The sequence below is a fragment of the Lissotriton helveticus genome, chromosome 8 (assembly GCF_964261635.1).
Source record: "Lissotriton helveticus chromosome 8, aLisHel1.1, whole genome shotgun sequence".
NCBI lineage: Eukaryota > Metazoa > Chordata > Amphibia > Caudata > Salamandridae > Lissotriton > Lissotriton helveticus.
This window is the reverse complement of record NC_136069.1, coordinates 1,112,768,237-1,113,344,952: the sequence shown is the minus strand read 5'-3', so window position 1 is coordinate 1,113,344,952 and position 576,716 is coordinate 1,112,768,237.

The following is a 576,716-nucleotide window of genomic DNA, read 5'->3' as shown; positions in this document are numbered from 1 at the left end:
CCTCCTAGCAGTGGCTTGTCTTGTAACTTTTGAATTTTCAGTACCATTTTTGACATTGCTGAAGGTTCAAGTACACTAGAAGAATTAAGGAAGGAATGGGCTCAATGTGTCCTGCGAGCTGCCAACATCTCTAACATCCGCACCATACTGGTTTAACTGCGTGACAGGCCTGCCCGCATGCCGCATGCCTATGCACCTGTGCACTTACCTATCCTCCTTTTGTCCTTTGTGGGGATCACACTCGTTGGTGCTTGATTGGCGGCGGCAGTAGCAGGGACTCCTGGTGCCAGTTTTGTTTCTTTGACGGTCATTTCGGGCAGCGGGTTTTGCTCACGATTTTTTCTCTTCTGCCTGCAGTCCAGTTCTTTGGGGGTACGGCCTGATGTGTGTAGGCCCTGCGGTCTTCAGGGCGGTAGGAGCATTTGGGGAGTCACGAGCTATGCTCCGCATCTACTGCCACCCCAGTGTGATCAGTTTTGGTTCTGGGTTCAGTTGGGGCAGCATCAGCACATGCGATTCCATGAGGGAGCTGTAGAGAATCAAGAGAGCTGAGAGGGAGACGGCTCCAACAAACAGAGAGTGGACACTGCAGACAAAGATATGCAATAAGGTAAATCAGGGACATGGCTTGAGCACACGGTGCATGAATACTTTTTACCCTCTTCTAATGAATGTAAAACCAACGGGTAAAGGGGGTGAGCTAGAGAGTGAGCCTGCAAGTCTATCTGAGGGGAAAGACCCAGTGGAAGGAAAAGTGGAAAGTACAGGTAGAGAAGTGATTCTGGGAAGAAGATAGAAGCTATGATCCAGTAAATGTCTTGGTAAAGTAGCAGTTTCTAAGTTGGAGTCACAAACAGGACAGCCGTTAGTCCTTCCATCGGGTAAAAACAAGAACATAAACCCCTCTGCTAAGACTGGGAAGAGCACGTCTGTAAGAGAAAGAAAGAAGAGACCAGTCTCACTAACCCCCAGTGTGACCCCTTCACTAAGGTCCTACTTCAAGTTAAACCCACAGGCTAATCTACAGTGTAATATGGAATCTCCTACTCCTACAGAGGCACATGCAGAGGTTTGTGATACAAAACACTTCACCTGCACAATCAGCCAGCATATCAGCTAGTATATCAGCCACTTCGGTCACAAATAGGTACTCATCCCTGAGTGAATCCAGCACCTCTTCTAACTTGGAATCTGGGGGATCACAAAATGCTAGAAAGGACCGACCAGACCTTTGATACACTGGCTAAAGAGGGTGCTAAAGATATCTCAGGTTTAGAAAAGGTGAAGGGCCTACTGAGCCTACTCTCCCTAGAGATTAAAGATCACTTCGCTACCTCAGAAGGCACCCAGAAACAAATCCAAGATACATGTAGCAGTTTGGAGGAGAACCTATCAGTATTAACAAAGATGTACAAAATCCCTCCCAGGAACTGGATAGGCTCAAGTCAAGGGATAACGATTTATCGGACAGACTAGAAAGGATGGAACAATATCTGGATTCTTGATATAAAGGAGGGTGCAGAGGGGGAGAATGGTAAAGCCTTTGTGGTAGAGATCCTGTCTAAATCCTTCCCTCAAGTTGCCTCTGCCTCAGTTTGGGATACGGAAATCCAGGGAGTGCATGGGGACTCTTCTAGCTATAATCCTGGTCATAAGTAACCTAGGAAAATCCTGGTGTACATACAATTGTATTCCCTCAAAGAAAAACTTTTAGGGGCAGCCTTAAACTAACAACTATTCAGGTTCAGGATATCTCATTAAATAAGATCAGATATATCTAGAGTCACTGAAGATAGAAGGTGGGAGCTGGGCAAGAGGATGGACCCCGTGAGACAACTAGGTGCCCAAGTTCAGCTAAGGCTTCCAACATACCTTAAAGTGATGAGGGCCAATGAAATGTACAACTTTCAATCCCCTGAGGCGGTCGATGAATATTTGTTAAGATGTAAGGCAAGTAGTTAGCTGAGCAAAGTCACAAGAAACAAAACAGATTAAGATGACTAGATGCGGAAAGGTTAGTGCTCACCATGGTTATAATGAAGGCTGGTGTTGGTTTGCGGTTCGAATTGGCGTTAGTCAATAAGTAGGGGAGGAGGGGGTTGGACGGGGGGCACCTGGGTGGTGGTGGGGAGCATGGTGGGGAGCATGGGGATAAAAAGAAAAAAATGGAAAAAGCGTCCTCTTTTGATATAGCCGATATCACTGAAAGCTGAAGAAGTAGAAAGATTGAAGATGGGGAATAGGAAAACGGCTGTAGGACGTGAGCGTCTGGGCATACTATGTTGGAATGTAAATAAATGGAGAGTTAAAAGGAGACAGCGATTGGTTTTAGAATATTTGAAAAATACCTCCACTAATGTTCTTACGTTCCAGGAGACTCATCTTTTGAAGTCTGAGTGTCTAGCATTATTTAATAAACAGAAATGGGTAAATAAGGTGATAGCTACAGACCAGCAATGTTGTTCTAAAGAAGTTGCAATAGTTGAATTGAACTGGGTAACACGCAGGTGGATACCAAAGGGCGCTGGGTGGTCGCAGAAATAAAAACCCACGCTAGCACCTATACGCTGGCTAGCTATTATGGTCCAAATGAGGACGAGGTTAGTTTCTTCAACAGTCATTGCTCCTCATTGCTTGAGTTTGAGGCCCCATTGATAATTAGTGGGGATTTCAATTTATTAATGAATAATAAGTTGGATAGATCCTCACCTCGCACTCAAATCAATGCGCCTCGAGTTAGAGCTTGTCTTTTCACTATGCTAGATAATCTAAATGTATGCGATGTATGGCGAAAGATAAAGGGAGATGTAAGGGACTATTCCTTTTTTAGTAAAAAGAATGGTCACTACTCTAGGATTGATTATGTATTTATGGATCGTTTAGAAGTAGATAAGGTCAAGACAATTTAGTATTCGCCCATTCATATATCAGATCACGGGGCAATAGAACTAAGCCTGGAATTCCCCTCTATTCCATCAGTCAGAAGGTGGACACTGAATAGAAGACTGCTCTCACAAACTGTAGTTATGGAGAAAATTAAACTAGACTCCGCTGTCTTTTTTAACCAAAACTTAGAGTCTGCGCCCATTCATTTGGGTTGGGACTCCTTCAAAGCCTGGTTGAGAGGGATGCTGAAGGGGGTGGCAGCAGGCTGGGTTAGATTGGAGAAGGAGAAGATAGACTAATTGGAGGAGTGGCTGAGACAGTCCGAAGCTAGTATAAAGCTTGGTTAAGCCCAGGGGGAGGAAAAAGATAAACTGATGGGTAACGTGGAGGACTTGCAACGTGAATACCGGCTGACACTGGAAGGAATCATGTTACAGAAGTGGGAAGTGAGTAGAATAAGAGAGTTCGGTCAGGGGGAGGATTGAGGAAAACTTCTTGCAATAAAGAGTATAATGGATAGGTCTCAAAACTTCATCAGAAGGATCAGATTAGTTAGTGGAGGCGAGCCTTCTGCTCAGTTCTCCGACAACAAGGGTGAGATCGAGAGGGAGTTTTGTACATTTTTTAAAGAGGATCTAGAAGTAGATAAGTCAGCCTTAGATCAATGGCTTGTTCAAAAACAGCTTCCTAAGTTGAGCTCTGAAAGTTTAACACTACTTAACCAAGATATAACAGGGAGTGAAATTGTGGAAGCTCTTAAGAAAATCAAGAAAGGCAAAGCTGCAGGTCCAGATCTGATCCCTAATGAGATCTATACCATACTAATGGATGAAGTTATCCCCATATGGCTAAAATTATTTAACAACATTTTGAGAGGGCTTTCTCCACTGCCAGATTCCTGGAAAGAGGCAGTTATTACACTGATTTTAATACCTGGAAAAGATCCCACACAATGTCAGTCCAACCACCCGATATCTTTGTTGAACTGCGATTATAAAACCTTTAACGGAATTATGAACGCTCAGTTAAGTAAAATCTCAGGGCCTATAATACATGAAGACCAGAAGGGTTTCTTCCCTGGGCGTCAGATGAAGGATCTTGTTATCTCCTTAATTGGCGCAATAGATTTAGCAACAGTGGGTAGAGTTCCCTTAACAATTATAATGTTAGATGCCGCAAAAGCCTTCGACAGTGTTAATTGGTGTTATCTTTCTAGTGTGTTGGAGGCTTTTGGGTTTGACTGCATCTTTAAAGACCTGCTTGGAAAAATCTATAGTGAACCGAGAGCCCGCATCTTAGTAAATGGGAACCTTTCAGCTCCAATTGCAATAGAGCGAGGTACTAGACAGGGCTGTCCGTTGTCCCCTATTCTTTTTGATTTATATATAGAGCCTCTTGCTCAAAGTTTAAGGCTAAATAAAGAAATACACTCCTTCTTAACGAATGGTCTCTCAAGGAAAATATCTCTGTATGCTGACGATTTGATACTTTTAACGTCTAATGTTAATCAAGCTCTACCAAGCTTATTCAGGGAAGTGCAATTCTTAGGAAAAATGTCAGGGTATGTGTTGGAAATATAGAAGTACTGAGACACAGGACACAGCTGAAGCAGTACAACTGGTTTAATGGTTATCCACTCTCCTCACTGGAGAACACTTGAACATTCTATAGTAAGCTTCACAGTGGGAGAACCCAACAGGGGTCAGGGGAAAGGGGTGGATGGAATGTACCAACCCAGGTTCTAACACATCTCCCTTCCTTACAAAGAGTTCTCACTAGACATGCCCCAAAAGGATGCTGATGCACATGAACAGGCTAACAGGCTTCCCAAGGGGAGTAACAGTGATTCCTGAAGGGAAGGGTTATGGCTGCACTTTCACAATGTTGTCGCAACTCCACCATTGACCATTTTCAAACTGAACAACATTTTTTAACACTTTGACAATTCTGCTGGGAGAATAGAACTTGCTGACGTCAGTCCCCAATTTACCGTTCCTTCTGGCTTGCGCCATGTCCCCCACTTCCCACCTTTGAAACTTCACACCATGCTTCTTGTCATACCATTGTTTGTATACATTTTGGTGCTGTTTGACCTTCTCTCCTGCCTCCTCCCTGTCCACTTTCCTGACATCTCCTCCATTTAACCAACAGGGGTTGAACTTGGTACTAGGCTCCCTCCCGCGCAGGGACACAAAAGGAGAGACCCCAGTTATTCTATTGGGCGACGTGTGGTATGCCCACAAGCATTCCCTCAGACAATCCTCAACATCGTGTCCATTTATGGTGGCCAGCTGGATATTCTCTTTGATTACTCTATTTGCCCTTTCTACCATTCCATTGGCTTTTGGGCAATAAAGCGCTGTGGTCTCATGTCTGATGCCCGACATTTCCAGAAAATTCTGCATTTCTTCGGAGGTGAATTGTACCCCATTGTCGGTAACTAGAATGGAGGGGATGCCCTCTTCACAAAACACCTCCTTTAGGAAATGGATCACTGCTCTGGTGTTGATGTTATGTACAAATTTTCTCTTCACCCAGTGGGAGGTGTAATCTATCAGAACTAACATGAATCTCTTTTGTACTCCAAGGTTTTGCATGGGTCCGATGATGTCTAACGCAAGCTTGTTCCATGGCTTGGTTGGAACTTCCACTGGGGACAAAGGTGACTTGTGTACTACTCTAGTCTTGTCGCTTTTAGCACATGCTCCACACTCTTTTACAGTTTCTTCCGTCATGTTGTCCATCTTGGGAAACCAAAAGTTCGTTCTTATTCTTCCTTTTGTTGCGCTTCGCCCAAGGTGACCTTCGTGTGCCAGGTCTATCACTCTCTTCCGTAATCCCTTAGGTGGAATTACTCTGTTGTTACGGTAGACTTTCCCTTCAATGACACACAGTTCATTACGTACTTCCCAGAACCCTTCTAGTTCTGCTGCAACATCTCTTTTGTTTTTCGGCCATCCTTTCTTTATCTGCTCCACAAGTACCCTAAATTCACTGTCTTCCTTCGTACTCTCTTCCCACTCTTTCTCTGTGATGGCCGGGAAATCCATCATCATTATGGGACTGTCCAGTGCTTCCTCTGGTCCCTCTTCCTCCGGTAGCGGTGACCTCGACAGGAAATCGGCGATGATATTTTCCTTGCCCGGCACATGCTCGATCTTGAAATTATAATGTTCTAATCCCAGGATCCACCTGCTAATGCGCGGGGTGCAGTTCTCTAAACCTTTCACAGAGAACACATATATGAGGGGCTTGTGATCCGTCCGTATCGTGAACCCCACTCCCCATAGAAAAAACTTGAAGTGCCTGACCGCCCAAAAACACGCCAGGGCTTCTCGTTCTATTACAGAGTAGTTTTTCTCTGGTGGGGAAAGGCTCCTGGACGCATAGGCAATCACTTTTTCTTCACTTCCATCCTTCTGTACTAGGGTGGCCCCCAAACCGTAGTTCGATGCATCTGTTGCCAGGATGGTTCTTTTGGTAGGATCGAAAGTACCTAGAGCAGGTGAGTTGATTAGATCTTCCTTCAAGGTGTTGGCAACAGCTTCCTGCTCCTCACTCCACACAAATTCTTTGTCCTTCTTCAACATTTCTCTCATGGGCTCACACTTAGTTGCAAAATTTTCCACGTACTTAGACATGTACTCCATGAGTCCCAAAAAGGATTTAAGTTCTTCTTTGTTGCGCGGACTAGGCGCTTCCTTTACTGCGCGGATCAAACTACCTTTTGGTCTGAACCCTTGCTCTGTGATGGAATGGCCCAGGTACTCGACTTGCTTCACCTTAATTCTGCACTTTTCTTTTTTTTACCGTCAGGCCTGCATCCATGAGTTTTTTGAAAACTTGCCTTAGTACCTTGTCGTGTTCCTCTGAGTCTTTACCGTACACCAAAATGTCGTCTTGGAAGCACAAGGTGTGTTCTACTCCCTCAAGGATCTTCTGCATGACTCTCTGAAAAATGGCTGCCGCAGAAGCGAGGCCAAACGGCATTCTTTTGAACATAAAGGCACCAAACGGCGTAATAAACGCTGTGAGGGGCCTCGAGTCTGGATGTAATTCGATCTGGTGGTACGCCATGGACAGGTCTACTACACTAAAATATTTTGCAGGGCCCATCATGCTTAGCATCTCGTTTATGACTGGCAAAGGGTGCCTTTCTACCCAGATGCAGTCGTTCAAACTGCGCAAATCCACACAGAGGCGGATGCCATCACCACTGGCTTTTGCCGCGAGAACAATTGGGGCTAACCACTCAGAGCATTCAACTGGTTGGATAATGTCCAAGTCGCATAGCTTGCGCAGTTCATTTTCAAGGGGCTCCCTTAGTTTGAGGGGCACAGTGCGCAACCCGTGCACTACTGGTTTGGCATTTTGTCTTAGCTTGATCCTGTGTTGGAAATTGTGCAGGCACCCTAGTTCTTCTCTGAACAGCTGGTTGAATTCTTCGCAGATCTTATTACCTCCCAGGAACTTCTCCGTAAGCAGCACTTGTTCTGCACTATTGGGATCCAGAATAATCCCCAACTCCTTTTGATGGACCCATCCCAACAGGTTTGACCCAGACTTGACCACATATATAGTTCCATGAGTTTTCCTATCTTTAAATTGTAGCTGTACCTCCTTCATCCCTAGCAGGGGTATACTGCCCCTATTGTATCCTGATGGCGAGATATCAGGGTTCTGTAGATCGCTAATTTTGTTTTCTCCCATGGACACATAGTCATCTTTATTTATCAAAGTGAACGGAGAACAAGAATCCGCAAACATTTCAATACGTTCATCATCAACTAATACTTCACATTTTGGATATATGGAATTAACCGTGTCATCAACATCTTTCACCTGTAAAATAAGCTTTTCCATTTTTTGTTCAATGCATTTCACTTCTCTATTAGCACCTCTTTCAATACCTCTCTCATTCTCTCTAGGGTGTAATTCACCATCACGGCATACCCTGGCAAAATGCCCCCTTCTGTTGCACTTCTTGCAGGTGACATATCTTGCTGGGCATTGGAGAAAAGTGGCAAAATGGTTATTACTGCCGCACCGATAACAGTTTGGACCTTTCTCCCTGTGCTCTGCTTTAGTACTAGTATTTTCCCTGAACTTCATCTTGTATACCTCTACTCTCTCCTCTGCATCATTTATAGTAGCTACTATCTCTCCCTCAGGTTTCATTTCCTTAACACATCTAGCTGTATGTTCCACTGACTTTGCTATCTCAATGGCTTCCTTTAGCCCTGGATTCTTGGCTAACAGTTTCTCCTGGATGCGTGGGTTATTGGTACACCTCACCAACTGGTCTCTTATTAAGGAGTCAGTGAGATCCCCAAATTCGCAAAGCTGAGACAATCCCCACAATACTGCGACATAATTTTGTACATTTATCCTGTCCCCAAAATGCTTCTCTAATTTCTCCATGGTCTGCACAAACACATCCACCTCCCCCACTGCATTCTCATCTCGCTCCGGTACAGGTAAGTTTTCATATACTTTTCGCCCTTGCACCCCCAAATTGTGTAACAGGATATGCTGTTTCCTTATAGAGTTAAACCTCTGTCCCCCAATCGCTATAAGGTAGGACTCAAAAAGCTTCACCCATTCTTTCCAGGTTATCTCGGGTTCCCCTATGTCATTTAAGAAGGGCGGGGGTTGGTTCATGCTTGCTGCTGCCATGGTGGACTGCAAAAATTGACAGACAGCCCACGCATGCGCATTTCTCGCTCATTTCTCCTTGTGGAACAGCAGAGCGATCGCCTGACGCTTGCAGGCGCTGATACCGACTGTTTAGCGGTAGAGGACCTAACCACGATCGTATTGACAACGATCATTTGTCCACATACTCACCAGTGGAAGACTGAACACGATTTAATTCCAAGCTTTTTCTAAATACGGCCTAACGTTGCGGCCTCCACCCAAGATCGGACACCCTGAGCCGATATATCCAAGCAGGTGCTCATACATCTTAAACCTGTCCTGAGGAAGACCCCAGAATGAGGATGAATTAACCCTTTGTACCCAGGGGTCGAAACGTCGACAACTTTCTACATATCTACATACACTATACGATTGTGAAATAATCCATTATCGCCCTATGTGTAATGTACTAATATGGGAACTTTTGACCGAAAATAGGCTGTAAAGGTTCTACCATATATCAATGAATTGTGTCGTTATCACAACGCCTTTATCCTGTCCCTCACTGACCCAACCACCTCCATCCTACTCAAATTCCTTTTCCTTTTTCTTGCACTTATGAGCACTGTAATATACTGTATAGAATGCTATCATGCACTTTTAGAAATGTTGAAATTATTTTGAGCAGTAAAAGAATATGTTGACACTGATGACTGAATGAATTAAAATTCAGCTTCACAATAGAAGGAATCGCTTTTGTTTTGAAATTAATGCATAGTCTACCGATAAACTGTATTTATAATTGAATACTACACCGATCACGTCACATTAGTACGCTGGTACACCTTCAGCACCGCCAAGAACACGGACCCGGCGCAACCCGCCCGCAAGACCACAACCCAAGACCCAGCAATGCATCCTCCTCAATGTCCGATCCTTCCACAAACTTGCCACCGAAATCTGGGACCTCCTCGACAGCACCACACCGGACATGGCGTTCTTCACTGAAACATGGACCAACAGCACCTCGGGACCAGATATCGCTATCTCCATTCCCCAAGGATACATGATCTCCAGGAAGGACCGCCCCACCTGCCCAGGTGGAGGAGTTGCCATTGTCCACAAATCCACCCTCTGCCTGAGCACACTCCCTGACAAGCCCACAGACCTGATGGAACCCCTTCACTTCAAGATACTGGCCAGCCCCACCACCACCCTCAGAGGAACCCTCATCTACCGACCCCCTGGCCCGTGGACTTTTCGCTGACTCCATCACGGACAATATCTCCCCACATGCCAACGCGTCCACCAATTACACCCTACTGGGAGACCTCAACTTCCACCTCAACAACCAACTGGACCCCAGCACCAAATCCCTCCTGGACAACCTCCACAAAATTGGACTCCACCAGATCATGACCGAACCCACGCACTGAGCAGGACACACCCTCGAAACCCCTCTTCACAACAGGTAACTCCATCACCTTCAGCCACACCACTGAACTCCCATGTACTGACCATTGATGCGTCCACTTCCCCATCAGAACACCCACCATCCACAGACACCTGCACCTGCTCCCACAAAGAAACTGGACCAGAAACACCGACGACCAGCTAATCTCAACACTCAGCAACTCCACCCCAACCATCATGGAAAACGACGATTCCAACACCGCAACCCGAACCCAGCGCAGATGGATCTCGGACAGCGCCAACACCATAGCCTCCCTCAAGAAAAACACCAACACCCACGCCAAGGAAGCCAGTTGGTTTACCACCAAACTTCGAGTGTCCAGACACACTTGCCACCACCTCGAAAAGGCCTGGAGGAACACCAAATCCACAGAAGCCACAACAACATCCCGAGCCGCCACCAACTCTCAGAAAAACGAGGAAAAAAGCGATTGAAGACAGAATCTCCACTCACGCACACAACAGCAAATAACTTTTCAACATCATCAAGGAGTTCGCCCAACCCACCAGCGAGTCCACCAACATCCCTCCCTCACAAGACCTCTGCTAGAAACTCAGCACCTTTTTCCACCACAAAATCAAGAGCATCTACGACAACTTCGACAAAGACAACCAACACATTGAAACCTCACCAACCACCCAGACACCCTGAAGCCAGCGATCTACAACTGGACAGCCCTCACCACCGTAGACACACTGAAGACGATGAAGTCAATCCACTCCTGGGCCCCCACGGACCCCTGCCCCCACCACATTTTCAACAGAGCAGCCTACACCATCGCACCCATGCTCTGCCACACCATCAACTGCTCACTGGCAACCGCCACGTTCCCCGATGACTGGAAACACGCCAAGGTCAACCCCCTCCTGAAGGAACCCTCGGCAGACCCCACCAACCTCAAAAACTACAGACCCGTCTCCCTGCTCTCGTACGCAGCAAAAGTCATCAAGAAAGCTATCAACATCCAACTCGCCACATTCATCAAAGAGCACAACATCCTCGACTCCTCCCAATTCAGCTTCAGAAAAAATCACAGTACGGAAACCACCCTCCTCGCTGCAACAGACGACATACGCACCCTACTGGGCAAAGGAGAAGCAGTGGACCTCAACTTCCAAAACCTCCCAGTGGTGTTCGACACAGTCTCCCACTGCACCCGAGTACGCAGACTCCACGATGCAGGGATCCAAGACAAGGCCCTCATTGGATCTGCTCCTTCCTCTGGGCAGAACACAGCAGGTCAGACTCCCCCCTTTCCTCTCAGACTCTACACCTACCACCTACAGAGTCCCTCAGGGGTCCTCCCTCAACCCTACACTGTTAAGCGTCTACATGGCTCTGCTGGCCCCCATCGTCAGAACCTATAGACTCAACATTGTGTCATACGCAGACGACACTAACTCATCCTCTTCCAATCCAACAAACCCAATTCCACCAGACACAATTTTCGAGAAGGCAAGGAAGCCGTCGCCAAATGGATGAAAATAGCTGTCTACAACTAAACACCAACAAAACAGAAGTACTCATCATGGGCCCAAACCCCAATGCCTGGAATGACACCTGGTGGCCCCCGCCTGCAGAAGCCCAGCCACCCCCACGGACAATGCATGCAACCTGGGAATCATCCTGGACTCTGAGCTCAAAATGGACCACCAGATCAACTCTGTCTCGTCCTCCTGCTTTCATACCCTCCGCCTCCTATGTAAGACCTTCAAATGGATTCCCCTTGAACACAGAAAGACCGCCACACATGTCCTTGTCACCAGCAGACTTGACTGCGGCAATGCACTCTACACTGAAATAAGCAAAACCGCACCTGCAAGTTACAGAACATCCAGAACGCTGCCGCAAGACTAGTCCAAGACCTGCAAAGACACTGCCACATCTCTCAGCACCTGTGCACACTCCACTGGCTCCCTATTGGAGCTAGAGTCCCCTTTAAGATGCTCACCCATGCCCACAAGGCCCTCTATGACACCAGACCAGCATACCATAAAAGCCGACTCAAATTCCATGCACTCCAGAGGACGCTACAATCAGCCCAGCCTCCGCACGCGAAAGACCAGATCGGGAGACCGCTCCTTTTCCTTCCTCGTGGCCGGGGCCTGGAACGCCCTTCCGCTCCACCTCAGACAACATTGCTTGATTGAGCCGCTAAATAGAGAGCTGTCAAATAGAGAGCCACCAAATCCGAGCTGCCACATAGTGAGCCACATCAAAAAAAGTGAGCCTCCGCCAAATAGTAAATCATCACCAAATCGTGAGCTGCCTACAAATAGTGAGCTGCCGACAAGTAGTGAGCCGCCACCAAATATTGATCTGTTGCCACATAGTGAGCCACTGCCAAATAGTGAACTGCTAACTAGTGAGCCAATACCAAATAGTGAGCAGCTAAAAAGTGAGCTGCTGCAAATTAGTAAGCCACCACCAAATACTGCCCATCACCAAATAGTAAGTCACCACCAAACAGTGAGCTGCTGACAAATTGTGAGCCACCACCAAATAGTGATTTGCTGCCTAATAGTGAGGTGCAGCCACATAGTAAGCCCCTGCCATATAGTGAACCACTACAAAATATTAAGCTGCCAAATGGTGAGCTGCCAAATAGTGAGCCGCAGCCAAATAGTGAGCCACCTGATAGTGAGCCACTGCCAAATGGTGAGCCGCTAAATAGTGTGATGCTGCCAAATAGTGACCTAGTGACAAATAGTGAGCCACTACCAAATATTAAGATGCCAAATAGTGAGCTGCTAAATAGTGAGTCACTGCCAAATAGTTAGCCGCTGCCAAATAGTGAGCCGTTGCCAAATGGTAAGCCGCTGCCAAATGGTAAGCTGATGCCAAATACTGTGCCACTGCCAAATAGTGAGCCATCGCAAAATAGTGAGCCACCTCGAAATAGTGCGGTGAAGAAAAATAGAGAGCTACCAAATAGTGAGCCACCGCCAAATAGGAAGCCACTGTCAAATAGTGAGCCAGCAAATAGTGAACCACTACCAAATATTAAGCTGCCAAATAGTGAGCTGCCAAATAGTGAGCATATAGTAAGCCACGTCAAATAGTGAACTGACAAATAGTGAGCCTACAAACACTGAGCCGCCAAACACTAAACAAAACCACCAAACACAGAGCCGCCAAACATATAGCCTCCAAACACAGAAAGGTTGAAGTCAAAATGTTAGGGAAGAAGGAACCCCTCCACCCCCAAAAAAACAAGCCATCACAGCTGGTAGAAGTAAGGAATGGGCAACACAAATGACTAGCTTGGAATACAAGTCAAGAATTAGCATAATATACTAAAATAAAGAGTAGGTGGTGGTAGGGGTCTATGCCTCCCAAAAGATAACACCAGCCTCCTTGCACTGGGTTGTTGTTTAGCTTTACATTTTTCAGGTCCAATTTTGACATTGCTGAAGCTTCAAGTATCCCAAAGGTATTAAGGCATGGGCAATTGCTAAAGGCATCCTACCTTCTGGTTATCCACAGGGAAAGTGAACAGTCATCCCTTTCTTAAATCCCATTTCAGGCTACTTCTCACTGTTGCTCTGTCCACTGTCACCTTATAAATTTTTGGGAACTCTCGACAAGACATTACATTGAATTTTGAGTGGAATTTTCTGATAGTTTAATATACAGTTCAATATGTGGGCTAGAATTTACAGATATTGAGTCTTCAAATTCAGATTTCGAATGCAGGCCACATTTCCTAAGATAACAGAAGTAAACAGGAGTGTTAGCAAAAAGTTCTTACCCTGGACCCATAGGTATTAAAGTGGCTTAAAGTTGCCCACACATTGTCAGACAGGATCACCAGACTAAGCCTGTCTGACTAAACAAAGATTTTAAATAAATATTTTTCTTTCATTTTCAGCACATAGCAAAGCAAAATGTGGAAGACCCTAACCGCTGGCAGGTTTAACTCAGACAGGCCAGTAGTATTTTGTTAACAAAATAGAGGTAAAGTTAGTGGTAATAACAGCATCAACATTCAGATGAAAAGAAATGCACAACAAAAAGCAGACAAAACAAGGCAAGCCAAAAACTGAGTTGCCAAAATCAGAGTTGACAAAAACTGAATTGCCAAAATACGAACTGCCAAATAGTGAGCTGCAAAATACTGAGCTGCAAAATACTGAGACACAAAATACTGAGCCGCAAAATACTGAGCTCCAAAAAACAGAGCTGCCAAAAATTGGAGCATTGAAGGCAGAAAGTTAGGGGAGAACCTTGCAAAAGATGCCATGACTAACAGAACAAGCATCATCATAAAAAAAACAAGTTTTCCCAGCTGGTAGTAGTAATTAATGGGCAACATATCTAAATAGCTTGGAATATAATTGGTCAATGTTAGAACCGGGGTCTCTAGTTGGCAGGGGTATGCACCCTAGTCCAAGTAGGGACCACCGCTTCCGACCTCGTAGCTTGGCACAGAGCAGCAAAGGCGTAACTTCAGAGGCAATGTGTAAAGTATTTGTGCAACACACAACGGCGATGGAATAGTAAAAACACTCACAATAGGAACACCACACCAGTTTTGTATAAGAATAAGAATTTCTTTATCTAAAAATTATGCGAGAACCAAAAGCAGGTAAATTCAGCTCCAGGCAAGATCAATAATAAAAAGGATTCCAGTTTCCAAGCAAGATCAATAATCAATAAGAATGAATCCAGTTCCCAGGTCTGATCAATAATAAAAAGGATTCCAGTTTCCAAGCAAGATCAATAACCAATAAGAATGAATCCAGTTCCCAGGCCTGATCAAATCACCAAAAACTCATGTGTGCCAAGGGCTCCTGCTGGTAATGTCTTTCTCACAGTGTCCTTGGATGGCAAAAGTTCACTTGAGGTAGGTTATTATGGTCAAAATTCACTGGGGGAAGGTTCTTAGGCCAAAGTGCCCTTGTAGCGTAATAAGTGTGCCTCTCATAGAAATGATGCTCCCAGCGTAGGAAGTGCGGCTGCCCAGGCGCTGCTGGTAATGCTAAAAAATGTCCCAGTGTCAATTACCAAGTAATTATGCCCCCGTAGGCCGGTCAGTGAAGGACGGTTCCCAGCCAAGCACAAAGCTCACACTCCAGGTACCCAGCCAACCCGCACCCCGCCCCCTCGCAGCAGCCTGGTTGCACTGAGGCGTTACCTGGGGTGGTGGTTGTGGGCGCGGGTGCGAGGCTCGTCTCCCCCTGGGGCCTCGGGCTCAGCAGGCGCTGCACAGGTAGGGGTCAGGGCCACAAAGCGCTCCTTTAGCACAGCGCTTAACAGTGCCTCCAAGTCCGGGTCAACGACGGAGCCTCCTGCCACACAGCACTTCGCTTCTCAGCGCTACATAGCGTGCTCCGGACCCAGTGGTGGTGACCTCAGGGCCAGTTTCAGTCGGCTTGCGCCAGAAGCAGAGGCAATCACAGAGCCCTGGGGAGGATCACGGGGCAAGCAGTGCTGATGGAAGGCACAGCGTTGCAGGGCAAATCTTGAGAGTGTTGTTGCTGTTCCAAAGGGCAGTCTTTAAAACGCTGTGGTCCAAGGACAGGTAGTTTCCTTTAGCTTAAAAAGGGTGCAGTCCCAAAAAGGCAATCTTTAAAAGGTTGAAGACTCTTTAAAATGTTGTTCAAAGAAAAGTAGTTCCTTTGGGATGTTGTGGAGACACTCTGGTGGTGATGTTGCAGTGTCCCATGCAGGGCAGGATAAGCAGACAGTAGGGCAGCTCAGCAGGTTGTGGGGCAGCAGTTCCTTGGAGCAGTCAGCCCCCTTCCCAGTGGCAATCCTCTTGCTCAGCAGTCCTCACTCCAGCAGGGATTCTTCCAGGTCCAGCAGTGTAACAAGAATGTGAGGCCAGGACCCTCCCTTATATATTCTACAGTCCAGGGGCTAGAAAGTTGTGGAAGTCTCTGGAAGGGTCTGGGGGCAGGGGCTTCTGGAAGAGTCCAGGGAGTTCTGGTATGTTCCCTGCATTCCCTGACCTAGCTGTCACAGTGACGAGAGACAGGCCGTTAAGGCTACAGTGGGCAGCCAATCACAGCTCATCCCAGGGAAGAAGGTGTGAATCACCACTCCCACCTCCCAACCCAGGCAGGCTATCAGTATGAAGAGGGGAGGGGGAGTCTGCAGAGCCTAATCTAAGTGTAGGCAGGAAAAGGTCCCCTTTATAAAAGTGGGACCCCTAGCGTAGTAATGCCCAAACCCTATATATCATTGGAAAGGGTTCCCCGCCCCGAGTCCAACAAGACCAAACATGACAGGCTTATTAGGTCCCTGTCAGAAGTTATCCGATAAGGGGAGGTTCCCAATGTTAGCCTATGGAGGATTAAGCCTTACTGCGGTAGCAGTGGCTTGTGGCAGATATTCCAGCCTCACAATGTTTTAGGGAAGAGCACCTGCACCTCAGCACTGTTTAGCAGTGGTGAGGCGCCCAGAGTCCTAAGTCCAACAAAAGGTAAGGTAAAAATGGGAGGCAAAAGGGCAAAAAGGTAGGGGAAGACCACCCTAAGGCTGACAGGTCCAACAGTCAAGAACTATGATAATATACCCAAAATAAAGAGAAGGTGGCAGGAGGTGTCTATGCCTCTCAAAAAATAACTCCAACCTCCTTGCAATGGCTTTTTTCTTAACCACTCTTTTCAATACTTCTTAAAAAGCCCAATTCAGTGGTGACGTTGTTAAATGGTGAATATATATGTAGGAAAAACAACTTTTAGAAAGTTACCTTTTACCTGCCCAAGGGTCCTAGATGTTAATCTACATTAGTTCTCCAGTAGCTGTCACACAAGTATGATTAAGGATGACTCCCTGAGCCTGCAGAATACTCAAGGTGGGGGGTGTTGCCATTGTCTTGGCATAAAAGTGTCAAATCCTGCCTAACAGGTCTGTCTGTGACACATGTAAGACTGTTGCACCCTTGAAAGTGATCAAACAGGACCAGGACACAATTCTCTGCCTGATTGCTGAAGGACCCTGCTTTTGTCCTATTAGGCTCCTGCCTTCCATTGTTTGTTGTTTTCAGGGCCTGCTTTAAACTGACTTTTAGAGTTGGATGTGGCAGGACACTGGTGATTTTCACAGTACTCTCCCCTAACACCCCCAGCTCTCAAAGTCCAAGATTGGTCTGGTTGAAGAATTCGGCCATCTTGGTATTTCCTCAGCACATGGCATTTTGGGCCTATTTGCAGGAAGGCAAATGTGAACTAATGACACAATAGGTAGGGTTGCCCCTGGAAGCATTTAGCGCATTGGATATCGAAATGCCAGGAGTCACTCCCATCCACAAGCAGGTGCTAGGCATGAATGTGGCACCCCAAGGCACCAACCTTAGGAATCTTCCTGGATCTGTGAGAGAAGAGAAGAAGGACAGCACCTGCTGTCTGAGACTATCAAGGGTAACTAAAGAGCTTAAGCGGCTTCTACTTGCACCCAGGACAAAGAATTTGACTCCAATAGTCACTTGACTGACTTGCTGTGTGGTTACAGGGGCAGAGCAAGTTACAAGAGGCCCTTTCCTGAAGTGCCCAGTTCACCATTTTCAACTTTACCTCAACTAGCTGCTGCTGTTGGCCTCTGCCTGGGACCCTGAGAGTCTCTAGGGGCCTCCTCAAGGGTTCTAGGGAGTTAGAAGTAATCTCCTGTAGTTGTTTTGGCATCAGAAGAAAGTTTGAATTTTTTGAAAACTTTTCATCCAGAACACCAGAACTTCAGTGGCGCCCTTGACTGGCAGTTCCATGGCATTGGATTGCACTTCAGCTTGGTTTCACAAGGAGAACTCCACATCTCCCCCCGCCCCAAAAAAATGACAAAGTCCCATTCTGCGTTGGGACTTAGAAACTTTTAGCAAAAAAATCTCTGAAGTTGCAGAGCTTCAGCATTACCAACCTGTACTTTTTCATCTAAAAAAAATGACAAAGGAGTTAAAACATGTTTGACTTTTGAAATTTTCCTTAAAAAAGTGTCAAACTCCCTTTCTGAAGTGGGACTTAGAAGCTTTTCCAACATTTTGACTTCCAGACTTGCACCGGGACCAATTCACTTGGAGTATCGCACCAGGGCTCCATTGTGGTCGTCTTGAAAATACACCTTGGTCCAGGTCTTCTACATCCATTGACTTACATCGTGCTTTGATTGTTTGGTGCTCTTTCCTCTTAAATGTTTAAAAATTCATATCCTTGGTTTCCTTTATTGGATTGTTTTCATTTCATTGTCTTTTTGCTTATTAAACATTTCTCTATAGTTATACATTTGTGTGGGATTTTATTTATTGTTTTGTGTCTTTAACTTTTTAGCTTTTGATACTTCTATAGGCTTTACACATTTTCTTTGAGTGAAGCTTGCCTGCACTGTGCCATAGCAACAAGGGCTTAAGCAAAGTTTTAAATGATTGAAACCTTTGACTTGGCCTAACAGGTCCAATTAATTATTCACTTTCTTACAAATCCACACCAGAAGACCTCTCCTATAGCTTGAGGGTCAACATGACAGTAAATGAGTCACTTGGAGTATACACCTTGGATGAGAATGGGCACAGGCAGATTTCTTTCATTCAGTCCAAGGTGAATGAACCATACCATGCAGAAAGAAGTGTGGCTGACTTTATTGAAGATGCATGTCAATGGCATAAAACAGGCCCCCGCAGCCCCAGCGGAGCGGTGGATGGGGTGCCAAGCTCCATTATTATTATTATTATTATTAATTGAAATTTGTAGAGTGCAACTAAACCCGTAGGCGTCAAGGCGCTAAGAGATGGTGAACTAATTGATAAGAAAACGACAAGGGATGAGTTACAAGTATGCTTCTTGAAATAACCAGGTCTTGAGTGCTTTGCGAAACAGGGCATGGGATAGGATCCCCTTGAGGTCATCGGGGAGCGTGTTCCAAAGTCTAGGCGCAAGGAAGCGAAAGGCCCTTCCACCCCATCTGACCTTGGATATTCGGGGAACAGCCAGCAGACTTTTGCTAGAAGAGCGAAGTGCCCTACCGGGAGTATAGTAGGATACAAGAGTATGGATGGCTTCAGGCCCAATCCCATTAAGGGCACAATGCGTAAGGCAAAGAGCCTTAAAGTTAATCCTCGCCTGCATAGGGAGCCAGTGCAGGTTTTTTCTGATAGCCGTGCCCGAGGAGCGTTTCGGGGCATCCACAACAAACCGGGCAGCTGCATTCTGCACAGTCTGAAGGCGTTGGACCAGACCGTTGTTAATGCCCAAAAACAGTGCATTGCAGTGGTCCAACCTGGAGGCTATAAGCGCAACTGCAACCTGTTTGCGTGCGTCAGGGGAGAGATAGTGAATGATTTTCCTTAAAATCCTTAGAGCACTGCAACAGGTAGACACAGTCCTGCTGACTTGTTTGTCAAGCGAGAGAGTGGTGTCCAGAATGACCCCAAGATTGCGGGCAAAAAGGGATGGCGAGGGGCAGGCGCCAAGGACAGGAGGCCACCAGTCCATTGACCAGGTCTCGCTTTTGCCTCCAAAAATGAGGACCTCAGTTTTCTCCCCATTCAACTTGAGGAAGTTCTTAACCATCCATCCAGCGACCGCCTCCATACAGTTTTTAAAGTTGTGAGCAGTTATGCTCACAGATTTTGATATGGAGACCATGATCTGTGTGTCGTCGGCGTAGGAAAAAACTTCTAGCCCAAAAGATCTTACCAGCCTGGGGAGTGGGGCCACATAGACGTTAAAAAGCGTCGGGCTCAAAGAGGAGCCCTGAGGGACCCCACACTTCACAGGCTTGATGGGTGACATATAATCGCCTAGCTTAACCTTTTGCTTCCGTTGATCAAGGAAGGATGTTAGGAGGCTGAGTGCAGGTCCCTCGACTCCCAGCTCGCTGAGTCGGCTAGCCAGAATGGTAGGGGACAGGGTGTCGAAGGCCGCCGTGAGGTCTAACAGCACCAGTAAGGTGGTCTGGCCGGTGTCGACCTTGGCCCGAATGCTATCGACAACCACTGTAAGCGCCGACTCAGTGCTGTGTGTCCTACGAAAACCATGCTGTGAGGGATCCAGGGAGTTGGTACTGTCGAGGAAGGCACTCAAATGATGGTTAAGGTGTGCCTATAAGAGTTTAGCAGGGGCAGGAAGAAGAGAAATGGGGCGAAAGTTCTTTAAAATCCCAGGGTCCAGAGTGGGTTTTTTCAATAGAGGCTTAACAATGGCCAGTTTCCAAGAAAGGGGATAAACCCCTTTGAAATGGCCAGATTCATGACCTCCACCAAAGGGGGCAGAATAACCTGCCTACATTCTTTAAAAACCTTTAAAGGGCAGGGGTCGAGACCCGGACTTTAGCTTGTCCAGCAACGTACTAAGATGATCGAAAGTGAGGGGGGGAAACTGGGAGAGGGAGTGAAAGGGAAAAGGCATTTGATTTTCAGGAATTAAAGTTGGAAGGGTAGAGGTTAGAGAACTGAGATTGAGGGCTTCCAAGTCTGTGTAAATATCCAGGATCTTCGTATAGAAGAACGTGGAGATCTGATCACACAGAACTTGGGAGGCCACTATAGGGTCAGGTGACTGGATAAGGGAAAGGTTATCAACTATTTTTAGCAAATCCCTGGGTGACTTAAGAGAGGTTGTTAATTTAGAGTAGTGCGCCTTCTTTTCTGTCAACACTGCAGCTTTATAGCCTTTGAGAAGGATTTTATGTTTATCTTTCTCTATGGGGTCCAAGTGTGCCCTCCATAGCCTTTCCTGCCTCCTACATCCTTGTCTGAGGATCCTAAGGGAGTCCGAAAACCAGGGAGCCGAAGGCCGTTTCCTGGCAGAATAGTGTTGCAGGGCTGGCGCAAGAGAATCGACAGCCTCCGCCAGGGTGTTAGAGAGGTCAAGAGCCGCAGCATCGGCATCCCCTCTAGGTCGGGGCTTAAGTCTGGATAAGAAAGGAGTAAGGGTGTCATTGTTAATCTCCCTAAAATTCCTCCTCAGTACCCACTTGGTGTGGTCTGGCTGAGGCCCGGTGGGGAAGGAAAAAGCGAATTCAAGGGGAATGGCAAAGTGGTCCGACCACGACAGGGGAAGGGGGTGCCAGTCTGAAGACGGGAGTCATTGGTGAATATACCATCCAAAGTATGCCCAGCTAAGTGGGTAGAACTAGCCACTAACTGCGGCAAGCCACAAGAAGCTAGAGAGTCCAACAGATGGACCGTGTCGGGGGAACTGGAATTTTCCAGATGGAAATTAAAATCCCCTAGAATAGTTAAACTGGGTCTATCAATATAGGGCTCCAGAATCTTAAGGAGTCCTTGGCTAAAAGCAGACCTGAGGCCAGGGGGTCTGTAAATCAATATTCCAGTGAAGGAGATCGTGGAGGAGGGGTTCAGAGTGAAATGGATCACCTAAAAAAGTTCGAGCTGGGAGGACAGATGAACAGTCCGGCATTTTATAGAACTGTGATACAATATCCCCAAACCTCCTCCCACTCGACCCACTCTGTCCATTCTAGCCAGAGCATACCCTTCGGGGATAGCATTTAGTAACTCCGGTTCAGAAGAGTCCGTGGCCCAAGTTTCAGTAATAAAAACCCAAGAGGGCTTTCTCTGTGAGATGAATTCCCTAAAGGAGATATTATTTTTAACCAGCGAGCGGGAGTTAATGAGAAAACCCGTATGGATAGAGATAGGCGAAGGAAATGGCATGATAGAGGAAAGCCGGCAGTTAGCCGTATCCAAGGAGTTATGTTGGATAACTATGTCATAACATCCACAGACTAGGGCTTTTCTAAGCGTTTCAGGGGCAAAGGAATGATGGCAGGGCAATTTAGAGGGTTTCAATGCTCGCAGAGCAGAGAAGGAGTATAGGGGTTCCCCTGAGGCAAAAGAGAACAGGGGAACAGCATACCTGGCCCCTGGCGCTTCCTTGTCGCTGACGGGCGCAGACGGGCTGGACTCTGGCTCGACCCCGGCACGAATGCGGCCCGACCGCTGATCGCGTCCGCTGCACGGACCCATAACTGTTTGCTTAAATACTGGCGACTAGAACGCCGAGCCTGGGGTGCCCTACTCGATATGGCCGCTGCCGATTTGCACAGCCCGGGAGACTCAGCCATAAGATCGGCTGAGAACCGCCCAGGGTGCGTGAGAATGGGAGCAGTGTGCAAAGGATAAAATTGCCCGTGACACAGCAAAGTGCAATTAAAATGTAGAAAGCGCCGCGATAAGGTCCGTAAGCGCAACGTGACAGGGGGGGAGCGGACACACAGGAACAGCAATACAAGTGAAGCGGTAAAATTCTAGAAGCACAAAACTAATAACAACACCTCCCTGCTTCCGCCTCAGGGAAGTTATAAGCAGCAATCTCGCGCCTGCCTTACGAGGGCTGCTTAAATACTGGCGACTGGAACGCCGAGCCTGGGGTGCCCTACTCAATATGGCCACTGCCGATTTGCGCAGCCCGGGAGACTCAGCCCTAAGATCGGCCGAGAACCGCCCAGGGTGCGTGAGAATGGGGGTTTAAAACTGCATCAACGGAGAAGTGTGCAAAGGATAAAATTGCCCGGGACACAGCAAAGTGCAATTAAAATGTAGAAAGCGCCACGATAAGGTCCGTGAGCGCAACGTGACAGGGGGGGGAGCGGACACACAGGAACAGCATTAGAAGTGAAGCGGTAAAATTCTAGAAGCACACATCTAATAACAACACCTCCGGCTTCCGCCTCAGGAGAGTTATAAGCAGCAATCTCCAGAGGCCCCCCTCAGCACAATACTCTGGCTGGAGAGCTCTGATTGAGCCGCTCCATGTACCTGGCAGGGCCCCCCTCAAATTTCATTAGGGCAGTGATGCATGTATCTTGAATTTGAGACACAGAGGTTTGCCATGTGAGTTGAAAGTTGGTCATTTGAAATTTGTCTTTTATGAATTTACATACTGTTCTTTAACACAATTGTCTCTAGATCACAGCAGTCTCTGTTTTGATTTGCCTTTTATTGGTTCTTTTGTCTACTGTTCTTATTTCCACGTCGACTACTCCCATTCCCCTCCATCGAATCATTTGTTAATAACTCACTTTTTTACAGTTTTGTGATGCAGCTTCTTGAAGTATCTAATTTATAAAGCATTCCTTGTTCTAACCGAAATGTATGTTCTTTAATACTGATCCGGATTTTAATCCTACCACGCATGGTGAGTGAAATATATATCCACTTTCCCGTAATGCTTGTTATGCTGTGTATTACCTGTTCTCCTATCCCCCTAAAAATGCTTCTTTGGCAGATGAGTTGTTTCTTTTTCTCTGGTTTTTACTTTGTTTGTCAGACTGTGGCTGTGAACAAAAGGTTCAGGGAGCCTGAGGGGACTCCAATCCCCTCACGCTCCCTGAAGGCTTTTTTTTTTTTTTTTGTCCTCATTTGCCCCTCTTCACCCTTCTCTCTTACGGTTGCGCCACAGGGTGTTTTCATCTCATATAATAGGAAATTCTTTTACCCTTTTGGGAGGGAGTACACTCCCTTACCTAGCCTTCGTAGAGCAAAATTTCCACCGAGATTTCAGAGAAGCTTAATCATGGAACTTACTGACACCCTTACCTTAAATTTTCACCTATACCCTTCACCCATAATGATTTAAAAAGGGGGTCCAAAATTTGTATCTCTTCTTATGCCGGCCACTCATATCCAACTTTGCCACCGCCCTCATGGCCCTAATCCAAACTAAGCATGTTGGGGAATCAGCGGAGACCCATAGCTTACATATTTCCCTTCGGGCCAACAGACTAGCATAGAATACCAACTTAGCTTTATCGTCCACATCCCTGATTTGAATATCTAGCCTGCCAGTAATGACAAGTTCAGGGCTTACCTCAAAATCCTGGGCCAGTACCGTGGACAAACATATACTCACATCTTCCCGCCGGGCATGTGACAAACATGTGCATATCGTCCTCGTTTGGGCTGGTACATTTAGGACATCTCACCAACCCACCGTTTTTTAATTTAGCCAGCTTCTTTGGAGACCAATGCGCCCTGTGGAGAGTGAACAAGTGGTTCCTTCTTAAATTCGCAGGTTTTACCACCTTATAAAGAATCAACATAGTTACTTGCCAGTAGTCTTCTGTAGCGATCCTTGGCAAGCACTCTCCCCACAGGTGATCCGGCAATGTAAATGGTCCGTCCTCCATCTCAATAATTGCCCAGTACCAGCTCGCCACTTCTTTCTTTATCGGGGCCTCTTCAGCCAGCTTCTCCTCGAATTCATTGTATACCCCTATTAGATTGTCTTTCCCCACCGCCCAGCTTTGTATCTGGAGGTATTTAAATTTCGAAAAGTGGTGCCCCCATTTTTGTTCGCAATATGACCACGGCAAAAAACTCCGGTCCAAAAAGAGATCCCCCCAGCACTGAGGACCCTATACTCTTAACCCTCTTGCCAACGCATCTTTTGTCCAGCTAGGAGCACCTGGTGACTCCCAGATCGGTGCTCTTGCGCTAAAGTATGGTATTCTTGTGGCCCTCCTGATTCTATACCAGAGCATTGCCAAATCCTTCAAAATGTTCAATCTCACTTTTTTGAAGTATTTTGGGTCCGAAAATTTGTACATAAACCCATCTTGTTTAATGCTCTCGGCTCTTAGCATCACAGATAATAGTTCCCCGATCACCGAGCTTTCAGGAATTCCCAAAAGCATTCTGCAGTTTTTAAGCCCAAAGGCCCAAGCATATATCTGAAAATCCGGTGCAGCTAATCCTCCTTTCAAAAGTCTTCTCCTGATTTTCTTCCAGGACAAGCGTGATCCCTTGGCCGCCCAAATAAAAGACCCAATCTCACTCTGCAATCGTGCAAAACCCTCTATCTCAAACATAAGAGGTAACGTATCAAATTAGAAGGTTATCTTAGGCAGTGCCATCATTTTCACAAGATTAACCCGTCCATAGAGCGTTAGAGGCAGATGGGCCCACCCCCTCAAGGCCAGAGATATTTCCTTCCTGATTTTAGCAAAGTTGACCTTAGTGATATCTTTTATATCTTGAGTAATTTGGACACCTAAGTACCTTATTTCTTTTTTACAAATTATACCCTCCGCTACCAAATTCCACGACATAATTTCTGTCTTATCAGCATTTAGCTGATATCCCGAAACTTCGCCAAATTTCTTCGTTAAGAAGCCTATGGTGTCCAATGTTTGATGTAAATTTGATGTTAGGATAACTATATCATCTGCATATAGCCCGATCTTTCTAACCCAACCCTGACATTCAAAAGGGGGGATCCCACCTGCCTCTCTGAGTTTACAGGCTAAAGGCTCTATATACAAATCAAACAAAAGGGGGGACAAGGGGCATCCCTGCCTTGTGCCTCTCATTACTTTTATTGACTTTGTTAGTACCCCATTAACTAAGACTCTCGATGTAGGTGACTGATATATTCGGGCCAAAACCCCACCAAAGTTGACCCCCAATCTTAAATGTACTATCACAGCCTTCAAAAACTCCCAATTCACACGGTCGAACGCCTTAGCGGCGTCGAGAGCAACAACAGCCAGAGGGAGGCTGTATGTACCTGCAAGGTCTATGCTTCCAATCAAAGAGAATATTAACTCCCTTAAATACCTGCCCTTAATGAATCCTCTCTGGTCTTCGTGGATAAGGTGGGGGGCTATCCTAGCAAGCCTATCTGCCATGATCTTAGTAAACAACTTATAATCACTGTTTAAAAGTGAAATAGGCCTGTATGAATCCAGGTACTTTGGTGATTTTCCAGGTTTAGGAATAACAATAATGTTTGCCTCATTCCATGATGTGGGAAGAGTCGCCTTGCCTAAAAAAAACCTCGTTAAAAACTTTACTTATTAAAGGCAGCAAACTCCCCCCCAAAACCTTATATACCTCCACCGGTAGTCCATCCGGGCCTGGTGCTTTCCCTTTCTTGGCCTGTTTAACAGCTTTCTCCACTTCCCCCTTGCAAATTTCTTGGTTCAACAGCTCTTGCATTTCTTCTGTCACTGGGACCAAAGCTTTTATCCATTTTTCTATTTCATACTTATCGGGAGCAAGATCTTCCCTATATACCTCCTCAAAGTGTCTGTAGAAAGCTTCAACTATCTCTTTAGTCTCTGTCACAACACTGCCTGAATCCCCCTCTTTTATTTCTTTAATCATATTTCTTATCCGATCCCTCCTGGCTTTCCACGCTAGTAGTTTACTAGTGCCTTCTCCATATTCAAAGTGCATCAGATTAGAGGCCTCCCATCTTTCTTTCACCCTTTTGTTAACCACTGTGGCTATCTCTTCTTTCAATTGCTCCAGATCTTGCACAATTTTTTCCTTTACCAGAGGGTCCCCTGAATACACCATTACTGTCTCCTTCCGACGAATCTCCTTCTCTAAAACCTCTATTTTATTAAAATAAGCTCTTCTTTTCTTTGCCCCCAAAGCTCCCAGTCTGCCCCGGAGAAAAGCCTTAGCCGCCTCCCAAACAATGTCTATCCTTGCTGAACCCACATTTTGCTCCTTTACACGCTACAATGTTCTCCAAATAGCCAACATGTGTTTCATCAGACCTGATGCGTTCGCATCTCTGACTTCATTAGGGCTCTCAAAAATCGCTCTGTTTCTAAGTTTCAATAGTCAGAACAATTTTACTTTGCCCAGGGAGCCGAGTGCAGAGTTGACTTTGCTAACCTTGGTGCCGAACTGGAGCCGTGGGTGCTGAGAAGTAGAACTTCGCAAAACGATATTTGCAGGTCAGTTCACAGGAGCCCCTTGGGGGTGAAGCTTGGAGGATCCCCTGAACCAGGAATCTCCATGTAAAACAACTCTACTTAGCTTTGGCGTCTTGGTGCAGAGGTGTACCGGGCTTTCCGTGGTGCTGAACGGGACTGCAGGAGCTGACTTTAACAGGTGTGCAAACGCAGACAGGTTCGGATGCAAGTACTTGACAACTGCACCACAGAATGAGAAGGTTGATGGAGCAAATGATTCCCTCTTCTTGGAGCGTCGCATAAAGTAGTCAGTAGTCAACAAGACCATCAACAAACCCTGGCCATGATAAATGCAGCAATGAAGCAAACGTTCTTCCAAGAGCCTTGAGAACACTGTAGAGAGCTGAGACTCACTGAGGTTTAGGACTATGCTTTCCAGAAGGCCACTGGCTGGTTAAGTTTGGAGTGGACGGAGCACAGCAGACAGTTCTTCTTAGGATCTTGGAAGTGTGGTTTGTGCCTGCTGACTGCAGGGGACTAGTACCTCTAGTCTTAGAGTGTCCAGGTCAACTCTTTAGGTTGCAGAGGGGTCCACCTTCCTTTCGAAACTGGTCTCTTGTTCAGGACAAATTATAGTTCAGCTGGTGCCGGGGCCTGCCACATGTGCAGTACTTTAAGTCTCTTCTTTTTGGAACCCTGTTTTGTGCTGACCGGCGTCTCTTCTTTGCCCTTTTTTTCTTCAGAGCAGATTTGGAGTTCTGGTGCAAGGGGTGCCCCATTAATCTTGGAATTAAGGAGTGGTTAGGGGTGCGAGGGCTAGTAGCTACTTGTCCTGGGGCTGCTCTTCTCCTGAGGTGACCACATACAGGAGGTATATATAACCAAACTACCGTAGAGGCCATCTGGCTCACCCAAGAGGTGTGGTTGGCCTTTGGGGGTTGTACCCTTCCTGCATATCTAATTTCCTGCCTGCCCATAAAACCTGAGTGTCTGACAGCAGGGGGGCCTTTGCCTCCACTGGGAGACAAGTCACTTAAATATCACTGCCCTGATGGGTCTTTCGCTAGCTATCCTGAGAAGACGGAGGTGTGACCTCCTTTTTGCCCAAGCCTTTTGTTTTACGTCCTCTGGTAGTAATAGCACTCACCAGCAGGAGGTCAAACTTCTGTCTTGATGGCAAATGGCTCAGAAAGCCCACCAAGGTGCAAGGGGACTCAAGTTCTTGAAGGGCACACTCTATGGGCACAACCTGGGTACATGCCAGTTAACCCTCAATATGAGGATCGTGTCAGGTGTTAAAAAGCACGTTGTTTAATACCAAGCATGACTTAATTCGATGGTACCATCATGAAGCTGGCTAACTCGGTTTTGTCCAGTAGCCAGTCCACGTTAAATTATGGACTGCTGTTCACTTAAAGTAAACTTGAATGGCAAGGTTACGGTAGAGGTATATATATCTTTACATATATACCTTCACCATTGAACTAATGCACCCTGCCTCCAAGGCTTTAGGAGGCCTACCTTAGGTGTGACTTACATGACTCCAGGCAGTGAGGGCATTCTGTCCACAGGATGTGTGCAGAGTCAAATTTGGGCAGTGAAGCTGCTCATGGAGGCTGCAATAGCGGTACTGCAGACTTTACTTTTACTTGTGGCACAGAAAATGGTGCAGCGCTGGTGACCCCTTTAACACCCTTGCCCTGGGTACCACTGATACCATATACTAGGGACTTATAAGGGGGAGGGGTTAAAGCATTTTGCCATTTGGGTGTACCAATGCACATTACGTTTTGAGGGAAAGAGAACTGGCACTGGGGCTTGGTTAGCAGGTCCCAGTACACTTACAGTGCTAAAACCACAGAATGCAGTGCAAAATGTGGAGGGTGATCATCCAAAAAGGGCACTTTCCTACACCATTCATTACTATACCACTTGCACACCTCTTAGTCTGCACTCACAGACCACACCAGTCTCATGCGCAGAGAAAAACCACTTGCCTTATACATAGACTGTTCTCCTTGAATAAAAGCTCATGTTATCCTGCATCCAGCTTCCCTTGTACAGTAATACACCACTTACTTTCTGCTCACAGGGCGGTTTTGGTTAGCCCGCTATCGTCGCGGTCGGCTTTTTTTTTGGCGGTTGTTCCTAATTTGACCGCCGGTTTCTCCACAGTCCCGGCGGGCGGTTGTTTCCCGCCTCCATGGCGGTCAGGGTGGTTTTCCTCCAGTCATCCTAATGGGGCCCTATGTTATAAAAAAAAAAAATTAATATATTAAAATGTATGTTTGTTTCATGCACTTACCTTCAAAATATAAATTTACAATAAAACTATTGTAAATGTCCTAGCAATATAACAAAGTTTAAAAATATATATATTATAGAAACATATAATTCTTTAAACAATTGAAAATTATTTAATGTATTTAAATATTATTGTTTTATTAATAATATTTAATATATCAAATATTAATAACAATTTACAATATATACATTTGTAAAATACATATTATATATTTTACAACAAAAATTAAATTATATAAAATGTATTAAAGAAATGTAAAAGAAATGTAGTAAAATGTTAACTTTTTCTCATAAAAAATGTTAAAAATGAAAATGTCATTCATTAAAATGTAACAAATATATTTACTTTACTATTACATTACTATTATTCAGAAAATGTATCATTTTTCAAAAGTGTTAAAATATGTTTGTAAAAATATATTTTTTATTTGACTAATGTACATGAAAAATATATGTTGAAAGATATATAATAAATTCTGAATAATATCAACATTTCTGACACAGGATTTTAATATTGTATAAAAACTAAATAAATACAATGTAGTTGTGAAGAAAAAAACATGCTGAACAATAAACCATAATAAGTTACAAATCCAACTCCAAAACAAAATAACTAAACTCAGGGAAAGTGCTGGATAATAAACCATAATAAAGTACAATTTCAACTCCAAAATAAACTCAGGGAAAGTGCTGGATAATAAACCATGATAAATTACTATACCAACTCCAAAATCAAGTAAACTCAGGGAAAGTGCTGGATAATAAACCATCATAAATTACTATTCCAACTCCAAAACCAACTAAACTCAGGGAAAGTGCTGGACACTTAACTCTAATAAATTATAATTCCAACTCCAAAACCAAATAAACTCAGGGAAAGTGCTGAATAAGAAACCATGATAAATTACTATTCCAAATCCAAAACCAAATAAACACAGGGAAAGTGCGGGATAATTAACCATGATAAATTACTATCCCAACTCCAAAAGCAACTAAACTAAAAACAAAATGCTGGATAATAAACCCCCAAAGAATTACTATCCCTAACTCCAAAATAATAAAGGAAAATACTACATATTGTAAAAAAAAAAAAAAATATGTAAAATTATAAAATATTTCAAACCAGAATGTTTGTGAAATGTGTTCCTAAAAACACTTAAATAAAAAGTTAAAAGATAATTGAAAAATGCAATTATTAAATAATATATTGTTAAAAAATTGAGACACCCCTTCTCACAAAAATTTACAAATATAAATATTAATTTCTAAATCATAAATAAATTACAAATTTCAAATTATCCAACATTTATTGAAAAACAATGACAATAAAATAATATATATAAAAAATAAACCAATCATATATTTATCTAATTTTATTTTTAATAAACATTCTTAAATTACGCCACACCCTTATCCCCAATAAACCCAACATCCCACTCCTAAAATTGTACAATTTAAAAAAAAATATTAAACATTTTAAACAAATATTTTTAAATTACTCCCCACCCTTATACCCCATAAACCCAACATCCCACTCCTAAAAATAAATAAGAATACAATAAAAACAAACATTTTTACATAAAAAAATAAAAAAATATAAAATAACCACTACCAAATTCATAAAAAAATAAACATTAAACAATAACAAAAAATAATAGTCGATATTATTAATATATTATATTATGTATATTTGCAATCGATAATTACTAATGTGATATTTCTACATTACACAAAAATTGATATTTTAAACAACAACAAAAACTTACCTCAACATCTTTCACCATCGATATTCTTGCCTCGATATTCATGCAATTCGATATTTCGACGCCAATATCCTGTCTCTGCACCACCCCAGGAGGCCCCTTTGCAGAGTGGTTGAAAAAGGGGGCGAGGCTGTGAGGTCTCAGCAATCCTGCTGATGGGGGACTTACTAGTGGCAATAATACAGGTTCTTGGCCCTCAATGACCCATAACAGCCAATGGGACTTCATTAAGGGTGGCTTGGAGATACTCCGCCTGCTCACAGAACTCCGTGAAATTCTGAAGCATTTTTCAATAACACTGCGGAATCCCTCGGACTGAAACTCTGTGAGGTCCACCCACGCCTACAGAAAACAAGCAGAACTCATTCAGGCACTCATGCATGTACTCACAGAACAACTCAGACACTCTCACAGCCTCTCACAGAACCATCACTCTTGTACCCACTTACGGGGAAACTAAGGGGGCGATTACGATGGCGGACAAACTGGAGTCTGTCTGCCATTGTGGTGGGAACGGGACAGTCCGCAATTCATGCGTCGGTCCCGCAGACCCAATCAGGAGGCAACGGCCTCCATGGCGGTCAAATCTTGCATTTTAACATTACGGCGGATCCTACTGACAGCAACACCCGCCGCGAATGTGAACATGTTATGCAGTTCACTGCACCATGTGGTAGGTAGCACACAGTGCATGTCACTTGGTGCAGTGAAATGTAGGGGGGTACCCCAGTGCACCCACACCTCCCCAACACATCGGGGCCCGCAATGTGCCCCCAAAACCAATCTCCACCAGCCTTTCAATGGCGGTGTGCCCACCACAGATTTTGATCTGGCGGACAGTGCCTGCTAGGCACTGTCACCATTTCATTGATGCAAACTGCTTGATTGCCTGTGGCAGTTCTATGGCAGACGACCTTTGCGTCTGCCGTGGTCCGAGCGCGATTCCCTCTGCCATCGTAATGTGATGGGGGAAATTGTGTTCCGATTGCAGAAGGACCGCCATTGCATGGCTGGCGGGGACGGGCCTTCTGCAATCATATTCGGCCCCTAAGTAACATACACCCACTCACAGATACAGTCATACACTCATGCACCCGCTTGCAGAATCCGATATATCCTCCTTCACCCACTCACAGATCTACTCAGAAATTCACATAGCGGCTCACAGACCCTCTCAGAGACTCACACAACCACTCAAAGATCTATTCAGACTCTCATATACCCACTTACAACCCCAGTTATACTCTCTCACACCTACTTACACACCTATTCAGACACTCATAAACCAACTGAGACACTCATGCACTCACTTATGCACTCAGGGGCCTATTATGATGTCCGGAGGACTTGCATCCACCAACACCGTTTCAGTGTGCGAACCGACCGACTATAGATTGGTGGTGCCGCACTGCCTATTACAATGCGACTGCACATAGTGCGGTGCAAAATCCCATTTCTCAATGGGAGTATGTGCTGCGGTGAGAAACCAGCCGCAGCTCAAGCTCCCATAGAGAAATAGACATTTATGTGAATCCTTGCACCGCGTGGCAGGCACCGTATAGTGACTGCCACGCGATATAGGGTTTTAAAGGGGGGTACCCTAGGTGGCCCCCAACCAAAGGCCGCTGAGGTATGAGGGCCTTGCTAAGGGCCCCTAAGTCCCTTTCTAACTGGTTTTACATATTGGAATGCCAGACATGGGAAGCCTGTCTGAAATTGACATCATAATCCCAACGGCATAAACGCCATCAGAAAGGGATTATGAGAGGCCTCCAACTGGCTGACAGGCTCCTTAAGCCAGTCGGAAGCCATCCGGAATGACCAGACAGTTTAAACTCCAACCACCTTCTTTGTAATAAGGCAGTCAAGGTTAAACCAACCATGTTGGTCAGAAAGCCTCCAACCAGCAGTCGGAGGCTTTGCGACTGACATCCTAATCGGCATCTCAGTGAAAAAGGTTAGTGGTTACAATTAAGAAATAACATTTTAAAAACCTTACAATTTCACTTTAAAAAACCAAAGGTTACAGGGACGTTATAGTTAGGAAATAGAATTTAAAAAAAGTAGAAATACAGTTCACACAAAAAACAAAGGATACATGGACTTTATATTTAGGCTCAGATTTCACTCATACAAAACCAGTGAAATTCAGCAGTTATAATCATATGAGCTAACTATAGCTTATGCCCCCACAATGCACTGCTCATTACCTCGCATATTATATAATTCATGACATGGTCAGTGACATCACTCATGACATCATCCAGATAACCACTCACATACCTAATCACTTCCCCATGCAACCTCTCATATACCCACTCACTTACCCACACAACCACACACATACCCATTCACAGACCCATACAAGTACTTATACAATCACTCACTGATCCTTAGAGCCACTTATGCACCAACTCACCCTCTCATAGAGCCTGATCATACACCCAGTCACTCATTCATACAGCCATTCACACAGCTACATCCTTACCCATACAGCTACTGACACACCCAGTTATTCACCTAAACAGCCACTCACACACTCACTCACCCATACAGTGTCTCAACAGAGCCACTCAATCACCCATACAAACACTCACTCACACACCCAAACAACCAATTACATACCCATTCATACATCCATATACCTACCCAAACAGCCGCTCACACATCCATAAAACCAATACCATAGACACTCAATCTTCCATGCAGCCACTCACACACCAACTCACTTAACCAAACACTCACTCAAATAGCCACTCACTCACACTTATACAGCCACTAACACATCCAGTCACTCACTCATACAGCCATTCAGATACCCACTCGCTCACTCACTCACTCATGAATTACTGAAAATGGCACATGTAGAGCGCACAGCTACTCAGGGTAATGTCCAGGCACTGGAAGGTAGTTTGCACACCCAACTGGATGGAATCACTTCATTTGCTGAATAGCCATACAGTCACTGACATATTCACTCACCCACCTAAATAACCACTCACATGGCTACTCAATCACCTATCCATTCAGCCACTGGCACACCTACTCACTCACAAATACAGCCTTCACCCAGCCACTAATCACACACACAGCTACTCAGATACCCACTTATACACCCATACCGCCACTCACACACCCACTCAGACACCTGTACAGTCACTGAGACAGCCACTCACACACAGATACACACAGTCTGGCAGTGACCTACATAAACTATGTTAAAAAATATATATATTTTACATGAAATATAAAAAGTATTAGCAGTTCAATTTCAAAACATTAAATAAATTAATAAACAAGTAAAATAAAAAACAAATAAAGACATTTGCAAAAAATCAAAAAATGGTATAAACATTTTGAAACACATATAAATATAAACAAATATAACATTTTAATTCTAAACAAATGTTACTTACAAATATAGTTAACCAATATATGAAAAATGTATTCAAGACTGGAAATAATGAATATAGTTTTCCCACTCCACTTTGTGCAAAAGTGGAGAAAGTGTAGGACTTTGGAGGGGTAAAATATATTATTCCCACTCCAAGCAGTGCAACAGTAGGGAAAGTGCTGGACTTAGCAATGGTTAGCTTTTCTAGTCCCACTCCAGGCTGTGCAATAATAAGGCAAGCATGGGACTTCAGAGGGTTACATTACTATTCCCACTCCAGTCTGTGCAACAGTAGGGACATTGTTGGACTTTGAAGGGGTAAGATTTACTATTCCCACTCCAGTCTGTGCAACAGCAGGGAAAGCATTGGACTTCAGAGGGGTTACATTTACCATTCCTGCTCCAGTATATGTAACAGTAGGCAAACTACTTCACTTCAAACGCATAACATGCAAATAACCATATTCATTTAGAACAAATAGAATACTCTTAATAGAAACACTATTACTTAACATAAAATATATATATATATATGTATTGAAAAAAATAAAAAATACATAACTAATTGACAAAAGTCATCAATTTAATAATACTTTTCAAAAAAGTTATTTAGTTATTACTTCATAAACTTGCCGTTCTATACCCTTAAAAACATAGCAACCCACACATATAATATAAACAAACACGTATAACACAATTTACATAATTGATACTCAATTACATAACTAAGCAGCAACCAATAATTAATTGTTGATTAGTAATTACTTAATAAACTTCCCACCCAACAACCCTAAAACCTAGCCACTCACACCTGAAATATAATGAAACAATATAATTATCACATGATTTACATAATTGCTACTTAATAAAATATTTAATTATACATTAAAAATTATATATTTCTTGTATTTACTTAAATACCTTTTTACCCTATACCCCTACAAACCTAGAAACCTACAGCTAAAATGTAACTAAAATTATTCAGTATTACATAATGTGCATAATAGTCACTCCAATAATAAATAATACATTTACAACTAATTGTTAATTAACTTCCCACCCTTTACACCTTACAAAACAGCAGTCCACACCTAATATGTAACTAAAATATGTTTATTACATAATTGAAAAAAATATTAATCAATTAAACAATTAATAATACATCAAAAGGAATTAATAATTATTTATTACCTAGTTATCTTCCCTACGAACATAGCAATCGACACCTAAAATATGAGTAAATTAAATCATGATTGCATAGTAAACAATATTAATATCAATCACACATTTACTTAAAAATTATTAAATGAATTAACAATGAATTATCGCGTAACTTTCCACCCTATCTCCGTACAAACCCGACATCCTGCTTCAACACTATAAATTACCATTAGCAATGCAATTAAAAATTCTAAACAAGGGAGAATTGGTCATTCCAATAATTATAGGCCACAATGTGCACTATAATAAACACATAGTCCAGCCGGACTGTAGAATTTATTGAATGATGGGATAAATTAAATTCAACAACAAGGAGTAAAGCAGAGGGACACAGTCCTGCATCCACAGTGCTGCACACACACTACACATAACATGAAACTAAGGATTTTTCAGGCATTTACAAGAACAAGAGCAAAGGACATTAAGGTATAATCGCTTCACATATGTGAAAAACACATGAATTTTTGCACATCATAGTGATCTTAGTGTTTAACCACATATTTAGTGGACGGCGTTTCGATCCAATCCTCAATAATGGATCATCATCAGGACATGTAATAAGTTGCCTGAATAAAAGGCCTTAAAATTAGATTAGGTGCGCAGTAGTTAATTTGGCACAGACATCAGACGGGACACGGAGAGATTAGAGTGATTTAGGTAGGTGGTTAACCCACATCTAATGATATCCCCTGGAATCAGGCTATCGGCTGAAACATCCTGCCGCTGGACGGGCAGTCATCGATCAGTCAGTTGATATAATCGTTAATCCAAAAGGACCTGGGAGCTTCTGATTAACACTCCCTTGTACGAAGCGTAGTAGCGATCGTAGGGGCTCCTAATGTTCACAGTGGAACAAGGAGCATTATCCCGGTACCTGGTCGCGCCCGGTACCTGGTCGCGCCGTGGGGGATATCATTAGATGTGGGTTAACCACCTACCTAAATCACTCTAATCTCTCCGTGTCCCGTCTGATGTCTGTGCCAAATTAACTACTGCGCACCTAATCTAATTTTAAGGCCTTTTATTCAGGCAACTTATTACATGTCCTGATGATGATCCATTATTGAGGATTGGATCGAAACGCCGTCGACTAAATATGTGGTTAAACACTAAGATCACTATGATGTGCTAAAATTCATGTGTTTTTCACATATGTGAAGCGATTATACCTTAATGTCCTTCGCTCTTGTTCTTGTAAATGCCTGAAAAAACCTTAGTTACATGTTATGTGTAGTGTGTGTGCAGCACTGTGGATGCAGGACTGTGTCCCTCTGCTTTACTCCTTGTTGTTGAATTTAATTTATCCCATCATTCAATAAATTCTACAGTCCGGCTGGACAATGTGTTTATTATAGTGCACATTGTGGCCTATAATTATTGGAATGACCAATTCTCCCTTGTCAAGGGCCGTTGTTCTTTAATTAACTGATACCCCTGGTCCTTGGTTACTTAGTGGGTTCCCTTGTTTTTGATAACATTAAAAATTCTAAATCACTTAAAATTACAAACTATATTTAAAATAATGTAATAAATGTATGAACAATATTGACACTTAAAATTAATATATATGTTTATAAATAATTGTATTAACAACTGTATTATTAAAAATGATATTAGTAACAACAACATTCTTAATAACAATATTATTGACCAGAAATGACAATATTCTTGACAGCGATATTATTGCAGCACAATATTTTTGTATCACAATATTTTTTCCTAATATTTCTGTCTCCCAATATTTTAAAACTCGATATTTGTCCATATTAAGCATGGGCGCAAAATCCGTTCCGCTCGCGGATTTTTCGGATTTTCGATAAATCCGCAATCCGCGAACTCTCGCGAATGTGGCGAAAATACGCAAATCCGCGCGCGGCGGATTTTTTGCTTGTGTTCGCACTGCTCGCGGGCCGCGGCGCGGGCAGCAACAATCTCGCACTCGCGAAACTACAAAAATTACAATTGGGGAGGGGTGAAGGAAGTGACCCAGTCTCCAACTTCCTCTTCCTGTCCAGCAAGCTCCTCCCATTGCTTAGTCCATTTCCTGGCCACTTTGAATTCGATCTTGACTGGGAAGGATTACTTTTTGTGGATGCTGCTGGAGATTTGGCTTTGAGGCCTTTTGGATTACTTTTTGATTTGAAATTTGATTTACAAGTAAGTTGATAAGTTGATGTTGTTTGTTTGTGGTGATTTTTGTGTGTGTTTTTCGACTTTTTGGGGTGGGTTTGGGGGCTGGCTATGTGTGGGAGGCCATTTTGAGGCATGGTCCTGCAGGTCCTGGCCATGTGGATGGGGTCAATCGGCCATTTTGAAGTCAGGCAGTGTGTTTTGTGCCCTATGCCCACCCAGTCTGCTCTGATTGCTTTCATTATGCCCAGGGGGCCTCGAACTCCCGCGGATTACCCGAAAATCGGATTTAAAAAAAAAATGTTGCCTGTGTTCGCACTGCTCGCGTCCCGCGCAGCAACAATCTCGCACTCGCGAAATTGTAAAAATTACAATTCTGCACATGCATTGAAAACTACCAGGCTTAGTTATGGGTGCATGCATGATACAACTGTTTTCTTTGGCCAGGGCATGGATGGCATTGGATTTTTGTGATTTTTGTGTGTTTTACGACTTTTTGGGGTGGTGTTGGGGGCTTGCTATGTGGGTGGGGGCCAGTTTATTGCCTGGTCCCGTGTGGGTGGGGGTTTAGGGGCCATTTTTAAGCCAGTTTGTGTGCTTTGTGCCATAGGCCTGCACCCAGTGTGCTGTGATTTTATCATGCCCAGGGGGCCCAGAATCCGTCTGTTCGCGGATTTTGCTGGTTATTCGCCACGTTCGCGTCGTGAAGCAACAATCTCGCACTCGCGAAATTGCAAAAATTGCAATTTCGCACCAGAAAACCACCAGCAGGCAGCATAAACCTTCTGAAACTTGATGGATGGCATTGGATTGTGGTGATTTGATTGGTGTTGTGTTTTTTGACTTTTTGGAGTAGGGGTTGGGGGCTGGCTATGTTGGTGGGGGCCATTTTGAGGCATGGTCCTGGCCATGTGGATGGGGGTCAAGTGGCCATTTTGAAGGCAGGCAGTGAGCTTTGTGCCATAGGCCTGCACCCATTTTGCCTTGCTTTCACCCATTGTGCCCAGGGGGAGTCAGTGGTACATGAAACTATAACCCTCTGTGTGTGTGCTATCTTGGATCAATGTTAAATTCCTGTTTCCCAAAAATTTAGCAATTCTTAATTTTGAAATTTCCATATTGTGTGGTGTGCACGTGTGTATTCATAAATGCCTACTTGCAAACTATTTATTGAAGCGCTACATATGCAACATATATTTACTGATGTTCCTCTGTCTTCGTTTGCTTTTAGGTGCACAAAGTCAATAACTCCGCATCATCGTTGAGCATCAGTGCCAAGAAGAAGTCCTGCTGCGGCCTGCTGTTCCGACATCTGAAGAAGATGGCTCCAAAGAGAGGTGCCCGTAGCTCCTCTTGCAAGAAAGATGTCTCTACTAAGGAGAAGAAGAAGCAAGTGGCACCTGTTACCAAGGAGACTGGTGGCTCGACCACTAAGTTTTTGTGGAAAAAACAAAAGTCCACCATGAGTGCTGCACAGGTAGCCTGTTTAGTGGTTCAATCACCAATGACCAGTGATGTTGGCTCATCGCAAGAAAGTAGCAGCACGCCATCAACACAGGTTGTAACTCATCTCACAAGTACTATTCAACAACCAAAGCCGCAACAACAACTGCATGGGCTACTAGTACAAGCACAAGTACATGCGCAAGGAGCTGTCTGAGAAGGAGCTGTCCGAGAAGGAGATGTCCGAGAAGGAGCTGTCCGAGAAGGAGCTGTCCGAGAAGGAGCTGGTCGAGAAGGAGAAGGTCGAGAAGGTCGAGAAGGAGAAGGTCGAGAAAGAGAAGGCCGAGAAGTAGAAGGCCGAGAAGGAGAAGGCCGAGAAGGAGAAGGCCGAGAAGGAGAAGGCCGAGAAGGAGAAGGCCGAGAAGAAGAGGTCCATGGAGAGTTGCAAGTAGAGGTCAGTGAAGAGGCCCATGTAGCGGCGCATGGAGCGGTGCAAGTGCCCACAATGGTTCTTCTTCCAGGAGTAGGGGCACAGGAGGAAATTGACTTTGGAGCCGGGGTATCATGTCAGGAAGACAAAGGCACTCCTCCTGATGATTCATTTTCTCCCAGCTCCCCAGCAAGGAAAAGATCAAGGAGTGTGTGTAGAAGTTCCTCTTCAAGCCCCGCTCCATCAGATGATCTGGATCTAGATTGGCAACCATCTCTGACGTCTGAGAGGGAGGCACACCACTCGCTGCGAAAGGTATCAAAAGTTAAAAGGAAGGGCCCCGGAAAGCTCATACTTATGGATCCGAACGCCGGACTTGATGAAGTGGTTCATTCTGATGTTGATGAACAGGATGACAGCAATGACCTAGTCATCCCACACGTCATTCCAGCCACACCGGCCATGCAGCAGACAGACATTTATACCCTATCCCGACGTCATGCTGAGCGTGACCCTGGCGACGTGGCACTGGTAGCACCACCAACGCAGTCAAGTAGTACAACAAGTTCAACAAAACCTACAGCTCCCATATTTTCTCCCCAGAGGGGGACTCCATTATTATTATTATTATTATTGAATTTTGTACCGCGCACGGTTACCCTAGGGCATCCCAGTGCTTAAAGAAACCAAGAGCAGGCTTACTAATAGGAAACAGAGGAGCTGCAGTTATTCTGGGAAAAGATACGTTTTCAGATGTTTCCGGAATCTGAGAAGGTTTGGTTCGGACCGCAGCGAGAATGGGAGGGAGTTCCAGGCGAGCGCTGTATGGATAGAAAAACTCCTGCCCCCTGAGCGGGCTCTCCTGATTCTCTTAGTCTGAAGGAAATGTTTATTGTCAGAGCGTAAGGCTCTTGTGGGCTTCTAGGGGCGAATCATGTCCTTCAGAATAGCTGGTCCTTTCCCCTGTATGCTCTTGTGGGCGATGCACAGGGCCTTGAAGGTAACTCTCTCTTTGACAGGGAGCCAATGGAGTGCTTTTAAAGCCGGCCTGGCTGACTGCCTGGCCGGAACATTCCGCAGCAGCCTTGCTGCTGCGTTCTGCACTTGTTGCAGGATCTTAAACGTTGACTCTGGCGCTCCAAGAAAGAGCGCGTTACTGTAGTCCAGGCATGAGATGATTAAGCCTTGGACTAACAGCTTCCGGGAGAGTTCTGGTAACAGGGGGAGAACCTTACGGGCCGACCGGAGCATTCCATAACAAACGCCCGCGATCTTCTTGGCGTGTGTCCTAAAGGACAAGTCCTGCTCCAGCCAGACCCCCAGGCTCTTAATCTCCTTTTTTGGGTCGGGCGGGGTGCCCATGCAGTTGGGCCAGCTGCTTGGCGAGAGGGCAAAACTTGACTGGCCCAAGATCATCAGCTCAGTTTTTGACCCGTTCAGTTTGAGCGATGACCTGGACATCCAATCAAACACATCTCTCAAGCATACATGGAGTGTCTCAGGCTGTTTCTCCAGCAGTGTAAGACTCACCACTAGCTGGGTGTCATCCGCATAGCTTATGGTCTTAAAGCCAAACGGAGACACCACACCCTCCAGGGGTGCCATATACACGTTAAATAACGTGGGGCTAAGGGATGAGCCCTGTGGCACCCCGCAGTGGAGAGGGAGGGGAGGGGATTTAGCATTTCCTTCCCAAACCTCGAAGGTACGCCCCTCCAAAAAGGAGGCCAACCATTCCAGGGCCACTCCTGTGACACCCGCCTCCGCTAGACGTTGTATCAGGACCCCATGGTTGACGGTATCGAAGGCCGCACTGAGGTCCAGGAGGATCACTGCCACTGATCCCCCTGCATCCAAAGTGCTTCTGGCCTCCTCTACCACTGCTAGCAGAGCCGTGTCCGTTCCATGGCCTGGTCGAAATCCCGTCTGGGAGTCCCTCAACCGGCCATTCTCCTCAAGAAAGTTTGATAACCGCTGGTTCGCCAGCCTCTCGGCCATCTTACTAACTCCTGGTAATAAGGAGATGGGCCTGAAATTGGCCAAGTTCTGCGGGTCCAAGCCCAGCTTCTTCAGAAGCGCTTTGACGACCGCACCTTTCCAGTCAGGTGGCACTGTCCCCTGAGTGAACGAGAGATTGATCAGATCGGTCAAGGGCTCTCCTATCGCCAGGGCGGCCTGCTTTGGGTACCGCATCGGGACTGGGTCCCGAGGTGAGCCGCTTTTCATGCTCCCGAGGACCTTCAGTACTTCACCTGTAGATACAGGGCCAAATGCCGTCAGTTGATTCTCCGACATGCTGAAGTCCTCAGAAGGGGGCGATGTTCCCAAGACTCCATCCAGCTCGACTCCCTCAAGTAGGGTTGCTGCAATAATTGCACAACCCAGTAGATGTCTGCAAGGCTCATCCACTCCTGCTTCATCTGGCATTGGCAGTATCATCTCGTGCGGCAAAACCAGAAGTTTCCAGTCCCCAGTTTGGAACTTTTTTAGTGTCCATGCAAAGTATGATAACATAGCCGTTTGTTGCATTTGTAAGACTAGAGTTAGCCGTGGTAAGACTGGTACCAACTATGGAACCGGAGGCCAGATAGGTCATCTTCAAAGAAGGCACGCTGTCGTATGGTTTGCACACCTAGCAAACATCAAGGGAAAGCAATCCCAAAGGGCAAGTGGCCAAAATATACCCATACTAGGTGTTTCATCTGAAGATGACGGGGAGGTAGAAGAAGCGTCAGACATTTGTCCGGTTGCACCCAGTACCCCTGGCAGCACCACACCCTCCGGAACACATAGGAGGCACACTGAGAGTCTGGGAGACACACCAATGCGGAAAATGTCAACACTGAGCACAAGTGGGTCGAAGAAGGCATCAGCATCATCCAGTAAATTTGTCCAGCGCACCATTTCAGCCATGTTCTCCTCAGATGCGCAATTTCAACGCAACCACCCAATTGTACGCCTGTATAACACTAAGCTGGCTAAAATGCTAGCGGTGGACCTTCTTCCTTTTTCGTTTGTCGAAGGTGTGGGTTTTCTTGAACTCGTGGCAACACTGGCCCCTAAATGGAAGGTTCCTAGCCGGTTCTATTTTGCCAGGGTTGCTGTTCCAGCACTACATAAAGAGGTGCTTGAGTTGGTTGGGGCAGCTTTGCAGAAGAGTGCTGTTCACACTATACACCTGACAACAGACATGTGGACCAGTTGCGAAGCCCTTGATTACATGTGCATCACTGCACACTGGGTCTCTTTTTCAGGGGCTGCAAAACAGATAAATGCAGGTGGTGACTTGGCCGAGATTTTTAAGGGTGCTCGTAAACATGCAACATTAGCCATGTTTGGCATGGAGAAAAGTCATACTGCAGCCAACATTTTGGATGACTTTAACAAAAAGGTCTCGCAATGGCTGCCCCCAAGAAATTGCAAGGTTGGTTATGTTTCTACTGATAATGGCAGCAATGTAGTTAAGGCCATGGAGAACGGTTACTATTTCAGAGTGCCGTGTTTGGCGCACTGTATGAACCTTGTCGTGCAAAAGTTCTTGAAAAAAGAACTTGCAGTCGACAAAATACTGACCATCTGCAGAAGAATATGCACACATTTCAACCATTCTTTTAAGGCCCGGAAGGAGCTGAGGCGCCAGCAAAATGTACGTAGAATGCCAGTGAAAGCACTTATCCAGGAGGTGGCAACACGTTGGAACTCAACCTTCTACATGCTTGAGCGTCTGCATGAGCTGTTTCCAGTAGTCAATGAGTATTTCTACAACCTGGGTGGTGATACGACAGAAATGATGCTAGCGGTGGAGCAATGGCAGCTAGTTAAAAGCCTGACAGACATGCTTCGTCCTTTTGAGGTCTTCACGCGTGACGTCAGCAGGGAGGACTGTTCTTTGAGCAAAGCTATCCCATTGTTGCTGAAGCTCGAGCACCAAGTCAAGGTGGTGTCTTCAGAATTAAAAGATGCTGGAAAGAATGAAGCATATGAGTTGGCGCAGAGATTATTACAACGCCTAGTTAGCAATAAACGGCTTGTAAATATCAAGAAACAACAGCACTACATTTGTGCTACTATTCTGGATCCACGTTACAAAAAGCCATTGTTTGGCAAAGTAATAATTCCTTTTGAGACATCAGATGTTACAGAGTACAAAGGTTGGCTAGCTCAGTCAGCCATTCGTTTTGAAAGAGAGCGGAAGGAAACTGTAGGAGAAGACAGTACTACTAGTGAATCAGCAGGCCATCAGGCGTCCCAAAAAAACACTTCTGCATCTGTGCCTGTGGCAGAAGTGAGTGACTTTTCCTCTGAGCCGTTAACCACACCAGCAACCGTATCATCTGCACCAGGCCCAGGCGATATGTCTGAAGCGGATTGGCTAAGTGAGCTAGGGTTTCCTTGTCCCAGATAGGACACAGAAGTGCAAAGTACAGGAATCCGGGAGGACATTCTTTCAATGGTGCAGGCCTATCTGGATGACTCAACAGCGGTCAATATTACTGAGGACCCATTGGCGTATTGGCATGGGAAAAGAAACATATGGCGAGAGCTCACCAACCTGGCTATCAATTACTTGTCTTGCCCACTCGCAAGCGTGTCTTCAGAACGTGTTTTTAGTTCTGCTGGTGGCATTGTGACTTCCAAAAGGTCCCGCCTCTTGCCCGCAAATGTGGAGCGGCTCACCATGATAAAGATGAACCAGCACTTCATACCACCAGATTACAAAGTACGAGAATGCACGCAGGAAGAAGACGAGGACACCGACCTACCTGAGGAAAGTTCTCCTCAGTTACCAGAAGTACTACCGACTCAATTTGCAGAGTTTGAGGACGAGCTCTGCTTCCCTGACAGTGAGTTCTGAAAATGAGTCAATGATCCATTAACTTTAATATTAGTCCTTATTCACTTTTATTCCTGTGTGTCTGTCTTTCTTTTTTTAGCAAGTGCTTCATCACATTCACAACAAAACTGTAATCACCCAATCAAACAACAAGCCCATCAACAGAACTGTCTTGATTTTGATGCCGCAGCATTCCTCAGGTTCACAACAGTTAGTTGACAAGAACTCAGTCCTGGTCGTCTATCCTCCTCCTCCAGACTCACCCTATCCATTTCCCGTAATGCTGATGCCTGGATTCTGCACAATGAAGAAACTTACGTTGACGAGTCCCCTAAAGAGGGACTGTCTGGAAGTAGTGAGTCCTCATTTAAATACATTTTGCTAAGTGTGACTTTTGTGCGTTTGGGTTTACGGGTCTTGGCTGGGCCATTGCTGGCAAGGTCTATTAAGGGATGAAATTGGTTAGGCATTTACTTCGGAAAACATTTGGCCTATTACACGTGAACGTTTAGGAGTTATTATTGCTCGCTTGCCTGTCTTAGGGGTGCTGTCTGTGGGGCTTCTAGGATTTTGGGGTCTGTGAGCACCGCTGCCATATTTCTAATGTTGATTGCTTTTGTTTTGCAGACAATCCACGCCGGGAAACTCCAGTTGGGGCCCTGCTGCAGAACGCTTTAGGACACTGTGAATTCCAGGTGGAGCCAGCCCTCAAACACAAATTACAGGTAAGATAAGCGTTTGGATGGGAGGTAGTATAATGGAGTATTAGGAGAGGTGAGAGAGTGACAGTGGTACTAGTAGTAAAGTCCTAGGACTCCTCAATTAACAAACTCTGTGACAGGCATGTACTTTGGAAAACATTTGGCCTATTACACGTGAACGTTTAGGCGTTATTATTGCTCGCTTGCCTGTCTTAGGGGTGCTGTCTGTGGGGCTTCTAGGATTTTGGGGTCTGTGAGCACCGCAGCCATATTTCTAATGTTGATTGCTTTTGTTTTGCAGAAAATCCACGCCGGGAAACTCCAGTTGGGGCCCTGCTGCAGAACGCTTTAGGACACTGTGAATTCCAGGTGGAGCCAGCCCTCAAACGCAAATTACAGGTAAGATAAGCGTTTGGATGGGAGGTAGTATAATGGAGTATTAGGAGAGGCGAGAGAGTGACAGTGGTACTAGTAGTAAAGTCCTAGGACTCCTCAATTAACAAACTCTGTGACAGGCATTTACTTTGGAAAACATTTGGCCAATTACACGTGAACCAACACGATGACAGTGTTCAGTAAAACGAACTTACTGCAAAACCACCACCCACCAGGCTCAAAAGTAGTAAAAAAAAAGATTGCTCAGATAAAGTTTGAAAAAGTATATTTTTATATCCCTAACAAAATAATCTCCCGCAAGACCCTCCCTAACCCCAACAAATAAATAGTCCCTCAAAAGTCCCCAAAAAACCCAACTCCCAATTCCCACCCCCCAAAAGTCTCTAAAAAAGAGGCATGGGACACTCTAGGGATGCATGGTGTTGTTAACTTTGGCCTCCAGGGCATCATGCCTTAGGGCCAGGGCATCGTATTGCTCCCGGAGGGTGGCGTGATCTAAACGGAGGCCCTCCACCAAATTTTGGTACTCTTTCCATTTCCGGACCTCCGCCTCCAGGTCCGACACTCTGCGGATTGCTCGGCGCAAGCGAGCCTTTACAGTACTGTGAGGTGCAGCCTTTGCTGCTCGACGGTGGCGTCTGCCAGCACGGCTCCGTTTGGCTGGAGCACTGCGCTGACCGGCAGAACGTGGGGTCACGGAGGAGGATGCAGATGTCACGTTGGAAGTACTGGACTGCGTGTCGTCCCCCTCCAGTTCCACCAGCCGCCGATATTGGGCAACAGTTGCATCCAGCCTCCGTTGCCGGGCCAGTACAGCCTGCATACTCCTTGTTGGTTTTGTTTTAGTATGACCAACTATATGAAGAAAGAAAGACATAATCTGTAACCAATGCTCTTTAAGAATATGATTAACACAAAATGATTCAGCAGGAAGTTGTGTCACAGTACAACTAGCAACTAGCCAGCGCAGTACAAAAGAAACTATTCAGGCCAATATCATAGGCGTCCGCAGGGATGGGCAAGAGAGGGCGCGATTGCCCCCCCCCGGATCGCAGGTCCATCCAGTGCTGGCCCAGTGACAAATTACAATATGGTAATTACAGCAGGCTGGGACCGACAGACAGATAGAGGCAGAGACAGAGAGAGAGGAAGACAGAAGGAGAAAGAGAGAGAGGGAGGGAGCCAGAGGGTGACAGAGGGAGGATGAGGGAGGGAGACAGAGAGAGAGGGAGGGGGAGAGAGAAAGAAAGATGTGTGTAATGTGTATGCCAGGTCTGGTGGCTCAGTGGACGAAGGCATCCGCTGCAGGGGCATGATTTCAATTTCATGGTCATATTTTTTTTTGTTGCTCTAGATCCACCCCCCTCCCCCACTGACCCTGCCCCCTTCGGTGCGGCCCTTGGCCACAAACCACACTATCAATCATGTCAGGAGTAGGACTCAGGAGATGGTGATGATGTTGCACCCCCCCCCCGGAAACATTTCATAGTATGTTCGTAGTTCATCCAGTGACCGTCTACTCTCTGTAGATACACATCATATGCTATCTAAGAGTCAGATAGTACCATGATCCAGCTTACCTGTACCCGCCACCACCACTGTTTCCTTCCTCACAGTCTGTACTTCTTGGTCCTCTTGCGCCGCCTCCTCCCCAGACTGATCCTCGGACTCGGAGTCGATCACTATTACCACATCCGAGCTGGCCCCGCCACCAGATGTTCCACCTACAAAGTAGATTTAAGAATGTTAGATTACACCACTCACTAGTATTTGGTCTATGAATGAAGAATGTGAAAACAACAGAAAAAGTAATTGACTGTCTACTCTAGTCTAAAGTAAAAATGTCCCTCCTTCCAGGGAAGGCTGTTGTCTTGTTGCATTTTTTTGTCATAATTGATGAATGCTTGATTAATTTTAACACACATCATTTTTCTCTGAACAGACAGAAACTGGACTTCTAAGGACAAGAGCAACATCAACTTCAAACCAGGTGAAAGCTCGGCTCGACCACAAGAAATGTGTTCCATTACTCATCAACTCAGCACCAAGCACTTTTCCATTTCCAACTAACTTTATTTTAATATATGTGTTTACTTTAACTTTTAATAAAGCTTTTAAACTTGAATAGACTCTGTGGTTTTTGGTCCTCCAGACTAGAGTGACTGAGCGAAAGGTTTTGCAATTTTTGCAAGGAGGAGTCCGTGCCGCTGACACTACCAGGTTTATACAGTGTGCCAAACACGCCACTCTGAAATATTATTACTCTGGTCTTTGGTGTCCATAGTTAGGTTTGTGGAGAATTGTCCCTGCAATAGTAGTATTATTGTTTTTGCTCCTATCTAAACACTATTTTGAAAAAATTAAATTAGGAACGCTTGGACAACAATAGGTCCTCTATATTTAAATGAAAACTTACTGGGGCCAGCAAAGGAGCACTCGCCGCCCTGGCCTGCATCCTCCTCCTTTGGAGCCACTGCATCCGCTTTTTCTGTCCGCTTGCCCCTGGGCGGACCTGACGTACAACATGAAAGAATGAACAGAAAACATTGATGATTGCTGCTTGTCGATGTCCTTGTCAACCAAATCAAACATTTAGAAAGAACAAGAACCAACTATTTCAGCCAAAAAGAGGGCTACAAAGGAAGGACTGCACCTGAGCCTCTACTCTAGGGGCTGATTTACAAGCCCCTTGCAGCTCTTTTGCTCCGTTCTTGCGTCACTTTTGTGACGCAGCGCCACAACAAGAGAGGCGCCATGGTGTGGCGTATATTAACAACGTGACGCATATGGGAGATGCATCCCATTCTAAAGCCCTGGGCCATAAGGGAGCGTTCCAGCGCAAGGGAGGGCGTTCCTGCGCAGGAACGCATGCTAAAAGTGGCTATGGGGAATATATAAAATTTCAATCAGTCATTTAGGACAATGATGCGTCACTGAAACCCTGCGCCTGCATGAAGCAGACTTACGGCTTGACGCAGCATTGCTGGAGCTGCGCTATCGTTGCAACGCAACTCCATCAATGAGCCGCCTTTACGGCACCGATGCGTAACGCTTCGGTGACGTTTTGGGACCATGGTGTGCCGCATTGTAAATACGGTGCACCATGGGTGGTGCTGGCGTGCCGCACACTTTGCAGGGATGCGCAGGTAATTGCTAATCTGACACTTAGGGGCATACTTACGAGTTCTGAGCTGGACACCTCCAGATGTGCACCAGAACAAATGCATAACGCAAAACTAACCTTGCATCACGGCAGATGCGCCGCAATTACAATGCGGCAAACCCTGGCGCAAGGGTAGGCAGATGCGTGACGCATCTCGTGACGAAAGAGGGGCGCATCTCTAGAGTCGCGTCGCAGGCGCGATGCAACTATAGCAATGCTCAGGGCTGCCCAATACTCAACATACCGCATCAGTCCTTACGCCTGCTTCAAGCAAGCAGGCATAAAGAATTGACGTAGCAGCGTCGCGGAAGTGCCTGCGTTAAATCTTGTAGATTTCACGCAGGCACTTTTGCGAGGCGCACAGCTGCCTGACAGCCACCCCCCCCCTGCGTGGGAACGCACCCATTGTGGCGCAGGCCCAGGCCTTAACGTGACGCATCTCCTTAGATGCATCTCGTTGTACATGACTCGCATGGATTCGCCATGTTTACGTCGCTGTGCGTCAGGTAAGGCAGCGTAAACGTGGCGCAAGGGGCTTGTAAATCTGCCCCTTTGTGTCTAGCATTACGCAGTTCTGTAAAGTACACTCATACATTACTCAGCCCAATTAAATGAACACAAAATAGAAAACAAATAAGCAGTGGCACCGCCACAGAGAAGGAGAACAGTGCACCTGAAATGCACAGAAGATTTTGAAATATTAATTTACCTCTCCTATCAATGTAATCAGCAGCATTATTGCTGTTTGTAAAAAAGTTAAAGCAAACATTTGCAATATAACACAGTCACACAGAGCAGGAGAAAAAACAGAGTAGTGAGTGATGAAAAAATTGCTACTACTACTCACCAAGCCCGGGGACCTCCACTCCCAGCAGGTCTAGCAGGTCGCGCTCCCGGTCCAGGATATCGGTCCAGCGGTGGGTCACTTGATTGTAGGTGCGCTGGACCCCCGTGATGTCAAAAAGGGCCCGGCACACCTGCCCCCACCGCTTCCGTCGCTCCTGGCTGTTGGTATAACCAGCAGCGATCCTGCCGCCTGCCGCGATGGTCCTGGGGAGACGGCGCTGCACATAAAAAACGAGTGAGCCCACCTCCTCAGGGCTGAAGATCTCCCTGGGCACCACCATGTCCGCCCTCAAACGGCCACACGGGAGCCGGGCACAGGCTGCGGTGCCCGTCTTGGGCAGCTTGACAGCTGTCTTCACCATGTTCTGGGCAGGTGTTAGCAGTAAGGAGACAAAATGAAAAAGAATAAGAGTAGGGAAGAAGGAAATAAAAGTTTAAAAAAGTAGTTGAAAAGTAAACAAAAGTAGCCTAAAACACAAAAATATAGACCTAGAAAACTAGAGGGATAGAAAAAAAGTTAAATAGATCAAAAAATATTAAAACAAGCAAAGGATGGCAGAGATATACAGAGGATAGAAACACCATGCCCAGACACATAGGAATGAATGAAAAACAAGATGGCGGCCCGAACACGTGCGTGTAAGTAAGTTCGCACGCGATTTCTCTCGCGAACTCGTGCGAACTTGCATTCGCAAGGCGCTCATTGCGCGAGATTACACATAGCGGGCGGAAACGGAAATACGTCACGCAAACAAAATGGCGGCGCCCATACTCAACCTTGGGGTAACTCGCACGAGTTCGCGGCTTCCACGGTCGATTTCGCACGACGCCGCGCCTCGCGAATAGGGCGAAATTACCGAAAAACGAGTTTTGCAGAAGCAAAACCAACGAGCAGGTGCAAAAGTTTGAGCTCATCATTTGTAACCATTTACCTGTAGTGCTTCCTGAAGGGGCCCTCCAGAATCCGGTTGCCTACTTGCAACTATTGTGTGACCCTGCTCTGACAGTCACAGAATAGTTACAAGTATGCCATTGCATCCTGTTATTGCAACAAAAAGTAGAGGGAGCAGACAAGCAGGTGCCAGCCTTCATTAATGTCAGTTGGGGCAGGGCAGGTGTTGTTGTTTGCAAAACTTAAAGCACTTAGCAGGTGTGCTTGGCTTTGCCACAATAATGTACACTCACTGGTCAATCAGAGGTTGCTGTGATGACACCGAGGGTGGCATGGGTGTGCCAGCCAGAGGGTGGCATGGGTGAACCAGAGTGTCAGTGTTGACAGAGGATGGCAGTGCTTTGCTTTGCCCCAATAATGTACACTGGTGAACCAGAGGGTGCTGTGATGACATTGAGGGTGACATGGGTGAGCCAGAGGGTGGCATGGGTGACCAAAGAGAGTGCCAGTGGTGACAGAGGGTGGCAGTGATGAAGAAAGCCTTGCAAACAGGCTGGGCACGTAGAAACAACAAGTTCGCAAAACTGGCAACCCGACAAGTAAGTTCGCAATTTGCGAAATTGTACAAAACCCTCGCGAACTTGCAGAAACCCGTGCGAACACACACCCCAAAAAAAAATCCGCAAATCCGCGAGAATTCGCGGATTTTGCGTATTGTCGCAATCCTCAAATACGCAAATCCGCAAATTCGCGGATTGCCAATCCGCAAAATCCGCCCATGCTTAGTCCATATGCTGAATTTTCTTTAAGCACCTTACTCCACAGATGATTCTAGTAGGGAATATAAAAAGCATATCACCAAGACATGTAAATTGAATTTAGGTATAGAAAATCTATACAAACTTACCTTTCAATATTCTGCCCCTTGATATTCCTTTGATATTCAAACCACAATATTGTGATCCTTCAATATTCAGCTTTCGATAGTCCCAGCCCACACCCCCACAGACAGTATACTCATTGAAAGACAGCACCAATGGCAGGAGAACAAAAGTATTAACTCCTTTCAAGTGAACTGTCCCTAGAATCAGTAGCACTCATTCAGGCAGACAGCAGGTAGGATGTTTTCATAAAACGCAGCCATTCTCTGGAAAACACTCCCAATCCAGCGTACATCGATGACCAAGCATCTGACGTTCTGGAAGCCACTAAATACATGGCTCTTCCAGAAATTGCAGTGAGACTGGATCCATCTTGTAATTGCGCCTAGCCCTGGAATGCCCCAAGGGTAGCCATGCGCTTTATCAAAAATGAATTAATACTAATAATATTTAAACAAGGCATAAATTACCACCCAGCAGTGTTCCACTAATGTTCTGTACCAGTCACGAACACATTTAAACTTTCAGCTGCCTGCTCAAGCTGCCTGGGAAGATGGTGGTGTTAAGTCCACCGATAACCATGTCAATGTTTTTAAACATTGTCATATGTTAACTTATTGTTAAATGTTCTTTATGGATATAATTTAGTTTGAGATTTAGTGCATTTGTAAAAAAAAAACTGAAGAAAGTTATTTACTAGAAGCTCAACTCTGGGCCAGTTGGCAATACCAATGTTTATCGCATATGCCCAATGCTTCTTATGGTTTGGCTTGATAGCGAAGCTGCCACCAAACAATTTTGTGAGAATCAAAAAGGGGCTTTGGCTCTGCCAACTTGTTGGGAACTAGAAGTACAGGATTTGATTGGACGGACATTGTGTACTTTCACAAAAATGCATGTGGTCCAAGTAGCTGTGGTCATTTTATTTATTTATAGAGTCATCTGACCTTCTTATTCAATTTTTTTTCTCAAACATTTGGAGTATAACCATAGTCACCCTCTTTGTCTGTAAACACCAGCGACAGCGCATGTCATGGATGTGTGGTCAAAGACGTTATGACATTATAGGCGGATAGAAGCCTCAACCAGTCCACTGTCTCCAGAGAGGCAAGACTACTGGCCTGACTGGTTTAGAGGTGTCCCTCGACCACCAACTTTAGGTATTTTTAGCCCACAAAGTCGCAGCACTCACCTCAAGCAGACGTGAGCTGTACAGTTTTCCACTTTTTTGTGTGCAGTTTTTATGTAGCGCAAACTCGACTCGAAGGTATTGGAGCTCTGTACATAAGCACCAGTTATGTTACACAAGCACACATTAATTTTTGGTAGGCGTGGGACGATTAAGGGTCAGATTTATGGAGATTTCGTGTAGAGCAGCTCAGCAAGTCACCTTGCTGTGCTGCCCTACATCAAAGTGAAAGGGCAGGACTTCACTGTATTTATCTAATACTGTTCATTCCTGTCCTTTCCCCCTGTGCTGGCGCCATCTTGGCAGCCTAGCACCAATGCAGGGATGCTTGCACCATCGTGCAAGGCGCCGGTGTTGTTGGCAGGATTGTTTTTGGGCAGGAAGGTGCGCCTTCTTGCACAAAAACAATCCTGGGAGGCTTTTTCCTCCTTCTATGTGTTTTGCAAATCTAGGGAAGCATACAAATCCATGGGTGTTGCATGAGGACATCCTCTGCAATGCCCATGGAATGCATCCCTAGAACAGAGTAAGGCAATGCAGAGCTTTGCACTGCTGTGCCTTAATCCATATCTATGAGGTCATTCAAAGTCACGCAAAGTGGCTTTGCGTGGCCTCAAATATATGATTTTGTGGTTTGCCCAACCAAAGCTTCACAAAAAGTGATGCTAGAGCGTCACAAAGGGCTCATAAATATGCCCTGTATGATTTACCCAGAATCACAGGTTGTTGAGTCCACAGTGAGTCTCGAACCTTGTACCCCAGTTCTGTAGTTGGCAGCTCTGGCCATTACACCACATCGTCTCCAGGCTTCGACATGCCCACCTTAACAGTGAAAATAAATATTTCATCATTCTCCTAAATAAAAATATAATATTTGTTTGTTGGCTTAGTAATTATTAGTGCCAAAACATTTAAAGAGCCAATCAGTTTTCTATGAACTAACCCTCCACAAAGTGAAGAAAACAAAATGTTTCATATATAAACCTCACCTAACAGGATTGCCCCTTGGTGGCATGTTTCATCATTGGGTACATTCCGTTCTGCTCTGGAACAGAGTGTTCTGTGACCTACGAATTAAGTGCGAGCACTTATAGATGTATATTATATGATGTAAAAATATGATAAACAAAATAGGAGATTGGGGATATTTATGTGTGGAAAGAAAACCTGCCCTGGCAGTTTGCAGTATGTGGGGATTACGACCCACAAGGTAAATACAAGGATCTGCCAAAATCGCAGCAATTTAAGGTGTGGCTGTGCGACAACAGAAATGCCTTCTTATTTCATTGAGAAGAGATACACAGCACACAACTACCGGTGGGTGGACCTGGAAAACCTGACTGACTTAGTAAACTGCAGGTCCAAACTGTTTGAGAAAGAAAAAGGGTGAGAGTTTCGGTTTAAAACCCACACTGAAGGTCTGAACAACAATACAACTTGGAACAAATTTGTAATGTAGTTGCTGTAGTCATTGGCATGGAGACATGCCTAAATGGCGGTGGGCATGCTCTGCCACCCTACTCACGGTAGCTGACGCCTGGCCACGGCGGTGTGTCACCAACAACACACCTTACACAAGTGCGGCAGTCATTGGCATGGAGACATGGGAAGATGATGGTGGACATGCTCTGCCACCCTACTCACGGTAGCTACCGCCTGGCCGCGGCAGTGTGTCACCAGCACCACCCCTTATACAGTTGCGGTAGTCATTGGCATGGAGACATGCCCAAATGGCGATGGGCATGCTCCCCAATCCCTACTCGCGGTAGCTACAGCCTGGCCCCGGCGGTGTGTCACCAGCACCACCCCTTACCCAGTTGCGGTAGTCATTGGCATGGAGACATGCCCAAATGGCAGTGGGCATGCTCTGCCACCCTACTCACGGTAGCTGCCGCCTGGCCACGGCGGTGTGTCACCAGCACCACCCCTTACACAAGTGCAGTAGTCATTGGTATGGAGACATGGAAAGGTGGCGGTGGGCATGCTCCTCCACCCGACTCGTGGTAGCTACCGCCTGGCCACGGCAGTGTGTCACCAGCACCACCCCTTGCGCAGTTGCGGTAGTCATTGGTATGGAGACATGCCCAAATGGTGGTGGGCATGCTCGGCCACCCTGCTCATGGTAGCTGCCGCCTGGCAACGGCAGTGTGTCACCAGCACCAACCCTTACACAAGTACGGTAGTCATTGGCAAGGAGACATGGAAAGATGGCGGTGAGCATGCTCCACCACCCTACTCGTGGTAGCTACCGCCTGGCCCCGGCGGTGTGTCACCAGCACTACCCCTTACATAGTTGCGGTAGTCATTGGCATGGAGACATGTCCAAATGGCGGTGGGCATTCTCCGCCAAGCTACTCACCATAGCTGCCACCTGACCATGGCGGTGTGTCACCAGCACCACCCTTTACACAATTGCGGTTGTCATTGGCATTGAGCCATGGGAAGATGGCGGTGGGCATGCTCTGCCTCCCTACTCGCGGTAGCTACCGCCTGGCCCCGGCGGTGTGACCAGCATCACCCCTTACTCAGTTGCAGTAGTCATTGGCATGGAGACATGCCCATATGGCAGTGGGCATGCTCCGCCACCCTACTCGTGGTAGCTACCGTCTGGCCACGGCGGTGCGTCACCGCCATGGAGCATTGCCTACAGCCAATGGGAGCGATGATTGCGGTGGCATGATGCAGTTTTGAAAATCGCAGAAGGCGTGCTCCGCGACCGTGCATTCGGTCATTGGATGCTTTTGAAAGAGGCAGACCTGGACAACCAATTGTTACAGCTTGGCACCTATGAAACGACCCCAGGGGGCTTTAAATCTGTGGGAGAGAGCCTCACATTTCCATTGCTCAAAGAGCCTGCTGCCTGGGACCCTCTCCTGCTGCTGCCTACAGAGCCTGCTGCCTGGGATTCTCTCCTGCTACTGCCTACAGAGCCTTCTGCCTGGGGCCCTCTCCTGCTGCTGCCTACAGAGCCCGCTGCCTGGGACCCTCTCCTGCTGGTGCCTACAGAGCCTGCTGCCTGGGACCCCTCAACACCCACTTCCACCACAGGTGTTCCATGTCCAAAGGGATGGCAAGGACAGAGAAGATCTTTGCCAGTCCATTCACAAGCGAGGAGCTGGAGGTCCTGGTGGACGGGGTGCTCGCATAGTACCCAAGGCTGTATGGTGCCCCCAATGTTGTGGTAAGGGAAGTATAGGGCAGGGGGGGCAGACATGTAGCTGTACTGCTGCAGAATATGCCTGAGGGTGTGGGGTTGTGTCATACACTGACAAACATGCTGTCTCCAGGGCGAAGGAGTATGTGTGTCCCAATGCACAGTTTTCCCTGCCTGCAGTTGTAGGTCTGAGTGGAGTGTGTTACATTGTCAGCCATACAGAGCCACAGATGTTAGACATGCAGGTGCCAGGACAGTAATTGCTCGGCTGATTGTCTCTGTGTGCCCCTGTTGTCTGAATCAGTGTGAACCCAGAGGCTATGCCCAGTGCCCGCACACCAAGACGAGATCACATCACTGCACTTACTATGCCCTTACTCTTGTTCATTCACACTGAAATAAAAATATACACCATCTCAGCCCTGTATAATTGCACATGACCACACTTGTGTAGATGGATATTTTGTTGGTGAATCCATGTACCCCGATGCCACACACATTACATACACATATGTTCATGGGACATGCTCATTGAATGCTGCCCAGTCATGCACACAGTGATTCTATGCACAGACACAGGTCGATATGTGATGTATGTAGTGGCCAGACATGCATAGGACTGGAGATGTGTGCAAGCTACAGAGGGGGTTCAGTACAGTCATCCTGCATGTGTGTGAGATTATCAGGGACCCTGTACGCCCTCATAAATGCATGCAATCACATCTGCTTGGCCCATGCAGAGTGCCCTTGTGAGGTGTACCCCAGTTTGGGATGGAGGGAGATTACATTTGGTAATGAGTCTGTGTCTTGCTACTGTACTGATACATGTTGGTACATGACACTGTGTCACTGATCATTTCCCCTTCTTTTCTACCATGCCTGCAGCTCAAGGTACACCAGCGTAAGGCCGTGTGGAGGGCCATTGCAGGAAAAGTGCGAGCCCTGGGCGTATCTTACCGACGATGAACCCACTGCCACAAGAGGTGGGACGACATCAGCCATTTGGCAAAGAATGTGGTAGAGATGACCTTGGGGCTGCTACCACACCCTCGGCGTTTGGCACGGCGCAGCATGACACCACTGATGGGCCGCATATTGGCAGTGACTTATCCTGAGCTGGATGCACGTCTGAAGGAGCAACGGCAGCAAGGCAGGGGTGAGTATTTAGGGAGGGTGACTTTGGCTGGGAGCGGATGCATGTGTACAGGGCCTGTGGCAGCATTGGCCCATGTGATGTTCTTGGGGTGGTGCGGTGTCGTGTGAGTGGCTGCTAGGATGGGTGCCAGTGTCATGTATTGGACCAAACTGGCCTTACAAAGGTGATCCCCCCTGCTGTGCATTCCCATAGCCAGATGTGTTAGTATCAACATGGTCATTCAGCATTGGGATAGTGTGGGGAATCTATTAGGGGGTGAACAGCAGTGTCCACTATCTGAGTGTGATTTCATGTATGCCTACTTTGCATGCACCATGATCGTTGAGGCCCACACATTTGACAACAATGTTCCCCAGAGTACCACATGGTGTTTGGTATGGACTACTTGCCATTGTGGACTGTCATGTCCTAATAGGTGTGTGTGTTGTCCCCTCCTGTTCCCTCAAGATCTGTTAGTGGTAATACGTGGTGTCCCCACATCCTGTCCCTAGGTGTGGGCAGAGCAAGTTGTGTGTCTGCTACACTTCATCCATGGGCAGGGTGTTGTGCGGCCTTAACATGGCTCAGTCATGGCAGATATTCAGGGTTACAGGCACTGTTGTGGTCTATGTAGTGTGTTGCTGCAATGTGATTGCAGGGTGTGGTGGTCACCATGTTGATTTGGGCCTCTCCTGTACTGCATTGATTGAATTGCTTTGCCCTGCTGATGACACTAACACAACCCTGCATCTCTCTCATGCAGAATTGCCAGAGGACACGGAGGAACAGGAGCCGGAAACCAGTGGTGGCAAGAGTAGCACTACAGCTGCACCGGAGCCCAGTGACACAGAGCTCACCAGCGCATCTGAGGGGGACCAGAGTATGCAGGAGGAATCCCTGCCTGAGACACATAGTACTACATCATCTGATGCCAGAAGTGATGCATCCATGTTGGCAGGCACAGGGAATAGGGACTCTGCATCATCTTTTACCACACAGCGGCCAGTGGCCAGCCTCCCATCCACTTCCTCTGGTGCTGCCCGTGTCCGTGTCAGTAAGAGGAGATGAGTTAGATTCACACCTGGCACCGCTGAACCTACACCTGTCCCCCCTACTGCCCTCAGTGCTGAGTCTGTAGAGCTCCTGCACCAGCTCTGTGTGGGCCAGACAGCCCTGCTCAATGCCTTCAGTGACCATGACAAAAAATTAGGCCAGGTGGTTACCTACATGGAGGGCATACACTACTTGGGTGGGCTGCACCGTACAGTCCAGACTTTGTCGTCCACAGTGACGTCTGCCCTTGAACGGGCACATACTCCCATTCCTACACCAGTGCCTTTGTCCATCCCCCAGTCAGTGGCCACATCGGATGATAGTGACCACGGTTCCCATGCGTCACAGTCACGATACAGCACAAGAAGCACCCAGCAGAAACAACCAAAGCGGGCCTGCCCACAGACACCTTCCCCACAGAAGAGCAGAGCCACCCCAGAATGCAAAGACAAGAGCCTGTCAGGGAAGAGCAAGGCCGAAAAAACAATGAAGCAGACATCAGGCTCACGTGCCTCAGAGCCATCACCAGCGAAGGACTCTCCTTTCCCTAAAACTTCACGCAGAGCTAGGCGTGCAGAGTCCACACCCACTGAGGAGGTGTTGTATGGCAAGGGTACACCTAGGAAGGGCTCAGGGCCACATTCCCCCGCCACATCAACTCAAAGTCAAAGTCAAAAACAGCTTTATTCGATTCTGATAAAAAGCAATCATGAAAGCACAATAAATTTATAAAAATACATTAAAAGACATCATAAAAGGGGTGAGTCTGAATAATAATTACATGTTATATACAGTTAAATCATAGTATTCCTGAATTTGATTACAGACTTTAAGAATGATGAAACAAGGTGCATAATTAATTCATCTTCTAGCATTTGTAATTTCATCAAAGCAGTCCTACAGTGCCTTAAGCCCCAGTATTTTAAGAGTGGAATCAAGAATCTCTTTCTTGGCAAAGTAAAGAATTTACAAAAGAGTGTACAATGTAAGGTAGACTGTTTTGACACATTGTCACAGGGGCATAGATCCATATCTCTAGACCAGCAATTTTGCACCGGGAATGTTATCAGTCTAAAGAAAGTGCCCCCCCTAAATCTAGTCAGTAACATGCGCGCATAACAGCTTTGCACCTTAATCAGGTATTGCTGTAATCTCTGTCCTTGGTGGATCAAATAATAATCCATCACTGATATTTTACTTTTCTCAGCTAACCAGCGCTTACTCTCAAGATACTGCATGCATGTATGCTTTAGTTTCTTTCTGGGGACTGAGACTAGGCACTCCAGGGTATCAAAATAATCTGAGTGCCCAATATCAGTCATGAAACCCTTCACATAGCTAAGCCAGGGAATCCTGTTGACCCCCTCTAGATCTAAGCAATCCAGTATCACGTCCCTGTTCAGACCTGTCTCCTCTGTTGACAACACTTTGTGCCACAACATGGCACAAAGTTTGGGTCAACTTTAATTAGGTTGGAAACATAATCTATGCCAAGTTCCTGGTGGCAAACAAGCGTTGAGGTGTTGCGAGGGACAGCTAGTAGGTAGAGGAGAAATTTATTTTCTCCAAGCTGAATTAATTTAGGATCGATTATACCCCAGAGACCTGCGCCGTAAGTCGCAGTGGACACACATTTCGCTCTGAAAATGTCCAGGAGTACTGGAATTGGGCGTCCACCTAGTTCATTGGCAAAAAATCGCACTGCCCCGACTGATCTGGTGAATATTCCTTGTCTCTAAAGCCGAGGTCCACGTCCCCTTTTTGTCAAAGTTAATTCCCAAATATGAGAACGTGTCCGCCGCGGCTATTTTCGAACCTGAGAGAAAAATCTTGCATTTTGGGGGCTTCCTGGTAGCACAGGACATTGTGAAGGTTTTACTTATATTTATTTTAAGACCTCTCTTGCACATGTACCTAGAAAATTTGTTTACTGCTCTTTGTAAGCCCATTTGGGTTCTGGCCATGATGACTGCATCGTCTGCATATAGGAGTATTGGTACCGGGGATTTCTTGATCCTAGGATAATCAAACTGGTCTTCCGTGAGGTGGGATGCTACACTGTTTATATAAAGATTGAAAAGGAAGGGTGCTAATTTGCATCCCTGCCTAACGCCCTTTTGAATGTCAAATTTGGCGGTACATTCACCCTTTAATCGGTACCTCACTCTAGCCCCAGCTCCCCTATATAGTTCTTTAATGAAGACTAGCAGATCTGTTTCTACACCCAATTGCGCTAATGTGGACCATAATTTTTCGTGGTTCAGACAATCGAAGGCCGAACTTAGATCCACAAAACATAAAAACAAATTTTCCTCTTTGGCCGTGATATACTTGGAGACAATTAATGCTAAATTCAGGCCTTGTTCTGTGGTACCAAGTCCAGCCCTGAACCCATATTGAAATTGTGAGAGAGCACCTTGATCTTCCACTCATGACTGGAGTCTGTTAAGTATGACTCTCCCCGCGACCTTCATTAGTGAATCCAATAAAGATATAGGTCTGTAACATCTTGGATCACTACGGTCGCCTTTTTAAAAATTGGAATAACAAAGGCCTCTTGCCATGTAGTAAAAAACCCGTTCTTATTGGAGCTGTTTAGGACATTTGTTAAGAGTGGGGCCCATAGTTCTAAGTTCGATTTATATACGTCTATTGGTACCCCATCGGGTCCCGGGGCTTTCCCAGCGGCACTATTGTTGATAGCCTGTTGTACCTCTGTTAGAGAGAATTTCACATTTAGTGGAAACGTTTTTTGGGCCTTATCCTGGGCTCCAAGTATCTCCTCACTACTCTCAATCACATTTAAGGCGTCTTTCTTATACAGCTCAGTGAAATGTGTAACCCATGTATTCTCTGTAATAGCTACTTCTACAGTGTTTGAAGCTTTATCTGTGAAGACCGGTGCGTTCACCGCCTTCCAAAATCCTGTATTATCTTTTATGAGGCTGGCTTTATGTAACGCCTGCCAGGCTTCTTCCTTCAACTCACACTTACGTTTTTTTACTGCCTGATAGTACTCTGTTCTAGCAGATCTTATGGCTATTTGATTACGTGGAATATTTTTTAAAGATGACATTAGATGCGAGTGCGATTTACTGCACTCGCTATTAAACCATCTTTTTTCCACGCTTTTATCCGATCTTTGTGGCCTTCTAAGGAGATTTTGAATTTCTTCGGTTATTTTGTAAAAGGCCTCGCATAATTGAGACTCTTCCTTGTCCTCAGAGAGACAAGTCTCAAACTCACTGTGCGTATTGTTAATGAGGCTTGCGAAAAAGGCTGCTGGTTCTATTTTGTTCCATTTCAGGCAATAGCCATTTTTCTTTGCCAAACTCAGTTTATAGCTATACAGGTTTTCAATCAGGGTATTTGATTTACCCCCGGCCTCTACGAGAAGTAATGATAAAGAACATGGATGGTGGTCACTCATAGCTACCTCGCTTAAGCTATAATTAAGAATACGGCCAGAATGCCGCTTGGAAATAAAGGCGTAATCTATAATGGCTTGACAACCCCTCCCAATAAAAGTTGGCTTAAAAGGGACTGGTATGGGGCACAATTCCTTAATGAACCCCAAATCTAGTTCGGAAATTAAATTGTTAAAATAATTACCCAATATAGTATGTGGAAGTGTGCGCTGCCATCCTCTCTATCAGGACCGAGGCCGCAGATATTCAGGTGACTATGTGGACAATAAGGGGGAGTTAAAATCCCCAACCAATATGACACATATGTCGCCTGTCTGATCTGTTTCGACAATGCTGGTAAAGATTTGGGATAGGTTCTCTAGAATCCTTGAAGTCTCTGGCTTGGAGATGCTGTTATAAAAATTTACCAGGACAATTGTTTGTTTGTTACCATCTATCAATAACAATATTTGAAAATATTCTGATGTTGGTTCAAAATGTATGGTTAAGCCGTCCAGGAGGTTTGATATGTAGGTGCACAGACCCCCCCTTGTTTCTTCCCCTTTTCGTATGGATTGCTGGTGTATGAAATGTGCGGAAACCATTAATATGAATTGGGGGCCAATGTCCAGGTTTCCTGCAAACATATAATAGAGTGTTTTAGGAAAAGGTTTGTGCAGTCCATATTATCAATCTTACCCGATAGCCCCGCTATATTCCATGACATGAGGCCTAAACTCTTTATCGTTTCTACGTTTTTGTTTGATGGTCTAACTATGCTCCGCGTAGTGGTATCAACAAGGGTTCCTTCATTTCCTATGTCAGCTGTCATTGGATCTGTGAGTAACATTTTCTGCCCATCTCTGGTGCTGGTGGTCTGAATGCTGTTATCAGGGAAATGGCCTACAGGGGTCTTATCATTAATCTCTGTGCCTGTTATACCTAGCTTGTTGGGGATAATGGCAGTTGTGGGCAGTCAATCCACCATTTCGAGTGTGCTGAATCTATTACTGATTGGGAAGCCCAATACCTGGGCACGATCTTCACAGGTTTCTTCATTTGAGGGATATCTAATGCCTCGGCTCCCCGCCCAATAGTTACCATGGGCATTAAAGTTTGGGGCGCCTGTAGCTCGACTGTAGAAAAATGTTAAATCATGTGACTGGATCCTAGAGTCTGGCACATGGTGCCACTCGTCGCATATATATCTAGGGGCTTGCCTGTCTCCAAAGTTTATGATAATGCAATCCCCCGGGATGTTTTTCCTGCTACTCCCCACCCAGTTAACCCTCCGTACAAACAAGATCTTGCTTCTGTTGTGTGAGGGTAAGTGCCTGTTGATGTTGAGCCAGTGTGTTGTCTTGTTTTTTAGCTCAATAAAAGACTCTGTGTTACCCCGCCCCAGTTCCGGGACACCAGTCAGAACAACAACGTAAGGCTTGGATTCTGGGGGCAGATCTTTAATCGGTAGTGGGCAGTGTTCTACGTTGGCTGTGCTAATACAAGTTCCCTGCTTGAATGTTGGTATAGAATTGCCCCCACCCATCATATTCTTTTGATTTCTTATCACGGGTGTGTTTTCAACAGTCAATTTACTTTGGGCAGGTTCCATCCTTGGTTGAGATGAGCTTGCTGTCAAGTCACAGCATGGAGGGTTGGTTGTTGTTAGATTGGGCTTTATTTTTCCTGAGTCTTTAGGAGCGACAGAACAATCCTTTGCCACTGGTTGACTTATTGGAATAGTTTTTTTAATTAGTTCCAAATTGCTTAACGACATTTGCTCAAGTTTTTTTAAGCGCTCCTCCATATGCTTCAGTCTATCATTAATTGGTCTTATAGACAGTGTCAAGATCTCGCTCAATTTTACCCAAAAACTATCCTAAAGGGACACAAGAGAACACACTGTTGAAGTTGCTGGGTTTAAGTCAGGTCCAGCTAAATGTATGTCGGCAGTAGGTTTAATGACCGATGTAGGGTCAGTACTATCCGCTGGTAAATTTTTGTCCTGTCTACCCTTTTTTGTTGTCCCTGGCTTCTTCTGCTTTGGTATTGCTCCGAGTCTTGTGTTCTCAGGGATAGTCAGGCCTCCTTTTCCGGCTAATAATTGTGCTCTGGTGGACACTCCTTCAGGGAGGATAATAACTGAACTTTGGGCATTTGATGTTTGAATGCTTGTAGCTACGTTGGTACTGATACTAGTCAGATTGTCCACTATATCACTAATCAGATCCATAGCAACAGAATCATTAGTTGTGTTTATAGCTACTTGTCTATCAGGACTATCTAGTGAGGCAATTGTTCCAAGTGAAGACCGTTTGTTGATAAAGGGTTTGTTGATAACCGGCGTTCAGTGAGCTCAATTTCGCGGGCTAGCACTGTTACAGCTCTGGTGAAGAAATTGTCTAGTGGTCCAGACACAGTGCCTCCATGTGCATTTGACCTGTGGAACGTTCAGTCATGATGGTAGATTGATATATCCTAAATAAGAAGTACCAATGTGTGATAATAACATATAGACTTACTTTGTTTCTTGCTCTGCCCAGAAGTTATGGGGGTGACCCAGCCCAGCCTCTCAGGCCTCGAACGGGTTCAAACGGGCCCGCCCTTGGCCCGGGCTTCGCCCGGCACGGCCCGCGCGCGATCCCATGACGCGGGGGCTGTTGTTGGTTTATGGCGCCTCCGGGCGCGGAAGTGGAGGTAGAGGCTTCTGCCGCAAAGCAAGACAGGCTGGGAGATGTAGTCTCCCTCCTCTCGGCGGCCGCTGGTCTCAGGCTGCGTCGGCGGGAGGGAGACCGAGTGATGCTTCGTTGACCGGCTGCACAGAAAATAAACAAGTATGTGTCCCGCAAATGCTCAAGGAGTGTAGACAGCGCCCGCTCCACCAGGGCTGTCATTGGTTTATGGCGCCTCCGGGCGCTGAGGTGGAGGTAGCGGCTTCCGCCACAAAGCAAGGCAGGCTGGGAGATGTAGTCTCCCTCCTCTCGGTGGCCGCTGGTTCTCAGGCTGCAGCTGCGGCGGCGGGAGGAAGACCGAGTGATGCTTCGTTGACCGGCTGCACAGAAAAGAAAGAAGTATGTGTCCCCCAAATTCTCAAGGAGTGTAGACAGCGCCCGCTCCACCGGGGCTGTCGTTGGTTTATGGCTCCTCCGGGCGCGGAAGTGGAGGTAGCGGCTTCTGCCACAAAACAAGGCAGGCTGGGAGATGTAGTCTCCCTCCTCTCGGCGGCCGCTGGTTCTCAGGCTGCGGCTGTGGCGGCGGGAGGGAGACCGAGTGATGCTTCGTTGACCGGCTGCACAGAAAAGAAACAAGTATGTGTCCCCCAAATGCTCAAGGGGTGTAGACAGCGCCCGCTCCACCGGGGCTGTCGTTGGTTTATGGCGCCTCCGGGCGCGGAAGTGGAGGTAGCTGTTTCTGCCGCAAAACAAGGCAGGCTGGGAGATGTAGTCTCCCTCCTCTCGGCGGCCGCTGGTTCTCAGGCTGCAGCTGCGGCGGCGGGAGGGAGACCGAGTGATGCTTCGTTGACCGGCTGCACAGAAAAGAAACAAGTATGTGTCCCCCAAATGCTCAAGGAGTGTAGACAGCGCCCGCTCCACCGGGGCTGTCGTTGGTTTATGGCGCCTCCGGGCACGGAAGTGGAGGTAGCAGCTTCCGCCGCAAAGCAAGGCAGGCTGGGAGATGTTGTCTCCCTCCTCTCCGCAGCCGTTGGTTCTCAGGCTGCGGCTGCGGCGGCGGGAGGGAGTCCGAGTGATGCTTCGTTGACCGGCTGCACAGAAAAGAAACAAGTATGTGTCCCCCAAATGCTCAAGGAGTGTAGACAGCGCCCATCAACTCCAATTCCAAGACCAGTGAAGCAGGTGAAGGAGGGCACTGTAAGGGGTTACCCCAGGCAAACAGGCAAAGAGGGCACTTTAGGGGCTACCCCTGGCAAACAGGCAAAGGAGGGCTCTGTAGGGGGGAAACCTGGCAAACAGGCAAAGGAGGGTGCTGTAGGGGGGACACCTGGCAAACAGGGGAAGGTGGTCCAGAGGCGTAGCCAGACAAAGCTTTCCGCAGGATCCAGCACGTCACCAGAGGGAGTGCCAGTGTCTGCACCTGATGCGGGTCTGTTGGTGTGTGTGCCTGGTGTGTCATTACCAGTTCCCATTGACCCCAGTACACGAAAGGCATTTCGAATTCCCAAGAAGTGGAAAGGCACCTCTCAAACCTCTCCCACCCACACTGTGTCACAGGTCTGCATGACTCCACCTCCACATGCCACTACACCACCTGGGCCAAGCAGCCCTCCAGCTTGCCAAGCCACTGATAGCCCTACATCACCTGGGCCTCTCTCTCCCCAGTCAAGTGGTCCTGCTGTCTCCAACACACAGCCAGCTCCAAGTCAGCCTGACAGCCAAGAGTGAGTGGTAGTCCCCCTCATACACCTGTCTCTCATACAGGTGTGCTAGTCCTGCCCATTATTTACCACCTGGGTGTGTTGCTGGCCATGGATGGGTACAGTCAATCACACTCACTGTGCAGCTTCTCATGTCCTGACTCTGCACTTTGCCATGCCCACTGGCCTTGTCATTCACTGCTGTTCTTGCCTTGCCTGTGCAGCTTCTCATGTCCTCACTCTGCACTTTGCCATGCCCACTGGCCTTGTCATTCACTGCTATTTTGGCCTTGCCTGTGCAGCTTCTCATGTCCTGACTCTGTATTTTACCATGCCCACTGGCCCTGTTGCTCTGCTGTGTTATGGACTCCCCTGTGCAGCCTCTCATATACTTGCTGTGCCACCTGCAATGCCCACTGGCCCTGTTGCTCTGCTGTGTTGTACTTTCACCTGTGCCATGCCCACTGGCCCTGTTGTTCTGCTGTGGTGTACTCTCACCTGTGCCATGCCCACTGGCCCTGTTGCTCTGCTGTGTTGGAGTGATGGGGCTGTGCCCTCATGTTGTGTCTGTACTCGCATTGCCTTTCCACAGTTTGGCTGACAGGGTATGTCTGTTTCTGATTGGGTTCTGTGTGTTTTTCTGTAGTGTTTTTGTGTTGCTTTTGGGCAGGCATCTGTTCAGGCATCCCTGTGTGTGTTATGTTTGTGGCTACACCCAGGGTGTGTGTTTGTTTGTGTGTGTATGTACTGGCAAGTATTGGCAATCTTCAGTGTGTGTGGCACTGGTGTTGTGTGTTCCTTGTCAGCCACTCCTGCAGTGGCTGTCAACCTGATTGTTTGTTGTATGGTGCAGGGTGTGGATTGTGCTTGCTTGTTGCTGTGCTTGTTTCTTGTTGCTGTCCATGGGGGTGCACAGGTTGGCACCTGGCCTGTGACTTGATGGGGTGTGTGGATGTGTGGCTGGGGGTGGCGTGTCCCTGTGGTCTTTGTGCCCTGCCCATGCCTTCGACTAGCCCAGCCTTCTGCATTGTGCGCATGTGTTGACCGATGCGGTGAGGTGACCGGAACCGGGACGTTGCAGCAAGTTCGCGGTCGATGTGTGTCCAGGATGCAGTGGGATAACTTGGTGGAAGGTGGGTCATGTGTGGGTGCCCTTGTGGATGTGTTGTTGCCCCCAGCAGGTTGTCTGTTGTGGTTTTGGAACCTGTGTCAGTCCATGTGTTGTGTGTTGTATTTGTGTAGTTGCGTGCCTGCGGCGGCGTCCACGGCGGCCCAGTAGATGATAGTGCTGTAGCAGGTACAGCACCGGATACACATGTAGAGCTGGGTCCATGGCGGTCGTGACCGGGTGGTGTGAACCGGGTCTCTGCTCTCGCGCTCCGCTGTTGAGTTTCCGCCGTCTCTTGTTGGGCGGTGTCACTGATGCGGTGCGTCTGCCTGTTTGGGCCATCCTAATTTGTGGAGCGGGGCGGACGTAATCCCGCAAAAATAGAACTTTAGATAAACGGCTCCAACAAAGTAATCCTCTCCATGACAAAACCCTCAAAAACCCAAAAAATAGCTTAAATCACAAAAATTCTTCAACAAACCACAAACATAAAAGGAAATGTAAAAAATTTATTTTGTTTCAAAGAAACAAAACACATTTTCCTTTTTTTTTTTAAATAAAGGCGTTGTCAGCAACATCCGTCCGCGAAATGGAAAACCTGTAAAGAAATAAGATACTACCCACCCACTACGTCAAACTCATCAAATATTAAACCACCAAAGCAACACCTAACTACAACAAAATCATACAATTAACGAACTAACAATCTAACTACACTACTACTACCTCGCCAATACCCTATAGCTACTTTAAAAGTAAAATAAATGAAACTTATCTTAACCGACGAAACGCGGCTCCCAACCGCGAGGTTACATCTTGCAAAATGACTTAAAATGAAACAGATAGACAGAAAAGTGAGAACAATGAAAACAAAATGGCTGCGTAATAAAAATGAAAAAAAGACTAACTCCCCTTAGACAAGAATGGAGAATTAATTAAAAAATGAAATGTCTTTTTTATATTGTACAAAATGTTTTCAAATGTTCCAAAAATGTACAAAAAAATGTAAAATATACATTAAATATTATGGGGTCCATTATGATGGCGGGCGGTGGCACCAGCGGAAAACACGTCCGCCATATTAGTATAGCAAAACATAGGTCAAATCCAGTCCGCCGCGGAGCGACGCGCACCGCCATCAAAGTGCACCTCAGAAAACCTAGAGGGTCAGGGGGTGTGTACCCTGCCCCCTTTTAATCATTTCCCCCTTTTTTTTGTCACCTCTTGTGTCTCGATTCTACCGAGACACAAGATGGCGGACTCTCCGGACTGTTTAGAATGTCAACAGCCAATCAGCTTTCCGCTCGCGCACTCCCGTAGCGCGCCGGGTGCGCTCCCCGGTAGCGCGCCTATAGATATATATGTGTTTTTGAAGTTAATTTAAAAAAAAACCACTGGAGCAATTTTCACCAAATATAGCAAAGGCACATCTGCGTACCAGTCCCTACAATTTTGCAATTGCAAAATTTCCGTTCAGCGGTTCAGGCTGTAGATTTTGCAATTTTGCAATTGTAAAATTTCCGTTCAGCGGTTCAGGCTGTAGACGTGTCAGAACGTCCTATGGAAATTAACATGGGGAAAACACGTTTACACGCAAATTCTTCAACGGGCGCCAGAGTTATTTCCAAAAGAATGTTGCAGATTTCCTATGGTAGCTAGGTCCTAACTATAACTACCTACTAGCGACCGCCAGTAGGTAATATATATATATTACCTACTGGCGGTCGCCAGTAGGTATATATAGTTAGGATTTTTTCCCTATGGGATTTTTGAAAATTCTATGTCTAATAACTTTGGCGTTTGTGGACGGAATTGGCTGAAATTTTCAGGAAAATGTAACATTTTGTGTCTGAGCAGCCACTGAAAATTTGGGGGGGTTTCGTCAAGGGGGGGCCGAGAAAAAAGGGGGGTCCCAAAATGCGTTTTTCCCATGTTAATTTCCATAGGGCGGTTGGCCTCACTTTTAGCCCGAACGGCTGAATGGATTTGCACGAAACTTGGCAAAATTGTAGGGACTGTTAGCCCGATGTGCCTTTGCTAGGTCTCAAGATATGTGCTCCAGTGGATTTTGAGAAATTAACGTTCAAAAAAAGATATATATCTGTAAGCGCGCTCCGGGTAGCGCTCCGGTTCGCGTACTTGACGCGTAACGGAACTTCGCGAAGCGAAGCTGATTGGCTCTCCGGTGTCTGTCAACATTCTAAACAGTCCGGAGCGGCCGCCATCTTGTCTCTCGGTAGGATCGAGAGACAAGAGGAGGCCAAAACAAAGGGGGAAATGACCATAAGGGGGCATAGTAGATCCCCCCTGACCCCCTAGGTTTGATGTGGAGGCTTTAAAAGGGCCCCGCAGGGCAAAAAAAATAAATCATTTTTTTTGTTTTTTTGCGTGGGGAGCGCCCGGTCCGCGAACCGGGAAGCGTTCTGGGGAGCGTACTATAAGGAAAAAAGAATGATAGACTTTTCAAATACTGTATGTTAATTGATTGTTGGTTTTGTTAATTATTTTTTAATTTCTTCATTTTTTAAGCAATTATTTATTATTGTGATTGTGTTTCAAAATTTAATAACATTTCTAACATTTCACTGTCTGAAATGTCGTCATTTTCATTGAACATAGCTTGTAATCTCTGAGTGTGTAAAATGTCCTCATTTTGAAGGAGGTCATCTACTGCTTGCACACATTGCAGTAGTTCTTGGTCCCAAGTTTCATCCATAAATTCTATATAATTTGGATCAATTAATTCTTGGCTGCTCTCTTGCAGGACAATTTGAAATGAAACTTTCTGTTCGCCTTCCATGTTGCCTGAAATTTGGATAAAAAAAATATATATTAGTAGAGATAGGGCACTGTTGGGATTAATTTTAGATAGGCAGTTTTTATCAGTGAATTTATCTTTGGGCAGTGTAAAGTATCAGAGTGGAAGTAGGAATATAAAAAAGTGTATGTGATTTAACGTAAGTAAATTCATAATTATACAAGAGAAACCTAACTCCATCCATAACTATAACAGAGAAGTCTATCTAAATCTATAACTACTACAGAGGGATAGTATATAACTATCAGAAAAAGTTTACCATATTAACTGATAGTGCACAATATACTTCAGTTTTTAAAATAACAACTTACCTTTACAAAGAAGTTGAAGTGATTAGTGAAAATTCAATTGAAATGTACACCAGGAAGTAGTAGTCAAAATGGCTGTGTTTCCTTCTCTTCCTTTATATATATTCAGGTATATAACCAATCAAATGTCAGGTAAAAAAAGTAGAAAATGAAAGTAACATTTTCATTGGTTGTCAATTCCAACACTTCAGATGTGTTTTGTGAAGTAATTTACCTCACGGTATTTAGAGAGGTCTACAGGCTAAATGGCTAAATGGAATTTCAATCAAATTTGTGAAAATGATAGGGATTGGTATGTAGTATGAGCTAATCTATATTTGGTGAAAGTGTCTCCAGTCGTTTTTCTGTAAATTACTTTCCCACCTTTTTTGATGGAGCGCTTCCCGGGGAGCGCCCCGGTACGCGAACTGGTGAGCGCCCCGGTACGCGAACCTGAAGCGTTACGGGAGTCCACCATTTTGTGTTTCGGTCGAATTAAGATACAAGATGGAGGGCAACTAATGTTCAGAATGGGTAGAAGGGGGCACGGTAGACTTATCTTGACCCCCTAGGTTTTCTGAGGGTGGCTGAGGAGGCCCATATGTGCGGAAAAAAACATTTTTTTTTAAAATTTCGCGAGGTTAGCTTCCGGTCCGCGTACCGGGTAGCACCCCGGGGAGCGTACTTTGTTGAAAATTAGTGAAAAAAGTTAGAGTAAAATAATAATTGTGAGTGATCAGATGTAGGGTAGCTCTGAGAAGAGCTTTTGGGTTTATGGTACATTTAGGTACTTATAAGTAGGTACCAATGCACAGTCTTAAATTCAGAATGAAAATTCTGTTGCCCTCATCTGAGAAGTGAACTCCATCTCCTCTGTAGATATCTTGCATGTAGTAACGCAAGTTATTTTTGTACACGGAGCCCATTCCATGGTCTCTCATGTAAGCTGAAACAGATTTGTTTACATGCTTCCTCGACTTCTCAATTTGTGGACAAAATTGGTTCGACCACCTCCATTTCTGTCTTTGGCATATATTTGAATATACCAAGGCAGTCTGAGGAAAAAGTGCCATTAATTGCTCAAAGGTGTCCTTTAAAAGCATTTCCAGACCTACCCCAGTCAAAGTGCCCAAGTCATTACCTCCACAGTGCACAATTAACAAGTCAGGTTTTGGCAAATGCATAAAGGTTTTCACCAATGGTATCAATTGGTGACATTTTAATCCTCTGTGGCCAAACCACTTAATTTCCACATCTTGTAAATTGAGGTTAGGTAAATTTCTGTTATAAGCATACCTCTGAGCCCAGTAGATGTAACTATGTCCAACAATCCAGACAGAAAACATGGTGAGAGAAGGTTCTGCTGCAGTCAGATGAAGTGTGGCAATGAAATGGCAGTTGAAAAAATAAGAGTTTAAAATGAAAAAAACTGTGGAGTTTCTGTGTTAATGAAGCACTAACAGTGATTGGTGGATTTTGATTGCTGAAAACAGAAAGTTAGGGTTTATGGATGAGTTCTTTGAAAGATGTATTTTGAGTGGTCAAGAAAAAATCATTAAATGAAAGATTGCACTGGATATGCAGGTGCACTGAGAGTTCAGAGTTCAATTGAAACATTGTTGTGTGAACTTGCAAACACCAGAGGTCTTCCAAGAGGTGGTTGCTATGCAAAAAAGGCAGAGAGGGCAGAGGGGGGAAGGGTTTTGATTTGAAAAAAGTGAGGGAAGAGTTTTGATTGGGTGACATGAGAGATATGTGTGAAGAATTAAAGCATTTCTGTGCTTTTGATAGCTGCAGACTCTGGAGTGCATACCTTTTGCTCTGCTAAAGACAAAGTGGTGTGTTTCTGAGACTGTTTTGAAACTCATAAAGTATTTGCTAAGGTGAGAAAAGATTTATTTAATTTAGATAGAGAATAGTGTGCTTTAAGGAGAAAATTATGAGGAAAGTTGTGTTTTTAAAATGTTGCTTTGCCTCAAGTGTTTTACAAATAGATTTTGTTTCTTTGAGAAATTGTAATTGGAGAAAATGTGAAGTATTAGTACTGACAGGGTGTTTTTGTGCATAGGAGCTGTGCAGTGTTTTCAAATTATGACTTGAAAATCGTTTTTGAGGAAAAGGAATGCTTTTAACATTTATGAGAAGGACATAATGGTGTCTGCTTCTTTATAAGGCATTGGAGTGTCTCTGATGTTATTTTCCCCATTTTAATGTAAGACCTTTCCCCGTGGTGCAAATTCCTTGTAAATATGCTCCCACCTGTGCTTGGCAATTTTAGATTTTGAATGTTTGAGTTACATAGCCATGTTAAAAGTGACCCTAAAATGCTGCAAAGGCAATCAAAAAATGCTTCCATGTGTCTTAAGGACATTTTAAGTCATTTCCCCATGTGCAGTGTTTTCAAATTATGACTTGAAAATCGTTTTTGAGGTAAAGGAATGCTTTTAACATTTATGAGAAGGACATAATGGTGTCTGCTTCTTTATAAGGCATTGGAGTGTCTCTGATGTTATTTTTCCCATTTTAATGTAAGACCTTTCCCCGTGGTGCAAATTCCTTGTAAATATGCTCCCACCTGTGCTTGGCAAATTTACATTTTGATAGTTTGAGTTACATAGCCATGTTAAAAGTGACCCAAAAATGCTGCAAAGGCAATCAAAAAACGCTTTCATGTGTCTTAAGGACATTTTAAGTCATTTCCCCATGTGCAGTGTTTTCAAATTAAGACTTGAAAATCGTTTTTGAGGAAAAGGAATGCTTTTAACATTTACGACTAGGACATAATGGTGTATGCTTCTTTATAAGGCATTTGAGTGTCTCTGATGTTGTTTTTCCATTTTAATGTAAGACCTTTCCCCGTGGTGCAAATTCCTTGTAAATATGCTCCCACCTGTGCTTGGCAAATTTAGCTTTTGATTGTTTAAGTTACATAGCCATGTTAAAAGTGACCCAAAAATGCTGCAAAGGCTTAAAAAAAACGCTTTCATGTGTCTTAATGACATTTTAATTCATTTCCCCATGAATGTAGGTAGGCCTCACCTTAAACAAACCTCTGCATAGGCCACACCTTATCGTCATCCTGAATTAATCATTTAAAATGCTAGGGACAGATTTATGATAGGTGTATGCCTCTTTTGCGCCACTGTGCGTCACTTTTGTGACGCAGTGGCGGTGCAAAAGATTTGCTATGTGGCGACAAAATTACAAATTGATGCATCTAGGCAGATGTGTCATGCTGTAAAAAAAACGTGCCACATGAAACCGATGCAGCAGTGATGCAAAAGATGGACCATGTTGCAAGACAGGCCTCACTTCATCTCCAACAAGATAAGAAGCTTAGGGATAGATTTATGATGACTGGTGCATCCCCAGGGATGTGCCAGTCATCCTGCGCCGCTGTTCCGCCACCCATGGTGCGCTGCATTTACAATGCGGCGCACCATGGGGCAAAAACAGTACAGATGCGTGACGCATCTGTGCCGTAAAGGTGGCGCATTGCTGGAGCTGCATCGCAAGTGCCATGCAGCTCCAGCAAGGCTTAGGGGTGCCCCATCTCCATTTAATCTGCAACCCTGAGTAGGCCTCACCTTAAACAAACCTCTGGATAGGCCACACCTTATCGTCATCCTGAATCAATCATTTAACATGTTAGGGACAGATTTATGATAGCCGTGTGCCTCTTTTGTGCCGCTGTGCGTCACTTTTGTGACGCAGTGGCGGTGCAAAAGATTTGCTATGTGGCGACATATTTAAAAATGGATGCATCTAGGCAGATGTGTCATGCTGTAAAGTCCTGTGCCACATGAAACCTGCGTCAGTTTTCATATAGGTGTTTTGTTGCAAGGTATGCATTAATTTGCAAGAAAGCCCTGTAAAACTAACACAGTGAAATTTAGAAGATATCACTGACTCAGCTTTATAGCATTGCTGAATCAAATCATTACGCCTGTTTGAAACAGGCATAAGGAGTGATGCACCATGCAATGTGTGGCTTGCTCCTGTGCATTGCAGTAGACATGTTGCGCTTACGACGTGATTCCTGCAATGTGCTGCTTTTGCGGCACAGATGCGTGACACATCTGTGCTGTTTTCACTCAATGGTGCTCCACATTTAAAATGCTAGGGACAGATTTATGATAGGTGTATGCCTCTTTTGCGCCACTGTACGTCACTTTTGTGACGCAGTGGCGGTGCAAAAGATTTTCTATGTGGCGACAAAATTACAAATTGATGCATCTAGGCAGATGTGTCATGCTGTAAAAAAAACGTGCCACATGAAACCGATGCAGCAGTGATGAAAAAGATGCACCATGTTGCAAGACAGGCCTCACTTCATCTCCAACAAGATAAGAAGCTTAGGGATAGATTTATGATGACTGGTGCATCCCCAGGGATGTGCCAGTCATCCTGCACCGCTGTTCCGCCACCCATGGTGCGCTGCATTTACAATGCGGCGCACCATGGGGCAAAAACAGCACAGATGCGTGACGCACCTGTGCCGTAAAGGTGGCGCATTGCTGGAGCTGCATCGCAAGTGCCATGGAGCTCCAGCAAGGCTCAGGGGTGCCCCATCTCCATTTAATCTGCAACCCTGAGTAGGCCTCACCTTAAACAAACCTCTGGATAGGCCACACCTTATCGTCATCCTGAATCAATCATTTAACATGTTAGGGACAGATTTATGATAGCCGTGTGCCTCTTTTGTGCCGCTGTGCGTCACTTTTGTGACGCAGCGGCGGTGCAAAAGATTTGCTATGTGGCGACATATTTAAAAATTGATGCATCTAGGCAGATGTGTCATGCTGTAAAGTCCTGTGCCACATGAAACCTGCGTCAGTTTTCATATAGGTGTTTTGTTGCAAGGTATGCATTAATTTGCAAGAAAGCCCTGTAAAACTAACACAGTGAAATTTAGAAGATTTCACCGACTCAGCTTTATAGCATTGCTGAATCAAATCATTACGCCTGTTTGAAACAGGCATAAGGAGTGATGCACCATGCAATGTGTGGCTTGCTCATGTGCATTGCAGTAGACATGTTGCGCTTACGACGTGATTCCTGCAATGTGCTGCTTTTGCGGCACAGATGCGTGACGCATCTGTGCTGTTTTCACTCAATGGTGCTCCACATTGTAAATGCGGCACACCATGGGTGGCAGAGCAGCGGTGCACATTAACTGGTGCATCCCTGGGAATGCGTCAGTTAACATAAATCTGCCACTTTACATTTAAGTATGAGCAGGGGACACAGAGTTGGTGAGGCTTATCCAAGGTTAAGAAGAGATGAGTCCTGTTCACTGAAAACTTGGACATAGGCCTTACCTCCTCAGCATCGCTGGTCATGGCTAAATAATAGCTGCAAAATGTTACTCTTGTTAAACAATTTTACTATTATAGTCTCTGAGATTTGTGCCTTACTCTGCAACATCTCATTGTTGTTCTCTTTCTTTAAAGATAACGACAACATCAACATGAGCGACAATCAGCAATCAGTTGATCTCGACCTCATAATTGAACTCGTAATTGAAACATCAGTGGAAGTAGATCCCTTGGATGATTTAAATCCTGAGGATGAAGAAGAACATGATGAGGATGCAGATTTGTCAGAATTGTATGACATAGGGTGGGAAGCTGACGTGCTTGAGCCTATGGAACTATAAACATTTATTTTTTTAAATTTATAATAAATGAAAAGTAAAAATGTAAACCGTTTCATTTAAAAATAAAGACACCTTCAAAAACAGGTTATGTGTAGTGTCTTCAATAAAATATTAAAATATGCTCATAAAATTAGATCAGATTCACATATAAAACAGCACAGGTAAAATGAATATGAATTCCATTTCTTTTCTGCTATTTCTGTATTCTAAATTTGCCAAGCACTAAAAATGTCAAGTAGTGTGTTAAGTTTTTGATGACTGTTATTGATTTACTGTTTGGTAATAGTGGTTAATAACATTTTTTATCATATTTTACCACAGATTCACCTGCAGATCATTTCAAGATTTCAGCATGCCAACTAAAGAAAGACTTAGAAAGGCTGCAAAACGTCAAAGACAGCAGGTAAATGATATAATGCAGCAGTCCTCTAAGAAAAAAACTTGTCAAGTCACCAAGAAAGCACCGGGTAAGAGCACAAAAACATTTATAAGAAATATTTGTAGTAAAAAAAATATTACTACAGAAAATGTTTCAGTCCAGAAAAAGAGAAGCATTTTAAACGGAAAGGAGAGGCCAATCAAAAATGTTACTGCTAGAGCAAGAGATAACTCTGTGCATGATAGTAGAAGGAAACAACAGTTTAGGGACATTCGTAAATGAATGTTCCGCAACAGGATAATTGGCAATTTGTTAAAAAATATTAAGAAAGGTCAACAGAAAGTGGTTTTTTATAAGAGAAAAAAAAAAGTTGAGAAAGTTATTGATCAGGCATTTGAAATTAAACGTAAGTTATTTATTTTGATAATCAATAGAATTAGGAAGCTAAACAAGGCAATTTATGATTTCCAAAGAAATAGTAGATGGAAGAGAATAGTTAATCGTAGTAATTTTTGTGAAGTTTTTTCCGGAGAATGGATGCATAGTTCAAGTTGTGAGGCATTTTTTAATGAGGAGAGTTATTTCCAGGATAATGATTTGGTGCATGCAGTTGACACCAGTGGTCGAGCTTATGAAGTGAAAGATGGTTGTCCAGTTGAAAAAGAAAAACTTGTAACAACAGAGACAGAAGAGGTGTTAGGTAATGAGGTTTTAGGAAGACGTCCTAAGGGTCCTGTGTACACCTGGAAGTGTAGTAGTATTTGCAGTGTGCAACAGGATTCCATCAATTTGCTTTGTGATTTTGTACGGACATTTAATAAGAAAAGTTTGAAGCAGAAAATGAAGTTGTTGCAAGAATTAGATCCTTGCAGAGTGAGAGAAGTGACAGGTTTGCATGGTCATTCACTGGCTTGTCTTTCCAGGAGAGTATGCCAGAGTGTTTTTCATCATTTCAGGATGCTAGCAGTGCATCATAATAAAGTGAGGAAATTAGTTAGAATGTTGTATTATGCTAAGAGTCCAGCAATTATGCTTAAACAATTATGCGCTGCTCTTTTGCATGGTTCAGAAGTTGATGTGAAGAATATTTGTGCAGAAATTGAGTTTGGTTACTTTGGAAGTAAAGAGGAGAATGTTGAAATTGACCAAGAAGAAGAGGGTAATGTGGAAGATAGAGTACAGGTTTCCAGTACAGATAATTTTCAGAGGGAAATTGCGACATTTCAGGTGAAATCAAGTGAGAGGCCTAATTTCACTTGTGTGTGTTGTCAACGCACTTATTATAAGAATCAGACTAAGTTAGTGGATTTATATGCAAAAAGTGAAAGGGAAAATAATAGTGAATGGAAGGATTTCACAACATACTTGATGGTAGAAAATTGTTTTGATTTGGGATCGGATCAACGTGTGTGTACTTATTGTTGTAGCAAATTAAATCAAAACCAGATGCCTGCTAGAGCAGTTCATAATAATCTGGAATTGGTTGAGATTCCTTCTGAATTGAAGGATTTAAATACTTATGAATCTATTTTGATTCAAAGTATCCATCCCTTTCAGGCTATTGTAAGAATGGAGCCAAAGACAGGGAAATTGCCTCCATCAGATTTACAGAGAGGATTAAAGGGAAGAGTTGTTTATTTGCCTCTAGATTTGAAGAAAAACATTAACACAATTGGAGTAGAAAAAGTGGAAGAGGAACCTCTGGTTATCTTAGTTAATGGGGTTCCGACAAAGAATAAGAAAATATGGCAAGATTTAGTGGATGTTAGGAAAGTCAAAAAGGCAACATTGTATTTGAAAAAAATAATAAGTACTATAAGAATGTTTATGTTGCAGAAGAGGAAGTAAGTGAGGAAGAGGATAGCGATTTGTGTGCTGGTCAAATTGAGAAAGTAGAACCCTCTACTAGTGAAGAAATATATGAACATTATAGTGTTCATCCTTTGCATTCCAAGGAAGTCATGGGGAATGCTATTGAGTTGTTTCAAATGAAACAAGCCAAAGGGAGTCTCATTAGTGTTTGGGAGGAAAGTTTGGAAGCTCGGTGTTTCCCACAGCTTTTTCCAACAGGTCAGGGAGGAAGATATGATGAGCGACCTCATCAAATTCCTGCTTCTGAATACTGGACTTTGCGATTGTATGCAGGAGATGCTAGGTTTCGACAATGTATTCCCTATTTGTTTCATCTCCTGTTTGAAAGGGATCTGTCTGGACTGTCATATGCAGTGAACCACATCTTGAAAAGTGGTATACACATGCAAAACATCTCGGCAAGTGACTTTATGGATAAAGTCAATGTCCAAGACAGTATTTTGGATTCTCACCTGATTAATCTCATGGCGTGTCAGCGTGGTACTAATGAGTACTGGTACCGTCGTCATGGTGATTTAAAATGTATGCTGAGGAACTTAGGAACTCCCACATGGTTCCTCACTCTGAGCTGTGCCGAGTATGGCTGGGAAGACTTACTTGAATTTCTACGAGAGGCAAATGGAAACATCGAAAACATCGAATTCAAGACACCCGGAGAACTGTGCTCTTTGGATCCAGTCAATGTATGCCGGTACTTCAATCATAGATTTGAAGCTATGATGTCTTTCATCATGAATAATAAGAATCCACCTCTTGGAGAGGTGTTGGATTTCTTCTGGAGAAAGGAGTACCAAGCAAGAGGTGCTCCTCACATACATATGCTGTTGTGGATCAAGGATGCACCTAAATTTGGAACAGATCCAGAAGACTCAGTGATGAGTTTCATACAACAGTATTCTACGTGTGCTGTTCCAAACGCAAAGGAGAAGAAAAGCCTAAGAGAAAAAGTTCTACGTTTCCAAAGCCATCGTTGTGGAAAGTACTGTCGTCGTAAATTCCGAAACAAGGACAAGTTCTACACCAAATGTCGTTTCGGCTTTCCACGACCGGTGATTTCTAAAGGAAGAGTAAACAGTTTGATGTCTTCGCTGCGACATAATGTGATGAAGAAATCACCTAAAAACACATACAATTTGAAGAGGAACGAAGAGTCCAAGTACATCAACGACTACAACCCGGTGATTTTGTCCATGTGGAATGCTAACATGGATATACAGTTTGTGGCTGATAACTGTATGGCTGTGGCTCGGTATGTGACATCTTACATCACCAAAAAAGAGAAGACAGAATTGAAGGATATGTGGGAGGACATTTCCCATGAAAAGAGCCTCAGCAAGAAGTTGTACAGTTTCAGTCTGAAGATGTTGTCGCATCGAGAAATCGGAGCTTACGAATGTTCTGACCGGTTGTCTTCAGCAAGTCTCTATGCCAAATCCAGGAGTATCGTTTGGGCGAGTCTTGGTCTTGCTGCAACGCGTAATCGAGTTCTGAAACCTGTGCGGGAAATTGAGTATTTGGCGGAAAAGGAGCCAAACAGTACCAACATTTTGAAGAGCAACATGTTGGATACATATTATCCAAATCGAAGCAGTCACCTCGAGAATGTTTGTCTGAATGAGGTTCTTCAAAATTACATATTCAAGAGGAACATCAAAGAAGATACTGAGAAAGGAGTGTATGCTGTAATTGGAAATGAGGGTTGTCTGCTCAAGCAAAGAAAATGCCACTTGGTAAACCATCGAAAATTGAGTGGCGAATCTTCTGAAAAAAGGAGCTTTTCTATTTAGCACTTTTGCAACTTTTCAAGCCTTGGCGTGCAGAAGAGGAACTGCTTGGAGATTTCCTCTGTTACGAAGACTCTTTCACTGCCGCCAAGGAGACCATAGAATGTCCTGCTTTTCCCAAATATGTAGAAATGTTGAATGCGGAAATCGAGCAGGAAGCAACGATTGCAGCCGAGATTGCCAGAGACAGTTCTCAGGACAGTCAGAGTTCTGCTTCATTGAGTCAGGATCCACTAGGAGGACCTGTTATTGAAAATGAGGCTGCCACTGCTATGAATGAAGTGGAAAGAGCCATGGCACATGCTCAGGAGGATGCGGTTAACTTAGAAGAGTTGGAAAGACAACTCAACGTTGAGCAGAGGAAAATATATGACGAAGTTACCATGCAAATTGATCATGGATTAAGTCATGAGAAGAAAGAGTGCTCATGTACGTCGTTGAAGCCTGTCCGACTCTACGTGAGTGGAGAAGCGGGAACTGGAAAAAGTTTCCTTATTAAAGCAATTTCATGTTATTTGCAGGAAAGGACTGAGTCATCGCTGTCTTGTGTTGTCACCGCTCCAACTGGACTGGCAGCACATACCATTAAAGGGATTACTTTACATCGTTTACTGATGCTGCCAGTGGAGCATGACAACAAATTACAATATCACAAGCTATCTGGAGATGCTTGTTGTGAAGTTTCAAGAATCTTGAGGAAAATGAAACTTCTTATCATTGACGAAGTAAGCATGGTTTCCAATGTCATGCTTGCCTTTGTGCATTTGAGAATGCAAGAAGTTCTCAAAACAGAGTATGATGTGTTATTTGGTGGCAAACACATCATTGTTTTCGGAGATCTTCTGCAGCTGACACCAGTGAAAGGGCAACCTGTGTTCAAAATGCTCACGCATGAAGATACCAGGAAGTGCCTAGGGAGCATTGGCAACGTCAATATATGGTTAAACTTCAATTATGCTGAACTGCATGAAAATATGCGTCAGGCGAAGGATGAAGTTTACAAGAATATTCTACAAGATGTTAGAATTGGAAAAGTGACCGAGCATGGGAAAGAAGCTTTACATGCACGATTACTGTCAAATTTATATCCAGAACAAGATGTTGTGCCTGAGAATATTTTTCTGAAAATTACTGAGAAAAAATCTGGAATATGTTTGTTGCCAACTCTTGCAGAATGTGCCATCTTCAACAACAAAATGTTGAATTTAGAAAAGCAAGAGATTGTGAAACTGGAAGGTATTGACAGAGTAGAGCATATGGGATCAACAATTATTTTGTCTGAGAATTTGAAAACAAAATTGGATTCATTAGAGAAGACTATATCTAAAACTGCAGGTTTTGAAAAGACTCTGAATGTGTGCTTGAACTGCCGTATCATTTTAAGAAGGAATTTACATGTTGAAAGAGGTCTGGTAAATGGATCAATGGGTAATGTTGTTGATTTTGTGAAATACAGAAATAGAGATGGAATTGAATTTTTAAAAATTAAATTTGATGGCATTGAGGAAGTACAGCTAATTGGTCGTTGTTCTGCTAGATTTTTGCTTGTAAAAGACTTATATGTTCGCCGTAAGAAGTTTCCTGTTTGCTTGGCATATGCGGTGACAATCCATAAATCGCAAGGTTTAAGTGTAGACAGTGCATTGGTGAATATTGGCAGTTCTGTGTTCAAGAAGGGTATGGCATATGTGGCATTGTCAAGAGTTAGAACTTTATCGGGATTGTACTTGATTGAGTGTGATGTCACAAACATTTGTGCGGATCTAGATTGTGTTAAGGAATACAATAGGTTGAGAAGAGAGTATGCGCCACATTTGCCTCAATATCCTTTGTTTGAGAAACGTGTGGTAGGCCGGAAACGAAGAAATGTGACCAATACTGGGGAGGTTGTAGCAAAAAGACGAAAAGTCGATGAACCTGAAATTATAAGCAGAAACAAAAAGGATTCTGTTGAAGATGTTGTTGGTTTTCAATTTGAAAACAGTTCTGGTGTCAACTGCTATGCTAATGTAGTGGTTAATGTTTTGTTTTCTCTAGAAAATGTAAAAGAAGAGATTGTGGTCAATTCTGATCAAAGATTATGCAGTTTGTTAAATTCTGTGTTAGAGAAATGTAGCACTGATAGAACAAAAATAGAAAGTGTGTCTGAAATTCGAAATCTGTTAGACAGATGTTCAGGCCAAACACAATTCTCTCAAAATATTCAGCAAGATTGTCAGGAGTTTTTAATGTATATGCTTGATGTATTGCATGCTGAAGGTGTAGATGTAGATCACCTGTTTGGGCTTTCTTATCAATGGCAGCATGACTGCGAGAACTGTAGGGTATCAAGTACTACTAGTGTAGACTCAGAAAGATTTATATATTTAACTTTGCCAGACAGTAAATCAGTCTCCTTTAATAAGCTAGTAAAAGCAGCTGATCACAACATGGAATGTAGCCAATGTAAATCTGAAATGATGTCAACCTTATTTATACTAACATATGGCCAGTATGTCATTTTAATGTTCCAACGATGTAGGTCTGATGGAACAAAATTGACAACTTTAATTAAAAATTTTGTGGCTTCACAGTTGTCAATATCAGGAAGGACTTTTGTAACTGTAGCAATTATATATCATGACGGTCCTTCAATAACATCAGGACATTACACAGCTTATTTAAAGTCTAGAAATGGCTGGTCATTCTGCAACGATTCTGTTTGAATTTTCAAAAAAGAATTGCCGTACGACATTAAAAATTCTTACCTGGTGTTTTTTAAAACCAAAATTTTAGGGAAAGAATCTCGGGATGTGCTCTGAGGAATTTCAAGAAGTTCTAATGGCTCCTACACGATTTGGCCTTGAGGATAAGTGTAGTACAGAGACATAACTTCTTACCATAACACTGGACGTCATGGAAAAATAAGTGCACTTTGAATGAGTTCAGAAAAACTATTTATTTTTATAAGCTAATTCAAGCAGCCAATCAAAACATGGAGTAGAGGGAATGTAAGTCTGCAATGCTGTCTACTGTTTTATATTGCTTTGTGATTAAAAGTGATGTAGAGAATTAAATAATTGTAGTAGTCATACAGGTAGTGTAAGTCTGCTTCATAGTAAGCAGTATCAGTGTCAGCCGCGGGCCGTGGAGGGAGTTACGGTGGGGCAGGGAGGCGGGGAGGGGGCGGGGCAGGGTGGAGAGGGCTAAAAACCGGCACCTGGATAATTACAGGTAAGTAAACAATTTGATTAATAAAACGAATTTCGTAGCGCGCACTGCATTGCAAAATGCGATGCAGTGCGAAATTCGAAATTCGTTAAAGAAAGACAGCTATAGGGAGTAAACTAGGGATACTGTTACCCGCAATCCTCTGCTGATGATGTCACTGACCATGTCATGAATGATGTAATATGTGACATCATCAGCATTGGATTGCAGGTAACAGTATCTCTAGTTTACTCCCCTATAGCTGTCTTTCTTTTAACATAACTGTCTGTTTCCTTCCCTTATACTTACTGTTCTTTTTTTTTTTAAAAAAAATTTGGGTTCGCTCTCGGTTCGCGTACCGGCGAGCGAACCGGGAAGCGAACCAAGAGAAATAGAGGTTGGCAGAGTTCCAAATATTCTACCAATTTTTTTATAACGGGGAGGTAGTTCTGAAAAGAACTTTTTTTTTAATCGTTTTTGTTGTTTTATATTTTTTTTATTATTTTTCTGAACATTTTTTTACTTTTTTTGAATTTTTCTGAACGGTTTTATATTTTTTTTGGTTTTTTTGGGGGGGGGGAAACGAAAACGATTCATTGTAAAGGGCTCAACAGGAGCAACAAAAAAAAAAGAATTTATTGTCTGGGGCGTTTCGGACAAACATGATTATCGATAGCTCTGTTGATTAACGTGATGCTACTTTCTCTGTAGCAAATGAACTGATTACAAAGTACGCAGACTTGTTTTACTTCCCCGAATCTCATTTGTATATTTGGGACCATCTCCCTCCCCTCTGGTCCCGTCACTTCCGGTACAACAGATCTTCTGGCCATAGAAGGGGGATTATCTTGCTCGTTACGTAACTGTGCAGCACTGTAGTTGTTAGGATGCCACCTACTCATATGGCGATGCATTGTGTAGTTTCCGTAACTGTATTTCTTCTCGGTCCCTCTGGACAGTCTATCTTGACATATAAGGCAAGTTACGTACCTTGCATTGACTTTTTTCTGGCCTCGGGGAAATTTAAAAAATTGCCAAATAAAGTTTTCTTTCAGGTGAGACCTCCTGGGCTCCTCAGGCAAAAACTGCCTCTCTTCCTGCTCTTCCTCCTCTTCCTCTTCTTCCTCTTCTTGCTGAATTATAACTTCAGCAGGTGGTCCTCTCTTCCTTGGATGTGGTGGAGGTGGTGGGGAAGCACCAGCTGAAGCTACTAATGAAGCCATTGCTCACTGGTAACAAAGGGTCTTTCTCTCACAAAGATGAAAGTCAGAGTGAGGAAAGAAGGAGGGGTTTTCATCATTTGGGAAAAACAATAGTTCTAAACCAATGAAAAGTGTTAATTTTAGATCACATGACCTAGTCTTACATCATTAGGAAACCAAAAGTGAAATGAACCAATGAAAAGTGTTATTACCAAGTCACATGACCTGCTGTGTTTACGTTACGCGCTTTGCGCCGCGTCCCGGTTCGCTTCCGGGAAGCTGCGCTTCGCGCCTCGCTTCGCGTACCGGTTCGCTTCCGGGTACGCTAACGTGGCACGTCATATGACGTATCACGCGACAACGCGAAACGTCATGCTGACGCGACGCGTCACGATGTTGTTTTCTAACGCGACAGTTGCGCAAACGGAACGTTTACCGGTTCGCGGACCGGGTCGCGGCTCCGAATTGAGCTAACGGGAAGCTAACCGGTTCGCGGACCGGGAGCGAAACAATAAAAATAATTTTAAAAAAAATTGTATTAAAAACATGTAAAAAATATTTTTCGATTTAAAGAAGAATACATTGTAAAGGTTTTGATATTTGCTATTAAAAAACCATTGAAATTCACTGAAAAAACCATAGGTTATAGACCATATATAGTTAGGGATTAGCATTTAAAAAAACTTATTTTACTCACACAAAACCATTGAAATTCCATATATAGTTAGTTGTACTAACTATATATCGCGCACCCGCAATCCACTGCTCATCATGTCACATATTACATCATTCATGACATGGTCAGTGACATCACTGATGACATCACTGATGACATCTCAAATGACATCACTGATGACATCACTGATGACATCTCAAATGACATGACTGATGACATCACTGATGACATCTCAAATGACATCACTGATGACATCACTGATGACATCTCATTTGACATTACTGATGACATCACTGATGACATCATTCATGTGATAATACGATGAACTTCTTCAGACTCTAAAATAACCTTAGATACACTCAGTGTAAACAGACACTCACAGACTGTCACTCATCCATGGAGTTACTCACACACCTACTCAGTCATGCAAAGAATCAATTACACCTCCATTTCCTCAACTATACAGTTATACATACCTTACTTATTCAAACATATACTAACACATATTTACTCTCTTTTACAATCCCTGATACAAGTTCACAATGATCAATACAGCCACTCACACATTCACTGGCTCTTATGCACAGTTATTTATATATGTCAACTCTCACATGTACTGTGTTTTACATATGTACTTACTTTGACATGTAGCACTGAGATATCCATTCACTCACCAATGCACTCAGTCAACCGCCCATACAGCTGTTTCCACATGCACTTTTCAACCCATATATCTAGTGAATCAACTGCTTACACATCTATGCACAGAGTCATACACCTCCCAGCCACCCACACACACACTCAGTCTCCCATACAAATACTTGGGCAACCAATCAATAACCCATATACTTACTCATATAGCTACTGATCAACACATGCAGCAGTTTACAGAACAACAGACATAATGATGCACAAATTAAGACAGTTTACTCACTAACCCATGCACTCAGTGACACACATTTAATCACTCACTCATACAGTCAGTCACGCACCTACTAAATCCTTCATCCAGACACTTATACATCCACTCATTCTTCAATATGTAAGACATTTGAGATGTCATCAGTGATGTCATCAGTGATGTCATTTGAGATGTCATCAGTGATGTCATCAGTGATGTCACTGACCATGTCATGAATGATGTAATATGTGACATGATCAGCAGTGGATTGCGGGTGCGCGATATATAGTTAGTACAACTAACTATATATGGAATTTCAATGGTTTTGTGTGAGTAAAATAAGGTTTTTTAAATGCTAATCCCTAACTATATATGGTCTATAACCTATGGTTTTTTCAGTGAATATATATATTACCTACTGGCGGTCGCCAGTAGGTATATATAGTTAGGATTTTTTCTCTATGGGTTTTTTGAAAATTCTATGTCTAATAACTTTGGCGTTTGTGGACGGAATTGGCTGAAATTTTCAGCAAAATGGAACATTTTGTTTCTGAGCAGCCACTGGAAATTTGGGGGGAGTTGGTCCAGGGGGGGCCGAGAAAAAAGGGGGGTCCCAAAACGTGTTTTTAACATTGAGTTTTCCATAGGGCGGTTAGCCTCACTTTTAGCCCGAACGGCTGAATGGATTTGCACGAAACTTGGCAAAATTGTAGGGACTGGTAGCCCGATGTGCCTTTTGTAGGTCTCAATATATGTGCTGCAGTGGATTTTGAGAAAATAACGTTCAAAAAAAGATATATATCTGTAAGCGCGGACCAGGCAGCGCCCCGGTACGCGTACTTGACGCGTAACGGAACTTCGCGTAGCGAAGTTGATTGGCTCTCCGGTGTCTGTCAACATTCTAAACAGTCCGGAGCGGCCGCCATCTTGTCTCTCGGTAGGATCGAGTGACAAGAGGAGGACAAAACAAAGGGGGAAATGACCATAAGGGGGCATAGTAGATCCTCCCTGACCCCCTAGGTTTGATGTGGAGGCTTTAAAGGGGCCCCGCTAAGCAAAAAAAAAAAATTTTTTTTTGTTTTTTTTCGTGGTTAGCGCCCGGTACGCGAACCGGGAAGCGTTCTGGGGAGCGTATCACAATGAAAAATGAATGATAGACTTTTCAAATGCTGTATGTTAATTGATTGTTGGTTTTGTTGATTATTTTTTATTTATTTTTTTTAAGCTTTTTTTATTGTGTTTCATAATTTATTAAACTTTCTAACATTTCATTGTCAGAAATTTCATAATAATCATGGAATATAGATTGTAGTCTCTGAGGTTGTAAAATGTCCTCATTTGCAAGGAGGTTATCTACTGCTTGTACACATTGCAGTAGTTCTTGGTCCCAAGTTTCATCCATAAATTCAATCTCATTTGGATCAATGATTTCTGTGTTGGACTCTGGAAGGACAATTTCAAATGAAATGTTTTGTTCACTTTCCATTTTTCCTGAAATTTGCATAAAAAAAATATATATTAGTAGAGGTAGGGCACTGTTGGGATTAATTTTAGATAGGCAGTTTTTAACAGAGAATTTATCTTTGGGCAGTGTATAGTATCAGAGTGGAAGTAGGAATATAAAAAAGTGTATCTAAATTTATAAGTACTACAGAGGGATAGTATATAACTAACAGAAAAAGTTTGCCATATTAACTTAAAGTGCACAATATACTTCAGTTTTAAAAATAACAACTTACCTTTAAAAAGAAGTTGAAGTTATTAATGAAAATCATATTGAAATGTACACCAGGAAGTAGTAGTCAAAATGGCTGTGTTTCCTTCTCTTCCTTTATATATATTCGGGTACATAACCAATCAAATGTGAGGTAAAAAAAGTAGAAAATGAAAGTAACATTTTAATTGGTTGTCAATTCCAACATTTCAGATGTGTTTTGTGAAGTAATTTACCTCACGGTATTTAGAGAGGTCTACAGGCTAAATGGCTAAATGGAATTCCAATCAAATTTGTGAAAATGGTAGGGATTGGTATGTAGTATGAGCTAATCTATATTTGGTGAAATTGTCTCCAGTGGCTTTTCTGTGAACTACTTTCCCACCTTTTTTTCCCAGGGAGCGACCCGGTACGCGAACCGTTGAGCGCCCCGGTTCGCGTACCTTAAGCGTTCCGGGAGTCCACCATTTTGTGTTTCGGTCGAATTAAGATACAAGATGGAGGGCAAATAATGTTCAGAATGGGTAGAAGGGGGCACGGTAGACTTATCTTGACCCCCTAGGTTTTCTGAGGGTGGCTGAGGAGGTTTATATGTGCGAAAAAAAAACATTTTTTTAAAAAATTTCGCGAGGTTAGCTCCCGGTACGCGTACCGGGTAGCGCCCCAGGGAGTGTACTTTGTTGAAAATTAGTGAAAAAAGTTAGAGTAAAATAATAATTGTGAGTGATTAGATGTAGGGTAGCTCTGAGAAGAGCTTTTGGGTTTATGGTACATTTTGGTACTTATAAGTAGGTACCAATGCACATTTTTAAATTCAGAGTGAAAACTCTGTTGCCCTCATCTGAGAAGTGAACTCCATCTCCTCTGTAGATATCTTGCATGTAGTAACGCAAGTTATTGTTGTACAGGGAGCCCATTCCATGGTCTCTCATGTAAGCTGAAACAGATTTGTTTACATGCTTCCTCGACTTCTCAATTTGTGGACAAAATTGGTTTGACCACCTCCATTTCTGTCTTTGGCATATATTTGAATATACCAAGGCAGTCTGAGGAAAAAGTGCCATTAATTGCTCAAAGGTGTCCTTTAAAAGCATTTCCAGACCTACACCAGTCAAAGTGCCCAAGTCATTACCTCCACAGTGCACAATTAACAGGTCAGGTTTTGGCAAATGCATAAAGGTTTTCACCAATGGTATCAATTGGTGACATTTTAATCCTCTGTGGCCAAACCACTTAATTTCCACATCTTGTAAATTGAGGTTAGGTAAATTCCTGCTTTCAACGTACCTTTGAGCCCAGTGAATATAACTATGACCAACAATCCAGACAGAAAACATGGTGAGAGAAGGTTCTCCTGCAGTCAGATGAAGTGTGGCAATGAAATGGCAGTTGAAAAAATGTGAGTTTGAAATGAAAAAAACTGTGGAGTTTCTGTGTTCATGAAGTAGTAACAGTGATTGGTGGATTTTGATTGATGAAAACAGAAAGTTAGGGTGTACAGATGTGTTGTTTGAAAGATGTATTTTGAGTGGTCAATAAAAAATCATTAAATGAAAGAAAGCACTGGATATGCAGGTGCACTGAGAGTTCAGAGTTCAATTGCAACATTGTTGTGTGAATTTGCAAACACCAGAGTTTCTCCAAGAGGTGGTTGCTATGGAAAATAGGCAGAAAGGGCAGAGGGGGAAGGGTTTTCATTTGAAAAAAAGTGAGGGAAGAGTTTTGATTGGGTGACATGAGAAATATGTGTGAAGAATTACACCATTTCTGTGCTTTTGATAGCTGCAGACTCTGGAGTGCATACCTTTTGCTCTGCTGAAGACAAATTGGTGTGTTTCTTAGACTGTTTTCAAACTCAAAGTATTTGCTAAGGTGAGAAAATATTTCTTTACTTTAGATAGAGAATAGTGTGCTTTAAGGAGAAAATTATGATTTATGTGGCGCAAATTGCTTGTAAATATGCTCTCACATGTGCATGGAAAATTTTGATTTTGAATGTTTGTGTTACATAGCCATGTTAAAAGTGACGCAACCATGCTGGAAAGCCAATCAAAAAATGATTTCATGTGTTTTAATGACATTTTAAGTCATTTTCTGATGTGCAGTGTTTAGAAATTATGATTTGAAAATCGTTTTTGTGGAAAAGGAATTGTTTTTAAATTCATGACAAGGATATAATGGTGTATGGTTCTTTATAAGGCAATTGACTGTCCTTGATGTTATTTTTCTCATTTTAGTGTAAGACCTTTCTCTGTGGCGCAAATTGCTTGTAAATATGCTCTCACATGTGCATGGAAAATTTAGATTTTGAATGTTTGTGTTAAATAGCCATGTTAAAAGTGACCAAACCATGCTGGGAAGGCAATCAAAAAACGCTTTCATGTGTTTTAATGACATTTTAAGTCATTTTCCCATGTGCAGTGTTTAGAAATTATGATTTTAAAATCGTTTTTGGGGAAAAGGAATTGTTTATAAAATCATGACAAGGACATAATGGTGTATGGTTCTTTATAAGGCAATTGACTGTTCCTGATGTTATTTTTCTCATTTTAGTGTAAGACCTTTCTCTGTGGCGCAAATTGCTTGTAAATATGCTCTTACATGTGCATGAAAATTTTAATTATCAATGTTTGTGTTACATAGCCATGATAAAAGTGAACCAACCATGCAGGAAAGCCAATCAAAAAACGCTTTCATGTGTTTCAATGACATTTTAAGTCATTTTCTCATGTGCAGTTTTTTGAAATTATGATTTGAAAATCGTTTTTGGGAAAAAGGAATTGTTTTTAAATTCATGAGAAGGACATAATGGTGTATGGTTCTTTATAAGGCAATTGACTGTCCCTGATGTTATTTTTCCCATTTTAATGTCAGACCTTTCTTTGTGGCGCAAATTGCTTGTAAATATGCTCCCACCTGTACATGGAAAATTTTGATTTTGAATGTTTATGTTACATAGCCATGTTAAAAGTGACCCTACCATGCAGGAAAGCCAATCAAAAAACGCTTTTATGTGTCTTAAGGACAATTTAAGTAATTTTCCCATGTGTAGTGTTTTGAAGTTATGATTTGAAAATCGTTTTTGAGGTAAAGGAATGTTGTTAAAATTTATGTTCGCCATATGCCCCCAAATTTCTTTTTCAGGGTTGCAGCAGGGTGTTCTTGAGACACCCCTGCACCTTTGGAATAAATTCCTAATTTGTGATGAGCAAATTGTTAATCGCAAATTGCACCTTCATTTATATGAGCCTCCTAGCCCATGGAAATGAATGGGTAATTTGCAATTAGCAATTTTCTCAAACAAATTTGGAATGGTAAAGAATCGCTATTTATTCCTTAAAATTCGCTTTTTTGGAAATGCAAAATAGTTATATGATACATATGGCGGTTGATGTCTAACAAGATAAGAAGCTTATGGATACATTTATGATGACTGGTGCAATGAAGTAGAAATCACTTACTTCATTGGTAGGCCTTTACAATAAATTATCTCCTCTGTATTCTTCATCAAGCGTAACTTTAATCTGCAATCCTGAGTAGGCCTCACCTTAAACAAACCTCTGGATAGGCCACATCTTATTGTCATCCTGATTTAATCATTTATAATGCTAGGGACAGATTTATGATAGGTGTATACCTCTTTTGTGCCACTTAGAAAACATTGTCCATGGGGAAATGACTTAAAATGTCATTAAGACACATGAATGTTTTTTTTTAAAACGTTTGCAATTTTTTTGGGTCACTTTCAACATGGCTATGTGTCTGAAACAGTCAAAATCTAAATTTGCAATGCACAGGTGGGAGCATATTTACAAGGAATGTGCTTCATGGGGAAAGGTCTTATAATGTAATATGGGAAAAATGACATTAGAGATACTGAAATGCCTTATAGAGAAGCATACACCATTATGTCCTTGTCATAAATTTGCAAACCATTACTTTTCCCCAAAAACGATTTTCAAATTATATTTTGAAAACACTGCACATGTGGAAATTACTTAAAATGTCAATAATTCAAAATTTGTGATTCCTTAAATGCAATGTATTCCAAAAAAAATATGTAAAAAATGATATTAAGGATTTGGAAACTACCACCAACTTCTAGTTTGTGGTAATTTGCGAATTCTTTTCAAAAAGCATTTAAAAAAAAAAAAAAAAAAAGGTCCCATATGACGCCCATACATGCCATTAGGGCATGGAGGTGTGCCATGTGCTCCCAAATTTCTTTTTCAGGGGTGCAGCAGGGTGTTCTTGAGATACCCCTGCACGCTTGAAAAAAATCCTATTTTGTGATGAGCTAATTGCTAATCACAACTTGCAACATTAATTCCTATGAGCCTCCTAGCCTATGGAAATGAATGGGTAATTTGCAATTAGCAATTTGCTCATTGCAAATTAGGAATAGTAAAGAATCGCTATTTATTCCTTAAAATTTGCTATTTATAATATGTAAAATATTTTGATGATACATATTGCAGTTCATCTGTAACAAGATAAGAAGCTTAGGGATAGATTTATGATGAGTGGCGCATCACCAGGGATGTGACAGTCATCCTGCGCCACTGTTCCGCCACCCATGTTGTGCTGCATTTACAATGCGGCGCAGCATGGGGCAAAAACGGCACAGATGCGTGACGCATCTGTGCCGTAAAGGTGGCGCATTGCTGGAGTTGTATCGTAAGTGCGATGCAGCTCCAGCAAGGCTCAGGGGTGCCCCATCTATACAATGCTGCGTCAAGACCTATGCCAGCTTCAAGCAGGCGCAGGGTTTTGAAGCAGCTTTCTCCTATCTGATTGTAAATGCGGCACACCATGGGTGGTAAAGCAGTGGTGCACATTAACTGGTGCATGCCTGGGGATGTGCCATTTAATATAAATCTGCACTTTAACATTTGAGTATGTGCAGGGGACACAGAGTCGTTGAGGCTTATCCAAGGTTAAGAACAGATGAGTCCTGTTCAGTGAAAAATTAGACATAGGCTTCACCTGCTCAGCATCGCTGGACATGGCTAAATAATAGCTGCAAAATGTTACTCTTGTTAAATAATTTTACTATTATAATCTGTGAGATTTGTCTCTTACTCTGCAACATCTCATTGTTGTTATCTTTCTTTAAAGATAAAGACAACCTCAACATGAGCGACAATCTGCAATCAGTTGATTTTGACCTCATCATTGAACTTGTAATTGAAACATCAGTGGATGTTGATCCATTGGATGATTTAAATCCTGAGGATGAAGAAGAGCGTGATGAGGATGCAGATTTGTCCGAATTATATGATATAGGATGGGAAGCTGACCTGCTTGAGCCTTTGGAATTATAAACATTTATTTTTAAAATTTATAATCAATAAAAAGTAAAAAGGTAAACCGTTTAATTTAAAAATAAAGACACCTTCAAAAACAGGTTATGTGTAGTGTCTTCAATAAAATATTAAAATATGCTCATAAAATTAGATCAGATTCACATATAAAATAGCATAGGTAACATAAATATAAATGTCATTTCTTTTCTGGTATTTCTGTATTGTAAAAATGGCAATGACTAAAAAATCTTCAAATTAAAATGTCAAGTAGTGTGTTATGTTTTTGATCACTATTACTGATTTACTGTTTGATAATAATGTTTAATAACATTTTTTATTATATTTTTCCTCAGATTCAACTGCAGATCATTTCAAGATTTGAATATGCCTACAAAAATAAGAGAGATAAAGGCTGCAAAACGTCAAAGACAGCAGGAGAAAAAAAAACCGCAGCAGTCCTCTAACAAAAAGATTTCTCAAGCCATGAAGAAAGCACCGGGTAAGAGCTCTAAATATTTCATAAGAAATATTTCTAATAAAAAAAATATTAGTACAGAAAATGTTTCAATCCATAACATGAGAAGTAAATCAAATGGAAAGAAAAGGACAAATGAAAATGTTACTGCTAGAGCAAGAGATAAATCTGTGCATGATAGTAGAAGGAAACAACAGTTTAGGGAGATTCGTAAACAAATGTTCCGTAACAGGATAATTGGCAATTTGTTAAAAAATATTAAGAAAGGTCAACAGAAATTAGTTTTTTATAGGAGAAAAAAAAAAGTTGAGAAAGTTATTGATCAGGCTTTTGAAATTAAACGTAAGTTTTTTATTTTGATAATCAATAGAATTAGGAAGCTAAACAAGGCAATTTTTGATTTCAAAAGAAATAGTAGATGGAAGAGAATAGTTAATCGTAGTAATTTTTGTGAAGTTTTTTCTGGAGAATGGATACATAGTTCAAGCTGTGAGGCATTTTTTAATGAAGAGAGTTATTTCCAGGATAATGATTTGGTGCATGCAGTTGACATCAGTGGTCGTGCTTATGAAGTGAAAGATGGTTGTCCAGTTGAAAAAGAAAAACTTGTGACAACAGAGGCAGAAGAGTTGTTAGGTAATGAGGTTTTAGGAAGACGTGCTAAGGGTCCTGTGTACACCTGGAAGTGTAGTAGTATTTGCAGTGTGCGACAGGATTCCATCAATTTGCTTTGTGATTTTGTACGGACATTTAACAAGAAAAGTTTGAAGCAGAAAATAAGGTTGTTGCAAGAATGAGATCCTTGCAGAGTGAGAGAAGTGACAGGTTTGCATGGTCATTCACTGGCTTGTCTTTCCAGGAGAGTATGCCAGAGTGTTTTTCATCATTTCAGGATGCTAGCAGTGCATCATAACAAAGTGAGGAAGTTAGTTAGACTGTTGTATTATGCTAAGAGTCCAGCAATTATGCTGAAACAATTATGCGCTGCTCTTTTGCATGGTTCTGAAATAGATGTGAAGAATATATGTGAAGAAATTGAGTTTTGTTACTTTGGAAGTAAAGAGGAGAATGTTGAAATTGAGCAAGAAGTAGAGGGTCATTTGGAAGATAGTGTACATGTTTCCAGTACAGATAATTTCCAGAGGGAAATTGCGACGTTTGACATGAAATCAAGTGAGAGGCCTAATTTCACTTGTGTGTGTTGTAGACGCACTTATTATAAGAATCAGACTAAGTTAGTGGATTTATATGCAAAAAGTGAAAGGGAAAATAATAGTGAATGGAAGGATTTTGCAACATACTTGATGGTAGAAAATTGTTTTGATTTGGGATTGGATCAACGTGTGTGTACTTATTGTTGTAACAAATTAAAACAAAACCAGATGCCTGCTAGAGCAGTTCATAATAATCTGGAATTGGTTGAGATTCCTTCTGAATTGAAGGACTTAAATACTTATGAATCTATTTTGATTCAAAGTATCCATCCCTTTCAGGCTATTGTAAGAATGGAGCCAAAGACAGGGAAATTGCCTCCATCAGATTTACAGAGAGGATTAAAGGGAAGAGTTGTTTATTTGCCTCTAGATTTCAAGAAAAACATTAACACAATTGGAGTAGAAAAAGTGGAAGAGGAACCTCTGGTTATCTTAGTTAATGGGGTTCCGACAAAGAATAAGAAAATATGGCAAGATTTAGTAGATGTTAGGAAAGTTAAAAAGGCAACATTGTATTTGAAAAAAAATAATAAATACTATAAGAATGTATATGTTGCAGAAGAGGAAGTAAGTGAGGAAGAGGATAGCGATTTGTGTGCTGGTCAAATTGAGAAAGTAGAACCCTCTACTAGTGAGGAAATATATGAACATTATAGTGTTCATCCTTTGCATTCAAAGGAAGTCATGGGGAATGCTATTGAGTTGTTTCAAATGAAACAAGCCAAAGGGAGTCCCATTAGTGTTTGGGAGGAAAGTTTGGAAGCTCGGTGTTTCCCACAGCTTTTTCCAACAGGTCAGGGAGGAAGATATGATGAGCGACCTCATCAAATTCCTGCTTCTGAATACCGGACTTTGCGATTGTATGCAGGAGATGCTAGGTTTCGACAATGCATTCCTTATTTGTTTCATCTCCTGTTTGAAAGCGATCTGTCTGGACTGTCATATGCAGTGAACCACATCTTGAAAAGTGGTATACACATGCAAAACATCTCGGCAAGTGATTTTATGGATAAAGTGAATGTCCAAGATAGTATTTTGGATTCTCACCTGATTAATCTCATGGCGTGTCAGCGTGGTACTAATGAGTACTGGTACCGTCGTCATGGTGATTTAAAATGTATGCTGAGGAACTTAGGTACTCCCACATGGTTCCTCACTCTGAGTTGTGCCGAGTATGGCTGGGAAGACTTACTTCAATTTCTACGAGAGGCAAATGCTAACGTAGAAAACATCGAATTCAAGACACCCGGAGAACTGTGCTCTTTGGATCCAGTCAATGTATGTAGGTACTTCAATCATAGATTTGAAGCTATGATGTCTTTCATCATGAATAAGAAGAATCCACCTCTTGGAGAGGTGTTGGATTTCTTCTGGAGAAAGGAGTACCAAGCAAGAGGTGCTCCTCATATACATATGTTGCTGTGGATCAAGGATGCACCTAAATTTGGAACGGATCCAGAAGACTCAGTGATGAGTTTCATCCAACAGTATTCTACGTGTGCTGTTCCAAACGCAAAGGAGAAGAAAAGCCTAAGAGAAAAAGTTCTGCGTTTCCAAAGCCATCGATGTGGAAAGTACTGCCGTCGTAAATTCCGAAACAAAGACAAGTTCTACACCAAATGTCGTTTCGGCTTTCCACGACCGGTGATTTCTAAAGGAAGAGTAAACAGTTTGATGTCTTCGCTGCGACATAATGTGATGAAGAAATCACCTAAAAACACTTACAATTTGAAGAGGAACGAAGAGTCCAAGTACATCAACGACTACAACCCGGTGATTTTGTCCATGTGGAATGCTAACATGGATATACAGTTTGTGGCTGATAACTGTATGGCTGTGGCTCGGTATGTGACGTCTTACATCACCAAAAAAGAGAAGACAGAATTGAAGGATATGTGGGAGGACATTTCCCATGAAAAGAGCCTCAGCAAGAAGTTGTACAGTTTCAGTCTGAAGATGTTGTCGCATCGAGAAATCGGAGCGTACGAATGTTCTGACCGGTTGTCTTCAGCAAGTCTCTATGCCAAGTCCAGGAGTATCGTTTGGGCGAGTCTTGGTCTTGCTGCAACGCGTAATCGAGTTCTCAAACCTGTGCGGGAAATTGAGTATTTGGCGGAAAAGGAGCCAAACAGTACCGACATTTTGAAGACAAACATGTTGGATACATATTATCCAAATCGAAGCAGTCACCTAGAGAATGTTTGTCTGTATGAGGTTCTGCAAAATTACATGTTCAAGAGGAACATCAAAGAAGATACTGAGAAAGGAGTGTATGCTGTAATAGGAAGTGAGGGATGTCTGGTCAAGCAAAGAAAATGCCACTTGATAAACCATCGAAAATTGAGTGGCGAATCTCCTGAAAAAAAGGAGTTTTTCTATTTAGCACTTTTGCAACTTTTCAAGCCTTGGCGTGCAGAAGAGGAACTGCTTGGAGATTTCCTCTGTTACGAAGACTCTTTCAATGCCGCCAAGGAGACCATAGAATGTCCTGCTTTTCCCAAATATGTAGAAATGTTGAATGCGGAAATTGAGCAGGAAGCAACGATTGCAGCCGAGATTGCCAGAGACAGTTCTCAGGACAGTCAGAGTTCTGCTTCATTGAGTCAGGATCCACTAGGAGGACCTCTTATTGAAAATGAAGCTGCCACTGCTATGAATGAGGTGGAAAGAGCCATGGCACATGCTCAAGAGGATGCGGTTAACTTAGAAGAGTTGGAAAGGCAACTCAACGTTGAGCAGAGGAAAATATATGACGAAGTTACCATGCAAATTGATCATGGATTAAGTCATGATAAGAAAGAGTGCTCATGTATGTCGTTGAAGCCTGTCCGACTGTACGTGAGTGGAGAAGCGGGAACTGGAAAAAGTTTCCTCATTAAAGCAATTTCATGCTATTTGCAGGAAAGGACAGAGTCATCGCTGTCTTGTGTTGTCACTGCTCCAACTGGACTGGCAGCACATAATATTAAAGGGATTACTTTACATCGTTTACTGATGCTGCCAGTGGAGCATGACAACAAATTAGAATATCACAAGCTATCTGGAGATGCTTGTTTTGAAGTTTCAAGAATCTTGAGGAAAATGAAACTTCTTATCATTGACGAAGTAAGCATGGTTTCCAATGTCATGCTTGCCTTTGTGCATTTGAGGATGCAAGAAGTTCTCAAAACAGAGTATGATGTGTTATTTGGTGGCAAACACATCATTGTTTTCGGAGATCTTCTGCAGCTGACACCAGTGAAAGGGCAACCTGTGTTCAAAATGCTCACGCATGAAGATACCAGGAAGTGCCTAGGCAGCATTGGCAACGTCAATATATGGTTAAACTTCAATTATGCTGAACTGCATGAAAATATGCGTCAGGCAAAGGATGAAGTTTACAAGACTATTCTACAAGATGTTAGAATTGGAAAAGTGACCGAGCATGGGAAAGAAGCTTTACATGCACGATTACTGTCAAATTTATATCCAGAACAAGATGTTGTGCCTGAGAATATTTTTCAGAAAATTACTGATAAGAAATCTGGAATATGTTTGATGCCAACTCTTGCAGAATGTGCCAAATTTAACAACAAAATGTTGCATTTAGAAAAGCAAGAGATTGTGAAAGTGGAAGCTATTGATAGAGTAGAGCATATGGGATCAACAATTATTTTGTCTGAGAATCTGAAAACAAAATTGGATTCATTAGAGAAGAGTATATCTAAAACTGCAGGTTTTGAAAAGACTCTGAATGTGTGCTTGAACTGCCGTATAATTTTAAGAAGGAATTTACATGTTGAAAGAGGTCTGGTAAATGGATCAATGGGTAATGTTGTTGATTTTGTGAAATACAGAAATAGAGATGGAATTGAATTTTTAAAAATTAAATTTGATGGCATTGAGGAAGTACAGCTAATTGCTCGTTGTTCTGCTAGATTTTTGCTTGTAAAAGACTTATATGTTCGCCGTAAGCAGTTCCCTGTTTGCTTGGCATATGCGGTGACAATTCATAAATCGCAAGGTTTAAGTGTAGACACTGCATTGGTGAATATTGGCAGTTCTGTGTTCAAGGAGGGTATGGCATATGTGGCATTGTCACGAGTTAGAACTTTATCGGGATTGTACTTGATTGAGTGTGATGTCAGAAACATTTGTGCAGATCTAGATTGTGTTAAGGAATACAATAGGTTAAGAAGAGAGTATGCGCCACATTTGCCTCAGTTTCCTTTGTTTGAGAAACGTCTGGTAGGCCGGAAACGAAGAAATGAGAACAATACTGGGGAGGTTGTAGCAAAAAGACAAAAAGTGAATGAACCTAAAATTACAAGCAGAAACAAAGAGGATTCTGTTGAAGATGTTGTTGGTTTTCAGTTTGAAAACAGTTCTGGTGTCAACTGCTATGCTAATGTAGTAATTAATGTTTTGTTTTCTCTAAAAAATGTAAAAGAAGAGATTGTGGTCAATTCTGATCAAAGATTTTGCAGTTTGTTAAATTCTGTGTTAGAGAAATGTACTACTGATAGAAGAAACATAGAAAGTGTGTCTGAAATTAGAAATCTGTTAGATAGATGTTCAGGCCAAACACAATTCTCTCAAAATATTCAGCAAGATTGTCAGGAGTTTTTAATGTATATGCTTGATGTATTACATGCTGAAGGTGTAGATGTAGATCAGCTGTTTGGGCTTTCTTATCAATGGCAGCATGACTGCGAGAACTGTATGGTATCAAGTACTACTAGTGTAGACTCAGAAAGATTTATATATTTAACTTTGCCAGACAGTAAATCAGTCTCCTTTAATAAGCTAGTAAAAGCTGCTAATCACAACATGGAGTGTAGCCAATGTAAATCTGAAATGATGTCCACATTATTTATACGAACATATGGCCAGTACGTCATTTTAATGTTCCAACGATGTAGGCCTGATGGAACAAAATTGACAACTTTAATAAAAAATTTTGTAGCTTCGCAGTTGTCAATATCAGGAAGGACTTTTGTAACTACAGCAATTATATATCATGACGGCCCTTCAATATCATCAGGACATTACACAGCTTATTTAAAGTCTAGAAATGGCTGGTCATTCTGCAATGATTCTGTTTTAATTTAAAAAAAAAAATTGCCGTATGACCTTAAAAACTCTTACCTGGTGTTTTTAAAACCAAAATTTTAGGAAAATAATCTCGGGATATGATCTGTGGAATTTCAAGAAGTTCTAATGGCTCCTACACAATTTGGCCTTGAGGATAAGTGTAGTTCAGAGACATAACTTCTAATCATAGGATTGGACATCATGGAGATGTATGTGCACTTTAAATGAGTTCAGAAAAACTGTTTCTTTTCATAAGCTAATTGAAGCAGCCAATCAAAACATGGAGTAGAGGGAATGTAAGTCTGCAATGCTGTCTACTGTTTTACATTGCTTTGTGATTAAAAGTGATGTAGAGAATTAAATAATTGTAGTACTCATAGAGGTAGTGTAAGTCTGCTTCATATTAAGCAGTATCAGTGTCATAGGAAATGTAGAACATGACTGAGCAAGAAGGGGAAGATATTACTATTCCAGGATTGTGAAAATGATCTTCAACATTTTAATTCTGAAAGTTGCGGAAATGCCAAATGATGGGATTGGCTTACAAGAAATCCAAGAGTTATAAATATCTCTGACTAGATTTGGCCTTGTGGAAAATAGTGGTAGAGAGCAAGAAGTCATTTATTGCATGTAACGTGTTTTTAAAAACGATGGAGGTTTTCTTTCAGAAAGTGGCAGGCTGAAAGTAATAACAGCACAAAAGAGTGTAAGCTGTTCATAGGACATCCTTGGACGTCATGGAAAGTAAGTTAACTTTAAGGAGTTCTGAATTTTAATTTCTGATGTTGTATGGGTTTTTTAAACACAATCATTTTGATTGTGGTTTTTTTTCCCCGCTGTTACATGATGAATACCTTCAAGTCACTGTTTTTAGTGAATTTTGATACATTCTGAGAACAGCAAAAATAAACCATTTAACATGTATAATTAATTCTGTACTGTTTGCATTTATGATGTATATGTAGAACTGTGTAGGAGGCATGGAGAAGGTGAGTTTTCTGTAAGTGTTAAATTTATTGTATGCAGTGCTGCACTTCTACGTATTCTTTCATATGCTGGACTACATCTGCACAATGAGATACCTAAGCAAAGGAAACACAAGTGATGTGATTGTGAAATGAGCAAAATAAATTGCACATATTTCAATTACATCACCTGTGTTTCCTATCATTACGAATCACATTGTGCAGATCAAGTTTAGGTCTGTCCACGGAAACATAGGAGGTTTCTACTTTGTTGAAGAGTGCAGTGGACATGACTCACTTCATTAGTAGACTTTCACAGATATTATCTCCTCTGTACACTTCAACAAGTGTAAATCTCATCTTGAACTCTGAGTAGGCCTCACCTCAAACAAATCTCTGGATAGGAGACATGTTATTGGCATACTGAAGCGACACTTTTCTGAAACAAGAGCAATGCAAAAGATGCACCATGTTTTAAGATAGGCCTCACTTCATCTGCATCAAGATACTGTTAGTTTAAAATGTATATCTTTAGGATTGTGTAGAGGACCTGGAGAAGCAGAAGCTTCTGTCAGTGTCAAAGTTGTTGAAAAACTATTTGTCCTTCAATATTTTCCCTTGTCTTTTGTAATTTTTAAATACATATTTTAATTTTTTTCAAATGTTGGTTCTCTCTTTCACAGATTGAAAGTATAGAAATAAAATGTGATTAATTTAACGGCAATTACAAGGTAAATAGTTGTACTCTTTTCGTTACATTTCTATCACATTCACCTACTATTAGATCCACTGCTTCACTTCTTTAATCCTCAGTTTCCTGCCTTTGCTACTTTCCTCATTCCTTTCTCTATTACCTATTTACTCAACTCCTTCCACTCTTTTTCTCAGTCCCTCTGTTCTCATAGTTCCTCAGTCTTGTTCACTCACTCCATCTCTATTACTCTTAGTGTCTGTGAATTACTTTCCCAACTTTTTTTTTTTTGGACCGCTTCCCGGGAAGTTGCCCGGTTCGCAAACCAGCAGCGTTATGGCAGTCCACCATTTTGTGTTTCGGTCGAATCAAGATACAAGATGGAGGGCAAATAATGTTCAGAATGGGTAGAAGGGGGCACGGTAGATGTATCTTGACCCCCTTGGTTTTCTGAGGGTGGCTGAGGAGGACCATAGTTCTTCACTCTTGTTCACTCTCTCTGTTTCTATTAATGTCACTGTTTATGACTGATCAAAAAAATTTTTTTTAAAAAAGAACAGTAACTATAAGGGAAGGAAATAGACAGTTATGTTAAAAGAAAGACAGCTATAGGGAGTAAACTAAGGATACTGTTACCTACAATCCACTGCTGTTGATGTTACTGACCATGTCATGAATGATGTAATATGTGACATCATCAGCAGTGGATTGTAGGTAACAGTATCCTTAGTTTACTCCCTAGAGCTGTCTTTCTTTTAACATAACTGTCTGTTTGCTTACCTTATACTTACTGTTCTTTTTTTTAAAAAATATTTTTTTTGGTTAGCTTCCGGTACGCGTACCGGGTAGCGCTCCGGGAGCGAACTAAGAGAAATAGAGGTTGGCAGAGTTCCAAATATTCTACCAATTTTTTTTATAATGGGGAGTTAGTTCTGAAAAGAACTTTTTTTTTTATGTTTTTGTTGTTTTATATTTTTTTTAGTATTTTTTGAACATTTTTTTACTTTTTTTGTATTTTCTGAACGTTTTTAAATTTTTTTTGGTTTTTTTTGGGGGGGGGGGAAACAAAAACGATCCATTATAAAGGGCTCAACAGGAGCAAAAAAAAAAAAAGAATTTATTTTTTGGTGCGTTTCGTACAAACATTAATATGATTTTGAATTGCTCGCAAAATCAAAGTGATGCTACTTTCTCTGTAGCAGATGAAAGTGCCACATTCCACGCACACTTGCTTTACGTGCCCAAACAACATTTGGATGTTTGCGATCATCTCCCTCGCCTCTGGTCCCGACACCTCTGGAACCACCGATCTTCTTGCCATTGGGAGGGGATTTTGTTGTTCGTCACGTAGCTGGGCAGCACTATAATTATTTGGGTGCCACCTACTCATATGCCGATGCATAGTATGATTGCCATAACTGTATTTTTTATCAGTGCCCCTTGACAATCTATCACCGCATATGCGGCAAAACACGTAACGTGCATTCACTTTCTTTTGCCCCTCAGGAATTCTGTAGAATTGCCAGATGTAATTCTCCTTTCGATTGTACCTCCTGGGCTCCTCTGGCAAAAACTCATGCTCTTCCTCCTCTTCCTCCTCTTCCTGTTCTTCCTCTTCTTGCAAAATTACTTCTGCAGGTGGTCCTCTCTTTCTTGGATTTGGTGGAGGTGGTGGGCTAGCACCAGCTGAAGCTACTAATGAAGCCATCTCAAAGTCTCAATAAAGGGTCTTTCTCTCACCAAGATGAAAGTCAGAGTGATGAAAGAAGGAGGGGTTTTCATCATTTGGGAAAAACAAAAGTTCTAAACCAATGAAAAGTGTCCATTTTAGATCACATGACCTTGTATTACATCATTAGGAAACCAAAAGTGAAATGAACCAATGAAAAGTGTTATTACCGAGTCACATGACCTGCTATGTTTACGTTACGCGGTCGGCGCCGCGCCGCGGATCGCTTCCGGTTCGCGTACCGCTGCGCTTCCGGGTACGCGAACGTAGCACGTAATATGACGTATTACGCGAGAACGCGAAACGTCATGCTGACGCGAAGCGTCACGATGTTGTTTTGTAACGCGAGAGGTGCGCAAAAGGAACGTTTACCAGTTCGCGTACCGGGTCGCGCCTCCGGATTGAGCTAACGGGAAGCTAACCGGTACGCGTACTGGGAGCGAAACAAAAAAAAATAAAAAAAAAATTGTATAAAAAACATGTAAAAAATATTTTTCTTTTTAAAGAATAATACATTGTAAAGGTTTTGATATTAGCTATTAAAAAACCAATGAAATTCACTGAAAAAACCATAGGTTATAGACCATATATAGTTAGGAATTAGCATTTACAAAACCTTAAAAATTCACTGACAAAAACCATAGGTTATACACCATATATAGTTAGGAATTAGCATTTAAAAAACCTTATTTTACTCACACAAAACCAATGAAATTCCATATATAGTTAGTTGTACTAACTATATATCACGCACCCGCAATCCACTGCTGATGATGTCACATATTACATCATTCATGACATGGTCAGTGACATCACTGATGACATCACTGATGACATCTCAAATGACATCACTGATGACATCACTGATGACAAAATCCAGTGACTGTATTTTTCTGTAAAGTTAAAATATGTCTTACATATTTATGAATGAGTCGATGTATAAGTGTCTGGACGAAGGATTTAGTAGGTGCATGACTGAATGTATGAGTGAGTGATTAAATGTGTCTCACTGAGTGCATGGGTTAGTGACTAAACTGTCTTAATTTGTGCATCATTATGTCTGTTGTTCTGTAAACTGCTGCATGTGTTGATCAGTAGCTATATGAGTAACTATATAGGTTATTGATTGGTTGCACAAGCATTTGTATGGGAGACTGAGTGTGTGTGTGGGTGGCTGGGAAGTGTATGACTCTGTGCATAGATGTATGGATTCAAAAGTGCATGTTGGAAACAGCTGTATGGGCGGTTGACTGTGTGCATGACTGTATTGGTGAGTGAATAGATATCTCAGTGCTACATGTCAAATTAAGTACATATGTAAAATACAGTACATGTGAGAGTTGACATATATAAATAACTGTGCATAAGAGCCAGTGAATGTGTGAGTGGCTGTATGGATCATTGTGAACTTGTATCCAGGATTGTATAAGTGAGTAAATATGTTTTAGTATATGTTTGAATAAGTAAGGTGTGTTTAACTGTATAGTTAAGGAAACGGAGGTGTGATTGATTGTTTGCATGACTGTCTAGGTGTGTGTGTAACTTCATGGATGAGTGACAATCTGTGAGTCTGTGTTTACACTGAGTGTATCTAAGGTTATATTAGAGTCTGAAGAGGTTCATCGTATTATCACATGAATGATTTTATCAGTGATGTCATCAGTAATGTCATTTGAGATGTCATCAGTGATGTCATCAGTGATGTCATTTGAGATGTCATCAGTGATGTCATCAGTGATGTCACTGACCATGTCATGAATGATGTAATATGTGACATCATCAGCAGTGGATTGCGGGTGCGTGATATATAGTTAGTACAACTAACTATATATGGAATTTCATTGGTTTTGTGTGAGTAAAATAAGGTTTTTTAAATGCTAATTCCTAACTATATATGGTGTATAACCTATGGTTTTTGTCAGTGAATTTTTAAGGTTTTGTAAATGCTAATTCCTAACTATATATGGTCTATAACCTATGGTTTTTTCAGTGAATATATATATATATATATATATATATATATATATATATATTAATTCCATTCCCTCCTCCCGTTAAGAAGACTGCAAGAGAGACTGCGGGTTCAGTTTTCAGGTAATTTATTCAGGATATTCGGCGTGACTAGTTTTGGTCCGTGCCTTTTTCGAACGCCGTCCTCCTTAGACTGTGTAAACCCCATCACTGCAATGTTCATTTAATCTCCTCCTTTCCCTGTGGTGGAAGGCTCACCTGGAGCTTGTTACTCGAGCTCACATTAGTGTTGGGGACTCCTGGTCCCAGAATACAGCGGGCTTGTAATCAGTTCCAGGACGATGGGTTTTCACTCAATAACACCCTGTGGCACATTCACAAACCCTTTTCCCCCAGCCACTGCCTCCGAGGTTGCACAGCTTTTAGGGGCACAATACAGCAACAGCGTCGCTCAGTGCTGTCCGTGCCTCGATGTTCCCAGCTGCTAGTTGTTGATTCCGAGGCTTGTGGTGGGCCGTGCAATCCTCCGACCCCTCGGCAACAATTCCAATGTTCCAAATGTTGACCCGGCCGCTTAATGAGGGGGTCTCTTGTGCGCGTTATTGGATCCTTGTAGACATTAATTCCATTCACTCCTCCCGTTAAGAAGACTGCAAGAGACACTGCGGGTTCAGTTTTCAGGTAATTTATTCAGGATATTCGGCGTGACTAGTTTCGGTCCGTGCCTTTTTCGAATGCCGTCCTCCTTAGACTGTGTAAACCCCATCACTGCAATGTTCATTTAAGCTCCTCCTTTCCCTGTGGTGGAAGGCTCACCTGGAGCTGGTTACTCGAGCTCACATTAGTGTTGGTGACTCCTGGTCCCAGAATACAGCGGGCTTGTAATCAGTTCCAGGATGATGGGGTTTCACTCAATAACACCCTGTGGCACCTTCACAAAGCCTTTTCCCCCAGCCACTGCCTCCAAGGTTGCACAGCTTTTAGGGCACAATACAGCAACAGCGTCGCTCAGTGCTATCCGTGCCTCGATGTTCCCAGCTGCTAGTTGTTGATTCCGAGGCTTGTGGTGGGCCGTGCAATCCTCCGACCCCTCGGCAACAATTCCAATGTTCCAAATGTTGACACGGCCACTTAATGAGGGGGTCTCTTGTGCGCGTTATTGGATCCGCGTAGACATTAATTCCATTCACTCCTCCCGTTAAGAAGACTGCAAGAGACACTGCGGGTTCAGTTTTCAGGTAATTTATTCAGGATATTCGGCGCGACTAGTTTCGGTCCGTGCCTTTTTCGAACGCCGTCCTCCTTACACTGTCTAAACCCCATCACTGCAATGTTCATTTAAGCTCCTCCTTTCCCTGTGGTGGAAGGCTCACCTGGAGCTGGTTACTCGAGCTCACATTAGTGTTGGGGACTCCTGGTCCCAGAATACAGCGGGCTTGTAATCAGTTCCAGGACGATGGGGTTTCACTCAATAACACCCTGTGGCACCTTCACAAACCCTTTTCCCCCAGCCACTGCCTCCGAGGTTGCACAGCTTTTAGGGCACAATACAGCAACAGCGTCGCTCAGTGCTGTCCGTGCCTCGATGTTCCCAGCTGCTAGTTGTTGATTCCTATATATACATACCAAGGTGTATTGAAGAATGAATACATTTACAAGTTCCTAAAGGAATTATTTCGTAGGTACGTGACTGACTGTATAAGTGAGTGATTGAACATGTCTTACTGAATGCATGGGTTAGTGACTAAACTGTGTGCAAGTCTGTATTAGTCTCTCCATTGGTGTGTAAGCAACTGCATGGGTTGCTGAATAGCTACATGAGTGTCTATATAGGTTATTGATTTGTTGTCTGAGTATCTGTATGGGTCCCTGAGTGTCTGTGTGTTTGTATGAGTCTGTGCATAGATGTATGAGTGGGTGATTCAGTGGTTGTATGGATTAACATTGCATTTGGGAAGGGCTGTATGGGTGAATTAGTGTGTCTATGGGTGTATTGGTAAGTGAATAAATGTCTCAGTGGTATATCTGTGACTAACTACATATGTTTTAAGCCACTATATGTGAGCGTTGGAGTATATAAATGAGTATACGTGAGACAAAGTTATTTCAAGAGTAGGTGTATAAATCAGTGTCTGCTTCTATCAGTGATTGTATAAGACAGTAAATATGTGTTAATATCTGTCTAAATAAGTGATGTGGTATGTCTAAAAATAACGAAGTTGGTGTGTTGTACTGTATACATGACTAAATGGGTATGTGATTGAATCTTTGCATTACTGACTAGGTGTGTGTGTAACTCTATGGGTGAATGGCAGAGTGTGACTACATGTATAGATGTATGAGTGCATATTATAGTCCTATATTGATGAGTAACTTTATGTATAAGTGACTGGATGTGTGTGTAGACCTAGGAAATAGTGAATGCTATGTAGTATGTGGCATTCCTCTGTGTATGGTTTAAGAAATAGTAGTCATCATTTTAGAATGGGTGTATCAAAGTTATATTAGAGCATCAGTATGTGCATCAGATTGTCACATAGATGATGTCATGTGTGATGTCATGAGTAATGTCATTTGAGATGTCATCAGTGATGTCATCAGTGAGGTCACTGACCATGTCATGAGTAAAGTAATAACTGACATCATCAGCAGTGCATTGCGGGCGCGCGAGTTATAGTTAGCTCAACTACCTATAACAGGCGAATTTCTCTGGTTTTATATGAGTCAAATGTTCAACTAACTATAATGTCCCTTAAACCTATGTTTTTTAATGAATTTCAAAGGTTTTTTAAATGCTAATTCCTAACTATAATGTCTGTAAAACCTATGTTTTTTTCAGTGAATTTCAAAGGTTTTTTAAATGTTAATTTCATATTTTAATGTTTCTAAAACCTATATTTTTTTAATTCTTTTTTTTAAATATTTTGGAACTCTATTATACTTCTTTTTTTTAACTTTAAAAATTATGTAATGTTTTATATCTACCTCAAAAAATATGTATATATATTTTTTGCGGGGAGAAAACTGCACTCCCATACCGTTAGCGTACCAAGCTCTATCGCCACACGAATCCTATCCGCCATATTGCTAAACTCGTAAATGATGCGCATTTCATCTCCAACAAGTTCATGGCACCACGTCCTGCGTAACATCATATATGCATGAAGTCACCCCAGGTGCTACTTTGGTGTCCGACAGGTATGCCGTACCAAGCCACGTGTTACCTCATGTACGTATGGGTTCGCGCCCGCTGCGATTTGCCTATTCGACGAGCACATGCTGCCAGGCCCTGTGTTACATCACATATGTAAAGTATTGCGCCGGGTATGCCATTCCCTTTTTTTTTATCTCAGAAGTATATCTAAATAACTTTAAACAGTATATGAGAGCACGGGAAAATCTCAATTATTTTAAACATTTATTTATTTATTTCTAACTGTAATAAACTTATATTATGATAAATATATTTTGTCAAAATTGCATCGGGAGTGGCCTCCTTGCGCGCTCGGTGCGCGATTGCCATGTGACCTTAAAAGAAAGCATTTGATTGGATCATAACATTTCCCATTGTAACAGTTGGACAAACCCACCCATTTTACTCATTCTCTCTACAGGGTTTGATGAGAGACACCTCTTCTGCTTAGAAAGCTTTTTTGAAAAGTGTTTTCCTGTATACACATATCTTATACTACACACAACATGCAATGATCATCTTGATCAATATTCATACTCTGTACATTAGCCTTCCACGTGTGATTGCCATGCATCTCAACTGTTCAAAAAACAAAAAACAAATATGTGTTACCTGATGCCCCTGGTATGTGTGTGTGCACAATATTGTGCTGCCTTTCGGCCTGGGTATTGGTGGCTCTAAGGAGTATCATCAGCCGTGGGCAGACTGCACATCCTAGATCACATGCCATCTCATTAACGATAGTTTCCGCCCAACCGACACATGCTACACTAATCTAAATTGCACACTCTGCGAGGTCATCACTACAAAAGAAACACACATTAGTACACTTCTTGGCCAGACAGGAACTGAACAACGCCCGAGTCCCCGAAATATTTATTCACATCCCTATGGTGGCCTGGCGTACGCAAGCCCAGACCACTTTCCGTACGTGTAAATAGGATAACCACAATGCCACACATCCCTCTTCTTCCACACTACCTCAAATGATATGCCGCATCCACCTCGCATATTACAACGCGCAATAAAAAAAGAAATGGATCCATGAGGTGTACACTGTCCTGGCAATCAAGACAGGCTCTAAATTGTGAGCCCTACTACCCTTCGTCTACAAAAGGGATCCATGAGGTGGACACTCTCCTGCAATCAACACTCCATCTGAATTGTGAGCACTGCTGCCCGTACTGTTTGCTCACACCACAATGACAGCAGGTAAGCAGAGCGGCCTTGGTGCACAGGGCCTCCAATTGAGCGCAGTGCCGTGGGGTGGGGTGCTTCAGCCTGGCTGCACAGGTGCACAGGTGCACACAAATGATATTGCTGTGCGTAATGATGTGATCTCTGACCTCATTCACTCTCAGCTCTGTCTCATTTTAATGACCTGCTAGACCGTACTGTAGGCTTGAGCCAGCGGGCAGCGCTGCCCTACAGACAGCTCTTGAGCGTGGTGCTGCGGGAGGGGTGGGATGCATAAGCCAGATTGCACACGTGCGAATAAGCGATATTGCCATGTGTTATGATGTGATCTTTGACCTCATTCAGTCACATCTATGTCTCATTTTAAAGACCTGCTGTACCATAAGGTAGGCCTGAGCCTACGGGCAGCGCTGCCCTGCAGACACCTGTTGAGCGCAATGCTACAGGAGAGGTGGGGTGCATCACCCTGAGTGCGCACGTGCGAAGTACTGTAGACCTGGGCCAGTGGGCAGCACTGCCCTATAGACACATGGTGTTGGCTTTTAGGACACTGAAGTGAGCTCCTTACTAGGTGTACATGCACACAGGCTCCCGCCACTGCATTATACGTGCACATTATGCTTCTAGCATGCGCTCTGTTCCTTTATATGTGAACGTTGGCATAACATATTATTATTTAACCTTGTGTATTCTCGTGCACTCCAACTCCTCTTTGAACCACGATTACCACTAACAGTTGGTAGATCGTACTTCAAAAACGAAGGATGCACCCAACTTATATTTTCTATCAAGCTTGAAATAAACCTTCATTTACCGCCAGACGTTTCCACCAATAAACTGTTTCTCCCTTTTCAGACATTCCATTGATTGCCCCAAGAAGGGCGGAGCGGGAGCCGACCCCGCAGTAATGCTCTAGCATTCTGACACCTTCCATCATGGTATCAAGACACTGTCCCTGACCGGACACCTGGTCAACCGTACAAACGTACCCCGGACTAGGAGCTTGCACCAACACGTCGTGGGATACACCAGTGGTGGCAGGTGAGCAGTGAAGCCTCGGTGTGCAAGACCTACAATTGATTCAGAAAAGGGGGACCTACAATTGAGCACAGTGTGGGGGAAGGGGTTGGGGTGCAGCACCCTGTGTGCACAAGAGCATGCAAGCGGTTTTCCCAATGCTAATAATGTAGGACTATATTATCAATGAACGGCTATAACATTATCACCACTTTAGCGGCAGGAAACTGCCTCTAAAGTGACGATAAGGGGTCGATAATATGCCCTTATGAATTCCCATAGAAGCCCAGATTCACACCAGAACCTGGGCTTCTAAGGGAATTCACAAGGGCATATTATCAACCCCTTAGCGCCGCTTTAGCTGCAGTTTCCTGCTGCTAAAGCGGCGATAATGTTATCACCCTTCCTTGATTATATGGCCCATAATCTCTGGCCTCATGTATTTAATTTTAAGGACTTGCTGAACCACACTCTTTCTCGCGGAGCCCAGCATCCTCGACAAACGGGTGATGGAGGGTAAACACTAAGGGCTGGGTGCAATAGGCCGATTCTCTGTCTCCTCCTCCCTCTCTTCTTTTGACTCTCCCTCCCCTTCTCCATTCTACCCACTCCCCCTCCTTTCCATTCTCACTATGGTCCTTTCATTTGGACTACCTTTCTTTACCTCTTCCACATAGTACACATACTTATGTTTAATTTTTGTCTTGCAGGTTTCCTACGCTGCTTCCACTGGACTCCAACCCACGTTTTTATTATTATACTGTTCTATTAAAAATATATTTCTATTTATTTCTGTTTTAATAAAGGTTACTTTTTTTCAAATAAATAACTGAGTGTATAGGTCTTCTTTTTCTGACAACACTTGTCTATTATTTATTGTGAAAATCATCTGTTTATAGGAGATTTTAAGGACAACATTATTTAATATTAGAGTGAACCTACCAAACATAATCTAACTGACTATTAGACAAATGAAGCCTGCATGATTGTACAACTGTAAGAGTTCTATGAGTGTATCACTTTATAACACCATAAGTACTGCCCGTGTAATTACAGAACAAATAAGGCACTGTCTAGGACTACCGAGGCTTCAGGGACTGCAGAGGCCCACCCTGCATATTTAAATAAAGACCCAGAGTGAGACGATCCCCGGACAGCAGTTGGCCTCGAACCCCCCGAACAATTAGTAGACAATACCCTGGAAGGTGGCGCTCCCTTAGGCTGCAAAACGTCTCTGTGCCCTTCCGTGCCTAATTTACATGTGACATTAAGATCCCCAGTCCTACAGAGACCCCACAATGTAATAATTGGATTGGCCATGGAACATTACCCACCAGGGGCCTCATTTAAAAGGATGGGTGAGACCTCACTTTTTTTTTTGTTCTTTTCTCTCCATTTTTACCATCTGCATTCCCTCTATTACAGCGATACGAGGTTTTCCTCCTCTCGTTTCAAGTAGTCAAACAAGTATTTGCTATCACAGGGTGGAAGCTATGCACCACCCTCTAATAGCAAACATAAATTTCCCGCGAATGCACACCCGGGACATTGTATGAGCTACGCCTGAGAGGTCGCCCTCCTTAGGACCATGATGCATTCGTTAGTATAAACGCTTACTAACACTACTTACACACGTGTAGTACAGCGACCAGAATGTAGTGAAGAAGCAGAGGAAGCGCAAAATCTAAAAATATAAATCCTATCAGAAGTCGGATGACATCGTTCAATGAGCCGACGACCCTGGCATGAGTAGAAACAGCTACAAGTAGAAAATGGGTCTTCAGTACAATACAAGCAATTTTGAAATATTAGTGAGTGGTGCCTTCTTTTTGCCTTCTTCCTCTCGTCACCAAATGTATGTAGTGAAGAGGCAGACAGCAGTTAATCCAATAAGTAGATTTATTACAAGAAAAAACAAGAGACCTGAAACAACCACCAACAGGAGCAGACAGCAAAGCAAACGTCTAATCCAGCATTGTGTACAAATCCGCAAGGTTCCCCTCATTACAGCCCTACATTCTAACATTACATACTTAGATTGTAGTAGAATTACATACTAACGTTCTACTATGACTTACAATGGAATACTACACAGAACACATGACTTTACAGCAATGAGCTCATGGTTTAATCCACGAGTCTTGAGACCGGTAGGGGTAAGTCTTTCGCTTCCCACTCCCTATATTGTATAAACGTAAACTAACACTTCTTCCACAGGTATGCTACAGCACCCAGAGAACATCACTTTACAGCAATGAGCTCACAATTTAGGCTCATGGTTTAATCCCCGAGTCTTCACACCAGTAGGGGTGAGTAGTTTGCTTCCCACTCTCTATATACCATAACTGCATACTAACACTACTTACACACTTATACTACAGCAGCTAGTATCCTACAGCGCCCAGAGCTCATCACTTTACAGCAATCAGCTCGGTTTCTTTCCCAAGTCTTCACACCGGTAGGCGTAACTACTTTGCTTCCCGCTTCCGGTATACTATCAACACACAGTAGCGGTCAGTAGTTCGCTTCCCACCCCCTGTATGGTATAAATGCCTACTAACAGTAGCTGCACAAGTATGCTACAAACATGAGACCACATCAATTTACAGCAGTGACCTCACGGTTTAGACTCTCGGTTTCATACACGAGTGTAGCAACATATCATAGCACCACCATGCCACTCTGAGCAACACCGCACTTTCGGACCGTTAAAAGTGATAACTACCTACTGGTGACCGCCAGTAGGGTAATCAAGAACAAATTACAATAGTTCCTTGAATCTTTTAGCTTTCAAACTTCTCTCTAGTACTGTTTCTACTTTTCCATATAAATAGTTTTTTTAATATTCAAATACACATCGAAGTCAGAAATGCAACGTATTCTATCAACACACTTTCTAGAACATTCTACAACACTTGGAGGTTAAAAGTTCATGCATTTTTTTAAACCTAACGATTTTTTTTGCAACATTTTCTCGAACATTCAACGGCACCTGCAGGTTAAAATGTCACATTTGTTTTAAGTTAAGAACAGTGCCTTCCAAATGCAAGTAGCAGGTGTGGTTGAGTTGAGCACATTTTATCCTATAATATGTACTCCACATGCAAATTGCTTTTTCTTAACCAATCACAAAGATACTTTTCCGCAAAACGAATGTGCACCTTACTTTTAAAAAACAATGCTTTTCATCTCCCAATCAGGTACCGTTTTGAATGCGAAAAGAAACTAGTTCCCCATCTTTAAACATATCTCTTATTCTATGAAGGAACTGCATGAGCTACAGATATCTTTCCATACCTTCCAGCCATACCTTCAAAATGCTGCGGTGGACCATAGGACATAGCTATGTTTTCTGGTGGAAGAGGTATGCAGAACAGAGACGTATTGACTTAGACCTAGGTTTACAAAATGTGGACATTAAATAGTTTGGACAGAGAGGATTGAAGTGGCACTAATTGTTGTCTTTGGTTAAAACCTGTTTGCATCTCTAACACCCTGACCTCATGATTGTGCATTGTGGTGAAAATGACCTAGGTACATTGACTAGGGTAGGTTTGGAAATGCCTATGAAGGACACTTTTGGACAATTGATGTTACTTTTACCTCAAACTGACTTTGTATATTCCAATATTTGCCAAAGACAGAAGTGGAAATGGTCCAAACTATTTTGTCCTCAGATTGAAAAATCTCGGAAAAATGTCAACAAAGCTGTTTCTGCATACCACAGAATGGGCTCCTTCTACAACAACAACATACGTTTTGATATGGCAGATTTGTACAGAAGTGATGGAGTACACTTCACAGATCAGGAAAACTGAGTTTTCCTGAATAACTTGAAGCTGTGCATCCGCACTTATATGTAGCTCCAACTAATGAACACAAGGGCTCTTTTTAGAGCCACCCTATAACTTACAACTTAGGCCCGCTGTTGCAGGGCCATATAACGCCAACTCCTGCACCCTCGCCAAAATGTATTCTCTACACAGCTGTGGCGCATCAGCCGGACCATCTCACTTTGCAGCACAGACCTCTCGCTTTGATCCCCAGCTCTAATCACCCACAGGGGTGAGTAGTTTGCTCTTTACAAATACCATATTGATTTACCTTCGCACTGCTTATACAACACCACCTAAGCACCATACAAAGCTACAATGTTCTGAACAAAAGTTCATCCAAGTAGCTATAACTACATGCTGAAACTACTTGCACAGATGTGGCCAGCAACCAGAGCACATGACTTCACAGTATTTGACACACAGTTTGGGCTCACGCTTTAATCCCTGACTCCGGCAGCAGCTTGGCTTAGCAGCATGAGACTCTAGACAATACCTCACATATATTCCGTACCCCAGGACTTTCACACCAGTACGGGTCAGTAGTTCATTCTAGTAGTTATAAACACATGCGGACACTACTTCCACAACTGTAGTGCAGCGGCCACGGCACATGACTTCACAGCATAAGACACACAATTTGGGCTACGGCTTCAACCCCCGAGACCCGCACCAGCTCACCTTACCCACATCAGACTCTATGCAATACCTCACTTAATTTCTGTAGCCCATCACTTACACACCAGTAGGGGTAAATACTTCGCTTCGCACCCCCTCTATAGCACACCCTAAACACCCCACAGAGGTCACAGTGCTCATACCCTCCTATTTCCCACTTTTCTCCCCCTTTTTTCCCCCTTTTTTCCCCTTACTCTCTTCAACGGAATCACAAAATGGTGGTCAACACTTCCTAGTTGCAACCACTCGCACCACTCACAGCCAATCAGCAGCAAGCTTGTGCCCATAACGCCTCAACCAATCAGAAGTCCCAAATATCGATATTTGTAAATTTCGATATTTCCCAAAAACTACTGAACAAATTTACATCAAATAAACAAAAGCGTGCTTTCTAGACCAATAGCCTTCTCCCTGCCAAATTTGGGGTAATTCTGTTCACCCGTTCGACTTGTAGCCTTGTCTAAAGTTTCCTATGGAAATTAACATTGAGAAAACACGTTTTGGGACCTCCCTTTTTTCTCGGCCCTTTCTTAACGAATCACCCCCAAACTTTTAACATAGGAGCTGATATCAACAAATCATTTGTTTTGAAAATTTCGCGAATATTTGTCTATCAGCACCAAAGTTATTGGGAATAGAATATTGCCATTTTCCTATGGTAACTCGGTCCTAACTATAACTACCTCCTGGCGACCGCCAGGAGATAATATAGTTATGTGTCTGTGTTTTTATTGGTATATATTTATATATGGTATTAAATTTCAGTGAGATTTATTTAATTAACATTATAATATTGGTATATATTAAAATATTTAAGATGTACTATTTTAAACTGTATATATATATATATATATATATATTCACTGAAAAAACCATAGGTTTTACACACGTTATAGTTAGGAAGTAGCATTTAGAAAACCTATGAAATTCACTGAAAAAACCATAGGTTTGACACCAGTTATAGTTAGCTGGAAATTTTACTGATATAAAACCAATGAAATTCCACGTTATAGTTAGTTGGACTCACTATAACTTGCACGTGTAATGCACTGCTGATGACGTCACATATTACATCACTCATGACATCACTGATGACACCATCCAGTGAATGTGTGTCTTTCTGAAAAATAAATATGTGTTATATATGTATATATAACATTGAATATCTTAGTGAATACATATATTACTGAGTAATGCTTAAATATTTAAATATATGTATTAGTGTTTCACTTTGTGTATAAGTGGCTGCATGGGTTGATGAGTAGGTACATGTGTATGTATATAGGTTATTAGATGTTTTTCTTAGTATCAGTATGAGTGTTTGCATGGTTTGGTGGGGGTATTACTTACTACATAGATGCAAGAATGACTGAGTCTCTGTTTGTATGTGTTTTGAAGACAGCATATGTGCACGACTGTATGGGTGGATTAGTGTGCATATGTCTGTGTTAGTGAGTGAATGACTGTCTTATTAGTGTCTTTATCAGTAACTACATATGTTTTAATGTAGTATATGTGAATATTGATGTATATAAGTGACTATATGTGAGAGTGAGGGATTGTAAGAGTTCTTGTTTAAATTAGTATGTGTTTCTATAAGTGATTTTTTAAGAGAGTATGTATGTGTAAGTTTCCTTAGAAGTAAAGTGGTAGTGTGTGTATAGCTGTTTATGCAAATAAATGGATGTTCAATAGTTTATTTGCATGTGTGAGTATGTGTGTGAATAACTTTTGGATGACTGTCGGTGTGTAACAGGATGTGTACGTGTATCACTACATATGATTAGTAAATATATGTTTGACTGACTATATAGAACTGTTGGTGAATTAGTGCATGTGTATATAGATGGTGGAATTATTGAATTGGTTGTTGTAACTGGTATGGGTATCTCCATTTTTTTGAACATTTTAGTTTCTATTTTTGAATATGCGTTTCAAGGGTTAGATTACAGTGAAAGGAGGTCTGTCACTGTGTCACAAGGATGGTGTCATCAGTGATGTCATGAGTGATGTAATATGTGACGTCATCAGCAGTGCATTACACGCGCAAGTTATAGTGAGTCCAACTAACTATAACGTGGAATTTCATTGGTTTTATATCAGTAAAATTTCCAGCTAACTATAACTGGTGTCAAACCTATGGTTTTTTCAGTGAATTTCATAGGTTTTCTAAATGCTACTTCCTAACTATAACGTGTGTAAAACCTATGGTTTTTTCAGTGAATTTAATTGGTTTTTAAAATGCTAATTCAGAAATATCTCGTGTATACAACCTATACTTTTGTCAATAAAGTTCTGGCAATATTTTTTTCAGAAACAAGCCGTTTTCTTCACTGTTCAAGTTGCATAGAGACTCCTTGTAAAGCGATACAGAATTAGAAAGTCTGTACCTTGCCTTTTTTTCAACTCATTAAAATTTGCCTGTAAATAAAAATAGCCTTTCTAAACTTTCGTGCACGACCCGGTGTGCGCACTCTCGGCAACAGTTCTCAATAAAATGGATAGAGCATTTCCAGGCTTTCGTGCGCGACCGACTGCGCGCACCCGCCTATATATTTCGTGAAAACTTTGCAATCTGAACTTATTGAATTTCTTCATAGACCCATCAAAGAACTTATACTACGTCAAAGAGACTAAACCTAGGCTTCTTTTTTAATATTATGAAAATTTTCATTAAATGGAGCCGAATGTCTTTTTAAACTTTCGTGTGTGACCGAATGTACACACCTTGGTATTTAAAAAAAAAATATAAAAGGTTTTATACTTTAACAATTGTATGCTTGAATCGAGCTCAGAAGATATATTCAATCCGGATATGTTTGGATTTACTCCTTTTCATGTTTTGAAACTTCGCTGAATTAGACCGCTACTTCCAAATGGCGTACGTGACCAGATACTATCACCGCGTACACGTCCTGAGACGCGCATGTGAAGTCATGTGACTTGAAAACAACACTTCCAATTGGTTCTTAGTAGTTTCTATTCTGCAATTTACACGGAGAACTCCACCCACTTCTCTCACTATCTTTTCTACTCTCAAAAGAGAACGACGTTCAACACCCTTCGGAAGACTTTGCTGAAATTGCTGCCGCCCCGCGTTCATCTTCCGAATCTGAAGGAAATGAGCGACTACCTTTAAAAAGAAAAAAGGAATCTTTTATTTGGCAATTTTTCACTTATCCTGAAGAACAAAAGAAAGTGAATGCGCCAAAAGTTACCTGCACGATATGCAATTTGGTTCTCTCAAGAGGAAATCCAAGAAAAAAATATTCCTTTTCCATACATACCATGGTGCGGCATGTCAAAGAAGTGCACCCTGTGGAATTTGCAAAGGCATCGACAAGAGCCCTGGCCACGCTATTACCATCAGAGGTGGCCAGCACATCTTCTGGTGGACGACCTGTATCTCCATCGAGTGCTGTGATGGACTTGAGACCATATCTTGCAAATGTGCACATGAAATGCAACGAGTGTGGAGAAATTCTTCTGTACGGAGAGCAGAGCCTCGTTCTTACTAAACTAAAAATTGAGAGTCATAAATGCCCCGAGAAAAGATAAATTTCTTCATTTCATTTTGATCCTGTGTCACACTTGAAAATGTTGTTGCAAGTTTAAAAAATCAAAAACAACATAACAGTTGTTTAAAAAAAAAAAGTTATTTTCAGAACTAACTCATTGTACCAAAAACAGCTCCAGGAGCATATTATAAAGGGGGTTTATCTCCGCTTTTTTGCCTTTCGTTCGTGCGCGACCGTGTGCGCGCACCCGCCTATATATTTCGTGAAAACTTTGCAATTGCAACTTATTAAATTTCTTCATAGACCCATCAAAGAACTTATACTACGTCAAAGACACTAAACCTAGGCTTCTTTTTATTATTATGAAAATTTTCATTAAATGGAGCCGAATGTCTTTTTAAACTTTCGTGCGTGACCGAATGTACACACCTTGGTATTTTTAAAAAAATATATAAAAGGTTTTATACTTTAACAATTGTATGCTTGAATCGAGCTCAGAAGATATATTAAATCCGGATGTGTTTGGATTTACTCCTTTTCACGTTTTGAAACTTCGCTGAATTAGACCGCTACTTCCAAATGGCGTACGTGACCAGATACTATCACCGCGTACACGTCCTGAGACGCGCATGTGAAGTCATGTGACTTGAAAACAACACTTCCAATTGGTTCTTAGTAGTTTCTATTCTGCAATTTACACGGAGAACTCCACCCACTTCTCTCACTATCTTTTCTACTCTCAAAAGAGAACAACGTTCAACATCTTTCGAAAGACTTTCTTTTCACGCGATAATGTGAAATACTGAGATTGTTACAGGATTTTCTATCAGATATGTGTTCCCATTTCTGTTGAAGCACTAACACCGTGGAAAATTCCACCGATAGCAGTGATATTTTTAACGCCGAGCACCGGCGATTTTTATCACTTAGAAGCCTTCCTATTATGAAGGTTTATCTCCTAAGTCTCTGATTCTCAAACTGTGCAACGCGGCTCCCCTGTGTGCCGTAATGAAGTGCTAGGGGCGCCGCCCACACTCTAGTGTGACTAACCATCTATAAATTCCACAGACATCTCTACCCTGTTATCTGCAATTGTGAGCATCAAAAGGAGCTGCGCTACGCCCCTGTGAGAGGCCTCACTCCCACTGCTGCAACGGCTTGGCAGTCCTCCAGATGCACAGGAACAGCCCCTCCGATCCATTGAAGTTCTGTGTCGGTCTCAATACCACTTACAAAATGAAAATAAGCACTGAAGAATATTCAAGTATGTAGTACTCCTCCTGCTACAGCATACAAAATGCATTCTATTACCTATAAAAAAGTCAAACACCCACTCTACAATCATATAGAACACTTCCTCTAAAGAAGCCTGTGAATAACTTTAAAACATCAGGTTAACCTTTTTTTACTCTCTCATCATTATTAAAGATAAGTATTTACAATGCTATATTAAACAATGCCATGGTTCTTGCTTTTTAATTTAAAAATCTTGCAATCTTTCACAAACCCAATACTCATGGCTTCTTTTTCGTGACAAAAATCTTGCAATATTACATACCTACATAGAATAACAGAAAAAACATAACACTACAAAGGCCGAACACTCTACTAAACGCGGATTTGTAACCTTTGGGGCAGATTTATGTTAACTACTTAATACCCAGATATGCACCAGTTAATGTGCACCACAGTATGCTAGTGCTCCGTTACCCATGGTGTGCCACATTTGAAATGTGGCGCACCATGGTACAAAAACACCATACATGCGTAACACATCTGTGCTGAAAAAGTAATACATTACTAGAGTTGCATCGCAAGTGTGATGCAGCTCCAGCAAGGCTCACCAATGCACTATATTCACAATACTGCGTCAATACCTACGCCTGCTTCAAGCACATGCACAGTTTTGAAACAGCATGGGTCTGAAAGTCACTGAGTGAAATATCATGCATTACAGTCAGCCACTTTCAAGACGCATTCCTTCAGAGGAACACTTCTTAATGGTGCAGGGCTTTAGAATGTGACATATCTCCTAGATCCATAACGTTGTAAATATGGTACATTATTTCCACTGTCATTGTATTAAATAAACTGACGAAATTGTGGCGCAAAGAGACACAACGTCAACATAAAGCTGCCACAATGTGTTTTAAAGTGCCCTTTAAATTACAACCAACACTCTCTTTGAAGAGACCCCTCAGGTTTTTTTAACACCTGTTAAGTCCTTCCATGCTCATGACAGAGCCGCTCCATCACGAGCATTGCCTCAGCTGTCCTCAGGATGGACCAGTTTTGTCATGGGCTTGCCGCTGTGCTTGCACAGCACTAATATTGCGCCTCCATGACACGTTCTATTGACTAAGCAGAGCCATGACAGAACCACTGTATCATGAACAGATCTCAACCGTGGCTCATGAAGGAGTAGCTCTATCATGAGCATAGAAGTACCACTCAGCCCCCCGGCCCCCTAATGCTGTGGCAGTATTGCCACTGCAGCAAAGAACTTAAACTCCTGGAAAGAACAACATGTAACATTTAATATAATTTCCCACCAATGTTTTCATATATCAGTGTTGCTGAACTCACTCAGTGAAATGTCGCTCATTTCATTAAATCACTTTTAAAGCATGCCTTATAACAATGCACCCAATCCTATGTGGAAGTGCTTATATTAAACATGACATTGCTTTAAGCAGGATAGACAAAGAAATGACACAGTGATGTAAAAGTTTCTTTATTTTTTATACTTACCTAAAAAATAATTAAAAAAGTAAAGTACATTTCTTTTAAAAACGTAGTACCTGTGGAAGAAAAGTAAAAATAAGATTATAATGTACATTTCATAAAATAAAAAAAAGTAGGAGTCAATAAGAGAGAGGCAGAGAAAACTCTCGGATGTTATTAGTTGTACTTACCTTATAAATATAATATCTGTGGAAGACAGTAAAAAAATATGTTATAATACATATTTCTAAATTCAATGTAACAAAATAACTCAAACAACATATTAAATGGTTTATTTTTGCTGTCCTCAGAATACATTGATTTTCACTATAAACAGTGATTTCAATATTAATCATCATATAACAGCGGGGGAAAAATACACAATCAAAATGATAGTGTTTAAAAAACCCATCCAAAATCTCCATACATATTATAAATACCTGAAAAAAACATATCTTAAAAGTTTTTCTCAAATTCGCAATTTCTTGAGTAAGCACACTACATCTTCCACAGTTACAAACTAATTAAACTATACGAACTATTTTTAAATATATCTAAAAAAAACACCGTGCAAGTATCTCCTATAAAAATCTATCTTAAGTATACATTTTCTTCTCTCATACCTTTCCGCATGGCCAAATTGTATAAGTTAACTCATTACCTTTTAAATACCTCTCCCAAAAACTTGCGTCCATATATGTTCTAAAATAATTATCTAAAGTACTCATTTTCTTCTCTCATATTTTTCCACATGGCCAAATACTATGAGTTAAGTAGTTTTTTTCTGAAATTTCTTAATCTTAATCTTATCTATTCTTTTGTGAACCTTTACAGTAAAAATGTGTAACATGCTTTATACCACCAAACATTAACTAAATTTCTACCTGATGTTATCACTATACCAAACACAAATTTCATTTATAGATTTGTAGACCCTCAGTCACATGATATTTGTAAACAAGAAAGTTTCATATCTTTACAGTATTAATCTTCCTACAGCAAGTGATTCTACTGAAATTTGGGTTCCAAAAATAGCAGATAGGAGTTAGTTAAGGCAAAAGGCAAACGTTTCTTAAAAGTCAATTGGGTATCATTGCAAAGCGTCCAGCCACTTCCACACTTCAAATACGCTGTATAATGTCCTGATGATGTGGAAGGCCCTTCATGAAAAATAATGGCTACAGTTACAAATGTTCGTCTAGAAATAGATACTTGAGTAGCCACAAAATTTTTAATTAAAGTTGACAATTTACTCCCATCAGCTCTGCATCGTTGAAACATTAATATTACATATTGTCCATATCTATGGATAAATAAAGTTAATAACATTTCAGACTTACATTGAGAACAGACCATGTTCTGATGCGCATCTTTAACTAGTTTATTAAAATACACTTCTTTACAGTCTGGTAATGTTAAATATATAAATCTTTCACTGTGTATATCAGTACTACTTGAAAATGAGCAATTATCACAGGTATGTTCCCATTTATAAGAAAGGCCAAAAAGATTATCAATATCTACACCTTCATCTTCCAAAACTGTAAACATATACATAATAAATTCCTGACAATATTGCTGAATATTCTGTGAAAATTGATTTACTCCTGCACATATGTCTAAAACATTCCTTAGTTCTGAAACACTTCCTACTTCACTTTCACCACTACTACATTTTTCAAATATAGAATTTAAGGAATAGCAAAATGTTTGCTCCTGATTTTCTACAATCTGTTCCCTAACATTTTTTAGAAAAAAAACAACATTAACTACTACATTTGCATAACAGTTGACACCAGACCTGTTTTCAAACTTAAATCCAACAATCTCTTCAATACTAACCGTTTTCTTATGCCTACCAACAACAGCTACATCTTTTTTTCGTCGTTTCTCAACTACTTCAGCACATTTCTCCTCATTTTTCCTTTTCTGACCAACCATACGCCTTTCAATTAAAGGATATTGAGGTAAACTTGGAGCATATTCTCTTCTTAACCTATTATACTCCTTCACACAATTTAAATCTGCACTAATCTTTGTCTCATCATAATCAATTAAATAAAGTCCACATAAAGTTCTAACTCGCGATAAAGCAACATATGCCATACCCTCTTTGAATACAGTGCTTCCAATATTTACCAAAGCACAATCTACACTTAAACCTTGAGATTTGTGAATAGTCACTGCATATGCCAAACAAATTGGAAATTGCTTCCGACGGACATATAAGTCTTTCACAAGCAAAAAACGATTTGAACAGCGACTAATTTGCTGAACTTCCTCAATTCCATCAAATTTTATTCTTAAAAATTCAATCTCATCTCTATTTGTATAATTAACACAACCAACAACATTACCCATTGCTCCATTTACCAATCCTCTTTCTACATGTAAATTTCTCCTTAAAATTATCCGACAATTTAAACATACATACAGATTTTTCTCTAAACCAGCAGTTTTAGATATACTTTTTTGAAGAGAATTCAATTTTAACTTCAACTTTTCAGACAAAACAATAGTACTACCTTCATGCTCTATTCTATCTTTAGCTTCCAGTTTCCTAATTTGTTGATTTTCTAAATTCAACATTTTCTCATTAAAAACTGAACATTCTTTCACAGTTGGCATCAAGCATATCACTGATTTATCTGCTACCTCTTTACTATATATTTTCTCAGGTACATTATCTTCATTAGGAAACAGCTTGGAAAGTAATCGTGTTCGTAGAGTGTGTTTCGCATCTTCAGTTAGTTTTCCAATCCTGATATCTTGAAGAATATTTCCATATTTAGTATCCTTTGCCTGTCGCATATTTTGAATCAGTTCAGTATATTTGAAATGTGACCATATATTAACATTTCCAATACTGCCCAGGCACTTTCTAGTCTCCTCATGCGTAACAGTTTCAAATACAGGTTGTCCTTTCACTGGAGTTAGTTGGAGTAGATCTCCAAAAACTATGACATGTTTACCTCCAAATAACACATCATACTCTGTCTTAAGTATCTGTTGCATTCTTAAATGCACAAAAGCAAGCATTAAATTAGATACCATGCTTACTTCATCAATAATAAGAAGTTTAATTTTTTAAGCACTCTAGAAACTTCAAAACAAGCTTCTCCAGATAGCTTGTGATATTGTAATTTATTTTCATGTTCAACTGGCAGCATCAGTAAACGATGTAAAGTAATACCTTTAATATTATGTGCTGCCAATCCAGTTGGAGCAGTAACAACACACGACAGTGTTGACTGAGTTCTTTGCTGTAAATATGTAGTAATTCCTTTAATTAGGAAACTTTTACCAGTTCCAGCTTCTCCACTTACATATAATCGAATAGGTTCAAATGACATACATGAGCAATCTTTTCTCTCATGACGAAAGCCATGCTCAATGTGCTCTGTCACTTCATCATATATCTGTCTTTGCTCAATATTAAATTGCTTCTTTAATTCTTCTAAGTTGCTTACTTCCTCTTGACCTTGCTGCATTGCTCTTTCCACCTCATCCATGGCAGTGGCTGCTTCATTTTGGATAATTGGTTGTCCCAGTGGATCTTGACTTAATGAAGCCGAACTTTGACTATCTTGTGAACTATCTCTAGCAATCTCCGCTGCAATTGTCACTTCTTGCTCTATTTCATCATTCAACATTTGCAGATAATTACTAAAAACAGTACATTCAATACTACTTTTAGATGCGTTGAATGAATCTTCATAACTATCAAAGTCCCCAAGTAGTTCCTCTTCTCTACGCCATGGTTTAAAGAGTTGCAAAAGAGCAAAATAGTAAAATTCTCTTTTGTCAGCTGTTTCGCAACTCAGTTCCGATGATTAATCAAGTGTCCTTTTCTTTGCTTCACAAGACATCCTTCTTGTCCAATTACAGCATATACACCTTTATCAATGTTCTCTGTAACATTCCTTTTAAAAGTGTAGTTTTGAAGTATTTCATACAGACAAATGTTTTCTAGAAGAGTACTTCTATTTGGATAGTATGTATCCAACATATTTGTTTTCAGAATGTCTGTACTGTTTGGTTCTTTCTGGGCTAAATATTCAATTTCTTGCACAGGTTTTAGAACACGGTTTCGTGTTTCTGCAAGACCCAAACTCACCCAGAGAATAGTCCTTGATTTAGCATAAAGACTTGCTGATGATAATCGGTCACAACATTCATCTGCTCCAATTTCTCGATGAGACAACATCTTCAAACTGTACGTATACAATTTCTTGCTTAGGCTCTTTTCATGAGAAATGTCTTCCCACATCTCCTTCAGTTCCGTCTTTTCAGATTTTGTGATGTAAGACGTTACATATCGAGCCACAGCAATAGAGTTGTCTGCAACATATTGTATGTCCATGTTAGCATTCCACATGGACAAAATGACTGGGTTATAGTCATTTATATATTTGGATTCTTCACCTCTTCTTAAATTGTACGTATTTTTAGGTGACCTTCTTCTGATGTTATGTCGCAAAGATGACATCAAATTGTTGACTCTTCCTTTTGAAAGTACCGGTCGTGCAAATCCAAAACGACATTTGGTGTAGAATTTACTCTTTGATTTGAATTTTCGCCGACAATATTTTCCACAACGATGACTTTGAAAGCGTAACACTTTTCCTCTTAAGTCCTTATCAGTTGTACTATTAGGTATGTCACAAGTGGCATACTGTTCAATAAAAGACAGTACAGTCTCATCCGAGTCTCTTCCAAATTTAGGAGCATCTTTGATCCATAACAGCATATGAATATGAGGAGCACCTCTTGCTTGGTATTCTTTTCTCCAAAAGAAATCCAGTACTTCACCAAGAGGCGGATTTTTCTTGTTTGTAAGAAAAGACATCATAGCTTCAAATCTATGATTAAAATATCTGCAAACATTAACCGGATCTAACGAACACAGTTCTCCAGGTGTCTTGTAGTTTATATTTTCTATGTTTGCATTCGCCTCCTGAAGAAATTCAAGTAAATCTTCCCAAGCATACTCTGCACAGCTTAGAGTTAAAAACCATGTTGGTGCTCCTAAGTTTCTAAGCATGCACTTCAAATCTCCATGACGACGGTACCAATACTCATTAGTACCACGCTGACAAGCCATTAAATTAATTAGGTGTGAATCCAAAACACTATCTTTCTGTTGCACTTTATCCATAAATTCCTTTGCTGAAATATTATGCAGATGAACTCCACTTTTTAAAATATGATTTACTGCATAAGAGAGACCAGATAAGTCACTCTCAAACAGAAGATGAAACAAATATGGAATGCATTGGCGAAACCTCAGATCTTCTGCATATAATCTTGTTGTCCGGTATTCAGATGCAGGAATCTGCGTAGGTCGATCATCATATCGTGTACCTTCACCTGTAGGGAATAACTGTGGGAAACAACGACCTTCCAAACTTTCTTCCCACACACTAATAGGATTTCCTTTCGCCTTTTTCATCTGAAATAATTCAATAGCATTCCCTATTGCTTCTTTGGAATGCAGTGGATGAACACTGTAATGTTCATAAATTTCTTCACTTCTGGATAGGTCAACTTTTTCAATTTGTCCAATAGACAAATCACTCTCCTCTTCTTCACATACATCTTCTTCTTTTACGTATACATCTTTATAGTACTTATTGTTTTGAACTAAATACAACGTTGCCTTTTTGACTTTTCTAACATCCACTAAATCTTGCCAGATTTTCTTACTCTTTGTAGGTACACCATTAACTAGAATAACTAGAGGTTCCTCTTCTACATTTTCAACACCAATTGTTTCCATATTTTTTTTTAAATCAAGTGGCAAATATACAACTCTACCCTTTAATCCTCCTTGTAAATCTGAAGGATTTAATTTACCAGTCTTAGGCTCCATACGAACAATAGCCTGAAAAGGATGTACACATTGGATCAGAATAGTCTCATAAGTATTTAAATCCATCAATTCTGATGGAATATTTATCAACTCTAGATTATTATGAACAGCTCTAGCAGGCATTTTATTTTCATTTAATTTATTATAACCATATTTACAAATACGTTGCTCAAAACCCAAATCAAAATAGTTTTCCACCAACAAATAAGTTGCAAAATCTTTCCATTGACCATTACTTTCATCTTCACTTTTTAAATATAAATCAACTAACCTAGTTTGACTTTTGTAAGGAATGCGTCGACAACAGACAGTTTCTCACCTGCAATTACCTTAAACTTTATTATTTCCTGTTCAAAATTTTCAATATTAACATGTCCAACATTTTCTAACACATTTCCTTCTATAATTATATCAGTTTCTGCATTACCTTCCTCTGGACCAAAATAACTTACCTCAATTTCTGCACAAATCTTCTTAACATCTAATTCACATCCATACAAAAGAGCACTATTTAACTGTTTAAGTTTAAGTGCTGGACTTTTTGCATAATACAACTTTCTCACCAATTTTCTCATTTTAGTATGATGCACTGCTAACATCCTGAAGTGATGAAACACACTCTGGCATATTTTTTTAGAAAGACAAGCCAGAGAATGACCTTGCAGACCTATTTTTTTCTCGCACTCTGCAATGATCTAGTTCTTGCAACATAACAATTTTTTTTCTAAGACTTTCTTTAGTGTACTTACGTAAGAAATTGCGAAAGAAATCAATTGAATCCTGTCGTACACTACAAATGCTACTACAATTCCAACTGTAAACAGGAACATTAGCACGCCCCCCTGAAGCTTCTCCAGCCATCACCTCTTCTGCATTTCTAACCACAATTTTCTCTTTCTCAATTACACATCCCTCCTTCACCTCGTATCTTCGACCACTGGTGTCAACTGCATGCAACAAATCGTTACTTTGAAAGTACCTCTCTTCATTAAAAAATGGTTCAGACGTTGAAGTATGCATCCACTTCCCAGAAAACACTTTACAAAAATTACTCTTATTTATTTATGTTGTGATGTATTCCTATAGGTTCTGTATCGATCCCCCTATTCCTGACCCTGTTCTGGTTAATAATTAACTAGCAGCCATCCCACGGTGCAAAAACCGTTATCTGATTAAGCCACACCACGGCACAGGAACGCGTTATCTGATTAGGTCATAACGCTTGCCATCTAATTAGGCAAGCACTATTCCTCCAGCCCCTGATAAGGCATACGGAGTTCTCAAAACAAATCAAACCTATGACAACCTGGGAAAATCCCTGCGGCCATTGTTTTGATTTCACCGAGAACTTCAGTAAAGAATGTGCTAACGACCAGTCCATATGACATCCTTATTGACGTATCTATGTCCATCCTTACGTCAATCTCGGCACCTTACAGGTATAAATATTACCGACATTGCCTTAAGCAAACACACGCGGTGGTGACGAGATCGGAGCAGCGAGACTTGCCGAAGAGGCCAGCACAGAGCGGACCCCGCTGGCGCTGCCCCGCCTTCCTGACGCGCTGAGAACGAGACGCTGCTTTTCTCCTGCCGAGAAATCCAGCTCCAGCGCTTCCAAGCAGCCCTCGCAGGCAGCTGGAATATCAAGACCAGAGACGAGAGATACCAGCCCTCAACCATTCTAGATCTCAGGTACAGAACTGAATAACCCCTTGCAGAGAATTCTTGAGTCAGTCACTTGGCAAAACAAACTTAACTTAAACTGCTACTTATCTACTCCCGCCCACGTATTAGGCTTAGGTCAGGTACACTGGGGTAGGCGTGGTTAGAAGCACCAGTTGAGTACGATTAGTCAAATGTATATATGTATGTATCTATTTTATCAGTTTTAAATATCATATGGCTTAGAAACCATATCAATGCTTCTGCAGTATTATTTTATACTCCTGCTTTTATTGTATGCACTTTACTTAACCATAAGTATCGCAATATTATCGATACATTTCTCTTGTACGAGAAAAGAGACTGATCAATAAATAACATCTTTTATTGAACACGCCCGTCTCTTCCTTTTCTCTACAATCTGGTGAAACTAAGAATGCACTGAACTGACTGAGTAAAATAAGTTGTCTTTTGTTTTCACACGACTCTAGAGATACACTCTTGATTAGGGGAGAGCAAAGTTGTCATGTTCTATGGTAGTCAGAAACTAAATCCCTTCTTGTCTATCCAGGGAGGTTAAACTCCTCCTTGCCTATTCGAGAAAGTTTCTAGTGAACTCTGAGCTAGCTGGCAAAACCAAAAACTTTAAGTCTAATATCGTCAGTAGAAGACCTAGTTAACCTCTGTCCTAGGTCTATACTATTGAAGGTATTATTCCAATGCGCAGAGCCTATTGGGATAATAGGAACTACACTACATGGCGCCCAAACGTTTGGATAGGCGATAAAACTAACGCAAGACATTAGAGTAACTCAGTCGTGCTTTTTCACACAGACCCCTTTTTTCCCATAATACTCCAAAGACGTCTGGAGTGGGTGAAAGGTCATATCCGCCAAACCTCGCAGGAGGAGACTCCTATGTATGGTTCTTGGTTTAGTCAACGTTGAAGGATACACTGTTCCAAAATATTGTGCATCTAATCTTTGTTTCCATAGAAACCTGATCTGCAAACAAACAGAATAACCTTCCTGTCGGTAAAATGATAGACAGTGATGAAGAAAGGGAGACAGCTAGAATAGCAGCTGAACTCCTAGTAGCAGACAATACTCTGCTGGAAAATGACCCAAATTCAATACTCATCCCGGTCAACATAAGGAAATCTATAACCTTAAAACTTATAGAAAATGGACTGACACCAAGAGGTGGTACAGTCATATTCGTAATTGAGGCACACGAATATCGGCAGACAGAGGTATTCTATTCATGGATAAACTTTCCAGCAGCAAACGCTGTAACAAAAGAGTTCCACTATTATAAAATAGAGGAACCACCGGATATCTACACTCCTTTCGAGGAGGTGGAAATACCACTCAAATTCCAAGAGCACCTGCTCTTGTTTCATGGTGCCCTAAAACATAATAATCACATCACCAGGCTCGGTCCACTAGGTAGACCAGGAGCAACGTGGCCGGTCCTAGCCGGATATACACCACATCCAGACATTGAAGAAATGCCTGCAGCAGAGCTTTTAATACAGCTAAAACAACTAATCAAAATACATAGACAATTAGTCCAATATGTAATGCGGACTTCAACAGTCCAACCAGCAATTAAAATTCCACAGCTGAACCCTCATCAGGGTAACACAAATAAAATTACACCACAGAACATACAGTCCTGTCTGGGTAAAGTACCCGCAAAACGGGAGCAAATACCTTTCTGGCTAGCACAAAAAATCACTCAAATAGAGGCGGTGTTTCCAGACACCACCCCGGTAGAAAACCACAGGATTCTGACTATCTGTCTTCCAATGGGAATCGCACCACACGTGGAAGACTGTGACACTTGGGGTACAGTCTTTGCTTCCATATACACAAAAACACATGGTGTACCATCCATGTCAGTAATACCAGATGTGCTAAAACAAATTCAAGATGAATATGGTCCAGAACCCGCCTTAACTCTTGGTATGAAATTACTGAAAGACTTCAAGCAGGTCTCGGCTATATTATTAGCCAACATAAAGGGAGAAGCAGCAAACGTGGCGATCCGCCAAAGGTTAAAAGAGACAGATATAGCAGACCAACCAACTGAAATTGCCAGAATCATAGAGAAATCCTACGAAGAACTAGGAAGAGATAGTCTGGGTGGAATACCGGTAAAACCTCAACTGATTGAAAGTCCTGAAAAGGTATTTATTAAAAATAATTTAAACACTCAAAAAAAGAGCTGGGATGGAAACAAACAATCCAATCCTAAAGAAAAAAGAATCCTGTCCAGAGGAAGGTCTCCTCGGCGGAGAGAAAGATCTCCGAACCAAGGACGCAGGTCTCCCCAAAGTGAGCCCTCTGGGAAAAAATACAACCTTAGAAATAGGGATAATATAAAGAAACCTGATAGATATCAAGATAATGATACACGTCCCTCTCAATCTTTTCAGACTTCCTCGCAGAAATCGGAAAGAAGAGGACGATCAGAACACAGGGAAGAGCACGTCAAGTCCAAAGACAAGGAACCTGCTCATCCAAATAAAAAGTTAAAATTTCCAAAAAAGAAGGTAGCCAGTATTAAAGTAATCAAAGATGCCGAGAATACTGAGAACACAGCTGAAAAACGGAGAATGGGCTCAGACAATGCTAGACAGCGCCGCAGAAGTGAGCATAGCTCGCAAAGTCCTTATGAATCATCTGGAGACAGTGGACACGAATGAATACATTCAGGTGGAAACTGCAGATACCAGAGTTAGCAAACCTCATAAAATATATGAAATTACATTGCGTATAGAGGGGGATAAGACTAGAAAAATAAGGGGACTATTTTGGGATAATCTGTCCAAGGGCTATGACATCCTTCTAGCTGAACGAGACTGGCCTCCAGAATTTGTCAGGGAGTGTCCTCATGGCGAAGAAATAATTATGCCTGTCTTCTCAAATCATATTCCAATTCATAAAAAATATACACTTGCTAGAAAGTGGGCAGTAGCTCAAGCTCCTGCTTTATATAAAAATCATGTAGGATGGGATGAGGACTCTCCTCCCCACAAAATCCAGTTAAAATCACAACCTACTGCACAGAGGCAGTACCCAATTAAGCAAGAAGCTAAAAAACAGGTAAAAGAGATCCTAGATCAACTTGAATACCAGGGGGTGATTGAAACTTGCACCTCACAAATGAACAATCCTTTGTTTCCTGTCTCCAAACCAGACAACTCATATCGTCTAGTTTTGGATTACAGACACCTTAACTCATGTTGCAAAACATTTGCAGTACAAAACTCGCATAGTGCTGCACTAATGAATAACATAGTGCGCAAAAAATTACAAAACAACATTAGACATCTCTAATGGATTCTTTTGTCAAAATATAGCACCAGAGAGCAGATATTTGACTGCGTTCTCGGTAAATGGCTCGCAAAAAAGTTTCTGCTGTTTACCCCAGGGGCACAAGAATAGCCCAGGATTATTCTCAACGAGAGTAACAGAATTACTACAAACATACGATGACGAGGCATTATCATATGTCGACGACATTTACCTAACAGATGATGACTTGGATACTCACTTGAAGAGAGTGAACACCATAATACTTGGGTTCGCAGCAGAGGGTTACAAATTCAACTTTAAAAAATCAAGAATTGCCCATCTAACAGTCCTGTTTTTAGGATATGAATTATCAAGTGAAGGCAAAAGCCTGGCTGACAATTTCCTAGAGAAATGTGCTGTACTCCAAGCTCCTAGAACACTAAAAAACTTACAATCAATTCTAGGCTTCCTAAATTTCGGAAGAACATACATTCCAAATTACGCAGAAAGGATCAAACCCCTTTATGATCTAATAAAACCAGATTTTAAAAGAATCAATTGGACTCAAAAACACACAGAAATTTTGAGATCTTTACAAACAGACATGTTAATTAAAACAAAATTAGAAACACGTGACAACACACGCAATCTTGTGATTCGAGTCATCCCAGGAAGATGCGGATTCACATACCTGACCTCTAATGAGGGAGAAAAGGTACCAATTGCATACAAATCACACTTGTACACAAAGGCTGAAATGAAATTTAGTCCAACGGAAAAAATTCTGACCGCGGTACAGACTGCTGTAGCAAAGGAGCGGGCCCTAGCACAAGGTAAATGAATAATCATCGTGACAACGATACCAGCCCTGGAGGCGGTAACAAAGGCAAGCATTCCGAATGCTAAAGCACTCCATCCAAGGTGGATACAGTGGGCAAATTCTCTTGCTGCAACAGACGTGGTATACGAATTTGATCCCAACTTAAAAACACAAGAATTTCTCCAATACGAATTTGAATGTCCTCCGCCAATCGAAATTCTGCCTCTAGAACATTACGGCTGTATAATATATACAGACGGATCAGCACAACCCGCAGTTGGGGGTAAACAAGCTTACAGTGCTGCGTGCGCGATTGTTAAAGGTCGCTGGCACGAAGGGAAATTTAAACCAGCGGTCACTAAAACACAATCTCTAGGAGATTGTACAGCTCAGCGAGCTGAACTACTGGCATTCAAGATGGCGCTTGAAAATACCGATCGAGAATTCCCCACACTCATAGTCTGCGATTCGTATTATTGCGTTCAGTCTTACAATGAATACTTGCAGATCTGGCTTCAGAATGGTTTTAGGGATGCAAAAGGAGGCACAATCAAGCATAAAATGCTTTGGGAACAAGTAGTTCATTTGCAAAAAGAACTACCAAAGACTCACGTGATACATACACTGAGTCATCAACGTGATGGCGTTCACGTTGCAGGGAATTCATTGGCTGATGAGGCCGCGAAGGCAGCTGTGCAAACGGCTTCCGCAGCTGCCATCACACGGTCAAAAACAAAAATAGACAGCGATATATTGCAAGCTGTCAGCGCTACAGAAAAAGATTCGATAGAAACACTCCCGAAAGGCTTTCCAGTGAAGTACTCATATATAACTGATACAAACAATGTTCTGTTTGCTCGAATCCTTGGAGTGGGGGATAGGGCAATTCCAAACATGGAACATAGGTTAGGACTAATCATAGCGGCACACGAAGGACTTGCTTCTGTACATGCTGGCGTCTCAGCCACAGTATCGTTATTAAAACAGAGATACTGGTGGCCACAAATGAGAAGACAAACACAGAACTATGTTCTAGAATGTGAAATATGTCAAAAAATGAAAGTATCAACAGTGAGACGACCAGCGCAGACGCCCCTTCTAATCTCGGATAAACCATTAGCCTGTGTTTACCTGGACCACTGTGGTCCCTTACAAAGGGATGGTAACTATAAATATATCTTGGTTGCAGTGGATTCATGCACGAGATTCATATGGATGTGGCCCCAGCGATCGGCTGACGCCAGAACTGTTATAAAAGATTTGCGGGTCTTTATCGGCACATACGCAATTGGCATGCTGCATTCTGACCAGGGTCCTGCTTTTAGCTCTAGAGCTTATAAGGAGGCCATGACCAGCATGGGCATTGCATTGCGGTATTCTTGTCCATTTCATCCCGAGGGAAACGGAATTGTAGAAAGAAAAAACTGTGACATAAAGCAATCTATAACAGCAAAGGTATTAGGTTCGGGAGCTGGGTGGGTCAAACATCTAATAAGTGTCCAACGTAGTCTAAATAACCTGCCAAGAAATTCTCTGAGGGGATTCAGTCTGTACGAATTATTGTTTGGAACTAGAATGATGGTCTTAGATCTTGACAGTCAGACTTCAGTGGTTAAAGAAAAAAGCTTTGATATCAAAGATCGTTTGGCTATTTTACAGGACTTAAACGAAACAAGGAAAGACCTGAGCAACATAAAGTTGAAACAACAGCCAACGACCACTGAAGAAAAACCACCTGTCCCAGCAAGAACTGTCTGGATTCCAAAAGTCGGGGATCTAGTCAGAGAAAAGATCGCGGTAAAGAAGGAATTTGGGCCTTCTTACAGAAAAGCAGTTCCTGTCTTGTCTATCAACGGGACAAGATCAGTAGTACTACCGCCCCTTGCTGGTAAAAAGGAGAACAGAGTTGTATCAATCGACCTGATAAAACCACAATCATGTGGCCGATAACGAACAGTAGGCCGAGTGGACTCCTGATAAGTAGTAGAACACCAAGGTTTGCTACAAACACAGAGGTTCAATCTAAGAGGCTACTCACATTTGAAATGCCAACAGAACAACAACAAGGACTATGCAACAATGCTATGGAACTTAAACCTCTAAAAACCCAAATAAAAACATTTAGCAGAGACACACCAATCTACAATGAAGTAACAAATGACTATGCTGCTACAACAAAACACAATAATAAAGCAAACAGCAATCCTGAAACAATAGGAACAATAGACAGAACGGCATCCGGTTACTTCATCAACTTCAATGATTCATCTGAAAACCTGAGTGAATCAAAGGAACAAACATCAACAAAAACCTTTAAAGACAAAGCTAAGGAACTTTTTCCACATCTGAAAGAAACCTATCTGATTTCTCCATGGATTGAATTCTGGGTGGCCTTAGGTGCACTTATCCTCATACTTTGGCTCATCATGGTACTATGTTTGGGACACTTCATTGAGGGAAAATATGCTAAAATGGACACAGCAAGCCAGAAAATCAACTTGGTCCTCAAACCACACAAGTCTTCACACGTCGAGAAAAGAGAACTTTCTTCAGTCAACTTCACAGCCAATCCTATACCCGGTGGGGTAGCATGGGACAATACTGATTATGAAATCTATGGTCCGGTTGAAATCCTGAAGTATCCACATCAAATCAAGATCTCATTGAGTGACTTTGTAAAACCAAGCTCAGTTGCTGATGATTGGGACGTTGAAAGCATTAATAATATGATGTCTGACCTAGTGATGTCTGCTAAATTTACAAAACATGATTATTTGCAGGGTTCGTCTAATTATGATAAAATGTTCTGCTATAATCACTATAGTAATCATTATCTGCATAAATCTGCACAACCTAGATATGTTTTAAATTATATTCAATGGGAACACTGTGCAACCCCTCCAAAAGGTAGCTCAAGAACTTTTTATGACAAATATTCATATTTTTCAGGGTTAACACAAGTAATGCAGAAACATTTTATTTCAAATTATCAAATAAGACAGGTACAAAGACCATGCTTACAAACACTAAATTGATATATTCAGACTCGTTTTTTGAGCAAATGACTACATTTGGTTTTGAATACTGGGACAAAAATGTTGAAGTAAAAAGTGTTTGGGGTACAAAGGAATGGCAAGTACAAGGTATAGAATCATTGTTTAGAGCCTGCATGATCCCAGAACAAATTATATTTTTGAATGACACTGTTCAACAAACTACCTGTCTTGGCCTAGCCAAAATCAAAGACTTAAACAAACCGTCTATTCCAAGGCCATCAATGAACGGTAATACATCTTTAGATGAGGAGATAGACGTAAACCATATATTAAGCCAAAACAGAACACATCCTGATTGGAAACAGTGGTTGATCTGGCCCACAGATACTAATAACTGTCAAGACAGATTCCTGAACAAAATGCAGGGGTTCAAATTGACAAGGCCAGACCCTAGATATTCCCAAAGACAACACCCAGGGATAATTACCACGTACAGTGTGGGCAAGCTCTGCCTTCAATGGCTACAAACATCCACACTGGCAGAAATTAAGCAACACCTGACTTTACTTACTGATGGTGCTGACTTGCGTGATTTCATTATGGGACCGCGCAAACACCGTCAAAAACGCTTCATAGCAGCCTCTGTATATGCAGCTTATAACGAAGCCTGGAAAATAACTCAAATTGAAACGTCAGAGAGAATACGGGAAATTGACCATATTAATTTGGAAAAATCACTTTCTGTAGTGGACAATGGGTTAATGACTCTGTCCTCCAGAATATACTCTTTGGACAGCATTGTGTCTTCAGCAATCGACATAATATCGCAAGACTTACTGTTGTTACAACACGGTCAGTCCCAATTGCGTTCTATTGTACAACTTGGCTGGACGTTACAAAATCTGCGTTCAGGCTATGTGCCTTGGCGTTTAATCAACACAACGTCACTATTCAATATCTTTAACCTTACTGATAAACAAATCAGTATGGCACAGAAGGGTGCTGATTATACAATCCTGAGCATTGAGAAACTCGAGAGATTACCATTGACAATGTCAGAACGACCTGTCAGTGAATGGATAATACATGGAATATTTAATATTCCAATATCTACTTTCAGGTTTCAATACTGCCAAAAATATATACAGGCTGGCATGTACGAAAAATTGGGTAAAGGGTACATTAAGTCAACATGGAACTTGCCCTATTCACATGCTTGTGTCAGTAATAAAGGCCGGAAAGTGTTTCTTAGTGGCAATAATTGTGCGATGTCACTAAGCGGTACACTTCTGTGTAATGGTATTAGTTTACACGGAGCCTGTGAAGGGTCCTCAAATAACCTTTCATGTCACCAGCTAGGCACACCTGCGACACAAATAGAACCATTCTTTAGGAGACTATCGAACGGGAGTTACATTATAATTGTAGACCGCAGATGTTGTAGCTTGGTGCCCGGAATACCTTATCTCATAACTACGACGGCGAAGGTCATGTGCTGTGAATGAGTATTGTTCCCCAGCACAATGCCAGACAGGGAGGCAAGGTTATGGCCGAATTTGAAAATTGCTTCCATTCGAGTTGATACTTTAAGCAGAATGAAAACAGTGCTCCTTCAGACGCCGACCAGGCTCACGTCATCAAAACAAACGTATGATCTCCAAGTTGCAAGGACAACGGCAGAGATTCATTCATTGTTATCAACTAATTCCCCCATACATTTCGCAGAAATCCTGAACAAAATCTTAAATATTTCTGATACCAGTGGAGTCTCAAATGTATTTAAGACAGTGTTTTCGGGGGCTTTAACACCATTTAAAACCATTCTGGGTATTTTTCCGGACTTTGTCCATTCCATCTTTGGTGGACTTCCGCTCCTTTTGGGACTAGTGGCAGGAATCCTATTTTTGATCCTGTTATTTCGCTATGGCAAACCGTGTCACAGACAAAACACCTGCGACAAGGGAAGAAACAATCCTAGCCATTGGATACCGGGACCAGATATCTAAAATTCTTGGACTGTCCCGGCTTAGAGACCTGAACATGACTTGGTTTCTTTCATTTAGACCAATGTGGCAAAGCTGTGTTTTACCTGTATTAAGGTGCTTGCTATGCGGAGAAGAATGCGTGTTGGACACCTGTCTGACGCTACAATCGGATGCGCCAATGGATGCAGAAACTTTGTTGGGTCCGGTCACGGCTCATGCATTGTGCTGTCCCCAGCGGCTACCAATCCTGATGACGACATTCGTGGAGACTTCACCACTACGATTGAGGGGTAGTGAGGTTCAAGATGAAAGCAGCATCAATCAGGTACGACCTTCTGTCAGCTATGCTGATCAAAACATCAATGAAGGCAATCATGCTCATGAATGCATGGTAACATCTTTTTCCGAGTTAATGGAACTTTCACAGGAAGCTGTTGACAGCTTTTTCGAGAGTCTGAATGATATGATGTTCTCACCAGAGCAGAAATAATGGCTTTTGAGCAAGCTAGCACACGGCGTTCCCAACACCCTGAATTTGGCCTTCAACTTTGATAATAAAGTATTGTGAACAATTTTTCTCCAGTTTACGGACAGCGGAACATAATTTTTTCAGCGGCCCCAAAATATGTTGCAATTTTTCGGGACACTTATCTTCTGCTTAAAGTTGAAACTATTTTTAGAGAACTAAAATTCTATTTTAGGAACTTTAGAGACATTAGCTGCCCTCTGGCATGTTCATATATATTTTATTTTGTGATGAAATGGTCTCGCATTTTTTCTTCTGTCTTAAGAGCCATTTCATGTGTAATTTTCATATTTTATTAATAATGATGTATGAATATGCGTAATTTATTTAGCATTGTTATACTGCTTGAGTGCATATAATGCATATATATATATTTTCGTATATTTCATGGTTTCAAAATGCATATGGATGTATTTTGGGGTGGTACGGTATACACGTGCTCTACTAGTATATTTACTATGCCTAGATTTGTAAATATGGACATAGTCTGCGTGGAGTGGGTGTGATGTATTCCTATAGGTTCTGTATCGATCCCCCTATTCCTGACCCTGTTCTGGTTAATAATTAACTAGCAGCCATCCCACGGTGCAAAAACCGTTATCTGATTAAGCCACATCACGGCACAGGAACGCGTTATCTGATTAGGTCATAACGCTTGCCATCTAATTAGGCAAGCACTATTCCTCCAGCCCCTGATAAGGCATACGGAGTTCTCAAAACAAATCAAACCTATGACAACCTGGGAAAATCCCTGCGGCCATTGTTTTGATTTCACCGAGAACTTCAGTAAAGAATGTGCTAACGACCAGTCCGTATGACATCCTTATTGACGTATCTATGTCCATCCTTACGTCAATCTCGGCACCTTACAGGTATAAATATTACCGACATTGCCTTAAGCAAACACACGCGGTGGTGACGAGATCGGAGCAGCGAGACTTGCCGAAGAGGCCAGCACAGAGCGGACCCCGCTGGCGCTGCCCCGCCTTCCTGACGCGCTGAGAACGAGACGCTGCTTTTCTCCTGCCGAGAAATCCAGCTCCGGCGCTTCCAAGCAGCCCTCGCAGGCAGCTGGAATATCAAGACCAGAGACGAGAGATACCAGCCCTCAACCATTCTAGATCTCAGGTACAGAACTGAATAACCCCTTGCAGAGAATTCTTGAGACAGTCACTTGGCAAAACAAACTTAACTTAAACTGCTACTTATCTACTCCCGCCCACGTATTAGGCTTAGGTCAGGTACACTGGGGTAGGCGTGGTTAGAAGCACCAGTTGAGTACGATTAGTCAAATGTATATATGTATGTATCTATTTTATCAGTTTTAAATATCATATGGCTTAGAAACCATATCAATGCTTCTGCAGTATTATTTTATACTCCTACTTTTATTGTATGCACTTTACTTAACCATAAGTATCGCAATAATATCGATTCATTTCTCTTGTACGAGAAAAGAGACTGATCAATAAATAACATATTTTATTGAACACGCCCGTCTCTTCCTTTTCTCTACAATCTGGTGAAACTAAGAATGCACTGAACTGACTGAGTAAAATAAGTTGTCTTTTGTTTTCACACGACTCTAGAGATACACTCTTGATTAGGGGAGAGCAAAGTTGTCATGTTCTATGGTTGTCAGAAACTAAATCCCTTCTTGTCTATCCAGGGAGGTTAAACTCCTCCTTGCCTATTCGAGAAAGTTTCTAGTGAACTCTGAGCTAGCTGGCAAAACCAAAAACTTTAAGTCTAATATCGTCAGTAGAAGACCTAGTTAACCTCTGTCCTAGGTCTATACTATTGAAGGTATTATTCCAATGCGCAGAGCCTATTGGGATAATAGGAACTACACTACAATGTGTCTCTTCCATTTACTTTTAGCTTTTAAAACTTGTATTGCCTTATTTAGCGTATTTATTCTATTAAGTACTCAAATAAATAATTTTCTTTTTGTCTCAAACGCGCGCTCAACAATACCCTCTATATATTGTTTCTTCTTAAGAAAAGCAGATCTTCTTTTAGAAACTTTCTCCTTTTGTAATAAATTCGAAACTACTCTGTTGTAAAACATACGCTTCCTGATTTGGCTAAATTGATTCATCCGAGTTTTACTGTACAGATATTCCTGTCTCCTGATTCCAGAAACATTTTTATCTTTGGTTCCATGTCTCCTTCTCGATACTGGTATACTTTTTTCCTTGTGCACTTCAATACTAACATTTTTCCTTCCACATATTGCTCTCAAAAACTTTTTGGTTTGCTTACCAGGAGCACTCTTCTTTTTATCCGTCCTATGTTCTTTTGATACTTCTTCAATTCCTTTCTTCTTCAAATTGTAAGTCCGTTTATAGAGCTTTCTTTTTTCAGTTCTGGTCGGCATCTTAATTTAAGATTTTGATGAAATTCTCAATCTGTAAAACACAAACATTACAAATATTATAGTTGACTACTAGCATATAACGTACAAATTTAAACCACAGATTCATTTTCTAAGTAGAATAAAGAAAATAACAGAAAGTCTCTGAACAGAGTAGGAAATCCTGTAGTGAATGTTGGTTCTTAATTTTATCACACTCCATATCTGTTTTAACATTATAGACAGTTTTTAATTCTAATTTTTAAAGCATACAAACAGTACACTTTTTTCAAGAACTATGGGTCATCGTAGATGTTTTAATCTTTTTTACTACAATCTCTTTTACACTTCATGAGAACATGTCTTATCACTCTCCTAAAGCACATCAACGACGAATAGGACAAGAAAACTGTCTTCAAGAATGCTTTACTATCACATTTTTATTTATTTATTTAAATCTTCATAATTTTGTAGAACTTCCACCATTATATCATCAGGGACTTCTTCAAGTGCAAAGTCCTCATCTCCTTCTACCATCTCTAAGTAAGCGGAGTCTAAAGACATGTCTATAAAATAATTTTTTTCATCTATTTCCTCTTCAAAGACTGCGTCTAAAATTTCCTCCATCACTTCGTTAATGATTTCAAAATGAATTTGTTTCTCTTCTGAGGAATTCTCCATAACTAGACTCAGTTTATTCTTCTGTATCCTTTTAAAAAAATATAGAGACTAAATTATATCTTTTTTCATAAATGTATAACTTAAAAGTACCTTTACTAATTTTTAAACTACATATATTTTTATAATTTCTAACTTATTAACTCTATATATTTTAGGATACCACGTTCCTCTTGTTTTGAAAAGAAATTGGCAATATAACCCTAAACATTAACACTGATCTTTTTTTTCCATTAAATAATTACTGTTGTTAAAAGACATTTTACTGTAAAATTTCTTTTTAGATTTTCTAGATATCACAAATATTGATAATCTGTAGAATTAATTTTTAGAGACCCATTTTTTCAGTTCACCAGTACAAAGAGCTATGTAAACTATATGCACTCTGAAGAGAAGGCTCACACTATACAAACCATAGCATTCACTTAACAGATTACTACTTCCCACAGAGACAGTTCCTTTTATGTTTCAACAGCATACTCACCATGTAAAAGTCATAGCATATACAAAATGTCATACTAAGCATGAAGAACAACCTCATAATAAACCTCTGCATGAATATGTAAAACAATGCCTATACATAGTATAATCACAGATATGCAGGAAAGATACCCATCACACCTAGAACCATATCACAATACCTCTTTGTAAATAAAGGAGAAAAACTGCCAAACATAATGCAACAAGATTTCAAAAATCATGAGCACTTCACAAGATTTAAGTAATGGAAACATGAAAGAATTATACTCCAATGATCCGTAAATCTGAACTCCATCAAAAAGAACACATGCACCAAGCCCATTAAAAGATAATTTCAACTGTCAGTGGAGAATATCTCAAAATACATATCTAGTATAAGTAGATACAACCCATGTGAATAATTCAAGATAAAATCATATTCCAAAATGAAATTTTACAAACATTTAAAAAAATCTTCTTCATTATTTTCATGTGCACCCAAAAAAATTGCCTATGCAAAAATACCAACTCACCTGAAAAAAAGAATATAATTCCTCAAATTCTGTAATTCAGAAGGCAGGTTGTTGCTTTTCAGCACCAAACACTGTAAAAAAGAAAATAATAAAATTTAATTAACTTATTACAGACTTATTTCTTACACAACATAGAGCCATTATAGCAAAGAACAAGCATAACAGATACATTTCCCAAGATTCTCTATCATTACAATAAGATACAAAATGTCTCATTTATAAAACCATTGCGCCACAGATATATCACTTTTTCCCATGTTAAAACTCATGCACCAGCGACACAAGGCCTTCATAACTAAAAGCCCATGTGACGGAGAACAAGTGCATAGACAGAAAATACAGGGCCAACCATGGGCATATGCAAGCAGTACACCTGCACAGGACCACCAAACCCCAGGAGCCACCATATTAATATATATCCTTAATATAATAATCCTCTAAGGATGCATACATATTTGCGTAGCAGACCATGGCAGGAATTTGGCGTGCTCTGCCTCTGTTCCACTTCCACACACCTTGATCCACCCCCCCCTCTTCAGTGGGCTGCACGCTCCGCCCCACCCAAACCCCCTGTTACAGAGACCCCTACCTACGCTCCCTGCCCAGCGCTGCCATGACCCTATACCCGCCCCTGGAAAATGTATAAGACACAGCAACAGTAAAAATCAAAGAATAGGCAACATGCAGAAAAACTGCACAGTAGATAAAGAAACGAAGGGCATATTATCAAGGGGGTTTATCTCCGCTTGTTTGGCTTAAAAGCCAAGAAAGCGGAGATACAATTATCTCCCTATTACCTAGCTGTCGCTAACACCAGTTAGCGACAGCTAGTAGGAGATAGCGGCCATCTTGGACCCCACTTTGCATGTCAGTGATATTTATCACTAATGACATGCAAAGTGGGCGTGCCAAGATGTTAGCGACTGGAAACAGTCGCTAACATCGCTATCTCCTATTACCAACTTTTGGAGATATTCGTGCTACCCGCGAATATCTCCAAAAGCTAACACCTGCCCTGAGCAGTTCTTAGCCATGTTATCCAATGGGAGGTGGATAACATGGCTAAGAGCATTAGCTCGGTAATGCATAAATATCGCTGACTTTTCAGCGATATTCATGCATTGCGGCCGTTTTTTATCGCATTTGCGATAAACCTTGGTAATACCAAGGTTTATCTGCGATAAAAATTGCCGCAGCGCAGCGGTACATTTTTGTCTCTAACCAAGCAATAGCGATAATTATCGCTATTGCTTGGTAATATGCCCCCATATGTTTAAGATAACCCCATTGAAAAACATGTAGTAATTTTTTTAATCTGCCATGCATCTAGCCCTCCACGACCGCTTTGGAAACTCCTGCTCTAAACCTTTACATTTCATTTTTAAAACAAACGCACGTTTTTTTTCAAAGCTGCATATTAAACGCCTAAACATGTATTTAGTCGTCCACATGCAGGCACTTTCAATTACATGACTTATTTAAGTGGAATCCCTGTAATGTTGCATATCTTTCCAAAAATACACCAGTGCCTATTATTATAACGATTTTTTTTCATTCTTCATCAGTGATATTATTTTTTACATATAATGAAAATCACTATGACTTTTTAAACGACAAAGCTTACGCGGTAAAAATCACTCTGCAATTGCTTCCCTTTAGGGATGTAGTTTATCTACCCCACGCATGTGAACCTTGATATTTCCATCTGGCAGCAAATTCCGGCCTTGAATCACAAGACATGAACAACAGCCTTATTGTCACAAAAAGAAGTTAGCGTAGCATCTGTTAGCTAATATTCACAGACAACACCATTCCTTATAAAAGAGTGGCCTTCCTTTACAATGTACTGAGGTGACTCCCTTAATTTTAAACGCATCCTCCACTTCAGGACAGGCTATTTTTTTTATAACTACTAAGCAATGGTTTAGTGACCGGACTGCCAAAAATTATATAAAGTCATTCTGCTACTCTTCACTCCATGCTCTACGACCTATTTCTGTGGACTTCCTGTTGAACTGCCAGTGCTGCGACGTTTGTGTTCCCATCTCGTTTATTTCAAAATGGATGTCCCTCCTGTCTTCGCAAACAAGCCGGAACACTTAGAACTATTTCGCCTGAAGATGCTTGACTACTACGGCATCTTAGCATTCTCGACTCTGAATACTTTATATCGATTATCATTTCGATATTCCTATTTCACCTGTGTGCAGCCTGTATTTCATTGCCTGAGCTGTGATTTCATGTGGGCCCTGGACTTATGTCTCTGCAACTTGGTACCTCCTGCAGTGAATTACAATCATCTCATGAATCCGTTAATTGATCATGAGCAGTTTTGTTGCAACGGAGGGATTATGGCCTTTGCAGCGATACAAGGAGTTCTGGGTCATTGGGATATATTCGCAGCGGCGCAAGATTTCCTGACAGACAGCTACATTGAAAACCGACCGAGCTGTCCTCTGATGGTACTAGAGGCTCCGGTAATAACAGATCATGAATGCTGCTTTCCTCTTTTCAATTGGATGGCTGACATGTTTTTGGATCATACCAGTGACTTCTTGTTAGAAGCAGTTGCTGCCTACTTTGCCTATACAATCCTGGGTTGACTGTTATGCAAGCCATTGACGTCCACATTTAGTTTTGCCTCCCTATCTTTTTCACGTTTTCTTGGATATTTTCACAGACCTATTGGCTTTACTAACAGTGGACATTATGATTTCCTACTGGTTAAATTTTGATCTTTTATGCGGACTAAATTTTTTTTCTTCACCTACTCGATTTTGAACTTTATTTTTTATTAAAGTCTAATCTCAACAATTCTATTGTATATCTTATCTTATGTTATTTCAAACGTACTCGAACCAAAACTCGCTAATATATGCTATATGTGCCCTAATTAATGTGTAAATATAGAATGAGTTTTTTATAACTGTAAACGCAATTTCGCATTTGAACTGCTTAATTCAACCTCAGACACCTCTGATCATTTAATTTTCCATAAACTAAAATATTTTGATTACATACATGCACCTCTCGCCATTTTGTCGGTTTTGGCGCGTTTTTTTTCCCTTACACAATAGCATAACAGAAACGTGATAGTGCTTCGCATGCAGAGAGCTGATTGATAAAGACATAATGTCTAACCACTAGCATTTTCATGTATCGTTCCTAAACTGAAAGGCCAGAGACCTTCTTCCATTTATTAAAATATAATATACTTCCTCATAAGAGTGTATAATTAATTTTGCAAAACCATATTCATTTTTCATCAACTATACCGTTTGTATTCTATGTACTACTGACTATATCGATTACTTTGTTTTTTGCAATGTCTCTACTCGTATTAGATTAGAAACTTGCCTTGAAAACAGTGCATTTCTGAATAAACATTTCAAATATACACGTTCTCTCTTTTAATCCATAATCTCAACTAAAATGATTGTATACTGAAACAGTATTCATGTGTTCAACGTAACTTCAGCTATACTAACTTAATATTTTCTTTTGTCGACCTGATTTACTCATACTAGAACCCACAGGCCTATAACAGCCCGTGAACCCTTTCTTAGTAGGTCGCGCACCATGCAGACAGTTGTACCTCTGTAAAAAATAATTATATTTATTACTCTTCTCAACCACCGTCGCAGTTCCGCTTCACTCAGTGTTAAACACTGCTCCCACGCTTCTACAGACCAGACGCTATGTCGTATTTCACTCCTTATCACGCTTTAATCTCCACAATAACAAACACTTCTCCGCCAGCCATCAGAGAACAGAGTGCAGATGCAGAGGCACTAAGTAGTGAAATACAACATACCCTCTGCTCTATGGAAGCAACCGAACGGTAATTCTGAAAGAAAACATTCACTAGCGCTTCAAAAAAGCATTTCAATTATATAAATAGTTTTTTGAAAACGTTCCAACTACTTTGATGCGACTATCTGTGTGTGCCTCCACAGCAAAGTTCCTCAGCCCGGACTGAAGGCAGACACAGACAGACACACACACAATAAGATAACACAGGGCAACGGAGACGGAAAACAGAAGGCAGATGAAGATGCAGTCAAACAGCAGGAGTGAGAGAGATATTTTTATACTCCGTTTGGTACCTCAATTTACGAACACATTTACTGCACAAATCTGTGTACAACCTCATGGTCAGAACTTTTCATTTTATTTTACTCGACCACCTCCCCCTCTCACCCCACCAGTACAAGCCGCGGCCACAAACTACAATGTAATTTTGTCGTCTGTCAGAAAGTTTAAAAATTCATTAAGCATTACCACTTTTTCAAGACGGTATCACATGTAATGTACCAACTTTTCATTTTATTTTACTCGACCACCTGCCCTTCTCACCCTACGTCCACCAATGCAGGCCGCGGCCACAAACCGCACTATAATTTTGTCGTCTGACCGAAACTTTAAGAATTCATTAAACATTACCACTTTTTCAAGATGGTATCACATCTAATATACCAACTTTTCATTTTATTTCACTCAACCACCTGCCCCTCTCACCCTACACCCACCAATGCAGGCCGCGTCCAGAAACCGCACTCTAATTTTGTCGTGTGACAGAAAGTTTACGAATTCATTAACCATTAGCATTTTACTTTTCATTTTATTTTACTCGACCACCTCCCCCTCTCACCCCACCAGTACAAGCCGCGGCCACAAACTACAATGTAATTTTGTCGTCTGTCAGAAAGTTTAAGAATTCATTAAGCATTACCACTTTTTCAAGACGGTATCACATGTAATGTACCAACTTTTCATTTTATTTTACTCGACCACCTGCCCTTCTCACCCTACGCCCACCAATGCAGGCCGCGGCCACAAACCGCACTATAATTTTGTCATCTGACAGAAACTTTAAGAATTCATTAAACATTACCACTTTTTCAAGACGGTATCACATCTAATATACCAACTTTTCATTTTATTTCACTCAACCACCTGCCCCTCTCACCCTACACCCACCAATGCAGGCCGCGTCCAGAAACCGCACTCTAAGTTTGTCGTGTGACAGAAAGTTTACGAATTCATTAACCATTAGCATTTTACTTTTCATTTTATTTTACTCGACCACCTCCCCCTCTCACCCCACCAGTACAAGCCGCGGCCACAAACTACAATGTAATTTTGTCGTCTGTCAGAAAGTTTAAGAATTCATTAAGCATTACCACTTTTTCAAGACGGTATCACATGTAATGTACCAACTTTTCATTTTATTTTACTCGACCACCTGCCCTTCTCACCCTACGCCCACCAATGCAGGCCGCGGCCACAAACCGCACTATAATTTTGTCGTCTGACAGAAACTTTAAGAATTCATTAAACATTACCACTTTTTCAAGACGGTATCACATCTAATATACCAACTTTTCATTTTATTTCACTCAACCACCTGCCCCTCTCACCCTACACCCACCAATGCAGGCCGTGTCCAGAAACCGCACTCTAATTTTGTCGTTTGACAGAAAGTTTACAAATTCATTAACCATTAGCATTTTACTTTTCATTTTATTTTACTCGACCACCTCCCCCTCTCACCCCACCAGTGCAAGCCGCGGCCACAAACTACAATGTAATTTTGTCGTCTGTCAGAAAGTTTAAGAATTCATTAAGCATTACCACTTTTTCAAGACGGTATCACATGTAATGTACCATTTCTCTCTCTATCTGCATTATCTGTCTCTCTGCTAATATCATTTTTTCACTTCATAAACAACTTCTCTCATTATATATAAAGGGTTCAAAATCACACAAATAATTACTCTTTATATTAAACATATTTTATACTTCATATTTCACATTTAAATTAAAAATAGTTTTAGAAATACAACACATTATGACAGCCAAAAATGAGTTTATTTTCAAACTATGAGGAAAATCAATCATTGTTTGTGAGTAAACCATATTTTACGGTACATGACAAAACAAACAGTTACAGACTTACCTTTACCAATGCTTTGTACGATGTACAACAGTGACAGTCACAAAATAGATATTCGTTTGACGGAAGTCTCAATTATGCTGCTATCACTGCAACCAAAATTCAATGGCACAGATATCCAGTCAATACAGACTCATATATGTCTCTTCAGCCAATCATATTTCCTCCCGCACAATTTTGTATTCAAATTTACATTTCAGTTGGTTGTCCCTCACAATATTTTCAATGTCACATAAAAGTCACCCATCACCCACTGCCATCTCTGACTGTTTCCATGGTAACACCTCATTCTGCACCTGGCTGAAGGCACAGGTCAAAAGTTCATATCTCAACGTTCTACAGCAAACTAACAACACTGTTTTCCCTCCAGAAACACCTGCCTATCCACAGCTCTGTTACATGTCATTTTTTTCACACCCAATACTACTTTTTCTTTTACATAACATTAACATGCAACGTAGTCTTCAATCTTCACGTATTAGAATCAACCAATCATTTTTGGTTTTTCAACCACACCAAGCTTCATCCATTTTTTTATCCTGACTTTCAGCTTCTAACTGCCATTCCACTTCCAGAACCCATCGGAGTACGAGTGCATCTGCCTTGAAAATGAAGGTTTGGCTTTTAGGACACAGCTATATTCACTGGAGTGGAAAATATGCAGCAAGCAGACGAATTTCCAACCTTGATTTACCAAATGTGCAGATAACGTGGATTGGGCAAAGAGGATTAAGATGTCACCAATTAATACCATTGGTGAAAACTTTTATGCATCTCCCAGAACCAGACCTTATAATTGTGCACTGTGGTGGGAACGATCTAGGCACATTGACTGGGGTAGGTCTGGAAATTTATTTATTTATTTATTTATTTTGAGGCTTGTAGAGCGCGCGGCTACCCCCAAAGGGGGTGTCCCGGCGCTTAGACTGTGAGCTAAAAAAGAGTAGGGCCTATAATAATGAAAATAGCCAGGTTTTAAGACGGCTACGAAAAAGTGTTTCAGAGGAAACAAATCTAAGATCTAAGGGGAGGCTATTCCATAGTTTAGCCGTCATAACAGCAAAGGCTCTGCCGCCCATTCTGGAGCGGCGAAATCGAGGGACAACAATGAGGCGCAGATTATTGGATCGCAAAGATCGCACTGACTGAGAAAGTGTTAATCTCTTGCGTAAGTAGTCCGGTCCCATCCCATTGAGAGCCCGAAAAGCAAGAGTTAGCAATTTTGAACTTAATACGACTTGCGATTGGAAGCCAGTGGAGTTCTTTGCGGTAGGCTGCAACTGAGTGTCGTGCAGGGATGTTGCCAATCAGCCTCGCTGCCGCGTTCTGAACAATCTGTAGACGTTCAATTTGATATTGGGGGGCCCCGGCATAGAGGCTGTTGGCGTAATCCAGATGTGAAGTTATTAAGGCCTGCGTGACCGTTCTGCGAGCATCTAATGGCAAAAAAGGAAAAATCTTTCGCATCATCCGCAGTTTCCCAAAACAGGCCGCAGTAACCTTATTAATTTGAGGATTGCACGACAGAGCATCATCAAACTGAAAACCCAGATTGCGAGCAGTGTGAACAGGGATGGGGGGAGGATTCAGCACAGTCGGCCACCACAAGGTAGAGGAAATGATAGTTTTTTGATTAAAAAACAAGACCTCCGTCTTGTCAGTATTAAGACGTAGGTGGTTGGATGCCATCCAGGAACATACTTCGCTCAAACAGTGGCGAAAACTGGCGAGACTGGAGTCAGAGTGATCTCTAAAAGAAAACATAAGCTGTGTATCGTCAGCATAAGAGATCACTCTGACCCCAAGTGACTCGACCACCTTAGCCAGGGGGGCCAGATACACATTGAAAAACAATGGGCTCAGGGCAGAGCCCTGCGGCACTCCACAGACAAGGGGTTTACATTCCGATTGAAAAGGTCTAAAAGACACCTTTCGACAATTGATGACACTTTTTCCTCGAACCGCCTTGGTATATTCCAATATATGCCAAAGACAGAAATGGAATTGGTCCAATCAACATTGTGCACAAATTGAGAAAGCAAGGAGACATGTTAATACATCTGTTTCTGCTTTCCTCAGAGATTATAGCATGGGTTCTATTTACCACAACAACTTGCGTTACCACATGCAAGACATCTATAGGACAGGTGGTGTTCATTTCACGGATGAGGGAAACAGAATCTTCCTCTGCAACATCAGACTCTGCATCGGTACTTACTTATAAATGCAGAAAAAACTCAATTAACACAAGGGCTCTTTTCAGAGCCACCTTATATCAAAGCACTCAAACTTCTGATTTATCTCCATTTTCACACTCTTGTAAATAGGTGTGCGCGCCCGAGTGCGCGCACCCCGCAACTTTAAAAAAAAATATATATATATATATATTTTCGCGTTTAAGGGCCTTACTGCACACCCTGAGAGAACCTACGCAGCAAAACAATCTCTACCTTCTCCCCTTTCCATGTTCCAACGCTTTGAAATGACAATATATTTACTCGCAGTGACAAAATGGCGGTCAACACTTCCTGATTTCCTTCGAATCCTACGTTAACAGACGTCACGCAGCAAAAAAAAAATTCTGCTCGCGCGCAGCCGCTTGAGTGCGCGCACCCGTGCGCGCTTATAGATATATAATTGACTTTAACTTAAATTTTCTCAGCAACTACTGAACAGATTTACACCATTCCAAAAAAAGTGTAATCTGAGAGCCGGACTCTACAGTTTTGCCAAATTTCTTATAAATCCATTCAGCCGTTCGACCTGTAGCCGTGTCTAAACGTCCTATGGAAAATAACATGGAGAAAACACGTTTTGGGACCCCCCTTTTATCTCAGACCCCACTTCACCAATCCCCCCCAAACTTTCAGGGAAGGAGCGCAGCGGACCGAGCCTTCTTCTTTGAGAAATTTGCAAAGATTCATCCACCAGGGCCAAAGTTAATCCAAATAGAATGTTGAGGATTTCCTATGGAAACTAGGTCCTAACTATAACTACCTACTGGCGACCGCCAGTAGGTAATATATATATATATGTATATATATATATATATATATATATATATATATATATATATATATATATATATATTAAAAAACAATATGTTTATATGTTTTATAACAATATTAGTGTGAAGTAGTTTTTTTCGATATTTTTGTCCTTCCCATTATAAGGAGAGGGAAGTGATATATTTATAAACAACATTTTTGACAAGACATTTTGTTACACGATATTATTGATTCCGATATAGCGTCAGTGATCTGAAAATTCTAAGCCTGCTGTTTTTTTTTCATCAGTACTGTACATTTTTGTGTCCATACAAATGTAAGTAAACATATTTTGGATCATAATTTATAAAAACGCAACATTCTAACTTTTCAAAGTACTGGCAGTGCAAATGTTTGGTGACAATCCACGCAGAATTACAATAACCTTCAAGCACCTTAATATGTTTCTACAAAAAAAAGTTCTACTTCAAAAGTGTATGGTACTTTAATTTCTAAAATGTTCAGAACATGATATTCTACCTGCCATTAGAATAATGTCTATAAACACAAAGAAATCTTGTTGAGAGTAGCTCATTATCAATTCTGTGTTTTTCCTTTTCCTTCAGGACACTATCTCCTGCATTCTTTGGAAAAGAATTCAGACCTTTTGAAACAAGGTAATATAATGCACATAATAAATGCTACTCAGCGGAGACGTTGCCAGATGAACTTGAAAATGCACTTAATGTTTTCGCAAATCAGCGGGTGCCAAGGAATCTTTACTTTAAAGTCCCACCTGTCTGATCAGATTGTCCTTCCCCAGCGCTAGAAGCAAATAAGCACTCATTTGATCAACATTTTATAAGAACAGAGGCAACAAGAAGTTATTGTTCATTTTTAGGTCACATGCCTTCAACCAATACTTTTAGGTTATTTGTTATACAGAAGATTGCTTAATGTAAGCTTTGTATGCGGTACAGAACAAGTATTATGATATCAGATTTTAAAGAAATTAGCATGGTGGTAAAAGTAAGCATACACTCTCAGATATAAGTTACAGACAGCCAAACCAATGTTATTGTATGCAAAGTGGACTTAATGGGGTGGAAACTGTGAAAAACCTGTAGGATTCCTAGCAAAACCATATCAACTAATGTAGAGAGACTTGCGGACATATTTATGAGAGGCTTGCGCTGCGAGGCATCCCTTTTTCTGAACCTCATCTATGATGCCACTCAAAGACAATTTGCTTGCCCTTGCATGGCCTCATAGATATTGAGTAACATTAAGCAGCGCAAGTCACTGCATTACCTTCCCCTGCACCAGAGAAGCCTTCCCTAGGTTCTGCTGTAGGTTTTTGCATGCAACGCCCACGTATTTTGACGCTGCCCCAGATTTACTTAATCACGTAAACCTGGAAAATCGACAAAATATTACTCCTCCCCAGAGCAGCCATAAAAAGGAGTAATATTTTTCTATTTTTTTCCTCTTACCTGTGTGCTGTATTCTGCAGCACACACAGAATGAGGAGTACACCTCTCGGGATTGTTTTTGTGTGGGAAAGAGCCCCCTTCCTGCACTAAAACAATCCTGCATGGAATGCAGACACCTGTGCACCATCAGGCCACTATATTTATAAACTTTGGGGCCGCACATTTCAACATCCTCACATGGCAATTTTATCTATAGCGTAGGAGAATATCATAAGTACTTATTTGTACTTTCTGGTTTTTGCTTTTTGTAGGTTTTTAATATTATAATTCTTTCTGATGACTTATTGGAATCTTTACTTTCTCTTTCGGGATCATTTTAAATATTGTGGATACAGTAAGTTTTAATGCCTGTGGATTTGACCCTATAATAATGTAAGAAGGTCGACATATTTTGGACCACAGATACCGACCCTCCCACTTTAATTCTGAATTGTTTAAAATAGATATCTTTCACTCCTTATTATATTTTCCATTACAAGATGGACACTGTTTTAACACAGCATGTAAGTGGTGTGTTGTGACTTCACCTCAAACAATGTGGTATTGACTTTTCTAATTGATGAATGGCGGGTGGTTATATTAGATAGGAGCTGAACTGCATAAGCGTTAGTTGCTGAAAGACTGAGGAGATACATGCGGCGTTTGAGTGTAAGTAACATTTGGGGGGTTCATAGATGCAGTTCGCCCACCAACGTGGTGTTGCGTGTTTATTCACATATATTTTGTGAATAGCATTAATTCCCTGGTGCCTCACGCCAAGCATGCTATATACCTTGTTCAAATTTAGCCTCACTCTTTAACATATGAGGCTTGCAAATTTTTTTTGAGCCACGTGACAGCAGGCTGAACTTATATTCATAACGGTCTTTTAGTTAATAGGATTGTACGCGCTTTGGTTAAATTGTATATCGGCGGGCACACATTACCTACAAGATAAACTACAAGACTTTCGGTGTGACCCGTGGTGTTAGACGTGAAAGCATATTCTCCCCTTGCCCTGACTGTTTTGGATTGTATTGCGAGTCTACCCTAATGAGTCTATCCTCAACAATTTGTTGATTCTTCTAAATCAGCGTTACCGCACTTTTTGCAATGTATCACGTCAGTATGCCCGTTTTATTTTTAAATCATAGTATACATTGCCCCTTGGCTGTCACACCTCATTTTGATCAGATTGACATTATTACTTAATATTTTTCTATGAAGTACATGGCACTTAGTGATGGTTAATATTACCGTTTTAGCTTCAAAAGTGTAATATTATATATTATATGCCACATACCTTTTTTACGCTTTAATACTTATATAATAATAATAATTTTTATCAGGTATTAATGGTGGGCACATTTTCCACGGTCTCGTACATACATACCAAATCATGGCGAAAAACATTTCTGGACCTACACTACTTATTTCTTGAAGAGAAATATTATTTTATCCATTGATGTCTTGATCTATTGGAAAAGAAATTGATTCAAAGAAAGATATATATATATTTTATAAATACAACATACGTGAGATATGTGATGATTCTCCCCGCTTTTTATTAATATCTGGAAAAAGTGGGATCTATATTATTTAGAAGAGTGTTATGAGAAATACCTTATAGTTTTTTATAAACTACAATTCCATTTGGCACATCACTACATTCAATAATTGATGTTATATATTTTAAAATGACCCCTTGATTCAATAATATTGGACCACGGAATGAAAATCAATTCTGAGAACCCAGTCTGAGCTACGAATATGGGATTATCACTAAGGGGCTCATTATGATGTGGGGGAACATCAGTCCACCCACCATCATAGCGGTGCTGGGACCGCCCGCCAGACGTGTGGTGGTCCCACCAGCCCAATTAGGATGCACCCGCCAATATGGCGGGCACATCCTGGCCTTTTACCATTGTGGACAGTGCTGCTGGCTGCATCACCGTTCGCAATGTTAAAATGCCAAGATGTGCATTTCCACGCACAACGTGGCAGGCACCATGCGGTACCTGCCACCTTGTGCATGGAAATGTAGGGGGGTACCACGGATACCCCGAGTGCACCTGCACCTTCCCCCCACACAGGGATGGCCCGCAACAGGCCCCCAAACCTAATCCCCACCACCCTTTCCATGGCAGCATCGCCGCCATGGGAAGGCATGTACCAGGGCACATCCTAATATGGCGGACAGTGTCTTCTAGGCACTGCCACCATATTAGTGGCCCTTTTCCACCCACCATGCAATTGGTGCGATTGTCACCAGTGGGAAAAGCGGCGGCGGGACTTTGCGTCCGCCGCCATACCCACCGCCATTATAATTTGGCCGTGGGTAAATCTCATTGTGATGGCGGGAGGATCGTCACCGCCGGCCCAGCGGTGGCGGTCCTCCCGCCTTCATAATGAGCCCATAAGAGCTTTGTTTATTTGTTATAAATGTTATTTGTGTTATATGTATAGGGATATAGGATTTTTCAATTATTCTACTTGTGGTGTATTTTAGAATATGAGAAGATGTTAACATTTGCAGCTTGTACTGCTGGGTGCTGTTATTTGTTTCTTATACCATTTGATTGGCAGCAAATTAGTGTTGCTTTATAAGTGTCAGTCGTATATTTGTGATTGTTGAGACTTTATATGTTGTTTTCAGCCCTGAGGATGTTCTAAAGAAATATTTTGAACGAAACGCATTGGCTGGCTAGATGAAAGATGTACACTCATGGATACACAAAAGAGGAATAATAAGAAATAAAAAGGAACATTTATAAATATTGCCTGAAAAATTATTTGGAGTAGAACATTTCTCTCAGTGCACCTTTCCATTCTTGGATATTATTACCTGTGCACCATTGTACAAGGGTGCCTGCATTGGGGCTAGGCAGCAAATTGTGCACCAGTGCAGGGGGAAAGGACAGGAATGCATTGTATTTCATAAATATGGTGCTTTTCTGCCCTTTCACATTGACCTAGGGCAGTGCAGCAAGAAGGCTTGTGGCGCTGCCCTATGCCTATTAAATGAGGCCATTGGTGTTGTGTGAAATCTAAGTACTAAATGAAAGCAAGTGCACACAATATGCAAAAGAAAAATGGTTTTCCTGCTTGTAATATATAACATTTCTGCCTAGTTGAACATATCATGCAATTCACTCATGGGCCCTTGTCTGCACATACATAGTAGCACTGAGAGTGTGTGGTTCTGAAAAATATGGATCCGTAATAGTACCGGACTCGAGAATAAAAACTTCGTCGAAATAGGACGAATTTGGTATCAAAAGACCGAGAATGACGAGTACATCAAGTACATGTATTTTCGGCATATTCGAGTGACGATTTCGCCTCGAAATCGCCATTTGCCCTCTAAACCCTTAGCTGCATGTTGCCCTCTACATAAGCCTTAATCCAGTCGAATTTGATTCCACAAGGACCCATACTCCTTAATCGACTTCTTCCTGACCCCAGTACAAGTTAGAACCATTGCCCCAGGCCGAGCTCGTTAGGTCAGTTCCCTCCCAGTGGCCGAGCAAGATAGTATCTAGGCCCAACCGGCCATAAAGCCATTTCAGCACGCACACCTGCCATATCTCGCTCACATCTTTCTCCACTCCTTTTCCTCACTTATTTTATGGTGGGGAGGTGACCATTTTTATTAGGGGTCCAGCGATATCTGATGAAATGTTGGGCCTTGCCGGATGATTTGTTATGGGCAGCACGACGTGAAATATGTACATGTCATCATGACTCTGCTTTCTTTTGTAAAACAGTAACCATAAATGAAATACCACGCACCCAAGGAATGCTTCGCCAAAGGGTGAATATTGTGTATAAGAAGGGAAGCCTAACTTTGTGAAAGTGTGCAGTCTCCTGAATATACTGGTATTGTACTTCTAGGACCCTGTCACCTTGGTTGCAGCCAATAAACTAATCTTTGACTTCACCTGGAAGACTCTGAAGTTTCTGTGGGTCTGACTCAGGAGAACCCGAGGTCTCTGGTGTGTTGATCCCCTGGCACCGCTGGGTTACCGGTTCTGTACCGGTTCTTAAAAACCCAGTACCTCATTTGGCGCCCAGCGTTGGGGCGATTCCAGTGGTACCAATCAGCCTGAAGATCGTGAGGAGCTTCGTGTGAAAATTCCGGAGGAGGGCCCACCACCTCATCGACCCCTGCATGTCGACGTGGTCCGAAGGTCTTTACTGCGAGGTTCCCCGCTTCTCGACGGCTACAAGGACTGCTGCCCTGGCTATCGCCCTGATGTTGGACCCTTGAAATTTTCGGTAGAGCGAAACGCTGAGACGAGTCTTCTGGTGAAGCCAACGATATTTTTCAGTTAAGTATAAGTGGAGCGTCTCCTAGTCCTTAGCTGGACTTACTTTTTGTTATCTTAGAGATACATAAAGGTTTTTATTGGTTCTTGCAAGCACCATAACCGAAGGATTCGTGTTTTCACGAGCAATATCGTAATCGATAACTCCTTTGAAGTTTTGGAACTAGACTAGAGAGAAAGGATGCCTAGTCTTAGACTCGGGAATTTGTTTTGTCTTGGTAATAATAATAGGGACTCCCGATTGGAGGACTCATGTCCGGTTCCTCCAGTTGGAACTCCGACTTACGAGCTATACGTTAAACATGGAGTAGGCCCCATCGTTTACAACGAGGTATGGATTAAATACACTAGGAAAGACGGTGTTTTAAAATGGCCCCAATATGGTAGCTTTGATTCTGAAATTTTAGACAACCTTGAAGTTAAACTCTTCAAAAAGAAAGCCCGGCCGGCGATGTTTGACTCTTTCCGCATATGGCGCAAAGAAGCCAAACAAAAAGAAATTAAATTAGCTAAAAAAAATAAGAGAGAAGAGGGACTTTCAGTAATGCAAGCTGCCGTGCAGTTTAAAGATAATGAGGAAGATCAGATAAATGAACAATTGCGCAGGCAACGTAAAATGGCAATAGATAAGTGCTATCCAGTTTTGCCGTCTTTTCAGCAAGGGACAGTAAAAGAGCGTGAAAAAGACCAATTAATGTCGCACTTATTAACTTCACCACCGCCCTATGCGCAGAATGCTACAGCACCCCCGCAACCTTTAGTTGCACAAGCTGCGCCTCTGGCTTTTCCACAGCACCCACCAGCTGTTCTTCAGCTGGCTCCTACTTCTTCGGTGCAGCCTCCTCCAGGCCCACCGACCACTTCTGTTTCACCTGTGTTTTCTACGATTTTGCCTACTGTACTTTCTACAACTCCTAATGCCCCTTCTATGATTTTGCCTAGTACCACATCTATTATTCCTCATACCTCTTCTGCCATCTCTGCATCCGCTTTATCTCACCCCGTTCTTTCATCTGTTTGTTCTTCCGTTTCACCTTCCCTTCGGCAGAAAATGGCCAGCACTGTTACTAATCTTCTTTTACCCCTTTTCGGGTCGCCTGCTACGACCCCTAACATAGGAAGAAGACAGTTGCGAAGTCAACTGCCCGATTATCAGGAGAGAGATTCCCTGAATAGTTTAGCTCGGAAATGGGTCTGGGACACTGCAAAATATGATTTACAGTCTGTCATGGAAGTTTTCCATCAATGGGAAACAGCGACACAGAGATATGTGTTCGAACAGATGTGTGTTTTTCTTTGCGAAGATTTAGAAGACAATGATCAGGATTGTCTCCCACAAGAGATGTGTCGTATAAGGTTTAAGTTTAGTCTGGGTATGATTATAGGTCCCGATGTAGAAGAAGCAGTTGAAATGCTATTATCATATCGAAGTAAGGGAAGTACTTCTGGGTCACCATCGGAATCTAGTGCATCTAGTAGGAAAAAGGCACGACAATACCCTATGAGAGAAGTTCCCCCACAATGGAGAGAGGGTGACGCGACAGCTGTCCCACCTGTCCTGCCCCACTTTCACCGAGTATGGGTACATGTTCCATGGAAGCGAGCTGAAGTTTTAGCACTCAAACAAACACTACCAGATCCGCGTAAAAATCCTGCAGGGTACTATAAAGAATTGTCGCAAACTGCTGGGTCATGCATTATGAATTTAGCCGATATCGATATGTTATTCGGGAACGTTGTTCCACAGCCTTTATGGGGAAAAATTCGTCATGTAGATCATGACCAGGAATTAGGTGACACGTGGGCTAATATTACTGCTGCAGATGCACGACAAGTTGGTGGTGCCAAGCCTGAGCCTCTGATAGCGGAACTACCTGGTAGAATAGTAGATTACATGAAAACAATAATGCCTGCAATACGCGTAAATTGGGATAAGTTATCTGCATGCAAGCAAAAGAAAGAAGAAACTGTTTCAGATTTCTTCACCAGATTTGAAGAAACATTCATTGACCACAGCGGTCAAGACATGACCACAGAAGGTGGCCAGAGATTGTTTGTCGATAAATTTGTGCACAATCTACTTCCAGACTTATGTAGGAAGTTAAAAGATTCAGAAAGTTCTTGGGCAGTCTCATCTTCAGCCCAGATATTAGCTACCGCACAGTACTATGAGAATAGAGACAAGGATGAGAAAGATAAAGTAGAGAAGAAAACTAGAGAACTCAAAACGAAGGTTTTGCTACAGCAAGCCTATCCGCCACGTGGTGGTGGTAATAAAAATAACAATGGTCGGAATCACTACCGGAACACTTTTCAGCAGCCTCAGAGAAGCTTGCAGAGATTCGATTACGATCAAAACCGCGTAGGTCCCAATCAGTGTTTATACTGCAAACAAGAGGGTCATTACAAATATGACTGTCCTGCCCTACCGCAACGTACAAATGAATTTTCTGGCGTAAGAGGTCGTGGTAGTCAGCAAGTGCCTAGAGGTAGAGGGTGTGGAAACACCCCTCAGGACGCACGTCCCCTTCCACCACAAAACTCTATGAACAGGTTTGACCAGCAAAATAACGTATCTGACAGGACAGCTCAATACTACGTCGATGAGTATTACACAGAAAATGAGCAGTGGGAGAATAATGATTGCTAGGATAGCCTTAGACAAGGAGAGGGAGTTGTTTCAGTTCCAGTAGATCAGAGTGGACCTTACGTTGAGGTGATTACATCGGGTGTGTCAGAACCTTTTCTGTTGGATACTGGTGCTACAAAGAGTTCTATTATGCACTCCAAACTCCCTGGCGCACCTTTGTCTGGCGAAATGAACGTTTCCGTAGGTTTTTCTGGCGCCCCGGTTAGAAATCCGATTTCTGACCCTTTATCTCTTTCTGTTGGTCCTTGTGAATTCGAAGCACCCCTTATTTTGACAACAGGTTGTGGTGAAAATTTGCTAGGATTAGATTTGCTAAAAAGATTGTATGCAACTTTGTACTGTTCTCCCTCAGGAGTACAACTGACTTTAGGTAAGAAAGTGGTTTCTCCCATATATTTGTCGAGAAATACGCTTCCAGCAGAATTGGCACTTCTGCCAGATATTATTTGGGCTACTGGTCCGAATGATGTCGGTCTTTTAGAAATTCCACCATATGTTGTAACATTGAAGTCGAATGTCAAAATGCCACGAATTCCCCAATACAGAATATCCAATGAGGGCGAAAAAGCTTTGCTAGCGATTGTTTACGAGTTAATTGAGAAAGACGTAATTGAGGAAACACGAGGAAATGTTTGCAATAGTCCTGTTCTGCCTGTTTAAAAACGAACTGACCCTTCTCAGCCACCAGTGTATAGATTTGTGATTGATCTTAGGGAAGTAAATAAGATAGTGGTGCCACAATTCCCAGTTGTCCCCGACATTACAACATTATTGACTATGATTCCAGCCTCTGCATCCTGGTTTTCGGTGATTGACCTGAAGAATGCTTTCTTCAGTATCCCGATTGCTGAGGAAAGCAGGGATATTTTTTCCTTTAGTTTAGGTGGTCGCAGTTTCCGCTTTAAACGCGCTCCTCAAGGCTACTGTGAAAGCCCCTCAATATACAGTCAAGCTCCCAAAAGTCAGCTCGACGCAATGGTTTTGCCCGAAGGTTCCACTCTCATACAGTACGTGGACGACTTGCTCATAACCGCGGATACTGAGAATATATGTAAAATAGCCACACTGGCACTACTGCGTCATCTATGTGATCTACATCACAAGGTGTCACTTTCCAAGCTCCAATATTGCCGACAAGAAGTGACCTACTTAGGTCATCTCTTATCGAAGGAGGGAAGGAAACTGACCCCAGAAAGAATTCAGGCAATAGCGAAATTAAATGTGCCAAGAACGCAGAGAGAAGTACGCGCTTTCTTGGGCATTACATCGTACTGTAGACAGTGGATTCCAAATTTTTCGTTATTAGCCAAACCCTTATTGGCACTAACGTGTACAAATACACCCAATCCCATTCCTTGGTCTGATGAGTGTCAGAAAAGTTTTCTCGAATTACGCACAGCATTATGTTCGGCCCCTGTGTTAGGTAACCCCAACTACAGTAAACCTTTCACATTATATGTCCACGAGAAGGAGGGTTGTGCATTGTCCGTGCTGACTCAGTTATACGGAGATAGACAGCGGCCATGCGCCTACTTTTCGTCAACTTTGGATCCGGTAGCACGAGCATTGCCAAGTTGTCTAAGGGCCACAGCAGCAGCAGCTGTTTCTATTCGATAGTCTGCAGGTCTAGTAATGAATAATACACTAATCGTGATGGTCCCGCATGCAGTAGACACATTGTTAAATAGGACCAAGACACAGCACTTAACTAGTGCTCGACTGTCCAGTTATGAATTGACACTACTAGCAAGCCATGTGCACATCAAAAGGTGCAGTACTCTGAACATAGCCACCTTGTTACCAATTGCTGAGGAATCAGATGCTTCAGAACAGCACGATTGTTTCCTCAGAACGGAGGAGGAGACAAAAGGGAGAGTTGATCTATTCGATACTCCTCTCGCCGAATGTGATGGTACATTATGGGTGGATGGTTCATGCTTTAAACTCCCAAATGGTAACGTGACTACAGCGTATGCTGTCACAACTTTGCACACAATCGTTGAAACTGCGCGAATACCACATGGTTCAGCTCAAGCCGCCGAACTCGTGGCGTTAACGAGAGCATGTGTGTTATCAAAAGGAATGAAAGTGACTGTCTATACCGACAGTCAGTATGCTTTTGGAGTGGCTCACAGTTTTGGACGACTGTGGAGAGAACGTGGGTTCCTGACTTCGCATGGAGCTAAGATTCAGCATGGTCAGCTGGTGAATGAGCTTCTTGAATCACTGACGTTGCCCCTGAAAGTAGCGGTCGTGAAATGTAGTGCACACAAGAAAGTGATTGATGATGTTGGTCGTGGAAATGCATTTGCTGATGAAACTGCTAAAGAAACGGCAAAGAATGTGATGAGCCGAATGTATGTTGCGAGCCCAGAAAGATGGACTGATGATGTTGGAATATGTGAAGACACGATAGAAAGTGTGAAGTCCATCCAAGCTGAGGCCACGGAGAAAGAGTTAAGCATGTGGAGAGAAAGTACAGGGAGAATGGATGCAAATGGTTGTTGGATTGAATCGACAGAGCAACAAAGATGGTTGTTACCTGATGCATATGTGCCTGCAGTGGTTACAATGGCTCATGGGATGGCCCATATCAGCGCAAAAGGGATTTGCGACTTGTTGGCCCCAGTGTGGAAGAATTCAGGGATTCCCAAGTGTGCAGAGAACGTCGTCAAGAATTGCATGGTATGTCTGAAGCACAATCCTGGTAGGGGAACCCCAACTCCAGCTGGTCATTTTGCACCTCCTACGTTTCCGTTCGAGGTTTTGCAGCTAGATTTCATACACATGGAGAGGTGCAACAACTTAAAATATGTGCTCGTGGTTGTTTGCGCCTTCTCAAGGTGGGTAGAAGCCTATCCCCTAAGGGACAATACCGCCTTGTCCACAGCGAAAGCCCTTGTGAAAGAGTTCTTCCCCAGATTCGGAATGCCTAGAATGGTCTGGTCGGACAACGGAAGTGAATTTGTGGGTTGTGTGATGAAACGAGTGTGTGAAGGGCTAGGTATTAGTCAGAAGTTCCACGCTGCAAATCACCCCCAATCAGCTGGATTAGTGGAATGTTACAATGGCACGCTTAAACTTAAATTGGCCAAAATCCAAGCGAGCACGGGTCTTAAATGGCCTGACGCTCTACCCTTAGCACTCCTATCCACCAGAATGACTGTGCATTCGCGAATGAAACTCAGCCCCTATGAAATAGTCTTTGGTCGGCCAGCCAACATATGGGGAGTGCCTAGGCCCACGAAGTTTAGCGAGCTGCAACACCCCATTTTGCTCGACTATCTGTATGAATTGACAGCTAAATTGCGTGTTTTATATCAACAGGTCCACAACACCTTGCCTCCGGTTTCCGAGACACCGGGTCACTCCATTGACCCCGGCTCCTGGGTACTGGTCAAGAATTTCCAGAGGACAAGAAACGACTAGCCCAGATGGACCGGACCACACCTCGTCCTCCTGTCTACAAGGTCGACCGTTAGAGTGGAGGGGAAGGCCAATTGGGTCCACGGGATCCATTGTAAGAAAATACCTTTCCCTCTGCCACATGACCAATGGGTCCGGACAGGAGGCACTGACTCAAAGCGTACAACTGATGAACGCGTAAAAGACGCTAAACGTGATTGTGAAAGTGGGAACATTTTTCAAGAAACTACGCCGCCATCAGAACAATTGAACTCTGTGGAACCTGAGCTACTCTTTCCGGACCAGACAGCACCCGGGAAAAGACGCTATAATTTGCGACCGAGAAAAACAGACTAAAGTAAAAGTGATTTTTATGATTCGAGAGAAAAACCTGTGGACTAATAAAAATAAGTTTTTTTCCCAAAAATGCTATTTTTGAAAGTGCAGATTCTCCCATCTAGGTAACTTGCTTATTTTTGTTTTCTTTTTTTTGAACCGCCATCCGGGTTCCGCTGCTAGGGTCGCGGTTGATTAAAGACTTTTGGGTGTAGCTGACAACAATAGGTTGCTGGTTCCAGTTGGTCGAAGGGAGCCACCCTAGACTGACGGAAGCGCCCTTTAGCAGAAACAACCTACCGCCGCGGGCAGCACCTTAGAGAGGATGGAGTTTCCTGATGTGGAGAGAACTGCCAAACAAATGAACTTTAAGCAGAGACTTTTGAAAACAATGAGAAAGAAAATTTTTATAATAATGTGTATTTTTATGCTATTTAGCGTAATGGTGTTTTTGATAAGCTATGTTTTATTCTCTTTTCATGTGACATTTACGCCTACTGCATCGCCCATACCTCCCCCTACTGTTTCCTCTCATTCTTTCCACTCTTTGCCTGACCACGAATCAAGTAGGAGATTAGAGTTCATTAATAACTCCTTCGTTCAGCTATTACACCAACACCAACTTGTAATGAACACAACCAACTGTTGGGTGTGTGGTCTCATGCCCCACACCACGGATAGAGGTATCCCCTATTTGGTCCTACCATTTAGTCGCAATGGGTCAGTATGGGCATATAGGACAATGTTCATATATGCACGAGAAATCCAACCCCTACGTTCTGTAAAAGACAACCTCAAGACTAGCGCCCTAGTCAAGGGTATAGTTGACATGATCAAGGAAGTAACTTCTTACGAAGATACCCCGGATGATGAGATACTTGCATATGTAGGTTGGAATGTGACCGGATATGGCGCTACATTAAGTGAGAAACAGCAAGCTAAGAGATCGTCCCCTATCTGGATCGTTCCCCATCAAGGTCACCTGTGTCTACAAGGTATTGGTAGGAATCCCAGAGCTCAGCTAGGGAAGAGTGTCTGCACAGAAACGTACGTTTTTGGATCTCAGACTTCCCCTGCCTTTTCAGCCGCAAAGGGTACTTACTTTATCTGCCACGATAGAGCCTATACATGGTTGCCCCCTGACTTCTCGGGCTCATGTTTAGTTTCATTCCTGTTACCTCCCACCTACACAGCAGCGGCGGATTACCATCGGACAAGGGTAGTTAGAGGTGTTTTTAGTAAAGAAGACACTGCTGGTCAAGAATTTGGTGACTTTGCAATGGGTATTCTGCCGTTCTGGGGAGCCATGGTTAACAGCAGAAACATAAGGCAATTGACAAGGGTAGTTGAATCCAACGTGATTGAAACTGCTGGTGCCCTTAGTAACCTGACTGCCGAGCTCCAGTCGGATCGACTAATGACCCTTCAGAACCGGGTCGCTTTGGATGTAATACTTGCGGACCGGGGTGGAGTATGCAAGTTGATCCAGTCCAGTTGTTGCATTTTTATTCCAGATAATGCTCCAACAGTGTACGGGGCCATCTCCAAACTACATAAGATTTCCGAATCTATTCATGTGGATAAAGGAGATTGGTCATTAATGGGATGGTTCTGGGGACTGATATCTGCCTGGGGATGGAAAATTCTGATGGTCATTGGGATGGTCTTAGCCATTCTTTTCCTGTTCTGTCTATGTATACAGTGTGCTCCTGCAATATGTGGCCTCTGTGCTACATCATGTGTAAGGAAGCCTGTGTCAAGACATGAACTCAGCACTAGAATGATGTTGCAGCAACATCTCAATGACTTTAGGAATATAGATCTGGACTCAGATTAACATGAGGATAGATTAATTGCCTATGTAAGGGCAAAAGGAGGGTCTGTGGTTCTGAAAAATATGGATCCGTAATAGTACCGGACTCGAGAATAAAAACTTCGTCGAAATAGGACGAATTTGGTATCAAAAGACCGAGAATGACGAGTACATCAAGTACATGTATTTTCGGCATATTCGAGTGACGATTTCGCCTCGAAATCGCCATTTGCCCTCTAAACCCTTAGCTGCATGTTGCCCTCTACATAAGCCTTAATCCAGTCGAATTTGATTCCACAAGGACCCATACTCCTTAATCGACTTCTTCCTGACCCCAGTACAAGTTAGAACCATTGCCCCAGGCCGTGCTCGTTAGGTCAGTTCCCTCCCAGTGGCCGAGCAAGATAGTATCTAGGCCCAACCGGCCATAAAGCCATTTCAGCACGCACACCTGCCATATCTCGCTCACATCTTTCTCCACTCCTTTTCCTCACTTATTTTATGGTGGGGAGGTGACCATTTTTATTAGGGGTCCAGCGATATCTGATGAAATGTTGGGCCTTGCCGGATGATTTGTTATGGGCAGCACGACGTGAAATATGTACATGTCATCATGACTCTGCTTTCTTTTGTAAAACAGTAACCATAAATGAAATACCACGCACCCAAGGAATGCTTCGCCAAAGGGTGAATATTGTGTATAAGAAGGGAAGCCTAACTTTGTGAAAGTGTGCAGTCTCCTGAATATACTGGTATTGTACTTCTAGGACCCTGTCACCTTGGTTGCAGCCAATAAACTAATCTTTGACTTCACCTGGAAGACTCTGAAGTTTCTGTGGGTCTGACTCAGGAGAACCCGAGGTCTCTGGTGTGTTGATCCCCTGGCACCGCTGGGTTACCGGTTCTGTACCGGTTCTTAAAAACCCAGTACCTCAAGTGTCCTTTGAATACAACTCTTAGGGAAGACCATGATCGTTTGCCTTTGCGCTGTGGCACAATACTTTGCATTGTGCAGCAATGGCACTTTTTCCTCAAACACCACCAATTAATTCCTCAGCACATGACACTTTGTAAAATATGGAGCTGCACAATTAGCAAAAAAAACCTTTATACAATACTTGCCACCTAGTATGCCATATTTTGATACTTATTAAATGTTTACAGATATCTGATCAGAACTCCCTTAGAGCCGAGCAAGTGGCAAACACATTCAGCCTATCATTATCCAATGCTCTTTACTCTTATACTTTGTTATGTGTTACATAGCAAAACAATAGCAAACAATATTTTTTGTTGCTGGGGTCACTTTTGAGTGATTGTTTGGTTAAACTCCTAAAGAGAATGTAAACATACTTTTTGATGGAAGCTTTGAGTTAAATATTGGGCCATTATTGAATATACTTTAATAAATAAGTGGGTCCAGCTGTGACTAAAAATACATAAACATCAATTAAAAAATAATCTTTATTGATAAAAACCTGGCAAGGAGGTTGACAGTAATCTTCTTTCAAAAAAATATAAGATGAAAATTCCTTTCCAGTTTCATATTTTTTCTAAACACCATTGTAAAACATTTAATGAATCCCAGGTTGATTAATATAAATTTAGAAATGGTTCAAAAATGTATCAACACTATAGCAATCAGTTACCGGTGGTGATACAAAATAATACTGAAACTAGTGTGCTATATTATGAAGCAACTGTGCAGCGATTAGAAAACTTATACAATTGAGCAAAGTAGTTAACATAACGAGCAAACTTTACAGAAGGAAAAGCCCTATCATGGCAAATGATATATATGCCTAAACCTACCCTCATTTGTGTGCACAGGGATATATCAGTAATCTCTGGGATTAGAACGGTACCCCATGCTTGGTATTTGGTTGTTTGGTAGTCCGCATCATAAGTGCAAACTCAGTTTACGCAAAAGGCTGGGGTGCCCGTTCCGTGACCTGACCCTCTGCAAGAATCCTCCTCTCTGTTTTCCCTAGGGCAAGTCTCTGTTTATATGATAAGAAGTGCTGTGCTAGAAAACAGCAGCTGTGCTTCTGTGTTTTGTCTAAATGTTAGAATATGTTTTTGACTGATCATAGAAAAACAGGGCACCATGTTGTTCGACCTTGTACTAAATGTTCAGACTGAATACCAAGAAGATAAACTGAATAATAAAAACATGTGTAGTGTATTTCTAAAATAACATCATGGCTCGAAATTTTTTTTTTACATGTGACTTTGCAAGCGAATGAGCTGGCAAACGAAGTGAGGCTAAAATAAGGGAGAACCATAGTGGACCCTAAAGGGAACTTACCACAGGCAGCATGTTGAACTTCCATCATTTTTTAATGGGATTCCTTTTGATCCCCTCCTCTGCGGCTCTAAATACCATATTTTAATGGGCCTATTATCATACAGAAAATAAGCACAAAAGCTGACATGCAGCACTAGATGAAAGTAATGGACCTCATATTTTGTGCGATTACAGAAATGTGGCAGACCAATGAAAATGTATTTTGAACACCATCAAGTAGTACTCCCACCTACACAACAGAATTGATGGGCTTGGTGCACAAACATGACCAATTCTGCTTATAAAGGAATTTCCAATTGAAATCTGTAGGCGAACATGCACCAACATTGCTAGCATGAATTTTGAACAACATGCACATTGTCACACATTCACCAAGTAATTAGCATGGATGAAAGCTTGATTAGCATGCTAGAGTTTTTAAAAAATAATTCTTAAGGAATTTTCACAAAAAACGAAATAGAAAATAGCCCACTATGGAAGATTTTAAGACCACAGATTTGCGCTGGGGTCAACAATAAAAATCACAACTCTACTCAATGAATGTGAATGAATAGATGCATACAATGTATGCTATGCCTTCACACCATGGAGAACTTAGCTTGATTTGTTAGTTGGGTGATTGGCCTCCTCTAAACCCATGTAATAAAGCATGAGCAAATGTCTTGGCAAATGATCTTCATTCAAACTTCCCCAGATCAATCACCCATAACATAAAGGGGCATCATAACTTACCAAAGCAGACAACTCAATCCACACCTCGGCCCAAAATATCTAGGGCCTTATTTATGAAGGCCTTGTGCCGCCGGTGCGTCACTTTTAACATGGGAAAAAGTGACGCATCGGCGGCGCAAGGCCTTCATAAATAAGGCCCCTAGAGTTTGCCGAAGACCCAGATTGAAAGCAGCAACATAACCTCCTCGAGCCATTGTCGCTTCCATATTATGTAGTTAAGTTCAATTATGATATGCTATGTGCAAGATTTGGTTGGATGAGACAAAGCCTTGCCTACTTTTTGAGGATGCATCAATGCTTCTGCCTAAAGTGTCCCATGGTACCAAAATCTCCCTCCCATATTCCGCACATTTATGACAGAGTGTCAGGTGTATTATTCACAAACATTTTGTAATTTATTGAAATTGCCTCATGTAGGAAAGTGCCCTTTTTGTATGGTTACCCCGCCAGTCTTTGCTCCAATGCTGATGGTTATGACTCTGAAAGTGCACTGGAGCCTGTTGCCCAGGCCCAAGTGCCAGTGTTCTCTCCCTAAAACTGATATGTGTGAATTGGCAAAGCCAATTGGCAAGGACTTTAACTCTCTTGTAAGTCCATAGTATATGGTACCAGTGGTACCCAGGGCATGACTGTTAAAGGGACCACAATGGCCTGAAGCACTGTTTATGCCACTGCCAGTGACCCAAGTAAACTACTGACAACTGGCCTGCCATTTCAGACTGCAGGAGCAGTGCAAACTGCTCTAACCCGACTTTCCCCTCACCATATGTGGCAAAGTCAATGCACTATTTTTAGTATGTCAGTCATTCCTATGGAAGGCCTCCTAAGCCCAGGAGGCAGGTTGCAATATATTAAAGGCATGGACATGTAAGTTCAAACTTATATGTTCCTATAATGGCCTTTACCATTAAAGGCTACAATAAGTGATAGGTGGTCCATAGGATAACATGGGCTGGCACCCAGGCAAGCCTGAGGGTAGCAGCTCCATTTTGGTACCTCTGAAATATATTATGTTCGGCATCAAATAACCTGCTTCCTCAGCCCTGATACAAGTGTTGAGGAGAAGATTGCATGCCCCCAGGTGGCTACCTTAGAGGTTGCCCACCTGGTTGCCCCAGCTTTTCCTGGGCATTAGCTTCTAGCCCACAGCTGCTACCACCAAGACAGGAATATGACTCTGGCCTGTACCAGAAGGAGGTCACTCCTAGATAGGATAAGGTGGTACATCAAGGTGGTCAGCTTCAAATGGTGCACCACCTGTGATATGCAGCCAGGCTACCTCCCAAAGGCATAAATTAGCTTCCCCCTGCCCCCAAGCACATTTTCACCAGGGCAAGGGGGGAATTAGGAGCCTCATTTATGAGGCTCCTTATGCCGATGGAAAGTCACTTTTGTGACATTCTGTGGCGCAGGAGCCCGCTCCATATTTACGAGCCAGCACTAAGCCACTTTTTGTGCTTAATGCTGCCCTGTAAATATTGTCCCCTTTAATGCAATTTTCTTCATTAAAGGGGAGTGCAAGGGGTGTTGCTTGGGGTGTTTCCGGCAACATCCATGGCATTTTGACACTGCCCCAGATTTACGAGAAATTATAAATCTGAGACAGCATAAAAAACTCATGCCTCCCCAGGGGAGGCATAAGGAGGCACAACGAGGAGAAATATCTTTTTTTCTCCTTGTTTTTCCTTTTTGTATGTGTGCTCTATTCTGCAGCACACATAGAAAAAGAAAAAAGCCTCTTGGGATTGTTTTGTGCAGGAAGGTTTTCCTTCCTGCACAAAATCAATCATCCCCTCAACGCAGGCACCCTTGCACCAAGGTGCAAAGGTACCTGCATTGGCGCATGGCAGCCTATTGTGCGCCGGCGCAGGGGAAAAATGACAGGAATGTTCTGTATCTAATAGGTACGGTGCATTCATGCCCTTTTCTTTTGCCGTAAGGCAACACAGCAGGAAGGCCTGCTGTGCTGCCCTACGGCAAAAGCACATAAATTAGGCCTTAGGTATTCAGGAGGTGTCGCCCCGAAAGGCTATCCACACCTCTGGGTGGGCTACCTGGTTTGAACAGACTTCTACATTTTTTTTTTGTTCTGAACATTTCATTACTTTTATAGTAAAATATACACATATAAGTTTAGCATGATACAGTCGGTGATATATATATCCGGTGGAGAAACAGTAGTACATTGCATATGATATAGAGACAGCAACATATTTGAGACTGGTAGTAGGTCTGCTAGTTGGAATCCTGCATAGTGTGATGTGAAAAATGAGTTTATACATAGTTATTGGGATAAAACAGGAGGTGGATGTGTCTCTAATATGTATCCCGTGTGTGGGTTCTATATAAGGTATCTATAAAGAGTCTATCCCCTTGATCTAAATTCAAAATTCAGTACACTAGTAAACAATAATGAGTGGCCAAATATTAATAAAACATCTGTATTATTTATTCAATAACATTTTTTTTACAATTCATATTAAAACACAATATAATACACATCATATAAAAGTCAATTAAAAGAATTGGAAAAAAATGCAACAAAATTAAACTGATACGAAATCGATTATGACCCGCATAATCACAAAAACAGACAGAAACATGTAAGACATGAAAAATTGTTCAATACAATTAGTACATCCAATTGCCAATAATGACACTTTGTTTTATACAATGATTAAATCTGTGGTCCAACAAAAGTGCCAGGATCATGGATTGTACAGAAAAAGCGCCTCGACGCGTTTCGATGGATACGTTTAATTACACCATCTTTCTCAAGCCTTAATCTTTTTTTCTGTCATGTAAGTAGAGTCAAGGTAAATTGTTTCACCCCTTGCTATCACTAGACTTTAGTTGAAAGTGGGCAGGTCCTAGTCTGTTCCATCAGTGGTTGTTTACTTGTAGCTGTGGTTTATCCTGCACATCCAAGATATCACGATTTATGTGCTATGTGGGTAAAATGTGACGGTGTCCTCAAATAGCGGACTTCTTTATCATATATTGTGGGAAAGCGGTGTCCTCTATTATGGGACTTCGGGGTGAGGGTCCATGCTTATTGCGGATCTGTGACAGTAATCTTGTCACAATGAAGTTTTTGTGAAATTACGCTTCTGAGTTGAGGATCACGATAGATCACTTCAATCGGATAAGGTTACTGCTAAAATCTTGCGTCCCGTCTCCTCAGGGGTTCCGCGTAGAATCTATATAAGGTATACCATATGGGTGTATTACCTCTTAACTTTATAACTTGGACGGGAGGGGGAGGAGCAGAGACTGATAAGCCAGCGGGAATGGTAAATCATGCGTATGGGTGTGCAAGACGGGCCCTAATCTGTCTATCACCAAGAAGCAACTGTGTTATCATTTTGATCAGCATATTTATATAGGGTTCACCATACTTCCCTCAAGATCTGGGGGATGGATGGATATGGCGCTTGAGGGCTATGCGCTTCTCTGAGGTAGGAGATCCATACCCACCATGTGTGATAGGTTAGCTGGTTAAATGACTTCCATTCAGATAGGATTACTTGAACTGCGATTGTCAGGAGAAGGTCCAGCAGTGCCATGTGTTTTGCAGGGTCATCCCTGAACTTTTTGCCTTCCTCCTATACTTTTTCTGACCTGTTAGTTACTGTTTTATGACTCTGGGCACTTTACCACTGCTGATAAGTGCTAAAGTACATATGCTCTCCCTATTTTAAATTGATGTATGGATTAGTGATTGCATGATTGGCTGGTTTGCTTTACCTGTCAGACCCTAGTACCGTGCACCAGGAATGCCCAGGGCTGGTAATCCAAATGCTGCTAGTGGGATTGCTATTTACAACAAGGGGTGGTGATGGACAGAGTCTCTGAATTAAGCAGAGTACTCTCACCCAGTCAAGAGATCAGGGCTAGATCCAACACCGTTTTTTAGCTCATTGCACCATCCCAGTTTCAGAACCTGGCTGTATGCAAATTAGTCTGTCCCTGGCCCAGTGCATCATGGGAACAGGGCAGACCAGACTACAACAGCCAATTCTTACACTGGGAAGGAAACAAGCTTCCGGGGACCGGTTTCTGCCATTTCAGGCGTCTTCGGCCCGGCTTGCTTGAATCCTGATGGTGCAATGAGCAAGGGACTCACATCTGAGTATACCCTTCCACGCTTAGGGTGGACAAAATTATTTACAACAAGGGGTGGTGATGGACAGAGTCTCTGAATTAAGCAGAGTACTCTCACCCAGTCAAGAGATCAGGGCTAGATCCAACACCGTTTTTTAGCTCATTGCACCATCCCAGTTTCAGAACCTGGCTGTATGCAAATTAGTCTGTCCCTGGCCCAGTGCATCATGGGAACAGGGCAGACCAGACTACAACAGCCAATTCTTACACTGGGAAGGAAACAAGCTTCCGGGGACCGGTTTCTGCCATTTCAGGCGTCTTCGGCCCGGCTTGCTTGAATCCTGATGGTGCAATGAGCAAGGGACTCACATCTGAGTATACCCTTCCACGCTTAGGGTGGACAAAATTATTTACAACAAGGGGTGGTGATGGACAGAGTCTCTGAATTAAGCAGAGTACTCTCACCCAGTCAAGAGATCAGGGCTAGATCCAACACCGTTTTTTAGCTCATTGCACCATCCCAGTTTCAGAACCTGGCTGTATGCAAATTAGTCTATCCCTGGCCCAGTGCATCATGGGAACAGGGCAGACCAGACTACAACAGCCAATTCTTACACTGGGAAGGAAACAAGCTTCCGGGGACCGGTTTCTGCCATTTCAGGCATCTTCGGCCCGGCTTGCTTGAATCCTGATGGTGCAATGAGCAAGGGACTCACATCTGAGTATACCCTTCCACGCTTAGGGTGGACAAAATTATTTACAACAAGGGGTGGTGATGGACAGAGTCTCTGAATTAAGCAGAGTACTCTCACCCAGTCAAAAGATCAGGGCTGGATCCAACACCGTTTTTTAGCTCATTGCAGCATCCCAGTTTCAGAACCTGGCTGTATGCAAATTAGTCTGTCCCTGGCCCAGTGCATCATGGGAACAGGGCAGACCAGACTACAACAGCCAATTCTTACACTGGGAAGGAAACAAGCTTCCGGGGACCGGTTTCTGCCATTTCAGGCGTTTCGGCCCGGCTTGCTTGAATCCTGATGGTGCAATGAGCAAGGGACTCACATCTGAGTATACCCTTCCACGCTTAGGGTGGACAAAATTATTTACAACAAGGGGTGGTGATGGACAGAGTCTCTAAATTAAGCAGAGTACTCTCACCCAGTCAAGAGATCAGGGCTAGATCCAACACCGTTTTTTAGCTCATTGCACCATCCCAGTTTCAGAACCTGGCTGTATGCAAATTAGTCTGTCCCTGGCCCAGTGCATCATGGGAACAGGGCAGACCAGACTACAACAGCCAATTCTTACACTGGGAAGGAAACAAGCTTCCGGGGACCGGTTTCTGCCATTTCAGGCGTCTTCGGCCCGGCTTGCTTGAATCCTGATGGTGCAATGAGCAAGGGACTCACATCTGAGTATACCCTTCCACGCTTAGGGTGGACAAAATTATTTACAACAAGCGGTGGTGATGGACAGAGTCTCTGAATTAAGCAGAGTACTCTCACCCAGTCAAGAGATCAGGGCTAGATCCAACACCGTTTTTTAGCTCATTGCACCATCCCAGTTTCAGAACCTGGCTGTATGCAAATTAGTCTGTCCCTGGCCCAGTGCATCATGGGAACAGGGCAGACCAGACTACAACAGCCAATTCTTACACTGGGAAGGAAACAAGCTTCCGGGGACCGGTTTCTGCCATTTCAGGCGTCTTCGGCCCGGCTTGCTTGAATCCTGATGGTGCAATGAGCAAGGGACTCACATCTGAGTATACCCTTCCACGCTTAGGGTGGACAAAATTATTTACAACAAGGGGTGGTGATGGACAGAGTCTCTGAATTAAGCAGAGTACTCTCACCCAGTCAAGAGATCAGGGCTAGATCCAACACCGTTTTTTAGCTCATTGCACCATCCCAGTTTCAGAACCTGGCTGTATGCAAATTAGTCTGTCCCTGGCCCAGTGCATCATGGGAACAGGGCAGACCAGACTACAACAGCCAATTCTTACACTGGGAAGGAAACAAGCTTCCGGGGACCGGTTTCTGCCATTTCAGGCGTCTTCGGCCCGGCTTGCTTGAATCCTGATGGTGCAATGAGCAAGGGACTCACATCTGAGTATACCCTTCCACGCTTAGGGTGGACAAAATTATTTACAACAAGGGGTGGTGATGGACAGAGTCTCTGAATTAAGCAGAGTACTCTCACCCAGTCAAGAGATCAGGGCTAGATCCAACACCGTTTTTTAGCTCATTGCACCATCCCAGTTTCAGAACCTGGCTGTATGCAAATTAGTCTGTCCCTGGCCCAGTGCATCATGGGAACAGGGCAGACCAGACTACAACAGCCAATTCTTACACTGGGAAGGAAACAAGCTTCCGGGGACCGGTTTCTGCCATTTCAGGCGTCTTCGGCCCGGCTTGCTTGAATCCTGATGGTGCAATGAGCAAGGGACTCACATCTGAGTATACCCTTCCACGCTTAGGGTGGACAAAATTATTTACAACAAGGGGTGGTGATGGACAGAGTCTCTGAATTAAGCAGAGTACTCTCACCCAGTCAAGAGATCAGGGCTAGATCCAACACCGTTTTTTAGCTCATTGCACCATCCCAGTTTCAGAACCTGGCTGTATGCAAATTAGTCTGTCCCTGGCCCAGTGCATCATGGGAACAGGGCAGACCAGACTACAACAGCCAATTCTTACACTGGGAAGGAAACAAGCTTCCGGGGACCGGTTTCTGCCATTTCAGGCGTCTTCGGCCCGGCTTGCTTGAATCCTGATGGTGCAATGAGCAAGGGACTCACATCTGAGTATACCCTTCCACGCTTAGGGTGGACAAAATTATTTACAACAAGGGGTGGTGATGGACAGAGTCTCTGAATTAAGCAGAGTACTCTCACCCAGTCAAGAGATCAGGGCTAGATCCAACACCGTTTTTTAGCTCATTGCACCATCCCAGTTTCAGAACCTGGCTGTATGCAAATTAGTCTGTCCCTGGCCCAGTGCATCATGGGAACAGGGCAGACCAGACTACAACAGCCAATTCTTACACTGGGAAGGAAACAAGCTTCCGGGGACCAGTTTCTGCCATTTCAGGCGTCTTCGGCCCGGCTTGCTTGAATCCTGATGGTGCAATGAGCAAGGGACTCACATCTGAGTATACCCTTCCACGCTTAGGGTGGACAAAATTATTTACAACAAGGGGTGGTGATGGACAGAGTCTCTGAATTAAGCAGAGTACTCTCACCCAGTCAAGAGATAAGGGCTAGATCCAACACCGTTTTTTAGCTCATTGCACCATCCCAGTTTCAGAACCTGGCTGTATGCAAATTAGTCTGTCCCTGGCCCAGTGCATCATGGGAACAGGGCAGACCAGACTCTGTCCCTCACCACCCCTTGTTGTAAATATTTTTGTCCACCCTAAGCGTGGAAGGGTATACTCAGACATGAGTCCCTTGCTCATTGCACCATCAGGATTCAAGCAAGCCGGGCCGAAGACGGCTGTAATGCCAGAAACCGGTCCCCGGAAGCTTGTTTCCTTCCCAGTGTAAGAATTGGCTTTTGTAGTTTGGTTTGCCCTGTTCCCATCATGCACTGGGACAGGAACAGACTAATTTGCATACAGCCAGGTTCTGAAACTGGGATGGTGCAATGAGCTAAAAAACGGTGTTGGATCTAACCCTGATCTTTTGACTGGGTGAGAGTATTCTGCTTAATTCAGACTCTGTCCCTCACCACCCCTTGTTGTAAATATTTTTGTCCACCCTAAGCGTGGAAGGGTATACTCAGACATGAGTCCCTTGCTCATTGCACCATCAGGATCCAAGCAAGCCGGGCCGAAGACGGCTGTAATGCCAGAAACCGGTCCCCGGAAGCTTGTTTCCTTCCCAGTGTAAGAATTGGCTTTTGTAGTTTGGTTTGCCCTGTTCCCATCATGCACTGGGACAGGAACAGACTAATTTGCATACAGCCAGGTTCTGAAACTGGGATGGTGCAATGAGCTAAAAAACGGTGTTGGATCTAACCCTGATCTTTTGACTGGGTGAGAGTATTCTGCTTAATTCAGAGACTCTGTCCCTCACCACCCCTTGTTGTAAATATTTTTGTCCACCCTAAGCATGGAAGGGTATACTCAGACATGAGTCCCTTGCTCATTGCACCATCAGGATTCAAGCAAGCCGGGCCGAAGACGGCTGTAATGCCAGAAACCGGTCCCCGGAAGCTTGTTTCCTTCCCAGTGTAAGAATTGGCTTTTGTAGTTTGGTTTGCCCTGTTCCCATCATGCACTGGGACAGGAACAGACTAATTTGCATACAGCCAGGTTCTGAAACTGGGATGGTGCAATGAGCTAATAAACGGTGTTGGATCTAACCCTGATCTTTTGACTGGGTGAGAGTATTCTGCTTAATTCAGAGACTCTGTCCCTCACCACCCCTTGTTGTAAATATTTTTGTCCACCCTAAGCGTGGAAGGGTATACTCAGACATGAGTCCCTTGCTCATTGCACCATCAGGATTCAAGCAAGCCGGGCCGAAGACGGCTGTAATGCCAGAAACCGGTCCCCGGAAGCTTGTTTCCTTCCCAGTGTAAGAATTGGCTTTTGTAGTTTGGTTTGCCCTGTTCCCATCATGCACTGGGACAGGAACAGACTAATTTGCATACAGCCAGGTTCTGAAACTGGGATGGTGCAATGAGCTAAAAAACGGTGTTGGATCTAACCCTGATCTTTTGACTGGGTGAGAGTATTCTGCTTAATTCAGAGACTCTGTCCCTCACCACCCCTTGTTGTAAATATTTTTGTCCACCCTAAGCGTGGAAGGGTATACTCAGACATGAGTCCCTTGCTCATTGCACCATCAGGATTCAAGCAAGCCGGGCCGAAGACGGCTGTAATGCCAGAAACCGGTCCCCGGAAGCTTGTTTCCTTCCCAGTGTAAGAATTGGCTTTTGTAGTTTGGTTTGCCCTGTTCCCATCATGCACTGGGACAGGAACAGACTAATTTGCATACAGCCAGGTTCTGAAACTGGGATGGTGCAATGAGCTAAAAAACGGTGTTGGATCTAACCCTGATCTTTTGACTGGGTGAGAGTATTCTGCTTAATTCAGAGACTCTGTCCCTCACCACCCCTTGTTGTAAATATTTTTGTCCACCCTAAGCATGGAAGGGTATACTCAGACATGAGTCCCTTGCTCATTGCACCATCAGGATTCAAGCAAGCCGGGCCGAAGACGGCTGTAATGCCAGAAACCGGTCCCCGGAAGCTTGTTTCCTTCCCAGTGTAAGAATTGGCTTTTGTAGTTTGGTTTGCCCTGTTCCCATCATGCACTGGGACAGGAACAGACTAATTTGCATACAGCCAGGTTCTGAAACTGGGATGGTGCAATGAGCTAATAAACGGTGTTGGATCTAACCCTGATCTTTTGACTGGGTGAGAGTATTCTGCTTAATTCAGAGACTCTGTCCCTCACCACCCCTTGTTGTAAATATTTTTGTCCACCCTAAGCGTGGAAGGGTATACTCAGACATGAGTCCCTTGCTCATTGCACCATCAGGATTCAAGCAAGCCGGGCCGAAGACGGCTGTAATGCCAGAAACCGGTCCCCGGAAGCTTGTTTCCTTCCCAGTGTAAGAATTGGCTTTTGTAGTTTGGTTTGCCCTGTTCCCATCATGCACTGGGACAGGAACAGACTAATTTGCATACAGCCAGGTTCTGAAACTGGGATGGTGCAATGAGCTAAAAAACGGTGTTGGATCTAACCCTGATCTTTTGACTGGGTGAGAGTATTCTGCTTAATTCAGAGACTCTGTCCCTCACCACCCCTTGTTGTAAATATTTTTGTCCACCCTAAGCGTGGAAGGGTATACTCAGACATGAGTCCCTTGCTCATTGCACCATCAGGATTCAAGCAAGCCGAGCCGAAGACGGCTGTAATGCCAGAAACCGGTCCCCGGAAGCTTGTTTCCTTCCCAGTGTAAGAATTGGCTTTTGTAGTTTGGTTTGCCCTGTTCCCATCATGCACTGGGACAGGAACAGACTAATTTGCATACAGCCAGGTTCTGAAACTGGGATGGTGCAATGAGCTAAAAAACGGTGTTGGATCTAACCTTGATCTTTTGACTGATTTAGTGCCGAATTGGAAACCCTTAATTTCTGGGGTGATGTTGATTAATGTAATTAGAGGGTCAATTGTGAATGGGAAGATAGAGGGGGGGTGAGGGGGGGAGAGGGCAGCCCTGTCTTGTGCCTTGGTGTAGATCGAAGCATGTGGAAAGTGCGCCATTTGTTCTAATATTTGCTTTGGGATTGGCGTATAGGGCCATGGTCATTTTGATAAATGAGTCTCTTAGGTTATAAGAATTGAGAAGTGCATGGAGAAAAGACCAGGAGACCTTATTGAAGGCCTTTTCTGTGTCAAAAGAAACTGCAGCTGCCGGTAAGAAGGAGATGTGGGCCTTTTTAATTATGTGACAGAATGTGCCTATGTTGTCTCTGTCACGTTTCCCTTTAACGAAAACCATTTGAAAGTTGTAGATGAGATGGGGAATACATGTTTCTAGCCTTTTGGCTAGCATTTTGGTGGATATATTGGCTTCCATATTTAGGAATGAAATGCAGTTAAAAAATGTATGGTCAGAGTGATCCTTGCCCTCTTTGGAAATCACCACAATTGCGGCCTCAGAGGCAGTGGCAGATACTCTGCCTTGAAGTGCAAAATGGTCTAAGGTATTTTTAAGATGGCTGATGATGGCGTTTGTGAACTTTTGATAGAAGATGATGGGTAAGCCATTGGGCCTGGTGCTTTCCTGGCGTCAATTGATTTTACTGCACAAAAAATTTCTTTCATTTCTATTGGTTTACTTAGGCAAATTCTATCTGAGTCAGAGAATGATGTAATAGGGAGGGATCGTAGGAACGTCATGACCTCAGATTTATAGCACAATGTTTGAGGTCTATAGAGTTTGGTATAGATGTCTCTAAATACTTCCAGAATCTCCATGTTTTTAAATTTCTGAGTGCCATCTTTAGCCTTAATGCGTGTGACTTGGTTACTAAGGTTTTTAAATTTGAGGGTGGAGGCTAGAGCTTTGGCAGCTCTTTTACGGCCAATAATTGTTTGATTTTTTAGCATGGTCCCATAAATATGCCTGTTTACTGACAAAGGAGTCATAGTTGTATTTTAGTTGTTTGATTTCATTTAGTAGAGTCTTGTTTTTGGAATGTGTAAAAGCTATATTTATATCTCAATGCCCAAGTTCTGTAGAGTTCCATTAATTTCACCATTTTTTTTTACATTCGTTTAATGGTTTGTCCAATTCTGGCACACTTGAATGCGTCCCAAAAAGTAACGGGAGAAGTGACAGCATGTTCGTTTTCTTTGCAGAGTCACTCAATTTAATTTTTCAGGTCCATTACATCTAATTCCTTGTCTAGTATTTCAGTATTGTGATTCCAGGTTTGTATTGAATTCTTTATGTGGGGAGACTAACAATGGACACTGAGATTGCCGCAAGATTTGAGACAAGGATTGGATAAACTATAACTTTGAATGTGGCCTGGAGAAGTAAGGCACCTACTAGGAGATAGTCAATGTGGGATAAACTTGAGTGTGGAGGGGAAAAGAATGTATAGTCTCTGGACTTTTGGTTATGTTGTGTCCAAATACCTAGGAGCAAGTGAGAGGTACATAGCGTGAGCATCTGTTTGTGTGCTTTAGGGGTTTCAAATTTAAAGGCTGAGTACTTGTCCAAAATAAGGTCCATTAGGAGGTTGAAGTCCCCTCTCCCTCCCAGTATCGTTTTTGAGTCTTGTGGGATGTCTGCTAATTTCTTGTTAAGTGAACACAAGAATAACGGGTCATCTGCATTGGGTGCAAATATTTTCATTAACTAAAGGTCATGCCCTCCATTGTTCAGACTGGTGAATAGCCATCTACCGTTAGTGTCATGTTCTGAAGCGATTACCATTAGGCTAGAATTTTTTTTAATTATGGTGAGTACCCATTTTGTATTGCAGGCTTTGGGACAAGTCACGGCTGTCATCCAGGCCCTTCTCATTGATAGGCCTTCTTTAAACCTGATCTTTGTCTCCTGGAGGAGGACTATGTCGCCTGATAGATCTTTCCTGTAATCTAGGATTTTGGTTCTTTAAACTGGGGGGTTCAACCTCTTAGTGTTCAAGGAGATAATGTTTAGTGAAGACGTTGGTAGTTGTTATGAAAGGTTGGCAGGGTTTTATGGGTGAGAGGGCCTGAGGGAGGCCTTAGGTGTCTTTGAGTGCATCATCTCAGTTTGAATTATCCCACCAGGGAGAAGTAAGGGGTGGAATTAGGGATGGGAAAAACTGGAAGGTGCAAAAAAACACATTTGAGAACTTACTGGGGTAATGGGGCTCCCAGAACCAAACTTGAGCTCCTTCCCACCTTGGGTGACTGTAAGGGACAAGGTGCATAGAGGGAGTCATAGTGGAGGGCGGCTGCAGCTGCTATGTCCGGAGAGAAGGGCCAGCTGTGGGAGGATTCATGCAGGGATGGATTTATGTTAATGTATTAGGACAGAGGGGCACTGTGTGTGTTACTTTACCAGCCTATGACTTATCTGAGGCAGATAGATGGTTCCAACGATTGTATAAATGGGGGGCATTGTAGATGCATGTCGTATCTGTGGATGGGTTGTCCCTGTGGGAGGTGATGTAGAGGAGAGCCGCTTAGCCGTAAAATTGGTGTGGAGGTACTTCAGGGCAGCATTATGGTTGGTGTTAGTGCCTTGCTCCAATTACCCACACATATGATATATATACCAGGACTGGTTGTGAATCAAACAGCATGTCTATATACCCACCAGTGTAGTCATATACTAGGTGAGGGAGAGACACCCCATGGGGAGAGTTGTTTTGCCAATTAGACCGTATACATACTGAAATCAATTTGATCCATTCATTATAATCATTCATTGGGGAAGTCTACCCGCCCTGTTCAATAGATAACCTTTAAATAGTTTTTCTTGGCTAGCCAGTGTGAGTCTTGGTTATACAGTTCATGGGACATGCACCTCTGTAAGTCTATGCCTGTAGATATAATAGAACTATTATCTGCAAACATTCCTAAAACACATTGCATCTTGTACGAACAGCATTGTGGTTGTGCTAGCTCCATGAACACAAAAAACACATAATTACATAAAACTGAGCATGCTATGATTCTACATCACTAATAAGTCAAAGAGCAAAATTTGCTGACCTTGTGTTGAACAGCATCTGTGTCAGGACCAGCAGCTGAAAATGTATCTATATTGTAACCAGAACATATAAAACATGACGGTAATGAAAAGTAAAAATATGTCTGCTTCATTTGGAGACAAGCAGACAGTACGCTTTCCTTTGAGAAAGCCCTTTTTGGCTCTGTCAAGCAGAGGCTTCCTCTTACATCCTGATAGAGTAAGGCTGTTAGAGAGAGGGCATTTATTTATTTATTTTATTTAGAATTTTGTAGAGCGCGCAGCTACCTCCGACGGAGGTGTCCCGGCGCTCAAGACATGATCTCAGAAGGGTCGAGAAAGGAGTAAGGTACTATCGTTAGATCTGGGAGAATAACCAGGTCTTTAGTTTTCTCCGGAATTGGGGTTCGGACGTCAGGAATCTTAACTCTGTGGGCAGCTGATTCCACAGTTTGGAAGTGGCTACTGCCAGGGCCCTTCCTCCTGTACGTGAAAGGCGAAAGCGGGGGCAGATCATGAGGCGTAGATGATTGGATCTCAGGTTTCTTGGTGCTTGTGAAAACCTCATTCTGCGACGTAGGTAGGTTGGGCCTCGGTCATTGAGCGCTCTGAAGGCCAATGTTAAGGCCTTGACTTGAATGCGAAGTTTTATTGGGAGCCAGTGCAGTTTGATCAGGTGGGGTGAGATGGTATGACGGTAGGGGATATTGCAAACCAGCCTAGCCACAGCATTCTGAACTTTTTGAAGTTGGTTAATGAGGCAAGTAGGGGCGCCTACGTATAAGCTGTTGGCATAGTCCAGATGAGTCGTGATGAGGGCATGAACTACCGTTTTTCGGGACTCAAGTGGTAGGTAGGGGATGATTTTTTTTATCATTCGAAGTTTCCCGAAACAGGCTGAGGTGACTTTGTTGATTTGAGTCTTACAAGAGAGGGTGGTATTGAATTGAAAGCCAAGGTTTCGGGCGGTTTGAACTGGTTCCAGGGGGGGGGGGTTGAGTTCAGACGGCCACCAGAGAATAGAGGGTATAGGCGATTTTTGATTAAAGAACAGGACCTCTGTTTTGTCTGTATTGAGCTTTAGGTTGTTGTCAGACATCCAGGCGGCGATGTTGAGCATACAGAGGCGAAAGTTGTAAAAGGATTTTTCAGTGTGGTCTTTGAAGGAGAACACCAGTTGGGTGTCGTCAGCGTAGAAAGTTACTTTGACACCACAGGATTCAACCACTTTAGCCAGAGGTTTGAGGTACACATTAAAAAGGAGCGGGCTGAGGGCAGAGCCCTGAGGGACACCCCAGATCAGATGTTTCTTGGAGGAAAGAAAAGGTCCCAACATCACTTGCTGTATTCTGTTTGTAAGAAAAGATTTTACCCATGCGAGGGGGGGCCCGCTGACACCAACTTCTTGCAGGCGAGTCAGAAGTTTGTCGTGGGAGATGGTATCGAACGCAGCGGATAGGTCGAGGAGGACCAGCATGACCTCCTCTCCCCTGTCAGTGCATTCGCGGATCGATTCGGAAACCTCGAGTAGCGCCGACTCAGTAATATAGTCTGGTCTAAAGCCTGATTGGGTGTCGTGGAATAAGGAGTTGGATTCCAGGTAGTGGGACAGTTGTTTTTGGACGGCTTTTTCAAGAACTTTTGCGGGCTTGGGTAGAAGTGAGATCGGTCGGTAGTTATTTAAACAGGAGGGATCAACGCCAGTTTTTTTTTTACGTGGAATTAACATGGCGTGTTTCCAGGCGGAGGGAACAACCCCAGTGAGTAAAGAGGAATTCCAGATGTCGAGTAGGGGGTTAATGATGATGGGGGCAATTTCGTTCATGATAAGGGCTGGGGCTGGGTCCAAATGTGAACCAGATTTACATTCCTGAAATAGTTTTAGAGCAAGTTCTTTGGTGAGGGGTTGGAATGCGGTGAATGCATGAGTGCTGTTGATGGTTGGGTCTTTGATGATGTCGGAATCTTTCTGAAGAATCGCTGCCGCTATGTTGGCAATTTTTTCTTCGAAGAAGTTAGATAGGTTTTCACACAGTGTCTGGGACATGGGCACTGGAGTGGAGAGTGCGCTGGGGTGGGTGAATTCTTTCACTATGTTGAATAGGGCCTTGGTCGAGTTTTTTGCTTTGGCAATTGTTTCGGAAAAATATATGCTCATAGATTGGCGTTTGAGTTTACGAAACTCTTTAAGGCTTTACCGATAGAGGGCCTTGGCTCCTAGATCATAGTTCTGTCTCCATAGTCATTCCAGCTTTTTACACATGCTTCTATGAGCCCGTAGTTCTTCCGTAAACCATGGGGCCGATGGTTGTTGTCTACGGGAGGTGAGGCTTTGAAGAGGGGCGACTTTCTCGATAGTGGTCGTTAGGTCGCTATTTAGTGTACACACCGCTTCGTTGAGGTCGTCCGGGAGAGGGTTTAAACTGTTATGGTAGTTTTGCTCTAGGGCTGTAAGTGTAAGTTTGTGCCATTTTCTGCCCTGAGATCTGATGGAGGATTCCTGTTTTGTAATTAGAGTCAGAGGTATCTCGAAGGGTATAAGAAAATGGTCGGACCATGATAGAGGTAGGGAGGGGAGGATTTTGAGTTTCTCGCTGTTCGAGAAAATAAGGTCGAGGGTATGGCCTGCTTTGTAAGTGGGGCCATTTACTTTTTGCAAAAGATTAATGTTTTGCATAGATTCAAGGAGTTGGGATGTGCGGTTACAGCTACTTACATCAACGTGGTGGTTGAAGTCTCTCAGTACCATGAAGTGGGGGTGTTTGAGGGAGAGATCTGCTGCGACGGCCAATAGCTCTCGGACAGCGGGTTGTGGGGTGTGCGGGGGGTTATAGACCAGAATCCCTGAACAAATGGCTGTTGTGGAGTCTGTGATTGAGAAGTACAGAGCTTCAATGGGGTTAATGTTTAAGATTTTTCTTGAGGTGATTTTCAGGTGATTCTTTAGGATCACCGCAATTCCACCTCCTGTTTCGGAGCCTTCACGGCTAAGTCCGGTGAAGCTGTAGTCAGTGGGTAGAGCTAGGGCGATGTCAGGATTGGAGGAGTCTTTAATCAAAGTCTCTGTTAGGAATAATGCGTCCCAGGATGAGGTAGACAGTAAAAGCCAGATGTCATTGGCGTGGCTGGGTAGACAGCGACAATTCACCAAACCCATGGAGTAGGTATTGGTGGGGGGGGGCTGCTTGATTGCCGGTGTACTGTTCCTTGTACGAGTCCAGTCGGGCCTGAGGGAGAAAGGCAATTTGGACATTTGTGTCGGAAGGGGCTATGTAGAGGGAAGCTGCAGGTGATGGGAGACGAGCAGGATGTTTTACCTAGGTCTAGTATCTGTGTACTGGTCCACATAATTCTCTGGGACGGCAAAGTACTGACGGCATGGCTGGCCCTAGGCCTGGAGCTGGCGCGGACGGGCGCAGACGGGCTTGCCTTAGGCGCGCCTTCGGCGTGCAAACGTCGTGCCCGCTGCGCTCGCCCGCTGCACGATCGGTATATGCACATATTTTATAGAGAGAAGAAGTCTTGGTAGAGGGGCGTGGCCTCGTAACAAGGGGCGTGGCCTCAGAGTGTGACGGGAAATGGCGGCAATGTTTGTTTTCACTGCGAGTCCTCGGCAGCGCTAAGATCCGCTGTGAGGCTGTGGGCGGGAGAGTGAAGATGTTTGGCGGTGAGGTTTTTAAAATCAACACGCACGCATTCACACAGGTTTGTCAGATCGTAATTTTAACAAAAGTACAAGTTATAGTGACTCTCAAAGTTTTTTTTTTTTTAAATGAGCAAGTGCTCGTGCCTGTAGCTCCCGGCTCCCGCCTCAGGAGAAAAAGGTCTTCTGACCAGATGCTTGATTTCCGCGGCTTAAGTACTCAGGGGGCGTGGCCTCGTAACAAGGGGCGTGGCCTCAGAGTGCGGCGGGAAATGGCGGCAATGTTTGTTTTCACTGCGAGTCCTCGGCAGCGCTAAGATCCGCTGTGAGGCTGTGGGTGGGAGAGTGGAGATGTATGACGGTGAGGTTTTTAAAATCAACACGCACGCATTCACACAGGTTTGTCAGATCGTAATTTTAACAAAAGTACAAGTTATAGTGACTCTCAAAGTTTTTTTTTAAAAATGAGCAAGTGCTCGTGCCTGTAGCTCCCGGCTTCCGCCTCAGGAGAAAAAGGTCTTCTGACCAGATGCTTGATTTCCGCGGCTTAAGTACTCAGGGGGCGTGGCCTCGTAACAAGGGGCGTGGCCTCAGAGTGCGGCGGGAAATGGCGGCAATGTTTGTTTTCACTGCGAGTCCTCGGCAGCGCTAAGATCCGCTATGAGGCTGTGGGTGGGAGAGTGGAGATGTATGACGGTGAGGTTTTTTAAATCAACACGTACGCATTCACACAGGTTTGTCAGATCGTAATTTTAACAAAAGTACAAGTTATAGTGACTCTCAAAGTTTTTTTTTTTAAATGAGCAAGTGCTCGTGCCTGTAGCTCCCGGCTTCCGCCTCAGGAGAAAAAGGTCTTCATTACAATTACAATGCTTGCCTTATTTAGGGTGGACAGTTTAATGTATTTTTATTCACTCTATCACAGCCAGGTAAAACATGGTGGTGAGGGACTGAAAAAAAAATAATGACCCCCCACCCGCACTTTGGAAAAAAAATCCCATGTGGGAGTCATTCATTTTTTTTTTTTAAAACAAACTCCCACTTTGAGAGCTTGTTTTAAAAAACTAATGGGGATATGTACAAGGAAGTGGCGGAGTGTGTTGTTAGCCTCTTTGGCTTAACGACACGCTCCGCCACAAAAGTACCAGTTATAGTGACTCTCAAAGTTTTTTTTTAAAAATGAGCAAGTGCTCGTGCCTGTAGCTCCCGGCTTCCGCCTCAGGAGAAAAAGGTCTTCTGACCAGATGCTTGATTTCCGCGGCTTAAGTACTCAGGGGGCGTGGCCTCGTAACAAGGGGCGTGGCCTCAGAGTGCGGCGGGAAATGGCGGCAATGTTTGTTTTCACTGCGAGTCCTCGGCAGCGCTAAGATCCGCTGTGAGGCTGTGGGTGGGAGAGTAGAGATGTATGACGGTGAGGTTTTTAAAATCAACACGCACGCATTCACACAGGTTTGTCAGATCGTAATTTTAACAAAAGTACAAGTTATAGTGACTCTCAAAGTTTTTTTTAAAAAATGAGCAAGTGCTCGTGCCTGTAGCTCCCGGCTTCCGCCTCAGGAGAAAAAGGTCTTCTGACCAGATGCTTGATTTCCGCAGCTTAAGTACTCAGGTGGCGTGGCCTCGTAACAAGAGGCGTGGCCTCAGAGTGCGGCGGAAAATGGCGGCAATGTTTGTTTTCACTGCGAGTCCTCGGCAGCGCTAAGATCCGCTGTGAGGCTGTGGGTGGGAGAGTGGAGATGTATGACGGTGAGGTTTTTAAAATCAACACGCACGCATTCACACAGGTTTGTCAGATCGTAATTTTAACAAAAGTACAAGTTATAGTGACTCTCAAAGTTTTTTTTAAAAAATGAGCAAGTGCTCGTGCCTGTAGCTCCCGGCTTCCGCCTCAGGAGAAAAAGGTCTTCTGACCAGATGCTTGATTTCCGCGGCTTAAGTACTCAGGGGGCGTGGCCTCGTAACAAGGGGCGTGGCCTCAGAGTGCGGCGGGAAATGGCGGCAATGTTTGTTTTCACTGCGAGTCCTCGGCAGCGCTAAGATCCGCTGTGAGGCTGTGGGTGGGAGAGTGGAGATGTATGACGGTGAGGTTTTTTAAATCAACACGTACGCATTCACACAGGTTTGTCAGATCGTAATTTTAACAAAAGTACAAGTTATAGTGACTCTCAAAGTTTTTTTTTTTAAATGAGCAAGTGCTCGTGCCTGTAGCTCCCGGCTTCCGCCTCAGGAGAAAAAGGTCTTCATTACAATTACAATGCTTGCCTTATTTAGGGTGGACAGTTTAATGTATTTTTATTCACTCTATCACAGCCAGGTAAAACATGGTGGTGAGGGACTGAAAAAAAAATAATGACCCCCCACCCGCACTTTGGAAAAAAAATCCCATGTGGGAGTCATTCATTTTTTTTTTTAAAACAAACTCCCACTTTGAGAGCTTGTTTTAAAAAACTAATGGGGATATGTACAAGGAAGTGGCGGAGTGTGTTGTTAGCCTCATTGGCTTAACGACACGCTCCGCCACAAAAGTACCTGTTATAGTGACTCTCAAAGTTTTTTTTTAAAAATGAGCAAGTGCTCGTGCCTGTAGCTCCCGGCTTCCGCCTCAGGAGAAAAAGGTCTTCTGACCAGATGCTTGATTTCCGCGGCTTAAGTACTCAGGGGGCGTGGCCTCGTAACAAGGGGCGTGGCCTCAGAGTGCGGCGGGAAATGGCGGCAATGTTTGTTTTCACTGCGAGTCCTCGGCAGCGCTAAGATCCGCTGTGAGGCTGTGGGTGGGAGAGTGGAGATGTATGACGGTGAGGTTTTTAAAATCAACACGCACGCATTCACACAGGTTTGTCAGATCGTAATTTTAACAAAAGTACAAGTTATAGTGACTCTCAAAGTTTTTTTTAAAAAATGAGCAAGTGCTCGTGCCTGTAGCTCCCGGCTTCCGCCTCAGGAGAAAAAGGTCTTCTGACCAGATGCTTGATTTCCGCGGCTTAAGTACTCAGGGGGCGTGGCCTCGTAACAAGGGGCGTGGCCTCAGAGTGTGGCGGGAAATGGCGGCAATGTTTGTTTTCACTGCGAGTCCTCGGCAGCGCTAAGATCCGCTGTGAGGCTGTGGGTGGGAGAGTGGAGATGTATGACGGTGAGGTTTTTAAAATCAACACGCACGCATTCACACAGGTTTGTCAGATCGTAATTTTAACAAAAGTACAAGTTATAGTGACTCTCAAAGTTTTTTTTTAAAAATGAGCAAGTGCTCGTGCCTGTAGCTCCCGGCTTCCGCCTCAGGAGAAAAAGGTCTTCTGACCAGATGCTTGATATCCGCGGCTTAAGTACTCAGGGGGCGTGGCCTCGTAACAAGGGGCGTGGCCTCAGAGTGCGGCGGGAAATGGCGGCAATGTTTGTTTTCACTGCGAGTCCTCGGCAGCGCTAAGATCCGCTGTGAGGCTGTGGGTGGGAGAGTGGAGATGTATGACGGTGAGGTTTTTAAAATCAACACGCACGCATTCACACAGGTTTGTCAGATCGTAATTTTAACAAAAGTACAAGTTATAGTGACTCTCAAAGTTTTTTTTTTTAAATGAGCAAGTGCTCGTGCCTGTAGCTCCCGGCTTCCGCCTCAGGAAAAAAAGGTCTTCTGACCAGATGCTTGATTTCCGCGGCTTAATACTCATGGGGGCGTGGCCTCGTAACAAGGGGCGTGGCCTCAGAGTGCGGCGGGAAATGGCGGCAATGTTTGTTTTCACTGCAAGTCCTCGGCAGCGCTAAGTTCCGCTGTGAGGCTGTGGGCGGGAGAGTGGAGATGTATGACGGTGAGGTTTTTAAAATCAACACGCACGCATTCACACAGGTTTGTCAGATCGTAATTTTAACAAAAGTACAAGTTATAGTGACTCTCAAAGTTTTTTTTTAAAAATGAGCAAGTGCTCGTGCCTGTAGCTCCCGGCTTCCGCCTCAGGAGAAAAAGGTCTTCTGACCAGATGCTTGATTTCCGCAGCTTAAGTACTCAGGTGGCGTGGCCTCGTAACAAGGGGCGTGGCCTCAGAGTGCGGCGGGAAATGGCGGCAATGTTTGTTTTCACTGCGAGTCCTCGGCAGCGCTAAGATCCGCTGTGAGGCTGTGGGCGGGAGAGTGGAGATGTATGACGATGAGGTTTTTAAAATCAACACGCACGCATTCACACAGGTTTGTCAGATTGTAATTTTAACAAAAGTACAAGTTATAGTGACTCTCAAAGTTTTTTTTTTAAAATGAGCAAGTGCTCGTGCCTGTAGCTCCCGGCTTCCGCCTCAGGAGAAAAAGGTCTTCATTACAATTACAATGCTTGCCTTATTTAGGGTGGACAGTTTAATGTATTTTTATTCACTCTATCACAGCCAGGTAAAACATGGTGGTGAGGGACTGAAAAAAAAATAATGACCCCCCACCCGCACTTTGGAAAAAAAATCCCATGTGGGAGTCATTCATTTTTTTTTTTTAAAACAAACTCCCACTTTGAGAGCTTGTTTTAAAAAACTAATGGGGATATGTACAAGGAAGTGGCGGAGTGTGTTGTTAGCCTCATTGGCTTAACGACACGCTCCGCCACTTCTGAAACGCAAGGCTGCGCCATATTCACGAGAATGTGGTGCAGCCTTGCGTTTCCCCCTGCGATGTCGCTAAGTTCAGCAACTTAGCTCCAACACAGGCACCCTTGCACCAGAGTGCAGGGGTGTCTGCGTGCAGTGGAGAATTGTTTATGTGTAGGAAGGTGTCCCTTCCTGCGCATAAACAATCCTAAAACGCAATTCTGTCACTTTCACATGTGCTATTTCATGCAGCACACATTAAAGTAACAAAATGGCATCTTTCTAAAGGTTAAGTACAGGAAAGGACACCTTCCTGTACATAAACAAACCATGACATTTTGCTTTTTCCATGTGTGCTGCACAAGGCAGCACACATGGAAAAAGCAAAAATGAGGATAAATAATGCATTTCTCCTCATTTCGCCAACTTAAGACCAGGGTTTTCCTCGTCTTCATTTTGGCGCTGCCTCCTACGCACGACACCCTTCTACATAGGGGGCAGCGTCGAATACAATGGGTGTTGCAGTGGAACGCCCACCACAACACCCACTGAATGCCCCTTTCATGCTAACGATAGCGTGAAAGGGTGCCTTATGTATAAGGCAGCGTTAAGCCACGTTAAGTGGCTTAACGCTTCCTTGTACATAAGTCGCATCCCCCATCGCCACCACAACGTCCGTAAAAGTGATGTTGTTGTGGCAATAGGGGCATGTACATATGCCCCTAAAATATAAAAAATACGGTGAACTGCCATCAAAACTGACTGCAGCTCCCCGCCAAACTTGTACTTACCTTGGGGGCAACTGCCATGAAGGTGGCTCTCTTCAAGGGAGAGAGACAACCACTGGTCTTCACTGAATTTGAAGGATGAAAGCCCATCAGGAACACAGAAATAATGTTGTATGCCACCTTGGCTGACAGAGTATTGCCGGTCAAACTCTAAATCAAGCCCTAAGTCTGAAAGCATAGCAGCGTCTCCCTCTTCATGTCTATGCCTTTAAGGGTAGATTATGGTGGATTAAAGGGGAAAGACTGAAGGAGCTGAGACAAGAGGTCTGCTTTAACATTGTTAACACCCTATGTGTAATGCATTGACCTACATGAATTCAGATATTGACATGCAGTGCTAGTCCTTTCATTCATTAATGGCCAGATCTTGAATTACGTCATGTAAATGAACAGCTGGGAAGAAAGAATGGTGCACTAAGGAAACACAGACCACTTTACGCCTGGAACTGAATGTTTTGCATGCAACCCCTTTATTGTCACAAATGTTATCAACAGTTGTCATAATCTTGTCCAAAAGAACGTTTGCCGCCTTTGCCTTGCGACCCATCTACTCAGTGACCAACAGATGCAGAGAAGAAAAAAACATCTTTGGAAGTGGAAGAATCGTGCCATCTGAAGAGTTTTATCTTGTTTCTGTCATCTCTCTTTGCTATCTCTGCCACTACACCCCTAGCCACTGTCTCTTCATCAGCATCCTGTCTTGTGGTGGTGTTTGGGCCACACTGGAAAAGGTACTGCAAATTTAGCCTGTAACTTGTGATTTCATGTCTTTGGATTTTATGCTGTTGTCTTATTAGATAAAAACCTTGCATTAGGCAACGTATATGCATATTTATAATTTTTAAATCTAATGATCCAAAGTATGCAGACATGTCATTTTGTGAAATATAATGCCGCGCCTCCTAAATCACGTCTGCCTCTTTCATAGGCATTCAATCCTTTGTCTAAATGTCAATTCAATTTCATGTTTCTGATCTGACACCAATCACATGTCAAGTTTCCACGGCACCTTGTCGGATCATTAATTAGGTGAACGGCTCGCCAATGCGTAGTAATAATGTCGTCACATTAGCTAACCAGGCTTCATCTGAATCACACAAGGGGCCCTCTGTATATCACCGTGACAAGCGGAGCACGCAGAAATGGTCTGTTAAATAAAGGAAACAGTTAAACTGCTTGTCCCAGTTTTTACAAGCCAGGGATTTAGAGACCACGGATCTGACACAAATCCCTTGGCATGAACGACACTAGCGAACAGATGGAAATGAGGATCAGATCGGCTGTTTTCATCCGTCATTACTGAACAGTACTGTATGCTACCATTTAAAGAGATTTACAAGCCAGCCATCTTGCAACGCGAATTGTGCGGTTCATCATTCCAAGCTTGCATTGCTCTCCTGTACATATTTCAATTGAAATGGCGATCTCTGGTCAATTTAAAATCTTACATTTATGTATTCAATATCATTTTTAATTCGGTAGGGCACGCAGTTTTCTACATCTAATGAAAATATTTTCTTGTTTTGTCCTCTGTTTTTTTTCTTTTAAGTAGTCTCTTGCGGTAAACATGTTTTGGTTCAATTTTCCATTGCGCTGACTTATTCTCCGAGTTCATTTCACACAATTGCTATTTTCACAAACCGTATTGAACTCACATTAGTTTAAAGATAGTTTGTTTGTATCTACTGTAGGTTTCTTTTGATATTTTGTCTTGTTTTCGTCATGCTTTCACAAGTGCTTAGTACCTTAAACCCATTTGAAAAAACTGGTGTCCCTTATTTAAATTAAAAAAAGGCTGTCATTTGTCTTAGTTAACCTGTGGAACATAAATATTGCCACAATTTAAAGCTAACTTAAATATCCTACGAGAGAACCAAGGTGGATAATAAAGAAAAGCTCTGTGCAGTGGACGGAAATTGTCTAACTGCGCATACACACGTTTCACAGTAGCCTAAAGTACCACATTACCTTCAAGGTTCTCCGGGAAGTTCCTTATGTGTGCACTGCATTAGTGTGTACCTAGTCAGTTCTGCACACCGTGCACACTATTACAGAGTAAGCCTGAGCAGTGAGCTCCATTCCGCGGAGTGAAGGAAGTGACCCGAAAGAGTCACCCGGGTTAGTGTAAACCGCCTGCTATGCCTGCCCAAGTAATGAAGAGTTGGTCAGACAGTAGAGAATATAAACAAGCATTAGTAATACTCTGCAGAGGAGTCCGATCTGACCTTCCCCCTAAGATGTCTTCCAAGGAACGGGCTCCACAACAGTCTGCAACGCATAGCCATTCTTCCAAGAACCCCCCAACCACGCCCACAGTGGGATGTTACCGGCTCAGGCCGAACATGAACAATGCAGGCACAGAAGGATGGGCTACCACCTGCCAGATGTGTACATACTATCAGTGTCTCAAGGTTGCCATACTGAGGCTCGGCATCTCCTAATGTGGGAGCAAAGTTACACACAAGGATAGGAATGTGAGGGCAGAATGACCTATTCATCAGTTTGTCAGAATCCAACCTTGAGCTGCGAATTAAATAATATCTGAATATAGTGTTCTGCTGAGGCAAGCAATGCGAAAAATGAGGCCTAGTTCAGACACAGCCTAATGCGGATTACGAAATACAAAATGGAGTCATAAGTGCTAACTGAAGCTTACACATTGCAGGGATAAGTCAGTGGGTTGCTTACTATGAATATGAATGATACCTACTTTAGCCGCACCCTGCTAACATAACATAGCATAGAACAGGCGTATAAAGAATGAAAGATTATTCAAACCTAACAGGCCCTCCTTTCAGCAGGAGAGGCGTAAGTACTTTATTGAGGCTATCCGGTAGGGTCTTTACAATTCTAAGCAGAAGATAAATGAATCATTGCATGTATAGCAAAAACATTGTTAATATTCAAAAATGCCTTCATCTATCAACATCATATCCGTTATTTCTTGCATCATCGTAGTAGAGACTTTGCTATTGTGTCCTGGCAACCTAGGGCTAGGGGTGAGCTTACCTATGCAATAGGTGCAGCACGCTGGAAGACAATTAACACATAGACAGCACATGAAGACGACACCTGCAATGGCCACTAAGAAAAGAAGTATCTTCCATCCCCAGGATGATATCAGGCCCCAGAACCATCCTGACAAGGACCAAGAACCGTTATCTTGATGAATATCAGATGCTATTCTATGTAACTTCTGGATAGCTGAGTACACAGTAGGTGCGTGATCTGGAATGTACATGCAGCAGCTACTGCCTATGATGCTGCAAGCTCCTCCCTTATCTGCAAGAATGACGTCTAACACCATCCAATTTTGAAGAGCAATGAGCCTGGTAGCCTGGAGTTCAGCTGTAATGCTAGTGAGCATACTTGCTGTAGTGTTGATAACCCCTTCTACAACCCAGGGGAATCACAAACTTGAGCCACTACAACAGAACCAGAGGGGCGTAAGTTACCCAGTGTCCGTCAGAGCCTCACTGGTAGATTCCTATTGTTCATCAATGTTGGTGCACTCCCTCGGTTGAGCTGCGCAATTGCAGTCCTTACTGAAAAGCAAATACTTCTTCTTTCAGGATAGGGTACCCTCCCTCCTGGGCAAATGCCCTCAACGATCCTGTCCAGTGTCTAGGGCAGTGCACCAGTACAGCTCAACCTATTCTATTGCAAGTACCTTGGGCTTGGTACTTACACCCTAGTCTTAAGTCCTTCCCTAGCTCGTGGACTCTCTCTCTCTGACGGACTGTCCTCCCACTGGGGGCGCAGGTTATACCTGGTGACTCCAGGCACTGTTTCGTCAGCAAAAAGGGGTTGAAACTCAGGGACGGCAGGGGACTGGTGTTCAACTGTCACCGAAGGAGATGGGGCAGAATCTGGGGCAGCTCTGATCTCTCGAGGTATCGCTTCCTGCAATACATTATCACTCTCCCCTCTGTCTGTGCCCATGTCAGCCGGGCATCAGAAAAGGGAAAAAATAAGGGACCTTCTCTCCTTCCTTGTCCCCAACGCAGTCGAGGACCCACTTGCCATACGGAAGTGGGAGAGGATTCTTTTTGGTGTGGGTGGCGTGCTCCAAGTTCTTCTGACCCTCGAACTTCACTGATGTGTGAGTGGGAAGGAGGACAAAGAGTGGGCCTTTTCAACGAGGCTCCAGGCAGCTCTTCCACTGGAAGTTCTTCACAAGCTGTAGCTGATGCCCGGGCCCCTCTGGTACTGGTCACAGTGTCTCCCCGATCAGTTGCTCTCAGGCAGCTCGGGAGGACTCTGGCAACTTTATCAAGAAGAGCAGAAAAATAAGAACAGGGTCTCTGATTAGCACCAAAACCCTCTGTTAGAAGAGAGAGTGTGCAACCATCTGCCTCATGTACGTAGAGCACAAAAGGCTTCTAGTAGTCAGGACTACCAAGCACAGGGGCAAAACAAAGTGAAATCTTTAATTGCTTAAAGATTGCTGACATGCAGGTGCCCAAGGCAGGGGTTCGTGTACTTCTGTGGTGGTCAGATGAAGGAGTGCTTTTGTTAGTAAGGAATAATTAGGGATCCAGTGGCAACAATACAAGGTAATACGAATGAATGTGTGTACTTCACGCTGGGTTTTAGGAACACGCATATTAGTGATAGCAGCTATGCGTTCAGGTGTTAGTCTGCGACCCTCCTTCGACAGTAGGTGACCTAAATAGGTGACCTCCTATTGACAATATTGAAATTTTGAAAGGGACACCGTTTGTCCATTAAGTGCTAAACGCAACAGCAATTTTACTGTGGCATCTTTACAACCATCCTCGGTATCAGAAGCCACAAGGAGATTGTTGACATATTGCAATAGCACATTACCAGGGGGAAGTAGCAAAAAATCCATTTGTGTTTGTAAAGCTTGACTATAGATACTATGGTTTTCTGTATAGCCATGTGGAGCACAACAGAATCTAAAGCTCCTGCCGGCAATGGCAAATCCAAATAGATACCTGGTATCTGTGCGGATCGGAATGCTGAAGATGGCATTCTTCAAGTCAATCACAGAAAATAATTTTGCAGATGGGGAATCATTGTCAGGAACATGGTAATGTCTGGAACTACAGGACACTGGGGAACTACTATTTTGTTAACCTCTCTAAGGTCAATTACTAAATGGTAGACATCAGGATGTGCATCAGAAGACTCCAAGGGTGCCGTCTTAAGAATGGGAAGAATAGGGCTATTACACACATTCGCTGCTGTCTCCTCAACCACACCAGACTTAATCAAATCCTGTATTATTTACAATGAGGCCTTTTCTCCTGCCTGTGATATCTTATGCTGGGGAATACAGGGCAATACAGCATTTTCTTTGATCTGAATAGAGACAGGTGGGATCCGTGTCTCCTGTAGCTCACAGTGTGCGTGGCACATCTTTAAACTCAGCAAGGAAGGGGCAGCTTTTGCGATGTATTGTTTTGCACGAGCCACCTTTGGCCCAACAGTCATGTAAACGCCATCTGGAGAAAAAATATGGTTGCATGTAAACTTTTTAACAAATCCAATCCCATCAAATTCTCCCCACAATTTGACGTTCACAAAAATGGCAAATACACCGTAAAGGGTCCGCGTTGATCTACAGGCACTGGAACTAGTCCCTCGCCCTGTCCATGGCTGTCCTAGCTGTGGGTCATCCCCATCACTTTGTCCATGTCATAGTCATCATGATAGTACTGCCTTCCTCAAGGGTTGTCAAAATAGTTCCCGCTCTGCTGATTATGTGATGTATTCTCTGACTGCATCTCACCTCCGCTTCCTCGTCCTCTTCTATGTACTCTAAAACCCCAACCTCTTGGGCCTCACCTTTCTGCAATAATTCCAGACACTGATTCTGCCAATGTCCCTCCTGTTTGCAATACGTACATTGGTTGAGCCCAACAGGCACACCCGAAACACGACCCGGTTAGACCATAGTAACCGCTGGGCAGAACTCGAACTTCTGCCTTTTCCACTTCCCCTGGCTACTTGCTGCATCAACACCCTCGTCTTCAACTCCTTTGACTTTTTCTCCACCTTCTCTTTCTCCTCATTCTCCCTATGCTCATAGTACTGTGCCTTACTCAATATTACTGATGGTGAGGAGGTGCTCCAAGTACTTTCTGAAGCCTGCAACCCAACCGCAATCTCGGGAAGCAAGTTATTTACAAACCTGCTGACAGACAATTGGACACCACCTTCCAATGACAGATCCTGGCCACTAAAGTCTAGAAACACCCCTTCAAACCTAGTAAAGAAATCAGACACACTCTCAACCTTTTTCTGATGACATGCAGTCAACGTGTCCCAATCCACTCATCTCGGCGGGATAAGGGAATGCATATAAGTGATAATGCGACCCGGCAAGGCTAATAATATGGCCTTTGGCTTCTCGCTGGGCTTGCGTGCCTTATCCCACGCCCTGATCTGATCCCATATTCCACCCAATTCCACTACATGATCCTGTGTATGCACCTGTCTCCATATGTCTACTGGTACCAACAGCTCAATATCAGCTAACGTCATCACCGTGGAGGAGGCCGCCTCTGTCAACTCTTTGCAGTATGCATTCAGATTTTTCTGAAGGTCCGGAAACTGAGCTTTAAGGGATATTACCACACTTCTCTTCCAAGGAGTGTAGAGCCATTGTTCCTGAAACCCAGCATCGACTTATGCCTAATTACAGTATTCGTTGCATCACGCAATACTGGTATTTTGGGATGGTAAATGGAATGGACCTCCCTCATGGGCAACTGTGTCACTATCGTCGGAACCTTTTGGAGCAAACTTCCCTGATATCCCACCAATGTTGTTACATTACTGAAAACCTCACTGGGGCCATACCCTTAGCATATACCGTGTCCCGTATGTCATAGATGATCTGCTGTGCAATACCCTGAAAGCACTGCTCCCACAGTCCTATCAGCGTAGCCAATATATGCATAAGAGCGTGCTGCTGTATGAATGGCTCATAATTTTTCATCACACTCCACACTACAGATCAGGTTACGAGCCCACTGATTCCCCACCATTTGCTTTTCCTCTTCACCCACAGCCGAGCACACAAACACTCTCTCCATCGGTCTTGCGCGGTTGCCCAATTAGCTTCATGCACCCCTCGCACAGGCGGCTCGCCATCTTGAAGTGCTTGAGGTGTCACACTTAAGGGGGAAAGTACAAATGAAGAGACAGGTACCTTCGTGAACAGAGACTGTGTTGTAGGAGTAAAATAGGGTGTAGCAGCAGAATCAGAGCCTGTAGACATAATAGGAGAGCTAACAGCACCCACTCTTGCAATTTGCGGAGATGGGGAAGAGGCAGGCAGGGCTGCGGCCGAGGCAGCAGAGGTAAAGACAGAGAGGCTAGGAATAGCAGAACCAGAGGTCAAAGACTGAGACATTGGGACCATGGGGTATATCCGTTAAGGGGCATAAGGATGTGGGGGTTGAGAATCTAGTTACTCCTCAACTAAATCCTCACCTTCCTCTCTCGCAACATAACATTTACCATTCTGTAATTGAAACTTCCTATCTGCACACTCTATACCTTTTTCTATCTTCTCTCTATCATAGGCCAATGCTTTCTGCATTATTGTTTGCATCTGTCTCTTCTGGGCCTCCTTCTCTGCTCTCATATACCATTGCTTTGCTTCCTTCTACCATACTTTTAAGAATAAAACATCGACTGCCTGCTCTGTTTGGCAAACAATTTGTGCTGCAAGAAATTACATTTTTGTTCATTAAATGTGCCAGTAAGCAGCCACTGTAAATCAGCATTGTCCCTCGTATACTTATTCCACAACGTGCTAAACATGATCGGGTCAATGCCCTGCGTGACGTATACATCAAAATTTAATCAACGCTTCTTAATATTAGACACATGCACTGTCCCCAACGGACAAAAATAACACCAACCAACAAAATGGTCTGAGAACCAAACCAAAACAGTCCGAGGACCGCTCCCTACAGTCCAGAGACTGCACCAAGATCAAGAAGACAGGCTTCAGCCCCAGACCTTTTGCAAGAGTAAGCCGAATTTCCAGTTGGCCTGGCAGATTGTTCGCAAACACTGTGTCTTTAAAGGGTCCGCAAACCCACCAAGTTCAAACCAAGACAGTCTGAAGACCGTACCAGGACACAGCCCATGGGCTCATGTCGTTCAAGCAAGGCAGTCCGAAAACTGCACCAAGACAGTCTGGAGATTGTACCAGGACACAGCCCATAGGCTCGTGCCATTCAATAATGGTGCCACATTTTTACACACATCAAAACACTCACCTAGAGTACTCAGGTTAAGCAACATTATTCTCCACTGCCGCTCTTCGGACCAAACAGTCACTCTAAGGTTTTGCCTGCTCAGGACCCCAGCCATTGACCATTAGACGAGGAGCCGTCCAATCAGAAGGGTGGGGAAGCCAAGAGAACTGGGCTCTTATCATGTGGGGATCCACGTTCCGCCTGACCGACCAGATGCAACCCCAACTCTGCAACCCGATTACAGGTGAGTTGGGTCACCCTGCGGGGTCCCTGTTCGGGCACCAACTGAAGGAAGTCACCCGAAAGAGTCACCCGGGTTACTGAAAACCACCTTCTATCCCTTCCCAAGTAATGAAGAGTCGGTCAGACAGTAGAGACTATAAACAAGCATTTATTAATAATACTCTGCAGAGGGGTCCGATCTGACCTGCACCTTAAGATGTCTGCCAAGGAACTGGCCCCCCAACAGTCTGCAATGCAGAAACATTCTTCCAAGAACCCACCAACCACACCCACAGTGGGAAGTTACTGGCTCAGGCCGAACATGAACACTGCAGACACAGAAGGATGGGCTACCACCTGCCAGATGGGTACATACTATCAGTGTCTCAAGGTTGCCGTACGAGAGCAAAGTTACACACAAGGATAGAAATGCGTGGACAGAATAGCCTATTCATTAGTGAGTCAGAATCCAACCTTGAGCAGTGAAGGAAATAATATCTGCATACAGTGTTCTGCTGAGGCAAGCAATACAAATAATGAGGCCTAGTTCAGACGTAGCCTAATGCGAATTATGAATTACAAAATAGTCACACGTGCTAACTGAAGCTTACACATTGCATGGATAACCCAGTGGGTTGGTACTATGCTTATGAATGATACCTACTTCAGCCACACCCTGCTAACCTAACATAGCATAGAACATGTGTTTAACAAATGAAAGATTATTCAAATCTAACAGGAGTTTGTGGATTTTTTCGCACTCCATGCTGCATGGAGCTATAAAAACTCTACCCTTTGCATGTAGCAAGGTTTTTTCCTTTCTGGCGCTCGCCAATGGTAAGTTGACTCTAGACCACTACCGTGCAAGATTTCTCCACGCAGGCGGAAGCGGATGGATTCACCTTTTACACTCATTTTACAGTGTGGAACAAACACCAAGCACTAAAAATCAGTGCGTACCGAATGTGGTGACCCACTCCGCCGCTGATAGAACTCCTCATAGGTTGGTGGAGTTTTTTGATCACTTTGCAGAATTCCGCGTACTGAGCCTGGGTGGAGTGATCTCCACCCAGGCTTAGTACAGAGTGCTGCTCCTACCTGCTTCTCAAAGAATGTATGAACAGGTAGCGTTCTCTGCAACATAGCTTAATGACAACTGCCGCACCCAGATTCTCACTTCCAAGGGACAATCTAGAACTCACTCTGAATCTGAGCATTCAGGGAATGCATTCTTTCTTCATAGGAGATCGCAAATTCTTCTGTGGTACCTTTCATGCTCCCAAAACTCACTCCAAAGGTGGAAGTGTGCAAAATGTAGATCACTTTCAGAGCGGCCTACATTTTCGGCCTCCCCCAGTAGCTGCAGCATCCATATGCATGTTCATTCATAAGAACATGAGCAGAAGGGATGAGGATTCAGTGATTCATAAAAGGAATACCCACTTCAGAAAAGTAAATGTCTCCATTAGACATTATGCATGGATTCGGTTTCAAAAATGAACCCTGTGACCCCTGTTTATACACCAAAGCATAGGCCTAGCAGTTTAGGGTGAGCTATCGTAGGCTTGCATTCACCCCCTCCATATTGTGTAAGATGAGCTCAAATGCCTAGAAACCAACAGAAATAAACCAAAAACATAATATATGAAAAACGAAACACGTCAACAGGTGGGCAGTTTCTGCAGGAGTCACGCAAATACATGCATGGATCTTGTTCAAACTGTCATTCTGAGACAGAAAGAGCTAGGGAAGAGCCTGGGGAAGTTGAACTAACTTTAAACGTCAAAAGGGGAGGCAAGGATCTAAGCAGTCCCTTAGTAAATTGCCCTTCCCTAGGTGCTCTCACTGAATGGCAGCAAGGCGATTTCAAGGGTGCTGGCACTCAGTGGAAGTGGCAACCAGGAGAAGCGATTGAGCATACACCGGCCTTAGATCACTTCTGCTACTCAGTTTTCAATGGAAGGGTTTACATGGTCAATACAATGTTTATTAAACTGGTGACAAAGTACAAGCCTTGCCATCAGTTACCGATCCTATAAAACTGAATGCTCTTCAGGAGGTGGAGGGGTAATGGCACCGAATTATTTATTTAAAAATACTTGAATGTGTAAAATAGCCCTGGGAACCAATCATAGTCAAATAACCTCCAGAAGTTACTACGTTCTGATGTGGGTGTAATCCTATTGGCAAGTGCATGCCTTAGCATAAGTGTGTCTAGTATAGTCACGTTCCTTTAAGTAAAGCAGCCCTGATAAAATTGATAGCTAGATCTGACACATATACCGCATATTATTTTAAAATGTGCGCTAGTATGATAGAGCCTTAGAAAATACAAAGATTGTTGGCTTGTACCTCATTGTTTTCTTTTATCTTTTGAATTTGATTCATTAATAATTATTAATGTAAAGTCGAATTTGGTCTCATAGGCCCAGATTTATGGGCTTTTGGCGCAGGCCAGCACAGGAAGGCACCGTGCTGCGCTGTCTTGCATCAAAAGGAAAGGGCAGGAATGAGCTGTATCTATGCAATACGGTGCATTTCTGTCTTTTTCCACTGCGCTGGTGCTTTTTTGGATGCCTAGCGCCAATGCAGGTACCCTTGCATCATGGTGCAAGTGTGCCTACGTTGTAGGCAGGATCGTTTTTGTGCAAGAAGGGGCACATTCCTGCACAAAAACAATCCTGGGATGCGTTTTCCTCTTTCTTTCTTTGCTGCAAAATGCCGCAGCACACATAGAAAGAGAAAAATATGAGGAGAAATAAAGATATTTCTCCTCGTGGCGCCTCCCCTGGGGAGGCTTAAGGTTTTGGCACATCCCCAGGTTTACAGGCTCTTGTAAATCTGGGGATGCGTCAAATTTCATGGGTATTGCATTGGAGCACCCACTGCCATGCCCATAGAAAGCGTCCCTAGGGCAGAGTAAGGCAACGCAGTGATTTGCGCTGCCTTGCCTTACTCCATATCTCTGAGGCCATTCAAAGCCAAGCAAAGTGGCTTTGTGTGACCTCATAGGTATGGTTGAAAGGATTGCGTCAAGTTGCGTCATTAAAAGTGAAGCAATGGCGGCACAAGCCTCTAATAAATATGCCACCTAATTTTTATATCTGGAGCAAGTTTTTCCTCCGTTTTTCAGCTTTACATTGCTCAGCTATGGCGACACAATGAGATTATATTTTTTGTTTTATTTCCAAGAATAATAAGATCTATGCACCATTTATTTTAGTGCTCATTTTTATTGGATAGCTGAAGATTGCTGTGAAACAGGCCATCTAAGCTAACAATACCCTCGCTAGGATATGCAAAGTCTATAGTTTTTCTTCTATAAACTTCACAAATGTTTCTACAAAACTTTGCAAGGAATGCATACTTTAGAGAGGATGGGGAGCTTAATAGTTGGATAAAAAGCTGAGTATATTTTGCTGAGGTGTTTCTAATCAAAACCTCTATCGTAGAAGGGGTGTTTCTAATCAAAATCTCTATTGTAGAAGGATAATCATTTCACTTACAGAAGCTTTGCAAAGTTTACAGCCTTCTTGAAATTTGTAACCTTTTCAAAACCTTTCAGTCATATCCAAGTTTTACCCACTGCTAATCTCTATTTTGAAATCTATGGAACCATCTGGTATGCTCCCTTTAAAAGTCAGATTTATAGAGACACCTACAGCATAGGAAACCCCTATAGCATAGAATACAGCAGTGCAAATTTTGCCACCCGAATGCTTAGTCTTTGGCCCTCATTATGGCTTCTTCAGGAAGGGAGTATTGGTCATCTTGAACTAGATTTACTCATATTGTTATGATAGATAAATATAGGAAGAGAAGTTACTTTTGAGCTTTGACAGAGAAATGTTGAGTAACTATGGGACTTCATTTTGGACCAATTTGCAAGGTTTTTCAAAGTGAAATGTGTGCATATTTGTCACACACTTGTAAACTCACTTGGTATAGTATTTCCAGTTATTGGCTGAATCTGGATAGCCACAATTATCAGAGTAAGGTTCGTTTGACAGAGAGAAAGGATCGATGGATGAAATGCAGCTAAGACAGTAGAAATCGTAAACCATAATGACAGATTCATGGAGGAAGATGAGGTCGGTGAAGCATTGCTACTGTTTCTCATTGCTCCTGAATCAATGATGTATGTATGTATATTCACAGAACAAAACAAGGGTTAAGGTAATGTTATAGTTAAGTGAATATGTCAGTGATAACATTAACATTTTCAACTGAAAAAACCACAGAAATTCACCAGTTATATTTAGCAGCACTAACTATAACTTGCGCACCCTCCATGCACTGCTTATGACCTCACCAATGACATTTTCAATGGCATCACTTATGACATCACTGATGACATCTCAAATGACATCATTGATGATATTTCTGATGACAACAATCAAGCTTCGTTCTCCCACATATAGATGTATACATTGCTATGGCATTAGAGGCCTAACAGTAAGTGCAAAATGGGTCAGGAGAATATCAGCTATCATTACTGTCATCACATATACAACTCCTTAGTTGGATAAGTATGCATTATGTGCAACATTTACCTTATACCATATACTTTACAGGTATCATAGTTCACATTAACAATCAACTACAGATATATAGGGAGCCCTCATTGAGTTGGTGTTCAATTTGTATACAGCTGTTCACAGAAAGCCATGATCCTAAAAATAGTGCCTATCAGTATCAAAGAAAATAATCTACTACAGACAGCTTTTAACGGTATCAAAACCCTGAAACTCACTGAACCTACTTTGAGAAATGAATGTAGATATCAGTAGAGAACTGCGTACCATAAACAGTGGAGAGAGTACACTTTATACCACACTGTTTGCTAACAGTGAAAATAACAATCACACCACAGAGTATTAGAAAAGTAGGGGTGGGTGAAAATTCCACTTTGCTGGGGGAGTTTGTGGGGTTTAGCCAAACCCTTCCAGCAAAACTCCACCAACCGCTGCACGGCTGAGTTTTTTCATGCATGCGGCTCACCAATATTGAGTTGGCGGACAAGAATTTGCTTCCCCTAGAGCAATTTTCGGGTGCTAGAACGGTGCAGATCAGGAATATCGACACAAAAATTTTGAGGGCCATAAACATCCCTGCAAAAATATTGTGGGGAAGAAATATCGACAACAAAAATATCGTGGACAAGAATATCGACTGACAGGTAAGTAATATTGATTTCAAAAATATCAACGTCTAAAACATCGTTTACAAAAATATAGTTGACCAAAATATTGAATTATTAATAATTTTATGAATGTTTGTGTTTTTAATGCGACATGTTTATCATTTTATTATATGTTTTAAAATGTTACTAGTTATTAATTTATTTTAAGTTTAACTTTGTGTTTTTAGTTCTGTAGCGGGTTGTAGGTTTATAGGGGAATAGGGTGGGAAGTAATTTAATTATATAGATTGAAATAATAATTTATAGTAGTTATTTTTTTATTTTATTAGAATTTTGCGTTTTTAGTTCCATAGGGGGTTGTGGATTTATAGGGGAATAGGGTGGGAAGTAATTTAATTATATATAATGTACTGAATAATTAATGTGTTAATTGATTAATTAAGAATAGTTTAATAATTAGTTGTTAATTAATTTCAATTAATCAATAATACATAATTATGTTAATTGTTTAGTTAATTTTAGGTGTGTGTTGCGGTGTTTATATGTGTCAATGGTGTGAAAAGTGGTAATTAATTAATTTTTTATCGATTAATTATTAAATATTTTTTAATTAATTTCTATTAATGAATTAGTAATTAGTAATTGTACTTGTGTAATTAATTTAAGGTGTGCGTTGTTTACCCCAACGCTATCCAGCGCTTTCCCTAATGTTGCACTCACTAGAGTGGGAGTAGTCATTTTTACCCCTCTGCTATCTAATGCTTTCCCTACTGTTGCACTCACTGGAGTGGGAATAGTAATTTTTACCCCTATGCTATCCAACGCTTTCCCTACTGTTGCACTCACTGGAGTGGGAATAGTCATTTTTACCCCCTCGCTAACCAAGGTTTTCACTACTATTGTGTTTTTTTATTATTAAATGTATGTTTGATTCTTTTTTTAAATATTTTTATGTATTATTTAAATACAGAATATTTTATTTAATTTTAAATTATTAATAAATGTGTATGTTTTATTTTTTTATAATTTAAAAAGTTTTTTTATTCAATAAAGATAATAGTTAATAAAATGTATTTAAGTAAATATATGTATATGTACACATTTCTTTGTGTTTATATTTATTAAATTAAGTTTATTAGTTATAATTAGTTAAAAAATATAATAAATTTAATGTATTTTGTTAATAATATTATTATTATTTAATTCATTTTATTTAAGTGATGCTATTTTTTGAAAGTCGATAACTTTTACTTCTATATTTTTTACATCGATATTTTTGTGTCGATATTATTGTACTTACCTGTTTATGTATAGGAATTTAATATTTTTGTTAACAATATTTTTACATCGATATTTTTTAAATCGATATTTTTACTATCGATATTTTAACATGAAACAGCTGGAACGTCTCCCAGGGAGATTTCTCAATAGGGCGGTTGGCAGGTCGCAACCGTTCGCTTTGAGAAAGCTGCCTCTCGCATAGAAAACCTACTTGATCGGCAGAAAGAAGCAGCGTCCTCTGGCACACTGTGTGGTACCATTTGCTCTGATTTTACAGCGTGGGACAAGCTCCCAGTGCTAAAAATCAGCACAAGCAGTGCAACATGCTGATTTCCGACTCGCTCACGGAATTCTTCGGAATATCGCAGAGTTTTTATGTAACTCTGCGGAATTCCTGCCTACCCCTAAAAAAGTATCTACTAAGAACAGTGAACACTCTAATCAACAGTTTTAAAAAAGACACTGTTTACAAAAAATAACCAATGATCTGAAGATCCTAAACATCCTACAACCTGCACCCTCTATACAGTCATGAAAACTTTACTTTACAGCTAGCCCATATTCTCAACCAAAACAAGCACATGTATATAGTTTAGTACCTGGTGCACAAAGTCTTCTAGGTTATGTAGAAATGTGTTGTGCAGGACCCATGCTGTTCAAAATGAAGTAGACAAATAATATCATACTTACCTGCCACTATGTAAACTATAAAACAAACTAGCACAATCATTGTATGAAGTCATCAGTAATGCCATCAATGATGTCATTTGCGATGTCATCAGTGATTTCGTAATTTATGTCATGGGACATCTCATGAGTGATGTCAGATGTGAGGTCATAAGCAGTGCATGGAGGGTGTTGTTAACTATAACTGAAGAATTTCTGCGGTTTCTTTTAGTTAAAAACATTAATGTTATCCCTGACATATTCACCTAACCATAATATTACTTCAACCTTTGTTTTTTGAATGAATTTTTAGATTTTTTTCTGTAAAGTAATACTTACTTACTATACATGAATAAAACTGCCCGTCTTGCATGGCCTTTGATAAAGGCTCAAAAAAGGGGAGGCCATGTGTCCCCCCTCTCATTTAATATAAAAAATAGCCCTAGGGGATGGGGTCCATAGGACTAGGCCCTTCAGCTAACACCCCCATACCAGCCAACCATGTGCTGTGCATGGCCAAAGGCCACATGCAGTAGGGGATTGGCCAATCCCCCATGCTGTTTTTTAATAAAGGGGAGAGGGGCTTTCCTGAGATGTTATTGGCCTTGGGGACCTCATCTCCTGGACCCACCTATTTATATGAAGGGGAAGAGGGCCATGTGGCACCCCTCCCCAAGCCTTGTTATTCCCACGGGACCCCATCCCCCAGGCCACTATTTTAAATAAAGGGGAATGCATGTTCGTGACCACTATCCCTGGGCTGATTTTGGCCCAGCGGATCCCCATCCCTAGGAACCCGGTGTAAGTTACAAGGGGAGGAAGCACATGGCACCGCTCTCTGGGCTGATTACAGCTCTGGGGACCACATATCCCGGGGCCCAGACTTTTGAGGGAGAGAGGGACACGCAGTCCACTTCTCTGAGCCAATTGTGGTCCCCGGGATCCCATCCCCAGGTACCCAACTTTATTATCAGGAGCAAGGAGAACATGCCCCCCCCACAAGCTGATTTCGGTCCCCAGAACCCCATTCCCCAGGCCCTGGTGTGCTTGTTTGGGGAGTTCATGGCCCCCCTCCCAGAGCTGAATTTGGGCCCGGGGCCCAATTCCCCATTACCAGGTGTGCTTCTTTGGTGAGGGGGGTCACACTGTCCCCTCCCGGCCTGATTTTGACCATGGATACCCAATCTGTAGGGGCCTGGCACAAATTGTTAGGACAGGGGAATGCAGCCCCATGGAATCCCATCCCCGGGGCCTCGAGCCAATTTTAGGTGCACTAATTCGTAATTATGAGGCTGTCCTTAAGTGCTTTGAGCATAAGAAAGTTGAGGACAATGATCTAGTTGCTAAATATCGTTACAAAAAGCTATCTGAATCAAACTACCATATTTTCCTTGCAGTACTTAATGACATTCTGAGTGAATTTGCATCTTTGTGCAAACTGTTTCAAAAAGGTTCTTTTACTACTGTTGAAGATGTACAGTATACAAGAGCACAGTTTGGCCAAATTAAGGAACAGTGCTTAGGGGACACTGTCTTTAGGAGCAGCACAGTAACATATCTGATGGTGTTGTACAAGGAATGACAAGAGTTTGACAGTGGGTTTATTTGTCTATTGTTTGCCTTCTTTGTTAGCACATGAAAAAAAGTTTCCCTAAAGATGAACTGAAAGACGGGGCAAGTTTTGAATTCAAGGCAATAACAACACAATCACATTTTGTTTTTGGGACTGAGAATGTACAAAGACTTGTTGAAAAGTATAAAAATGTCTTGGTTTGGGTGATTGTGAAACACCAGAAGATGTTGTTCGACAATACAGTGAATATAAATATGTGATGGCAGAACATGTAAAGGGTGGGTTATTTATCACCTCAAGACATGGTGAATTTCACTGTGCGCAATACTGCTCAGTATAGTGTGGTGTCTCAGCTTGTGGATGCCTGTGCGCCATTTCAAGAATCTAGTGCAGATTGTGAACGAGGATTTAGCCTCATGTACACTATCAAGAGTAAATTGAGAAATAGACTAGAGGAGAAGCATTTGGATATGCTGATGATGACAAAGGCCTACCTCCTGACCGGTAAAGTTTACCCCGATAGATGGTTATCAGCACTGAAAAATGGCACAACGATCAATGTGAGAAGCAACCATGTCACCCATGTAGTGATGACACTTGACTTGTATGAATTGCCCTCTCCCACAGTCCATGTTTGCCTGGATGTCATATATTTCACAAACTATCTCTCTCGATATCCAGACATTACTCAGTAGCTTGCACCAAATTGTAAATATGGTATGTAATTGTGTAACTTATTGTGTATATGTGACCTTGTATAGACTCCCAACATTTCTGCACCCTATGAACAGTGCTCCAGTTGAGAATGTTTGGTAAAATCTTATAATGGTAACACTATTGAAATTCTGTGCTGCTCTAAACCCAAAGTGTACTTGCCTGTGTAACCAATTCATGTCATGGCTTGTGTATCTAAATTTCAAACCTGCCTGTAGACCCTTCATTTGGTGCTGTATGTGTGGAAATGCACAGTCTGTTCACATTTTTTAAGCAAAAGTTTGGAGTGATATATGGATGCTGCACCCACAAGTGTGGTCTGGTTACTGATGCACATAGCCTTGGCAGCAGAGCACATAGACCTTACACTGCCGCACACAGAGGAAAAAAATTAGAGGGAATATTGGACAGGACTGGTCAGGACTGGATTCAGAGACCCTTTCAGCAAAGATAACAATGACAATTTGTGGTATAAGTATTACATCTAAAACCCTAGGACTGTAGATTACTTCAAGAAACAAGAGAACCCTGCCAAGAAGAAGAGCGGAAGGACTTTGTGAGGAGCGTTACCTTTTCTGAGTGAGGAGCAGGTTGGCCTGCAGTTGCTGGTTCTGCCTCTTGGTGGAGGATAAGGAATGACTCTTTTGGTCCTGCTGTGGTATCCTCCTTGTGAACAATCTCCAAGGGCGTATGTGTGCTGGCCTCCTGTTGGAAGTCTTAGGTATACAAATGACTTCAAGAAAGATACTTGCTGCACCTGACTGGAGCAGGCAAAGGACTGGACTGTTCTTTTCCCTTGTATGGAAAAGAAAAGGGCAGGGTGTACATTTTATTGTGGCCTCCTCAAAGCACATGAGGATTGCTGGATTTTTCAACCTCAGCTGAGAAAGTGATGGAAAAAATTAACATGTGCATGGCGAGCGCGTCTTTTTCTCTAAGATAAAGTGACTAGCACCTGGTGTTCTGCCCCTTCATTTCTTTTTCTTTTGAAAGCTTGTGAGGAACACTTTCCTCTGCCCAAATAGTTCTGGAGATGAGAGCTGAGGAGGAAGCTCTGGGCTGACCCCGATCCACTGCGTGATCAGCCCATGCCAAAGAAGCTTGCTAAAATCCAAAGCGGCTGCTCGCCTGGCAACCGCAGCAGACTCCGCAAGTTGAACGGCTGCACGATACAGCTCTGTGCCTTCGGCAAGAGCGAGCCATTTCCTGAAAAGAAGGGGTCCGGAGCCTTGTAGCCATGCCAGGTTTGCAGACAGCAGCTCAATGTGCTGCCTTGAGAGGCCTACATCGATGCCCTCAGACGCTGATGGCCGATAAACACCCAGTGTCAGGGACTGCACCCTGAGTTTACAGGCAGCCCCCATTGCTCATGTCTGCCTGTGGGGGGACTCAGCGAGGGCTCCCTGCCGACGGCATCAGGGCATGTCCACCCCATCCTGATCCTGTCCAGGGGCATTTTAATTTCTCTGACAATTGCGTTGGACCACAGCTGCACCGAACGGACGTGGGCAGCTGTCTTGACAAGCTCTAGGAAGCCTGAATAGGGAACCCGCTGGATCCTGCAGTATGTGCCCAACCCCGGGTTGGTACAAGCCTGGGGGGGGGGGGCACACAGGGAGGCCATAGTTGGAACCTGGAAGAGTGTGGTTTTCGTACAAAAAAAATTATGGTTTACCATGTCAAAACAGCGCAGGAGCACTAGGGCTTCGTGTATAAGGTGGTTTACTGGTATCCATGCATTATTGGTGATGTCGTGGGGATTTATCTGAACAGTATTTTATGTACCAATGCTTTTATTATGGGGATTTCCCTTATTGCCCTACGTGCGGTGCCATGGCAATTGTATTATGACAACGTGCTTTACTGCACTAATTGTGGTGTTTATGACAATTGCCTTATGGCAAAGGGATTTATATGATCTACATGTATTATGACACACGCCTAGTGGCAGAATGATTTATGTGAGTGGTGGTCTAAATGTGCTTTACATACTACAAGGTGATTTGTGACCAGTGCACTTTACTAGTATTTTACTTTAGTGCACTACATGTGGTGTGATAACTATTGCCTTAGGGCAAAGTGATTTCTGTGGCTAATGTGTTTGGTGTATAACACAAAGGATATTGTTTTGTATAACCCAGCGTGGAGTCTCTTGAGTGGTGTGCTTAGTGTGTCACTGGTGTGTGTGTGAGTGTTGCGCAAACGCTTTACACATTGCTTCTGGGATAAGCCTGACTGCTCTGCCAAGCTACCATGGGGATTAGCAGGGGTTATCTTGTGTGTGTAACTCCCTTTCCCTGTCTATAGTGGTGGGTTCGGCCTGGCTTAAATGTACACGATAGCCAACAGGAAACCCCATTTCTAACAGTCCCCTATACTACAATCTCCCTACAAGTTTGTTGTGATCCTGTGAGAATCTTACGCGAATAGCTCACAAGCTTTATGGAGTGAAGTTTGCTGTATTGACCTCGGCGATCTTGCAAGAAGTTCACGAGATCTGAAGGAAAATTACTGAGCCTGCCACAATGTGTTTTACGATCATGTGAGAGTCTTGCAGGAACGTAATTGGGTGAAGTCGAAAAAAAGGGCCATGGCTCAACCAATAGTTATCACTCACATTACATCATTGAAAAAATGCTGTGATGTGAATGGGTAGAACGAGTGATTGTTAACATTGTTCTTTGTGATTTGGAGGAGAAGGAAGTCTGTTGTAGTTGTGCTCCACAGAAGTGACAGGATTTTGAACTGAGATAAACTGCCGTCTTCAGTTGTAAAAAAGAAACTTCTCTAAGTTTAGGTAATTTAAAATATAGTCAATAAGTGAACAACTGTTGGTAAACGTATTCTATACAAAGGTTAGGTTTGTGTGGAGAGTCATAAAAAAATTTAATTGCACAACTGATGTTCTTGCTGCCTACAGTGACATTTGTACCCTTTGAGAAGCGTGTTCTCTGTTGCCCTACTTGTTATTTTCTTACTCAGCAAAAAAGTACTTTCTTTATTTAAGGAGGATTGTCATCTGCTTGAGCAGTAAGAGAGGGTGTATCCGCCAGTTGAAACACTATGTAGGCATCGGAAGAACTGTATAGGTTTGGCTGCATGAGCTACGTTTGTCTTAGCTATCCTTTCAGAATTAATGCATCTACAACACTTCTACATTCCTATAATGGATGTAACACACTGGTTGTTTTCCAGTGTAACTATTTTTTAATAACTTTATTTTATTTGAAGAGATTGTTTAGCCAAATAGCCTGCCATAAAAAGGCTATTAAAAGAGCTACTGTTTGGCAGGCTGGGGTGGATAGAGTGGCTAAAAGAAAGGAAAAGATGATTGACTTACATCAATATCAAAATCCAGTAGGCAAATGAAGCAAAAGGGGAGGAAATGTTAGTGCAGGATGATGAGAGTGAAGATTTGTTTTGATAAATACGTAAACGTTGTTCTTTTGTTTGTTTTATAGTTGTTGACGTTGTTTGTTAAGGTAGTTCTTTGTAATGTTAAATTGTATTTTTAAAATACAATATGGAAAGTTACTACAGATATCTTTCTCTAATAGCTTTTAAAGATTTCAATATTATTACAGGCTTGCAATGTTGACTTAACGTGGCAGTTCCCTCTTCAATGATTGTAACTGTTCTGCTGAATGTATATGTATGTTTAACATACTATAGAGAGATTAGTGCTTTTTCCCATTGTAGTATAAATATTTTTATACAAGAGACAGGTTTAGGCAGAGTGATGAACAGATTCTCATAGGGTACATTACACACTGCTGGAGAGGACAGTTCTTTTGCACATCTTAATATAAGTGCTTAAAAACTTTGAAGAGAAGTTTCAGGGTAGAGGTCTGTCTCTTTGCACAACTTACTACACAAGGTTAGTCCCATAATGAGATGTCAGAGAGAGAGGTGGGTGAGTGTACTTACAGTCAAATACACTGGTTGTGCAAGGCGCAGTTGTCAACAGACAGGATACTCCATTATATATTAACAACATTCATTATCATGAACAGAGGTATGAGCAGAAAGATCAGTCTCCACACACTGCCTATTTTGCACATGTGTTGCACTCGGCAGATGTCTGAGCTAACCCAGCAGTCTCTCTAAAATGTGTCATTCTAGAGAAACTTCTCAGTATAGAGCTCATTGCTTCCCGCACCCTAGTTGCAGATCTGTCATTCAATAGAGATGTCTCAGCAGAGAGGCCAGTCCCTCCAAACACCCTACTATGCAAACCTATCATCCAAGATCTAATATCTAAGGATAGGGGCTAGTCCTTCCTCACACCCTACTATAAGCGCATGTCATCCCAGAGAGAGGCCTTAGTGGTACTTCCCCAAACACTACTACTCAAACCAGTAATCTTCCTACATCCTAGTACACATACCCTTCATCCAAGAAACTGTTGTTAGTGTTGAGGAAAGCCTTTCCCCACACTGTCTTGCACATAAATAGCGACACAAAGGACTTCTTGAATGACTTAGGTGGCTGAGTTGCATAAACCGCAATAGAGTTCTCATTTGAATCTGAGGATGACATTCAGGTGACAAAAATGTCAAAGAGCTAGCCGAAAAGGTCTAATCACTGTAAAACCCAATATCTAAAGGAAGCAATAAGGGAGGAATCTTCCTTTGCTAAATAAAGACATCCATATGAACCAATCACAACCCTTCCTTCGGATGTCTTTCCGCTTCCTGGCATCTTGCGAGTTTTCACAAGAAGCCAGCTTGATCATAAAAACAGACAACTGTCTTACTATCTCAAATGCAACAATACATCAACTGTTTTTCTATTTTAAACAACACTTCTCATGTCAAAACTACAAAAAAACACTGCTCTGTACTTAATTCCAAATGTACTATCTCAGGAGCGGATCGCGAGTGCTAAACAGGAAGTACAGCCCCCTTGAAGTCCATGAAGGGCATTGTGTGTTCGACTCGCACGATCATCTCAGGAGGGCCGTAAGTTTGTAAATTAAATAATTATTACAATATATATGCTGGATTGATTTTATATGTAACCATTAGCATTCAATAATAACTGACCACATGAAAAAGATCTCTGTATAATAGATCAAAATTAAATTTATAATGCTATGATCTAAGAGCCTCCCTTGACTCACCCCTGAGACACCCGCGAGAACGATCACACACGTTAGAAATGGAAGTACATAGTGAATACTATTTCGGTATGAAAAAATCGATGTGTCTTTTTCAACCATAAATAGGAAGTTTATGTAGAGATAAATACAAAGACTATGAAAACTATGCTTGGAATATTTATGTATATGTGAGTTACAAAAACTAAGAAGATGAGCATTCTCAGTGCAAACATTGTTGGAGTAGTTAGTTTCTATGTATTTTTAAGTATATTTTTTATAATCCCTTCAAATTTATGTAATGAGTTATGTAATTTGAGATGTCATCAGTGATGTCATAAATGATGGCACAGAACATCATAAGTGATATCATATGGGAGGTCATAAGGAGTTTATGGTGGGGGCACAATTTATAGTTAGCTAATTAGGGATGTAATTTGAGATGTCATCAATGATGTCATGAGGGATGTCACTGACCATGTCATGAGTGATGTAATATGTGACGTCATCAGCAGTGCATTGCGGTCGCGCAAGTTATAGCTAGCTGAGCTAACTATAACGGAGGAGTTTCAAAGGTTTTGTATGAGAGAAATGTTCAACTAACTATAACTTGTGAAACCTATGTTTTTTTCAATGAATTTGCGTAGTTTTTAAAATGGTAATTCCTAACTATATCGTGTGTGAAACCTATGGTTTTTTTCAATGAATTTGCAAGGTTTTTTAAATGCTAATTCCTAACTATAACGTGTGTGAAACCTATGGTTTTTTTCAGTGAATTTCAAAGGTTTTGTAATGATAATTTATAAATGTATTAATTATTATGTCTTACATTTTACACTAATTTCTTATATTTTTAATATGAATATTGATATGTATTTTATTTTTTAGATTATATTTCATATTCTTATTATAAAATAATAACAAAACTAAATTGCAAAGTAATTTGTGGCTGGATTATTGCTTGACGTCGGTTGCAAGTATAACACAGCTCCAGCAATTCTCCTGGGGCCCTATGCTCACAATGCTGTATCAATCCTTACACCTGCTTCAAGCACGTGCAAGGTTTTGACGCAGCATAAGCTCAAAACTCACTGAATAAAATGTAATACATTTCACTCAGTCACTTTTACGAGGCCTTGCTGCACCCCCTTGTGCACAAGAAAGCCTCTTCTGGCGCAGCACTTTACAATGTGATACACCCTCCAGATGCATCACATTGTTAATAGCACACACCATGGCACATCTTTTGCACCACCGCTTTGTCACAAAAGTGACAAAACGGCTGTGTAAAGAGGCACAAGGGGATTGTAAATCCACCCCTAACACATACAAATTCACCCAGGCACTTTCACCAGCAGCGCAAATTGAAGCATACACTTGTAACATATTTATGTACATATGATACATTCAAGTGCTTTGGACATACTACAGTATACTATAGATAAACACCTTATAGGTTTATGCTGTGGCAGTTCCTTATAGTGTTGCACTTTCACATCCTCCACACACTATTAAAATATTCATTCATTCATTTATGAACTACACATTCATTCTGACAAACTTTTACACACTACCATAGAAATATAGGGGCATATTACCAACAACTAGCGATAATTTTTGTCTCTAACTTGTTTAGAGACAAAAATTATCGCCGCACATCGGCGATTTTTATCGCAGATAAACCTTGCTATTAGCAAGGTTTATCGCAAATGCGATAAAAAACGGCCACAATGCATGAATATCGCTGAAAAGTCAGCGATATTCATGCATTATCGAGCAAATGCTCTTAGCCATGTTATCCACCTCCCATTGGATAACATGGGGAAGAACTGCTCAGGGCAGGTGTTAGCTTTTGGAGATATTCGCACTTAGCGCGAATATCTCCAAAAGTTGGTAATAGGAGATAGCGATGTTAGCGACTGTTTCCAGTCGCTAACATCTTGGCACACCCACTTTGCATGTCATTAGTGATAAATATCACTGACATGCAAAGCGGGGCCCAAGATGGTCGCTATCTCCTATTAGCTGTCACTAACTGGTGTTAGCGACAGCTTGGTAATAGGGAGATAATTTTATCTCCGCTTTCTTGGCTTTTAAAGCCAAAAAAGCGGAGATAAACCCCCTTGATAATATGCCCCATAGTTCTTTCTTTGACCAGTGAAGGTAGTTCTAAAAAGAACAGTTTTATTTGTTTTGTATTTTTTTGTGTTTTCTCAACAAATTCCAGGCGGAACAAAAGAATGAAAAAAAGAACAACTAATGTCGAGGACAGCAATGATCCTGCGTTTCATCAAGTCTATAGACTATTCCCCATAACAAAAAAGTTTATCGCAATAAATGCATAGAATTTTAACTTTAGCAAAGTCAGAATCAATATGTGGTTGTGGACTGCTTGCTCAAAATGCTGCTGCCACAGTTGATGTGCTTGGTGAAGCAGCAGGTGGGTTCTCGTGCAACCTCCGTCATGCAGCTCAAGCAAAGTTCTTGGGGTGCAAGTTCTTCACGTGTCGCACGATATTTGCTGTCCCAAAGGAGTATTTTTTACATTGATCACCCCTTGAAAGATTTGTTTGTCAAATTGTACACGTTACTTTTGGAGCATTAACCTTTTTTTGACCTTCTGGAAAAGTGAAAAACTTCCAAATTAGAGCTTCTTTCCTCTTCTTTGGACATTCTTCAGGAATGAAATCTCTCTCTGAAGAACTGCTGGAAGATGACACCATTGCTCTTATTATTGTGATCTTCCTTCTATTTGAGAAGATTCTCAGAACAAATGCTTCTTCTTAGAAAGTCAAAGTCGAATAATTATAATGGGACGGAACTTTCAACAGTCGCAATAGGAAAAGTTATGTACCAATCAAATCTCTACTTTTAAAGTCACATGGTTTTGTGTACGCTTATGATGCGCTTGCGCAGCTCTTTCAATACGAGTATGCATGATGTTCTACCGCGATTTGTGTAATTCTTTTTAAAAGTAATATATGATTGTTACAAGTATTAAAAAAAATTAATATCTATCCCAAATGTCTGCCCTTAGTATGTACGTTAAAAACATACATATTTTAAACCAAGTAGAAACATTGCCCCCTTTCGCGTACAGAATGCCGTGCATTACGCCACACCGAAGCTTTAATGCGACGCGTAACGTCAAAGCATATTCGTACAGTATGTGCGGGTACACGCTGAGTATGATAAGCAGTACAAACTATTGTGCGATCACCCTCTCAGTGACAAATCAGAGCTCAGGGCGTGCAAAGGAGAATGATTAGAAGTGCTAACTCATTGCAGATCTGATTCTGGGCCTGCCTCTGCGCACATGATAACACCGCCCCCATCTCTCTCTGTTGGTAATCGCTAGTGCACACACTCATACTTGCACGTGCGCGGTGCACGCCCGCCCACACTACCCACATGCCAACACCTAGCATGCTAGCTATCATTTAACCTGGAAACCAAAACATTACCCAATGGCATGTCCCCCAGGGCCATAATTCTTACAGTCCACGAAAACGCTACCAATGACGGCCCTGGCCTTGGTGTGGTCAGCCCCTGTGGTTCCCATATAATGCGGGCACTGAAGTGAGCATGATTTTTTTAGCCTGCCTCTGCTGCGGTGACAGACAGACTGTCGAAAACACCTCAGACTCAGCGAAACCGCAGCCTTTCAAGACACGACAAAAGATGACAGAAGCAAAGGTAAGAGAAGATGTCACAACATCAGCCTCCACTGTAAATTGTATATCCATAATGCTACTTTTTTATCCTTCATATGGCTTTCCTACCCCTCAATGGTTTTAAATTGTACTTACATAATTGAAATATTTCTTTATAAGTCACGAGGTCGTATACACCTCTAATCTTAAAAATTGTGCATGCATAAATTTCTGTCGTATTTCTGTACTACACCATGTGCTTAGGCCTCTATTATTATTAATTGTGCGTCCATGATAGTATTTTTTTTTCTGCGTCACGAGGCCGTCCCAGGCCTCTATTAACTTATTGATCTTCCTTTGTTTGCTGGAGCTGCAACAGTCTAACTACGGAATATTAAGAACCCACATTAAAATTCACTTTTGATAGTAGTTACGCAACTCAGTTTACGATGTCTAATCAAAACGTCCTTTTGTTTCCTTCAGCAAACATCCTTCAGAAGCAACCACGGCCTATCGAGCAACAGCAATGGAATTCTCTGCAACTTATTGAATATACTTTGACGTATATAAGCAGAGTTCAAGTCGAATGGTGAACTCCGGTGGCCGCACTCTTTATACAAGGTAAGCACAGCAGCCTAGATCTACAAAGCCTTCATAGCAATGCATTAGAAATAAGTCGCTATAACAGGCATCAGTAACGCAGTAGGCACTTCCATATAGACACCACTTGAACGCGGCACAATAACAACTGAAATATACCAGGTACACTGCACTCGTAAAACTGTAGTGTTATCTTTATTTGAGAAACGAGAGATTTATCAAACCTTGGCAACAAAATTATCACCACTTTATCTGCAGCAAACTGCCGCTAAAGTGGCCATAATAGGTTTGATAATATGCTCTATGGAATTCCAATCGATGCTCATGTTAGATGTGAAGGACATCTGACATGAGCTTCGATTGGAATTCCATAGAGCATATTATCAAACCCATTATGCCACTTTAGCGACACTTTCCTGCCAATAAAGTGGCGATAATTTTGTTGCCCAGGCTTGATATTATGGCTCAGAGTGCGTAGTGTACAGCAGCTTCTCTGTAAAATCTATATTTACCTCTGAGCAGTGACAACAGATAGGTTACAACAGTCTGACAAACAGATCCACAACTTATTACGCCACTTTTGAGTCACTTTTAACACGTGTAAAGTGATGCAAAGAGCTAGTAAATATATGTCTCACTTTTCAAGAAAAAGTCTCAACTCCAGACTCTGCAACACAGTTTTAATGTTGTTTTTTCTCTTTCTCTCTCTCACTCTCTGTGACATCATTTCTCTTTCTCTCTTAAACTTACACACTGCTGTCTGCGTGGACGTTTAGAAGAATTGTTTTAGTGAAGTTGTGAATTCTTCTTCCTTATGTGTTTGGCTGCAAGGTTTATACAACGGTAAGCACAGAGACCTAGATCTACAAATCCTTCATAGGAATGCATTAGAAGTAATTCGGCATAACGGGCGTCAGTAATGCAGTAGGCACTCCCATATAGACACCACTTGAACGCAGCAATATAACAGAACTGGAATGTGCCAGTCACACTGCATACGTAAAACCGTAGAGTTACCAAAACTTGTAGGGGCAAAGTATCAAGAACGGCTATAACATTATCACCATTTTCAGCAGCAGGAAACTTATCACCGTTCTTGATAATATGCCCCGTAATACTTCAGCTCATTTACTCACATCAACATAATTCTAAACTCTAATTTTCTTTTTTCTTTTGCAGATTACCAATCGGACACCTTTTGGAATCCATTTCACAATTTGGTTTTAACATTGTTTAAGTTATTTTTCCAGTTCTAATATAGTTATAATTGAGTTTTGTTTATATTTATTGTTTAATAAAAGTTAATTAAAAAAAACTACATACTTCTTTAATTTTGTGGGGTTGGGTATGACGGCCCACAATAAAAAAAATCTTGAAATACTATAGTAAGATATTCAAAACTAGGATTAAAAACTACTGAGTTCTAAGTAATAGATATATTAAAAACAATGGTGAGAAACTACTAAAATGGCGGTGGACGGAGTACGTAATCAACGTTTGGCGCCTCAGCACTACCTTTCAAATAAATATATAAAAAATATGACTATTAATACTGTACAAAAGTACAGCAGCGGATGACACACACGAACCAGGAAAAGAAAGCGACAGATTTACTAACGGATATAAAGAAAGGTTTGCTTGTTGAACTTGAAGAAAAAGAAAACGTGGGCTTCGAAACGATGCTGAGCATGCGAAGAGAGTACAACTGCTACACCAAATAAAAGGAAAGCTTACATACTATCATAGAAAGGAAGGAGCATATTATCAACATTATCGCCGCTTTTATCGACAGGAAACTGACGATAAAGCGGCGATAGTGTGCTTGATAATCTATGATTTTACTAGCAATTTTCTCAGAAACTACTGAACGGATTTACACCATTTAACAAAAAGCACAATCTGCGAACAGAACCCTACCTCTCTGCCAAATTTCGTGTAATTCCGTTCAGCCATTCGGGCTGTAGCCCTGGCTAAATGTCCCCTAGGAAAATTGCATAGGGAAAACACGTTTTGGGACCCCCCTTTTTTCTCGCCCCCCACTTGACGAATCACCACCAAACTGTCAGGGAAGGAGCAGAACTGAGCAGGCCATTTTCTTGGAGAAATTCACGAAGAGTCGCCCACCGGCGCCAAAGTTATTCAAAATGGAATGTTGTGGATTTCCTATGGAAACTAGGTCCTAAATATAACTACCTACTGACGACCGCCAGTAGGTAATATATATATATATATATACACACACATATATATATATATATACATATATATAAGGGCAAAAAAAGTATTATTTTTTTAAATCGCGAGGTGCGCGCACGTTGCGTGCATGTCGTAAAAAAAACATACAGTTAAATAACAAGTTTGAGTGTTTAGATGTTGGTTGTATCTAAAAAGAGCCGTTGTGTTCATTGAGGGTTTTTTATACCTACAAGTAAGTACTGATGCAGAGTCTAAAGTTCAAGAGGAAGACTCTGTTTCCCTCATCTGTGAAATGTACACCGGCTTCTCTATAAATGCCTTGCATGTTGTAATGCAAGTTGTTGTGGTATATAGAACCCATACCATAGTCTCTGAGGAAAGCAGAAACTGACTTATTCACATGTTTCCTTGCTTTCTCAATCTGTGGACAATATTGGTTGGACCAGTTCCATTTTTGACTTTGGCATATATTAGAATATACAAAGGCAGTTTGTGGAAAAAGTGACATCAATTGCCCAAAGGTGTCCTTTAACCCCTTCGGTGCTCATGATGGAACGGTTCCGTCATGAGCGTTGGTTGGCCTGTGCTCATGACGGAACCGTTCCGTCATGAGTCCATAGGTTCTTTAGAACCTTCAGCACTGCAGCGGAATTCGCGCAGCACGGAAGGGGTTAAAAGCATTCCCAGACCTACCCCAGTCAAAGTGCCTAGGTCATTGCCATCACAGCGCACATTTATGAGGTCAGGGTGTGGGAGATTCAAAAAGGATTTTACCAATGGAATCAATTGGTGACATCTTAACCCACTCTGGCCAATCCATATAATATCCACATTTGGTAAATCAAGGTTGAGAAAGCATCTATTTGCTGCATACCTTTCACTCCAGAAAATATAGCTGTGTCCTACAATCCACACTCCAAGCATCTTGATGGGAGATCTGGTTGAACTCAGATGGGGTCTGGAAATGAAATGGCAGTTTGAAAAGTAGGTGTTTAGAAAAAATGTGGATGAGATTCAGTGCACTTGTAAAAAAAGAAATGATTGGTGGTTTCTGAAAATTCAACATTGAAAACTAGGGTGCATGCTACTGTTTCTTTTTAAGGAGAAATGCTAATGGTTGAGAAAAAGTCATTGAAAGGAACATTGTACAGGATACGCTGGTGTATTGAAAAGTCAAACACCCTTACTGGTTTGGTTTGCAGATGAACTTTTCACCTGTGTGTTCAGTTAGGTGTTCTATGGAGTGTTACCATGGTAGCAGGCAGAGAGAGCAGTGGGGGAGGGTTGAATATTATGTGAGATTGAAAGTGTTGAAATGTAGAACCAATTAAAATGTTAGTTTGGTTTTGAATTTGTGTGGGAAGATATTTCATTGGTTATCTACAAGAATATGTGTGTAAAATGAGAGGGAAGCTATTTCATTCTATGATTCCAGTGACTGGTGCACAATTGAGAGATTCTGCTTGAGAAAATCTGGTGTGTGATTGACACTGTTCTAAAACTACAAGAGCATTTTTAAAGGTGAGTTGTTAATTTGTAAGGGGATCTATGTTGTGCACTTTAAGTTAATAAGAAAAATGTGTCCGAATGTGGAAGCAGGAGTTTATTTGTATAGAGTCTTATTCTGAATTTGTCTGCTTTGGAAAACACATTGTGATAGGAGCATTTTGTATGTTAATGTGTTTGAGGAGATTTTTTTTGCAGTACAGTGCTGTTGTTAAAAACGTAGAGTGTGTACATGAAATGGTCTAACCACTTACACACTTGTATATCAGGGTTAGAATTCTCAGATAGTAAACATTCTGGGTATGCTGCACAAATGCCATAGGAAATCTTTCAGTAGCATGTGGCAGAATAATTTGCTTAGTTGATGTGTTTAAAAATATGGGAATACATGTACTCATGGAGTGAGCCAGGCTTTAGGACATGTAGTGCTAGAAATTCCTATGTAGCTTGTGTGTCAGGCCTCTTAATTCCCAAATAGTCTCCATGCTATGTAATAAAGATCATGGGTGTGCTTTAGAAATGCAATAGCAACTCTCTCTGTAGCATTTAGTAATCATTTCAGTAATTTTTCATTTCTACATTCTCAGTCCCACCTTGACCCCTTATACTGCCTGAACACCACTGCATTGTCCTAAACCCTGAAACACCATCCCTAGCAAAACCTGCTAAACTCTTTCAACACTACTGCACTGCTCTAAACCCTGTAACAGCACTCCCAGCAAGACCCTCTTTCACTGTAGTAATCATTTTACTGAATTGCAAGGGATACTGTCATGTGTCTAAGATCACACTGTGAGTTAGTACTCATTTCAAAAAATTGTGGCAGAATAATTTGCTCAGTTGATGTGTTTAAAAATATGGGAACACATGTACTCATGGAGTGAGTCAGGCTTTAGGACATGTAGTGTTAGAAAGTCCTATGCAGCATGTGTGTCAGACTCTTAATTTCCAAATAGTCTCCATGCTGTGTAATAAAGATCCTGGGTGTGCTTTAGAAATACCATAGCAACTCTCTCAGTAGCATGTAGTAATCAATTCAGTGAATTTTCATTTCTACATTCTCAGTCCCACCTTGATCCCTTATACTGCCTGAACACCACTGCACTGTCCTAAACCCTGAAACACCATCCCTAGCAAAACCTGCTAAACTCTTTCAACACTACTGCACTGCTCTAAACCCTGAAACAGTACTCTCAGCAAGACCCTCTTTTACTGCAATAATAATTTTACTGAATTGCAAGGGACACTGTCATGTGTCTAAGATCACACTATGAGTTAGTATTCATGTCAGAAATTTGTGGCAGAATAATTTGCTTAGTTGATGTGTTTAAAAATATGGGAATACATTTACTCATGGAGTGAGTCAGGCTTTAGGACATGTAGTACTAGAAATTCCTGTGTAGCATGTGTACCAGGCCTCTTAATTCCAAAATAGTCTCCATGCTGTGTAATAAAGATCCTGGGTGTGCTGTAGAAATGCCATAGCAACTCTCTCTGTAGCATGTAGCAATAATTTCAGTGAATTTTCATTTCTACATTCTCAGTCCCACCTTGACCCTGTACGCTGCCTGAACACCACTGCACTGTCCTAAACCCAGAAACACCATCCCTAGCAAAACATGCTAAACTCTTTCAACACTACTGCACTGCTTTAAATCCAGAATCACCTTCCTCAGCGAATGCCCCTATAATGATAAAACACCACTGCACTGCCCACTTTTCCCTGAAACAGCACTCCCTGCATGATCTGCTACAGTGCCCGAACACTGCTGCTGTGCCTTAAAGTCTGAAAGAACACCTCCTGCTATACCCCCTACACTGGGTGAATGCTAGTGTAGTTTTCTAAACCCTGAAACAGCATTCCCAGCAAGACCCCCTTTCACTGTAGTAATCATTTTACTGAATTGCAAGAGATATTGTCATGTGTCTAAGATCACAGTGTGAGTCAGTATAAATTTCAGACGATTGTGGCAGAATAATTTGCTTAGTTGATGTGTTTAAAAATATGGGATTACATGTACTCATGGAGTGAGTCAGGCTTTAGGACATGTAGTGCTAGAAATTCCTGTGTAGCATGTGTGCCAGGCCTCTTAATTCCCAAATAGTCTCCATGCTGTGTAATAAAGATCCTGGGTGTGCTGTAGAAATGCCATAGCAACTCTCTCTGTAGCATGTAGCAATAATTTCAGTGCATTTTCAATTCTACATTTTCAGTCCCACCTTGACCCCGTACACTGCCTGAACAGCACTGCACTGTCCTAAACCCTGAAACACCATCCTAGCAAAACCTGCTAAACTCTTTCAACACTACTGCACTGCTTTAAATCCAGAATCACCCTCCTCAGCGAATGCCCCTATAATGTTGAAACACCACTGCAATGCCCAATTCCCTGAAACAGCACTCCCTGCATGATCTCCTACAGTGCCCGAATACTGCTGCTGTGCCTTAAAGTCTGAAAGAACACCTCCTGCTATACCCCCTACACTGGGTGAACACTAGTGTAGTTTTCTAAACCCTGAAACAGCACTCCCAGCAAGACCCCCTTTCACTGTAGTAATCATTTTACTGAATTGCAAGGGATATTGTCATGTGTCTAAGATCACAGTGTGAGTCAGTATTCATTTCAGAAGATTGTGGCAGAATAATTTGTGTAGTTTATGTGCTTAAAAAAATGGGAATACATGTACTCATGAAGTGAGTCAGGCTTTAGGACATATAGTGCTAGAAAGTCCTATGCAGCATGTGTGTCAGGCCTCTTAATTTCCAAATAGTACCCATGCTGTGTAATAAAGATCCTGGGTGTGCTGTAGAAATCCCATAGCAACTCTTTCTTTAGCATGTAGTAATAATTTTTGTGAATTTTCATTTCTACATTGTCAGTCCCACCTTGACCCCTTATACTGCCTGAACACCACTGCACTGTCCTAAACCCTGAAACACCATCCCTAGCAAAACCTGTTAAACTCTTTCAACACTACTGCACTGCTCTAAACCCTGAAACAGCACTTAGAGCAAGACCCTCTTTCACTGTAGCAATCATGTGACTGGATTGCAAGGGATAATGCCGTGTGTCTAAGAACACTGTGTGTTAGTATTCATTTAAAAAAATTGTGGCAGAATAATTTGCTCAGTTGATGTGTTTAAAAATATGGGATTACATATACTCATGGAGTGAGTCAGGCTTTAGGACATGTAGTGCTAGAAATTCCTATGTAGCATGTGTGTCAGGCCCCTTAATTCCCAAATAGTCTCCATGGTGTGTAATAGGGATCCTGGGTGTGCTGTAGAAATGCCATAGCAACTCTCTCTGTAGCATGTAGCAATAATTTCAGTGAATTTTCATTTCTACATTCTCAGTCCCACCTTGACCCCGTACACTGCCTCAACAGCACTGCACTGTCCTAAACCCTGAAACACCACCCCTAGCAAAACCTGCTAAACTCTTTCGACACTACTGCACTACTTTAAATCCAGAATCACAATCCTCGGTGAATGCTCCTATAATGTTGAAACACCGCTGCACTACCCTAAACCATGAAACAGCACTCCCTGCATGATCTCTTACAGAGCTCGAACACTGCTGCTGTGCCTTAAAGTCTGAAGGAACACCTCCTGCTATACCCCCTACACTGGTTGAATACTATTGTAGTTTTCTAAACCCTGAAACAACACTCCCAGCAAGACCCCCTTTCACTGTAGTAATCATTTTACTGAATTGCAAGGGATACTGTCATGTGTATAAGATCACACTGTGAGTTATTATTCATTTCAGAAAATTGTGGCAGAATAATTTGCTTAGTTGGTGTGTTTAAAAATATGGGAATACATGTACTCATGGAGTGAGTCAGGCTTTAGGACATGTAGTGCTAGAAAGTTCTATGCAGCATGTGTGTCAGGCCTCTTAATTCTAAAATAGTCTCCATGGTGTGTAGTAGAGATCCTGGGTGTGCTGTAGAAATGCCATAGCAACTCTCTATGTAGCATGTAGTAATCACTTCAGTGAATTTTCATTTCTACATTCTCAGTCCCACCTTGACAACCTACACTGCCTGAACAGCACTGCACTGTCCTAAACCCTGAAACACCATCCCTAGCAAAACATGCTAAACTCTTTCAACACTACTGCACTGCTCTAAATCCTGAAACAGCACTCCCAGCAAGACCCTCTTTCACTGTAGTAATGATTTTACTGAATTACAAGGGATACTGCCATGTTTCTAAGATCACAGTGTGAGTCAGTATTCATTTCTGTAAAATGTGGCAGAATAATTTGCTTATTTGATGTGTTTAAAATATGGGAATACATGTACTCATGAAGTGAGTTAGGCTTTAGGACATGCAGTGCTTTATACTCCTATTATAAAAGACAAGGGTCCTTAGAGCAAGAAACTATAAAAAGAAATAAATATAGACCAAATGGAAATATATTATTGGGGGGAATGTCCAGCCGGACAATTTATTTCCCTGATACAAAAATAATTATGCAACAATAGAACACTGAGTGTGATAAAAGCGGGACACCGGCCGGTGTCCGACTAACACACTAAGAAGACATACAACATGAAAAAATAGCAGGCAATAGCAGGACATCTGATTAGGGTAAATCATAAACCAGACAATCTGTAGCATACACATATGCAAGGGAAAAGTATAAAACAATTTATGCATTCAGTGTAATGTGTCGACGACGTTTCGAACCACAATTAATAAAGGTTCATCCTCAGGACAGAGGGTAATTGCCTTGAAAATACACATTTGTAAAGATATCACTAGTAGAAATGTACATATGCCATACCATAGGAAAAGAAGGGACACATAAAAGAATAAAGACATGTCATTAGAACATTGTTAAGACTGCGTGTATAAATTGCATGACTCATACCATGCCATAGTGCTGCCGGCAACGGGGTGTAGTACATGCTAAGTGCAGGCAGTGGAAACAACGGGAGGGGCAAGGCTAATGGCACAGCGTATCAACAGTGCTTAGAAGTGACTCTGGCTAGTGCAGGCCGGGGTGCAATGGAGATAAATAATCGCGTGGGGAGTGAAACGGCAACGAACAGGAGTGCCAGCAAGTGCAACCACTGAGATGTGACGTTGTGAGGGAGTGGAGTGGCTTACCAATTGTGTAGCACTCAATTAGAGAAAGCTTCTTATACTTGTTACATTTGTTTTGCTTGAGAGCAAAAAACCTTAATAGATCTGATAGGGGAAAAAAAAGGATTCGGTGAGGTGACTCGAATTGCTACCCAAATTTGCAGGTCTGCAAGAACAATTCCTACCTTTGAGGATGCCCTCGAAAAAATGGGATCTGTGAAAGGAGGGGACGAAATTGTAATTAAAGTAAAGTGATAGCATGAGTAGTGAAGGTTACAGGGGGCTGGCTTACCCGAAATGAGTTGCTCTCGGTATCCGGGTCTGGAGAAAAAATGAACAACCAAGCGGGCGGCGTGAGTGCCGGTTATCTCTTTAGCCGAATGAATTAAAGATACACAAAGAGACCGGGACGGATCTCACCTGGTAATACAGCGTGCAAGTCCACAATGGGGGATCTTGCTGGCACGGGGAATCTGCGCGGCGAAAATTGCAAGGCAGGACACGATATAGTGGGCAGGGGAGTCACGTGGGGGATGTGAACCAATCGGCGTACGACAAGGGCTGTCGGCCATTCTGGGATGGGAACAAGACACATAGAGAAAGCCGTGATACTGAAAACAATGAGGCGAACTGAAAGTGCAATAATTATTCTCCGAGTGAAGGACGGGGAATTGCATGCCGATAAGTACAACTCACTCTGGACACACAGTAACACAATGCCAGCATAATTAATAAATTTATAACACATGTTCACGATTTCCAGCAATAACAGTTTGAATTATTTGCATGTACACCCTGAAGAGGGAAAATACAGTTATATTTGTAGGCGCCAGTTAAAATCAGTAAAAAGAATCAGTTTGCAAACACAGAGTCAGATTGTTAGATCAGAGAGGTCCAATCCTCAGTCCGATTGAGCCCAGTGTGAAGACTTTTAGTCTTCAGAATTCATCGCAGTTCCTCCTTATTCAGAAGTTGTTGCAGGTTGCCACCACGGCTGGGGAGTTTGACCAGGCAAATGATGGTCCATTTGAAATCCATTTCTGTGTGGGCCTGTTCAGTGAAATGCTGTACGAGGGGAGCATTGGCAGTTCTGCAACGTATCCTGCTCCGATGTTGGCACATCCTTGTTCGTGCCTTTTGTATTGTTTGTCCTATATAAATCATAGAGCAAGGGCAGAAAATTGCATAGATCGCATTTGAGCTATTACAATTTGAGAATTCTCTGCGTTCATATTTCATATCTCTGTACATGAACTCTTTGCCTTCTATAGTGCTTTCACACATGGAACAATTACCGCATCTAACATGTCCATTAAGTCTTGGCAGACCCCATAGTGTATCAATTGTGGTCATTTCTGCGGGGGCGGGTAATGCTGCCCGCACCAGATGATCTTTTAAGTTCTTGGCCTTTTTAAAGGCAAACATAGGTTTTTCTAGTTGTAACTGGTCAGCATTCAGCACGGGCCAGTGTTTTTTAATGCTCTTAGTGAGGGAATTAGATATTGGAGAGAAGGTTGTAACACAAACCAAACGGTTCTGTGTCTTTTTTGGTTTGGATTCCAATAGGACTTCCCTCGGACAAAACCACGCTCTTTTTGACGAAGTTTTTATCAATCTGCGGGGGTATCCACGGGCGCTAAGTTTAGCACTAAGTAAATGAGCCTCTCTGAAGTAATCTTCTTTTAGATAACAATTTCTCCTGAGCCTTAGAAATTGTGAAAAGGGTAGAGAGTCACAGAGCGCTCTTGGGTGATTACTCCTATAACACAGTAAAGTATTGCGCTCAGTAGGTTTCCTATAGAGGCTAGTGATGAGAACACCTTCTTTCTCCTGTATGTTTAGATCTAAGAAGGGAATGTTGGTACGACTAGTGGTGAGGGTGTAAGTAAGACCACTGCAATTAGAGTTGAGCCAGTGTAGGAATGGGGGTAGTAGATCTTCGCTTTCATTCCAAATCATAAAGATGTCATCAATATACCTTTTCCATAGGGCAATGGGCAATGGAAAGGGTTAGACGGGGTCAAGATACGCCCACATTCAAGGTTATCCATGTACAACACTGCCAGGTTCGGAGCAAAAACAGCCCCCATGGATGTGCCTTTGATCTGGCCATAGTACTGGCCATCAAACAAAAAATAATTCTTGGAAAGACAGATTTCCAAAAGCTGAAGAATGAATAGTGTAGGTATGAAATGAGGTTTTGGACGGTTGTTGAGAACTCTTTCAATGACTAACATAGAGTCATTTTGAGGAATATTTGTCTTAACAATGTTCTAATGACATGTCTTTATTCTTTTATGTCTCCCTCCTTTTCCTATGGTATGGCATATGTACATTTCTACTAGTGATATCTTTACAAATGTGTATTTTCAAGGCAATTACCCTCTGTCCTGAGGATGAACCTTTATTAATTGTGGTTCGAAACGTCGTCGACACATTACACTGAATGCATAAATTGTTTTATACTTTTCCCTTGCATATGTGTATGCTACAGATTGTCTGGTTTATGATTTACCCTAATCAGATGTCCTGCTATTGCCTGCTATTTTTTCATGTTGTATGTCTTCTTAGTGTGTTAGTCGGACACCGGCCGGTGTCCCGCTTTTATCACACTCAGTGTTGTATTGTTGCATAATTATTTTTGTATCAGGGAAATAAATTGTCCGGCTGGACATTCCCCCCAATAATATATTTCCATTTGGTCTATATTTATTTCTTTTTATAGTTTCTTGCTCTAAGGACCCTTGGTTTTTATAATATAGTACCTACCCATGGTCCTTAGCTTATTGCGCCTTGGGTGCCCTTGTCCTTTTCAAATAATAAGTGCTTTATACTCCTAGCCCTTGCATGATACCATACATTGCCCAAACACAACTGTTTTGCTCTAAACTCAGAAATATCAATCCCACCATGTCCCCCTACACTGCCTGAACACCACTGCACTGGCCTAAACCCTGTTACAGCACTCCCTGCATGATCTCCCACACTGCCCGAATACTGCTGCTGTGCCTTAAAGTCTGAAAGAACACCTCCTGCTATACCCCCTACACTGGGTGAACACTAGTGTAGTTTTCTAAACCCTGAAACAGCACTCCCAGCAAGACCCCCTTTCACTGTAGTAATCATTTTACTGAATTGCAAGGGATATTGTCATGTGTCTAAGATCACAGTGTGAGTCAGTATTCATTTCAGAAGATTGTGGCAGAATAATTTGTGTAGTTTATGTGCTTAAAAAAATGGGAATACATGTACTCATGAAGTGAGTCAGGCTTTAGGACATATAGTGCTAGAAAGTCCTATGCAGCATGTGTGTCAGGCCTCTTAATTTCCAAATAGTACCCATGCTGTGTAATAAAGATCCTGGGTGTGCTGTAGAAATCCCATAGCAACTCTTTCTTTAGCATGTAGTAATAATTTTTGTGAATTTTCATTTCTACATTGTCAGTCCCACCTTGACCCCTTATACTGCCTGAACACCACTGCACTGTCCTAAACCCTGAAACACCATCCCTAGCAAAACCTGTTAAACTCTTTCAACACTACTGCACTGCTCTAAACCCTGAAACAGCACTTAGAGCAAGACCCTCTTTCACTGTAGCAATCATGTGACTGGATTGCAAGGGATAATGCCGTGTGTCTAAGAACACTGTGTGTTAGTATTCATTTAAAAAAATTGTGGCAGAATAATTTGCTCAGTTGATGTGTTTAAAAATATGGGATTACATATACTCATGGAGTGAGTCAGGCTTTAGGACATGTAGTGCTAGAAATTCCTATGTAGCATGTGTGTCAGGCCCCTTAATTCCCAAATAGTCTCCATGGTGTGTAATAGGGATCCTGGGTGTGCTGTAGAAATGCCATAGCAACTCTCTCTGTAGCATGTAGCAATAATTTCAGTGAATTTTCATTTCTACATTCTCAGTCCCACCTTGACCCCGTACACTGCCTCAACAGCACTGCACTGTCCTAAACCCTGAAACACCACCCCTAGCAAAACCTGCTAAACTCTTTCGACACTACTGCACTACTTTAAATCCAGAATCACAATCCTCGGTGAATGCTCCTATAATGTTGAAACACCGCTGCACTACCCTAAACCATGAAACAGCACTCCCTGCATGATCTCTTACAGAGCTCGAACACTGCTGCTGTGCCTTAAAGTCTGAAGGAACACCTCCTGCTATACCCCCTACACTGGTTGAATACTATTGTAGTTTTCTAAACCCTGAAACAACACTCCCAGCAAGACCCCCTTTCACTGTAGTAATCATTTTACTGAATTGCAAGGGATACTGTCATGTGTATAAGATCACACTGTGAGTTATTATTCATTTCAGAAAATTGTGGCAGAATAATTTGCTTAGTTGGTGTGTTTAAAAATATGGGAATACATGTACTCATGGAGTGAGTCAGGCTTTAGGACATGTAGTGCTAGAAAGTTCTATGCAGCATGTGTGTCAGGCCTCTTAATTCTAAAATAGTCTCCATGGTGTGTAGTAGAGATCCTGGGTGTGCTGTAGAAATGCCATAGCAACTCTCTATGTAGCATGTAGTAATCACTTCAGTGAATTTTCATTTCTACATTCTCAGTCCCACCTTGACAACCTACACTGCCTGAACAGCACTGCACTGTCCTAAACCCTGAAACACCATCCCTAGCAAAACATGCTAAACTCTTTCAACACTACTGCACTGCTCTAAATCCTGAAACAGCACTCCCAGCAAGACCCTCTTTCACTGTAGTAATGATTTTACTGAATTACAAGGGATACTGCCATGTTTCTAAGATCACAGTGTGAGTCAGTATTCATTTCTGTAAAATGTGGCAGAATAATTTGCTTATTTGATGTGTTTAAAATATGGGAATACATGTACTCATGAAGTGAGTTAGGCTTTAGGACATGCAGTGCTTTATACTCCTATTATAAAAGACAAGGGTCCTTAGAGCAAGAAACTATAAAAAGAAATAAATATAGACCAAATGGAAATATATTATTGGGGGGAATGTCCAGCCGGACAATTTATTTCCCTGATACAAAAATAATTATGCAACAATAGAACACTGAGTGTGATAAAAGCGGGACACCGGCCGGTGTCCGACTAACACACTAAGAAGACATACAACATGAAAAAATAGCAGGCAATAGCAGGACATCTGATTAGGGTAAATCATAAACCAGACAATCTGTAGCATACACATATGCAAGGGAAAAGTATAAAACAATTTATGCATTCAGTGTAATGTGTCGACGACGTTTCGAACCACAATTAATAAAGGTTCATCCTCAGGACAGAGGGTAATTGCCTTGAAAATACACATTTGTAAAGATATCACTAGTAGAAATGTACATATGCCATACCATAGGAAAAGAAGGGACACATAAAAGAATAAAGACATGTCATTAGAACATTGTTAAGACTGCGTGTATAAATTGCATGACTCATACCATGCCATAGTGCTGCCGGCAACGGGGTGTAGTACATGCTAAGTGCAGGCAGTGGAAACAACGGGAGGGGCAAGGCTAATGGCACAGCGTATCAACAGTGCTTAGAAGTGACTCTGGCTAGTGCAGGCCGGGGTGCAATGGAGATAAATAATCGCGTGGGGAGTGAAACGGCAACGAACAGGAGTGCCAGCAAGTGCAACCACTGAGATGTGACGTTGTGAGGGAGTGGAGTGGCTTACCAATTGTGTAGCACTCAATTAGAGAAAGCTTCTTATACTTGTTACATTTGTTTTGCTTGAGAGCAAAAAACCTTAATAGATCTGATAGGGGAAAAAAAAGGATTCGGTGAGGTGACTCGAACTGCTACCCAAATTTGCAGGTCTGCAAGAACAATTCCTACCTTTGAGGATGCCCTCGAAAAAATGGGATCTGTGAAAGGAGGGGACGAAATTGTAATTAAAGTAAAGTGATAGCATGAGTAGTGAAGGTTACAGGGGGCTGGCTTACCCGAAATGAGTTGCTCTCGGTATCCGGGTCTGGAGAAAAAATGAACAACCAAGCGGGCGGCGTGAGTGCCGGTTATCTCTTTAGCCGAATGAATTAAAGATACACAAAGAGACCGGGACGGATCTCACCTGGTAATACAGCGTGCAAGTCCACAATGGGGGATCTTGCTGGCACGGGGAATCTGCGCGGCGAAAATTGCAAGGCAGGACACGATATAGTGGGCAGGGGAGTCACGTGGGGGATGTGAACCAATCGGCGTACGACAAGGGCTGTCGGCCATTCTGGGATGGGAACAAGACACATAGAGAAAGCCGTGATACTGAAAACAATGAGGCGAACTGAAAGTGCAATAATTATTCTCCGAGTGAAGGACGGGGAATTGCATGCCGATAAGTACAACTCACTCTGGACACACAGTAACACAATGCCAGCATAATTAATAAATTTATAACACATGTTCACGATTTCCAGCAATAACAGTTTGAATTATTTGCATGTACACCCTGAAGAGGGAAAATACAGTTATATTTGTAGGCGCCAGTTAAAATCAGTAAAAAGAATCAGTTTGCAAACACAGAGTCAGATTGTTAGATCAGAGAGGTCCAATCCTCAGTCCGATTGAGCCCAGTGTGAAGACTTTTAGTCTTCAGAATTCATCGCAGTTCCTCCTTATTCAGAAGTTGTTGCAGGTTGCCACCACGGCTGGGGAGTTTGACCAGGCAAATGATGGTCCATTTGAAATCCATTTCTGTGTGGGCCTGTTCAGTGAAATGCTGTACGAGGGGAGCATTGGCAGTTCTGCAACGTATCCTGCTCCGATGTTGGCACATCCTTGTTCGTGCCTTTTGTATTGTTTGTCCTATATAAATCATAGAGCAAGGGCAGAAAATTGCATAGATCGCATTTGAGCTATTACAATTTGAGAATTCTCTGCGTTCATATTTCATATCTCTGTACATGAACTCTTTGCCTTCTATAGTGCTTTCACACATGGAACAATTACCGCATCTAACATGTCCATTAAGTCTTGGCAGACCCCATAGTGTATCAATTGTGGTCATTTCTGCGGGGGCGGGTAATGCTGCCCGCACCAGATGATCTTTTAAGTTCTTGGCCTTTTTAAAGGCAAACATAGGTTTTTCTAGTTGTAACTGGTCAGCATTCAGCACGGGCCAGTGTTTTTTAATGCTCTTAGTGAGGGAATTAGATATTGGAGAGAAGGTTGTAACACAAACCAAACGGTTCTGTGTCTTTTTTGGTTTGGATTCCAATAGGACTTCCCTCGGACAAAACCACGCTCTTTTTGACGAAGTTTTTATCAATCTGCGGGGGTATCCACGGGCGCTAAGTTTAGCACTAAGTAAATGAGCCTCTCTGAAGTAATCTTCTTTTAGATAACAATTTCTCCTGAGCCTTAGAAATTGTGAAAAGGGTAGAGAGTCACAGAGCGCTCTTGGGTGATTACTCCTATAACACAGTAAAGTATTGCGCTCAGTAGGTTTCCTATAGAGGCTAGTGATGAGAACACCTTCTTTCTCCTGTATGTTTAGATCTAAGAAGGGAATGTTGGTACGACTAGTGGTGAGGGTGTAAGTAAGACCACTGCAATTAGAGTTGAGCCAGTGTAGGAATGGGGGTAGTAGATCTTCGCTTTCATTCCAAATCATAAAGATGTCATCAATATACCTTTTCCATAGGGCAATGGGCAATGGAAAGGGTTAGACGGGGTCAAGATACGCCCACATTCAAGGTTATCCATGTACAACACTGCCAGGTTCGGAGCAAAAACAGCCCCCATGGATGTGCCTTTGATCTGGCCATAGTACTGGCCATCAAACAAAAAATAATTCTTGGAAAGACAGATTTCCAAAAGCTGAAGAATGAATAGTGTAGGTATGAAATGAGGTTTTGGACGGTTGTTGAGAACTCTTTCAATGACTAACATAGAGTCATTTTGAGGAATATTTGTCTTAACAATGTTCTAATGACATGTCTTTATTCTTTTATGTCTCCCTTCTTTTCCTATGGTATGGCATATGTACATTTCTACTAGTGATATCTTTACAAATGTGTATTTTCAAGGCAATTACCCTCTGTCCTGAGGATGAACCTTTATTAATTGTGGTTCGAAACGTCGTCGACACATTACACTGAATGCATAAATTGTTTTATACTTTTCCCTTGCATATGTGTATGCTACAGATTGTCTGGTTTATGATTTACCCTAATCAGATGTCCTGCTATTGCCTGCTATTTTTTCATGTTGTATGTCTTCTTAGTGTGTTAGTCGGACACCGGCCGGTGTCCCGCTTTTATCACACTCAGTGTTGTATTGTTGCATAATTATTTTTGTATCAGGGAAATAAATTGTCCGGCTGGACATTCCCCCCAATAATATATTTCCATTTGGTCTATATTTATTTCTTTTTATAGTTTCTTGCTCTAAGGACCCTTGGTTTTTATAATATAGTACCTACCCATGGTCCTTAGCTTATTGCGCCTTGGGTGCCCTTGTCCTTTTCAAATAATAAGTGCTTTATACTCCTAGCCCTTGCATGATACCATACATTGCCCAAACACAACTGTTTTGCTCTAAACTCAGAAATATCAATCCCACCATGTCCCCCTACACTGCCTGAACACCACTGCACTGGCCTAAACCCTGTTACAGCACTCCCTGCATGATCTCCCACACTGCCCGAACACTGCTGCTGTGCCTTAAAGTCTGAAAGGACAACTTCTGCTATACCCCCTACACTGGGTGAATACTATTGTAGTTTTCTAAACCCTGAAACAGCACACCCAGCAAAATCCCCTTTCACTGTAGTAATCATTTTATTGAATTGCAAGAGATACTGTCATGTGTCTAAGATCACACTGTGAGTCAGTGAGTCATTTGCTCAGTTGATGTGTTTAAAAATATGGGAATATATGTACTCATGGAGTGAGTCAGGCTTTAGGACATGTAGTGCTAGAAAGTTCTATGCAGCATGTGTGTCAGGCCTCTTAATTCCCAAATAGTATCCATGGTGTGTAATATAGATCCTGGGTGTGCTGTAGAAATGCTATAGCAACTCTCTCTTTAGCATGTAGTAATCATTTCAGTGAATTTTAATTTCTACATTCTCAGTCCCACCATGAACCCCTACACTGCTTGAACACTACTACACTGTTCTAAACCCTGAAATTCCATCCCTAGCAAAACGTGCTATACTCTTTCAACACTACTGCACTGCTCTAAATCCTGAAACATCACTCCCAGCAAGACCCCTATTAACTGTAGTAATCATTTTACTGAATTGCAAGGGATACTGTCATGTGTCTAAGATCACAGTGTGAGTCAGTATTCATTTCTGAAAAATGTGACAGAATAATTTGCTTAGTTGATGTGTTTAAAAATATGGGAATACATGTACTCATGAAATGAGTTAGGCTTTAGGACATGCAGTGCTTTATAGTCTTAGCCCTTGCATGATACTATACACTGCCCAAACACAACTGAATTGCTCTAAACTCAGAAATATCAGTCCCACCTTGATCTCCTACACTGCCTGAACACCACTGCACTGACCTAAACCCCGTTACAGCACTACCTGCATTTTCTCCTACACTGCCTGAACACTGCTGTTGTCCCTTAAAATTACCTATGGAGTGAATCAGACTTTACAACATATAGTGCTTCTAATTGCTATGTAGTATGCTAGTAGTGGTCTACAATTGTAAAAAAAAGAATTTTAACATGTTTTTTTTTCTTCGCAACAGATTTTAAATATCTACAGAAAGAAAAAACAATATGCCGCCAAAGAGTGAGAAAAGAAAAATGTATAAACAGGCCTACTTTTCCAAGAAAAAAAAAGTACAATATTTATCTAAACAGCAAGGTGTGGAAAAAACAAAGAAAGCTCCTGGTAAGTCAACAAAGGATGTTATAAGGAAAATAACACAAACTAAAAAAAAGTGTGGAGAATCAGGAAAAAAAAATATCTGAAACTTAAAAAAAAACGGACAAAAAAGAAAAATGATGGAAAACTATGTGGTAAAGATATTATGTATAGTAATAAACGAAAAAATCAGTTTATTGAAATTCGCAAGCGAATGTTTTATAACAGAGTTGTTTTAAATGTATTAAAAAATATAAAGAATTGTAAAAGAAAAACAGCTTTTTATAAGAAAAAAACCATATAGAGACAATTGTTGAGAAGGCTTTTGAATTAAAAAAAAGTTGTTCCTTTTAGTAATCAGTAGGATTTGAACACTAGATAAGCCAATCAATGATATGAAGGCCAAGAGTAAGTGGAAAAGACTAATTTATAGAACTAATTTTTGTAATGTTTTTTCTGGAGAATGGAAACATAGTTCAAGTTGTAAGCCGTTTTTTAATGAAGAGAGTTACCTTCATAGTAATTATTTGTTGCATGTAGTTGACACCAGTGGTCGAGCTTATGAGGTTAAGAATGGTTGTCCGATTGAAAAAGAGAAAATTGTCCCTAGAAATGCAGAAGAGGTGTTAGCTGATGAAGTTTTAGGGAGACGTCCTAAGGCTCCAGTGTACACTTGGAATTGTAGTAGTATTTGTAGTGTACGACAGAATTCAATTGATTTTTTTTGCAATTTCTTACATAGGTATAGTAAGAAAAGTGTTAAAAAAAAGATTAACATGTTGCAAGAATTAGATCCTTGTAAACTGAGAGAAAAAGCGGGTTTGCAAGGTCATTCTCTGGCTTGTCTTTCTAAAAAAGTATGTCAGAGTTTTTTCACCATTTAAGGAAGTTAGCAGTACATCATACTGAAATAAGAAAATTAGTGAGAAGGTTGTATTATGCAAAAAGTCCAGCACTAATGTTAAAAAAGTTAAACAGTGCTCTTTTGCATGGATCTGTATTAGATGTAATGAACATTTGTGAAGAAATTGAGGTTACTTACTTTGGTCCTGAAGAAGACAGTGCAGAAACAGATACATTAATAGAAGAAAATGTGGAAGAAATTGTACAGAATTTTAGTACAGAAAATTTTGAGCAAGAAATTACAACATTTAAGGTCATTTCAGTTGAAAGGCCAAACTTTTCTTGTATTTGTTGTAGACGAATTCATTATAAAAATCAGACCAGGTTAGTTGATCTATATTTAAAAAGTGAAAAGCAGAATAATAATGAGTGGAAGGAATTTGCAACTTATTTGTTGGTAGAGAATTGTTTTGATTTGGGTTCTGATCAACGTATTTGTAAATATTGTTATAAAAAATTAAATGAAAACAAAATGCCTGCTAGAGCTGTACATAATAATGTAGAGTTGGTAAATATTCCTTCTGAACTGATGGATTTAAATACTTATGAGTCTATTCTTATTCAATGTGTGCATCCATTTCAGGCTATTGTTCGTATGGAGCCTAAGACAGGGAAATTGCCTCCTTCAGATTTACAGAGAGGATTAAAGAGAAGAGTTGTATATTTGGCTTTAGATTTAAAGAAAAATATTGAAACAATTGGTGTAGAAAATGTGGAAGATGAACCTCTAGTTATTCTAGTTAGTGGCATTCCTACGAAGAGTAAGAAAATCTGGCAAGAATTAGTCGATGTTAGGAAAGTAAAAAAGGCAACGTTGTATTTGGTAAACAATAATCAATACTATAAAAATGTATATGTAGGAGAAGAGGAAACAACTGTAGAAGAGGACAGTGATTTTTCAACTGCACAAATTGAAAAAGTGGATGTGTGCAGAACTGAAGAAATTTATGAACATTATAGTGTGCATCCACTTCACTCTAAAGAAGTGATGGGGAATACTATTGAGTTATTCGAAATGAAAGAAGCGAAAGGAAGTCCCATTAGTGTATGGGAAAAAAGCTTGGAAGCTCGTGGTTTCCCTCAGTTATTTGCAACAGGCAAAGGTGGACGATATGATGAACGACCTGTGCAGATTCCTGCATCTGAATACCAGACATCAAGATTATATGCAGAAGATCCAAGGTTTCGCCAATGTATTCCATATTTGTTTCATCTTCTGTTTGAGAGGGACTTGTCTGGACTTTCTTATGCAGTGAACTATATACTAAAAAGTGGAGTACATTTGCAAAATGTTTCGGCAAAGGACTTTATGGATAAAGTCCAACAGAAAGATACTGTTTTGGAATCTCAGCTAATTAATCTCATGGCATGTCAGCGTGGTACTAATGAGTATTGGTACCGTCGTCATGGGGAATTGAAATGTATGCTAAGAAACTTAGGAACTTCTACATGGTTCCTTACTCTAAGCTGTGCAGAGTATGTTTGGGAAGATTTACTTCAATTTCTTCGAGAGGCAAATGCAAACAGAAAATATAGAATACAAGACACCTGTAGAACTGTGCTCTTTGGATCCAGTTAATGTATGCAGGTATTTCGATCATAGATTTGAAGCTATGATGTCTTTTATCACAAACAAAAAAAATCCTCCTCTTGGAGAGGTTCTGGATTTCTTTTGGAGAAAGGAGTATCAAGCAAGAGGTGCTCCTCACATACATATGCTGCTATGGATCAAAAATGCCCCCAAATTTGGAACAGATTCAGATGACAGAGTGATGAGTTTTATTGAACAATATTCTACATGTGCTGTACCAAAAAGTACAGAAGAAAAGAATTTAAGACATCAAGTCTTACGGTTTCAAACCCATCGTTGTGGAAAATACTGTCGTTGAAAGTACAAATCTAAGGATAAGTTCTACCCAAAATGTCGATTTGCATTTCCACGTTCAGTATTATCAAAAGGAAGAGTGAACAATTTTATGTCATCTTTGCGACATACTGTCACAAGAAAATCACCAAAAAATACCTACAACTTAAGAAGAAATGAAGAGTCAAAATACATAAATGACTATAATCCAGTCATTTTATCCATGTGGAATGCTAACATGGATATTCAATATGTTGCAGACAACTCCATTGCTGTGGCTCGATATGTAACGTCTTACATTACTAAATCTGAAAAGACGGAACTAAAGGAAATGTGGGAAGAAATTTCTCATGAAAAGAGCCTAAGTAAGAAATTGTACAGCTACAGTTTGAAGATGTTGTCTCATCAAGAAATCGGAGGATATGAATGTTCAGATCGCTTATCATCTGCAAGTCTATACTCCAAATTTAGAACAATCATTTGGGTGAGTTTAGGTCTTGGAAGAACACGAAACCGAGTTTTGAAATCTGTAGAAAAAATTGAGTTTTTAGCAGAGAGAGAACCAGACAGTACAGATATTTTGAAGACAAATATGTTGGATACATACTATCCAAATAGAAGTAATCATCTTGAGAATGTTTGTCTCTATGAAGTACTGCAAAGCTGTACTTTTAAGAGGAATATTACAGAAGATATCAATAAAGGAGTATATGCTGTGATTGGATCTGAAGGATGTTTAGTGAAACAAAGAAAAGGACATTTGATTAATCACCAAAAACTGAGTTGCGAAACTCCTGACAAAAGGGAATTTTATTATTTAGCTCCTTTGCAACTCTATAAGCCATGGCGTACAGAACTGGAACTACTTTTAGATTTTGACAGTTATGAAGATTCATTCAACGCAACTAAAAATACTATAGAATGTTCTATTTTTACTAATTATCTGAAAATGTTGAACGACGAAATACAGCAAGAAGCTACAATTGCAGCAGAGATTGCTAGAGACAGTTCTCAAGACAGTCAAAGTTCTGCTTCGTTGAGTCAGGATCCACTAGGAGAACCAATTATTCAAAATGAAACAGCAACTGCCATGGATGAGGTGGAAACAGCAATGCAACAAGCTCAAGAGGATGTAATAAACTTAGAAGAATTGGAAAAACAACTAAATGTGGAGCAAAAACAAATATATGATCAAGTGACAGAACAGATTGAGCATGGTTTATATCATGAGAAAAAAGCGTGCTCATGTACGTCATTTAAACCTGTCCGACTGTACATGAGTGGAGAAGCAGGAATTGGAAAAAGTTTTCTAATTAATGGAATTGCAACTTATCTACAGAAAAGAACTGAGTCGTCACTCTCTTGTGTTGTTACTGCTCCAACTGGGTTGGCAGCACCTAACTTTACATCAACTATTGGTGCTTCCAGTAGAGCATGCAAATAAATTAGAATACCACAAGCTATCTGGAGAAGCTTGTTGTGAAGTTTCTAGAGTCTTGAAATAAATGAAACTTCTAATTATTGATGAGGTAAGCATGGTATCAAATTTAATGCTTGCCTTTGTGCATTTAAGAATGCAACAAATCCTTAAAACAGAGTTTGATGTGTTATTTGGAGGCCAACACTTCATAGTTTTTGGGGATCTACTACAACTGTGAAAGGACAGCCAGTATTTAAAACAGTTACACATGAAGACACAAGAAAGTGCCTGGGAAGCATTGCAAATGTTAATATTTGGTCATATTTTGAATATTCAGAGCTCATTACAAATATGCGACAGGCAAAGGACGCTGATTATAAAAGTATTCTTGAAGATATAAGAATTGGAAAAATGAGTGAACATTGCAAAGAAGCTTTACAGGCACGATTACTTACAAATTTGTTTCCAAATGAAAATATTCTTCCAGAGAATATATATAGAAAAATTGCAGAAAAGAAACCAGTGATATGCTTGATGCCACCTCTGCAAGAATGTTCAATATTCAATGAAAAAATTTTACAATTAGAAAATCAAGAAATTATAAAACTGGAAGCTATTGATAGAATAGAGCATGAAGGAGCTACTATTATTTTGTCTGAAAAGTTGAAGTAAAAATTGGATTCTTTAGAGAAATCAATATCTAAAACTGATGGTTTAGAAAAGAATCTACATGCATGTATAAATTGTCGGATAATTTTACGATGTAATTTACATGTGGAAAGAGGTTTAGTAAATGGAGCAATGGGTAATGTTGTTGATTTTGTTAATTACCCAAATAGAGATGACATTGAATTTTTGAAAATCAAATTTGATGAAATTGAAGAAGTACAACAATTGAGTCATTGTTCAGCTCAATTTTTGCTTGTAAAAGATTTATATGTCCGCCGAAAACAGTTTCCTATTTGTTTGGCATATGAGTGACTATTCATAAATCTCAAGGTTTAAGTATAGATTGTGCTTTGGTGAATATTGGAAGTACTGTGTTTAAAGAGGGTATGGCATATGTTGCTTTATCTCGAGTCAGAACTTTATCTGGATTATACCTGATTGATTTTGATGACACAAAGATTAGTGCAGATGTATATTGTGTAAAAGAGTATAATAGGTTAAGAAGAGAACATGCTCCCAATTTACCTCAATATCCAGTATTTGAAAAGCGTGTGTTAAGTCGAAAAAGAAGATATGAGAAAAATTGTAGTGAGGTTGCAGAGAAAAGAAAAAAATAGATGAACCAGTGATAGTAACCAAAAAGAAAAAGGATTTTATTGAAGAGGTTGTTGGTTTTCAGTTTGAAAACAGTTCTGGTATCAACTGCTATGCTAATGTAGTGGTTAATGTTGTTTTTTTTCTTGAAACTTTACTACAACAAATTGTTGAAAATCGGGACAAAAGATGTTGTTGTTTGTTGAATTCTGTTCACATAATATTCAGCAAGATTGTCATGAATTTCTAATGTATATGCTTGTCGTATTGCAACATGAAGGTATAGATATTGAAAATCTTTTTGGCCTTTCTTATAAATGGCAACATGACTGTGACAATTGTTCATTTTCAAGTAGTACTAAAGTAGACACTGAAAGATTTATATATTTGACTTTACCAGACTGCAAATCAGTGTATTTTAATAATCTAGTTAGAGAAGCAAATCAAAACATGGTCTGTACCCAATGTAACTCACAAATGTTATCAACATTATTTATACAAAGATATGGACAGTATGTAATTTTAATGCTGCAACGATGCAGACCTGATGGAAGAAAACTGACAACTTTTTTTTTTAAGTTCACAAATTTTTATTGGGAGTTTAAGAAGTGATCAGTATGTAAAAAAATCGTAAATACAAAGTAAATATTACATGAAGGAAATAAAGAGTACATGATGGTGGCGAGCTCAAAGAAACAGGTGAAAGTGCATATACATTATACATACAAAATTACATATAGGAAATTATATAAAGAAATAAGATATAAGAGCGTTGCAACAGTTCACTGATATGATGGTTAGTCAGCAAGCAGGCATACAGGATATATACGAACGTATTGATAAGGGGAACAGCCTTTACGACGCGGCTGTTACACTGCAGTGCCGTTACAATGCGATTTTTCCAACGGAAGTCGTTACCACGACTTGCGCTGGAGGGCGCTGCAGGACAAGGAATTTTTTAATTTACTATCCAACACCTTCCCTACTGTACGTAGGCTGGTGTAAGAATAGTAAATTAAAAAATTCCAAAGTCCGCACCCCTCCAACGCTAGTCGTGGTAACGACTTGCGTTGAAAAAACTGCGTTGTAACGGCACGCGGTGTAAAAGCACGCATGGTAAAGACGTACAACCATTGATAACCTTGCCATAATAACTTAGGTTCAACAGGCGATCATGGTGGTTTGTGTAAGTCAAAGTATTCATCTAGGGAGGTCCAGAGTTTCCTATGTGGGGGGCGCCAAGGGGTAGAGGCAAGGGCTTTATTATCGGCTCCTCTGAGATTGGAGACCCAGTTAAGCCAGTGGGGAAAGGAGGCTTTAGTAGTGTCCTTCCAATTGTTGAGTATGATCTTAACCGCCGCCGTCAGTAAGAGGTCAAGTAGGGCTTTGTCATTATCATTGAGTGTGATGGCTTTGGAAAATCCCACCACGAGGGTTGAGAATTCTCTTGGAAGCGAGACATGTAAGACTTTGGTGACGAAATCAAAGATTCTGTCCCAGTAGGTGGTGACACATGGGCATTTAAGTATTAGGTGTTGAAGATCCCCACTTTCTTTCTTGCAATTCCAGCAGGTGTCGTCGTCCCTAATGTTGTGTAAGAATAGCCTCTTAGGTGTCCAGAAGGCTTTGTGAAGAAGCCAGAACTTAGTTTGGGACAAAGTGGGGCTGATTTTGTGACGTGTGGTGGATTGCCAAGTTCTGGCCCATTCTAATTCTGAAGTTGGGGTGGACAAATAAGATTCCCAGAACACTCTTAGGGAGTCAGTCAAGGTGGAACTTTGTGGGTGGATTAGTTTGTAGATTCTCGAAACTTGATGGCCAAGACTATTGAGCGTATTGAGAAAGTCGGGGAGGGAGGGGGTGAGATCACTTAAGTCTGCCTTTGTGAGTGCCACTTTGATGTGTAGAAAGTTATAGAATTCCATGCGTTGGAGCTGATATCTATTTTGTAGTGCACTAAAGGGGAGCGGTGACAAGCCCTCGTAGAGTTGGTGTAGAAAGTGTATCCCCTTGGCTATCCATGAGGCGTAGTGCAGTGGTTTCCCTTTATATGTTAGAGCATTGTTCTGCCAGAGCGATTCCCATCTTGATTTCCGGAACTGGTGTGGTAGGTGTTTGCTTACTTGGAGTAAGGCCGTTTTGGTATTTTTAAAGATGGGGCAAGAGCCTAGGTTGGGGCTAACTTTAATGGTGAGAAGGGTAGAGGGGTCAAGGCCCTGGAGGAGGGATTTTTCCACGGACAGCCACACCGGGGTGTAGTCCGACTGTGGCGTTATCCAATGCGAACCTTGTCTGGCCAGAAAGGCGGTTTGGTATAGCTTAAAGTCCGCCAGATTAACGCCTCCCAGGTTTTTATCTAATCGTAGTTTTCTTAGGCTAATCCTGGCTTTTTTGCCTTGCCAGAGGAAGGAGGAAAGCAGTTTGTCCAGTTTGTTGTGGAATTCTTTGGAGAGGGTGAGGGGAAGCATCGTGCTGAGATAGTTGGCTAACGGGGATATCATCATTTTTATGGTTTCCACCCGACCCCACCAGGTGATGAACCGGGTAGAACAACCATCAAGTAGGCGTTTAATTTTGGTAAGGGTAATGGATTCATTGTGTCTGAGAGTGCTCAGAAGGGAGTCAGTAAATTCCAATCCCAAGTATTTAATAACATCTGTTTGCCATGCTAGACCCGAATCCCCTAGGATCTCCTTGGTGGTGTGGACATTTAGGGGCTTGACTTCGGATTTGTCCTTATTTAATTTATATCCAGATAGGGCTGAGTATTTACCGATTGAGGACATGAGTCCAGAGATAGATTTAGCGGGGTCTTCTGTAGCGATTAAGATGTCGTCAGCGTAGGCTGCTAATTTTACCCTAGTGTCACCGAAAGAGACTCCGGCGATTTCTTTGTTGCGCATGATATCAGTTAGGAGGGGTTCAAGGGCTAGGAGGAAAAGTGCTGGGGAGTGCGGGCAGCCTTGCCTGGTGCCCTGATAGAGTCGAAACGGTTTGGAGAGGGTACCGTTGATTGCTATTCTAGCTGACGGGGAGGAGTAAAGGGCCATCACCATCTTGATAAAAGATTGACCGAGGATGAAACTATGCATACATTGTTGGAGGAAAGACCATGAGACCTTATCGAAGGCCTTTTCTGCATCTAAGGTTATCGCCACCATTGGGGAGGTAGAGTTCTTAGCTTTCCCCAATAGGTGACACAGTAATCTGGTATTGTCGTTCGACATCCGATGTTTCAGGAAGCCAACCTGTGCCGGGCTAATCAGTTTTGGGAGGAAGGAATTTAATCTATTCGCTAAAATGTTGGCGTAAATCTTGCAGTCAAGATTTATCAAAGAGATGGGGCGGTAGTTCTTGGTTAGGAGAGGGTCTTTACCCTCCTTGGGGATGACTATGATTGTGGCTTCACTCATTGAGGGGGAAACGCCTCCACTGGTCGCTATGGAATTAAAAAGGGTTTGGAGCGCGGGGTTGAGTTGGTTAGTGAAGGCCTTATAGAAGGCTGCGGAAAAGCCGTCAGGCCCGGGGGCCTTATTGCTCTTTAATGTTTTGATGTCCGCTGTAATCTCTGCGCTTGTGATGGGGGACCCTAGTTGAGACTGATCGACTTCTGATAATTTGGGGAGTTGTAGGGACGCAAGGTAGTCGGTGCAGGTTGCTATGTCCAATGTTTTATCATTTTTGTATAGGTCTTCATAGAAGGTTTTGAATGTTTCAAGGATTTTGGATTGTCTGGTATGGGTGTTGTTTGTGGAATCCTTTATCGAGGATATGGTGGATAGTCTCTGTTTATGTTTGAGATAGGAAGCGAGGAGCTTGCCTGCTTTGTTTCCCTCACATAATTTTAGGGCGTTGAAGCGATTAATCCAAACACCTGCTCTCTTACTAGTGATGGTGTTGTACTCATATTTCTTTTGGGTCAATAGTTCTAGAGATTTGGGATCGAGGGGATTGGATTTGAGGTTCGATTCTTGGAGCCCGATCTGTTGTTCCAGTAGTTCTAGGTCCTTATTTAATGCTTTGTTAGTTTTGGCTCTGATATTGATAATGACCCCACGGACCGTAGCCTTAAGCGCTTCCCATAAGGTATTAGCTGCAGTGTCTTGAACATCATTTAGTAATAAATATTCCTCTATGGCGTTAGCTATGAGTAGTTTGTTAGAGGGGTCGGATAAGGTTTCCTCGTTAAATCTTCATCTCCTAGGGGGAATAATTGAGCGGGAACCAGCAAGTTTGGTGCGTATACAGGCATGATTGGATACTAATTTAGGGGCTATTTAAGTTTCCTCTATCTGGTGTGTGAAGGAACATGATATTAAGATGAAATCAATGCGTGAATATGATTTATGTGGGGCAGAAAAAAAGGTATAGTCTCTACCATCTGGATTTTGTAGGCGCCAGGAGTCTTTTAGGCAGTAACGTTCACAAAGGCGTAAGAGTGTTTCGTGTGAGCGGGAGGAGTGAAACATGCATTTGGATTGTCTGTCCAATAGTGGGTCCAGGGGGAGATTGAAGTCACCCCCCACTATTAGTAGGTCGTCTTGTGGGATATGTTCTATCGAGCGAGAGACTGAGTCCCAGAATTCGGGTCATCAGAGTTGGGGCCGTAGATGTTCACCACATGTATAGGGTCATCTTCCCTTAGGAGGTGTGTCACCGATAGTCTTCCCATCGTGTCATCTGTGTGTGAGACTAGTGTTAAGTTTGATTTTTTCGCCAGTAAAGTGATAACACCACCTTTTTTGTGTGTTGCGGGGGAGCTCAGTATTTGTGATGCCCAGTGTATGTTCAGGAAACGTAGGTCCTCCTCTGACAGCTTGGTCTCCTGGAGTAAGATGACGTCCCCTTTTGTTTTAGCGAGGTATTTGAAAATGTTCCGTCTTTTTACCGGATGGTTAAGTCCTTTGACATTCAGGGAGATTATGTTAAGGTCATCTGCTAATGATTTGGCGCTAGACATCGATGTGGGTCTTACTCGCTAAGAGTTGATCTGGTGGAAAAAGCATTCGGAGTGCGGGGAGTCGTGGTTGCCCACCTGGGTCGGGTGGTGGATGTAGGCCTTGACATGATGTATGCAGAAAGGATAGCCTGCACAATTCAGTGTATCGAGATGCAACTTTAAGTAAAGAGTAAAGGTTACAGCATGTAGTCAAAGGTGTTTGTGATGAGAAAAAGTGAGTGCTGTACCTGCAAAGAACAAACATAAGCAAAAAGCAATACAAAATATAGGATGAATCACTTGACTTCTGGATCATCTTAACCCTCTGTAGCTCCCTCCCATCCAATTTCAACCAATGTCCCCCCCACTTCCCCCCCCCAAAATACGTACGTAGGGAGTATGACGACAGTACCTTGCTAGGTAGAACAGGAGTAACATTAACAATAACATTGTAACATTCCCAGTAGTAGAGTCAGGTGGGAGAATTCAGTCCCGCTGTAATAGCCAGAGTAACAAATATTAAACCATCCGAGCCAGTGTTAAAATCGGCTGGAAGGGCTCATATTGGGAACCTATTGTGTGAGCACATAGGCTCTAAACAGTAACTAAACAAACAGTGAGGATGTAGGCTGCCCAGGTCTAGGTGATAGCATGGCTTTGTATGAGCTATAGAGCTCGGTAGATAGAGTTTCGTCTGATTTACGGTAAACCCATTGTATGGAACAAGAATATAGTGTTTGAAATCAGAGTAGACTAAGTAGAGCATTAGTGCCGGTTAGTCCGGTACTTAAAGACACTGACATGGCCCTACCATCCTAGATTATAAACTCACGGAACAAGAGAACACTCAGGCAGGGTGTTGCACTTCTTGATTGAAGGGTTGGTAGCATCCGGATAGAGGTCCATAGTGTCGAGCACAACTCGAGCTCGCAGGTAGCAAAACCTTAACCCTGCCAGAGCAGGGAGTCAGTGAACCGGAAGGGCTGCATCATGAGGGGTCAGAGCTGCTGTTTTCCTTCGAGGAGATGTGCTAGGACTTTAGGATCCGTGAAGAATATGGGGCGGCCGTCTATCATAATCTTGAATTTAGCTGGGCCTGCGAAAGAGAAGGTGATGTTTTTGGATCTGAGCTTGTCGCGCAGGTCTAGAAAAACCTTTCGCACTTCCACCATGTCCTTTGAATAATCCTGCGTGAAGATGATTCTTTGGCCCTCCCATAGAATGGAGTGGTTTTTCCTTGCATATTGGAGGATCAACTCAACGTGCTGGAACCTGAGCGGCTTGCATATCAGCGGCCTAGGGCCTTTGGTGTGCTTACTAGCGAAGGTGGGGATCCTGTGTGCCCTGTCCAATTCGAGGCGATGTGGGAAGTCTATTTTGGTAATCATGGGGATCCATGATTCCAGGAAGGCCACGAAGGAGTCCGGATCCTTCTCAGAGTTCTCCGGTACGCCAAAAATTCTATTGTTCCCCCTTCTGTTCCGATCTTCTAACTCAGCGTTGTGACGTCTGAGAGCGTCAGTTGTATCCTCTAGGCGTTGGATTTTCTTCGTTGATTGTCGTGATAGATCTTTCACGTCGCTGATGCGTTGTTCGGCCACCCCCAATCCTGCGTTCAGGGTGCTCATGTCGGCCCTAATCGCTGTTAGTTCGAGCTGCATGGATTCTGTGTTAGCTTTGGTGGATTTAGAGAGTTCATGGAGGTCTGCTAATTTCTTAAGAATTATTTCCATTGTGGCCGCCATGTCCGTCTTGTTTTTAATGGGTGATTCGGAAATCGTCGTTTCTGGTTTTACCTTCTTGATAATATTTCTATCTTCTCTGTTTGACATTGTGGCAAGGTAGAGTGGTGGTCGAAGCGACAGGAATTGTAGGAGACCTTATAGGCGGGTTTTCTAGTTGCGGTTATCGCTCTTTGTGATTAGCGCAAGCGTGATTGAAATGGTTCGATTTTACAGGTCTCCACCTGGAGCCGGAGAGAATTGATCGTAGGCGTGTGAGAGTCAGCAGCGCCCGGAGTTGAAGTGGAGATTCAGCTTGGAAACGGTGTTTAATGGGCTTTGTTTAGAGGCATCAGGATGTATCCGGCAGCTGGACAGGGGCAGTTGGTTCAGGAGGTCGCAGGCGGTCGCAGGTACAAAGTGAGCAAGTCACTACACGTCAAAGTGGAGGCAAGAGCCTCATACAGCTCTCTAGAAGTGTCGATCAGAAAGCTTCTCACCCTTGGATACAGTCTTGTGAAGCGCAGAGGCACTTAACTGTATGGCGATGACCATGAGGTGTAGGGCTATCCTCATCACACAAATGGCTGGGAGCGCGGGATACGGGGCATCACTCCCCGTAGTGTGGAGGCAGCAGGGGGCTTTTGGTGATCAGCTGCTTGGTCTGAGTGTGATGAGCACGAGGTGAGGAGAATACCTTTGCTGAGCTTAAACACGAACTTGTTGCTCACAGGGCATCTCTCCTCTTGTAGGGCAGATCGAAGGGATCATGTGGCGGTAGATGGCTACACCGCGACGTGAGGCACTTCATTAGGAGCAGTGATCAAAGATACCTCGAGGCTCCGAGGGCGCAGTCATTTTGAAGTCAGGCACGTCGGGCGGATTTTCGGTCTGTAGCCGCACTTTCGCAGGGTCTTCTCACCTCGGTGGGGATCTGTATGCATACCTAGGTGTTCCTTCTCACCACCGGGCCGTGTGGAGGGTGGACGCTGGCTGTAGATGTTGGAACCAGCCTTCCGTGTCAGGCAGAGAGTCTGTGACCGGGCACCGCCATTTTGAGGGATTCTTGGAGCCGGAGCGCAGGCAGAGGAAAACCGAAGAAAACTCCGCACGAAGGCGTCCGGGGTCGCAGATCAGTAAACCGGAGGACACCTCATGGCTTTAGGCGTCGTATTCTCTGTTTTCCGCTCGAGTTAGTGCGGGGAATCACCGGGATAAAGGCTGTAGTCGCTCTCCTGGACTAAGGACCTCCCGGTTAAGCAGCGTTGTATACGAACATTCCTCAGCAAGCGGCGTTACAATGTATTGAACATGTCCTGAGTTCCAACTGAGTTTAATATCGAAATACTCTCACTAGCCATGTCAAAATATTTCTTTATGTTTCAAGGAAAGTATTATATTCAGACCAAGGGGGTGGCTATGGGGGCAAGCTTTTCCCCAAATCTAGCCATCATCTTTATGAGCGAATATGAAAGCATATATATCCTGAACCAGCTTAACCCATATCGGAATAACATTTTATTATGGGCTAGGTATATTGATGATGTCCTCCTTATTTAGGAGGGCAATCAAATAGAACTAACGGAATTCCATGAATGGCTCAATGGGCGCTCAAATGATATCAAATTCACGATTGATTCTGATGCTACCTCCATTAATTTTTGGGATGTAACAATTAAGACAGAAGCAGGTTTCCTGTATACTAGCTTATACAGGAAGAGCAGCGAGAGAACCACATTGCTGAGATATACGAGCCATCACCCCCGCAACCTCAGGGTTAATCTCCCCTTCGGGCAAATCCTGAGGCTGCGGAGGAACTGCTTCAAAAAGGAGGATTACTTTGAAGAATCCTCTCTCTTGATAGCCAGACTGAGTGAACGAGGCTACCCATTACGACTACTTAAGAAGGCACGTAAACGTGTCTGGCATAACCATCGAGAACACTTGCTGAATGTGAAAACAAAAACAACTGAGAAAAGACTGGTATGTGTTACTACGTTTAACACTCAGAGCAATGCCATAGAAAGGTGTATAATTCGGCACTGGCACCTAATCAGTGAAGAGCTAGGGGGAATGGGACCTCCACTACATGCATTTCGTAAGGGTAGAAACATCAGGGAACCTGTGGTGAAATCCCTCTTACCTATGAAGCAGTTAGTCAATCAAACAACACTCTGGGGCCTTCCTGCGGTGGTGGGCCACAAGAAATGTGGCAGTTGTAAGGCCTGTTCATTGACATTAGAATGCACCATGTTTACCCATAATGGTCGTACATACAACTTGAAGGACCACCGCAACTGCAATACCTCAGGGGCCATATATGCCATTCTTTGCCCTTGTGGTTTTTTATACATAGGGCAGACCATACAGAAGGTTAAATGTCGGATCTTGCAGCATATGAGCCGCATACGGTGTGGAACCATAGGAGCACCTTTGGTGGATCACTTCTCTCGTTTTGAACACTCTGAAAACAGCCTGAAGGGGTGGGTTGATGAGAAAGTATCAGCCAATCCATGAGGGGGCGGTCTGCATGATATCCTTAACAGAAGAGAGTGCAAATGGATATATGCCCTGGATACAGTGAACACTGGACTGAATGAATTGGAGGAGATTAACAGACAAGTGTCACTTTTGGGAGTATAGTGCTATGCGACATCGTTATAAGTCACTGCCTGAAAATGAGATATGTTTGATAACCATGGTTGTATTGCTACCTAATTGTGTGGTGCCCTTGGTGGATAACGAGAATTGGGGGTTAATTATGTATGTATCACTGCCTAATTGTGGGGAGCCATTGTATGGTAACAATAATCTTTACCTATATGAAAACATCCACTAGACTGTAGTTTTACAAATGTTTCTCTGATGCATATTAGCAGACACTGGACCATTGATAATTACACTGTTACAAAAAAGTTCTTTCCTATGAAGAAGAAATACATGTTCGTAGAGCGTTTTTTGAATACTCTATAATGATGGACGAGTGCTCGTGTACCTTCGTGTAATGTTTTGGAACTTTTTCCAATTCAAAATGGCGCCAGCGAAATTTCAACTGCGGTTGGATTTCCGATTCGGAATATTAGTCCTTTGAAAAAGTTGATAAGGTTACTATCGCTATCAATTTCTCTCAAAAACTCTTTTAAATGCATTAGAAATTAGACGCATCGTCCCCCACTTAATGTGACGGTTAGTCCTTTGTCTTTGTTCATTGTTTACTATCCAGTAATTGAGGGACTCAATACGAGGAGTCAGGTGACACGTTCCGTCGCGCGGCATTCAGCCGGGACTCTAGAACTAAGGAGTTGTACAAGTCTGCGACTACGGTAGAACGGTAAGATATTCCGTTACGTATGTTGAAGACGTGCTTCAGTGCGGTAGTTTGGAGGCGGGAGATTATGTGAACTCCTTTCTAAAAGTCTCCTCTTTTGCCACAGCTGCCTGATCTGTGCGGGACAGGAGCAGTGTGGGAACTAAACTACTGACTCAAGGTAAACATTATTAGCACAGGGACTTTTTACATATTAAGCACTTTTGAGTAATAATAAGCTTGAGTGGCTTATCCCTTATGGATATCCCCTTCTTTTATATAGTTTCCTGATCGAGTGTGACAGGGAATGGAGTCGAGTCCTTAACATGGCTGTTGGGAACCATTACCAGCATTAGACTCGGGATTTTTGATGGATGATTGAATCATCGTTTTGGAAAGGTAACAATATGGACAGAATCATGTGATGGTTAAGTACGCATGGTCGATTAATATGAGTAGCCCATATTCTGCATTATTATGTTTTGCAGGAGTAAAATGTACCCGGCTGACTAGAAGGTATACCCTGTGTGGCCTTATACCCTTGGGTAAGCAAACGACCCTTATTGGTTTTTAATTCCTTCGCTATATATCACTCCAACGGGTTAACCCCCCCTTTTATTCTCTATAGGGTCATCTTTAACCCTTGGTTGCCCCTCTATTGATTGTCCTGATGAAGACTCGCATGGTCCAGGTTTAACTTACCGGATGACCTTAAGTCGAGTCGAAACGTCAACGATACTATTTCTACCTTGGACCCTTTGCTGCAATACCAAAAAGTGCACACGTCTGACATGGTTGTCTGGATTTAGTTTATTCTGATATTAGGTGGTATTAATTATTACATGGGCCAGGTTGTTGTGTTATGGAAAATTGAAGGACCGTAATTACAGAATACTAATGTGAACAGTTTGTCTATTTATATATTTTTTCTGAATTTCCTTTCTTTCTTGATTCACTGTACACATCTTTGATCACTTCCTTTGTGCACGCTCCTCAGGGCAACCCCTTTTCTTTTAAAACATTAAAATCGTTGTTGTTAATCAACTACTTGATTAGAGATAATGAATAAAAATATTGTATTCTCTCTTTTGATATAATGTTGTTGTAGTGATATTTCTTTTGTCTAAAGTAACTGAGTCCATATATTGGGTTGGAGCGTATTTGGAGGAACGCACATGAATATATAATTGCATGAATATGTACTGATTGAATCAGCTCACAAAGAAATAGGTTCTGGACCATTGTTTATCATTATCGCACTATACCCAGGTCCGTATCCTTTTGGGTTGCCCCATTTTCAATAATGGTTACCTCAAGTGTTGGTTACTGCACGTGTCCAAGGCTGCTGGGCAACCAAAGCGCATTGTGTGAATAAACAGTTTCCTGCAACAAAGTGGTTTGGACTGTGCTGTATCCTGAGAGCGCACCTATTGAACTCTGTGTGTATATAGATATATATATATATATATATATATATATGGCGACCGCCAGTAGGTAATATATATATATATATATATATATATATATATATATATATATATATATATATATATATATATATATATATTCACTGAAAAAACCATAGGTTTCAGGCCTTATATAGTTAGGAATTAGCATTTAAAAAAACCTTTGAAATTCACTGAAAAAACCATAGGTTTCAGGAGTTATATAGTTAGGAATTAGCTTTTAAAAAACCTTTGAAATTCACTCAAAAAACTATAAGTTTTAGTGGTGTTATAGTTAGCTGGACATTTTACTCATACAAAACCATTGAAATTGCTCCTATATAGTTAGTTGTACTAACTATATTTCGCAATCCACTGCTGATGATGTCACATATTAGATCATTCATGACATGGCCAGTGACATCACTGATGACATCTCAAATGACATCACTGATGACATCACTGATGACATCATCCACGTGACAATCACATACACCTTTTCATACACTAAAATTTTTGATTTTCGCGGGGGGAGCACCCGGTACGCGCACCGGGTAGCGTACCGGGGAGCGTACCACTGGGAAAACCCAGTGAAATAGGAAAATAATAATTAAAAGTGCTTAGAGGTAGGGTAGCTCTGCATAGGGTTGTTGTGTTGTTTGGGTGTTTTAAGTACCAACATGTAGGTACCAATGCTGTGTCTTAAATTTAATGTACACCGTTTCCTCTGTAGATATCTTGCATGTTGTTACAGAAGTTATTGTGGTATATGGAATCCATATCATAGTCTGTCAGGAAAGCAGAAAGAACATGGAGGCAGGAGATGAAAAAGAGATGTCAAATACACATTGGAGATAATATAGTGGGAGAAAGGAAGTAACTATGAGCAAAATTACTATGTAACATAAAAAAGTTGCACAGTATACTATAAGTCTGACTTTACATTATAATCAATTTGGTACTAGTTTATGAATTACATATAAAAATGAATAATGTCTCGAACAATTTTTATTATTAAATATACATTTTTTTTTCTGATTCTTTTTCCAAATTTAACAGAACTTCTAACAACACATTGTCGGAAATGTCCTCATTTTGAATCAGTGAATCTACTGCTTCTACACATTGAACTAATTCATAGTCCTGTGATTCATCCATGAAATCTAAGTCATCATTGGCTTCAATAACTTTTTCAGTGTTGCTCTCCAGAACAATTTTGAAGGAAATATTCTGCTCTGCTTCCATTTTCTTGCTGTAATTTGCATAAAAAATAAATATATCAGTAGAGATAGGGCACTGTTGGGTTTAAGTTCAGACAGGTAGTTTTGATTTTTTAACAGTGAAGTTATCTTTGGGCAGTGTATGGTATCAGGGTGGAAGTAGAAATATAAAAAAGTGTATATCAAAAAGCCTAAGTTAATTCATAATTATACAAGACAAGCCTAACTCCATCCATAACTATAACAGAGAAGTCTATCTCAATCTATAACTATTACAGAGGATAGTATATAACTATCAGAAAATGTTTTCCAAATTAACTTAAAGTGCACAACATACTTCAGTTTTCAAAAAACATCTTACCTTTGAAAAAGCAGTTTAAGTTCTCAGTGAAAATCCTTTTGAAATGTACTTCAGGAAGTAGTAGTCAAAATGGCTGTGTTTCCCTCTCTTTCTTTATATATATTCATGTACATAACCAATCAAATGTCATGAAATAATAGAGGAAAATGAAAGTAACGTTTTAATTGGTTGTAAATTCTAACACGTCAGATGTGTTTTTGTCAAGTAATTTACCTCAGGATATTTAGAGAGGGCTACAGGCCAAATGGCTCAATGGAATTACACCAAATTTGGGAAAATGGTAGGGACTGGTATGTAGTATGGTCTATTCTATATTTGGTGAAAGTGTCTCCAGTGGTTTTTATGTAAATTAACTTTTAACATTTTTGGGAGCGCTTCCCGGTGCGCGCCCCGGTACGCGTACAGGCAGCGCTACAGGAGTCCTCCATTTTGTGTTTCGGTCTATTTGAGACAGAAAATGGAGGACAAACAACGTTGGGAATGGGTATAAGGGGGCACGGTAGGGACTCCCTGACCCTCTAGGTTTTCTGATGGGGTCTTAGGAGGCCCATATAGGCGATAAAAAAAATTTTAAAAATTTTTCGCGGGGGGAGCGCCCGGTACGCGCACCGGGAAGCGTACCGGGGAGCGTACTTTGGTGAAAAATAGTGAAAAAAGTTAGGAAAAGATAATCATTTGGAGTGATCAGAGATAGGGTAGCCCTGAAAAGAGCTTTTGGGTTCTGTGGCTGATTTATGTACCTACAAGTAGGTACCAATGCACAGTCTTAAATTCAGGAGGAATATTCTATTCCCCTCATCTGAGAAGTGCACACCATCTGCTCTGTAGATATCTTGCATGTTATAACGCAAGTTGTTGTTGTATATTGAACCCATTCCATAGTCTCTCATGTAAGCAGAAACAGATTTATTCACATGTTTCCGTGCTTTCTCAAATTGTGGACAAAATTGGTTGGACCAGTTCCATTTCTGTCTTTGGCATATATTGGAATATACCATGGCAGTTTGTGGAAAAAGTGTCATCAATTGCCCAAAGGTGTCCTTTAAAAGCATCTCCAGACCTACCCCAGTCAAAGTGCCTAGGTCATTTCCACCACAGTGCAGAATTATGAGGTTAGGGTGTGGCAGATGGTAAAAGGTTTTCACCAATGGTATCAATTGATGACATCTCAATCCTCTTTGGCGAATCCATTTTATGTGCACATTTGGTAAATCAAGGTTGTGAAAATTTCTGGTAGCTGCATACCTTTGAGCCCAGTGAATGTAGCTATATCCAATAATCCAGACAGAGTACATGGTGAGAGGAGGTTCTGGTGCAGTCAGATGAAGTGTAGGAATGAAATGGCAGTTGGAACAGTAGTAGTTTGCAAAAAAAAAACTGTGGAGTTTCAGTGCTCTTGAATCACAAGCAATGATTGGTGGATTCAGATAGTTGAAAACTGAAAGTTAGGGTACATGGTTCTGTTGTGTGAAAGAAGTCATTTGAATGGTTAAGAAAAAGTAATTTAAAGAAAGATTGCAGTGGATAAGCTCGTGTATTGAGAGGTCAAACATCCTTGCTGCTTTGATTTGCAACATTGTAGAATAAACTTTTAACCCTGGGAGCTCAGTGAGGAGGGAGTTGCTATGGTAACAGGTAGAAAGGGCTGAGGGGGGGAAGGGTGTTGATTTGAAAATAGAGAGGGAAGAGTTTTGATTGGTTACCATGAGGAATATGTGTGTAGAATTAGAGGTTTTCTGTGCCATTAAGGGTTGCAGTGCCTGGAGAACATACCTTTTGCTCTGCTAAAGAAATATTGGTGTGTGTATCTGACACTGTTCTGAATCTCCTAAAGCATTTGTAAAGGTGACTTATGATTCATTTAGATAGAGAGTTCAGATTTTCTTTGCTGTTGGTTTGTGTGATGCTTTTTGAAAATGCATGGTTTCTATATTTGTAAAATAGAGGATTTGTATTTTGTGAAATAGTGATGTTTCAGTAGTGAAGTTGAATGGTTGTACATAGGACTTGCACTCTGTATCTAAAATGTTATTTTAAAAATCAATTTTAGGGTAAATCAATGGGTTTCAGTAGTGAAAATGAATGCTTGTACATAGGACCTGTTTTCTGTTCCTAAAATGGTAATTGAAAAAGATTTTAGTGGAAATCAATGGGTTTCAGTAGTGAAAATGAATGCTTGTATATAGGATCTGTGCTCTGTTTCTAAAATGCTAATTGAAAAATGATTTTAGTGCAAAATAATGGGTTTTAATAGTGAACATGAATGCCTGTATATAGGATCTGTGCTCTGTTCATAAAATATTAAATAAAAAACCATTTTAGGGCAAATTAATGGCTTTCAGTAGTGAAAATGAATGCTTGTACATAGGACCTTTGTTCTGTTCCTAAAATGGTAATTGAAAAACGATTTTAGTGCAAATCCATGGTTTTAAAATTTTTAAGAAGGAATAAATAGTGTACGCTTAATTACATAAACATATTTGAATCTTTTACAAACATATTACCTGTTTTACCTCAGATTGGGAAGCAGATTGAGTTTCTTTGCTGTTAGTTTGTTTAATTTTTTGGGTAATGCTTGGTAGGAATGTTTGCAAGAGATAGGAAATGTATTTTGTAAAATAGTGACTTTTCAGTACTGAAATGGAATGATTGTACATAGGACTTGCACTGTGTTTCTAAAATGTTATTGAAAAATCGATTTTGGGGCAAATTAATAGCTTTTACATTTTTGAGAAAGAATAAAAAATGTGTGCATGATTAAATAAAATAATTTGAAGCTTTCATAATCATGTCACCTGTGTTTCCTCAGATTAGGAAGCACACTGAGAGCCTTATTTATGAAAACAGCGATGCATCACTTTTCACTGTGCACTCCTTGTGACACCAATGATGCATTATATTTAATGTATGACGCATCATGTTCCTAGGACTTACAGATAAGTCAGTATTTGTGATATATCTGTAAGCGCAAAAGTGACGAATTGCTGGAGTGTGTCACAAAAATGACGCAACTCCAGCAATGCATCCTTTCACATGGGGAAAGCCCTATGTGAAAGCGTTTGCCTCAGTCTTACGCCTGCTGTTAGACAGGTGCAAGATTTTGACGTAACAGTGTCCTAAAAGTGACGCAGTGAAATCTCACAGATTTCACTGCGTCACTATTACGAGGCTTTTTGCAGGGAATGCCCCCTCTGTGTACATTACACCTGATAGAGGTATAATGTGGTGCAGAGGTTTAAAAAGTGATGCATCTACCTACATGCCTCACTTTTTAAATATGGCGCAAAAAGGCACATGTTTTATGTCGCCGATGTGTCAAAAAAGTGACGCATCAGCAGTGCAAAACTGACGCAGGGCCTCATAAATGAGGTTCATCTTTTTTTGCACAGTACTCCAGTTTAGTCATGTCCACTGCACTCTTGGACACAAGCCTCACCTTTTGTGCTCCCCTGGACAGGCTTCATCTCATCTGCACTCCTGCTTAGGTGTCAGAATCCTTTCACATGGGGAGAGCCCCATCTGAAAGCGTTTGCCTCAGTCTTACGCCTGCTGTGAGGCAGGTGCAAGATTTTGACGTAACAGTGTCCTAAAAGTGACGCAATGAAATCTCATAGATTACACTGCGTCACTATTACGAGGTTTTTGCGGGGGAATGACCCCTCTGTGTACATTACACCTGACAGAGGTATAATGTGGCGCAGAGGTTTAAAAAGTGACGCATCTATCTACATGCGTCACTTTTTAAATATGGCGCAACAAGGCACATGTTTTATGCCGCCGATGCGTCACAAAAAGTGACGCATCAGCAGTGGAAAACTGATGCAGGGCTTTATAAATGAGGCTCATCTTTTTTTTGCACACTACTCCAGTTCAGTCCTGTCCACTGCACTCTTGGACACAAGCCCCACCTTTTGTGCTCCCCTGGACAGGCTTCATCACATCTGCACTCCTGCTTAGGCCTCATAATCTTTTTTTAGAATAATATTTGAAAAACAGAGAAAAGGTCATATGTATAAGCTTTTCATTACACTACTAAAACATTTTTGGGGCAAATTAATGAGTTTTACATTTTTGAGAAAGAATAAATAGTAGAACATGCACTGTGTTTCTAAAATGTTATTGAAAAATCGATTTTGGGACAAATGAATGGCTTCTACATTTTTGAAAAAGAATAAATAGTGTGTGCATGATTACATAAAAAAATTTGAACTTTTCACAATCATGTCACCTGTGTTACCTCAGATTAGGAAGCACACTGAGCTTCTTTGCTGTTGGTTTGTGTCATTTTTTTGGTAATGCTTGGTAGGATTGTTTGCAAGAGAGAGGAAATGTATTTTGTAAAATAGTGAGTTTTCAGTACTGAAATGGAATGCTTGTACTCCAGCAAAGCATCCTTTCACATGGGGAAAGCTCCATGTGAAAGCGTTTGCCTCAGTCTTATGTCTGCTGTGAAGCAGGCGCAAGATTTTGACGTAACAGTGTCCTAAAAAAGAAGCAGTGAAATCTCATTGATTTTACTGCGTCACTATTACGAGGCTTTCTGCGGAGAAATGACCCCTCTGTGTACATTACACCTGACAGAGGTATAATGTGGTGCAGAGGTTTAAAAAGTGACTCATCTACCTACATGCGTCACTTTTTTAATATGGCGCAACAAGGCACATGTTTTATGCCGCTGATGCGTCACAAAAAGTGACGCATCAGCAGTGGAAAACTGACGCAGGGCTTTATAAATGAGGTTCATCTTTTTTTTGCACACTACTCCAGTTTAGTCCTGTCCACTGCACTCTTGGACACAAGCCTCACCTTTTGTGCTCCCCTGGACAGGCTTCATTACATCTGCACTCCTGCTTAGGCCTCATAATATTTTTTTAGAATAACATTTGAAAAACAGAGAAACAGGCAAAGAAGAAGGAAAAATGAAGTACGGTTACAAACAAAAACAGCATCGGAATTACAGCAGTCCTCCACAACAAAGACTTCAAAAAACAGGAAAGAAGCTCCTGGTAAGATAACTAAGTCTTTCTTATGGAACATATGTAGAACAAAAAATAATGTTGGACAGCATGTAGAAAAAGAGAAGGAGAGAGTAAGTTTGAAAAAGGAAGGACAGGCCCTCAAAAAATCTTACTACTGGAGCAGGAGAGAATAATATGTATCGGAATAGAAGGCAGAATCAGTTTAGAGACATTCGTAAACGAATGTTTCGCAATAGGGTGGTTTAAAATTTGTTAAAAAACATTAGGAAAGGAAAACAGAGAGCTGCTTTTTTTAAGAAAAAGAAAAATGTAGAGAAGATTGTTGATCAGGCTTTTGAAGTTAAGAAATAATTATTTATTATAATAATGAATAGAATTAGGACACTTAACAAGACAATTGATGTTTTTAAATCAAACAGTAGATGGAAAATAGTAGTTAATTGGACTAATTTTTGTAAAGTTTTTTCAGGAGAATGGATGCACAGTTCAAGTTGTGTGCCATTTTTTAATGAGGAGAGTTACTTCCAGGAGAATGATTTAGTGCATGCAGTTGACACCAGTGGTCGAGCATATGAGGTGAAAGACGGTTGTCCGATTGAAAAAGAGAAACTTGTGCCTAGAGAACCAGAAGAGGTGTTAACTGATGAAGTTTTAGGGAGACGTACTAAGGGTCCAGTGTACACTTGGAAGTGTAGCCGTATTTGTAGTGTGCGACAGGAATCAATTGATTTGTTTTGTAATTTCTTACGTACATTTAGTAAGAAAAGTCTGAAGCAGAAAATGAAGTTGTTGCAAGATTTAGATCCTTGTAAAGTGAGAGAAAAGACAGGTTTGCAAGGCCATTCACTGGCTTGTCTTTCTAGAAAAGTCTGTCAAAGTGTTTCTCATCATTTTAGGATGTTAGCAGTGCATCATACCAAAATGAGGAAATTGGTGAGAATGTTGTATTATGCAAAAAGTCCAGCACTTAAGCTTAAACAATTAAACAGTGCTCTTTTGCATGGAACTGAATTAGATGTGAAGAAGATTTGTGAAGAAATTGAGATTTCTTATTTTGGTGAAAAAGAGGACAGTGTAGAAATTGACACAGAAATTCAAGGTATCGTGGAAGACTATGTACAGATTTCAAGTACAGAAAAGTTTGACCAGGAAATTACCAGGTTTAAGGTGAAATCAAGTGAAAGGCCGAATTTTACTTGTGTGTGTTGTCGACGAACTCATTATAAGCATCAAACTAGATTAGTTGATTTATACGTAAAAAGTGAAAAGATAAATAATTATGAGTGGAAGGATTTTGCTACTTATTTGTGGGTGGAGAATTGTTTTGATTTGAGTTCTGATCAGCGTATTTGTAAATATTGTTATGATAAATTAAATCAAAACAGAATGCCTGCTAGAGCTGTTCATAATAATCTGGAGTTGGTAGACATTCCTCCTGAATTGATGGATTTATATACATATGAGTCTATTTTGATTCAATGTGTCCATCCTTTTCAGGCTAGTGTTCGCATGGAGCCTAAGATAGGGAAATTGCCTCCTTCAGATTTACAGAGAGGATTAAAGGGAAGAGTTGTTTATTTGCCTCTAGATTTCAAGAAAAATATTGATACCATTGGTGTAGAGAAAGTGGAAGAGGAACCTCTGGTTATTCTAGTTAATGGGGTTCCAACAAAGAGTAAGAAAATCTGTCAAGATTTAGTCGATGTTAGGAAAGTCAAAAAGGCAACGTTGTATTTGGTCAAAAACAATGAGTACTACAAACATGTATGTGTTGAAGCAGAGGAAACAGCTGCAGATGAAGACAGTGATTGTTCAGCTGGCCAAATTGAAAAAGTTGATGTATCAAGAAGTGAAGAAATATATGAACATTATACTGTTCATCCTTTGCATTCCAAAGAAGTGATGGGGAATGCAATTGACTTGTTTCAAATGAAAGCAGCAAAAGGAAGTCCCATTAGTGTATGGGAAGAAAGTTTGGAAGCTCGTTGTTTTCCACATTTATTTCCAACAGGTCGAGGTGGACGATATGACGATCGACCACTTCAAATTCCTGCATCTGAATACCGAACTGTTAGATTATATGCTGAAGATCCAAGGTTTCGTCAATGCATTCCCTATTTGTTTCATCTACTGTATGAAAGTGACTTGTCTTGGCTTTCTTATGCAGTAAACCATATACTGAAAAGTGGAGCACATTTGCAAAATGTTTCGACGAGGGACTTTATGGAGAAAGTGAATCGGCAAGATAATATTTTGGGATCCCATTTAATCAATCTCATGGCTTGTCAGCGTGGTACAAACGAGTATTGGTTCCGTCGTCATGGGGAATTGAAATGTATGCTAAGAAACTTAGGAACTCCTACATGGTTCCCCACTCTTAGCTGTGCCAAGTATGCATGGGACGACTTACTTCAATTTCTACGAGAGGCAAATGCAAATATTCAAAATATAGAATTCAAAACTGCTGGAGAACTGTGTTCTTTGGATCCAGTGAATGTATGCAGATATTTCTTTTATTACCAACAAAAAAAATCCTCCCCTTGGAGAGGTTCTGGATTTCTTTTGGAGAAAGGAGTATCAAGCGAGAGGTGCTCCTCATATACATATGTTGTTGTGGATTAAAGATGCACCCAAATTTGGAACAGATTCGGATGAGACAGTGATGAGCTTCATTGAAGAGTATTCAACATGTGCTGTTCCGAAAACTACCGAAGAAAACAGTTTAAGGCAACAAGTTTTACGCTTTCAATCCCATCGTTGTGGAAAGTACTGTCGTCGAAAATTCAGAAACAAGGACAAGTTCTACACAAAATGTCGTTTCGGCTTTCCACGACCAGTGATTTCTAAAGGAAGAGTAAATAATTTGATGTCTTCTCTGCGACATACTGTGACGAGGAAATCACCAAAAAATACATACAATTTAAAAAGAAACGAAGACTCCAAGTACATCAACGACTACAACCCAGTGATTTTGTCCATGTGGAATGCTAACATGGGTATTCAATTTGTTGCTGACAACTCTATTGCTGTGGCTCGATATGTGACGTCTTACATCACAAAAAAAGAAAAGACAGAACTGAAGGAAATGTGGGAGGACATTTCACATGAAAAGAGTCTAAGCAAGAAATTATATAGCTACAGTCTGAAGATGTTGTCGCATCGAGAAATTGGAGCATATGAATGTTCTGATCGATTGTCATCAGCAAGTCTCTATGCCAAATCTAGAACCATCATTTGGATAAGTCTAGGTCTTGCTGCAACACGAAACCGACTTTTGAAATCTGTACAAGAGATAGAGTATTTGGCAGAGAAAGAACCAGAAAGCACAGATATTTGGAAGACAAACATGTTGGATACATACTATCCAAATAGAAGTCCTCACCTTGAGAACGCTTGTCTCTATGAAGTTCTGCAAAGATATATTTATGAGAGGAACATCAGAGAAGATATCAATAATGGAATATATGCTGTCATTGGATGTGAAGGATGTTTAGTGAAACAGAGAAAAGGTCATTTGATTAATCATCAAAAATTGAGTTGTGAAAATCCAGATAAAAGAGAATTTTACTATTTGGCTCTTTTGCAACTCGTTAAACCATGGCGTAAAGAAGAGGAACTACTTGGAGATTTTCTCTGTTATGAAGACTCTTTTAATGCAACCAAGGATATCATAGAATGTCCTGTTTTTCCAAATTATCTGCAAATGTTGAATGAAGAAATAGAGCAAGAAGCAACAATTGCTGCAGAGATTTCGAGAGACAATTCTCAAGACAGTCAGAGTTCTGCCTCATTGAGTCAGGATCCACTAGGAGGACCAATTATCCAAAATGAAGCTGCCACTGCCATGGATGAGGTGGAAAGAGCTATGGAGCAAGCTCAAGAGGATGTAATTAATTTAGAAGATTTGGTAAAACAATTAAACCTTGAGCAGAAACAGATATATGACGAAGTCACAGAAGAGGTTGAACATGGATTCAGTCATGAGAAGAAAGAGTGCTCATGTACATCATTTAAGCCTGTCCAACTGTACGTGAGTGGAGAAGCGGGAACTGGAAAAAGTTTTCTGATTAGAGCAATTGCAACTTATCTACAGAAAAGGACTGAATCACCGCTGTCTTGTGTTGTTACCGCTTCAACTGGGCTGGCAGCACATAATATTAAAGGGATTACTTTACATCGTTTACTGATGCTGCCAGTGGAGCATGATAACAAATTGCAATACCACAAGCTATCTGGAGATGCGTGTTGTGAAGTTTCGAGAATCCTGAAGAAAATGAAACTTCTTATCATTGATGAAGTAAGCATGGTCTCAAATCTAATGCTTGCTTTTGTGCATTTGAGAATGCAAGAAATTCTTAGAACAGACTATGATGTCTTATTTGGAGGAAAACACATTATCGTTTTTGGAGATCTACTGCAGTTGACTCCAGTGAAAGGTCAACCAGTGTTTAAAATGGTCACGCATGAAGATACCAGGAAGTGCCTAGGAAGCATTGGAAACGTTAATATATGGTTAAATTTCCAATATGCAGAACTACTCCAAAGTATGCGGCAGGCAAAGGATGAGGATTATAAAAATATTCTACAAGATGTAAGAATCGGAAAAATAAGTCAGCATGGGAAAGAAGCTTTACATGGACGATTAATTTCTAATTTGTACCCAAATTAAAACATTCTTCCAGAGAATATTTTTAAGAAAATTAACTAGAAGAAATCTGGCATATGTTTGATGCCTACTCTGAAAGAATGTTCCATGTTCAACAAAAAAATGTTAAAGTTAGAAAATGAAGAGATAGTGAAACTGGAAGCTATAGATAACATAGAGCATATGGGAGCAACAATTATTTTGTTAGAAAATTTGAAATCAAAATTGGATTCATTAGAGAAGACTATATCTAAAACTGCTGGTTTTGAAAAGACTCTGAATGTGTGTTTAAATTGTCGTATCATTTTGAGAAGGAATTTAAATGTTGAAAGAGGTCTGGTAAATGGAGCAATGGGTCATGTTGTTGGTTTTGTGAATTACAAAAATAGAGATGGAATTGAAATTTTAAAAGTTAAATTTGATGGCATTGACGAAATAGAACACATTTGTCGTTGTTCTGCTAGATTTTTGCTTGTGAAAGACTTATATGTTTGCCGAAAACAGTTTCCTGTTTGTTTGGCATATGCAGTGACAATTCATAAATCTCAAGGTTTAAGTGTAGATAGTGCTTTGGTGAACATTGGAAGTTCTGTGTTTAAAGAGGGTATGGCATATGTGGCATTATCACGAGTCAGAACTTTATCAGGATTGTACTTGATTGAGTGTGATGAGACAAAGATTTGTGCTGATCTAGATTGTGTTAAAGAATACAATAGGTTAAGAAGAGAGTATGCTCCACATTTGCCTCAATATCCTCTGTTTGAAAAACGTGTGGTAGGCCCAAAAAGAAGAAATGAGATTAATTACAGTGAGGTACTAGCAAAAAGGCAAAAAGTAGATAAAACTGTAATTGTAAGCAGAAAGAAAAAGGATTCTGTTGAAGATGTTGTTGGATTTCAGTTTGAAAACAGTTCTGGTGTCAACGGCTATGCCAATGTAGTAGTTAATGTTGTTTTTTTTCTTCAAAATTTACAAAAACAGATTGTTGAAAATCGGGATCAAACATTGTGCTGTTTATTGAATTCTGTGTTAGAGAAATGTAGCAGTGATAGAGCAAAAATAGAAAGTGTTTCAGAAATTAGAAATCTTCTAGACATATGTTCTGGTCAAAATCAATTTTCACAGATAATTCAGCAGGATTGTCAGGAATTTTTAATGTATATGTTTGATGTATTGGAAGATGAAGGAGTAGATATAAAAAATCTTTTTAACCTTTCTTATCAATGGAAACATGACTGTGATAACTGTACTTTATCAAGTACTACTAGAATAGACACTGAAAGATTTATATATTTGACTTTACCAGACTGCAAATCAGTGTCTTTCAATAATCTGGTTAAAGCAGCTGATCACAATATGGTGTGTACCCAATGTAAGTCTGCAATGCTGTCCACATTATTTCTACAAAGTTATGGTCACTATGTCATTTTAATGTTCCAACGATGTAGACCTGATGGAACCAAATTGACAACTTCTATTAAAAATGTTGTGGCTTCTCAGTTATCAATTTCAGGAAGAACGCTTGGAACTGTAGCTATTATTTATCATGACGGTCCTTCAACAACATCAGGGCATTACACATGCTATTTAAAAAGTTGCAAAGGTTGGACCCTTTTTAATGATACTCATTTGACTTTTAAACAACGTTTGCCTTTTGACTTAAAAAATTCATATCTAGTGTTTTTAGAACTGAAATTTAAGTAAAGGTAATTGGCCTATGAAGACGGGAGCAGTTAATAAAGGTTACTTTGCTATTTAAAAATGGTAATTTCAGAGTTTCTTTTAATTAATTTGAAAGTATGCTCATACATCTAACACTATTTGGCCTAAAGGAAAAGTTAAGGAATGAGCAAAGAGTCATGAGTGAAAAAAAGGAGTATATGAAAATAATGAAAATATTTCAGATGTTCTTGGAGCTTTTCTTCTAGAAAGTCGATGAAATGGAATTTTTAGTGAACAGCAGAGTACTTTCCAACGAGAAACAGACCTTCATGATATACTATTTGGCCTAAAGGAAAAGTAAGTGAATCAAAGATTAGTGTATATTTGTTATTTTTAACTTTGGATGGTTTTTTTTAAAACACAATCTTTGTGATTGTGTTTTTTTTTTCCCCGCTGTAATATGATGAGTAGTTTGAACTCACTTTTTTAAGTGAAATTCAATATTTTCTGAGAACAGCAAAAATAAACTATGTAACATGTTGAACAAGTTAATCTATAGTTTGTATTCTGTAATTTAAATTATTTTCCCATTGTCTCACATTCACTTTTCTTTTTCCACCCTCTTCCAGCTTTTTTTACTCACTTATAATGTCTTTCTTTCACTCTCTTTCAACCCCGTTCCTTTACTCCACTTCTTTCACAACCCCTCATTCTCATTTCAACTGTCTGCATCCCCTCTTTCCCTTGCATAACTTTTCAGCTTTCAGTCTCTCTGCTTTACTTCCCTTTTCCGTATTTTCCTCCCTTGCTCTTTTAGTAATTCCTCTTTACTCACTCAGCAGTATTGTCGCACATCTATCACGATAAATCACCCACTCTCCCTCGCTTATCTTTGTTTGCTCCTTTCTTTTGATCTCTACTCTCTATTTTTCGTTCACTACCTCTATGTCCTCAGTGCCTCACTCTCCTTGTGTTATGTTCACTTGTGTTTATCTACCTTCTATCATTTCTTTTACAACAACTTCACTGCTCCCCTGTCATCGTTCTTCATCCCATTTCTTTTACTCTGGTTCCATTACTATCCCTCATTTCCTTTCTTTCAATGCCTTTCTCTTTACTTTCATCACCAAATTATTTTGTCTCAGTACCACTGTTTTAGTCGTCTTCTCCTCTCTTTCCTTTTTTTGCTCCCTTACTCGTTTCCTTTGCTCACTTATTGTACTCCACTTCACTCAGTTTTTCTCTTAGTGTGTCTGTCTACTAACTTTCTCACTCCATTTCCCTCAATCATTGTATAATATCCTCTCTCCCTTCATCCCTTCACTTTGACTGTTCTTCACTTACTCTCAGTTATCTTCTATTTCTCAATCTTCTAAATGCATCCTTAATTAGACTCTTTTCCGTCTCTGTTATTATCTTTTTACTTAATACTGTTTCCTGACTTAGTTTTGCTAACTCACATTCTTTTAGTATCTTTCTTACCTTCAGTTCATTTCTCTGTTCTTCTCTTCCTCTCTGTCAGTGAATCTATATGCCTTACTCTTAGTAATTTGCTCTCCTTCTATTTCTTTTTTTCTCTTTTTATCCTTCTACCTTACTTTATTTCCCTTTTTGTGTCCTTCACTCTTACTTTATTTCTAAATACACTGTTATGATTTTTGACCTCTTCATTTGTATCTTTTAATTTAAAATACACATTTTACTGAGTATAACTTATTTTTTCTTCTCTCTTTCACAGATACAAAGTGTGGTAAAAAAATGTAATCAAAGTTACATTTATTATATGGTAAGTATGACTAAAAAAAAATGTATTTTGTCATCACCCTTTGCTTTAAGCTCACTAATATTTTCTCAACCAACCTCACTCCTGTGTCTTTACTCTGCTTCCCTCACTTATTCTTATTCTCCATGTTTACTCCAATTTCCCTATTTCCTCTCTCATATTCAACTTCTTTCAATCCCTATTCTTTACTTCACTTACCCTCTGTTCCCTTCCTTTGCTTCTTCACTCATTCTGTTTTTCTTAATTATTTACCTTACTCCTACACACACACCTCATCCCCCTCCCAACACATACACACACCTCTAACATACACCCCACACACACACCACACACACAGCTCATACACACAAAAAATCCCCCCACACACACTCTTCACACACAAACACACATTCCATATACACACATACCTCGCACACATATAAACCCCACACCCATACACTCCTCACACATATTTCACACATCCTCACCTCTACCGACACCGAAACACCCCACACAGCCACACCCACAGACACACCTTACACACCCACACCCCGACCTTCACCCACTGACTCCCTATAAGTCACACACACTGCATTACTTATCTTTCTTTGCTGTTTCACTCAAACCCATTCAGGTTCTGTTTCCTTTACTCTCTTTGTCCTTTCTCTTTGTCACTCCCCATGTCTTATCCTAATTCAATTTTTCACCCTCTTTCACCCCTCTTTACTTATACTAACTGGTCTTTTCTTACCCTCCTTCACCGGTCTTCATCTATCCCGGTTCCGCCACTACCCTTCATCCTCAATTTTTTACTGTCCTTTCTTTTTCTTTCAACACCCATTCACATTCTCCCACTATCTCTACTTTAGTCTTTTTCCTCTCTCTTCCCTTCTTTCGCTCCTTTAGTCATTTGACTTTTCTCACTTTCACCCTATTACACCTTCTCTGTTTTTTACTATGTAATAAACAATCCCTCTGTGTTCATCCTGTAGCTCTCTTTCTCTTAACATTACTCTCTTTGTGTTCTTCCCTCATGCTAACTCCTTCATTACATTTTTTTTTTCTATTTTTTTTGGGTGCACACCCCGGTACGCGTACCCTAAGGAAAAAAAATTGACAGAGATTCTTTAAAAATATAGGTTTATTTTTTATAAATGAATGGTAGTTCTAAAAAGAACTGTTTTTTTTCTTCTTTTTGTTGTTTTATATTTTTTTTATGCTTTTTTGAACATTTTGTACTTTTTTTGGCTTTTCTGAACAGTTTTATATTTTTTTGTATTTTTTATGGGGAGAAACAAAAAACAGGGAATTGAAAACGAGCAAAAAAACAAAAAAAATGAAAAAATTACTTTTTTGGGGGGCAATTGTGATTGTCACCAGCAAGGACGACGAGCTTTACGCTCTTTTCACCATAGGCGATGAGCTTGCCACATTCAATACATGTGATTCTAAAATCTGAAAATCGTGGTTGAATACAAGGCATCATCTCCGTTGTTTCTGGTCCCGATGGAGTGGGTTGCTTTCTTTTGGAGGTGGTCCTTGAATAATGGGGGAGGTTACTGGCCAGTTCCCTGATCTCTGCAGCAGAGTAGTTGTTAGGATGCTTGCGGGTCATATGTCGAATCATGGTATTATTACCAAAGGAATATTATTTGTTTGGGTTGCCCCTTGAGAGTTCCATGCCACAGATTCGACAAGTTACCTTGGCCGCATTAACTTCTTTCTTGCCCTCTGGGATTAAAAAAAACTCCCATACAATGTGTGGCCTTGGCTTGTATGGGGTATTTTCTTCAGGCAGCCATCTTCTCCCCTCCTCCTCTTCCTCTTCCTCCTCCTCCTCTTCTTGATCACCAATGTATTGTTGTGGTGGTCCTCTTGGTGGTGGTGCAGATGCTCCAGCTGTTGCTGCTACAGTAGCCATTTGAAAGTACAAAATAATTCTCTGTATAGCTGAAACAGGTCTTCCTCAGTCAAAGGACAAAGTCAGAATAAGGAAGAAAGGTGGCGGGGTCTTTCATCATTTGGAAAAAAAAACTGTCCTGAACCAATGAGAAGTGTTATTTTCAGGTCACATGACCCGGGCTTTACTCATTTGGAAACCAAAACTGTTCTGCACCAATAGAAAGTGTTATTTTCAGGTCACATGACCCGACGCGCTTACGCTACGCGCCCCGGGGTGCGCCCGTAGTCTCGCTCCAGGGCGTGCCCGCGGGCGCGTAGCGTAAGCGCGTCAAGACGTTGCACGATCGTATGCGCTCGCGTGCTTCCGGGTGCGCTTACGCTGTGCGTCATATGACGCATCACGCGTCTACGCGATACGTCACGATGTTGTTTTCGTTCGCGGGAATAGCGCTCCCGGGAAGCTCACCGGTACACGCCCTGGGACGCGCCGTAATATTGCACTTACCCGTGCATTCACCGGTACGCGCCCCGGGAGCGCCCCAGGGTTAAAAATAAAAAAAATTTAAAAAAATTAACATAATTATACAATATAAAATTCGTTTTAATTTTTTTTATATTTTTATACCTATAAAGATTTGCTATTAAAAAACCATTGAAATTCACTGAAAAAAACATAGGTTTCACACCAGTTATAGTTAGGAATTAGCATTAAAAAAACCTATTAAATTCTCTGAAAAAACCATAGGTTTCACACCAGTTATAGTTAGCTGGAAGTTTTACTCGCAAAAAACCATTGAAATTCCCACGTTATAGTTAGTTGGACTCACTATAACTTGCGCGTGCAATGCACTGCTGATGACGTCACATATTACATCACTCATGACATGGTCAGTGACATCACTCATGACATCACTGATGACACCATCCTTGTGACAGACTGGCAGACCTCCATTCACTGTAATGTAACCCTTGAAACACATATTCAATAATAGAAACTAAAATTTTCAAAAAAATGGAGATACCCATACCAGTTACAACATCCAATTCAATAATACGACCATCTATGTACACATCCACTCATTTACCAACAGTTCTATATAGTCACTCATACATATACTAACTCATCATATGTAGTGATACACCTATACATCCTGTTACACACCGACAGTCATCCAAAAGTTACTCACACACATACTCACACATGCAAATAAACTAGTCAACATCCATTTATTTGCATATACAGCTATACACACATTACCACTTTACTTCTAAGGAAACTTACACATACTTACTCTCTCTACAACACCGACGACACCATCGCACCCGCCGAACACCTGCACTTCCAGATCCATGTCAACCCCAAGACCACCCTCAGAGGCACCCTCATCTACAGACCCCCGGGACCACGCACACAATTCAGCGAGGACATCGCCGACTTCATCAGCCCGCTCGCCCTCCCCTCAGCCGACTACATCCTCCTCGGGGACCTCAACTTCCACCTGGAGAACAACGACGACCGCAACACCACCACCCTGCTGGAAAACCTCGCAAACCTAGGACTCAAGCAGCTGGTGACCACCCCCACCCACCTCGCCGGACACACACTCGACGCCGTCTTCTCATCCAGCAAAGACATCGCCTTCAGCCACGCCACAGGACTCCACTGGACGGACCACAGCTGCGTCCACTTCACCTTCAGAAGAACGACGACCCACCACCACCAGCAACAGGTTGCCCGAAGAAGCTGGAACAAGATCACAGCCGACCAGCTCGCCGCTTCCCTGAGTCAGCACCCTCCCGCCAGCTCAGCGAACCCCAGCCAGGCCGCCGACAACCTCACGAAGTGGATCAGCAACTGCGCGGACGAACTCGCCCCTCGAGGACCCCGCCCAGCAGACCCGGCAGCAAGAAAGCCCCATGGTTCACCGACGAACTCAAGAGCTCCAAGAAGAACTGCCGAGCCCTCGAGAAAGTCTGGAGAAGGGAACCAACACCAGAAAACATGACCACCCTCAAGCTTGCCACCCGGAAGCACCACCAACTGATCCGCGCCACCAAGAAAACTGCATTCAAGGACCGACTGGACAACAACGCACACAACTGCAAAGAACTCTTCAACATCGTGAAAGAGCTCTCCAACCCCAACGCCGGAAACAACGACATCACCCCATCGCAAGACCTCTGCAACTCCCCCGCCTCCTACTTCCACAACAAGATCGCGGACATACACAACAGCTTCAGCATTCAACCATCGCACACAACGACCGCAGCAACGCCGCCCACCACCACCCTCCGCGCCTGGACTCCGATCAGCACCGATGACACCGTCCGCATGATGAACTCCATCCACTCCGGATCTCCGACCGACCCCTGCCCTCACCACGTCTTCAACAAGGCCGACGCTGTCATCGCACCCCACCTGCGGGACATCGTCAACACCTCCTTCGACACCGCCACCTTCCCAGAGAGCTGGAAGCACGCCGAACTCAGCGCTCTACTAAAGAAACCAACAGCGGACCCCACCGAACTCAAGAACTACCGCCCCATCTCGCTCCTCCCGTTTCCAGCCAAAGTCATCGAGAAGACCGTCAACAAACAGCTGGCCGCCTTCCTCAAGACGAATGGATCCCTCGACCCCTCACAGTCTGGCTTCCGAGCCAACCACAGCACCGAGACCGCCCTCATCGCTGCCACCGACGACATCCGAGCCCTGATGGACAACGGAGAAACAGCGGCCCTCATCCTCCTAGACCTCTCCGCGGCATTCGACACTGTCTGCCACCGCACCCTAGTGCAGCGCCTCAGCAACGTCGGAATTCAGGAGAAGGCTCTGGAATGGATCGTCTCCTTCCTCGACGGAAGAACACAGAGAGTCCGCCTACCACCGTACAAGTCAGAGGCCACCGAAGTCATCTGCGGCGTCCCTCAAGGATCCTCGCTGAGCCCCACCCTCTTCAACGTCTACATGAGCCCCCTCGCGCCCATCGCACGCCAACACAACCTGAACATCATCTCCTACGCCGATGACACCCAGCTGATCCTCTCCCTGACCAACGACCCCGCCGCTTCCAGAGCCAACCTTCACGAAGGGATGAAAGATGTAGCCGAGTGGATGACGACCAGCCGCCTGAAACTGAACTCAGACAAGACGGAAGTCCTCATCCTGGGCTCCTCGCCCTCCGCCTGGGACAACTCCTGGTGGCCCCCCGCCCTGGGCACCGCACCCACACCGACAGACCACGCACGCAACCTGGGCTTCATCCTGGACTCCTCCCTCTCCATGACCAGACAAGTCAACGCCGTCTCCTCGTCATGCTTCAACATCCTGCGCATGCTACGGAAGATCTTCCGGTGGATCCCCACCGAGACCAGGAAGACGGTCACCCAGGCCCTCGTCACCAGCCGACTGGACTACGGCAACGCCCTCTACGCCGGAACCACCGCCAAGCTCCAGAAGAGACTCCAGCGGATCCAGAACGCCTCAGCCAGACTCATCCTCGACATCCCCCGATGCAGCCACATCTCCGGACTTCTGAGAGACCTGCACTGGCTCCCCGTCAACAAGAGAATCACCTTCCGTCTCCTCACCCACGCACACAAAGCCCTACACGATCAAGGCCCGAGCTACCCTCGCCGCCGTCCCCCGCATCCGAAGAACGACAACAGGATGAAGGTCCTTCTCCCACCTGGCCGCCAAGACCTGGAACTCCCTCCCTCCCGACCTGCGCCTGAACCAAGACCACCTCTCCTTCAGGAAGAAGCTCAAGACCTGGCTGTTCGAGCAGTAGCAGCACCCCCCCCCCCCAAGCGCCTTGAGACCCTCCGGGTAAGTAGTGCGCTCTATAAATGTCCTTGATTGATTGATTGATAAACAATCACTTATAGAAACACATACTTATTTACTCTGACATACACTCAATTATATACATCAACATTCACATATACTAGATTAAAACATAAGTAGTTACTAATAAAGACACTAGTGAGACAGTCATTCACTCACTAACACACACATATACACACTCATTCACCCATTCACTCCTGCACATATGCTGTCTTCAAAACACATAGAAACAGAGAGTCAGTCATGCATGCATCTATGTGCTAAGTAATACCCCCACCAAACCATGTACACACTCATACTGATATTAAGAAAAACATCTAATAACCCATATACATACACATGTAGGCACTCACCAACCCATGCAGCCACTTATACACAAAGTGAAACACTAATCCATATATTTAAATATTTAAACATTGCTCACTAATAAATGTATTCACTAAGATACACCTAATAAGCCAGTTAACCTATCAATTTAAAAACAAAAAAATCCATCTAAACACTTATTTAAACATTTATTCTTCCATCAATTTTTACATATACATATATAACATAATTATTTTTCAGAAAGACACACATTCACTGGATGGTGTCATCAGTGATGTCATGAGTGATGTCACTGACCATGTCATGAGTGATGTAATATGTGACGTCATCAGCAGTGCATTGCACGCGCAAGTTATAGTGAGTCCAACTAACTATAACGTGGGAATTTCAATGGTTTTATGCGGTAACAAATGTGAGCACTACATCGCCCAGAAGGCCATGGTGATGGCCACGCCCATGAGGGCAGGTGTTGGAACTAATTGGCGTGTTCTCTACAGCGCTTCCAGTCATTCTGCAAGACACACCACTGAAGAAAGGTTTACCCCTGAAACGCGTCTGGAGTACATTCATTGAACTTTGCAAATCCTTGATGGTTCCTGCTGGCAGGCTGTGCATCAATAAATATGAGCTGAAACTTACCTCAGTGTGACTTCACTTCGAAAGGGTTTCCTGTTGTTGTGGATTTAAAGGCGGCCCTCACCCGGTCGCGAAGAGGAGCTCACCGCGGTAAGCGCGGGTCAATGGCAGCATCACGCTGGTGCGGCTACAATTTGGACGAAGGCAAACTGGCACCCTTACAGGGAGGGAACCAGTTTAACACCTCTTGTTGTCAGCCATAAAGCAGGGCAGGACCCGCCAGGGACATTTGCATCATTCACGCATTGCTACAAAGAGACTGTGATAACGCACCCACTGTGGTAACAAATGTGAGCACTACATCGCCCAGAAGGCCATGGTGATGGCCACGCCCACGAGGGCAGGTGTTGGAACTAATTGGCGTGTTCTCTACAGCGCTCCCAGTCATTCTGCAAGACACGCCACTGAACACAGGTTTACCTCTGAAACGCGTCTGGCGTACATTCATTGAACTTTGCAAATCCTTGATGGCACCTGCTGGCAGGCTGTGCATCAATAAATATGAGCTGAAACTTACCACCGTGTGGCTTCACTTCGAAAGGGTTTCCTGTTGTTGTGGATATATATATATATATATATATATATATATATATATATATATATATATATATATATATATACATATATATATTACCTACTGGCGGTCGCCCGTAGGTAGTTATAGTTAGGACCTAGTTACCATAGGAAATCCGCAACATTCTATTGGAAATAACTCTGGAGCCGGTGGACGAATTTGCGTGTAATTTTCCAAAATTCTTCCCAGCTCCGCTTCGCTCCTTCCCTGAAGGTTTCGGGGGGATTTGTGAAGTGGGGGCTGAGAAAAAAGGGGGGTCCCAAAACGTGTTTTCCCCATGTTAATTTCCATAGGACCTTTAGGCACGGCTACAGCCCGAACGGTTGAACGGAATTACACCAAACTTGGCAAAGTGGTGGAGTCTGGTAAGCAGATCACGCTTTTGGTTAAATATTGTAAATCCATCCAGTAGTGTCTGAGAAAACTAAAGTTAAAATCAATTATATATCTATAAGCGCGCACCGTGCGCGCACCGGTGCGCGAGCTAAATTCTAATTTGCTGTTTGACGTCTGTCAACATTCGATTTGGAGGAAATCAGGAAGTGGTGACCGCCATTTTGTCAGTGCGAGTCCACATATTGTAGATAAGAAAGGAGCACAACATGGAAAGGGGGTAGGGTGGAGACTCCCTGACCCCCTAGGTATTTTCAGGGGGTCCATTAAGGACCCCCCAAGGCTGAAAAAAACCTTTTTTTTCTGAAAAGTTGCGGGGTGCACACACCGGGTCGCGCACCTCGTCTCAAAATGGCGTTTTATTCGTTTCCTTTAAAAGTTTGAAAACGTGAGAAGGAGGCTTGGTAGACAGTCCCTGACCCCCTAGGTATTGTCAGGGGGTCTATTAAGGTACCACAAGGCCCAAAAAAATCTTTTTTTCCCCTAAAAAGTTGCGAGGTGCGCGCACCTGGTCACGCACCTCTATTTACAAGACTGTTAGAAACTATATTGGAGTACGTGGAAAGGGGGCAGGGTGGAGACTCTTTGACCCCCTAGGTATTGTCAGGGGGTCTATTAAGGTACCCCAAGGCCCAAAAAAATCTTATTTTTTTCTAAAAAGTTGCGAGGTGCGCGCACCCGGTCGCGCTCCTCTATTTACAAGACTGTTAGAAACTATATTGGAAAACGTGGAAAGGGGGCAGGGTGGAGTCTCACTGAACCCCTAGGTTTTCTCAGGGGGTCCATTAATGACCCCCAAAGCAAAAAAAAACAATTTTTTTGTTTTCTTTTTTGCCAAAAAGTTACGGGTGCGCGCACGGCGACAAAAAACAGATAAAAAAAATTGAGTTAAATTAAAAGTTTGAGTGTTAAGATGTTAGATGGCTCTAAAAAGAGCCGTTGTGTTTATTGGGTGTTTTTAGTACCAATGCAGAGTCTTATGTTACAGAGGAAGACTCTATTCCCCTCATCAGTGAAATGTACACCATCTCTTCTATAGATGCCTTGCATGTTGTAACGCAAGTTGTTGTGGTATATACTACCCATTCCGTAGTTTCTCATGTACGCAGAAACAGATTTATTTACATGTTTCCTTGCTTTCTCAATCTGTGGACAAAATTGGTTGGACCAGTTCCATTTTTGTCTTTGGCATATATTAGAATATACCAAGGCAGTTTTTGTAAAAAGTGTCAATTGACCAAAGATGTCCTTTTAAAGCATTTCCAGACCTACCCCAGTCAAATTGCCCAAGTCATTGCCACCACAGTGTACTATTAAAAGGTCAGGGTGTGGTAAATGCATAAAGGATTTTACCAATGGTATCAATTGATGACATCTCAATCCTATGTGTCCAATCCATACAATGTCCACATTTGGTAAATCAAGATTGTAATTACCTCTGTTAGCTGCGTATTTTTGAGCCCAGTGGACATAGCTATGACCCACAAACCAGATTTTTTGCATCTTCAAGGTTGGTGTGCTTATATTCAGATGAGTTGTGGAAATGAAATGCCAGTTTGAAAGTGGGAGTTATGAAAAAAACAGGTTAACATTCAGTGCACTTGAAAAACAAGAAATGATTGGTGCTTTCTTAAAATCCAGCACTGAAAATTAGGGTGCATGCTTATTTTTTTTTTTTTAAAGAAGTCATTTCAATGGTTGAGAAAAAGTCATTTAAAGAAACATGGCACATGATTAGGTAGTATAGTGAGAGGTCAAAGACCCTTGCTGGAATATTTTGCAACTTTGTATGATGAACTTTTGCACTGTGAGCTGGGTTAGGAGGGAGTTACCATGGTTACAGGGGAATCAACACTGGGGGGATGGGTGAATGTTATGTGACTTTCAAAGTGTTCTAATGTACAACCAATTAAAATGTGCAGTTTGCTTTTGAATTTGTGTGGGAAGAATTTTAATGGCTATGTACACACATATGGGTCAGAAATGAAGAAGAATCTGTGGCATTATTATCAGGCTCTAGTGTCAGAAGCATTATTCAGAGATTCTGCTGCAGAAAATCTGTTGACTGTGATTGACACTATCTAGATCTTCCAAAGCATTTTAAAAGGTGAGTAATTATTATTTTAATAAAGATAGAGTGCTGTATGCACTATGGGGAAGATTAGAAGCTTATTGTGCTTATTTATTGTTGTATTTTGTGTCATGTTATTTTGTAATGCTGTTTAAAATAGAATGGTGCATATTGGAAATGTATTTTCAAAATGAGTTAGGTTTCTGCTTTGTTTCTGTAGTGGTAATTTAAATGAGCTGTGCTCTGTGTCAAAAACAATTTAATGTGGAAAATGTTTTCTGGTAAAAAGTGTGGTGTTTAAATTTTGGTCAAGGATTACTCTGAGTGTCTGTTTAAAGTCAGACATTATATTTATATAATTTTCAATAATGTCACATGTGCTTTGTAACAATTTGCCACTTTTAGCTTAAAGGGTTTTCTGTGCCTGTGTCTCATCTTATTCTGTGCCTGTGTGGTATCTGAAATATGATTTATTTAATGAAGATACACTGCTGTATGCAGTATGGGGAAGATTAAGAAGCATATTGTGTTTTTGTATGGTGTATATTGGAAAAGAATTTTTGAACTGAGTTAGGTTTCTGTTTTGGTTTGTAGTGGTCATTTAAATGGGTTGTGCTGGATGTATGACATTACAACGCATGCTTTTACATCGCATGCTTTTACAACGCGGTTTTTACAACGCATACCATTACAACACATAGTGCTTTTAGGCGTTGTATAGTGAATTGTTTAATTTACTATTCCAACTCCAGTCCCCGTGGATAGTAGGGAAGATGTTGGATAGTACATTAAACCCATTCCCTATCCTAGAGCGCACCCCAGCGCAATGCGTTGTAATGGTTTGCGTTGTAAAAGTTGCGTTGTAAAGGCACTGCTTGGTAAAAGTTGCGTTGTAAAGGTTGTTTACCGTGTAATTTACCATCTCTGTCTCTGCCAGCCCTATGTGTGTCTGCTGCTAATATTTAACTGTCTCTACTGGCCAAAAAAATTACACACACTGCTTGTAGAAACAGAGATAGTAAATTACATGCAACATGGTGTTTATGTGTTTAAGATGAGTTAAAAACGATTTAGTATAGCAAATGTTTTCTGCTAAAAAGTCTGGTATGTGTAAGGATGTATGACATTACAAGGCATGCTTTTACATCACATGCTTTTACAACGCGGTTTTTATAACGTATACCATTACAACGCATAGTGCTTTTAGGCGCTGGAGAGTGAATTGTTTAATTTACTATTCCAACTCCCGTCCCCGTGGATAGTAGGGAATATGTTGGATAGTACATTAAAACCATTCCCTATCCTAGAGCGCACCCCAGCGCAATGCGTTGTAATGGTTTGCGTTGTAAAAGTTGTGTTGTAAAGGCACTGCGTGGTAAAAGTTGCGTTGTAAAGGTTGTTTACCGAGTAATTTACCATCTCTGTCTCTGCCAGCACTATGTGTGTCTGCTGCTAATATTTAACCGTCTCTACTGCCCAAAAAAATTACACACACTGCTTGTAGAGAGAGATAGTAAATTACATGCAACATGGTGTTTATGTGTTTAAGATGAGTTAAAAACGATTTAGTAGAGAAAATATATAGTAAAGAGGCAGAAGATAAATCAGTTATATGCCTGATGCCAACTCTACACGAATGTTCTATGTTCAATGAAAAAATGTTGAAGTTAGAAAATGAAGAAATTAAGAAACTGGAGGCTAAAGATAGAATAGAACATGAAGGAAGTGCTATTATTTTGTCAGAAAAGTTGAAGTTAAAATTGGATTCTTTAGAGAAATCAATATCTAAAACTGCTGGTTTAGAAAAGAATCTGTATGTATGTTTAAAATGTCGTATTATTTTACAAAGACATTTACATGTGGAAAGAGGTTTGGTGAATGGAGCAATGGGTAATGTTGTTGGTTTTTACCCAAATAGAGATGAGATTGAATGTTTAAAAATCAAATTTGATGGAATTGAAGAGGTGCAACAAGTCAGTCGTTGTTCAAATCGATTTTTGCTTGTAAAAGATTTATATGTCCGACGAAAAGAGTTTCCTGTTTGTTTGGCAGATGCGGTGACTATTCATAAATCTCAAGGTTTAAGTGTATATAGTGCTTTGATAAATATTGGAAGTACTGTGTTCAAAGAGGGTATGGCCTATGTTACTTTATCTCGAGTTAGAACTTTATCTGGATTGTATCTGATTGATTTTTGATGAGACAAAGATTAGTGCAGATCTAAATTGTGTGAAAGAGTATAACAGGTTAAGAAGAGAATATGCTCCTAGTGTACCTCAATATCCTTTAATTGAAAAGTGTGTGGTGGGTCAAAAAAGGAGATATGAGGAAAAATGTACTGAAGTAGTTGAGAAACGAAAAAAAATAAATGAACCTGTGATTGGTAGCAAAAAGCAAAAAGTTAGTACTGAAGAGATTATTGGATTTAAATTTGAAAACAGTTCTGGTGTCAACTGCTATGCAAATGTAGTGGTTAATGTTGTTTTTTTTCTTAAAAGTTTACAGCAACAGATTGCTGAAAATCGGGAACAAACATTTTGTTGTTTACTAAATTCTGTGTTTCAGAAATGTAACAGTGATAATAGTCAAATAGGAAATGATTCTGAACTTCGAAATGTTTTAGACATATGTACTGGACTAAATCAATTTTCTCAGAATATTCAGCAAGATTGTCAAGAATTTATTATGTATATGCTTACAGTTTTACAAGATGAAGGTGTAGATATTGATCGTCTTTTTGGCCTTTCTTATAAATGGCAACATAACTGCAACAATTGTTCATTTTCAAGTTGTACTGATATACACACTGAAAGATTTATATATTTAACATTACCAGACTGTAAAGCAGTGTCTTTCAATAATCGAGTTAGAGATGCACATCAAAACATGGCCTGTTCTCAATGTAACTCAGAAATGTTATCAACATTATTTATCAGAAGATATGGACAGTATGTAATTTTAATGTTCCAACGGTGCAGACCTGATGGAACAAAATTGACAACTTAAATTAAAAATGTTGTGGCTTCCCAATTATCAATTTCTGGAAGAACTTTTGTAACTGTAGCAATTATCTTCCATGATGGTCCTTCAACAACATCAGGACATTACACAGCTTATTTGAAATCTCCAACAGGACTCACTGTAATGATAGTCAATTGACTTTTAAAAAACTTTTGCCTTTTGACTTACCAAATTCTTATCTGGTGTTTTTGCAACCTAAATTTCAGTAAAATTACTTGCCGTAGGAAGATTACTACTGTTAAGAAAAGATACTCTGTTGGTCAGAAATATCATGTGACTGAGAATGATGGACTTTAAAAATTGAAATTTGTATTTGGCATATTGAGAGTATCAGGTACAGGTTTAAGTAATGTTTAATGGAACAGAACACGTTGAAACGTTTTATTCTAAAGGTCGGGAAAAGAATGGTTAAGAGTATAATTAAGTAATTTGCAAAATAAGGACTTTACTCATACTATTTGGCCGTGAGGAATAGTATCTGAGAAAAAAATGACTACTTCAGATAAATGTTGGTAAAACATGCTTATGCGGAATTTATTGAGAGGTATTTAAAAATAAGTCATATTATTTTATTACTTTGTGATTGTTGAAGATGTAGCAAACCTCCACAAGAAATTGCGATTTAGAGAAAAACATTTAAGACATGTTTTTTTCTCATATTTACACTATCTAATCAAATGTTGTGTGTTTTTTTTAAACACAATCATTTTGATTGTGTTTCTTTTTTCCCCGCTGTTATATGATGAGTAATATTGAGCTCACTGTTTATAGTGAAAATCAATATAATCTGAGAACAGCAAAAATAAATCATATAACATATTGTACAATTTATTTTGTATTTTGTATTCACAAATATTTATTATAACTGTTTTGTTTATTCTCTTCCACAGATATTACATTTATAAGGTAAGTACGACTAATAAAAAATACTTTTTCATTAGTTTTTTCTTTCTGTTTCTTCCTATACTTTCCTCACTCCCTCTCTGTTACCCTAACTCCCTTTATCTCCTCACTTTGTCAGTCCTCTTCTTTCACGGTCACTCCCTTTAACTCACCTACATTTCGTCATTCACCTTTCTTTGCTCCTTCCCTGAGTCCTCTTCTTTCACTGTTTCATTCACTCCCTCTGTCTCTTTCCTTTCTCACTCCCCTTGTCTCATTCTCACTCGCCTTTATCCACCCGCTATCACCCCTGTTTCCTCAATCTCAATTCCCTTCTCTTATCCAACCTCACCACTGTTCTCTTACTCTGCTTCCTTCAATTCTCCTCATTCTCTATACTTCAATCCATACATCAGTTCCTTTAGCCTACTCTATTTCCGTTTATCCATTCCTTACATTCCTTCCCTATCTCTACCCCATTCACATTCTCTTACTCACTCTTCTTAACTCTATTTCTCTGAGTGCCTTAACACTCTTCTTAACTCACTCCTCTACCCTTAGTCCTTTAGTTTTACACATTGTTTCTCTCATCTTCCATTTTCTCATCACACTCTCCTTTCCTCTTTTGCCATACTTTCCTTTCCACTGTCATTCCCTCAGTCCCTTCCTCTCTTTCACTCGGTCATCTAAGTCATTCATTTATACACTACACATTCTGTCCCTTTCTCTGTCTCCCATTCTCTTCTTTTCTTTTACTTTCTGTTTCCTGCAGTCCTACTTTTTTTTCTTTTATGAAATGTATATTATAACTTAACTTTTTTCTTTTCTTCCACAGATAGTATCTTTTTAAAAGAAATTTACTATATGTTTGTTACTATTTCTAAGGTAAGTATCAAAAACAGAAATACTTTTTAATCAATCTCTTACTTCTCTTTGTGTCTTGGTCATTGTTAAATCTATCTCTTATTCACCTTACTTAACTGTTTTTACTTTCCTTTAGTTTCCTTTACTTATTCCCATTATTTCCCTTCCTTCTTCTTTACAGTCTTTCTTTCATTATTAATACTGTTTTTTGAGCCTCACTCACCTTGTCTAACTACCTTTTTCTGTCTCTGTCCTTTACTTTTCTTTCCTATCTTCTACTATCACTACGTTTGTCTTGGTTTTTTTTCCATTACTCTTTTACCCTCACTCTTATATCCCTTCCATCACTATCACTGCCCTTTACTGAATCCCACTCGTCTAGTCGAGCCAGAGTCAGGCCCGTCTACGCCCGTCCACGCCAGGACGGGCCAAGTGACATTGGACCTGGCCCCGCTTCCTGTCAACTCTGTGCACCGAGGAGTCAGATACACTTATACCGGTGAGGAGCTAGAACAGCTTAACTACCATCATTCGGTACAGTGCTCTACATGTATACTGCCAGCACACAATTTTAAATGTACGCACTGCGACTTCCTCACAGGTCGAATGACAATGTGCAAACAAATGAAAGCACGACATAAACGTGGTAAACCGAGGGGCAGATCTAAGGCAGGCACTACTCCCTCTCCCCCCACAAAACTACAGTTCTGGAGTGTGAACTGTAGGTCGCTTCCAAAACACTCGACCAATATTTATGACCTTATAATTGACGAAAACCCAGATGCCATGTTCCTTACAGAAACCTGGCTTCATGAGAGCTCGGGGCCTGATATCGCTACGGCGATTCCTGACGGATATAAACTGGTCAAAAAAGACAGAGACACGGGTAAAGGAGGTGGGATTGCTATAATTTTTAAGTCTAACTACACATGCACTCTCGACGCTTTTCCCATGCCTAGATGTGAAGCTGGACTTTTTAAGCTTGCTATTAGCCCCCAGTTCACACTGTCTGGTCTTCTGATCTATCGTCCCCCCGGTAATGCTACAACTTGGACTAATTCTTTTGCAGATATCATTGCGCCTCTTTCTCTGAAAGCGGCCAACTTTTCCATCCTTGGCGACTTGAATCTCCATCTAGAAGATGGTCAATGTAATGTCAGCAAACAGTTTCTGTCTGAACTGGAAGCTTTAAATATTTTACTCTGTAATTCTGGGCCTACACATTCTGCTGGCCATCTATTGGACCCCGTCCTCTCCAATCTTTCCTTTGAATGCTCCCTTCCCGCCCGTCCTTTAGAATGGTCTGACCACTATGCTGTACATTTTGCCTTATCTCAGACTAAAATTCAAACTAACAACAGTAGTAATCAGGATGTGTTTATACGTCGCTGGCACAAACTTAATATCAATGATCTCAATGCACGTTTATTGAATACGCTTCCTACCTCCAACACATCCACATCTGTCTTAAATTCTGAGGTATTCAATTGGCTCAATTCCGCCATAAATGAACTTCTTCCACTGACTCTTAAAAACTCTTCATCTCACCGTTCTCCCGCACCTTGGTTTTCCGAAGATCTTAAACGCATGAGATCGAGTTGTAAAACCCTGGAGAGAAAATGGAGACGCTCTTATTCCGCTTCCCGTAAAACAGCCTATAAGGAAGCCCTTAGGGACTACCACCACCATTGTAAAGTGGCCAGAGCCGCACATGTCTCGAAAACAGTCACTAATGCCCAAAACTGTCCCCGTACTCTCTTCTTGGTCGTGAAGAAACTTACTGGAGCAGATGTAGTCCCTGCCCCTCCCGCCCTGGATGAGGTTCAATGCAACTCGGTTGCAGAATTTTTTATATCTAAAATAGAACGTATCTACGACTCATTAAGTCCCTCTACTTCTGATGATACGCTTCAGCTGGACCTCACCCAGACTCCAGTTGCCCCGTTCATTACGAGGACGAAATTGGCAAATTGGTCACCTTTTGATGATGTCTCCTTTTCCCTCTGCCTTAACAGTATTAAGTCCGGATCCCCCTGGGATCCGTTACCTGTCAAAATTCTAAAACTACTTGAATTCAGCTCACGTCAAGTATTAATAAAACTTCTTAACTCTTCATTAACTGAGTCATTTGTCCCTCAGGAATGGAAGCATGCAATGATAATGCCCTTATTGAAAAAGGCTGGAGCAGACACTGCCAACTTGTCTAACTTTAGACCAATTTCTCTGCTTCCTATCCTATCAAAGATCCTGGAAAGGCATATCAATACACAACTCACACATCTAGTGGAGAGCACTGGCTTTTTACATCCGTCCCAGTCAGGCTTTAGAGCCCATCATTCGACTGAAACCACACTCCTAGGAGTTACCGAGAGCATACGACACAGTGTCGATCGCGGAGAAACATCCGCTCTTATCCTTCTCGATCTAAGTGCAGCGTTCGACACTGTGTCTCACTCCATCCTCCTTGCGACTCTTCTGTCCCTAGGAGTAGATGGTGCGGCTCTTGCCTGGATAGCCTCTTTTCGAAGAGACCGCACTTTCCAGGTGTTTTCTGCCTCTGCTTCTTCTATAACTTATCCTTCTGCGTACGGTGTGCCTCAGGGGTCAATACTCAGCCCCGTATTATTTAACATTTATGTAAGACCTCTGGCCACTATTGTGGAGGAGGCAGGTCTAACACTGTACTCTTACGCCGACGACACACAGATCATTTTTTCTCTCTGTAACAAAGAGTGCAATAACACCTCTGCTCTAAAAGAAGGTCTGATCCGTGTCTCGAAATGGATGAAGAGTAATTTTTTGAAGCTCAACGGTGACAAAACCGAGGTTGTGATACTGGGCAGAAATAAAGACCTCTGGGGCCCCCACCATTGGCCCTGCGACATGGGACCCACCCCGCAACCGGTAACCGTAGTCCGCAACCTCGGGTTTCTCATTGATGAGAAACTCACAATGAGACAGCAGGCGGTAAAGGTGGCATCCATCTGTTTCGCCACCTTAAGATGGCTACAGAAGATCCTGTGGATGTTGCCCCTTACCACACGAAGAACGGTAGTCCAGGCCTTGGTTGTTTCCCGCCTGGACTATGGCAATGTCCTTTATTTGGGATCCGATCAAACAACCATAAAAAAACTTCAGGTTGTACAAAACGCTGCTGCCCGTCTTCTCTGCAATGTCCCTAGAAGATCTTCTGCTTCTACAGCGCTTCGTGACCTGCATTGGTTAAAAATTCCTAACAGAATTAAATTCAAAGCTTTGTGTCACGTTTTTAAAATCAAACACGGCTCAGCCCCTAAATACCTCCAGAATTTTATCCAGGCCTATAAGCCCAGTCGAACTTTAAGATCAGCACTTCATGGTGACTTTTCCATTCCCAGATTTAGACTGGCTAAAATGGGAGGTCGTTCCTTTTCTCATTTAGGCCCAAAATTCTGGAACACTCTTCCTGTCTCTTTAAAGACAGAAACTAATCTTTTTCATTTCCGCAAAGGACTTAAAACCTGGCTTTTCCAGCAGTAAATAATGTATAGCCTTGTAAATATCAGCTCGCAAGTCTTTCTTCTTTAGTCTATCCCTGAGCGCCGGGAAACCCACTGCGGGTAGCTGCGCGCTTTAGAAGTTTAAATAAATAAATAAATAATCCCACTACATGTTCTCTTCTCTGTGCATCACTCCCATTCCTTTTCTTCTTCTCCAATTTCTTCAGTACCCGTCTTTTTCTTTTCCTCACTTCATTTGTCAATCTTGATCTCTAATTTACTTTTCTCATTCCCTTGTGCTACCTCCTTTTTATTAACTCTCTCACTCATATTTTGAATTTTTTTTTCCCTTTCTTTTATTGTGTGTAATTCAGTCTAACTTCTCTTCCTGTCTGTATCTCACCCCTTTTTTTTCTCTCTCTTTCCATTACTCTCCCTCACACTCTTTCACTCATTTAGTTCCTCAGGGGCAAATTTAAAAAACTCATTACACCTGTTTTATACTGCCTGTGCATAAGTTTTCTTACACTGTGGCAGTGCAAAAGAAGTGCCATAGTGCAGAGAGATGCATCACGTTGTAAAACCCTGCACCACATGAAACCAGTCTCAGGTTTCATATGGGCATTTCCACGCAGGGGTAAGCATTCTGTCACAAGAACTCCTTTGAAAAGTGATTCAGTAAAATCTACAAGATTTCACTGAGTCACTTCATCAACGCTAATGTGTCAAAACGTTGCATCTGTTGAAGCAGATGTAAAGGTTGACATAGCACGTTACAGATAGAGGAAGTTGGAAAAGTGCTGGAGTTGCGTCCTGCATGCAACAGAATTTCAATACTGTGCAAACTTTTAGCCCTAGATGTGATGTACATCATGAGTGGTGCAAGGATTAATTTGTGTATCGCATCTTTCCTGGAGTGCATCTTTACTATTTTGCAGAGATGTATTGGGTAACATAAATCTGTCCCTCTGTTCCATTCCCTTTCTACACTTTCCTAAGTCCCTTCATTCTCTTACTCATTTTTTTAATCACTTATTTCCCACTTCTCACTTTCACTTACCTCCCTTTTATCATCCTCAAATCCCCTTCCTTAATCATCTTTCCATTTCTTTTACCTTCACTCCCCTAACCCTACTCTATGTATCTCTCTTTGTCCTTTACTCTCCGTCCATATGTCCATCCTCACTCCCCTTCTGTGACTCCTCCACCTTTACTTTTTTTTCCATACTGCTCTTCCCATAATTTTTAATTTCCCTTAACTCACTTCCCTACCTTTAGACATCTTGGGGCAAATTTACAAGCCCTTTACACCTCTTTTGCGCCGGCGTTGCGTCACTTTTGTGATGTAGCGGCGGTACAAAAGATGCGCCATGGTGCTGGCTATTTACAACGTGACGCATCTGGGAGATGCATCACGTTGTAAAGCCCTGCGCCTTAAGGCGGCGTTCAGGTGCGGGGGGGGGCCTTCCTGCACAGGAACGCCTGTTAAAAGTGGCTAAGTGAAATCTACAAGATTTCACTCAATCACTTTTAGGCCAATGCTATGTCAAAACCCTGCGCCTGCTTGAAGCAGGCGTAAGGCTTGAAGCAGCATTAGTTGAATGGGCCCCCCAGGAGCATTGCTGGAGCTGCATCGCGCATGCGACGCAACTCCAGCAATGCAACAACTTTACGGCACAGATGCGTCACGCATGTGTGCCGATTTTGCCCCATGGTGCGCCACATTATAAATGTGGAAAATCAGTAGTGGCGCTTGGGTGGTTTTGCTTGTCATGGGTTACTTGGCGCATCTCTGCTGATTTGCAAAGATGCACTATGTAACGTACATCTGCCTCATTGATTAAGTCATTCTTTTACTTCACTTTCTTCAGTCACTATACTTCCTTTACCTCACTCATTTGCTCAGTCCCTTACTCCATTTTTGTCATTCATTTCAGCTAGCCATTTATACACTACACATTCATTCAAAAGAAAGATGACACAGTGCATAAGAAATAGAACTCTTTTTTGAAAAATGAGTTAGTTCTGAAAAGAACTTTTTTTTTTGGTTTTCTTATTTTGTATTTTTTTTAACAAAGTTTTATATTTTGGGGGGGTTTTTGAAACGCAAACTGAAATCCTGAACTTCAAAAATGTTCAACAGGAACAACAAAAAACTGAATTTAAAAAAAATTATCTCTTTCTTGTGCACACATCCTCATTAATGCGCTTTTCCACAAGCACAAGACTTTGTTCAGAATATACAAGAATTTCGTTGCACTTGTTGCACCTCATGTGAACCTTCTTCAAAAAAGGCCTCAGGTCCAGTTCAGCAGTTGAAGGAGATGGAGGTGGTGCCGATGAAGTGCTGGCCACAGCTGGTGGCAGTTGTGTGGCCAGGGCTCTACTGGATGCCTTCGCAAACTGCGCAGGGTGCACTTGCCTCACATGTCTTAACATTGTGTGAATTGAAAATGAATATTTTTTTGAAGGGTTTCCCCTAGAAAGGACCGTGTCACAAATTGTGCATGTCACTTTAGGTGCATTCACCTTCTTTAGTCCTTGAGGATATGTAAAAAAATTGCCAGATAAAAGATTCTTTTACTCGCCGTTGAGGAGGTTGATACTGTCCTTCAGAATCAGATGACGATGATTCCTGTCTGGCTGCCATTTCAATAATTTCTCTGAGAAGCTGGAGAAGGTCCTTCTTCCACAAGAATGAAACAGATAAAGAAGGAAATGGTTGGCGTTTTTGAAGATTCTAGAACTGAAACTACTATAAACCAATGAAAAGTGTTCTTTTTGAGTCACATGACTTGACGTGCGCGACCGGGTGCGCACGTCGCTCTAAAATGGCGTTTTGCCCAATTTTCATAAAAGTTTCAAAACATAAAAAGGAGGCAAGGTACAGACACCCTGACTTCCTAGACCTTCTCAAGGGGTCCCAGAAGAATCTTGACGGGCCAAAAAACCTATTTTTTTTTGTTGAAAAATAGCAGGGTGCGCGCACCCGGTCGCGCACCCGTCTCAAAATGGCGGTCAAATCGATTTACATAAAAGTTTCAAAACATAAGAAGGAGGCATGGTAAACACTCCCTGACCCCCTAGGTATTTTCAGGGGGTCCATTAAGGTTCCCAAAGCCCCAAAAATCCTTTATTTTTTCCCAAAACAGTTGCGAGGTGCGCGCACCCAGTCGCGCCCGACGGGCGGGGTGCGCGCACCCGGACGCGCACCTCACAATTGAATTAAAAAAAAAAGTCAAGTCATGTGACTCAAAAACAACATTTTTCATTGGTTAATATTAGTTACAGATCTAAAATCTTCAAAACCCCACCCATTTCCCGCACTATTTCCTTTATTCTCTGGGAAGAAGCCCCCTTTGTGGAGCTGCAGACAGAAAAAAGAACAGGATGGCAGAAAGACAAGAAACATCATCTTCTTCTTCTGACTCCCACATGGAATATCATCAGCAAGCTAAGAAAGGGAAATCTTCATTTATTTGGAAGTTTTTTACTTTTCCTGAGCATCAAAAAAAGGTAAATGCTCCTAAAGTAACGTGTACCCTTTGTGGTACTGTTCTTTCAAGGGGAAACCCTCTTAACAATTACTCTTTTTCTATACATACGATGTTAAGACATGTGAAAAATGTGCACCCTGTGCAATATGCCCAAGCAGCCACAAGAGCTGTTGCCCAGCAGATTCCACCAGGTGTGGCCACCACATCTACAGCTCCACCTCCATCGCCAGCAACAGAAGAAATGGACGTCAGGCCATATTTGGGACATGTGCAAATGCGGTGCATCAAATGTTTTGATATTATTGTTCATGGAGAACAGAGCCTGAATATTATTGAACGCATGATTCAGAGTCATAAATGCTCTGAAAGGAGATAATTTGTTTTCTATTTTTCATTTATTTTGTTCCAGTTAAACAGTTTCCTTGTTACAGTTCTTGAATTTTCTTAAAAAAAAACCTCAAAATTTAAAAAAAAAACATATAAAACAACAAAAGAAAAAAACCAGTTCTTTTCAGAACTTATTCAATTTTCTAAAAAGAGTTATATTCTTAAACACTGTGTCGTTCATTTTTTTGAATGAAAGTGTAGTGCATAAATGAGGGATTGAAATGACTGAGGAAAGGAAGGGACTGAGTGAAAGAGTGAGAAAAGGGAAGTATGGTGAGTGACAAAAAAGGAGTTGAAGAGTAACTGAAAAAAGGGGACTAAGAGTAGGGGAGTGAGTTAAAGGATCTAAAGAACTAAGGGAAGGCAATACAGAAAGGAGAAAAAAACTACTTTCAGTGTTTTGATGTATTTAAATTCATAATGAAAAACAAAGAATTTTACACATATTTTACTTAGGGGTTAGCATTTAAATTTTTTTTCAAAATTAACAAAAAAAAAACATAGCTTTTACATACGGTATAGTTAGAAATTAGCATTTAAAAAACATTTGAAATTCACAAAAAAACCATAGGTTTTACACACGTTATAGTTAGGAATTAGCATTTAAAAAACCTTGCAAATTCACTGAAAAAACCATAGGTTTTACATACGTTATAGTTAGGAATTAGCATTTAAAAAACCTAGCAAATTCATTGAAAAAACCATAGGTTTTATATCAGTTATAGTTAGCTGGACAATTTACTCATACAAAACCATTGAAATTCCCACGTTATAGTTAGTTGTACTCACTATAACTCGCGCGCCCGCAATCCACTGCTGATGATGTCACATATTACATCATTCATGACATGGTCAGTGACATCACTGATGACATCACTGATGACATCTCAAATTACATCACTGATGACATCACTGATGACATCTCAAATAACATCACTGATGACATCACTGATGACATCATCCATGAGATAATACGATACACCTCCTCACACTCTAATCTAACCTTTCATACACCCAGTGTTAAATACAGACTACCATTCCTGAAATGATTGACAAACCAATACCAGTAACTACATACGCACTCACTGACTTCTAGGTATACACACACACATCCACTCATTCACCCATACAATCACTCATACATACAGTCACTCATCAATAGAACACTATCATATCCACTCATACACCTATACAGACACTCACACGCTGACACTCATCCACAGAGTTACTCACACACCTAGTCAGTTATGCAAAGAATCAATCACACTCCCATTTCCTCATCTATACAGTTATATACACAACACCTTACTTATTCAAAATATACTAACACATACTTATTCTCTTATACAATCACTGATACAAGTACACATTGATCCATACAGTCACTTACGCAATCACAGGCTCTCATGTATAGTCATTTATATATGCCAACTCTCACATGCACTGTGTTTTACATATGTACTTACTTCGACATGGAGCACTGAGATAGCCATTTACTCACCAACACACCCATGCACATAGTCAACCACCCATACAGCTCTTTCCACATGCACTCTTGAACCCATATACCAAGTGAATCAACTGCTCACACATATATGCACAGAGTCACACACCTCCCAGCCACCCACACACACACTCACCCTCACATACAAATAGTTATGCAACCAATCAATAACCCATATAGCCACTCATATAGCTACTGATCAACACATGCAGCAGCTTACACAACAACAGACATACTGATGCACACATTCAGACAGTTTAGTCACTAACCCATGCATTCAGTAAGACACATTTAATCACTCACTCATACAGTCAGTCACGTACCTACTAAATCCTTCATCCAGACACTCATACATACACTCATTCTTCAATATGTAAAACATATTTAAACTTTACAAAAACACACAGTCACTGGATGATGTCATCAGTGATGTCATTTGAGATGTCATCAGTGATGTCACTGACCATGTCATGAATGATGTAATATGTGACATCATCAGCAGTAGATTGCGGGCCCGCGAGTTATAGTGAATACAACTAACTATAACGTGGGAATTTCAATGGTTTTGTATGAGTAAATTGTCCAGCTAACTATAACTGATATAAAACCTATGGTTTTTTCAATGAATTTGCTAGGTTTTTTAAATGCTAATTCCTAACTATAACGTATGTAAAACCTATGGTTTTTTCAGTGAATTTGCAAGGTTTTTTAAATGCTAATTCCTAACTATAACGTGTGTAAAACCTATGTTTTTTTTAGTGAATATATATATATATATATATAGGTAGTTAGGACCTATTATCCATTGGAAATCCGCAACATTCTATTCCCAATAACTTTGTTTAACGATTGTCTTTGCGAAATTTTCAAAACTTTGGCCAGCTCTGGTCTGGTCCTATCCCGAAAGTTTCGCGGTGATTCGTCAAGTGGGGGCCGAGAAAAAAGGGGGTCCCAAAACGTGTTTTCCCCATTCAATTTCCCATAGGGCCTTTAGCCACAGCCACAGCTTGAACTGCTGAACGGAATTACGCCAAATTTGGCAAAGAGGCAGTCCTCAGTTCAGACTTTTGCCTTTTGCTTAAATGGTGTCAATCTGTTCAGTAGTTACTGAGAAAATTACAGTTAAAATCATTTATATATATTTGGGCGCGGTGGATCCAAGGAGTCTGCTCTCATTGTCATCGTACCATAAGCGCACCCTACCGATCACGTGCTGAATGTTAATTGGCTGTCAAGTGGTCGTCAACATTCGAAACCAGGACCTGTTGGCAGCCATTTTGTGCTTCGGTAGAAGCGAGACTGAGGAAGTCAGTGGGATATGTGTGCAAAACATAGAAAGGGGGTAGGGTGGAACTAATTTTAAACTCTAGACCTGCTTAGGGGGTCCCAGAAGGACCCCCAGGGCCCACACCTTTTAAAAAAAAAAATCTCGGCAGATGCATTTAGAGTGCCATGACTCTGCCGTAAAATAAATAAAATAAAACAGAGGTTTTTTTATAATTAGCCCCGGGGGCTATATACCAGAGGCAAAATTATTACATTTTATGGGGGACCCAGAGGGGCCCCCCAGCTCCTGGGATCGTCATCCCCGAGGCTAAAAAAATGGTGGGGGAGGGTCCAAGGTCCCCAAAGCCATGGGGACCACCACCCCCGGGGCTTTATGTATTGTAGGAGGGGGACTGTGTGACCCCCCTCCTGGAGCACTCGAGGGACCCGTTACCCCCCGGGGCTACAAAAAAAATGTTTCGGGGGCTGCAAGGTCTTCAAAGCCCTGGGGACCACCACTCCCCGGGGTTTATGTATTGTGGAGGGCCGGCTCCTGCAGTGTCCCAGGGTGTCCATCCCACCCTCCCATAGCAAGGAAATCTGTTCTCTCTTTTAAAATCTAAATCAGATTGCTTTTCCACATGGGGAGCTGCATGTTGGTAGCTCCCCATGTGGAAAAGCAAAGCCGGCTCCCAAACGCGTAGAAGTTGTGCACCAAAAGCTCTGAAGTCGCGTACCCTACAGATTATGAGTCGTGCATCCAGCACGTACACACCAGTGGGCCGAAATTAGCGCTGCGCTGGTTGCGCGACTTTAAATCTTAACGTAAAAAAATAGCCCCTATCAGTAATTTCTAATATCCCCAGGGACCCAATCCCCCGGGTCTTATAAAAAATGTTGGGGACCATGGGGGGAGCCACAGAGCCCCCACTGTCCCGCCGGCTCCCCGCGTTCTTCAGGATCCGGCATTGCTTTTCCACAAGGGGAGATGCTAACTTGCATGCGGAAAAGCAATCTGGTTTGGATTTTAAAAGTGAGAACAAATTTCACTGCTGTGTCTTTCAAAATGCAAACTAAGTTTGCTATGGGAGGGCCACGAGACTCCCGCCTTCTCATAGCAAACAGCAGTGTCCCGGAGGTAGGCACCCCTGGGGCGTCGCGGTCCCCAGGGCCCTCGAGGGGTCAAGGCGGAGGGCCACGCAGTCTGCCTCCCACAATACACAAATCCTCGGAGGGGTGGTTCCGGGGGCTTGAGGGGGTCATTAAGGTCCCCACACTTCTAATTTTGCAGGGGGGCCATGGACCCCCCCACAACCATTTATTTTATAGCCCCGGGGGGTGGCTCTCAGTCTTGTATAGGAAACAACAATGTTGAGAAAATATTCCGGTAAGATAACAAAGGATTTTGAAGTCCATTTTGGGCGTCTTTGTTGTAGTTTGCAGGCGTTAAAGCGATGACAATTTTAACTCCGTCTGTAAATATGCCACTAAGTTTTGTAATGCCGACAATCTCGTCTTCCATTGAAATAGGCACGAAGTATTTATTGAAGTTCATTGTGAACCGTGAAGCAACACTATCTAAGTGTGATCGATAAAGAATTAAATGAGTTGAGCACTTGTTTTGCTCGTAATGTGCATAGGGGCAGATTTACAAGTTCATTGCGTTACTATTGCATCATTTTTAAGATGGGAAAAGTGATGCCAAAGTGGCGCAAGCAGGTTGTAAATCTGGTACACAGTGTTCTGTTTTACTTTGCTTTCCTTTCTGTAATGTAGAGGATCCTGGGTACATATAACGGTTTCTGTACAGACAATACCTTTTAACCCTACCCCCAAACAGCTTTCTGCCTGTTACCATAGTAACAGTTCATGGAACACCTAAATGAGCACAGAGGTTAGAAGTTCACCATATGTTGCTAATCAAAACAGTTACTGTGCTGGAGTTTTCAAACTTTTCCATAGGAACCGTTAGTCGTAGCTATAGACTCTGGTGAAGATCTGGTGAAGAGTTAGCCTTAGTATTATACTTCAAGTTATAAATATCATTTCTATTTTTAAATGTTTTCTAACTATATCATTGAACAAAGGTAGCACTCCCCAAAGTGGGAAGTATCCCCCGAGCATCAGATTAGTCCTTATATGAAGGTTTCATCAATATATACAAAAGGATAAACAAAAACTGTTTCTTTTGAAAAATGCTTATTTTTTATCCATGTTGTTTTATTCACAACGTATTTTTAATCATAACTTTGTCCTCCACTTTCAAGTGATTCACTCAATCAATCCCAATGCATTTTGGCATAACGTGAATGCCTTCTTCTGGGGATGTGTTTTTGTGGCGTGCACGGGCAAGGTACGGCTGTTCCAATGTACCCGGCATTGGAACAGCCGTACCTTGCCCGTGCACGCCACGAAAACACATCCCCAGAAGAAGGCATTCACGTTATGCCAAAATGCATTGGGATTGTTTGAGTGCATCACTTGAAAGTGGAGGACAAAGTTATGATTGAAAATACGTTGTGAATAAAACAACATGGATAAAAAATAAGCATTTTTCAAAAGAAACTGTTTTTGTTTATCCTTTTGTATATATTGATGAAACCTTCATATAAGGACTAATCTGATGCTCGGGGGATACTTCCCACTTTGGGGAGTGCTACCTTTGTTCATATCAATTACGCTCTCAGTCGGAGGGCGATACCCCGTAGCACTATACAGACTGCTGAACTTTTTGAGAATAGCAGTGCGTCCAGTGACATCCCACTAACTATATCATTATCACACTAAATAATAGTGAATGTTGTCAGAAAAAGAAGACGTATATACTTTTTTTTCATTAACTTTTATTAAAACAATAGTAAATAACTGGAAACGTAACTTAAAGATAGAATTGTAATAAATAACTAGAAACATAACTTTAACAAAATAATTCAAAAAAATGTGATATGGACTCCAATAGAAGTAGGGTAGGTAAGCTGCAAAACAAAAATAAAAATAAGTGTTCGAAATTAGATCGATTTGGTTATTTGCACGTCAGCAGTGTGCCTGATACATTTCAGCTGTCTTATAGGCCTGCATTCAAGAGGGGTCTGTATGGAAGTGCTTTACTGCATCAGATTTCCACTATGGACCAACAGGTCTTTAAAGTGATTCAGAGATGAGACAGAATTAGGGGAGCGATCAAGTCATTATGCAGGACAATATTCTTTAGGGCTTATTTACAAGACTCTTGCGCCACTTTTGTGTTACTCTTCCAATGTTGAAAGGGACGCAAAAGTGGTGCAAGGGGCTTGTAAATAAGCTCTTTTATTTAAAATGCATTTAATCATAGGCATTTTATATCTAGGCCACTCTGCTTACCTTGTGTAAACACTGTGACCAACAGACAAGAAGGGAGGAAGACGGTTGACTAAACAATTCTGCACCTTGTGCCTGTTCTGTAATTCCCATTTCTTGCGCAACTACCCTGGCACCAACCATCCAATGGTGCCACTGTGTACCAGATCCTTGAAAAATGCAATTCAGTTGGGTGTGCGCCAGAGAGAAGAAGTCCATGAATCACAAAGTAGATTGAATAACGTATTCTTTATTTGAAAAAATGCTTGACTTTCAGGCCAACGTGTTTCGTCCTCACATGGAGAACTTCATCAGGGCTGAAAGTATAAAAACCCATAGATCACTAATACACCATGAAGAGAGAAAAACTGTGTATATACAAAAACTTTCCATATCTTACACAATGCCCAATTTTTAACATACATTTAAATACAAGAAAAGTTGGAACTCAGTTCCTAAAAGAAGAAGTGCACAAACAAAATAATGCACCTAACACAAAAAAGAAAAACAAGTGATAAAACAAGTTTAAAAAAACTGTTACAAGAGAACAGCGAGTAAAATCATCCTTAATTATTTTCCACCCGAGGAACATCAATTATCACAACTTCTCATTTCCATCATATACAAATAAATCACATAAAAATATATTTTCCTTATTAATCAAACATTAAAAAGGATTGATGAATTTCATTTTTATATTTATACATTTTTATAACTTTTGTGCCAGAGTGCTATGGCACATCCTTCACGTATCCATGTTTCAAAAGGAGTCTCATATTGCACTTTTTTGTGGAGTTTAAACCATCCGTTGGGTAAAAAAGAGAGACATATTGCTAACATTTATATTCTGTTAAAATCATAAACCTGTTTACATGTCTTCGTCAATTCCTCAACTATAAAACTGCATGCAAGTAACATTATTCTCCATTTGTTGGTATCACTTTTTGATTAATTTAAATTTAATATATAGTCATTTTCTTAACAGTTGGTTCTATTGCTTCAGGTCTATTTATGTTTATATTGACAACATTGGTCTTCCTTCACAGTCAAATGAGCATCCACCATACCAAAATTTATAAACATGGTGTGGGAGACCCTATAATGAATGAACAGGGAAAGTATAACTCGGACTAACAATCCTAACTTAAATTAAAAATCCAAAAATCTGAGTATACGACAAAGAATTAATGTCACCTAAATACGAATAATAAACTGCTCATACGAGAAGATAAATGGGTTGACCGTATCTTCAACTGGTTCTTCGTCGATAATGTTCAGATGTATGCGTGAATCTTTGTTATATCTTAAGGTTAAAAAAAATCTTAGTCTTGGCCAACCCTAATAGTGCACAAGGGATTGTTTACCAGTATCACATAAGTAACAGTGCAGACACACACGACCCCTCATGTATGAATATTTAGCCATGAACCGCTACCTTTTTTTGGATTTCCAATCCAGAACTTTTTATTAATGCTATACCCCCATATCCTCACCTAATAAATGGTCAAGAGCTGTAATAGTAGAGGTCCAAAAGTATAGAGTTGTAGCTGACTATGATGTGGTCCCTGAGTAGGAATAAATTAGGCACAGCTCAGTTAAATTTCCACACGTTAATACTTAATACCTAACATGTAGTCACTAGAAAAGCACCCTTTCTCACCTATAATTAGTATCCCAAGTGATAAGGGCCGACTTCTATAGTTGGTTTCAGCGGTGCAGTAAATAGATTCGCCCGCTTCTCCATAAAAATGTGAAGGCTCCAAAGGTTCTATATAGGTAAAATAAAACTTTATATATTTCAAGTTGTAAATCTATATCGTTTAAAATGTACATACCTAAGTCCCATAAAAATATTACTTGCGTATTGTAAAGAGCCCTCCTCACCTGTTGACTATATAGTCATATGAGGGACGGGACTATGGTTCAGACCTCTTCGATGTGAAGAAAAACAAGTGGATGATTAGGTGATGGTAAGTGTCAAATGTTCCACACCTCCTGTGTACCGAAAAAATAGGTAACATTATACATTCTAGTGCGGATGGACAAAGTTGTTAAAAGATTAAACCCCTAGCGACCTTCTTACCTGCTCCACTTCAAATGAGCAGTAATTAGGGGTCGGTCCCTATGCAGGGCCACCCGCGGTATAGGGAAAGTTCCCAAGGCGTAATATTGGCTAAAAAAAGAGAAGGAAGCTAAATATGTGGGTATAAGTATCCAATTCCAAAATTCTAAACAAAACCAATGTGTCCCTTCTAATAAGGATTTCTTAGTGGAGGTGGTCCGTATTTAACCGCGGCTCGTTTACCTTGGATTCCCCTCTCTAAGGGAATAATCCCTGAAAAGGTTTCTTAAATATGCTTCCAAATTCGAAATGCGCAACAAAGATTTACGCAATGCGCATTCCCCCAAGATTTGAGTTCATCAACGGGTAGCGCAAGGATTATAATCACGTCACGGCCCTACTACATGGTCCAAACAGTCACTCACCTGGCGTGTCCGGTCCGCACCTCCGTAATGAAATACGCATTCTAGCTGCCGTATTTAAAGGAAATCTCGTTCCTTAATTAGACGTCGGAAATGCTTGTCCGACGTCAATTACCGCCGTAGAGTGTGGCTAATTAGTATACCACGCTGAATTAACGGGACAGGACCGGCCTACAAGATAATACGTGAAGGATGTGTCATAGCTCTCTGGCACATCAGTTATAAACATTTATAAATATAAAATGAAATTCATCAATCCTTTTTAATGTTTGATCAACAAGGAAAATATATTTTTAGGTGATTTATTTGTATTTGATCCGAAATGAGAAGTTGTGATAATTGATGTTCCTCGGGTGGAAATAATTAAGGATGATTTTACTCGCTGTTCTCTTGTAAAAGTTTTTTTAAACTTGTTTTATCACTTGTTTTTCTTTTTTGTGTTAGGTGTATTATTTTGTTTGTACACTTCTTCTTTTAGGAACTGAGTTCCAACTTTTCACGTATTTAAATGTATGTTATTAATTGGGCATTGTGTAAGATATGGAAAGTTTTTATATATACTCAGTTCTTCTCTCTTCATGGTGTATTAGTGATCTATGGGTTTGTATACTTTCAGCTCTGATGAAGTTCTCCGTGTGAGGACGAAACGCGTTGGCCTGAAAGTCAACCATTTTTTTCAAATAAAGAATACATTATTCAATCTACTTTGTGATTCATGGACTTCTTCTCTCTGGCGCACACCCAACTGAATTGCAATTTTCAAGGATCTGGTACACAGTGGCACCATTGGATTGTTGGTGCCAGGGTAGTTGCGCAAGAAATGTGAATTACAGAACAGGCACGAGGTGCAGAACTCTTTAGTCAACCGTCCTCCTCCCTTCTTGTATGTATAAATATTGACTGTTCATGCACCCAAAAACCTTCTATTTGATTTGTCAATTGTGATACTTGTAATTATGGCTCGCTTTAATGATAGAAGAGAGGAATTAGCACATGATCTGTTTGGTACAGAAACAGCTGTACAACCACCAAGCAAAAGCTCAGATAACAACCTGGGTCTGCGGGCTTTGTTCATGAAGTTAGAACGACTCAAAAAAGAGGAGCTAGCCCGATGGTGGGATGGAGTTACACTCCAACAATACATAGACCATAAGAAGACCCCTAGGGGCCTTCGTATACTAATCTTCCAGACATTTGAGGATCTTAGCGATGACCTCTCAAAGGAGTGGGAGAGCAACCTTGAGGGAGCATCGCTTGTAATGATGCAAATTCTCATTCGCCATGCGATAGAAAAAGGGGCCAAACTCTTATCAGAAATAGAGGAGGTTGAGAATGAGATTAGCAAAATTGACAATAAAGACCACATAGAGAAAAACTATGACATTTTAAAAAAAGTAATTGAGGAACATCAAGCTTATTTGAAAGAGAAAAAATGCGCAAAATAAGGCACGACGACCGAGACTATAAAGATGGTCGCATATATACATTTGCGAAAAAATTCGACCAAGTCACATTACCAGAGGATAGGAAAAGATTGAGAGAAGAAAGTGAAGGTAATAAGACGGCTAGTAGTATCTCCATTTCCTCGACCAGCAGTATAGCATCTAGAATAACAACTAATGACCACCCTTTAGAGGAAGGCACTTCCTTCCAGAAGTAACTAGCCAAGTTAAGAATCAGTGGGAGACAAAAGAAAAAACAAGCAAAAAAACAAGAAGAGGGGGTAGGAGACAAAAAAGGAAATACAGTTTCACAACCCAAGGAGGACCCCAAGGTATCAACTCGCCCCAGGAGAGGTCAGAAATAGGATCAGATGAGTTGGGTTGCACAGCTGCTCTGCCAAACAATGATCTAAAAATTGTTAACCTCTCGTGTAGAACTTTAGATGCTGATGAAGAGAGTTTGCTCTGTAAAGGCTTGAATGTCTGCCCTACAGATGATGGTAATATCACTGATGTTCACATTGATCTGTTTACATTTTTGCGAACAATCAAATTAAAAGAATTTTTTCACAACAAACAACGTGTTCCAATATGTATGAATACCAACACACCTGCAACATACACAGCGTCAGAAGTTAGGAGTATGCTATGCTTGACATCCCTGGATATGGGGGAAGATATTGACATGGAGACAATTCTGAGGGTACTGAACATCACTGAGAATCTAGATGTCAATAGTGGATTGTAATTAAAATCAACATTCACACCGACTGTCCCCTATCATGCTAATATAGACATCTTTCATGACAACATTTCTGAAGGTCTTTATAGACTCGAAATACCCAACAGATTTAGATCAAAGAAAGCAAGCAATTTGACCCCGGGCGAAAAGGCTGCTCTCATGAGATTACAGAAAGATAAGAACATAATAATTAGAGAGGCAGACAAAGGGGGAAATATTGTTGTTATGAATGTGGGTGACTATATGGGCGAGATAATGCGACAATTGAATGATACCTCTTGTTATGAGCAAATAGCCTCAAGTCCTATGGCTGAATTAACTAGGGATATCAATTCCAAACTTACGGACTGGAAGGACATATGCCTATTAACTGACAGTGAATATCGATATCTAAGGGTGGAAAACCCCCGATATCCATGTATCTATATATTACCAAAGATACACAAAGAGGGGTCTTTCCCACCAGGGAGACCGATTATCTCAGGAATTGGTTCTCCCACAGAAAGTCTCTCTGAATATTTTGACTTAAAATTACAACCGCTAGTCATCAATCTACCTTCTTACCTACGGGACAGCAAAGACATCCTGTCTAAACTCAAGGACTGCAACTGGTCGGATGATTTACTATTCGTCACATTAGATGTAGTCAGTTTGTATACATGCATCAAATATGACTTGGGTATTGCAGCAATTAGATCCTTTTTGGATAGAAGTGGGGCCGATCATATGGAACACAATGAGATGATCATTGAGATGATCAAACTGATCTTAACCAGGAACTTTTTTTTGCACAATGGAATGTGGTACCACCAGAGGCAAGGAACGGCCATGGGTTCCAGGTTTGCTCCCTCTTACGCCGGCCTATTTATGGGCTTGTTTGAGGGGGAGAACGCCTGGGGCAGAGGTGCCTCCCCCTGGCTAGAGCACATTGTGTTCTGGGGGAGGTACATTGACGACATTATATGCCTCTGGTCAGGTACAGTGGACTCCCTAAAGGAGTACTTCACATATTTGAATTCCATTCCTTTTAATGTAAGGTTCACTATGGAATTCAGTCAGAAGGGAATCAACTTTCTAGACCTACATTTCTACATAAACAACGGGGCTATACAGAGCACGTTGTTTAGGAAGGACACATCTTGTAATGGTTTATTACATGCGGACAGTGCACACCCAAGCTCTGTCATTGAGAACATTCCATTCGGGGAAATGGTAAGGATGAGGCGGAACTGTAGTGAATCAAGTGAATTCCATCATAATCTTACTGAAACTAAAAGAAGATTCACTAATCGCGGTTACCCAGAGAGAATACTGGACAATGCTGAGAGCAGAATATTGGGGGTACAACGTGAGAGTACTCTACTACCTAAAAAACAACAAACACAGAAGAATAGTAATACCAGTTGCGGTTTGTCATGACATACAATAATCAAAGCAGTGAGATCTTCAAACTATTCAAACGCAATTGGCATCTAGTAGAAAACATACCCAGTTTAAAAGGGGCCATTTAAAAAAAACCATCGATTACATATAGAAGGGGGACAACTCTTAGAAACAAACTTTGTCCAAGCTATATCACAACCAATATGGGTGCCTCCACTTGGTTACCTGATAAGCTATGTGGATTCCACATATGTGGGTCCTGCAATATATGTAATTTTGGAAAGAATAAGACTAAAATATTTAGCTTTAATGGCAGTGTCAATTATAATGTAAGACAATTCATAAACTGCAATACATGTTATGTGGTTTATGTGATTGGATGTCCATGTGATGTGATCTATATAGGTAGCACAAAAAGAACTCTCAAACTACGAATTCATGAACATCGACGGGCTATCATAAAGAGAGATACCAAATATCCCCTTGCAGAGCATTATGCCAAAATACACCCTGGTGAAACACGGTTCTGGTTCTTCGGTATTGATCACATCGATTGTAAACCAAGAGGTGGAGACAGGGAATTGATGCTGAGACAGAGTGAGGCACGATGGATCTGTAAATTGCGAGCAACTACATGTGGCCACAATACAGATACAGAAATGCACTATTTCCTGAAATAATGCTGTATGATGTACTTTATTTCTCTCTGTTTTTCTAAGTGTATAAAGAACTGAAAATGTATGAGAATTTTTGTCATAATTGGGATGAAATATGAAGAAGAAAAATGTATAATAACTTTGTAGTGGGAGTTTTGAACACTCCTCTCCCTTTTCCGTCCTTTTCCTTGTCGTAAAAAACAGTACTCCTGGGGCTATGCGTCCATTGAATGATGAATTGATGTATAGTAGACACCATTGGTCGTCCTTTCTGGCATGCAATTTTTGTATGGTTAAAATTGACCAGGTTAGAACCAATTAGTCTCCTGTCATATATCTCAATAGGATATTTTGCTGTGGTTACATCCTCTTGGCTAGGTCACATAAAGGGTTTTTAATGTTCAAGGATACACCTCCTGCACAGTTTGTATATTTTGGATTATTTTTGGATTATGACCCCCCCTTTCTTTAATCGATATACCGGCTAATAATATGTAAAAATAATGACGCTTGGATGCTTCTTCGTAGTGAGCTCCATGTCCACACAATGGAGTCTCTCGTTTTGGACATTCAACTTCCTTTTATTTTGTTTTTGCTTCCACTTTCATTTATTTTTTCGCCTTTTTTCTAGGAACCAATTTATTCATCACACCTATTGACTTTTTCGTTTTTGAATATGACACTAATAGTTGTTCGTTTTGTCCAAGTGCCTATATTCTCTGACATGATTACTATCATGCCATTAGATATCTGTTCTGTACAATTTCGATCTTTTAAACTGTGAAAAATTATTATTCTTGTTTTTGTTTTATTATAACAATTTTGATTTACTTTGTGAATAGAATTCATTTGTCATACCAATTTGCCCCATCGGTGATGACATTATTCTTTGTCTGTTTACGTATAATGCTAACCCCCTTTTTTCTGGAATAAGGGCTTTCAACTTATCACCAGGAACCAGGCATGTACACTTCCGATTTCATTATTTATTGGTATATTCTCTTTATTTTGGATGATCGCTCCTTCGGAAACGGGCTAATTCAATATTATTCTTCATTTGTGTAGTAGTTATTTCGTTACGCTCTATATTTCATTTACATTCTGTTTTTATCGTAAATACAACTATCATTATGTAATGGGTCGGGGCATTCTTGGCTTTTAAAACATGTTAGAATGCTACCCCTGCCTCCTGTGACCCAGAACTACCTCACCGATGCACTTACAGATTGGGTTTCCACCCGTATTTCGAAAACAGGTCGCTCTGTCGCTGCCAGTAATTACCCGGAAGGGCTTCTGATTTTATTCTTGGAAGGCTTTTAGAGTTCCACCTACTGCCTAAGCTAACCCGGAAGTGGACCATTATCTTGTAGGCCGGTCCTGTCCCATTCATTCAGCGTGGTATAATAATTAGCCACACTCTACGGAGGTAATTGACGTCGGACAAGCATTTCCGACGTCTAATTAAGGAACGAGATTTCCTTTAAATACGGCAGCTAGAATGCGTATTTCATTACGGAGGTGCGGACCGGACACGCCAGAAGCCAGGTGAGTGACTGTTTGGACCATGGAATAGGGCAGTGACGTGATTATAATCCTTGCGCTACCCGTTGATGAACTGAAATCTTGGGAGAATGCGCATTGCGTAAATCTTTGTTGCGCATTTCGAATTTGGAAGCATATTTAAGAAACCTTTTCAGGGATTATTCCTTTGGGGAGGGGAATCAGAGGTAAACGAGACGCGGTTAAATACGGACCACCTCCACTAAGAAATCCTTATTAGAAGGGACACATTGGTTTTGTTTAGAATTTTGGAATTGGATACTTATACCCACATATTTTGCATCCTTCTCTTTTTTTAGGCAATATTACGCTTTGGGAACTTTCCCTATACCACGGTTGGCCCTGCATAAGGACCCGACCCCTAATTACTGCTCATAAGAAGTGGAGCAGGTAAGAAGGTCGCTTGGGGGTTTAATCTTTTAACAACTTTGTCCATCCGCACTAGAATGTATAATGTTACCTGTTTTTTCGGTACAGAGGAGGTGTGGAACATTTGACACTTACCATCACCTAATTATCCACTTGTTTTATTTCACATCGAAGAGGTCTGAACCATAGTCCCGTCCCTCATATGACTACATAGTCAACAGGTGAGGAGGGCTCTTTACAATACGCAAGTAATATTTTTATGGGACTTAGGTATGTACATTTTAAACGATATAGATGTACAACTTGAAATATATAAAGTTTTTTTTTAACCTATATAGGACCTTTGGAGCCATCACAATTTTTTAGAGAAGCGGGCAAATCTATTTACTGCACCGCTGAAACCAACTATAGAAGTCGGCCCCTATCACTTGGGATACTAATTATAGATGAGAAAGGGTGTTTTTCTAGTGACTACATGTTAGGTATTAAGCATTAATGTGCAAATTTAACTGAGCTGTGCCTCATTTATTCCTACTCAGGGACCACATCATAGTCAGCTACAACTCTAAACTTTTGGACCTCTACTATTACAGCTCTTCACCATTTATTAGGTGAGGATATGGGGGCATAGCATCAATAAAAAGTCCTTGATTGGAAAACCGGAAAAAGGTAGCCGTTCATTGCTAAATATTCATACATGAGGGGTCGTGTGTGTCTGCACTGTTACTTATGAGATTCGGGTATACAATCCCTTGTGCACTATTAGGGTTGGCCTAGACTAACATTTGTTTTTTAACCTTTAGATATAACAAAGATTCACGCATACGTCTGAACATTATCGACGAAGAACCAGTTGAAGATACGGTCAACCCATTTATCTTCTCGTATGAGCAGTTTATTATTCATATTTAGGTGAGATGAATTCTTTGTCTTATACTCAGATTTTTCAATTTAAGTTAGGATTGTTAGTCCGAGTTATACTTTCCCTGTTCATTCATTATAAGGTCTCCCACACCATGTTTATAAATTTGGTATTGTGGATGCTCATTTGACTGTAAAGGAAGACCAATGGTGTCAATATAAACATAAATAGACCTGAAGCAATAGAACCAACTGTTAAGAAAATGACTATATATTGAATTTAAATGAATCAAAAAGTGATACCAACAAATGGAGAATAATGTTACTTGCATGCAGTTTTATAGTTGAGGAATTGACGAAGACATGTAAACAGGTTTATGATTTTAACAGAATATAAATGTTATCAATATGTCTCTCTTCTTTCCCCAACGGATGGTTTAAACTCTTCAATAAAGTGCAATATGAGACTCCTTTTGAAACATGGATACGTGAAGGATGTGCCATAGCTCTCTGACACATCAGTTATAAAAATGTATAAATATAAAAATTAAATTCATCAATCCTTTTTAATGTTTGATCAATAAGGAAAATATATTTTTATGTGATTTATTTGTATATGATGGAAATGAGAATTTGTGATAATTGATGTTCCTCGGGTGGAAAATAATTAAGGATGATTTTACTTGCTGTTCTCTTGTAACAGTTTTTTAAAACTTGTTTTATCACTTGTTTTTCTTTTTTGTGTTAGGTGTATTATTTTGTTTGTGCACTTCTTCTTTTAGGAACTGAGTTCCAACTTTTCACGTATTTAAATGTTTGTTATAAATTGGGCATTGTGTAAGATATGGAAAGTTTTTGTATATACACAGTTTTTCTCTCTTCATGGTGTATTAGTGATCTATGGGTTTTTTTACTTTCAGCCCTGACGAAGTTGTCCGTGTGAGGACGAAACGCGTTGGCCTGAAAGTCAAGCATTTTTTCAAATAAAGAAAACGTTATTCAATCTACTTTGTGATTCATGGACTTCTTCTCTCTCGCGCACACCCAACTGAATTGCAACTGTGACCAACAGAGTTCACAACTTGAACTCAGCTTTGGTTGTACACGGCAGAGTGGACAGCAGCATCTATAACTTTAAAAGAGAAAGAGAAACAATGTGAGAGAGAGTGTAAGAGACAAAGAGAGAAAAAAACAACATTAAAACTGAGAGAGAGAAAGTTATAGATGGAGCAGTTAATACTGGCGAAAATACTCATAGCTCACCTTTTGCCTCCGTTGTGTGTCCAAGCACGTGCTGGTTAATAGTGCACCCTCCAGTTTAGTGATCTGAAAGATAGTATAGAGAGTTAGTAATAGCAGTGTACATACAACTGCACAGGTATGTTTTTGCTTTATTTATTTGTACACTCAGGATAATGTATTTTATCATGTTCCACTGTAAGGAGGTGTCGGTGCCCTGTTTTTCTTCCAAAGTCTTATATCCCATGCACTCCCACTGCATAGCGGTGAGTTCTCAATATTGCGAACCTAGACTGTTGCATCCCATTGACTCGCAGAGTCCGAAGGTGAGTGTTTTTCTTTGGAAGTCAGAGGCAGATTTACAAGCTCCTTGCGCCACTTTTCCCATGTTAAAAGTGACACAAACGTGGTGCAAGGGGTTTGTAAATGAGCCCCTCAGACTGTTGTAACCTATCTATTCTCACAGCTCCGAGGTAATTGTACATTCCTATGCAGTGAAGCTGATGCACACTACCCACTTTCTCCGTCCACATATGACTTGTTGTTGTTTCGGAAACAAGCTTCTTTGCTCACTTTGTGCCATTGGCGTGATTCAAAGAGGGTGCACCATGTGTCGAAGCAGCCTTTTCAGACGTTGTTACAATGGCCACGCATCATCGCAGAATGCACAAACGTAGAGCTTTGGAGGTGTTTGGGGGGATAACGAGAATTTGTGAAACACAGCCTGTAAGTTAAAAAGGAAGTTAACAGTTTGTCATTTGTTTATCAAAGGAGAGAGGAAGTGATGGAGTGACTGCAAAGAATATTCACAGCTCACCTTTCTGTCACTGGTGTGTTTTTCACCACGTGCCGGGACATAATGCACCTTGCAGCTCTACATCTAAAGGATAGTAAAAGAAAGATGTTATGATTGGTATTTGTTACTATCTTAATGTGGAGTAGAATTACATCACCCTTTCACACACCTTCCCTATCGCATTTAAAACAACAATTTGTACAGTTTATATACCGGACATTTGACCGATCATAAAAAGGATCCTGCTATTGGAAAGAAAAAATTAAATGCAATAAGTTACGGTATAAAGGACTGCGTACGCCTAAATCGCTGTGTCGCTTTTTTGTATGTAGTCTGCTGCACCCCATCAACTCTCTCTGATGCGCCCCGAGGCCTCACTGCTCACCTTATCATGGACAGGACACCTGCTACATCATGCAGTCCCTCTCTGTCACCAAGAAATCTGATATATGGTGCAGAATCTTGATATCGGTATGGCTAACAACATAATCGTGCTATCATCATCATCGCAGGTTCCTCACCTGCCCAGTCCTTGCGGTACCACTAACACAGTGACCAAAGAGTCCAGGCACGTAGTGGTGAGCCCTTGTACTCGGTGGTTCGGGCCTACATGAGGCGTCTGAACCACCAGGACGGACCATCGGAGGGCTTGCGATGGGAGCAACTCTAAAATGGTGTAGAGCATCTGCGCTCCGTCTTTTGTATTGGTAGGGTCATGTGTGCAGTGACGCATGTAATAGATGGGTATGGCGTGGGTGTATACCAGCCATGAGGGTGTGTGTGTGTGTGTGCCATTTTGACAACTAGACCTGGAACTAAGAAATCAGTACAATGGAAATCTGGGCAATGTTGCGTTTTTGTTTTTTCCTTGAACCGTAAGCGGAGTGGGCTGGTGTGACGTATGCCAGTGCTGTGTGAGAATATGAACCATGATTCCAGAGCTATGGGCATGGTTCCGTTGTGAGTTGTATGAAAAATCAAGTGAATCGGGTGTCCGTTTTGTAGTGCTGACGTCACCCGGTCTTAAACGCAAATGTATCATTATGTCTGTAAATTTCCACAACATGGCCAATATGAAAGGTACAGAGTATAACTGTGTTGTACCTTCCGTTATATTACTCCCCTTATATTATATTACTCCTACCTTATTGCCTAATTGTTGTACTAGCACTGTTGTATTTCTTCCCTTTCTGTACTGCGACATCCACGTCACTATGAGTCACCATGGAACTCCCATTTGGTATAAATGTGTACAGGGTGTCACTGACTCTATATTTATTCATAGTTGCACACATACAAGATGGTGGACATGACGAATTTTTGAGGTTATGAATGTTTGTTGTACATTCAGTGGAGTGTTGTAGCTGTAGTATTACAGGGCTGTGAAAGATTTTATTTGCAGTCTTTGGCACATGAAGGGCAGCTCATATATATACGTATGTGGTCATTCAGGTACACTGTCGAACTTGGTGCTGGAAATCAGTGTTCGAGCCTTGGAATTACGTCCACATCCTGATGTAATGACGTTATGTACGCGTGCCTGAAAATGTTCTGTAAATACAGTGCTCATGTAAATTGCTGATATAGTTTTGGATTGATTTTGTGCTGTATAAATACGCAAAAAAAAAAGGAGGAATAGTACACACTTACTGTCCGAGGTAAGGTGGTTGCATACGCTATTTATAACACAATATAATGTGGTAGGGCGCAGGAGCAGCATTGTGGAAACATAATAAATACACAGACACAGATAGATAGTTGAAGTGGGTACGGGTACATGCGCTCGACTCCATTTTATTACGTTGTTGTTGGTAACAAGTAGAATAGTAATCATGATATCATACACAGGTATTCATTTGAAAATGGTTTATGACTTCAGCTGTACTAAGGTAGGGGCACTATATGTGAAATAATAGACAGAAGATTCTTTCGTAAAGTGTTCATGAGTTGTGGTACACTGAGGTAGGGTGGTTTATGTAGAGCCTGCGATGATGCGTGGTTCAAGCAGAACAAACTGGTAAGAATGTCTTTTGGCAACTGAATTTTGCCTTAATAAGGCCACGTGGCGATTATTCATAGTGTAATGAGTTAGTGGTACGTGTGGTGCTCAGCGTGTGCTCAGCCTGCGATGATGCATGGTTCGAGCGGTCTGTACTCAAATTATTGAGTGTTGCATACTGGTCTGCATGAATTTTGAGGTTAAAAAAGAAACTATCATCAATGGTTATCAATTGCTCTGCAAACTATGTCTACTGATTGCTCTCCATAAGAAATTAAATGATTGTATTTCACGCAGTTCATTCTAACTTTCTCAAAATGGGGACGTTTGTCTGGTTGCGATGTTAAAGGTGATACCCCAGAGGTACTTGGTATTACCATGGTGGAGGTACATTTTGGCGCTGTGTTGTACTTTCTTTGCAAACATAGTTCACAGGATTTAGGGATTAAAGGTGTTTTTTGCATACTAGCAGTGCCACAGGAGTATTTTTTGTGTGTGCCTTAAATAAATCATGGCTAAATTCTCAGTTTGTAGTGTAGATGCAAAGCTGAATTGGAGTTGTAAACCCTGTTGTCCTCAGTGTAGATCTTAGGGTGGACTGCATCATCTGCAATCATGATTGAAGAAGAAGCTAGAACATATATGTAGCGTAAATGTTATTATTCCACTAAATCTATAAGTGATGTAAAATAAATTTTTCAAGGAAGCATAATAAAGGGACATTGCGTAGGGTTTGATAGGTGTTATACTTAGTTTGGTTTGCACTGAGTTAGTGGTATCTAAAACAACAAGGTTCTGTGGAGCCTGCCATGATGCGTGGTCCGGGCATGCCGTACTGATAGTAATGTTTTTGTGTTGTGAATGGTACCATAGTAAGGCCACGTGATAATCATTGTTGGTGTACTTAGTTACTAGTACCTTTGGTGCTTAGCGTGTACATATTCTATGATGATGCGTGGTCTGGGGGAGGGGGGCACAGTAATTGGAGTAATGTCTTTTGTCGAATGGATTCTGCATGAATTCCACTTAAAAGTGACACAAAACTGTTCACTCTTCTTTCCTATGATTTATGGTGCACTGAGTTAGTAGCATCTTTGGCGCTGAGCTTGTACGTACCCTGCGATAATGCGTAATGCAGGGGGGCTGTACTGGGAGCAATGCTTTTTGCTGAGTGAATTCTGCTTTAATAAGGCTACTGGGAAATGACTTGTGGTGCAGGAGTTAGTGGTACTGAAAGACTCAGCGTCTGCATACCCTGTGATGATTCGTCGTTCAGGGGGTCACAGTGGTATAATGTCTCTTGTCTACTGGAATGCGTCATGTACAATCGTCATTCTATCTGGAAAAATCTGAACACATACAGTACAATTGTCTCTGCATTAAATTAACCAAGGTTGAATTCCTTACTGTCCGTAGTATACATGCAAAGGTGACTTCAAGTTGTTAACCCTGCTGTCCGCAGAGTACATCGAAGGCTGTAGTTGACACAGACATCAAGGAATACTTTTTTTGTCACATACTTTTACAAAATCTGACAACACAGTACTATTTTTCTGCCTTAAATAAATCGAGACTGAATTTTATGTTGTCTGTAGTGCTTATGCGCCACTGGTATCGAGTGGTAAACTCTTTCGGTCGCAGTGTACATTTGAAAACCGAACTCAGTAAGGTCACTGAGGAATGTTTTTTGTGGTATCCTTTAACAAAATATCCTTTGCCTAACATAAATCAAGGATAACTTGAATGCTGTCCGTAGTGTAGATGGAAAGCTGAATTGAAGTTGTGAACCCTGCTGTCCACAGTGTAGATCGAAGGCAGAAGTCGACACAAACATCAATGAATGCTATTTTGTCACAGTTAACAGAATCTGAGGAAACAGTACAATTGTCTCTCCCTTAAATACATCGAGACTGAATTAAATGTTGTTTACAGTCCTTCTGCGCTTCTGGTATCAAGTAGTGAACTCTGTTGATCGCAGTGTACATTTGAAGGCAGTACTGTGTAAAGACATTGAGGAATGTTTTTTGTGGCATCCATTAATAAAATTGTCCCTGCCTTACATTAATCAAGGCTAACTTGAATGCTGTCCGTAATGTAGATGGAAAGCTGAATTCAAGTTGTGAACCCTGTTGTACGCAGTGTAGATTGAAGTCAATTGTTGAGACAGACATGGACGAATGATTTTTGTCACTTATGTAAACAAAATCTGATGACATATAGTAGAATTTTCTCTGCATTAAATGAATGAAGGCTGCATTTCCTACTGTTCAAACTTTAAGAATATTGTCTCTGCCTTACATAAATGAAGGATAACTTCAGTGCTGTGTGTAGTGTAGATCTAAAGTTGAATTCAAGTTGTGAACCCTGCTGTCAGCAGTGTAGATCGAAGGCAGTAGTTGATACAGCCATAAGTCTGTGGTGCTGTGGCGCTGAGTTCGCAATCGGCCTGTATCAAGGAGGCACTTGGTCATGGCGGCAGCCATGTGGCAGGGTGAGGACCTTCGCTGTGGCAGAGTCTTTTCTCTTTGCAGAAGTGAACCATGCCCAAGGCATAGGCTAATTATTTATACTCTTAAGGTGACGTTGCATAGGTTGGATCAGCCCACTTCAGTTCTGCTTCAAGGGGGGGGAGACAACACAGCAACATGACCGAGATATTCCCCAGAGTCTGAGATAATATGGTTGCATCCACTGTGCAGTACACTACACATATCAATGGTATATCTACACATGGAAAAGTTTTTGGTTTGTATAGTGAGCTGTGTATAGCATATCACCGTTAGTGTTAGCATTGTGTACATAATTGTTGATGTGCAAATGCCTTCCCTTATACATAGTGGTTGCCACATCTCTGAACATTGAGCTAGTGAGCTGCTGAGGGGATATATTATTTTGGGAAGGTGTATTGTTCTGTTTTGCGCTGCCTTTGAGGAAGTAGTGGAGGAGGGGCCCGGAGGGGTGGTTGTAGTGGTAGTGGTGCTGGGTATTGTGATTTTGTTGGGTGTCGGAAGTATAAAATTAGTACCTCTATCACATATTGCTCTTTAAATATGGGTGTGAGTTGGATGTAATTTACTCAGGACATAGTTGACGTCCTTACACTAGTTAAATGTGGATGTTAATTTGTTAGTGGTAAGTGGAACTATTGCCCGTTCTTTTAGGTAGCATTGCAGATTTGGTTTCTTGTTAAAGATATGGGGAAGTTGTCAACATTATAATTAGGAATTGTCATATAAAAAAACCTTTCAATTTAACTGAAAAAACAAGAGGTTTCAAGCAGGTTACAGTTAGGAATTATCATTTAAAAAACCTTAGAAATTTATTGAAAAAACCATAGGTTTCAGGGGTGTTACAGTTAGCTGGACATTTCACTCATACAATATCATTGAAATTCCTCCGTTATAGTTAGTTGTACTAACTGTAACTCTCGCGCCCACAATCCACTGGTGATAATATCACATATTACATCATTCATGACATGGTCAGTGACATCACTGAAGACATCACTGATTACATCTCAAATGACATCACTGATAACATCACTGTTGACATCATCCACGTGATAATCAGATACACCTCATCATACACTACTATAACCTTTCATCACTCACTGAAAAATTCAGAGTAGCATATTTGAATCCATTGACACAGCAATACGAGTATCTAAACACCCACTCAGTATTTCCTAGATCTACACACACATCTAATCACTTACCTATAGATTCACTCATACATGTTGTCAATGATCAATAGAACACGATCAAATATACTTATACACTTATATTAACATTACACACCAGCACACATCCTATTCAGTTATGCAGTCATCCTACTCACTTTTGCAAACAATGTACCTTATTTACATTTACTCAGCTACATACTTTTACAAATATCACTTACTTTATTCATTTAAATAGTAACTCATACTTAGTGTGTTATGAAATCACTATTCCAAGTATACAATTATCTATTCAGTCACTCATGCAATCAATGAGTTTTATGTACACTTATTTATATACAACTGTCACATACACTGTCTTAAATTTGTTCTACTTTGTTGGACATGTACCTTTAAGAAATGTTTTTGCTCATCACCACACCCGTAAAGATATTCATTCACCCAAACAAGTATTAAAATACGTAGTCTTAACCTCATATACGTACTGAATTAACTATTCACATATCTTTGGGCAGTCACAGACCCCCCACCATAGCACACACACATTCACTCACCATTGCAAATAATCAGTTAACTGATCAATAACTAATATAGACTTTCACGTAGCTAGTAACCAACTGGTGCAGCAGTTTCACAACAACTGACCAAGTAATACAGATATTCACACAGAAATGCAGATTGCTATATATATAATACATATTTAAATATGGAACCCAACCACATTAACTGGATGATGTCATCAGTGATGTCATCAGTGATGTCACTGACCATGTCATGAATGATGTAATATGTGACATCATCACCAGTGGATTGCAGGAGCATGAGTTACAGTAAACCTAACTATAACGCAGGAATTTCAATGGTTTTGTATGAGTGAAATGTACAGCTAACTATAACACCCCTGAAACCAATGTTTTTTAAAGAATGTATATATATATATATATATATATATATTCCAACAATGTGCCCTGAAGCATTGAGGACGCCACTCCACAAAGGCAAGTTCATCCGAACATTTTATTTTCAAACCGGCTTTTCATTTCTGAATGTGCATTTATCCCTGACGCGTTTCGGAGCTTCTGCTCCTTCATCCAAGGGAAGCCTGAAAGAATCACAGAAATGCGCTGCACGACCTGCATTAATTAATGTTGTCCCGCCCTCTGTTGGGCCTCACCAAATGTTCTTGCCTTCTGGGGTTTGTAGTTCCTCATGTAGTGCAGCGATAATTTTCTGTGTGCTTGCAGGTTAATTTTCAGTCTTTTAATAAGCCCTCCAGTGGGCCTCAGAAAATCGTGCCAGTTTCCATTATGAATGCCTTCGTGCTGACAACAGGAAAGAAAAGTTCCTCCTTGCAGACCTCTATGCTTTATGGCGGTGCATCCTCCGCAGCCGGGCTGCCGCGTGATAGTTATTCCAACAATGTGCCCTGAAGCATTGAGGACGCCACTCCACAAAGGCAAGTTCATCCGAACATTTTATTTTCAAACCGGCTTTTCATTTCTGAATGTGCATTTATCCCTGACGCGTTTCAGAGCTTCTGCTCCTTCATCCAAGGGAAGCCTGAAAGAATCACAGAAATGCGCTGCACGACCTGCATTAATTAATGTTGTCCCGCCCTCTGTTGGGCCTCACCAAATGTTCTTGCCTTCTGGGGTTTGTAGTTCCTCATGTAGTGCAGCGATAATTTTCTGTGTGTTTGCAGGTTAATTTTCAGTCTTTTAATAAGCCCTCCAGTGGGCCTCAGAAAATCGTGCCAGTTTCCATTATGAATGCCTTCGTGCTGACAACAGGAAAGAAAAGTTCCTCCTTGCAGACCTCTATGCTTTATGGCGGTGCATCCTCCGCGGCCGGGCTGCCGCGTGATAGTTATTCCAACAATGTGCCCTGAAGCATTGAGGACGCCACTCCACAAAGGCAAGTTCATCCGAACATTTTATTTTCAAACCGGCTTTTCATTTCTGAATGTGCATTTATCCCTGACGTGTTTCGGAGCTTCTGCTCCTTCATCCAAGGGAAGCCTGAAAGAATCACAGAAATGCGCTGCACGACCTGCATTAATTAATGTTGTCCCGCCCTCTGTTGGGCCTCACCAAATGTTCTTGCCTTCTGGGGTTTGTAGTTCCTCATGTAGTGCAGCGATAATTTTCTGTCTGCTTGCAGGTTAATTTTCAGTCTTTTAATAAGCCCTCCAGTGGGCCTCAAAAAATCGTGCCAGTTTCCATTATGAATGCCTTCGTGCTGACAACAGGAAAGAAAAGTTCCTCCTTGCAGACCTCTATGCTTTATGGCGGTGCATCCTCCGCGGCCGGGCTGCCGCGTGATAGTTATTCCAACAATGTGCCCTGAAGCATTGAGGACGCCACTCTACAAAGGCAAGTTCATCCGAACATTTTATTTTCAAACCGGCTTTTCATTTCTGAATGTGCATTTATCCCTGACGCGTTTCGGAGCTTCTGCTCCTTCATCCAAGGGAAGCCTGAAAGAATCACAGAAATGCGCTGCACGACCTGCATTAATTAATGTTGTCCCGCCCTCTGTTGGGCCTCACCAAATGTTCTTGCCTTCTGGGGTTTGTAGTTCCTCATGTAGTGCAGCGATAATTTTCTGTGTGCTTGCAGGTTAATTTTCAGTCTTTTAATAAGCCCTCCAGTGGGCCTCAGAAAATCGTGCCAGTTTCCATTATGAATGCCTTCGTGCTGACAACAGGAAAGAAAAGTTCCTCCTTGCAGACCTCTATGCTTTATGGCGGTGCATCCTCCACGGCCGGGCTGCCGCGTGATAGTTATTCCAACAATGTGCCCTGAAGCATTGAGGACGCCACTCCACAAAGGCAAGTTCATCCGAACATTTTATTTTCAAACCGGCTTTTCATTTCTGAATGTGCATTTATCCCTGACGCGTTTCGGAGCTTCTGCTCCTTCATCCAAGGGAAGCCTGAAAGAATCACAGAAATGCGCTGCACTACCTGCATTAATTAATGTTGTCCCGCCCTCTGTTGGGCCTCACCAAATGTTCTTGCCTTCTGGGGTTTGTAGTTCCTCATGTAGTGCAGCGATAATTTTCTGTGTGCTTGCAGGTTAATTGTCAGTCTTTTAATAAGCCCTCCAGTGGGCCTCAGAAAATCGTGCCAGTTTCCATTATGAATGCCTTCGTGCTGACAACAGGAAAGAAAAGTTCCTCCTTGCAGACCTCTATGCTTTATGGCGGTGCATCCTCCGCGGCCGGGCTGCCGCGTGATAGTTATTCCAACAATGTGCCCTGAAGCATTGAGGACGCCACTCCACAAAGGCAAGTTCATCCGAACATTTTTTTTTCAAACCGGCTTTTCATTTCTGAATGTGCATTTATCCCTGACGCGTTTCGGAGCTTCTGCTCCTTCATCCAAGGGAAGCCTGAAAGAATCACAGAAATGCGCTGCACGACCTGCATTAATTAATGTTGTCCCGCCCTCTGTTGGGCCTCACCAAATGTTCTTGCCTTCTGGGGTTTGTAGTTCCTCATGTAGTGCAGCGATAATTTTCTGTGTGCTTGCAGGTTAATTTTCAGTCTTTTAATAAGCCCTCCAGTGGGCCTCAGAAAATCGTGCCAGTTTCCATTATGAATGCCTTCGTGCTGACAACAGGAAAGAAAAGTTCCTCCTTGCAGACCTCTATGCTTTATGGCGGTGCATCCTCCGCGGCCGGGCTGCCGCGTGATAGTTATTCCAACAATGTGCCCTGAAGCATTGAGGACGCCACTCCACAAAGGCAAGTTCATCCGAACATTTTTTTTTCAAACCGGCTTTTCATTTCTGAATGTGCATTTATCCCTGACGCGTTTCGGAGCTTCTGCTCCTTCATCCAAGGGAAGCCTGAAAGAATCACAGAAATGCGCTGCACGACCTGTATTAATTAATGTTGTCCCGCCCTCTGTTGGGCCTCACCAAATGTTCTTGCCTTCTGGGGTTTGTAGTTCCTCATGTAGTGCAGCGATAATTTTCTGTGTGCTTGCAGGTTAATTTTCAGTCTTTTAATAAGCCCTCCAGTGGGCCTCAGAAAATCGTGGCAGTTTCCATTATGAATGCCTTCGTGCTGACAACAGGAAAGAAAAGTTCCTCCTTGCAGACCTCTATGCTTTATGGCGGTGCATCCTCCGCGGCCGGGCTGCCGCGTGATAGTTATTCCAACAATGTGCTCTGAAGCATTGAGGACGCCGCTCCACAAAGGCAAGTTCATCCGAACATTTTATTTTCAAACCGGCTTTTCATTTCTGAATGTGCATTTATCCCTGACGCGTTTCGGAGCTTCTGCTCCTTCATCCAAGGGAAGCCTGAAAGAATCACAGAAATGCGCTGCACGACTTGCATTAATTAATGTTGTCCCGCCCTCTGTTGGGCCTCACCAAATGTTCTTGCCTCCTGGGGTTTGTAGTTCCTCATGTAGTGCAGCGATAATTTTCTGTGTGCTTGCAGGTTAATTTTCAGTCTTTTAATAAGCCCTCCGGTGGGCCTCAGAAAATCGTGCCAGTTTCCATTATGAATGCCTTCGTGCTGACAACAGGAAAGAAAAGTTCCTCCTTGCAGACCTCTATGCTTAATGGCGGTGCATCCTCCGCGGCCGGGCTGCCGCGTGATAGTTATTCCAACAATGTGCCCTGAAGCATTGAGGACGCCACTCCACAAAGGCAAGTTCATCCGAACATTTTATTTTCAAACCGGCTTTTCATTTCTGAATGTGCATTTATCCCTGACGCGTCAGTGGCGTCCTCAATGCTTCAGGGCACATTGTTGGAATATATATATATATATATATATATATATATTAATCCGGTTCCTGCCGAGGCAGAATGTCTCTCGCACTCCCGGTATTAAGGACGACTCCAAACCAATTTTAGTAGTTACGATTTCATTTATTTTGCACAGCTCGTTCACAGCATACTCCTCGACGCGTTTCGCGGCACCACGCCGCTTTCTCACGAGGTAAAGTTATGGTGTTTGTTTGTCTTAGCGTGTTAAATAAAGTGTTTCCCTGACTTCAAAGAAGGGGGGCGGGAGGGGGTGTGGTGGGAAGTGCCAAGTGAAAGTAACTTCCTGTACAAGTGCAGCAAAGCATTTTGGTATATGTAGTACATATTATTTTTTAAATAGCAATCTATTTAGTTTTAATCATTTGCATTGTGTCTCACATTATAAAATCAACTCATTTCCCTCTAGTGGGTTTTATGGTGATCCAATATTTATGTCGACAATCGTGCTGACCACTTATGTCAGCGCTTCCGATCTTTTACCCTCTAGTGGGTAACTATTGGGATTTGCTATGTGTATTCATTGTACCAATTCATTTCTATCAATTTATGTGCACTGTTCATATCTAGTGAAATATTATATAGGTTAAATGTGAGTGCCAAATTAAGATTAAACAAATAACAATTACAATAATAGAGAGAAAGTTTTTCTTTTTTCTTTGTTCAATTATCCGGGATTTGGGAGCATCAGTCTGGATTAAAGATGATAGTGAAGTTCCTCATCCTGGTTCAATCCATGAGGGGTTAATGTTCGAAAGTTCAGGATGTGCTTTGATTCTTTTTGTCTTAGAGTTCTTATGCGGTCACCACCACGTGGATTGTTTGCAACTGTTTCAATGGCGTAGAATTTTAATTTTTTCCAATCACTATTGTGTTCCTTTTCCATATGTCTTGAAATTGCGTTACTTCGATCGCAATTTATTGTTGCCCTCACATGTTCGAGGATTCGTTTTTTTAATTCGCACTTTGTGCTTCCTACATATTTTAGAGCACACGGGCATTCTACTATGTAGACAGCATATTGACTCTTACAGTTGATAAGTTGTTGTATCTTCCAAATTCTGTTATTCACCATTGGGATTTCCTTTTTGTTTACAGCAATGGTGCACACCTTGCATCCCGAACATTTAAAGAAACCTCTTGCTTTCAGCCACAGTTCTGGTTTTTTGGGCATTTGGAAGTGACTATGTACAAGTTTGTCCCGTAGATTTTTTGCTCTTTTGTAGGTCACTTGGGGATGATCCCCAACGATTTTTGCAGTTGTTGAGTCCATATGCAAAATGTGCCAATTTTTTCTCAAGATAGTCAAGACTTGGTTATTACTGGTTGAGAAGGTTGTTATCAATCTTATTTTATTCTCTTCTGCTGTTGTCTTTTTCTTCTCTGTGATTAGGTCAGTTCTTGATCGCATTTCCATTCTCTGTAAGGCAGAGTCAATTGTACTTTGATTGTACGTCCTCTTTTTGAATCTTACTTCCGCTTTTTGGCGATGTTTTAGCCATTCTTCCTTCTTAGAGCAGATTTGTTTTATACGGAGAAATTCCCCCTATGGAATGTTTTTAATTAAGCTGGTCTGGTGAAAACTCTGTGCATGTAGCACCGAGTTTGTGGCAGTTGTTTTGCGATGAAGCGTTGTGTTTACCTCGCTGTTTTCAATATATACTTCTGTGTCAAGAAACACTACTCTGGACTCACTGATCTCATAGGTGAATTTCAGATTATACTCTGAGTTATTCAAGATGTTAAAGTATTCAGTGAATTCTTCTTTTGTACCATCCCATACCAGGAGCAGGTCATCAATATATCGAAGCCAGGTTATTGTTTTGTTTTGAAATCTTTCATTTTCAATTCTCCGAGCCCATTCCTGTTCCCAGAGACCCATTGTCAAACAGGCGTATGATGGGCTGAAAGAAAAGCCCATCGCTGTGCCTTTTAATTGCCTATACATTTAATCACCAAACACAAACGCATTCTGTTCTAAGCACAGCTTGATCATCTCCTTTAGCATGTTGTTGTGGTTTATGTACTGTATATCTCGATCTGCCAAGAAATGTTCGCATGCTCTCAGGCCAATGTCATTTTGTATATTTGAATACAGCGAAACCACATCCATGGTGATCAGTTTATATGTTGCTTGCCACGGTGTTTCCTGCAAATGTCTTAATAGATCGCCAGTATCTTGAAGGTATGATGTCAGACCCTTCACATAGGGTAACAAAAAAATGTCTAGATAATTTGCAATGGGCTCTAAAAGAGATTCCTTCGCTGAGATTATCGGTCTCCCTGGTGGCTTCGTGGGATGTTTGTGTATCTTCGGCAAGAAGTATATAGTTGCCATTTTCGGATATGATGTCTTTAGGTATTTTACTTCATCATCATTCAAAAGATTTTGAGCTAACCAGCCATCCAATGTAATATCTAATTCTTCCTTCCATTTGCTCGTAGGGTTACACGGAAGTTTAACATAGTATTCTTTGTTTTTGAGTTGAGAATACGCCTCCTTCATGTAGGTGTCTTTGTCCAGGATGACAACATTGCCGCCTTTGTCGGCCATTTTTATCTCTATGGTCATATCTCCTTGTAAGCTGTTGAGTGCTTGTCGTTCCTTAATTGAGAGGTTATCCTTTGTTTTGGGTTGTGGATAGAATTTGGAAGATGGTCTCAATTTACTACAGCCTGCCCCCATCTGGGGAACATGTTCTTCAATATTAGCTGGTTCTTGTTGAAGATCTTCATTTAGTTCAATTAGGGTCATAAGGCCTTGTGCGTCTCTTGAAGGTAAGAAGAAGGCAAAAACGTAGTCCTCTTTTTAAAATAATATTTAAAAAGAGGACTAAGTTTTTGCCCTACAAATAAGATTGACTTAGCGGAGACTAGAATCAACCTCTATAAATTCGTAAGGAAGATAAAATTGGCTAAATTGTTTGCGGAAAATCCCAAGATGGCTAAATTCGAACGACATATTCCGCAAATTGCAATGACCTTACCTTCAAGAGACGCACAAGGCCTTATGACCCTAATTGAACTAAATGAAGATCTTCAACAAGAACCAGCTAATATTGAAGAACATGTTCCCCAGATGGGGGCAGGCTGTAGTAAATTGCGACCATCTTCCAAATTCTATCCACAACTACCCCCAGGAAATAAAATTGATTTTTTTCATGAATGTGTTATAAAAGATCTATATAACTTATCACAACCCAAAACAAAGGATAACCTCTCAATTAAGGAACGACAAGCACTCAACAGCTTACAAGGAGATATGACCATAGAGATAAAAATGGCCGACAAAGGCGGCAATGTCGTCATCCTGGACAAAGACACCTACATGAAGGAGGCGTATTCTCAACTCAAAAACAAAGAATACTATGTTAAACTTCCGTGTAACCCTACGAGCAAATGGAAGGAAGAAGTAGATATTAAATTGGATGGCTGTCTAGCTCAAAATCTTTTGAATGATGATGAAGTAAAATACCTAAAGACATCATATCCGAAAATGGCAACTATATACTTCTTGCCGAAGATACACAAACATCCCACGAAGCCACCAGGAAGACCGATAATCTCAGCGAAGGAATCTCTTTTAGAGCCCATTGCAAATTATCTAGACATTTTCTTGTTACCCTATGTGAAGGGTCTGACATCATACCTTCAAGATACTGGCGATCTATTAAGACATTTGCAGGAAACACCGTGGCAAGCAACATATAAACTGATCACCATGGATGTGGTTTCGCTGTATTCAAATATACAAAATTACATTGGCCTGAGAGCATGCGAACATTTCTTGGCAGATCGAGATATACAGTACATAAACCACAACAACATGCTAAAGGAGATGATCAAGCTGTGCTTAGAACAGAATGCGTTTATGTTTGGAGATCAAATGTATAGGCAAGTAAAAGGCACAGCGATGGGCTTTTCTTTCAGCCCATCATACGCCTGTTTGACAATGGGTCTCTGGGAACAGGAATGGGCTTGGAGAATTGAAAATGAAAGATTTCAAAACAAAACAATAACCTGGCTTCGATATATTGATGACCTGCTCCTGGTATGGGATGGTACAAAAGAAGAATTCACTGAATACTTTAACATCTTGAATAACTCAGAGTATAATCTCAAATTCACCTATGAGATCAGTGAGTCCAGAGTAGTGTTTCTTGACACAGAAGTATATATTGAAAACAGCGAGGTAAACACAACGCTTCATCGCAAAACAACTGCCAAAAACTCGGTGCTACATGCACAGAGTTTTCACCAGACCAGCTTAATTAAAAACATTCCATATGGGGAATTTCTCCGTATAAAACGAATCTGCTCTAAGAAGGAAGAATGGCTAAAACATCGCCAAAAAGCGGAAGTAAGATTCAAAAAGAGGATGTACAATCAAAGTACCATTGACTCTGCCTTACAGAGAACGGAAATGCGATGAAGAACTGACCTAATCACAGAGAAGAAAAAGACAACAGCAGAAGAGAATAAAATAAGATTGATAACAACCTTCTCAACCAGTAATAACCAAGTCTTGACTATCTTGAGAAAAAATTGGCACATTTTGCATATGGACTCAACAACTGCAAAAATCGTTGGGGATCATCCCCAAGTGACCTACAAAAGAGCAAAAAATCTACGGGACAAACTTGTACATAGTCACTTCCAAATGCCCAAAAAAACAGAACTGTGGCTGAAAGCAAGAGGTTTCTTTAAATGTTCGGGGTGCAAGGTGTGCACCATTGCTGTAAACAAAAAGGAAATCCCAATGGCGAATAACAGAATTTGGAAGATACAACAACTTATCAACTGTAAGAGTCAATATGCTGTCTACATAGTAGAATGCCCGTGTGCTCTAAAATATGTAGGAAGCACAAAGTGCGAATTAAAAAAACGAATCCTCGAACATGTGAGGGCAACAATAAATTGCGATCGAAGTAACGAAATTTCAAGACATATGGAAAAGGAACACAATAGTGATTGGAAAAAATTAAAATTCTACGCCATTGAAACAGTTGCAAACAATCCACGTGGCGGTGACCGCATCAGAACTCTAAGACAAAAAGAATCAAAGCACATCTTGAACTTTCGAACATTAACCCCTCATGGATTGAACCAGGATGAGGAACTTCACTATCATCTCTAATCCAGACTGATGCTCCCAAATCCCGGATAATTGAACAAAGAAAAAAGAAAAACTTTCTCTCTATTATTGTAATTGTTATTTGTTTAATCTTAATTTGGCACTCACATTTAACCTATATAATTTTTCACTAGATATGAACAGTGCACATAAATTGATAGAAATTAATTGGTACAATGAATACACATAGCAAATCCCAATAGTTACCCACTGGAGGGTAAATGATCGGAAGCGCTGACATAAGTGGTCAGCACGATTGTCGACATAAATAATGGATCACCATAAAACCCACTAGAGGGAAATGAGTTGATTTTATAATGTGAGACACAATGCAAATGTTTAAAACTAAATAGATTGCTATTTAAAAAATAATATGTACTACATATACCAAAATGCTTTGCTGCACTTGTACAGGAAGTTACTTTCACTTGGCACTTCCCACCACACCCCCTCCCGCCCCCCTTCTTTGAAGTCAGGGAAACACTTTATTTAACACGCTAAGACAAACAAACACCATAACTTTACCTCGTGAGAAAGCGGCGTGGTGCCGCGAAACGCGTCGAGAAGTATACTGTGAACGAGCTGTGCAAAATAAATGAAATCGTAACTACTAAAATTGGTTTTGAGTCGTCCTTAATACCGGGAGTGCGAGAGACATTCTGCCTCGGCAGGAACCGGATTAATATATTGGCAGCGGGGCCCTGCTGCACTCTTTCACGCACCGCCATAGAGCACTCGGAAGCCCCCGTCCGGGCCATCACAATTGTATATATATATATATACATATAGATAGATAGATAAATATACATAACTATATATATATATATTCACTGAAAAAACCATAGGTTATAGACCATATATAGTTAGGAATTAGCATTTACAAAACCTTGAAAATTCACTGAAAAAACCATAGGTTATAGACCATATATAGTTAGGAATTAGCATTTAGAAAACCTTATTTTACTCACACAAAACCATTGAAATTCCATATATAGTTAGTTGCACTAACTATATATCGCGCACCCGCAATCCACTGCTGATGATGTCACATATTACATCATTCATGACATGGTCAGTGACATCACTGATGACATCACTGATGACATCTCAAATGACATCACTGATGACATCATCTAGTGTCTGTGTGTTTTTGTAAAGTTTAAATACGTTTTACATATTGAAGAATGACTGGATGTATGGAAGACTGAGTGTGTGTGTGGCTGGCTGGGAGGTGTGTGACTCTGTGCATATCAATGTGTACTTGTATCAGTGATTGTATAAGAGAGTAAGTATGTGTTAGTATATGTGTGAAAAGTATGGTGTTCTGTGTTTAACTATAGATGAGGAAATCGAAGTGTGATTGATTCTTCACAGGACTGACTAGGTGTATGAGTGCATATGATAGTGTTCTAATAATAACTGACTGTATGTATGAGTAATTGTATGGGTGAATGAGTGAATGTGTGTGTAGACGTACGAATCAGTGAGTGCGTATGTAGTAACTGGTATTGGTGTGTCATGATGTCATCAGTGATGTCATTTGAGATGTCATCAGTGATGTCATTTCAGATGTCATTAGTGATGTCATCAGTGATGTCACTGAAGTATGGTGTTCTGTGTTTAACTGTATAGATGAAGAAATGGAAGTGTGATTGATTCTTTACAGGACTGACTTGGTGTGTGAGTAACTCCATGGATGAGTGGCAGTGTGTGACTGTCTGCATAGGTGTATGAGTGCATATGATAGTGTTGTAATAATAAGTGACTGTATGTATGAGTCATTGTATGGGTGAATGAGTGAATGTGTGTGTAGACGTAGGAATCAGTGAGTGCGTATGTAGTAACTGGTATTGGTGTGTCATGATGTCATCAGTGATGTCATTTGAGATGTCATCAGTGATGTCATCAGTGATGTCATTTGAGATGTCATCAGTGATGTCATCAGTGATGTCACTGACCATGTCATGAATGATGTAATATGTGACATCATCAGCAGTGGATTGCGGGTGCGCCATATATAGTTAGTGCAACTAACTATATATGGAATTTCAATGGTTTTGTGTGAGTAAAATAAGGTTTTCTAAATGCTAATTCCTAACTATATATGGTCTATAACCTATGGTTTTTTCAGTGAATTTTCAAGGTTTTGTAAATGCTAATTCCTAACTATATATGGTCTATAACCTATGGTTTTTTCAGTGAATTTCATTGGTTTTTTAACAGCTAATATCTGTAGCTGTAAAATGTATTCTTCTTTAAATCCAAAAAGATATTTTATATGTTTATGAATAAAAAAAAATTTTCTTCGTTCCCGCTTCGTGAATCGGGAAGCTTCCCGTTAGCTGACCTTGATGCCGCGAAATAGACAGCGAGCCGGTAAACGTTTCTTTACCGCAAGTGCCGCGTTAGAAAACAACATCGTGACGCCTCCCGTCCGCATGACGTTTCACGTTGTCGCGTGATACGTCATATGACGTGCTAAGTTAGCGAACTGGTACGCGAAGCGAGTCGCAAAGCGCAGGTTTCTGGAAGCAAACCGGGAGGCCCTGCAAAGCGCTTAACGTAAACACAGCAAGTCATGTGACTTGGTAATAACACTTTTCATTGGTTCATTTCACTTTTGGTTTCCTAATGATGTAAGACTAGGTCATATAATCTAAAATGAACACTTTTCATTGGTTGAGAACTCTTGTTTTTCCCAAATGATGAAAATCCCTCCTTCTTTCCTCACTCTGACTTTCATCATTGTGAGAGAAAGACCCTTTGTGATCACTGAGCAATGGCTTCTTTAGTAGCTTCAGCTGGTGCTTCCCCACCACCTCCACCACATCCAAGGAAGAGTGGACCACCTGCTCAAGTTATAATTCAGCAAGAAGAGGAAGAAGAGGAAGACGAGGAAGAGCAGGAAGAGAGGCAGTTTTTGCCTGAGGAACCCAGGACGTCTCACCGGAAAGAAAACTTCATTTGGCAATTTTTTAAAATTCCCAAAGGTCAGAAAAAAGTAAATGCAAGATACGTAACTTGCCTTATATGTCAAGATAGACTGTCCAGAGGAACCGAGAAAAAATACAGTTTCGGAAACTACACAATGCATCGCCATATGACTAGGTGGCATCCTAACAACTACAGTGCTGCACAGTTTCGGAACGACCTAGATAATCTCCCTATTATGGCCAGAAGATCTGTTGTACCGGAAGTAACGGGACCAGAGGGCAGGGAGATGGTGCCAAATATACAAATGAGATTTGGTGAAGTAAAACACATCTGCGTATTTTGCGATGGATTCATTTGCTACGGAGAAAGAAGCATCACTCTGATCAACAGAGCTATTGACTATCATATGCAAGTTTGTACGAAACGCCCAAAATAATAAATACTTTTTTTTTGTTTTGTTGCTCCTGTTGAGCCCTTTACAATGAATCGTTTTCATTGCCCCCTCCAAGAAAAACCCCCAAAAATATAAAACTGTTCAGAAAAATTCAAAAAAAGTAAAAAAATGTTCTGAAAAATAATAAAAAAAATATAAAACAACAAAAACAATAAAAAAAAAGTTCTTTTCAGAACTACCTCCCCGTTATTAAAAAATTGGTACAATATTTGGAACTGTGCCAACCTCTATTTCTCTTAGTTCGCTTCCCAGTTCGCTCGCCGGTACGCAAACCGGAAGCGAACCAAAAACAGTAAGTATAAGGGAAGGAAACAGACACTTATGTTAAAAGAAAGACAGCTATAGGGGAGTAAACTAGAGATACTATTACCCGTAATCCACTGCTGATGATGTCACATATTACATCATTCATGACATGCTCAGTGACATCATCAGCAGAGGATTGCGGGTTTTTTGGCAACGTGCCTTATCCACGGTTTAATAACGCTGCCTTTTGCTTTATATAAGTTTTCAAATTGTATGAAATATATACCAATAGGTCGTTATGAACCTTTAGGTAGTGCTTTTCTTCATGAGGTCTGGTCGCTTCCATACACATACAGATGTTTCAAAGATGATCAAGAAGTTTATCTGAATGGAGAGGAATGCACTGAGACGCCAGATCATTCACTAATGTGTAGGCACATACAGTTACACGGTTCATGCAACAAACACCGACCAAATATGGCTTGCGTGTTGCAAGGCACGCCAGTTCCTGCTATCATCCCCACGTTCAAGTTGTTGGAAAATGGTAGTTATTTGATGCTCAATAATGAAGATTGTTCTGAATTAATTAAAAGTATTCCTTTTATCGTAACAGTAAGTGAACGGGTTATTTGCTGCAGAAATGTTCTATTTCCTCCCACACATGAACATAGGGAGTTTTCAATCTGGCCACAAATACCAACCTTGGGAGAGATTTCAACGGCATGGCAAGAATAAGAGCTCTTTTGTCTCAGAGAGAGGCGGCCTTGAGTTCGGCCCGTGAAACTTTCGTGCTTCACATAGCGAACACCCGTACAGAGGTGCAGACCCTTTTCAATTCAGATTTGCCTTTCAATTTCAGCAAGATGGTTCGGACTATCTTTAACGCATCCTCCACAAAGGCCCTGGCGCACTTTTTTAAAGTTGTTACCAGTGGTCTCGTGACTTCATTTGAGAAAATCTTTGGAGTCATCCCTGCTTTCTTTCATTCTATTTTCTCCACTCTGCTTCGTGGATTGGCATTTTTACTTGCATTACCAGCGGACGCTCTTGTGCTTTTTTACATTTTTAAATATGGATGTCCCTCCTATGCAACCTCCCACCCTGCAGCTGCTGACACTGTTCTGCAATCGCATGCTAGAATATTATGGCACAATGCCGTTGGCGATATTAAGCACGGCATATGGATTATCTTTTCGATTCTCCTACTTCACCTGTGTCCAGCCTGTATTTCACTGCCTGACCTGTGATTTCGATTGGGCCATTGATTTGTGTCTCTGCGGACCGGTTTCTCCTGACGTCGACTTTAATCAGCTGATGACTCCTATCATTACTCACGAGTTGGTTTGTCCTGGCGAAAGGATTATGGCTGTGGCATTGATGCATGGACTAATTGGTCCCTGGAATTTACTGGCGGCAGCACAGTCTTTCTTGGAACAGAGCTTTCTTGAAAACCCACCGAGCTGTCCTCTGATGGTGATAGAGGATCCGGTGCTGGGAGAGCACGTATGTTCTTTTCCGCTTTTAAATTGGATGGCTGAACTGTTTTCGGATGAAGACGGTGACTTCCTATTGGAGGCTGTTGCAGCTTATTTTGCATACACAGTTATGTCATAGACCTTTTTCATGTTTGATATGCTGAGTACTAGCATTTCATTGACAATTCATTGACTTATTTGTCAAGTTTTTATTATTTACCTTGCCTATTGGCTTAAGACTCGATAAAGTACTTGGCTGTTTTATTTTTCTTTAGCATTAAATTTTCCTAGTTTTTAATGCTTTACCTTGCGGACCGTCCACATATAAACTTGCAATCTGCTCTCATGAGATGGCACTTCTATTATCTTATTCAGTTCGTTTCCGGATCATGGGGAGGTGTCATCTAGGTCCTGGATATCTTTACACCGTGTTAAGTTAGCATGGGCTCATTACCGGTTTAAACGCCATTTTTCCTTTTTTGCAACTTCTGCACACGACACTTAGTTGTTGCTTTAGCTTTCCACCTAGTAGTTCATCGTGGTTTACATGAGAATAATATGTTATTGCTCTACTATCTGCTTTGCTTCTTAAACTATATCTGTACAGCGAGTGCTAAAGTTTCAAGAACAACACGATACAGAATTGTTATGAGGTCTGATCTCCACGACTTCATACTCATAACATAAGTGCAACTTCTGCCAATTCTGGGCATGAGGCGGGTTTTATATTGCTTTGCCGAACACACATACACAACAGTTGATGCGGTTCACATGAAGAGAGAGCTGGTGTATGCTGATGTGATTCCTTCAAATCTAAGACACTAAAGTATGGGCACGCCCTAAACCAACACAAAGAGACCTTCTTAGCAAATAATATAATATGTGTATTAGGGAGGGTGCGATATAAGCAGCCGCGGGCCGTGGAGGGAGTTACGGTGAGGCAGGGAGGCGGGGAGGGGGAGAAGCAGGGTGGAGCCCTCTCTACCCTGCCCCTCCCCCTCCCCGCCTCCCTGCCCCACCGTAACTCCCTCCACGGCCCACGGCTGCTTATAAGTGTTGCTAACTCTTATTCATTTACAGCATGTTAACATACTGTCACCATTCGCTTTTTATGTACTAGTAACTATGCTGGTAATTTTGCTACTGATAATATGTGTACTTGTATTCTCCACCCTGCTTCTCCCCCTCCCCGCCTCCCTGCCTCACTGTAACTCCCTCCACGGCCCGCGGCTGCTTATAAGTGTTGCTAACTCTTATTCATTTACAGCATGTTAACATACTATCACCATTCGCTTTTTATGTACTAGTAACTATGCTGGTAATTTTGCTACTGATAATATGTGTACTTGTATTATCTAAGATACTACGCCTGAGAAGACGGCATTAGTAAATAAACATTTCAAATACACATGTGTTCTTCTTAACTCCATGTTCTGGTTTCTAAGAAATATATAACGACCGACTGTTCATGAGTTCCACGTATCCTGAGGTACTATAAGTTCATATTCTGGATTGTCTAAACATTGAGAGTTTGTTATATCCAATGTGACACTGTACCTAGCTTGCTAAGGAGTTTTTGATTACTAACGTGAGTTTTGGGACACCCTAATTCGCCGAGGTTCCAATCCTCTGTCCACAGTTCTGTGTGAGAACAGAAACCCTGCGACAGGGGCACCCCCGACCCTTGCTGGAGCTTCATCACACTTGCGATACAACTCCAGCAATGCGCCACCTTTACGGCACAGATACATCACGCATCTGTGCTGTTTTTGCCCCATGATGCGCCGCATTGTAAATGCAGCACACCATAGGTGACGGAACAGCGGCACAGAATGACTAACACATCCCTGGTGATGCGCCAGTCATCATAAATGTATCCCTATGCTTCTTATCTTGTTAGAGATGAACCGCCATATGTATCATCAAAGTTTTTTGCATTTCCTAAATAGCGAACTTTAAGGAATAAATAGCGATTCTTTACCATTCCTAGTTTGCGATTAGCTATTTGCTAATTACAAATTACAGATTCATTTCCTTCATTTCCATAGGGCGGTTGGACTCACTTTTAGCTCGAACGGCTGAATGGATTTCCACGAAACTTGGCAAAATTGTAGGGACTGGGAGCCCGATGTGCCTTTGCTATGTCTCAAGATATATGCTCCAGTGGTTTTTACGAAAATTAACTTTGAAAAATATATATTGGGCTACATTGGCCTATATATATGTTGGAGCCCAAATGTAGCCCAATGTAGCCCAATGAAGCCCAATGTAGCCCAATGTAGCCCAAAGATGGCCGCCAGACACACAAAAAAACAAATGTAGCCCAAATATCAGCCAGATGTAGCCCAACTATAGCCCAGTGACAGAATGACCAATCAGCTTCGCAAACCTCCGTTACGCGAAGCGGAGCGCTGTTACAGATATATATCTTTTTTTGAACGTTAATTTCTCAAAATCCACTGGAGCACATATATTGAGACCTAGCAAAGGCACATCGGGCTACCAGTCCCTAATATTTTGCCAAGTTTCGTGCAAATCCATTCAGCCGTTCGATTATTATTATTATTTTTTTTTTGCCCCGCGGGGCCCTTTTAAAACCTCCACATCAAACCTAGGGGGTCAGCGAGGATCTACTATGCCCCCTTATGGTTATTTCCCCCTTTGTTTTGGCCTCCTCTTGTCTCTCGATCCTACCGAGAGACAAGATGGCGGCCGCTACGGACTTTTTGGAATGTTGACAGACGCCAGAGAACCAATCAGCTTCGCTTCACAAAGCTCCGTTGCGCGAAAAGTACGCGTCCTGGGACGCTGCCCGGTCCGCTGTTACAGATATATATCTTTTTTTAAACGTTAATTTCTCAAAATCCACTGGAGCACATATATTGAGACCTACAAAAGGCACATCGGGCTACCAGTCCCTACAATTTTGCCAAGTTTCGTGCAAATCCATTCAGCCGTTCGGGCTAAAAGTGAGGCCAACCGCCCTATGGAAAACTCAATGTTAAAAACACGTTTTGGGACCCCCCTTTTTTCTCGGCCCCCCCTTGACGAACCCCCCCCAAATTTTCAAAGGCTGCTCAGAAACAGAATGTGCCATTTTCCTGAAAATTTCAGCCAATTCCGTCCACAAACGCCAAAGTTATTAGACATAGAATTTTCAAAAATCCCATAGAGAAAAAATCCTAACTATATATACCTACTGGCGACCGCCAGTAGGTAATGTATATAGATATATGGTAGTGAGACAAAATATCGAAATTAAAATATCGATATACAATAATATCGATGTTTTAATTTCGATGGTATAGAATATCGATGTCCAAAATATCGACAGACAGAATATCGTTTTTTTTAAGGTATGTATGTTACTAATATCGAAAATATCGAAATTTTTATCCCTACGCTATCTAACACTTTCCCTACTGTTGCACCCTCTGGAGAGGGAATAGTAATTTTTACCCCTACGCTATCCAACGCTTTCCCTACTGTTGCACCTTCTGGAGTTGGAATAGTAATTTTTACCCCTACGCTATCCAACGCTTTCCCTACTGTTGCACCCTCTGGAGTGGGAATAGTAATTTTTACCCCTACGCTATCCAACGCTTTCCCTAGTTTTTAATTTATTTTAAATGTATATGTATTAGTTATAATTTTCTAAATATGTTTTAATGTTTTTATTTAATATTTGTAAAATTATATGTATTTTTAAACTATTTTTACAGTATTATTAATACATTTAAAAAAACGATATTTTTACTTTCGATATTTCTGTACTACGATATTAAAATTTCGATATTTTTGTACTTACCTTTATGAAGATATAACTCCGATATTTTTGACTTCGATATTTTTGTATCGATATTTTTGTAGGTAGATATTCTGTCTGTCGATATTATGTCATAGATTCAGATATATACATATACAAACATTTCCTTCAGGTGCAGATAATGCGCTGTCCTGTGTGACGGGTGCAGCCTACTCACGGAGGCGATTCCACAATCAATTGCGTAACAGCCTTGTAGGAAAGATGTAGAGAACTCCAGAGTATAATCATCAGATATTTTTATTCTACAACCAATAATAAGACAGGTAATGGTGTCGGTTTTGATAAAGGTGAGAAGATGGAGTCGAAATGCTATTTTATCCTAACAACGGTTCAGAATGTGCAGATATTGGCAACATATCTAAACAATAAATAATCTGACGCACACCAAAAGGAAAAAGAAGAAAATGCAAAATTTGGCCCATATACAAAGCATTTTTAGAAAAACATACAAAATGTACTTCACTAAGCTCAGACAAATAAGCTGGTACATATAACAATTACTAGACATACACAACCAGACAAGTGGCATACACAAAAGAGGCTACATAAAAGAAGGAGTTCCAGAACAATACGGGAACTACAACAAACAAAACAATGTGTCCTCCATAAATTGCTGCCACAGTTGCGTCGACGGCGTTTTGACCTTTGTCATTAATACATGGTCATCTTCAGGACAAATAGTTAACTGAGCTTTCCACCAACTAATTTCTAATCAGACGAATAAGACCAAGCACAGTGATAATCTATGTTTGCGTCAATAAAGATATATTAGTGTGGTGGAGCACTTTTAAACTCCTCTCCCTTCATGGTATATCTTCTGTTACTTCTAGCAATAAATCAGAAGTCGAAAAGTACTTTCTCCATTACGCTTCTACGGAAATGCCCAAACAAACACAAATTAGGTTCGGGCAGCAACTCGATTGCGGAGCCGGGGAACGTGCTACTAGGAATGCTGACATTGAAAAAGGTCGGGAGGGCCGAAACGCATTTGTCAGTTATGGTGATGAAATAAAAATATCTTGGTGAATATACTCAGGAGTGAGCTACGTCTTTGCTGCAAGGACTGTTTTACCCACTGGGTAATGATATTTAGTATCATGTTTCCTTTTTTTTATTTATTTTTTTTTTTTTATTTTGGCAAACTCAGACAAATAACATAAATTGCTCAGAGTAAACAATGCAGGATAAATCTTAAATACATATCATATGTTGCAGTATAGTATCTAAAATGTAATCATTCGCCAGTTATAAATATAATAAGGGAACAAAAGTAAAAACAGCCAAATCTATATATATGTTATCCATGTTAGATAGCAACATTATTCTAAGCCAGCATAGCGGAAAATCATATAGTCCATAAGGAAAAAAGGTAGAGCGAGAGGTAGCGCAGTAAGATAAAACAAATCATACATTTAAATCAAGATTTCCACTTTCAGAATCATACCAGTTAGTAATGGGCTCCCACAGCTGTTTACCTATTGCCCTCATTTTCCTACCTCTTGTGGCATAAATTGCGATTTCCTGTTTATAGATGGCAATAAATCGACTAAGCCACATATGAAAGGTAGGGGGGTCTGCATCTTTCCATCTGCCTGCCAATATTATCCGAAGTACAGCATACCCCAGAAAGAGTACCGCCTGTTCTTCCCTATTGTGATCCAGGGATTCATCATGGCCTAATAAATACAACATTGTAGAGTCTCTTACCCGATGCCCAAAAATTTGGGCCCAGTACTCTAGTATCATAACTTTAATTGGAGCCAATGAAGGACATTCGGAAAACATATGCAAGAGATTTGCAAGTGGTTGTTTACATCTAGGGCAGTTGTCATCAGTTCTCAGCCCCCAAGCAAATAATTTTGCTGGTGTATAGTATAAATTGTATATGGTTTTATAATATTGGGCCTTTAGATTAGAAGCTATAAAGAGCTTTGCTGAAAGAGCTAGTGAGAGATCAATATCTACGTCGGGGTTTGCTAATCTCAAGGCCCAAGATTGTTCCGTACGCTCGAGGTCATCTGGAGTCTTGGTCATAAACATCTGATATAAAACCCCAATTCTTGTAGAGTTTTTCCCTATACTGTCCAATAATGGTATGTTATCTAGTAGAATTTTTGGTGTAGTATTGCAAATACTAGATGATATTTGATAAAATTTTAGAAAATCGCAAAACGGAATGTTGTATCTTTCTTGAAAGGAGTCAAAAGATGATGGAATGCTATGGCCAAAAAAGTCGCCTATTGTATTAATTCCAAGGAGCTCCCATCTCTTAGATCTAATGTCGTTAAAAATGGGGGGGATAATCTTACAGTGCCATAGTGGTGTATATTTCGTAAATGTAGGAATACCCATATGTTTGCAGATAGCTTTCCATACTGCTCGTGCATCTAAAACTGTCTTTAATTTAATTTTTTTGTAGTATGACGGTTCTACCTGTCTTAAAAACAGCCCCTTATATTTCTCCCCCAAGCTAAGCTCGTATATCGATGGAATATATGGGGCTAACGCAGTTGAAACCACAGGTTTCGCGGTCAAAAGTGGGTCCATATATTGCACTAATGTTGCCCAAAAATATAATCTTAAATTTGGTATAGCTAGGCCACCTCTATCTTTAGGTAGTGCCAGCAAAGGGAGGGCCCGTCTTATTTTTCCATAGCTCCAAATAAACTTCGAGATAAGGGAATCAATACTCTTGATAAAATGTTCTCCGGGCAATACAGGGATTGCTCTAAAAAAATATAGCACCCGTGGAAATAAGTTCATTTTAACATAATTGGCCCTACCGATTATCGACAGATGCAGGTTATCTATCCTTCTTAGATCTACTTTAATTCTATCAATAAGAGGGGAGTAATTTAGATCGCTAATCTTGCTTACTTCCGTAGAGAGGCATACTCCTAGGTATGTAGCTTGTTTTACCCTGAGTTCATTTTCGTAATGAGTGTTATTAGTTGCTAATACCATCGTTTTGTCGCTATTCAAAGAGTACCCTGAATATTGCCCAAATGCCTGAGTAATTGCCTCAATTTCAAGGATTGCCTCAGAGGGATTAGTGGTTATAACAGCGACATCATCTGCATATGCCAGGATTTTCGTGGAAAAAGACCCGGTAATGACTGGTTGGATTGCGGGTGACATTAATAGCTTCTGAATAAGGGGATCAATATAAAGGGCAAATAAAGCCGGGGAGCATGGGCATCCCTGCCTTGTGCCTCTTTGAACCTTGATAAACTCCGACTCAATGCTTCCTATGGTAATTTTGGCTGTGGGGTTGAAGTATATGGCTTTAATGGCATTAATAAAGTTGTTACCAAAATTCTTACTTTTCAGAATGTTCCAAAGAAACTGCCATGATACTCGATCAAATGCCTTCTCGGCATCGAGGAGGATCATCGACATCTCTCCCCCCGTGGCGCACATGATGTCGAATAGGGTTATGGCTCTCCGAGTATGGTCTGTGGTATCTTTGCCAGGGATAAAGCCGTGTTGCCAGGGGGACACAAGATGCTCGATGACCCCACTCAGCCGGTTTGCGAGTATCTTAGCGTAAAGCTTCGAGTCGGAGTTAATCAAGGATATGGGCCTGTATGAAGAAGGTAGATGAGGTGGTTTACCCTTTTTATGAAAAATTATTATAGTTGTTTGCTTCCATGACTCTGGAGGAATTGTGTGATATTGTACTCCAAGAAAGAGATCAAGGAGGAAGGGGGTTATTTGATCACCAAGGATTTTGTAGAGATCCAATGGAATTTTGTCTGGTCCAGCCGCTTTGCCGTTAGCCAGCTCAGCTAAGGCAATCTCGACTTCAGTGAGCGTGATTTCTCTATCAAGATTGGCCTTAGTCACATCATCAATAGTTTTATGTATACCTTGGCCTGGGAGCCAATTATTTAAAAAAGTTGTTATATCGCTATTGGGGTGTGAAATATCGCTGTCGTAAAGCTTTTGATAATATTTCTGGAATACTCCGACAATCTCTTTAGAGGTTGTATGATCATTACCCTCGTATTCAATCTTTGTAATACTACCCGTTGATTGTTTTTGTCGGGTACGTAATGCTAACTGCTTTCCCACGTTTTCTCCTGCTTCATATAATTTAATTTTATTTGCCTGATAAGTTTCGGCAGCTTTTTGAATGAGCATACTATTGATCTCGTTTTTAAGTATCGCTATTTTGTTTAGAGTTTTTCCAGGATCTGAAGTAGAATCTACTTGACCTCTTTGAGCCTGATTTATTTGGGAAGCGTGATAAGTCTCGAGAATCGAAAGTTCTTTCATACGTTGTATATTAATTTGTTTTTCATTCTTTCGTTTATTTGCTGCAAATGAAAGGGTTTCTCCCCTCAATGCTGCTTTAAAACAATCCCATACTATTAAGCGGGGCGCGCTGTACTGGTTACAGTCAAAGAAGGATTTGGCCCATGATTTTATATAGGTTATATATTCCTGATTGACCAATAATTTCCTGTCGAAGGTCCATTGAGTCTGTGGCTTGACCATGCTAATAGTATCGAAAGTGATAGTCAGCGCATTGTGATCTGATATTATTTTCGGGGATTTAGTTATTTCGATAATATCCGCCTTCTCTATGGATGACATAATATAATCGATTCTAACGTATTTATTATGGGGAAAAGAGAAGTATGTAAAGCCATCTGTGTTTGGTCCCCGAAGCAGCCCCCAGATATCCACTAGGTTATGGCTTTTCATCATCTGCCTTAATGCGCTGTATACCTTCGGCTTACGCCCTTTATACTTTACAGACGGGTCATTCTCTGCGGGCAGCCCCATATCAATATTAAAGTCCCCGCAAAAAATCAGAGGGCCGACCCAAGAAGCCAGTTCGATTTCAAGTTCCCGAAAAATATCTGGGTCATCTAGATTGGAGCCGTAGATTACACAAATAGTAATACCTAACTGCAGCCGAACTATGACCCATCTGCCATGTTTGTCAGCCAGTTTTCGAATTGGAGTACCTATTATAGGTTTAGCTAGGATGGCTACCCCTCTAGTTTTTGATGTCTGGGATGTAGTAACAATGAGGTTATAACCGGGTATTGTGAGTAAATCTCTGTCTGCATATGATATATGTGTCTCTTGTAAGCATATTATTTCAACTGGGTTCTGACGTGTCCATTGGAATAGTTGGACCCTTTTATTTTTTTGATTAAGGCCTGCAATATTCCAGGTGCATAACCTTATTCTCCCCATTTATTGACATAAGAGTCTAGCCCAGATTTAGCATATAGGAACCTTGCGACACTAAAGTTCTCAACCTGCTTTATACAATTTTGCTTTTTACTTTGGTTATGCTGATTATGCTGATTTATATCGAACAATAAGTGTAATGTACATCTCCGCTTGCGTCCGTATTTGCCAATTTTTTTGCATTTTCCCCCCCCTGCATCCCCTTCCCCCCTTGACCACCACCCCCATTCCCAACCCCCACCCCCCAGACACCACCCTTTGAGGCATATAGACTCTAGCTAGAGTCTGTGGTGATGGAGAAACACCCCCCACGCTGTGCCATATTATAACTTTTATGTTTATCTAATGGCGCATGTGTGGGCTAGTGAAGAATTACAACAAGAAGTTTAATACAATAAGGGTTATCCAATCTAAGACCTTATTGTGCCCACTGAGATGAAATAAAGAAGCCCATAAGTGCTGAACAATAGATTATTATAACAGAAATAAAGGCATCGTATTCCTAACCTAGGTGATTAGCATGGAAATAAAGATAGGTGCCAAAATTAGTGCTAGGTAGTCTCTTTAAATATGTTTACGCCTTCTATGTTATAGGTCATAGGTCATAACCCGCCTACTACGAATTAAGGGGGAGAAAAGGAAAAAACATAGTAAGCACTGATCACTAATCACTGACCTTTATCATTATCTCATATTCCCATATTTAGGTCAAACTGTCTAAGAAGGCTTTTGCCTTAATTTCAGAGGTGAAAAATTTTACCTGACCCTTATATACAATTTTAAGAGTGGCAGGGTTATTCAAGTAAACCTTGGCATTTTTATCCATAAAGGGTTTAATTAACTGACGGAGCCGCCATCTCCGCTCCACAGTTGTGTGACAAAAATCCGGCCTAGCAAAGTACGAAATATCGCCTCGAGACCGATGTGCATCGGGCCTCGCCTTCTCGGCGATAGTTTGGCGCAAAAGAAAATTGCCAAAGTATACTAGTATTGCTCTGGGGTATTTGCTTTGCGAGTTGTTATCCCGTAGTGTAAGCGGGGTTCTGTGGACACGCTGGACTTCTAGCTCCCAATTCCAAGAAGATAGTTCGGGAAATGTATCCTTGAAGAGCTGAAGAACAAAACCGCGTATATTGTCTCCTTCGCTTTTCTCCGGAACCCCCAAAATCCGGAGGTTGTTGCGGCGCATGCGATTTTCCATCTCCTCGAGTTTCCACCTTACATCGGTCAATTCAGCCTCATGGGCATCAACCTGTTCTTTCACCACCGTTGCTTCAGCCTCATTGACCACTATCCGGTCTTCCATATCTGCCATTCTTGCATTGGAGGCCGCTACAGATTTGGAGAGCTTTCGTACCACGCCTTGTACCTTTTGTAGGGCTTGCTGCGCCTTCCGACCATCTTTTGAGGTTTGCTCCCTATGGGAGGCAATCGCCTGCAGCACAGTGTCCATTACCGTTGTTAAGGTAGCATTTTGCTCTTTCGAGGGTGAGGGCCCCTGAGAGCTAAGTGTTGTCGCAGGAACATAGTCCCGGATACGCCCTGCTACGCCGTGATGGTTTCTTTTTTTCTTAATCACTGTGTGCTTCCCCATCGAGATTTTGTCCAATAGCTCGTCCGCATCCGCATCCGCATTGCTATCTTGAGTGCTGGTGCTAGAGCCTGAGTGTAGGTCGGATAGAGAATATAGATCAGAGTCCAATTCTTGATCCCTCCCAGGGTCCATGCGGCCTTCAGAGATAGTATAAAATTCTGTTGGTTCCAGGTCTGTATCAGAAATGCACCCAGCTCCACTAGCAGGGTCCGGCATAGGCATAGGCATAGGCATAGGCGCCACTGGCTCCTCTTCATTTACGTTTTCATTGCCCAATAATATGTTTACAGCCAAAGTGCCTTGTGCCTGAGTTACAGTGTGTACGGAGGGGAGTGACACTAGATAACCCCCCTCATTAGCCATATTAGATGGGACAGGCAGAGTTTCAACATCCTCATCATCTTGTAATTGTGGCTGTACTTTTTGTGAATCAGTAACAATAAGAGTTGTTGGAACAGCTATTAACAGACCTGGTTCATCCACTGTTGGGGCCACTGGTACTGCTGGTGCTGCTGGTGCCGCTTGTGGATGTGGGTTCAATGTAGCAGGCGCCATTAGGGCTTTTCCCCCTGCTGCCTCGTCAGTCTCAACAGTATCATCAGCAATGACTCCTGGGCCTTCCACAGAGACTTCCAGGCCTTGCGATGGTGGTGGTGGTGCGGCTATGATTGAAGCTGTAGCCGGGATACTAGCAGAGGCTCCCTCAAGAGGCCTGGAGCGAGACACTGCTGCCTCCAGCGAATCCGCATTGGAAGGCGCCGTAAGGGCCGCGGGCAGCGCTGCAATCAGTGATCCGCTTGTTGCGTGACGGGGAGAGGGAGATGCCGCAGCTCCAGCCGGCGTCTTCCGGAGTAGATCGACAACCGAGGGACCCGAGCCCGGGATACCGGTGACTTTAGTTCCTTTCTGTTGCTTTAGCTGGGGCAGAGCCAGCCCTCCATCAGAGCCCGCGTTTTCGTCTGTCAAGGAGCCGGCGCGCCTTGCCGCTAGCTTCTGGTCTCGGAGCGCTTGTTTGGCAGCCCGGGTTTTGGAAGCGGCCGCCACTGCCGCTGCGTTTTTTGGGGCCATCAGCCTGCTCAGCCCGCTCTGCACGGCAAAATCAGTATCAAGGGCACTTGGCTTGTCTTGTGGCTTGCCTTGTGTTTCCCTGGTGGCACGAAGTTGAATGAAAAGCCTTATCACCGTAAGGCCAAGGGCTGAAGCGATGAAGTGAAGTAACGACCGTGATTCCCCCAATGAGGATGAGAATGTGGATGAGGATGGCGGGTCTCTTATTGCTTCAAGGTAGGCGCCGACCATTCTTTTTGCTTTCACTCGTTATCATTCATCTTTTTTTTCTTCTCTGCATTATGCCGCTGTCGTCCCAGCACGGTTAACTTCTTCCAATGTCTCTTTTACCCGTGTGTGGCGTTCTCAAGCGGGCCTGCAGTGGGCATCCAAGGTCCAAACCCTCCTAGCCCATTGATTTAGGCACAGCTCTGGAGAGTGTCTCACAGCGGTCTAGTGAGCCGCCGCCATCTTGCCTCGCATCATGTTTCCTAGGTAAAAAGTTTTTTGTTTTCCTAATAATCTCAGAACTGTTTGATGAATATTCATGAATATTCATGAAACTTACCAAAAAACGTTCTTCCACCTCATCTCTTTCTTGGAAAGCTTTGGGGTGATCCATTGAGCAGAGACCCAAAAAAGGAGTGTCCCCAAACTTGTTTTCCCCATTAATGTTTCCATAGGGAATTTCGGCACAGATCCAGCCCAAACGGGTGCTCACACTAAAATTGCTAGAAAGCTAGATCTTGGTCCAGAAAATTTGCTTTTTTATGATTTGGTGTACATCTATTTAGTAGATTTAAAGAAATGAAAGCGCAAAAACAATGGCTATTTCATGCCGCTGAGGATCTGCAGGGTTGGCAGATCTCAATTCATCATCTGAGGTGGCTGCAGCCATCTTAGGACTTGTGACTCAGTTTCATGTCCTGAATATTCCCCCTTACACCTGGTGGGAACCCACTGGCCAAAAACATATATATTTTTAAAAATGTTACCATGAATTTGCTGGATTCACGAATATGCACTAAAATTAAAAACAAAAAGTTTTTATTTGGAAGGGAGATGGATCTGCTGCAGTTCTCCTTTTAGCTTTCATGAGTCCCAGTGTACCCCATCCCCAGGATCCGATACATTAATGAAAGAAGAGGGGGGCATGCAATTCCCCCACCCAAGCCTGCTTGAGGCTTTGGGGACCCCATTCCCAATGGCCAATAATAATTATAGGGAAGGGGGCACATGGTCCCTCTGCCCAAGCAGTTCCACAGGGCTCTGTTGCAGTGCCTCGGGGAGCCCACCCTGGGACATCATAGTTTGCCTGCCTGAGGAGCACAGGCAGGGAACTATTATGTGCTCCCACCCAGCAAAGCATAAATATACTCCTGCCAGTCAGGAGCTCAAATGTTTCTCCCTGGCTGTTATGGTATGGGAGCAATGTCTGCTCCCACTGCACCTGAGACCAGCCAGTGAGGCTGCGAGGACATATGGGGCTCCCCTGCTACCCCTAATGTTACATTTTCTATGGGCACGCTGGGTGGGCACTGGACCCCACATTAATAACTCTTAATCACAGTTCTTCAAACTGTGGGGCGCACCCTTCCAGGGGGACACAACACCATCTTGTGGGGGGTTACGCACTCCACTCTAACATCTCATAGTTCCCCACTTTCCAAATCAATGGGTTAAGATGTGCGCATATTTTTGTCATTTTGAAAGCAGCTTGCATTCAGTTTCACAGCACAGGAGAATCCCTGCCTCCAACATCAGCTGAAGCATTTAGGCTCTCGGAATAAACTGATTTCATGAAGATAGTGTGGACATTTACTGAGTTGGAAACATTCAGACACATTGTACATGCACAAATTTATCATTAGCTTAAATTTGAAAGAAATTTGGTTTCCGTGTCAATGATTATGTTTTTGAACAAAACATTTGGTGAGAAGAAATATTGCATGTTTCACTGTTTATTTTTTTAAGGGTTTGAGAAGGGGCATGTAATGTGGTTTCGTATTTTGTTTCGTTTCATGTCACATGGGATGATTCAAATACTCTGGGGGCGCTCACGGTCGTTTAATCGTACATTAGCAGTTTTGTGTTTGGCAAGACGGGGCACAGATACATAAGCCTGACGTGTCCTAAACCCCCACTGAGGGCACAAGTCCTAAAAACACAAATGGGGGAATAAGTAGCAAAAGCAATGCATAATTGGTGTCCACATGACATCACAGGAAGGGATGTCACCACACTGTGAGATTCTTCTTTTTAAAGGGAATGTGCTGGGCTTTCCTTCCTTGCTTGCTGTGGCCACTCCTTTGGTAGTTACCAATGTTTTATCAAGACAAAGTCTTCAATTGCATTGGTAACGCTGAACAATTTGAGAAGGTGCAACAACAAGTCTGGGACTGAGTGGCTCACTTCCATTCAAAATGTTTACGAAGAGGTTGGTAGGTATTTGCGTGAATTGAGGGTAATTATTTAGGAGATGACTGGGCTGCTGCAGATAACACTGTCCCATTATGACTCAAATGCATAGGCAAAACCCTAATAAAAATTATTTGCGCAAATGTTATCTTGGAACATGTTGATTTCTACTGTGTAATAAGCCTCTGTCATTTAACCACACCTACTCACAAACCTGCAGTTTACTAAACACTCTTACTGTGTTTCACATTATTTACCGGATATGGCCTGGAATATGCGGATAAAGGTTAATTATGTAGTGTACCAGATTTCAGAAAACTTTGTCAGGTGGTGGTGGGGAGGGGGGGCGACATCTACAACAATTTAGCTGGTGGGGCTCAACCTTAAATAGTTTGAAGACCTCTGCTCTAAAGTAACTATAACTCACACCCTTGTCACAATGTTTATTACCCCCACATATTACATCACTCACAACATGTTCTATGACATAATTGATAACATTATTTACACATTTCAAATTACATCTTTGATGACAATACTGTGCATGACAGGGTCATGAGTCATAGTTATACCTATAACTTGCGTCCCAGCCATGCACTGCCTATGACCTCACATATTATATCACTCATGACATGTTAAATGACATTATTGATGACATTACTGATGACATCTCACAGGAGATGTACATTATCATCTTGTTGCAAAATATTTAAACTTGAACATAGAGGAAGAGTGTGACAGGCTTGCCAGAAACCTGGCTGAAGACGGCTGTAATGCCAGAAACCGGTCCTAGGAAGCTTGTTTCCGGTCCAGGGAAGGCATGGCTTGGCAGTTCGGGCTGGACTGTTCCCATGAGGCACAGGGTCAGACTGATTTGCATATGGCCATGTCTGAACTGGGGTGGCAGAGTGGGCTAAAGAACGGTGATGGATTAAACCCAGATCTGTTGACTGGGTGTGAGTGTTTGATTGGTTCAGATGCTCCGTCCATCACGACCCCCTTTTGTACCGCTTTGTTCACCATAAGTTGGCAGGGTATGCTCCGACGTGAGTCCCTTGCTCACTTTGTCACTGGATTCAAGCAAGCCTGGCTGAGGACGGCTGTAATGCCAGAAACCGGTTTCTAGGAAGCTTGTTTCCGGTCCAGGGAAGGCATGGCTTGGCAGTTCGGGCTGGACTGCTCCCATGAGGCACATGGTCAGACTGATTTGCATAGGGCCATGTCTGAAATGGGGTCGCAGAGTGGGCTAAAGAACGGTGATGGATTAAACCCAGATCTGTTGACTGGATGTGAGTGTTTGATTGGTTCTGATGCTCCATCCATCACCACCCCCTTTTGTCCCTCTTTGTTCGCCATAAGTTGGCAGGGTATGCTCAGACGTCAGTCCCTTGCTCACTTTGCCACTGGATTCAAGCAAGCCTGGCTGAAGATGGCTGTAATGCCAGAAACCGGTCCTAGGAAGATTGTTTCCGGTCCAGGGAAGGCATGGCTTAGCAGTTCGGGCTGTACTGTTCCCATGAGGCACAGGGTCGGACTGATTTGCATATGGCCATGTCTGTACTGAGGTGGCAGAGTGGGCTAAAGAACGGTGATGGATTAAACCCAGATCTCTTGACTGCGTGTGAGTGTTTGATTGGTTCATATCCTCCGTCCATCACCACCCACTTTTGTACCACTTTGTTCGCCATAATTTGGCAGGGTATGATCAGACGTGAGTCCCTTACTCACTTTGCAACTGGATTCAAGCAAGCCTGGCTGAAGACGGCTGTAATGCCAGAAACCGGTTCTAGGAAGCTTTTATCCGGTCCAGGGAAGGCATGGCATGGCAGTTCAGGCTGGACTGTTCCCATGAGGCACAGGCTCAGACTAATTTGCATATGACCATGTCTGACCTGGGGTGGCAGAGTGGCTAAAGAACGGTGATGGATTAAACCCAGATCTCTTGACTGGGTGTGATTGTTTGATTGGTTCAGATGCTCCGTCCATCACCACCCCCTTTCGAACCGCTTTGTTCGCCATAAGTTGGCAGGGTATGCTCAGACGTGAGTCCCTTGCTCACTTTGCCACTGGATTCAAGCAAGCCTGGCTAAAGACGGCTGTAATGCCAGAAACCGGTCGTAGGAAGCATGTTTCCGGTCCAGGGAAGGCATGGCTTTGCAGTTCGGGCTGGACTGTTCCCATGAAGCACAGGGTCAGACTGATTTGCATATGGCCATGTCTGAACTGGGGTGGCAGAGCGGGCTAAAGAACGGTGATGGATTAAACCTAGATCTCTTGACTGGGTGTGAGTGTTTGATTTGTTTAGATGCTCCGTCTAGCACCACCCCCCTTTTGTACTGCTCGTTCACTTTAGGCACTTTACCACTGCTAACCAATGCTAAAGTGCATGTGGTCTCTACTTAAAACATGGTCACGTTGGCTTATCCACAATTGCCAAATTCTATTTACCTATATGTCCCTAGTAAAGTGCACTATATGCACCCAGGGCCGGTAAATTAAATGCTCCTAGTGGGCCTGCAGTACTGATTGTTACACCCACTTAAGTAGCACTTGAAACATGCCTCCGGCCTGCCACTGCAGAGCCTGTATGTGTAGTTTTAAACTGCATGCTGACCTGGCAAGTTAACCCTCTTGCCAGGCACAAGCCTTCTTTTTTAATTTATATGTCACCCCTATGGGAGGCACTGTGCAGACCAAGGTCAGTGTCCAGTGTATTTAAAAAAGTTGGACATGTACCTTTAAATTTTACTTGTCAGGCAGTGAAAAACTTTTTTATTGGTTTTTCACTACTGCAAGGCCTATTGCACCCATAGGTTTACATTTGTGATTACCTTCTAACATCTTATAAGTGTAATTTCTAAATGTGGTGCCTCTAGAATCACAATTTAAAACCCTAATTTATGGCAAAGTTAGATTTTAAATTGTAATTCTGAAAATTCATTTTTTTTTTTAGAAAGTCGGCATTAGCCATTTGATGCCTTCTGCCTGTCTCTAAATACATGTCTGTGGTGGGTGACAGCTGGGCTTTGTGCATTCCCTCCAGTCAGCAACACACAAAGAGAGCTTAGGTCTGACTGATGGGCCGTCGACATCCTGATAGGCCATCCTGTGTAGGATGGGAGGGGTGAGATGTCACTTACCCCTGAATTGGCTGTGTACTGTCCCCACACAAAAGGAGTGCTTACCCCCTGTAGTGAGACTGGATCCAGGGCAGGAAGGGCAGGGGCCCTATGTACTTATGTACTTCAAAGGTCCCTTTTTGAAGTCTCTCCCACTTCAAAGACCCAACAGTTTATACGTACTGGACCCCGACATCACCAACTCAGTACACTTCTGAACCTGTGGATACTCTGCCAGGAAGAAGGATTGATGTGCTGCTGTAAGGACTGACACTCTTCGCTGGACTAATGTTCTACCACTTGAACCCAGTATTGGTCTACGGGCTTATCTGCTTGCAACCCGCAAAATTCATGCATCACCATTGTTGCTCAAACCCCAACTAGTGCATCACCTTCGATGTATCTCCACGGCTACAGGGAACGAAGCTTTGCATTGCTAACTGCACTTGCTTCACCTCCTAGGCCTGTGTGTCTTGATAATGACACATCTCCTACATGTTGGGGTTCAATGACAAAGCTTTTGTGATTTGCATGATTAGGACAAGGCGCCTACATCCTAAGGATCTATGCTAACGCATCGAATCCTCTGCTTCTCACATCTTGTCCTCAATATCAACACAGCCCTCGAACCAAGATACTGTTGAATTGGGCCAAGGCTCGTCCCTGTATCTGACCTACATTCCATCGGGTCTGCCAGAGCATTTGGATTTGATCCAGTTTAGCACGACATGATAACCCCGGTTCGCACTTTATGCTTTTAAGCACTATGTTTCAAGATATTCTTCAAAACTTCAAAACTCTGGTTATACTTATTGGATTTCTGTTGTTTTGGTCTTGTTTTTTCAATCAATTAAGCTATATTTGTCTAACAAGGTGTGGTGTATATTTGTGTGGTGTTATCTCTGTTTTACTGTTTTAAGTGTTGCAGACATATTGTACACATTGCCTCTTAAGTTAAGCCTTGACTGCTCTGTTCCAAGCTACCAGAGGGTGAGCACAGGTTAACTTAGGGTGTGTATCTAACTTACCCTGACTAGGATTGTGGTTCCTGCTTGGACAGGATGCATACCTCAGACAAAATCCAAACTTAAGTCTGTCTTAAGTCTGTCTTAAGACAAACTTAAGACAAAATCCTAACTTCTGTGAATACCAAAAGTAGTAAGTTTAGGATTTAGTCTTAAGTTAGTTCTGTGAATCGGGCCCCTAATGTCTAACACCATACTGAAAGATCCTAGCCCTGGGCCTGACCCTAAATAGTCTACCTGCCTGCCATTGAGGAGGGTCAGTTAAAGTCATGATTAAAGGTGATCAGAGCAAAATTACATCAGCATAATCAAAATAATGTCCTGATTTTGAATCTCTGTTTTACCCAACCACCCAAGATATACCAGCATATGCACTACCTCCTCCTCTTTGGTCTTACTTCTATAGACTCTTTAGCTTCATTAGTATCTGCAGGACCCAGAGACCAGGTGAATACTTTATTAGGGAAGTCACAGTCAAAAAGGATATCTCTACTTGCACAAATATTCTGAGGCTATTTGAGCTGGTTCCCACTTTTTAGTGAGCATATTGTTTTCTGGTGCCAGACATGCTGCCATGCTCCAGCATCGGCCACCACCAGGGCCCAGTCCAGTTGCAGTTGCTACTGGCCACCTGGGCACTTCAGGAAAAAGGTATCTTTAAACACACAGGAGGTCAGACAGCACACCCGTCTTAGTCCTGGGTACAGGTAGGAGCAGGTCCAGCCGTTTAGACCTCAAACAGTAAGTGCTGTCTCCTGTTCATTAACAAGTACAGACAGTGTTTTGATTCTCTGTGGGTGAGGAGCGACTTTTCTAGGATTTTCTAGCCAGTGGGTGGAGGTGACTCCTGGACCCTCCCTAACCAATTAAAAGAAAGGTCCTAGAGGCAACTTTTACTGCAAACTGTTCCAAAGTTTACTATTCTAAGGCAAATCTAAGATGGCAGCAACTTCTGCTCTTATAAACCTCTGCTGTGCCAGCCAGGGTAGTATTTAGGGAAATGAGCAGTCCCTTTCTCATCAACTACAGCAAACTGGTATTCTGTACTGGGATCAGGTCCAACTCCCTCTATGCTGGTGCCAAGCGAGCTACAGAGAACCCAGGTAGGCATAGGATTCTCTATCCCAGTTCTCTCTTTATACTTAGCTGTGAATAATCAAGCCTCTCCTCCCGGTCCCTTCTAATTTAACAAAGTCTGCAAACCCTCTTTAGCCGCCCTTCTTGAGCAGATAGGAATCGCATACGTCACACCGGTGTCCTCCTGCCAAAAGGTTTCTGCTCTGGTGGCAGTTTTAACACCTCATTAAGGGTAAGCACTGACAACAGCCAGCCAGCTGCTGGCAGTCTAATGCTAGGTAATGTTAGGTTCCTGCTTTTAAAAATAATTTTTCCCTAAATATTAAATAAAAATCTGACTTCACCACTGAACAGAATTTTTGATAAATATTATTAATATTACAAATAGTGTCTGAATTATTCGAGTAGCTTGGCATGTTTTTATTCTGAAATTTGGTTTTTACTGTGAAAATAGCTTTTGGGTACTTGCCAACATTAAATTCTTGCATGTACCACTTTTAAATAATAAGAACCCTACGTTGTGGGCTACAAGGCCTACCTAGGGTTAACTTATTTAATATTTAAAAGCAGTGTTCTTTCCTGTCAAAAAGAGTTATTGTGGTATGATGGCCTACAGGTTCAAAATCTGCCAAACTCAGGCTGCACAGGTAGTCCTGAAGCCATTTTTTCTTTGTCCGCCTAGGTGATGGCACAATATGTGAAGCGGTGTATAGGTGCTATTTACCTTTTCCATGCCATTGATGTACTACCTTACACCAAATACCATGACCTTACTGTAAAGTTAAATATGCCAATTAAGAGTTAACCAATGTTACAATCCTTTAGTAGTCTCAGCCAATACAGTGTGAACTAGAGAGCAGTGCCCAATTGTGCTGAGTTGCAAACCAGCAGCATCAGTCCAGAAACCTTATTTACTGATCATAATCTGAGTAAGCAAATAATTCCAGGTACAATATATCCCACATTCCAAACACATTAAGTTGCACTTTTTGATTTTATATATCGAAAATCATATATTATCTAAATATTTTTTCATGTTTTACCAGTGGTTTAAAAAACCCAAAGAATTGTTCTAAGTCTGTAGCCTACATTAAACATATGTATTCAAATATTGCTCTGACTCATGAAACCCATTTACATCATAGTATGGTGAATTGCAAAGAAACTGGGCGAGAAAGGAATTTTATATTAAAAACCACTTCCTTTTCAGAAGCAGCATAGTACAATATGTGATATGGAAGTGAGAGAATTAGCTGTTGAGCTTAGGCTCAAATTGATTGGCAGTTTTAAATGAATCTACATTTCTGTAACAAGTCTGCTCTTTTTTTAACCTCATTTCAGTATAGATATTACTTCATATTCTGAACCCAACATGTTAACAACATATTATTTCTATTAAGGTCTGAGCCTGTTACTGACAAAACCAACAAGCATTAGGAATGCATTAGGGCTCGGGTTTGTTTTAAGATAGAGATAATGGCATTGTAAATGGCAATGTGTTTTAGGCACTCTGCACTACCACTCTGCACTCTGCACTACCACTCTGCACTCTGCACTACCACTCTGCACTCTGCACTACCACTCTGAACTCTGCAATACCACTCTGCACTCTGCACTACCACTCTGCACTCTGCACTACCACTCTGCACTCTGCACTACCACTCTGCACTACCACTCTGCACTACCACTCTGCACTACCACTCTGCACTCTGCACCACCACTCTGCACTCTGCACTACCACTCTGCACTCTGCACTACCACTCTGCACTCTGCACTACCACTCTGCACTCTGCACTACCACTCTGCACTCTGCACTACCACTTTGCACTACCACTCTGCACTTTGCACTACCACTCTGCCCTTCCACTACCACTCTGCACTACTACTCTGCACTACCACTCTGCACTACCACTCTGCACTCTGCACTACCACTCTGCACTTTGCACTACCACTCTGCACTTTGCACTACCACTCTGCACTACCACTACCACTCTGCACTACCACTACCACTCTGCACTGCCACTACTACTCTGCACTACCACTACCACTCTGCACTCTGCACTACCACTCTGCACTACCACTACCACTCTGCACTACCACTCTGCACTCTGCACTACCACTCTGCACTACCACTCTGCACTACCACTCTGCACTACCACTCTGCACTACCACTCTGCACTCTGCACTACCACTCTGCACTCTGCACTACCACTCTGCACTCTGCACTACCACTCTGCACTCTGCACTACCACTCTGCACTACCACTCTGCACTACCACTCTGCACTACCACTCTGCACTCTGCACTACCACTCTGCACTACCACTCTGCACTCTGCACTACCACTCTGCACTACCACTCTGCACTACCACTCTGCACTCTGCACTACCACTCTGCACTCTGCACTACCACTCTGCACTCTGCACTACCACTCTGCACTCTGCACTACCACTCTGCACTACCACTCTGCACTACCACTCTGCACTACCACTCTGCACTCTGCACTACCACTCTGCACTACCACTCTGCACTACCACTCTGCACTACCACTCTGCACTACCACTCTGCACTACCACTCTGCACTCCCACTCTGCACTACCACTCTGCACTACCACTCTGCACTACCACTCTGCACTACCACTCTGCACTACCACTCTGCACTACCACTCTGCACTCCCACTCTGCACTCCCACTCTGCACTCCCACTCTGCACTACCACTCTGCACTACCACTCTGCACTCTGCACTCCCACTCTGCACTCTGCACTCCCACTCTGCACTCTTCACTCCCACTCTGCACTCTGCACTCCCACTCTGCACTCCCACTCTGCACTCCCACTCTGCACTCTGCACTCCCACTCTGCACTACCACTCTGCACTACCACTCTGCACTCCCACTCTGCACTACCACTCTGCACTCCCACTCTGCACTACCACTCTGCACTCTGCACTACCACTCTGCACTCTGCACTACCACTCTGCACTCTGCACTACCACTCTGCACTCTGCACTCTGCACTACCACTCTGCACTACCACTCTGCACTACCACTCTGCACTCTGCACTACCACTCTGCACTACCACTCTGCACTACCACTCTGCACTACCACTCTGCACCACCACTCTGCACTACCACTCTGCACTCTGCACTACCACTCTGCACTACCACTCTGCACTCTGCACTACCACTCTGCACTACCACTCTGCACTCTGCACTACCACTCTGCACTACCACTCTGCACTACCACTCTGCACTACCACTCTGCACTCTGCACTACCACTCTGCACTCTGCACTACCACTCTGCACTCTACACTACCACTCTGCACTCTGCACTACCACTCTGCACTACCACTCTGCACTCTGCACTACCACTCTGCACTACCACTCTGCACTCTGCACTACCACTCTGCACTACCACTCTGCACTACCACTCTGCACTCTGCACTACCACTCTGCACTACCACTCTGCACTACCACTCTGCACTACCACTCTGCACTACCACTCTGCACTCTGCACTCTGCACTACCACTCTGCACTACCACTCTGCACTCTGCACTACCACTCTGCACTCTGCACTACCACTCTGCACTACCACTCTGCACTCTGCACTACCACTCTGCACTACCACTCTGCACTCTGCACTACCACTCTGCACTACCACTCTGCCCTCTGCACTACCACTCTGCACTACCACTCTGCACTCTGCACTACCACTCTGCACTACCACTCTGCACTACCACTCTGCACTCTGCACTACCACTCTGCACTACCACTCTGCACTCTGCACTACCACTCTGCACTACCACTCTGCACTCTGCACTACCACTCTGCACTACCACTCTGCACTACCACTCTGCACTACCACTCTGCACTCTGCACTACCACTCTGCACTACCACTCTGCACTACCACTCTGTACTACCACTCTGCACTACCACTCTGCACTACCACTCTGCACTCTGCACTACCACTCTGCACTACCACTCTGCACTCTGCACTATCACTCTGCACTACCACTCTGCACTCTGCACTACCACTCTGCACTACCACTCTGCACTACCACTCTGCACTACCACTCCGCACTACCACTCTGCACTCTGCACTACCACTCTGCACTACCACTCTGCACTACCACTCTGCACTACCACTCTGCACTACCACTCTGCACTACCACTCTGCACTCTGCACTACTACTCTGCACTACCACTCTGCACTACCACTCTGCACTCTGCACTACTACTCTGCACTACCACTCTGCACTCTGCACTACCACTCTGCACTCTGCACTACCACTCTGCACTACCACTATGCACTACCACTCTGCACTACCACTCTGCACTACCACTCTTCACTACCACTCTGCACTACCACTCTGCACTCTGCACTACCACTCTGCACTACCACTCTGCACTACCACTCTGCACTCTGCACTACCACTCTGCACTACCACTCTGCACTACCACTCTGCACTACCACTCTGCACTCTGCACTACCACTCTGCACTACCACTCTGCACTACCACTCTGCACTCTGCAATACCACTCTGCACTACCACTCTGCACCACCACTCTGCACTATCACTCTGCACTACCACTCTGCACTACCACTCTGCACTACCACTCAGCACTACCACTCTGCACTACCACTCTGCACTCTGCACTACCACTCTGCACTCTGCACTACCACTCTGCACTATCACTCTGCAGTCTGCACTACCACTCTGCACTACCACTCTGCACTCTGCACTACCACTCTGCACTCTGCACTACCACTCTGCACTACCACTCTGCACTACCACTCTGCACTACCACTCTGCACTCTGCACTAACACTCTGCACTCTGCCCTACCACTCTGCACTCTGCACTACCACTCTGCACTACCACTCTGCACTACCACTCTGCACTACCACTCTGCCCTCTGCACTACCACTCTGCACTACCACTCTGCACTACCACTCTGCACTACCACTCTGCACTCTGCACTACCACTCTGCACTACCACTCTGCACTACCACTCTGCACTACCACTCTGCACTACCACTCTGCACTCTGCACTACTACTCTGCACTACCACTCTGCACTACCACTCTGCACTCTGCACTACTACTCTGCACTACCACTCTGCACTCTGCACTACCACTCTGCACTCTGCACTACCACTCTGCACTACCACTATGCACTACCACTCTGCACTACCACTCTGCACTACCACTCTTCACTACCACTCTGCACTACCACTCTGCACTACCACTCTGCACTACCACTCTGCACTACCACTCTGCACTCTGCACTACCACTCTGCACTACCACTCTGCACTACCACTCTGCACTACCACTCTGCACTCTGCACTACCACTCTGCACTACCACTCTGCACTACCACTCTGCACTCTGCAATACCACTCTGCACTACCACTCTGCACCACCACTCTGCACTATCACTCTGCACTACCACTCTGCACTACCACTCTGCACTACCACTCAGCACTACCACTCTGCACTACCACTCTGCACTCTGCACTACCACTCTGCACTCTGCACTACCACTCTGCACTATCACTCTGCAGTCTGCACTACCACTCTGCACTACCACTCTGCTCTCTGCACTACCACTCTGCACTCTGCACTACCACTCTGCACTACCACTCTGCACTACCACTCTGCACTACCACTCTGCACTCTGCACTAACACTCTGCACTCTGCCCTACCACTCTGCACTCTGCACTACCACTCTGCACTACCACTCTGCACTACCACTCTGCACTACCACTCTGCACTCTGCACTACCACTCTGCACTACCACTCTGCACTACCACTCTGCACTCTGCAATACCACTCTGCACTACCACTCTGCACCACCACTCTGCACTATCACTCTGCACTACCACTCTGCACTACCACTCTGCACTACCACTCAGCACTACCACTCTGCACTACCACTCTGCACTCTGCACTACCACTCTGCACTCTGCACTACCACTCTGCACTATCACTCTGCAGTCTGCACTACCACTCTGCACTACCACTCTGCTCTCTGCACTACCACTCTGCACTCTGCACTACCACTCTGCACTACCACTCTGCACTACCACTCTGCACTACCACTCTGCACTCTGCACTAACACTCTGCACTCTGCCCTACCACTCTGCACTCTGCACTACCACTCTGCACTACCACTCTGCACTACCACTCTGCCCTCTGCACTACCACTCTGCACTACCACTCTGCCCTCTGCACTACCACTCTGCACTGCCACTCTGCACTACCACTCTGCACTCTGCACTACCACTCTGCACTACCATTCTGTACTACCACTCTGCACTACCACTCTGCACTACCACTCTGCACTACCACTCTGCACTACCACTCTGCACTTGCACTCTGCACTCTCAATCTGCACTACCACTCTGCACTACCACTCTGCACTACCACTCTGCACTACCACTATGCACTACCACTCTGCACTACCACTCTGCACTACCACTCTGCACTACCACTCTGCACTCTGCACTCTGCACTACCACTCTGCACTACCACTCTGCACTACCACTCTGCACTACCACTCTGCACTACCACTCTGCACTCTGCACTACCACTCTGCACTACCACTCTGCACTCTGCACTACCACTCTGCCCTCTGCACTACCACTCTGCACTGCCACTCTGCACTACCACTCTTCACTCTGCACTACCACTCTGCACTACCACTCTGCACTACCACTCTGCACTCTGCACTACCACTCTGCACTACCACTCTGCACTACCACTCTGCACTACCACTCTGCACTCTGCACTACCACTCTGCACTACCACTCTGCACTCTGCACTACCACTCTGCACTACCACTCTGCACTACCACTCTGCACTACCACTCTGCACTACCACTCTGCCCTCTGCACTACCACTCTGCACTGCCACTCTGCACTACCACTCTGCACTCTGCACTACCACTCTGCACTACCACTCTGCACTACCACTCTGCACTACCACTCTGCACTACCACTCTGCACTCTGCACTACCACTCTGCACTACCACTCTGCACTACCACTCTGCACTCTGCACTACCACTCTGCACTACCAGTCTGCACTACCACTCTGCACTACCACTCTGCACTCTGCACTACCACTCTGCACTCTGCAATACCACTCTGCACTCTGCAATACCAATCTGCACTCTGCACTACCACTCTGCACTACCACTCTGCACTACCACTCTGCACTCTGCACTACCACTCTGCACTACCACTCTGCACTACCACTCTGCACTACCACTCTGCACTCTGCACTACCACTCTGCACTACCACTCTGCACTACCACTCTGCACTCTGCACTACCACTCTGCACTACCACTCTGCACTCTGCACTACCACTCTGCACTACCACTCTGCACTCTGCACTACCACTCTGCACTACCACTCTGCACTACCACTCTGCACTACCACTCTGCACTACCACTCTGCACTACCATTCTGCACTACCACTCTGCAATACCACTCTGCACTCTGCAATACCACTCTGCACTCTGCAATGCCACTCTGCACTCTGCACTACCAATCTGCACTCTGCACTACCAATCTGCACTCTGCACTACCACTCTGCACTACCACTCTGCACTCTGCACTACCACTCTGCACTACCACTCTGCACTCTGCACTACCACTCTGCACTACCACTCTGCACTCTGCACTACCACTCTGCACTACCACTCTGCACTCTGCACTACCACTCTGCGCTACCACTCTGCACTCTGCACTACCACTCTGCACTACCACTCTGCACTACCACTCTGCACTCTGCACTACCACTTTGCACTACCACTCTGCACTACCACTCTGCACTACCACTCTGCACTATGCACTACCACTCTGCACTACCACTCTGCACTCTGCACTACCACTCTGCACTACCACTCTGCACTACCACTCTGCACTCTGCACTACCACTCTGCACTACCACTCTGCACTACAACTCTGCACTACCACTCTGCACTACCACTCTGCACTACCACTCTGCACTACCACTCTGCACTCTGCACTACCACTCTGCACTACCACTCTGCACTACCACTCTGCACTACCACTCTGCACTCTGCACTACCACTCTGCACTACCACTCTGCACTACCACTCTGCACTACCACTCTGCACTACCACTCTGCACTCTGCACTACCACTCTGCACTACCACTCTGCACTACCACTCTGCACTACCACTCTGCACTACCAATCTGCACTCTGCACTACTACTCTGCACTACCACTCTGCACTCTGCACTACCACTCTGCACTCTGCACTACCACTCTGCACTCTGCACTACCACTCTGCACTACCACTCTGCACTACCACTCTGCACTACCACTCTTCACTACCACTCTGCACTACCACTCTGCACTCTGCACTACCACTCTGCACTACCACTCTGCACTACCACTCTGCACTCTGCACTACCACTCTGCACTACCACTCTGCACTACCACTCTGCACTCTGCACTACCACTCTGCACTACCACTCTGCACTACCACTCTGCACTACCACTCTGCACTACCACTCTGCACTCTGCACTACCACTCTGCACTACCACTCTGCACCACCACTCTGCACTACCACTCTGCACTACCACTCTGCACTACCACTCTGCACTACCACTCTGCACTACCACTCTGCACTCTGCACTACCACTCTGCACTCTGCACTACCACTCTGCACTACCACTCTGCACTACCACTCTGCACTCTGCACTACCACTCTGCACTCTGCACTACCACTCTGCACTCTGCACTACCACTCTGCACTCTGCACTACCACTCTGCACTACCACTCTGCACTACCACTCTGCACTACCACTCTGCACTCTGCACTAACACTCCGCACTCTGCACTACCACTCTGCACTCTGCACTACCACTCTGCACTACCACTCTGCACTACCACTCTGCACTACCACTCTGCACTACCACTCTGCACTACCACTCTGCCCTCTGCACTACCACTCTGCACTACCACTCTGCCCTCTGCACTACCACTCTGCACTGCCACTCTGCACTACCACTCTGCACTACCACTCTGCACTACCACTCTGCACTACCACTCTGCACTACCATTCTGCACTACCACTCTGCAATACCACTCTGCACTCTGCACTACCACTCTGCACTCTGCAATACCAGCTCTGCACTCTGCAATACCAATCTGCACTCTGCACTACCACTCTGCACTCTGCACTACCACTCTGCACTACCACTCTGCACTCTGCACTACCACTCTGCACTACCACTCTGCACTCTGCACTACCACTCTGCACTACCACTCTGCACTCTGCACTACCACTCTGCACTACCACTCTGCACTCTGTACTACCACTCTGCACTACCACTCTGCACTCTGAACTACCACTCTGCACTCTGCACTACCACTCTGCACTACCACTCTGCATTACCACTCTGCACTACCACTCTGCACTATGCACTACCACTCTGCACTACCACTCTGCACTACCACTCTGCACTACCACTCTGCACTACCACTCTGCACTCTGCACTACCACTCTGCACTACCACTCTGCACTACCACTCTGCACTACAACTCTGCACTACCACTCTGCACTACCACTCTGCACTCCCACTCTGCACTACCACTCTGCACTCTGCACTACCACTCTGCACTACCACTCTGCACTACCACTCTGCACTACCACTCTGCACTACCACTCTGCACTACCACTCTGCACTATGCACTACTACTCTGCACTACCACTCTGCACTACCACTCTGCACTACCACTCTGCACTCTGCACTACCACTCTGCACTACCACTCTGCACTACCACTCTGCACTACCACTCTGCACTCTGCACTACCACTCTGCACTACCACTCTGCACTACCACTCTGCACTACCACTCTGCACTACCACTCTGCACTACCACTCTGCACTCTGTACTACTACTCTGCACTACCACTCTGCACTACCACTCTGCACTCTGCACTACTACTCTGCACTACTACTCTGCACTACCACTCTGCACTCTGCACGACCACTCTGCACTCTGCACTACCAGTCTGCACTCTGCACTACCACTCTGCACTACCACTCTGCACTACCACTCTGCACTACCACTCTTCACTACCACTCTGCACTACCACTCTGCACTCTGCACTACCACTCTGCACTACCACTCTGCACTACCACTCTGCACTCTGCACTACCACTCTGCACTACCACTCTGCACTACCACTCTGCACTACCACTCTGCACCACCACTCTGCACTACCACTCTGCACTACCACTCTGCACTACCACTCTGCACTCTGCACTACCACTCTGCACTACCACTCTGCACTCTGCACTACCACTCTGCCCTCTGCACTACCACTCTGCACTGCCACTCTGCACTACCACTCTGCACTCTGCACTACCACTCTGCACTACCACTCTGCACTACCACTCTGCACTCTGCACTACCACTCTGCACTACCACTCTGCACTACCACTCTGCACTACCACTCTGCACTCTGCACTACCACTCTGCACTACCACTCTGCACTCTGCACTACCACTCTGCACTACCACTCTGCACTCTGCACTACCACTCTGCACTACCACTCTGCACTACCACTCTGCACTCTGCACTACCACTCTGCACTACCACTCTGCACTACCACTCTGCACTATGCACTACCACTCTGCACTACCACTCTGCACTACCACTCTGCACTACCACTCTGCACTCTGCACTACCACTCTGCACTACCACTCTGCACTACCACTCTGCACTCTGCACTACCACTCTGCACTACCACTCTGCACTACCACTCTGCACTACCACTCTGCACTCTGCACTACCACTCTGCACTCTGCAATACCACTCTGCACTCTGCAATACCAATCTGCACTCTGCACTACCACTCTGCACTACCACTCTGCACTACCACTCTGCACTCTGCACTACCACTCTGCACTACCACTCTGCACTACCACTCTGCACTCTGCACTACCACTCTGCACTACCACTCTGCACTACCACTCTGCACTCTGCACTACCACTCTGCACTACCACTCCGCACTCTGCACTACCACTCTGCACTACCACTCTGCACTACCACTCTGCACTACCACTCTGCACTACCATTCTGCACTACCACTCTGCAATACCACTCTGCACTCTGCACTACCACTCTGCACTCTGCAATACCACTCTGCACTCTGCAATACCAATCTGCACTCTGCACTACCACTCTGCACTCTGCACTACCACTCTGCACTACCACTCTGCACTCTGCACTACCACTCTGCACTACCACTCTGCACTACCACTCTGCACTACCACTCTGCACTCTGCACTACCACTCTGCACTACCACTCTGCACTCTGCACTACCACTCTGCACTACCACTCTGCACTCTGCACTACCACTCTGCACTACCACTCTGCACTCTGCACTACCACTCTGCACTACCACTCTGCACTCTGCACTACCACTCTGCACTACCACTCTGCACTCTGCACTACCACTCTGCGCTACCACTCTGCACTCTGCACTCTGCACTACCACTCTGCACTACCACTCTGCACTACCACTCTGCACTCTGCACTACCACTTTGCACTACCACTCTGCACTATGCACTACCACTCTGCACTACCACTCTGCACTCTGCACTACCACTCTGCACTACCACTCTGCACTACCACTCTGCACTACCACTCTGCACTCTGCACTACCACTCTGCACTACCACTCTGCACTACCACTCTGCACTACAACTCTGCACTACCACTCTGCACTACCACTCTGCACTACCACTCTGCACTACCACTCTGCACTCTGCACTACCACTCTGCACTACCACTCTGCACTACCACTCTGCACTACCATTCTGCACTACCACTCTGCACTCTGCACTACCACTCTGCACTACCACTCTGCACTACCACTCTGCACTACCACTCTGCACTCTGCACTACCACTCTGCACTACCACTCTGCACTACCACTCTGCACTACCACTCTGCACTCTGCACTACGACTCTGCACTACAACTCTGCACTACCACTCTGCACTCTGCACTACTACTCTGCACTACCACTCTGCACTCTGCACTACCACTCTGCACACTGCACTACCACTCTGCACTACCACTCTGCACTACCACTCTGCACTACCACTCTGCACTACCACTCTTCACTACCACTCTGCACTACCACTCTGCACTCTGCACTACCACTCTGCACTACCACTCTGCACTCTGCACTACCACTCTGCACTACCACTCTGCACTACCACTCTGCACTACCACTCTGCACTACCACTCTGCACTCTGCACTACCACTCTGCACTACCACTCTGCACCACCACTCTGCACTACCACTCTGCACTACCACTCTGCACTACCACTCTGCACTACCACTCTGCACTCTGCATTACCACTCTGCACTCTGCACTACCACTCTGCACTACCACTCTGCACTCTGCACTACCACTCTGCACTCTGCACTACCACTCTGCACTCTGCACTACCACTCTGCACTACCACTCTGCACTACCACTCTGCACTCTGCACTAACACTCCGCACTCTGCACTACCACTCTGCACTCTGCACTACCACTCTGCACTACCACTCTGCACTACCACTCTGCACTACCACTCTGCCCTCTGCACTACCACTCTGCACTACCACTCTGCCCTCTGCACTACCACTCTGCACTGCCACTCTGCACTACCACTCTGCACTACCACTCTGCACTACCACTCTGCACTACCATTCTGCACTACCACTCTGCAATACCACTCTGCACTCTGCACTACCACTCTGCACTCTGCAAAACCACTCTGCACTCTGCAAAACCAATCTGCACTCTGCACTACCACTCTGCACTCTGCACTACCACTCTGCACTACCACTCTGCACTCTGCACTACCACTCTGCACTACCACTCTGCACTCTGCACTACCACTCTGCACTACCACTCTGCACTACCACTCTGCACTCTGCACTACCACTCTGCACTACCACTCTGCACTCTGCACTACCACTCTGCACTACCACTCTGCACTCTGCACTCTGCACTACCACTCTGCACTACCACTCTGCACTACCACTCTGCACTCTGCACTGCCACTCTTCACTACCACTCTTCACTACCACTCTGCACTACCACTCTGCACTATGCACTACCACTCTGCACTACCACTCCGCACTCTGCACTACCACTCTGCACTACCACTCTGCACTACCACTCTGCACTACCACTCTGCACTACCACTCTGCACTCTGCACTACCACTCTGCACTACCACTCTGCACTACCACTCTGCACTACAACTCTGCACTACTACTCTGCACTACCACTCTGCACTCCCACTCTGCACTACCACTCTGCACTCTGCACTACCACTCTGCACTACCACTCTGCACTACCACTCTGCACTACCACTCTGCACTACCACTCTGCACTACCACTCTGCACTACCACTCTGCACAACCACTCTGCACTATGCACTACTACTCTGCACTACCACTCTGCACTACCACTCTGCACTACCACTCTGCACTCTGCACTACCACTCTGCACTACCACTCTGCACTACCACTCTGCACTACCACTCTGCACTCTGCACTACCACTCTGCACTACCACTCTGCACTACCACTCTGCACTACCACTCTGCACTACCACTCTGCACTACCACTCTGCACTCTGTACTACTACTCTGCACTACCACTCTACACTACCACTCTGCACTCTGCACTACTACTCTGCACTACCACTCTGCACTCTGCACTACCACTCTGCACTACCACTCTGCGCTCTGCACTACCACTCTGCACTACCACTCTGCACTACCACTCTGCACTACCACTCTGCACTACCACTCTGCACTCTGCACTACCACTCTGCACTACCACTCTGCACTACCACTCTGCACTCTGCACTACCACTCTGCATAACCACTCTGCACTACCACTCTGCACTACCACTCTGCACTCTGCACTACCACTCTGCACTACCACTCTGCACTACCACTCTGCACTACCACTCTGCACTACCACTCTGCACTCTGCACTACCACTCTGCACTACCACTCTGCACCACCACTCTGCACTACCACTCTGCACTACCACTCTGCACTACCACTCTGCACTACCACTCTGCACTACCACTCTGCACTCTGCACTACCACTCTGCACTCTGCACTACCACTCTGCACTACCACTCTGCACTACCACTCTGCACTCTGCACTACCACTCTGCACTCTGCACTACCACTCTGCACTCTGCACTACCACTCTGCACTCTGCACTACCACTCTGCACTACCACTCTGCACTACCACTCTGCACTACCACTCTGCACTCTGCACTAACACTCCGCACTCTGCACTACCACTCTGCACTCTGCACTACCACTCTGCACTCTGCACTACCACTCTGCACTACCACTCTGCACTTCCACTCTGCCCTCTGCACTACCACTCTGCACTACCACTCTGCCCTCTGCACTACCACTCTGCACTGCCACTCTGCACTACCACTCTGCACTCTGCACTACCACTCTGCACTACCACTCTGCACTACCACTCTGCACTACTACTCTGCACTACCACTCTGCACTACCACTCTTCACTTGCACTCTGCACTCTCAATCTGCACTACCACTCTGCACTACCACTCTGCACTACCACTCTGCACTACCACTCTGCACTACCACTCTGCACTACCACTCTGCACTACCACTCTGCACTCTGCACTACCACTCTGCACTACCACTCTGCACTACCACTCTGCACTACCACTCTGCACTACCACTCTGCACTCTGAAATACCACTCTGCACTCTGCACTACCACTCTGCACTCTGCACTACCACTCTGCACTCTGCACTACCACTCTGCACTACCACTCTGCACTTCCACTCTGCCCTCTGCACTACCACTCTGCACTACCACTCTGCCCTCTGCACTACCACTCTGCACTGCCACTCTGCACTACCACTCTGCACTCTGCACTACCACTCTGCACTACCACTCTGCACTACCACTCTGCACTACTACTCTGCACTACCACTCTGCACTACCACTCTTCACTTGCACTCTGCACTCTCAATCTGCACTACCACTCTGCACTACCACTCTGCACTACCACTCTGCACTACCACTCTGCACTACCACTCTGCACTACCACTCTGCACTACCACTCTGCACTCTGCACTACCACTCTGCACTACCACTCTGCACGACCACTCTGCACTACCACTCTGCACTCTGCACTACCACTCTGCACTACCACTCTGCACTACCACTCCGCACTCTGCACTACCACTCTGCACTACCACTCTGCACTACCACTCTGCACTACCACTCTGCACTACCACTCTGCACTCTGCACTACCACTCTGCACTACCACTCTGCACTACCACTCTGCACTACAACTCTGCACTACTACTCTGCACTACCACTCTGCACTCCCACTCTGCACTACCACTCTGCACTCTGCACTACCACTCTGCACTACCACTCTGCACTACCACTCTGCACTACCACTCTGCACTACCACTCTGCACTACCACTCTGCACTACCACTCTGCACAACCACTCTGCACTATGCACTACTACTCTGCACTACCACTCTGCACTACCACTCTGCACTACCACTCTGCACTCTGCACTACCACTCTGCACTACCACTCTGCACTACCACTCTGCACTACCACTCTGCACTCTGCACTACCACTCTGCACTACCACTCTGCACTACCACTCTGCACTACCACTCTGCACTACCACTCTGCACTACCACTCTGCACTCTGTACTACTACTCTGCACTACCACTCTACACTACCACTCTGCACTCTGCACTACTACTCTGCACTACCACTCTGCACTCTGCACTACCACTCTGCACTACCACTCTGCGCTCTGCACTACCACTCTGCACTACCACTCTGCACTACCACTCTGCACTACCACTCTGCACTACCACTCTGCACTCTGCACTACCACTCTGCACTACCACTCTGCACTACCACTCTGAACTCTGCACTACCACTCTGCATAACCACTCTGCACTACCACTCTGCACTACCACTCTGCACTACCACTCTGCACTCTGCACTACCACTCTGCACTACCACTCTGCACTACCACTCTGCACTACCACTCTGCACTACCACTCTGCACTCTGCACTACCACTCTGCACTACCACTCTGCACCACCACTCTGCACTACCACTCTGCACTACCACTCTGCACTACCACTCTGCACTACCACTCTGCACTACCACTCTGCACTCTGCACTACCACTCTGCACTCTGCACTACCACTCTGCACTACCACTCTGCACTACCACTCTGCACTCTGCACTACCACTCTGCACTCTGCACTACCACTCTGCACTCTGCACTACCACTCTGCACTACCACTCTGCAATCTGCACTACCACTCTGCACTACCACTCTGCACTACCACTCTGCACTCTGCACTACCACTCTGCACTACCACTCTGCACTACCACTCTGCACTACCACTCTGCACTCTGCACTACCACTCTGCACTACCACTCTGCACTACCACTCTGCACTACCACTCTGCACTACCACTCTGCACTACCACTCTGCACTCTGTACTACTACTCTGCACTACCACTCTACACTACCACTCTGCACTCTGCACTACTACTCTGCACTACCACTCTGCACTCTGCACTACCACTCTGCACTACCACTCTGCGCTCTGCACTACCACTCTGCACTACCACTCTGCACTACCACTCTGCACTACCACTCTGCACTACCACTCTGCACTCTGCACTACCACTCTGCACTACCACTCTGCACTACCACTCTGCACTCTGCACTACCACTCTGCATAACCACTCTGCACTACCACTCTGCACTACCACTCTGCACTCTGCACTACCACTCTGCACTACCACTCTGCACTACCACTCTGCACTACCACTCTGCACTACCACTCTGCACTCTGCACTACCACTCTGCACTACCACTCTGCACCACCACTCTGCACTACCACTCTGCACTACCACTCTGCACTACCACTCTGCACTACCACTCTGCACTACCACTCTGCACTCTGCACTACCACTCTGCACTCTGCACTACCACTCTGCACTACCACTCTGCACTACCACTCTGCACTCTGCACTACCACTCTGCACTCTGCACTACCACTCTGCACTCTGCACTACCACTCTGCACTCTGCACTACCACTCTGCACTCTGCACTACCACTCTGCACTCTGCACTACCACTCTGCACTACCACTCTGCACTACCACTCTGCACTACCACTCTGCACTCTGCACTAACACTCCGCACTCTGCACTACCACTCTGCACTCTGCACTACCACTCTGCACTCTGCACTACCACTCTGCACTACCACTCTGCACTTCCACTCTGCCCTCTGCACTACCACTCTGCACTACCACTCTGCCCTCTGCACTACCACTCTGCACTGCCACTCTGCACTACCACTCTGCACTCTGCACTACCACTCTGCACTACCACTCTGCACTACCACTCTGCACTACTACTCTGCACTACCACTCTGCACTACCACTCTTCACTTGCACTCTGCACTCTCAATCTGCACTACCACTCTGCACTACCACTCTGCACTACCACTCTGCACTACCACTCTGCACTACCACTCTGCACTACCACTCTGCACTACCACTCTGCACTCTGCACTACCACTCTGCACTACCACTCTGCACTACCACTCTGCACTACCACTCTGCACTACCACTCTGCACTCTGAAATACCACTCTGCACTCTGCACTACCACTCTGCACTCTGCACTACCACTCTGCACTCTGCACTACCACTCTGCACTACCACTCTGCACTTCCACTCTGCCCTCTGCACTACCACTCTGCACTACCACTCTGCCCTCTGCACTACCACTCTGCACTGCCACTCTGCACTACCACTCTGCACTCTGCACTACCACTCTGCACTACCACTCTGCACTACCACTCTGCACTACTACTCTGCACTACCACTCTGCACTACCACTCTTCACTTGCACTCTGCACTCTCAATCTGCACTACCACTCTGCACTACCACTCTGCACTACCACTCTGCACTACCACTCTGCACTACCACTCTGCACTACCACTCTGCACTACCACTCTGCACTCTGCACTACCACTCTGCACTACCACTCTGCACGACCACTCTGCACTACCACTCTGCACTCTGCACTACCACTCTGCACTACCACTCTGCACTACCACTCCGCACTCTGCACTACCACTCTGCACTACCACTCTGCACTACCACTCTGCACTACCACTCTGCACTACCACTCTGCACTCTGCACTACCACTCTGCACTACCACTCTGCACTACCACTCTGCACTACAACTCTGCACTACTACTCTGCACTACCACTCTGCACTCCCACTCTGCACTACCACTCTGCACTCTGCACTACCACTCTGCACTACCACTCTGCACTACCACTCTGCACTACCACTCTGCACTACCACTCTGCACTACCACTCTGCACTACCACTCTGCACAACCACTCTGCACTATGCACTACTACTCTGCACTACCACTCTGCACTACCACTCTGCACTACCACTCTGCACTCTGCACTACCACTCTGCACTACCACTCTGCACTACCACTCTGCACTACCACTCTGCACTCTGCACTACCACTCTGCACTACCACTCTGCACTACCACTCTGCACTACCACTCTGCACTACCACTCTGCACTACCACTCTGCACTCTGTACTACTACTCTGCACTACCACTCTACACTACCACTCTGCACTCTGCACTACTACTCTGCACTACCACTCTGCACTCTGCACTACCACTCTGCACTACCACTCTGCGCTCTGCACTACCACTCTGCACTACCACTCTGCACTACCACTCTGCACTACCACTCTGCACTACCACTCTGCACTCTGCACTACCACTCTGCACTACCACTCTGCACTACCACTCTGAACTCTGCACTACCACTCTGCATAACCACTCTGCACTACCACTCTGCACTACCACTCTGCACTACCACTCTGCACTCTGCACTACCACTCTGCACTACCACTCTGCACTACCACTCTGCACTACCACTCTGCACTACCACTCTGCACTCTGCACTACCACTCTGCACTACCACTCTGCACCACCACTCTGCACTACCACTCTGCACTACCACTCTGCACTACCACTCTGCACTACCACTCTGCACTACCACTCTGCACTCTGCACTACCACTCTGCACTCTGCACTACCACTCTGCACTACCACTCTGCACTACCACTCTGCACTCTGCACTACCACTCTGCACTCTGCACTACCACTCTGCACTCTGCACTACCACTCTGCACTACCACTCTGCACTCTGCACTACCACTCTGCACTAACACTCCGCACTCTGCACTACCACTCTGCACTCTGCACTACCACTCTGCACTCTGCACTACCACTCTGCACTACCACTCTGCACTTCCACTCTGCCCTCTGCACTACCACTCTGCACTACCACTCTGCCCTCTGCACTACCACTCTGCACTGCCACTCTGCACTACCACTCTGCACTCTGCACTACCACTCTGCACTACCACTCTGCACTACCACTCTGCAGTACTACTCTGCACTACCACTCTGCACTACCACTCTTCACTTGCACTCTGCACTCTCAATCTGCACTACCACTCTGCACTACCACTCTGCACTACCACTCTGCACTCTGCACTACCACTCTGCACTACCACTCTGCACCACCACTCTGCACTACCACTCTGCACTACCACTCTGCACTACCACTCTGCACTACCACTCTGCACTACCACTCTGCACTCTGCACTACCACTCTGCACTCTGCACTACCACTCTGCACTACCACTCTGCACTACCACTCTGCACTCTGCACTACCACTCTGCACTCTGCACTACCACTCTGCACTCTGCACTACCACTCTGCACTCTGCACTACCACTCTGCACTACCACTCTGCACTACCACTCTGCACTACCACTCTGCACTCTGCACTAACACTCCGCACTCTGCACTACCACTCTGCACTCTGCACTACCACTCTGCACTCTGCACTACCACTCTGCACTACCACTCTGCACTTCCACTCTGCCCTCTGCACTACCACTCTGCACTACCACTCTGCCCTCTGCACTACCACTCTGCACTGCCACTCTGCACTACCACTCTGCACTCTGCACTACCACTCTGCACTACCACTCTGCACTACCACTCTGCACTACTACTCTGCACTACCACTCTGCACTACCACTCTTCACTTGCACTCTGCACTCTCAATCTGCACTACCACTCTGCACTACCACTCTGCACTACCACTCTGCACTACCACTCTGCACTACCACTCTGCACTACCACTCTGCACTACCACTCTGCACTCTGCACTACCACTCTGCACTACCACTCTGCACTACCACTCTGCACTACCACTCTGCACTACCACTCTGCACTCTGAAATACCACTCTGCACTACCACTCTGCACTACCACTCTGCACTACCACTCTGCACTACCACTCTGCACTCTGCACTACCACTCTGCACTACCACTCTGCACTCTGCACTACCACTCTGCACTACCACTCTGCACTACCACTCTGCACTCTGCACTACCACTCTGCACTACCACTCTGCACTACCACTCTGCACTACCACTCTGCACTACCACTCTGCACTACCACTCTGCACTACTACTCTGCACTACCACTCTACACTACCACTCTGCACTCTGCACTACTACTCTGCACTACCACTCTGCACTCTGCACTACTACTCTGCACTACCACTCTGCGCTCTGCACTACCACTCTGCACTACCACTCTGCACTACCACTCTGCATGACCACTCTGCACTACCACTCTGCACTCTGCACTACCACTCTGCACTACCACTCTGCACTACCACTATGCACTACCACTCTGCACTCTGCACTACCACTCTGCACTACCACTCTGCACTACCACTCTGCACTACCACTCTGCACTACCACTCTGCACTACCACTCTGCACTACTACTCTGCACTACCACTCTACACTACCACTCTGCACTCTGCACTACTACTCTGCACTACCACTCTGCACTCTGCACTACCACTCTGCACTACCACTCTGCGCTCTGCACTACCACTCTGCACTACCACTCTGCACTACCACTCTGCACGACCACTCTGCACTACCACTCTGCACTCTGCACTACCACTCTGCACTACCACTCTGCACTACCACTCCGCACTCTGCACTACCACTCTGCACTACCACTCTGCACTACCACTCTGCACTACCACTCTGCACTCTGCACTACCACTCTGCACTACCACTCTGCACTACCACTCTGCACTACAACTCTGCACTACTACTCTGCACTACCACTCTGCACTCCCACTCTGCACTACCACTCTGCACTCTGCACTACCACTCTGCACTACCACTCTGCACTACCACTCTGCACTACCACTCTGCACTACCACTCTGCACTACCACTCTGCACTACCACTCTGCACAACCACTCTGCACTATGCACTACTACTCTGCACTACCACTCTGCACTACCACTCTGCACTACCACTCTGCACTCTGCACTACCACTCTGCACTACCACTCTGCACTACCACTCTGCACTACCACTCTGCACTCTGCACTACCACTCTGCACTACCACTCTGCACTACCACTCTGCACTACCACTCTGCACTACCACTCTGCACTACCACTCTGCACTCTGTACTACTACTCTGCACTACCACTCTACACTACCACTCTGCACTCTGCACTACTACTCTGCACTACCACTCTGCACTCTGCACTACCACTCTGCACTACCACTCTGCGCTCTGCACTACCACTCTGCACTACCACTCTGCACTACCACTCTGCACTACCACTCTGCACTACCACTCTGCACTCTGCACTACCACTCTGCACTACCACTCTGCACTACCACTCTGCACTCTGCACTACCACTCTGCATAACCACTCTGCACTACCACTCTGCACTACCACTCTGCACTACCACTCTGCACTACCACTCTGCACTACCACTCTGCACTCTGCACTACCACTCTGCACTACCACTCTGCACCACCACTCTGCACTACCACTCTGCACTACCACTCTGCACTACCACTCTGCACTACCACTCTGCACTACCACTCTGCACTCTGCACTACCACTCTGCACTCTGCACTACCACTCTGCACTACCACTCTGCACTACCACTCTGCACTCTGCACTACCACTCTGCACTCTGCACTACCACTCTGCACTCTGCACTACCACTCTGCACTACCACTCTGCACTCTGCACTACCACTCTGCACTCTGCACTAACACTCCGCACTCTGCACTACCACTCTGCACTCTGCACTACCACTCTGCACTCTGCACTACCACTCTGCACTACCACTCTGCACTTCCACTCTGCCCTCTGCACTACCACTCTGCACTACCACTCTGCCCTCTGCACTACCACTCTGCACTGCCACTCTGCACTACCACTCTGCACTCTGCACTACCACTCTGCACTACCACTCTGCACTACCACTCTGCAGTACTACTCTGCACTACCACTCTGCACTACCACTCTTCACTTGCACTCTGCACTCTCAATCTGCACTACCACTCTGCACTACCACTCTGCACTACCACTCTGCACTACCACTCTGCACTACCACTCTGCACTACCACTCTGCACTACCACTCTGCACTCTGCACTACCACTCTGCACTACCACTCTGCACTACCACTCTGCACTACCACTCTGCACTCTGAAATACCACTCTGCACTACCACTCTGCACTACCACTCTGCACTACCACTCTGCACTACCACTCTGCACTCTGCACTACCACTCTGCACTACCACTCTGCACTCTGCACTACCAATCTGCACTACCACTCTGCACTACCACTCTGCACTCTGCACTACCACTCTGCACTACCACTCTGCACTACCACTCTGCACTACCACTCTGCACTACCACTCTGCACTACCACTCTGCACTACTACTCTGCACTACCACTCTACACTACCACTCTGCACTCTGCACTACTACTCTGCACTACCACTCTGCACTCTGCACTACCACTCTGCACTACCACTCTGCGCTCTGCACTACCACTCTGCACTACCACTCTGCACTACCACTCTGCACGACCACTCTGCACTACCACTCTGCACTCTGCACTACCACTCTGCACTACCACTCTGCACTACCACTCTGCACTCTGCACTACCACTCTGCATAACCACTCTGCACTACCACTCTGCACTACCACTCTGCACTACCACTCTGCACTCTGCACTACCACTCTGCACTACCACTCTGCACTACCACTCTGCACTACCACTCTGCACTACCACTCTGCACTCTGCACTACCACTCTGCACTACCACTCTGCACCACCACTCTGCACTACCACTCTGCACTACCACTCTGCACTACCACTCTGCACTACCACTCTGCACTACCACTCTGCACTCTGCACTACCACTCTGCACTCTGCACTACCACTCTGCACTCTGCACTACCACTCTGCACTCTGCACTACCACTCTGCACTCTGCACTACCACTCTGCACTACCACTCTGCACTACCACTCTGCACTACCACTCTGCACTCTGCACTAACACTCCGCACTCTGCACTACCACTCTGCACTCTGCACTACCACTCTGCACTCTGCACTACCACTCTGCACTACCACTCTGCACTACCACTCTGCACTTCCACTCTGCCCTCTGCACTACCACTCTGCACTACCACTCTGCCCTCTGCACTACCACTCTGCACTGCCACTCTGCACTACCACTCTGAACTCTGCACTACCACTCTGCACTACCACTCTGCACTACCACTCTGCACTACTACTCTGCACTACCACTCTGCACTACCACTCTTCACTTGCACTCTGCACTCTCAATCTGCACTACCACTCTGCACTACCACTCTGCACTACCACTCTGCACTACCACTCTGCACTACCACTCTGCACTACCACTCTGCACTCTGCACTACCACTCTGCACTACCACTCTGCACTACCACTCTGCACTACCACTCTGCACTACCACTCTGCACTCTGCACTACCACTCTGTACTACCACTCTGCACTCTGCACTACCACTCTGCACTACCACTCTGCACTCTGCACTACCACTCTGCACTACCACTCTGCACTACCACTCTGCACTCTGCACTACCACTCTGCACTACCACTCTGCACTCTGCACTACCACTTTGCACTCTGCAATACCACTCTGCACTCTGCAATACCAATCTGCACTCTGCACTACAACTCTGCACTACCACTCTGCACTACCACTCTGCACTCTGCACTACCACTCTGCACTACCACTCTGCACTACCACTCTGCACTCTGCACTACCACTCTGCACTACCACTCTGCACTACCACTCTGCACTACCACTCTGCACTATCACTCTGCACTACCACTCTGCACTACCACTCTGCACTACCATTCTGCACTACCACTCTGCACTATCACTCTGCACTCTGCACTACCACTCTGCACTCTGCAATACCACTCTGCACTCTGCAATACCAATCTGCACTCTGCACTACCACTCTGCACTCTGCACTACCACTCTGCACTACCACTCTGCACTCTGCACTACCACTCTGCACTGCCACTCTGCACTCTGCACTACCACTCTGCACTACCACTCTGCACTCTGCACTACCACTCTGCACTACCACTCTGCACTACCACTCTGCACTACCACTCTGCACTCTGCACTACCACTCTGCACTACCACTCTGCACTCTGCACTACCACTCTGCACTACCACTCTGCACTCTGCACTACCACTCTGCACTCTGCACTACCACTCTGCACTACCACTCTGCACTACCACTCTGCACTCTGCACTACCACTCTGCACTCTGCACTACCACTCTGCACTACCACTCTGCACTACCACTCTGCACTACCACTCTGCACTACCACTCTGCACTACCACGCTGCACTACCACTCTGCACTCTGCACTACCACTCTGCACTACCACTCTGCACTACCACTCTGCACTACCACTCTGCACTCTGCAATACCAATCTGCACTCTGCAATACCACTCTGCACTCTGCACTACCACTCTGCACTACCACTCTGCACTCTGCACTACCACTCTGCACTACCACTCTGCACTCTGCACTACCACTCTGCACTACCACTCTGCACTCTGCACTACCACTCTGCACTACCACTCTGCACTCTGCACTACCACTCTGCACTACCGCTCTGCACTACCACTCTGCACTCTGCACTACCACTCTGCCCTCTGCACTACCACTCTGCACTCTGCACTACTGCTCTGCACTATCACTCTGCACTCTGCACTACCACTCTGCACTACCAAACTGCACTCTGCACTCTGCACTACCACTCTGCACTACAACTCTGCACTACCACTCTGCACTACCACTCTGCACTACCACTCTGCACTACCACTCTGCACTCTGCACTACCACTCTGCACTCTGCACTACCACTCTGCCCTCTGCACTACCACTCTGCACTACCACTCTGCCCTCTGCACTACCACTCTGCACTGCCACTCTGCACTACCACTCTGCCCTCTGCACTACCACTCTGCACTGCCACTCTGCACTACCACTGCACTCTGCACTACCACTCTGCACTACCACTCTGCACTACCACTCTGCACTACCACTCTGCACTACCACTCTGCACTCTGCACTACCACTCTGCACTACCACTCTGCACTACCACTCTGCACTACCACTCTGCACTACCACTCTGCACTACCACTCTCCACTCTGCACTCTGCACTCTGCACTCTGCACTACCACTCTGCACTACCACTCTGCACTACCACTCTGCACTACCACTCTGCACTCTGCACTACCACTCTGCATAACCACTCTGCACTACCACTCTGCACTACCACTCTGCACTACCACTCTGCACTCTGCACTACCACTCTGCACTACCACTCTGCACTACCACTCTGCACTACCACTCTGCACTCTGCACTACCACTCTGCACTACCACTCTGCACCACCACTCTGCACTACCACTCTGCACTACCACTCTGCACTACCACTCTGCACTACCACTCTGCACTACCACTCTGCACTCTGCACTACCACTCTGCACTCTGCACTACCACTCTGCACTACCACTCTGCACTACCACTCTGCACTCTGCACTACCACTCTGCACTCTGCACTACCACTCTGCACTCTGCACTACCACTCTGCACTCTGCACTACCACTCTGCACTACCACTCTGCACTACCACTCTGCACTACCACTCTGCACTCTGCACTAACACTCCGCACTCTGCACTACCACTCTGCACTCTGCACTACCACTCTGCACTCTGCACTACCACTCTGCACTACCACTCTGCACTACCACTCTGCACTTCCACTCTGCCCTCTGCACTACCACTCTGCACTACCACTCTGCCCTCTGCACTACCACTCTGCACTGCCACTCTGCACTACCACTCTGAACTCTGCACTACCACTCTGCACTACCACTCTGCACTACCACTCTGCACTACTACTCTGCACTACCACTCTGCACTACCACTCTTCACTTGCACTCTGCACTCTCAATCAGCACTACCACTCTGCACTACCACTCTGCACTACCACTCTGCACTACCACTCTGCACTACCACTCTGCACTACCACTCTGCACTCTGCACTACCACTCTGCACTACCACTCTGCACTACCACTCTGCACTACCACTCTGCACTCTGCACTACCACTCTGTACTACCACTCTGCACTCTGCACTACCACTCTGCACTACCACTCTGCACTCTGCACTACCACTCTGCACTACCACTCTGCACTACCACTCTGCACTCTGCACTACCACTCTGCACTACCACTCTGCACTCTGCACTACCACTTTGTACTCTGCAATACCACTCTGCACTCTGCAATACCAATCTGCACTCTGCACTACCACTCTGCACTACCACTCTGCACTACCACTCTGCACTCTGCACTACCACTCTGCACTACCACTCTGCACTACCACTCTGCACTCTGCACTACCACTCTGCACTACCACTCTGCACTACCACTCTGCACTACCACTCTGCACTATCACTCTGCACTACCACTCTGCACTACCACTCTGCACTACCATTCTGCACTACCACTCTGCAATACCACTCTGCACTCTGCACTACCACTCTGCACTCTGCAATACCACTCTGCACTCTGCAATACCAATCTGCACTCTGCACTACCACTCTGCACTCTGCACTACCACTCTGCACTACCACTCTGCACTCAGCACTACCACTCTGCACTGCCACTCTGCACTCTGCACTACCACTCTGCACTACCACTCTGCACTCTGCACTACCACTCTGCACTACCACTCTGCACTACCACTCTGCACTACCACTCTGCACTCTGCACTACCACTCTGCACTACCACTCTGCACTCTGCACTACCACTCAGCACTACCACTCTGCACTCTGCACTACCACTCTGCACTCTGCACTACCACTCTGCACTACCACTCTGCACTACCACTCTGCACTCTGCACTACCACTCTGCACTACCACTCTGCACTACCACTCTGCACTACCACTCTGCACTCTGCACTACCACTCTGCACTACCACTCTGCACTCTGCACTACCACTCTGCACTACCACTCTGCACTCTGCACTACCACTCTGCACTACCACTCTGCACTACCACTCTGCACTCTGCACTACCACTCTGCACTACCACTCTGCACTACCACTCTGCACTATGCACTACCACTCTGCACTACCACTCTGCACTACCACTCTGCACTACCACTCTGCACTCTGCACTACCACTCTGCACTACCACTCTGCACTACCACTCTGCACTCTGCACTACCACTCTGCACTACCACTCTGCACTACCACTCTGCACTACCACTCTGCACTCTGCACTACCACTCTGCACTCTGCAATACCACTCTGCACTCTGCAATACCAATCTGCACTCTGCACTACCACTCTGCACTACCACTCTGCACTACCACTCTGCACTCTGCACTACCACTCTGCACTACCACTCTGCACTACCACTCTGCACTCTGCACTACCACTCTGCACTCTGCACTACCACTCTGCACTCTGCACTACCACTCTGCACTCTGCACTACCACTCTGCACTACCACTCTGCACTACCACTCTGCACTACCACTCTGCACTCTGCACTAACACTCCGCACTCTGCACTACCACTCTGCACTCTGCACTACCACTCTGCACTCTGCACTACCACTCTGCACTACCACTCTGCACTACCACTCTGCACTTCCACTCTGCCCTCTGCACTACCACTCTGCACTACCACTCTGCCCTCTGCACTACCACTCTGCACTGCCACTCTGCACTACCACTCTGAACTCTGCACTACCACTCTGCACTACCACTCTGCACTACCACTCTGCACTACTACTCTGCACTACCACTCTGCACTACCACTCTTCACTTGCACTCTGCACTCTCAATCAGCACTACCACTCTGCACTACCACTCTGCACTACCACTCTGCACTACCACTCTGCACTACCACTCTGCACTACCACTCTGCACTCTGCACTACCACTCTGCACTACCACTCTGCACTACCACTCTGCACTACCACTCTGCACTACCACTCTGCACTCTGCACTACCACTCTGTACTACCACTCTGCACTCTGCACTACCACTCTGCACTACCACTCTGCACTCTGCACTACCACTCTGCACTACCACTCTGCACTACCACTCTGCACTCTGCACTACCACTCTGCACTACCACTCTGCACTCTGCACTACCACTTTGTACTCTGCAATACCACTCTGCACTCTGCAATACCAATCTGCACTCTGCACTACCACTCTGCACTACCACTCTGCACTACCACTCTGCACTCTGCACTACCACTCTGCACTACCACTCTGCACTACCACTCTGCACTCTGCACTACCACTCTGCACTACCACTCTGCACTACCACTCTGCACTACCACTCTGCACTATCACTCTGCACTACCACTCTGCACTACCACTCTGCACTACCATTCTGCACTACCACTCTGCAATACCACTCTGCACTCTGCACTACCACTCTGCACTCTGCAATACCACTCTGCACTCTGCAATACCAATCTGCACTCTGCACTACCACTCTGCACTCTGCACTACCACTCTGCACTACCACTCTGCACTCAGCACTACCACTCTGCACTGCCACTCTGCACTCTGCACTACCACTCTGCACTACCACTCTGCACTCTGCACTACCACTCTGCACTACCACTCTGCACTACCACTCTGCACTACCACTCTGCACTCTGCACTACCACTCTGCACTACCACTCTGCACTCTGCACTACCACTCAGCACTACCACTCTGCACTCTGCACTACCACTCTGCACTCTGCACTACCACTCTGCACTACCACTCTGCACTACCACTCTGCACTCTGCACTACCACTCTGCACTCTGCACTACCACTCTGCACTACCACTCTGCACTACCACTCTGCACTACCACTCTGCACTACCACTCTGCACTACCACGCTGCACTACCACTCTGCACTCTGCACTACCACTCTGCACTACCACTCTGCACTACCACTCTGCACTACCACTCTGCACTACCACTCTGCACTCTGCAATACCAATCTGCACTCTGCAATACCACTCTGCACTCTGCACTACCACTCTGCACTACCACTCTGCACTCTGCACTACCACTCTGCACTACCACTCTGCACTCTGCACTACCACTCTGCACTACCACTCTGCACTCTGCACTACCACTCTGCACTACCACTCTGCACTCTGCACTACCACTCTGCACTACCGCTCTGCACTACCACTCTGCACTCTGCACTACCACTCTGCCCTCTGCACTACCACTCTGCACTCTGCACTACTGCTCTGCACTACCACTCTGCACTCTGCACTACCACTCTGCACTCTGCACTACCAAACTGCACTCTGCACTCTGCACTACCACTCTGCACTACAACTCTGCACTACCACTCTGCACTACCACTCTGCACTACCACTCTGCACTACCACTCTGCACTCTGCACTACCACTCTGCACTCTGCACAACCACTCTGCCCTCTGCACTACCACTCTGCACTACCACTCTGCCCTCTGCACTACCACTCTGCACTGCCACTCTGCACTACCACTCTGCCCTCTGCACTACCACTCTGCACTGCCACTCTGCACTACCACTGCACTCTGCACTACCACTCTGCACTACCACTCTGCACTACCACTCTGCACTACCACTCTGCACTACCACTCTGCACTCTGCACTACCACTCTGCACTACCACTCTGCACTACCACTCTGCACTACCACTCTGCACTACCAATCTGCACTACCACTCTCCACTCTGCACTCTGCACTCTGCACTCTGCACTACCACTCTGCACTACCACTCTGCACTACCACTCTGCACTACCACTCTGCACTACCACTCTGCACTCTGCAATACCACTCTGCACTCTGCACTACCACTCTGCACTCTGCAATACCAATCTGCACTCTGCACTACCAAACTGCACTCTGCACTACCACTCTGCACTCTGCACTACCACTCTGCACTACCACTCTGCACTCTGCACTACCACTCTGCATTCTGCACTACCACTCTGCACTACCACTCTGCACTCTGCACTACCACTCTGCACTATCACTCTGCACTACCACTCTGCACTACCGCTCTGCACTACCACTCTGCACTCTGCACTACCGCTCTGCACTACCACTCTGCACTCTGCACTACCACTCTGCACTACCACTCTGCACTACCACTCTGCACTACCACTCTGCACTCTGCACTACCACTCTGCACTACCACTCTGCACTACCACTCTGCACTACCACTCTGCACTACCACTCTGCACTACCACTCTGCACTCTGCACTACCACTCTGCACTCGCCACCAGACACGGCGGACTCGTGGAAAATTAATGAAGTGACCTAGAGGGTGAGGATGGGATACTCCGCTACCATCGAGTTCATACAAGAACAAGATTACATACAAAAAACAAGCAGCACAGAAAGCATCACTTTCCCAATAGCAATTGTTTAAACAAGCAGCACAGAAAGCATCACTTTTGCGATCGCTATTGTTTAAACAAGCAGCACAGAAAGAGATCACTTTCGCGATCACAATTGTTTAAAAAAACAAGATCTGATGCACGTGATTCTCTACATTGCTGGCCGGCGCGCACACAGAGCTCAAGGGAAAAAAACACAGCAGTGCACACGCTCCCAGCACCATCTGCCTTCAATTACCGGCACCTCGGACAGCTGGTCATTGAGGATTTATGTATTCTTCTGCGCGTGTCCGAACACTTTATGCAGGAAGTGGACATTGAAAAAATTCCAAAGCCCTATGGCGTGCTGCCTTACTTAAACACAGCCTTGCCTGGACCAATTACCATGCACATGGCAGAATACCACGCGCAAAAACCGCGCGCTTTCTGGAATGTGGCAGCGCGGACCCCTTTCTGAATTTTTTTTTTTTATAACATAAGAGCTCGGAAGCCCCGCCCCACTTCGTGGTGACGTAGGCCCGAGCCCTAAAAATAACATAGTAAGATGTATTGCGCAGCAAGCTAGGAAGGCTATCAAAGTGATATGAAAACTATGTGACTGAATGAAGCATTGAGAATTGCAAATCCTTCCACAAAGGAAAGCATGTATTATAAATAGTGCAGTGATATCTTTTCACAGCTATGATCATTCAGAAAATTAGTCAGTTATGCCTAGGTATAATATTTAAAGAAAATCTAACGTCCGTCTTTGAGATAACATGCACCATTGAAAATACATGTAATTTTAACCTTAAAAAGTGCAGTTCATGTAGGAGGTGAATTTAACATGTCACTTTTAAAAAACACTGAATCAGTTAATACCATGAAAAAGAAACCAAAAACGTTATATTATCAAACATGAACCCAGAAAAAATTGTATTGTAACATGTGGGCCCTTGTTTCACAGTACAAGGGGAGGTATGAGCTTGAAGATGTGACCCAAGGAGAGACAGTTGTTTGCATAGGGATCACGATTTACAAGGGCATATGACCTTAGTTTTATGCAAGGCAGTGCTTGCTTCAAACACAGTGCTTAATTTGTAAAAAAAGAAGTGCAGGTGCTGAAAATGTTGCTAAGGAGGCCACCGCTCACATCTTCCTCCGGTGAGCCCCACTTTCAACATTCTCACTGCCTCAGTCTCCATCTTCTAACCTTGATCTCTTGTCTGTCCCCAAAGTCTTTGCTCTAAGAGTCTATCCTCTCACCTCTCTAATTGGTGTCTATCATCTTTGTCACACCCTGTATTCTGATTTGCCTTATATTCATTTTAGCCCTGCCCTTTTTTCTCTTCACTTTTATCCATGCTCTGCTCTCTCTCTCTTCGATCTTTACTATCACTCTCTAGCAGTGATTAGTCTCCATTTTATCATGTGTCTGCTTTTTTTCCTCTGTCCTGTCCTTCACATCCTTTCATTCTATCTTCTCTCTTCTTAATGCTCTCTTCTTCTCATCATGGCTGCTTTCTCTTTGTATCTGATTTGCTCTCCACCTTTTCTTCAACTTTGCTCCATTTTATCTCTCTCCTCGCTTGTTGTTTCTTCTCCTCTTTACTCTAGCTGTCTCTCATCTCTAACACTGCTGCTGCCTGTGACCCCTTTCATCAGCCTGTATATGTCCCTGCTATTTTGAACTCTGCGTTTTCCTGTTGTTATTCCTAAAAAAGCAGAAGATGACGTATTTTACTTTCTTACCTAAACCAAGTGCTAAAACAAAATGCACACCATTGCCCACATGCATCAAGGTAAATTGCATTCGCAAACGGTGCGAATCGCATTTTTCGGCCGTTTGCGAATGCAATTTCCTGATTTGGGATGCACCAACCTTTTTCAGAAATTCGCAATTTAAGAAATTGCACAATTGCGATTTCTTAAATTGCGAATGCATTTAGGGAATCTCAATTTGAGATTCCTGAAATGCAATTCATCATACTTTTAGAAATTGCGAATTTGGAAATTAGAAATGCAAATTACCATGAAGTTGACTTTCATGGTAATTTGCGAAAATCTAGAAAAATGCTTTTAAATGCATTTTTCTTTGTTACATGTTACACACACACGTGCCCTTGGGGCATGTGTGTGTGTAAGATGTATCCAAAAGCAAAACTCAGGGGTGCAACAGGGTGTTTTTGGGACACCCCTGAACCCTTGAAATTGCATTCTCAATTTGTGAATTCACAATGATGAATTGCAAATTGATAATGCCCTCCCATTCATTCCTATGGGCCGCATCGAGCACATTGAGGATAGCAGCAATGCAGTGCTGCCGGATATGCTACTCTGGCTACACAATAAGTGGAAAGTCCAAACTTACTTTAATTTATTCTTCCTCAAGAGACCTCAATCCCAAGTTCCAAATGAGCTCTTGCAGCTTCCTTGCCTCAACTCTGTCATGAGCCAGCCCTCAGCTACAATTATCTAATGGAGGGTTTAGGCTAAGACAGTTAAGGGTGCAGCAGACTAGGGGAATAGAATGCAAGCCATAGTTTGTCGATGACTTCTTGGATTTGTGATCAGCGTGATGACAACATCACTAACGTGGTGATACCCAATCATGCCTGCCTGGACAGGCGTATCCTGGCCTGCCTATGAATATTTAACAGCCAGTCACCATGCAATGTATGTTATTCTTTTTATTTTGAATTGAACAATTAATATTGAGACCACCACCTGCAGGTTCAGAAATTGGAGCCCTGGCCCTGTGAAAGAAGAGCAGGTGCTGCGCACCTGAAAGCACCTGCTCAAATTAAGCACTGTTCAAATATCTTTTACCAAATACAAAAAGAAGGATTCTGGCAGTGGTAATGTATGACAAATATATTTGTGTACACTTTCTTGTGTGGTATTTCGTTGTTATTGTAATGTGCTATGTGTTTTTTTGTGCTGTAGTATTGGAATGTGATGTGATTTTGATATGCTTTGGTTGCTCTTTTTTGTTTATCCTCATACAGCCTAAAATCTTATTGGGATTCCACCTATGCCTCTATACTAACGTATACCGACCCTTGAAGGAGGCAAAGAGAGAAAAGGAGCTTTCCCTCCAAGATAATACTGTTACCTCTTCCAACTCCTGTTCACCTTTCTTGGGGCCCGGGTGTTTCTACGGAGGCCAGGACCAAACGGTATAATCGGCTTAATCATAGGACCTACTTTCCTTCTCCCTCCAGTTCAGCAAGGCAGCCCAGATCTTAACTTTACTTCTTTGGTCACAAGCCATATCTGATTCGCTAGTATGGATAATATTCTTTAAACGTTCATCAAAATCCGGAGGAGTGTCTGATTTCCACATCCTACAAATTTCTCTCATTACCACATAAAACACAAAATTGGATTCAGGTGTATTCACGTAGACCGAAGAAAATCAAGCTGGTACTTACTTCTATTGATTTCTCTAGAACTGCTTCCAAAAAATTACAAACCTCCTTCCAATAAGATTTAATTCTCGAGCATTTCATGAACATATGTATATCATCTGCTGCAGGATACTTGCACCTTGGACAACTATACGTGTATCCTGTCACCTTGGGTAACTTTTCTGGAGGCCAATAGACTCAGTAAGCGGTGTACAAGTGGTTCCTTCTGAGTGCAGCTGTTTTTACTGTAGCCTGCAACATAACCAAAGAGTCAGACCATATTTTTTGTATATCGGTATCATTTTCTCTATACTCTTTGCCCCAAAGACTAATAAGTTCATTTTCCACATCATCCTCAGTATTCAGTAAGGCCCGATACCAGAATGAAACTTCCTTTTTCCATGTATCTGTCCTGTTAACTTGATCCAATTTCCACTTTTCCTCCTCTTTATACCACTTCTGTGTTGCCCACCAAGAGGATATCTGGTAAAACTTAAACCCCGTCAATATTCCTCCAGTTAACCTGCTGAGTGCTTCCCAATTTATTAGATTAGATTCCTCTTGCCAATCACACCAGCACCTTATACCTCCCATTCTCAGAGGCTGACTAAGTTGATCTTGTAGGCATTCAGGGGTGCCGGGGGAGTCCCAATTGGGGCATGCGCTGCATAATATGGAATTTTCATTGTTTTTCTTATGTGCATCCAGACATTTAAGGCTGTTCACAACATTTTTAGCCTAACCTTTTTGTAAAACTTCTGGTCTCCATATTTGTATAGAAAGTGTTCCTGCCCTTGCACCACATCTTTCAACATGGCTTCGAAGAATATGCCTAATGATGACAAATCGGTTTTAATAACCAACATCCTACATTTTTTAAAATGAAAAGCATAACAGTATGTGAGAAGGTCTGGTAGTGCTAACCCACCCACAGTAAGGCCTCTTCTAAGCTTTTTCCGTGTTATTCTCGGGCTTTACGTTGCCCAAATGAAAGTACCTTGTAGCTTAGCTATATCTTCTTTCCTAAAAAGCAGTGGAACGGAATTATATAAAAAGGGGATTTGAGTTAAAATTAAAATTTTCACAAGGTTAACCCTCCCATGGATGTTCAACGGGAGGTTATCCCATCGTGCAAGTAAACTCACAACCTCTTTATAAACCCTCTTCCAGTTAACTGTAGGGATATCCTCTAATTTCTACATTAACTGAACACTTAAATACCTCATCTGGTTCTTGGTCCCCTGACTTCCCCTTACTTGATTCCATTCCATTATCTCGGTTTTCTCTTTGTTAATTTTATACCCCGAGAGTTCACCAAACCTCTCCGCCTTCTCAATTAACCTAGGAAATGCCTCAGAGGGATTTGTCGTGTATAGGAGCAAATCGTCAGCATACAGAGCAAGTTCTAACTCTCCCATTTTAGAAGGGTGGATTCTGGGGTCTATCCTGAGCCAGCTGACAAATAGCTCAATGTACAAATTGAACAAAAGCGGCAACAGGGGACACCCCTGCCTAGTGCCTCTTGTAATGTTGAACCAATCTGTCAGGGCCCCATTTACCAACACCTTTGCTTTATGACTTAGATACAAGCTTTACAATGCTTCAACAAGATTATTAGGAAAACCGAAACTTTTTAAGGTCTCCCACAGATATATCCAGTTAACTTGGTCAAAAACTTTTGCAGCATCTATTGCTACTTTCGTCAATGGAGCCTTCGTTGCTACTGACATATCTATGGCCCCATTACCTAAAACGTAAGTTCATTCAGCTGCCTTTCTGATATAAAACCTCTCTGATCAGAATGAACCACCGCCTTTATAACCTTTGCCACCCTTGCGGCCACTATGCCTGTAAAGACCTTATAATCTGAATTTAATAAAGATATTCGTCTATACGTATCTATCTTCTGGGGGTCCTTGTTGGTTTTAGTATCAGGGTCACCGTAGCTTCTGCCCATGATACAGGTAGATTTTCCCCCCAATATAAATGTTTTTGAACAGATTTTTTAAGATTGGAACAACCTTATCAAAGATAACTAGATAGAACTGTATCGGGAGCCCCTGTGGGCCTGCAGCTTTTCCCCTTGCCATCCTTTTACATTGTACTCTAACTTCTTCCTCAGTAATGCTTCCTTGCAAGAATTCCTTATTTTCCTCAGTTAGCTGAGGAAGTGTTATTGAATTTAGCCTCTCTTGAATAGCCTCTTGTCCCGGTTTAGTATCCTCCTTATACAGTTCACTCATAAAGCTTCGGGCCTCTTCACAAATTTTATCATCCGCATATATAATTTCTCTCGACCCTCTTTTGATTAAATTCTTTATCATGCTCCATTCCCTATCAGTTTTGGCTTTCCATGCTAATAGGGAGCGCAACTTCTCCCCATATGCAAAATGTTGAAGCTTTTTAGCTTTGCACCTATCTAGAAGCTTCGTATCTAAGTTAGCCTGGAATACAGCCTGTAAGGTCTACAACTCTTTCTCTAGATGTGGCACTGTTCTTAAACTCTTCATTGATGCTTTCTGTAATTCTACTTCTTTTCCCTTAATAATATTTGTTTTATCCGCTTCATCTTTTTCAGAACTTTCCTCCTTCCTGTCGTTATAGAGCTAAGTATCCCCCTTAGATAGGCATTAAAAACCTCCCATACTATCTGATCCTTAGCTGTACCAATGTTAAACTTAAAATACTCATCCATTTTATCTCCTATCTCAATGATCACTTCTTCATTCAATAGGATGGTTATATCTAGTGTCCACCATTTTTTGTGTCTCTTTTTGTCTAAGCCCCAAAGTCTTAGCTACTGCTGAATGGTCTGATAATATAGCCAGAATGTGATTTATTGTCTCCACATCTGAAAACAGCGCCTGATTTATAAGAAAATAATCAATTCTCGAGTGATGCTTATATTTTTTACTGTAAAACATAAAATCTCTGGTTTCCCCTTTCTTGTTTCTCCAAATATCCAGCAAATTAATTTCTCTACTTATATTTTTTGGGTTGCTTTGATGCATTCAAGTTTGACTGCTTTGTTGTGCTCTAGTATAGTTTAATTAAATTATGTTGGTTTGTGCATGCTAATTTGTATGTTCTCTTGTTTACCTTATTTATATTAACAAACGTCGCTACATTTTAAGCTAAAGGAGCAGATGGTTTTAAAGTTCTTGTGACAATCACCTATTTACCATTTCCTACAGCACTTCTACATTTACTATTTAGGACATGTCAGCCCTAAACTGGGACTAAGAATGGTACATAACTTAGCATTCCTGCGGCTTGCTTTATGTGATACAGCTCCTTCTATCTAATCCCTCTAAATTCTAGCAGACGAAGCAGATAAAGATAAAATATCAGGAATTTAAACTCATCAGTGGAAAGAGAAGAACTCTGCATTGAAAATAGTGGACGTCAATAGAACTTCTGTATAGGAAACCTACGTTTAATATTAATCTTCACCTCAAAAACATAATGTGTATGTTGCAATTGAAATACTACTGCTGCAACATTAAGCACTCTCCTGTTTCCTCTTTCAGCATCAAAAATGTGTCAAATTAAAAGTGTGAATTTTCAAAAGAAAATAATCTTAATAGATTTATACTAAGGCTTCTGAAAATGACTAACAAATGTAGATTTTGCTACACCAATCTGTATCAGCATGCCATTCAAGATTTTATGGCGCTCATCTTCCTTCCAGATTTTAATTAAAACATAACCACTGGCAACATATATGTTAATATGAAAAGATGTCTGCTTACTCTTACTTCTAATCTATGGAAAGACCCACTGAGATATTAATTGCATTTTTATTATAAAGTGTGGCTATGGAAATCCTTCCAAACATCCTAGCTCTCAGAATGGAAAAAGTAACACATAAATTTGTTAACTAAGGTTCGCCTGACTTTTACTAAAACATGATGAATCCACAAAACCAACAAAATAACTATTTAAGATTTTAGAACTTTAAGAAAAACATTCTGACAGTAATCCTAGAAATTAAAGCAGAAAAGGCATTTCTCAACATGACCTTGAAATGCCCTATTTCTCTCCTGCTAAAGATGGTATCTACCTCTTGTCATAACACCTTAACTGATGTTTATAACACATATGTTGTCTGGGTATTAGTGTATTTTAATCCTTCAGAATCCTTGCTGATCAATAAAAACCATGCTGTCTTTCTTACTATTTGGTCTGCGTTTTAACAATGGTATGAATGTGAAGATAATCTTGAAGCAAAAAGAATAAAAATCTTCAATGTTCATGGTAAAATATCACTTATAAAAGCCAATTAATATAAATGAAAATCAATACTAATAAACAACAACAAAATACAGTTTCCGATGGGGACTTTTGAATGGCTGGATGAAATCATAAGTATTGAGACTCTTGGATTTATTAGAAATTTGGTAGGCAGGGTACTCCACCACTAGTATGGTGAAGTTTTCGCTCCACCAAATCTCCATTCCCCCATCTTTATTTAGAATGCTAATTTTTTTTTATTTCATTAAACCATTTCTTACAAACCATATACATTTGTTGAGCGAACTGAGATGACACTTCTGCAAAAAGTCTTTACGAACTCAAAAATAATTATTTGGAAACTGTGTCTTGAATTGATATGCTTTACAATTAAAATATTTGGATGTGAAGATATATAATTAATCATTGACAAGACGGTTGGATATAAATAATGAAGGAACAAACACATTGCCAGTCCAGATTAGATTAGCCTGGAAAACTGTGCAAATAGATGATTTTTGTTATACTTGACCCTTTCTGCAGAGTCACCCCCAAACTATTTGCCTTCACCCCTCCTGTTTTCTGAGCCCATTTTCTTTTTTTTTTTTTGCATTTTGCCTCAGCTAACCAGTGCTAAAGTGCTTATGCTCACTCCTTCAAACATGGTAAAATTTGCCTACACCTAGTTGCCACATTTAATGTACATATGTGTTCCTAGTAACATGAAAATAATTGTAACCAGGGCCTGTACATAAAATGCAACTAGTGGGTGTGCATCACTTACTGTGTCACCCACGTAAGAAGCCCCGTAAAACATGCCTCTGGCTTGCCATTGCAGCCTGTTTGCAGTTTCAAACTGCCAATTGGACTTGGCAAAATAACCCTTTTGCCATGTCCAAAACTCCCTTCTTAATACATATAAGTCATTGTTAGGGTAGGTCTTAAAGAGCCTTTGTGGTAGGGTGCATTGTATTTAAAAGTGCTTTTCAGTTTTATATATTCTGGTAGTGAAAAATGTACACTTTTGTAGTTCACAACTATTAGGCTTACCTCTCCTTCAAGATTTCATTGGTTTACCCTATCACGTTTAATAAGTGCTAGTTTTTCAGGGGGAACAGGTAGAAATGCCATCTTTTGTGCCCAAGGAATTGTAATTTAAAGCCCTTTTTAATGGTAAAATCTGATTTTAAGTCACAATTCTGAAAATGTCACATTTAGAAAGTTGGCATTTTCTTGTCCTGACCATTTGGTGCATGCTGCCTGTATACCGGGTCAAATGACTAGTTGTAGTCGGCAGCTGTCCTTTGTATATTCCTCCCAGATAGTATCACAAAGCGAGGCAGTGTGTTGGCTGGATGAAATTCCAGAATAAGATGTGAGGGGAACTCTTAAAAGCTGGCAGCAGTCATAAATATTGGACTGCAGACCAACTCTTTAGTATAGTACTGGAAGCTACAGATACAGAAGAAGGAATGCACTACTGCTTGAGGACTGCCCTGCTCTCTGAGAAGGGAGACTAAACCTGCTTCCTTCATCTCAGGCAGAGTTACTCCTGCTTTCAGCTGACTGACCTCCTATTCTGACCAGCAGGGACACAGCATTCTCCAGAAGCCTTACTGCAACTGCCCAGCTGAGCCTTGCTGTACTCTGCTAGAGTGAGTCCATGATCCCCAAGAGGCACGCGCCCAGGTCGTGGGCCCTTGGTTAACAACAGAGTGCACTCCTTTGAAAAAGGAAAAATACTGAAATGTTGGGCTCTTTGCAACCGCAAATTGCCTGTTTGCAAAGAGATCTTGCCACCTTTTCCGATCGCCAACATGAACCTCCGGTGAACCTGACTCCTTGCTCTACAGTTAATGCCAGCGAGGACTGGCAACAAAAAATTGACTTTGCACTACAGCAACAACAGCCCAAAACACCCTACAGGATCTTCTGAGATGCCAGTCCTGCTCTTAGCGATACAGCAGCAACCATCCATGACATTCTACTTGCAGCCTCCTCCACAACAACCTTAGGAAAGTTAACTTTCAGCTGGGCTAACCTGCTCTCTCTATCCAGACGGAGCTCCATCGAGGTCGGCCTGAACTTGTGACTTTACCACAGTCTACCACAACCATATAAACACCAGTGACGCTTTTTGATTTTAGACACTATAATTACCTAAAATCTTGAAATTGCATATCTCCAGTGCCATTGATTGAATTTTTGTCATTTTGGTGTCAAATAATTTATTAAATCTTACTCAAATGTTTTAAAATTAGGGTGATTTTTTTATGTTTAATTTTCACTTTGTTACTGTTTAAGTGCTTGATAAGTACTTTAAACATTGCCTCTAAGTTACGCTTGACTAAGTTTGTGCCAGGCTACCAGAGGGTCAAGCACTGGTTAATTTACTGACTTTTGTGGTTCACCCTGACAAAGTGTGTGTCTGTTGCTTGAGAAGGGCTCCCCCCCTCAACCAACTACGGAATTTATTTCTCACAATTCTGGATTAATTAACCTACGCACATAGGGAACACAAACTAACCATGTAGCAAATATGTCTTTTCTGCCTTGCCCCTTAGGTTATTTTGCCTTTCTGTGGGCTGATTTTGGTAGGTATTTTGACTCTGTGAGCTGTGACAGTGTAAGTCAGTTTGACAGTGAATGTGCTCTTCTCCACAAACATAAGGTACAATGTGTTATACTGAATGGGGTACTTAACTTTCTAGTAAGACCATCATAATTTGGAAAAGAAACTGCACAAGTGGTGTGAACCTTTTGTTGCATGTGAGCCTCAGTGTTTATGTACACCACCAGCATGTATTACCCCCGGTCCCTCCTGTCCTCATCCCTTTCATGAAAAAGTGAGAGAGTACTATCTCACCAACAGAAAAATCGAATGAAGGAATGCTGGCCCTACACCACCCCTTCCCCTTGGGAGTACAAATATGTACCTAACCCCAGCATTCCTCTTGTTCTTTTTTGCTGTCTTCTGACAGAATGGGACTAGAAGTAGGACCTGGGGGGCTCCTGGATACTTATGTGTTCCACTGCCGGGCAGTGAGGGCGTTGCGACATGTTCCTGTCTTCTTCCCTGTCAGGCTTGGGAGCCGATGGGTGGATTCCCTCCTCTGAGGCTCTGTTTGTGGCGACAGCAGAGGAATTCCAGTCTGCGCCTCCTGGGTTGTTGGGCATGCCGGAAGGCGCAGTGGTTCTGGTGAGACCCATCTGTTGCCAGGATTCTTCTTCCGGGTCTCACTGCCTGACTTCCAGCAGGAAGGCATGCCAGGAAGTCAGGCAATGGAGTGCCAGTTTGCAGCGAGGTTGAATTGGGACTGGCATAAATGTAAGTTCCGTATAGTAGGTATTGGATTTGTTCTGGAGGCAGTTTTGGATGGTGCAATTTCTTTCACATGTGGATTGGGTGGTTTGAGCTGGGTTGGAGCCCCCGTTGTCCGGTCCTGGAATGTACTTTCTGAAATCAACTTGGGCTCATTTTGAACTTACCAGAGGTGGGGTCTAGGAGTTTGGTGTCCCTGCTACCACACTCTCCCTGACCCAAAGCAGTGGGATAACTTTGCTGGTTGGTGGTCGGTTGGTGGATCCTTCCAGTACTACCATGGGGAAGCATTCTAGGAAGTGCAAACATGTGGAGCACTCCTCTTTGTCAGCTTCCAACTATTCTTCCACCACTTCTCCGATGCAGTCTAAATGCTGCAGAAAGGGAGATGATAATCGATAAAGAGATTAATTAGGAAACCCTGCCTGAGATGAGGGGAGGGTCTCGTTCCAAGGGTCCCCTTCCTCTGCATTCCTCTGAGTCTTCTGATTCTGAGGAGGAATGGATGGGGTGTGCTGAACATACAGGCAAATATATTGACAAACACATGTTACCTGTTTGCTTAAACATGGCAAAACCAACATGGGTTTTCTGGATGATGAAGCGCCCAGCACGTCTGGTGGTTCGTTGCTGCAGCAGTTAAAGAGTTCAGCTGCGGTAGATGTGAAGAGGGAATGGAAGGATCTGGATCATATTTTGCTTCCTGGGTTCATGGCCAAACTTTATTCGCTTCAGGATATGTCCAAGGATTTGCCAGATTCTATTCCAGTTGATTCCCTTATGGTGAGCCTTGTGAGGTGGACTTCCTTGGCTGAGGATACAGTCATTAAAGATCTAGTGGATAAGACGGTGGTTGCTTCCCTCTCAGAAGGTGTACTCTGGGTCTCCTCTGGACTTATGGGCTGGTATTTAAGGCACATACATACCTCAGTCCCTGTTCTCTGATATCAAGGCGCTGTATCAGTCAATGATGATACATTGGACTGCTCTGGGCTTTTGGAAAACATCGAGCGGCAGGTGGAGGTCCTTTCCGATGTGTCCTTGGATGTGGTGAGGGCTTCGGCCCTTTCTGGGGGTGCAGGTGTGGTAGCCCACTGCACTCTGGTGTTCAAGGACTAGAAGACTGATTCCACTCAAAAGACTTGCGCCTTGCGCTTGCCTTGTCAGGGGAGTATGATGTCTGGGGAGGAATTGGAGGGCAAATTGCATAAATTGTTTAAAGAGAAAAAGCACTCTTCTTCCTTTAAGCAGGCTTCCGCTGTGACTCATTCTTCCAAACCTAAGTCTTTTTTTACCCTCCTTCTTGTCTATAGTTTTCCAGGGGGCACAGGAGGGCATTTTTGGGTCGGTCGGGATAGAACGGCTAAATCCCCCTCCAAAACCTTGTTTTTGACTATATGACCAGGACCCCCAGATTCTTGTAGGAGGGCGGCTGCTAGCATGGCTGCAGTCCTGTTCCGACGTGTGGGTTCTGGACATTGTTCTGCAGAGGTACTGGATAGATTTTTGGAGCCTCCTCCAGATTTAGGGATTCGTCCAACTCCTTAGCCATCCTGTCAGGCCAAGCGGTCAGAGTTGTCTCTAGGGCCGAGTCTCCCTTGAAGAACGCGGTGGTTCAGCTTGTTTCTCCTCTGTAGGCGGGGAGGGGGTTTTACTCACTGATATTTCTGGTTCCCAAGGTGACTGGGGGTTTACGTTTGGTCCTTGACTTGAAGGCTCCAAACAAGTTTGTAGTTCATCTACCCTTCTTGATGTAGACTCTTCAGTAAGTAATTCCGTTGGTGCTTCCAGGCCATTTCTTGCAATCTCCAGGACGCCTACTATCATGTCCCCGTTCACCCCAGGTCCTGTTGGTACCTGAAGTTTCGCCTTCAGGGACGTCATTTGCAGTTTCAAGACCTGCCTTTTGGCCAAGGTGGTGGCACCGCTGGTTGCTTCCTTGCATCTTCAGTGGGTCCTCGTTTACCCATACCAGAATGATTGGTTGATCCATGTTCCCTCTCAAAATCAGCTGTTGGTGGATCGGGATGTCGTATGTTCGATGTTACGAATTCATGGGTTTCTTCTGAATCTTCCCAAATATTAACTGGAGCCCTTGCAGGACTTGACTTTCTTTGGGCGTGCTTTTGCACCGATCTGAAAAGAGTGTCCCTGCCTGTTTCTCGAGCTGTGACCTTGTGTTCACTTGTTAGGAGGTTCTTGGTGGGGGGCTCTTTTCCAGTCTGTCTCTGGTTACGGCTTCTGGGTCTCATGGTTGCAACAGTGTTTACGGTGGCATGGGTTTGGTTTCATCCCAGGCCTCTGTGGTTGTATCTGTTGGCTCGTTGGAATCTGTTGTCGCACAATCTGGTTGTGCGGGTTCCGGTGTCTCCATCCCTTCTCCCTGCCCAGCACAGGTGGACATTGTCAGAACATCTTTCTCAGGGTCTGCAGTTGCAGCCCTCTCCACCAGCAGTTCTGATGACGAATGCCATTTCGGGAGGACTTTGGAGTCCAGATCTCTTAAGGGTCGTTGGTCCCTTCAGGAGGTGCTGTGTTCCTTGATTTGGAGGGAGTTGACCTTGGTGTCACGTGCTGTGATGGGTATCCGCTGGCAGTTGTTGGATCGCAATATGGTGGTCAATTCCGACAACACGGTGTCGGTGGCTGGCTGGACCATCAAGTGGGACGCAGTCGTGATTCTGGTATTTTGTTGAGTGGAGGGGCATCTGTTATCGGTCTCGGCTGTTCACATTCAGGGTCTTATCTCAGCCTCTTTGCCTCCCGCCACAATGACCAGCTGCCCCGTTTCTGCTCCCGGGTTTGTCAGGAGGAGGTTTGAGGGGTGAATGCTCTGTCCATTCCTTGGCCTTCATATATTCTGTATGCTCTTCCTCTACTGGCACTGATCCCCCAGTTTTTGGCTTGTCTTAATCGGGAGTCCCGGGTGGTGGTTCCATTTTGGCCTTGTGAGTCTCAGTTCCTGTTAGAATTGGGGGTAGGTAAGACCTTTGACCAAATAGGGACCCTTGCTTCTAGTCAGGGTAAGGGGGTACACTTCTAGTGTAACACCTGCTCGCCCCCTTGGTAGGTTGACATGAGCAGGCAGGCTTATCTCAGAGGCAGTGTATAAAGCATTGGTAAACACAAACAGTAATACAGGTAAAACACTACATATGGACACCACAACTTTTTAGAAAAGTAAGTAATCTTTACTAGACTTAACACAAGACCAAACGACAAGAATCCACAATACTGTAATCAAAAATAGACTGTAAAATGGTAGAAATAGCTTAGTTCAATGTAGATGGTAAATGCAACACTTTTCTCTCATGGTACCTTGGATGCTTCACACAATACAAACAAAATGGTTGCAGGGAAGGCGGTGTGCCAGTTCCTTACTTCGGGGGAGGTGATGCGTTTGTTCCTTACTGCAGTGCAGGGGATCTGATGCGTCGGTTCCATACCGGAGAGGAGGTGATGCGTTGGTTTGTTACTGCGATCCGGTACGATGCAACAAGATGGTGTCTCGATGCGATGTGACGATCCGGTGCGATGCGAGAAACTTGCATCTTGACACGAGGCAACAATGTTGGATGTAATGCTGCATGCGCTACGGCCGTGCGGCGAACTCGGTAACTTCTAAGCCGCAACAGGCCTTGCGACGGCGACCTCTGCGGCGGAGACACACTACGGTGATGCAACGCACTTCGTCAATGATGCGACGGCAATCAGCTGCAGCAGCGGCACGCTTCTTCGGCAATGCGAGGGCAAGTGCTTCGGCGGTGACACACTTCTACTCGTTGCATCGCGCTTCCAGCACCCAGTTACTCGCAGTCTTCTCAGAGGGCCCAAACAACAGTTGGCACGTCTCTGCAGGCAGAATTCCTCAGCAAGGGAATTTAAGGGAGCTGGTGGGGAAGGCCCAAGTGCTACTCCTCCCATCACTCATCATGCACATATATCTATTCAGCCCTGCGCTGACTCACCCTGTCTCCTGGAACCACGAGCCCCTGTCACTCACAAACCAGACACAGAATACACAACCTAGCAGAGGCAGGCTTGGATTATTAGGCAAGAAAATACCTACTTTCTAAAAGTAGTATTTTCAAACACAGTATGTTAAAACCAACTTCACTAAAAGATGTACTTTATCAATCTGAGTTCAGGAATACTAAACATGTGGTCCTCAGGTTGGATTCGGCCTTTGTTCCCAAGGTTTCTTTGCAGTTCCATTGTTCCCAGGAGTTGGTATAGCCTGCCTTGTTCGCTGATCAGGAGTCTGTATTATGGGAATACCTAGGAGAGAAACGTTTCAATCATAGAAAATGAATTAGAAATCACTGTTCTACCAGAGGCTATGTTGCTTTTAGCAGTGGCCTTTAATATAGCTTTCTCACAGCCTTATTTTCACCAGGTCTGCTTATTTGCTGTTTGACTGCTTAGATGTGCCAAGTTTCTTTCTTTCTTTCTTTCTTTCTTTCTCACACTGACGCCTTTGGCAAGAGCCATGGTGGTTACATTGTTTTTCTGACACCACCCATCACTTTTTGATTCCTTAGTACAACATATCTTGATAGTCCTAGGTGCCCTCTGCATCTTCTATATTATTCATCCTTCTCCAACTTTTCAAGGAATATGCTTTCATCCTTCATTTTATGGATCTTGCTCAAGATCCAAGGGCCTCATTTATGAAAATTTTTGCATCGCTCCGATAAAACAGTGATGTAACACTTTTTACTGCGCCCTCCTTGTGACACCATGAATGCACTATTTGTACTGTACAGCACTCCATGTCACAAGGAGTTACAGATGCGTCAGGAATCTTGACGTATCTGTTGGCTCAAAACTCATGCATTGCTGGAGTTGTGTTGTAAGCATGACGCAACTCCAGCAATGCATGGGGAGGCCTATATACATTGCACTGCGTCACCCTTACGCCTGCTATGAAGCAGGCGTAAGGTTTTGATGCAGTGGCGTCCTAGAAGTAGCACAGTGAAATCTGATAGATTTCACTGCGCCACTTCTGCGAGGCTTTCTTGCGGGGAATCGTCCACCCTGTATACATTATACCTGATAGAGGTATAATGTGGTGCAGGGGTTTACAAGGTGACACATATGCCTTAGTGCATCACTTTGTAAGCCTGGCCCAACGTGTCGCATTGTTTACTCCGCCCATGCATCACAAAAAGTGACGCAATGGTGCTGCCAAAGTGTTGCAAGGATGATTACCACCAACAGGGGTAGCCCTAATACCTGAACCAGAGGCAAGGTAAATACTAGAATCCTAACAAGGGTTCAAGTAGTAAATTCCATTTAATGGGAATTACGAAAAATATAGAATATAGATCACATAGAACAAAACAAAAAAGGGAATGAAATGCTCTTAACAAGTGATACCCCTACAGAAATTCAAAAATTTACAAAATGTAATGACAATAATAAAAAATAGAAAGATAATGGCACTCAAAAAGTTACACAGAAAAACATAAATAGGATAAACAGTGTAATCATAAATAGTGGCTGAGGAAAATTACATATAAACTGTTTAGATAAAACAAAAAACAAGAATAGCAAACAAGGCATTCTCTTCAATCAAGGCCACATGTAGGCGTCAACGGCGTTTCGACCACATTAAACTTGAGTGGTCATCTTCAGGACAAATAATTTTCAGTAACAGAGCATCCAATAGAAAATTCCAATAGAACAATTGGTTCAGGCTCCTAGTCACGAGGAGTCTGCGGCAAAGATAATAATAGACACCAAAGGCATGTAGTCCAAGCGCAGTTGCGCAAAACAAGTGAAGAATTTCTATCTCTTACCAGTATGCATTCCACTTAAATAAATGGAGGAATCCAATCACTCTCCCACAATGGGCCAGAAAGTATTTGGGCGGTCCCTCAATAAAGCGTAACTGCTCTGAACTATGAGCAAGTCATCGTGGCTTGCATTGTGCCGATCGCGCTAAAGTCCCAGAGTAAACCCGGAAGTCAAGTAACAGTGTCGCAAGAAGCTCATACATGAGCCTCCAAGAACCCTGTGGTGCCCAGGTACTACTTTACTGACCATAGCAGTCTAATAAGGACATGAGCAAACAACATAGGAGCTTATTTGTCAGGAAAAGACTTAGACATTTCCACACAGCAATTTCCAATGTAACCGTTCTTCAAAAAAAGAATCATTATAATTGACATTAACTGCAAACTTTTATCCTTTTCAGGCAAAAACAGCTTGTTCAACGATCTGTTTAGAAATGTCCAGGCAACTACAGTTCTTTGTGTCATAAGCCCAGTGGTTATTTTCTCCATGGCAGTGATGTTACTAACATTCTCCAGGATTGTAGCCACTTCTTCAACTCTCAAATTGAGAGGTACACACCATAAATCAGGAAAGTCTGTCCTTTGATATTCCTCTTTCACTTGTGTAACCGTAAAAGTCCAGAGGGGTGACGAATGGAAGGCGCCATAGCAGAAGTCTGTTCAGTCTTTGGGCAAGCAGTAGTATGTCCCATTTAATAGATCTAGTTCAAATGGTGGGATTTTGATTTTGGTAGAAGAGAAAATCAAAAGTTGAAGCATGGGATATAATTCTTATAGAAGTGTCCAAGTTGAATAGGGAGTGAACTTTCACGGGTCATTTGCAGGTACTGGTATCCAGTTATTTACTTCACACAGGATGCCACTGGTCTTTATGGCAGCTGCACAGCAGATGAATCACCGATTGATTTGAATAGGGCTCCTGAAAAACAGAAAGTCACACCAGCATCTAGCACTTCATATTCTGAAACGTTACAACTATCAACATTTGTGTGATAAGTTGAAGTTGCTCTTACATCAATCAAGAAACTGCAGCTACGTATTGTTGTTGAAAGTGAATTGTTTGACCCAGGTGTGGGCAGCAGGCACAGTATTATTGTGCTCCATCTGGTCCTCTACCAGGAGCATCCACCTACACACAGCCACATGATCACTCAGCCAGCCTACAGCTAATAGTTTACAGAGGTACAAAGTAGCCAGATAATTGCCCTTCTTATGCCACAAACTGTATTTGGGGAAAGAGTGTGGCCACTGCTTTCATTACCTGCAGAAGATGATTAAGCAAAAAGAGCCTTAGTTGGGCAGATTTCTCATGGCTGGACAGCAGCTGCCGGCTCTGGAAGAGCAAGGACTTCCTTATAGTAAGAGACAAGTATTCCTGATGTCTCTTGTTGAAGGTATGTAATAGGAACCCAGTCACAGAGTCGTAAGCTGACTCAGATGTCATTTTAGCATTGTCCTTTTTCACCTTTTAATGAAGGAACACAGAAGTTCTGATTAGAGTTTGGCAGAATTATGCGCTTATACTATCTCTTTACACAGGCCCAACTTGCACATTATTGGTTCTTTCTACAGCGATTCCAACAAACATAGCTATTGAGGATGATGCTGTCCTTTCGTTGGCCCTTGTCGTGACCGCCTTGTCTGGTGGGGGAGGTGCACCCAGGACTGAAATTAACCCTGCACTTTGCACAGCATGGGCGTGGAAGATGCTTGTGGCACGGGCACAGTTGCAGTATCTTTATGCCCCAACATTACCGCTCGCTGCGCACCCGGATATCTCTGCTGCCCAAGTGCCGGCTGCCCTTTAAACATTGGGTGCGGTGGGAATAACACACTTGGGGGACCTTTATAAACAAGGCCAGTTCAGGTCGCTCTCTGACATAGAGGGTGGCAGGGACCAGGGTTTGAGGCTTGGGTTTACTTATGTGCGTGTGCGGCATGCAATCAGTACCATCTATCCTGATTACCCAGCTGAACCCAAGCCACTGTTGGCACTGCAGGCAGTGTTAGCAGGCGCGAATCGCACAAGCCTGATCACAAAATTATATAATGCGTCCCTTAGGGAAGGAAAACAGCTTCATATAAAAAAAATGGGTGGTGATACTGGTGTCTTCATTGTCGCCGGATGTGTGGAGGTTTTGTTGTACCCAGACTGGCCACCTAACAGCAAATTGTAACCTCTGCATCATCCATTTTAAATACTTGCACCAGTTTGATCTGTAGGAGAGCACTTGCTGTGTTCGCTGTGGGCAGGGGAATGCAGATTATTTGCATCTAGCATGGAATTGTAAGGGAATATATAAATTCTGGAGTAAGGTCACAAACATGCTTACGACTCTGGTGTCAGAACCTGTGCTATGTACTCCTTTGGTTTGTCTATTAGGCTGGGTAAAGAATCTTAAACCCTGCAACGCAGACTGGTGGCTGTTTCGACCTTACTGGCTAAGAGGGCAGTGGCACAATGCTGGGGGTCTAAACTCACCCAAACATTGAAAAGTGGGTCCGAGATGTACTTTACTGCAAAGAACAACTTGGGATCTATGCTGTGGAATTGCCTGAAACTTCACGCCCTAAAGACTCCCGGGCTCCGCTATCTGTGTACCTTCTGGGAAACCCTTATTTGCAATAGACACTGTAACCTGGTGCTCTGGATCTGTTTAACCTTGGGTCTGCCACATGTTGTAAAACTGCTGCATCTGATGATATGCTTTGTTAGGGTCCCAGTACCTTTTTCAGTGTCGTGGGGAAAGGGGGGATGAGGGTGGTGGGATGTTGCGAGGGGTGTTGCTTTACTCTATGGAAAATGCTTGTACCGTTTGGGATCCTCGATGTCCTCCTTGGCCCCTAATAGGGGACCTACTGTGTATTACACAAGCTGCTCAATAAACACATTTTTTTTTTAAAGACAGTTTGGCAGAATGGAAAGCACCTTGTGAGTATAGGTTTGCATCCAACAACAGTTGAATGTATTAGGGAAGTGGAAGGAATAGTCATGGGCCTCCTCATTTGAATTTTCAAGAGGACTATGGTTAATCTTGGAGGTGGACCTCAATTTCAAGGGCATCAGGGCATCTCAAGCTAGTCAGTATATGCAATAGAGGCCAGTTTATTTTTTTAGGATGCCATTTTGTTGCTAAACCTATTCTGATGACTTTAGACGGTGAGCACATTGAAACTTTTCAATTTCAAACCTAATTTGTATTCTGAGATATGGAATACATCCCTAAGGAAATCTTCTGGCCAATTGTATACAGTTCGCAAAGCAGGGATATGATCCAACCCACCCAAGAATATGCATGCAAAAATGAGAATTTAATGTCATTGAGAGGATTTAGGCAGCATAGTAATAGATTGCCTGGAGCATTGTTTTCTACCCAATGGCTTCATATGGGTAGTCTTAGCAGTAAACCCGAGCGGTGTGTAGTGCACTCACTATAATAAAAAAATGTAATCAGTTTTCTACAAAATTATCACTGTGTGCTACAGAGAGACGTGTGCTGTCTGCCATACGTAACTGTTTTGGAATTCAAGTGTCAAGTACTTGGACTTGAACACAGTGTGCTCAGTCACTGAATAATATATAACAAGTTTATACTGTTCTTGTCAACATAATGCTGGCTTTTACATGTCTCTTGTCTTCATTTGGCTTTTTCTCAATTAGAACAAACACTGCATACATTAACATTCACAAAAATGTGTTCAGCTAATTGTTAGCAAATTGCAGGATTTGCTGCAGTGCTTCACAAAAGTATTGATCAAAATTATAAAACGATGTTTGGTATTCATGCCCAATGCATTTCGGGACCTAGGGGCATATTATCAAGCAGGGCGATAGGCAATTAATGCCGCTTTAGCGGCCGTTTTCGGCCGCTAAGCGGCGATAATTCTATCGCCCTATTAGCAAGCTGTCGCTAACTGATGTTAGCGACAGCTTTTAGGCAATAGCGAGCAGTTTGGGGCCCGCTTTGCATGTCAACGATGTTTATCGCTAATGGCATGCAAAGTGGACGTACCTAACCAGTTAGTGACTGAAAGCAGTCGCTAACGTCGGTATCGCCTATTAGCAAGGCAGGTGTAGCAATGGAAATATTCGCGCTAAGCGCGAATATCTCCAAATACTAACACCTGCCCAGACCAGTTCTTAGCCATGTTATCCAATGGGAGGTGGATAACATGGCTAAGAGCATTTCGTCGCTAATGCGTGAATATCGCTGTATACTCAGCTATATTCACGCATTTCGCCGCTATCGCTGGATATTTTAGCACAATGGCGAAAAACGTTGCTAATAGCATGTTTTCCCCTCTAACATATCCAGCGATAAAAAAATCGCCGCTAAGCCTATTTAGCGATAATTATCGCTACTTGTTGGTAATATGACCCTTAGTCCCTTCCTCAGGTGCTAATCTGACAGAAATAACAACTGGTACAGGGATTGGCTTCAATGGTAAGAGTACATCCATAAAAACAATGAAAGTAATATATTGTGCTTGTCTCTAATGTGTTAATATTCACCCTTCAAACGTGGCCTCATGCACTCCCTTCTGACAAAAAGTATGTGAATTATGTTGTGCTAATAATAAAGTATACGTCATATTATATCTACAAACACAAAACCAAATGATCAACTGTTGCTGTAACTTAATGCTGATAGCCACTATTGATGCTATACTTCTAAGTAATGGGCCTCATACCTCTAAGCAGAATCTGCCATGACTTGACACCAACGGTTCGACAACATGGATTCAGCTGCGCGTTTCCAACCACTAACCATTGCAGATATACGATTTCACCATTAACATAGACAACAGACTTCTATTTGACCTATTATATCAGACCACATAGTTGTGGCGCAAAACCTGGAAAATAAACAATCGTTCATATTTGCTCACTCAGTCAAAGGCCTAAGTGTGACTGAACATAACGCAATTGTCCTTCCACCAGGAACAGATATCAGAAAATGCCCCAAACTCTCCGCTCGACTCGATATTAAACAGTAGCCTATTCTGGTCCTGTGATCTTTCGTGCTCACACCTAGTGTTAGTCACCCTAACTGTGAACCCTCAACAGCATGTTATTATTCTTGCTATGGCACATGTGATGATATAGTAATGAAACTGATGGCCATATTCTTACAAGTGTACCTTCTGAAAAAATATGAGGCAGTGAACAATAACGTGAATATGAGGAAATGTAGAGTAACTGGCTAAAGGTTAATCATTGACGCGTGAGCATGACATTTGTTAATCAATTTAAATTAAGATTGAGACATATCTTTTCCAATATGATTCCACCTGGGGATGACCAAGATGAATTAGAGTTCCTCGAGGTCAAAGCGAAGAGTAACTTCGCAGGAATTAAGGAACTTTGGGGCATTTTACCAAGGGCCATTATCGCTGCTTTAGCGGGACTTTTTCCCGCCGAAGCGGCGATAATGTTATCGCCCTATTACCAAGCTGTCGCTAACACCAGTTAGCGACAGCTTGTAGGCGATAGCGGGCATTTTTGGGCCCACTTTGCATGTCAGCGATAATTATCGCTAATGACATGCAAAGTGGGCGTGCCAAAATGTCAGCGACTGAAAACAGTCGCTGCAATCGCTATCGCCTATGATCAACACAGGCGTAGTTTTGGAAATATTTGCGCTAAGCGCGAATATCTCCAAAAGCTAACACCTGCCCTGACCAGTTCTTAGCCATGTTATCCAATGACAGGTGGATAACATGGCTAAGAGCATTGTCACGGTAATGTCTAAATATCGCTGTATTGACAGCGATATTCACGCATTTCGCCTGTTTTTTATCGCTCCTGAGATAAACCTTGCTAATAGCAAGGTATCTCAGCGATAAAAACAGGTGACGGGCGGCGATATAAATATTCCCGCTAAGCCAACACAGCGATAATTATCGCTAGTTGTTGGTAATATGCCCCTTAGGTAAGTCTTTTCATGAGGTTGAAGTGAATTCTGACAGGATCTGTGGCAAGGATACCCCATAACTAACACAAAGGGGGGTCTGCTTTTGGAGCTTGGACTGATCCTCTGAGAAGTGTGGTGCTATGAGGGTTAGGGGGAAAGTCAAAGAGTAAAGTCTCATTCAACATTGTTAATAGAGCATTCTCATTTCTGATGAACACCGCCAAAGAAACCTTCATTTGACATATAATACACAGCGTAATTCAGCTTACATAGCAATACCCTACCCAGTAGGTTGGTAAGCAGGCATATTTAAAAAAACAGACTTGCTGGGCTGATATGGGACCCAAGGTGATAGAGGCAGGAGTGAAAACAGAATGGGGAATATGCTAACTCAAAATGTCAATTAACCCCATAAGTCTGCCTGACAGCAGGAAAGCATGGAAATCAGAGTCTTTGAGAGCAGAGCAGCAGGCTTTGCTATCACTGAGGCATGGTCAAAGGGATTGAAAGATGGCTAGGGCTTGGAATTTGGGAATCTGCGGTCTGTTTTTGTAGACTCTTTTCCATTGCCTCAACAGCTTGCAGGTGAAACAGGAAGATTTCCGCGGTTGAGTAAAACTACCTGTTTCCTTCGCAGTCCTCTACAACTCTCACAAATATATTATATTTACTCTCATATCACACACAAACCTTCACTAACTCGTTAGAAACACATTCTATATCATCAATCAGTGCCTAGAATCCAAAACAAAACATAAAGAACAAAGAAACAACAACATGTGTTACAGCAAAATTACATTTACCCAGCCCAGTTTACACATTCAAAGACGCAGGCTCAATCAGAACAAACATTTATTCAACCAAGTCTTGTTGGAAAAGAGAGGAAGAAATATGTCTGTCTGGTCAGTCAAAGGAGAGAAGCATGAAAACATGTTTACAAATGGCCAAGGATCAATGAGGCTTTGCGAAAGAAAGCAGGGATAGGGTTCACTTCAATAAGCTCTTTAAACACAAATCAATACCTTCACAATAATAAGCAATATGAAACCATATACTTTAAAGGAGTCCTCATGAAACAAATAGTGACAAAATCAAACACAAAAATAACACAGATTTACAAATGCACCTAAGAATAACATATAACAGACACTAACAGCCCCTAACAGGTACTTAATTTCTCATTAATTTATTCATCAGTCCATTCAGGTAACAACGCTTGCAGCATCGGTTCTTGAGTCTTGTGTGTGATAGAAAGAGCAGTTCATAATCTCCCTGTTCCCTATCCCCTCCATTGTTCATGGGAGGTACTCCTTGTTTTGTCATTTGTTGAGGACCTTCAGAGGTGACAAACATTCTAGGCAGTTTGAGTGTGGATAGGCACTAAACCTGCTCAATAAAGGGATAATTTGGGACATTGAATCGGCAGACAATGATTAGTTTCTCTCTTCTCTTAACTAACCAACCCACAGTTATCCTTATCTTAGCTTCCAATTAAATTCAGGTCTGTTATTCTGTGCACAGCCTTTCCATTTCTTCAGGTACCTGCAGGACGCTGGGCCACTTGGTTACATATGTAATGAGTGAGAGTGGGAGAGAGACAACCTTATAATCCCCTTCTTCAATTTTCCTGTTCTTACAGCTCTCACAACTCCAATATCAGACTTAACTGGCTTCCGCTAGCCACTCCAATCTTGACTCATACAGGAGCGACGTGTTCCATGAAGAATGGACAGGGCTCTGCATTATCAATCCAGACACTTCAGGAGTGGCTCATTCCAAGGACAAAGGTAGAGGACAGGCACCTCAATCCTGCCCATGGTAGTAAAAGTATGTACGGCAGAGAAAGGTGGATAAAACACTGCCATACAATTACCTAAAGTAGGGGAATCATGTATTGGGCATTAGGGTAAGGACCACCCGTTATATTACTGCCTACTGTGAGGTCCATTCAAATCATGGAGGTAAGGAAACAAGTAATACATCACACACTTTCATGCAGAGTTCAACTCAACTTCCTTGAATTCCAGTGGCTTTTGTCACTATCCTGAAAAGCTTACAGACCAACAAGTATGGCTGAGATCCATTCATTGTCTCTTATCATGTGGCATACGACTCATAGGTACTCACACTTCTCCTAAGACCTTGGGACCACGCTTAACCTTAATATTTCATTTTCTTGACATCAATTTCCAACCATGCTGTAGCATGAAATAACATTAGACAGGGAATACATATAATATACTCTTTCTAAGTTTGAATGACATAAGAACTATCTAATAGCCGGATACTGAGTCATCTTTCCTTTCAGTTCCCAAAAAAGAGAAATATATCTTACCTTGTTTGGTGCACCTGGTTTATGGTAGTAAGGAGGTCCATCTCCAGCAGCCACCACAGTCAAGATTGATCCAAAGGTCACAACACCATTACTTTAGAAGAAAAATAACTCACTATTCTGCACTTTACGTAGAATATAAATACCAGCTTTTTTTCTTTATCTGAAAAGATGGGTCTAGCTGACAGGGGTACATGTGGTAGTTGCAACAAATGTAGCACCTACGTCCTAACCTGTTTCAAAGTTACTCAGTCACTCACTTTCCTAAGGTCCTGCCTGTATCTTGTGCCATAACTCCAAGGGCTTTGGCAGAGTTTCTAAGTGAACAGTGTTGTGACCTCACAAGACTGTGTTTCATTAAATTGGTTAGATTACCCTGCCCCAGATTCACAGCGTACTTTCTGAAAAATCCATCCAGGATAGGAAGAGGCTGAGCTGTTTATTAGGCTTACCTAGGAAAGAAATATGTCAGCAGGTGAAACATGCTAGAAGCTACTGTTCTACTAGAGTCAGTGTTTCTGTAAAGCGATGGCCTCAAAACGTTTTGTATTGATTTATCACAGTCTTTAACTTACTAGATCAGAATTTTCTGTGTGTGCCCGCTTACATGGGCGAAGTCCAATTTATTCTCTCTTTTGGCCAAGGACACTATTGTCAGAAGATATGACAGTCCTTGTTATTTTACCTGACACAGGGTTCCATCCTGCATGGAAGAACCATCTTCCATTTGTGAATGGACTGTGCAGGACCACGTGGTAGTCATAGCTGAAGAGAGACCTAGAACCTTTCAAGCCTGCCCGTTCTCCTGTACCTGTAGGGGACACCAAAGTGACTTTTCCAATGCACAAAAATACTGGGATTGAGTCATTTATCTGAATTCTAGAACAGAGACGAAAACATCAAACCTCTTCAAAAAATGCTTAGCCTTATTTGTTACAATTTGCCTCTATTCGTCTTGCTTGAAACATTCCCACCTGGCTTTCAAGGCAACTCCCAGAGTGGTAAAAACAATTATTCAGAGTGTGTCAGCTACAGTCACCTGCATTGCCTCACTGGAGAAATGGCACAGCAATAATACTAAGGGCATGATATACTATTTGGCAGGGGAATTAGTGTCCTTTGGAATGGAGGAGGACATTAATTCTACCATGTCCACGATACTATGTCCGCCAAATTTAGAGATGATTACCAGCCCAGTGGTCATCTCTGTACTTTGAAGGGAACTTCTGTCATGGTGGCCTCTTTCAATCTACTAAACGGTGGGCGGATGGCCACCATCGGTTTCAAAACCATTCGCCAAATGTTTACAAAGTTTTTGTTTTTCAGAAAAATATTCTAAAAGAGGAAGGTGGTTGCTGAAAAGCAAAAACTAATGATACCCAAACCTTTGAGTTTTCTCCACGGTTATGGGGTCACTATTTGTTTCTCCTGTCCCTCACCACCAGGTTTTTCCTGGCATTCAAAGAGAAGCTTTTAGACCTATTAAATAAAGAACACCAATTAACAACAGAGCACAACGGAGGGCGAAACGCAAACAGATTATTTTACTGGAAACAAATCTATGGTATGCTACAAAAGTACGATGTAAAACAGCTGTGCGAGCGGCAGCAAGACAACTCAATAAACAGAGAAAGAATTAAAGGCTAAAACAAACAAAAAAACATTATCGAGTCATTCCCGGGGCAGAAAAGCCAAAACACATAGAAGCCTAATGAACACATTTATTCACTTTGTTGGGGCAAAATAACCTGGTGAATCTGGGACTAAATTAAGCGAGGGAACTGAGGCACATAGTCGTAGTGGATAACTCATGTGCAAGGCTTGTACATAGATAACATGATGCAAGACACTCACAAGACAACACTAAGCAAAATAACAGCAGATGAATCAATAATCACTGAGACTAAAGTAAAAAAGATATTGGGCCATATGTATCAAGCCAAATTGCATTCGCAAACGCCGAAATTCGCAGAATTTTGGCGTTTGAGAATGCAATGTGGCCTAATGGTGTGTATTAAGCAAATCTGCGTGCAAAATAAGGAATCGCAAAATTTGCGATTCCTTATTTTACGATGGCATTTAAGGAATCGCAAATTTTGCGATTCCTTAAATGCAATGTAAGAAGCATTAAAAAAATGCAAATTGGCCTTAAGGAATTGCAAATTACCACCAACTTCAAGCTGGTGGTAATTTGGGAATTCCTTGAAAAATGCACTTTTTTGCATTTTTCAAAGTGCACTGTGAAGCACATACATGCCCTTAGGACATGTATGTGCACCACATGTGCACCTATTCAAATTTCAGGGGTGCAACAGGGTGTCCTTTGGACACCCCTGCACCCTTGAAATTATTCTCAATTTGCGATTCTCAAATTGCGAATCGCAAATTGAGAATAACTCCCATTCATTCCTATGGGCCTCCTGGCCCATAGAAATTAATAGGAAAGTATTCCTTAATTGCGATTTGCGATTTGCAAATCGCAATTAAGGAATTTTAAGAAATCGCAAAAAAAATGCGATTTCCTACATACATACCAATTTGCGAATCTCAAATAGCGATTTCCTAAAAATCGCTATTTGAGATTCGCAAATGTGTGCCTTCATACATATAGCCCATTGTAATCAATGGGAGAAGATGGAGCACTAGGGCCATTTGGTTGGTTTGCTGTTTAAAGCAGATATAGAGTTTTGGACTAAGAGTTAACTCCACTCTACACTTCCTCATTTACCAATGCACTAGTACCAGATCATGAAGAGGATCTATTTGCAATGCACAACAAAGGTGACAACACCAACAAAGATAACTACTGCTTGATTGCTCTGCTGGATGTGGAAGAAAAAGCTTATGTGAAGATATTACTGGCAGACCTTGAGGAATAGGCCAAAGCAGAAAAAATAATAACATTCTATCAAACAGAATTTAGGGCAAAATCTTCGAATCAGGATAACATCATACCCTAGTATGCATGAAACATCATTCAACAGTGTCATGAAGACCTCCATTGTTTTCATTCTTTGTGTACTATTCTGCTGCCTTTGATAGAGTAGACCATGACATACTATGGTCTAAGCTTAAGAATTGGGGTATTTCACAATCTTTACTCACAGCAATAATCTACCTGTAGTCAGATAACTGCGTACAAGTTAAGTTAAGAGTTCATGAAAAAGTGACAGAAAAATGAATATACATCAAGTATTGAAACAGGGCTGTGTCTTGGCCCTGACCCTTATCTCTTTGCAGCAGATATAGGGAGCACATTATTGCTATCTAATGGCTTCCCTCTGAGACTTGGTATTCAGGTGATCCAACTCATCCAGTATGTGGATGATCTGGTTATTCTTGATAAAACCAAAAAAGGCATGCAACACACATTGGATAAACTGCATAAGCACAACTCAGACACTAAACTACAACTAAATGCTGGTAAAACCAAAGTGATGATTTTTGGAAAATTCAAGAATAAGCCTAACACAACACTGGAACTCAGGACAGTTAAGAATAGGATATGATGTAACATACAACTACTTGGACTTATGGTTCTCAACAAAGGGCACGTGGATCATCCACAAAAAAAACATGGAAAAAAAGAACAGCAATGTAAGTTGTTCCCATTTGTAAACCAAACTCACATTTACATAGTCCAACAGCAGCAGCATTACTCAGACCAACTAAAGGAAAGCTCATCTCAACGGTCTCCTACCGTCATTTGGCATTCCCTTCCAAACTTTCCTAAGTGTTGTAAAAAATTCAGGGGGACATTCTCAAGGACATGTGATAATCATCCCCAAAATCGGTTATCGCAATGTTCCATATCACCGTCTATCATGTGAAAATAACTCTGTGTTAACATTTTATTTACAACACAGCGCCAACAGTGATAGTATCCCGATAACGCGGCAAATGTACGCGATAAAGTTACCAGGACGACAATAAAAATGTAAACCCCAATGTGAAAAAAGGTGTGATGACCCAACCGTGATAACAAAGTCAGCGCTAAGCTGGGGCAGGCCTGCAATTCACAGGCAGGAAAAATCACTATAAAAGTAGAAAAAACACATACAAAGCAAAACAACAGCGAACCACAATGGAGGTAGCCGGATCAACTACAGAGGACAACCAGAACCCCACAAGCCTCCCAGAGGACCAGCATGGGACCTCGGGGTCAGGGAAGGGCAAGGACAAGAAGAAGAGGAAGACATGGTTTTGTCCGCAGGAAAACAGGATCTTGATAACGGAGGTGATAGAACTCCATCAACAACTGTTCGTCACCTCCACTGTGTCATTGGCAACATAAAATGGAATATGGCAGTCCATCGTGGACAAGAGGAATGCAGTCGGAGTGCTGAAGAGGACAATGGAAGAGGTCAAGAGGCGCTGGAAGGAGGACCTGGATGAGATGGAGCAAATGGTGACCCCAGTCATCAGTGCAGAGACGGTGGGAGGAGTTGGGGGAACGGACACTGCTCAACATGACCTGACACAACAGCACCAGGGTGAGTAATGACCAGGGACTAGGGGGACCTGGGAGATGGACACACTGGCACACATAGTATAGCACATCTGTGGCCAAACCATGCCCCAGACCGTCCAGTCTAGAGACCAATGTACCCAAGTATGCAACATCACAGCACTGTAGAAGCAGAGACGTCAAAGGAACAATGCATGAAAGGCATAAGGGGCAGCAAAATCAGAGCTGCAGGGACAAATATCCCAAAATACAGCACACACACATAACATGCAGAGCACATCAACATTGACAACACTTTGGTACTGTAGTGTGTTTATCTAGGTACCTGAATCAATATTCCTATTCTTTGCCTTTTTCTGGTTATAAATCAATAATATCCCTACAACGGCATAGAAACCCTTTTCATAATTCAGTCATAGCGCCTGCTGTCACATTAAGCTAGCCTATTCCTCCAGCCCCCTAGAAAGCACACCGAGTTCTTAAACAAATCCAAGCCTCCAGCAACCTGGGAAATCCCCGCTGCCTTTGTTTTGATTTCGTCCAAGAACTCCTGTAAAGCACTGTAAGAACGACCAGTTTTTAGTGACATCTTTATTGACGTATTATGTCCAGCCTTACGTCAAACCCGGCACCTTTCAGGTATAAATATACCAACGTTGCCTTAAGCAAACACACGGTGGTAATCCTGGAGCAGAGCAGCTATCTACTTCCGAAGAGCCCAGCTGATGCGAGAGCCCACGGACGCTGCCCCTCCCTTTTGACGCGCTGAGAAAGACGCTGTCTTTTCTCTTGCCGAGAAATCCAGCCTCCGGCGTTTCCAGCTTACCCTTGCGTGTGACTGGGATACCGAGTCCTGAGAGAGAGATACCAGCCCTCCTGCCTTCTAATACCCAGGTACTGAACTGACTTAACCCTTACAGAGAATTCTTGAGTCAGATTTTTGGCAAAACAAACTTAACTTAAACTGCTACTTACTTACTCCTTCCCACGTATTAGGCTTAGGTCAGGTACACCGGGGTAGGCGTAGTTAGAAGCACCAGTTTAGTACGATTAGTCAATGTATATATGTATGTATCTATTTTATCCATTTTAAAGTATCATATGGCTAAGAAACCATATCAATGCTTTTACAGTATTATTTCATAATCCTGCTTTTACTGTATGCACTTTACTTAACTATAAGTATTGCAATTGTAGCAATTCATTTCTCTTGTATGAGGAAAGAGACTGCTCAATAAATAACACCTTTTATTGAAAACGCCCGTCTCTCTTTTTCTCTGCAATCTGGTGAAACTAAGTACGCACTTATTGACTGAGTGAAATAGCTGTCTTTTGTTTTCACACAACTCTAGAGATATACTCTTAATCAGGGAGAGCAAAGTTGTCATGTTTTATGGTTGTCAGAAACTAAATCCCTTCTTGTCTATCCAGGAAGGTTAAACTCCTCCTCGCTTATTCGAGAAAGTTTCTAGTGAACTCTGAGCTAGCTGGCAAAAAACTTAAGTCTAATATAGTCAGTAAAGACCTAGTTAACCTCAGTCCTACGTCTACACTGCTGAATATATTATTCCAATGCGCAGAGCCTATTGGGACTATAGGAACTACACTACAGTACAAAGCGCAACACGTCCACAACAGAACAGAGGACACAACTGGTGCCGCTTGTGTGTAGAAACTGGACAATCACATTTGGCAGTGCAGGGAAATGTGAGATGATAATGTACAAGTACAAACACACATCCATGATGTCGAAATGGCCACTGTCCTGCATCAAATAGGCAGCTCCTCCTAGTCACAATGTACACTGTTATGCAGTCTGTATGTAAACATGTACAATGCATCAACATTCATTTGAACACAATGATAAACTGCACCTCCTGCAGAGCAGGTCAAACCTCTGTTCGCTGATAACATAGAGGATCACCTCACCTTCGACCTCGACGCCCTCCAACAGCTCGTGGACATCCTCTGCACCCCACCTCCAGGAGCAGGGCAGCCCAGCTGCAATGAGGAGACCCCACCTTCTGCACAGAAAACACAGCAGGCAGCACCCACCACCACTGCTGCCTCCCAAGACCCCCAGGAAGAACACCTGGCCTTCCAACGCTGTGTGTTGGGGTGCCAGGAGAAGCTGGCTGAACAAGGTGCAGGTGGGGTTTGACCGCATGGCAGCCAATCTCGATGCTATACGTGGGTGTCTGAGTCCCATCAGGTAACCTCTCACAGTCTCTAACGGACACCCACAGTCCACTCCATGCTCTCTAATGATCCATGGCTGGCATGGCTGGAGTCCTGACTCAGAGACAAGAACAACTGTCTAGTCAGAGTGGCTCCAGCGATGTCACCCGGGAGTTGGGATGCATGCAGAGGATCATGGAGAACATGGAGAGGATGCAGGCTGAAAGAGTGGCTGCCAAGGCTGCACACCAGCGAGAAGTAGCTGGGTTTCTTGATGCCACAAGGCCTGGCGCTGATGCATGCTGCTGCTACCACTCCATCCACATCTCCGTTCCATGAAGTGTCATTGCCGCAGAGTGTGGCAGACTTCCTCCTCTGCCCCTGAGGTATCACTGCCACATAGTGCTGGAGACAGAACACCACCACCCACATGTGAGGCACATGAAACAGCAAAGGACGAAGATGCACATGAATCTGCCTTTGTGGTAAGAAGAACGCAGTAGCATTCGTCTCTGCCATTCTGCTTGGTTCTGCCTTATGAATCATCACCTTCAACTGTCCCCAGCTAGACTATGCGACACTCACCTTGGACCTCGACATGGACTACCATATTCTATTTGGTCACAAATGACACAGCATTCAGACTGCGGATGGTACTCTTCCTCTTACAATGAACTTGTCATTGCCTAAATGACTCTGGCTGGCCCTCCACGGGCCAACACTGTAAAGTGAGGTTTGCATGACCCTGTACTGCTCCAGCTACCACACTCCACTGAATGTGCATTAAACATTCATATTCACACAGATGTGTCATGTCTATGATCTTTCAAGTATGGATGAATGTAGGGTCAGGGATTCCCCCTTACGTCCATGTTGCTCATGTTGTGGGACTTGGGTCACAGGGTGACACATTGCCGATTGCGGTCTGGGTGGCGCCGACACTACAACAGGGACACACGCATTAGTTACTTTCTTGTCCAGCCCAGGACAGAACCACGTCCAGAGCCCCGGGGTCATTGTTCACACCCCTACGCTGGACTGGTACACTCCAGGCCAGCCCACTATGCTTATGCTTACAGGGGACGACGACAACACTACATGTCCCAGGCCTTTCCTGTTGTGATCTACTGATCACTGGTCTAGTTGTCAGCATGCCACAGCCACTCCCTCATGGCTGGCTTACACCCACACCACACCCATCAAGCACACGCATCACAGGACATGTGACCCTGCCAATAAAAAGGGACGGGATCACGTACTGGACGCCGTTACCACTTTCTATCTGGGTGTATCCATCTGGTTATTATTTATGCATGAGGGGCTAGGGCCCTGCCACATTACATACCCCAGTGCCGGAGGTGACATGTTAGTGTCCACACCACAAGACTCAATTATAAAGAGTCCATGACTTGCGGTGCACAGACTTGGTCGCACCGGATACACTGCGGCCGGCACAGGCACACCGTCATGGGACAGTGACTTTCAGAGCAGAGCGGGTATGCAGCCTGCGATAATGCCCCGTCCTGGTGGACAGCACTGGTAAGGATTTGTGTGAGCCCTGCTGGACCGCAGTGTAGGCCTGAGCCAGCGGGCAGTGCGGCCTACCGCCACATGGCGTTGCCACGCGGGTCACAGAGTTAGTGGCACCTAAAGGGCTGAGCAGGTGTGCAGCCTGCGAAGATGCTGTGTGCATGGATAGGATCTCTGCCATAGCGAAATCAAGACCCAGAATCAATCGTGTGACCTGGTGTCCCGCGGAGCAGGGCTGCATGCTGTGAAGGCTGCCATGGTCGCAGACTCCGGGCTTGGCGCTTCCACCGGCACATGGTGGGCCCTCCTGGAGACACGCCGATGGTGGAAGGTGAGCAGTGAGGCCTGGGAGCACAGGGGTGGGCAGTCACCGCTGGGTGGCGGGAGGGGCTGGGGTGCAGCAACCTGTGTGCACAGGGGCGGGCAAACGATGATGGCATGTGCAATTGTATGTACTCTGCCATTCATAAATCTGGACTCTGTTTCAGATAAGGGACTTGGTGGCCTGCAGTGCATACCGGCACGTGGTTGGAGACACACCGGTGGCAGCAGGTGGACAGTGACGCCTGGGTCCGCAGTGTCAGCACTCTCTCTCCCTCTCCCTCTCTTCTTTTCACTGTCTCTCCCTCTCTTTCTCTCTCCCTCTTACTCTCTTTCCCTCCTTCTCTCTCTCCCTCTCTTTATCTCTCTCTCTCTCACTCTCTTTCCCTCTTTCTCTCTCTCTCCCTCTCTCTCTCTCTCCCTCTCTTTCCCTCTTTTTCTCTCTCTCTCTCACTCTCTCTCTCGCTCTCTCTCTCTTTCCCTCTTTCTCTCTCTCTCTCTCTCTCTCTTTCTCTCTCGCTCTCTCTCTCCCTCTTTCTCTCTCTCTCCCTCCTGTTCTCTCTCTCTCTATCTCTCTCTCTTTCGCTCTCTCTCTCTGTCCTTTGATGACCGCATGACACACCTTCTTATCTTGAATTTTGTCTTGCAGGCTGTGACTTACAGATTGTCTTGAGGAGACCCACCATGACTCTTCAAAATAGTTGTTTTGTGGTTAATTTGAATTAAATGATTTGTTTGGAAATTCAAAGATGATTGAATGATTATCCTTTTTCTAGCCACAGAAGCATGTTGGGTGTTGTGATTGAGCGACATCATGCAAATTGTTTTGTTCATGATTTTGTGAAGTTGATGTGACATATCTTTGTGCATGGGGGTGGGTGGCGGGGTCCTGGGGTGGTGGCGGTGGTTGTTGTGGCCCTCTTGGGTAAGAGCAGGTGTTAAATCCCTGCTGCTAAAGAGCCTTATCGCCTGTTTTGGGATCTTATCGCCGATCTGGCTGGTCATTCTGAATGTTGCGAAGTGGTGTTGCCGTGGCTTTTTTGCACAGGAACGCCCACTCTGCATGTCATTAGCGATAATTGCTGGTGTCATCTGTGGCGATGTTTTTTGTGGCTGCTATCGGATGTTAGCACCAGCTTGTGAATGGGGCGATGAATTTATCGCGACTTTGGCTGCGATAAAGGGCTAATAACTCGGCGATCAGTCCTTGACAATATGCCCCCGAGGGTACAAGCTATCAGCGTATCTTTTGCCTACCACAATGAACATTTCAGGCACAGATATGACTAGAATTTGGTTTTAATAGGACAGGATTTTGAATGCGAGTCGTACTTGATTAAATACTATTATCAAATAAAAACCTCTGAACCACAGCCACATAAGATGAAGATCCAAGCAATCTTTGATCAAAAAAATAATCACTTGTTAAACAACTGGACTGCAGTGATTAACAATTTCATTCCCACACTGAGTTCCAGCTTTTACACTATTCCATACGTGACGTTAAAATCTTTGCTATGGGATCGGGCATTCCGTTAGAATCCGATTTGAACTAAAAATAGGAACGTTGTAGTATGTCGGCTGTACGGATTACTGCGTTCCTCGTTTGAAAGTGCATGATGTGTCTGTAACCAGAAATGTTATGAGCTTAAAAGGGCGTGCACCCTGGGATGGACTGGAAGCAGAGCCTGCGGAAGCGGCTGGAGGGAGCCGGGTGGCCGGGTGAGGCGAGTGGAGAAGCGGCGGTCCCATCGGAGTCGGGGCTCACCAGCTGAGGCAGTGCGGAAGGAGCGTGCCTGCATCTGGACCTGTCCCCTATTCCCGGACAGACCGGTGAGTGACATAGCAGCGAGAAGCATCAGCCCCCCACCGACTCCCTGGCAGCGGGGGTGGACAACGCGGCCAGATAAGCCTCCTATCGCGCAAAAAGTGCTCGCAGTACGAGCTGAGGCCCGGGGGCTCTGGGAGGATCAGCGCGTAGCCTGCAGGCGAGCCTCCTACCGCGGTAAGAGGGCACCCATCATGAGCAGAGGCCCTGGGGAGCTGTCGGCCGCCTCGCCCCCGGATGCACGCACAGCACGGATACCCAGGTGCTGGCAAGCTCCGTGCCTGTCCCAAAGACACATCCCTAAGGCGCATCAACCCAGCAGTGGAGTGGAGTAGCCTCCCTGCTGGAGAGGCCTGCGATCATCATAATGCAGTGTGCAGCGATTTCCGGTCTACATATGCGGTTTTGTGTTCTAGCGGCACATTGCAGCTTCTGGTCGGCGATATAGCAGGTTTTATTGCCCCCGGCCATTTCGTGCACAAGAGCTGCTCCCACATTCTGCACTGCGCCCTTTACCCACGAAAATGGCGGCACCTAGCAATGGCTATAGAAAGAGGACTGCCTTATAAAACCTCAATTGGTCTTCAACTGCACCCGAGCCCGGCCCAACGTGGCAATGACAACAGAAAGATGATTGCACCTTTCAATGAAATATTCTGCAGCTTCATCTGAGCTAGGCTCCATCAGGCAACGGAAACAGAAAGAGGACTGCACCTTTAAAACAAACAAGGGTCCACAGCTACACTCTGATCCAGGCTTGATCAAGTGGCGGCCATCCTGAAGCGGCACCAACCTGATATAGCAGTCAATGAAAATCTGGGGAACTTAAAAAAGTGCTCAGAATCTCCTCTTTTATCCCCTACGACCTAGCCAACTTCTTATTTCCTATAAGGCCGGCCTCTCGACTATCACATATCTAGAAGGCTCTGGATGACCCTGGTGACCTAGACCACACACTAAAGAGCGACTGCTCTGTGACCACCCGCAGGCGGCCATCTTACCACTCCAGAGAGGTAACAGAGAACAGAGGGAGCAGCCGACACTGAAGAGGGACTAATCTGCGAGCACCGTCAGGCGGCCATCTCACCACTACAGAGGCGAGGGAGCACCCGACAGGTATGAGGGTCAAATAACATTTATCCTCGGGAAGAAATTACATTGACAATGAGAAATTTCCTAGTTAGCACGAAGGAAATTTTCAATTCTGTTAAGGACGCAGAGACGAGGATTTTGCATATCCTTTCTTCAGTCATTAATCAGCATGCCCAGAACCTGGATGCCTGACCCTAAGATGGTGGCCTTTGCCACCAGGTAGTGCATAGAAGAGAAAGAGGAATGCTCCTTCAAATCTTTGATGGCCATCTTGGATTGGTGCTTCCTCTTCCTCTTTTAGAAACTGAAGAGGTATACACTTATGATTCAATGCTGCTTCTCCCCTGTACCTTTCTACCTGTTTCTAGCCTTGTCGGGTATCTACCTTTGGTCCTGTTTTGACCTCACTCCTTTTGGTTTTATTCTCACTGACTCCTGAAATGTGGGCACCCCCTCTTATTCTACCTCTTTGCGCCTTCACTACCCAAGTGGCCCCCCTTTTTCTGTCCACCACACCACGTCTTCACCCCATCTCCTTATCATGGCTTCCAGTCGAATGAAGTCTGGAATCAACTGCTTCAAAGTAATCTATTCCCCTCATATGTCCAAAGCAGTAGCTAAACGGTTCAAACATAACATCATTGAACAATTTCCAGATTTCCTTGTTGTAATTTAACAGCGATTAGGTTGAGCGTTAGCAAAAGACATCTTAGTTCTAGCCGTTATCTTGGCGTTTAGCGGACTCCATTTTGTACTCATGGCAGCCATTTTGTCTGCCACACGTTACCTCGTGTCGACCATGTGCTTTGTCCTATCTTTCTGCTCATGGCGCTTGAATCTGCCCAGCAACAGGCTATTATTAGCGTCCCCTTGTTTTGCCGCTGACCGTTAGGGTCCGCATCTGTTAGCGATTAGCCCTAGATTGGAATGTGTTAGCCGAAACCCCAAGACTGTTAGCTCCTCCCACTGATCGATTGTGCTTCTCGATATTACCTTATATGTACATAAAATGTGCTCTTGTGCCTTGTACCGCCTTCTTTTGAGCCCCTGTGTGGGTATAAATAAACCACGTACCCCTAGTTTGGGGTGCTACTTCTTGCAATGCCGCAGGGTACTGTTTGAATTGTAGCACCACCTCATGAGGTGTAATAAACGTTATGTTTTGTATTTCCAGTTCCTGTGCCAACTTCTTTCATTTAGTCTGAGGACTTTGTGCGGAGAAGGGCGAACCCCTTGCACTAGCGGGCCTGGCTGAGGCCTGTTACGACACCCTATTTGTTGACCAATTCCATAATGGGCGCCTAGGGAAGAAAAAAAAATGACTTCCTTTTCTTCACTAATGACATCGCTTCCTGGTCCTCCAGCTTTTCCAATTCCCTCAACGTATCCTCCTCCTCTTCTTTCCCGCATGGGAAGCAGTTAAAAATGTCTCCCTCCGCTCGCTTTAATGGCTTTCTCACCATTACACTTTATAACAATGGCACTGTCATGATCCAAGCTTCTGACTCCTGTCTCTCTCTCTTTGACCACATCTTCCACTCCCTTCGTCCCATCCCTGCGACTACTATATCTCTAGATTCTTCCTCTTCTTCTTCCTCTAACTTGTTTTCTTTCTCCCTTTCTCCCCCCTTGACTCCCACACATTCCTTCAGACCGCTCTCCCGAGAGTCACGGGTCGACCCTTTTTCCCCCCTTGTCTCGTTCCCTCCCCTCCCATTATGCCACCTTCCCAACTGGACCTCCCCCTTACCTCCTCTGCTTTACACCCCACTTCACCCCTACATCCTGCATCTCCCCACTATTCCACTGCCTTCTCTCACCCCCTAACTCCCCTATTCCTTCCCATCTCCCCCCTTTTTAATCCACCTTTCTTACAATCTGAACTACAGATCATTTTGCCTTACCCTCCCCCCTCCCTCCCCTCTGCTCCTCACCCCTCTCCGTTCCTCCCCTTTCCTCGTACCCTCAATTCTGCTCTCACATCCCCCATCTTTCTACAACCTTCTCTCCCCCTCGCATGCCTCACATCCCTGTCTCCCCTATTGGTAATCCCATCATCTTCCCTCCCACTGATCTCACCCCCCTTTTCTCCTCATCTTACATTCCCCCCTATGCTTCACAACCCTGTTTCCCCTCTTGGTAATTCCTCCCTCTTCCCTCCCTTTGACTGCTCAGCCCTTCACTCCTCCCACAACTTTCATTTTGATCAACCCCCCCACTCTGCCTGGTGCCTTTACCCCTACATTCACCTTTCATTACCCATGGTACCTGGCTAGCACCCTCTCTCTTCTCCCCACTTGTGTGGCCTCCCTTTGACCTCCCTCCATCCTCTCCCTGTTCAACCCCTTCTCCTCTCACCTCACCGTATCCACGGCCTTCCTATTACCCCACTCCCTCCCCCCTCCTCCTCCAGCCATCCATTTCTACTTCTCAACTTTCTCCTCCCAGGTATGATCTCAATTCTTCACATCTGCTCAACATCAGTAAAAATATCTCAGTAACTCCATTCACTTCTTTCTACCACCTTCTTTCCCCCCTCAGACCCTTACATCACATATCTGCCCCCAGCCCCCCACAGCCCACTGCCCTTCTTTGCATACTTCACTTCCTCCCCCACCTTCGACCCTCGCACCCCAACACTCTCCCCGGTCCCCCACTTCCTCCTTTCCTCCTTCGCCGAGTCCACTCTCTCCCTTACCCATTGAGCCACCCTTCACTCCGTGCTTAGCACACCTCTCTCTTGAAACTAAACTTGATTCCCTCAACTCGTCCATTTCCCTGCCTGAAGCGTCCATTTCACTCCTATGTGCTAAGATATCCCCCTCCCCGAACAATCTCCAGAGGAGTCCCTTGCTCCCGCGCCCCAATAGAGCCAACCACAATCTATCCTCCACAGACATTACCAACCTATTGGCTACCTACAAGACCATCAATGTCATTTCCCCTACACTCACCTCTCCTAACAACTCTACTCAATTTGCCATTCGGGCCATCTCTTCCGTCAGAACTTACCAGCCTCCCCCTCAAGGGGCACCCTCATTCAAGAATCTAATCCCTATCCCCCTCATCAGTCCAGACACTCCCATCACCAAAACAGTTGCGTCAGAGCTACACTGTATGCTCCATGACTGCAGATCTGCAACCAAACACAAACTGGAAATCTCCGACACCATCACTCACCACAATCTCGACATTCTCTTTCTCACTGAGACCTGGTTTAATGACTCCTCTCACACTTCATTTGATCTTTTGTTACCTGCTGACTATTCTATTCTCAGAAACGACAGACCAGGCAAGATCGGGGGAGGTGTTGCAATTATCTTCAGAAACACCCTCCAAATTAAAGCCTCTCCCACTACCCTCTTTCGCGCCTTTGAATGCCTCTCCCGAGAATTCCAAGTTCATCATAGCACACCCTTCAGGTTCCATACCATCTACCACCCGCCTGGAAACTGCTCTTCCTTCATGGAGGAATTCATTGACTTCATTAAAGACCAATATTCACAGAGCGACAAACAGATCTTCCTAGGAGATTTCATTATCCACTGGGCCTCTTTGGAAGGCTCGGCTGCCAACAAGCTTGCAACCTATCTTTCCACTAATGATCTTGCACAACACTGCTCGGAAATTACACATGACAAGGGCTCAATTCTGGGCCTTGTGATTTCCAAATCAGACCAGATTACCACTGCTTCACCCATCCATGTGGACTGGTCTGACCATTTCCTCATTCCCTTCTGTTTTCACCTCTCTCACATTTTAACTCTCAGCCAACCCAAAAGAGCCTCTACGTGGTTCTGCAACACAAAAATCATTGATCTTGAGACTCTATGTGATTCTGCTATGCAATCTCTTCCTAGTCTAGACCCCAATACGGATGTCAACAATCTCACTCCCCTTTCCCTCTCAATACTCGCAGTCGAAATTGACAAGGTTGCTCCACTCCAAAGCAAAAGGAAAAGACCCACCCCATCAGCTCCTTGGTTCAACAAAGCTCTCTATGATGAAAGGAAAAACCTTAGAATCTTAGAGAAGCACTGGAGACAATCTCCATCCACCCCCAACCTCTCTCTTTTACGTTCAGCAAGATCCATATACCACAAACACATCTTCCAGGAAAAAACATCACACTTCAGATCCCTCCTCGATTCAGCTAAAAACAGACCCAAAAAACTTTTCGACCTCATCAAAAACCCAAATTGTTCTCCCCAAACCATCAAGACTGAGGATGCATCAAAGAAAGCAACTGAGTTCGCTATATTCTTTGATCAAAAGGTAAAATCTCTGGTGGAACAGGCCACCCACCCCACCCCCATCGAGGAGCGAAAATCCTTAGTCACTTGGCAGAACTTTGCCGCCATCTCAGAGGTTGATCTCCTCAAATGCATCCGCGAAACCAAACCTTCCAACCATTCCTCTGACCCCATTCCCAGTGGCATCGCCATTGATTTCTATACTAACACTCTCTCCTACTGGACCAGGCTAGTCAATCTCTTCCTCAGTCAAGGATCCCTCCCAAGTGTCCTCAAAACAGGACAGGTTACCCCCCTTTTAAAAAAACCCTCTGCAGATGCAAATGACCTCAATAAATTCCACCCCATCACCAATCTCCCTTTTCTTTCAAAGATCACAGAAAAATGTGTTGCAAAATAACTGTCCCAACACATTATGGACAATAATCTCCTCGTCATGTTCCAGTCGGGCTTTATTCAAAACTGCAGCACTGAAACAACCCTGCTGCAAGTGATCGATGATGCGCTGCATATTCTCGATTCAGGGGAATCGTGCCTTCTGATTCTTCTTGACCTCTCTGCAGCTTTTGACACTGTTAATCACAACACCCTCCTTAACATTCTTCAACAGAGAATGGGCGTGGAAGGCACTGTACTCAAATGGTTTGCCTCTTTCCTCACAGACAGATCCCAAGTGATCAAGATTGCAAATAGTCTCTCGTCTCCACTGGTGGTTGGTCAGGGCGTCCATCAAGGTTCTATCCTTGCTCCCACTCTGTTCAATCTCTATCTGGAACCCTTAGGGAACCTTCTAAGCAAATCTGGAATCCTCTGCCATCTCTATGCGGATGACACCCAAATCTACCTCAAGGTGGCTTCCCCTCATGATCTCTCACTACTCAGCTCTACTCTCAACACTATTCACAACTGGATGCTAGTTCACCAACTCATTCTCAATCCCTCCAAAACGGAATTCCTCCTCATATCTAGCTCTCTCTCTCCGCCTCCTGTTCAAGCCTGGATGGATCAATCAAATCTACTCAACAGTAAACCCATCATTGTGGATTGCGCTAAATCCTTAGGTGTCATACTTGACAAAAGACTCAACCTCCTCTCACACATCAACTCCATGGCCAAGAGCGTACGTTATCAACTGCGACTTTTATGGGGGATTCGTCGGTTCTTCCCGGAGAATGACCTAAAAACCTTGGTCCAATCGCTAGTTCTCTCTAGACTTGACTATTGTAATTCTCTTTTGACTGGCCTTCCCAAATCTCACCTCTCCCCCCTCAAATCCATCCTCCATTCAGCAGCTCGCTTCATTTCAGGGTCCAAACGAAGTGACCGCATCACTCCTATCCTGTCTTCTCTCCGATGGCTTCCCATCGAGGATAGAGCTATCTACAAAACAGCGTGCAACACCCACAAAGCTTTGCACTCTTCCTTCCCTCGCTATCTGGCGAATAAACTCAAACTGTCTGGAGGCTCAAGACCTTCTCGGAATGCGGAAAAGTTCCTTCTTGAACCCCCCTCCTTCAAAAGAGAAAAACTGTTGGCACAATCGTTCTCAGGTAATGCGGTGAGAACCTGGAACTCGTTTCCTCCTTCGCTCCGTGCCATCACCTCCATCCAGATCTTCAAAGCGGACCTCAAATCTCTTTTATTCCAAAGACACTTTCAGAACTAATTCCCTCCTTCTCAGACCCTGCCAGGAAGTTCTTTAGTCATTGTAAATTTGCCACATATGTTTATATTTTTGCTTATTCATCCTGTGCTTGCTGTGTTTGAAATTGTGTTCCTTTTGCCTGCGTTGTTTTGATTCTATGGCCTGCTATTGTTCGGCAGGAAGTTTTTTAGTCATTGTAAAATTTGTCATATTTATTCTTACTTTTGCTTATACAGTCTGTTAATGCTATTTTTGTTTGCTCTATTCCTGCAACAGTTCTCTCATGTAACGTAATGGGTTCTATTGTACAGTGCTTTGACACTTTCGGGTAAAGTTCGTGCTTTATAAAAATGCATTAAATAAAATAAAATAAAAAACAATTCAAGCCTTGATTCGAAATTATCTGCAAGTCATAGGAGAAAGAATAGATGCATCCATACTTAAAAAAAGCTTTACGCAGGTAATCTAGAATACACATTTTGGGTGCAAGGTTCATGGTTTTTCCAGTTAAAAAAAGGTACAGGACAGCTTGGAAAAACAAACAATATGACACAGAGAGCTACAGATTTTGAAACTGCGTAACTGAATCTATAGCGCACAAACTTTGTTGCTACCCTGTATGATTAACTGCTCGCTACTCTTTACTTAGTTGATGTTTTAAGAAACATAAATATAACTTGCAGAGGGGTACTTGCACTCTGCTTAATCACAAATGATACCACAGATCTAGCACGGTTTGCAAAGTTTATAACAATTGTAAATAATAAACTGAACTCAGAATTGCCTCTCTCGTAATATAAAGGATGACCGCTAACAAACAAAACAACTGACGAGGAGTATTTATATATTGTGATTTAAATTAAAGAATTATTTTACATAGGAAATTCGATTTTATTGTTTTAGTAATGGTTATGTTTTACGGCATTCATTTATTGTTAGATTTTTTTAATTAATCAAACCAACTAAATATCATTCATTCAGAGACGGACTGGGAAAAAAGGCAGTACACGGTGTACAATAAATAGGGTGGGCAGTGAAATGTCCTTCCTCCTACACCCCTTTTCCATCAAGCCATTGGAGGAGGTATTCTGTTTACAGAGCCAACGTGGGTTTTGTTGAAAGAGTACTAAAGTCCACCAGTCTCCAAAGGAGGAGGGCACTGCGAAGGTTAGGCCAGCAGGGTTCTAACTGAGTATCCTGTCTGCCAGACTTTATATTGTGCCCTAAGTCTTAAGCTAGAACACAGATCTGGGCCAAGGCTAGGAATTCATCTCAGCAACCTTGTAAATTACAAAATATTTGAAATATTTCTTTTCCCCGCTCAGACCTATTGGTGCCAACAGTTTTAAGCCTTCAGCAAGAGCCTGATAGTAGTGTATCTGACTTAAAATGGCCCTCGCCAGCCCACAGCATCCTCCCTTTCCCCACTGAGAGAAATTGAATAACAAATGTCCCAAGACTTTTTTTTAACCTGTCCAACCCACAAGGCCTATCCGATACTGCTCTGTCCTGGTCAGCTTGCACTTATAGTCCTCGTCTCCTGTGAACATTCGGCCTGATTCACAAATTAAACTTACACTTTTGAGTGTCAATTACCACTAAAATATATATTTTTTTAAACCTGTAGTAGATCTAGCATCATAAATGGACAGTCACTGGTACCACAACACGCTTTCATTGAAAATAATGGAGGTAGAAAATTAAAAATAAACTCCATATGAAATAATGATCATTAAATTAAATTATTTAGCATGGGTAACAATATAGATAAACATAATTTATTGTTAAAAATATAAAAATAATACATATTTATAGTTTAATTGTAAAATATTCTTTAAACCATATTTTGAATTTTAAAATAAAATAAAATAAATTTGTAATAAAATATACCTAGATTATTTGTAATGAATTTTATACACCAGTTTGAATAATTAGAAATTAATAGTATTTTTATTTAGATGGGAATTTATGTTTTAATTTAAACTTCAGAAAAATAATTTTCATTTAATTTAGCATATTTCCGTTAATTAAAGATTTAGTTCAAAATGAAGTTAATAATGCTACAGCTTCCTTTAATTTTGCTCTACAATTAAATTAAATATGGAAAATGAATTTACATGAATATATAATATAAACTATTTAATACTTTTATTTGAGTTAAACAAAGATAAAAATATATTAAGTTTGGAATTTTATTGTTCTGGGTTCTTAACTTTAATAATACTCACTCACTTCTGATGGTTGCTTGTGCCATAGTTCCTAGGGCATTAGCCAGGTTAAACAGTAACCTACATTGGGAACTAACAAGATTGAATTTTATCATGTTGATTATGTTACCCCTATGCATATTAATAACTAACTTTCTGAAAAAAAACATCCAGAAGTGGGAGAGACTCAGGGCCTCATTATGAGTTTGGTGGTGCTGGAGCAGGACCCCTTCCCCACACCGCCAAACCCTTGTACAAACTACCTTCCAGATTAGGAGTTTTCTCCTGTCTGGGGGCAGTTCTTTGGTGTTCCTAGGGCTGCATATACACCGAAATGGGAACATCAAAGGCAGTAGCTGCACAGCATGGACTGCTGCAGTCCATGCCATGCAGGTATTGATGTGTATGCACAGAGGGGGGCAAAGGTTGTGTCCCCCATGATGCAACCACATGGTGTGAGGCACAACAGGGCCCTGTAGGGTCCCTTTTGTTTACTCTCTGCCATGGCGGTCGCACAACTATGAAAGGTGTGGTAGTGAGGTAACTCGTAATATGCTTGGCGGGCCTGCAGCGGTCCAGTTAAGCATACTGGGACCTCAATACCGCTGCAGCACTACCAGGAATCTCTGATCCGTTGTGGGGGTCCCAGAGCGGCCTGACCACACTGGTCGTAATTTGACAGTCGTAAGTCAGCCACCACTGCGCCCCCCGGGTGTCTGGCAGTCCATGGACAGCCAGACTCATAAAAAGCCCTTAGTTATAGTGTAAGGGTTTGTGTTTTTACTGTGGAGACAAATGGGCATATTTACAAGCCCCTATCGACACAAGAGCATATAATTTCCTGTGCCGATAGAGGCTTTGCCTTATCTACAAGGCAGCTTTAACCACTTAGCATGCCTTAATGCTGCCTTGCAAATAAGGCACAGTTTCATGCTATACTTAGCATGAAAGGGGTGGGCATTGGGTGTTGAGGTGGGCATTCCACCGTAACACCCATTGTTTCTGATGCTGCCCCTATTTACAAAGGTGACGTAAATAGGAGGCAGCACCAAAATTAAGACCATGGAAAGCAGGGGGGCGTGGCTTGGCTGCCGCGCAAGATGGCCGGCTAGTTGCGGAGCTCCGCCGCACCGAACAGCCTCCTTGCAGTTTTCCTGATGTGGAGGGGACTGCCTTCGTCTCGGCTTAGCATATTTCATCAACGGAACCGGCAGTGAGCACCCGGGTCCTTTCTGCAGCCTTTACAGTGCCGCTTATCCACCTCAATTTGCGATGTGAATACCGCGCTTTGAACGGCCGCCATTTTACAGCTTCAGCTCCCACAGCGGACCTCACGCTCTTCTCAACTGTCGTGACTTGGTCTTGGCGGTTTGCTGTATTTTGTCTGCGGAGCCTTTGGTGAGCATTCCGTTACTTCTGGCACTGTTTCTACTATTTTTCCTTTTTATTTTTACTTCACGAAGTGATTCTTCGTCAGAGCACCGCCATTTTGACTGCGCCACAGCTGATTTTCGAGCTTTCCCTCATGGGCTTGGCATCGCGGACGCTCTCTGCGCTTCTAGTGCAATGACTGTTTGCTATGTGGAGTGATTGCCGCTTGTTTACCTTCTGGCGCACTATCGACTGAACCAGTCTTCGTGGGAAACCCCTTCTTACGTGCTTCACGATGTCTTTCACTGTTTAGCTCTCCCAGGCTCCTATTATGTACCTTCACACCACTGTCTGTACTACCCTGCTTATGTGCAGATACCTCCAATACTTTTGACTGACAAGACCTGTGGCCACTGCACTATCTTCAGTTTGGGGTGGAAGATGTTCTTCGCCATTTTCGACCTTCTGTTCTGTGCAGCGACATAATTGCTTCCCCATTTATACTGTGCAGTGACTTTTTTCAGTCTTATGTGCTGAACACTCTAGGCAGCACATTTGTTGTTACCAGACCCATTACATTATTAGTGACTCATTCTGCCTCATTTTCACCGAGTGGGTCCTGCTTATGTAGGTACCTTTGCCACTTGCTCTCTTATTGCCTTCGTCTACCCTATGGTGAATCTGCGCAAAGCTAAATTTGTGTTCACCCCTTCTACGCCTCCTTTGGTACATTCCTCAAACTTGGGTACCTCCTCACGCCCTGTCAAGATGGCGACCTCCTCTTCTCAACGTTCTTCTTCAACTCATCCTCCTTCGACCAGGACATCACCCTCTGAGTCATCTTGTAAAAGACTGAAGCAAAATTCTCCTCCACCAGATGCTCCTCCTTCACCTTCCATTGAATTAATTCTAGAGGAAATCCGTGCGTTGCACCCATTCATTGAAGAAACGAGCAGAGACATGCAACATTTGAAGGACAAGTGTGAGGTTATGGACACTCGCATCTCTTCCATGGAGCAACAAATTCCTGAGGTCCACTTAAACACGCAACGCATAGAATCCTTGGAAAAGTCTGTTCTATCTTTACAACGCCACACAGAGGATTTGGAAAATCGAAACAGAAGGAACAACCTTCGTGTTTATGGTCTGCAGGAAACTCTTGAGGGTGATGATCCAGTCACTTTCTTTACCTCTTTCCTTCCGAAACTAGTGGATTTGCCGCCTTCCACGTCCATCAGCATTCAAAGGGCACACAGACTGGGATCTCGTTCATCCACATCTAAGAAACCTTATGGTGTTATCATCCTCTTTTTGAAATACACTGATCTGTTGTCCATTCTTTCCGCTGCAAGAGCCAAACGACAATTATCCTGGCAAGGTCAACGTATTTTCATATCCCAGGATGTTTCTAATGCCACCGCTTCTAGGCGTAAGGAATTCCTGGCTCTTCGACCATCTTTGCGGTCTCTTGGAGCCCGATATGGCTTGTTCCACCCATGTACTTTCAGAGTCACCCATCAGAACAAGTCTTGGTCTTTTCAGGATCCTGGAGAACTCCGTAATTTCCTTCTTCTACACAACAACGATGGAATGGATTCTTCGCCTTCGAATAGTGGCTGATAATAGTGGTTATAGTTCTTGACCAACTGTGATTGTTCTTCCCTTGTAACGGTCTTTCACGGTTTTGTCTTTTCCCTTTCTTCCTTGTCTTGGCTTTTTGTTGTTTCTGCGGCTTCTCTCTATTTTTTCTTTGTTCCCTTCTATGTTGTTGAACATGTTCTACATCGATCTCTTTGGTGATTGACCCCTGCGTATTTCTGTCTTGTTTTAGTAAACTGCATTTCTGTTATTTGTCCCTAATTGCCTTGTTTTCTTTCTTCCCTTTTTTACAGATGTGTCTCGGTTATCCCCTTCACCATGTTCTCATCCTTTGTCATTTTATGAGGTTCCGGTGCGGTTGTGCCTCTGCTTCTGGTCTACCCGTCTTGTTATGCATCACCACCTCCCCACCTCCCTTTGTGTATCTTTCCCTTCAGGTATGTTTCTCGCAGTCATCCTTGTGTATTTGTACTGTCTTCTATGCATTCTCTTTCTTCTCTCTTCTCCTTTCTTTGCAGATCCTTTCCCCTTTCCTTTATTCTTTCTCTTTCCCTTTCCCTTTTCCTTCTCCTTTCTTCCTTTCTTCCTCTTTTTTTCCATATTTTTCCTTCTACTCTTCCACTGATTAACTTATTTTCTAATTCTTTAATGTTTGCATTATTGCTTGTACAGTATGTTTTTGCACTTTTCCATTTTGAGCAATTTAAATTGTTTTGATCTTCAAAGTTGTTTCATGGTATGTGAAAGGTTTTAATCACCCGATTAAGCAGCAGAGAATACTTTCCCACCTCTCCTCTTACAATCCTGATATTGTCCTTATTCAGGAAACCCATCTTTCGGATGTTGAATCTTTGAAACTAAAACGATTATGGGTTGGCACTGTTTTGTTTTCTCCTGCCTCTCATAAAAAGAATGGTGTTGCTATTTTAATCCACAAACGTCTCAAATGTAAAGTTCTTTTTGAGGAGAAGGATGACGAAGGTCGTTGGATTTTAGCCAAGCTCCTTATTAATGCCGTCCCCATTACCCTGTTCAATGTTTATGGTCCTACATGCTTTGATTCCACGTTTTGGCCTTCGATTACTGCAAAATGCATCCAACATAAAGATGATTCCTTTCTCTTGGGTGGAGATTGTAATCAAGTCGTCGATCCTTTTTTGGATCGCAAATCCTCTGTCCGTTTCACCCCTCACAAACCCCATAAACAGTTTCTTGATACTATAACACAGGTTCATCTCGTGGACTCATGGAGGCTTACCCACCCGGATACTGTAGACTTTTCTTTTTTCTCTCCCCCACATGCTTCTTTCTCTCGTTTGGACTATATCTTTCTTTCTTCTTCTTTATCTCAATCTCTTATCTCTTCTTCTACTGAGCCTATTGTTATCTCTGATCATGCCCCTATTGTCACTGACTTTGATCTTCTTCCACCTGTTCCTAAATCCTCTCGCTGGCGCTTTAATTCTTCTCTCCTTACAGATCCTCTTTTTTCTTCCTCTTTTCGCTCATTCACCTCGGAATTCTTCCAACCTAACTCTGTTCCTGATACCCCTCCCTATATTCTTTGGGATTCTTTCAAGGCCACTGCTCGCGGATTTATTATCGACTTTGTTTCCAAAAAAAAAAAAAAGTTCCTCCAACAACGTAAGATGGCTCTTGCACATATCAAATCATTAGAACACCAATTTTACACCTCCTCCCCACACCATATGTCTCCTGCGCTTCTTCAAGCGAAAATTGCATTTAACAAACTTACTACAGACTCCGCCTCTTCCTTCCTTCTTCGGGGTACTGCCCGATACTATGGAGGTCGTAACAAATCGGGCAAGTTACTTGCCAATTATCTAAAATCACGTAAAGAACGAACTCTCATAGATTCTATCTATTCTCCCTCTCAGGTTCTCTTACACACAGATAAAGACATTTTGGAGCAGTTTCATTCCTTTTATGAGTCTTTGTACTCTCCGGAGAATCCTCCTACTCCAGACCGCATCCAAGCATACTTTGAGAATTTACCTAAGCCAGACACCTCCCAGCTTAACTTCTCAAACATTGACTCTGATCTTACCCTCTTGGAGTTATCCACAGCTTTGTCTTCTCTGACCAAGGGTAAGTCTCCAGGACCTGACGGATTTCCGGTTGAGTTTTATTTACATTTCTACGATCTTCTCCTGCCCAAACTCCTTTCTCTTTTTCAATCTTTTTGCTCTGCTGGTATGGCTCAGGGCTCATTTCAGGATGCTACCATATGCCTCATCCCTAAAGAGGGGCGTGATCCCAAATTCTGTAAAAATTATCGACCGATATCTTTAGTTAATGTGGATTATAAACTTTTTGCAAAATTATTGGCTCTTCGTCTCGATCCCCTTATGCCTCATCTCATTGGAAGAGAACAATGTGGTTTTGTTAAGGGCCGTCTTACCTCAGACAATTCCAGACTCCTCCTCAATGTTCTCAATAAAGCTTCCTCTCTCTCTATATGGCCGGGATACCCGTCACCCCCTCCCAACACAATCCCCAAGAATGGGAAGACGAAACGGTTCTTGAGCTTTTGGAAGGCGGTGAGGGAGTTACCCTCACCGGCCGTATTTATTAAAATATGAAACAAAAATTAAAACATAAAATTAACAGTTTCATATCATGTACAATTTCATTTACACATTACGAAGCATTTCTCAAAATTCAAATTGTACATCCTAACATTACGGGCCAACGGCAAGGTCGTAACCGGTGTCAGATCCCTAATACCATAACTCCCCCCCTTACTTGTAAGGGGCGGGCGCACAGAGGACTGTACCTCTGTGCCAACTTCCAATTTCCCTTGTCTTAACGGGGGCCCCATATTTACTTGACGCCATCTTGGTGGTCGTCCGAGGACTCGTGTGAGGTGTCTAGAAGGTAGCGTAGACCCCCCTCCCACCCCACACTGCTTACCACATCCGCCGTCGCGGATGTCCTGGCCCCGGGAAATTCCCAGGAGGGGGCCGTAGCCCCTCCTCCCCAGGGAGGGGCCGATGACCTCCTTCCCTTTCGGCGTCCCCATCCTTAGAGGGTACCGCCTCCCCGTGTGAGGGGCCAATGGCCGCCTCCCCCCGGGCGCTCCCATCCATAATGGGTGGCGCCCCACCTCTAGGGATCTTCCAATTACTGCTCACCGATCATGACCTTACCGCCCGACCAGAAAATAAATACGAAATTTTTTAAACTAAAGAGAATAACAGTTATACTGGGCATTTTTAAAACATAAAACTTCCAACTATGCCATAACAGCTCTTACACTTCGATGCGATAATTCGCCTAGAAAGAGCAACCATTTTATTGTCACATCACGACCATCCCAACTTTATTCGAAACAACCTGAGAAGAGATAATATCCTCGTTAATTGACTTTATTGCAATACAAATCGCTGCCATCAGGGGCTGGTGGGTGGGTCAAAATTGGCTCCTTGTTCCGTCTCGGGCTCACGAGCAATGAGGAGGTGCAGCTTCCAAGCACAGGAACAAGAGGATGCTTCCTTGGAATGATGCTCCTTTTATCCTTCTTTGGGAGGGCGTGGGCCTTCCCCCACACGCCTACGGGGCGGTTCGAACGGTGTAAGTGTCTAGGACAACCCCTCTTGGGCGGGAAAAGGCGCGCCCCGGCTACGCCACTACGGGCATACCAGCCAAGCCACGCCTCCCGCCCAGAACGGCTTCCCGGGGGGATCGGGGCACCCAACCATACGTTCGGGGGGACCGAGTGGTCGCCCCTTTCCATATGGCCGGGATACCCGTCACCCCCTCCCAACACAATCCCCAAGAATGGGAAGACGGAAACGGTTCTTGAGCTTTTGGAAGGCGGTGAGGGAGTTACCCTCACCGGCCGTATTTATTAAAATATGAAACAAAAATTAAAACATAAAATTAACAGTTTCATATCATGTACAATTCCATTTACACATTACGATGCATTTCTCAAAATTCAAATTGTACATCCTAACATTACGGGCCAACGGCAAGGTCGTAACCGGTGTCAGATCCCTAATACCATAACTCCCCCCCTTACTTGTAAGGGGCGGGCGCTCAGAGGACTGTACCTCTGTGCCAACTTCCAATTTCCCTTGTCTTAACGGGGGCCCCATATTTACTCGACGCCATCTTGGTGGTCGTCCGAGGACTCGTGTGAGGTGTCTAGAAGGTAGCGTAGACCCCCCTCCCACCCCACACTGCTTACCACATCCGCCGTCGCGGATGTCCTGGCCCCGGGAAATTCCCAGGAGGGGCCCGTAGCCCCTCCTCCCCAGGGAGGGGCCGATGACCGCCTTCCCTTTCGGCGTCCCCATCCTTAGAGGGTACCGCCTCCCCGTGTGAGGGGCCAATGGCCGCCTCCCCCCGGGCGCTCCCATCCATAATGGGTGGCGCCCCACCTCTAGGGATCTTCCAATTACTGCTCACCGATCATGACCTTACCGCCACAGGCCGGATAGCTGACCGGCTATCCGGACCCCCCAAAAAACTCCTACTATAGGTCATGGCTACACAAACTTTTTAACCAAGCTATGAAGTCCCCTATGAGTAAGACATTTCCCTCCCGGGACAAATGGACCCCATCTTCCAGATACATATGGTCCCCCCGGATACATCCATGGGGCACACAATGCAATTGTCCTGTGCGAAACAGTCTACCTAGTTTGTTATTAACCTTCTTTACCGAGTGATTCAAAGCTGACACAGAGAGGGCCCCCCGCCACACCTTCCGCGGAATCATGTGTGACCATGCGATCGTGCACCCCGGAACCCTTCTCGCCAACCAGCTTACCGAAGCCAAGATTAACTCAAGAAGTACTCGTCGACCAATGGTCACCAAATCATTGCCCCCAAGATGTACTATGATTACAGACGGCGGTGACCTTGTCCGCCCTAACAAACCCTCCATAAAACCTTGAAACTGGTCAATACAGAGCCCGCCCCTTCCGTGGAAGGTCACCCTGTACCCGTATTCCCCCGCAACGTGAATCATGTCACCTGCTTTGAATACATCCGCGGCGCGCCTCACGTATGAGTGGCCAACGACCCACACCACTCTTTCCTCAGCCGGTGATCTTTGACCGCTGGTCCCCAGGTGTCGGGTCAACTGCACCGTCCGCCCCGCAAAGCCTGCTCGCGGAACTGAAAATCAAACAGAAAACAAGAAGCGTGAGTGCATGACAAAGGCTTCACAACATGTGCAACCGCACATACCTTTTATAGCAATTCGAGGACCAACGCCCCAATTGTTTCACTTTTTCAACACTCAGACCCCTGGCTGTAGCCTCTGTAGCAGCCCCTATCCGGAAGGAATGGGTCCCAAAATCGCTCGGGTCCAAGCCCGCTGCCGCGATTGCCATTGTTAACACCCGCCGAAACTGAAACCTAGTCAGTGGGGTGGCGTCGGTGTGTCTCAACAAACTCCCCCCCCATGATGCCGCCCTCTGCGCTAAATACTCCTCCACGCATTTTACCGGGCACATGGGAGACTCCGGGATCCGCTGCACTACCACACTGTCCCCGATGGCTGCCTGATCGGTCTTGGAACTGGCTATTGTGACCATCATTGTGTCACCCTTGATCTGAATGTACTCTCGACACAGACCTCCCCCCGTATCCCGCTTATTCTTTGCTACCAGCTCGCTCACCCGCATAGCCCCATGGAATGCTAATGCAAAAGCGGCCCGGAACAGCACCGTCTCTGATTGAGATGAACAAGTCGCAGGGAGTACGGACATTAACAGGGACAACCTTGCCAGATCTATCGGGTGCCTTTCATCCACTCTACGGCCCTCAAGGCGTTGCCACCCACGCAGTGCCTTTTTTACGAGAAAGGACGATGTGGGGTCCTGGATGCCATGCGCCTGCGCCATGAAGGCAATGGCGGCCCTGTGCCTGTTAGCTGTTGCCAGTGATCGGCCTGCCTGATGTAGTGCTACCAGAAATTGCAGAACATACTCCTCCTGTCCCCAATGTTCCCCCCCCGCTGAACCCAAAAATGACCAATATGAACGGAACGCTCCTTCATATGCCTTCCTTGTCCTGGGTGCCAGACTCTCTCCCACGAGGTTTTGTAATCCGGGGCACCGAGAGACCAGAGAGCTTCGGGAAATGGTGCCGCCACCAAGTCCGCTGAGGGCAGAAAACCCCTGAAGGCCTGCATATGGGAACGAGAGAGTGCATCAGCTGCCTGGTTCAGTACCCCCGGCACGTGTCTTGCCCTAAAGTGGACGTTTAGTCTCATACATAACAGGACAATTTCTTTCAGCAATCGCAAAATCCATTTGCAGCGTGCTGCCTGATTATTGATACATTCAACAACAGTCATATTATCAGACCAGAACACCACAGCACGATCACGAAACCCTTCTGGCCATGTTTTCAAGGCCACCAGAATGGGGAACAGCTCAAGGAACCCGATGTTACCTGTGAGCCCACTATCGTGCCACCACGCCGGCCATGTTCGTGCCGACCATTTCTCGCCAAAGATGGCGCCAAAACCCACACTTCCTGCCGAGTCAGTCCACAACCCCAGCTCCTCGGAGGAAGCTGGTGGTTTGTTCCACACGACACGACCGTTGAAATCCACCAGAAATGCCAACCAAATGTGCATGTCCTGGCGAACCTCGGCTGACAGTCTTGTGCGGTGGTGTCCTTCCTTGAGACCCACCATGGCTTGTGCGATAGAGCGGGAAAAGGTGCGGGCCATCGGTATCACTCTGAGGGCAAAGTTAAGCTGACCCACAGTTTGTTGCAGCTGATGGAGAGTTACTTTTTTCTCGCCAATGCATACTTCCAGTGAGGCCTTAAACTTCATTACCTTCTCCTTGGGCAGACGGAAGCACCCCTCTACTGAATCAAGCTCGATTCCTAGAAACTCGAGAGAAGTCGATGGCCCCACTGTCTTGCCTGGTGCCAATGGCACACCAAAACTTTTCATGAGATTACAGAATTCCATCAAAGCCTGTTCACATTCCGTGCCCCCGGCTGCCCCCAGAAACAGAAAATCATCAAGGTAGTGCATTACCTGCGTGAGGCCCGTGGCTCTAGTGAACGCCCATTGCAAAAAAGTACTGAACTTCTCAAAATAAGCACAAGAGATGGAGCAACCCATCGGCATACATTTATCCATGTAATAGCGTCCTTGGAACACAAAACCTAAGAGACGCTGATCCTGTGGGTGTACCGGGAGCAACCGGAACGCTGACTCAATATCTGATTTAGCCATCAGCGCTCCGGGCCCTAGGCGATTCAACATGGCGACGGCCTCATCAAAGGATGCATACCGCACCGAACAAAGTCCTGGGTCAATCGCATCGTTCACCGAAAGACCCCTAGGAGCGGACAAATTATGGATTAACCGAAACTCACCTGGGTCCTTCTTGGGGACTACTCCCAACGGTGAACAAACCAAATTAACAACAGGCGGGTGCACATACGGTCCCGCAACCCGACCTCGGGCCACCTCTTTTGCAATCTTTGCCTGCACCACCGCCGTATTTCGTTGAACAGATAGTTGATTTTTACACTGTGCTTCCCCCCTTAAAGCCCCCGCCGGGATGCGGAAACCATATGAAAAACCGTCTCGCAACACCCCAGCAGAGACATGGTCTGGGTATCGGTTCAGCCAAGGGATCAATGCCATGATGTCAACCGGAGTAGGTAACGGTGCCCCTCGGGCGATGTCAGACCTGTTTGACCCCTCCTCTACTTCCTGACTCACCATTCTTTGCTCTGCACGAACTCTCGGGGTGTGAGGACTGTCCACACCCTGCACACTCATGCCTGAACTTGCATGTTCCTTGTGGCCTAGTGCACTTGCCTCTGTTAAAGCTCCAACACACCCCTTTTTTACCCGAGTTCCCATTATTCTTGTTGTGCTGATCCCCGTTGGCGCCTGCCCGAAAGGGCGCCGCCAAGTAATGGCGGGAAGGCTCTGCGCCATTCCCGCCAAAAGAAGACGACCTCGCCGTGTTCGGCATAACCTGCTTCTGCCAGGAAATGGAGTCGAAACAATCCCACGTCAGGGATGAGTCGTGCTCCTTGGCCTTACGAAATTTGTTATCATAACCCATCCATTGATTACCTTCATATGCTTCAAAAAATTCCATAATACGTGTCTGATAACAGGCCAATTCTGACAATACTTCAGGCCTACGCTCCCCCATGATTGCTGTGAACATTCCGAACGCCCTGGCCCAATTAGCGATTGTCTCCTCCACCCTGAAACCCGCCATTTTTGCACGCCATACACTCGGATGCAACAACTCCTTCTGATTTTTAACGTGCTTTATCTCATAGTGATCGGTCAACAGCGAAAACATGTTCACATATTTATCGGCCCAAATCCTCTCTTTCACATCCATCGGGATATGCTGAACCACTTTTTCCCTCCTCGAGGGTAACGATCCCTCCCCCGCTATTGGCAACGGCTGCTTACCAGAACCAGGAGCTGTATCTGTTGCAGCTGTTGTTCCAACGACCGGTGCCGGTTTATCCGAGGGGACCTGCGGGGAAACAAGAGGACAAGGTGCCTTCGCAGCATCTCTCGATTGCCGCAACTGCTTCATTATCAACCTGGCCTCTGCCGCCGCGTCTCCTGGTGCCAGAGCACTCTCGTTGCTCTTGCCTAACCATGCTGCCAACTGAGCGGCCAGTTCGGGAGGCATATCCCCCTCGCTCACGGGCGTAACTACCACAGGGATCGGCTGTCCCGTGTTCGGGATCGGAACTGGGGCCCCCACCGGACCGACCGGGCTCGCCGGAGGTGACTCGGGAACCGGGGCCTCCCCTCCTGCCGCCCTATTCCTGACCCTTTTACCTCTCCCGGCAGGGGCTATTCCCGGCAATGCTGGCCCGATGATTTTCTTCGGTCTCCCCGTGCCATTCATTGCCGCCATCTGCTTCTTCATGTCCGCCATATCCTTCACCAGCATGCGAAGCAGCTGTTCAGTCCCAACCTTCTTTCCGACCTTCTTGCCAGGCATCGTATCGCGGATATCCGAATCGAGGTCCTGGATCCAAAGCTTCGGACTCACTGAAAGAGAAACACAAAAATTACAAGTTCTCAAAATTGGCTCCTTGTTCCGTCTCGGGCTCACGAGCAATGAGGAGGTGCAGCTTCCAAGCACAGGAACAAGAGGATGCTTCCTTGGAATGATGCTCCTTTTATCCTTCTTTGGGAGGGCGTGGGCCTTCCCCCACACGCCTACGGGGCGGTTCGAACGGTGTAGGTGTCTAGGACAACCCCTCTTGGGCGGGAAAAGGCGCGCCCCGGCTACGCCACTACGGGCATACCAGCCAAGCCACGCCTCCCGCCCAGAACGGCTTCCCGGGGGGATCGGGGCACCCAACCATACGTTCGGGGGGACCGAGTGGTCGCCCCTTTCCATTCCCCTTGCGGCTATCTCGGTTGATGCTGAAAAAGGCTTTTGATCGGGTTGATTGGTCTTTTTTGTTCGCTTCATTGAAATGGCATGGCTTTGGTCCGAAATTTATTTCTTATGTTTCTTTACTTTATTCTATGCCCAAAGCATCAGTCCTCGTCAACGGTCAACTTACCTCCCCCTTCGCGCTTAAACGAGGGGTACGTCAGGGCTGTCCTCTTTCCCCTCTTCTTTTTATTTTAGCACTAGAACCCTTCATATCCTCTATTCGTAACAACTCTTCCATTTCTGGTTTTCCGTACGGTGCCCATCAGCTCAAACTATCTGCCTATGCGGATGACATACTTTTATTCATTTCAAATCCGGTTACCTCTGTTCCCGCCTTATTAGATGAATTTGAGAAATTTTCTCTGGTTTCAGGTTATAAAATAAATTCGGATAAGACGGAGATTCTTCCTATAACTAAGTTTTGCCTTCCACACTTCTTTGACTCCACCGGCTTTGCTTGGAATAGTACAAAAATAAAATACCTTGCCGTTCTCTTTTCTAACCCTATTTCTTCCTCTATCCAACTTAACATGAATGCAGTCATTTCTAGAATTGAATCATTACTTTCGTCTTGGAATCCTCTGTACCTTTCCTGGTGGGGTCGTCTTGACTCGATCAAGATGATGATTGCTCCGATCTGATCTTGATCTATTTACTTTCCATGCTCCCAATTCATATTCCTGCTATCTACATCCGTCGTATTGACTCTGTTTTGTCTTAATTTCTCTGGAAGCAGAAGAGAGCTCGTATCTCTCTTTTGGCTCTTCGTAAGTCTAAATCAAATGGTGGGGTTAACTTCTCTGATTTCCGACTTTATCACAAGTCTTTCTCGCTTTGTCAAGCTTCCCGCTGGCTATCGCAGGACACAGCCCCTCTCTCTCCTCTTTGGATTTCTGTTGAACGTGAATTATTGTTCCCATATTCTTTCCAGGACGCCATTCGCTTTACCGCTAAGGCTCCTTGTCTTAATCCCCCATTATTTAAACACACTTCTTCTCTGTTGAGGCCATTGCTCTCCACAGGCTCAGTCTCCCGCGACTCCTTCCTAATGTCACCCATTTGGTATAACTCGCTCATTTTACTACGGAATAGACCTCTTGCTTGGACTTCGTGGAGATCAAAGGGTATAATCTGGGTTTGCCACCTTTTTGACGGTTCGTCTCCTTGTTCCTTTCCTCAATTTCAATCCCAATTTCACTGCCCTTCTTCGTTTGCAAAGAAATACTACGTCCTTATGGAAATCGTTCTCGATCGATATTACTCACTGCCTTCCGAGGTATTACCCGAATCGCCTCCTTCTTTACTTTCTGTTCTCTCTACTATTCCTAAAGCTTCTCTTATTTATCGATACTTCTCTGCCCCTTATCCTGCTCATCCCAAATCCAAATTGGAACTGTCCTGGGAAAAGGACTTCGGATGCTCGTGGCCGATCTCCCTTTGGGATAAACTCTGGGCCAGATCTTTGAAGGTTTCCCGCACAGCTTCTCTCACTCAATCTTTATTTTTCTTCTATCACAGACTCTACCTTTCTCCCCTTTCTCTTTCTCATTTTCTTTCCTCTTCTTCTGCTAACTGCTGGACTTGTAATGCTCATAATGCTGATCTTTTCCATCTTTTCTTCCTATGTCCTTCAGTCCGACTTTTCTGGAAACAGGTATGGTTTCGCATTTCCTGTATTTTTAATTTTTCTATGTCTTTCTCTACTTCTTTGGTATTTTTGGGTAGCCTTTCAGAGTCTTTGGACCTCCCCTCACAGTCCCTTGGTCTTTTTGACCTTATGCTAGGTCTTGCTCTACAACATATTGCCTCCAATTGGAAGTCTTTGACTAAACTTTCTGTATTATGCTGGTGGAACCTATTATGTCACTCTCATAGATTGGACGTTGCCTTTGCTTCCGCCTGCAAACCTCCTCGCAATGTTGAACTATATTGGTTGCCTCTTACCCTATATTTAGATCAATCCACTAAAAAGTCATATACTCCGCTCTCCTCTGATAATTTTAAACCTCCTTGAACAGTTGTACTCCTGCTCGTAGTTTCATGTTTTTAGGTTTCACTAATGTAGTTTCTTCTATTTACGCTTGCTTTGACAATGTGTTTCCTCCATTTATCGTTTAGGTAGTTGTGCATTTACTGTACTTTGTTGCCATCATTTACCATGCTTATTTTATTTTATTTTTAGTCCTAAACTGTATTACCATGGTTTTATCCCCCCTTTCCCTTCTCCTCCCTCCCCCCCCTATGAAAACTCTTTTAAAATGCTTTGATTTTTCTATTCATTGTGCCATCGGCGACCTATGTTCTCTCTTTTCCTGGATTGTCCCTTTTTCGCTTTGTTCTGCTGATGTCACTTTATTGTTTTGACAATTTTGTTTCAATAAAGCTTTCAAACATAAAAAAAAGACCATGGAAAGCCTGGTCTTAACATGGCAAAGCGAAGAGAAATGCTTTATTTCTCATTTTTGCTGTTTCTATGTGTGCTACATTATGCAGCACATGGTGAAACAGCAAAAAACTATGAATGATTGTTGATGTGCAGGTAGGTGTCCCTTCCTGCTCATAAACAATCATGAAAAAAATGATGATTTGCAACTTCTATGTGTGCTGCATAATGCAGCACACATGGAAGTTACAGATCACCATTCTGCATTGTTTATGTTCAGGTTGGGACACCTTCCTGCACATAAACAATTACTCCCTCAACGCAGGCACTCTGGTGCAAGGGTGCCTGAGTTGGAGCTAGGCAGCTTAATTAAGCGCTATCGCAGGGAGAAACTCAGAGGTGAATAGTATTTTTGTAAATATGACGCATCCTTGCATTTCTAAAGTGAAGGAGCACAACATTAGCTATTTTGGAAATAACCTGCACTCCACCACTTTATTTTATATATGCCCCAAAGAGAACACAGAATAATATTGGGTGAAGTGCTTTATTCCCAGTTCCCTCACATTTGTAGTAAAGCGAATCATACCCATTTTGTTGTAGCTACACATTTTTCTTGCTGCGTTATTATTGTTAGCTTGATACAAGTTCATGTACTCTATCTGAAGGAAACATTTATGTCATGTGTTGTATTCTGCTGTATTGTATAGTATAATATTGTATTTTAATGCATAGGTAATTATGTAGCCCTTCCCTTGCCCATTATAAGATTTAGGGGACGATTACGATTCTGTTCGGAAAGCATTCCGGCTTTATGGGCGACTCGGATCAGAAGAGTCCGACAGAGCGATTTGGGTGCATCCTTGTATGATTTGGTCGGACTCCCATTGACTTCAATTTGAGCTTGTATTCCAATCGAGAACACAGGCCCCCATTGAAAAACGTGCACCCTGTGGCGGGCACCCCATGGTGCCTGCCACACTGTGCATGGTTGGAGAGGGGGGACCCATGGGTCCCCCCAGAGGCCCGATTCGGAGGGCCCTGTGTGAAGGGGGGCCTGCTACGGGCCCACAAATACTGATTCTGACAGCCGTTTCGTTCTGGGCAAACCGTATCGGAACGGCTGTCCAAATCAGCCATCGTAATAACTTGCTAGGAAACCGAGTCCATGGAGCTGTACGATTCGGCTCCTAAAGGCTCGACCTGTCCGAATGCCTTTTGGAACCAATTGGGAGAACCCTTACGGTTAAAGGGCATCGTAATCAGTCATTCGGAACAAGGTATAATTTGGTCGGAAACAAGGCTTCTGAATCAGATTCAGCAAGCCCGAATCCGATTTGTAGCCCTTCCTAACGAGATTGTAATCAACCCCTTAAAGTGCTTTGCAGGTTGCTCAAGCAGTGATAAATTATTCAAATAGTGAGCGCACTGTTTTGAATCGTATTCCATTCAAGACATGAAGGATTTTATTAGTCCATACAGCTGACTATAAATATCCTTTGGTAAGAGGGATACCATGACTAGTATTAAAATTATGCTTGATTATAGAAAAATTCTCCTGTTAGGGGCAACATATTTTTGGTATGGGAATAGTTTTTTCTTCATTGGAGAAATAGTTTGATGGTTGACATTTTGAAGATGGATTTTTGTGGTTAAGCTGTCAATCATTGCTCCATTGTTTTCAGTTCTATTGAAAATCTATGTTATGGAACAGCAACAAAGCGTATTGCATTCTCGTGGATATGATTGCATTGTAGAATTGTAACTTGATGTTGCTGTTGAAGTGTCTTATTTCTCTGTGATGCTGAAAACCGAATTGCAGAGCAATTTGGAAAAAAAGTCGATACCCTAATCATATTGCACAAGTGTTTCCGAGACTGATGGAATGATGAGGGCTATTTTTATGAATATTCTGTTTCAGGTACAGGACAATGAAATACCTACAAGCAATTTTTTCTGGTTTCTTAAAGATCTGTCAACAACTGTTTGAAAATAACGCCATGAAAGCTTTGTATTTGGGATGGTGACATATTAATGCAACATTGAACCTCAGACCTATTACAAAAATATGAAGTAAATGCATGAACATCAATGTCAATGTCATAATTGTTGTCAATCATGTTGGACCTAATTTTTCCACAAACATGAATTTTCAATTACATATAGTCCACATGCCATGTTTTAGGTACTGCAAACAACTTTTCATGAAATCAGTGTTGATCCCCTCTGGCACAGAGGGTTAAAGCTCCATGTCCATATATTATTATTGACACTGTATGGGACACTCAATTCAATGGGTTTTATTTCTATAGACAGTATGCTTTGACCCCTCATATTCCTTTCTTTTTTCAAGTTAATTTTATTGGCATTTAAACTGCATAAAGACAATGTTACAGTCATGTATAGAAACAGTAGTACAATCCCCTATTCCCATCATTCTTCACTGTATGAAGTAAATACCAACAAATTCACAAAGCCCTAACTTATCTATACAAGGTACAAAATCCAAGCAAAGGGATTCCTCCTGTCTATCCATACCTCCCCCATTGGAGTGTTGTACGTCCTGCATACATTCGCCTGAAACGTACAAACATTATGCTAATCCGAACTTGTGTTTTCCCTTCCCTTCACCCGTTCCCCCCTCCCATCCCTTCCCAACCATAGGCGAGGTTGTCATGGATTTTTGTATGGTGGCATTTACTACTCCTGTATTCCAGGCTTATATCACACTGCACTCTCATCTTAATGACCTCTGTGTGGTGTAGCTGCTGTCACACTTGTGGGTTCCTGAGTCCCTGCATCCTGTTCCCCCTTAAGGTCTTGTAACATCTGATACAATGCCTGGAGGTCGTCTTCTAGTTTTTCATCTTTTCAAACTATCATCATTCATGCTCTTTCCGCTGTTGCCCATTCACACATATCTTTCAGCCATTCTTCTAACCTTGGAGGTCTCAGACGTAGCCACACTGTAACGTTTCGCCTCTTTGCTAATACCAATCCCAGACAGAGAAAACATCTACTTAATCTTTTTTCTTGGAAGTAGGCAGCAGGTGAAGGAGGGCTTGTCTAATGTCTTTAGGGATCACCCACCCCGTGGCTCTCTGAAGGTGTGCCAACACCACAGCCCAGTAGGGGTCCAGTGTAGGGCATGATCAAGTCATATTTTTATTTATTTATTTCATTTATAGAGCGCACTGTCACCTGTCAGGCATCCTGGCACTAAAAAGTGAATGAGCTGGCCTACCACTTTCAGGACCTCACCAAACGCTTAGATCTTAGGGAATAGCCATGTTTTTAGCTTCCTTCTAAAAGGCAGGAGATCATTAGTTTGTCTCAGCTCACCCAGAAGAGTGTTCCAAAGTTTTGCCGCAGCGACCTCAAAAGATCTGCCACCAGCTCTGACCTTTTTGAATCTAGAGATTCTTACCAGATTTGCCCCAGAGGAGCGCAGTGTGTGGACAGGAGCATACCACTCAAACTTGCATTGCAAGGAGATAGGACCAATTCCGTGCAAGGCCTTGAATACCAGGCAAAGAGATTTAAACTGGATCCTTTGTTTCACAGGCAACCAGTGTAGCTCTGCAAGAGCCAAAGAGGCCAAAGACCTACTGGACCAGTCTAATGCTAATTTAGCTGCGGTTGACTGTAACCTCAGCATCCTGGCCAGCAGGAACCCAGGGGACTCAAGTAGGAGGGCGTTGCAGTAGTCAACTGTGCTAAGTATCGTGCTCCGAACTATCAAGGAGCGCCCCAGAGGTGGCAGGAGTGGAAGGATCTTTCGAAGAGATCGAATGATAGCCAAACAGCAACCTACTACCTTCGTCACATGTGTCTCCAGGGAGAGTTCATGGTCGAATGTCACCCCTAAGTTACGGACTGAGTCCACCGCCTGTGATCTACATCTGAGGCACTCATCCCCCCGGGCCGGGTAAATCCTGTGCAGTGTGCTTGGGGAGGTACACTTGGTAAGTTATATTATATTGCAGGAGCTTGAATCTTGCTTTAGAGCTAACTGTTCTCACTCCCCTGTGCACCCTCTCTCATTCTCTGTGTGTGAGCGACTCCTCCTGCACTTCATCTGATTTTTGCTTCACAGGTAAGGTCCCATGTGATAGATCATCCCTCTAGGTTTGGTATAAGTGGGAAACTAGTCGCCTTGCCCCTGTCATATACAACCTTACTTTCAGTATGTTAGTGCTGGGGGGTTCCTTCAGAAAGTCCAGCCAGATCTCTTGAGTGACCTTGGATATTTTCCCATATTGTAAAAATTGTCCCAACCCCAAGTCGAAGAACTCCATAGCTTCTGCATGTGTTATGAACCTCCCTTCTGTGTATAGATTCCCTAATGTTTGACATGCTCCTTCCTTCCAGCTATGTACGGACTTCGAATCTGCTATACGGGCAAATGGTCGCATCAACCAAAGGGGCAGGTCTGGAGCATATGGGGCGTGTTTGACTACTCTTCGTACTGCCCATTCCCATATTCGGGCTACATGCTGCACAATGTATGGGGCTTGGAAAGGGCTCACATAGCATCAGCAGTTCTGGCAGTGTATATCCAGTGAGTGTACCCACTAATAGTTCATCCTTCCATTTACTGTATGGAACCAGTCAGTGCACTGCATGCTGAAGCTGGGATGCCATATAATACAGCTCCAGGCATGGGACCTCCAGACCCCCTTGTTCCAACGGTCACTGCAATGTCTGCAAACATACCCGTCTTCATCCGCTACCCCATAAAAGATCTACGAGGAGTTAGTGTGACGTTCGGAAGTAGCTCTGGGGGATAATATAATACATGTGTTGTAACGCGTACAGAAACCTGACCACAATAATCATTTTTATAATCGCTATTCGACCCATAAAGGACAATGGGAATTCTCATCAGAACCTTATGGACCCCTTCAATCCCTCTATTATCCTGCCAATATTAAGGTCCAGAGACCTAGTGAGAATATATGCCAACCTCACGCCCAGGTATTTTGTTCCCTCCTCACCCCAAGGCAGCACTTCCCTGCCTCTATCACACCGTGGTACTTCAGCCGGTTTCCCAATGGGGATGCGTTTGGACCTCCCGTTATTGATGCAGAGTCCCGAGGCCAAATCTTTGCAGATCTGCACCAGCAGTGGTACAGAGTCCGTTGGCCGACGTTAGTAGACCAGGGTATCATCGGCATGTAAGGATACCATAAGGGTGGTCTCTCCCAGCTTGATCCCTGACTCATTCAGCCTACTCCACAATGCTGCTGCCATTGGTTCCATCCCTAGCGTGTGTAGCAGCGGGGAGAGCGGGGATCCCTGCTGCGTGCTCCGAGGCAGTTCAAATTGCTTGGATACCTGGTTCCCTAGTTTGATTCGACCCACGGGGGAAATGTACAACAGCCAGACCCATTTAAGAAAATCCTCTCCGGCCCCCACTTTCTGCAAGACCGACCCTAGGTAATGCCACTCCACCTAGTCAAAGGCCTGTCTAACAGTGCCATGGCATAATCGTCAGACATCAGGATTGGAGCGTGCCACATATGTGCCACCCTCCTAAGGTTTTGAGCTGTACTGCATTTAGGGATGAACTCCACCTGGTCCAGGTGAATTACCCAGGAAATCCCAGGGTGAAGCTGTGTCACCATAATGCCACTGAGTATTTTTATATCTATATTTATTAAAGAAATCGGTCTATAGGAACCTGCGAGCAAAGAGTCCTTGTGGGCTTTAGATATCATTACAATTAACGCTTCTCTCATGGTGGGTTGGAGTTCTCCCCATTTCAGTGCCTCGTTGTACACTTCCACTAAATGATCCACTGAGGGAGCAGGTTATCTTCGATAGAAATCTGCCGGCAAGCCCTCGACCCCCGGACTTTTAGCAGTGTTCAATTGTTGAATAGCCGATAAAAACTCCTCCTTCTGTATGGTGGTTTAGCTCCTCCACCATGTCCTCCTCAAATCGGGGAGTTCAATCAAGTCCAGGAATGCTTGGATTTTCCCACAGAGAGGCGGAGGGCGGCCTCTCATAGATGCTCAGCCAAAGTGCCTGCGATCGCCGTTTGTGAGAAAACTATGGTACCATCATGTTTCCTGAGTTTCACTATTGGCCTGGCCTGAGTCTCTAGTTTATTTAATCAAGCCAAAAGGGCTCCTGTCCTATCCCTTCCCTATGCAGTCTTTGTCTGTATGTGGTGTGTAAATGGTTTTATAATCTCTGCACTGCCATCAACCACTCCCCGCGAGCTAATCACCACTCTTCCAACCTATGGTGGGCTCCAGGGAGGGCTTCCTCTATCTCCCCCATCACCGCTTTCTGTTTAACTATATCCGATTCTAACTGTTTGCGCACCCAATATGTTGTTTTGATACACTCCCCTCTTATGACGACTTTCCTGGCCTCCCACTCCATAGCACGTGTTGAGGCTGTCCGCGAATGTGTCTCAAAGTAGCTTTGTAGAGCCATCAGCGCCTCCGCTGGAGCATCCACAGGGGTACTGTCGGGGTTAACAATACAGGCGCATGGTCAGACATATACCTCAGTAAGTCTGTTACTCCATGCACCCTGGGTTCTAGATCCATGGAGGAAAACAAGTAATCCAACGGCTAAAAGTCCCCAATGCATGGGAATAGCAGGAGAATTGTTGAGCTGCTTAGTTCTGTCTATGCCGTACGTCCATCGTTTCTCGTAGTGCCTCCGTCACCCTAAGCTTGGTTCGAAGTTTTGGGTGTTCACGGTCCAAGTTCCCATCCAGAATGCAGTTAATGTCCCCTGCCACTAGCACAGACGCCCCAAGGTAGGAGGCAGCTACCCTCATCAACTTGTGGGAAAAGGTTGGATTATCCTCATTGGGGTCATAGACACAAATTATACATACCTCCTTCCCATCTAGCTTACCACATATAATGGTGTACCTCCCCTCTGGGTCCATCAAATGATGATGATGTTGAAACAGTGTCCCCGGTGACACCCATATAAGGACCCCTCTAGTGAATCTGGAGTATGAGGTAGCATATATCTGCCCCCCAACGTTTTTTCAAACGTAGCAGTGAGTCCCCTCAGATGTGTGTTTCATGCAGACAGGCTATGGCTACCTTATAAGGTTTTAAGTATTCAAAGACTCTTCTATGCTTACAGTGTTAGTCAATTCACGAATATTCCATGTAATTTGTTTTTTCATGGGAGCCACCATGTTTGGTGTCTTCCTGTTCCTCCTATGTTTCCACCCTTCAGTGTAGTAATGTGCATGCCACATCGAGTATTCCCCTTACCCTGTTGTCTTCTTGGGCTCCCTGAACAACCGAGACCTTAAAACGCATCCCAATGTCAACCGCAGAAAAATCCCCCCACCCCTTGGGAAGAAATTCACCCCCTCAGTCGCAAAAGAGACAAGGTTAAGTTGTGTGTTTGCAGCCCCAGTCCCTCCCCCAGTAACAAAGCATGAAAATACAATAACAGCATATCATCCTAAATTTAAATTTCAAAACAGTTGCGCTCTCTGCATTATGATTATGCAAACTTTCAACATTTTCTGCAGTGCTAATGATAGACTCCTGAACAGGTTGCGAGGGCATGCCTCCAGCCCCTCACTGAGTCGCCCACCACATGGACCATTTCTTCTCGAGTTGAGTGTATGGCCTCCAGCACATCTGCTATTGAGGGGGACTGGTCCTCCCAGATCTGTACTTTACCTGCACATTCGTGGCGGCCTCCTTCTGGGTTCCCTGGGCCATTGATAATGGGTGTGCATATTATGAGATTTTGTTAGATTGGGTTGTGCAAGTTCCTTTGACCATAGCAGTGTCTCTCTGCATCAAGTACAGTAAATGCTTTGTGGTCTGCTTAATCTGCCCCGTGCTGGGGCACTCACCAGCACCGCTTGGGGTTTTCATGCGCTCCTCAGGCTTCTCAAAAATCACTACTCGTCTCTCGCCACACAGGCGCCACACCCCCTGGTGATGCACACCACCACATCGGGTCCTCCCCCAGGGACTCAGTATCTCCCCTGCTTGGAATCCACCCTTGTCCGCTCCTACCCAGGTCAAACCCAGCAGGGTATGGGTGATTTCTCTAGCTTTAATGTATGTCTTTAGCCCTGTCTCCTGCATTCAGCAAAGTTCCTCATGCCCCAAGCTGTGAGTCCCGTTCAGCTCCCTGTGCCCAGTCGTTCCCGCTGTTTCTCCAGGGGAGTTTGGGCCAGATGTGGTAGCACCCCCAGGGGTTGATGGGCTCACCTCTTTCTTCCCCTTCCTTGTGTGGTGGCTTCGGCCCTAGATAACACTGCTCAGTCCCTGTGCATCAGGAAGCCCACAGCCACTCTGCCAGGATTACACGGCCTGCCCGCCCGCCTCCTACCCACTTCTACATAGGAGAGCAGCCAGGCTGATAACCGCCCCCACTCAGGGATGCTTGCCACTGCGGTCATCCACACTCCCTCCCATGATAATGAACAGTTCTGTCAGGCCTGGGCTGGGTCCCTGGGCATCCAGTTCAATCTCCAGGCCTGCAGGGAAGTTCTTCCAGCCTGCACTCACAGGGCACCGAGCAGGCCAAGCCCTCGCAGCAGCTCCATATCGGGCGCCCCTCCTGGGTCCTTCCCCACTCCGCTTACTTGTGGGGAGATCCGGCACTCCTACTCCACCCAGGAAACCTCCTGTGCAGACCAGCAACACCTCATGATTCCAGGGCGCTCCTCTCCCCGGCTCTACATTCAAGATGGCGGCTTGCTCCTATCCTTGTCCTCGTTTCTGCCTATCTCCGCTCGTGCCAGTCTAAATCATGACAGGTAAGTGCTCATGTGGGTTCTCCTTGCTTTTGTTTGCAGCCTAGCAGGGAATTCAGTGGTTACAATCTGCCGGATTATGACGGATTACTCGATGGTTGGCGGGACAACCGAGACAAACGTCTACTCAGCCATCTTGCCAAGCGATGCCCCACCCCTCATATTCCTTCATGCCACCATAACTCGCAAGTCTAAGGAAATCTGCATCTTGCAAGTAATGCTCCAATTCCCCATGCAGACATAAGCCAGCCCTGCTGACCTGACCCCCACCTCCCCCGCTTCCTAACTGCTGTCTCACGGACACTGAGTGGAAATGGTTGTATTTTCCAAAATGCTGCCCCTTTCTTTGCTTCCTGTACTCAGTATACCTTAAAGTTGGAAAGTATTTCACCGTTGTCTGTGGATATATTTTTTAATAACACATAATGGTCAGTTTTTTTATTCAGTGAACTTTTCAGACTGAGATAGCTAGACGCTGTGGGGCTTATTTACAAGACACTTGCGCCGCCGGTATGTCACTTTTAGTGACGCAGCTGCGGCGCATTTTGCTGCCCCATATTTACTAGGCCATGTAAAGCCACCCTGCATGGCACCTTTTACGCAGCTTTTTGCATGAAAGTGACATGCCATGGGTGTTGATGTGGGTATTCCCACGTAACACACATGGCTTCTGCCGCATTCCCAGATTTACAACCTTTCGTAAACCTGGGAATGCATCCGAATGCTTTGCCTCCCTATGGGAAGCCTAGGGAGGGGAAATAAGGAGAAATGCTTTCATTTCTTCTCGGGGTTCCTCTTTCTATGCATGCTGCATTCTGCAGCACACATAGAAAGAGGAAATCACATCTTGTGATTGTTTTTGTGCAGGAAGGTGTCCGTTCCTGCACAAAAACAATTTCCCTTGAAACACAGACACCCTTGCACCATGGTGCAAGGTTGCTTGCATTCCTGCATGGCAGCCAATTGTGCACCAACGCAAGGGAAAGCACAGGGATGCACTTGTAAATATGTTGCATCCCTGTGCTTTGAAAGTGGCTCAGTGCGGCACAGACAAATGGCTTGCAGAGTCACTTTCTTGTAAATAAGGCCCCTAATGGTTAGGCAGATTACATACATAGTAGGATGACAGCAGTCGGAGGTGAACCTGTGGGGGGTTCCGACGTAGTTCCGACGGGCTCAAGGAGCCCATTGGACAGACCGCATAATTCTTAATGACTGCGGCTCTGCCATTGGGATTATTATGTCGGTTTCCTACAGCAATTCTGTGTCGGCCTTTCTAACATGGAAAGGCTGTCGCAAAGCAACATTGGGGCCCCTAGCAGGGCCCCTTCCCTCCCTGGTCCTCTGAAAGGGGGAATAAACAGCCCTGCATCGTGTGGCACCACTGCATGGTGCCTGCCACACTATGCACGGGTGTTTCAAAACCTCCAAGCTTGTGCTGTAGGCCTTTTCTGCCCGCTGAACAAGCTTCCATTGAGAAATGGAGGTTTGCAATCACCCCACGGGTGGTCGTATCAAAATACTGCGGTCCACAAAAGGCCATCAAACATCATGATAAGGCCCAATATGTCAGATATCCCATAACTAATTTAGAAAAAATAGGAAAAAAAGTGATTAGAAATATGATATTAACTTTACCAGAGGAATGAATTAAAAAAAAGTTTAGTACAGGAAGTGCAAATCAGAAGTCACTTTTTACACTTTTTACATTTGATTGAGATCTAGGTGTAATTGTAGGCCAATCACAATGGAGTGGAGGTTGTATATACCAAGCAGGTCACCTTGATTAAAGATTTTACCTTTTGACTTATTTTGTGAAATTGAAGTGAGAATCCTCCAGTGGGGAGTGGTTGCAGGATGTATTGGGCAAAGTCCTCTTGAAATCCGAGAGGCCTTGGTCGAGGCCACTGCTGAAAAAGTTTGATTTGGTCATTATAAGAATGGGGTGACCCAAAAAGTCAAAGACCTGGGTAATTAATGTTATTCAAATACAATGGTCTCCAACCATTACTTTCAATAAAGATGAATAAATCAATTCGTATTCAATATTTCACTTAGTTAAGGGATATGTCTTACAGATCAACCCTATACATTCAATGTTTTCCTTTTACAAAAGAAGAACCAAAATTGCAACAGCAATAATTATAAATTCAGGGGCAATTTTTAATTCATTGCATTTGTGACCATCTCTATATGAGCGAGTTTTTAGTTGCCCAAAGAAGAGCGTGCAGAAAATAGAAAATGTCAAGTGCTTAGTAGAAAAGGAAAGAAAAGAGAAGACATAGAAGTATATTTACAATTTTATATTCACAATCAGTAGGTTAACACAATATACAATTTTTGATGACCTGGCATGTGATATAAGTTCTAAACACAATTTTCATTAAATGGAGACATTGCTTCCAAAATTATATTGCACCAGAAAATGTGTTACACCATCCAGGAAATAAAATAGAGCATCGACGTTTCGACTCGTCTTAGGGCCTATAGGTAAGTTGGACCGTGGCCATGCGAGTCTTCATCAGGACTAAGATATTGGGCAACCAGAAGAGCAGTATGAGCCCTGAAATTAAGTAAACATATACATCAAGCTGTTGCACTAGATTTGCGATCGTATTAAGTGTCGCAATAAACTGCGGTAAGGAGAAATTGCTTACCCAGTGGTAATGGAGGACCAAGTGGCAATTTCTTCACTCTTTGTCCCAAAGTTAGTAAGTAATACCTAAAAACATGATAGGGTGGTCATTCGACCAACTCTTTAGTAATTCAATGAATACACAATGTCCCTTAATAGGCATTGAAAATGCATCTTACCCGTTAATGGGCGGTAATTAAGGTGTAAATGACTCAGCCCTTGAGTTGACAAGCAGGAATAAATCCGCCGTTATTTGATGATGTATAAATTATGGATGACTCAACCCATCAATTCTCAACCAGGAGTAAATCCCCTGAAAATACAACAGAATGCGGGTCACTACGAGTCAAAAACGGGACTTATAGAAAGAACTTAGCTCAGGTACCCAGTCAAAAATTCCTCGGGCACTCACCAGATTCATTCATTCTCGTTCCCAAATGCTCGCCGTTCAACAAGGACCGGTGTCTGCACACCGAGTTGAGAGCAAGCGTAGATCTAAAAAACGGACTATGTCTAAGCAGGCCGAGTTGGAAACAAGCATAGATCTAGAAAACGGACTAATTTCCGAAAGTTTCTAAGCAGCGTGGCCCTTATCAAAAATAGAATATTGGTCACATAGTTCTTTTAAATGTAACTCAATATTATTATAATGGATACAAGTCTCCAGCCTATTTATGAGCATTATTTTAAAAACAAAATTATTTCGCCGTTCGAAATTACGATTCCACCATTTTGAATTGGTTATATACAAGTAGAACCAAGGATCGTATCTGAATTGATTGAAAACAAAAAAGTTCAGATAACAGACTCCATTTAACTGAATTAGAGTGTAGTTCGACATATTGATAATCATGTGTATTGAAGTGCCATTATTACACTCCCACGAATTATAATTATCATGTGTATACCGAAGGAAAGACAGCATCTTCAATCACAATGCATGTGAATTAATTAGATAAAACATATTTAGGTGCAGAACTACCACAAATTATAATCATCATGTGTATAACGAAGGCGAGACAACATCTTCAATCACAATGCATGTGGATTGATTAGATAAAACATATTTATTCATAGAGGAACATGCAGAACTAACAGAGACACTGCAAGTTTCTACCAGTAATTCAAAAATGGCATCCATACATTTATATCTAATCGTTATCATCCTTAATTTTTATACACAAGAGTCATGTATTTCATACCTGTAACAACAATAGATTTTAGTGATATAATACAATGATGAATGACCAAAGGGCAGCCTTCCACATTACTAAATCTTCAGGAGAGCCACCTGTCTGTTAATTTCCTCCTGTTCGTTTAGTCCTTGATTTACTGTATTCAGAGAGTATATCCATTTACACTCTCTCAAATTTAGTACATTCCCAAAATCACCTCCTCGTGCATGAGTGGCCACTTTCTCTATCACCCACCATCGGAGGCTATTACAGTCATGTCCGAAGGTGGTGAAATGATCCACCAAAGGTGCACCAGGTGTTTTGCATCGAATACGACTGCAATGCTGTAGGATTCTATATTTAACTCTTTGTGTGGTTTGTCTCACATAAAAGAAACCGCAGGGGCATAAGATGGCATAAATGACCCCTGTGGTATTGCAATTACTGTGTTGTGTCAGGGTATGTGTTTTGTTATTGTAATTAAATGTAGTACATTCATTAGTTAGGGGACATGCCCGGCATGAGCCAAGTTTGGTTTGTCCCTTAATCGGGTGAAGATCCCAAAGTGTGGTCTGACTCATACTTTGAACCGTGGGCAAAAGCGATCGAACCAGATGATCCCTCACATTCATTCCCTTACGGAACGCATGCAGGGGAGGCGGTAAGCCTCCTAATTCATCACTAACCAAATGCCAATGATGATTGATCGATTTCTTAATTGCACTACTTTTAGTGTTGAATGTGGTGACACACACAAGACGATCTTCATTTTCCGTCTTAGGTTTTGGAGCCAGTACATTTTTGCGATGATTATGCCAAGCCCTTTTTCGCGCTTTCTTTAAGAGCCGCATTGGATAACCTCGTTCATGGAGCCTTACAATCAGTAAGGAAGACTCCTCAAAATAGTCCTCCTTTTTGGTACAATTCCTACGCAACCTCAGAAATTGGCCAAATGGCAAATTATCTCTGAGGTTGCGGGGATGATGGCTCGTGTACCTCAGTAGTGTATTTCGCTCACTACTTTTCCGATATAGGGTGGTGTACAATTTTCCTTCGTCTGACTTGATCTGAATGTCCAGGAAACTAATTGAGACCCTGTCCTGTTCCAGAGTAAACTGATTGTCATCTGAGCAGGTGTTAAGCCCCTTATGAAATTCCGTCAACTCCTCATTGCTTCCTTGCCAAATTAAAAACACATCATCGATGTACCGTGCCCATAGGGCAATGTGATTGTGGTATGGATTTGACTGATTAAGGACAAACCGATGTTCAAAGTCACTTGTGTATATTATAGCTAGATTGGGGGTAAAACTTGCTCCCATAGCCACACCTTTTGTCTGGATATAAAATTGGCCTAGAAACGTAAAAAAGTTTTGTGTCATTGCCAATGTAAGTAATTAAATGATAAATTCTGCCGGAACTTGATGGGGCGTGGGTCTCTCGTTTAAAACATTCTCAATACACGTTAACGCAGCTTGCTGCGGAATGTTCGTGTAGAGAGCCATGATATCCATCGTGGCCAATATATTTATCGCAGGGTCATATGTACGCCCATCCAGTAGCTGGATCACATTCATTGTGTCTCTCAAATATGTTGGAGTAGATATAGCTATTGATCTTAAAAATATATCTATATATTTACAAAGAGGTTCTAACAATGAACCACAGCCTGAAATGATTGGTCTTCCAGGGGGGTCTTCCATCCATTTATGCACTTTTGGCAGCGTGTAAATTGTGGGCATGCGTGGGTGCTTATTGTTCAAAAACTCATACTCATGTTTGGTAATAATTCCATCTCCAAATGCTTGAGTAGTGATTTTGTTGATCGACGCACTGATTCTTTTTGTGGGTTCAGATTTTAATAGAGTATAATTTCCCACCACAGATAGTTGGGACAATATTTCATTTTTATATTTGTCAACGCTCTGAACAACAATAGCACCACCCTTGTCCGCGGGTTTTATTACAATATTGCTATTGTTTTTCAAAGTCACGAGGGCATCTTTTTCAGATTTTGTGATGTTGTACGAGACGTATTGTCTTTCTGCAAGGATTTTATCAACGTCTCGCAATACCACCTGTTCATATGTTTTGATTTTGTGGTCAATCAAATGCGTTGGAGGATTGAACTTAGATGGCGGTCTCAGGCCACTGCCCGAAAACACCTGTTTATAAGGAATTCTATGAAAGTAATGTTTTAATCTAACTTTCCTGAAAAACTGTTGCAGTTCCATCCTTAAGGTAAAATTGTCAGGCATTGAGGTAGGGACAAAAGATAGCCCCTTGCATAAGATTTGTTGTTCACTCATGGTTAGTTCATAGTTAGATATGTTAATGATTGGATTATCAGGTTTGTATGTTACCACCTGTAATGCTGACGTCTCGTTTGGATCTCGCCATGGGAGTCCTGTTGAAACTGTACATGTTTGTTCCCTCTCCCTGTGCCTCGATTCCAGGAGGCAGAGCATTGTCCCCTGGGTCTCCCCCAGGAGCGTCCCCTTCCTCGTGGGCCCCACCATTGGTCCTCTGCTAAAAAAGTTTGTTGGCCTGGGGGATTTTGCTCAGGATTATTTGTAGCACCACCTGTACTAGTTCCTGGACGTTCAGAATCACTGTCCGAACTGCTGGTGTAAGAGGAAACTGAGAAGGTGTTAAATCTCTTATAGCCACCCCTGCCTCTGCTGGTTATACCACCCCATTGGTCTCTAATGTAATATCCTTCTTGAAGGTAGGGATATGTGGCTTTCTTGTCATATGATTTTATGTCCTTAGCAACTTTGTCCAACTTAGTACCCTGGCTGTACAAATCAAATTCCCTTATGGTTTTCTCCAGTCTTTCCAACGCCTCTTTTGCATTGGATAAGGCTTTATCCTCAATGATCTCTTTCCTGAGATCAGCGATTTCCTTGGTCAACCGTTCCACCTCTTCCACCGCAGTTTCAATACCCAATACCATCCAATGTCTTGAACATGTATTGGATACGAAACTGAAGTTTTCCTTAAATTTTGGGTTTTCGAGAAAAATGGCAGGTTTGTTCCGTACCTGTAGTCCAACAGGTATTACGTTCGACCTCAAGTATTTAGCTAGTGTATGGCCATGGAGCCTAGTTCTTATTAGCTTCTTCTCCAAGCGTTCCAATTTGGAGACTTTTTCATTTAGAGACAAATTCCCAGTGGAAATATTATCCGCCAGGAAAGTACCCCCTCCTTCCTCTTGTAGGAGTTTTTCTATATAATCCTCACTATACGAGAGGGTCTCTTTCTCAGACATTCCTGGCGTTTAAATCATTAAACATACAATTTACAATAGACACAACAGTAATCAACATTACAAAACATTTAACAAACAGAACCCTCGCAGAATAACTGCACTAAGGTGATCATTATAAGAATGGGGTTGAGGAAAATGATATTTTGCCTGACCAAATATGACCAAATATGTCCACTACATACACCCTATGTTACATGTCATGTGCATGTCACCCATGCATATTTCCCGTAGTGGCCTGAATCACTAGGCCTCTGCAATCATGTCCTGCAAGTCAAGTCATCAAGTCTCCCAAACATTAAGTTAGCATAAGGCCCATGTATTTGCATTGCATTGTGCACTGTTAAATAAATATTCTAATGAATCCATTTTGTGGCGCAGCCCGAGCCACTTTTCTGAAATAAGGGTGTTTCATGACTCCTGACACACTGAAGCTGCAGTTACGTCCCTCTGACCTCGCATACTTCTAGATCAGCCGAGAGAAGCCCAGCAAGAGGCCTGCCAAGACAGTATTATTTATGAATAACAGTTATCTGTCTGCTGTACGGAGTCACATATCTGCCCGGTGAGGAAAAGTAAACAGAACCCGTCCGAGGGAGATAGGCCTAGCCATTCTTGTCTCCATTTAAGTAAATCACAGTGCTTGCACCCATAGAAAGCTCATGCAACGAATAAATATGCCCTCTCTGTCTTTTAGTGACGAACAACCTTTGCTTCTTTTGCTTGCTGACTCTAGATATCAGTTGTACTAGATGTGCTGGTCGCCTTGACATAAAAGATCTCTCTGCTAGGTTGGAAGTCAGCCTACACCCAGTTACACGTCAATTGCACGTCATGCTCAAAGTTGCACAATTAGGGCACAGTTCGAGCTGGTCATGCCAACTCCTCCTCTAAGTACCCACCCACCTATGACACCTACCTATCACCTCGCTATGACTCATCAAAGTACACACCCTCATGTACACCCACATGCTCTTATCTCATTCTCTGTCTTGCGCCTGCTCCTATGTACAAGGAGTGAAAAGTATATAATATAATGTTTTGTTATTAAATGTTAGAAGACTCTTCCTGAACCTCTGTGGTGATGGAACATATTCTCCCTTTGACTCGAGTTATTGGAATAAAGCCCATTTTTAACTCAGATACCACGGACTCTGCTTCTCACTTGATGCATGCTAATTGTTAATGCCTAGAAATTCAGCCAGGGTAATATTTTATTTACCACATAATTTGGCGCCCTTTCAGGGACATATCCCTTTCCCCACTCGCCGGAGTTGGGGGTCTAGTCTTTGCCCCCTTCTACAGCCGTGATGGACTTCAAAGCGCACCAGCAGGTCTTCCTGCCACTCCCTCAGGCCCACGGAGGAGGACGGACTGCGACCAGGCAGCCATGTGAGGCGGTGAGGAAAGCGGATCGTCTCAACCAGAGGCCCAGCCCGTGAGAGAGCAAGGTCCGAGGTCTCCAGAGGTCCACCTGTTCCAAGGCGCAAGCGTAGTCAAGTCAAGTTTCCGAGGCCTTCAAGTTTCAAGTTCTGCTTTCCCGGTGAGTACCACTATGGGGATTGCATCTAGTTTCAAGACGGGCTCATTTTAAATGAGAACGGTAAAGACGTGTCCACGGTTAAGTTAAACCTGGGCCCGGTAAAGACGTGTCTCAATTTTTTGGGACCGGTATGGTTGTACTGTATTTTCAGTGCACAAACTGTTTTTCAAGTACATGTTTAACTCTCTGTATCAGTTTAGGTTGTATCTGTATCTGTTTCAGTGTTTAAATTGTTTAGTGTGAATGATTGTTGATTGTTACAGTCTATTTTTGTGTATTGTGTTTCCATTGTATTGGTTTCTGTTTTCAAAATTACGTCAGATAGGGACCAGAAAAGGTATACTAGAATAGACAGTTAAAATCCGGCCTAGAGACACACCTGGTCATTTTATGTATAATAAGCTTGGGCTAAACGCCATTTGGAAAAAGAAGTCAAGACCCTCTCAGAAAGACGCCATTGAGATATGGCGCAAAGAGTGACATAGGAGAACAAAGAATGAATTCAATAAAGCAGAGAGAACTAAACAAGCCAAGAAATGCCATTGTTAACTGGTATTTATCCCGTTCTGTCAGAAAAACTAGCTAAAGTGACCGCCTCAGAAAGACCCAGTAGGTAGAGAACGCCACCACCTGTACCCTTTAGAGTATGTAGAATTAAAGCCAACAACATCTGAAGAGTTCATTTCCTTGTATCTAGACAAGTCCCTTCTGGACTGCGCAAGTGCCTTGTGAGTAACTAGTTGGTTTATTTGTGAATTGCGCTTTGTGCTTAAGACTTGTGAATAGTTTGTTACATCCATGTGTGTAATGCCTTGTGAATGGCTTGTAGTTGCTTGTGAATAGCGACTTGAGATTAAGACTTGTGAGTAGTTTGTTGAATTTTCTTAAGTATAGCTCCTTGTAAATATGCCTTGTGAATAGCGTGTCATTTTTGTGACTTGTTGAGTTTCTTGTAAATATGGCTTGTAAATAGCGCCATGTAGTTATGTTTTGTGCAGAGCATGTTATCATCAGGTCCCTAGCCATTACGTTAGGCAGGAGAGAGCTGGATCTCTTTCAAGTGCTTAGAGACAATGTTTTGAAGATGTGCGTATGTGTTATGTGATAACGTGGAGAGATGAGTTCATGACTTTCCCATGTACTGCAGTCATTGGGGAATGATTGTGCTTCGGCTGCCAAAGAGTTAATATCTTTTATTGAGAAGGCAGTATTTGTTTTAACAAGGTGTTGAGGAATTTTGGCGTTTTTATTTTTTGGTGTTTGCGGGGGCGTGTTTTTTAGCGGAAATTCGTACCCGTTCCAGTGGAGGGATTTGGTTGCTTTTTGGTGAGGATTTAGGGAATAGCTTGGACTACTGTGATGCCAAATTTGAAAGGGATCTGAGCTGTGGAAGTGGTGGGAAAAGCATGTTTTGTGCGGGGGTGCGATTTGCCATGTTATCCAATGGGCGTATTCAGTTTGCAGATTGAATGGTAAAATGTTGGATGGAGGGTAAAGGAGTGTTTTTGTGAAGGGTTTTGTCTTGGAATACTTGATTTAATGTGTTTAGCTCAGAGGTCGGTATAGTTGTAAATAGACCAGTCGGATTGAGATAAGGGTTTTGCACGGAGGGTGCTTAGATGTTTTCAGGGTTGACAAGAAAATATAAATCAGACCCTTCATAGAATGCGTTTTTAATTAGTGTAATAGAACAGTTTTTTTTTTCAAATAGGAATGTTTCTACAGAATATTTTTCCCAATGCAAGCTGCCCTTTAGAATAGCGTGTGAATGTTAGCACACTCACTTAGGAAAATGGCTCTTTGTAAATTAATGAACGTGGCCCTTTTTGATAGCTACAATACACTACCATCTTAGTGTATTGCTAAGAGTCCCCTACATTAGTTTGATTTGCATTCATTTAATTTCAAGGCTCACCTATGTACTTTGACAGACTGCTTCAATTAATATGTGCAGATAACAGTCCCCACTAAAATTAGAAAACATGGCCTTTTGAAAAAGTATGAATCTGGCCCTTTTAATAGGTAGAATAGAAAAGCTGACACACTTACTTATGAAAATATTGGTTATGCAATGCAGAATTAAGGAGTTCGACATGTTGTTTTCAAAAAAGTAAAATATGGTGTGTTTCCATGCCATGATTGTTTTGTTCTGTTTATTTTTTCCCTTGCAGCTAGTAGCAGTACAGAATCATTTTAAAATGCTAGCATGTCACTCAGTTACAGAAAAATATATGTCTTTATTAATTTACTTTTTACCACGTTTTAAAGTTTGCTTCAGTTAAAGTTAGAAAAGCTCTGGCCTGGGAAGAGATATGTTATGACGTACAAGGAATGTGTTTTTTAACCTTGAGACAGTCCGTCCGAGACCGAGATGGCCTGGTTCCCAGTAAATGTTTATGTAAAGGGAGGGCTACTCCCTCTTGGAGCGAGCAGTGCCTGTCTTGTTGGCCATCCTCCAATTCTTTTCCGCGGACAATTATTGGCTGTCCTCCAGCTGAGTCAGGCTCTTCCTTGCAGCCAGCTTCATTGACTTCAGATAATGTAACGCTTGCAAATAGATAGTTATTCCCCCAGTAGTGTAAACAGAATAATTGGCAGGAGTCTTGCTCTTGCAATGAGTTCAGCATCTGGCAGTCATTCAATTGTAGATCTCAGTGTAGCCCGGCTTGGAGTTGATTCAAAACTCCGAGCGCGAACATAATTCTAGAGGGAGGGGCTGTTTCTCACAGAGGCTCCAGCCTTCTGTCTATGACAAGAATACTTTGGTTTTATTCAAATACATTTAGAGAACATATTGTAGGTAGTATGGTCATACTGTTCCCAAGATCTAGAGTAGGATTTTTTTTTTTTGTAAACTGCAGAGCTTTTGAATTGAAAATTCATTTTTATTTATTTATTTATTTTTATATAATTATTTTTGCTAGATTGATGACAGTGAGCCCTAGCATTTGCAGTCAGACACTAAAGACAGCTAGACAGTGTTTACATGCCTACCAACACAGCACTGACATTCTAATTACAGCAAGATCAGAACCAGACTGTGACATTGCATCTCTGACAGTCTTGCACTTTCTGTGTAAAGCAAGTGGTGTACAACACTTGCTTTCCAAGGAGGGTACACCAGGTAGACAGCTAACACAAGAACCATACAGCTCATTACTAACCTTTCACAGCCCAGGACACAAAAGGAAGTACGTGCCTTTATTGGCCGCACTTCTTACAGTATGCATATCTAGCCAACCACTCATACAGTTAACTACACAGGAGGCAGCCATTTTGACTGTTCTCCCTTGGACACAAGAACACACCTTGGCATTTGAGGAATTAAAAAGAGCATTATGTCAAGCGCCAGTTTTAAGCGACTCCATGTTACAGTAAACATTTTATGCTTTTTTAATGCTTTTTTATTTTTTATTTATTTTTACATTTGACTGTAGCGAGTCTGACAGGATATGAACTGACATTATTTCAACCACACATAGAGATCAGACGTTGTAACATTCTGAATCCTGCAACACTTTTGCCCTCAAGTACAGTAAATGCACCGCCACATGAGTTATGTATATAGTGACAAAACCAAGACAAGACCTGACAGATATTGCACTTCTAAAACCCAGACCTGACACTCTATGTAGATGGATCATGCATGAGAACAAGTACAGGAGACTTAGTAGCAGCGTATGCCGTGACCACTGAAGACATAGAGACACAGAAAATAGACACACTGTCTGCTCAAGCAGCAGAGCTCATTGCTCTGACACAAGCCTGCATAAGAGCAAAGCACTTGAAAGTACACATTTATACAGACTCACAATATTCCTATGGCGTTGTTCATGATTTCGGGGTCCTGAGGAGGAAGAGAGAGGTTTCTTGACCTCTCATGGTGCCAAGATTCAGCATGAGCCAGCTTATTCAAGCCCTGTTAGAAGCCATACATTTACCTACAGCCGTTTCTATCCTGAAATATAAAGCTCATACCAAAGTTACAGACACCATTACCCAGGGTAATGACCTGGCAGACCGAACAGCTCAGACAGCACAGACACCACCAGACACGACAAGGACAGAGGTACCATTACTGACATAAAGCATGACAGTCAGGGATCCCACTCAAGATGTACTCGACATACAGACACATGCCACAACAGATGAGATAAAGAAATGGACTTTACAAGGAGGGGTCCAGACTAACCAAGGTTAGATGACTAAGAGAAAAGGTACATTGTTTTCTTCTCAGCACATAGTCCAACACACGTAGGAGAGAAGATGATAGATGATGATAGACAGCTTACAGTATATTTGGTTTAACAAGCACCTACGTACAGCAGTGAAGCAGAAAGTACGAACATGTACGATCTGTTGTCAGTTCAATCCAGGTAAAGGCATTCCGGTGGAACTAGGCGGATTTCATCCTCCTGACCACCCTTTTGAGGTTCTCCAGATGGATTATATCCAAATGGACAGATGTAGAGGATCAAGGAATCAACAAATATGTCTTAGTAGTTGTGCACTGTCTAGATGGACAGAAGCATATCCAGTTTCAGATTATACTGCTGTTACAACAGCCAGACAATTAGTGCGCAGTACTTCCCCAGCTATGAATCACCTCATGCGATCTATTCAGATAACGATCAGCCATTCTCCTCTGAATTAATGAAACAAGTGTCCCTTCGAGGAAATTCCATTGTGTCAGACACCCAGAAGCCGCAGGCCTTGTAGAAAGACATAATCAGACCCTCAAGACAGGAATTGCTAAGATCTGTACAGAAAAAGGCGTGGATTGGATGGTGGCCTTGCCGGTCGCCCTCTTTTACATGCATACGGTAGCTCATTCCAGAACAGGCCTATCTCCTTATGAACTATATATGTGGGGTACGCCTATGCCTAAAAATGATAAACTAACTGATGTTGACAGTAACATGCTGACAGATTACCTGGCTTCCTTGATGTCTGCACTACTCTCTTTTCATTCACAGGTTGCTGCTGCCTTCCCTGACACCTGACACCCAGGTCAAGGAACATGCCATAGCACCAGGAGAATTTGGACTCCTCAGGATCTTTGATCGTTTAAGTCCCCTTGAGCCACGTTGGAAGACGCCGAAGTTGGTGGAAGGACGTAAAGGCCGAACTCACCTTCATCACTATTTGGAACTTTGGAATTTCGAAACTTTAAAAAAAAAAAGAACACTGACCTTTGCTAGAAAATACCCCTCAGCAAGAGTATAGGTCTAGAGTAAGATCTAGTAAGTCAGACGTAGTTTAATTGTTTAAGCCCACCCGGTGGTGAATCGGTTAAACTAAGTTTTCTGACATGTATAAGATCACAAACAAGAATAGTAAAAAAGAGAATAGTAGGAAGAGAGATAAGAAGGAAGAATACTGCAAGAGATTACGCAGTAGATGTATAGTTACCTTAATCGTTCTTTTTATTCTGTGCATTGTTATAATTGGTGTCAGTTTATTGCTACATGTTTTCTTTCCCATTTCCTCACATATACACTCTTCCAGTAACAGCACCGCAGAGCACACATTTAGTGACCTGCCTCCCCATGAACTGTCATATCGACTTGCACTACGTAACAATACATTTATTCGAATGTTACACCATTCTCATCAGACCAGCAATGCGACCGATTGCTGGGTATGTGGCCAACTGCCTCCTTATCAAGAAACGAAGGGAGTCTTGCCCTTCTACCCTTTACCGTTCTCACACAATGGTTCGTGTGGAGCATGGTTTGCTCTAATAACCTCAATAGATAGAAAGTACATAGCTTATCCAGGTGGCTGGATATATGGAAACCTGAATAAAGTAATGAATGAAGCATGCTTTCCAGACAAAGACGGATTCCCCCAAAGAAAGGGATCCGATTTAGAGAATGAAGAGTACGAACAGGGAAATGCATCTGTTAATTTTATAATGTTAAACATTCAGCCCAAGCAAAATACAGGTCCACCGTTTATATCAGTCCTGCCAGCAAAAGGTGATTTATGTGTTAGTAAGAAAGGCTCAGTACATATGGGACACAGCGAGTGTAACACTGTAGTAGAGTTTGATGATAACGGACTATCTTCTTTCAAAACATCACGCCATACCTATTTCATTTGTGGTCAGACAGCCTATGTACATCTGCCCTTAGACTGGGGTGGGACTTGTTATATAGCATTCTTATTGCCACCCGTTTTTCTAGCCCCATCAAATTATCATAGAGATTCACGACTAGAACATGTTAGACAAGAGAGAGAGACAGATTCTGCAGGTATCGATCAGACTGAAACAGCATGGGAGCAATATACAGATTTCAACAGAGGATTCTTTTTCTTCATAGGTCCCATCCAAAACAGTAAACTGATACGCAGGTTAACAAGGACTCTTGAAACAGTTGTAAATGTAACTGCATCTGCCCTGGCGAACTTAACCCAGGAACAGTCTGCTATTAGACTTGTCGTTCTTCAAAACCGCCTCGTTCTAGACGTCATCTTGGCAGATAGGGGCGGAGCCTGTAGAGTCATCCGATCTAGTTGTTGCATTTTCATCCCAGATAATGCACCATCTGTGTACGAAGCTATAACAAGACTCCACAAGATTGCTAATGCCATACATCAAGATCCAGGCACATGGACTTGGTCCAGTTGGTTCTGGGGTGTAATATCTGCATGGGGATGGAAAGTTATGTCCTTCCTAGGAATGGCCCTACTTATGGTATTTGGTTGCTTTCTCTGTCTGCAGTGCGGCCCGGCGATTTGCGGCCTGTGTGCTACTGCCTGTATTCCCCATCCACGTAAACAAAGAGTTAAAGATGAACAAATGATTCTGTATGATGAACTATACGGTCTCATGAATATAGATGTATCCTAAAGGGTTATGTAGGGAACAAGGAGGGAATGAGGAAAATGATATTTTGCCTGACCAAATATGACCAAATATGTCCACTACATATACCCTATGTTACATGTCATGTGCATGTCACCCATGCATATTTCCCGTAGTGGCCTGAATCACTAGGCCTCTGCAATCATGTCCTGCAAGTCAAGTCATCAAGTCTCCCAAACATTAAGTTAGCATAAGGCCCATGTATTTGCATTGCATTGTGCACTGTTAAATAAATATTCTAATGAACCCATTTTGTGGCGCAGCCCGAGCCACTTTTCTGAAATAAGGGTGTTTCATGACTCCTGACACACTGAAGCTGCAGTTACGTCCCTCTGACCTCACATACTTCTAGCTCAGCCGAGAGAAGCCCAGCAAGAGGCCTGCCAAGACAATATTATTTATGAATAACAGTTATCTGTCTGCTGTACGGAGTCACATATCTGCCCGGTGAGGAAAAGTAAACAGAACCCGTCCGAGGGAGATAGGCCTAGCCATTCTTGTCTCCATTTAAGTAAATCACAGTGCTTGCACCCATAGAAAGCTCATGCAACGAATAAATATGCCCTCTCTGTCTTTTAGTGACGAACAACCTTTGCTTCTTTTGCTTGCTGACTCTAGATATCAGTTGTACTAGATGTGCTGGTCGCCTTGACATAAAAGATCTCTCTGCTAGGTTGGAAGTCAGCCTCCACCCAGTTACACGTCAATTGCACGTCATGCTCAAAGTTGCACAATTAGGGCACAGTTCGAGCTGGTCATGCCAACTCCTCCTCTAAGTACCCACCCACCTATGACACCTACCTATCACCTCGCTATGACTCATCAAAGTACACACCCTCATGTACACCCACATGCTCTTATCTCATTTTCTGTCTTGCGCCTGCTCCTATGTACAAGGAGTGAAAAGTATATAATATAATGTTTTGTTATTAAATGTTAGAAGACTCTTCCTGAACCTCTGTGGTGATGGAACATATTCTCCCTTTGACTCGAGTTATTGGAATAAAGCCCATTTTTAACTCAGATACCACGGACTCTGCTTCTCACTTGATGCATGCTAATTGTTAATGCCTAGAAATTCAGCCAGGGTAATATTTTATTTACCACAGGGTGACCCAAAAAGTCAAAGACCTGGGTAATTAATGTTATTCAAATACAATGGTCTCCAACCATTACTTTCAATAAAGATGAATAAATCAATTCGTATTCAATATTTCACTTAGTTAAGGGATATGTCTTACAGATCAACCCTATATATTCAATGTTTTCCTTTTACGAAAGAAGAACCAAAATTGCAACAGCAATAATTATAAATTCAGGGGCAATTTTTAATTCATTGCATTTGTGACCATCTCTATATGAGAGAGTTTTTAGTTGCCCAAAGAAGAGCGTGCAGAAAATAGAAAATGTCAAGTGCTTAGTAGAAAAGGAAAGAAAAGAGAAGACATAGAAGTATATTTACAATTTTATATTCACAATCAGTAGGTTAACACAATATACAATTTTTTATGACCTGGCATGTGATATAAGTTCTAAACACAATTTTCATTAACTGGAGACATTGCTTCCAAAATTATATTGCACCAGAAAATGTGTTACACCATCCAGGAAATAAAATAGAGCTTCAACGTTTTGACTCGTCTTAGGGCCTATAGGTAAGTTGGACCGTGGCCATGCGAGTCTTCATCAGGACTAAGATATTGGGCACCCAGAAGAGCAGTATGAGCCCTGAAATGAAGTAAACATATACATCAAGCTGTTGCACTAGATTTGCGATCGTATTAAGTGTTGCAATAAACTTGTACACCACCAATTGACAAAACACATCGATCACTTTGACCTTCTTAACACACACCAATCAGGCTTCCGAGCCGGCCACAGCACTGATTCAGCTATGACACACATATTTGATGATGCGCTTCAAATACTTAATCAGTACGGTACATGCCTCCTCATCCTACTAGGCCTCTCATCAGCCTATGATACGGTCAAACATGTGAACTTATTAGATCTGCTGAATCACAGAATGGGTCTATCAGGATCAGTGCTTAATTGGTTTACCTCTTTTCTTCAAAACTGGACACAAAAATTCAAGGTCAACAACACCCTGTCCACACCCATTCCAGTAACATTAGGAGTTCCACAAGGATCCTCCCTATCCCTGACATTGTTCAATTTATTCATGGAACCGCTCACCTCACTGTTGCAAGCTTCTAATGTGCAATTGCACATGTACGCAGACGATACCCAACTTTACCTTAAGATTACACACCTGAAGACAGTAAACTGCTCAACGCAATGCTTAGGAAAACCCAGACATGGCTGGCAGAGAATCATCTCAAACTGAACGCTCTAAAAACTGAATTCCTCCTAATAGCACCATCCGCCAAAGTCCCCAACATGCATGATTGGATCAAACATCTTACTGCATTCAACGTTCAACCAACCATTGTGCACTCAGCGAAATCATTAGGTATAACCCTCGACTACAACCTCAATATGCAGAAACACATTATTAATGCAACTTAGGGAGCAAACTTCCAGCTTAATACATTGAGGAAGCTGAAACACTTCCTGCCCGCCACTGACTTCAAGATGGCAGTCAAATCTCTAGTTATTCCTCGAGTGGATTATGGAAGTGTCGCTCTCTGTGGCCTCCCTAAATTGACAACTGCACCCCTAAGAGCCTCCATTAATGCTGCAGCAAGACTCATCACTGGCTCAAAAAGAAGCTCCCACATCTCTCCAGACTTTAAAATCCTTGAACTGGCTGCCATACGAAGCTAGAATTCACCTGAAAATTGCGTTCATGATGCATAAGGCCATACATCACAAAGAACCCAGATACCTCACTCAGAAACTGACAATCTCTGGTGGTTCTAGATCCACAAGAAGCACAGAAAATCTACAACTGAAACCACAAAAATTCAACAAGAAAAAAACATATAAACGGTCCTTCTCAGGGATGGCGCCCAGGATCTGGAATGCACTCCTTCCAGAAACCAGACTTATTTTATGCACGGCATCCTTTAAAAAGGAAGTAAAATCGATTCTCTTGGCAAAATTCACATGAATATAGGCTAAGGAAATCCTGAGAACACTCGCACCTTCACCAGTATTCTTTTTATGACAAGGGTCATCTATCCCACCTAGGCACTATTGTTGCCTCTGCCTTGACTTAATTGGTCTTCATTGTCTCACACCGTTTTGCTCAACAGTGCACAAGATGTTATGTTTACATGATCTATCTACTCTATTGGTTTTGTATAAGTAACCTATGTGTTGTATATATAACCTCTATATGTGTAAAGCGTTCTGATATCCGCAAGGATCTTGTTCGCGCTCTATAAAACTTTCAAAATAAAATAAAAATAAAAACAAAGTACAGACCTAAAGTTGTCAATCCAGACTTCATTCTGGCAGCCTGGTGATGGATACTTCGTATAGGACTGGGTGCTATTATTTAGGGTGGGGACTTCTATGCTGTACTTGATTAAGCATTTGACAAAACTAATATACCTCATAGATCTCTGGCAATCAAGACATGAGAATACTAGTGACAAAACATGCACTGCATGCACACACAGGCCCTGGTCCAGGACTGATTATTGTTTAGTCACCAGAAACATTAGTAACAAAACTATGAGAGTAGACCACCTGTGTAGGATGGTGTACATTTCCCGGGCAAGTTAGATCGCCCATTATCTTGGCGACTCTCACCTGGAGTGCTATGCGACCTGGTGTCGGGGGAGGAAATCAATACGGAAATTCATAAGTTCTTCTCACATAACCCTCAGTCATCTTGACTGGCATATTATGAGAGGCCTTTTAGCTGGCCATAAGAGGCACATGCATGGCCAAGCAGTTCGAGAAACTGAAAGCACGTAGATATCAACTGATTGTACTTGAAGAGGAAATGTGAACGCTAGAATTGTATTATAATTAAGTGAATGAAAATAGACTAATCCCACTACAGCCTGACATTGCTTCCCTTATCAATTGGGTTTCATACCGGGATGCTCTACAGTTCGTAACTTAAGTACCAAATTTGCGCTGCTGAACACTCTTGATCCACTGGTGAAAGTTGCAGCCATTTTCTAGACATAACCAAACCGTTCAACATACTTAAATAGAAATACCTCTTCATGTTATTGGAGAGGATAGTGAACGGCAATCAAAATAAATTAAATAAGTCAGGCTACTGGATAAACAACCCACTGCTCGCCTGTGGATGAATAGAAACCTGGCAGCTAGGTTGTGTCAAATCCATTCAGACAGAGGACTAAACAGTAAATCAGAAAACCAATTGCAGGGAGGTAGAAGCTTGAAGATGGTTCACTCAACTTCCATAAGTGTAGCATTATTAATAAAGAGGAGAGTGTATTGTACTGGTTTACTGGTGTCTCGGTGCTTTGGTGTTGGCTCAAAACCCTCAACCATTAATTGGCACAGGTGGTGTAAGTAATCACCACTCTTGTGTTTTTTTGAGTGGCGTCATTATTGGATTTTGTACCTAGTTGCTTTCTTCCCTAGGTGAGTACTGCCATTGTCTGTGGGAGCTCATTTGCTTGGGTGAGTACTGCCTCCATCTGTGGGAGCTACTGGTGAGATCTGTGCGGTGATATATAAAATTACCTTCTTTACCTTAAAATGAGAGGTTTAATGTAGGTGAAGAGTGTAGGGAAAAGATTAAAGGTGAGTTGGTGAATCAGTTCAGACATGCTAATTGCCTTTAGCATCACATATAAACAGTCAACATGTTTCGGCCTCTGTTGCACTAGCAGAACCATGCCTTCATCAGTACCTTGTAGGTAGTAGACAGATCCTTTCTGTAGTCATTTTGTTATACTTCTCATAGGTTTTTTACTTACACTTCTTCTTTTTGGTATTTGTGTAGGTTTGTGTTGAGCCTCTAAATACAGGGAGACAAAATACAGAAGAATGCACCCGATACAAACTATACAAAGGTATAACAAACGCAGGAGGAACAAAACTCAAGAAAGCCTTTGAAAAAAACAAACAGGGCTGCAAATACAGACATTTTGACCTATGTAACCTCCTACAGCAGGGCATCTAATCAGGTACAGAAAGCCATCAATAAACATCAGACTATAATCACCTCCAGCACGCTGAATTGGCCAAAATCGAGATCCGCCCACAAATGCTGAAAGAACACACAGGACTACCTCATCCATACCTGACTAACACAACACCCACATATACAGTATCCTCTCTTGGGGCTTACATCCCATCATGGGACACTACCCATGCAGAATGTGTTCAGTCTGTAACTTGACGAGAATAACCAAAACCATCAACCTGGACACAAACTTGAAGTGGACCATAAGAAATAACACAAATTGCAATACCACTCACTCAATCTAAATGATCACCTGCCCATGCCAGTTAAGATATATAGGAAGACAACGGTCTGGATAGGGAAACTCGGGGCAATATCAGATGCAGAAAGTCGACCACACGAATGAGCAACCATTTTCTCATGGAAAACCATACAAAGAACAAACTGGAATGAATAATATTGGAATCAAAATAAGAAAGGGACCCCCTGCGACTAGTTACAAGTTCCTAGGTCAGGGCACAATATTTATCAAAATAGTAATACCTAGGCAACTAAAGGGTCCTGCTAGGTGATCAGGTACATGCAAACATGAATGATAAGAACACAGACTTGTTGTAAAGTGAGGCAGTGTACAGCACAAAGGATTCAGTGATGCAATATCATATAAAACAAATTTATTAAACACATATCATGAAACAATTTTTAGACATAGTTTAAAAAATATTACAAAGAGCAAATGCACAATCAATTTTTATACAGACTGATTCCTAAAAATAACACATATTTTTCACAGTTAAAAACAAATGACACAAAATAAAATGATGCTTTTTTGTACATAAAATAAACAAACAGCAACAAACAAGTGGATGAATAGAAATGTCTCTACGCGCGTTTCGGCGTATTCGCACGCCTTCTTCGGGAGACCACTTGATATTTCTGGAAATGAGGAAGGATAATGAGCATAAGATCATATAAAAACAGCTGTACACTTCAGAGATTGGCTCTCACTGAGAGGATAAAGAAAGAGACTCAAGTAGATTAAACTGGTTCGTGCTCAAGTTAAAGAAAGACCCACTCACCAAACCTGAAATTGTGGCCCTGCACTTGCACATAATGTGGAAAAAATTGAATAAAGAGAGAAGACAAGTTGAGAAAGAGGCCAGGTCCTGAGGGGCTATAGATGCATGCCAGGCAAAGTGGAATTATGAGGCTCAACCAAAAGATAACGGTGATGTGGATTTTACATCATTATAGTTAGCCAGTCAGTGGTGTCCAAACCCAGAAGTAGTTACCTTTAAAAGAATAAAAGTGTCCACACGGTACATTGATATCAATGTACCGTGTGGACACTCTAATATAATAGCAGTAGGTATGTATCAAACCCTACCTCAAACACACCCCAGCTTCACATCCCTTAGTCACTTAAATGTACCCAGCTGTTGTGTATTTCGTTTCACTTTTTCAGGTATCTCATCTTCTGTGGTTCAAATAACACCACGATAATCCCTTTATGTCATCCAATGGTTTCGCAGCATAAGATTTAAAGACAGGCTGTGGTTCTTCATTACCAAACAGATACTTGTTAAATAGGTAAACACTTTGCCATTATATTCAGTTGCTAAGACAAATAGGAATCCTTGTATGCCCTGCTTAATTTTCACTATTCGGAATTCATTTTAAGGCGGCCAAAATCCACGAGTCATCGAAGTCAATTCCGCGACCAAAGACATGATATAACTTTCCATGTGGTCTTAAGGAAGGGCATCCTCACTTTTAAAGGTAACTACTTATGGGTTTGGACACCACTGACTGGCTAACTATAATGATGTAAAATCCACATCACCGTTATCTTTTGGTTGAGCCTCATAATTCCACTTTGCCTGGCATGCATCTATAGCCCCTCAGGACCTGGCCTCTTTCTCAACTTGTCTTCTCTCTTTATTCAATTTTTTCCACATTATGTGCAAGTGCAGGGCCACAATTTCAGGTTTGGTGAGTGGGTCTTTCTTTAACTTGAGCACGAACCAGTTTAATCTACTTGAGTCTCTTTCTTTATCCTCTCAGTGGGAGCCAATCTCTGAAGTGTACAGCTGTTTTTATATGATCTTATGCTCATTATCCTTCCTCATTTCCAGAAATATCAAGTGGTCTCCTGAAGAAGGCGTGCAAATACGCCGAAACGCGCGTAGAGACATTTCTATTCATCCACTTGTTTGTTGCTGTTTGTTTATTTTATGTACAAAAAAGCATCATTTTATTTTGTGTAATTTGTTTTTAACTGTGAAAAATATGTGTTATTTTTAGGAATCAGTCTGTATAAAAATTGATTGTGCATTTGCTCTTTGTAATATTTTTTAAACTATGTCTAAAAATTGTTTCATGATATGTGTTTAATAAATTTGTTTTATATGATATTGCATCACTGAATCCTTTGTGCTGTACACTGCCTCACTTTACAACAAGTCTGTGTTCTTATCATTCATGTTTGCATGTACCTGATCACCTAGCAGGACCCTTTAGTTGCCTAGGTATTACTATTTTGATGAATAATATTGGAGACACTTGATAAGGTTGATGCAAATGCCGAAAGAATACCTTTCAAAAAGGAGCAACAATGGATGCGCCGGCTCCAAACTTTCAATAACGGCCTGAACCATAATCTCCCCTGTTTGCTATTTAACCAGTAGGGATGACTATATCAAAAGCAGAAGATACCAGTCCATGACAACAGCGCATAGCGCCCACCACTTGGGGAAAAAGATTGAATACTGAAGGCCATCACAAGGGCCATACCCTTCTTAGCACATCTCCCACAGCAAGACCATCATAACAGGCAAAAAGGCCCATATGACCCTACCACTCACTGAAACTCAAAAGAATCAGAACTAAAATAATAAAGAAAATGTCTTGCCCTGAGGTAATTTAAACACAAAGGGTAACCACCTGGGGCTCCCACCAAACATTCAGAATAAGGAATTAAAAAATCCACAATAATTTCTCCTGAATTAATAGAGAACTAAACAGATGCATTCTCATTTTAGAGTCACAGTCACTGATAAACTTTTTTTGCATCACGTATATTGAACTTGCACACCAACACAATACAAAAAGCATTGCAATGGAATTTATAACAACCACAAGTGTCCTCTTTTGCCAGTCTTCTCAGATGGCTAGTTTTTAAAGAACACCTAGGCCTACTTGCATCATATGTGGGTTATGATAGAATAGCTCTGTGTGACAACAACATCATTTCCATTTTAGGCAAACCCATAGTATATCAGTAACTTATATATCTAGTCCTATGTGTACTTTGACATGTGTAAATGTAAATGTAAATGTAAATGTAAATGTAAATGTAAATGTAAATGTACAGGAATTTATATAGCGCAAATCACCGAGCGGTTTCTAAGCGCTTGCTTAGGGAACCCGTCCTGGTATTCCCCTGTGAGATAACCCTGGCAGGGTATCCGCAAGGTGAAAGCCAGGCATCCCACCGCGAGGGGCCATTGTGGAGATTAAGCAAGCTATTGCCCAGAGTCGCAGAGTGTGAACCTGTGAATCGAGTAGGCACCGGAGCGAGAATTGTCGAGTCCATGGACATTTTTTTAGGACTCAAGACCCCGCCGAGCCGGGAATTGAACCCTGGTCCCGGGCTGACTTCTGCTTCCAGGTCTGCCTCCTCTAACCAGTGAGCCACACTTCTCCATGTGTAGTCCTGTTTATCACTGTAGAATAAGAGGAACACTCCGTCCGTTTTTTGCTGGGTGATTTCTCCCCATGATACACCAGATGGTGTTAGATTATACTCGTAGATGCTCTTTCTCTTTTTTATGCCATGTATAAGTTAGCATTCGCTACGTCATTTTCTCTTTTAGATGCCATTTTGTATTCTGTTCAAAATTAAAATCCTGTCTGATTCTGAGAAAAAGGTACTCTTTTGCAATGGCAATGTAATCATGTAGAGTAATGTACGGGGGCAGAGACAAACCTTCAAAAGGGATAATACTGAAAACGCCTATCCCAGTTTTTCCAAATTTCATGTTAAGATGTTGAGGCGATATCAGTAACTTTTAATTTTGTATTGTTAAGAAACCGTACTACTATTTATACGGTAACATTTATAACCATCCACATCATTTACAAAGAAGACGAACATTTAGGCCACTTTTTGATAGGTGAGCCCTTCACACTTGCTGACAAACCAGTCATTTAGAGTAATCTCCAGGACTTTAAATAACCACGGCCCACAGCAACACATCCTCCTTCCAGGACGGGTGAGAACGATTTAGGCTAGCATGGTTAGGTCCTCTACTTGCCAAGTGAGTTTTGTGAGTGGCTGTGTTAATGTCCCTTTCCCTGCACTTCCAGCACAGCGCGGTCATTGATAAAAATGCACCGCTTGGCGAGGATATTTTACTCAAGATTTCTCTCCTTCCCTGTTTAATGTTCAATCAAGTAGGGTTAGCAATGCTTTTTTAACATCACCATTAGACTGAAAAGCTAATTGACATGTGGATAAACTGATGTGTGGCTCTATGTGCAGTGGTGTCAACTGGACATTTTGAAGGTGTTGTTTTGCATTATAATAATACCAGGAGTATTTATTGAAGCACCATTGAGCATACAACATCGGCAGTGCGAGCTCACATAGTAAATGCAAGCCAGGTGATCATTGCGAGCGGAGGAGGAACACAGATTATGACTGGTTACTCGTGTGGCATGTGTGCTGTGAAAAGATTGGTGGAAATAGGCTGCAACTGCCACTGTGATTGGTTGAGACATGCTGTTACAGTCATCGTACTTTGATGTAGTAGCTGTATGTAGCTGTTACCTTATATCACAATATCCTTGGCGTAATCAGACAGGGTGATCGTTATCACAATACATGATCCCTGGTGTGGCCATTTTGGATTGGGCTGAAACGTCTTTATATTATACAACCATCTCAACATTTAATATAGTTGGAGGGGTGTACATTTACATTGTTGATTTTGCAACAGGAGCACTCTGATGTAGCAATTGTTCCCATTGAAGCAGCTGAACGACAAGTACCCCTTCTCTTGAAGGTGTTCCCTGCGAATTGAAGTGGTAGCGTGTGCACATAATGCTATTGTTGAGAGTATGCAATGAGGAGTTTTGTACTGCAGATGTGGAGGAACAGCACACAGGCATTAGTACTGATAACTTTGCACAAGAGATTGCACAGTTTTACACAGTATCTTCAGAGAAACCAAACTGTGATTGTATTTGTGGTCGCAGCATTCACTACAAAAGCCAAATTTGCAATGAAAACTAAACAGGGGAACAGAGATAAGTGGCAATAATTTGGTGTATATTTATGGGTAGAGGAATGCCTTGATTTGGCCACACAGTAAATTATATTTAAGTATTGCTACGATAAGTTATAGGATAACAAAATGCCAGCCAGAGCCAAAGATAAAACGTTAAAATTAGTATCAATTCCAGAAGAACTTCAACAATTAAATGTTTGTGAATCAATTCTCCTACAATGTATATACCCTTTTCAAGCAATAGTTCATATGGAATTAAAGACAGGAAAATGACCACCAACAGAGCTACAGAAATGTCTTAAAGGAAGAGTTGTCTACTTACCTTTAGATTTTAAAAGGAATATTGAAACAGTAGTGGTAGAGAGAGATATTGATGAACCACTTATCATTCTAGTAAATGGTGTGCCTACCAAGAATAACAAAATCTGATTAGAGTTAGTGGATGTTAATAAAGTCAAAAAAGCGGCTGTATACCAGGCACAAAAAACATATTTACCACGTGACAAAATTGAATAAATGGATCGTTCCAGATTAGAAGAAATTCATGAACACTCTAGCATCCATCCTCTGAATTCTACAGAAGTTATTGGTGATGCTATTAATCTCTTTAAAAAGAAACAAGCTAAAAGGCCTCCCATGAGTGGGTGGGAGAAACATGTAGAGTCTTGCTGCTTTTAACACCTATTTACCACCGGAGCAGGTGGCTGCCCCAAACAAATACCAGCAACTGAATAGAGGTTAACCAGATTATATTCAGAGGATCCTAGATTACACCAGTGTATTCTACACATATTCCATCTTCTATTTAAGGGTGACTTGTCTGTACTATCATATGCTGTAAACCACATACTGAAGACAGGAGTTAACCTACAAACTCTCTCTGCAAAGGAATTCATTAACGAAGTTCATAGAAAGGACAAGAAGTTGGAATACAACTTGATTAATTTTATGATGTGCTAAAGCTGGACTATTGAGTATTGGTGCTGTCTTCATGGAGAACTGAAATGTATGTTGAAAAACCTATGTGCACCTCCTTGGTTTGTGACACTGAGTTGTGCAGAGATGCTTGAATTTTTGAGAGGAGCAAACTAAAACATTAAGGACATCAATGTGAAGACAGCAGGAGAACTTTATTCTTCGGATCCTGCTAATGTTTGTAGATATTTTAACTACAGGTTTCAAGCTATGTTCTCTCTCTTCTGCAACAAACCAAATCCTTGTCTTGGCAAAGTAACTGATTTCTTTTAGCGTAAAGAGTACCAAACAGGAGGTGCTTCTCATATTCACATGCTGTTATGGATACAGGATGCACCAAAATTTGGAAAAGACGGTGATGAGTCTTTACTCTCTTTCATTTAACAGTTTGTGACATGTGCCTTTCCTGAAGACAGTGGAGTAAAAGGCCACAGACAACAAGTTTTGCGCTTTTAAACACATGGATGTGACAAGTACTGCCAGCAAAAATACACATGTTATAGAAAATTTTACAGAGGATGTCGTTTTTGGTTTCCACGGCCTGTCAGTTCCCAAGGAAGAGTGAACAGCTTTTTATCTGCGGTCAGACGTACACTGACTAGAAAATTACCGAAAAAATCACATTTAACTTGAGAAGAACAGAGGCCTCCAAGTATATTAACTATAACGTTTTTATTCTTGAAATGTGGATGCTAATATGGATAAACAATTTGTTGCCTGTTACGTAACTTTGTACATTACAAATTTAGAGAAGGAGATTTTGGCAGAAAAGTATCTAACCATGAAATTGTACAGCTTCAGCTTGGGAATTCTTTCCCATAGAGAGATAGGCTCCTATGAATGATGTGATCAGTTGAGCTCAGCCAATTTGTAGTTGAAGTCAAGGGGATTTGTTTGGGGAAGTCTAGGCCTAGCAAGCAAGCAAAATAGACTATTGAAGTTATCAGTACCTATCAGAGCTCAATCGAGACAGTGCAGACATTGTGAAATCAAATATGTTGAACACATACCATCCAAGAAGGAGTCCACATTTAGAAAGTATGTGTCTTTATGAACTACTTCAAACCTATAGACACAGAACTAATGTAACAGAAAATTCAGATGAAGGGAAATATGGAGAAGTTCATTGTAACGATTTTTTGGTAGGATACACAAAAGGAAATCTAAATAACCACAGAGAACTTAATTGCCAAAGCTCCAGACAAAAATAAGTTTTTCTTTTTGGCACTTCTACAACTCTTCAAGCCTTAGCTATTCTTAATTGGAGTTACTTGAAGATCATGACTGCTAAGAAGCTTCTTTCAATGATATGAAAGACATAATTTAGTGTTCAGTGTTTCCAAACTATTTGTGAAGATTAAATGATGAGATTGAATAGGAAGAAACAATTGCCGCTGAGATTGCTAAGGAGAGTTCATTAAGCAGCCAAAGTTCATGACCACTGAGTCAAGATACTCTTGAGCAAACAATTATTGAAAATGAAGCTGCAGTAGCCATGAATGAGGTGGGCAGGAAAACATTGACTTGGAACTGTTAGTTGGGCAACTCAATGATGAACAAGATGAACAAAAATAAATGTATATGGAGGTTAAAGAGGAAATAGAGCATGCATTCGTCCACATGAAGAGTTAATGTAAATGATCATCATTAAAGACAGTACTATTGTACGTTAGGGGTTAAGCTGGCACTGGGAAAAGCGTTTTAATTAAAGTTCTCACTACTTACCTACAGAGGACTACAGAATCAAATTTGTCATGTGTAGTAACAGCACCAATGGATTAGCTACACACAACATTAAAGGAATTACTTTACATCAACTATTAATGCTACCTGTTAACCAGGACAATAAGCTGGAGTGTGATGTATTCCTATAGGTTCTGTATCGATCCCCCTATTCCTGACCCTATTCTGGTTAACAAGTTAACTAGCAGCCATCCCATGATGCAGAAAACCCCCATGATGCAGAAACCGTTATCTGATTAAGCCACACTACGGCACAGGAACGTGTTATCTGATTAGGTCATAACGCTTGCCATCTAATTAGACAAGCGATATTCCTCCAGCCCCTGATAAGGCATACGGAGTTCTCAAAACAAATCAAACCTATGACAACCTGGGAAAAACCCTGCGGCCATTGTTTTGATTTCACCGAGAACTTCAGCAAAAGAATGTGCTAACGACCAGGTCGTATGACATCCTTATTGACGTATCTATGTCCATCCTTACGTCAATCTCGGCACCTTAAAGGTATAAATATTACCGATATTGCCCTATGCAAACACACGCGGTGGTGACGAGATCGGAGCAGCCAGACTTGCCGAAGCCCAGAGCAGAGCAGACCCCGCTGGCGCAGCCCCGCCTTCCTGACGCGCTGAGAACGAGAAGCTGCTTTCTCCTGCCGAGAAATCCAGCTCCGGCGCTTCCGGGTAGCCCTCGCAGGCAGCCTGGAATATCGAGACCAGAGACGAGAGATACCATCCCTCATTCATCCTAGATTCCAGGTACAGAACTGAATAACCCCTTGCAGAGAACTCTTGAGTCAGTCACTTGGCAAAACAAACTTAACTTAAACTGCTACTTTCTATTCCCGCCCACGAATTAGGCTTAGGTCAGGTACACCGGGGTAGGCGTAGTTAGAAACACCAGTTGAGTACGATTAGTCAAATGTATATGTGTATGTATCTATTTTATCCATTTTAAACCATCATATGGCTTAGAAACCATATCAATGTTTTTACAGTATTATTTTATACTTCTGCTTTTATTGTATGCACTTTACTTAACCATAAGTATTGCAATAATATCGATCCATTTCTCTTGTATGAGAAAAGAGACTGATCAATAAATAACATCTTTTATTGAACACGCCCGTCTCTTCCTTTTCTCTACAATCTGGTGAGACTAAGAATGCACGTACTGACTGAGTAAAATAAGTCGTCTTTTGTTTTCACACGACTCTAGAGATACACTCTTGATTAGGGGAGAGCAAAGTTGTCATGTTCTATGGTTGTCAGAAACTAAATCCCTTCTTGTCTATCCAGGGAGGTTCAACTCCTCCTTGCCTATTCGAGAAAGTTTCTAGTGAACTCTGAGCTAGCTGGCAAACCCAAAACTTTAAGTCTAATATCGACAGTAGTAGACCTAGTTAACGTCTGGTCTAGGCCTATACTATTGAAGGTATTATTCCAATGCGCAGAGCCTATTGGGATAATAGGAACTACACTACATGGCGCCCAACGCGTTTGGATAAGGCGATAAAACTAACGTAAGACATTTAGAGTAACTCAGTCGTGCTTTTTCACTCAGACCCCTTTTTTTCCCATAATACTCCAAAGACGTCTGGAGTGGGTGAAAGGTAATATCCGCCAGACCTCGCAGGAGGAAACTCCTATGTATGGTTCTTGGTTTAGTCAACGTTGAAGGATACACTGTTCCAAAATATTGTGCATCTAATCTTTGTTTCCATAAGAACCTGATCTGCAAACAAACAAAATAACCTTCTGGACAGTACAATGTCAGACAGTGAAGGAGAAAGAGAGGCAGTTAGAATAGCAACTGAACTCGCAGCAGCTGATACTGCTATGCAAGAAGCAGACCCGGGTATAATAATCATCCCAGTCAACACAAGAAAATCTATAACTTTAAAACTTATAGAAAATGGACTGACACCTAGAGGTGGCACAGTCATATTCGTAATTGAGGCACACGAATATCGGCAGACAGAGGTATTCTACACATGGATAAACTTTCCAGCAGCTAATGCTGTAACAAAGGTCTTCCACTATTACAAAACAGAGGAACCTCCTGAAGAGTACACTCCTTTCGAGGAGGTGGAAGTACCACTTAAATTTCAAGAGCACCTGCTCTTATTTACTGGCGCCCTAAAACACAATAATCACATCACCAGGCTCGGTCCACTAGGTAGACCAGGAGCAACGTGGGCGGTCCTAGCCGGATACACACCACATCCAGACATCGATGGGATGTCTGCAGCTAATCTTTTAAGACAGCTAAAACAATTAATAAAATTACATAGACAATTAGTCCAATATGTGATGCGGACTTCAACAATCCAACCAGCAATTAAAATTCCACAACTGACCCCTCATCAGGGGAACACAAATAAAATTACACCACAGAACATACAATCCTGCCTAGGTAAAGTACCAGCTAAACGGGAACAAATACCATTCTGGTTAGCACAAAAAATCACCCAAATAGAGGCGGTGTTTCCAGACACCACCCCGTTAGAAAAACACAGGATTCTGACTATCTGTCTTCCAATGGGAATCGCACCACACGTGGAGGACTGTGACACTTGGGGTACAGTCTTTGCTTCCATCTACACAAAAACGCACGGTGTTCCATCCATTTCGGTAATACCAGATGTGCTAAAACAAATTCAAGACGAATACGGTCCAGAACCCGCTTTAACTCTTGGTATGAAATTACTAAAAGACTTCAAGCAGGTCTCGGCTATATTATTAGCCAACATAAAGGGAGAAGCAGCAAACGTGGCGATCCGCCAGAGGTTAAAAGAGACAGATATAGCAGACCAACCAGCTGAAACTGCCAGAATTATAGAAAAGTCCTATGAGGAACTAGGTAGAGATAGTTTAGGTGGAATACCAGTAAAACCACAACTGATTGAAAGTCCCGAAAAAATATTTTTTAATAATAATTCAACATCACAAAAAAAGAGCTGGGATGGAAACAAACAATCCAATCCTAAAGAAAAGAAATTCCAGTCCAGAGGAAGGTCTCCTCGGCGGAGAGAAAAGTCTCCGAACCAAAGACACAGGTCACCCCAAAGTGACCCCTCTGGGAAAAGATATAACCTTAGAAATAGGGATAATATAAAGAAGCCTGGTAGATATCAAGAGATTGATACACGTCCCTCTCAATCTTTTCAGACTTCCTCGCAGAAATCGGAAAGAAGAGGACGATCAGAACAAAGAGAAGAGCACGCCAAGTCCAAAGACAAGGAACCTGCTCATCTAAAAAAGAAATTACAATTTCCAAAAAAGAAGGTAGCCAGTATTAAAGTAGTTAACAATGCCGAGAATACTGAGGACACAACTGAAAAACGGAGAATGGGCTCAGACAATGCTAGACAGCGCAGCAGAAGTGAGCATAGCTCGCAAAGTCCTTATGAATCTTCTGGAGACAGTGGACACGAATGAATATCTTCAAGTGGAAACTGCAGACACCAGAGTTAGCAAACCTCACAAAATATATGAAATAACATTACGTATAGAGGGGGATAAGACTAGAAAAATAAGGGGACTATTCTGGGATAATCTCTCCAAGGGCTATGACATCCTTCTAGCTGAAAAAGACTGGCCACCAGAGTTTGTCAGGGACTGCCCTCATGGTGAAGAAATAATTATGCCTGCCTTCTCAAATCATATCCCAATTCATAAAAAATACACACTTGCCAGAAAGTGGGCAGTAGCTCAAGCTCCTGCTTTATATAAAAATCACGTAGGATGGGATGAGGACTCTCCTCCTCACAAAATCCAGTTAAAATCACAACCTACTGCACAAAGACAGTACCCAATTAAGCAAGAAGCTAAAAAACAGGTAAAAGAAATCCTAGGTCAATTAGAATACCAGGGGGTGATTGAAACTTGCACCTCACAAATGAACAACCCTTTGTTTCCGGTCTCCAAACCAGGCAATTCATATCGTCTAGTTTTGGATTACCGACACCTTAACTCATGTTGCAAAACTTTTGCAGTGCAAAACTCGCATAGTGCTGCACTAATGAATAACATAGTGCGCAAAAAATACAAAACAACATTAGACATCTCTAATGGATTCTTTTGTCAAAACATAGCACCAGAGAACAGATATTTGTCTGCGTTCTCAATAAATGGCACTCAAAAACAATTCTGTCGGTTAGCCCAGGGGTACAAGAATAGCCCAGGGGTATTCTCAGCGAGAGTAACAGAATTACTACAAACATATGATGACGAAGCATTATCGTATGTCGACGACATATACCTAACAGATGATGACTTGGATACTCACTTGAAGAGAGTGAACACCATAATACTTGGGTTCGCAGCAGAGGGTTACAAATTCAACTTTAAAAAATCTAGAATTGCCCATCTAACAGTCCTGTTCTTAGGATATGAATTATCAAGTGAAGGCAAAAGCCTGGCTGACAATTTCCTAGAGAAATGTGCCGTACTCCAAGCACCTAGAACACTAAAAAACCTACAGTCAATTCTAGGCTTCCTAAATTTCGGAAGAACATACATTGCAAATTACGCAGAAAGGGTCAAACCCCTTTGTGATCTAATAAAACCAGATTTTAAGAGAACCAATTGGACTCAAACACACACAGAAATTTTGAGATCCTTACAAACAGACATGTTAATTAAAACAAAATTAGAAACACGTGATAACACACGCAATCTTGTGATTCGAGTCATCCCAGGAAGATGCGGATTCACATACCTGACCTCTAATGAGGGAGAAAAGGTACCAATTGCATTCAAATCACACTTGTACACAGAAGCTGAAAAGAAATTCAGCATTAAAGAAAACATTGTTCATGCAGTTCAAACCGCAATAGCTAGAGAAAAAGATAAAGCTGACGGTAGACGTATCACAGTCAGAACAGCAGAATCAGCCTTTGAGGCATTAACAACACCGTGTAATTTACCAACAACAGCATTGAATCCGGAATGGATACAATGGGTGAATTCAATTACAACGGACAAAGTATACTACTACTTTGATCCAGAACTAAAGGAATTGAAAAATCTAGAATATGAAAGAACATTCCCTCTGCCAATCGACATTCTGCCCTTACGACAATACGCTTGTGTAATCTATACAGACGGACATGCTCAACCCTCCGTTTGGGGAGAACAAGCATACAACCCCACATGTGAGATTACAAAAGAAGTGTGGCGCGGAGGTAAACTAAGACCTCTATTAACAAAAACACACTCAGTAGAAACTAATTCAGAACAACAGACTGAAATAATAGCATTGAAAATGGCGCTAGATAATGCAGATCGCGAATTCCCGACACTCATAGTGTCCGATTCATATTACTGCGTCAAATCATATAACAACGATTTGCAGACATGGATTCAAAACGGTTACAAAGATGACACAGGTGCAACAATAAAGCAAAAACTGCTTTGGGAACAAATAGTTCTGTTACAAAAAGAACTACCAAAGACTCACGTGACACACTCACTGAGTCATCAGCGTGATGGCGTTCACGTTGCAGGGAATTCATTGGCTGAGACAGCCACAGCGGTAGCAACTAAATTGGCTTCCGTAGCTAGAAAAAAACGTACATTAAAATACATTGACGGTGAAACAGTGCTGGCGGTGAAAACGTCATCAAAAGGCGACTGCTCAGCGCTACCGATCAACTATCCACTCAATTACACATACATAATCGATGCAAACTCCGTCCCTTTTGCTCGAATCCCTGGAGTGGGGGATAGAGTAATTCCAAACATGGACAGGAGAACCTTATTAATTGCAGACGCACATATGGGTGAGGGTCTCGGACACCTCAAACTAAAAGATTCTCTGGAAGAATTACAATCAAGGTACTGGTGGCCAGGCATGAGCCTGCAGCATCACATTTTTGTAAAAAAATGCCCGAACTGCAACAGGGATCGCAGTGGCGAGAGAAACGGTATACTACCGTGGCGTTTCACTCCAGAAAAGATCAACAGTAAAAAGCAAAGCGTCCGATTAACATATACAGGCTAGTTTCCACTTATAATGTAGATCCTCAGCACTCGGCTGACATCTGGACTGTTATACAAAGATTTGCGAGTCTAAATGGCATATACGCTAGGAACATGCTACGTTTGACCAATGTTTTCACATTAGCCCTCAAGCCTGTGGGGAATCATGGCCAAATGAGCATAGCACAGCGGGATTCTTCTCACTTCCTTCCTGAGGGATACGGGATGGTGTAAAGAAAAAACCAAGGCAGAAAGCAATCTATAACGGAAAGGGTATTAGGTTCGGGAGCTGGGTGGGTCAAACATCTAATAAGTGTCCAACGTAGTCTAAATAACCTGCCAAGAAATTCTCTGAAGGGATTCAGTCCGTACGAATTATGGTTTGGAACTAGGATGTTAGTCTTAGATCTCGACAGTCAGACTTCAGTGGTGAAGGAAAAAAGCTTTGATATCAAAGATCGTTTGGCTATTTTGCAGGACTTAAACGAAACAAGAAAAGACCTGAGCAACATAAAGTTGAAACAGCAGCCAACAACCACTGAAGAACCACCACCTGTCCCAGCAAGACCTGTCTGGATTCCAAAAGTCAGGGATCTAGTCAGAGAAAAGATCGTGGTAAAGAAGGAATTTGGGCCTTCTTACAGAAAAGCAGTTCCTGTCTTGTCTATCAACGGGACAAGATCAGTTGTACTACCGCCGCTTGCTGGTAAAAAGGAGAACCGAGTTGTATCCATCGACCTGGTAAAACCACAATCATGTGGCCGATAACAAATAGTAGGTAGAACACCAAGGTTTGCTACCAATACAGAGGTCCTAACTAAGAGGCTAATCACATTCGAAACGCCTACAGAACAACAACAAGGACTATGCAACAATGCATTGGAACTCAGACCTCTAAAAACCCAAATAAAAACATTTAGCAGAGACACACCAACCTACAATGAAGTAACAAACGAATATGCAAGAAACAGTAATCCTGAAGCAATTGGAACAATTGACAGAACTGCATCCGGCTACTTCATAAACTTCGATGATTCCTCTGAAGGCTTCAGTGAATCAAAAACACAGCCATCAACAAAAACCTTTAAAGATAAAGTTAAAGAACTTTTGAAACAACTGAAAGAAACATATCTGATTTCTCCATGGATTGAATTTTGGGTGGGTTTTGGTGCATTTATCCTCATACTTTGGCTCATCATGGTACTAACTTTGGGACGCTTCATTGAGGGAAAATATGCTAAAATGGACACAGCAAGTCAGAAAATCAACTTGATCCTCAAACCACACACATCTTCACACGTCGAGAAAAGAGAACTTTCTTCAGTCAACTTCACAGCCAATCCTATACCGGGTGGGGTAGCATGGGACAACACTGACTACGAAATTTATGGTCCGGTTGAAATCCTGAAATATCCACACCAAATTAAGATCTCGTTGAGTGACTTTGTAAAACCAAGCTCATTTGCTGATGATTGGGACTTTGAAAGTATAAATAATAAGATGTCTGACTTAGTGATGTCTGCTAAATTTACCAAACATGATTATTTGCAGGGTTCGACAAATTATGATAGTATGTACTATTACAACCACTATGGTAACCATTTTCTACATAGATCTGCACAACCTAGAAATGTTTTAAATTATAATCAATGGGAACATTGTGCAACCCCTCCAAAAGAAAGCTCAAGAACCTTTTATGACAAATATTCATACTTCTCAGGTTTTAACACAAGTAATGCTGAAACATTTTATTTCAAATTGTCAAATAAGACAGGGACAAAGACCATGATAACAAACACGAAATTGATATATTCAGACTCATTTTTTGAACAAATGAATACTTTTGGTTTTGATTATTGGGACAAAAATGTTGAAGTAAAAAGTGTTTGGGGTACAAAAGAATGGCAAGTACAAGGTATAGAATCTTTGTTTAGAGCCTGCATGATCCCAGAACAAATTATATTTTTAAATGACACTGTTCAACAAACTACCTGTCTTGGCCTAGCCAAAATCAAAGACTTAAATAAACCGTCTATTCCAAAACCAACAATGAACAGCAATAGCTCTACAGATGAAGAGATAGACGTAAATTATGTATTAAACCAAAACAGAACACATCCAGATTGGAAACAGTGGTTGATCTGGCCCACAGATACTAATAACTGTCAAGACAGATTCCTGAACAAAACACAGGGGTTCAAATTGACCAGGCCAGACCCTAGATATTCCCAAAGACAACACCCAGGGATAATAACCACCTACAGTGTGGGCAAATTATGCCTTCAATGGCTACAAACTTCCACACTGGCAGAAATTAAGCAACACCTAACTTTACTTACTGATGGTGCTGACTTGCGTGATTTCATTATGGGACCGCGCAAACAGCGTCAAAAACGTTTCATAGCAGCCTCTGTATATGCAGCTTACAACGAGGCCTGGAAGGTGACTCAAATTGAGATAGCAGAAAGTATACGGGAAATTGACCGTATTAATTTGGAAAAATCACTTTCTGTAGTGGACAATGGGTTAATGACTCTGTCCTCCAGAATTTTTTCTTTGGACAGCATTGTGTCTTCAGCAATCGACATTTTATCGCAAGACTTACTGTTGTTACAACACGGTCAGTCTCAATTGCGTTCTATTGTACAGCTTGGCTGGACGTTACAAAATCTGCGTTCAGGCTATGTGCCTTGGCGTTTAATCAACACAACGTCACTATTCAATATCTTTAACCTTACTGATAAACAAATCAGTATGGCACAGAAGGGTGCTGATTATACAATCCTGAGCATTGAGAAACTCGAGAGATTACCAGTGACAATGTCAGAACGACCTGTCAGTGAATGGATAATACATGGGATAATTAATATTCCAATATCAACCTTCAGGTTTCAATACTGCCAAAAATATATACAGGCTGGCATGTACGAAAAATTGGGAAAAGGGTACATTAAAACAACATGGAACTTGCCCTATTCACATGCATGTGTCAGTAATAAAGGACAGAAAGTGTTTCTTAGTGGCAATAATTGTGCAATGTCACTGAGCGGTACACTTCTGTGTAATGGAATTAGTTTGCATGGAGCCTGTGAAGGGAACTCAAATAACCTTTCATGTCACCAGCTAGGCGCACCTGCAACAGAGATAGAACCATTCTATCAAAGACTCTATAATGGGAGTTACATTCTAATTGTGGATCGCAGATGTTGTAGTCTTATGCCCGGGACTCCTTATCTCGTAACTACGACTGCGAAGGTCAAGTGCTGTGGACACTCATTGTTCCCCAGCTCCTTTCCAGACAGGGAGGCAAGGGCATGGCCCAACTTGAAAATTACTTCTATTCGAATAGATACTTTAAGCAGAATGAAAACAGTGCTTCTTCAGACGCCGACAAGGCTCACGTCATCAAAAGAAACGTATGATCTCCTAGTCGCAAGGACGACTGCAGAGATTCACTCATTGTTATCAACTAATTCCCCCATACATTTCGCAGAAATCCTGAATGAAATCTTAAATATTTATGATACCAGTGGAGTCTCAAAAGTATTTAAGACAGTATTTTCGATGGCATTAACACCATTCAAAGCCATACTGGGTATTTTTCCAGATTTCGTCCATTCGATTTTTGGCGGATTTCCCCTCATTTTGGGACTAATTGGAGGAATCCTATTCTTGGTCCTAATATTTCGTTATGGCAAACCGTGTCACAGACAAAACACCTGCGACAAGGGAAGAAACTATCCGAGCCATTGGATACCGGGACCGGATATCAAAAATCCTGGGACTATCCCGGCTTAGAGACCTGAACATGACTTGGTTTCTATCATTTCGACCAATGTGGCATCGATGTGTTTTACCTGTATTAAGGTGCTTGCTATGCGGAGAAGAATGCGTGTTAGACACCTGTCTGATGCTACAATCGGATGCGCCAATGGATGCAGAAACATTGTTGAGTCCAATAAAGGCTCATGCTTTGTGCTGCCCTCAACGGCTACCAATCCTGATGACGGCATTCGTGGAAGCTTCACCACTACGATTAAGGGGTAGTGAAGTTCAAGATGAAAGCAGCATTGATCAGGTACGACCTTCTGTCAGCAATACTAATCAAAACGTCAATGGAGACAATCATGCGCACGAATGCATGGTTACACCTTTTTCCGAGTTAGTGGAACTCTCCCAGGAAGCTGTTGACAGCTTTTTCGACAGTCTAAATGATATGATGTTCTCACCAGAGCAGACATAGAGACTTTTGAGCAAGCTCGCACACGGCGTTCCCTGAATTTGGCCTTCAACTAGAATAATAAAATACCATGAACAATTTTCCCTCCAGTTCACGGACAGCAATTTTTTTCAGCAGCCCCAAAATATTTTTATGAATTTTTCGGGACACTTATCTTCTGCTTAAAGTAAGAACTATTCTTAGAGAACTAAAATTTCTATTTTTAGATACTTTATAGACATTAGCTGCCCGCTGGTATGTTCATAATTATTTTATTCTGTGATGGAATGGTCTCAAACCTTTTTTCTGTATTAAGAGCCATTTCATGTGTAAATTCTCATATACAAATTAGTGATAATGTATAGATATGCGTGATTACTTTAGCATTATTCTACAGCTTGAGTGCATATTATACATGTGACTGTTTTTTCCGTATATTTGATAATTTCAAAATGCATTTTATGTATTTTGGGGTGGTAAGGTATACACAATACTCTACAGTATGTTTTACTATGCCTAGATTAGTAAATATGTCCATAGTTAGCGTGGAGTGGGTGTGATGTATTCCTATAGGTTCTGTATCGATCCCCCTATTCCTGTCCCTATTCTGGTTAACAAGTTAACTAGCAGCCATCCCATGATGCAGAAAACCCCCATCATGCAGAAACCGTTATCTGATTAAGCCACACTACGGCACAGGAACGTGTTATCTGATTAGGTAATAACGCTTGCCATCTAATTAGACAAGCGATATTCCTCCAGCCCCTGATAAGGCATACGGAGTTCTCAAAACAAATCAAACCTATGACAACCTGGGAAAAACCCTGCGGGCATTGTTTTGATTTCACCGAGAACTTCAGCAAAAGAATGTGCTAACGACCAGGTCGTATGACATCCTTATTGACGTATCTATGTCCATCCTTACGTCAATCACGGCACCTTAAAGGTATAAATATTACCGATATTGCCCTATGCAAACACACGCGCTGGTGACGAGATCGGAGCAGCCAGACTTGCCGAAGCCCAGAGCAGAGCAGACCCCGCTGGCGCAGCCCCGCCTTCCTGACGCGCTGAGAACGAGAAGCTGCTTTCTCCTGCCGAGAAATCCAGCTCCGGCGCTTCCGGGTAGCCCTCGCAGGCAGCCTGGAATATCGAGACCAGAGACGAGAGATACCATCCCTCATTCATCCTAGATTCCAGGTACAGAACTGAATAACCCCTTGCAGAGAACTCTTGAGTCAGTCACTTGGCAAAACAAACTTAACTTAAACTGCTACTTTCTATTCCCGCCCACGTATTAGGCTTAGGTCAGGTACACCGGGGTAGGCGTAGTTAGAAACACCAGTTGAGTACGATTAGTCAAATGTATATGTGTATGTATCTATTTTATCCATTTTAAACCATCATATGGCTTAGAAACCATATCAATGTTTTTACAGTATTATTTTATACTTCTGCTTTTATTGTATGCACTTTACTTAACCATAAGTATTGCAATAATATCGATCCATTTCTCTTTTATGAGAAAAGAGACTGATCAATAAATAACATCTTTTATTGAACACGCCCGTCTCTTCCTTTTCTCTACAATCTGGTGAGACTAAGAATGCACGTACTGACTGAGTAAAATAAGTCGTCTTTTGTTTTCACACGACTCTAGAGATACACTCTTGATTAGGGGAGAGCAAAGTTGTCATGTTCTATGGTTGTCAGAAACTAAATCCCTTCTTGTCTATCCAGGGAGGTTCAACTCCTCCTTGCCTATTCGAGAAAGTTTCAAGTGAACTCTGAGCTAGCTGGCAAACCCAAAACTTTAAGTCTAATATCGACAGTAGTAGACCTAGTTAACGTCTGGTCTAGGCCTATACTATTGAAGGTATTATTCCAATGCGCAGAGCCTATTGGGATAATAGGAACTACACTACAGGAGTACCTAAAGCTATCTGGTGAAGCTTGTCATGAAGTCTCAAGACTACTGAAGAAACTGAAACTTTTAATCATCAATGAGGTGAGCACTGTCTCAAACTTGATCCTTGCCTTTTTACACTTGAGAATGCAACAGATGTTAAAAATAGATTATGACATGCTGTTTGGGGGAGAGCACTTAATTGTCTTCAGTGACCTACTATAACTCACCCCATCAAAGGACATCCTGTGCTCAGGACACTGCTCCATGATAGATCTCGGAATTCCTTGGGCAGTATTAGAAATGTAAACATTTGGCTAAATTTCCAATACAACAAACTACCTAAGAATATGCATCAAACATCTGACATGGAATATGAAAATATTCTGAAGAATATTAGATTAGGAGTTCTCACAAAAAAGGGAAACGTTGCTTAGAAATTCGACTTGTCAAGAAACTATTTTCTTCTAACAAAACTGCAGTACAGCTATTGTACAATTTCATTAAAGAAGGGAAATCTAGTTTCTGTCCAATGCCTATGCTTCAGGGGGGACACCTGTTTTAATGAACAGCAGAAATTGACACAACTGGAAACTAGGGGATGACAGTTCTGCTAAGTGAAAACTACAAGCAAAATTGGATTCATTGGAGAAATCAGTTTCCAGAATTGCAGGATTAGAAAAGTGTTTTCACATGCTGAGTAATTTTGTGGCATTATGTAAATGTTGAGGAAGGATTAGTAAATTGCTCTATGGGTAAAGTGGTTGATTTCATTCACTTTCCTAATAGGGATGAGGTTGAATACTTAGAAATAAAATGTAATCAGAGTGATGGCGTGAAGCAGATTTGCAGATGTATTGTTTATTTTTTTGCTTGTAAAAGACTTGTATGTCTGACAGCAGCAGTTCCCAGCCTCTCTAGCACATGCTGTAACTATCCATAAATGTCAAGGTTTAAGTGTAGATGCAGCTTTTATTAATATTGGAAGTACTATGTAGCATTATATTGAGTTAGAACATTGTCCGGTTTGTTGTTTTTAATTTTTGATGACAGCAAAGTAAGTGCTGATGCAAATTGTGTCAAAGAATATAATTCAGTTAAAAAGTTCACATGCTCCTCATGTAGACAGTGTCCCATTTATGGAAAATGGATAATCTGTCCAAAGCGAAAGCTCAGAAAGGAATCAATGGATGTTGCTGAAATGAAGGAAAAAAGGAGAATAAAGAAAGTGTTAAGAAGTAAAAACTGGAGAATGAGGTAGATATTGTAGGTTAACAGTTGTCAAACACTTTTTGTGTCAATCGATATGCAAATGTTGTTCTCAATCTACTCTTTTATTTACCACAACTTATAAATGCAATTGAACAGAATCACAGAAGAGATTATGTTCAGCACTGTGTCGTTTGTTTCAACATTTACATAGTGATACAACTGCCAGACATTGTGCTTCAGGCATTCAACATCTACTAGATATATATAGTGGTGCAGTCCAATTTACTCTGCACACTCAACAACATGTCCAGGAGTTTATAATGGTCATCCTTGGAGTTTTAAATGAAGAGGTTGAAGATTGCTCTTTTACCTCGACCCTTCAAATCAATTCTGATTAATTTCTGTAATTAACACTACCAAATTCCGAAACAGTGCCTTTTGACAGATTGATCAAGAAGGCTAACCAAAATATAACCTACCCAAATTGTCTACATTCCATATGAGAAGAAATTGAAAATACCTTATATTAATGCTACAATGATGCAGAGCAGATGGATCTGAATTAGAAATAGAAATTACAAACATAAAAGCTGGAAAATATCAATTTCTGGAAGAACTTATATTACTATGGCTATCATCTTTCATGAAGGACGTAGTGTAACATCTGGACGCTATACTGTTTATTTAAAGAATGAAACTGGCTGGACGGAATGCAATGACAGCAACCTTAAAATGAAACAAAAACTACCTTTCAAACTACCAAATTCATATCTCTTGTTTCTTCAACCAAAGTTCTAAGGAGGATTCCTGTTTAAAACGTGACATATGGTGTTTGTTCTATCGGGATTGCCAGTGTTTCAGACATCATTCAGCCTACCAGGGGTGATGTGTTCAAAAGGGGCTCCAAAATTCAACTGTACTTTATATTTTTTAGTAGTATTATACCAATTCTAATGTTAGAAGAGGTATTTTTAAGACACATTTGTTTAGATTAGTACAGTAAATATAGGTAAAATAATGTATCAACTAATTGTAGTTAGTGCAATGCATTGTGCCACTTATTAATAGTATATATTGAGCAGTTCTGTTTTATTCTGCAACCAATATGATTGTGTTTCCCCACTGTTCAAGGATGAACAAGTATAAATGCTGAGAACAGTAAAACATTGACAATTTAATGTTTTATTGAAATGTATTTGTATTGCGGAAAATGTACTGTGCAAATTTATAACATTGAACAATAACTTATATTTTAGTTTTCTCTCTTTTTATGCAGAGCAATGTGACTATTTATTGTTGTAATCTAGGTGACTAATTACTTCTTTAACCTTTATAATACATCCTATAAGACCCCTAGGCATACATTGCTACATACACTGAGAACCACAAGCACACACTCAGGCACACACTCTTGCATACACTGACACACCCCGGCACACAGTAATATATACACTGACAGACCAAGAGACACACATATAGCAATTATGACACAGACAGGCACACCCGTATGTATACACTAACACACCCATGCACACAATTATGCATACACTCACACACCCAGGCACACACTCCTTCATTCATTGATATAACCGGGCACACACTGATACAGATACTGACAAACACAGGCACACGCTAATGCATAACCTAACACACCCAGGCACACACTTATGCATATGCTGACACACCCCGGCACATACTCACTCATAAACCGAGACACCCAGGGACATTCTCGTGCATATACTGATATACCCAGGCACGCATTGATGAATACACTGAGGCACCCACGGACATAGTGATACAGACACTGACTCAACCATGCACACACTGATGCATACACTGAAACAACCAAGCACATACTCATGCATACATTGACACACCCAGACAGAAATTCGTGCATATACTGAGACATACAGGCACACAATCATGCATACACTGACACACACAGGCACACATTCATGCATACCCTGACACATCCAGACACACATTGTGCATACAGTTACTCACCAGGCACAAAATGATACAGATACTGATACATCCAGACATGCATGTATGCATACATTAACACACCCAGGCACACACTTGTGCATTCATTGATACACCCAGGCACACACTCATTCATAGATATACATACCCAAGCAAACACACTCATACAGACAATGACACATCGAGGCACATACTTGTACATACCCTAACATACCCAGACACACACTTATGCATGCACTGATACACCCCAGTGCACACTCATTCATGCTCTGAGACACCTAGAGACACACCGTTGCATACACGGACACACCCAAGGACACAGTAATACATACACGGACACACCCAGGCACACACTAATAGAGATACTGACACATCAAGACAACACTTATGCATACACAATAAACACCCAGGCACACTCTGATGCATACACTGATACACCCAGGCACACATTCATGCATACACTGACACCCCCAGGGAGACAGTCATGCATACACTGATGCACCCAGGCACAAACCTAAGCATACACTGTCACACTCAGGCACACACTCATTTATACACTGAGGCAACCAGGTACACACTGATGCATACACAGAGACACCCACAGATACAGTGATAAAGACACTTACACACCCAGGAGCACACCTATGAATACATTGGCATACCCAGGCACGGATGTATGACGGTACGACGCGGGCTATTACCACGCGTACCGTTACAACGCGTGTTTTACAACGCAAGTCGTTATGACGACTTGCACTGTAGGGTGCGGACTTAGGAATAGTTTCATTTACTATTCCAACACCAGTCCCCGTGGATAGTAGGGAAGGTGTTGGAATAGTGAATTAACTATTCCTTGTCCTTGAGCGCCCTCCAGCGCAAGTCGTGGTTATGACTTGCGTTGTAAGAGACGTATCGTAATGGTAGCGCGGGCTAACATCCGTGTCGTAAAGGATGTTCCCCCCCAGGCACACACTCATACACAGAGACACCCAGGGACACACTCATGGACGCACTGACAAGCCTGATGCACACAGTGATGAATTTGGTGAGAGAAACGCAGACACTGTCATAGATACACTTACACACCCGGGCAGATACTCAAGCATACACCAGCACACCGAGGCACACATTGATGCATACACTGAGACACCCAGGGACACACAGATACAGTTACTAACACATCCAAGCATACACTGATGCATACATCGACACACACAGGCACACACTTATGCATACAATGACATACCCAGGCAAACACTTATAAATGCACTAACATGTGTAGCCACACACGGATACATACACTGAGACTTCAAGTCACACAGTTACACTCCATATGTACAATGAAAGGACAAGCACAGATCTTTGTCTGATTAGGTGGTGTGGTTCTAATAATAACCTTTTTTAATACTGTTTTATTATTATTTTATTTATTAATGTACCCCAAAAAATAGGTGCAGAGCTGATCTAAAAGAACGATAATAAAAACCAACAAGTTTTCTAACTGAAAACTACATGAAAAAAACGTGAAAGCCAAAACAAACAAATAAAATTGGCAATGATGATTATTCACTGCATCCAAAATTCTGCCACAGATGTGGTACTTAAGCCAACTGGCATGTGGCATCGCAGGCAATGAGTTGTCATGTGCCTCTAATTAGGACACATAGCCGGTACTGTTATTATGGCTGAGGTGGCGGGAGCTAGAAGAGTCGCTTCTGATGTTGAAGGGAGAGCACTGTTTTCCCCCTCATGCACTTCACTAAATGTAGCCACTACTCCCCCAGCCCTTAGATACAACCAGTTCCCCCTTCTAGGAGACTTTAGTATACACATGGACAAACCACAGGATCTTCTAGTAATCTCTCTGTCTGATACGATGCGGGCCTGCAATCTGACCCCACTTATCTCCGCTCCCACAGATAACAAGTGTCACATTCTTGACCAGATCTTCTTTAACACGGTACTGGGGGTAAATACGCCATCTCCCATCACCTGGTCAGATCATTTTCTTATCAATATTAAAATTCCTAACCTTAACAAGGATTCTCTACCAAAAGAGACAAGGATGGAATATAGTTGAAGAGCCTTACACAAAATATTAGTCCCAGCACTGACGGAGGCTCTTGAACTTTCCAGCCCGGCACTACTCGGAAATCCTGATTCTGATGCCGCTTTGCTTGAATCCTTGCTGAGGTCCAACATTGAAGGAGGACTTACCCCTCCACACCATGGTTCAATGAATCCCTAAGAATGAGCAAAAATATCTGCAGAGGTCCTGAAAGGGAACGGTGGAAATACTTTTTCTCCTGAAGACAGGAAGACTTCTAAAGCCATTCTGAAAAATCATTATACGCAAGTGCGCGTGGCCAAGAAGAATTTCTTACAAAACAAGATTGAAACAGCCCACAAAAAGGAAAAGTAATCTTTAACATTGTAAAATGCTTCATTTCTCTGAAGGCAGCTAAGAAAGAAGCCCCGCTCTGAGCTGACTGGACCAAGCAGGTAGCAATATCCCTCCACAATAAGATTACTGTGATTCAACAGTATTTTGACAGGGTTCAGTGGAGGATCAGCTCTCCAATCAATGTCTGAATGAAAAGTTCTGCCCCCTGCAGCCCCCTGCACTGCTAGTGTTCCCGGAACTACAATCAGATGAGTCGCTCAATTACCTTATAGACCTCAAATCTGGTTCCCCAATAGATGCCTGCCCCGCTAAACTATTAGCACCTTTATCTTCCACTATTACCCCCACAGTTAATAGGGTGTATAACCTATCCCTCTCTACCGGTATAATGCAGCAGATCTGGAAGCAGGCTAAAATCCTACCACTTCTAAAGAAACCGATCGCTGATCAGAATGATCTGGCCAATTATAGGCCTATCTCCCTCCTCCCAGCTTTCTCTAAGGTCTTAAAGAAACACGTAAACAGAGTACTCTCAGAGTACATTGAAGACCAAAACCTGCTGCAAAGGTCTCAATCTGGCTTCAGGACAAATTATAGCACAGAGTTTGCCCTGTTGGAAGTCACAAAACACATCAAGGAAAAATTACACCAGGGAGGTAGGCTAGTTCTTATACTACTCGACCTGACACCACGTGGAGACTGTACTGATCAAGGCCACTGAAGAGATTAGAGCAGTGATGGACAAAGGAGGTGCGGCTGTTCTGATTCTTATTGATTTGTCAGTGGGCTTTGATACCGTCCATCATGACGCACTGCTACAGCTTCTGGAAATATTTGGTGTAAAGCACAACGTTTTGTCTCTAACTTCATCTTTTCTGCAGAGTAGAAAACAGACTGTGACACTGGATCATTTTAAAGCAACTCCATATGTGCCCCTATGTGGGGTTCCGCAGGGTTCGTCCCTGAGCCCTTCCTTGTTTAATATTTATGTGCCAGAACTGGTACCGCTAATCCAACACACTGATTTTAACTTAACATCGTACGCCGATGACACTCAGGTTGTGAGCACGGCTCAATCCCGTAAAAATATGAGATCATCATCAGGACTGAGGATCAATTGCCTGGCATGATATCAATTGATATATTACATGAAGCACCTGATTTTTCAACAATCTGTAATTAAGCAAACAACAGGCTTTTCAACACAATTAGTGCCTGTTCATGAGCATCAGATGAAGATTAAGTGCATAAATAAGGAGAGAAAAGGAAGGAATGGGAATGAGAATAAGGAAAATGAAAAAATCTTTTTTATTTTTAACGTATGTATATTACAGCCATGCACCTAGAAAGATGTGTACTGCGAAGGTTTCTCTTGAAGTAGGGGAAGGAGAGGACCAAAAATAATCATGTAGGAAATGTGAGACCAGAGCAACATGCTATCTTGTGCTCTGGCAACAAATGATTACTAGTAACACACCGTTCAATAATCCATAGCGTCAAGGTGACTGGTAAATGTGTGATTGCAGTCCTATGCACGTGTGAAGAATCAAAAAATATATGGGCAGATATACCAACAAAGGTAGTGCACTGTTGTATCCAAAAATTGCAGCTGATTTGGGAGAAATCCAAATATACACCCATATAACAATACCATAATTTTCCAATATAAAGGAATTGAGTGAATATAACTTATATTCTGGTTTAAGAGACTAGTATAGTAATAATTCAGAAGACCCTTACTAATAAAGTTCTATTAACACACGTTTTCAATATGATGCAAGAGTATACCACAAGTAGAAATCAATGCCTATCAGGAGAGGAATTACAATGCTTAAACAAATCTAGCATGAGAGCAATGTGTAAAAAGTATCTCCTGCGATTATTGAGGGCATCTTTTCGGCAAAAGAGAAAGAAATTATCAGTGAGGATGATGGGTCTTACCTTAATAGAGAAGCTCTCACGTTTGAAAAGCTGGTATTAAAAGATATCGCCAAGTTACCCCTAAAAAAAGTCTTTGTCCACTACAATATAACTCTGTCTGTAAAGCAAGCACTCAATAATCTGAAAATAAACAAAACTCTTTTGTTCAACCTCCTGACAAGGATGGAGGGAGTGTACTTCACGATATTTCTGATTACAAAAAGGAGATCACGAGACAGATCACAAACAATGATCACTACTTGAGACTCAACGGAATCCCCACAAAGGAACTACAGACCACCATGTCACTTATTAAAAAGGTCTGGAAAAAGGTTTCCTAACTAAAAATGGAGGAACCCTAGAACTCCTGTGATATACACCTTCCCCAAAATACATAAAGACCAAACAGCTCCCCCAGGAGACCGAATAATTCTGGGTGTGGCTCACTTCTAGAATCACTCAGAAGATATATTGATTTTTTCATCAAATAATTTGTACCTGGAACAAGATGCTATGTAAAAGATAGCACCAATATGATCAATCAAATTGAACATATGCCTTTTAACAGAGACAAATGCTTACTTTGTACTTTATACACTGAGTTTGGCCGCATGCCCCCCCCTTCCTTGGGCCATTTTTGCTGCCCCAAGGACCCCATCGACTAGAACCTGTCTCCTTTTCTTTTTATTTTTTTTTTATTTCGGTCCTGGGACTCCATTCCCCAGGGTGAGGCCTTTTCTTTAAAATAAAATAATTACTCATTAAAGGAACAAATAAGAGTGAAGCCTAGCCGAACTATGTTCCTGTAACCTTTGTTTTTTTCAGTGAACTTCTAAGGTTTTTGTTACCTACTAGTCGCATTTGCACAGTGGTGGAGAAAGGGGACCACGCTTCCGACCAGATCTCAGCAATCTTGCTGTGTAGAACATACAGGAGGCACCAGGAGGCATTTTGGCCCCCAAGGTCCCTCAGCAGTAAAGTGGACTTCATCCCCCAACCAGTGGTGCACCACAAACAGCCTTTGTAGAGTAGTAGAGAAAGAGGGCATGGCCTCCGAATACCACTTTGCAATATTTCTATGTGGGACGTCCTGGAAATAACAGTAGAGGTAGATGGCCCCCAAGGATATCCTTGGGTCCAACTCAAACTCGTATTATCTCCAGTAAGTCCCCCACAGCAGGATTGCTGAGAGCTGATAGGAGACCACACCCACTATCTCCACCACTATGCAAATGCACATCATGGTGCATTACAAGCAGGGAGATGAAATACCATTGGCTATTGAGGGTCTTTGGGGGCTAGGTACCCCTTCTGTTACCTCCAACAAGTCCTGCACAGTGGGTTTGCTGAGAGGGTTTCAGTGGCCACGCCCCCTTTCTCCACATCTCTACAAAAGTGCCTCCTGGCGAACTACTAGTTGGTGGGTCCTTGGGTGCCTACTAGCCCTCCTGTTACCTCCAGTGAGACCCATATAGCTGGATTGCTGAGAGGTGGTCATAGGTCATGCCCCTTTCTCAACCACTCTGCAAACTTGCAGCCTGGTGCACTCCTGGTTGGGAAAAGAAGTTCACTTTAGTCCGGAGTCCTCAGGAGGCAAGGGGACCTCATTCAGCAGTGCACCTAGAGGCGAGTTTGCAGAGTGGTGGAGACTTTTCAACATTCCCACTCTGTGGGGCTTACTGGTGATAACAGAAGGTCTTCTTGGCCCTTAAGGACCCTCAGCAGCCAAAGGAACTTCATACCCAAACCAGGAGTGCGCCAGGAGGCACGTATGCAAAGTAGTGGATAAAGGGGGTGGTAAGTTGCCGGCTTTTTAAAAATATATATATTCTAGGAAGGGGCCTTCATGGCCCCCCTTCCCATGACCATTTTGGGCCCCGGGGTCCCCATCCCCTGGAGCCTGACCCACTTTTTATTTTTTTAATATTATAAAATGAGAGGGGGCAACATGGCCCTCCTCCCGGGCCGATTATGACCACAGGGACACCATCCCCTGGGGCCTGGCCTTTCATTATTTTTTTTCGTACTAAAGGAAGGGGGGGCCGCATTTCCATTTTTGGCCTCAGGACCAGGGAAGGCATTGATTTTTTACACAAAGAAAGCTCCCTGTGTGTAAAAATCAATGTGCTCCACTTTCAGCAAGTGAGAGCAAAATGCTTTCACTTTCTGAAACCGGAGCACTTGTATACTATGGAATGGCGAGAGAGCTGCTCCAGCCATGCAAGAGCAAACTGCAAAGTCCTGGGGTGGGCACCCCGAAACAATGCTGGAGCCACCCCTGTGGGTTAGTGGTCCCCAGGGCTACGTAAGGTTCCCGGGGGGGGAGGGGGTTGCCCCAGGGAGGTGGTGGTCGTTGGGGCCGGAGGTCTGCAAAAGACCGCCTTAATTGTTGTATGTATTCCCGGGGATGTGGCAGTGTCCTGGGCAATGAGGGGGACACGCACCCCCGCATTTTAATATAGGAGTATCCCGGGGAATATTTAAGGTACTGCCCCAGGTAGGTGGCCGTCCCCTGGGCTATGGGGAGCTCATAGTACCTCCCCCGCATTATTTTTAGATTACATTTGTGCCCTGTAGAGTTGGTGCTCCCCAGGGCAGCGGGAAGCCAGGAGTCTCTGCATGTATAATTAGATCACAGCAGCGGGTAGGTGGCGGTCCCTGGGGCTTTTAACAGCCTGAGATGGGGGCCTGTGCTCCCCTTCCTATAGTTTAATAATGTCCCAGGGACCTGACCCAGCAAGGGGCCTATAGTAAACAAAGCACAGGAGCCCAGTCTTCAGTTATTTTCCTTTCGGAGGGAGTCACGGATCCCACATGACTCCCACCGATTTTTATTTTGAAGTCATGTTTTTTGGTCCTTGAGGGTCCCTGTGGGTGCCTGTGGGACCGCCCCCTCCAGAAGAGGTCTAGGGATTAGGGTGTTTCTACCCGGCCCCGTTATCTTTCCTTTAAACATTTTTGCCTGTGACTCGGTTGAACCGAGTCCCTAGATGGCTGCCAACACTTCCTGGTTTGAAGTGTTGCCAATCAATCAGATCTCAGTCACTGCCACCTCAGTTGTATACCTGAGAAATCTTTCAATTTCTCAGCAACTACTGAATGGAGTTACACCATTTAACAAAAAGAATGCTTTCTGGACCAAGAGCTACCTTTCTGCCAATTTTGGTGTAATTCCGTTCAGCAGTTCTGGCTGTATCAATGTCTAAAGTTTCCTATGGAACTTTACATGAAGAAAAAGCGTTTTGGGACCTCCCCTTTTTCTTAGCCCTCACTTCACAGATCACCCCAATTTTCAAGACAGCAGCTGAAGTAACTGCCCCAATCGTGAACATTTCATGAAGATTCATTAAAGAGCTCTAAAGTTATTGGCAAATCAAAAATGGAAACTACATCCTAACATAACTACTTACTGGGTATATTTGGGTAGCCCATGCCTTTGATTTTGTATTATAACCTACCTTCTGGGCCACAGTTGTGGCAGGGCTGCAGGGTGAGAGGTGTGTATGAACCGAATATGTGATGTGAGTGCAGGTTGAGTAGTGTAACTGTGTGTCAGTCCCCAATCCCACCAGTCTGTTCCCTACTTTCCCTCCAGGGGAGCTGACCCGCTGGTACCTAACCACAATGGAAGAAGAAGCAGCAAACCAACACAGAGAATATAACATGTACTGAGTGTAAGTTCAAAAGAAGCACCTACAAGACCTTTAAAAATTCCAGTAAGAACTTCCAAGTCTCAGTGGCTATCTCAGTAGCCATTTTGTGCGTGGTCTTGTATAAATGCCACACCCAAGCAAACCACCAGTTCTAGCACTTCCTCTCCCTGGCAGCATTTTGCTCTACCCCTAGAGACCTTAATCTTTGCAGCTCTTTGTGGCACTTTACTCACACTTACCTGAATGAACTCAACTCTGAATTTTTAAACTCCTGTGTTCCTGTGGAAGACAGAGAAACAAGAGAAAGGAAAGCTTATGGAAAGTCTCAAAGTCCAGGTAGGAACAAGTTACATTTATATAATGACAAGGAAGCAAGGAATACTTATCTGAACTTAGAAACTTGTGCATTGGGTACACTGAAGGTTTTCTAGTAGCATTTGAAATACTCCAAATATTACACGAAAAAGGCAAGAATTTGAGTTGATCAGGGTGCTAAGAATCACTGTGTAAACAATGCTCATAGCAAAGAAAATATTTTTAAACTACAAGCAGAGGAACAGGGCACAAAGCCAAAAGACACTTTAGATTGAAAATTAACCAAGAGAAAGTTAATTCTCACCTTTTGATCTAGATTACTGGAGCAAAGCCCAGGCACCAGTCTTTAATGAGGTACTGGAAACAGAAATCATTCCTGAATCTTGGAAGGGATCCACAATCTCTCCCATCTATAAGCAATGAGAAAAGGCCAACGTAAATAACTATTGTCTTGATGCCTTAATTGACAAACAAGCTAAGTACTATACAGGAGTGATCCTGCAAAAAATATCATCCTGGGCCATTTCAAAAGCCATCATCCCTGTAAACCAGACTGGCTTCTACAGACAAATGGGAACCACAACTACCATCATGGCCCTGGCACTGTTCATTGATGCAGTCAAAGAGGCAAAGCAACTGCTATGTCTATGTTTCAAAGATCATAGCACACCATTCGATCGTGTAGACCGTGCAAGATTATGGCAGTAACTGGAAAAATGGAGGATTCCATCAGCCCTCCTAAACCAGTTGATCTTACTACACACGGACACCTGGGTCAAAAAGAAGTTGGGACAAATCTTTCTAGGTGAATTAACACCTCCAAAGGGCTAAAACAAGGTGTGTACTCGCACCCTCACTCTTCAATCTCTTTATGGCAGACCTCCCGGGGAAATGGACAAAAGTATATCACATGCCCCGAAACAATGAAAAATGTCCCTTTCTAACCTATATATGAGGACGACCTGGTATTAATAAGCAGAACGCCAACTGAACTACAGACCCTCCTGGACACTACCAACACCTTCTCACAAGCAAACAGATCATGCATCAATTTAAGCAAAACAAAAACTATGGCAATAAACTACTCCAGAAAGAAAAAGTTGAACTGGTATCTGGACGGGCACCCCCTAGAATGAGCAAATGAATATAAATACCTGAGTTTTATTAGACAGCAGAGGCTTTTACAAACCCCAGATGAAGGCCTTGCGCCGGAATTGCATGACAACAACATTAGCAATGAAGTACCTAAAAAAAGCAGTACCAGGCCTAACTTTAGATCCACTACTACAGGTTATCTAGGCCAAGCTAAAACCAATTCTAACTCATGAAAGTGAACCAATGCGAGGAAGGGATGCGATTGCTTTGGACAAAATCATCATTAACACCTACAGAGCGAGCTTCTACCTCCCGACCTATGCATCTCCTGCTTAAATTCATCTAGAAGTTGGCCTACAGAAGCAGACTGTGGGTAGGAGGGGGGCATTCATAAAGAGCTGGCACAAGATCAGGGATGCTGAACAAGGACCACTAAATTCACACCTCTGGACTGTATTGACATGCCATGGAAAATCACCTGCCAGAGAGTACCTTTTACCTATCAAAACTAGGTCTAACACCTCTGCAACCCACCAGACCTTTAAGAAGGCAGTAACAACATCAACAAAATCCATATCAATAACCAAAGACAAAGAAACCTTGGCAAAAAGGGTACACTGCTGGTCTGTGCTCAACGACTACAAAGTCCTTAAACCACAACCCCACTTAAGTGTAGTATTCAAATTGAAGGCAAAAGAAAAATTCTTAAGGCACCACCTGGGCATTCTACCAATACTCCCTGTTAGAACTGGGGGTCCTTAGTTGGCACAGGTAAGTACCTTAGACCAAGTAGGGACCCTTGCTTCTAGTCAGGGATAACCCTCTGAGATAACCCCTGCTCACCCTCTAGGTAGCTTGGCACGAGCAGTCTAGGCTAAACAGAGGCAATGTGGATAACATTTGCACTTAACACAACAGTAATCCCCAATCCACCACAAACTGAGACCACACAGGTAAGTATATTTTATAAAAATATATAACTTTATCTTTATCTAGTTTCAGCAAGGTAAATCAAGCAGTTGCACGATAATTACTTCATTATAAAAATGTTGCACTTCTTCTTAATGGTTGCAGTTAAATTGTTAGGACGTTCTTATGAAAAATGTCTCAAGTCTCTTTAATCAGTAATTAAAAATAATGCCATTGATTTATATTCAATTAGCTCTAAAAAACGAGCATACTGCGCAATGAAAGAATTATTCCCAGCCCCCAAAGCAATTGGCCTTAAGCGCTGTGAAAACAATGCCAGCTTCTTAAAGTCACCAAAAGAATCAGCCCCTAGCGTCAGGGCCCCTATGCGCTACAAGCGCGCCTCACGGAATGCTGGGGGGGGTTTCCCTTCACCTCGTAGGGCACTTCATCAGGCCTCAGACGCTACCCGCCTTCCAGCGCTCACTCGCGCTCTGGCCCGGCCGGTCTCAGGAAGCTCTCCGCCCGCTCTCAGTCCTTCAGGGAGCAGCGGGGAGCAGAGACGGCAGGCCGGGGCTGGGAGCACTCGCTGGATTCCCTCGGCGAGGTCGGGTCAGTCTTCCCCGGTCCAGGCGGTGATCAGACGGCACTCGAAGAGGTCCCGATGACGGGCACCAATCCTGTCACGGCAAATGGGGAGAGCCTCCAGCAGCACCCGGGAGTCAGCCAATGGCAGTGCGGCTCCCGGGACAGGCAAGCAATGATGCTCCGCTCCACCGGCCAATCACGGCCCAACAACACTGATGACGCTGCGCTGCACGGGCCTATCCCGTCGCGGCGTTGGTGAGGAGGAATGGGAGTGCGGCGGCTTTGTTCTTCGCCCCGCAGCTCCGATCAGGACGGCACTTCGGGAAGAGGTTTTTCTGGCCCCGGGCAGTGGCGGTAATCAGGCGGCAGATGATTTTAGAGGGCGCGGGTCACGGACAGACCGCCCTCTTAGCCTCACAACCGCTCTTGAGTGAATTCCGCGAGGGGAGACACCACAGGCCTCCGACCCTCGCCGGGAATGTGCCGATGAGCACAACAATCCCTTCTTACACTCAGCAGTTGAGCACCACACGCTCCAGGTCCAAAACAACACGATCTTGCAGTAATTCTTGGCAAAGCTTTAGGAACCTTTAACCCTGGGTTCCCAACAGGAGGCCAGCTCTTCTCAGGCCCTTGGAGATTCAAGTTGCAGACACAGCACACAGCAAAGTCTTGGCAGTTTCAAGCAGGCAGGGTCCCAGCACACAGCAAAGTCCCTTTTTCCTCCTCAGCTTCCAGTTAGACAGCAGAACAGGTCAGCCCTTAGAGCACACAGCAAGGCAATCTTCCTTTAGTTCTCCCGCAGTCCTTCTTCCAGCAGAGGTTCCTTCTTGCTTGTAGGATCTTAGAATCTCAACTTCTGTAGTCAGGGGTCCTTCCCTTATTCCCCTCAAAGTCTTTGAAGTCCTTTGAAGTCTTTGTGCAAGTCGGCCCTGAGCCCGGTCTAAACCAGTTCTGGGGGTTGCGGAGCACTGAGGTGTCTCTGGTTTTCTTCTTCCTGTCAGCTTCAGGGTCAGAGGTGTCAGTTGGCCGGCAGGAGAGGGAACCAGCATGGTGGTCAGGCAGACACAGCCCGGCACTATCAGGCGCTTCCTCCTCCCACCTCCCTAGCAGCAGATGCGGCCTTTCACCCACGGGCTGACTCCGACCCCCTCCTCCGGGGCCTCTGCAGCCCCCTGTCACACCAAGACCAGACAGGCATTCCACAAACCCAGGCACACAGAAAGGTTTAGACAAGAGAACAGCCACTTTCTAAAAGTGCTATTCTCCAACACAGGATTCAAAAACAACCTTCACTAAAAGATGTGTTATTGAATTCTGAGTTCAGGGATATCTTTCACTCATGTCCCATCTTGTTCCTATGGGGAGATAGGCTGGTATCACATGGGGCCAGCCTCCTCCATGTTACTCTATGGAGCAAGATAGCCTTACAGCAGTGAGCACATAAAATTGCTGCTGCCCACTACCAGAGCATGTGACCTGCACTAGTACATGCTCTACCTTATCCATACACTGCACCCAGCCCAGGGGGGTACCTTGAGCCTTCCATAGGGGTGACGGGTGTGCACAGACAGGGAAGGGTTAGGCCCAGCCAGTGGGGACACTGGCCAGGCGGACATGGCAGTCACTGACTGCACACAGGCCCTGCGCTGGCAGGCCTGAGTCACCATTTTAGGGCTACTCATGTGGGTGGCGCAATCTGCGCTGCAGGCCCACTAGTAGCATCTGTCATCACCAGCCCTGGCACAAACAGTGCACTTTACTAGGGGCTTCATGGTGATACAAATATGCCAATCAGGTATATTTAATCAATATGGCAATTTACAGAGGGAGCACTTACACTCTGACACTGATCAGCAGTGGCAGAGTGTCCAAAGCGTCTAAACCAGCAAAAACGAAATCCAGCACAGCATCAAAAACACATGAGTCAGAGGCAAAAAGATGGGGGAAGAACCACGCCAAAGGTGTCAGGTCTAACACTCCCACACCTAGAAAAGGAAACCAGGTGAGCATACATGGTCCTCTGTGGAAACGGTAGTGAGGATCTTGTGCACATTATCTGCATTTGCCCAAGCCTACTGGACATTAGGCAAACTCTGTACAATAGGATTAGAGAGCACCCTGCCAAAGCATAAATCACGGTCCCATGCGGGATCCTTCAATTTCAATATATGGTGACAAGAGTATGCGTCAGAGCCAAAATACACATCAGACAGTTTTCATTTTATTTTTTCTGTTTATTTATTATTTTATCCAGATACTTTCAGTAGACATGATTCATAATTAAATTACCATGATTCACTCAATAGGAAAAGGGGATGCATCTCATTATACATATGTCAGAAATTTCAAAATATATATACGTCCCACACACTCCCGTACATCCAAAATAGAGTCACACTCACTTTCACACTATTGACATCAATCAATCTGGCATGCATTCATACATCGCATTCATGCTGGTACAACAAGGCCTGCAATAAGGATAAAAATGGGGCTGCATAGACAGAAGTCAGACTGTGGAGGCAAAAAGAGTTGGAACAGGTTATCAACCATAACTAGGTTTCTACCATCCACAGGAACCACGCCAACGCGCGTTTCGGTGTGAGGCCTATTCAGGCCGCACCTTCATCAGGGCAGTGGTGTACCACAGGGTTGGGGGTTCACAAGCAGGTTGGCCCTGCCTAACGGAGTTGATGGTGGGTGTGTAGCGATGAAAAGGAGCAAGCTCAAACAGTTTATATCAAATCTTTCTTTTCTGAACTATCGTTATCATCGTATGCATACATATACTGACGATGGGGGGCTCCGGCCGGGGCTCCCTCTTTACTCGGTCACGATGCGGTTTACACAGCAACGACCTTTCTTTTGGCCTGCTCGTCTGGCGTAGATGGATTTCCCGCTCCGCAATAATCAGGGCTTGGAAGATGTCTATAAATAGGGGTATGGTCTCCTCGATGAACTATGTCGGTCCAAGGGAGGAGATGGCGTCAAATAGCGGAGGTGGATACTATATCTGGTAGGCTTTTTTAGCTTTGGTGGTTCACGGATTCCCAGGATAAGTGGACTCCGTTCGGACCGCGTGGCGGCAGTTAATCACTAGGAGATCTGACAAAACTCTGCTCTGCCCCGCTTTCAAACAAAATGGCATTAGGACTTGCAGGCAGTGAAGATATGCTTCAACCATACTGTCACCCAACTAAACTGCCACCTCACAATTTTTTTTTTAGCATAGTAGAAAAGAGACTGCCTCAAACATTACCTCACAAAGAAGGCACAGAGACTTAACAGCAATCGGCCCAAGAGGATGCCGATCACTAAACAGGAAAGAGTCAGGATACTACAACAACATTCAGTGGCTGAGTACTCTATCACTTTTTGCAAAACGCACACAGATCCCCCAACCACCACTACCATCATGACCCTGGCACTGTTGATTGACGCAGTCAAAGAGGCAAAGCAACTGCTATATCTATGTTTCAACGATTATAGCACACCATTCGAACATGTAGACCATGCAAGATATGGCAGTAACTGTAAAAATGGAGGATTCCATCATCCCTTCTAAACCAGTTGATCTTACTACACACGGACACCTGGGTCAAAATCAAACTGGGACCTGGGACACACCTCTTTAGGTGAATTAACACCTCCAAAGGGCTAAAACAAGGGTATGTCCTAGCACCCTCAGTCTTCAATCTCTTTATGCCAGACCTCCTGGGGGTTGGACAAAAGTAACCCTGGGCGGAGAACTACGCTCCATTTGCGGAGTTTGCGAATTTTCGGCAACTTCGCACTTCGCGGCGAGCGCGAAGTTGTCGACTACTTCGCAATCTACAGCGTAGCGTAGTAGTTTTTCTTCCTCACGCGCTCAATAGCATTCTCGCGTGCGCGTTAATGACTTACCGTGGTTCTGCGTTTGCTTTCTCGCTTTTCTCTCCCGGTCGCGTTCACTGCGATGTTTGGAATCCGGACGCACAATCCTATGCGACTTTGAGAACGCGATTACGTCATTCGGACGCGCGAACATGTCATTGGGACGTGCGATCCTCCTTGCAGTGCCATGTTGGTAAGATCGCGTTTCCGAACACGCAGAAACTGCAATCTGGCACAGAATATCTCCCGAGCATGTTAAAATGTTCTCAAAAATTTTCATTTAACCCCTCAGATTGTGATTTGGCTGTATTTGTTTGGGCTAGGGGTCCTCTTTTTGTTTCTACTCTTTTTTTCAAGAGAAAGGAAGTGCCCCTGAGTTTACAACTTCCTGTTCCTGTCCACCAGGCTCCTCCCAGTGCTTTGTCCATGTGGTGTTCACTTTCATTTGGAATTGGAGCTGGAAGGATCACTCTTTGTGTATGTCTGCTGCATCATAGCATTTAATTGGATTTATTGAGGAATTTTGGATTTGAACTTTTCTTTTACAAGTAAGTTTGAGAATTGAGAATTGGTGTACTGTAAATGTTTCTTTGGTTTGGGTTTTTTTTAACTACAGTTTTCTGTGCTTCTCAACCTTTCTTAAAAATGATTATTGAGGGAGGCCTGTACTTTCATGAGGGGCCAAGTTGTATGTGTTTGAAATTTCATCCAGTAGGCCTAGAGGTACCCAAGGGTCCACCCATGTTTCTGTTGTGTCTGTAAAACATCATGGATGGCATTGGATTTAATTGCATACTCTGTTGTAGTGGAATTTAATTTTTTTTTAGTAAAATTAGGTAACCCTAGTAGTTCATGTAGTTAGTGTAGGCCTGCTTGAGTTCATTTACTTTCTGTGGGTGGCTTGGCCAGGTGGTGGTGGTGGCCATTTTGTGTTTGTAGCCACTGTGTTTTTGCCATAGGCCTCCAAGCTTGTGGCCTACTCTGCCTGTAGGCCCAAGGGTACTACTACAGTCCTCATCATGGGTGCATGAAAGTTGTTCAACTGTTATAGGGGTGTTTAATTTGTAAGTGTAACATCATGTAGGTCATGGATGGCTTTGGATTAATTAGCAAAATGTGTTTTTGGTGTTGAATTGCAGGTTTTGGGAGTGTGTTGAATAATATGGCTTTTTCTGCGCACTAGGTAACCCTAGGATTCAGCTCGCGTAGTTTTGGTAACTTTGCACAGTGCTACAACGCGACCGTACAGTTTTTGTCTTCTTCGCGCGCTCAATGTGCGTGCACGCGCACGCGATAACGACGTTTTGTACAGTTCGCGCTGCCGAACACGCCGAATTTGCATTCTCGCGAGCAATATCTCTCGAGTTGCCTAAAACGTTCCCGAAAATGTAGATGCTGTTCATTTTGCTAAAAGAAACTCCTTAGGTTGTCATTTGCTTGTAGTTTTTGGAGCATGGACCACTTACTGTTTCTGTCCTCTATGTACTTTGTTGTTTGAGGGTGGCCTGACCATGTGGGCGGCTTGTCGGCCATTTTGACAAGCCAAGCATTTTCCTTTTGGCATAGGAATGTATTGTCTGTCTTCTCTTTCTTTTCATGTTTTTGGGGGTGGCCAGGCCATGTGGGGGCAGCCATTTTGTGTGACCTTCCATCGTGGTTTATTTTTTTTGCCGTAGGCCTACAAACTTGTGTGATTTTTTCTGCCAGTAGGCCTAGAGTCCCAGAGATAGTCAGCGGGGATGCTTGATGTAGCGTTTTCCATTTTGTCTGTTGAATTTAACTTCATTTAGGGCATGGGTGGCTATGCATTGAATTTTCAAATGTGGTGTTTGGGGTGTAGTTAACTGTTTGGGGGAAAAAAACTCTAAATGCCTTTGTTGTATGTGTTGTTGTGTAACTTTCAAACCTTGTAGCCATGGGGATTTTCTTTTTTGCATTAAGCTGTGATGCAGGCATCCTCCTTTTTCTGGCCATATAGGGAGGGATATAGGCCTGCTTTAGTTTATTGTTTTCTGGCCTTTACCCATGTACCTGTGATGAGAGTGCCCATGTGGATCTGTGGTGGTAGCCGTAGTGTGCTGTTTTGTTTTTGACAAATTGGCCTGTGTCTTGCCATTGTTCCTGTTGGCTTACTACTGTTCACATCCCCATTGCTATCTGCTGCAGGTCACTGATACTGCATCCATCCGAAATTATGCACAAATTAAGGATTAACAAGTTCCAATTCCAATACATTTGCATTTTAGTTATTTGCTATTCTTACTCTTACTGGTTGTACTAATACTTCTAGTAGTAATTAAAATTAAAGCTAAAAAAAATCCACATTCGACTGATGTTGTTCTGCCTTCTTTGCTTGTAGGTGCACAAAAGACTGAAGAGGAGGTGTCTGTCATCATTCATCGCCTGTTCTAATGCCAGACGGACGTCCTTCTGTTCTGTACTACGTCACGTGTGGTGTGACTAACCTGACCAGACATCATTCTCAGCAACTTGTGCAACTGAGTGCTGCTGCTGACATCTGAAGAAGATGGGCCCAAAGAAAGCAGGTACCAGGTCCTCCAAGACCAAGAAAGTTGCTGAGAAGAAGGAAGAACAGAAGAAGGAAGTGACACTTAAGTCTGGTGTTGACCCGAAAATCTTTTTTGGGCAAAAAAAAAGTACGCCTGCAGCAGCAGTGACCGGGGTCCACGTTGGGGCCAGCACCACCGCATCAGTGGGCCCAAGCCACCAACCCAGGCCCAGGCAGATGAGTGGGGGAGAGGTAGCCAGCCTAATGGTAGAAAGCAGTGATACTGAGCCTGACCTGAACTTATCGCTATCTCAAGGTAGTACACATTCCACGCAAGAGGGAACACAGCAGAAAAGTGGTGAACAACAACCAGCGCCCGCAATAGTAGATGTTCAACCTGAGCCACCACCCGCAATAGTAGTTGTTCAACAACCACCGCCCGCAATAGTAGATGCTCAACGAAAAGAACAACCACAACCACCGCCTGCAAGAGTAGGTGTTCCACAACCACTGCCCGCAATAGTAGATGTTCAACGAAAACAACAACCACCGCCTCCAAAAGTTGTTGTTCAAGAACCACCACCGGCAATAGTAGTTGTTGTTCCTCCCGAAGTCAGGGCAGTTCAGGAAATTGAGCCTGATGCAGAGCAAGAAGAGGCAGCACCTCATGCAGGAGATCTATTGTTTTCTAAATCCCCACCAAAGAAAAGGAGGGTTAGTCCATCGAGTTCTTCGCCAAGCATCCCTTCTGATGATCTTGATCCCAATTGGGAGCCACAACAATCTGAGCATGAGAGGGGGAGACATTCCCAAGAAGACCAGGCTAGGGAAAAGGAAGGTTCCAGGAAGCCTACCACTTATGGAGTGCAAAGTTGAGCAGCTGGATAATGATGGTGATGATGAGTCAGACCCAGTCATCACAAGCATTACTCCTGGCCCTGAGGACATGGAGACCAACATTTTAACCCTAGCAAGAATGGCTGCAACTAGTAGGGATGTAGCACGCATACCACCAACACAGGCCACACCAAAACTACCTCCAGCTTCCATTTTTACATTTGCACACAGCCGGCAGCGTCCTACATCCAGCACAAGTTCCACCTCAGCAGAAGTAGGTAGTGGTACTACTGCGCAGCCACATAGTGAAATTCACCACACAACCTCCAGTTCATCCGGCATTGGAAGTGGCACCTCTAGCAGGAGACAAAAGTTGAGCTCCCCAGTGTGGGACTTCTTTACAGTTAGCGCAAATGAGGAGAACATTGCTATATGCTCCATTTGTCATTCCTCTGTTAGTCGTAGTAAGCTTGGTACAAGCTATGGTACCGGAGGCCAAATGACCCATATGAAAAAACACCACCTAATCAAGTGGGAGGACCACCTACGTATCATAAAAGCAGGAACCATTAATGTTGGTGGGGAAGCAGTAGAAGGTCCACAGGTCGAACAGGAAGAAGAGGGAGACATTCTATCTGGTAGTGGTACACTAAGTACCCCTGTCCGACTCCCCAGCACTGCAGTGGTAGGTCCCACATCCTCCGCATCAGCAACATCTCTGTGGCACCAGAGTAAGAGTAACCCGGAAACACCAAGGAGTACGGGTGCGAAGTCTGCGACGCGCAGTGCTGTATCGAGCATAACTGAAAGAAATATCAAGCAGCGTACCATTGTTAGCATGCTTAGGCAGGAGGGAAAGTACGAGCGCAACCACCCAATAGCACGTTTGTACAATGCTAAGCTTGCTAAAATGTTAGCTCTGGACCTTCTCCCTTTTTCTTTTGTTGAAGGGGTGGGTTTCCTGGAATTTGTGACAAACCTCTGCCCAAAATGGAATGTTACCAGCCGCTACTATTTTGCTAGAGTTGCTGTTCCAGCACTACACCATGACGTGCTGGAATTGCTTGGAAAAGCCTTGCAGCAGAGTGCTGTGCATAGTATCCACCTGACAACAGACATGTGGACCAGTAGCCAAGCCACTGATTACATATGCCTCACTGCACACTGGATCTCTTTTACAGGTGTTAGAGACAAGATATCTACAGGCATTGACACTACTGAGATTTTTAATGATACTCGCAGACATGCTACTATAGCCATGTTTGCTATGGAGAAATCGCATACTGCTGTAAACATTTTGGATGAGTTCAACAGCAAGGTCTTTGAATGGCTGTGACCAAGAGGCCTCAATATTGGTTTTGTTGCCACCGACAATGGCAGTAATGTAGTTAAGGCCATGGAAGATGGTGGCTATTTTAGGTCCCGTGTTTGGCACACTGCATTAACATTGTGGTTCAAGACTTTCCGAAAAATGAAAGCAAAGTCAGCAGCTTACTGACCATTTTCAGAAGAATCTGCACGCATTTCAATCATTCGTTTAAAGCCCGGAAGCAGCTACGGGTCATTCAACGTGAGTATAAAATGCCAGTCAAAGCACTCATCCAGGAGGCACCAACACGTTGAACTCTACTTATTACATGCTTGATCGGCTGTTTGAGCAGTACATACCACTTAATGCTTATGTCATGACAAGAAGATCAGGGGATCCAACTGATGTTATTAAAGCCATGACAGTTGAGATGTCGCAATGGGACCTCATTAAATGCCTGAAAAAGATGCTACTTCCTTTTGAGGTCTTCACACGTGCAGTCAGCAGGGAGTACTGTACTATGAGCCAAGCTATCCCATTGTTGTACATGCTGGAGCAAGAGCTGAAGGAGGTGTCTGAAACATACGAAGGTGTTGAAGGAAAACTTGAAGCATGTAATTTGGCGAAGTCCTTAGCCGGCCGCTTATCTGAGAATACAAGGATTCAAAATAAGATTGTGTCGCATCAACATTACATTACTGCCACAATTTTGGATCCACGGTACAAATTATTTGTGAACAGTAATGCAGTAATTCCTTTTTCAGAAGGGGATGTTTCCAAGTACAAAACTGTAATAGCCGAGGAAGCCACTGATTTAGACATTAGAGGCCTGCCAGTGCCAGCCCAGGACAGTGCAAGTACTACTGAGCATCCTACAGAGTCAAGTTCTTCTTCACAGCATGCGAGCAGTGCGTTTGCTTCCCAGCAGTCACCAACACAAACAATAACAACAACCGCACCAACAGGATCTGATTCATCAGACACAAGCAAAAAAATAGCTGCTTGGTTTCTACAGAAAGGGATGGGTAAGTCCGTTGCTGTCGCAAAGCAAAAACAGGACGAGCAAACCCGAGCACCAATGAACATTGAGCGGTTGGTCCAGGCCTATCTAGATGACACAACAGAGATGTTCATGGAGCAAAGCCCATTGGTGTATTGGTATAGGATAAGAAGCCAATGGCCACTGCTCAGCAGGCTGGCGATAAAGTATCTAGCTTGCCCTGTTGCAAGTGTCTCTTCTGAGCGTGTTTTCAGTGCTGCTGGTGCCATTGTGACTGTGAAAAGGACCAGTCTCTCGCCCAAAAGCGTGGAGAGGTTAACCATGATCAAAATGAATCAGCACTTGATACCACCAGACTACAAAGTACGTGAATCAGAGCTGGAAGAGGAGAGCGAGTCGGAAGAAATAATTAGTGGGTTACAGGACCTACTTCTGTCGGAAGAACCACCAGGGTTTGAGGATGAGCTCCTCTTCCCTGACAACTAGGCTTTGAAATTGTAACATTCTCCCTTCCTTTATTTCTCCCTTCCTTATTTGTGTGTATCTGTCTTTCTTACTCAAACTTCAAAACCAAAGCCATCTTCCTTTCTCTTTTAATTACCTATTGGAGTTGCACATCTGAGCATTTACTGTGCACTGCACTCCACTCATCAGAGTCCTGCTCCATCTTCCTGACTCACCCTAAATACATTTCCATCTTGCCAATGTACATTGGATGGAGATGGACAATAGTGCAATAATGTAGCCTCTAACAGTCTCTCCATAACAAGTGAAACGTACGTGACTATAGCCATCTTCTGTTTTGTTTCCAATCTGAAATGCATCACTGTCTTAAGGCTACACCTCTGTCTGCAGGCATACACAACTCTTCAATGTCAGAACTTGAGCAGGGCTCCAAAATTAAAGTAAACTCGTCATCACTTTCAGAAGACTCTGCTGCATCTGTGATCTGACAGCCACAAAGAAGAGAAAGACAGGTATATGAAATGAATGATGCCATATATTGCATTGGCTGCTTGCTGACTCAGAGCAAATGTGCATGAAGTAGAAATATACTAGTAGTTTAATATAATAACAAAGTACTTGTGTCTCCAGTGATGGTCAATGTTTCCATGTTATTTAATAATATGTATCCAATTGTACTCCTACTACTGCAGGTGCAGTCTGACTCTGGACTTAATCGTAGTCACTCACTACAGACTGAGTTGCTGTTCGTGGTCTGTAGGAGAACACGTACACGTGCCACACCGGATGATGAATGATGATGACCACCATACCCTCTTTGCACGCTGTCAGTCAGTTTGATCAGAGATGATTGATGGAATAAGTTTAGGAAGTGGAATACAAGGTAAACGCACAACCAATCAACAAGAACCACAGCAGACCTAGGCTACATGTGTGTGCAGTGGTGGAATAGAATAGTGGTATGATTGACTGCCATAGGCGCATTGATTTAATCACTTGTTTTGAAAAATGCTAAGTTGATGTATATGCCTTTTGTCTGAAACTGTGAAAAATGTAGGTAAATGGAGTTTGGGCCACAGACTCACGGCCCGGTGTTGTGGTGTGGCCATGTAACTGTTCTGTGCTGGCTCCTATCTTGTTGTTCTTTTCGATGACTGCTGTGCAAGTAGAAGAGTAGAGTTAATCAATGTATCCAAGCAGCCTCAATCTGAAAAACTTCTCGCTCACGAGTCTTGTCTTTTTTGCACTACACCATAATTTATTTTTATGTTTTCATTCAGTTAACTTATTTTGTAATACCCAATTTCTTCTTTCATCAACACTTACAGGCCGGCCTTTCACCCAGCGCTATTATACGTGGAGCAACAACTCACACTTACCTTACCAATCCATCCTCCTCATCATCATCCAGGCAGAGGCGCCCAAGAATGATATAATCAGTCACAGTGTCCATGGAAGGGAGGACAAAGATGAATGACGAGATACAACTATACATTTGGCCCTGGATAACATAATACATTAACTTTAGTATCATTTTCGTAATTTTCTTTGATTCCTTTTTCCTCTTCATTTATTTTACGCTTGTGTTTGGTAATTGATTGTTCACTTAAACTATCTCTTAATTTTCTTTGCTAGCTTTCAGCCCGCTACATCAGGTATTACAGTTTCTCAGAGGGCATACAGCCTAGGCAAAAGTCATATTCATATCATGTATAAGAAATACTTCCTTTGCATTGTGTAGTAGTAGTTAAGTAAGTACCACTTATTATTAACGATCAAGTTAATAATAAGCCTTCATCATGCATCTATTTCGTTTTTCTTACTTGACTTTACATTTATTGGGTAGTAGTGGATCATCAATCATCGTCTTCATTGTTTTGCTTTTGTTGTCTCCATGCGTACTGTTTTTCTTTGTCAAACCTTTCCCCAAACCCCCATTCCCATCCATTCATCAAAACCTAACCCTCTTCCCCCGGGCTGTGTGGTTTTATATTGAGGTGTGACTACATTAAATCTACGCCAAAAATTGATCACACGCTTGCTGGGGCAGATGTGGTGAATGCAACATTAATGAAATCAAATGTCAACGAGGCAGGGCGAGGATCCTCTTCTGCTTGCCCACCCAAGCTCACTGTATGTACTAGTGTACAAGGCAATTAATTTCCCAAAGTGACCCAACAAATACATCTAAATAATTGGTGGCATTGTTTGAATTTAATTTGACAGCATTTAAGTTTACGAATTGGATTGTGTTTTACTGACTCCTTCAACACAATTGCATTTATCTTCTTGTACTTGGCAGTCCCCGACAACATTGATTTCTTTGAGTTTAGCACTAGCAGTTGTAATATTGTTTGTATTTTTTTGGGTCAGTCTTATGTACTGTATTTTTCAACTTCTCCCACATTCTGTCTCAGGCAAATGACTGTCTCTTTGTTTTTGTTTTCCAATGCTAGTGCCAGTGTCTACTAGTCTACTACTACCATCACACAACCACGGCATATTCTCCGTTGTCTTGGGAAACCATGCAGCCTTGCTTGCAGTGCCAAACTTAATCATCATCAATCACAGGTAAGAAGAGAAGTTTGCTAGGAGGTATAATGGAGGAGAGACTGGTAGTACAAATAGGACAAATATAACTCAGTGAGGGGTACCGCATCTATCTGTTGGCATGATGTTGTTACATGTGGTCAATTCATAAATTATTTCAATCAAACACTGGCCGCTGCCCTGCATGTAGAGTAAACCTTGTGACGTACAACAGTTACCCCACCACAAAACAACATCATATGTGTACGTTGAAAATAAATAACATTTATTGATGTACATAAAAAAATCCTCCTAGTCCTCTCCTATCCCACCCCTATCCCCACCCTAACCCCAACCAATGTCCAAGTCCAAAGAATGTCCCACAAAAATAACCCCAACACCCAATTCCCACCCACCAACAAAAGTATTAAAAAAGGGGCAAATGAACAGGGTCCATCACAATCGGCGGGCTTTAAGGTGTTTGTCCACCAATATCTTCACACGCTCCTCTAATTGATCCTCCAACTTTGACACCCGGTGGAGAATCTTTTGCCGAAATGCACGGCACCTACATTTGCATCCATGATGTGGGGGGCGGCAGATGTTGTTAAATGCCGGCGGTGAGCGGCTGCCTGACCACGGCGCCGTACTCCTGCAGGTGGGGCCTGGCTGGGGCCTGGGGCATTAGTAGAGGCAGCAGCTGCTGCCTCTTCCTCCTCCTCCTCGGCCTCAGCCACCAGCCGGCGGTACTCCTCCACAATGGCCTGCAGTTTTCTTTGCCGGGCCCTGGCTGCCAACTCCTTCCTTGATGGTTTTTGTTGGGAAGGAGTATGAGTATCTATAAAAAATTAATTCAACACATAGTGGCATAGTAGCACTACCAAGCGCAGTACATACAAATGGTGGCAACTTTTAGTATCTATCAAATCTATCCTCCTGCTTCCCCTGCCTGTAACTTTTGTTGAAGTTTTTTCTGGCATTATACTGGCCCTAGTACTATGGGTGGACTTGAGTACACAGAAGAACACCAGTATTTTTTGTATCTCCTTTTATATTTTCAAAGTAAGACTCTGCTTCCAGTGACAGTCTCCACCTATGATGAATACAATACATTTAGGGGGAAAACAACCAATAAAAATAAATGTCTATCATTCTTTATTATCGCCTTAGCTGGTTTCACTTTCACCAACAACCACCCATGCGTTCACTCCTTCCTTGCCTTGGGTTTCATTGTCACAAACTCCGCTCATGATTCTTGCTATCCACTATATCCATGCACCCATATTGTTTTGCCCAACCAGGCATGCATCTTCTCTTTCACCTTCCAGTTCTACCCATCCTTCAACAATCCATGCATCGGATTCATATCAGCCACGTGCATGAACCTTCCAAAGTATCCTTCTTTGGTAGTCTTACTACATCTTTCGTCCTTCCTCCTTCCTCCCTAGTTCACTTCTTTCCCTTTTTGTTCAACACATCCCTCAAGGTCATCTGATCTGACTTTTAGTCTTCTCCATAACTTTCACAGCTGAGTTGGAGTCTGATAGAAGAGGCCTTGTTTACTCAACTCACGCTGGTAATGCTGCAAAGGGTGTCTTCTTCACCCATTGTATATTGTCCAGTACAATTTCAAATTCATACTTTCTTAATAAGTCTCATAGCACAGTGAGGGAAATGTTCCCCTTCCACCTAGTAATGCAAATAAGTAATGAATATAACTTACCACCGCCCACCGCTGAAGTTTCCTCCCCCACTGTTGCTACTGCAGGTGCCGCAGCCACTGTCCCCTCCTGGATGGCATTAGTATCGCCGCTGGCCCCGTCGGCAGTAGCACTGCTCGTTGGTAGTGATTGTGCACCTATAAAAGCAAGTACACCTTTTTAGATGCCTGCACAACTTCACCTATTTTACTAGTTGTACTTCACCAGGAAGGAATATTGAAAATACAGTTATGTACAACATAAAGCATTGTAAGTGTAACTAGTCCAAATTGCGTACTACTGTACAGCAGTCATTAGACAGAGTTTAGTTTTACTTTATTAGATGTTCCCTAGGGTCATCTAATCTCTACTCCTACTCTAGTCTTTGGAACGTTAGCCTGAGCCATGTCACCATTTTAGAATGATCCAGGTCTACTGGTTTGCCCATGTTTTTACCTTGCAGCTTGTTGCACAGTGAGAAAGACACCTTTGAGGCCACATGAGTGTTGCATACAACTAAAGAGGTTGACTTACTTACTTACTTACAGTATTGTTAATCCCTTTTGCTTATCCATAATGTTACACTCTTTGGCATGACTGCTATAAACTGGCATAGTTGTATTCACTGTCTAACGTGCAACATTTTTCTCCTAGGCAGATGAGAAGATTGCCTTCTACGAACCAGAGATTAGCAGAGCTTTCGAAAGATGCATGTGTAACCAGTATACGTTCAACGGTGAGGGGTCTCCCACAATTCTCACAGTTCTCTATCGTGCACTAGTTGTACAAAAATGGAGAGTATTTAATCTTCTTTAGTTTGCATGGTGGAGCTGGATGTTTTTCATGGAACAACTTACAAGTTACAACAATACAAAGCTTGTTATTAAAATAATAAAGTTTTTGAACTTACACATAGACTCTGTGGTATATATTTTTGAGTGTCTGGGGTGTTGTGGACTTAAACGAGTGAGTGAGCGAAAGGGTGTTCTTCTGTTCTGGGTTGTGTAAGAAAATCATTGGGCATATCTAACTATCTTCTTGTGGGGGTCGGGAGTGGGACAAATGACTATGACTGAGACACTTAGGTAGGTAGACTGTCGTTGAATTGTGGGTTCTTCTGACTGAGTTCTGTGACTAGGGTGTAAGTAAGGTCCAACCTCCCTATCACCAACATCCTATTTTCTTGTGCATAGTTCTGTATGTGCCTGTGCAGAGAATAACTGCAACAGTAGTAGTAGTATAATAACCTAACAAAAATTTGTAGTCAAACACCTAGTTGCGCATTTTTTGGTGTGGGAATTGACCAAGACTAGAGATTACAGAGGACAACGCAAAAGACAGGAGTGGACCCAGTGGCTACAGCTATTCTATCACAGCTTTATCCTAACTAAAGAGTGGCCAACAGGGCAAGCTTAGCTAAAGACAGTCTAATAGTAGTAGTAGCACAGAGAGTTATCGGCCAGAGGCAGTTTGAAGGAATTTAAAGTCAGGGAAGGCATTAGATACCCAAAATTTGGAAAACAAATTGAAGACCAAAGAAGGTTTAGCTAACATTTAATTAGGAAGGAGGCTTAATAGGTTTGAAACAATAAGGTGCGTTAAAAAGTTAGGGAAATATAATTCATAATAATATAAGCACTGGAGGACTTACTGGGGCCAGCAGCAGGATCCTCGGTAGAGGAGCGCTCCTCTGGTGGTTGTCCCGCCGACTCGGACCCTGTCTTCGTGCCCCTGGGTGGTGCTGATCATGTAAGAAATAATAAAGAAAGTGAAACATTGAGTGCTGTGAAACAAATACATCATTCAAAAATCCTCTCAAACATTTTAGGAAACAACAATTGCAATAAAATTTACTTCGAAGTCTAAATGACTACTGGCTTGCAGGATTCACAGACCGTCTACTTATAGAACACTAATCAAATGTTCCATAAACATTCTGATTGCAGAATATACTAATGAAGCCAGTACCTCCTGACCTACACCACCTATTCCAGAATCCAGCCGGGCCAATTGTTTAGTAAGTCGGCCTTTCCATTTTATTTTTGCCCGCAAACATGCATAGATGCGATGGAGGAGTAGGACACATGCATAAATTTGTGCATACACGAAATTGTTGGTTGCTTGCGTCATATGAAGTGCTACTGACTGACGTGGCAATGCTATTGCTGCTAAGCCTACCACTCAGTAAACAAACTGCAAACCGGTTCTATGGAGGGGTGGGATAAATAAGAACTAACTAAGCATTCAGTGACAGAGGAGGCGCCGCGTCATGCAGACCGTTAAAAAAATATGAACTAATACTATCCATCCACCACTATTTCACTAAAGGACAATGTAAGGACTAGACTCTAGCAATAGCATTAACTAGCTTCAGTTCTTTAAAGTAAACTCTAACATCAATAATCACCAGCCCAAGCTAGCGCACAGTTACAAACCAGTAAGAGAAGTGGCGAGCGAGCAGCACCTGTGTCATACGGTAACAGAAGATTTTGAGACGGAATTGATCTGCAATGTAACTAAGCGCACAAGTAATCGTGTTACTTATTCGTCCAAGAATTATACACAATACCTATACTACTATATATACATATATTAATATTACTAGCTACTCACCAAGCCCCATGACCTCAACACCTAGCAGGTCCAACAGGTCCTGCTCCCTGTCCAGAATGTCTGCCCACCGGTGGGCCAGCTGCTGGTGGGTGCGCCGGATATCCATGCGGCGGAAGACTGCCCGGCGCACCTTTGCCCACCGGCAGTGACGCTCCTCTGGGAGGTAACCAGAGCCTGGCCTGCCGCCTGCTGCCAAGGTCAAGGGGAGGTGGCGCTGGATAAAAAAACAAGGACCGCCACCTCCGCCTCCCCGACAAGATTCCGGGCCTTCACCCCTGAAGGTCGCATTCTGCCGCAAGGCAGCTGGCTCTTGGGCACAGGCGCCTTGCCCTTCGAGCCGGTTCTGCTGCTCCCCTTTGCCATGGTTCTGGGGTGGAGGTGGAGGTGGAAAAGAAAAGTTAGAACAAAAGGAAAAAAAGTTAGGGGGAAGAAGTAGGAGCTTAAATAAAGAAGTAAAATAAAAAAGTAGAAAAGTAATAAAAAAAGGTGGAAAAGTAGAAATAAAATGCAAAATATAAACTTAGGGACAGAGAGAGATAGATGATAAGTAAAAAAAGTAAGAAAAACTGTGAAAATAGGTAAAGATTGCACAGATGTAAGGTGGATAGAAAACTAGGCCCAGAACTATAGCATAGAGTGTGAAAAACAAGATGGCCGCGCCCATCGCGACCACTTGGGTAAGTTCGCGCGCGATTTCATGCGAACACGCACTTTGTCAGCGTGAACAAGTAGTTGTGTTCCCGAACAAGACGTGCACCGCGCGAACACATTATACGCGACCCGGAAGAGGAAATAGGGGACGCGAGCGGGCGGGACAATTGAAAAAACAAGATGGCCGCGCCCATAGCCCACCACATGGGTAAAATCGCACGCTACAATCCCCCGAACACGCAGACAGCGCCCCGAACACGCACAACGCGCTCCCGAGAAAGAAAAACGGCTCGCGAACGGGACTAGCAAGCTACTACGCACGCTCGCGAAGCTCGCGTAGTGCGAGAACGTCTTTGCGAAGCTTTGCGAAGCGCGACTACGCGTACTACGCCCAGGGTTAGACAAAAGTATATCACATGCCCCGAAACTATGAAAAATGTCCCCTTACAATCTTCTATATGAGGAGGACCTGGTCTTAATAGGCAGAACGCCAATTGAACTACAGACCCTCCTGGACACTACCAATAACTTCTCACAAGCAAACACATTACGCATCAATTTAAGCAAAACAAAAACTATGGCAATAAACAACTCCAGAAAGAAAAAGTTGACCTGGTATCTGGACAGGAACCCCCTAGAATGAGCAACTGAATATAAATACCTTGGATTCTTATTAGACAGCAGATTGTATAAAACCCAGATGGAGGCCTTGTGCCAGAAAGGCATGACAACACTAGCAATGAAGCCCCTAAAAAAAGCAGTACCAGGCCTAACCTTAGATCCACTACTACAGGTTATCCAGGCAAAGCTACCACCAATGCTAACTTATGAAAGTGAACCAATGCGAGGGAGGGATGCGATTGCTTTGGACAAAATAATCAATGCCTACAGGGCGATCTTCCACCTCCCGACCTACGCGCGTCCTGCTCAAATTCATCTAGAATTTGGCCTACAGAATCAGGCTGTAGGTAGGAGGGGGGCATTCATAAAGAGCTGGCACAAGATCAGGGAAGGTGAGCAAGGACCACTAAATTAACACCTCTGGACTGAATTGACAAGCCATGGAAAATCACCCAACAGAGAGTACCTTTTAGACTTCCTTTCAAAACTAGGTCTACCACCTCTGCAACCCACCAGAGTTTTAAGAAGGCAGTAACAAAATCAACAAAATCGATATCAATAATCGAAGACAAAGAAACCTTGGCAAAAAGGGTGCACAGCTCGTCTGTTCTCAACGACTGCAAAGTCCTTAAACCACAACCAGAATTAAGTGTAGTATTCAAATTGAAGGTGAAAGAAAAATTTGTAAGATACCCCCTGGGTATTCTACAAAAACTCCTGCACACACCTCCCTAAAAAAGGAAACAAGGTGAGCATACTTGGTGCCTCTGTGGATACAGAAGTGAGGATCTTATGCACGTTATCTGCATTTGCCCAAGCCTGCTGGACATTAGTCAAACTCTGCTTTGCCCCGCTTTCAAACAAAATGGCATTAGGACTTTGTAGGCAGGCAGACAGTGAAGCTATGCTTCACCCTACTGTCACCCAACTAAACTGACACCTCACAAAGTTTTTTTAGCATAGTGGATAAGAGACTGCCTCAAACATTGACTCACAAAGACGGCACAGAGAGTTAACAGGTCGGGTTTCTCGACAGAGACGACCCTACTGGGAGTTACTGAAAACATCCGTCATATGTTGGACAAAGGCGAAACAGTTGCACTAGTACTTCTAGACTTAAGTGCCGCATTCGATACGGTATCACACACTGTATTAATGCGGACACTATATTCATTAGGAATCAGAGGCCCTGCATTAAATTGGCTCAAATCTTTGTTAGAGGAACAAACTTTTCAAGTTTTCTCTCGTTCAGCTTGTTCAGATACTCTGGTTTTTGAACATGGAGTGCCACAGGGCTCCATATTAAGTCCACTATTATTTAATCTGTACATGAGCCCATTGGCTAAGGTGGTGCAAGAAACCGGTTTACAAATGTATTCTTATGCTGATGATTCTCAGCTGTTTTTTTCACTTTCTTCAGAAAATAATGACTGCCCCTCTATACTTAAATGTGGACTCGTGAAAATTGCAGGATGGATGCAAGAACATTTTGTCAAATTAAATGGTGAGAAAACGGAAGTGATGGTTCTGGGAAAAAACAAGGCGTTATGGGGCCCCCAACATTGGCCGCAGGAAATGGGACTGCTCCTGGTCCTAGTGATGCAAGCACGCAATCTGGGCGTCATTATTGACGAGTCTCTTAATATGCATCAGCAAGCAGTAAAAACGTCAGCTACATGCTTTGCCATTTTAAAATGGCTAAAGAAGATCTGCTGGATGCTGCCAGAATCGACCAAGAAAACCGTAATCAATGCATTGATCACTTCAAGGCTCGATTATGTAAATGTAAATGTACAGGAATTTATATAGCGCAAATCACCGAGTGGTTTCTAAGCGCTTGCTTAGGGAACCCGTCCTGGTATTCCCCTGTGAGATAACCCCGGCAGGGTATCCGCAAGGTGAAAGCCAGGCATCCCGCCGCGAGGGGCCGTTGTGGAGATTAAGCAAGCTATGGCCCAGAGTCGCAGAGTGTGAACCCGTGAATCGAGTAGGCACCGGAGCGAGAATTGTCGAGTCCATGGACATTCTAGGACTCAAGACCCCGCTGAGCCAGGAATTGAACCCTGGTCCCGGGCTGACCTCTGCTTCCAGGTCTGCCTCCTCTAACCAGTGAGCCACACTTCTCCACTGATTATGGCACTGTATTGTATCTAGGGGCGAAAAAAGCTACGATTCGTAGGCTGCAGACAGTTCAAAACGCTGCAGCCAGATTGTTATGTAAAATCCCCAGCACTACACCAGCTTCTAAATACATTCGGGATCTCCACTGGTTAAAAATCAAAAATCGAATTAAATTTAAATCCCTTTGCTTTATGCATAGAATTTCTACAAAAAAAGCCCCAAAATATCTTCAAACTTTGGTTCATCCTTACTGCCCTTCTCGTGCTCTTCGGTCGACCACTGCGAAGAATTTTGTGATCCCCAAAATCAAGTTGTCACGCAAATTCTTCACCTTCTTGGGACCCACGATGTGGAACTCTATGCCAATCACAGCACGAAACTAGACCAACTATATGAGATTTCGGAAAGCCTTAAAGACCTGGCTCTTTAACATCTAAGTTGGTCTCTGACTGCAGCATCACAGTATCATCTCAGTAATGCGCCGGGAAACTCTTTGTGGGTAGCTGTTGCGCTCTAGAAATGCAATGAATAATAATAATAATAATAACAGCAATCTGCCCAAGAGGATACCGATCATCAAACAGGAAAAAGTCAGGATACTACAACAACATTCAATGGCTGAGTACTCTATCACCTTTTGCAAAACTCACACAGAACCCCCATTCAAGCATCCTGGAAACAGACAAAGCCGGAAAATCAGCAAGATCTCATAATACAACACTTTACAAAAAATAATAGAAAAAAGTGGGGGACCCATTTGAACAGCCAGCGTACAATAAACATGAAGCAGATAGTTTATTTTTTTTTTATGGTTTTATTCCGTTAAAGTTGCACCAGGTCAGGCAAATGAATTAGCAGAGGAAACCAAAACAAGCATTTGCAATGCAACTGGTTTCGCCTTTGGGACCTTATATGTATTTAGCTATGCAGCACATTAGCCTGGGTGTTGAAACATCTGCTGTTCTTTAACATGGAGGGAAAGTAAACACCAAACTGCGTGACACGCCAGGTATGGGAACACATGTGGAGAAATATTGCCTTTCATCAGGAAATGGTATAGTCCAAAGCTCTGTTTTTAATACAAAGCAGGGCCATCGGCAGTCATATCACTGAAAATACCAGATTTGAAAAAAATATTAGTGTCTACGGGTGCTGGTAGAAGACAATTTCTATGGACTGGAATCTTGCGAATGCTAAAATGATTATGGTATTTTACTGTCCTCAGCTGGTCATTTTCTATCAAGAAAGTTAAATAGAGGCAGGTGCCAGAAAAATAAAGTTCCTCAGCAGAATGCAATTCTGGTATTTTACTTACCTCTGCTGGTGGCTTTCTATCGAGACAGTTAAATAGAGGCAGTTGAACAAAAACAAGTCCCTAAGCAGAAGCAGACATGTCCTAGGGCTGATCTCCAGAGCACACAAAGTACATACACATTCAAGTATATACTAAAGTATATATGCTAAAGTATATACAAGAGATCTTGAATGCTCGAAAAGCATGTGGGATACCACCACGCCAACACTGCAATATGTACAGATCACTGCATTGTAATTATGGAGGACCACTAAGAACTGCAACCTTTTTAATAATGCTTTACTGACCATTTGAATTACAGCTGCATACTAATCAATGGGGACTAACAAGAAGGCAATGTTTGCTTAAAATTGGTATATATGGTGGATGGAAAATGCCCTTTTAACACCATAAGTTGCCAAACGCGGAATTTTCAGATTACCGATTTTATTGGCACTAAGGAAAAATGCAAAACATGTTTTAAGTATCCTTTTTCTTAGCCAGCACATTTTTTCCCTATTTTATTTACAATGCAAACAAGATCGAAAAGGTTTTACTTACTTACATAGCAAAGAAAATATTTTAAAACTACAAGCAGAGGAACAGGGCACAAAGCCAAAAGACACTTTAGATTGAAAATTAACCAAGAGAAAGTTAATTCCCATCCTGTGTACAATTCAAAATAAAAGTCACACGTTGCACCATCTGAAGTAAAGAAAGATATGATATGAATATGTGACCAATTGGACCACGAAAAAACTTCGCCAGTCATTGTTGAAAAGGACTCTAAAGAGAACTGAATGAATTGAGACTGCCTGTGAAATGCAAAAAACGTTTCCTAAAGGAGATAACAGGCATGAACTCTGTTTTAGTTTCTCCAGAGCACAATATAAACCAAACATGCATCCGTTTCATCTGTGCAGATGAACCGGATTTCTCCACATTGAACATGTTTTGCCTAGTGGAATAAATGGAAAATATTAGGGTGTCTTTAGCCATATGTCTCTCGTTGCCTCTAGTCTAGCTTGGTTGTCTTATTTACTACCACCTCTGAATGGACAGAGGCCTGCATGGGGAGCATGCCGGTGACTTTCAGTGCCCCCACAGTTACAACGCACCTGAACCACCTTCTGCGGTGGGACAGGCACTAGTGCTGCTCGGTCCCAGAGGCCCAGCTGGACCAAGGTCTGTGCAGCAATGACTACCCCAAAGTCCCTCCCCAAGGCCCCTTTGGAGTTGGGAAGCACCTATCTACATGCAGCTGAGTGTGTTGTGGTGTCACGGCCACCGGGAAGGGTTGGAGGGGAGAAGGTTCAGTATGGGAGGCAGAGGTGTGCACTTCAATGTGGCTTGATGTTAGATATGAAGGAAGGGATACTGGTGAATGTGCTTGGCATGCTGAGCGATTGGGGGCACTATGGGATTGAGTATGAATGTGAGATCTGGAGATGTCGGGTAGTGAGGTAGAATGGTACAGTACGGTCCGTGTGAAAGTGAGGCAGAAGTAGAAGTTAATTAAACTAGCATCTGGCACTCTGTGAACAGGAGTGGCACCAGAGCTGGCTCATGCATGTGGACAGAATATCAGTCTTGGCCAGCCGCAGCCCGTTGCGGGAGTTCCGTGGGGCTGGCAGGCGGGGCGGGGGAGGGGCAGGGTGGGGGGGTGGTAAACACCGGAATATTGATGATTGCAGGTAAGTAAACAATTAAATTTAAAAAACGAATTTCGTAGCGCGCCATGCATCCCAGTTTGCGATGCAGGGCACTCTATTCTTTACATCAAATCTGTATAGCGCTTAATATCTTATAGCTCTGTATTGTGCCCTAAATGCAGCCAATGTCTTAGAAACCCTAACTTGCCTTTTACTGCATGTACCCTTGGATTGCTGGCTATCTCAGAAAGCCTTTTCCCACTATACTCCTATATCCTGCATGAAAAATTGACCTTGCCTTATTTCCATTTGATTCCTCTTGCTTCCGTTTTCAGAATGACCCTCTTCTTACCTTCCATCCTCCATTAGCCTTCTATTTCAGAATATAGCCTCTTCTCCTCTCCTCTCACTCTCATGCCTGCTGGTCTTTATCTCTCTTATTGTAATTCTGAAAAAGGTTGACATCTCATTTCATGGATCACAAACTCTCCTGCATTAAAAATCGTATCACTGCAATTTCACATTACATAATGTTTGCCAACCTATCTATCTGAATATATGACGTTACAACGCATGCTTTTACAATGCGGTCTTTACATAGCAACTACCTTTACATTGCATGATTTAGCAGCGGATGCCATTAAAACGCATTTTTAAAAACTACCATTGCAACGCATTCCATTAAAACACATATCATTACAATCCATACAATTACAACGCATAATACTTTTAGGGCAACAGTAGGGTAAGTGTTGGATAGTGTAGGGGTAAAAATGACTAAGTGTTGGACACTGCAGGGGTAAAAATTACTATTCCCACCCAAGTGAGTGCTACAGTAGGGAAAGCGTTGGATAGTGTAGGGGTACAAAACTACTATTCCCATGTACCCCAAAACCCATACCCACCCTAATACTAAAAGATTCTCAATTACTTACCTTATAATGTGTTGTAATGGCATGCGCTGTAGTGACATGCATTATAATGGCATGCATTGTAATGGCAATGCGATGTAAAGGTAGTTGTGTTGTAACAGTTGCGTTGTAAAGGTAGGTTGTTGTAATGACTGCTTTGTAATGAATGTTTACCATCTATTTCACCAAGCATTCACCTGAAAATAAATGCTCCCCACTAATGATCATACCTAACTGGCATTAATACAATCTATCACAAAGTAACTGGAATAAATGAATTCAATTTGTTTCTTGAAAGCACATGAATAATCGCAATAATAGTAAGATTTATGTAAATAAAATTACAATTAAAATAAAGTACAACTGTGATGATAAGGTTTACAAAAAGTCATAGTTGTGATTGTTTTACATGTAAGCCTAGATTTACATGTAAACCTAGAGGTAAACGTAACAGTGTCTCTAAAACAGGTAACTTTGATGGTTGCAAGAGAACTACGCAAGTCCAAGCCACAAGCCTGATAAGCCAACAGCCCTAGCCAAGTAAGCTGAACCCTCAGCTGTCAGCTGAGGCCACCTTGGCCATTGTATCACTATTTCTCTCTTCCCAATCCTCTCCCTCCTGTTGAATAGCCCAGGTTCCCAGATAACACACTTGGAAATGTGTTATTCAATGGAGGATTGGAGGGATTACTCATTGCTCCAGCCAGAAGCCAGGTATCAGGTTAGGAGTCTTAAGTTCTGACACTGTAAGTGCAGGGTGAGCTTGGTGTGTCTGTGAGTGCAATGTGAGCATAGTGATGTGTCTGTATGAGTGCTGGATAAACTATGTGTGTGCATGAATGCAGGGAGAGTGGTGTACCTTTCTGACTCCACTTCTTTATAAAAAAACTAGCAGCCCATCCCGACGTTGTCTGGGTATGAAATAGAATGTGTTTAATAGGCAAGGGAAATTTATTTTAAAATCTCGCGGTAGAGAACATTTTTAGCATGAAGTGTCACAATAGTTAGGCATGTGTGTGCAGATCCTATGTGTGTATCTCGGAGTAAGAAGTATTAGCAGATGTCTCTAGTGTGTATGTACTCCACTTCCGTAGGTAAGCGTGTGTGAAAGTGAATTCAGTTGTAAATTTCGTGTGCCGGCAGGCACGCTGAATCACGTCATCCCCAGCTTCAGGCCCGGCTCCAGTTTTGTTTGATGTTGTGCTTGTGGTGTCAAGTCGTTGATGCAGAGAGTTGAGTGGGTGACAGCGCGCGCAGGAGATGCTGCGCGTGTGGGAAAGTGCAGTCAGTTCAAAGGTTAGTGTCCCAGCAGGCGCGCTTAGTCGCGTCATCCGCCGCCTGAGCCCGGCTCCAGCCCAGGTTGATGTTGTGCGCCCGGTGTCAATTCGTTTATGCAGAGAGTTGAGGGTGTGACAGCGCGCAGGAGACGCTGCAGTTAGTGTCCCCGCAGGCACGGTCCTTTATGCAGAGAGTTGACTGGCTGACAGCGCCCAGGATACTGTGCAGTTATTGTCCCCGCAGGCACGATCAGTCGCGTCTGCCCCTGCCTAAGCCCCTGCAATTGCTGCGCCCATTGGCCATGCCCCTTGCTCCCACGCAATTGCCGCACCCATTGGCCTTGGCCACGCCCCCGGCCCAACGCACACGTTTGTTTCCACACGCCCTCAAGGCACGCTTTTTTTGGGGGGATGTGCCGCGGGATTTTTGCCGGTTGTCGCGCCCATTGGCCACACCCCTTGCTGCCGCGCAATTGGCGATCCCATTGGCCTTGTTCACGCCCCCAGCACACGCCCCCAGCACAACGCACACGTTTAAGGAACGCTTTTTTTTTGTCATCATGCCGCGCCCCGCCCACGCCCACAAGGGACTACTTTGCTGGTAAGGTTCTTTTACCTTTCAAATGTATATGGTGGGCATCTGTATAGCCTATGTCCTTCTGCTGCAACTGCCCTTTCCAATGCAGTATCGGGTGTTGTGATTGGTGCTGTGGTTCCTGAGATTACCCGCCTCAAAGGTTTGGGCTCTCTCTTTATAATATTAGTATAGATAGTAGGAATTTGTATGGCATCATAAGGTGAAAATACGCCATTTGCACCCATTTTGTCCTCAAATGGCTCACTAGGTGCATTCCTATACACCGCCCTCATATTTCAATTCAAGCTTACAAGTTAGGGTCGTGGCACTTTATTTTTAAGTCAAATCTCACTCCTCCACCAATTTTAGAACCCATCAGCAGCCACTGCCAACTAATGAACTTTAAGTATCCTCATTACCCAGTCATATTTGACAAGGGGTGTCTGCCCTTGTCCTTTGTCCTTAGGCCAGACAGTACGAAATTACGTGATCAATCCTCTTACATGCCCCATGGTGCGAGAAGCTAGGGTTTTAGTATAGAGAAGTTGATGGCGCTCTGCAAGGTTTACGTTAGTCAGTCTGACACAGTTCTAAATCCTAATGGTGCTGACAGAAAAGTAGTGACCTTGTGATTGTAGACCAACCATTGCAACAGTCCTGTGCACACATATAATCAATGTTATACAACAAGTATTGGTATGCGAAACAACAATAAAAGACAATCCGGTTGTGATTTCCTCTGTTCTTTTAATGTGTGTTGGCGCAGAGAACAGCCAGCCGACACATGTTTTGTCTGAGAAAAAATAATCTCTGACTCTTTAGGGCTCAGGTCACAATGGATTGTGTAATAATCCCTGAACCGGTGATAATTCCAACCCGGTTGGGTTCATAACAAATTCAATGAAGAGTGAATAATAATCATCAGGCAAAATCCAATAGCATGAAAGTTAAGGCAAATGTCAAAAGGCATCTACATAGGCAGGATAATTGGAGAGTGCGATAAGGTCATCAATAGGTCAGTGTATGTCTACAAAGCCAATACGGGGTCGCCAGAGTATATCATTCAAAAGAAACGTAACGACTGAAGGATAATTCAGTCTGGTATAGGTTGACACATGTGCGTGTGCATCGAAGCCTAGTAATGGCGAAGACCCCGCGTCTCGGCAAATGTCGAGCTGCACGCCATCACAGTGTAGCGTACTACCTTTATCGTTAAAGAAACTTAGCACATTGAGTTTGAAGCGCTATGGAAAGACAATTGCGTACCTTTCCAACATCAGGGTAAATTTACTATTACTAACCAAAGTTGCTGCGCTGTAATGCATGAAAAGGAGAGAGCAGGGCAGTTCCATATCTGCTCTCTTCACTAGCACTGCGTAATCCGGCTGCGTAGTTTCATGCAAAACCTATGTACGATGATGCAAAGGTGTGTTTGTGTGTGAGTCTAGCATAGATTTTGTATTGGAAGGTACTCTTCCAGTAAGTGCTTCATTTGTTAAATAATGAGCGCAGGAGCCCAGCAGTCTCCTAAGAAGCTCACAACCAGGGCTTTTAAATATCAGCGCACTGAAGAGAAAGGCTGAGTAGTTCTGAGTCCACCTCAGGCCTCCCTAATCAAGTGCCAGACACTACCTGCCAATTTCTCTCACTCTTGTAGTTTCCTACTTTCTCCATTGGTGACGTTTTTTCCATCACTCTCATTCTCTGTCTTTCCACTTTGTCCGTTTTTCCCTCTCTTGCTCTCGGGAAATGTCTGATGACGAAAAATAAGTGCTGGTCCCCAACACCACTGGATCAAATTAAGCACTGCTTCCAATAAAAAAAACTGTGCTTAGACTCATTTTTAAATGTTTCCCATTTTGTACAGGTTCTGCACAGTGCAGCACACATGCAAATTTCTACTAAACATTTCTACTACCATCCACATTTTTCAAGGATGTGCGAAGTTGTTTTGCTGCAAAGCCCTGTCTACCTTTGCTAGTACATAGAGCTTTGCATCAAAAACTATGAATGGTGCCATCGTAATGCCCATGTACCACCCATGTAACACCCCTCTGACACATGCAGAATGCGCAGAGCTTTGAGTCCTTTTATTCAACTCACATTTTTCGCAGTAAAGTACATAACAAATCAACACTTTTATACTGGTAGCTCACTTTAAGTAACTTTGCAGTGATGCAAAGTGTTAATAAATCTGACCCCTCCTGCCTAGGCTGCTTGCATCATTGCAACCTCTCTCTTTGGTCCTCCAGAAAGAACAGCATGAGTGTCTTGACTGGACTATCAGATGAAAGGAAAGGAAGAGTAGTTTGTGTAACACCCGTCCTATCAATCAGCCTGGGAGCCGTGCTTAATTTGAGCTGGTGGTTTCCAGAGCTCGGCATGGGCAATGATTTGTCAATACCAGGCTTGTAACAGAATGCCACGTGGTGGCATTGTCTATCTAATTTCAAGATGAGCACAAAAACAATTGCTCATTAATTCAATATACATTAAAACTGACAATTGACTGCCGCTCAAGCCATTCTTTTAGCTTTGGGGGCCTGGAATAGATTGAACTATCACACTTGTAGGAGTGTGATGATTAGTAATTGTGTAGTGTTGGTCCTGCACATTTGCAGCGCTGGGTGGGCCAATGTGTGGTGCAAGCTGCAGTGGCCTCCTGACGAGGGCCCTGGAACTTAGGAGCATATTACCAAAAAGTAGCGATAATTATCGCTAAATAGGCTTAGCGACGATTTTTTTATCGCTGCCTATCGCTGGATATGTTAGCGGAGAAAACATGCTATTAGCAACGTTTTTCTCCATTGTGCTAAAATATCCAGCGATAGCGGCGAAATGCGTGAATATCGCTGAGAATACAGCGATATTCACGCATTAGCGACGAAATGCTCTTAGCCATGTTATCCACCTCCCATTGGATAACATGGCTAAGAACTGGTCTGAGCAGGCGTTAGTTTTTGGCGAGAGCGGGAATATTTCCATCGCTACGCCTGCCTTGCTAATAGGCGATAGCGACGTTAGCGACTGCTTTCAGTCACTAACAGGTTGGTTACGCCCACTTTGCATGTCATTAGCAATAAATATCGCTGACATGCAAAGTGGGCCCCAAACCGCTCGCTATCGCCTAAAAGCTGTCGCTAACATCAGTTAGCGACAGCTTGCTAATAGAGCGATAGAATTATCGCCGCTTAGCGGCCGAAAACGGCCGCTAAACCGGCGATAATTGCCTATCGCCACCCTTGGTAATATGCCCCTTATTTTTTTACAAAGTAAGCACTGCATGGGAAATCAGTTAATGTTGTCCTGTGCAGGCCCAACCCAGGGCGGCCTAGCCCTGCAGCCTGTACCGCTGCTATCAAGAGTCCAGCGAGCAGCCCTATTTCGATTTACTCACAAGGAACAGACTATAAAGAAGAGCTTTGTGCTCTTTCATCTGTTTTAAATGACCTGACTTAATGCACTGGGAACGAGGTCCTTGGAGGATTAGAGGAGCTTAATGCCTCAGGCATAAACAGCGTGCAGCTGGACGGTCATTTTTCGCTTTAATAGCCCTTTAGAATTCCCGCACTGCAAACCAGGGATCATTAAGTAGCATTTGTTAATTATGAAGGAAACATCTTGCCAGATTCCCGGATATGGCTGCCACCTGGTTCACTGACTGTATCTAATCTAGGAGCAGGGCCGCGTCCATGACTGGTCTGCTGCTTCGTGCTGAATATCGAAACCACAAATCACGTCTGCACAGCACAATACAGCCTTCATTTTACAAAGCAGTGCTGCACAAGGATGTGGACATTTTTGCAGATTCCGCAGTTTAGGCAGAAAGCAGAGGCGTTCCTCTTGAGCAGGGTGATATTAACATTTGAGAAATAATAATCAGAAAAATGAAATATTTTCTGTTGGTAGTGCAGGTTCTTTCAGGCATGAATCATAAAGCACATTATTCACCATCAATTTAAAAGTAAATGTATGCATATAACAAAAGAAGTAACAAGTACTGCAAGCCTCAGAGCTGCCTATAAGATACAGTATAAATTATTTCCCAAGGGCTGAAATTACTGGAGAAATAATCAATATTAATCTGTCTCGATTGAGCTGAAAGGCAAGCACGAACTGTATGTTCCAGACTTATTAATCAATCCCTTTACTGGCCGACGTTAAATCAATTTTAAATCGCAGATGAATATTTTTTGGCAAATCTTTGCCCCAATATTCATCTCTCGACGTGAATTTGCTGTCACTCTCAAGGTCCACGTTTGTTGGCTTTAATACTACGAGCTTTTATTATCACAGCTCTGTAGCCTGTGGATACATTTTATGTCTTCCAGTTCCTGGCAGACATAAAAGTTCCTTCATGCTATTTATGTGTCTGAGAGGCTGTTCATTATTCGCCCCTAAAGCTAAGAAGCACAGAAGTTAAAAGCGTTCCCTGTCGGTGACCTAAAAGACCTCTATGGGGAATGTACGAGCCATCATCCTGGCTCACAATCAGAACCGGCTCAGTCGTGTTGATTTGCCCCTGGGAGGCATTTGGGAGTTTTCTATGTTTTATCTCGGTGTTATTTTACCCCATTATGTTTTGTGGAGACCAGATCTGTTTCACAGTTGTACATTGCAATGTTTCTGGTTTGTATATCTACACAAAATGCAAACATGGATTTGGGCTGCCACAAACAATACTTGCCTGTTTCGGTAAGATGTCAACCAAATTAGCACAGGTAGGATAATCTAGAAGCTCTGCATATTTTTTGGTTGTATGGCAAAATATTGCACGCAAAAATATCGTGACACATAAATATTGTGTCAACAATATTGTCAACAAATATATGGGTTGTACACACTTTGGTCCTCATTTACTATATTTTGATGCACAGCAGCGCAGTAGGCCTTCCTGCTGCACTGCTGTGCGTAAAAGTAAAAGGGCAGGAATGCGCCATATCTACAAGATACAGTTAATTCCTGTCCTTCTCCCCTATGCTGGTGCACAAACAGCAGCCGTGCGGCAACACAGACATGTTTATGCCATGGTGCAAGGGTGCCTGTGTTGTAGGGATGATTGGTATTGTGCAGGAAGGGACACATTCCTGCACAAAAACAATCATTAATGGCGTTTTGCTCGTTCTATGTGTACTGCAGAAAGCAGAATGAGCAAGAAACAAGGAGAAATATAAGCATTTCTCCTAGTTGCGCCACTCCTACGCCTCGCCTTGGGAGGCGTAGGATTCTGAAGCATTCCCAGGTTTACAACACTTTGTAAATCTGAGAATGTATCAGGTTCCATGGAACACCCACAGCGACACCCATGGAATGCCTCTTTCATGCAGAGTAATGCGTGAAAGTGGCCCATATTTACAATGCCATGAAAAGTCATGCAGCGTAATTTTACGTGGCCTTGTAAATACGGGCAGCCACACTGCCCCGTGGGGTGTCAAAAAAGTGATGCATCAGCGGCACAACGGACTTGTAAATAAGCCCCTTTTAAGTAAACTAGAAAAATATTGAAAACAAAATATTGTCGATCAGAATATCGTCAAGAAAGGTAAGTGTATTGTAACTTACACACACCCACAGAGCAATCCTTCATTAACTGAACAAAAACGGTGCTGACTCTAAAAATACTGGTAAGCTTTTCAAGTATCTTCTGAGTGGTGGCAACCTTTGTTCATTTGGTGAAGAATTGCAGTGATGTACACGTCTGGAATAAGCTGACTCCGGTAAAACAAGCTGATGGCCCCATGGTCTGGTGCACAGCAGCGGTCAACTATAGCGGTGTTTTATATATACATTTATAATGTATTTTGTTTCAACGCGGTCAAAGGTGCCTGCAAGCGAAGACTGCTGGTGCTTGCGTGAAGGGCATACCAACCCTCCAATATTTTACCACAAACAGGAGCACGCTGCACTCCAGGAACTTCATAATTTTAAGATGATTAAACAGCGCTTCAAACAAACACCAATATTGAAATGTAAATTAAATAAAAATGCAAACAACTATTAAAAATAAAAACAATATGTGACTGATTTAAAAATCTACATTAAGTGTACTAATAAGACATAAAATATTAGAATACACTAACATATTTATATAAGTATATCTATATACTTACATATATAACAAAAACATGTATCATATTTAATTAAAAGTACAATTAATTAAAAAGGAATTATGTAAATAAAAACATTGCAAAATATTTATTTTTGTAAATAATACAAAATAAAAAGCTGAAATAATACATAAATGTTAATTTAAAAAACTAGACAATAGTTACGCATTGGACTGTCAGGAGTCAGATTGACTATTGTAACTCCAACAAAAGGGACAGTAGAGGAAGTGTTGGGCTTTGGAGTTGTTAGATTTACTATTCCATCTCCAATCTAAATAACAGTAGGGAAAGTGCTGTGGGCATATTATCAACAAACAATTGTTGTAAGTATCGCAAAGCTGCGTTAGCGATGTATTCACATGTTATGTGAGGAACGCCTACTTTGCATCTCATTAGCGATGCGATGCAAGGCGTTAGTAAAACGGGTGCTAGCACAAGAAAACATGCGCTACAGCCTGTTAGTATGTCCTTGACAATACTGCGATAAAATTATCGCCGCTTTTCGGCCGAAAAAGGCTGCTAAAGCAGTGAAAATTGGCTTGATAACATGCCCCCTGGACTTTGGGGGGGGGGGGAAATTTAACATGCCCACTCCAACTTGTAAAAAATAGGGGAAGTATTGGACTTTGGAGGGCTAAGATTTAATAGTCATGCTCCAATCTGAGAAACAGTAGGTAAAATGTAGGACTATGCAGTGGTTACATTTAATATTCCCACTCGAATCTAAGCAACAGCAGAGAAAGTGTTCAACTTTTGAGCAGTTGGATTTACTATTTCCATGCAACACAACAGTAAGGAAAGTTCTAGACTTTGGAGAAGCTAAGTATGGTATTCCAACCCCAAAGTAAGCAAAAACCTGTAAGTTATAGCACATTGGTGGGGTTAGATGTACTACTCTAACTCCCAAAGTTTTTTTAAACAACATTTAAATATGAAACATAATATGAATATTAAACATATTTAAATTATAGATATAATTCATTGTAGATAAAAAAATAAATGAAACTGAATATAAAACATTTATATTACAAAAATAAATATAAAGTATTACAAATATTTAAATTAAATACACTTTCCATCTTACCACCCAAGTAAAAAATCTATAATAATAATACTTTTTTATAAATGAAGCATTATTAGTATTAAATAAAACAATTACAATATTGTAAATAATAAATATAAAAACTATGTAACAAAATGTTATAATTAAAAAAACGGATCAAACAATTAACAATGTATTAAACAAAACCAAGTACCTACAAAACAAATAATGAATTAAATAATTTACATAATAAATTCTCAATTAATATTTTAATATAAAACAATATTTAAAAAAATATATATATTTACATTTGAAATCACTTCCGACCATAATCCCCCTACAAACCCAATAACCCGCAACTAAATTACACATTACTAATTAAATTCATAAACATCTGTATGTCATATTAAAAAAGCATAATCTATTATTAAAAAAATATATATACATATTATCATAATATGTATACCTTATAATAATATCACTGGAAAGATGACTGTGATCCTAATAGAGCTGCAATTGCAATAACAGGGACAATACCCATTGATCTATCATTGAAACAAAGTTTATATTTGTGGGAGGAATTAACTGAATGTGGACTTGATAACTTGTGGGAAATTACCTCTCTAGATAACTACATTGAGGTGGGTGGTGTACCAAAATTCCTACACATTTTTATCGTCCCAACGTATGAAAATCCACTTCCTGAGCTCCTATGAGAAAGGGTAAACACCTGCAAGGGTATGATGAGCTGCTGGTAACATATGCCAATAAATATCTTGAAATTACTAGAAAAGAGTTACAGAAAGTGTGTTAGGAGATTGATAAACACAAAGGAGGAGATATAGTTTAGGTCTTATGAGAAGCATTTGAAGTTAGACGGAATAAATATGAAGAAGAAATAAAAGCTAAGAAATAACAGAAATTCTTACGGAACAAAAAACCCTATGTGGAAGGAAAAATATTTACAGTTGCAAAGTGCTTTTATTTAGCTCATATTGTCCTTATAGTTACATTCAAGCAGCATAGATTAGAACTTTTATCCACAGAGTCAAGTTTGGATGTGAGTTCAGACATAGATTAATAAGCTACTCTACCCCCTTTAGGAAGTTATCCACTAACTTTTTTACAGGAGTTTCAGTTGCTGAAACAGAAATAGGAGAGCCAGCATGTGGCAAGACGGGGAAGAGGAAGAGGCATAAACCACAGAAAAAAGTGACCAGGAGGGGTAGTCGGAACAACCTTAAAAAGACGATGCATCCAATCCAAACAGTAGGCAATTCAATTATGACTTCAGTTGATGGAGATACCCGTGTCATCAACTTATACTGACATGATCTTTTGAAAGAGGAGGAATCAGAACTTAAATTGGCATTATCACTCTGCCCCATGACTGACATGGACTATACCAGTACAAGAATTGATTATTTTCCATATGTGAGAAAGTTAAAGCTTCTGAAGTTACACGAGATGATGTTTCCAAGTAAGAAAAAGCAGGAGTAATCAAACACGGTATATAATGGGTTTTTTTTTTCAGTTTAAGACATTTTTATTAAGATTTAGCAAAAACACAATCAAAGCAATACAATAATGAAGATGAAGATGATAAGTTAAAACAAGAAGCAATATCATTAATGAAAAATCCAAAAAGGAAAAGAAAAAGAAGGAAGAGAGAGAGAGATAACAGATGCGAAGGGTGGGGAGGGGGGAGAAGATAGAGAATGAAGAAGGAAGAGGAGAAAAAGAAGCTAGGGGAAAGGAGGGAATATGCGGAGATAAAACATGCAGAAACTCACATGGGATGGGTGGAAGAGAGATAAGTAGCAAAAGGGAGTCATAAGAGATCAGATTTAATTTTTAAAGGCACAGAAGAAGAGGAAATAGAAATCCTATGCTCATCACATATGAAATTCCACCAAGTCGTAACAGAGATTTTGAAGTTATCTTTCCAACAAGATAAAATAACTTTAAATGCAATAGCAAGGAACAGATCAAGTAATCTAGCATTAGATGAAACCATAACTATATCATCTGATACGGAGCCTAAAAATACATTCGCTAACGAAAATGGAATAGAACATTGAAACATACGCATGCATATATCCCATATAGATTTCCAAAATGAGAAGACAGAGGGGCATTCAAACAGTTGATGCTTAAGTGTACCTGTGTCGGAAGAACAAGACCAGCATACAGAGGGTGAATAAGGTGGAAACTTGGAAATACTTACAGGCGTAAAAACAACTCTATGATAAATGAAAAAAAGGGATTGAGTAATGCGTGCAGCAATAGAAGTTTTAACTAACTTGGACCATAAGCGATCCCAAACATCAACTGGTAACGAGATGTTCAAATCATCTTCTCAAGCAATCTCAACAAAGGACTTGGGACGAACAGAAACATTAGAGACCAATAATTTATAAACAAGGGCAGCTTTTGATTGGTGTAAAGAGAGCAAAGGGTAAAGGGGGGATAAGGGGGAGAAGGAGGATAGGGCATCAGGTGGTGAAAGGGATGCTAAGTGAGAATGAATAGCATTAGCTATGTTGGTATATTCCTGCAAACAGGAATTGGGTAGTTGATAAATCTTCTGCAACTCAGGAAAAGGGAAAAGAGAATTATTAGAAAAAAATTGTTGCACAAAAAAGATACCCTTTTCTTTCCAATATTTGTAATAAAAAGACTTGCCCTTATATTTAACCCCTTCACTGCGGCGGCTATTCCGCCGCAGTGCTAAAGGGGGCGCGGCGGCCGCGCGGCGGCCGCATGCTGGTGACGAAACCGCTCCGTCACCAGCGTCGGTTGAGCTATGCTGGTGACGGAGCGGTTCCGTCATGGCCCGCCCCGCTCAATAGAACCCTCAGCGCAGGCGCGGAATTCGCGCCGCGCATGAGCGTTCTATTGAGAGGGGCGGGCCATGACGGAACCGCTCCGTCATCAGCACAGCGCACCCGCAGCTGATGACGGAGCGGTTCCGTCATCAGCGTGCAAGGGGTTAAGAAACTTATTATACCACACAATGGACGATAAGAAGCATTGGATGGGAGATAGGTCTTTGGATAATGTGTCACGCAACAGCGACTGAGAATATTTCAGCACCGGATGTTTGGACAAAAAAGAACAATTAGACATAAAAACAATATGCTGAAACGAAAAGTCTTTCAACAAGGAGCGTTCAAAAACCACCCATCTGGGTATCGGCGAAGTAAAAAAATCATATGCTAAAGAGAAGGATTGTTTAATCAGAAAAGCAGAGTGATATAATTTGAAGTTAGGGAAACGGACACCTCCTTCATTTTTAGGCCGGATAAGTGTTTACATAGCAATACGAGGGTGCTTGTCATTCCATAAAAATTTAGAACATATAGAGTTCAAACGGGCAAAATATGAGTAAGGTATTTTTATGGGGAGCATAGAAACAGTATAAAGAATATGTGGCCTAATCATCATTTTAATGGTGTCTAGTCTACCCCACCAGGACAAAAATAAGGGAGACCAGTTTTGGAGAAGGGATTGGAGTTTCTGGACAAGGGAGTCAAAAGTAAACTTAAGTGTGTCAACAAGGGAAGTGGAAAACCAAATACCAAGGTATTTTATTTTGGAAGGACACCAAGCAAAGTCTGTGGAGTCAAACATATATTGTTAACAAACGGAATTCAGGGGAAAGACTACTGTTTTGGATAGATTGAGTTTGTAACCTGAAATGGACGACTACAGACGAAATTCATCCATGAAGTGTGGTAATGATGAGACCTGGCTAGCCATATACACTAGGATATCATCTGCATAAGCAGAGATTTTCGTTTCAACAGATGCTAGTTTGAAACCATGGACATTGGGGTTATTTCGAATACGTTCCAAAAAGGGCTCGAGACATAAAATAAATAGTAATGGTGAAAGAGGACAACCCTGTCTTGTGCCGCTAGACAAAGAAAAAATCTAGAAAACTGGTTGTTAACAAAAATACTTGCACGGGGAGAGGAGTAAAGGAGCTTAACTAAGGAAATAAAAAAGGGACCAAAGCCAAACCATTGCAGGGACCGAAACATAAATTGCCAGTTGATCCGATCAAAGGCTTTTTCTGCATCCAGGGACAGGGCTGCAAGGGGAGATTTAAAGGATTTACTGTGTGAAATAATGTTGGCACACATACGGGCATTATCAGAGGCCAACCTACCATTTAAAAAGCCAACCTAGTCAGTTTTAATCAAAAGGGGGATGAGAGCATCTAGACGGGAAGCAAGAATTATAGCAAACATTTTACAGTCATAATTAATCAGGGAGATTGGGCGATAATTCTTACATTGGGAGTGATCCTTGTCAGGTTTGGGAATTATGATAATTAGGGCCTCCAATAAAGAACCTGAGGCTTTGGCAAAGGAAATGAATGAATTAAAAAGTTGAAGTAATTTGTGTGCAAATATGGAATGGAATGCAGAATAAAACTCAATAGGCAAGCCGTCAGGACCCGGAGCTTTAGATTTTTTGAGGGAAGAGATGGCCTGAAGGACTTCTTGAAGGGAAATATCTTTCTCTAAATGGGCAAATTCATCAGGAAGAGAAGGAGGAGAGGGGAGACCTTAAAAAAAAGACGTTAGGTTAGGGTCCGATGGGTAAGTGTCATCTGTATAAAGGTTATGATAATAATTATGAAAAACTTCCGCAATGTCCTCATCCGAGGAAACTAATTTATTAGTTTGATCATTAAAAATAGGACCAATCGATTTACGTTCAGATTTGATTTTGAGATAGTTTGCCAACATTTTAACCGCTTTGTTTTGGCCCCCATGATATTTGGACTTAATTTCTAAGAGGGTGTTACAAGCCTCGACTGTAGCGATTTTATTCAACTCAAACTTGGCTTTAATTAAACTCTGAAGAGCATCCATAGATTGGGAGGAAAAATACGAGTGTTCAAGACTTTTAATATTCTTGAGTTGGTTGTCATATTTGAGTCTGTTAGTTTTCTTCTTTCTTGTAACGTACGAAATAGTAAATGCTCTAAAAGCAGCTTTGAAAGCAACTCAATTATTAGGAATAGAGGTGTCCGAGGGGTCATTAATGAAAAAAAACTCATTAATAAAAGCCGTAGCTTCCTTAACATAAACAGCATCAGACAATAAAAATGTATTGAATTTCCATCGACTGAGTTTGGAAGAGGTGAAGGTAAGATCAATGGCCGTATGCACAGGTGCATGGTCAGACAGAAAAATGGATCCAATATCAGACTTTTGAAGGGAGGGAAGGAGGGATTTACTAACCATAATATAATCTATCCTAGAACGGGTATGATGGACATTCGAGAAAAAGGTATATTCTAGGGTGTCAGGATTACATATTTTCCATACATCATAAAGAGGACGCGAGGCAATGGCAGATTGGAAACATTTATGAGTCTTATCAGGTTGAAATTTGTGAGATGAGAGCCTATCCGAAAATGGATCTAACCATTGATTAAAGTCACCGGCTATTACAATATTTGGGCAATCCATAGTAGATATAAGGATTTTAATATCGCTCCAAAATTTTGGATCTGGTCGAACTGAACCATAAATGTTTAGTAGAACCAAAGTCGTATTTTGGATCACAACCTTTGCCATTACCCAGCGTCCCTCGTCATAATTTTGAGAGGATAACATTTGGTCTGATAACCCCTTATGAAACAAAATCGCAACACCCCCTTTTTTGTTAACCACAGGGGAGAAAACCAATTGACCCACCCAATGCCTTTTTAACTTAGACAATTCAACATCCGTACAATGAGTCTCTTGGAGAAAAACAACTTGAGAATTAATTTTAGATAGATGAGACAGTACCTTCTGATGCTTGACAGGATGACCAAGACCTCGAACATTCCACGTCATAAAATTACACATGATGGAAGGGAAGGATGGGACAGTACACGTGGGGTGAACACACTGCAGGAAAACATCTACAAAAGAGGACATAGAAAAGAGAAACGTTATACCGTGAGATAATACCCAATACATATAGAGTAAACATATTCAATAAGACCAAAGTCACTGTGATTGACACCAGAAACCAAAGAAGCCACAATACGAAAAACAAAGACAGGCTAGGGAGAAAAAAGTGAGGGAGTGCCCAAGTCAGAGGAAAAATGTAGAAAAAGAGACAGCAAGAAAGAAATTAAAGAAAAAAGAAAGAAGCAACAGGAAAGAAACAAGAAGACAGATCAAGGCAGAAAAGCCAGTTCTGAGAGAACAGAAATAGCCAATACATCGGAGGCTAGGAAACGCCAAAGAGGACATGGTCCCATTGAGCAACAGAAGAGCAAGAACGGGCATAAATAGGAAGAAGTCAAGAAACCTAAAGGAAGATGATGACACATAAAAAGAACCATGGCAGAGCCAGGGGAAACAGATAACCACAACAAATTCAAGCTTGCAAGAGAGAAATAAAACATTAGTGTCCATTGCAGATGAGGAAACAGACTGTAGATAAGCATGGTGCTTCTGGGGGTCATCGAAGGATCGGGTACGACCATTATGTGTGATCTTCCAGAAACACGGATGCAGGATACCATACTGAATATTCAGCTGCCGCATTTGAGGACGAAGATTCAAAAATTCTTTTCGTCTGGCATTTGTAGCATTGGAAAGGTCCTGTGAAATAAAGATATTATGTCCCGACCATACAAGGCGACGCTTGAGTCTGACAGATTTGAGCACAGTCATTAGTTCAGTAAACTCAAGAAATAATACAATAATACCACAAGGTTTAGAGGCATTGGAGGTGAGGAGTCGTAGGCGGTGAGCTCGCTGGATATTTAGAGGATGAGACGCAGGTTGGTGGTCCAGAAGATCATGCAGGAATTTTCGAACAAACGACACCATGTCTGATCCCTCAACATTCTCCAGAACACCATATACGCGTAGGTTATTCCTTCGATTGCGATTTTCAAGGTCCTCTGTGTGGAGCTTGAGCATTTGAATTTCTTTTTCCAATTGGGGAATTTTAGAAGAAGCATCCTGCATATCACTGACACGCTGTTCTAGGTTCAGGACTTTACCCTCCATAAAGACCCATCTCTCCTCAATTTGTTTAAGCTTCTCATTAGTAGCAGACATGAAAGGCTGTAGACCCGGTACCTCCTCTAGAATGGAATCCAAAACAGGATTAGGAGACGCATGGATAGGCGAGGGGGGGGGTTACTTTTAGGTCTTTTTGGTTTTGTGCCTGTGTGGGTAGATTTGGTACTGCTTGCATCATGAGACATTGCACCGGTTGGATAGCGCAGCAAAAGTCGAAGAAATAGTATGACAACTGAAGAAAAATGGCGGGAAAGACTACACTAATGGAACCGCAGAAGCACAAAGTTGAAGGCCACAACCACACGGAAGCAATAAAGAAATGGCAACTGCAGCTCACACCTACACTGAAGGCCCAGAATCCACAGTAATGTTAAAAAATACCCTCACATGAAAGACAAATGCTCTCTATTTCAGCGAATTTGCCATGGATCATGTTAAAAGAGGGGAAAAAACAAGGTGGACAGCATTCAGAGATGTAAAAACACAGTCATATTCGTAGGTGGCGCAGAAAATAAAAGCCTGACAAGTCAAGCACTCAAAATGGCCGCCAAAACCATAAAAGCAGATTTTTGGGGAGATAATTCATTAGAAACGCTGCCAGAAAAATAAATGCTGTGCCATACCTTGTAAGTGAAAATTGAGAGGCATTCAGCATATGGCTGTAGTGTGGAGGCAGACTGCCATGAAAGCAGGGTGCAGCCGAGGAGCAGGAGAATGGACGCGGGCTCGGCGGCTCAAAATGGCGGCCGCCCACGTCCTGACGATGAAGGAAATTGCCGAATGAAGCTGCAGTCGGAAAATGGCATGAGAGTCGCTGAATACGTTTTTATTCGTTTCAGGGCATATTCCGACGTGAATATCTCCGCAAGTCAGGCATCCGCCGGATGATTAGAGGTATATAAACGCAATATCTGCCCGTAGCTCAGCGGAGCTCACGGGAGAGCCGTCCGTCCCGAACGGCGCGTAAGCCACGCCCCCCCTACGGTATATAATGTTGATTGATGTGATTTTTGATCCGATGAGGTGAATTCCATCTAGCCCCTCCATGTATTAGATTAAGGGAGTGAGGTGAAGCTCTCAGTTCAGGTGATTGAGTCACTGAAAGAGGAGTAGATACCACATACACATTGGCTTTAAGCCTAAATCCAAATTCAATTCTATTATGACATATGATGCGCATTTCAAATAAAGTACTACCTCCCCCCTTCATTGCCGTATTCTGCCTGGGGACTCAATCCCCCAACTGCCTTTAAGCCAGGAGGCGCCAACGTTTTCTGCACGTGCCAGGAGGCGCATAAAGCCAGCTCCGGGCTCCCGCAGCGCGGAAGCCCTTCATTGCTGCATTCTGCCTGGCGACTCCAGCCCCCAACTGCCTTTGCGCCAGGAGGCACCAACGCGTTCTTCCCGCGCCAGGAGGCGCCAACGCATTCTGACCACACCAGGAGGTGCATAAAGCAAGCTCAGGCCATTGCTGCATTTTGCTTGGGAACTCCATCCCCCAACTGCCTTTGCGCTAGGAGGCGCCAACGCGTTCTGCCCACCCCAGGTGGTGCATAAACCCAGCTCAGGGTTACCATAGCCCAGGACATGCGCAGCAATGCCCGAGTCGCGGCCATGCAAAGCCTGGGCCAAGGGCAGGCCCGTCTGCGACCGCCAGGGGTCCGAAAGAGGCTGGGCTGGGCCCGGTCTCTTGGTTTTTCCAACAGGTGTTCCATGCAATGGAAAATTGGCAAATTGGGCCTGAAAAGATCAACTGTGAAGAGACTATCCAAGAACTGGAAGAGCTCTTGAAGGTGACTCTGTTGTAACTCACTGCAATCACATGATGGGAAAAAGAAAGGGGAGTCACTTAGACCCACTAAGGGTGAAAGGTGATGCACAAAGTAATTCAATCAAAAGCTACCTGACTTCTGTAAAGGGTGCAATTAAAAATTAGATAGGCAAAGTTGAAGCTAGGATGGATTCAGCAATAAAAAAATCTGACCCTTTTGCCACTAAACCTACCAGTGCTGAACAAGCCGAGAAAGAACATGATAATCCGATACCATTAACACCTAAGTCCCTAAAGAAACAAGAGTTATTACCAGTGAATAAGCCCTTGGAGCGTTCCCTCTGTCGGTCCTCTAATCTCTGTGTGTTTATAGATACGCAATCATTGCCCGCATTAGAAGTTATCTCACGACTGGATAGTCCTCCCTGCACAAAAATCAGGCAAGATCCAAACATAGTAGAGCTACCAAAATCGATCGCCCTGGAAATAATCCCCAACAGCTCAGTCAAACATAGCACAAATAAAAAGAAAGGTCCAGGGAAAAACCCCAGAAGAAAGACTCCCAAGGGGGAGCCCGCCAGGAACAAATTGGGTGCGAACAATACTGGCAGCCTTGTGCAACTGCATGAGCAGTTAAATTCCATATTCAAATTATGTTTCAGGACACTAGAAAAATGTACTCTCCTAGAGTAAAAGATCGAGGAAGTAATCTCGCCCCAAGAAAACCTTACATGAAAAGTAGGCACCTCGGAAGAGCAGGGGAACTTTAATGGATCCTGAGGGGCCAGCTCTGGCCTGTAAACAAAACACTTGCTAAACCACAGAGTTAAGAATCAAAACAGATACCAAGTCTGAGGCATGAAATACTATTGCCATGTGGACTGCCTCTGGATAAACAAATGGTGCCAGACTTAAGGGACATAAATCACAGGGCGTCTAAAGGACCAAACATCCCACCGGAGTGTACTCCTTACATAATAGTTTTGGAAAATGTAACCCCACTCCGGCAGGCACAATATGAATCACATGGACCCCTAGTGAATAAAGTCTCTTTCTGGATAAAGAGAAACTCCAACTGGTCCTTTGATTTATCCAGGGAAATTATCTCTACAAGAAGAGTCAATTGGGTGGGCCTGCATCAAAGTCATCCTATGGGATTGCATAATTGTCAATTTCAGGAACCCGCGCCTGGCTAAAAATCTCTTTCAAAGTCTTGCAAAAAATCCATTTTATGTTGAAGGAATTAGAGCACAACCTTTGGGATTCTTTTATCAACAAAAAACCTGCATAGTGTAGTTCAAGTAAACAGCCCGCCTCAACCTGATCTTAAATTAGATAGCGCTGCTCCCCCGAGACAACAAACTATTTCCCTCTCTCAAATAGATTTAAAGCTGTCAGAATTGGAAGTTCAAGAATGACAGTTACTAGTTTCAGATGGTTCAGAAACAATAAAAGAGGATTGTACTGTATTACCACTGTCACCTCTCCCTGTGACTAACACACAAAAAGAGGGTCTTAGTCTTGTCTCATGGAACATTGCGGGTCTTCAGTCTAAGATCAATAATCCGGATTGGAAAATGTTGCATGATCTACACCAAATTGTTTGTTGCCAAGAGACTTGAACAATGGACTCCTTGTATGTTGATGGATATGCTTCTTATGTTGTACCAGCTGTCCCTTCAAGAGTGGGCCATGCGAAAGGGGGCTTAGTCACTTATATCAGTAGCATTGACAGATATATCGATAAGAAAATTGTGTAAATATCAATATTATCAGCTGCTTTTAATTATTACACCAAAGATATTTGATCTGCTTTTAATTAATTATTAATTTTCTCCAACTCAATGCTGCTAAGTCAGAGATAATGTTATTTGGCGATGCCACTCTGAAATGGTCCCCTAGCTAGTGGCCAGAGGAATTGGGTCCCACCCCATGTCCAAAACAGGTGGTAAAAAACCTTGTAGTCCGTTTAGACCATAAAGTTACGCTGGGAGACCATGTCTCTTCTACAGTCGGAGTGTGCTTCCAAAGCCTCAGCATGCTCAGAAGAGTCTTCCCTTTCCTGCCAATATCTTACAGAAAAACCCTGATCCAGGCACTAATCTTAAACCGCTTGGATTACTGTAACACGCTGTTGATCTCAGCCGACGAAAGTGCCATAAACAGACTCCAGGTTGTCCAGAACACTGCGGCCCGTTTGGTAACCAATGCACCCCCAAGAACAGCCTCCCTCCCTTTGCTTCATAAATGACACTGGTTACCCATAAGGAAAAGGATTATATTTAAAATATGCTGTATGGCAAACAAAGCCATAAACTATCTGGCCCCAGCTACCTAAATGATAAATGTGTTAATTATGTGCCCTCTAGACCCCTCCGCTCTGGAGCTAAAGCCATGATAGCAGTACCTCGCTTTAAAAAGCTGGTAAGGCTTTTTACCATCTTGCCCCACTTTACTGGAACAAACTTCCTTTACATCTGCGTCAATGCACGGATTACCTGGTTTTCAGGAAAATACTGAAAACATTGCTGTTCTAATCATTTTTCCTCAGCACTCCTAGGTGGTCTTAGCGCTGAGTTCCCCTATGGGGTGATTCACGCGCTCTATAAGCACAAACATAAACATTATTACAATGTTTTTGATCCAAATGTGACAAACATCATAGATGACCTAGAGGATGTTATACCTGAAGCTCAGAATAATCATATAAAGCATCTGCAAATAATTTGGATGGGGAATGTTAATATAGGAACCTGTGACCCTAGGGCCCAGGAATCTTGTGGTATTTGCAATGAGAGGGATCAGCCCTTGAACCATTTCAAACATACTCCTTATGGGGATACATTGAACAGAGTTGCCACTGCTAAGAATCTGAAATTCGCATAAGACCTGGTTGCAGTTACCTCCCCTCAGATTCCAACATATATGGGTCCCTTATCATCTTCGACTAGTGGCCATATTGTAATTAGCGAAGACCTAGCAAAATTCTTTAGCTGTGTAGTGAAGGCTAGTTGCATGAGTGACCACAACCCCATTGTCTTAACTTTGAATCTATTTGTGACCTCAGAAAAGGACAAGGATATTCAGAACAGGGTAGGATATAACCGAAATAAAGGCATTTGTATAAACGGGAAAAGGTAGATAAGACGGCCTTTCTCACAGACCTTATGACGAAAATAAGGCTGATATAGGGACAGCGCTTTCAGACTTTGCTCCGTCAGAGAATGTCATAGTTGCCTTCACAAATTTAAATGGCTTCATGGCAGATAAACTAACTAAATATAGTAGAAAAACTCCTGAAAACCCAAGATGGTTTAACAAGATCTGCTCTGAAGCCCATAAGGCACTATGGTCTGCCTTAAAAAAAGGCACGAGGATTAAGGAGGAAATAACAAAAGCAAAGAAAGATTACAAAAAGGTGATTGATGAAAGGAAACAGTACTTGAAGGATAAGGCCTGGGAAGATCTAAAAATTACCTTGACCCTAAAAGACTCTTGTGCTTTCTGGGAGGTGGTAAACTCATTATCTATGTCCGGTGACGAAACGCTCAAAATAGATACCGTAGTTCCAGCTGAAGTCTGGGTTATCCACTTTTCGGAAATGTTTTCTCCAGAACCAAGGATAGTAAATGGATCTTCAGTCATAAAAACTTTGAGTGATATAAGATCCACCAAAGCCCTAAGTAAAACAATAGAGGTGAGGGCGGTACTGCTGGCAATAGAAAATAGTCGTCCAGAGAAAGCCCTAGGCCCAGATAGAATTCAGATCGATTTATACAAGTAGTTACCAGATTTCTGTGCCCCAATAATTAAAACATTTTAAAAGCCAAAATAGTGGGCCCACTAGTCAAGACCTGGCAAGAAGCCATCATAGTGCCGGTTTTTAAAAAGTGGGTCAAAACGCAACCTCATTGTTATCGTCCAATTTCCCTGCTCGATGGTTCAGTTAAAGTCTTGTGCAGGGTAATATTGGCTAAACTAGAACTTTGGGAGCTTGAACACCATGCGCTCTTGATCTATCAATTTGGATTTTGGCCAGTACTTGAAACTGTGGATCAAACACTAAATCTGGCATTACTTGTCCAAAAGTACACCAAAGTACAAAAGCTCTGTGTTCATCTAGCGTTTATGGACCTGACCAGTGCCTTCTACACAGTGAATCGCAGCCAACTATGGTCCATAATGTCACAAATGGGGATTAATGGAGCAATTATCACCTTGCTCAGTAGGGTTCATGAGCAGATCTTAGCCTCAGTACATTACAGCTTTAAGGGAGATTTGACCAAAGGATTCCCCTCTGATATAGGGGGAAGGCAGGGTTGTGTCCTGGCCCCATTCCTCTTTTTAATATATATTAATGGGCTTGGCGACCAACTATGTAAGGTGGGGAGAACACCCCAATATGTAATTTGTGCCAAATCCCTGTACTGCTGTATGCTGATGATGCTGTCCTGATAGCTAGGACAGCAAATGGCCTACAAATACTGCCTGATTCATTTAATGTTTTTATGAACTATCTGGGGTTAAAAGTTAATAGTACCAAATTATTTATTATGAAATGAGGTCCAAAAAAATCCAAAACGACCACATTTTTAAAAATTTATTAATTAATTTATTAATTTTTATTAAGAAAGTCCCGCATTTTACTTACGTGGAGGTTCCATTTGATGCTGATTTTAATTGGAAACATGTTTTAAATATCAGAACTATGCAATTTCAGACATTTTTTGATACTATTTTTAGATTTGCTAAAATATTGAGACACAAACCAACCAAAGAGATTCTGTGTGTTTACAAGAGTAAAAGCCTTTCAGTGGTAACTTTTGGGGCCGGGGTGTGGGGTCACGTAAATTGCAAATCACTTCAAATAATAGAGAACAAGTTTCTTAGAAGACTTCTTTCAGTGCCCCAGAGCTCATCTGTTTATTTCTGTCATGAGGAAGTCGGTCTGAGCTATTTGAAAGATTATATTGCGATACAACCACTGTTGCTCTGGCTAAAAACCTGGAAGAATCCAGAGGCCGTCCTTTGCAGGACAATACTGGCAGGCTGATTGCAACTGGATAATAGCTTAGACATACACTGATTAAGGTACATCAAAATGAGTTTTGCTAAAAAGGGTGTCATAGAATATTATACAAACCCCGATACACTAAAATATGTGTTGTCTGCCACTAATAAATCCCTCTTTTATCAAAGTCATGTGCAGGCAGGCCCTATATGTAATGTGAATGGTCATTCAGAGCCTCCCTCTCAGTCACAAAGAGAATCTGCCTTCTACCTGAAAATTTACCTAAATGAAAGTACATTTTTGTTCACCAGGTTGGGTTTAAAAACTAAACACTCCTTAGTTCCTTTTCCTATTCAAGGTCTTTGGTTTGCATCACTCCCTGTTTGTCCTAGTGAGAGTTGCTCACCCCAAAGCACTACACACTTTACTTTATTCTGTAGATTGTATGCTCCCCAGAGGAAGTAGTTCTTCTGCCCACTATTACTGGCTGCAGGGATTATAAATTATAAATTGGCTAGGGAATATCTACTCTCCCCAGAAACATATGAGATCTTATACTGCATTTTAAATGATCTCTTTACTGTTTTCAAGATTTGTAGTAGATACTAATTATTTTAAAATCTGTACATGTTGTGTATGTGTATTTGCTGTCTTTTAAATGAAAATGCATATGTGCAATCTGTTATGGTTCTTTTAGAGTTGAATAAAGCATTCTTGACTGACTGACATATGATAACATTGAAGCATTTCACAGTGTAATGAATCCCAAGTTAATGAAGCTGTGCAATACTAAGGATTTCTAAGTTAGGGATAATTTAATTTCTGAATAAAGACTTGCCATTCAGAGTCTCATGAATGATATTAACACAGTTATAAAACCCTTTGATAAGGGTGTAAATATACTCATATTGGACTTTGATGACTATGGAAAAGAAGCACTCAGCTTAATGATTTCACTTACTATGAGGTGATCATTTGGGGAACATACAGAGGTCTATTCACTGATATCATGATATACTCTGGGAGTGGTATGAAGGTGATCTTTTAAGTGTAGGTAAGTACCAGTTTCTAAAGGTGGGCAAGCCCATGGTTCCCTGCCTATATCCCTGCCTATATCTTTTACCTAAAGTTCCCACCCAGCCTGTGTGGAGACCAATTGTGTCATTGAATAGAGGAGCTATTTTTCTTGCTCATTTCTTGTTTCCCTTTGTCAAAGGTCTCCACTCAACTTCAGCGACCAGACCCCAGATACTGCAGCCCTCCACCACCTGCAACCAGCCGACCATCATTTCCCCGAAACCGGCCATCACTGAAGACACCAGCACGACCATGAAGAACACCCACTCAGGAGCCGCCACGGACACGGCCCACTGCACATATCCCACAGTGCCACTGCTGCCATAGCACCCGAACTAGGCCGGCTCATCAACACCTCCCTTGATTTCGGCATCTTCCCTGATGACTGGAAGCGGGCAGAAGTCAATCCCCTCGTCATGAAACCTTTAGCGGACCCAACTGACCTGAAAAACTACCGGCCCATCTCTCTCCTTCCCTTCGCAGCCAAAGTCACCAAGAGATACATCAACGCCCAACTGACCACCTTCATCGAAGAGAACATCATCCTCGGCCCCTCCCAGTTTGGATTTCGCAGCAACCACAGCTCCGAGACCGCCCCCCTTGCCGCAACCGATGACATCTGCATGCTACTTGACCAGGGCCACACTGCAGCCCTCATCCTACAAGACCTCTCCGCAGCCTCCGGCACCGTTTCCCATCGGACTCTTGCAGCCAGACTCCATGAAGCCGGTAGGCAAGGCAACGCCCTCAAATGAATCCACTCCTTTCTCTCCAGCAGAACCCAAAGGATCAGACATCCTCCCTTCCTCTCCGAACCTCCACGCTCTTCAACATCTACATGCCCCCCTTGCCGCCATCGTCAGACAGTATGGGCTCGGCATAGTATCCTACACCGATGACACCAAGCTCAATCTCTCACTAATGAAGAACCCCAAAGGCACCAGACTCAGCTTCCAAGAAGGGATGAAAGATGTTGCAGCCTGGATGAGCAACAGTTGCCTAAAACTAAACTCGGAGAAGACAGAGGTCCTTGTCCTCGGACCCTCCCCCACTGCATGGGACAGCTCCTGGGGGCCCCCTGCCCTCTGAAACCCTCCCACCCTGACGGACCATGCCCGGAACCTCTGTATCATTCTAGACTCCTCCCTCACCTTGACCCACCAGATCAATGCCATAGCCTCCACCTGTTTTAACTCACTCTGCATCCTCCACAAAACTTTCACGTAGATCCCCCGAATGCAGAAAGAATATCACCCATGCGCTCATAACCAGCAGATTGGATTACAGCAACGCCCTCTATGCCAGAATCAACAAAACCCTGCTACACAAGCTCCAAATCATACAGAACACCGCAGCCAGACTCGTCCTCGGAACCCCACGACACGAGCACATGACCCAACACCTACAAGACCTACACCGGCTCCCCATCGAGAAGAGAGTAACTTCAAGTTACTTACCCACGCCTACAAATCCCTCCACAACATCGGACCCAAATATCGCAACAAAAGGGTCTCCTTCCACGCTCCCTAAAGGAACGTCCGCTCCACTGATCTCACCCGGGCAGAGACCCCACGCATCCGCAGAAGCTGAGCAGGTGGAAGAGCCTTCTCCTACATTGCAGCAAAGACCTGGAACAAGCTCCCAGTCAAAATCAGACACTCCCCCACTCTGCACACCTTCAGGAAGTGCCTCAAGACCTGGCTCTTCAACTTATCCGGAGCTGCACCCCCCTAGCGCCTTGAGACCCTCACAGGTGAGTAGCACGCTTTATAAACCCCTGATTGATTGATTGCTAGTGCTGATTTAAAAAAAAAAAGAATACATGATATCCAGTGGGAGGAAATGTACAAAATGACAACTCTTGACGTCTGTTTCCTGTATACATCCATCAAACAGGATGCAGGGGTATTGACTTGTATTGGACTTGGCCCTTTTTGCAGGGTCATCCCAGAAATTGTTTTCTTCCTTCTGTATTTTTTCTGACCTGTTGTTGGTGGTTTTAGGACTCTGGGCACTTTATCACTTCTGAACAGTGCTAGTGCATGTGCTCTCTATGGTAAACTTGGTAAGTTGGTCTACACGTTTTTGGCATATTTAATTTATCTATCAGACCCTTGTACAGTGGTATCTCATATATCCAGGGCCAGTAAAATAAATGCTACTGGTGGTCGTGCAGAGCTGCTTCCACCAATTACCAAAGCAGCATTTCAAACCTGTCTCAAGCCTCTGCCATTGCAGAGCCTTCACATGCAGTTTGCTGCTGCTGTGACATTGGGACATAAAGTGGTTCTCACGTCTTCAACTCCCCTTTTACTACATATAAGTCACCCCTAAGGTAGGCCCTAGCTATCTCTATGGGGGGATGCGGTATAGGTAAAAGGTAGGCAATGTGCCTTAACTGTGTGTCATGTCCTGGTAGTGACAAACAGCCTATTTGGTTTCTCACTACTGTGAGGCTGCCCTCTCATAGGGATGCATTGGCGATTCCCTGATATGTGCTCTGGAGCTAATACCTGATCTGAGAAGGGTGGCATGATCAAGTTTGGTATATTTGGAATAGTAGTCATAAATCCTGCTTATGTAAATGTAAATGTAAATGTACATGTATTTATATAGCGCAAATCACCGACCCGGTATCTAAGCGCTTGCTTAGGGAACCCGTCCTGGTATTCCCCTGTGAGATACCCCGGAAGGGTATCCACAAGGTGAAAGCCAGGCATCCCGCCGCGAAGGGCCGTAGTGGAGATTAAGCAAGCTATTGCCCAGAGTCGCAGAGTGTGACCCCAAGAGTCGAGTAGGCACCGGAGCGAGAATTGTCGAGTCCGTGGAATTTTTTGAGCCCGAGACCCGCCGAGGCGGGGAATCGAACCCTGGTCCACGGCCGATCTCAGCTTCCGGGTCTGCCGCCTCTACCCACTGAGCCACACTTCTCCTTATTGGTGAAAGCGGATTTTATTTTAGAAAAGCTACTTTTAGAAGTGGGCATTTCTGTGTGTTATATGTCTTTGTGCCTGCCTGATGTGTATTGACCATCTCGTTTTGACTGGCAGTGGAGAGGGGATGCACATTTACTCCAGCCAGTCCCTTGGGGTATTGAGTTGTGCCATGGCTTACCTGGGTGATTCAGAGCTAGGTTGAAGAGGCCTGGTCTGCTTTTGGCGTGGTGGGAGGAGTGGCACTTGCACCTGAATAGAGCTGTGCCTGCCTTCCACAATAATGGCTCCACCCCACTGTGGTATGTCTGGGGCTAAGGCCTGCACTGACAAAGGAGGTTGTTGTCCGCTTGTAAAGATAATTGTAAAGTGCCCCCATACCTGGTTTGGACTGGGCTCAGAGCCCTGTGACAGGAGGACGAACAAAGACCTTGCTACTATAACTTCTGGGGCTGTGACCCCATGTCTGGGGATCTTCTTGAACTTGTAGGACTGAGGAGAACACACTGCGTGGACTGCAGTGTGCCAGGAGGAACTGCCACTTGGTACAGACCTGCTGCCTGCTGGGTGGCTGAAAGGACTTTCACTCCACTGAGTGACCCAGCTCCCTGGTGTACTGGTCTGCCTGTGCCCAGCTCTGCCCTTGGTGATTCTTGGAGAAGTACGCTGCCTGCTCCCTGTTGTGTCTTAAGGTGGGAGACAGGCTGAGCGCTTTATATTTCTTTCTTATTGCCATCTAATCGAGTGTGTGGTTAGTCCTCTACTTCTGGTGCCCTGAAGTGCCTGGGAGGGGCATTGTGCCCAGAGCAGCATGGGTAGTGCTCCAGGATTTCTGTGCCCTGTAAGTTTGAGCACGCTGGCGCAGAGAGGCCATCGCCGGGGAAGCTCCCGCAGCTGCCAGATGTCAGTCAGGGGAAGCCTGTTTGCGGGCGGGACTCCAGAGAGAGAGAGAACAACAAACGTAAGCCAGGTGTGACTGAGCCTGGTTGTGGGTGGGCCCCACTGCAGCGAGTAGTCCAGCGGTGACGAGAAGCTGATGGAGACTTCGCTCCGTGTTCAGCTTGCCGCCTCTTCATTTGTGGACCCAAGCGGAAGGTCCTTGACTGTCAGAGACTGTTCCCCATGAGGAGAGCAGAGAAGACGAGAGCTCAAGGGGCCAGAAGCGTCCCAGCTGTCAGAGGAAAAGCCAGGTGAGGAGCCGAGCCGACATCACCCTACTTGCCCAGTGTAGCAGCTGTCAGGAGCGGTAGCGGGCAGCTGCCAGAGTGACACCTATTCTCAGAACCCTACTTTTTGGCATAGGCATTGTTGAGTTTTTGATAGCCTGGGGTAAACCTCGACGGTGGCCCTCCCAGATTTGGTGGAGGAAGGAAACTCCCAAAAATGCTGTGCAGTCCATCTGGTAAGCGCAGAAGCGTTGGGACTGCCGAGTTAAGATAGAGGGGCGGGCATCTCCGTACCCCACATGCAAGGAAGTCATGTGCTCATCTGGTTTAGTACAGAGTTGGTGTTAGTTCAGGAAGTTGCCCAATGGGCTGAGTTCTGCCCTGATGGGCTTATGCTTTGGATACTACATTGCCAGTGATATTACTCCTTTATGTGTGCTGTCTACAAGTGGGGACTGTAATGTACCTTATTGGTGATATTCTGATGCATGCACTATACAGGTAGTTAGCTACAGTGCACTGCAGATTAGGTTTATGCATAAAGCTAGCAAGGAGGGAGCAGGGGTTATCTTCAGCATGTAATTTCCTTGCCCTGACTAGAGTGGTGGGTTCTGCCTGGCTTAGGTGCATATCATGGCCAACAAAAACCCCATTTCTAACAACTTGTATGCATGTTTTTTTACAGTGAGCCTAGCACCCTGTATAACCACATTCATTTTTATTTTTTATATTTTTTTATTTAGCAACACAAAAAGATTTGTACATAAAAAAGACAAATTCATAAGCATAGATTATGCATGTATCGACATTAATAGTTCTTATTGTTAATACAGGTCATATAATTATGGAAGCAAAAGAACATAACATACTGGTTCTATCAAAAAATACATAGAAATAAATAGAAATAAAGAGTTGTTATTTTATTGTAATTATCTGGTCCTATTATTCCAGCCCTCGATTGGCTCCCAAATTCTTTTCCTTCGCATCCTGGCTTTTTTCCCTCTACATGCATAAATTGCCTTTTCTTGATTATAGATCCCTAGGTATCGTGTCAGCCATATTTGGAAATTAGGGAATCTGCCTCCTTCCATCGTGCTGCTAGGATTATTCTGTACACCGCCGTCCCCAGAAAGAGGCATGTTTCCTCCCCTTGCTGTGCATAAGAGTATTGTCCTATCCTAGTAGATATAGAGTGGGTGATTCAGCTATGGCATGGCCAAACACTTCTTGCCAAAATTCTGCTATCATTTGTCTGAAAGGTGTTAATTTGTCACATTCATAGAACATATGTATCAGATGTGATGGACTAGTACCGCAGCGTGGACATTCGGAGTTTGCTCTTTTCCCCCAAGTATACAGTTTGGCAGGTGTGTAATATAGATTATATATTGTCTTATACAACTGGGCCTTTAACACCTTGCCTGCTAAGGCAATTCCCGCTGGGTGCTGAACTCTTCAGATACCCATTGTTCATGACAAGGTCAGCTCGTCATAAGCACAGCTCCAGTGTACTGCATGACGAGCTGACCTTGTCATTAGCATGGAAGTGGTTAAATTAGAAGAAATAAATAATTCGGATAAGAGCTGTAATGACATGTCAATAGCGACATTAACCATATTCAAATGCTGTATGACATGATGCTTTACTGCCTGGAGCGCAATCATTTTTGTTTAAGGATACATTGTATCAGCAGCATTCTGGAACAGCCATGGGTACCTGCTTCACCCCCAGCTTTGCAAATCTTTTCATAGGCTAGTGCGAGGAGTAGGTGGTCTGGACTGGGGTCAAGGCACACTATGCGAAACAAATAACCAGTATGCAATAGCTTTATTGATGAATTGATCCTAATCTGGGATGACAAAACCTCAAAAAACAAAGAAATTATTAACAAAATAGGACGGAATAATTTGAATTTGACATTAACCTACAAAATGAGTAAGCAATACAGAGAATATCTTGATATTGTGAAATATGTAGAAAACAATAGAATAGTGACATCACTATACAATAAAGACACAGCAGGCAATAGTATCCTGAATACTGATAGCCATTCTCCCTGAACACTCAAATGGACCATTCCTTATTGGGAGCTTCTATGAACAGGTCACAATTTTAGCACAGTGAGGGGGCTCAAGAGAGAGCAACACAATTTTACATCAATTTGATCTCCGAGGATATCCTTCCAAGGTTTTATTACAGGGCAAACAGGGGGATGTCCTCTTTAGAGACAAAAAGAAAGCAAAAAAAACATAAAACTGACAGCATCAGGTTTATTACCACGCATAATAGAGATTTGCAAAGGTTGAAGAACATTATCAAAGAGCATTGGGGCCATTTGACATCTGATCCCATCATAGGTACTGAGGTAGGCCCAAGTCCATCTATTACCTACAGAAAGTTGTGATCCATTAGAGATGCAGAGCCATTTGGGGAAACAAAATACATAATTGGCTCAAACCCAAAAGGGTTTTTCAAATGACAGTCTTGTAAAGCCTGCACGTGCAGCAGAAACCAGGACCATTATAAACTGCCTGCAGTAGAAATTAGGAAGATATTAAAGAGCATTACTTGTACACCTGATTTTGTTGTATATGCATTAGACTGTCTTTGTTCATTGACATATATTGGGAGCACAAACCTTCCACTATGTAAAAAGAATATTTGTTTTACAGAATGTTGACCAATTGCATGAAATTTCCTCCAGAAATAGCAACAGTGACCTTTTGCAATTTTATGGATTTTATGGATTTTATGGAATAAAGAAAATTCCTAAATCCATCTGAGGCGGGGATCGTGAGAAGCAGTTAAGGATCTTGGAATCCCAACTCATTATTCATGTTAACACCAAAAGCCCCAATGCTTTAAACAGCGATGAGGAATAACAGGTACATATTGGCCTTTGAAGACCAATTTACTAATTTCTTTGGTCTTTCTGGATTACATATCTTACACCATGAAACCGTGTGCTATCCTCCTTCCATACACCATGCCCTCATTTCCTTGATATTTCATATTTTGTTTTCTATACAGCAGCTTTCTGAATTGTATCCTTTATCCTTGTATAGTTGAAATTTGGGCTCTATACGGACATTGGGGTTTTATAGCCAACAGACAGGGATTCTTGTGGTAATGTACTTAGGTATTTGCCTGCCATGATTGTTATTTTGCTTCAAACTTTTATTGTAGATGATATTTGCAGCACCCTTGGGGACATACCTTTGGACACTGGCCCAAGTTGATAGCTTATTTTTCCAGGTTTTTCTGTATTTTCAGTATTTTATAACTTTACACTATCCTTACAGTTATTATTGAATCACTGATGATTTAGTGATAGTATTATTGATTCATTGTGACACATTGCACTTTTTATGTGTTGAAGACTACCCCCAATAGACACTGTGTCCCCACTAGTCCAATATACCCAGATAGTTTATTGTTAGACAGAATATTAAGGTTATAATGAATTCATATACTGCAATGGATGTTTTATTTTCCCATAGGAATGGTTTCTATTATGAATTAATTAGAAAATATTATGAAATGTAGAATTTTGGTATTTATAGTATTTCCTTTCAGGGGTATTTTTTTCTAGATTTATTGTCATGATATTTGAATATCAGTTTATGAAGAACATTAATTATTTATTTATGAATATGCTATGATTAATTTAGAATGAATTTGTCTATTGTTTCAGAAGAATAATGCCACTGAACACCACAGCAGAGCAAAGTGCATCAGGGAGTGGCGGCACTAGTATAGCTGCTACCCACCTACCTTGCAAGCACCGGAGAGTGCAGCACCGCGCCATTTGTTCAGAGGTGTCCGCACTTGTTTTTTACACACAGCACCAGCTCCCCTCCATGGCAGCAGGCCGTGGGAGTGGGTACGCCCTGTAGAAGCATCAACTGCAGTGGGGGAGGCTGCGTCGAAGTGTCTGTCGGAACAGTGGGGTTCAGCGCACCCAACCACTGGCTGGACATATTTGACCGGGATCAGGATCTACGTGTCCTGCTGGGTGTCAAGGTTGCGGGGCTCAGTGAGTAATAATTTATTTATTGTTTTGTTTTCTACAATGTGATTATCTTTTTTTTAAATAGGAAGCTGCTCACACTTTGAGGTAAGTTAAGTTTACAATATGAATAATATATAACCCAGTTTGAACTAATCAATTTCTCTGGATGGATGGATGGATGGATGGATGGAAATTGTGAAAGACTGAAAGAGAGAATGTAAAGCTTAAATGGTGGATAACAAAATGTGAATAGAACAATGAAATAATGAATGGATAATTGCTTGGATGAAGCAACTTCACTTCCTTGATTTTTTCAAAGCTTTGGTTCAAAGTGAGGGGTATTTACATTTTCTGTCTACTCTCCTGACTCATTGCATTTGTTAAGCAAGGCAGATATTCATCCCACCCATCATCACTCATCACTTCCTTTATCATGGCATTTCGCCACCCATGACCTAACTGCAGCATGATTAAATTCAGGACTACAGTGTTAACTGTGCAATGTGCGTCTGTTTCAGTTAATGTAGCATTTACATGATTTTCTAGACATTTCAAACAGAAAACAAAGTGTGTTTCCCTTTCCTTCCAATGTTTCCCTTTCAGTGCCCACTCAGTCAGCTCCTAGTACTTAACTCCTTTATGCTTTCCTAAGTTCTGTTACAGTTGACCCAATAAAATAAAAAATCCCATTCTTGGTGTGTGGCACATTTTTTGTGGGCCAAGTGTTTTATATATTTTCATAGCTTCCATAATGGATTTTTGCATGTTCAAATGTTTCCCTTTCAACATTCGTCAACTACAGTGACTGAATAAGCCATAGCTTAGGGACATAATGATGATCAGTGACATCCCAATAACCAATAGCAAAATCTCTACCTTACGGAACTAATCCCTGTGATTTTGAGTTTTCTGGATGGGATACTCAGTGATGAACGTGCCAAATATAATCTAAATATCCCATTCCGTTCCCTGTACTGCAGTGCATTGTTTTTCCCACAGTCTACTTATGGCAGACAGGATATCCACATTTTATATATGTGATTCGTGTGACATACTATCCTTATTATTAATCTGCCTCTTTAGAGTGAGGGTAGAAATGAAAGACATTTGGAGAAGTGCAGGGCCATTGGAATTAAAGCAAGATAATTGTCCATCACAGCTGCCCACTTGCAGACTGCAGAGAGTATAAAAGTACCCAAAATGTTAAATAGAATTGTCTCCATTAATTTAGCAAAACTGAGAGGTATTTATTTATATTTTTCCATACAAAGTTTATTTTTTTTTACTAGGAAATCCTTTAAAAGAAAAGAAACATAGTTTTATTGATCTGATGTGCTGTTATTCTGCCTTTACTCCTTTCAGGTAGTCAGTGCTTTGATGCGAGACATGTGCAGATAAGAAATGGCTCTGTGACGCATAATCGCATCAAATTCCAATTGCCTAAGGGACCAGCGATGTACTTCCACTGTGCCACTATAATTTTAGACAAGTGTTTCCACAGAACACAGTTTACAATTTATTTATTAATGTATTTTTTGATATAGCTACTCCTGCTCGTCCACCTATCCACCAGCTGATAGCAGACCAGCTGCAGTGACAGAGGTTGGAGGCCATCCGCCTACATCGATCTCACAGCTGACATCATGACATTTAGAGTGCATGCATCATGTGATGCTGATGATGATTATAATGATGTAGCATCACAAGTCTGACTCCAGTTACAAGCAACAGCCCCCTCAACCACAAGCACATAAGAGGAGTTTCACATTTGAGCTAGCACACACACATTTAGCAGCATTTCCCAAATCAATGCACCTCTCTACAGTCCAGAGAGCTGAGGGGGCCTAAGAGTCATCTTCATTGGTTTCCCTTTGAAGTTGATAGACTCGATACATTCCTTCTTCTTGCTAGGCGAGGCAGTACCATCCTGAGTCCTTCCATTTTCCTCCTGACTTTGAATAACACATCAGTCCAACTACGTCACGAAACCTGTAGTGCACTGCTGTTGAAGAACAAGAAGAGAAACAGAATTTGAGTATTTTGTGTACATTTTTGTGTGTTAACTAAAGTGACTGTTCTGGTCTCTGGAAAAACAAAAAAAAGAAGTGGACCCTGTGAGTAAATCTCAAAAAGTGTGAAAGGGCCAATCAACTTCAGGAAAAATGATTACCCATCAAGCCCCAATTATTGCAAATCCTCAAAATCAAGTTTACAAATTTTTGGTTGAACACCGTGTCTCACTGTCTCTTACCACATGAATCATTAATCGTCACTCACAATCACTTAATAATATATTAGCCATTGGTGCAATAGTTTGTTACCTATTTTAACCCTAGTACGGTGGTAGGAAGTAGGTACACATTTGTATCTTCCTTTTGATACAAGCAAACCTTTGGAATTTGGCAGTCTTTTAAATCAAATTATCTTAACTTGGGTATCCCTGCTAGGGGATGAAAAAAGGATGATAGGAATGGGAGGGAGGTAGGCATTGTCTCCTGTGTCCTTGAAGGGAATGTAGAGGATTATTCACTACACACTGGTCAAAATTCAGTCCAGCCATACATGTGCCTAATAATGGTGGGGCTGCATAAGTTAGACACAAACATAATGTTACACTAGCTATATCTTTTTTCTTTGGGGGCAAAGCAGTTAGATGATGAACAGTTAAAAGGTTTGGGTGCCTACTCTCAATCAAGGAAGTAGAATTCAACCTCAAACTCAGGTGGGTTACCCAGTAGTTGGTCAACACGATCTTACATACTTGAATCTGATCAATCACCCTCAGCCACCTCCTGTGGTATTTAAGGAATGGTGTAATTGTGTGGCATGAAGTGTTGCATTGAACACATACTCAGTAGACACACTGGTGAAGTACTGGGTTTTTAAGAACCGAGCGGTGCCAGGGGACACACCCAAAGACTTTGAGTTCTCCTGTCTCAGACTACAGAAACACAGAGTCTTCTTGGTGAAGTCAAAGATCGAATTTATTGGCTGCAGCCAGTAACAGGTATCCTAGAAGTACAACACGGTGTATATTCTCAGGAGACTGCTCAACTTTACAAAGCTAGTCATCCCTTTTATACCAAATATTATGCTTCAGGCAAACATTCCTTATTTACAGTTGACCATTCACATATTTTCACGACAAAGAAAAAGCAGAATCATGATGACAAGCCTATATTTCAGTTTGTCCAGCCCACAATCAATTACCCGGCAAGGCCCAACACTTTTCATCAGATATCGGACGGACCCCTAATAAAAACGGGCACCTCCTCATCGTAAAGCAGGTCATAAAGAAAGAAACAGAGACAGGTGTGAGTAAGATTAGACATAGTTGTGTGCAATGAAGGGTTTATGGTATGCTGTGCCTTGATCCTATTCTCGGTCGGCCACTGGGAAAGGAACTGGCCAAACAGGTTTGGCTTCGGGCAGTGGAGTCAGCTTGCCCAGGTCACAGAGAAGTCAGCAAAAGGTGTACGTGTCCCTAAGACTCGTTTTGGCCTTAGTCATCGGCCTATGTGAGGGCAACCACAAAATGGCTGCCGTACTCAAAATGGAACCCGAGGGTTCAGAACGGAATCTCTGATTTCACGGTGATCACGTCACTCGAACCTGACGAAAATACACGTATATAGTATACTCGTCATTCTCGGTCTACTGATACCAAAATCGTCATGGTACGCCGATGTTTATGACATGGGTCCAGAATTTTCAGTACCACAGACCCTCCTTTTGCCCTTACATAGGCAATTAACCTACACTCGCGCTAATCTGAGTCCAGGTCTATATTCATAAAATCATTGAGATGTTGCTGTAGCATCATCCTATTACTTAGCGCGTCTCTCGATACAGATTTCCTTACACACGATATAGCACAGAGGCCACATATAGTAGGAGCACACTGTACGCACAGACAGAACAGGAAAAGAATGGCTAAGATCATCCCAATGACCATTAGAATCTTCCATCCCAAGGCGGATAACAGTTCCCAGAACCATCCCATCAACGACCAATCTCCTTTATCCACATGAATAGATTCAGAGATCTTATGCAGTTTGGAAATGGCCTGGTACACTCTCGGAGCGTTATCCGGAATGAAAACACAGCAACTGGATTGGATCACTTTACATACCCCACCTCGGTCTGCAAGTATGACATCTAACGCAACTCTGTTCTGAAGGGTCATAAGACGATCCGACTGGAGCTCAGCAGTCAAGTTACTAAGGGCACTGGCAGTTTCAACTACGGTGGACTCGACCACCCTTGTCAATTGCCTTATGTTCCTGCTGTTAACCATAGGTCCCCAAAACGGCAGAAAACCCTTCAAGAAATCTCCCAATTCTTGTCCTGCAGTGTCTTCCTTACTGAAGACACCTCTAACTACCCTTGTCTTGTGGTAATCTGCCGCAGCTGTGTAGGTTGGAGGCAACAGGAACGAAACAAAACATGTGCCCGAGAAGTCAGGGGGCAACCATGTGTATGCTCTATCATGACAGATGAAATAGGTAACCTTAGCTGCTAGGAACGAAGGGGAAGTCTGGGACGCAAAGACATACGTCTCATTGCAGATACTCTTCCCTAGCTGAGCTCTCTGGGATTTTTGCCATTACCTTGCAGACATAGATGACCCTGATGGGGTACGACCCAAATCGGGGAGGATCTTTTTGCTCGCTGGTTCTCACTCAGACTAACTCCATATCCGGTTACGTTCCATCCAATATATGCTAATGTCTCATCTCTCGTGATAGTCTCATAGGAAGTAGCTCCTCTAATCATATCTACTATACCCTTAACTAGAGCACTATTCTTTGGATTGTCTTTTATAGAACGTAGGGGGTGGACTTCACGAGCATAGATGAACATCGTTTTGTATGCCCATACAGAACCATTATGGCTGAATGGCAGGATCAGGGAAGGGATACCTTTATCAGTGGTATGAGGCATAAGACCACACACCCAACAGTTAGTCGTGTTCAGTACTAATTGTTGTTGGTGCAAAAGCTGAACGAAGGAGTTATTGACGAACTCTGACCTTCTAACGGACTCATGTTCAGGGAGAGGATGAAAAGAATGCGAGGAAACAGTAGAAGGAGGTATGGGCGGTGTAGTGGGTGCAAATGTCACTCGAAAAGAGAATAAAATATATCCTATTAAAAACGTTATTACACTAAGCAACATGAAAATGCATAACATCAAAAAACGTTTCTTGGTCATCATTATACACATTTTGGCTTTAAAGTTCATCTCTTTGGCAGGTCTCTCCATCTCAAAAAACTCCATCCTCTAACCTTGCTGCTCGCGGAGGTAGGGTGTTCTGGTGCAAGGAATGCGCCTTTCAGTCCAGGGAACTCCCAAGGACCAACCAGAACCGTCGACCTTGAGTCTTCGGCTTGCACTCCAAAGACTTGTCGCCCGCGACCCTACAGCTGAACCCGGATGGTGGTTCGAAAAACAAAAATAAAAAAGTTTCTCAGATGAGAAAGCTGCACTTTCAAAAATAGCAAAGAAAAGGAATTTATTTGTCCATAGTTCTCGGCCTCAGATTATAACGGCTTTTTCCAGATAATGTCTGGTCTTGGAACAAAAGTTCAGGCTGTGTAGTGTCCAATCGAATTGACGGTGGCACAGCTTCTTGAAAAGATTGTCACTTTCACGTTCAGAATTTGTTCCTTTTACACGTGCATCGCTGAAAGGGAGAAAGCGAGGCACAGTCTCAGTCTCAGAGTCAGCAATACCCTCCTGGACCCACCGGTCGTACGGCAGAGGCAAAGGGACCCTCTTACAATGTACGCCGTGGATCCAGTTTTTTTTTCCTTCCACTCGCACGGCGGATCTCGTTGACAAAAGGACTAGATAGGGGCCGGTCCAACGGGGCTGATCATTCTTTGTCCGCTGGAAGTTTTTAACTAGGACCCACGATCCAGGATCGATGATGTGCCCTGGATCTTCAGACACCTGAGGCAAAGTATCGTGAACCTGTTGGTGTAAAACACACAATTTAGCCGTCAATTCATACAAGTAATCAAGCAGTACAGGGTGTTCAATCTCACTGAATTTTGTCGGCCTTGGCACTCCCCATATGTTGGCCGGGCGGCCGAACACAACTTCGTATGGACTAAGTCCCACTCGCGAATGCACAGTCATTCTTGTCGATAGAAGTGCTAATGGTAAAGCATCGGGCCATTTAAGGCCAGAGCTTGCTTGTATCTTGGCCAGTTTAAGTTTTAGAGTGCCATTGTAGCACTCTACTAGTCCAGCTGATTGGGGGTGATTTGCAGCGTGGAACTTTTGCCGGATTCCTAGCCCCTCACATACTTTCTTCATCACTCGACCCACAAATTCACTCCCATTATCACTCCAGACCATTCTCGGCAAACCAAACCTAGGGAAAAATTCCTTGACAAGGGCTTTAGCTGTGAATAAGGCAGTGTTATCTTTCAGGGGGTATGCTTCTACCCATCTTGAAAAGGCACAAACAACAACGAGTACATATTTCAAATTGTTGCACCTTTCCATGTGGATGAAAACTAGCTGCAAAGCCTCGAACGGATACGTTGGAGGCGCATAATGACCAGCTGGAGTTGGGGTTCCCCTACCAGGATTGTATTTCAGACACACCATGCAATTCTTGACCACATTCTCTGCACACTTAGGAATTCCAGCATTTTGCCATACTGGAGCCAACAACTTACAAATCCCTTTCACTCTGATATGAGCCATTCCATGGGCCATTGTGACCACTGCAAGCACATACGCATTGGGTAACAACCATCGCTGATGCTCTGACAATTCAACCCAACAACCATTTGCATCCAATTTACCCGTACTCTCTCTCCACACACTCAACTCTTTCTCTGTAGCTTCAGCTTGAATAGACTTCACACTCTCTATCGTATCTTCACACATTCCAACGTCACCAACCCATCTTGCAGGGCCCGCAACATACATTCAACTCATCACATCTCTTGCTGTTGCTTTTGCAACTTCATCAGCAAATGCATTACCGCGACCAACGTCGTCAGTAACCTTCTTGTGTGCACTGCATTTCACAATCGCAACTTGCAAGGGCAAGGTAAGTGATTCAAGAAGCTCATTCACCAACTGACCATGCTGAATCTTGGCTCCATGTGAAGTCAGAAACCCACGCTCTTTCCACAATCGTCCAAAACTATGAGCCACACCAAATGCATACTGGCTGTCAGTATATATGGTCACTTTCATTCCTTTTGATAACACACACGCTCTCGTAAGTGCAATCAATTCTGCTGCTTGAGCTGAATTATGTGGGATACGTGCAGTTTCAACAATCGTATGCAAAGTCGTAACAGCATATGCCGCAGTCGTATCACCATTCGGAAGCTTGAAGCATGAACCATCCACCCATAAGGTACCATCACACTTCACAAGAGGAGTGTCCTTAAGATCTACTCTCCCTTTCGTCTCTTCTTCTGTCCTGAGAAAACAATCATGCTGTTCATAAACATCTGTTTCTGCTACAATCGGCAACAACGTAGCTGGATTCAACGTGTTGCATCTCTTTATGTGCACATGACTCGCTAAAAGTGTCACCTCATAACCTGACAATCGAGCACTAGTTAAGTGCTGTGTCTTGGTCCTGTTAAACAAAGTATCCACTGCTTGTGGAACCATCACAACCAACGTATTATTCATCACCAAACCAGCAGACGGCCGAATAGAAACAGCTGCTGCCGCTGTGGCTCTCAAACAACTCGGCAACGCTCTAGCTACCGGATCCAAAGTCGACGAAAAATACGCGCATGGACGCTGCTTGTCCCCAAAAGACTGTGTCAACACTGACAATGCACATCCTTCTTTCTCATGGACATACAGTGTAAAGGGCTTACTGTAGTTGGGGGTACCCAACACAGGAGCCGAACACAATGCATCACGCAATTCGGAAAAACTTTTCTGACAATCTTCAGACCACGGAAGGGGATTCGGTGTATCTTTACAGGTCAATACTACCAAAGGTTTGGCCAGCAGGGAAAAATTCGGTATCCATTGTCTGCAATATGATATAATACCCAAGAAAGCACGTACTTCTCTCTGTGTCATTGGCACACTCAATTTTGCAATTGCCTGAATTCTTTCTGGGGTCAGTTTCCTTCCCTCCTTCGATAAGAGATGACCTAAGTAGGTCACTTCTTGTCGACAATATTGCAATTTCGAAATAGACACTTTGTGATGCAAATCAGACAAGTGACGCAACAACGACAACGTGGCTTCTTTACAAATCTCCTCAGTATCTGCAGCGACTAGCAAATCGTCGACGTACTGAATAAGGGTAGCGCCATCAGGTAAAACAATTGTATCAAGCTGTGTTTTTAGAGCCTGACTATAGATTGACGGACTCTCACAATAGCCTTGGGGAGCGCGTTTGAACCGGAAGTTTCGGCCTCCTAAACTGAAGCCGAAAATATCCCTACTCTCCTCGGCAATCGGGATGCTGAAGAAAGCATTCTTCAAGTCAATCACCGAAAACCAAGTGGCTGAAGCCGGAATCATAGTTAATAGGGCAGTGATATCAGGAACAACTGGAAATTGTGGCACAACGATTTTATTCACCTCTCTAAGATCAATCACAAACCTGTAAACATGTGGCTGAGAAGGGTCAGTACGCTTCAAAACAGGCAGAACAGGGCTATTGCAAACGTTGCCTCTTGTTTCTTCAATTACATCTTTTTCAATCAAATCATAAATGATCGCTAGCAATGGTCTTTCACCTTCACTAGAAATCTTGTATTGGGGAATGCGTGGCATTTTAACATTCGCTTTCAACGTTACAACATATGGCGGTATATCCAAGAGACCCACGTCATTAGGACCAGTAACCCAAATAGAATCAGGAAGACAGGAACATTCTGTTGGAAGTTTATCCTTCGACAAATACATCGGAGAGACCACTTTCTTACCCAGAGTAAGTTGTACTCCTGAAGGAGAACAATATAACGTTGCATACAAACTTTTCAACAGATCTAATCCTAACAAGTTCTCACCACAACCGGTTGTCAGAATAAGGGGTGCTTCGAATTCACAAGGTCCAACAGAAATGGACATAGGACTAGAAACCGGGTTCCTAACCGGGGCGCCAGAAAAACCTACTGAAACATTCGTCTCGCCAGACAAAGGTGCGCCAGGGAGTTTAGAGTGCATAATACAACTCTTCGTAGCACCAGTATCCAACTGAAAAGATTCTGACACACCTGATGTAATCACCTCAACATAAGGTCCACTCTGATCTACTGGAACTGAAACAACTCCCTCTCTTTGTCTATGGCTGTCCTAGCAATCATCAACTTCCATATTTTCAACTTCTGCATAGTAGTCATCAGCATAGTACTGAGTCGTCCTACCGGACGCGTTATTCTGCTGATCAAAACTATTCATTGAATTTTGGGGAGGAAAGGGACGCGCGTTCTGGGAGACATTTACGCATCCTCTACCTCTAGGTGCTTGAGAAATGCCTCGACCTCTTGCGCTAGAAATACCATTCATGCGCTGTAACAAGACAGGACAGTTACTTTTAAAATGACCTTCTTCTTTGCAATATGCACACTTATTAGGACCTACAGGAAAACGTGGTTGAGAAAACTCGAACCTTTGCGAGTTTCTCTGAAATTGCTGAGGCTGCTGATAGTCACGCTGACCATCACGAGGCGGATACGCCTGCTGTAAAAGAACCTTCGTCTTCAATTCTTTAGTTTTCTTGTCTGCTCTATCCTTCTCGTCTTATCCCCATTTTCGTAGTACTGTGCAGTAGCCAATATCTGTGCTGAAGAGGAAACGGCCCAAGAACTCTCTGAATCTTTCAATTTCTTACACAGCTCGGGAAGCAAATTGTGCACAAACTTGTCAACAACCGTTGACCACCTTCTGTACTCATATCTTGACCACTGTGGTCGATAAACGTCTCTTCAAACCTGGTAAAGAAATCAGACACTGTTTCATCTTTCTTCTGCTTGAACGCAGACAATTTATCCCAATTCACACGCATCGCAGGCATTAAAGTCTTCATGTAAGTAACGATCTTACCAGGGAGTTCTGCTACTAAAGGCTCAGGTTTAGCACCACCAACTTGTCTGTCATTCGCAGCGCTAATATTAGCCCATGTTTCACCTAACTCCTGTGTATGATCCGTATGACGAATCAATCCCCACAAAGTCTGCGGGACAACATTCCCAAACAACATGTCTATGTCAGCTAGATTCATAATACATGAGTCTGCGGTCTGTGACAATTCCTTATAACACCCTGCAGGATTTTTATGGGGGTCAGGTAAAGTCTGTTTAAGAGCCAATACTTCGGCTCTTTTCCATGGAACATGTACCCAAACACGCTGAAAATGAGCCGGTACGGCATCAATGTTAAGACCAGCGTCAGCCTGAACTGCTTCTTTCCACACCGGAGGGACTTCTCTCATTGGATACTGTCTCACCTTCTTCTGAACAGAAAGATCAGGTTCAAACAACTGTTGGGAAATAGTCTCACTCCTAAACGACAACAATGTTGCAACTGCTTTCTCAACATCAGAACCCACAATCGTGCCTTTTGCAAACTCGAACCGTACACGGCACAACTCAGGTGGATTGGATTCCAAATCATTATCCTCCAATTCCTCACAAAGAAAAGGACACATTTTCTCAAAAACATGTCTCTGCTTCGGTGCTTCCCATTGACGGAAAACATCCATAACAGTCTCTAACTCATATCTTGTGGGGTCAGTGACCCATTTATGTGCCAAATAATCCAATGTTTCCCGCTCCCTAGAGTCAGGCAGTTGACTACGCAGCTGTTTGCGCGTTGAAACAGGGGTCATACTTGCTGCCCCAAAGAAAGGAGATAGAAGACAGTATCGGTGATTCTCTGTCAAACAGAAGGAGAAGTCGACAAAAGAACAGGAGGAAAAACAGAGTGAGGTAAGGCAGACGCAGAGGCAGTATCAGAAGGAGTGTCGGAAAAGGTAGTCAATACAGTAGGCAAAATCGTAGGAAGCACAGGTGGAGCAGGTATGGTCGGCGACCCTTGAGGAGGCTGCACCAGAGGAGTAGGAGCCAACTGGAGGGGAGCAGGTGGCTGTGGAAGAACCTGAGGCAAAACAACCGGGGGTTGGACACCTAAAGGTTGTGGAGGTGCTGTAGCACTTTGCGCATAGGGGGGTGGCGAACTTAACAAATGTGACATTAAAGGATCTTCTCGAGTTCCTTTGCTGCATCTTGCTGAAGAGGCGGCAAAACTGGATAGCATTTATCAATCGCCATTTTACGTTGCCTGTGCAACTGTTCATTCGCTTGTTCTTCTTCGTTATCTTTATACTGCATAGCAGCTTACATTATCGAAATACCCTTTTCTCTTTTATTTCTCTTTGCTAATTTAATTTCTTTCTGCTTGGCTTCCTTTCGCAATAGGCGGAAAGAGTCAAACATCGCCGGCCGGGCTTTCTTCTTAAAAAGTCTAACCTCTAGATTATCTAGGATTTCCGTGTCAAAACTACCATATTGGGGACACTTTAAAACACCATCTTTCCTGGTGTAACGGATCCATACTTCATTATATGTGATGGGACCTACGCATGCATCACATAAAGCTCAATGGTGGGAGTTCCAATTGGAGGAACCGGACACGAGTCCTCCAATCGGGAATCCCTATTACAACCAAGACAAAACAAATTTCCAAGTCTGCTAAGGCCAGGCATCTTCGCTCACTAGTCTAGCTTCAAACTTCAAAGGATTATCGAACACGATAGTCTCATGAATACACGAGTCCCTCGGATTTGGTACTTGCAAGTTCCAAATCAAAGATCCCAAGGGGATACCCAAACTAAGAGCCAAACTAAGGATTGGGAGACGCTCCACTCATACTTAACTGAGGTATCGATGACGTCACCAGAAGACTTGTCTATCGTCTCGCTCTACAAATCATCAAAGGGTCCAAGACAGGGCGATAGTCAGGGCAGCAGTCCTTTGTAGCCGTCTGAAAGCGGGGAACCTCGCAGCAAAGACTTTCGGACCACGACGACATACAGGGGTCGATGAAGTGGTTGGCCTTCCTCCAGAATTTCACACAAAGCTCCTCACGAACCTCTGGCTTGGACCGGTACCGCTGAAATCGCCCCACGTTGGGCGCCAACTGAAGTACTGGGTTTTTAAGAACCCAGCGGTGCCAGGGGACACACCCAAAGACTTCGAGTTCTCCTGTCTCAGACTACAGAAACACAGAGTCTTCTTGGTGAAGTCAAAGATCGAATTTATTGGCTGCAGCCAGTAACAGGTATCCTAGAAGTACAACACGGTGTATATTCTCAGGAGACTGCTCAACTTTACAAAGCTAGTCATCCCTTTTATACCAAATATTATGCTTCAGGCAAACATTCCTTATTTACAGTTGACCATTTACATATTTTCACGACAAAGAAAAAGCAGAATCATATGACAAGCCTATATTTCAGTTTGTCCAGCCCACAATCAATTACCCGGCAAGGCCCAACACTTTTCATCTGATATCGGACGGACCCCTAATAAAAATGGGCACCTCCTCATCGTAAAGCAGGTCATAAAGAAAGAAACAGAGACAGGTGTGAGTAAGATTAGACATAGTTGTGTGCAATGAAGGGTTTATGGTATGCTGTGCCTTGATCCTAATCTCGGTCGGCCACTGGGAAAGGAACTGGCCGAACAGGTTTGGCTTCGGGCAGTGGAGTCAGCTTGCCCAGGTCACACAGAAGTCAGCAAAAGGTGTACGTGACCCTAAGACTCGTTTTGGCCTTAGTCATCGGCCTATGTGAGGGCAACCACAAAATGGCTGCCGTACTCAAAATGGAACCCGAGGGTTCAGAACGGAATCTCTGATTTCACGGTGATCACGTCACTCGAACCTGACGAAAATACACGTATATAGTATACTCGTCATTCTCGGTCTACTGATACCAAAATCGTCATGGTACGACGATGTTTATGACATGGGTCCAGAATTTTCAGTACCACACTGGTTACTGACAAACCAGATACGAGATTGCCAGCCTGCTGAGTTCTGGCCATTGGTACATCTTCCCATACCAATACACCAATGGGTTTTGATCCACGTAGACCTCTTTTGGGTCACTAGGATAGTCCTGGAACAACCTCTGAATGGTCATTGGTGTTGTAACTTGCTTAACCTCTTTTGCCTTTGCCTCTGCACTGGACTTAAGACCAACAAATTGAAACCAACCCAATGCAGAGATTCTAGCCAATTGTTGTATTCCTGTTGTTCTTGTTGTTGCTGCCAATGTTCCCATTACTGGTGTTGGCTGCTGTGAAACAACAACACTGCCCTCTCTGTAAGTTGAAAGTTGCACCTCAGAACTTGTGTCTGGGAATAGGACTCTAATTTCCTGCCATTCTTCTTCCAGGTGTCTGGTTCGCTGAACAATCCATGTCTTGTATTCCAAAATATTCCCTTCTGAAAAGTAATGAAAGTAGACAGTAGACTTTTTTACCTTGGATCAAGTATTGTGGCACAGATGTACTTTTTGGATGACAGGATGTCTCTTTTCAGCCTTGTATTATCAGTCAAGCGAAAGATTAAACTCTGTACCAAATTATGCACATCTTCGTTTACACCTATGAAGCTCTCTGCCACCATTTTTAACTGGTCCTGTAGCAGATGCAACAATGAGCTAGCTAGACCCATCATACTGTCCTCCTTGCTGAATTCCCAGCTGAAAACCTCAAAAGAAAGTAGAATCTCTATCAGGCATTTGAGTAGGCCCCATTTGTCCATCACAATGGACATGTTGTTATACAGTTGCATCCCCTCCTCTTTGAATGACATACTCATTGATCAATTTGTATTGCTTAAACAGACTTTGCAACATTGAATAGGTTGAGTTCCAATGTGTTGGTACCTCCTGTATGAGTTCTTTAACTGGTACTCTATTATCAAGTTGAATGATCCTCAACTGCTTTCAGACTTTAAAAAAACATCTGAAATGAGTACAAATTCTACTGAAGTTGGTGAGTAAGTTCCTGACTTTGGGCCTGATTTATATATTGGCAGAAGGGTTACTTTATCACAATGGTGACAGATATCCTGTCAGCTGAAATATAAATCCCAGTGTATCCTATGAGGTTTATATTTTGGAGGACAGGATTTCCATCAGCATTGTGACAGAATAATATGTCTGTCAAGATCGAAATCAGGCCCTATGTCTTCTTTTTTGAGAAAGTCCTGCACAATGAGGTTGATACAATGTGCCAAACACAGGACCCCAAAACAGCCACTATCTGCCATGGCCGTAACTATAGCAACAAATCTTCTGAGACCTCTGAGCTGCAGCCATTTGAACACCTTGCTGTTAGAGTTTTTTAAGAAGTTTGCAGCAGTATGGGATTTCTCCATGGTGAACATTGCGACTATTGCATGCCGCCGAAGACCCTTAAAGCTTTCAACACAGTGACCTATAGATACATGTTGCCTAACCCCCACAAATGAGATCAAGTGTGCAGTAATACACATGTGCTGCAACTAGTTGGGCAAGCTTTGCAGCAGAGTGCAGTTCACACTAAACACCTGTGGCCTAATAACTGGTCGACATGTCTGTCATCAGGTGTTTAGTGTGAACTGCACTCTTCTGCAAAGCTTGCCCAACTAATTGCAGCACATCATGGTGGAGTGCTGGAACAGCAACTCTGACAAAATAGATACAGATGCATTTGGCTTCCAAAAATATGAAAAAACCCACTCCTTCAACAAAAGACAAACATTTTCAATGCAATTGGTCTCACATTATTGAAAGTTAGAGCTATTGATGTTACAAATTATAATAATGTTTAGTTATGGCATCTCAATGCATACCTTTCATCCCCTGGCAACACCCTACTGTAACCTACTGTGTGTAGTCAGGTTAAGAGAGTGCTATCAAAGCTGCTGTCCCTAATGAAGAGGTCACAGAGTGGCAGGGACTTTATCTGTGGAGATTACACTCTGAAAAAACTCCACAAACACAAGAAAGATGAATGAGGTAGCAATATAAAAAAATACAGTTTGACAAGCCATGCAGAAGAAAAAAAAGGCATGCAGCCACCATTGTTTAAGATGAAGCGTGGCGTGTCACACTGCATTAAAAGAAAAGAAAGGCATGCGACTACCATTGATTAAGATGCAGCACGGCATGCCACATGGCTTAAAAGTAAAAGAAAGGCGCATGGCAACCATTGTTTAATATGAAGCTTTGTGTGCCATGCTGCTTAAAAAAAACATAAAGCACGGCACCAGTGTATGTTATACGCCGTGCACTAAAAAGAGGCTAAAGCAGCAATAATGGGAGGTCAAGGCAATGTTTATTTAGACCTTGGCCTTTAAACAGTTGTGAAATTAATTTAAAACAAGATAAAACATCACAGGTTATACATTCTCAATGTTCAAAAGGTAGTACATTTAAAAAAAAAAAAAAATGGAGTAACAATTCCGGATTTCCTGCACAGGGCGACACAGCTCATTATAAGATTATATATAATGTAAAACATTTTTTAAAATGCAATTCATCTTTATTTTTAAATGTTATATTAACCTTGTACAAAAATTAAGACAGTTTAAAATCTCTAGACATATCGGCTAATTCTCTCTAAGGAAGCTTTTAATTACTTTCATATAGTTCTCCAATGCAGTCGGTATGTCAAGGTTTGGCATTTCTATAAGTAGTTCTGCCGCCTTAATCCGTTGCCTTATATCATATTTTAGAAATATTGGGCGGAGGTATCGTTTACGCTGCTCTAGTAATGTTACACAGTCTAGCAAGATGTGCAATATATCACCTTTAGTGCCCAGTGTACACTTACAATAACCATCATGATGTAACATTTTTCTTTTTAATTCCTCATTTACCAGCCAGGGATTTATACCTATTCTCAATCTTAAAATCTCCTGTCTATACCAGTGGTTTGGTAAGATATCCAAATAGAGGAACCAATTTTCATTTCGCCATCAATCCCTCATAAATTGCACAGATTTTTTCTTCTCCAAATATTCCAAATCTGCTCTTCTTGAGAATTATTGTCCATGTTTTGTAAGATCACTCTTAGTGAACTCTACCTGCAGGGATTCTTGGGAAATTTTCACCTTTATATTCTCACAGGCCAGTAATATTTTCTTCCTTATGTCTTTAGCCCATTTTAGGCTGCTTGATAGAATCTCTTTCCTGCACCATTGGGATACCTTCTGGCCAGCCTCTATAGCCAAACATTTCCAAAATTTAATTAAAATCATTTGTGAATGTATGCTCCAAGCAATTGTACCTATCTCGGCTCTTATTGCTTGAATCATCGACGAGTGTGGTAATGTCAGCAATGTTTTCAGGCACTTCCCTTCCTCTGAATCCCAATCTCGTTTGCCACTTAAATAAAGGTCCTCTGCTCCATATAGTACTTGTGGGGGAATCATAGTGCTAAAAGCCTTTAACAGCGGTCTGTCGGACATATCTCCATAATCTCGATTACATTTCTTCAGTCCACAGATCAATGTGAAGGCCTTAGCTTTCGGAGCTTCTACGTGAGTGTGCCACTTTAAAGTCCTGTCAAACCACACCCCTAGGTAAAGGTATTCATTCACCATTTCCAATTTCAAGTCTCCTAACGTCCAATTAAATCTAATATACTTTTTTCCGAAACATAACATTTTTGTTTTTTTCATATTTACAATTAAAAATGTCCCCTTACAATATTCTCTAAAAACATTTATTTTTATTTGGAGGCCAATTTCAGTCTGGTCCAAAATCACCAGATCGTCTGCATACAGCAGGCAGGAAATTTTCTTTCCGTCCATTCTCGGGCTTGCACTTCTTTCAACCTCTTGGGTTGCCGCTAAATCAGCCAAAAATATAGCAAAAAGCAGGGGGGCCAGCACACAGCCGTATCTAAGGCCATTCTCAATCGTTATTTTTGGCGTCAATGACCCCTCTGAGGAAAATTGAATTTTGCCTTGTCATGTGTGCCTACGTGTTCCCCATCCCATGTTATATGTGCATGATCGATATGCATATATCCCCCTATGATCGATTAAAGACGCAATTATAGTTGTGTCCAACTCTAGTATGCCAGTTTCCAGTTCTCGTGAAAGCAACGAGTATTAGGCCTATGTTGCCCACGTTTTACATTGTGCACGTTAATTCACCGCATTGTCCCCGTTTCTAGGCCTCAAAGGGCCTGAACACCAGATTCAAGCTCCTGTCTCCTGAATTCACTCCGAGGAGCGATGCAGCCCCCACCTGCATCCCTGACCCTTCACTTACTTCCTGCCGCGCAGCGCGGTGCCCGGCCTGGCTCTGCCTGCTTGTCTACCAAGAATATGTTATGCCTCTAGTTATCAGTTCAGCTCTCCGTCTTCACATTCCTAAGCTAACGAACCGCATTAACAGCTTCAGCTATAGTCTAGTCTTTCTGTCTCCATGCAAGAGAATTACTGTATTAATATCCATAGAAGATTCATAGCACACGCAATACATGTAGAATATATGCATGCACCAGCCTTAGTGTCAAGTAGCCTTTACCCTGATAACTTTTAGATTCTATCAACATGTACTCCAAACACCAGATACCAGATATGCTATAGGTACATGTCGTCCTGACACCGCAGACTTTCGTCTCCTCTTCTAGTGCAGAAGTCAGAGCCCCCAGCTCTCCCGGTAACACATCATTGTCCGTTTGCGCGCACCACTAGGTTAAAGGTTCCAGCCGCTCAAGTAGCCCCCTCCATGTATCCACCCACTTCATGACACTTCTGTGACGTTCTCATCACATGTCTACGTGCACGCCCTGTGCACGCCTTCTTTTCACGCCCATGTGTTCTTATCTTATGCCTGTCACTTGTTACGCCTACTGTATGTAATGTAATTGTGATGTTTTACTATATATACCTTGTACTGTTAATGAGACGTTGCAGCTGCCTTCTATGCCATTCTATTTCAGGCTGTTCCGATCCTGTCCCTTCCCTTGTGCCTGATTAAAGCCTGTTAGACTTAGATTCCTCGGATCCTGCCTCTTATTTATTGAGCTATCTGTTATTATTAATGTATTCAAAAATAGTACCGGTAATTAATTATTTATTTACCACATAAATGGCGCCCGAATAGGGACGAGCCCCTTCCCCACGCGCCGGCGATGTAACGCAGGCCCCCCTGACCCTTCTACAGCCGTGACGGAACCTCTACTGCGCACCGGCAGATATTTCTGCTCAAGTCTCCCTCAGGCCCACGGAGGAGACGGAAACTGCGGTCCGGCATCCAGACGAGGCGTGAGGAATGCGGTTCGTCCCGACCAGAGCCCAAGCCGAGAGAGCAAGGTCCGAGGTATCCGGAGGCCCACCTGTTTCTGAAGTCCGAAGTTCGTAGTAACCAGACGTCGTAGCAGTCCAGTCCAGTCCGAGGCCTTCAGTTTCTGCTTCCCGGTGAGTACCGTTGCGGGGGAAGTATCTAGACAGGTTCATTAGTTTGTTCCTGGTCCGATGTGTTTGGGTACACAGATCCAGTCCGAAGTATTCACCTAGGTGGATACGGAATGACGTGTCTTTTTATGAGACCGGTATGTTCTGTACTGTTTTAGCAGTGCATCCAGTAATTCTAGTAAGTCCGCTCTCGAGAAATTCAAGTGTTATGTTTTCAGTGTATCAGGTAGTATTCTGTTCGAACTGTTATTAATGTATTTCTATGTCGTGGTATGAGTGATTTGTTTGCCATTTCATTACTGTGATTATTGTGTATTATGTTCGCAAGTACAACTCAGCCATGCCTCTGTTTTCGAAGTTACGTCAGATAAAAACTAGAAAAGGGTTACTCGAAGAAGCAGTTCCTGTCCCTCCTAGGGACAGTCCTGGACACTTTATGTATCACAAGCATGGTTTAGATGCCATATTATATCTAGACTTATGGGTGGATTACACGAAGGATCTTGAAGAGAAATATAGATGGCCTGTATCAGGTACATGGGATGCCGAGTGCATCATGCAAGTAGAAGAAGCGTTATGGAAAAAGAAAGCCAGACAGTCCCAGAAAGATGCCATCGAGTTATGGCGCAAAGAATCTCACAGAAGAACCGAAAAAGAATTCAGAAAAGCAGAATTAAGTAGGGAATCCTCAGAAAAAGCCCAAGAAAGGGAACTTCTAGAAGAAGGTGAACGAGTTAGAGCAGAACAGTCAGACAGACAGAGAAATGCCCTTATTAAAGGTATGTATCCTCTTCTTGCCGAGGGCTTGCCGAAGGCAACCCCGGAAGCACCCTGTAATTTACCGCCACCATTGGTCCCAATTAAGCTACGTCATAAACCGACCGCAGCTGAAATTTTTCTTTCGTCCTATTTGGACGATACAGTCCCAGAATATGCAAATCCTATTCCGCCTGCTCACCCTCAGCACCCTGTTAATAATGTAATTCCTGTTCCTCCAGCCACTGGTCCCGGGGACCAAGTTAATGTGCCAGTACCCCCGGACCAGCCCACATTAAATGTACCCGGTTTGCCAGTCACTTTACCAGCACGTACAGTATTAACTGACGATTCTAGTTCAGGAGCCGCGGGGGGAGGTGCTCCTATCACCCCGCCTCAAGTAAGACGACAGACGCCGAGAGAAGCAGCGTTACAGCGTACGCCAAAAGTGGCTACATACACAGACCTCAAGCGACTTCTTACTGACTGTATATATGATCCAGTTCCAGGCGAAGATTACATGGTATTATATTCAGTACGTTTAAGACGGGTTGCCAACTTTTTGGTCACCCTGCCCGACATGAAGGAACATCTAGACAGAATATATCGTTTTGTCCGTACAGGGGAGAATCCAGGAAGTATTCACGAAGCTATGGCACACAGAAAAGC